Source organism: Emydura macquarii, unplaced genomic scaffold, assembly GCF_026122565.2.
Source record: "Emydura macquarii macquarii isolate MOO-44397 ecotype Brisbane River unplaced genomic scaffold, CSIRO-AGI_Emac_v2 contig_3451, whole genome shotgun sequence".
In the NCBI taxonomy this organism is placed as follows: Eukaryota; Metazoa; Chordata; order Testudines; family Chelidae; genus Emydura; species Emydura macquarii.
This window is the reverse complement of record NW_027133588.1, coordinates 4,712,157-5,231,963: the sequence shown is the minus strand read 5'-3', so window position 1 is coordinate 5,231,963 and position 519,807 is coordinate 4,712,157. Positions and strand designations below refer to the sequence as shown.

Below are 519,807 nucleotides of genomic sequence, written 5' to 3'. Positions count from 1 at the left end.
GCACAGCCAATGTACCATGAATATATTAATCCTTAGAGATTCAAGTTTAAACATGTTATTTCAATGCACAGTAAAGGCTGCTAAATAAATTATCTGTTTAACTTATAGAAACTCATCTTCCAGCTCACATTTCTGAAACCGAAGTTTTGCCACTCTAGTCACTGAATTAAATTACTTCACTGAGCAGACCGTAGATGACGACTTTTCAGGAGTTAGTTTGAGCTCTGTAATAATTTGTAGTGTCATGTTTTTGTGACTTGAAAGATTTACATTAGACTTTTGTTAAGGCTAGTGAATTAGTAAGTGTATTTTAATTCCACTACGAGAACTTTACACTTTCCAGAAAAAAATGTAGTATGTTAATTATCTCTTGAAAAATGTACTTCGTACGTTTATCATTTAACTTCTTTCCATCATAGGGAGGTTGCATCCTCTCCATAGTAAAGATTGCATCATAGGGTGCTACAGTGGAAGCTGATTGCAACTTTAAATATACACTAAGGATATATACACTCTTTGCAAAACGCTGTTTGAGTAGCAGATCATTAAAAGTTTTCATGATTTGACACTGAGTTTAATCATTTGTCCATCACTTTTCAACATTGACCTGTTACTACCTGTAAAAACTTTCCAGGCAGTTAAATCTCTTTGAAACTCATGTATCACTTACATTTGAAAGAAGATTCAGAATTAAGTTAATTTTTGATTTAGGTATTTTGGAGACCTCTACTCTTTCCCCTTTCCATCCAATAGTATCTTAGAAGCAGAACAACTGTACTACTTGGGTGTGAACATGATTGCCTCTACAAGCTGGTTGTCTTTTATAAAGAACTTAAAGGTCCTTCTGGTCATGATGGCTAGTGGAGATCCCCCTTTAACAAATAGTGGAGACTTAAGTTTTTGAGTCTGTAGAACCCATGCCTTGGACCCAGTCCTGCGAAGGGATGTGGTTTTGCTGTTTAGTGAAAAGAACTGTGTCTCCACAGTTCAGGCTGATGGGACCATGCTTGCCTCCTTATTTTAAGATCCCTTTCAAGTCACCCTCTGTCAAAAATCCTAATGGTTTCACATATGTAAGAGTTAAGACCCATTGACAACTAAAATGTGCCCTGAAAACTGACCTGAGATATTTTTGACACACAAAAAAATCAAATGGGCTCCTTTCTGAAATTTTTGTAGAGTCAGTTTCACTGTTTTACCTGCTTACCAAAATATCACACCAGAGATACAGGTGGAATTTGACATTGACTTGTAAAAGAAGCAGTTTCAAGTGTTAGAATAGTAAAATGTGAGAGGAAATTGCCCCTTTTTGAAAACTAGACATTTTTCTTATAGAAAACTCAAATTTTTCATCATTAGCCTCTAACTAATTTTCACAACTGAAGGCAAATTCCAGGATCTTCGCCTGGTCTACACTGGCCGTGGATTTCAGCGGCAGTCGACAGGCGATACGCAAGCTACGTGCAGTAACTTGCGTATCTCCCGTCGACTTCCTAACGTCTACTTACTGCGGCGTCTCCACTGCCCACCCTGGCGAGTAGCGTAGCGCTGCACCGATGGGAGGATTTACGGAGTCGACATCCGGGTTCAATCGAGCGAGTCTTCACTGCCACTCAATCGAACCCACAAAAAAATCGATCCTGCACTGTCGGCTATGCCGCCGGCAATGTAGACATAGCCCTTGTAAAAATGATTCTTCATTCATTCCTTGCTATTTTGGCCCCTTTGACTTAAAAAGAGTGCACTGGTCCATTTTCCAGGCAGTTAGTCTTTAATTTGCCCCACCACCACATCTATACCACTAAAACACAGCAGAATTAGGGTTGTTTGATTGAATTCTGAATCTATTTGCTTTTAATATTGGCCTTAATTCTGAATTGCCAGAGTGAGTTATCATTTCTGGGATACTTACAATATTCTTGTGATTCTTTTATCTTGATATGTACTCTCAACATGAACTCCAGTTGTGTGTCTAGGATTATACTAGCAGGGTTATGCTACCTGCGTCTTTTTCAGGAAAAATATATAAACTGTACGGTGCTGAGGGTGCTCTAAGTAGCCACTAAGTCTAGGAGAATTGTAATAATGGACAACTTCAACTAACCACATTAAAACAAATGTTTTTGTACTACGATTGGTGTTTGATATATTTATTAATGATCCAGGAATGAGGTTGAACAGTGTGGTTCCCAATTTTGTAATTAAAAAATTATCTAGGTTAATCAAGGCTACAATAGATTAAGGAAATTCGGACAGCTGTAACAAAGTTGCTGGCTGAAAGAGCAGCATACTGACAGAAAAATGCAGTATTGACAAATGTTAGATAATGCTAGCTACAAGGATTAACTTCAATTATTCTTACACATTGCTTGGTTCTACATTAACTTTTGCCACCTACAGGGAAAAGAGTTTGGACATCACTCTGGACAGCTCAATTAAAATCTCAATTTAGTACATAGTGGTAGTAAAAAAAAGAAGGGGGGGGAATACAATTGTTAGGCTACTTTAAAAAAAATAGGATAGAAACTATATAAAGACTAATGGCATACCTATACCTTAAATACTATGTTCTGATCTGGTCAACCTGTCTCAAAATGCAGAAATAAATACATTAATTGAAATCATGGTAAGAGGCACAGAAATATTTCCATAAAAAGACTGTTTAATTTCAAGAGATTCGACAATAAAATAAAAGATACATTAGGTGTACAAATTAATGAATGGTACAGAAGAGGTCAGACTTCTACTTCTGCTTCTACTTACCCTTTCTCATAATATAAGAGCAAAGGGTCATGCAATTAAATTTCAAACTGCCTTTAAAACTGATGTCAAGATACAACTTCTTTTTTAAATACAAAACCAAGTTCAACTGTGTAACCCATTGCCACCAGTTATCATCTGATAATGCTGTACTATATTAAGTGGTATTAAACATATAGAGATCATGTGAACATCAACAGTAAGACTGGATGGGATTTTTTTTTTTTTTTTTTTTTTAAACACAGATAATGCCTGCAAAATTGAGATCTTAAGTCAACCATCAACTGCTGGAGAAGATTACAAATGAACTCCCCCAATGCAAAAACTAGCGTCCAGTACAGGCTTTTTTGTACCATCCTCAAAGTCTTCTATTACTGTCCATTCTCCTGTCTGACTGTGGTCAAGAAGGATCACTGGTATGATCCAGTATGACAATTCGTATGTGGGTAATTGAATATTTCCTACATCTTTATTAACAAGTTTCCTTAGTCTTAAATGCTTGCTTTTTGTAAAGAACATAATAGATAAATACCAGTGTGTAACACTGTCACCCAGCAATCCCAGCGACCTCAAGTAAGTGGACGAAAACGGACTAATTCGAAGTAGTGGGGGAGAGAGGAGAATGAATTATATTAAAATCAAAAAGCTCACTCTGAGAAGTTCAACTAATATATGGCAACTTCTTTGAACTAATCAAACAGCATACAACTCTAGCACTTTTCAACTAAATACCATGGCTACATGAAGACACAGAACATGAACATCATGTCATCTTGCAAAACAAGAGCATGGGGCCAGACCCTCAACTGGTGCAAATCCACATCGTTTCATTGGCTTCAATGGAACTATGCCTATTTACAACAGCTGAGGACTTGGCCCATTAACAGCCACCTCATGAAAGTAGATTGGCGGCACTATTAAGGCAGTAGGCACAGCTTGGCCTTGAAACAACCATTCAGACAGACTTTAATGAACACGGTTAGAATACAGTACAAAGACCGTTGACAGGGAAGTTTTCAAAGGCACCAATAGCAGAGAGGTATTTCCATTGTAAGCCAATATGATTTGGGTGCCCAACTGCCATCTGTGTCTTTTAAACATTCTTTGAGAAAATCAACAGTTCTGTTTTTAGAGACACTTGAGAGTAGAACCAGATTTCATTGTTTTCTATTTATCCTTCTTTCGAAAACAGGATTCTCTTATCATTCAAGTAACATAGTATGTTATTTTAAATGTTACTTAATATCTTGTTTCCAGAGCCCTCTAAATTTCATTGCTTGCCAACATACTTGACTATCAAGTATGTGAGTTCTGATACTGTCACTGGTACATTTAGCTTTTTTTTAATTTAATTTTATTAAAGGAAGAAGGCAATTAACCATGCATACCCACCAGGTTTGATATCCTTGCAAACAAAGCTCTCCAAGCCATATACAGTGTCTCCTGAATGAGTGCCTTGATCCACATGGCAGCAATAACCAAAAACACAGTTTTTAAAGGAAATCTATTTTACAATTTCATAGCAAATGAAATCTTTAAACTTCAAAGCAGATTTACATACCATTTAAATACAAGGATAATCTTTTCCTGATCTTTAGAAGATCAATGTAGACATTGCAAAATGATTTATTTGAAAAACTTGGATTTTTTTATGCATGTACATTACTTGTTTAAACTTAGGTTTTTTTCACACATATGCAAGTAGCTTTAAATTAACAATGTTAACACAATGGGCAAAGGCTGTGACAGTTTTCTGTATTACCCACCATATACAAGTCTCATTTTCTTTAATTCTTTATCTAATACCCAGCACATCCATATGCAAAGGTGGTCTGTCTCCTCCTTCCTCTCTCTTCTCCTCTCCCCATCATCAAAAAACATTGTGTGCCACTTTTCTAGCTATGTAACTTCTGGGATGGAACAACCAACTCCCATCACACATGCCCTCTTGTGGCAGATAGGGGGACATCCTGCAAGTATGCAAATAGAGCAACTGCCGCAAATATTTAATTATCAGTTGCAGACCAACTGGCAGGGCATGGTGAAGTAGCTGGTGACGTGGCTGCCTCTGTCAGATGCCACCTAGGCCCTATGAGGAGGATGTCACAGCAAATGAAGACCAGTTTAAATAAGTCTTCACAGGGTGGTGGGCTTTGTCAGTCTTGGCAGGCAGCTCACCTTGGAGAAGGAAAGCTCTGATTTCAAACCAAACGTGTCAGGCTTGGACAGCCAACCTGTAAAGCTTATCCCGTAGATATGGTCATGTGAACCCGTGTCCATGTCAAGTGTACCACAGAAGGCCACGGCATTCCCCACAGGTGACATACAATAGTTGACTGCTGTAACTGGGCAAGAGTTTTCTAACTATAACTACAGGAAAATTGTGTATTAGTTAAAGTATATTTTTAAGCCTATAAAGAGATTCTCTTAATGTATAACTAGTGAATAATAGACTGTACACTTCAAATGATTTTTGCCATATGTGTACACTAGCAAATATAAAAGCATCTTCATTATGAATAAAGAAAAGCATGTTGAGAGCCAGGAGTCAATGTATACCCCAAAGAACAGTCCCCTTTCTCCTTGATATACTCTCATGAGCTCTTCACTGGATCTGTGGTACACTGTATAGCACTGAAGGAACAAAATTTATGGGATGAGATTCACTCCACCACTCTGGTCCCCTTACGCTGTCAAAATAGGCCAAAGCAGCATAAATGAGACCTAAAAGCTTTGTACCCTAGCTGGGGTTGGGGAGATTCACTCTGCAAGATTGCTATCACTTCTGCTCAACCAACCACTGGCAAGCCCTAGGGGAAGGGCTGCGCCAGGGGCAGGAGGAACATGCCAGAGGCAAGGCTTCCGCACTGGAGAGATTCCAGGCACCAATGTCACCCACAAGGTTTCACAGGATACAAAATAAGCCCTGTAAGACTGCCTAAGTTACACCAGGAGCCTCTCCAAATCCCAGAACAGCCCCAGATCAGGAGGGCACAAAGGTGTCTTAAAGCTTCCTTGGCCTTTCCTTCCCCTGAGCTGCAAATTCAGGGCTGCACCTCTTGGAGACACATTAAAGAACCTCAGAGTTAGCGTGCTTTAATGAAACAATCAAACTACTATACCTCACATTTCTTTCAGTAGTCCAATCAAGCTCTTCTAATAATTCAAGTGATTTACTGACGGCCATAGCCATTATGAAAGTCCCATCTTTCATCAGTTCTTAGACAACAATATTAATGTTCAAATGCATAGGAGTCAAACCCTAATTACATCTAGTTACCAAGACAGCATCAGCTGGTTCTACAGTGATAAATGCCTTACCTCAGAAAGTTACATATTAACAATATTATACATAAAGAGAAGATGATGAATTAAGTAGATGACAAAAAATAGGTAAATGCGGTCACTCATTTTTCTGGCTATATTGTTCCATTCTGCCATAGTTCTGCTGATCCTATGAGCAGCAGTCGTAATTTATGTAGTGGTCAAGACTCTAATTCTGATCATTTCTATTTATGCTCCTTTGGCGATAAGATTATCAATCAGCATTATATCAATTCACCAAGAGATTGACAGTTCCTAGAATGTTAGAAGAACACGTGCAATGAATAAGGGCTTTTCTCTTCACTGTAAATGAAAACCAAACACGTGCAGTTTAAGGAAAGCATTAGCTTACATTTCAAAGTAGCACAAAAAACAGGAAGAAGAGAGCAAAGTGTGAAGATTTTGTGTTTAATTTTTAAAGAGAGGCACTCCAAACTTTTTTTAAACGATATTTTTAAGTGTTATTTAATTTTCACTGACTTTACAGTTATCATCGAAATGAAATGATCTATACCCCTGTAAACTGGAGTCACCTATTTATCTGCTTGACAGTACAACGTAAGTGACAATAGTACAAGGCTCCTCACGGTATCCAGCCAATGAGACTCAAATCTTGACTCAGATAGGCCACGTAGGGCTGAGGGGAAGATGACAGCCCTGATTCTATTTAATTACATCTTTGGCCTTTGTGAGGACTGGAAGGCAAAGGTGCTAATTAAGCTAATGATTTTTGCAATATGGTCATCCATCCATGAAGCCAAAGAGCTGTCCCACAAAACAGCCCCTACTGACTTGGGCCAAAAGTTAAGAGGCGACACTCTTTTTGACCGGTCTTTTTATCATTTTCCTGTGCTTTGCAATCATTTAATTGGCCTCTTATTTGTTAACCATTATTCTTATGCTGACCAGAATAGTCAGATACGACAGCACAAAGCAAAACCAAATTGATCATCAGATGTTTAACATTAAAAACTGCAAATATAAATTTACTTATTACAACAAATTAGATCACCATATTACAGCATTTTTCACAACCAGTTTCCTGTAGGCTCAATATTTCCTTACCCAGAGGTAATCAATTATTTTTGGTCAAGATCCAAATTTCTTGGTCAAGGTATAGTCAAGGTCCAGACTCCAGAGAAAATAATACAAAAATAATGATAATGATAAGTAAATAAAAAGATTTCACTGTCCGTTCAAAAGCATCTGGCGGTCCAGATTTGGCCCCCCCAATCCACATATTGACTATCCTTGCCCTATAATTTAACAAAACTCAGCTTGCAATAATTTCCAAAATGTATGTTAATATACAAACACCCACAGCTAAAACATATATTTGGTAACAACCAAGATGTCATTCTACAGCTGCATCAAGATTTACATTTTTGAAAACTCCCCTCTGTAAGTTCTACAGAAAATATTGTTTTTAAAAGGCATAAAAATGACATCAGCTAATTAAAATGTTACAGTGTACCACCTGTGAAGTCAGTCATGGGATAAGGTTTCTCTTACTTCTACTGTATTGTCTAAGTCCCCAAAACTTTGAATTAATTTTGTATACATACAGTACCTTTCTCTGCTGCTTTTTGCAGAGCTTCTTCAATTCTTGATAGTTCCTTTTGCTTATTATCCTGCAAGTATTTTTCTTCTTTCTCTGCATCATATTTAATGCCTGGAAGAGAAACATTAGTAGAGATTTCGTGTTTGATTCAACATAAAATACACAAATTAAATGAAAGCATACTAATATAAATTAAGACATTTTGTTTTAACATTTTACCCCAAAGTATATTAGAACACTTTATAACTTATAGGTTTTAAGTCTAATTCTTGATTTCTGCACCAGACATACCTCATATTGACAATTATCAGAAGTTCTGACCATCTCTTACATTGTCAGCAGGTTAATACAGCAGATCTTACAAGATCTATGCTCACTGTTATGAAGCGTATAAGATACCCAAGGGCTTCTCTACACAAACATTTCGTTCACAGCTAGCTGGAACATGAATCTACCCAGCACTAGCCCTCCATGGACTGTTAATGGGCTTTGACCTCTGGCTTCAAAAGTGAACTAAATGTTTGTATAGCATTTAGGGCTTGTCTACACAGAGAGCTTACAAATTTCACAGATGTTACTTGAGCTTGCTGTCAAAATAACATGGCCACATTACAGACTCCCTCCAGGATTCTTACAGGGTGGGGCTTCCGGCCCACTTTAACTTGTCTATAGTTGTGGACCTTTCAAATAAATATGCTGCACAAGTGTTATAATAGCTGAAGTCCTTCATGACCAAATGTATCTGTTTTGCAAAATCTTCTGAAAAGAGAAGACCTACAATCACTGTCAAATTATTATTTCAGGTCTTATGAATAAGCTTGGCAGAATTTGATTTTTATTTTTTGATAATTTTGATAGATATTGTATTTTTTAGATTTTTATCATTTATAAATTTTCACAGTTGTGAAAAATTATGAGTTTTAAGCATTTTTTTCTATTTTTAATCTGTTTAAATGTTCATAGGAAATTACACGGGGTGGGCATCAGACAATGGAGGAGTCAGACAATTATTTAATGAGAGAAGATATTGAGATTCATAAAGTTGAAACTTTATAACTGTTAAACCACAATTTTCAACATCATATGTCAAATAACAAAGTTAATATCCTTAAATCAAACTCTAATAATTTCTCAAGTAGCATTTTTCTTATTTTACCTACTTGTAAATTTCAGTTATGACTGATGGAAATGTTTTTCATCAGCTTGTGTGTGTATATAGAGAAATCAACGTTTTTTGACATTTACTCATAAAAATCTAATCTTTCCAAACCTATTTATTACAGTTTGAATCCCAACAACAAAATTCAGCCTCTTTGAATCCTTTTTTCAAAGGCCCACAGGTCTTACACTATCCAACATAGCAGGTGAACTTCACAAGGTACACAAGTCCTTCACAATACTCAGACTTAACAAGTTCCACTGAGAAGCCTGCTGAATTGGAAACTCATACAAATATCTCAGCTAAAAGATCAGTGTACCATCAAACACATCTACTTCTATTTCTTTGAGTTCTTCATGCACTAGACCCACTAAATTGTGGAGCTTCTAAAATTCCATGAGAAAAGTGAGGATAATGGAACTGACAAAATTTCTGCAAGTTGCACCTGGTAGGTTTATGAAATCAATGAGATATAGTTACAATTTAAGAAAAGTACAACCTTCCACTGAAGTGCAGCTGGTAAAAATTAGACAGTTGAGGTTGTAAATTTTTTAAACCAGCATTTAAGGATTTAGGAACTTTCCTGTCAAGATCAGAACAGATTTTCCAGTCAAGATCAGAACTTTAAAGTTTCACGAGACCACTAATGTAGCTAAGGTTCATGGAAATTAACCATGTCCTCAGTGAAAAAATGCAAGATCAAAAAGCTTGCCATTTTCAATGGTTAGAAGTTAGACAAGGTTTCCTGTAAAAGGATCAATTCTTCGCCCTTGTCTACACCAGAACTTACTTCAGCATAATTTACATGACTCAGGAGTGTAAATAATCCATACCCTTGAGCAACATAAATTATACCAACCTAAGCACCAGGATAGACAGTGCTATGTTGATGGCAGAGCTCCTGCTGACATAGCCATCGCCTCTCATGGGAGGTGGAGTAATTGCCTGTCACAGCTGCGTGGCTGTAGCCCTTCTAGTGTAGATGTAGTTAATATTCAACCTCATAAAGTAGCCCATTCTGGAAAAAACTTTTAGAAGGCAGGATAAGCAAATTTAAGAGGGTTCTGGTTCACAAATTGCCATACGATAGGGAAACAAATGTAGGAACAAGACAGTCTGTAAAAGTAACAAGGCTCTTCACTTGCCAATATTTGGCTAGAAATAACAAAAAGTATTCTAATAATGTTTCTCTTTGGGAACAGTATGTGAGTAACTTACATTAGTTAACAGTTCCATATTGTACTGATCCATGTAATACCACCAGATAGTAGTATTTTTACTTCTCTTGCACCATGAATTTTTCTATTTCACTATGATTTGATGACATTACTTACTTGCTCCAGGAACAATAAGCAGATATAAGCCTTCTAGAGTTGCAACCACAGCCTCACCATACAGATTCTTCCATGGAATCTTCAGAGTAAGCTTATCTAAATAGACCAAAATACAATACACGTTCAACTTCTTATGCTACAAAACAAAAAACTGAATAAGCCTAGAGTTTAGTTTATTTTGCACTAAATTTCAAACACTGAAAGATGTTACTGATACTGTAAGATCAAGTAGGCATTTAGCAGATGTGCACCTTTCGTTATCTTAATGGCACATGAGCATTTCTAGTTTTGACAACTTCTGAAAAGTACAACTCTTCACTTTTCAGAGTCCCAAACGCCTAACGCTCTGCAAGCAGTGGTCACCATTAAAAAAAGGGGTGGAAAAGTTATTCAGAAATGGACAATGCTGTAATACCTAGAACCTGGGAAAAAATTTTAAAAGCCATTTAAGTGATTAAAAAGATCTGTGTTCAGATTCAGACATCTCCATATCAGAGGGTGGGACCATTATGAAGGAATATATTGCTGCAATGGTTCTATACTGCAGCACAGAGTTAATATATTGGTGATCACTACCAGGAGTAAGAAAGATGTACCTACTGTACATTAAAAGAAAACATTTTAAAGTTTGGCTTGTCCACACTACTTCTCATATATCTGCCAGCAAGATCCCTACTGACAGGTTTTTCAGGAATGACAGGCAGAGGAATGCTTGAACTGGATTTTAACGTCATTCAGGCAAGATTTCAACACTTCCTACAGAATCAGTGTTAAGATGTCCACATAGCAAGTCAGTCATGGAAACCAAGCACTCAAAGATCAGTTTAAGAGAACTCTAAAGATAAGAAAATGAGAACAAGACAGCTCAGCATTAAGACATACACTTTAACATCCTCTTCAGAGTAAAAGCTTAGACTATCGCATCCGGTGTAGTAAGACATATTTACTTGCCTATTTGCCCAACCTTGACTTTAAAAGGCACATCCAGTTCACTCTGTAAGGAGAGAAGTAATTAGCGTATCCATTACATTTCAGGGCTATCACCCACTTTTAAGATCAATTCATTCTGCTGTACAAACCAGAGTATCCTAGCAATCTTAGGACTGATTCTCAAGTAATTATTTTTCTTTGACAAGGAAATTTTGCCCTAGGCAAAAGTATTCCTTACAGTACAACAGATTAAGACAGAATGTAAGACCAGCGATAACTGTGAAATTAGCAAACTAGGAATTAGTGTGACAAACTCAAAATAAACTTCAATCAAGTATTGTAGATTATAATAATTAAAATGAGGTTCATAAAATTGAAGACTAAGCTAATTAGTTACAACTAGGAACATTTGGCAGCTATAAAAAGAGGCTAAAAGCAGATTTTTCCCCAATAGACATGTCTTTATTGTACAAAAAAAGAAGGTAGAATCTAAACTACTTTACTGTTATTTATACATAAATGGGACTTGCGAGAGCCAGGGTTGGGTCCCTGCTCCACCAAAGGTTCCTGCTCAACCTTGGACAAATCACTTAGGCGGCTCTCCGTGCCTCAGCTCCCCATCAGTAAAATGGGGATAACAGCACTTCCCTATCTCATAGGGGTATTGTAAGGATAAATAAATTCAGAGATCATGAAGCGTTTTGAGATGTACAGAGGAAAATCACTATATAAGAGCTAGGATAGTATTACTATTATTTATTATTAGTAATAGTAGTATAATGAAGACTATTATTAATATAATAAAGAGAAATTCTACACAAAACTTGCCAATTATCAAGGACAGAGTAGACCCATAAATCCATACAAGGAAGATATTACTACTGACCAGTCAGGATAGTTTATTAAACACAATCAAGAACTTAAGCTACACAGTAGACAGTGAAACCAATACCAACATTTAATGGAGGGATCAAATGTGTTTAAGTAAGAAAGGTTAAATCATACTCATTCATATTCTATTTAAGAGAAGTAGTTAAAAATGAATTTATCATCTTCTAGTCTACAATCTCACATTTTTCTCCATTAAAATAAGTATTTGACAACTCTTGGCCATGTTTTAACTGTCACAGGATTTCTTTCACTTCCCAATTAGTTTCTGAAGCTCCTTTCTACTCTGACACTTTTTAAATAAATCTTATCGACTACTAGATTCAGAGAGCTGGTGAGTATTCGTAATGTCAAAGATTAAATAAAAACAATCAAAATCCTTTCTACCAAGGAGACATGTTAGCCACCTCTCCCCATTGACTGGAAGACAAATGTTAGAGCCTTGGTTCCCTTAACAATTTGGTAGTGAACGTGCCACAAAAGCAGATAAATTCCCCCAAAGAAATAGCTTCACCCCAATCAAGTGACAAAGTCTCTGATTTAAAATTTACCCACTTGTATTTTGTGTAAACAAAGGCAAGATGTTAATTGTTTCTTACTGAAATCACCAATAGTCCAAAATTAAGATATCAGACTGTTAAAGGGATGAGTTTTAAACGAGAAAAAAAACTCAATTTCTTGAATAAATAAAAAACAAGATATAACTGAAAACTAAATAGCAGTGTAAGCAAATAGCAGTGAACAAAAGTTCTGTTTTGATTATCGCAAAGAAGAATGGATAACATTTTAAAATTGACCACTGACAGAAGTCTAGAGCAACCCACTCATACTTCAACATCTGTTTAAAAGCAATCAAAAGGTCTAGATATTTTAATTCTTTTATGTTATATATATATATATATATATATATATATATATATATATATGCATATTAATACTGAGATTTAATGTATACTTGAAGTCCCATAAGACAATGTGTGTACTTCCTATACACTGTGCTTTTAAAGTTTACCCCTATCTGCTGAGTGGTCATTCCTTTCTAAGAAAGCTGCATGTAAGTCATCTGTTCAGAAAGCTCAATTTGTAGTTTTTCAGTCAGCTTTATTTTTCATATAAAAACTTATTTTTAATATATGAAAAGCAGCATGAATGAGTAAAGTTAATTATACATATCACTCATTTTATTCTCACCATAAAGGAAGATATCAATATCAGCCCGTGTTTGGTATTGTGTTTGTGCTACCAGCGTTCCACTTTCCTATTACAATGCCACTGTTAGTCTCCTCTTTCCACCCCCTTTTTATTTATTCCTATTTTCACTACATTTCAAACAGTTACATTTGTAGCTATAATTAAAAGGGACTCTAAACCAGTTATTACATCAGTGACAAGCCATCAAGGAAACCACTCCCCAGGGGAAGAAAAAAAACCTCTTTCACTGATATACAGTCACAATTGAACATGCAATTCAAACCTAACATTAATTTCCAATATCTACCTTTAGAAACCTTTATTTACTATTGCTCAGACCCACCATGCAGCCTAAAGATACTCATACTACCAACTTCAGTAAAGTAGTGCTCACTTTTAGTTCTCTCTAATTTGCCTTACTTCTCTTTCAACCCTTATTCTGTTACTAATTACATGACAACACATCTTGCCTTGGGAACACTTATGTCAGTACATGAATTGTAAAGCAGAAGTTCTGTTTAAACTATGATCATGAACTCTAAGTACACTAAAGAAGAACTCACAACAGATAGCAGCAATAAGGCCTCTATTACATGCAGGATCTGTTGAATTTCTTGAAAGCAAATGGAATGGAGTATCTGCTCTCTACTGAGTAAAGGTAGAACAGAATTTTGTAGCACTGGTACTTTTGTTACATGAAATGACCAATCTAAAGTATTACAGAAACCAAATGCTAAGTAAATGTAAGTGTTAAATCTAATCTAAGTATTAAATCTACAACAGAGCTGTTCTACACAGATTAAATTAATACTGGGGAATGATTATTCCATTGTTATTACCTACTGCATACAAAAATCAAACATATTAATTAAATACCATCCATTTTTGAGAGATTGTTGCAGGCAGGCCTAAGTACTGTCCGATTAGGCTCATATTGCAAGAAGTACTAGTCAAGGGAGCATTAAGTTACAGGCAGAGCAGAAGGGCAACAGGACTAAAACAGATGCTATTTTACAAACAGCAGTTTTGATGAGGTCCTTGTATGGAAACTCTTAATATGTATTCAAACTATTAAATTCTAAAGATCCCAAAGTAGATTGGTGATTAGGAGTAATAATTTCAAATCAGATCACAAGTAACATTTTCTTTCAGACAAAGAAGATTTAAATGGTTAACAAATTGGGTTTTTTATTATTATTTGTATGTATTTGAGTGGCAATTTTAGCAGTAATAGAGCACAACAGTAAAATACCCTCAAGTATTCTCCTTCAGCAAGGAAAGAGATGATTTCAGTGTTATCTCCCTAAGTACAATAAAACCTATGGTTACAGAAATGTCCATAGAGCAATAACATGTTTTATTAGTGTTTTACTAGAAATTGTTTGGAGCCAACACAGGCACAAGGACCCACCCTTGCAGATCCACATGCAATATAAAAGCTTTGGATTTTAATTATTCAAAATGTAATGACAGTAGTTCATTGTATTAGTTTGGTATGGATTGGGCGTAAGAATTTACAACAAGGTAGTATGAGTAGTCTACAAGTGCAATATTTTTTAAGCCATCTTCAAGAAAGTTATGTCAACACCATTCAAAATGTGGAGGGTAGAGACGCTGGAGTGTGAGACTGAAATCTACCTTTTTTTAAAAAAAAAAAATCAAAATCTTATCCTTCCAAGCCTCTACGCACTACTGTTGTGCCAGAACTCAAATCTGAATAATAAAGATTATAAAAATCAAAATCCTAAATCATCAGTTTTATACCATATGGCATGGTCATTGCAACCCATGAAAAAGCATCCCAAAAAGCAGCTGATTGATTATATTAAAATAACTTACCAGCACATTCTCTTTTATCTGTAAGTTATCTAGTGCCACGTTACCTACAAAGCAGAAGATCAAAATTATCAACACTCTTGTAAATAAATAGGACTACAGAACTATTTATCAAAATAGGAAGAGGCTTTTTTTTCCTGAGATAAGGAGGGGGAAACATCAATAACGCTGATATCGCTGGAGAAATTAAGTATTGAAAAAGCTGTATATGTGATAGGGCTTTGGGTGCCTGCTTTACTATATTTGTTTTAAAAGATAACATAGTAAGAGAAAAATATTAGGGGTTTTTTCAGTTTGTTTACTTTGTTCGTTTGACAACACTGAGTATGTTGCTAGTTTCACTAAGTCACTAAGATAGTCTGTCAGTGTGCTTTGTTTTACTGGGTTTTTTAACAATAGGAAAAGAAACAAATGTAATAAAAAACATGAATTATAAAATCACAAAAACTGAATAGGAATCCCAGGGTAGATTAGTCCCTGTAACTATTTAAAACTTATTTAAAATTCCTAGATTTCAAACACTTGTTGCTCTTCATACTCCACTTGCCTTAGGCATCATAATTAAAGTACGATTCCCAAATGAAAGAGTTGAAGGCTTAAAGGATTACATAATAATGATGGAAACATATACAACCAGCCTCTCTGTGCTCTATTTATATGCATGGCTTACAACAGACAGGCCTTTAGTCATCAGTAAGTTTGCAGGCATGCAGCACTTATCACTGCAACAAGAAAAAAAGTGTGCTGTAAAGAAAAAAAAAAGGAAAGGGGGAAGGGAATTATCCTTTTTAAGTTTAAGACATTTTTTTAAAAATATTCAACTGTTTAGGGCAGGAGTTCTAACCGTTTTTATTGGCCCAATAAAGCACCACACATAGTATAAGCATAGAAATAAACACTGAGAATGAGCTATGTGATGTTGGTAAGCCAAGTACCAGCTTTGGTCAAGGCCTAGGAATCAGCTGAAAACTGAAACTCACAGCTGGAAGACAGGCCAATTCAATTGCTTATTAATATAGATCAAAGTGATTGTTAAAGGTATAGGAATGTATTTGTTTAACCTTAATGAAAACTAATGGGATGCTGCATGCATTGTTTTCACTTATCTGTATTCTGTTAGAATGTAACAGCAAACATTTCATTGTATATACCCCTGTAATAAATAACTCATCAAAAGAGAAAGAAGCTTTGTGTAATGCACATAATGGTCTCTCACAAGGAGTTAAAGCCTGTTTATTAAACACAAATGAGCCACTGCACAAGATCAAGGACTAAAGATTTCACATGCATTCCTTTTCCCAAGGCCCCATGAAGAAACTGTTACTGTCAGTTTGGTTTCTGTGAGAATCTATAAATATGGACCCAAGGAAAAACTCTTGATCTTGGGACTGTTTGTATTCTAACATGGCAGAATAACCCAACAAGAAGATGGAGATGCCCAAAGTTACTCTGGGGAGCCCTAATGATTTTTGGGAAACTGGCAGTTGAACACATCTGTGCTACCTTTTGGAATGATAGATTGTGCCTCACCTGTAGGTAAATTATACCTGCTTTAACCTCTTCGTAACTTTCATTCCCTTGTCTTACATAATAAAACTTTAGTTAGTTTATGACTGAACTGGCTACACAGCCTATGTGAGATCTAGGATGCAAACTGACCTGGGTAAATGACCGTCTCTTGGGACTGGGTATAATCTGGAATATTTGTGATTTTTGATGTAATTGACCATTTATCACATCCTCCAGCTGGCGGGGGGCAAGATAGACTGGAGTGTCTAAAAGGACTGGTTTTGACCCCCGTTAAGTACTTCAGGAGTTCACATGTGTTACTGGCTTGGTCAAATCTAATTCGAGAGCACGCCCCCAGCCTGGGGTGTCAGCCCTGCGGCAGGCACGGAGGGGTGATTAGTACTTGTGTCACTGCGGAGCGGCCTCAGCGGGATCTCACTGTCCCTCCCTTGGCTCTGCTCCTCCTTCAGCCCAGCCCAACAGAGCAAACAGCGCACTGCCAGCGGGAGCTCCCACCTGAGCCAAGAGTGGCTTTGCGCTCGCTCTGTGCCTCGCTTCCCCGCTGCCTCGCCGCAGGGCAGCCTGCAGTCACCCCTAGCCTCCGGGGAAGCAAAAGCCAGGCCCCCCAAAACCATCCTTCCCGCTCAGCCCCTCCCCCCGCAAACACCGGGCCCCGGGCGCTACCCAGCGCGGGGGAGGGAGGGGCGCAGCACAGCCACAAGCCTAGCCCATGCCGCGGGGGGTTAACGGCGGGGGCGGGGCGGGCCCCGCGCTTACCCCCCCAGATGCCCAGCTTGAGCTGAGACTTGTTCAGGTTCTCCACGTAGTCGCCGAGGAAGCGGTTGAGCAGGTCCGCCACCACCGACTCCAGCACCATGACGGCGGCGGGCACGAGACTGCCAGGGGGCGCGCGCAGGGAGGGAGGGAGGGAGCGGGACCCGGAAACCCGACAGCGCCCTCCTGTCATGTGACTGGAGGGCGGGTGCCCCGGCGGCGCGTCACTGCGCCGTGGGAAACGGTCGCGTCTCAGCCCCGCCCCCCCACTACAGGGGGGGGGGAGTCCCTCTCGCGCGACCAGCACAACGAAACCCCCTCCCCCACACCCACCCCGAAACCAGCCCGGCGCAGCGGAGCGCGCGGCCCGGGGAGCCTGAGGGGAGGGATGAGCACCCGCGCCCGGGGCGGGGAGCGGGGACGGGCTGTCTCGCGGGGAGCTGACCGGCCGCGGGGGGTCCGGGGGCTGAGGCAGCCGGTCTGTCCGTTCACCCCCTGGGCGCTGCGTGAGTCCGTCCCTGCTGGGCTCGCAGGCCGCGGGGGGACCGGCACCGGCACCGGCACCGGGGCGGGCTGGTTGCGGTGGCAATGTTCTGTCACCCGCGCCCCTTCTCCCGCCGCCGGGGGCGGTCGCCGTACTCCAGCCCGGTGCGGGCCAGCCCTGCGTTTTAGTCTGCACCGCCGCAGCCAGCTGAGGTTGTGTGTTTGTAACGGATTGTAAGTGTCTTACCGGCCTCACTACACGCTGCGCTAGTGTCACACACACGCTTGTGTTCTGTGCCCAGGAATGCCGGATTGCCCAACTCTTTTAGCTGCAGTTCGGTGATCGATCGGGTTCTCCGGGCGGGGGCTGTAATAGAAAACAGGAGATCGATAAAGGCCTGGCCAGTGTGGTTGTGTGGTTCAAGAGGTGATTCCGAACAAGGACAATCCATCTCAAACTACAACATGTTTTACTTCTACCCACTCTCACCCACATTGCCATTTATGTGTGGGTTTCCGGGCAGTGTTCAAATTGTATGGTTTTTTTACTGACTGTCTATACATTTACAGACTGTTGGCAACCCTGTCAGACAAATGTGTGAATGAAAGGGACAAGACATACAGTAGAAGCTCAGAGTTCTGAACTGCAGAGTTACCAACTGACTGGTCAACCACAAACCACATTTTGGAGCCTGACTTATGCAGTCAGGCAGCAGCAGAGACCAAAAAAATAAAAAGCAAACACAGTACAGTGCTGCCTTCAACATATACTACTAAAAAAAACAAAGAGAAAGTTTTTAAAGGTTCGACAAGGTACAGGTGCTTGTTTCATTATAAATTAAATTGTTGAAAAGCAGGATTTTTCTTCTGCATAGTAAAGTTTCAAAGTTCTATTAAGTCAATGTTCTGTTGTAAACTTTTGAACCGTAACGTTTTGTTCAGAGTTATGAACATTTCACAGGTACAAACAACCTCAATTCCCGAGGTGTTCATAACTCTGGGGTTCTATTGTATTTCAGATAAACCATCTCACAGTCCTTTATTTATCGTTCTAAATCACACCTTGGCATCACACTATATGTGGCTCTGCCTGATTACTGCTTGGAACCACATTTTTAACTCATGAGCCCAGATTAGGCACCAAATAAGGAACATTCCTTAAAATGGACAAATGGTCACCATTTATTGGGTCCAGCTACAAACGCTGAAAATTTCTTATGCCCCTATAGCAGCTCTTGTGGAAAAAAATGGGAATTCATCTTCCACCATGAAATCTACGGTTTTAACTGAGGCATTGTCTACACTACCAAGCTATATTGTCATATGTTAGGTTAACATACAGCCGGTGGCTGATGTCCACACTACCCTCTTTGGGTTGGTGGTGCACATCTTCACCAGGAGCACTTCTACCGACCTAAGAGGGATAGTGGGGGGAGTTGAGAGCCCAGTCTCAGTTCCATTGTCAGTTCCCTGCTGGGAGCCCGGCTGCCCCACAGGCTCCTGGCGACCTCCCCGTTCCCCATTCCCTGTTCCCAGCCAGGAGCTGGGGAAAGTTGCCCAGGGCTTCTCACCCTGGGGGAGCAGGATCTAGCTGCCCTGGCATCTTGCTCCACTTTTTGCTGGGAGCTGGGTAGCCTTGAAATTGACAAGTGGGCCAGCCGCCCTGGGGTTCTTGCTCCACCCTCTCAACCAGGAGTGGGGTTCAGCCATCTGGGCTTCTCACCTCGTGCTCCCAACTGGGAGAGGGGTCCAGCCACTCAGCTCTCCACAGGAGCGCCAGGGAGGAGAGGGTGTCTTTTCCGCTGGAGCCCTGAAATTGACAAGCATGGCAGCCAACAGCCAATGTGAGGAACACAGTGTCTGCACTGACACTGCATCATCCTAACTACACCAACATAAGCCCTATACCTCTCGTTGAGATGGATTTATTATGTTGGCATAGCAGATGAGTTACATCGGTGGGAAGATCACTTCAATATGCATACCTCCACTGTTTTGTTGACAAAAGCTGACTTTTGTCAACAAAACTCTGTAGTGTAGACTAGCCCTGACGGTTGGAGACTGGCATTTTTTATGACTGCAGGTGGCACACCTACTCCTTGTACATATAGCAGTTCAGACATGAGCTATAATGTAGCTACACTTTAGGTACTCCAACCTCAGCATTCTGTTATTTCCCTTTACTATCATTTTTATATTAACTCCTTGTATGTGTTCAGGCATACCGAAGGAAACCAACCCCGCCCCAAAGCACTAACTGTTTTCAAAAACAATGAAAAAGATGAAGGGTGGGAGAAAGATACAATGTACTAGGCAAGTGGTCAGGATGAAGATTAGCCCGACCCTATTACTTCCATTTAGTTCTTTTAAAATATAAATCTGCTCAGTTACACCTCTATTAATTATTATCAGTTGGTTTACATGTAAACTTAAAGGTAGATATGAGAAATTTGGAGGTGAGTGAGAGTTGTGAATAAAGTAGTCTTACAAAGCAGCTCAGGGTGGGTTTTTTTCTGTGTAATTTGCTAGGTTTAAAAAAAAAAAACCTGGAAAAAAATTCCATTATATGGAGTGATATTGACACCCATATGGATCAGCAACAGGGTTGGAAGCTTTAGATCCATCACACAAACTATTGACTCTTGAGCTAAATGAGTAACGAACAGCAGTAGTAGGCAGTCATCGTCTCCACATGAACCAGCACTAGAGAAGGATGGCATGTGTTTCTATTGAGTTTCACAGATATTTGCTAACAGCCAAGGAACGTGAGACACTGGTACACTGGGTTCAGTTCCAGGCTCTGGAGAGGAGTCTGCTCTTGTGGGCACAGACTCTTCTGGCTATATCCCCTACATGTGGCCTCTTGCACACACACACTCTCTTCTTCTCCCTGGTCTTCTTGCCTAGCCAGTCCCCATTACCCTTGTTTCTCACAACTCCTCCTCCTCTTCCTGCTTTGTCTCTTCTCCCACTTGTGCTCAGGCAACCCTGTTCCACCCACTTCAACTGCTTCCCCAATCTGAGTTGATCAGTCCCTGTTTCACATCCACCTCCCCCTCTCCTTACCAGGCAGTTCTGTTTTTTGTACCTCTAGCTCCTTGTCTCATCTACCTCACTATCATCCCAAAGCCAGCTCTTGTCCCCTCTGCTTCAGCACTCATGTGGATAGAATAATTACAGTTTTGTCCAGTGGAGAATATGAAATGGCCAATGAGAGATATAAACAGCAAAATGCTTGGGACATGGAGGCTTGGGACATGAATGGCCTTTTGATTTAGCTACTGAAAGATCATCAAATACTTTTAATCGCACCACTTCAGTAGAACAGACAATTCTAAACCCACTTTGAAAAGGGTATTGCAAAAACATGATTCTGAAGATATGGCACAATCTGAACCATGGTGACACTGCAGGTGTTGAGGTATGAATTAACATGATGAAGTCAACTGGAAATTAGTCAGTATTTGAGAACAGAGTGATTTTGATAGTTCAGGGATAACCATAGCCTATAAAAACAGATAGAAAAACCTCAAAAGCTGGTGAGGAATTAATGATGACTGTTATGGGTTTTGCTATGAAGGAGCAAGTTCACAGAGAAAATCTAAGAAGATAGAATCAGAGAGGACCGTGTGTTGAGCATTGTGTCCAAAATTAATATATCAGTCATCCAAAAATTAGAATGTAAGAATTAATTTTAAGCAGATAGTACAATGTAAAGTAATCTACCTTTTTTAGCCCAAGTCCAAATTCTACCTCTCATGAAATAATTTTCACTTATAATCACTTGGATGATAGACCAGTCATCTAAGCACATGAATGTCTATGTGACCAGTTTCCCCCAGGTCAAACTTTCTAGGTGATTCAAGAAAGGAACAGATAGGACTATGTTTCGTGGCCAAGTATTAATTGAATAAGGAGGGCTGCTGAATGGGCAGGTTCTGAAGTCTGGGTTTCCTTCAGGCTCTACCAGTGCTCTCTTTCTTGCAGGATCACTGATTTGTCATTGGCTAAAATTTACTTTAGAGACAGTGAAAGGCCTTTAAGTAAAAGGCTAAAGATAAAAGCAGGATATGGCTCAGTTACAGCCTCCACTCTTGATTAGCAAAGTAAATAAATTATCAGCTGAACTTCAATCCTTTTAACTAGCCCAACAAAGGATGACAAGATTCCATGTGAGTCCCCCATTACTATGGTATGCACCCTAAAGTGAAAAGGTGAATGATTTCTGTCTCCACAAAGGATCCTCCTTACTCCAGGTATTGCTCAACTAAACAGTATTGCTATGGGGCAAGAAAGTGGTTCACCTAAAAAAGTAAGAACCACAATATTTTGGCAAATTTGCTCTAGCTTACTCTGGACCACACTCTTCCATGAAAGGTCCCTCTATTTTCCATGGCTGATTGGGATATGGGATAGTTGCCATATGGGGTACCATACTTGCTTATAGGTAATGCCAAATGCTGATTTCAGATGGTCCAACAGCTCCACCACCTTATCTGTGTGCTTCACAGCACTATGACCCAAGCCATGGACAAGCCCCTGATAGAGAAAGGCAGATTATTCAGGACTGGCTAAAAATTCCCCCAGATAAATCCTAAGCAGCAGGCATTATTCCACAGAGCTGAGGCACCCTAGTGTTTTCTGAGGTTTTCTCTTGGCAATGAATATCTGGTATGGCCATGGATACACATTACATAATTAAGCAGATATTAAGCTTGATTCTCTTGTCACTTATGTTGGTGTAAAACTTCAGTAACTCCATTACAATCAATGACTACAGTATCTATGTAAATCAGTATGAAAGGAGCATCATGCCCAGATTTGGGAGTTTTACAGCAAGCATCAGACCTCCTTATGTTCACCATCAAGTCTGGGACCAAAGCAGACACTGATTGGGAACCTTGGATCAGAAGAAACTAAGCCCACTGGTCAATTTTCACTGAACTCCCCCATCCATGACAAACCCTTTTCTGTGAGTTTCTGAAGGCTCCAGCAGCATCTGAACTTCACAGCATGTTCAGGGTTTCATTTCAATAGCCCTGTGTCCCGTGTGCTAATGTCAGACACCTTCCTCATTGCACAGGGATTCCTTACTCAGATTCTGATGCCTTTCACTTGTTGGTTGGGTAAAAGTATGGCCAGTGATATCACAAGTACTTCCGGGAAGTATGCCATGGCCTAATTCAAGGGGATATCAGTTTTTCATCAGGCATACTATATTTTAGAGTGATTATCTTATTGAGATCTATCTCTGGCATTGCAATCCCAATACCCCTTTTGGCAATTGCTGCATGTACCTATGCTGACCAGCAATTATGTGGGTAGAAAATATTAGAATGGTATTAAGTAGGTTTTTCTCTAAATGGTTTTGAATTCAATTTAGCAGCTGGATCCTAAATGGAAAGCCAACACAATATGACCAGTCATCTCTCTTTAGGCCACCAGCTAAGCTGTGCTGTGGACCACAATTTGGAAATGACTGAGCTAAATTCTGGATCTTTGAGATGCTATTAGTGTCTTTTGTGTTTATATCAAGTTATAGTTTAGTTTTTTTGCACCGGCAACAGCAATGAAATTCTATGCTCTATTGCTGTTAGCCGTCTCTCTGATACTAGTTCCAGCAGTCTGCTCATCTTGCCGTTTCTCTCCTCTTACCATCCCTAGGCACTTAGATAATCTGACATTCTTTGCAGGAAGCATTATCATCACTCTATGCACTCCTTTGCACCATATTTCCATTTATATTTGCTGTAGAAATAGTCATACTGTCTTTTTAAAAAATGCGAGCAAATAAAAACAAACCCAAACAAGCTACACATGAGGTGGTGTGCACTGGCTCTAAACGAGGCTCTTATATTGTGTAGCTGCAACAGTAGATGAATTGACCAGCATGTAAACTCAGTGGAAGCCTGTCTAAGGGTGGAGCTTGCAGCATGTTGCTGTGGCAGGTAACACGTCATCCTGAGAGTGGCAGTTGAGGATGTGTGCTCTCTGAAAGGGAGCAGGGCTCCACTGGTGATGGTCTTCTGTCTGATTTGCTCAACGCTTCTAGCAGCCTTTATAAAGCAGAACCAATTGTCTAGCCGAACAGAATGAAAACTACAGCAGAACTGCAATTTGAACATCCACTGCAGTGTCCCATCTAACAGTGACATTAGTAGGGAATGTCTCACTACATTTCAAGAATTAGAGGTAGGTACTACTTAAATTGTACAACATACTTCCCTTTCTAACAGCACGTCAGAATTGTTATTAAACCAGTATGCTTTCAGATCCAAGTTACGTGTTTTGGAAGTCAGGTGGGTGTTTGCTTCTTCTGATAGATTAAAAAGCCAGTTTTTGGTAAGTGTTGGTATTTGTTAATGCCTTTTAGCAGCAGCCACGTGATTGCCACCCCTTTTGGATTAAGAAAAGTTTTTCACCCTAGTTCATGGTCCAGGAAACTGACCTCAACTCCTAAAGGCACCAGTCATGTCTCACCAATACAGAGGAAGGCTCCCTCATTTATTCTTTACATTGGTGATTTTTCTTCATTTCATTTACAATCAAACTCAGGGGTTTTTTTTGCTTTTTTTAAAAAAAATTTTAAAGTCTCCTTCCCTAACTAGTCTGTAGCTGGCTCCTCCTGATGCAGTGTTTAATTCTGCCTTCAACTGCACCATTAGTGGCTGCTGGCTTTTATGAAAAGCTGTGAGTGATCCTCATCTTACTTTTCCTGTATTGCAGGTTACCGTGACCAGAGTTTCCCCTAGGACAGCACTCTCCTCCGACACGATAGGTGTGTGCATCACATACTGTTACTGATGTGGTGCCTGGAGAAACTCAGCAAGGCTTCAGATCCAATCATGTTGGGAACAGAAGGAGTTTGCTGCTGGAATAGAGCCCGGAGGGCAATGGCTGCTTCTCCCAACATCTTAACCCCAGACAGGATTCCAGAATTCTGCATCCCATCCAGATGGATTAACTCTCACTCTGCAAGAGATCCTGGCTCCTGCATCCAGTGCTTCCAGTCCTATGCAGAAACCAACTTATACCCTCATTGTGAGGCTGTTCACAATCCCAGCCTGCAGCAGCCACATATCCTCCCAACTGAAATAGCTAATAACTTCATTTCAGTGGAGAAAAGCACCAACTCAGATCCACAGTCACAGGCAGCACTTTCCCTGCCCCATTTCCCCAAGGTGCAGACCCCCTATGGATTCTGCACTTTGTTGGAGAGTCCCCATACTAGAAGAAAGGAGAGTATATTCCACAGTCACCCATGCAGCTGTTCTATGTCCTGTCTATTGTTGCTGCCAAGTTCCAGCATCTACTGTAAAGGAGCAGATTCCAGCAACATCAGCTCTGCAGCTACCAGACTCTCTTCTAGGTATCCACATCTGCCAAGACAAAGCATTTGTGATTGTGATACTGCGTCCTCCACTGACTCTTCCCCTTTCAGCTCCCCACTTCTCAAAAGCTCCCTTACCCGAACCTGCTCTTTGTTTGCAATCCAGAGCCCAGAGGGTCTGCTCTGCAGGGCTTTAAAGGCAGAAAGCAAATCCAGCATGCTAAGGAAGATCTCCTTATCCACAGATGAAGGCAGCTCCACAGACCACAGCAATGATCCATATAGGCAGACTTTTGTGAAACTAAGCGAGTGCTCAAGCACACAATGCTTTTCTGTGTCACATTCACCCATCTTTCCCCAAGATTTTACTGATGGCAGAGCAAGACTTAGAAGTGAGAGTACAGTGTTTCTCGATAGAGGAGGAATCTTGAGACTGTCCTCTGACTATTGTCCTGAAAGCAGAAGGCTTAGACTCCGTCTGATAAGTGCCGAAGGTTTATATGATGTATTTGTGGAAGCTAAAAGGATTAACTGTTGCATCACTTTCTCTCTTGTGCCAGGGAAAGTTCAGAAACAAAGAAGCACTGTTATAAAGAGAAGTAGAAATCCCATCTTTAATGAGGACTTCTTCTTTGATGGTATTTCTAAGGATGATCTTCACAGACTATCAATCAAGATAAAAGCTGTGAACAAAACATCTGCTATGAAGAGAGATTATATTTTAGGTAAAATGGAACTTTGTTTATTGAGTATGGTGCCTGTCTGAGGGGCAGGAAAGCAATTTAAGTCTAGTCTGTTTTGAGCTAGGTAAATTTACTTTTGAATAAGATGTGTATTTTATGTCTTATTTTATGGCTACATTATGTTTCCTATTTATGTAGTCTCTTTCTATTTTGCAAGTAATTGATGTTATTGTGAGATCACATTTGGCAAGCAAAGCTTTGTTTTCAGGTACACCAGTGTAAGTGGCTGATATTAAGCAAGTTTTTTTCCACATATCAGTGTTTAAGTTCTACTCCAGAGAGGACTTTAAATATCTCTTTACCTTAATTTAAAACAGTTGCAGGACCCTTTGAAATCCCCACTGCAGAGCATTAAGTTTACAGGACTTAACAGAAAACTGGAGTTTTTGATATCATGTCAGACCAGTCACTGGCTTGTTACCAATGCTGCTGATGTGGAAGTTAGTTGCATTATTTGCCAACCCTGCATTTCAACAGAAAGAAGAAACTTCCTATTTAAAGTAGCAGTACATTTGTTCACAATTAGGGAAGAGGTACTAAGTGTTGGATGTAACTTTAGATATATAGTTTGGGAGTTTGCAGCAATAGTCATTTACATGTGTGATTTTAGAGGCAATTTCTCATACACGTCAGTGACAGCTTAATTGAAATTCATCTACCCAAGACATGTCATGTGTTTGAAAAATGCTAATGTAGCTCAGGAAAATTCTTTAAATGCCAGATTATAGAATGAGCATGTGTTAATCTATAACAGTGGTTCTCAACCGGGGATATATGTGTCCCTGGGGATACACAGAGGTCTTCCACAGGGTACATTGACTCATCTAGATCAGTGTTTCTCAACCTGGGGGTTGTGAATCCCAGCAGTATTGCAGGATGAGTTTGGGGGGGTCATAAGTGCAGGGCCGGCCTTAGGACCCCATGCCACAAGGGTCCCATGAAGCTAAGTTATATGCTTCAGCCCCAGACCACAGGCTTCAGACTTCTGAAAGGGGTACAGTAGTCTGGAAAGGTTGAGAACCACTGATCTATAACATTACTTACCACAATGCTTCACTGCAGCTGTATGGATATATACACAATTAATACCTGCAGTTCTCACAACACTATCCCTGCTATTAATTTAAGTGCACTGAGAAGAAATTTAACATGATGTATTCATGTGATACTAAAAGGGCTGGCTTTTTATTTAAATTAAGGAGAATATTTTACTAGTTTAATTTTTTGCTACCATTTAATCAAGAAAAACTATTTTAATACAGTATATACTGTATGATTGCACGTGTGCCTCATTTTCATGAAGAAATATTTAATTTTTCTTTAACTGTATTTATTTGTCAACTGATGAGGACTTTTGTCAGTGGAAGGACTGGCCAAAATTATAAGCAAAATGGTACATGGTTAATTATAAATTAAGGCAGAGAACATTTGTGGCATAACTTAATTGCAGTTAAATAGGAAATTGCACCAAGTTATAGTAGTGTTAGTTTATTTTGAATTGGTGTATTCGGCTTTTTAATAACTCCAAAAATCCCACTTTCTTTAAAGTTAATGCTTAAGTGTTGATCAAGTGTTTAATGCCACCCTAGTTGTACTTAAGGTTTATTTGATTATGATACAACCAAACCTTCACCACTTCCAGTACAAAAAGTCTTCCTTCTACCCCAATAGTTTAGGTGTGGGCTACAGGACTCTAGAATCATAGGTACTACCTATCAAGGGAGAAAGGGTCCATTAACTTCATTATTCTAAGCCTCTTGCTGGAGAAGGTACATAAAACCCTAGCACTTGTTCCCTGGGGCACATGGAAAAATGGCTTTCAATGACAACCTGGTGGTAGGGAGCTCCTGCCCTGAAGAATGATTTGATTACCCCTAGCTGATACCTAAGCTTTGTAAATGATTCCATCATGGCTCACATGAGCCTGAGCCTGATCTAGCATGTGGTGGTACATCAAAGGGTGTTAGCATTGGTGGTCTTGGCAGCCACAGCAGAAATCACAAAGGCTCTTGCCACTGCAACTATTAGTGACGCACACCTGATGGGTTCCCTCAAAATTAACTCTAACCATGCAAGTGTTAAAAATAAAAACAATCAGCTTTTCATTGAGTCTGGCCAACGTACAAGGTAGGTTAAAATGAGGGTAATTTAGTTCAGATATGTTACACTTACTGTTAGATAAGTTAAGGCCATAACACAATTAGCCAGTCCAATAATTAACTCATTACAGTGAATCCTTCTGGCCTAGACCAGATTTAATCCAAGTATCTTTGTTTTCCCACCAGAACCGCATCCTTTGGTTACAAGTCCTTCCCCAAACTAGGAACCAGAAGACTATAAACGTTGTCTGTGGTGCACGTCTCCAATTTGACCTTCTGACTCCCCCCACAATTTGGTGTCTCTCCTTTCAAACTAGTGACTGCTATGGTGCCTGGACTGAGGATTTTCCATACTTATCCCACATCATTTTTCACTTAACAGGCTGCTTACATACGTTTAGCTGGGTACTTGCCTTTCCTTCCCTTTCTCTAGGGTTGGTATACACACCCTCCTCCTTTCCCCTCTGGGCCAAACGGCTGCCTCTCTCATTCTGCCTCTTTTTGCTCACCCAAAATAGCTCTGCACTAATTCCATTCCCAGAGCAATGTGACTGGCCTGGAAGAACAGAGAAAGTTGTCTATCATGTCATCTTCTGGTCAGTTCCAAAACTGCAGCAACTCAGCCCCATGCTGGAAACATAATAATGGTCCTTTCAGTGTTGTACAGGATTATTCAGTGCAAGTGATTTTTCTTAGGAGTCTTTATGAGTTAACTTTTTGTTTTCCTTCTCTAACTGCAAGTAACTAAGAGATTTCCATCCTATAATTAAAAGGGAAAACGTTGCTTTTTGTATGTAATTGATGGAGCTTTATTCTTATTTTCTTCTGTTCTCTACCATGACAGACTCCCACAGCGAGAAACATCAAATCCATGCTCTATCAAGGAGATCTGAGAGCAGACTTAGTTTTGTTCTGGAATTTCTTCATTCCCTCCCATTCAGCCTTGGAGATAACACAAACTTACAATAAAGCAGTGGTTCTCAGCATTATCATATCTTCCTACTCACAGCTTTCACCACCATGCATTTCAAACATTCGAGCTAGGCAGAACATTATTATCTTATCTTCAACGCCTAGAAACATATGTGGATACACAAGGTGCGCTATTGAATTATGAAGATAAAATAGTTATGTTCTGCCTAGCTGGAATGTTCAAGTATATGGTAGTGAGAGAGATGAGTGGGCGAAGTTAGAAGTTGTGCCAATGAGGCAGGAGAAAGCTGCTAGTTCAGTGCATGAGACAAAGGAGTAATTTCCTTCAGCCCAGATTCGCCATCTTTGCTCTTCTGTACTTTTGGCTATATTATTATATTGCACAGACTGGTTACTGAACACAGCTTAAGGGTCCGTATTATGGGCTTTGCCTCTTTGACATAGTAACTACACCACACAATATTGGTTATTAGAAAGCAAGCTGCTAACACTTTTGCAAATAACCTACTACACCCTCAAAGAGCCGCTGAGGTCCATCTGAAAGTCAATCCCACAATGTCAGGTTACAGTGCCCACTATAACGTTTACATATTCATGTTTAAATGCATATTATATGTGAAACCATATAGATGAACAAGATGAGAAAAAAATCAGCACAAAAGTAAGGCAGATATTTATCTTCATTTCAGCCTCAAATATTTTGATTCAAATGTTATTTCAACCTCCACTCTCAAATTGTTCTGTTTTGCTTTGGGCTTCATTTTATGAGTCATTTGATTCCAATCAACAAAAGTTCTTATTTCCATTATATTACATCCTACAATCTCAGGGGGAGAGGAAAAGATACAACATGTTAATTCAAAGGTCCTGTTGGCAAAAAGAGTGAACAATATTGTGAGTTTGTTTGGAACCTTCCACATCTTGAAACACCACATAAAAAACTATTCATTGGTGATGTGTGTGTCAAGTAATTTTAATATACAACCCTCCTGAAAGCAACAACAAGCATCACTGCACCCCACTACTTGATCTGAGTTTACAAACCAAAAGAAACTTCAATATATTTAAGACATTGAATGGCTTCGGTTACTGAAAACATCTGTTAAAAATATACAGTGAAAGAAACAAGACACCTATAAATTCCTTCATTGTTGCTACAATTCTGCACTGTATTATACAAATCTAATAGGCTTTTTGTGTTAAAAAAACCCAAAACCAAACAAACAAAACCCCCTAAATTATGTATTTAAAGATCTCACCATCTTCCTTTTAATCACCCTTTAAGTCAACAGCTGGAGAAAGCCTGAAGCTGCACTGGGTAATGAGAGTTTACCAGCATAGGGCCCTACATGGAAAATCCCTCACTCATTTGTCGAACAAAAGTCCCAGTAGTTTGAAAGTGTGATCTGTAATAGCCCACGACGTTCCTTCCTGAAAAGGTTCTCATGGTAGCAGCCTACTGGTTTTATTTATTTTTCCAACTCACAATCAGACAAGATTGTTTCCATTCAAGTGGTAATAGGTCTCCAAGTTGCCCTTCAAAGTTTATCATATTTCAGTTTCCACAAGGGACAAATAATGTTATCACTGAACCTATTGTAGCTCTGATGCTGATCCTGGGTATAGGTCTTACCCGGATTCTCAGGGGGGAGGATTAACAAGTTGTGGCAACGTAAGCAACAGTTATCGCACAAGTAAGATATTAGAACGTTAGAATTAGGCATCATCTAATAACACCTTCACTTTGGCTGAATACTTCAATGCTGACCTGAAACATCTGCTTTAAAATCATTTATATCTACTGAGAGCAATTTCCAGGATTGAGCACTTCAAGTAAAAAATCCATCTATGACAACTTTCACTCTTCAGGTTTGATCCTTCCCTCATCTTTCTAACCTAATTAGCCTTCTTCTACTGGCCTTTGGAATTCAGTTACTTGTAGAATAGCACTCCAGGTTTCATCCACAGATTCAAACCTCATAAAAGTAGGTGTTTGACAGAAATATTGACATAGTTTTAGTGTAATCTAGTCAAGGCTTTATGGAGTTTGAAAATGCTAATAGTTATAGTTAGCTCATAAATGATTTCATTTTACTTGAACAATAATTTTGACACTCAGATTGTACCTAACCAACAAATCCAATGCATTTAACTTCAGTTCTACATTACAACTTTGCTCATTGATGTAGTGTCCAATGAGTTTAATAGGTATTGAACTAAACAACTCTACCATCTTTTTTTTCTGGAATGGAAAGGCTTCCCCTTCACTGAAACACCACAAATAAAGAACAGATTTCAACAATTGGTGCAAAAAATCAATTCTTATCCTACCAGTCAGGTAATATGTCAGCTAAGTAAACTTTCTCCTCTCAGAACTACCTGGCAGTTGGTGACACTGTACTGTATTCTTCCAAGGCCACCACCTCCTTTATGCTAGAGTTGAAAGAGTCATCTCATCCTCTGGACTCTTGGACCTACATTTTCAAACGGGTAAAATGACTTTGGTGCTCAAATGAGACATTTCAAAGTGGTCGGGTCTCAGAAGGTGCTAAGCATTGACCATCTGAAAGTCTGACCCCATTTACACAGTGCAGCCAGAAAAAGAGGCACACTCAGAAGCACCAGTCCCTTTTGGCTATTGGGGTCTTATGTCCAGCCAGCTTTTAGGTGGTGAGGCAGAGCCATGAAACACAGGATTACTCTAAAAATGTGGGTCCCAGACCTGAAGAAGAGCTCAGGGTAGCTCAAAAGCTTCTCTCTCTTACCAACAGAAGTTGGTCCAATAAAAGATATTACCCCACCAACCTTGTCTCTCTAATATTCTGGGACTGACATGTCTTCAGCTACACTGCATGCTAAAAATTTGGGAACAGATGCAAATTCTCTATTCTTTGGACTATGTTACTGCAGTGGAGGACAGGAACACTAGATAAACAGAAATAATTCCACTTTTGTCTCTACCCCCAGAGCAGCCATGAGAAGTTGCCGGATATCACATGGAGTGCATTGACAATGCAACTTCAAGGGCTTCGCTATGTTATTTCCCCTTTATGACTTCTGGAGTTTCACATTTCTCTGTGGATGTGTTGTTAACACAACTTGCCACCTTTTGATATAGAAGTTATTTTGATGACAACACTTATCGTGGTCTGTTGTTGCAATGTGACCAAACTACGGGCTTACTCAATGTGACTGGAGTAGGAATGCTGCTTCTTTGACCAGAAATCTTTACTGTGAACAATTCATGTGTAAAGGAATAGCCATACTTTACGGACTGAACCGATACAAGAACTAAACCTTACATGAAGAAGTTGATATTTACATTTTTGATCCGCACATTTATTGAAAATATTTATTTTGTTCTTACTGCCTTTTATTATCACAGAGCTTGAAGCTATCTATAGGTACATCTGAGTTTCCTGATGGGAGATCTCCATTTAGCTAAAGATATCACCTTCCCTGTTGCCTTAAGGTCAAAGACCTTAAGGTTGCCTCTGTTCTTCTAGCAGGTAGAGCCTCACCTACAATTACTTGAAGGCATTAAAACTTGCTCTAGCAATATGGGATCAAATACTATCCTGTCCCTTTCTCCTCATACAGGTTTTCATTAACTATTGTGGCCTTCAAAGGCAATTTCCCTCTCTTCTTGAGGATGCATGGAGGTGTCAGGAGAAGGGCAACCACAGCTGTAAAGCTTATAGACTGCACAGCCTGCCCAGGCAGCTCCAATAATAGGAGGCAACTGACTGCTCTAGACTCAGTGATTTGCAAAGAGCGTTTATCTACTGAGCTACACCAGTTGAGCCTGTTCTGCAACTCAGTGCAGTTTGGGTCAATAAAAGACTGGTTTAGGTAGTTCGGTTTATGCCATATGCCTGCCTTTCTCCCGAAACCATCAACCTACTGTACAGACAAACTGTGTAGCCTGGAAAGACAGCAACGTTTGTGGGTGGGGTCTCCAGTCTTTTACATTAAGGAAAGAAATGCTATTTAATGATACTGCATAAAAGTAATGACAGAAAAAACAAGGACCTGTTTAAAATGGTTGCTCAGTAGACGGTTGAATTAGGCAGTTGAGAAACGAGGAATGAAGAGCCTCTGGTTCCTGTGCAGCCAGTTCTTTATTTCTGACAGTACTGAAGCATATGTAACGAAAGCAACATTGCTGCTGTAGCTATGACAAGAAAGTACTCTCTTAAATATCCAAGAAAAACCACACATGAATAAAGGGCTCACATTGTCTGTTGCAGGAGTCCATACAAATATCTTGAATAATCTAGGCCATTTAAATGATAGGTTCTTTGGATAGCTTTCTTTAGGCTCACCAATAATCCAAGGCCCTAATCCTGTGCTGCTTTCCACTAGCACATACCCCTGAATCCCTATGCTATGATGGGGCCTAGTCATGTCAGTGGGACTGTACACTAGTGCAAGCGTTCATCCAGTGGATTCCAATACAGTATCAAGGTGCAAATGTTTTTATTACCTTAAGTATTGGGGGAGATTTACACCACTAAACTTGAAAGGACGGATGTAAAACCTAATTTAGTATAACAGAGGGGAAATTAAGACTCCAGCCTGTTGGACTTGGTTATTGCAATCTACCCCAAACAGAGATTGTCTGGTCACGTTTGAGAACTTTAAGACGTGAGCTGTTACGCGGACTCTGCTGTTTTTAACTGTAGCCCCTGCTTTATATAAATCTGAACACACAAGGTTTGTAGTTGGAATCTCTTTGTCTCAATTTTAATGATGTTACAGACACTTAGCATATGTAAAAGGTACCACCCTCACTACTACTTGCATTACCCCTCAATACTTTGTTACCTAAGCAGAAGGGCCTGGATGACTCAGCGTACTGGTAGGGGACAGAGATTTTTACTTGGAGATATGTCACTGTTTTAAATCAAACACTAAGTTAGTTAATGCTTGTATACACGCTATTGTTGTTATGCTCAGCACAAACATCAAGATCTATTTATGTAGTATAGAACTAAATTGCTTTTACTCTAAAGAAGGCTCCTACAGGACAAGGTTGAGGCTCCAGGCTGTATAGGAAATGCATAGTGCTGCTGCTCATGCTGCCCTTGCCTATGGTCAAATAGTGTAAGTCTTCAAGGCTGTCAATCCTACATCTACAACCAGTAATAAATGTAATATGTCAAGGGTGGATATTCTAGCGTTTGGGAGTTGCACCTGTTTATCTCCTTGTGTCCTATTTTCTACACAGATCGGCAAATACTCTTATCTAACATTCTATCCTTCTGATTTAAGAATCTGTCCCAGTCAAGATTTTGTTTTTGACAATATGGTAGGATTGTTTTGAGCTGGCTAGATGGAGGTAGGAGCATTTTTAACATATCCTGTAACTCTGATCCTGCTTTCTTTTAATCCAGATCCTTGCAACATCTTTCCTTTGAATTACTTTACATGTAAGCAAAGCAAGAGAGAGAGTCTGGATGCCCAAATGGAAAACCCTGCCTAAATCTGAAATTTGTCCCCTGCCCTCTGCAGAAAATGGGGAACACATTTTTATGAAGGGATTAACCCTCATCTCTCCTGAGAGTCTTTTTTTTTTTTTTTTTTTTTTTTTTTTGGGGGGGGGGGGGGGATGTAGCATTATGCAGTTTAACTCAGAGAATTATAGATGCTTCTGTAAACTATGTTAAACTGCCATCTTGAATTTCTTGAAAAAGTCAAAGTAATGGCTCTCCTTTAACATATGTATAATTAGTCTTTGATTTTATCCTATATTGATTTAATTATGGCAAACTTACTTTAAATATGTTCTCTGCTTCTTGTTTTGTCTCTATGTGCAATTTATAATTGCTTACATAACGTAATTTCTAAAAAAGGTTTATTTCAACACATTTCACAGCTATAAACATGGACAAAGGGTTTTTTCCATTTTAGCTAGATATAATCTAACAAGACAAATGTTCTCATGAAACTATTTTAGTAGTATTTTTTTTAAAGTAAGAACAGCTGAGATGCAACAAAATGGCTGAAGACCCTGCTAAGATTTTAACTCTCCTCACCAAAATACCTCACCTGACTTGTGATGAAAAGGTATCTCTAAGTTATATAGCTACATTGCTGACAGTGTAGGTTCTTAATTGTGTATTCCGATAGAACAAATTGCAGCTGATTTCCAATGAAGTTTTACAGTGCCAGGCCAGAGTCTGTAAGAGCAAATATACTTCTTGTGTGCTGCCCTCAGCGAACTGCTTTTACCCGCAAAATCAAAATTATGCTGAAAGGAAAATATTGAACAGATGGGCATGTTTACTAGTGATTTGAATTGTGTGCAGAAGCATTATTTGCCGTATTTCTGGGAAGTGGCCTAGCCAGAGAAGGATAAAAGCTTATTACAATGAATAATTGCATCAGGTCAGCTCAGTCCTAACTGACTTGGTCAGACTATCAGTGGAAAAATACAATTTTTCCTCAAATTTCACTTTTTGCTATTATTGGTAGTAAAACACAAGGTCTGGGTTTAAGATAAAATATAATATATAGTATAAAATATACTTTGTAAACTGTAAAAAGAGGGAAAAACTCGGTGTGTTAAGACTAGCTATATATAAAAGAATGAGATAAAGCTGTCATTAATTTGTCCTGAGATTGGTGCCTTTGAGCATGGCAAATTGTGTTCATTACATAAGAACAAGTTTTAAGAAGTGGCTACTGAGAGTACCACATTAGGTTGCAATCTAAGGAAAGTAGGACATAGACTGACCACTGTTTGGTTGGGAGATGTTAGAAGTAAACCAAGGCACTATGGGAAAAGGCACTGGTCATTCACAGAGTAGCATTCTTCCATCCAGGTGAACATTTAATTGCAATTCAACAGCACGCTGGGTTATAGTTAAGAGGCATGGCTTCCAGATTGCATCTAAATGGTGGTCTCTCTACAAGTAAGCATTCTCCCATCCAAAATCAATTACATGTAGTGTCCAGGTGATATTTCATCTTGAACAGTTATTTCTACAGTTTTAGTTTAACAGCTTTTTAATGAACTGTTACCATATTTAAGGGGTCCCTGTAATGCGGGCCCTCAACCCTGGAGCACCTATGGCAGCCTGGTGCATCTCTGCAATTATGTCTCTGTCTCATTTTGCACTAGTAGGCTTTCAATAAGTCCAGTGAGGCTTGTGTATATTGAACAGTGCCCCTTTAGGGGTCTAGTTATTTAATATTTTATCTTAAATTCAAACCTTGTGTTTTGCTACCAACATTACACAAATAGGCTTTCACCCCAGCATCCTAGCTGAATAGGGAAGGGGCTGAGTTAACTTTAGTCCATCAACCTTACCCCACTTACGTCCAGGTCCCTTACTAGTGAGGCCTTCTTAACGCAGAAACCCTTTCTGGAAAAGGGCCTCTTGTTCTCATCTAGAAAAGAGTCTCTCCATTTGAATCAAGGTCCCCAGAGAGTTCAAACCATGACAATTCTTCCTTAGGACAGCATACAGTTTCTTTGGTTTGGGGCTGCTGCTGCCTGGTGAAGTCTTTCCATCAGGAGCAGGTTTCTCTGAAATTTGATATTCACAACTCTGCCCTTTGGGAGCCTCTCCCACCTAGGAGCACTCTTCCTTAATTTCCTTTACAGGAGGGCTCCCTCATCAGTCCCGTTGAGAAGCCCTTCCCATAGGAGCTTTCTCTTTTTGCCTTTTGGGGCTATTTCTCTCTTCAGGAACTTCTGTTCTCTAAGGAGTCCCCACTGGGAGTAGCTTCTCAACCAGCTCTCCTAAGCTGTTCTTTCCTCAAGTGCTTCTTACCTGGGTTCCCCCCTGCCTGAGCATACATAACCCTTTATAAGGTCCAGGTGTTCCTTAACTAATTAACGACTCCCCAGCTACTTAGGCAATCAGTTCTGCCCAGGTAGATCTCTGCTGGCTCATTCTCTTTAGCAGAACATGGCATAAATATGCTGAGAGTCCTCAGGGGCTGGTTACTCTGTGGTACTACCATATGCATTACATTTCCATGACTGGCAAAATAGCTATATGTATATATACATAGGTATGCACAATCATCTATACAACAGTTGGTGAGCTATTGAGGTGAAAAATGCTATCAAAAAGGTATCTTGTAGAGTCTAATTGTTATAGTTTCATAGTGTATAATATCACTAACTTTAGTTCCCCCCAATATTTACGGTTTTTACTTATTGCTCTATTGCAAATGCAATCTGACTTCTCTTAAACAAGTCGTATGAGCTCACTTGCTGCAGGTGGCAATCTTGCTATACTTTAAGCAAGCTGCCATCCTGTTTCCATAATTAATCATATTAATAAGTAATTAGTAATTAAGAAGTTGCCAAACATCAAATTTTATAAAGTTTAAAGTGTTTGACTTATATGTAGTTCCTGCAGTGTTTCAACACTCTGATCCTGTTTTTTTGATTCTTCAACTTCTCCCTTTGTGTTTGCCCACAGCAGCCTGATAGCAACTCACTGACCACAGCCCTGTGCATGACTGAGTAGAGTTGGAGTTTCCAGAATCTGTACCCTTCAGAACCTCTCCTCAGAAGTTATGGAGTTCTCTCCATTTTGGTGGCGTCTGCATGAAGTTACCCATAACAGTAGTCTTAATACAAAAGAAGGCTGGATTTGTTCGTATTAACAAATACTACTAGTATTTGCTTTGACTCTTGCATTTATAGTTGTAAAGTTTTAAAGGGTTAAGTGAGGCAGGGAGCTATTGAGGGATGAAGAGCTGTGGGGTAGCAAAGTGTTCATTTCCAGCGTGGCTTTATTTAAAAGACAGAATATTTGTCATCTTTATGCACTGTTAGCAAGATTTCATTTTAACGCATTCGTTCTGAACTCTTAAGAACTCCTTTTATTCAGTAATGTATTTGTTCTGAATGCATTCTTTCAGACAACACTTGGCACTTGATAATTTGATTTGTAGTTTATACAGCCATCAATCTTACTGGAGATACCACATCACCTGATTATGATTAGATGGGCTACAAAAACTGCTCTGTTGCCCGGAAAGAATAAGAACAGCTTCATTTATCAGGAAAGCAGATCTAAGGCTTAATCTCTGCACTTCTCAAGAGGGTAGAAATGGGATGTAATTGACGTAATAAAGGCAATTTGAGAGTGTGCCTCTTCTCTTGAGACTCATCAGGAACTGTGTTTCATTGGGAGTCTGCATGAGATGTGTCATTTTCTATCAATGTAGCAGAGTGACCACCAATAGGACAGTGTTGAGACTAACTCAAGTTTGCAGTAAATTCACTTTCATAGACATCTGATTTACACGTTAAAGCAACAATTTAAGTTGTTTTTATAGTTCTGTTTAATAGGTAAGTATCACCACCAGTGAACAAATATCTTACTGTCCCTAGGGGGTCTCTCTCATTCCCACCAAAAGATCCCAGCTTGCAAGCTATCCGTGTGGCCTGTGGGTCAGAGGAAAATAAGCTATCAACTTTCCTCTCTGTCTGGGTACAGAAGCTAAGACTTTTAATTGGCCCAGAAAGCAGGCTGGGCCCATGGGGGTAAAACCAGGAACAGAGCCAGCACATGTGAGAGATATATGGATTCAACCCAGGCAATTAGGTTATGCTGTCAAGGCTTCCATGGAGCCATAACAGGCAACTTAAAGCTGCTTCCCCCTCTGGTGGAGGATAGCTGCACTACCAGCCTCACAGAGGGGACAATCCTTCACCTTCATTGCTCCATGATCAATAACATGTATTTGAGCACGAGTTTGACTGCCATCTTCCTGATACTTGCCTCTAGTCCAGTATGAATTAAGTAGCGCTCTAAAAAAGGACATGCCAGTTCCGATCAGTTGATGGAACTAGAGGTTGAACTAGATTGCCCTGAATCTTCTTAAATCATGGTCAGTATGTCATCTGTTTAAATGCACCCCAGTGTTGTTGCTTGTCCTCTCCCCAATGTGTTTAAAATTGTTTTTTGCCAATGTAAGTTTCAGCGTTTAGCCCTTTCCTTCCTGTCTCCTGGTCCATTATGACAGCTCAACAATCACTCAACTTAATGTACTTATAATAACTGAATATTGCCTAATTAAACTGAAACTTACCAACACTTTCTATTTCTGAGCCTGATAAATGGGGATACATTTATTTTAACATAAATTTTTGAAAATTAAGAGGATTCATTTGAACCTGAAGTCGTGAGATCTAGGCTTCTCCAAGACTGCATTCATAACCAGTTTATTTTGTTTGTTTATGTTAATGTGTCACCATAGTATTTGGGTAAAAGTATCAGATCTGACCGTCCAATATGCAGAAGAGCAGAGGTGCATGTTTCATCACAGATTTGCTAAAGTCCAACTTGGAGAGACTGCCTGCAGAATTCAAAGCAATGCAACCAGGACAACAGTCAAAACTGGCCTTTCTGAAAAGACTAAACAAGGAACAAAGTTGTCCGTTTTGCTGCTATTTGTTACCTATGGACAAATTACCAGGACTAACTGGAAAGAGATGTCAAAATATTTCACAGCCAACATGAATTAGGTGAAGCTCCCTCTCTGTGTACCTGTGCTGGATTTCAACCTGCTACTGACTTTTCAAGCATTGTGTCCTATGACAGATAGCCCTGCTTCATCCTAACTGCTAGAGTCCAGGTCATGTGTGGTACATCCCCATCAAATGACCAGAAGCTCTTGAGACAGTCTGAAAATGGAATTGCCTCACAAGGTTAACTCATGTCCAGCAGTTAAAAGGTTAACTTAGTAGCATTTGTTTGGTACGTGATCCAGCTTTTTAGGTCCCAGCAATCTTATTTGCTTGGTTTATCTACAAGTGTTTCCTTTACTTGCCTGCATGGCTGTGGATCCTTTGACATTTTTATCCTGTGGAAGGAAGGAAGTAGAGAATGACATTTAGTGTGAGACAGCTGTTGAATCATTGCCCAAACCAGCGTTAATGAATCATCATTAATATGCGTCAGTACATTGGTCTTATCTTTGCATAGTCATGAGCAACAATAAGCTTTGACACGGTCTGAAACAAAAATCCTTGTAAACTTTAGGAGATCAGCAGAAATACTTCATTTAATTTCTGCAGCAGGGGTTAATGTTTGGCAAATAGTTGCTATCACAATTTGGTCAATCTTCCTTGTGTGTTAATAGTCAATGAGCAGATTGAATATCTTAAATATGTTTGTTTGTAGCTTGTTAGTGAACAGCTCATTGCAACTAACCTGTACTTGAAATTTCATGTATTTATTACTTTTGATTTGAATGGTTCTGATTTGCTTACCTGGTACGTCTGTGTAGGCTCAAATCCTCCTTCCATTGATATCAATGGCAGTTTTGGAATGGCTGTCAGATTGATATTTTAATTATAAATTTGGCCAAGAGCCAAGATTTCGCTACATGTATTCAGTGGTTGCTGCTTGGTTTGGAACCCTGTTTGCCATACTACCCAAATTATCTTATTAAAATTCCAACAAAATAGCATTGCTTTTTATTTTCAGCCCATCAGTGTCTGATCTACATTTAGCAGCTGAAGGAGATATGCAGCCCTAATGTATAATTCCCCCATCAGTTAAGATGGTATTTTACAAAGCGCAGTTTGCCAAGTCAGGTAATACATAGAGAATAGGGAAAGTTATAAAGAATAAAGGGTAGGTAAGAGCACAAAATTTCCTTTTGGTCATATCAAGTCGAAGGATGTGAGCCTTTTGTCCAGCTGACTCAAATTGCCTGTTTGAATGGCTGGTCCCTGGAGCTTCTGTAAATGCACTGTATGGCTTCTTTGATTTTGCTGCAAGAAGGGAGACAGCATATGAACTTTTTGCAGAAATAGTTGAAGCTTTTTTCATTTTAAGCTGGCAAGTCTGGAACTCAGAAAGCGTCCTTAAAAAAAAAAAAAATCTTTTGGCTTATCCTCATGCACAGGGTGTTTTTTCCTCAAACATCATTGCAAATGCATCAGCTTTGGACTGTTATTTGATAGAGTTTCTCCACAAAGAAAACACAAAGCTTGACATGGATTACTACTTACTTGTAGATGTGAATCCAAAAACAGTACAAACCTTGCAGAACTGACTATTCGGTTTTTTCAGTCATTTTTAATTTTACAATCTTCAATGTTGCCACTACTGCTGCCACTTACAGCTCCTTGTTTTAAAAATCTATCCATTTTTACATTGCAACTGCGTACACACCGTCACAACTTCAACCTGGCTAACATGCTTGTATGCATCAGTAAATTACATCAAACACGTCTAGTACAGTGTGTATACATACGCTTGTTACGTTACTGTATAAAACAGTATATAGAGCAGTATAAACAAGTCATTGCATCAAATTTTGGTTTGTACTTACTTCACTAGTGCTTTTTATGTAGCCTAGTGTAAAACTAGGCAAATATCTAGATGAGTTGACATACCTTCTGGAAGACCTCTGCACACCATCAGGGATACGCATGCCCCTGGTTGAGAACCACTGAATTAAATAATGAAATCTAGGGGATTTGGAGATTTATCCATAAAAAAATCCTTGATCAATGATAATTGTATACCTTAGGTTACTGGTACAAACATTACCATCCCAGTCTGATAGTCACAGCTAGTAGCGTACAAGAGAGGCCATCCATATTGAGCATGTTGCTCCATACAAGTGAAGGTTTGCAGTCTTGGAACAGATGTGGCACAAGCCTTCAGTGGATCCTGAAAGCAACTCTTGCCTTTAACATACTCAATTTAGCCTTATCTCCCACTGTGGGGGAGAGGGATACTAATGAAGGGAGGATCAGTGGGTGATCTCTTTCTGGAAATCAAGGTCTGGTAATTTTGTTCCTTGAAGATTCATAGATTCTAAGACCAAAAGGGTCCACTGTGATCATCTCGTCTGCCCTCCTGTATAACACAGACCACAGACCTGCCCCAAAAATAATTCCTAGACTATATCCTTTAAAAAAACATCCAGTCTTGATTTTTAAATTGTCAGTGATGAAGAATCCACTACAACTTTTTCATCATCCTTCTTCAATTGTGGGCACTGGAACTGGACACAGTATTCCAGTAGCTCTTGCACCAGTGCCAACTACATAGGTAAAAAACAAAACTAAACTCTCTACTCTCCCTCCAGATTTCTTTATTTGCCCTTTTGGGCACAGCATTGCACTGGGAGCCCATGTTCAGCTGATTATCCACCACGACACACAAATCTTAAGAGGAAAGAAAGAATGGGGGAAAGCTTTTTGGTTACCATTGCCCTAAAGACCGTTTTAAAAGCTAAAGTTGCAACAGGAAGCCCCAGGGATAAGGCTAAATTTCTTTTGCTAGCTGCAGAGAAAGAGGTACTGCCTATTTGTCCCTTAAGGGAGGCCTCAAAATGCAGAATAGCTTTTCTGCTTTTAGCCACGTAAAAATCAGCTTGTGATCTTAGAGTTAAGCTAAGGTTTTTCCTTCTGCAATGCCTCTACCAATTATCCACTGCAAATCAGTTCGTATGCTCACTTACATCTGAGCAACTCCATGGTCTTCACTGGGCCTTCACAAGTCTAACTTATTTACACAAAATTCTGTTAATGGTGTGTAAAAATCAAAGGTAACTCCTCCTTAAGAATAAGAAAGCCAAATGGACACAGCTGGGTTCCAGATAACTGTGTTTAATTATAAAGAGACATTCAAGACTTACCTACATAGTTCCAGAGGGTAGCCGTGTTAGTCTGTATACAGCAAAAACAACGAGAGTTCTGTGGCACTTTAAAGACTAACAATTTAATTTTTGTAGGCATAAGCTTTTGTGAATCTAGTATTTGATGCAATCTTGTTTATTGACAAGGAAGGTGCAAAGTCCTGCTTCTCTGAATGCAGGAGGAACCCAGAACAAAAGAAGCAGTTTCTTAGCCACAAGTCCTTTAGCCAACACCAGACCCAAAAGCCCTGGCTCTAGTTTTTTCCAGTGTCACATTGCACTCCCAGGCTACTGCTTAGCTTTCTTGCTTTTTGCCTCTGACTCTCTGTACCTGTGTTCTCACCTCACTCTTGCAGATGCTCAGGAAAAACACTAACAATACTCAACAAAACACCTCCACCCACTCAGTCTAAACTCCTGGGCAGATTCACAATCCCCTTCTGTTTTAGGCAAGGGAGCTTCTGCTGAACTCATCCTGAGAGTTATGTTAATTGAAGGGTACATTCACACTCAATCTCAAAGAGGTGTTTAATGAAAGCAACCACCATTACCTCTCAGCATAACAATACATACCCTCTTGCTCTGTTAAGATCTGCAATAGAAGACTGGGAGGTCTACTAGAAGACTTCCAAACTATTTAAATGGATACTCCCCATTTCCTACACACCAGAAGAGGCCCGGGTATTAGAATTCCACTTACTTTTATCTGTGCTCCATCTGGAAGTCTTACAATAATAAAAATGGAAGAAAAGTAACTGACTTTAAGCATCATTTTCACAACGTCATCTTTCAGGGTAGAGCCACACGAAGTTTTAACCCCCAAAATATTCTTACTTGACAGCAAAGCCAAGGACTCCTGTAACACCCAGCCTACTTCACCCCCAAAACAGTGGGGAGCAATGTTAGATTTCAGTCTCTGCAGGAAAGAATTCAATTCCATAAGACATTGCCCTTCCCTTTTCATAAAGATAGGAAGCACATCAGCCACCTGATTCCTCACCATGTAAGTAGCAGGCATGTTGAAAAGCCATCAGCCTAATTATCAGTTGCAGACCACAAAGCCGATTGTCTGCATTTACCATTTATTGGTGTCACTTTAACAAACCACATATGGGAAATATTTTGCATTGTAGTAGAGCTTATGTCAGGACTGAGGTCCTATTGAGGTGCTGTATGAAACACCTAAGAGGACAGTCTCTGCCCTGATCACTTACAATCTGCAAGAAGCATTCAAGATACACCAGCAGGTTTAGAACTTGGTCAAATGTGTGGGAAGATTTTCACAGGGCAATTACAAGCACACCTATTCCCTGGCAAATTTCAAGTCCCTGTCCCAAAGCATGGGAGCACTATAGTTTAAGAAACAGTCACAGTTTTGGGGTTTTGTTTTTTTAAAAAACAGGGGCAAACCAATACATTTCCCCCTATCCTTGTAATCAGTAATGGCTGTATATTTGGCTTAAATATTCCAAAAGAAATTCAGCCTAAGGCAGACACCCAGTAAGCCATAAAAAGGAATCAGCTGTCTCATGTTATTTTTTAGCACTATAATTACAGCTGTTTAGTGCATTATACCTTCACTTAGTGAAAGGACATTTGTGAGCTTTACAAATATTTAATCAGTTATACATGCAGCATGATTTTAAGTTTACCTCTCTCTTCATCTAGAGAATTAATAGCCATAGCTAGAGGTTGCTATAGTTACCCTTCATTGAGAAGTATCTACACTGCTGTCTTTTGGTTGGTTCCTAGGATTTTATTTCAGTTATTGTTGCCACCTTTAGCTTTTCAGAAAGTAGACAGTCTGGTTATAAGTTATTTTATTGGCTTTGCCAAAGGGATTCAGACACCAAAGCATTCTGTAACTCCCAAATGATGACGCTTTAACCTGAGAAGTTTAAACGTCATAGTGCATAGTCCAATGACAGCCAGCACTCTTTGTTGTAGTCAGCGATAAATTCATCCAGATTAATGTTATTTGGTATATTGAGTTACAACTGTCAAAGGCCAATCAGAAGCAATTTAAGTACTACATATTGTTCCAGAGCTCATTTGCCAAGGGATTTCCCAGAAATGCTGTGTTTTTCCAGGTGTCACTTCCAGCAGTCACTAGACAGAACGGGATAATTAGATGTTTTGCAGCTCATATGTATCAGGTTTCTCTCCTTGTTCATCTTTCGTACATTGCTATTTGGGTGTTTGTACTATTGTACCTCAAACTGGAAGCTCTGATATAAACAGCCTCACATGATCTTTTAATTATGGCACTGGATCAGAACCAGAAGGAGCCTCTTTCTGCTTTTGTTTCAGATGTTGGATAACAACATCACATGATAATGGCAGGAGATCTTCCAAGAACTGTTATTTCATTGATTCTTCCTACCACATTGGACATAAGTCATACCCGACCAATCCACAAGCTTTGTGCTATAGAAAACTGACTCCAGACCCCAGTAGATATATGCAGGTCAGGGTTTTTTCCCTTAACAAGGAAAGACATTTGAAAAATACCTATGTCAAATGTATATGAAAAGTGTCTTTTTGCTTTGTACGTTTTCTCACTATGTTATGACAAGCCGTGTACGGAAGTAAAGAGAAGCCTATGAAACATGCTTCAGGAGAAAAGTGCCACGAAGAACAGAACATATAAGGGGAACCTGAGATATAAGAGATAACAGACGTGTCATGTTTCAAATATGTACAATATTGCATTAAGCCTACCCATATCCTCTCTTACCTGAGCCATTAGAAAAAATAAGGCTAATCAAGAGGCTACAATCTCAAACACAGAATTTTTGGGCAGAATACTAAGACATTAGGTTTTTCCCTCTGAGAAATATATAGGGTCCAAGAGACACAGCCAGCTTTTCACCAGCTTATGTGTAATGCATTCTTGGATTGTTGGCATGAGACTCTGAGGGACCCTCTGTTTTAGAATGTAATTTAGAAAATTGCCTTCTTTTTCTGTTCATGTGGGCTATGAGCATCTTCCAAGTGTAAGTTGTACAGTAGTTAAAAAAAACTAAAACACTTATTTTTTCCAGCCAACTATTAATCTGAGTGACAGTACACCCAAGTGATTTAAAGTTACCTGGGAAATAAAAAGCAAAAGTTGTGGGCATAGTAAGTAAAAGTTAAATTTGTAGATCCCAGGCCTTTCTAAAAAAAAAACCAAGAGAACCAGGCTCTCTCTATAATGAAGTATTCAAGCCACTCCCACACCCGCCAAAGCCATGGGCTAAGGAGCAGAGACTGCAGTACAGTGCACAGAGCATGCTATCTCTCTGTATGGCTCACCACAGCCTGCCCGCTGAGCCATGGAAACAAGCTAGTTTGGGTGCACTTAGAATTCTTCATACACAGAGAGGAAGGGCAAGTTTCCACCCATTCACTATGCTTATTGATAGAAATTAGCACAAATACATTAGCACCTGTGCTTTTCTTTCACTACTAAAACAACAGTACGAATGCGTGGTTGCTAGTAAATCATAGTGAAAAACAAATTAATGAAATGCCAGATACCTTATCTAGCCTCGTCAGTTACACCTCGGTTTAGCTCAGTTGACATTTCAATAAGGTCGCAGTAACAGCTTTGAATATGAAAATTCCTAACATGAAAATGCAAAATACCAGCTTTGATGTCAATAGAATGTCAGTCGTGGTCTACTTCATTTACATTTAACATAATTGTAGGAACTGTATTAAATAGTCAACATGAGCCATCTGTTTAAACGTGTTTTGAAAGAAATTGTCACCTATAATAAACATGCTCAGCATGCACTGTAATAACCTGGAAATGTATTTGTGTGAAATGAGAGTTCTGCAATTTCCCCCCACAAACACATTGAATTACGGATTGGTTTACACTATAAAGTTAGGTCAACATAACTCACCTTGTATTGAACTGTTTGTGCCTATGTCTATGCTCAAATTTGTCTCTGGGTGATGTAAGTGCCTTTACAGTGAAGCAGTAAAGCCACCTCCGCAAATGGCATTGAGCCATGGTTGGCCTATTGAGATCAACGCAGTGCAAGTGTAGACAGAGTGTGACCTGGGTTGACTCTAATGGTCCTCCAGTAGCTGTCCCATAATGCTCTACACTAACTGCACTGCTCAGGGTTACAGAGCCCCAAAGTCAACCCCTTCTTAAAAACACCCTGCATATTTTTGAAATGCCTTCTCCTGATTGGGCTTGTGGGGAGAAGACACGGTCCAGACACAGCTATAGCAATGTAGACATTTATGTAAAGATTACACAGGGGATATAGGCAAAGGGGCATGACAGAGATCAGCAGCAGAGCTCCATGAAAATGAAGGAACTCCTGCAGACCTACCCCAAGGCCAGGGAGACCAACAATTGATCAGGTGCTGAGCCCCAGACCTGTGTTTTTACAACAAGCATGCCATACTTGGTGGAGATCTCGCAGCACCCTGCAAACCACCACAGACACCTCAGAGGAAGCCGAGATGGAGACCCATGCTGTGAATAGTGGGGAGGAGGAAGATGCAGTGAGGACCTGTTTGAGACTCCAGGACAGTCTAGCCAACCCTGCCAGCAAAGCATGGATGAGCCCCATGAAGGGGAAGTGTGTGCGCATGAATTTTGCTTTACAACATTTAAATGTAAAGACATTGTCTGGCCCAATCCCAAGTTAACAAGACACAAGATCGATTGTTCATTGTTTTACCCATACAAAAAGAGTTAGTGGCACAACAAACAGAGGTAGAGTTGGTCTCTGCTTTTCATTCCATTAGGTTAGCCAGCTGGGGAGAGGGACATGCGGAGCTGTTTGTTTATGCACATAGGGATGTCCTTTCTTTCCTCCGGAGAGAGATCTTGATTCAAAAACGTTCATGGAGGCACTCTGCAGTCCTCTCCCAAAGGTTGCTAGGGACGGCAGCCTTATTTCTTCCTTCACCATAGGATGCTTTCTCATGCCCCTCCACAATGAGTTCAGCTGTCACCATTGCAGTAAACAGTCTAATGGCATATGGGCCCGAGCAGCTTCAAGACACAAATAGCAGCTGTGCCTTTGTTACCCTCAGGAATAAAGTGTCAGCTAAAGTCACCCCTGCCTGTGGGAAAGAGTGCCAATACTCACGGTCGTAACCCTTAACTTGTACCCAGGGACTTGGGCCTGGAATTGTCTTTGTTTCATGAAACCAAAATTTCTTTCCCCTCCATTCGCTCCCGGGGGACCGTTTGCACCATGGCTGGGCTTGGGCTGGAGGCGGTGCCAGGCAGAGGCACTCCAAACCTCAGGGGTGAGTAATAAGCCTGCCTTAATAAATGTTTATAGGACTAAGGGAAGGGAGTTTTCACACTTGTTTCCATTTCCATTGAGACCGTAAAGCCAATGATACAGCTGTCGGTTTTTATCAGTAGCTGCTGATAAACCTTCACAAACTTGAAGGGGGGGCCCCTCCACCCACACCGAATGCTTGGCCCTGAGGAGGAGGGGAAAGAAAAGGCCTGGAGAGAACATGTTCAGTGAGCCAGCACTGCATCAGCCGATGAACAAAGGGCTGGAGGGCCAACATGGCGAAGAACATAACTCACAGGAGAGAGGCCCATGAAAAGGAAAGGAAGATGCACTAGAGCATAATGCTTCTTCTCAGGCCACAAACACAAATGTGCAGACCCTGGCTGACGTACAGGTCCAAGAAACTCAGTCTCCCCACCCTTTGCAATCTTTAGAGAACTCCATGGTAGCAGTTCCCTATACCACCAAGCACATCACATGGCACCATGGTTTACACTCCTACCCCTCCCAATCCACAATGCAGGACAGCCAGAAAAATCACAGCTTTACATACACAGCTGTCGAGGTGTGTTCAGACATTTTAATTTGACCCCTTTTGGAGGGGCACATTCTGTGTCCCCACCCCGGCCTCAAGCCGGGAGGAGCCCACTCTTCCCCTCCCCCATGCCCCAGAAGGAGCCCACTCTCCCGCTTCTCCCACTATTGCCATGGCGCCAGGGCAGGAGGAGTTCTGTGCCCCCAACGAAAACAGGGGGGTGGGGGGGACATGCCTCTGCTTGCCCTCTCTTGAGCATGTCCCTGCTCAGCACTATCCTAATTTGAATACAATTTTCTCTCCCTGTACTACTGACATCTTTCCTTGTTCTAGAAGAAAGGATTTTCAAGATCTTAGTTCTCACTACTTGCTTAATTTTCACATTTCACTTTGACAATGAAGAAAAACTAAGAAAAAAGACTGGACATGTATATGGATAAGAATGTCCAGGGTTATAATAAAGATGTTTATAAGACCAAGTCAGTGTTGCCAACTCATGATTTTATCAAGAGTCTCACAATATTTGTTGGTTTCTTAAAGCCCCAGCTCATGGAGTCATGTTATTACTGAGAATCTCAGCTATCATTTAAAAAAACAAAAAAAGGTACTAGCTGTCATACAGGCTGGATAAGGGGGGCCTTGAGATGTATTCAGGAGCTCTGATTACTCCCTTCTATACCAGTCTCACGCTGTGGTGTCACGCTGGCTGGATTGTGGGGGAGCGTTTATTATATTGTTTGACATCAGTATGTCAAAATCATAGTAAATCATGTAAGATATGCCATGTCAGGTACTGTTAGAAAGGCTATAATGTGCTAAGGGACTATACAAGCCTGCAAACTCCACAATTCTTCTAGAAACCTGATGTATATGGACTTTAAAATCATTTGTATGTACCTGATTGCTTTAATCCTTTAACATTTCTCTTATGGTTTGTTCCTTTCTTTTTATAATAAACCTTTAGTTTTAGTTACTAAAGGATTGGCTGGCAGCGTGGTATTTTAGGTAAGATCCAAACTTATATTGATCTGGTGCTGTGGCTGACCCTTTGGCGTCAGGAGGAACCTTTTTAGTAAAGAGCATAGAGTTTTAAATAACTGGTCTCTTTACTAGACCTATTGGCTGATTGGGAACCAGAGACTGAAATGCAGTAAAGGGGGCTGTGTGTATTTGTGTACTGGCTTCTTGATAACCGGTTTGGGGGAATCAGAACCACTGTTTGTGGATAGTTGGGAAGTCTGATTTCAGTGTCACCCACTAGTGCTGGGAGAATCTGCTCTCCTTTTACAGCCTGCCCTGACCTTGGCATTATCAGGTGGCTACCCTTGGCACAGAAGGGTCACACTAGCCCTCATGATTGTGGAGATAGCTTGAAAACAAACTCTACAGGCTCAGAAACCAGAAAGTAATTTGATGTCAAGTTTACTTGTTTACACAGGAGATTTTAAGTTAAAATATAATGTAGTTTCCAAAGTGTTTCACCAGAAGGCTATTCACTTCTTAGACAGTCAATTGTTACTTGTTACCCAAGGATGATTCAACTCTTATCCTCTTCTATATGTTTATGAAATTTAGTAATTTCAGTAGTGCACAAATTTTGAGAGACTCATGCAATATACCATGTCAGAAAGGGGCAGGAACGTCAAAGTGTGGGGAAGGCAGGCTATCACACCAGGAGTTTGCAAGAATGTTGGACTCCGTAACATTCCCCATAAGTCCACGCAATAGTTCCCATGGAGTCAAGGACCAGCCAGATGCATGTACCTTAGAGTAGGGCTGTGCACAGGGTGGTTTAGTCTGTGACAGTGGTCCAGGCCCTGAAGAACTCTCCCACGTGAGGACAATCTTCCAGGTGCTATTTGGAGCTGGCTCTAAGGTTATTTTGTGCCCCCAGAGTAACTGGTTCGCAGTCTTTGTATGATCTAACAGAGTCACAGAAACTGTCTTACATTTTCAGCCTCCCATTTCACACATCCACCTGTCACCATCCTCCTACTGATTAGATTTTCATTGTGCTGCTCACTTGTAATGAACCTTAGTAACGGTTTTTAAGAGTAATTTGTGGGGTTAGGGAACGTTGTCCCACTTGATTCTTTAGTTTCTTGTAAAGAAGTTTGCTGTCTCCCAGCTGGAAGACGAATGTTTCTTGGGAAAGTCTGCAATAGGGAGCAAGTTTGCCAGTTTTCTAATAGAGGGATGGCTGTAATGCACCTTTGGGAAGAGCAGCAGCAGAACTATTTTATGTTGTGGACGAATGATTCCATAGACAAGATTAGTGGTTCTCAACCACGGTATGTGAACCGCTGGCGGTACTCAGAGGTCTTCCAGGAGGTACGTCAATTCATCTAGATATTTGCCTAATTTTACAACAGGTTATGTAAGAAAGCACTAGTGCACTCAGTACAAACTAAAATTTCATACAATGATTTGTTTATACTGCTCTATATACTATGCACTGAAATATATATTCCAATTGATTTATTTTATATGGTAAAAATGAGAAAGTAAGCAATTTAATGTCTGGTTCTGTAAGCTAGTAGTTTTAAAGTGAAGTGAAACTTGAGGTACCCAAGACAAGTCAGACTCCTGAAAGGGATACAGGAGAGTAGGAAGGTTGAAAGCCACTGGACTAGAGTAGTTCTCCTTAAGAAATTTCAGTCTTACTGGATTTTGAACCAACTCAAGAACCAGCCATTTTAATTTCTCTCTTCTGAAGAGAGAGACAAGTTAAGTCTACGTGTATCAGAATATCAAGTTAGAAGGCTTCTACATTGTGTTTTCAATATGGAGGCTTTGATGATGACTGGTGTCTAGCAGAAAATAGTCAGGTTACTTCAACTATTATCTATGTACCATTTTCTATATTCTGACATATGCTTAGCAAAATTTACCAGGTAGGCTGTAAAACTAAGGGGGGACCCCCTCCATTGACTCAGGTACTGAACTTTAATTTGAGCTACAGGAAACAGGCTTCTATTTTAAGCCTTATTGCACCAGGTGGTGTTTCCAAGTTACTAATTTTAATACCATAAAATTATCAACTCAGGTACTAACATCTGTTCAAAAGCGCTGGCCAACTGGAATAACTTCTGCTTCTATCAATAAAAGAATGGGGCACTGGAGAACTAGCATTTTAAACTCGCCCTTATCAAAAACTTTCTTTTGTGAAAAATGTTATTTCAGTACTAATTTCTGAACTAAAATTGAACATTCAGGGAACTGAAGGCATATCTACCCAGAAGAGTAGATTTACACCTAAGAAACAATGTGTAACTATATGTTTTACCGTTACTGCTAGAACTATGCAGAGAGTGGATGGTTCATTTCATTAAGGATTTTAAAATTTGGCTTCCTTCCAAAAAAAACAAACAAAAACTAAACACATCAAAAGTCACTGCAAAAAGAGAATTCCAAAAACAAAAATTGTTTTGGGTCAGTTTAAATTTTTTGTTTTGACTTTGAGTTTAAATTTTTGTATTAGATAGAATATTACAAAACGCAGACATTCAACAGAAAGTTGCTTCAAAAAAAAAAATCAAAATGTTTTGCTCCACATTTTCTCTTGTTTTCCTCCTAAGTGCAATCAGCTAGATTTCATAATGCGTTTTGAGGTTGATGCCACTGCATATTCCAACTGAATATGGTTCGGTCAGAGTTTCTCTGACCAGCTCTAATTACTTCGCTGTTTAACGGCTTCTGTACCCATTGCTCAAAAGTACACTTGGAGTGACTGAGGAACAACAGAAAGCTCAGAAGCCAGGACCTTACTTGATGGCACAGAACAAGATGGTTATGGGGCTTAGGGGGACTGTGCTCTTTATTGCTACTCCAAAAAGCATCTGTCCCTCTCCCCCTCCCCCGCTGCTGACAATGCACAAGTGCTTGTCACACCTCCAGCTGACATGACACAGCGCTTTGGGATGCAGGAGCCTTGGCCAGTGCATTAGCCAGGTTCCCAGCTTAGGGTCTCACTAAGTACTGGGCTAGAAACCTGTCCATCTACTGTGCTGGAAGATGATTAGGTAAGGCTTTCTCCTGCTCTTACGCCCAGCAAGACAAAGCCATCTTTCACCACCTTCAATCGACTTGTTTAACTTCTGTGGAAGTCCTAAGCTCTGATCCAAGACAGCAATCAACCTCTCGTCAATTGTTTAAACTGGATCTCAGCCGTCCGAACACACTGGGCCAGATTTAAAACCCAGATATATAGCCTGCACCACAGCCTTTAAGATGTGTAACTTTTCATGCATGGACACTTTTTTTTTTTTTTTTTTTTTTTTTTTTAAAATGGTTCATAGGATCATGCACCATTTGGCTAGAGCTGTCCAGGAAACCAAATTTTAGTTCCACAAAATTTTCAGAAACATTTTTCATCCCAAATCAGGACAAACCCAAAAGCCTCAAGATGTTGTGCAGAAATGACAATGAGCAGTTTAGATGCTCAAAAACAAGGACTGGAGGAGGAGCTGGGACCTGGAAGCCCTGGGATTGCTGGCTCCAGGACTCTTGATTCGTTTAGGGGTTCCTGGCTCCCCTTCAGTCCACTTGGTGAGCTGACGGGGAGCCAGATCAAGGGGCTGAAGGGGAACCAAGAGCCCCTAACAATTCAGCATGAAGGATCCTTGAGTCTTTGGTTTGGGAAGCAGTAACACCTCCATTGTATGCAGCAAGCCTTTGATATTTAGCAGAGGGAAACCCCTCTAGCAATAGAAAAACTTTGCCTTTGTCCCATGAAATTCTTTTGCGATTTCACCTAGTGGTAAAGGGTTTAAACCTCACTATTTCCCTTCTCTCACTTAGACTGCTCAGAAAAGTTTTGGCAGCCTACCAAAAGTCACTGAACGTTATGAAAAGCCACTTCCACCAAAGCAACAGTAGACGCTGCTCTGTGAATACCTGAGAGAAGCCAGAGTAGCTGTAACTGGAAGGGGATAGGAGGAAAGAACTCTGCTGGGCTTCTCCTTGGCAACCCTGCACCTGAACCAGCACAAGGCCTCAGCATTCCATCCCCCCCTCCCCCACCGGCCGGGGGGGAGGGGAGGACACTACATAGGGCAAGAGCACTTCACATTCCTGGGAGGGAGTGAGGACCGGGCTCCCCATAGCCACAGGCCCCAGCACAGCGTACCAGGAATCCCAACTCCCTCCTGCTGCCAGGTAAGGTCATTAGTCCTGTAGCTCAAATAGTAGAAGTCTGTGAGGTGGAAGGCTCAGCATTCAAACCCTGCTGAGATACACGATGGGGAGATTTCTGTCATGTTTTTACAGAACAGTATTTGTGTTCATTAAAATCCTAGGAAATTACATACAAAAGCCATGCGAAAAGTCAAGCACTCAAAAGTTAGGCAACGCCAGACTTGCTGTTGCTTAAACTACCTTCACTTCACCCCCTTGTGATCTTTTATTACATGGTCACATACTCCCTTCCCTCCCACACCTGCTCCCTTCTGACTAGAGGATGGATACACCGGGGGCAGAATTAAGGTTGCATGGGCAACTGTAAATCTGGCATTCCCTCTTTTTCTAGGGCTTGACTTGGGAATGTTAGCTTGCTCACCATTTCCTGTGCAATTTCTAAATATTACTAAGATAAACTAATCGTTACAATGGCTGGACACCTAACGGTTATTCAACAGTAAGTGACATGAATTGTTAATGGGACAGCCACGTACCCAGTGGGTGTTTGCTTACAGCTCCGCTGCATGTTTCCCACTCACGTGTGCTAAATAGATTTGTGTGCTGTTTGTCAGGATCTAATATGCAGGATGACATTTACCGGTGCCTGTAAACAAGAAGGTTCATAAACTGAGGAAAACACCATATGCTTCATTAAGTTCTGGTTACCAACTCAGGAAATAAGTCACATTTCCTCACCCAGAAGTTTAGGTTGTGGCAATGAGGCCATCTCTGTATTAGAGCCTATCTAGCACCCTTTTGGAGTCACGTGCAGTACTTGGACCATGCTTCTCATTTTCAAATCCTGGTTAGTAAGTTGGTTTGTTCCAACACTGCACTATATCTTGAATGAGGAATTCCCAAGCAGGGAGCCATGTATTATTCTAAAAACACAGTGACTATGAAAGAGAATGAATGGTGAGCTAGAAAGTTAGACACAGTGTTTAGGATGTTTTACTGTCTTGTATGACCAGAAGCTTCACACCTTTTGGGGGGGGGGGGAGTTCTGGGAGAGGGGTTAGTGCAAGTCTAAAGCTGCGCCCAGAGTGGGTAGGCAGCTGGGCAGCAGCTCCAACACTCGGAGCGTGGTGCCAGACGGAAGGTCCGTCCTCTGGAGTGTGCCTAGGATCCCCGAGATTGGAGCAGAGACTGGACTCTGTCCAGGCTCCAGGAGTCTAAATACACCCCTCTCCCAGAACTCCACCCCAAAAGGTGTGACGCTTCTGGTTTACAGTTTAAGTCTCTCAGGGACACGCAGCAGTTGTGAAGTAGTCCACACATGTGCACACACATCTTGCACAATCTAACCTCTTTATGCTTTTTTATATTTAATCATGTAAAGCACAGCAGAGTAGAGATGGTGCAGAACAATAAAGCAGCATAAACACAACATCCCTCACTTTTTAGCTCACCATTTTCTTATGAGTCCTGGGGGAACCATTTGGTCTAGGAAGGTGGGCGAGCAAGGTGCCCCGTTCTTATGCAGGCCGTTTCACACTAACTGGTCTCCCTCCTTCACTGTTAACTGGAGAAAAAGGCCCCTGAGCAGACCAGCCCCTAACCTTTCCTAATCTTCAGCCCATCTGTGTCATATGACACTTTGCCAACTTCCTCGCATGAGCACAAACCCCAGGCAGGTGGTTTTATTGCCAAGGTGACTTCCCCTTGCTAAACCAGTTCTTCCAGGCAAGGACCAGTCTTTTGTCCAAGCTAAATAGATTTCTAGTGTTTGCCACCAGCCTTTGGAATTTTTAACCCACCATGGAAGCAAATAGACAATAGAGAAGGCAAAAGGCTGCACATTCAGAACGGAGTTTGCAGCCTGACACAGACTTGCAGATTTTTTAGAAAAGTTGTTTCTCCAGGCATTACTTCAGATTATAAGTGATAGGTAGGTGCATAAACAGAGCCATCAGCATAAAGATAAACTTGCCACCCTACAGCAACAACAATCAAGAAGGTAAACAAGAAAAAATGAAAACAGGGACATGCAGTACAATTTTAGTGTTTTTTTTAACTGCTGTTCCAGTCAGTTAAAAACAATAAACTATTTCCTGTTATGAGTATGTCAAGTTTTTTATATCCTCTCGTTATGACACCCATTATATCCTGTTTAGACAGTAATGGTTACTAAGTGCAGACAGGACATGAATGATTTGTTTATGCATGCTGTCTTAATAGAGAAATGTTTTTATCAGATGCTGTAGCTCTTTCACTGGTCTTAGAGCCCTGCAGACTAAGGCAGGTAGAGCTATTACTGTTCGTCTAACCCTAGTGAATACAGCTACATCCCACACTATGCACAGCCAGGTAAACATTATGTCAAGAAAGGAAATGAACACTTTATTTAAGTTTCCTGCTTTGCGAAAATATTTTGCTCATCATACCTCAGCTGGAGAGATTCAGGTATTCAGAGAAGCAGCATCCGCCTGACAATTAAGATAGAAGCCATTAGTTCTGTGTTAAAAGCTTCTACATTGTGTTGGGTTAAATTGGTCTGTTTGTAAAACAAGAAGTGGCTGTTTTTACTCAAGCCCCAGTTTTTTCAATGTAAACTTAAATTTAAAGGTAAAAATGTGAGCTATGGCAAAGATTTACACAAACATTCCACTGCTTGGATGTGTAAGCATCGTCCACTGCCTGTCATATACACAGTGAAGGTCACTTAGCCCAAAGCAAGTTTTTTCCTAGCTCACACTGAAAATTGTATTTGTATTAAATGTGCTCTACTATAGTTTGCGTTGTCTTTGAGAAGCGTTATGTCACTTCTTAGTATCTGGCATAGTCCATACCAGACATTATATAGACCTTTCTACAACAGCAGAAAGCTCTTAACTGAAACCCTTACCTAGGATTGCAAATATGTATAGAAAATGCAGTTTTGATAAAAATCATATTACCTCAGCCACATATAAAGCTATTTTCTGACATGTTCCTGCGAGTTTTATTCCTGTAACGGATTCATTGCTCCTTATCCTCTCTGCACAAGACTCCACAGCCAATGCAAAAAAAGTGAAGGAGACAATGGACATCCCGGCCTAGTCCCTCTGCGTAATTCAAACAAGGGAGACTTAACTCCATTAACTGACAGGCCTGCTTTTGGACTAGTGCAAAGGACAGTCCCCTGTTTAAGGAGACCTTATCAGGCCTTCTCTGTCCCGCACAGGAGCTGTCAACACCCTGAAACCCCATTGCTCAAGGGCAAACCACTCACTCCAGGCTTCCAGTAAGATTTAGTCCCTCTGAAGTCTAGAAGGCCAGGAGAAGACACTGATCAATCAGAAACTTTCTGTGCACCAAGGGAAAACAGAAAAAACTGATGGGGGGGGGGGGGGGTTGATTTGGCATTATGGAAGATTCCAGCTAGCTTCAAATATTGTCTGACGTGTCTATTCTTAATTAATCCATATAAATAGAGAGTGTGGACTCCAATCGGCTAAATAGTATTTGTGCTAAAATATTTATATCATGATTCAGCAGTGATATGGACCTAGACCTTCTCTTATGCAGTTCTTCTTTTCCACTCTCCCATGGCACTAGTACTTCCAAGTTAGGCATTACGTTTCCCAGCTTTCTAGAAAACCTGTTTTATTCAGAAAGCTAACTTTAATAGAAGTGACAGCATCTAGTCAATTAGGAACAAAAATAACTAGTCTCCAAAGAATTAGATAAAGAACATTTCTAACAAAAGAATGTCCATATATGACATGCTAGGAACAAGACCTGGATAGACAAGTGACCCCAGAGGAATGGGGTTTGACCAGGAGAAAAGGACCAGTGGCCTCAGTCTGTACCACAATAAAAGACAATTTCTTTAAGATATTATTTCAGTGGTACCTGATACCAGTCAGGTTAAAATAGAGAGAGACTGAATGGGGATAAATGTTAGAGACATTGTGGTGAATGAGAAGATTTTACAGACATATGGTAGACATGTCCAGTCACTTAAGAGTACTGGGATGCAATTTGTAATCAAGTATCACAAGTTATTGAATATTTATTATCAAACAATCCTTTGGTAATCCATCTGGGGCTTTCTGGCAGAAAGGGTCACACAAAAGGACATGAAGAATTAAACTTTCATCTACTAAGCTACTGATAGCCTCATTGGAAAAAGATAGTCCAACTCTAGAGGAATGGTTCAAAAAATATGGGAGATAGTTGTTACGGAGAAATAATCCACCAATGTACCCACAAAATAGGAAGAGGAAAGAAATATTTAGACTTTCAGCCACTACTTATTCAATATGCAGACAAAGTACCATCACTTGCAAAAAAAAAAAACCCAGCACACCTGTCCAATTTTTTGCAATATTAACTTTGGTAGACACGTGTGGTTAGTCAAGTATGTGTAATAAAATCAATAGAAATGACGTCTCGTGAGTACTGTAAAAACGCTCATTCTGTAACACAGTAATATCCTGTTAAATAGACAGACTGATTGTTATATTATTACGTGATTTTTTTCTAAAGAAAAGCTCGCAGTTGTGAGGATTGTATTGTCCCTGATATTTACAGGATTTATAAACCTGTTAAAATTGACTTCCTAAACATAGTTTTTGAAAAAAAGAAAATGCAATTTCAAAAAGAGAAGGTAAAGTCAGCTGCAGTTAGACACAAATTGAAGCTTTCTCTAGCGTATGATGTGATTATGAAAGCAGCAATTTATCATTCAAGTATTATCTATTATGAAGCATGAATTTAAGAGCTTAGACATTTTGTACAGGTGACTGAGGCGATTACCAAAGGAATCTGGCATTTAGATTGGCTGAGGGGAGCTAAGTTTCAAAACTGAGCATAGTTTCACCCAAGTTTTCAAAGCAGTACACAGGGATTTTGCCCTGCAACTGCCATTAATATCAGTTGGCAACTCAAGCCAGACTGCACCATGCTTTGAAATGTAGGCTGACGTATTAGAGTAGAGTGTGGGTTCCCAGTGTCTGGCATAAAATATCTAGTGCAGAGGTGCACAGCCTTAAAAAGTTTAAACGCTGAAATGGCTAAAAAGTCATTCAAATGTCATTCAAGCTGTTTTGTAACTTGGCCATACATCCCATTTATTTTATTCACCAGAACCTCCCGAGTGAGTTCCTTGTATGACTGAGCTCCAGATCAAACAAATACTACCTTTAATGACAGTGAAGGTTGTAGCAGAACGTATCCCATCTACCCAAAAACTTCAAAGTAGGGAAATATAAACTTAAGGGGAAAGATTTGTGCTTCATTTTATACTTTCATATTGTGTCCAACACAGTCAGTAACTCACTCCAACACTCTATAAAGATTTTACTTCCATTTCCAAGTGGTATCTAAAAGCAGTGTGTATCCCAGCCTGCACTCACGCAAAACCTCAGCAGTAACCTCGTACTTGTATATCAATTTCATTAAAACATCACCACACTTCACATATTACACATTCCATGCATTTGGGAAGTTACTTTACCTTAACACTGCTGAGGTCACTTAAAGTTGTTTATTACAATGCCATCTTCCATTTCACAGAGTGCTTGATATGCAAGGCAATATCAAAAGCTTTGAATAAGTCTACTTGGACAAGGTTGTCATTTAAAACAAACATGACCTTATAGTTAACTCAGCTGTCCCTCCTCCATCAACCCAATTTCCCTTAAAATGTGACCAGCTCTTCTTATGTTATAGTAAGTAGCAGAGTGTAATTTGCACATCTAAAAGGTATTTTTGCCTGTGTTTAAAATTTGATCAAAACACCCTACTCATCAATAAATGGAAGAGATTTTAACTTTGATGATAGGAACATTTTCTATGACCCTTTCCTTTCATGTTCTGTTTCTGTAGACAGTGATCCACACAATAACTAATTATAGAAACCCTTATTCATCTTTCAAAGCTATCTCCTAGGTAAGAATTATATAGTACCCAAGAAATTAAAGAAGCTAGAGTTAAATGGTGCCTCATTTTATGGGCCAACATTGCCCATTATCTTGTTGATTTAAATGTAAATAAAGAAGCTGGTTGGATGCTAGGTACCAAGCTTATTAAGCAATGTTTAAATGCTTTGAGTAAAAATGTAAAAGCACCCATTATTAGATGGAATGGCCTTCTAGAAAGCTCTGTGGAGATTTATCACTACTGCTCTGTGCTGCTGTACCTAAATGCACAAACACCAAATACTTTCTTTATTTCAAAATAATCTTAACTTGCAGGCACTCCACATGGTCACATACTCTAAAACCACTTCATATCTTCTGTCCAGGAAGTAGAGTGTTTGCAAACACACCTCGAGCCTTCCTCTAACACCCCTCAGTCACTTAATATTGTCATGTTATACTACACTCTAATCACGCTCCTCCTACATGAATATTTTAGTACAAAACCCCACAGTTAGAACCTGTTGATAACCTTAAAGTGAGAAAAATTAAAAAGCTGGCCGTTTGCTTAATATTTAGAAAGTCACTGGCTAATTCATGCTATAGTTAGTGGTGCAGGCGAGCTTTGCTGGGGTGTGAAGTGATGCCTCTGCCCTTCCCTCTTTTGTGTAGCAACAGAAGATGTCGCCTCAATATCTAACACCTTCTTTCCTAAGTGCCAAAACCAGGATCACCTAGCATCATTTCCAGGCCACCAAAAACATAATTGTCCACTACCCAGCTTCCTCTGACAACTTTAGGTGTCCTGTCACTCAGCTTTATTGCTGGTAGTTCAAACAGCATGCTGAATTAAGGGTCAGAATCAAACAAACTCAACTGCAGGTCAAAGAAGCAGCCATAGCACATGCTGGACTGACTGACCTGGGCATGGTAGACATCAGCCTCTGGCACATGAGATGCAGTGGTTATGAGCACCAAATTTAATTTTATAGCACCAAAATGCATGCTCGCTTGTTTTACCACATAACAGTGTAAAGCCCCGTGTAGTCATTGACCACATGTCACAGGTTTCACTCACTGTTCAGTGCCTCCTTCTGGTTGCTATGGGGATTAGCTCCTTCCAGATCTGACACCCGGTTCCCTCACTCCGCTCTCACCATGATCTCACTCGCTGTCTGGGACTCCACGCACTTCCTCTTCCTGACTTGGCCTTCCAGCCAGCTCACTATGTGTTTTCCCCTTCAAGGATATCGAAGTCCCACAGGACAAACAGTCTCAGGCAGTCTTCAAATCTACCACCCTGACTGTGCCACTTCCCCAGCAGCTGGCAGAGGAACCAGGCCTACCCGCTACTCTGGGTTCCAGCTCAGGGTCCCTTTAATCAGCAGCCGAGATTTACAACATCCCACTTTGCTGCCATTTCCCTGAGCCTTTTCCTACACTGCCTCTCTCAGGCTTCTGCTTCACCACCCACCTTGGTAAACGCTTCCTCCAGGGCCAGGATCCCTGGGTTTCTGCTCCCCTGCTAGGTTTCCTCCTTTCCTTCTCTAATATCCAGAGACTGATTGGGGGGTTTCTTTTACTGCCTCAGGTTTCTTGGCTTTATACCATCCCCACCTGTGTCTTCTCAGCTGCGCTCCATCATCAACTCGGGATCACCTGTCAAGCCTAACTCTCTCTCAACTGTGGTTTATCAAGTTACTTAACCTCCTCTCCCCCCTCCCCACCCCGTGAGCAACATTCGTCCTTTCCGGGCTGGTGTGGGGCGAACACCCCTTCACACCAAGGTAGAATAGGTAATTCCAAAGCAACTGTTTGTACATCATTCATTTGTCTTCTCTGCCTCTTTCAGACAACTTTCTGTCTTTTAAGGACACCTATCCTGTGCACCTGCGTTCTTCTCATTGGCTTTCAGGAGCAGAGTGCCTGCAAGCTTAAGGGTTTCCCAAACTAAGGTCAATTTCAGCAGGTCAAGTACTGACAGTCAAGTGGTCATATAAGAACAAGAAGCTAACCAATTCCACAAACTAACCCATTTCCAATGCCAAGTACATTTGTACTTATCACTAAGAAACTGAAATTCATAAGAACAAGGAAGTCAGATTTAAGTATATGGTTGGTATAGCCTAACTCTTTTTGTGCTATTAATATACTGGACCTGAATCTCAGCCGTCAATACATGCCATTTATGCTGCTCCAACAATGTCAAGGGAATGTAAAATTGTCTTTACAGGGTAACAGGAAGTTTCCCTTAACTAGAGAAATACTCAGAGGGGTGTAAAGTTAGCATAACAAGTTGAACTTAAAATTGAAGCAGTAAAGTGAAAATTGTCAGAAGGGGCATTAGGAACTGTCCAGCATCTGCAGTTAGATGTTTGGTGACATGGCTAAGACTTTTGTTTTACGAATATACTGTCATTAAAAATACTGTAATTAACGACAAAAACATACTTTTGAAGAGCCCCTAAAAAAAAGGGTGCTCTGGCTCCTGCAACTTCTTGAGCTTTAAAATAGTCACTTGAAAGGCAATATTTCTGTCTGTGAGCTCAAAAGCTATTTTGTTTTTAATCCCAAGGCAACCTTTAATATCAAATTTGGCACTGGCTTGTATCCTGCACAATCCCCTGAAAGTCAGGGCTGACATTGCCCTTGAATTATTTTCTGTTTTAGTTCAATAGTTTCTAGTTATTTTAAATTAAGTAATTTAATTCATTCATTAAACCAGTGCAAGCAAGTCTGCTCATTAACACTTTAATAAGCAACTACCACTGAGTTCGTCAAATTACACCTTGAAGAAAGAGGACAATTGTCACTGTCTGACATATTGCCGGAATTATGTAACCAAATCTCACAGGTACACACCTCGCTTTCTTCCAAGGTTCAGCACCCTGGCTAGCAGTCCCTTTTCAGATCTCATGTAGAGCTGGGAGAGCTCTTAGGAAGAGATTGATTCATTTATCCCTGTTTTGTGCTCACTGTTACTCTGAACAGACACTTCAAATTTGATCATACTAATTTATGAGCTTGTTATTTGAACACATTTCGGCCTATAGATTGCCCACAAACTGTTTGCAGTGAGTGTTCCTTCATGTCTGTGCTCACATTTCTGAATTTGAACTGAGACTGGACATATGTTTGTAGTCAGGTTTCTAGTGCTAATTTATTATGAGTTTCAGATTCACTATTCATGAAAATTGCAACTTCAATTTGTGTCTTTGCCATCATGAACTCCCCTGCTCCTGGCTTTATGGGCTAAAATAACAAGAACATCCCCTAAATTCATTTATAATCTCAACCATTAGGAGAAAGTTTTGCTATATTAGCCTACATCATTCAGTGACAGATTAGTGTCATAAATTAGAATTGCAAGTGGCAGATTGAAGTTCATTGGTCAATGGTTCAGCATTTTGCAGTGGTGCAGATTGAAATGTACTAAAATAAATCAGTAGGCACTGCTGGAAAAGAAGAGTGCTGTCAAGTGGATGGTGACACAAGCAGTCAAAATTCTGAAAGGATGTCTTGAAATGGAATAGACTTCTCATAACTAAAAGTTATATGTAAGTCATGCTTGATAGTTCTCAAACACTGCCAGAATACTGACTGCTATAAAAACCACTTATGTTGCAAAAAGGTTTGTTGACCTGATATACTGGCATCTAATTTAAACTAAGGAGGAAATAAGAAGGGTCTGTATACATAGATGTTGTAGTTACTTTATTTTAAGGGCGGCTACTCTTCTCTCACTAGCTAGAAATAGGGAAATCTAAGAAGCAGGGAAGAAGACAGATAGACTTTTCACATATTTTGTAGGCCACTGTGAAGGCTCCTTTTGGCATACTGGTCTAAGGGTACCATCTAAGTACTATCTTACTATCTCAAATGGATGATTAGATGGAGGGGTGTTACGTTGGCTTCAAGATTATCAACTGATTTCATCATTTTTGTCCACACTGGATTAATGCCACCAACTCATCTGTCTTGGAGGTATGAGGATTTGAGAAGGTAAACTAGCTCCTGTCCTGTTATTCCTCTTCTTAATTTTGGATGCAGCCTTTTAGTACCTTACGGATGATGTGGACACTTGCCCATCTGCATTCATTATTTAATACATGGTGTTTGAGGTCCTCCAAGAAGCCAAATACAATACATGAACATAGATGAAGTAGTACTTCACCTGCCTACACCTGCTTTGAATTGGTTGAGCGATTTTTGGTTTTCATTTACTTTTTCTTGGCAGTGGAGGTTGGTGAGGTCCGATAGCAGTTACTACAAGTAGAGACGCATGCAAAAGTGCCCTCAAGTTTACAGCAGCAGGTATAGAGCAAGATTATGTGATTCCAGACACTTCTCTTGAGTAACTCCACTATTTAAGCAGTTTGCATGCTAAGAGTTTTGAAATAAGGCTCAGTACTATAGTTTATCATTTGTGTACATCATGCCTACCATCTGTATGAAATATAGAACATATTTTCAAGTTATTCAAAAATACATTTCAACATAAAGTCCTCTGCAGTGGTCCCATAGCAGTTTTAACTGTCAGGGGAATACCCTTTTATCTTTGACTAAAACCATTATTCTGACTGGGGCCTCATTTCTGAAATGATCTGATTTACCTATCAGTGTATTACAAGGATTTCATACAGCACCATCACCAGCAACACAACAGCTTTCTGGGGCTTCTCCAAAATAAAGTATTTTGTACAGATGCCCCTTGTATTTGATTTTTGGGGTTGTGCAAGACAGAGGAGACTCACTGCACCATACTCCCACACTTTGTATTTTAACCACATTTTAACATTGACTTAATGACCAATGACACCATTTGTTTACCCTGACTCAGATTATATTAGTTTCTCTGTGTCTAACTAGGAACTAATTGAGGAACAAATGTCTGCAGGCTATTGCACTGGAGCAAAACACACACATACATTTCTTCAAGTGCTTCTGTATCAGATGATTATAAGCAATGCAGATGCTAGTTGCTCAAATGATTCTCCTTAATTAAAGTCCTCTGCATGCCAGTTTTATATGAATTTTATTACAGGCATGGCCAAAAGTAGGCCACCTATATTTATATGTTGTTAGTACCTTCTTCTCTTGATGCTAGGCACACATTAGGTTCCCGATTGCATAACTTTTGTTAGTGCCTAAAATAGGTTCTACTTTCTCATGTCTGCAGAAAGACCACTCCATGGATTGAGTCTCTCCTTAGGCAACAAACATTTTTTCCTCTACAGTCTAAGATATAGAAAATTAGAGACACATCCTGTTCCTAATATATGTCCTAAGAGGAAGTCTTGTGAATGTGAGCAAGAGAGGGTTTTATGTATGATCTCGGTCTTAAGCTCACTGCACAACAATTTAAGAGTTTGCCCACTAAAGCTCTGATTTGCTGCCATTTCAGGAAAAGCGTTGGTCACTGTAAGACCAATAGTGACCTTTCAATCTCCTTGGTGGGTGTGTTTCCCCTGATCATCATATCAGTTTGTATTTCCTGAACATTCAGCACGTGATTTTCAAGGTAAATACTGAACTAGTACAAGAAACCAAATGTTTATGGATTACCAAGAAAATCAAATGCTGCCTTCTTTCTCTGACATGAAGCTATAATTAACATGGTTTTCACAAAGGAACATTATGCTCCCTCACTCTACCCCTCCAGATTGCCAGGGTGCTTTTACAGTTGCTTCCCTTTACAAAGAAGAAGCGGCCATAAAGTGGCAATACCGATAAAAGCAAAGATTTTACATCAGTGGCCTAACAGTGCAACTTCCTGCAACACCATGTTGATGATAAGAGTTCTGGAAAGGCAGACATTTACTTGGTAACATCCTCAGCTACCCAAGATAGACCAAAGCGGAGTTAACTTCCTGCATGGGAAGGTTATTTCCTGGCTGTCCCTTATAGGATTTCTTCTATCTATTTAATCTAGTAATGACAGGATGTTTGTCTAGAAGGAAAATTTATCTGATCAGTGACGGCAATTTCTGTAAATAAATATCTAGCCAAATTGCTATGTAAATTGTTTCTTATCCCTTCTTCATATACTGAATTTAAGGATGTGGGTATATCAAAAAACCCATTGGAAAATGAGTTAATGGACAAATTACCTGCATAAACTCAGGCGTATAGTTTATAGTTACAGAGGTGAGTCCTGTTGCTTACCAATGGTACTCATTTTTAGCAACTTCTTGTCTCCATTTATACATTGAGATTTAAGTGGAGAAATGTGTCTTTCCGTTTCAAGTATTAGCTGCCTCACATTTACACTTAGCTTTCCCTCCTCAATTTTGTTCAAATAGCAATATATCATGTGCTTGAATATACAATTACATTTTTATTTAACCCTTATGACCTTGTTCTTCTTGGACTGCAATTACATTTAAACAGGAGCAGACCCTCAATATATTTGTAGTCATTTTTAAAAAGACAAGACTGTTTCACTATAATTATGTTAGATTTCCTCTAAGTATTGTGGGTGAAGTGTTGTGTGAGCAAAACACAGCCTGCAAAGTCCTTTTCTCTGTTTGGAAGGTGAAAATTAATACAAAGAAACAAGATAAGTAGATGAAAATCAATAGTAACAGCCGTAACAAGGATTAGATGACCTCCTGAGGTCCATTCCAATGCTAATCGTCTATGATTCTGTGATTGTATGAGTCTATGATTGTTTTCTCCTTTTCATACTACAGTTTAACTTGCTAATAGCCTTTGGCGCCAATATGCACATAAAGGGCAATGAGTACTGAACTCACCTGAAGAACATGTTGAGTAGTATCCAGTCTTAAAATAATATTTGTTTATAATATGAACATTGAGTGGAAATACAAATCACTTAATCAGATTAGCCACAGCACTGACGCCCTTAGTTCTCCATTATTAGTTTTTTCCCTTCTCAGCTTTGCCCTTCTTTGGACAATGTTCATTAAAATTATTCATATTAGCTATTTTTTGACAAAAAATATCAGAAACAAATCTTAGAGTAACTCTGCACTGGCTTCATTTTGTAGTCAACTTTTCATGCAGCCTCCTGTAATGGCCAAGGCTCTGAATGGGACAGAAACAACTTTTAGTTTTCATTCAACTTATTTTATGGTATTCTTCCAGATTCCAGCTGGTTCTGTACACACAGAAAAATAGCATGCTAGCCATAGAATTGATCTAATACCTAGTAATCCTCTGTCCAAATCATGATTACCTTGGAAACCTGAAATGTAACTCTGAATATCCATTTAGTGACTGAGGGGGTTTGACTTAAGTTCTCAGCAAGAGACATGGGAGACCCTGGTAGGTTTTATCTCCCAGCTAAGTGTGGAATTATTTCCCTGTGCCGGATTGATTTTGCCCCCTCTCGGAGTACTGGTGAGACCTCCCTGCCTGAGAGGACTTTTTCAGACTTCATAAAAGTATCTTGCAATCACCAGGTTGTACCTACTTGGAGATAGTCCCAAGAACATCCAAGTGCAGAACCGTCTTGTACCCTACAAATCCAGTTTAATTTGTAATTAGACACTTCTGTACCAGGTGCAGCACTGTTTTCAGGAACTAAATATGAATGTTGCCAGTAAACACACTTCACTTAAGTAATCCAAATGGAGTAATCCCTTCCTTGGCTAACTTAAGTACTTTGCTTACTCACTTGAAGAAAGGAACATCATCCCGTGCCTCCCTGTTTTTCTCAGTACACCGAGCCTGGTTATCACAGGCTAAGGAGGGGGCATGAGGAAGGAGTTAGAGAGGTTTACCAGGATGTGGCCAAGGAATCCGGAGGCATGATCTGAAATTCTATGCTGATACCCCTTCTCCCAGCAGTTCCCCACTGCACAACTCCTCAACAGTTAATGTCATCTTCTCAATGAAGTTTCCTCACAGAAACCAAATTTGCATAGAATTGCATTGCATAGCATTCGGAAACCCAAGATTTTTTAGTTCATATAAGGTTACAACAAGGTATGAAACTTTTATACTTAAGTTAAACACAGAAATTAGGCAAACTTACTTCATCAGCCTGTTATAGGTACTTTAGATGTATATCATATTTAGCTTTAACCTTGACTTTCTTAGAACAAGCTAGATAGGTCTTACACTGGAAATAACTGTGGTGCCAAAACCCATGGTGCTGGAAAAGGGCCAGCACCCAATGCTGCATTCTCCAGTTAGGTGGGGAAGGAAGGGGCCTTCCCCTCTCTATGGTGGGGGAAGCCATGTGATGGACGGCTTTATGGATATTCTCAACCCCTAGAAGACAAGGGGTGCCATCCACTTGTGTCTCCAAAATAAGCTATCACTCACAAAAGTGTGCTGATATTCATATGACAATAGTTTCCTTTCTTGCATGCTTTGATCAGCTGTGAGATATTTAACATTGACTTGTATGATATCATCACTGGCCATTTGAGGTTACACCCCACTGAGATGAATGAAACTTTACACCTTGGAGTTAATATCCTATTTTCTGCATATTCAGGTACATCCCTGTCTCAGTGACCCTGCCCTCTCTGAGTGGTAGTGACTTATTTAAAAGAAGCTGAGATGTGAAAACAAGACAGCAGTCTCAAAGTAAGGGCTGAGTCACTGACCTGGCTTAATTCAAAACCTGTTTAGTGATGGAGTCTTTTTTAAATATTTGAATCGTAGTTTTGTTTAGCAAAACAATAAAAAGGAAGCATGTTATCTTTCAGAGTTCTATGACTTACCTATTGTCCCGCTTGTGAGTTCAACATAGCATCAGCATTGCATGTTGCACCTGATATGAGGCCAGGTGTGTTAAGTGTATATTTTGCCCTTAACCAAACTGAAGAACATCTGGAGAATTCCAAATATTCTTAGGTGCAATTTTCTAATTAAAAAAAGGATTCTGTACCGGTTTGACTCATGACCACCTACACCAAACTAATTGATCTGAATATTGCATATTTTAATTTAATTGACAGTTTGGATCACCTTCAAATTTGTTGAATGAAGCAAGTTTAATCTTTAGCAGCGTCAGAGTCATCATACCATTAAATGGTCAGAGCCATGCTTTGCCACGGGCACTCTTTCAACAATTACTGTTAACAAAGCATCTCTCAAACATTGGTGACTTCCCTTTTGCTAATGTTGAAAGTGAATTAGAGTTGGCCTGACATTGGTTTTGTGGGGGGGAGAGGAGAAGGGGAAGATGTTGGCTTTTAAGGAGACTTCTCCATGCTTGGGCTTCAGAGTGCGCCATGTGCTGAAGTCACCTGCTCAACCTCATTTTTTATTTGATTCACTAATTTCTGTAGGCTGTGCAACACCGTAGCATTTTTATCTGCCTGTAACTGAAAGGCTTTGTGACTAGAGCTGTACAAAAGTCATCTGGTGAAAACCATAGATCTAGCAACGCCAAAACATTTCATAAGTTTAGGTTTCGCTGAATTGTTTCAGCCAAAAAGCCCTCCAAGAATTCTGAAAAATGTGCAGTATTTCATTTGACATTATTGAAACATTTCATTTTGGTTTTTGGTTCAAAATGGCTTTTTTCATCAAAGTTTCCTTTAATTTTATTAAACAAACAATCAAAGATTAAAAATGGTCAAAATCAAAACGAAACACGTTGTCTAATCTAAGTGTTTCATTCAACCCAAAACAGAAGTTCTTTTGACTATTTGATTCACCAAAAATTTGGAAAATTTTCTTTGCTGGTTCAATCTGAAATAATTTCCCCCCCCACACACACACTTCAGCATGACTAATGACCCGAAAAGAATTCATTATTTGCACAGCTCTGTTTGTGACATGCTAATCGTGCTTCATCTGAAAAGATTTTCTGTTGAAATTTAGGGGGTTTCACAAGCAAGAAGTTAGCTAAACCTGCTAGCACCTAGACTGATGACACCTGTATTTTAAAACAGTCAGAATATTTGGCTGGACTAGTAATTTCAGAAGTAGCCTTGCAGTGGGATAGAATATGCAGCAAGGCAGGACTGAGTGGGTATTTTGAGCTAACGCTCAGGCAGAGAGATTTATTTTAAGCTTAAATCAACTAGAATTTGGTGGGGGAGGAAAGGAAGGGAATGTATTCCAGATTTTATTATGAATGTATATTAACAGGATATGAATAAAAATGGATGTACCATGGTGTTTAAAAACATTATTTTCCTCCTCACTGGCTTTATCATATCTTACGCTGTATAGTGAAGTTACTTTCATCCTAAGCACTGCTCTATTTTGCTCATCCCATGCCCCCAACCATGGAAATACAGTAGCTGGATGGAGGGTAAGAGCCAGCTGGTGGAAAAGAGATCAAATTGTGAGGAAAGCAAAAGTTTCATTTGAGACATCTCCTACTTTTATGGAGATGGCAATGTTGAGCATTTTCCCAAAGCAGGAAATACCTTAGTTTTTAAGGTGACTTCCTTACTCAGTATAATACACACAACTTCTTCAAGTTCTCATTATATGAAACGCCTGGATAGGTTATTTCCCACCACATCCAGAAGTGACAAATAGAGAGTTTGTGGCTCTTATTCTCTTCACATCACTGAAGCTACCATAATTCAATACACTATGGATAACACGAATGGCACTAAAATATGCTAATAGCCATCCTGACTGTGGTACATTAACACCAGCATAACTCTTCTCCCTTATCAAAGGGGTTGCCTGGCCAGTTGTCAGCACCACAATGGTGCTGCTTCCTATGATCTCATTACTGTTAGTGGAAACAAAGAATTAAGTGCATTGGTCTGACTCGTTTCCTGTTGTACAATTTATATACACAACACACTCCTACAGATTTTTCCATCCGCTGCTCTCCCCTGTGTAATTCTCCTTTTATTTAGAATATTTATTTACTGACTCCCATCAGCTGAAAGACAAATGCTACACTTCCTCTTCACTGTTACACTTCAACATGGCCCTTGATCCAGGTGGCAAGAAAATAGGTGCCCATGGCTAGCTGAGGCAGGGCAGGGGGGCACTTAGCCCTTTGCACACATGCTAAGTATGCGCCGGATTCGACACATAGCCAGGGAGGGGCGCAGAGTGGGTGCCATCGGGATAGAATATTTTCCCCTCAGAACATAACAGAGGGGAAGAAAAGACAGCTGACACAAGTGATTGGCTAATCCCCCTCCCCCCCACACACACACCACCACCCCCACCAACAACTTTTCAGGTGTGTGGAAGCAAAGGACAACCATCTCTGGCCACTCTCTGAAGGCATGATATCAGCAGCATGCTGGCATGAGCCAGAGCTGCAGGCTGGGACTCCAACTCCTGTAGTGATAGCGCTGCCCTTGGAGACAGCAGGAATGACCTGATGAGCCAGAGCTGGGACTCCAACTCCTGTAGTGATAGCACTGCCCTTGGAGACAGCAGGAATGACCTGATGAGCCAGAGCTGGGACTCCAACTCCTGTAGTGATAGCGCTGCCCTTGGAGACAGCAGGAATGACCTGATGAGCTTTGGAGGTTGCACCAGCAAACTTGGCCCAAGAATTTAGAATGGGGCATATGCCACAACTTTTCAGGGGTTGCTGTCACCAGGTTGACAGTGTCTCCTTTGGACACAGCGCCAAAAGGAGTGCCGGTTGACTGATGCGCCATTTCTCCACTCCCAGAGAGAGCTCTGTGAACGTTAACTCCCTCGTGTGTTTCAACCGCTACTCTTCCTTTGACGGTGTTACAGCTGTAGTTGGTATAAGCAAACACACACTGGCCAGATGTAATATCATATCTGCTTTTAGACTCCTTGTTCACCTGGCTGATTTCAGCCTGCAAGCAGGCCCGCTGCTGGGGGGAGACAGGGGAGGCGATTGCCCAGGGGCCTAGTGATTTAAAAGGCTCCAGGCAGAGAGGAGGATAGTTACGTATTCTTTTCTCCTCCACACACCCCCTTCTCCCAAGACCCCCTCCGCTCGCGCTCTCTGCCCCTCCCCTGATCCAAGCTTATTTATTATGCGTCATGCAGGTTCCCGGGCAGGCTGAGGAGGCGGTATCTGCTACTGAACTTCCGGGGTTCATCAGTATCTCCCTGGGGAGTCCAAGGGGCCCAGGAAGCTGAGAAGCAGATACCGCCTTCTCAGTCACCCGGGAACTTGCATGGCGCATACTAAATAAGTAAAAACTTCCGACAGAAGCCCACTCAGCCCACCTCAGCCATCCCTTTCTAGGGGGCCATTGATGGCTCTGCCTCCGTGTCCAGCCTTGCTGTCGGTGGGCCTGCCTACAAGCATTCCACTTTAAGGGCCATTTTACAGAGCTCCTGCTCAGGGGCCTCAGCCATTGAACTCCAGCATCATGTTGGAATGGGCTGTGGCCAAGAAAGGAAACGAGCAGGTGGGTGACTCAACTCGGAAACTTCTCAACTTTTACAGTCTGAAAAAAAAATTGTAACTTCTTCAGTGAGTTTTTCCTTTTCACAACCAGATCTATTCACTAGGACCATTTCCTTTCCGTGTGATGAGCAGGAATGGGCACATGTCCCTGCCTTAAGAACTTGATGGGAGTTTATAAAGCTCATGGATGTTCTGCTGGCTCTGGAGATGGCCAAAGGCCCCGCTATCATCTGACACCTGGCAACAGAGCCGAACACAGCAGTGCCATTTCTTTCTTTGGGCAAGCGGATGTGACTTCTGAACAGTTCAGAAGTACCTGGAATTTCAAGCACATCACACTGCAGCAGCTGTAGGCTTTTTATGTCACCATGGCATGGGCCCTGGGGCCAGGCCTGTCACGCTCACTTGGCAGTAGAAAGCTCAGACATCACCCTGCCCTGTAGTTTTGGCAAGGGCACTAGTCAAATGCAAGTCATTTATAAGGATTTTAGGGGGTGAGGTGGATGCTGAAAGGAGTTGAAGAAGATACTAGGAACCAAACTGCAGATGGAATCTGACCCGTTGGGCTAGATGTATATTGAGGAACAGAAGGTGCACTTTTTCTCTATGGCTGCAGCATTAGGCAAGGCAAAGGAGAGTATTAAATTGTTCTTCATCCATGTAACAGTCAAGGTGTTGGGGGAGGAGTTCAGGAACTGGCAGGTGTAGCTCTGATGACACTACCAGGCCAACGTCCACAACAATCATCACCTAATGGTGACCATCTTTGTCTCGCATTCTCTGTTCCTGTTTATTCTTTAAGGAACCCTGTACCTGGTATTGGCATTGCTAATTCCTTCTGTTGCGTACTATGTCATCTCCTGATTTTGACCATGACCCTCCATTTTTCAAATGGTTTTACACTCAAATACTGATCACCAGATTGACTTTCTCTTAGCTTTCTCTCAGTTGAAGAGATTCTTTTAAGTAAGAAAAACGAACTTTTCAAGAACATATACGTAAAAAGTCAGTTTACTTGCTTAATACATATTCACAATTTAAGTTAGAAATGGCCACCTTAAAACATTGCTTGAAACCAGTGCATCTTTTAGAGTAATTGTCTAGGGTTATGTCATTTAAGTAACCAAGGCAGAGATCATGGCTAACCAATGTATTATGCATCTAAAGTTTCAACATATAGAAATGTAATTAGGAATTTTATTAAATTACATCTCATTTAACTACGTAATTACAAAATACGATGGAATGATTAATTCAAGCCTCTGGATCACTAACACAACAAATACTTAGTTAGAACAATCACTAATTGCTGCTAGAATGGGAAGTCATCAGGGTGCAGATTTCTAAGGAAATCAGACATTTTCAACCTCACACTACGCTATACTATTTTTATTCAAGGGACAGGATTGAGCACCATTCTAAACTTCATATATTCATCTTTTGTCTCTTCACGTTACAAGATCAGTACACTAGAATTGTACGATTAGACCGTTCTAAGGTTTTGTACATTATGCACCCATTAGAGCTAACACACCAGGTCAGTGCATTTTTCTCATCTCTCATTTCTAAATGCAGAACATATGTTGCTTACAGTGAGCTGAGGCTTCAGTAGTCTAAGGCACACGAGCACAATGCAGAGTAAGGCACATGACCATAAAATCCATGGCACTTTAAGAGCATATCAGCGCCAGAAATCTAAGCTCCTGTGATCCCTGCCCTTCAAACACTCATCAGATTCATCTAAAAGGAACTGCCGCTCTTCCTTTCTTTCATGTTGCTACTGCAGTGTATGATCAGTCATTTACACTTGAGGCCTATTTGTTTGCAGCCCCCTCCTGCATCCTTCTCAGCTGCTGAAAGAACCCAAAACATTCTCAGCAGGCACGTTCTCATCTTGTACTTGAATGCTTTCTGCTTCTGTACTGAAGGTTAGTACAAATTATAGGAAAAATCATTTCACCGCTGAGAAACGAGCCAGAACATCTCGTTCCCCACTTCCCTCAAGCACACATGCTGATCAGCAAGGCCAAGTTCTCAGCTCTTCACGTGGAAGAGCTAACGTGGAAGTGTTACAACATTTCTGCTCATGACGATGAAGGGCTAATATCACTAGCCAGAGCCATCTCTAGTGGAGGCAGGTGTTACCTGACACCAGCCTCTGGCACCAGGTTTCATTCCTGACCTGCCTTACCTCTGCTCTTCATCTCTTGGACTCTAGCTATTACTTGTCACAGGTCAGGGCAACTGCACCTGTATTCCCCACTCAGTGGTCCAGCAAGGGCGCCCACTCTAGGCTCCTCAGCTGTCACCCAGAGGAGCTGGAACAATTTTTATAGTGAGGGTGCAAAGAGCCACTGAACCAAACTGTAGCCCCTGAATAGAATGGAAACCACTCGGAACTAGGGATGCCAGCGGTGACGCTACACCTCCTGGCTTGAGCATCTGTGTGGTCACCTCTCTTGTGCATCTCTCCCTCCTGGCCAGGGTTTGTCCAGGCTGCACAGCTCCCTGCCTACATGGATTTCCCCTGCAAAGTCAGGCTGCCTTCCTACGCAGGTCTGAAAGTGTAATTGCCATAGTTAAGTTACCACACCGCTCTTTCTAAGCAAGCGCCTAGATAAAAGTACCGACACATGCTAATAAGCTTGTGGGCTCTGTCCAGTGAACAGTCCTTCAAACCCTACCTGTGGGTTTTCCTATGGCTACAAGTGCATCATCTCCTTTTGCTCAGAACAAGCACACCCCTGAATCAGAGAGTTACTCTTTTATGCCGACTGGGCCTTTCAATGCTGGGAACAGGTAATTCATTGACAAAGATCCTCTCCCAAAGGTGAAGCTTCAAAAACAACAGGTCCAAAGGCGGGCATTTGCATAGCCCTCCTCCCAACTATTTTCTAGGAAACTTACTCAACAATTCATTCTTGTCTTAGCCTATTGTTTAAAAGCCTCCTTTGAAGCTCATAATCCTTCCCAAGGTTTCCATTAGTCATGTCTCCTAGACACGTTAAATATCATCTCACAATTAAAGAAACATTTGCATGTTAACACAATAAGCTTCTAAAATACTTGGACTTAATTCAGAAAGGTTTAATTTTACTCGCTAGCACTTGTCCAGGATACACTGATATTGCAGGGCATGCTCTAGTGCCCCAACTCCCAAATTTGTTAGGGCTGGTTGAAATGTGTGTTCAGATGACCAGAGGCTTGTGAGGATATTGGTGGGATTTACTTCAGCCTTTATACAGGAGAGACTTCCTACTCACTGATCATCAGAGCTCTGGTGCAATTCAGCTTCTATCAGATAGTCACATAAACACACTCAGGAACCACTTCCATGTATGTGGGCCAAAATTTTTGATGTGCTCAGTTAGGATTTCATCTCAGCCTGCTGCTTTCCCTATCTGCAGGGCATTGATGCTGGCATCCAATTCCTCCATGGAGAAGGGCACTGTAAGATCTGTATCCAGGAGGTGCGGGGGAGTATTTGCCAAAATGATGACCGGTTGGCAGTGGCCCGCTTAACCTTCCCATTTGGTAACCAATGGAGCCAGTGGCGACAACAGAAGAATGGCCTTCCACAACGTAGTGTCTCAGCACCTACATTATTCAACATGTACAAAAACAACCAGCCAAGCTACCCTGGCACAAAGTAATTTAGGGATACGATTTCTCTGCAGTGAGAACTACAAGTTGTGGACTATACACTGCTGTATGTTGGGACAACTTCCCAATTCCTGACAGAAAAGTACCCTCTGCCCCCTTTCTCTCCCAGCAGGAAATTTCAGCACTGACTGAAGCTGGGAGCACAAGGCAAGCAAGCGGAGAGGAGACTGCTGGATCGTAATCCTGTTCTATGTTCCCATACAGAATAAAACTTTGTTCTTCGTGGTTTGTCTGAGTGGGTCTAATCTGAGGTGACACACTGGCACACAACGAAGAGCACATTGGGCCTGAGGTTCCTCGGTTTGCACAAAAAGCCACAAGACAGATACCCTGTCTTGAACAACCTCACACTGAGACAGCAAACAGGAGGGTGGTTAAATGTGTCCCCACACATCACAAGTACTTTGGCATATTAGGGTGTACTCTGGTGAATGCACTTAACACCCTAGACAAGTACTATGCAGCTAACAAGCTGCACGTAAACCTGGTGAAGACAAATCTGTGCATTCTATCTCCAAAACCAAGGACAGCTAAGTGCCAACTCAATATCATCCAGCTTGGGATGAAATTTACTCATTCCATAAATCCCATATACCTCGGTGTTATTCTCAACTGCTCACTCTCTTTTAAAGCCCATATTGAGAAAACTCAAAGCAAAGGTTAGCATACAAAAATCACATTCTCAGCAAGCTGGTTACATCAAAGTGGGGTGCCGTCCATGCAGCAATCAACAGCACTTTGCTACTTTCTGCAGAGTACATCTGTGCAGTGTGGGCATGAGCCCCCCATGCAAAGAAGCTAACTCCTCTACTTAACAGAGCCTGCTGCTATATTACAGGATGCCTTAAGCCAACCCATGTCAAGAGCCTTTACATCCTCACAAACATTGCTCCTCCCGATACACGCCAGGAAGTTGCTAGTAGAGTAGAGCAGAGCAGACAAGCCAATACACAGATCCAGGACATCCACAATATAACACCAATGCCGAGTCGACTAAAGTGCGAACAAAGTTTACTTGCCACCATTAAACCCCTAACATTGTCACCCAAACAGACAACGATCCAGTTATGGCAAAGAAGGGTAGAAAACCACCCTGTAGCTCGTGCATTCCAGCTCCCAGTAGTTGAGCACCTACCACCCAGCGCAGATCAATGGTGTCCTACATGGAGTTGCCTTAATCGGCTATGCACGGGAGCTGGCCGGTGTCAAGACATGATCAAGTGCGGCTACACCACTGGCCCCATACCTGTGACTGAAACTGCAACAGAGAGCCTCAAAATATGAAGCATCTCCTGTGATGCCAACTGCTTGAGCATGGATGGCTCTTCCAAAGACCTCGCGGAGTGCAACGATTGGGCAATTACATGAGCATGGATCTGGCAGGAAGCAGTATGAGGAGGCAAGAAAACAGAGTTCTCATAAATGGCTTCAGATCACTCATTTATCCAAATGCCTACTCAAAGTGTTCTGCTCGCTCCTTCTGCCATCGGTGGACAACCAGCTCTGCTCCTTTTTGTGGCCAGTTCTGCCAGTGGCCCAGTATGGGATGTAGGTGAAGGGCTCTGTGAACTCACACCTCACTTCCTGTTAACACCAAGCTCCTCCCATTTCGTTACAAACATTCCATCTTATTGTTGTTTCCCATCCTTTTCAGCTGGACAAGTGAACCAAGGAGATTTACACTGTGGGACTCTTCTACAAGTTCTAGCAGAGTAGAGGGGAGGTAAATTTGGCTGCTGAGGATTTGCCTTTGTGTATAATGTTTCCCTGGGTTGTATAAAGCCCAAACAGCTCTGCACAAGCCCCCATCAGCAACACAGCATCCCCCGTGAGGGAGCGTACCCAGCTTATGGGAAGAATATAGCTGTTCTCTTCTGTCTTAATGCACTCCAGGAGTGTGCTGCCCAACAGCTGAGCGGCTGATGTTAGTTCTGCACGGCTCCCAAGCCAGGCCCATAATTTGGGGGCCATGAAGGAGGTGTACAACAACCTGCCCCCTCCTCCTGAGATGTGCAGAGCTCAGTATTGCAGCCATAGTGTCTAGAGCAGCTATTGCCCCATCTGTATTTTAAAGCATCTTCCCACTAGTTGACCTTAAAAGGCTCTCAGACTGACCGGCTCGTAGATATTCTTCCCTTAACCTCAATAAGGTGAGCAGAACCTTCAGCACAGCTTACTTCATCAGTCCCCTGAAGAACCTTAGTCATTACATAACATTTTTCAGAGTCGATTTCACTCAATGGTTATCAATTTTGGGGTTGTACTAAAACGCTAGCACATTTGTTTAATTATATAGATGTGTTGTGTGTGTAACATTTTGTTCGTAATGCGTGGTAATAGGAAGTAAATAGTATCTAATTATGAAGCTCATTTCATGATCATAAGACCACTGTTATTTGTTTTAATCAAACATCCTGCTGCAATAAACCACCAGAAAATATGACTCACTGCTTTAGCTATTATTTGGCTTCAGGCAGATATCATTGTCTGTTGTTTAGCCAGCTATTGTCGTTACAAACATCTTTGGCCTGATCTTAAAAATGCTGAGTAATTATAAATCCTACTGCAATCTGTGGATGCTGGGGGGGGAGCTCAGTATCTCTGAAGCTCAGGCAGTTGGCACACACCTAGTTCCACATGGTGTGTATCGTTCTTCTGCATAGAATAATATAATTAGCATTGAAAATAACAAGCATATGCATCTATTTTCATCTGTGCATCCTGTTTTCTGTGCCTCCAGCAAGGTTTTGCTAACTCAGATATTATCATCCTTGCAACCACGAATATTGACATTTACACAGGAATATGCATTTGACTATTTGTCATTTCCTAGTTTTCTAGGAAGGGTAACCAAAATTCAACACTGCAGCGAGTAATAGCAAGAATGAGAAACAAAGAGTTTTCTACCTCTCAGCACATTAACTCGCTTGTTCTACAAAAACCAGGAAAAGCCAGGAGAAGAGGGAGAAAAAAATATCAGTCTCTTCAATGAACAGTTTGTCCTTTCACGGCATGCATTTTAAGACTGAATAATTCAAAAGACAACAGATACTTGCATCATTTCCTTTTCAGCATGGGAACTTTTGGACTGTTGCCTTTGAAAACATGGATAGCTTAATGAGAACAAGTGACATAATGAACTGAGTTTGAAACGGTCTTTTGCTCCATCATCACTACTGAAGCAGCCTTTTGGCTCCACAATCTCAGCTATGTTAAGTTGATTTTTTTCACCTGTGAAAGTCAACTTCGGGCCAGCACACACACCAGTTCAAGAGCTTCATGCTCAGAACTTCTAAAGTATCTTTTCCTAAGCACTTGAAAAATTAACGCATTGATAGTTTCAACAATTCTTTGAGTGACATGATTTGCTCTTTTACAGATAGGGAATTGAGCCAAAATTAGCAACATGCCTATCAACACAGAGGAAACCAGCATTAGAGCCAGGATTAGAACAGACATGTTGGTGGCTCCCAGTCTCTCACACATACCACTGCTCCCAAAGCCATGTTTGTGAATTACTGGGCTCCATCTCTGCACTATGTCATCTGAACTCTGGCCTAGTAGAGACAGCACAGGCAGAGATTCTAACCTAGGGTTGATAAGCCAGGGATATCATGCCCTCTCTCCTGTTTTGAAATGAGATGACATCCCTGTTAGGCTGAAAAGCTTTAGTGCACTGCTGGACCACCATGTCCTGGCTGTCAAGGATCTGGATGAGCAAGCTGGCAGGAAAGCAGGCAGGGTTTGAACAGTGTCAAAATCAGTCTCCGGATGGTTTAGATTTTCACAAATTTGCAAATTCCAAATCAAACTGTTCCATCAGAGACCACTTCCAGCAGCCAGCCTTCACCCACTACAAGAAATTATGGGATGCATTTGGATAGTCCAACAGCCCATTACTGGTGGGTTGACAAGCAATGGAGCCAAAATAGGAACTGGCTTTAAATTACGGACATGAGGAATTGACACGCTTGCTTCATATATGAACACAGTCATTTTGCCAGGGTTTATGGTTAGACAATACAAGTACATTGGATATGCAGTAGAGCCTCACCTCCAACGTCTGGCGCTGAGGGTCAGACTCGCCTTTGAATTCTCTCTATTTCTATCCTGTCTGCTCCATTCTCGCAATGTCCATCCCTTTCTCTCCTGCCTCCTGGCATCCAAGCGCAACTCAGCCAGGTCTCCCCACCCTCATCTCTCCCTCTCCTGTTCTCCTTTGTTCATCCTCCTCCACTACTGCTTCTGCTTCCTTCTTCTGCTACTTTTCACCTTATTTAGTCCTGCTTTAGTCCACTCCTTGCTTCTTTCTTCAGCCATATCTTTCTGGATCTGGCTCACTGTTTCCCTAGCACCGCAGACTAGGGTCTGCGTTGGAGGAACTCTGGCAGCCAGCCTGTGACCCCATCTAGAAACTGAATGTATTGCATTGTGAGGAACAGAGGCTCAGTCTGTTTCTTTTATATCTGAATAGGTCCATAGCATACCAAGGCCAGATTTCTTTGGGACTACCGTCAAAAAAAGCTGTTGGTCTCACACTGAGCCAACCATGTCCGTTTGCCCTGAAACAGATGCTCTTTTTTCCTGCAGATATTTTGTATTTGCCTATCCAACCAGTTTAACTGTTCATCTGTGTCCGGGGGACCTCTGTGCACTGCTAGGGGCGCCTCCCCCTGGCTGTTCTGGCCATCAGCTTTTTCAGCCTGACTCCCTCCTCCTGCAGCTCCCCACTCCTCTCTCTCACTCCGTTGGTTTGCAGCCCCTCTCTAGCTCCTCAGGCGCTGCAGCACCTCATCTTCTTGGCTTAGCCCTACGGCCCAGTCACAAGAGTCCTCCCTTTCTGGGACACAGCCAGAGTCTTCCATGAGTCCCTAACTCCACTGCCCTGGCTGGGCCACTCCCTCAGTGGCTAGAACAAACGGACCCGGACCATTTTCAAAATGGCGCCACTCATTCAGCGACTGGTAGTGGGACCCAGGGCTGCCCCCGTTCCTGGGTTCCAGCCCAGAGCCCCATCTCCAGCAGCAGAACTCCAGACCCCCCCCACTCCCCTGCCACTCCCCTCGACTACTTTCTACCTTGCCAGCCAGGATCACAGTCTCCCTTGGCCTAGCTCCAGTTCCCTTCTAGCTAATCCCCTTTCCTCTGTCTGCTGCACACACCCCTCCTAGTGTGTCCAAATCCCTTTCTCTCCCTTACCCTAGGAAAAAGGGACTGCAGCCCTTTCTCCCACCAGCTCCCTGGCTTTATAGAAGCCGTGCCTGTTCCTGCTCAGGTGAGCTTCCCCTTATCAGAACTTGGCTCTCAGTCTGAATGTGCCCCAGGTTGCTGCCTAACTGGCCCATTTGGCCTCCACTCACCCTTTCAGGGGAGGCCGGGGGACAGGACATCCTCTCACAATCTGGCTTGTCTCATCTTTGTATTCCCACCAGTACTAGGTTTACAAGCAAACCCCCCCACACTCAAAGAAGTTACATACATTCAGCCTGAAGAGGAAGCTGATGAGCTTTCCGCTGGGAAAATTGCTGATGGTGACAGCGTTCAGTTACACAGTTATGAGGGTGAAGAGCAACAGCTAGTTTGTAATTAAGATGGATTATGCAGTGAGTAGATATTCAGGAAATTGCTTCTTTCCCTCATACCCAGCTTGCATCTTTTTAATTCCATTTTGTGCCCTCTTCCCCCACAACTCCCTTGTGTTGTTTTCCCTTCTACTTTTTCTTAATATCACATACAAAGTTTCTTTGCCTTATCTCTGGCCTGGTAATCCTTAGTTTGTCTAACTGCCTGCTTAAACACAAAGGGACCCTGCTTAAGTTTCATCTGCTTCTGTGCATACACTCAGCACTTTCTTCCATGAAAGCTTCTTTCCTAACCATTGCCTTTTCACCAGGGCCCTGGGCTTTGGGTCACAACGATATCCATGTGAATTACCGGCCTTCCGTTATACCAGCCAGCTTTCAGCAGTAGGCCATGCCACTGGAAAAGATGCCCTTAAGTCTACTTGCAAGACCTTTACGCAGCCCAACATGGTTTCCTAGACCCTCCCCTAGCCCCATTCCCAAACAGGACTTTCAAATTGCACTCAGTTACAGCTTTCCACTCTGAGGATGTTGCTAGACACAACTTTAGGGGGAGAGGAAGGGGAGGAGTTGCTTCTGTTTGAGATCTGCCACCTTTTGGAAAGGCTTTAGGGAGTAATACTCAACACAAACAGTACCTTACATCTGCCATCCCGATTCTACTGCATTCACAGTGCACAGAAAGAGGCCCTTATTTTGAAGTCCCTGCACCAGTGTTGACCATTTCCCCTCCCTTACGCATTGCAAGTACGGAATCTTATCTGTATTTTACAGACTGAGAATCTAACTGAATCAAGGTCAGATAGCAACTCGGCAACTGGCCGGGGAGTCCAAAGCAGAGATCCTAGACCCACTCTCATGCTCTAGTTAAAAAACTACATTTTCAGATAGTACCGTTTGCTTAACTGGTCACTGCCATCTGCTCCCCTCCATTAGTGAGCAGAGAGACGCTACCAATGGTAGCAATTGGCCAGGAGACGTGCATCTCTAGGTCTCCTCTCATCACTTTACTGAGCATCTCAGGAACCCTGATGGAGTTTATACTCAACTCCACTGTGTGGTAGGGAAGTATTAGCCGCAGGTCACAGTTCGGGAACTGAAACAGATGCACAGACTTGCTCAGGTCTATAGTAGTGATCACACAAATCTGTAATAGAAGGAAGCATTCAGTCCATGTTTCATGAACCTAGTCCCCTCCTTCTCCTCCTCATGCTTTGCCCCTCCAACAGCACTACCAAAGACTGTGGGGTAACAGGCTGCAGTAGCTGCAGCTCGTCAGCCTCATTAACTGTCAGCCTCTTTGATTATTTCCTCACACGATAATGTTTAAAGCCAACACCACTGCTTGCAACATCACCTTGGGTGCTGCAGAACCCTCCCTGAATAGAAGCCTCAGGCCAACCTCTTGCAAAAAAAGAGTCTATTGAAGAGCGACATGCTGTTATCATTAGTGGGCCCGGCGGTGTAACAGAGTGTCTTGGGTCCTCATTGGAGCTCCTTCTCTGCAAAGATCTGAGTGACTTCCCCTCTGAAGATCTGGCAGACCTGAGCCCTGCCTGCTCCAGAATGAGCTAAACTTATTACCCTGGATACAGTGAACAAGAGGGAATTCTCTCAAGTTTAAAATGTTACATTCCTAGCCTCCGCTTTGTGTTTTACTGTTTCCTTCCCATTCCTGAGGGAGTAACAATCTGGCCCCACAGCGAAGTATAATTGTTTTCAAAACCAGCATGCCATGTTAGGGGCCTCCAGTCAAGCTATTTGGATGGGTTTTCTTCTGTAGATTGAAGCAGTGTTCTATTTGTATTAATGGTTTTACTGTAGCATGTGGAAGTCCCAACCAAGGTCAGGAAACCATTCTGCTAGACATTTCACACCTAACTTGGATTTTAAAAACAATACTTTTCTTCTTTAGAAAACTTTTGCAAAATGTTTTTATAACCATAAGCCAATAGGAAAGAATATAACTATCCAATAGTATTCCATGAAGCCATGGAAATTATTATTAGCATGCACACCTAAGGTCTTGCACTACAAAATGATCAACATAAAATGAATATCGTTTTAAGTGGAAGACCAGGGAACTTACCACACAAAAAAATCAAAGGAAGACTTTTTAAAGGAATTTGTTAAAATCATAATTTATTTAAATAAAAAAACAACACACTTGAAAGATACAAAAATAAATATCTGCTTGCTTGTTGGCATTTTATATGGATAAAATATTCACTAAACTCAGTTCACTTTCACCTAAAACGTGGTCTCTTTTCATGCTACCCTCTTTATTTGTAGCTTTCATCCTCACAGAAAAGCTGTACAGATCATCCTCTGAAATACCATCAAAGAAGAAGTCCTCATTAAAGATGGGGTTTCTGCTCCTTTTTATAACAGTGCTTCTCTGCTTCTGAATTTTCCCTGGCACCAGGGAAAAGGTGATGCAGCAGTTTATACTTTTAGGCTCCACAGATGCATCATATAAACCCTCTGCACTGATCAGACGGAGTCTCAGCCTTCTGTTTTCTGAACAATATTCAGCTGACAGTCTCAACAAGCCTCCTCTGTCCAGTAGTGCTGTGCTATCCCCAACAAGTCTCTCTCGGCCACAGGTAAGGTCCAGTGGAAAAATAGTGGAATGTGACAGGTTAAAACTCCGTGTGCGCAAGGACTGAACCAGCCCCTCTGAAGCCCTCCTGGTGGCGTTGGGGCTGTTATCATTGGAGCTGCTCTCATCGGTCGACAAGGAGTTGTTCCTTACCATGCTGGATTTGTTCCTTGCTCTCAGGGCCCTGCCAAGCAGCCCCTCTTGGCTGCAAGCTTTGAGCGGCGGGAAGGACCTGAGAGGAGATCTGCTCAGAAGCGGGGAGCTGAAAGGAGACGAGTCAGTGGAGGAGGTGGTATCGCTGTCCCCAGCGCCCTGCCTGCGCAGGAGCAGGTGCTTAGGAGGCACTCCAGTAGCCACAGAGCTTATTGCAATGGGACTGGAAGCTGCCCCCCTGCCGGTGCAGGTGTTGGCTCTGCCTCGAGGCAGCATCAAGCTGGAGAGAGAGCTGTTGCCTGGGTCATTGTGGAAGATGGACTCCTTCCTCCTGGTGTGGGGACTCTCCAGCAAGGTGCGGAAGCCATAGGAGGTCTGGGCTTTGGGGAAGTGGGGCAGGGACAGCGCTGCCTGCGACTGCAGGTCCGAGTTGGAGCTGTCCTCCAGAACCGGGATCTCCTCCGCGCTCTCTATCTGGATGAGATGTGGCAAGAAGGGGCTGGGGCTCCAATCGGCTGGGCCAGAAGGATGAAGACTGGGCTCTGCCAGGGAGTGGACGTGCGGAGAGATGCCAGGAACCGCTGCCACAGAGGAAACGGTCAGTCTGGGTGGGATGCAGAACTCTGGGATCCTGTCTGGGGTTAAAACATTGGGAAAAGCCCCTCCCCGGGTTCTCTCCGGCACAGTCTGACCAGGCTGCAACCCCAGGAAGGAGGAACTCTGTGGGTTGCTGTTTCCAGGTGACCCTTTCATCTGCTCCAGGAACCACATCACTGCAGCTGGATGCAGAGAGGGAAACGTCTGCGGTGCAGAGCTCAAGTTCACCTGCAAACAGAAGCAAAAGCACATGAATATATCCTGACTGGCAGCAGCAAAGCAAAGCTCTGCATGCATGCAGAGTGCCTTTCTAGCCGGCTACACCCCTACCATCCTACTGGGATAAGATAAAGGTCATTTATTATAGCAACATCCCCCATTCCCACCCCGACCTTTTACGGCAAAGAAGGAAACCAGTAGGTTACGACAGGGATTAAACAGTGTCCTAAAGCAGTTCCTCTAAGAACCGATCGCATTTAACGAAGATTCAAATCCATGCTCTCTAGAAAAAAAAGTTTCTCCTCTCTATTAAATTGCAAAAGGCTTCTCCATAAGTGACGCTCACACATACCTTGGCAAGTTTAAGCCACTTGTTATTTCAGAGAATTCGCTAGGAGCCTGTTCATCAAGCATCAGCTTAGCAGAGACACTACTTCCTCCCCTTCCTCCTCCTGCTGCTGCTGCTGCTGCTCCCGAGAGCTCACTTCATCAGTTGCTAGAAAAAGACTCAGTCAGCCTCTGCTTTTATAAGCAAGCCAGGCAATCTCCCACCCAATCACACGCTGAAATGGGACAGGGGGTGGGGGAGGGCAGAGGAAAGGGGAGATGCAACCAGCTCCTCCCTTTGGCTAATTTCCAAGCTCCACAGAGTCCAAGCAGCCAACAAAGCTCGTGTTCTCCTCCAGCTTGTTTTCCCTGGCTCTCAAGTGCCAACAGCTGCTGCTGGGGGCAGGTGCACCTGCAGCAGAGAAAAGGAAGGAGTGACCTTACACTCCTCTCCCCCCAGATTGCCAGGACCGGTAAAGAAACTGGCATCTACACGTCACACACACACGCTGAGTCAGACCAGCTACTAACAGCTCAAACTCATTTCAGATTCATTCAGGAGCCAGAGACTCTATGTACCAAATGCACAGATATAATATGATGCACGAGGGGCCAAATTCATCTCTGGGGTAAAAAAAAAAAATCCATTGACCTCAATGTGTGGTTCATTGTACCACAGGGGAAGACAGCTGTGTGAGACTGGGCCATCATTCTTATCAGCTGGCAAGAGAGGAGCTTGGTTGTGTTTTAGTGCCCATCCCAGTAGGTTCGCTTCACCTAGACATCATGGAACCATTGCCCTGGATAGGGGGCATTCCTACTATTTCACATTGAACTGAAGGGAGTTTAAATTCACTTGAAGGCTCAGAACTAAATTTAACCCAGAACCACTGCATTTTGCAGTTGAATCCATACGCTGGAATTTCTATATCCCTCCCTCTTGTCCCCCTGCCCCGATTACCACTTGTATTTCAATGTCTATTTACACTGTAAGTTGAGTCAAAATAAAACCTCTGAAAACAGGCATGGCAGCAAGCCAGCTCTATGCTTCTGTTTCTTTAGAAACTTTAGCACATTTCCTGGATTTGGGCAGCGGAGAGGATGGATTTTCTGTATAAATCAGTGCATATTTATATATTACCAACCTCTTATCTTTATCTGCCAAGAAACACAGATAACCGTGTATTCAGGAAGGAGATGTAATCAGAAAGTCTTGATATCAGGCCTGTACCATGGGTGCAAGTGAATACAGGTGCAGGGATACAAAGCACATCAATGGGTTTTATTCCGACTTTCAGTTTGCACAGATTAGGAAGAGTGGTTGGGGTTAGGCCAAGGACAGGTACCACATTGCCTAACCCTGACTAGCCACAACTTTTCTTCAAGTACAAACCCAGGTTAACCCCTTTTACCTTTGTTTAGCTTGCAGCATTCAGTGCTAAATTCCCTGCTAGGGTGAGCCTCAGTCATCTTAATTCAGTGAAAGCTCACATTGGCTGGGATGACTCTGGGATTAGCTAACCCTAATTTTTTTTCTTAATCTACTCTGATTTTTTTAAGGATTCAGCAGCCCTGAACTAAAGGGAGTGGGGCTGCAAAAGCTTTTAACACACTTTCATTCCAGAAGAAAACACCACTTGACATTCCTGATACTACTAATGTAAAATCATCTAAGTGTGGTGGGAGGAAGTGCTCATGAATTTCAATACATCATAAAGCAGCAAGAGATCATCAGCCCAATTAATTCTGTTTTGCTAAGATCTTTAAGCAAGACACCTTGTGTGACCTCTAAAGCATCAGGTTAGACGACCCTTTACAGACACTGTGTGGAGGCTATGCCCAAGTGCATTTTTGCAAAATGTCAGATAGCAATATTTCTGGTGATGAAAGACAATGTGACTTCCTTAAAGTCTATTTAAAACGATGGGCACAGCTGCCAACAGTAAAATGTAATTGCAGAGCTGGGGAGGTAGCCAAGAAACTAGCCCAATACTTGACTGAATCTGTAAGCTAGCAATCAAAGGGGTACAAGAAAACGTTATCTTAAAGTTTGTTTTTTCCTCAGACAAAAAAGGCCTCTCTTAGGCCCAGATCCCCAAAGATATTTAAGCTCCAAACTTCCATTGAAATCAGTGAATCTGGGCCCTAGCATCTAGATTAGGGCTAGACATGCTTAGAGAAAACAAGCCAAATCACTTGCAGTGGGGAAAAATATTTTTATTCTAATGAGATTCAGCCCCTGATGCCCCAAAACATACAAATATGGAGTCTGATTCTCCTCCACTCTGCCTGTTTTCACACTCGTTTACCTTTGTTTTCTTAAACAGAGTTACACAGGAATTACCAAGAAGAAAGCAAGAGAAAAACAAGGCCTTTGCGAGCACAGCATTTCCGTTTTTTGTAGTTGAATAGAGTCAGGGAGGGCGACTAATGTCAGTGTCCACAGAAGGACTTTGGTTAAGGCATGCCCATGATATTTCCTGGTTTATGGACATTCATTTTAGAATCCCACAAGCTGAAAGCACTTCTTTCTCTCAGCCCTAAAACAAAGAGGATAAAGCTTGTGTTGCTTTTTTCCTGAGACAATGGAAAGCTTTCTTTTTCTAATCTAAAAGAAAAAATATCTTTAATGTTCTTAACTTCTTGTTCCTTCTTGGCCAGGATAAAAAAGAAAAGTAGTAAGTCCCACAGAAACTGGTTGGTACTAATTAACTCTTAAAACCTAATTTAAAACAAGTTCCTTCAGATTGGGTGGGTGTGACAAAAGAAATCTTGTAGATTTCAATTGGGAAACCCAAGAGGAAAGATAAATAGGAGAATAAACCTGTGCAAAACATACAAAAACTTTTTTGAAAACCAATTGATTTTCTTTAAGCATACTCACCTGCTTAAAGCTGACCTACTACTTGAGAAAGCTGAAATCAAATACAGACCCTTAAAAAAAGGTGCACTTTGACCTTTCCACTTATAAAGAGACACAACCAACACAGGTGGGGCAGATTTGCTCATAGAAAAAGCCTGCATGCTACTTTAAGAATTCATATCTGCTTAGGATACTCTGCTAGACTATTCAGGCAGGTTTGTTTTCTTTAGATAGGGATGGGGAAGAATTTAGTTAAGATTGTACAGCTGACAGGTTAGATTAGTATCATAGACTAAGCATATATGAGGAACATTGACCTGACAGCTGTTCTTTAAGTACAGACAGAATTAAAGCTATGTTTGTTTGGGGTTTTTTTTGTTACTTTTGACGTTTTATTTCAAGGGATGAGGGAAAACATAAAATATGTTGATATATATGCTGTCCCGTGTGGCTGAAAGAAAAGAAATGTGTTTTTCAGTGAAATTTCTGAATCTGACTTTTTGTCTTAAATGCACGCTGCTTCTCAGGATGACTGACAACACTTCACTTGGGAATCTTCAGAACACTTGGGCAGTTACATTTATAAAATGAATATCATCCCCTGCACAGAGAGAGATTTTCATTGTGAGCAGCTGGGCCAGGTCAGGGAGCAAAGGGGACATTTCAGCTTCCCCCGTGATTTTCAGGGGTCTGCAAATTATTGCCAGAAAGGTCAAAATCTGTACAAGGCCAAAATCTGTATAAAATTATCTGGTGTTAAGCAGCAGCAGCGATAATAACAACCAAATAGTCGACCCAATAGCCAAATTTTACTTTTTTTAAAAATGTTGCAGGGGTCTAACTAACCACAGGCATCCTGGAAGGTTGTTCATTTTAAATAGCAACAGGCAGGGCCTCCATCCATGTGCCCCTTCCCCAATAACGAGCCCTAGAATTAGCCCTGGTGAGCAGATAAAGATCTAATTGAAAGTATGCATCAGTGTAATGCACAGCAACTGCTTCTGCTTTCTGCTAGCAAAAAGACCAGCTTTTCAGTGCGCAGCAAAATCATCCCTTCCTCTGTGTTTGTGCATTCTGTGTTTGAGACGTCTCTGCGCCCATTAGCCATAAAAATAGCATTTATTCCACCTGTAAAAACTAACTTTTGGTTTTGCCTGATATGATAGCAGAATGGGGGGCTGTTTTTAATCCTCACCCCACAAGCAGAGTTTTGAGCCCCAAAAAGCAAGCAGTGCCAGAGGTGCCATGATGCTCTCTACTGGGAACTTCTCCATGGCTGTTGTTTTTACATGGAAGGTGCTCAGATACCGTGGGGATGGGTGGTAGTGTTACATTCTAAAATAAGATACAATAAGACTCCTAACTGGTATCAGAGGGCAATAAAAGAAATAAGGCTCCAATTTTGAAAACAGTCAATTGGACTACTCATGTATAAAGCTAAACAGTACTTAAGTGTCTGCACGTCTCCCATGGAAATAAGCCTTCAAATGCCTGATTAGCTGTTTAGCTCACTGTGTTCAAAACTGTTTCTATTTTCCTTGATTAACCATGGAGCAGAATTAAAAAGCAATGTCAAGGAGGCCACCTAGCTACAAAATGTTCCTTTAATAAATTGCTTTTAAAACAGGAGGACATTTAATTTGTGACAGTGATATAGTACAAAAGGCCTTATTCCTCTTTTATCAAGTAACTGATGGATGGATCCTTTAGTCTGATGGATGCTGATGAAATACACTGACAACTGGAAATGCTCCATTATAGCTAACTGCTGAATGGATGACTTGGGAAACAGACTGTACAAGTCCTAAAATGAAAATCAGAATTTGTTCTAGCTTGAATGCTCACTTCCTATTTGGGGGCTTGTTATTTTCAACAACAAAAAATATGTCATTGCTTTCTTGGTGTTCAGTGTACTCTGTCTCTCTGACACACAAGCCTGTAACTAACCTCAGATTTAATAAACCCTTTCACACAAGAACATGACTGCAATCATCTCTTTTTCAAAGAGAAATTCAGCGCAGCTCACTCCCCCTAGGGGCAGCATTATGAATTTCAGTGGTTTAGTAACTCATGATTACGGCTACAATTTTGGCACGGGTATTTTTACAGGTCACAGACAGGACTTGGGCAATAAACAATATATCACAGATTTATTGAAGCCAGACCCCTGCCACCCGGGGCTGAATTATTGGAATTTTGAGGACATCACGGAGGTCTCATAAAATCACAGAATCCATGACCTCCGGGGCTGACTCATTGCCTTACCGATCATCAGTAGGGCAATTCAGTTCCTTTCATCACAAAATGAATGCAGGCTTGTGATGAGCATTGAGTTTAAGAAGCTAATGAAAGTGACTTCTCCAGTTCTTGGGCCAGTTTTCCACAATCTGGAAGTTCTAGTAGTTCATTTCAGCTCTGAACTATAGAATGAATTAGGTCCGCTCCAACAATGCTAACCTTTGGTGTCATTCCGGGGTCATCTAAGACTTAATGACTTATTTCAACCTCTGAAGGAAAGACCTGTGAGAGGGGTAAACAGAAGGCCCAGGAAACTCCATCAGGTTGAACTTTGCAGAGATTCCTTCTAACAGCCCAACCAAAGGGAGAGACCACAGAAGAGTCAAGAGGTGCAAACCTCCAGGCCTGGGAAGTTCTGGGAATCAATAGGGAACTCCGCTCCCAACCCCAATCCCATCTTTAAGCCTCGGAAGGGCGGGTTTGCCTACCCCTGATGACATATAGGCCTCTCCTCTTGGGAGCTGGTTCAATCACTGGCTGCCTTTCCCTGAAGCTGTGCAGAGCAAACTGCAGGAAGGTTCTGTAGAAGTGAATGTTGCTTGGAACAGAATATGGCTTGCTTCTGCACACCCAAACCAGAAAGGGCTTCTGTGGCCTTAGATACCATTGCTCCTCTCCCCTCCCACGCTCACCCTAGCTGGCTCCTCCATGCTTGCCTTACTGGAGGAGAGCGTCAGGCCCTGTATGATGGTAATACACTTTGGCTTGTCTGGTATCCACTCTCTGGGAGTCTGATTCATGATAGATAGCTGTGACTTAGACATAGTCTCTTGCTTGTACCATTGGAACTTCCTTGTCTGCAAGTGCTTGTGCTGGAGAGTGCTGGGGAAACTGCAAAGCAGCCACATGGCCCCACTGTGAAGTCCCCAGGTTCAGCTGGCCTCTTAGGCTGGTTCTGTACCCCTCCCCCCCCACTGAAGCATTATGGGACAGGCTGATGGAAGGTACGGAGCTGGCCAGAAGAGGGAGGAGGTATGTTGGGGTGGGAGGACGAGTGGCCAGAATTGTACTGTGCCCCACCAATTCTTTGCTGCCACTAGACCCCGCAGGGTCTATGGCACTGGGTGCGTACAAGTTCGAACAGCTCTCAGGCTGCTCCAACCTACTCTGGGAGCAGATTCCTCTCTTGCCAGCCCCAGCACAGGGAAGGTATAAAGCTCCCCTCTCTGTCACTGTACCAGTCCGCATTGGCTCAGGGCTGAATTTGCCTGCAGGGCTGCGGTAGCTGAGAGCTCCCCTACAGATGGTGTTTCTGCTCCCTCTGCATAGAGCACGCTCTCTTCCTCATGCACGGATGTTCTCCCCATTCCTGCTTTTCTTTGTAAACGCCTGTCTTTAGGGCTTGTGCTCCTTATAATCAACACCCTTATGCACTTTCCTCTAAGATTTTATTTCACCACCATTCTTAGTAGCCTTTCAGAATTGCCATTTTAAAAACTATGAATTCCAATCTGTTGTCACAGGTAAATAGCACACAGTTTTAGGCCCTTATTCTGCAAACAGAGGCAGATGGACCCCTGCTGACAATGAGCCCCGTGGATGGCAGTGACTGTGCACATCTCTTTGCAGGATCTGGTGTCTTACATGCAAATCCTATGCAGTGTCCTACATCAAGAAACCATAACATTTAGTCTTGACTTTTCATACGTTACCAATAATATATTCATTTTATTTCTTTTATACAGTTGTGACTTCATTTAGCCATAGTGATCTCACATTAAAAGCATCTAGCTCAGTCTCATTTTCAGCTTCTCACCCAGGTGCCTAAAGTTATAACTGAATCTATTACCATAAATTGACAAACTGCACCACCTATTGGCAACTCTTTGAAGATCATCACAAATTATGGCATCCTGTTCCCTGTTGTTCATCCCTCTCCATTTATTTATACAACTGTGTGTAGAAGGAATGACTTTTTTTCCCAATTATTTAAGTATTTCAACTTAGCAGTTAAATACTAGACAAAATATATTTAAAGCATAATGATACTATTACAGAGTGGCTATTAAAAAATATAGGCATTGTCTTAACATTTGCAAAGTAAAATTAGTTGGATTTTTTCCAAAAACTATTTGGTTGATTTGCATGCTTTTGGGTGCCTGTTAGATTTTCGAATATGAAAATTTTCAATTCTTGTGCAGCTGAACTGGTTTATCTTTTAAGATTTGACTTTTGATGTGCAAGCAACTTCATGTCTCCTGCAAAACATACTTTGAGCTTCTCTATCACAAAATTTATAGCCATACCTATATACCATAGCTTTTAACCATACCAGTAAAATGAAAGTGGTACAACCCCAGTGCAGATTCAGTTATACTGGTGTCAAGGTATGGCCACACCTTGAATAGTTCTGGTCACCCCATGGCAAAAAAGATATATTAGAAATGGAAAAGGGCAACAAATTTGGAAAAGGGCAACAAAAAACTGCTTCTGTAGGAGGAAAGATTAAAAAGACTGGGGATATGTCTACACTGCCGTGGGAATTCAACTTTGTTTAATTCGACTTTCAGCAGCCGATTTTTAGAAATCGCAGCAGAGTGTACACACTATGCTGTTTGCGTTAGTGTCTTGCGTTCACACTGGCCAGCCTTAATTCGAATTAGAAAGCAGTGCAATGTGGGTACCTATCCCACAGTGCAACTAGCCACGGTGGCTGTTGGGACAAGTGTCTTCGTCCCAGGATGCAATGCTGCTTCCCCCACCCTTCCCCCCCACTCCCAAACAAACAGGAAAAGGATTTTCATGCCATTTTTTTACTCCCTGAGATCGCCACTGCTGCAGAGACATGGAGCCAGCTCAACTCTGCACTATAATTGTGAGCATGACAAATACATCGCGGCTTATCATGGAGTACTTTAGAAATAGAGCAAGAAGGCATAGCAGATACAACACCTATGCCACCAAGGCTGCCCTGCTACAAGCCATCGAGCAGAACAATTCACGATTGCTGCAGGCTGTAACATGTCAGCTGCAGTCCGTGGAGCACAGGTTCTGGTGCAGGGAAACAAGCACAGACTGGTGGGAATCAATTTGGAGTCAATAAATTTACAGTGGGCATAGCCGTGAATCAAGGGTGCAGGGCCATCAATAGACTTCTGCTTCAAAGGCTAGTGACTTTGGGAAATGTGCAGGACATAGTGGAGGGGTTTGCCATGATGGGCTTCCCAAACTGTGGGGGGCCATTGATGGGATGCACATCCCCATCTTAGCGACTGCCCACCTAGAGACTGAGTACCTAAACCGCAAGGGGTACTTTTCCATGGTCCTGCAGGGGCTTGTGGATCACAGGGGTCGTTCCACCAACATCTATGTGGGGTGGTCTGGGAAGGTGCATGACGCTCGTGTATTTCGTAACTCGGGGCTGTTCTCTAAGATGCAGGCGGGCACTTTCTTCCCTGACCAAAAAATTCACATTGGGGGTGTGGAAATGCCCATAGTGATCCTGGGGGATCCTGCTTACCCCTTGCTCCCTTGGCTAATGAAGCTGTACACCGGTCATCTTGATAGTGACAAGGAGTGTTTTAATAAGAGGTTAAGCAGTTGCAGAATGGTTGTAGAGTGTGCCTGGGGGTGTTTAAAGGGCAGATGGAGGAGTCTCCTCACTAAGCTGGACATGAGTGAGAAGAACCTCCCTTCTGTGATATCTGCTTGCTGTGTTCTTCATAATGTGTGAAGCGAAGCCAGTCTGTACTCAAAGTTTGGCATTTTAGCTGGTTACAAAAGAGGTTTGTCTTGAATAGCAAAATCTTCAAAATTTGGCTCTGAAAGGAAAAAGATCACTTTTCCCCTGAAATAGGAGCTTTTCCATGCTGCCTGGGTTCTCCCCAATTCACAGACTTTTCAAAAGGCATCTGGCAAAGGGGTTGATCCAAAGCCCATGAACTTCCATAGGCTTCGGATCAAGCTTGTAACGTGCACAGCTCATTGAAAGTGGCAGGTATGCTGCAGGCAGCTATCTGGCGTTGGGCATGTTTTAAGGGGAACACACTTGGGATAGGAACTGTTCTTTAATGAGCTCCCAAAAACAGACCCCTTGGATTATAAGGAGAACGAAGACCTTTTATGCCTCATTCTCATCACCATATGAACTGCAGCATTAGGCCCAGATTCTAATTGACGCGAAGGCCACTCTGCACTGATTTAGTTATGTAAAGAGCACTTAAAGGAGGTGAACACACATGTAAAGTGGAGGGCAGCGGAGCGTGGCTTTGATGTCAATAAGAATTAGGCTTTAATTATGTTTTCTATGTTTAAGCAAGCACCAGTAAGCGTAAATGTCTTTTCTAAAAAACACTTGTCTGTTTCTTATCTTTAGCAGCATCAAGCAGGGAATTGTTTGCCCATTGCTCCAGGGTCACAGAATTCCCACTTCCAACATGCACATTTGTACATTTAGACAGTTGTCAGCTAATGAGAGAGATTCCTAATTAAGCTAACTCTTGCTTTCCTGTCCATTTAGGCTGTACAACTATGACACCACTAGCACATGTTAGAAACCTTAGTATTGATTTCATAAAAGATCAATGAAAACCAAAAAAAACAAAAAACAAAAAAAACAAAAAAACAAAATCCAACCCCAAGGTCTGCATATTTCAGTTACTGACAGTTCTGATTCTAAATGTTGATCAGAAAGGCTTTGTCCAGACACCATTTTCACATAGGAAACCAAGAATTGCCTTGGTGTGGATGTCACCCAGTGAAACAGTGGACTCCAGACATACAGTAATGTCTACCAAAGAAGAGGGCTCTGTGACTGGGTTTATCAACCCTGAACAGGCCCAATGGGGGCTGACCAATCACTGTGGACCCAGGAGACCACACCCCCTCACCCTTGCTGCACATGCTCCAGATGGAGGGGACAGATAAAAGGAGGCAGCCCAGTTTGGATGGAGTTGGCTGAGGAGGAAATGTGTCCTGCCAGTGTCTGTAAAGGCATTATTGAGTCTCTAGACTGCAAACCTGGACTATGCTGCAGTGGATCCACCAAATATGGAGACTGATGTGGATGCTGAGCTGCTGCCAGTCAAGGAGATGGGCTTTATGGTAGGAAGTGGCCCATGTAATATGTTAAGAACTGAGGTTTGAACCCTTCATAGGGAGTTTGCTGGCTTAATAGGGCCATGAGTTGGAATCTGGTGGAGTAGGGTGAAGTTTGGTTCCCTTACCTCCTCAATACTTGCCACTGGGCATGGCTACTGGGGACTCTTAATACAAACTGTCTGCTGTGCTTGGAGGGGGCCAGAGCCCATAAGCTGCTATTGTATGTCCCCACCAGGACTCTGAGGGGCTATGGACTGCTTGTTTGCTTTGCCCTGCCCAGGGGTCTGGGGTTCCTGATTGTGGCTGCTTAACTCAGCAGGGAATCTTGTCGACTGTGTGATGGGGTGTACCAGCCCTGCATTGAGCAAATGAGGTGCCCCTTGCTGGACAGACGGAGCCCCCATGAGATGCTGGCATAAAGAAAAAGAGCAGACTGCCAACTTTGATCACATCCACTGAATACCCAAAGGAAAGTCCCCTGAATGGGAAATCACTCTTACTTCACTCATTTAAAAAAAACTTACAATCCTACGTGTAACTTAATATAATGTCAACAGTTAAAATGAAAGTCTCTGCAGCCCACAAAACACTGGGGAATAGTTTTAAGAGTAAGTAGGGTTTTTTTAGCATGCCTTGAATTTCTACAAATCCAGGCTATGTCAGACCAATGGGGTAAGCAAATTCCCGTCAGGAGTCCTCTGTGGAGTATGCCCTGCCATCAGACAAATTTTGCAACTGTCAGGTCTAGTATCTCAGCTGATCTCAACCACCCCATTTGGATATGGAGAATATACAGGAGCCAGCCCACAAAGGGCTTTATAGATCTAAACTGTCCTTGTGAACTTTACTCAGGGAACCTGGACCATCTATGGAAAACTCCATAATACATAATGGAATAATGTGCTCATTGCATGATACACCAGGATGGGGACATTGCCATACATTTTCTATCCAATGAAACTAAAGGTTGTTATGTACCAGGTAAAACTGTGTGAAATGTTCCCAGTGAAAGCTGGAATCCTCCAGAAGAAAATGGACTTGCAGGCCAGGTTCACAAACGTGGCAGACCAGAAGCCACAGAATTTCCCCTAGTCAGACATTTTGGGGATTTGGAACTACAGACATGAATCCCTATGGGATCCATATAATGTCCTGGGTTCAGATTAATCTTTTTTGTGCAGTTGCTTGAGTTGTAAGTTTCCTTTTAATAAATGAAGAGGTATGCCTTGTGACAGTGACAATTTTCTGCAATATCCTGAAAGAACTTTATTGAATTGTTAAACCTTATTTAATTATTTTTTTAACATCTTTAGAGTTTGTTGTATTAAAACTGCAAGTATGTATTGTGAAATTGTAAGTACTTCCATGGGGAGAATAAATAGAAAAACAGCAGGCTCATGGCCTTCTTTCTGATGCAGCAAATGGGTGGGACCTGGTCCATGGAGAGTTCCAATCCTGCGTGAAGATGTGGAAGGACTGGGCCATGTTGGGGACAGATTAAATCTGCTAGGTTTATTAGCCTGTGTGTAGGTTCTTTTATTGTTTTTTCAGCAGTGTTTCTTACCTTAAGAATAGGTTGGTTTGGCAGGGCCTGTTCCCTCCTGCCTCTGCTCTGGTCCCCAAATTGCTCAGAGACCTTTGTGCTGGTCAAACACGCTCTGTAGTTTTATTTACAGTGTGGGTTCTCCCTTCCTTATGTACATTATACAGCTCTGCTCCAACAGTCTTAGGGAGCCCCCGGCTTCTGTCACGAGCAGGGAAGAGCAATCTCTCTCTCTCTCCTGCTACCTGCTCCTCCCTGACCTCATGGCCTCTGCCTAATGGCTTAATTAGCTTTTCAGCTCTCCTCCAACCACCAACAAGGCGCAGCTCTGTCTAACCAGGGCAGTTGTGCATTGTCTGATGGGAGCTGCCATACCAGAGTGCTGACTCAGCTGTTACTGCCTAGCACTCTGTCACCGCTTGTCTAGGAAATGCAACCTATAGCTGTTGACAAGCAGTCTGTTATCGGTCTCTGAAGAAAAGCAAGTAGGTATCCATGGGCAATCTGTCTGTGCTGGGAAATACAAAGTGAAGGCAGGGAACTGTGCAGCCTGGAACTCATCTATACAGTTGATACCTATTTTATTATGATTTGTTTAGCAAAAAATTAGTTTTCCTAGTTACACCTCTTTTACCTGCACTCTCTCTAGGATGGGTGGGTATAAAAAGATATAACAATATATAGTGTTACCCTTTTTATACCCATGTAAACTGAGACACAGGGAAGTTAAGACCAACCCTTTTCAAAAGTGACTGTTGTGGGCGCTTCACTTTGTGGTGAACAGTCGATATTTTTGAAAATGGAGACCTTAGTGACTTGCTCAAGATAACTGAGGAAGTGAAGGGGGAAAAACCCAGCAGTCTTGACTCCGACTTCTGTGCTCCACCTGCTAGGATAACACTGCATATCCAAGAAAGAAAAAATGAATGCCCCGACTCCCACCACTGCATGAATGTTCTGAACAAAATGGCTGTCCTATTCCAGGTGCAATGTCCAAGCTCCATTTCCTCGTCTACCTGCATCCTTCAAAAATAGCAAATTCCAGCCCAGGACTCAAGGGAGGGATTGGAGTCCTGGCTAATGTGACTTAAAAGTACATTTATTTTCCAGTCTTAGTGGTCCAATCATTTACTTGATTACTAATCTGGAAACTGATATTTGCTGGGTTATACTACTACATAGTACTAGATTAGTGTAGCAGTTCCCTCTCGTGTTTTTTCCCTCCTTTTCCTTTTTACTTTTCTGCCACTTTCTGGCTCCCCTCTCCTCGCTGCTTTCCTTGCTGAAGGCCTCACTCAGACTACTTGCTGCTCAGGGTGACAGGGCTTCCTGGGGAGGGTCTGTAGAGCCAGACCAACATCAGACATTTCCACAGCAGTAGGGTGGGAGGCTGGTTTTCAAGGAGATGGCCATGGCTTCATCCACTGATGATTGGTCCTTCTCCTGGGACCCACAGTGCTTTTGTGTCTGCCCTGCAGCAGTCTGGCTTCCACCTCAGGGACTCACCCTCCAGAATTGGAAGCACTGCTTTATGCGTTACTGGGTGCCCTGATGTCTGAAGTCTCTAGAACTGGATTATTACCAAACTCTTAGCACATCTAGCAGATCTCTGTTGCTTCTCTCCAGCAGATGTATACAGGTCATTTCTGTATTGTGGAAGGCTACGAATTTCTCTCTCCTACAGCTGGACTTTCTAGCGGCAAAATCAACTAGGCTGCATTAGTGAGCAATGAAAGTTTCATGAGTATCAGGCACAGGAAGCGGAGAAGAGAGGGAGCGTTGATATTAATGAGCTGTCTGTCTCTATTCCACCACCATTCAGGGCATTTTGCCTCGCTCATTAGGAAACACTCCCATTGCCAAATGGGCAGCTACAAAATTTTTATGGGAGAATTTTCCTGATTGAAGCAAACGTTCCCTGCCTAGCACAACCAATGATTTTAATGTTGGTTGTAGGCCCATCTTCCTCTGCTCTCTTAGGCTGTGGTTGTATCTAGCCTGGTCTCATTGTGCTGTCTCCCTTCATTTTACTAGCTAAATGCTCCTAATCTAAGGATTTCCTACGTAAAATCCCCTCCAACTGATTGGTTTGCCTTGTGTAGGAGGAAATCCAGGCATGGAGAGCAGTAATTGCTATGGTCCTTCACATGGCTCAGCACAGCTACTACACTCTTACTTATAGCAATATGTGCCACAGTTAATGAAATTTGAAAGTTACATCTTATGTTTTCCTCTAGGGTGGGGGAAAAAATAGGGCAGCACAACTTTATCTACAAAGAATTGTTCATTTCAGCTTCAGTGGCTAGGGAGTTGAGCACATGCCATGTATGCATATTACGCAAGCCTGGTGGTCCCATTAGCAGTGATGAAAGAGCATTTTCTGAGCCTGGGTCCCTAGCTCTGTTAAGTGTATTTCATGGTAATTGGTTGTGTGTGTGTGTCCTCTACGATAATGCAGTCTTCACATATAAGGGGTATGCTGACCCTCACGAAGTAAATCAGACGTGTATACTTAAACAACGTGTTCACCACTGTCTAAAGACTCATTATTCTATTTTGTACTGGAATATAAACAACACATGGAAGAGACCAAATTAAATCCATGTACACTACAAGTTTAAAATAAGACGGTCTGTCTGAAAATGTTTCCACAAAACCTAAGACCAAAAGATCTTATTTTTCAATAAATTTTTTTTAATTGAATAAGCCTAGCTTACACATTGCAACATGATGCTAGCACATGAGAACCTGAAAGAGAAAAGGAGTGAAAACTGCTTGTAGAATACATTTGACATCTATTTGAAGGGAAAATATTTATTGTAGTACAGTGATATTGTTTCCAAGTACTCAGAGGGTCTGAGTTACATAGTGATTTATGCTAATTTTGCTCAATTACAAGGGGTGCAACAGGGTCCAGGAGCTGTGCTTGGTTTCCAGCAAGTAGGGAATTAACTCTTCCTAATTAATCTGTGAACCACGTAACTGCTCGTTCTCTGGAGCTTATACTCTTGCTATTATATTTTCTCCTCCATTTAGAATACCCTGCTGAAATTGACTGGTCCACTAAAATGCACAAGCCACATCAAGCCTTACAACAATCGTTGTTTTAGTAGGAAATGTTTTCCCCCAGGACCTTCAATTATAGGAAGAAGATGTGCTGAACTACAGAACAAGAACAAAACCCAGACTGGCGGAATCCTGGATTCCTCCCAGAACAGCACTGGTTGGATTATTCACTGCAGAACTTCTATCCAACAAAGAATGGTATATTTCATCAAATAGATCTGTGAATAATTTTGGTCCTTGTTTGATCAGCCTTCCCCCAGCGAGAGCAGATCAGCCTTCCCCCAGCGAGAGCAGATCAGCCTTCCCCCAGCGAGAGCAGAGCAGAAACAGCCTTAAACTAAAAATAGAGAGAAGGTTAGCTGCTCCTGCAGCTAAAGCACATGCTCTGAGTTTCCAGTCCTGATCCATCCTCTCCTGCAGGTACAGGCTGTCTGAAGCATAAGCACAGAAAGGTGCTCTGTCTCAAAACCAGCCTGCTTGTATAAATATAAAAAACTCATTAGAATGAATAAAGCATCAAGCCAAGGGCATTTGATAAGAGACAGTTTACACTGTTAGAAAAATAACCTTTTGAATTCAGGCTTAATAGGCTTTCACTCTTTCCACCTGCAGTTAGAATCTTTGTCTATTATGTCACCAGATAAAGCGCAAGAACTCAGAGTACCTGGAGACGGAAGAATGTCAGGAAGTTCCTAGCTTCATTTGTAATCATCACAAAGTACAGTTAGCTGAAGGGGTGCTCTAACTTACACGTGTGTCATGACTCCTAAATGAAAAAAGGCCAGAGGTGCTCTGGCCACTCCTCCCTCTTCCCTGGACACCCTCCTAAAATGTTCCTTCCTTGCAGGCTACAAAGGGGGTGGGGAGTGGCAAAGAGCGGTTCCTCTAGTTTTATCTGGGGAATCCTGTTTATGGAAGTTATATACATCAGAGACAGGTGTGTATGTGTAGCTATATATTGTAAAGAGAGCCATAGAAGGGCACGTAAAAATATATAACCTTTAAGTTTGTAGGACCACTCCAGTTATTGTTGTGCACTGCAAAAGACTTCCATGTCCCACAGTTGATACCAAATCCTATTGCATCAGTGGGTATTTCTCGGTAGCCAGCTCAGCCAAGACAAAGGCATGGAAGAGAGAATCACAGCTTTTTAAGGCTGTTGGCGTTGTTTTGTCTGGGTCAAATAAGATATGTTGCAAGCTGCAGCAGACTCCCTTCACTTCAGAGCTGCATATTTGGGCCTGATTCTCTTTGCACTTGAGCCAGTTTTATACCAGCGTGATATCTCACTTCAGTTGACAGTTACTTCAGTGTGAGAGGAGAATCCGTCCCTTTGACAACGTAAGAGCTTGGAGATTTTCACCTAAACCTTCACAACGTATATAAAAATGTAATTCATCACCAAACAGTGCCATGCAGGTAGGTAAAAGCTTGTTCAGTTTTTTCTATATAAAGAACCCAGCACATCTATGGAAATGGCCTGAATATCTTGTTGGATAGGAAATGTAATCAGAGTTACATCTTTAAGTGGAATAAATTTCAGAGTGGTGTCACTAATCAGCAGTGTCTAATTAAGATAAACAGATGTTGGCTTTGATAAGCTGTAACAGTTTACTTTAAAAACCATTTTTAAAGAAAGCAATCATCTGTAGCTTAGGAAAATGCTATGCTATCAAGACATTTTTTAATAATTGAGAGCCCAATTGACCTGTCCCATGGGAAAGGAAGCAGTATCAGGGAGGCTTTCTTTAGGGCATGTCTACACGGGAAGTTAGCACAAAGTAAGCTAGGATGTAAATTTACAGTGGGCTAGCTACTCTGCACTAACTCCCCATGCGGACACTCTTACTGCACACCAAAAGTGTCTTTGTGTTCTCTAGTTTAATACACAAAGGATACTCGGCTAAACCACCTGAAGACTCTTTTAGTGCACATTGACCTTGACACCAAAAGTAGAAGAGTGCTAATGAAATTTGCTGATAATACAAAGTTGGGAGGCATCATCAATACAAAGGAGGATTGGAATATTATATGGGCAGAACTGGATGACCCTGAAGACTGGAGTAACAGAAATGAAATTAAATTTAAAAGTACAAAATGCAGATAATTTCTGCTATAAAATGCGGCCTGAACAGTTGGAAATGACAGAGGCGGAGATAGACCTGGGTGTGTTGGTCTATGAGCCACCACTGTGATGCAGCTGTGAAAAAGGCAAATGTGATCCTAGGATGTGTCAGGGGAGGCATTTCCAGTAGAGATGGAGAAGTATTGGTGACATAGTACAAGGCAATGGTAATACCTTGTCCAATTCTGGTCATTCACATTCAAGAAAGATGAGTTCAAACTCAAACAGGTGCAGAGAAGAGTTATGAGGATGATCAGGGGAATGGAGGGCCTATTTTATGAGAGGAGACCAGAAGAACTTGGCTTGTTTAGCCTAGCAAAATGAAGGCTGAGCGGGGATATGATTGGTCTCTATAAATACATCAGGAGGATAAACACCAGGATGCTGAAGAGCTATTTGAGCTAAAGGACAACGTTGGCACATGGGATAGAAACTGGCCATGAACAAATTCAGACTGGAAGTTAGAACATTTCTAATCATCAGAAAGCTGAAACAGTTTCCCAACAGGAATTGGGGGGGAGGGGGAGGACTACTTACTTAGTTTTGGACGAGAGATGGACAAATTCATGAGAAAGGTCGTATGATGGGATTGCTTGTGATGGTGGGGGCAGGGCTTGGCAACCCTGACTTCTGGTTTTTGTCTGAGATTAGAAAAATCTTGTGTCAATACTTCAGCCAGCCATCTGCTGGGCTCAGGGATGGATTTCCTCAATGTATTTGGGGGGAAAGGGTTGTCTCCTTCTGAAGCACCAGAGAGGGAGATGGGACGTGATGGGCCAGGGCTCTGAGGTGGCTTTGCACATTCTCTCCCCAGGCGCTTGGTTGACTGGTTCTTGCTCACATGCTCAGGGTGTAACTGATCGCCACATGTGGGGTGGGGAAGGAATTTCCCCCAGGTCAAATGGGCAGTGACCTTGGGGAGAAGGTTCATCTCTTCTGCAGTGTGTGGGAGTGGCTCACTTTCCAGGATGATCTGGGTAGATCTCATTTGATCATTCCCACACCATTTCAGGGGCCTTGGACACTGGTGCACCTCGGTTCCTCTTACTGTCTGCCTGTGGCACGGAGTCGTTTCGTCTCCTGAGGGCAGTAATGCTTTGGTGTGTAATTTTAGTTGATGGTTTAGTGTGGGGGTGCTGAGTGGTGTTTGGTGGTCTGTGATATACAGGAGGTCAGACTGGATGATCTGATGATCCCTTCTAGCCTTAAATTGTGTAACTCTTCAGCGCACGCCGCTGCAGATTCATCCTCTAGCGTGCACTAACTTCCCATGTAGACAAGCCTTAAGGAGAGTTCTTCCCAAACTGACTGACCGCCCTGTGGAAGAGGTGGTATGGGCAGCCCCTAAAACCTACAGATCACAGGGACCAGTGGGAGGCCAGAGCCACCCGTGTGTTGACTCAATTTTTCCACGCTAGCTGTATGTCCTGAGCAGTCCCCGGCTTGATGGCAGCACAGGTGTCCCAAGGGCCTTTCCCCCTCCTTACAGGGGGATCTCAAGCACAGAGTGGGAAGTTAACACAGCCGTGTATTATCTTTCCATGAACATGAGGAACTCCCTGGATTTGGTGCAGGGACAGTGATAAACCTGGCCCGAAGTAATTTTACTGGTGATGCTGTTATAGACCAAAGGTGAGGCTAATATTGCAAAAATGGTTTTTGTCCCTGCTAGAGAACAGCCCTATAACGGGGATGAGGGGGTGTAAACATACACTCCCATTGCCCCAGATATTAGAATCCGGTAGATCGAAAAGGTCTGGATCGTATTCTGCTCTTCCGTGTACCAATGCAACTCATGGATTCCAATGCGTGTGCAATGGATGTCACAGGCAGATTGTAGCCCAGTCTGTGGCCTTGATCTTCAGATCTGGCTGAGCTTTACTTGATGCAGCATCCAGCGTGGGGACGTCAAATATGGCTGTATGCCAGGACTTGAGGTTCAGGCCCTTCTTCCCCCACTACCTTTCCTCCACCGCACCGCACCAGTTAAAAGAGCTCTAAAGACTGCTCCAGCACTCAGGCATTGCCAAAATACAGCTGTCCTACTGCATTGCTTAGTGCCCCCAGTGCCCCAGTAATGCCAAACTGTCCCCAAACTGGACCAGCACAAGGCAGGCAGAATAGAAGGCAGGATCTGGCCCTGTAGGTTCTTAACTGAGAATGAGGAGTGACAATGAACACAAAGCAGATAGTGATCCTTTTGCACTTTAGCAACACAAGTCTCCCTCCACCAGGTAAATAATCCATCTTGTACGGCACAGCTCACACTTCTTAGCATGGAAAATTATTTTGAAAGTCCTTATTAGTAAGAACCTTCCATCTAAATGATTTAAGCATTTGCCCCACAGGTGTACATTAAATATGCTCAAAATGTTGTAACTTTAGATGACTAAAGGGTTGGAAAGCAATCAAGGCACAAGTACTTATATCAGCAAGCAGCTGCCACAAATGACAAGGTATATAATCAACTTCAAAAATGTTTAGAATTTTTCGCTAGGTTTTTGACATGTACTTAAGGGCCTCTTCAACAGATCTCTTGCTTTCTTGGGGTGTGCATATGATCAAAATCAAAGCAGGAATTAAAGTTGCATTTGTTTTTTTTATTTTTAAAGTGACCAGTGGAAGTTAGTTAGTAAGGTTCAGAATCTGATCTGCCTTTCTCCGCTGTTTATATTGTTCTGCTGAGCCAATGTATTTATGCTGACATGCTTTTTAAAGAGCAATGACTTGGTGTGTTTTTTCTATATAAAACTTCAGGGTTAACTGCAGTAAAACCATGGCCTGGGTCCTTCAAACATTTTCATGTGTATAAGGGTATTTCTAAACTGCAGTGTGAGCTGAGATTTAAGAAGTTAAAGCTTTATAACCAGTGAAACACAAATTATCAACATCCCATGTCAAAATATACAAAGTAAATATCTTAAATCAATCTCTAAGTTCTCAGGCAGCATTTTTATTACTTTATTTGTAAATTTCTATTGATGGAAATAGCTGTTGTTGATTTCACCATACATGAGCAATTGGATAACATGTACCAACATTTTACAGATGAAAATCTCATCCTTCCAACCCTAGAGACAGGGAAAAATGAATGTGTGGCTCAACAGTCTCCTTGCTTTCCATTCCCACTCCTGCCCCAACCGAGCCATCAACAGGAACAAACCTGTCCACTAGGAAGATTCTTCTGTCTCTAGCCCATATGACCCCAACTGACTAAATATTCAGTCACTCAGCCTGGGAAGTCCCCAGCACACATTAGGACACTGGGAACATGTGGAGGTCAATGAGTCAGACACCCTGATAGAACTGTCAGGGGCTGTGGTTTTGCAAAGAAATTGTCCCTACTGGGGGGTTGTTTCCCAACAAACTGATTAAGCGCTTTCTCCTACAGGCTGGAAAAGGGCAGGGGGAGGGAAAGAGACTTTTGGTTTTATTTCTGTTTTTTTAATACTTGAAGTGCTCCCATACTCCGCTGGGAATGATATACCAGTATACTAGATTAAAAAAAAAATAGAGAGGAACATTTCTGGATGAGTATGCAACCCAGGAAGGCTGTGGAGTATCAAAGCAAGATCACCCCCCCCCCCCGCACCTCCCAAGAGGTTCACTAGAGTGGGATAAACATGGGAAGCAGGGATTTTAACTCTGCATATTTCTCTCCATACTCTTGGGGGCTTGCCACTGTCACTCACCACTGAGAAAAATTTCATGTCGTGCCTCAAGGGCAGCTTTTATTTTTCATTACTGTGAAAGATGAATATACTTGCATCATCAGCACTTTTCGAACAGTGCAATCAAGATCAGAAAGTCATTGACTTGTTCCTGCTGCTTTTAATTAAAAAGAATTCATCAGTGCAGAAGGTTACACCAATGGCACAGACACTAATGAGCTTGACACTATAACAGCCTTAGCTTATGGTATTTCTAATATCGGCTTATACAGTAATAATAACTCCACTTACCCATATAACGTAAAGAAATTATTAAGCATCGGTAGTTGAAGAGTGCTCTTCTGATCTGTGACAGATATGGCAGCTTCTTGCAATATCCTTGAAAAACCTTATTGAATTAAGTTGAAGTATCTTTAGAGTCTACTGTATTAAATGCAAAGGTTTTCTGTTATTGTCGGCTGGAATTGTATGTGAAGTCTTTAGGGGGGAGATGTGATGTGAACCCTGGGAAGTGTTATGAACTGCAAAGGATTGCATTGAACGACGTGCCAGACAAGAATGGACTTTTGGGACAAACAGTGTCAAGTGTTTTGCTTGAGGAAATCTATAGGGGGAGGTGAATGCAAATTTCCCGCCTCCAGTTATGTAAAAGCCTAGCTTTGTTGAGCTATGCATAAAACTGATGCAACCGAATTTTTTTAAAAATAATCCTCAAAACAGGACTTACATGGGACTCAAATGGTGCAGAAATTTTGCACTGACTATCTAACCAGAGGCGACTTCCGTCCAGTACTAATATAGTGGGGAAGGGGGAAAGTGACAAAATCAGGACAGGTTGTGCTGTCAGAATGAATGCTACCCTAGTGATCTTAAATATATCTGAAAAGTGTCTGTCTTTGGCATGCTGCCTAGTAAAACTGAAAACTCGTTTCATAAATCAATTTAAATGAACAAGTCATCTCCTCCAGGCATATCAATGTTTGTTTAGGTCATCTACATAAGACACCATTTTAAAAAAGTAACTGAGAACTGGTATCGTTGAGTGAGTGGAAAATAAGATGAAAGACAGATTCGATCAGCAGAAGAAATGCACACAAATTATACGTTACGGGGGTCAGTGACAATCTAGGCAGAAACTGACAGCTTATTTGATTTTAAATGAATTGCTATCAGAATCTCGAGATTGTGAGTGGATTGTAATGGTATGTCTACACTGCAATAAAACACCTGGCCTGTGTCAGCTGACTCAGGCTCTCTAAGTTTGGCTGTGGGGCTACAAATCAGTGGTGTAGATGTTTGGGATTCAGGGTAGATGTTTGGACTCCAGTCCAAGCCCAATCATCTGACATGGACCAGCCACTAGTGTTTTATTGCAGTGTAGACATATCTGAACAGCCTACTTTCTCTCTTACTTTGCTAGTTGTATCCTAGTGTACTCCATTTACTTCAGTGGAATTACTTCCAATTTACACCCACACGAGGGAGAAGATGATCTGGCCATTAATATACAAGACATTCTAGTCCTGATTGAAAATTCACAACAGTGTATCAAGTGTAGAGATACTTGTATGAATTTTACAAATCTATATGCGTCAACCCTTTATTTGTCATGGGTGTATCAGAGTTTAAGGGTCATTAAATAAAATACTTAAGCAAAGGGATTTCTCCATAGCAGTGTGTAAGAGGGCAGGTCTCATGCAGCCCATAGGTTTTTTTTATTTTTTTTTAAAAAAAGGAAGTGCATGTAGTCTGTTAGCCAATAGGCAGACACGTCAGCTGGGACAGTAAAATAAAGCCCCAAACTATAGTTCAAGCCCTGTTCCTCAGGGGGGACTTTAACACAAGGAAGATTAGAACAACAGGAGCAAAGCAACTTGAAACACTTCGTCTTGTCGCCTTCCACCAACATTGAAGAAGAAGGCACATGCCCTTGCCTTCCCCTTTATTACTGCAGGAACTTCTTGGCTTGTATAGCCCCACACCAGATCATCCACGTGATAGGCAAGGATTCTGGGCTGTCTGTGTAATTCCTTACTAGCTGTGACTTGGACTCTTCCATTCCTGCTTACGAGGCTGAGTGAAGTAGCGAAGCTTCCCTCTAACTGCCCTTTTCTTCCTGAGCATCTGTTTGTGTTAGGGAAGAAAACAGCCACCTTCCGCCTGGGGGGGTCCCTTCGGTTCTTTGGTTGACCACGGGGGAGAAGCGGCTCAGGATGGTTCAGCCTAAATTGTACTTAGTTGGGAGTTACAAACAGTGTGTGGACAAAAAAAATATTATTGGGTCACTTGAAGCTGGCTCTTATTTATTGCCTGAAGCAGACTGAAGGGTTATAGTGTCTTTCAAATGGCTCCCGTTGGAAGGTGCGGGTGCCCCCTCAGCAAGTTACTAACATAAATGCATTAATATGGTAACACACATGCTAGGTGCTGTCAACACATGAGAAGATAATGACCCTTCCCAGAGGTGCTTACCTTTAAGGAAACAAATAACGAAGGACAGGGGTGAGGAGGATTAATTAAAATAACTAGCTCAAGGGCCCTCTCCCAAGCTGCTGTTAGTTGGCTAAGTTCTTACAGGCATTGTGGGTCTTGAGGGATGTAAATGAGGACAGGTTAGTACCTTATGGTCTAGGTCAGGAATGGAGTTCCACATACAGGGGTGCACCAGTGTAGGCACAAGAGTGCTGTGGACAAACATGGATGAGCCTGGCAGAACAGAGCCCGTGATTCAATAAGAGTAGGAGTGGATAAGTAAAGGGGACAGAACTGTGAAGGCCTCCGAAGGTGAACACAATCTTCAGTTGGATTTGGTGGAAAAGGGAGAACTGCTGGGGTGAACCAGTCAGAGGAATGGGCAAGGCAGATAATCATGGGAGCCATGTGTTGCATCGGCTGGAGCAGCAGGGCGAGGTGGGTGTCAGCCAGGCTGGAGAGGAGGTGGCTGTGATAATCACGAGTGGAGCTGATAGGGGCTATCAACTGGATAAGAGCTTTAGCTGTGTGAGAAGAAAAACGGGTGGATCTTGGCAATGTTATAGAAGAAGGTGCTGAGATTTGGACAGGACTTGTATGAGCGAGACAAGGGAGGAGGAATCAAAGAGAAGACATTGGGGTTTGGGGTCTGAGTGACAGGGAGAAGGGAAGCATCAGCAGCAGTGACAGCAAATGGAGGGAGTGGGGAGAGTTTGTTGGTAAATAAAAGGAGCCTGATTGTCATCTCCAGCTGAGCTCAGTGGAAATATTCACATGCTTACAGTTAAAGCATGTGTATTGTATGTGATTTACTGGCTCAGGGACTTATCAGTCTGGACAGGAGGACTCATTGTTATCCATTTGTTTTATAAGTTCATTTCAAATGAGCATCACTCCTAGAATCTGCAACATCCAGATCACTTGCAATGTCCTCTTTTTAGATCTCCTCGAGGAGATCATATAAATGTATTTTTCTATATTTTGTCCAGGGAGTAGTTTATTATTATGATTATTTTATTATTAGGCTCTTTGTCAGTAGATATCTCTTCACTGAGCATAATGGTAATGGCGCTTTTATACTTCTAAAGCTCCATCAAGCCAATCAGTTTATCAATCCATATACCAAAGTTCTTGAAGTTCCCTGTTCTCAGGCAACTGAAACAATATCAAATGTTGAGTAAAGACAGTTAATCTGGAAGAGTTAGAACCTTTTATTTCATAAAAACATTACTAAGCAATTTAGCACACATTGCCGCATGCCAAATGTAATTTCATTTTTCTTTTCCATTACTTCACCTTCTGTAGATTATACTCTAGTCTGACTCCGTTTTCTTTCACTCTTAGGAGTGAAGTGCCTGTCACATTGCTCACTTCCAAATTCAGCTTCTCCTGATACTGTATATCCAATCCATTCTTAACTCTGGGGGGGAGGGATTGGAACATTTCATGTGCACACTAGCAATTGAACCGACTTCCTCCAGAAGAATCTAGCCATGCCAGAACAAGGCATTGGCTTTTGATGGCTGATGCAGAAATCCTCAGTCACTACTTTTATCACACACACATCTTGAGCGTGTTGTGCTATTGCAATATATCTTTCTCAGCTGGGTCCAGACATCTTACCTGAGGACACTGCAGCCAAGCCACTCACATACTTGCAGTATGATTAAAACATTTTTTTAATTTTTTGCACAATATTTGCATATACAAATAAATATAACCTAGTCATATCTGTTACTTACTGGTGTTCCCGTCAAGTTAAAGCCAGCAAGTGTCTAAGAGCAAGGCTGTAATACACTGATATTCACTGTGAACTAGAGATGAGTGGATATTAAATTGACAGGTGGCTATTGATGTGTGGAAGGCTGGACTAGGCCCACAGGCCTCCTACTGGAGGGTCCTGCCACAGCCCTCCCAGGAAAGGAATAGTAGAGGAGTCCTCCAAGCAGTCTAGAATGGCTGCAGGGGAGGCTGCCCAACAGAGAGGCTGCAGGGAGCTGCCAATCAGGGCCCAGGAGGGCTATATAAAAGGAACTGCAGGGCAGACCAGAGTCACTTACTTGCTGGAGCCAGAGAAATGCTGATGGTGTTCCTGGTTAGCCACAGGAAACTACAGCACCACAGACAGCTCTATGCTGGCAGGGACCAGGGGGGTGAGAGAGAGCCCCTGACTGGCTGCTGAGCCTGAACATAGAAAAGCCCCAAGATAAGGGTGAAACACATTGGTGAAGGCTGGGGCTGCAGGGAATGGGTCAGGGGACTGAAAGCCATTTGTTAAAGGGACATGGCAGCACAAGGCGGCTGTTCTTAGGATCCCTTGGCTGGATCCAGAGCAATGGGGAGGCCCAGATCCCCCGCATAGGCCACTGTGTAAGTGGTCTACAATTGGACAGTGATTAAACCCCCAGAAGGGGATCTGAACTACTTAGTCGCCCAGCTGGAGAGCTTGTTAACCTGACCCAATGATTTTAGGTACTCCTCCCAATGAACCCTGGTTGACCATCAAGTTTAGATTGGCATTTTATTGTAGGCCATTTTGAATCCTTTGGTGCTGTGTGCATCTGACTCTAGTGCAGGGGTGGGGAACCTTTTTGTTGCCAAGGGCCTGATGGTGGCCCTGGCGGCGGCAGGGGGGGGATTCGGCGGCGGCAGAGTTACGTGTGGGGCGGTACCCGCCGCCCGAATGCCGCCGCCGTTTCTGCCTTTTCGGCGGCGCGGTTTTACAGTGTCCACAGGGTTCCGTGGGACAGTAACCGCCTCTGGACTCCCCCCGCCGCCGAAAATGGGCAGACGGCAGCAGGGTTTCGGCGGCAGGGTTTCGGCGGCGCACACTTCCCGCCCGCCCACGGGCCGGATCAAGTTCTTTCACGGGCCGTATCCGGCCCGCGGGCCGGAGGTTCCCCACCCCTGCTCTAGTGCCTTGTGTGAAAAATATCTAGGCACCATCCACAAAGCAGCATGTGGTGTGCAGAGGTGGGAAAGGGAGACTGACTGACTGGTCAGGACCATCACATTTAAGATTGGAGACTTTTGGAAGCTGCTGTCTCCCAGGTGGCAGCCCACAGACCGTCATCTATTTTCTCCTGTGTTGCTTGGGTTAAGATTGACTTACCTGTTCATTATTCCTACTCTTGTTCCTGTCATGGTTTGTTCTTGTTACCAGTTGGTGTTCCTATTTCCATCATGAGTCCATCCCTAATTGTCCATCCAGCCCTGAGTTCTTTCATGTCCACCTGACCTTCTCTCCATGTGTTGACGTCACCTGTAATTTGCCTGAGAGGCATGAGATAGACACTCTTATTGTTGGTTTGTTCATCAACCCATATCTGCCATTTACTGTGGGTTCCTGAGCTTGCGGCTCTAGATCTTTGGTTCCACATTGTGTATCAAGAAATGGTTTGTTTATGTTATTCTGTAATAAAGGATCTCTTGGTTCCTTCGGTAGATCCCAGTGAGGGTGAGCCTGTAAGAGGTCCATAACACACATTTGGATCTGTTGCTTATTAGAACTGGGAGAGAACATAGGCCCATTGGTTATGGGAGGGTGTTGGGTCTCTGCTATACTTTCCTTGAGTAAACATCAAATGAAGAATGATTCAGGTGCATAAAGAACAGATGCCAGGCAGGACCTGAACCAGTGCTTTCGCCTTACTAAAGTAGTAGAGCTACCACTTGTGCTGTGCTCCCATTTTCCTTTCTGCAAGATGCTTTAAGCGCCTCTAGGAGGAAGAGCATATAATATAATGGAGACCTACCAGCCCGGCTAGTTGGGTAAGTATGGAAAAATTTCTAATTCTACCCTTGAGGTGAAGAATGGGATTGAAGAGGAAAGAGTTTCCTTTTGCTGAAATTCACTGCAGTTGTGGAATAACAAGAAATCACAGGTTTCCTCTCAACAATGGAAACATGTCAGGTCCAGGTTTATGAAGTGCCTGGTCAGCTCTGCAGAGGAGGGGTAGCTGGGCAGAAGTAGTAAACCTGATAAAGGAACACGGAAAAAGTGTCAAATCCACAAAGTCCTGATTCCATTTAATAGGTGTAACAGACTCTTCTGGAATGAAAGCATAGAAAATGTAGGTGAGGGGCCCCTGCACAAAGAAGCCTTGTCTTGGACCCCAAGTACATCAGACTCCGTTCTCTAGTGAACCCTGATTCCTTCACTTTGCACTGCTGGCATAAAGAGCAGAAACAGCCCCTCTGGAGAATACCCCTACAGAAGAGGGGTCCCTAGATGCCAGCATGGCTCTGTGCTGTTCCCCATTTGCCTTCCCGATGGACTTAGGGGGCATGTTGGAAGCAGCGAAAGGGAGCAAGGCCAGAGTCCAATGTGTTCCAACTCTTTGTCCCATGGCCCCTCAGGAACCAGCGGCAACCAGAGCCAAAGTTAGAGGAGCCCTAAGCTCTCACTTATACCAAGGCCCTGCCTGCCCTGAGAATATGGGAAGCAGAGAAGTGGCTTAGCGCTGAGCACAGGAGTAACTATGGTATGTCAATACTGCACAAAAAGACTTGTGGTCAACTGATGTGGGCTCGCACTACAGGGCTAAAAATAGCAGTGTCGATGTTCAGGACTGGGCCGGATGGAACCTGGGGTCTGAAACTTGGCAAGGGGGTGGATCTCAGAGCCCAGGCTCTGGCCCGAGCCCAAATGTCTATACTGCTCTGTTTAGCCCTGTAGCACGATCCCTAATGAGCTCACGTCAGTTGGCCAGGGCTCTGAGCCTCGCTGCTGTGGGTCTCTTTTGCAGTGCAGACGTACCCAGAGCCAGGGATCCACATTGCTTTTGTCTGTACTAATCCAGACTTCAGATATCCTTCTCTCATGAAAGAGCTGCTACTTAAAATAAACCCCTGTTCAGTCATCATTAGATAAGGAAATATGTTAACAGGAGAACCCAGCAGATCAGTGAGATTACAGGAAAAGCATCTTACGTCTGAAGATGCAGCATAAGGAAAAGAGACATGAGAAGGTTTTAAAAAATCCTTTTTTACAAAATTATTCACATTTGTTTTATATGTCTATGACTATCGTGTGCTGTAAATCACATCTGAAGAAGGTGAATTTTTCATTTTGCTGTGGGTAGATTTAGTTAGTTATTCCCATTGGTGATAAATTGATGAGTATAAATCTGATATTCAGCAAAGATTAATTACTTAGCAAAGAATATTAGGCTTGAGAACATGGCTGGGGATGCACAAGCAAGAAAGCGGAGGTGCTCAGTTGGGGGCTGGAAGAGGCAGAGTCATCAGAAAGGGCTGCACCACCACAAATATTCATAAAATGCAGATACAGGAATGAACCATTCAGATTATCTGGACAAACATCTTCTAAAAAGTTACATATAGTAGCTACATCAGCCCTGGGCCATTCTGATTTATGTGACCACCATGGGTGCGGAGGAACGCCTATGCCACTCCCTTGGCAATGATAGAAAAGGAATCATCTTGAATGATTACCCTTATTTTACACCATTTTTGTGAAATCATCCATAAATATGCTGCGTCTGTCTTATTTTCTTTCCTGTGCTGTTCTCAGGTCTACTGTAGCCAATATTTATAATAGTGTCTTTTTCATCCATTTGAGGAGGATGGGACTAGTTGACTTTGTACATCACTGTAGAAATTAGACTAGATTGATCACTGATATACCCTAGTATAATACCTCCTTTGTTCCTTTAAGTAACTGATAGTTTTCTTCTATGCAATTGCTTTGTTTAAGGAGTGAAAGCGAGCATCCCCATCTTGGCATCTCTCACGTAGTTCCTAGGTGTATTCAGAGTCCTGGCACCAACCGTGGGGAATGACTTCTCTTAACTTCTAACCCGTTTGTTTTACCAATACTGGACAAATGCTTTTTTCAACAAGAGAAGAATCAGTAGAAGATGATCCTGGTGAGAGTGCTCCAGTTAAAAAACAAAAAATTGCCTATACATTCCTGGAGTACTGTACAGTGATGAAAGGTATCCATCCATTCATCGAACTTAATACCTTAAAGCAGTGGTTCCCAACCTTTTTGGCTCGAGGGCCACAGATACCATTTTTACAACCCTGAGGGGCCACCAGTCTCTGTCAACAGGCTCCCACCCCACTACAGCCAGACAGAAGGAGTTGAGTGAGGAGGTTGCCTCCTTGCTGATCTCCCATCTCCCTGGCTGCAGCAGGGAAACTGCACATTTCCTGTAGCCCTGTGCACTCCATCTGGGTCCCTAGGCAGAGGCTCCCTTCTGCAGCCAGGGGGAACGAGATCAGTGCTCCCCTCTCTCTGGCTCCAGCAAGGACCCAGTGCCTATGGACCTAGTTGGAGTGCTTTGCATGCTCCCTACTACAGCCAGGGGGAGGGGAGCGCTGATCTCCCATCCCTTTGGCTGCATCAAGGAGTCTGCACCAGTCTGTTAGCCCCGTGGAAACGTGCTCTGTCTGGGTCCTTAGGCAGCGGCTCCCTTCTGCAGCCAGCATGAGGGGAGCTACGGGCCACTTTGAAAGCCCCCATGGGCCACTTGTGGCCCCCGGGCCCCAGCTTGGGAACCACTGCCTTATAGGGTGTCTTATCTTCAAAGTGATTTACATGTATTAACTGATTTTTAAATATTAGTAGGTGATCCCTGCAGTAGCTTGCAGTCTAATTAATTCTCACAACACTCCTCTGAAGTAACAGTGTCTTATTGTTGAGATAGAGAAACATGCAAATCAGTTAAGCCACTAGGAGCTATGGGGGCTCAGCATTGGTCGAGGGTGTGTTTCTGCATTTGGGCTCCCAGAAATGGAGGCATCCAAAGTGAATAGGATCTGTTGATAATGTAAGGAGGCACTGAGAGCAGTTGGTTTGCAGCCTGGGGCTCAGACCATAAGGCTAGGCCTCCATGGTATTGTCTATTCTGCAGCTGGGTCCATGACTCCCACCACAGGAAGACAGACTCGCGCTAGAGGGTTTCGAGCTAGCACGTGAAAAATAGCAGTCTGAACATTCTGGCTCAGGTTCTCAAGCCCACCTGACTCCTGGCTTTGCGACTCAGAGGTGCAATGGCCACACTGCTATTTTTAGCATGCTAGCTCGAGCCCCACGTGGGTGAGTCTCTCTGCCTGGGCGGGAGGCTCGCTCCTAGCTGTGGTGTAGGCACACCCTGTATCTCCCTGCAGGTGGAAGGGCAGTGCCAAGGGTGTGCTCTGTCTGAGGACTGAGGCTGTAATTCCTTGTCATTGAAAGGAGATAGTACAGACGCTGAGCTGCACGCTGGTCCAAGATCTGGTGTGGCAAACTCTAGCTGGATGTTGGGAACTCAGTGCTGCCGTGTGGGATTGCTTCATCCAGAAGAGTGCACAGAAAATGAACTTACCCAAAAGAAAAATGATGAGAGCGAAAGCCCTAAGATGTATTTATTGGTTGAGTTACGTGAAAGGGAACGTGCTGGCTGATTTGAAATCCAAGAGCCCTGGGGGGAGTTTAAAAAAAAAAAAAAGGCCAGCCCCCCCCAAAGGGAGGCGAGGCCACAGAGTGAGGAAGTAACTGAGGGCAAGGAACAACAACTGATGATAAAGAAAGGGGACTGCAGATCATTGGTTGCAAACAAAGGGAACCGATGGGGACGCAGAGCAGAGAACCCTGGACAGCACCCATTGCTCTGTGAAGGTGGCAGTGGATGCTGCCCAGAGGAACTCCTCTCATATATGTGAGACAAGCAGGGACTGAAAAGTAGGTACCACAGTTGCAGAGAACCTCCCCATCCAGCTTCCTCCCCCTAGACTAATCCATGGCCCTCTTGGCCAGTGCCACAAGGAGGTTGAGAGGGAGGAGCCAGGACTTTGTCAGGCAGCGGGCAGGGGATGCATAAAGGGAAAGAGGGAGGGGGAAGTGCAGCCAGACCCAGCAGGAGGAGGAGCTAAAAGAGGGGTAGCAGCCTGGTGCACTGGAGGTAGACTTCTCTTGCTGCAGAAGGAGCTGGCGCCAGGGACATCCATGACCCACGCCAGCCATGTGCTTGTACTCACGGCTCCATGCAGAAGCCACCAACTAATATCGCCAGCTGGGCCAGGGATCAGAGTATGGAAGGTGGCAACCTGGGAGCCCTGAAGACTCAAGTTGTCTTTTATGCAGCATAAGCAGGAGCTATGTGTGCCTGCCTCCCACGCACCACCCCACTACTCACTGTGTCCTACCTGGCAGGGACTGTCCATCCCTAGAATCAGGGTAGCTCAGCTTCCCTGCCCAGTCATTCTTGGCTCCCCTGTCATTTACAGCACTAATTAAAGTCATGAACAGACCCATCCCATAGGGTGCTGGACTGAGACCACCAGCTAATTTCACAGAGGCCAGTGCCAGCCATTGGATGGCAGTTATGGTCAGGAGGGAGCCCAGGAGGAGGGAATCTCTGTGAAGATCCCTTCTGGGAGTTCCTTCCCAATCTTTCCACTGAGAGCTTTCCTGATCTTTCCATGGAAGAAGTCATGGGGATGACCCCATATCTGGTATATCCCAGATAGAGATGGTGGCAGTCCAGGAACATCCACATCAGCTCCGAGTCCCAGAATAGTACAGCGTGAAACCCCAACCCCTTCCACAAGGGAAATCCAGGAGCAGAGCCCCCTCAGATCTGTGACTGCAGGGGATGATAATCTTTGGTAAGTACTCGCCTGGACCGGATTAAAGGTGTGACCTAGTGGTGAAAGGCTGCAACTCCCATTATTAACTCCATAATGCTGTCCTTCAAAGAATCTCCCAGCACACACAGGAGGCTTGATCTGACCTCAGATATTTGCAGTTAATGAACACACCCTTTGAGATGATTTGTGCTACTGATTTTAAAGGTACTGCATATGTTCAGTGTAAAGCACCATCATACTGAGGGTGAAATTCACCTCTGTGCCGAGGGCTAACATGTGAATCTTGGGTTTAAGTGAGACTGAAGGGTTGTGCAGGCTTTGTACTGCATAAAAGGAGGTTGTTTTCTGACTGAAAAAGTGTGCAAATAAATATTGACTTTGAAAGAAATTATATAGTTCATGCACCAACAGCTTACAGCATGGACCCAGCCTTGCTAATATCATAAGCAGATGTTGGTGCTTTATTAAACTTACAAATAAGATGAGACTCTCAATAATGAATATTACTAGTGCAGCCAATTTTTCTTTGGCAGAACTCCAGCAGGAAATATTCTTTTGTCAACTGTAATTCTTTTCTTTGGTATTGTACAGACTCAGACAATGCATATGTTTGATTCATTTACATACACCCATATCTGTATTGCATTGTTCAGAGCATAAAAGAGTTGTTCTGTTATAAATCAGAACAAACAATTTATAAAACTGCACAGTAAAACGGATGTTGCCAAGTACTGAAGGAGATTGTAACATAGAAAGAAAACAGAATTTTATATAATATAGAGCTTATTATTAGAATGATTTGTTTGAAGACAAGGTGCTAACAATGCCTCACATTTTAAAAATGAAGATTTTTCCATAACATTTAATTGCTGTAAATAAAAAGGAAACATTTTGCTTTATAATGGTAACAGAGCTAATGTGTGGTAACATATGGAGAGCTAAGGGCCAGGAAAACACCAATTTTATTTCCTAAAAAGCATGGCATTGCTCCGATACTTTATCAGCATTCTTAAAATGAGTTGCAACTGAAAAACACTGCTACTATAGCACAGAATGGATTTCATCATGCAGATGTTAGGCTTGATATTGATTCCTGGTTAAAATTTTCCAAATTGCCTATTTGACTTAGGAGCCTACATTCTATTTTCAAAAGTGCAATATTTTATGTGTATTTAATGCAATAGCTTTTTTGTACATACTGTTTTTGAAAATGGGCAAGATATTAGATTAAAAAGCTCTAACTTACAGCTCATGTTGTGAGTCACCACTTAGATACATACAAGTGGTGTGTTTTGTGAGTCCTGTCACAAGTTTCAAAAGCCTGGAAATGTTTTGTGGATCAGCTCCAAACGTTGATTTTCAGATACGTTTGGAAACCCACAAGTGGAAACACCAACCCATATTGGATACTGTGACAGTCTGAATCCAAACTTTTAACTCAGACATTTTCATTAACCTTGTTTTTCATAATCAAAGGCTTAAACAAAATAAGTTGCGTTCTGAGTGACATGGTAATGCCATGGGAAACTGTTTTTTCTATATTAATTTTTTTTGCTGTTGCTAATACTGTGTCTGAGCGGATCTGGAATGAGTAACTGTGAAATTAGCCTATGACCCTAACTACTATGATTACTATTAGGTGTTCTGCTTCTAAAAGTGACCCTTGGTTCTTAGTCTCCTGGCCTTACACAGATCTTGTCTTCCACCCTTTGAAATCACTGTTTCCCTTATTATTGGATATTGGTTCACAGGCACCTGGTTTTCTGCCCTCTGGAGATACTTGTGTCTCTGGGTTTGGGTTTTTTTTTTTACCTAGCATATTAATTCTGTAAAGTCATTCTGTAGTTAATTTAAAATTGGTTGAGTGACTTTCTGCAGATGCAGCAACTATCATAACAAGGGAAAATATAATTTCTCGGTGAGGCTATATTTAGCCTGTAATGTAACTATGGAGCTAAGAGAAGTTGATAAGATCAGCTGATCCTGCATAGACACAAATCATTCAATACTCTGGAACTCTGCTTTTTATCACTCATGACTGCAGACTTCAGAGTTGGGGAAGGAGAAGTGGTGAGGTCATGAGATGATTACCACAGTTCCAGGCTTGATTTTAAACAGTGAAATGCTGATAATGTAATAGGGAGGGGAAGGAAGGTGACCCCAACGACAGTTTAGTTTTACTATTAAAAGATTTAAGTCCTTAAAAAGACATTTTTCTAATGAATCTCTTCCAGAAATTCCCACACAAAGCTACGCAGTAAGAGTCAATGATGCCATCAGGGCTGGCCCTTGACCAAATGGCTCCCCGCACAAGGAGTGTCTTTGGTGCCTTCGTTTCTAGTCTTAAAATACAAGTACGCCTTCACAATTACACAATAAAAACGGGTTCACAATATCGCAGCGGGGTTCTCACTTCACTTCAGTTCATTCTTATATCTCACACGCTGACTGGCGACGCCCTGCGCCTTATATACCCGCGAAGGGCATGGCTGACAACAATGTAGGAGGTTTGAGGAAAATGTAGTTCTCAGAAAGTCTGAAAGGTTCCACGGCATTCTACAAAGCTCCAGAACAGTCTAGGCAGCTAGTGAAAAATGAATCCACATATGAAATACCCAAACCATTTTACTTCAGGCATTCATTTTTATTCTATATCTGGGTCACCTGCCCCTAAATACAGCCCTGGAAGCCATATCCCTTTTTGGAATAACTTCTGTTATCTCCGTGCAAGATGTAATCACATTATGTTAAGTGGGACTGAAAATAACTTTACAACAAGAATTGCGGGCTGGGCTTCTATTATGGGGGGCTGGGCTTCTATTATTACCAGAATAAACAGTCTGAGTCGCGCTGAAGAAACCAATGTAACAGAGTAACACTGACAGGTGAGTTTTCCCTCGTGTGTTGTTCTTTGTAGTGCTGGGCTGTGGAAGAGACAAAGTGAGGAGACTGGAGTGTGAGCAGAAACACAGCAGCGGTGCTTCAACAAGACTATGTATGCAAAGAGCAAAGAGGATGAAGACTTAGGCCTAAATTTGACCTTCCATTGGGGTTCTCAAACTGGGGATGGTGGTTATTAAGGGGGGGGTCACAAGCTGTCAGCCCCCACACGTGCTGGTAAGGATGACATGGCAAGCGGGGGGGTCAGCTCTTTGCGGGAGAGGTCATCACAACCTGAAATATTTTCAAAGGGGGTCCCAGCAAAAAAAGTTTGAGAATCTACATGTGATCCTTCCTTGCATTCAGAGAGGACAAAATACGGCTTTTAATGTCTGAGAGCCCGTTTGTGGCTGACATGGGCCCAAGTAATGGGGGAGAGTGCCCAAAGAGCCTTCCCCTCACACGCAGAGTGCCAGGGCTACTTACAACTGGAGCCCCCAGCGCTCAGGGAAGCATTGGAACATTGCCCCATTAGAGCAGGGAGAGGGTGGTAACAAGGTTGATAAAACCTCAGAGCTCAGTATCCCCACGCAACTTTCTGAGACTGGACTCTAAATTTTTGACTCGACCTGCCAGGGATAGCATGAGTCACCAAACTCTGCTAATGTTCCAAGGTATTTAGGACCCCTAATTAAATACAAAATTAGGAACTAGAATAGCATTTTTGCAATGATTCTGTATGGTGAGTTTTTAATGAAATGTTATTCACCACCTGTTCTTTTCTTAGACAATAGCTAATTCAGAATCTAACAGCACATCTGGCTGTTTTAAGCTATTTAGCAAACTACTTGCTTAACTATCCTTTCCAAAGACGGGGTTATATATGCCAGAGGAAGATGGTCTAGTGGTCAGAGCTCTCTCTATTCCTGGCTCTGTCACTGATTCGCTGTGCACTCTGTGCAAATCACATAACCTCTCAAGTTTTGACCCACAAATGATCGAATGTTTGCCACTAGGGCCCCTGCGTTTGGCTTTTCCAAGCCTTTTTACATAGATATAAAAATAGTCTGTCACATTTTAGCCAAAACATGTTCTTCCACTAGCTTTTAATATGTCCATTTACCTTGCTAGAGTCTTGTTTCCTGAGCTGTGTAACTATTCTCCTTCTTATCCAAAACCTTTGCAGGATCTTTGTAACTGGCATTACATTCCTGCTGTAATGTATAAAATGGTAGAAAATGATTATTTTCTCAGTTGTTTTTTCTTGATTTAAAGTGCATTTGAGTTGACAGATTAGAAAACTGTTTAGAGCATGTGCCTGATCTAATATCTGACACTGTAAGCAAAAATGCCAGAAAGGTTTATCTAGAAGTGCTGTCATTTGAAGGTGTGTACTCCTGTTATAGTTTAGGTATCAAAGTTCTGACATTCTCAATACAAAGATTAACCCAGAGCCACGAACAAGTGAGTCTGCATTTATGGGCAGTTCATGTAGAAGTTTCATTATTCTGTGGGCCCGTCAGGGGAGTGAAGTTCTGGAACAGCCTTCCAAGGGGAGCAGTGGGGGCAAGAAACCTAGCTGGCTTCAAGACTGAGCTTGATAAGTTTATGGAAGGGATGGTATGATGGGACAGCCTAATTGGCAATTGACTGATATATGTCAGTGTCACTTTGTTTCCTGGAACATGTGATTGTTGTACTCCTTGCTCTGCCAAAGTGTATTTGCTTTTGAGCCTCTGAAGGTCTGGTAATGAGGAAGATACAGGGAGATGAGGTAAAACAGCTGGGATGGAGGGAAAATGTAACCTCAGAAGTAAAGTCAGATGCCTGAAATAGAATGTCTCAATTTTTAAGCTTTGTCTGGATGGAAATAAAGCCTAGAAATGTTATCTTCTTCCAAGGAGTCATAATTTTTCCTCTTGTTCATAACGACCCATAAATATGTCAGCACAGCTGTCACAGCTGGTAATTGCGGCTGGAGTCTGATTTGATCGTGAGAGATTATTATGTCATGCAGTCGTCAGACAAATCTCAAAGTCAGCAGTTACTACTGGCTAAACCAGTTTAATGATATTTCAAGAGACAAGTGACAGACTAAATAGGAAAGAGGTGAAGGGCCAAAGTTTGCCTTCACAACAAAACTGAAGGGAATGTTGGATAATTTCAGAACTATGATATATGCATCTTTTTGATTCATCTCAATTATTCTGAGTTTTTCATCAGAAATATTTCTATCTGCAAATGTTGATAAGATAAATTAATGTAGACTTGTCACTATACAGAATGTTCCAACTTTTGTAGGGGACCAACAATGGGATACTCACAAAGCTAGTCTCTAAGGTGGAAAAGATCTCTGATTATCTTTGTCCCTGTGGATCAGGAGATTTGTCTCAGTACAGACTGGAATCAGAATTTGGAAAAAAGTAGAGTAGAACTTGCTGATTCCTGTAGGTTATGAAACTTATGTGAAACCCAAAAGTGTCATACTTTTACTCACAGATACCAGCTAGGGACTATCATTTCAGTTTGGAAGAAAGCTTAGGATTTTGTCACCCCATTATTTATGTAACCTTGTTGAATTTCATATAAAACTTGGACTGTAAACTCTTTGAGGCAGGAACTCTGTCTTTTATTTACCTGTAAAGCACCTAGCATGCAAAAATAAACATGCTGAAGAATAAATAATTCCTATTTTCTGAAAGCTCAGACTCACCATTATTCCATCAACATCTAATGTTTTGAGCCTAACTTATTAGCTCTTTTTCACAGGCCTTGGAGATGGGTGGGGAAAGCTGATTTTGTCACCTTTTCATAGTCCTGTAGTAGCAAGGTCTTTTTGTTGGAGAAGAAACCTATTCACAGATGAGTAAAGGTGAAGACATCTGTGCTCTGTTTTTTTATATATATATAAAAAATCTTCATATCACTGATACCTGCAACATTACATTTAGAACCCACCGAATACCTTTTCTGGTTTGCTCTCAAATAAAAGTGCTATGGTAATCTTCTTAAACAAATACACCCCCCAACAGAGTATTCTAATACTATAAAGCAAATTAAGCGCATCTACTAATATGATTTGCAAGATGCTTTCTGCCCCTACAGTAGTGGTCTAACAACTGTTATGGTTGTTAATACTAAGATGCCTTTAATTGTGCAGCTTGGTGTACAAGGTAACTGCTCTTGGGTATAGTAACTATGAAACCATCTTCAGCAAGCTCACTGGACAATGAACTGCTTTTGAAATCCTGAAAAGGTTTCAGGTCTTGCTAGTTCTACAGTTCAATTGCATGTTGGCCCGGTGGTTTAATGCTCACTTGACTGACCAAAATTAGTGCTGACTGGTAGAATGGCTCAATGATGGTGCAACTGAGAAACACTTTTGCCTGCTTACAAGCAATGCTGAGGAACCGTTGATCATTTAGGTTCCTACAATTTTTGTACTGGCAAAATAATTTTGATTATGGGTATGTTTTGGGTTTTTTTTGTCTTTTACTAAAAGAGTTATACTGACAGAAACTTTATGGTGAATGCAGTTATATCACTATAAGGGGTTCAAACCACTATAGCTTATTCTCCTCCCTGTAGGGGTATAACTATACTGATATAAACTACCTTTATATTGGTCCAAGTCTGCCAGCACTAAAGTGGCTATACCAGCAGAGTTAGCGCAGTACAAACCCTTAGTTTCCCTGGTTACAACAGCAGTTTCCTCCTAGGGCTCCTTTTAAAAGCTTAACATGACCAAATATAAAGGGCTGTTTTGCCTTGCTCTCTTCGAATGTGCGGTGAATGAGTCAATATATTTAGTCACTTTGAAATAATCCATTGCACAAAACCTTTTGTTTGGCCCAGAACCTCCTAAACTGGTGATGAATAAAAACAGGAGGTGTGACCTAACTACAATGTAGATGTCAGGGGTGCATTTTACAGATGTTTGAGAATAAACAAAGGTGCAGTTCAACAAGGCTCTATATGAGAGAGGATCTGCCCTTGTGGGTCTGCTTGCAAAACTGGAATTGAGGTTCACTTGCTCTTAGCCCTCTGTGGTTTTGGAATAAAATATAGTTACTTCAGTGTCAGGGGAGGGAGGGAAGCTTAAAAGGACCTTAACTCAGCTCTGTAGAAACATTGCCTCAATTTTTGAGAATTCCTGCAATATCCTTCTTGGGTATCCTACATGCCAATTGCTGTGGTATCTAATAGGTAACACAAGCTCAGCCCTTTAACAACACTTTCTAAGAGTTTGCAGGGTTAGAAAAGGGAATTAACGGACCAAAAGTCTGCTACTCAGTGCTTGGGTTTGGTATAGACAGGAGTAAAGGTGAGAGCAAGCGTCTAGCCAATTGGGAGAACGGTTGCATTTTCCCTATCAGTAAATGAACTGCTCTACAGATCGATTTCTCCACTTAAAGAATACTTTATTCTCCCCGGCTTTCCACATCCCTGCAACGAAGCCATGCCCTGTCCTACTTCCCTCCTGAAAGGTGGATTGGCAGCTGTGACTGAAGAAGGGAGCACTTTCAATGAGGACAGCACTCCTTGTTGCTGCGCCTCCTGCCCTGCCCAGAGGAGGGAGACGGGGCTGCCCGCTGTTGGGGGAAAGAGAGGCTCCTACTGCAGCTTGCAGCAGAGACCCCTTCCCACCACCTCGCTGAGCCACTAGAATTTGGCAGGAGAGTCTCCTTTCCTCCTCTCTCAGCTGGGAGGGGGATGGGGGAATCCCTGCAGCAACTGCCCCCATCCTCACTCGCAGATAAGAGAGGGGGACAGGGGGACCTTACTGCTTAAATCCGGTGAACCAGTAGGGTCTCTGCAGCAACGGCCCCCGCTCTCCTGGTGCCAGCTAGGGGTCAGAGAAGGAGGGGACGCTGCTGCAATAGGGGTGGGGTGCGGGTGGGGGCAGGCTGCATGGCAGAAAGGAGGGAGGCAAACCAGTCCCAGAGTGATGACGCGTTTCCTGCCTTCCCTGGGTAGGGGGCTCTCTCAGCCTGGACTCGGCAGCAGCAGCTGCAAGAGGCTGAGGACCGGAGCAGAGCGCAGGAGCGGGCGGCACTGGCAGGCAAGGAAGGGGGGGAAGGAAGCGAACTGCAGCAGGGGTTAGGCGCTTTGCAATGCAACAGTGACGCCTCTCCCGGTAGGAGCCTTTTTCCTCTCCTGCTATTGCACGTTGCATGGGAATTTCTCGTGTCTTCCCCCCTCCGCCCCTCCCCCAAATCAAGGGGATAATCCCTGCGTGCACGGGCAGAGTGGTGGGAATGCAGAAAGCTAGTGCGAAGCCTGGCCATGCAAAGGGAGCGCTGGATCTGCAGGGGAATGAACCGCCTCCACCTGTCTTTTGCATGTAGCTATTGCATTGCACTCAGCCTTGCAAGGGGACGGGAGAATTTTCCTGAGCCTAGCCGAGGGAGCCGGCTTGTCTAAGGAAGGGCCAGGCTGGCTCAGCTCAGCTCAGCTCTCCCCTCCCCTCGTCTCTGCCCCCATCCCTTTCCCGGTGGCTGGGCTTTGCTCGCAGCAGGCAGACCAGATGCAGGGAGCGACCGACCCCTTTCGGATCCCAGCTGCTGGGAGTGGAGCGTGTTCCCGCTTGTTGATAGCCAGCGTCATTCCAGCACAACCCCGAACCGCTGTCCTGCTCACTAGTGGCCGGCTGCAGAAGGGAGGCGACCCCGGGAGCTGTCTGTAATAAAAGCAGGGTGAAAGCCGGAGCCAGGCTCTTCCCCAGCCCCGCGGACGTTGCCCCACCACACCCCCTGCCCCGCCAGCAGGTTGCTGCTGCTGCTGCTGCCGACGCCAAGAACCCGTGCAGGGCCGCGCGCGCGGAGAGCGCGGGGGAGCGGGGCCGCTGCGCTTCTTGGCGGCCGGCGCGAGCCGCGCGTGGGGGAGCCGCGCTCTGCGGCTGGTGCTTGCCCGCCCGGGGCGGGGAGCCGGGCCGGGCCGCTCGCGGGGGAGTGTGCAGCAGGCGGCGGCGCAGGGAGCCATCTTTGGGGCACTCCGGGAGGTTGGCAGCCCGGCCGGGGGCAGGCGGCGGCAGAGGGCCATGCCCCGCGGAGCCGGCCTGGGGTGCTGGGGGGCGGGTCGGTCCGGCCGGGCTGAGGGGCAGCGCTGGCGGCGCGGAGCGGAGCGGGCGCGGCCCCAGGCGCTCCGCGCCGACCTCGCTCAAGGGCGAGCCCTGCTGCTGCTGCTGCTGGCGGAGAGCGGCGCCCGCGCCGGGCTTTGGGGGAGCGGCTGCAGGCGGCCGGTTGTGTAATCACCGCCCCCGCCCCGGGGCAGGGGCAGCCGGGGAGAGCGGGCAGCCGCGCCCCGCAGGGTGAGGGAGGGCCGGGCCGGGCCGGGCTGGGCTGGGACGCGGGGCAGAGCTGCTCTCCCGCTCCCGGCTCTCCCCTGGCAGCGCCGCGCGGGGTCAGGGGCCGTGGGAGGCTGTGGCGTCCGGGGGATGGGCTGGAGGCAGTGGCGGCTTTTCCCACCGCTCCCCTCTCGCCCGACAGGCTGCTGGACTGGAGCTGGGGGCGGGCCGAGCATCTCGGTGAACAGGGCGCGCGGAGTTCGGTCCCGCAGCGCGAGTGGGCGGCCGCAGTGCCCGTGGTAGCTGCGCCCAGGGGAGTATGTCCACCCGTGGGCTAGGGCTTCCCCCACGCCTGATTGGCCTTTAAAATGACCCTCCCAGGGGCATGTGTTTGCTGCTGCAAGATGCCCGTGGTCCAGCGTAGGCAGGTTCGCCCCAGCAAATGGACCTCTGCAGGAGCCCCGGGCTTAGAAGGATATTTGCAATTGTAACCATACCGTTTGTGATTCGTTTTAGTGCTATCTTAGGTTATCTAAATCCTTTGCAGGATGTTTTTTGTTTGTGCTCTTCGCTAAATCTGGAGGGTAGAGGAGTCACATTCACTTTATAGTCTCCTCCAAACCAATAATACTGTAACGTTTGTCTTAAAATAACAAGGGGATGTTCATCGATTTAAAAAAAAAAAAAAAAAGAGATCCAACATATTAAACAATTGCTCTCTTCCTTTCCAAGTCTTGTAAAAATGTACTTTGTCAAATTTAACTCGGGAGCCAAGTTTCATCCATGTTACTTTCATGCCAGAGACTGTGCTCTAAGTTTGAAAGTATGCTTCTGACAAACATTAGTTCATGCTGTGTAGAGGTTCTCCATGAGCAGGGAAAGAAAAACCGAAGTGTGCCTGGTGGTAATCGACCTATCACTTCCTCATGCTGGAAAAAAAAAAATCCTCAGATTGTTTGCAGGTATGATGCAAAACAGTACATCTCCTGCAAACTCATTTATTCTTATTTCTATGGCAGTATACTGCATGCCAATATTGATGAAAGCAGCCAGTATTAGTCATAATATATACAAATCTAACACATGGAAAATTTCCATATGTTGACGCTGTTTGAGATAACAAATAACTGCTGTTTAGCAAGCATAAATGAGTTTTAACTTTTAACTCCAGCAAATGAAAGTTGAGTGTAAACTGGTCGGTTTGTTTAAAAACAAATTAACCATCTACTTGAAAATAGCTGGATAAATATTATTACCCCCTGTGATCTGCATCCTATATGAATTGAATGCCATGATATTTTTGACTTTTTAAGGATGTAAGAACAGCCATATTGGGTCAGACCCATGGTTCATCAAGCCCAGTATCCTGTCTTCTGACAGTGGCCAATACCAAGTGCTTCAGAGGGAATGAACAGAACAGGTAATCTCAAGTGATCCATCCCATTCCCAACTTCTAGCAAACAGCAGTCCCTGCCCATCTGGCTAATAGCCATTGATGGACGTATCCCCCATGAACTTATCTAGTTCTTTTTTGAACCCTGTTATAGTCTTGTCCTTGACAACATCCTCCAGCAAGGAGTTCCACAGGCTGACTGTGCGTTGTGTGAAGAAATACTTCCTTTTGTTTGTTTTAAACCTGCTGCCCATTGATTTGGTGACCCCTAGTTCATGTGATATGTGAAGGAGTAAGCAACACTTCTTATTTACTTTCTCCACACCAGACAGGATTTTATAGACTTCTATAATATCCCCCCCTTAGATAAGATCCCTTCTATCATATTACCCCATCTTTTCCAAGCTGACGAGTCCCAGTTTCATTAATCTCTCCTCATATGGAAGGAGAGATTAATTTTACTCACTAGTTGCTGCAAAACGACAGGATTATGTAAGTGACAGGATTATGTTGGGTTCTCTTGTTGCCTGGCCATCAGTAGCAGAATTGTGGAATTTAAATCAGGTTATTGATGGCCTATTTGGATCTGGATCCAGAGTGAATGCTGTTTGACTTCTACTCCCCAGGCTGAGTTTGCCGGGCTGGCAGAGACACAGTAGCTCAGTTTACAAATTTTGTATCTCGAACTTTACAGCAAATATGGAACCTGACAATAGCACTTCTAGTGACCTCACAGCAGGGGTTCCCAACCTGTGGCCTGCAAGCCATCTATGGCCCACCAGTGCATTTCATAAAATCCACGGCTTGCTTTAACACAATATCCTATCGGCCAATTCATCAGTGTTTTGTCATCATGTTTACATCATTTTAGTTTACACCAGTGTGTAAATAAACAATATTGTACATAGAAACCACCTATCTAAATACCTACAAAACAAGCTGAATTGAAAATATACATCAGTACAGGTGACTAAATCTTATTAAAACATATAGAATCTGTTTGGCCCACACAAGTTTGTGCTCTGGTTTATGTGGCTCTCCTGTGTAATAAGGTTGGGCACCATTGCTTTACAGTATTAACTGTAGTGCTTAAGTTTGCATGTTGCTGCATAGCTGACCTGCATACTGTTAAAATAACATCATCTGTTACGTGATATGTGACGGAATGTGGTACACTCTAACTTGAATCTATTTGAAATGTTGCCATAATACCGTAGTAGTGACCAACCCCCCCGCGGTTAAACTAGCAGGGATCATAAGATAATGGAGGTGGGGGTGGAAATGAATTTACCTTCTGGAGGGATCACTGTGAGCTGCCAAGGATTAAGTAGTTCAACTTTGAGCTCATTTGTTATGCAGTTTGATTTCTTTTATCAGTTGCCAGCTAATCAAGCTGCTGAATTCTACTTAAATTAGAAAAATCACCTGCAGTTAATTTACAGCGGTGATAGCACATAACTGCTTTGTATTCTATTCAAGTCTTGAGGTTTTGTGGCTGGAAAGATGTCTCTAGCATGTGTTGAAATTGTGTGATGTAGCTTGAACAGGATAAGCTTTATGGTGACTTACAATCTCTGCTTGTGAAAGCTCTTTCCTCCCCTGTTAGTTACCAAGTCTGGAGGGGTCCTGACTCATTGAAGCAAGGGTGTTCATGGTTCTCAAACTGTGGTTTATATAATGTATGTCTGGTTTCCGCTGTACCAGTATGAGGGCTGGGTACAGACACACTGAACCAAAGCTGCCAGTGCTGAATTAATCATTAGAGCTAGACAGCAGTGCAGGCATCCAGCTCTATTCATTTCCATGGCATTCTGCTACTGGTGCATTATTCCAACCTATCTTGTCAGCATTCTACCACTTAATGCGGTGTCTGAAGTAATGCCTGTATGAGTCACAGGTCAGCCTCAGAAATTTCAGTTAAAGTTTTCTGGCATCTTAGGTTTGCAAAATGGGCCTAAGTATCTTGCTAGAAAGGGCTTTGGCTTTCAGGTGTTGCTGCTCCACCTAGGCATAACTAGGACAAAGAGAGGCAAGAAAGTGTGTGTAAAACACTATACCCAACTTTAGTGCATCAAAGGCTTGCTTCAGGTTTACTGTTTGTCAGAGGTTTGGTTTGCATATTTGCCCACTACTCCTTTCTTATTATTTGTAGACAATTGGATGCAGATAAAATAAAAAAATAGCAAATAGAATGGATGAGTGGTTATGAAGGACGTAGGAGCTGCCTGTAATACCATATTACATGATCAGACTGATTTTTCTTGGGCTGTATTATTACAAAGGATTAATTCAAGCAGGCGTTACCTGCACGTAGCAGGAAAGGGGACAATAGCATCAGATAGTCCCATTTACCCATACTTAAAAGACAATATAGGGGTCAGTGTCTTGTGAAGATTTATCTCTGATTATGCTGATTTCAACAGTCTGGCTTGTAAACATGGGAGAAGGGATCCATGGGAGGAAAAACTGGAACCAAGGATTTAGAGGTGCATAATCCTTGGAGATGGGAAAGAGGGAGGCAGAGACTGCAGGGGAGTCCCCAGATGTTTGGGTGTGTGGGATGAGCTAGACTTACATAAGATTGATGTGTGTAAGCTGTTATATTTAAACTCCTTTTCTCTCATGCTTTGTTCCTCCTGATGAGATTAAATAAAACTATATATTTATTTGTGAAAAAAGTATCTAGTCACTGAATTAACCTCTAGTCACAGCCCCTGAAGGGAAGACTTGCAGGTAGTTAAGCCCAGTCAGACCTTCTGGGTAAGCATGATTGATACATTGGTACAATGGCACTGGGCCCAGACTAAATGTGGGGAATTGTAAGACTCCACCCCAGGACTAGTGAAGGCAACAAGCCTATCATCTCAGGGGTGCACTCAGGGACCAGAAAAGGGGACAGAGGTGCAGCTAGCTCTGAAACCATGACAGACAGTAACCCACAATACTTGATGCTGAAGTGTGAATATTGAATTTTTAGGTTTCAGAGTATTCAGTAAAGCTGTGCCAATGCTGGGGATCTTGCTTCATGGTGGTGTTTGGAAACCATTTCCCTGGGCTTGGTGTGCACCTTCTTTTTTTAGAATTGATCTTGAATTAACTTGAGTACTCAAAGTGAAGCTGGTACATTCTCATTGTTTTCCAGCCAAACCCATAAATTAGGATTCTGTCTCCAGAGACCCACCCCCTCAGTTCTCAAAGTTTTACCAAAGCATCCTAATAAAACTAGAAAACTGAATGGCTGAGTTTGCTACATGACGGTTAATATACAATATAGTCACGTCTTAAAATATCTTACAATATTGTGGTGCTAATTTCTCACTCACTTGAGTCTGTCTTTTTACTTGGCAACAGCCCCGTTTTTGCTAAGCTGAGGTCAGGTTGGTACTTGAAATTAAACAACCTACAGTCTATCTTGCATTCTGAGCTGTTATCTTTCTGTACTCGTGCGCTGGGAAAAAAGTGTCAGAACTTATGACAGAAGAGTCTTGTGCTTTAATATCTGATCGCTTTTGTATGGTTGAGAGTTCCTCTTTCAAAAAGATGATTTCTCCCCTTTGGGAAGAGGGGGAAGGATGTTCATGTTACTAAATCATAGTGAATAACAATTGAAGAAATAAGTGACGAGTGGTGCTATCTGGGTCACTTCACTTTTTGGCCAGCGCGATATAACTGATATTTTTGTCAGGTGTGAAGTTGGCACTAGTTCCAATTGTGTCTCATGAGCATTTAGGATTTTGTTAACAGGACTGGAGTATGGGATGAGCAATTTATGTGGTAGAATTGTCTCCCACTGTAAAAGGGCCTCACTGATACTTCTGCTTGAACATTGCCTAAATCACTCCTTATATATCCTGTTTTGCATTTCACTATTTTGGAATTTAGCTATTTCACATAACATTTGAGTGTTAGCTGAGCCTAAAATAAAACTGAAAATTCTTTGAAACTTAAAGCCTTTTTAGCATCAGTCTGTATGGATGGGAACTTTCACTAGTCTTAAGGTTATTGATGGCAGGACTGGCTACTTGCAGTTCTTTTCCAACTGCCACTAACGGACCTAATAAATAGGAATGGTTGGTCTAGCATGGAGGTGGTGGAGGAGGCAAGAAATGAGTCTTTATCAGAGACGGTCCTTGGGTGAGGAAAAGGAAAAAAATAAAGCTTGATACAGTCTAATTGGTGAGGGAAAGGACAAGATAAGTAAGACTTTTTTTAGCAATAATACATGAAATGCTGGAAGATATGTTAAACATAATGCACTGTTGTGACCCCCAGACAGAATCAAACTGCAGCTAGGCAGGTGTTTTTATATTAAACCAAGAATTAGAAGAAAGCATAGCAACTTAATTACAGATCTGAAGCGTGGCGCACACATACTTTTTGGAATATGACTTCCAAGTCAGCCAGGATTGTTTGTGAAATACATTCCAACCTAAGGAAATAATTGCCTCAATTTTCTCCAGGGCAGAGAAATGTCTCCCATTTGTAAGGGATAGTTGAACTATCCAAGGAAAGGATCAGAAGAGGCAGCCACAAGTGCTGAAGAAGAACATGGTGTCAGGCATGGAAGTCAGGAGGAAGGACAGACCGATGAAGAATGCAGATATCCTGATACAGTTGTATTGTGGAAAGCAACAAGGCAGGCGGAAAAAGCCCAACCTATGTGTAAGGGTGTGAGAAATGACCACTTTGAAACCATACTGAGGCTACTCCAAGAGAGAGAATACATGCATTGACAAAGGATGTGATGACCTCTGAAGACAATCCAAGAACGCACATGCAGCCCAGGGAGTAAACTACCACCCATTCAACTGCTGTATTTGCAACTTCATGTATAAGGCCAAACACCAACTTGAATCCAGCTGAATTGCACAGTCAGCTACAAAGTAATCCAGCAAATTCTAAAAGCAGCAATACTGAACTGGAGAAATGTGACCAGTTGCTGGCTAAGTACAGTAAAACCACTCTGAGGCTAGTGGATTAAAACCCGTGCAAAGAGGTAACTGTTTGGACTTCATAGTTGGTGAGACGGCGATATTCTTCTTTGTTGGGCAGCACAAATCATGGATTTTATTACCCGACAGTACCAGAATATTCACATAAGGAGTGAGAACAAGTTGGAGTAGACAGCATGGGCCTGGGCACAATATTGCCAGATAGTAGTAGGACATACTAAAGACATGGATATGTAGAGGGCAAGCTCAAGTTAGAGATGTTCCCCAGGTGTAGCCATGAGATGTCAGAAGGTTGAGTTTTTGTCAGTACTGGGGGAGCCATTGAAGCAAGTGACAAGTTTGATGAGTGGTGGCTTTCTGCGAGCTGTCAAAATGAGTGGTGAGTGGGTCAGCGGTTGATATGCATTGATGCAAAAACGCTAAATTAAGCACTGAAAAGAAGCTGAGGATGTACTTTTCCCGAGATACCAGCATGCAAGTCTCCCACTCTTAAATGATAGTGGGTACTGGAATAACCACGTAGGGTAACGTTACCATTCCTTCTGACAAATGATGCTGGGTACATGGGCCAGTGGAAATTAATTTGGGCTCAAGTGTTTAAAGATAAAGTGAACCAGACGGAAGAGGGATTTGGAGGCATCAAGATTATGGTCAGTGATGACATGATTGCTGTTATGTGATCAGGACCCTGATTGCAAATTGCATCTCCTTCACAGGTGCTTGGACTTGAATACGAGGCTGGATGTAGAAGAGCAGAAGGACTGTACTAGCAACCGCTGGCCCTAACAAGTTTTTGGATAAAATGTAGCAACCTCCATGGAACCTAGAGGATGAGCACTGGTTGCAGCATTTGGAGGAGGCCACAGATAGTCTCTAACCAGGGGCACTGAGGGAGAGGACTGTCTAGTTGTAGTCAAAACCTGTCTGTAAATAGCGTCTTTAACTACACTGGCTTTTTAAAATAAGAATAAACTTGAAAATAATCCAGCATTGGGGTGTAGGAAGCAGATGTTGCTTGTCTTCAGGCTGGCTATGGTCTCTCTGCCTCTGTGTAGTTTGCTGGGCGTCACTACAGAGAGTTGGGAAACCTCTGCCTCCCTGCCACACCAGATGGCTCTGTGTGGGAATAATGTTAATTCACTGATATATAGTGCTTGGGGAAGGGATGATGCACTAACTGGGCGCTGAGTCAAGCCAATGCGTGATGAGAGTCTTCAGGCTGATGGAGTGGGACATAGACCATCAGCAGGAGACTAGGCAAATGGGGAAGGATGTGGTTTGGGACTTTCTTGGCCTAGCAAGAAAGCTTGGTACTTGTTGTTGAGTTTTACCCAAGGTACATGTGAATGTATCTGACTGAATATACCTGAAATGAAAAGATATGATAGGAAACAAGCTATTAAATGGATAGAAATGAAATCCTAATGAAAGTGTAAACATCACCAAGAAATAAGAAGTAAAATACAAGATTTGTGCTTATTCCAAAGTGTGGGAAAATCAGTTCGTTTAACTTCTTCATGATTAAATATACCAGTGGAAAAAAAAGTTGTGTATATTGAAATGGATGACAAGATCACATCCAAAAGTAGCTGTAACAATCACTTTTTTCAAACATTCAGCACTTTTTTAAACATAAAAATTCAGGAGCCACCTGTTTGCCTATGCTACTCAGAAAATTGTAAAGCCAAATGTGATTATTTCATGAACAAGGTGAAGTCTTGAACTAATTAAAGTTGCAGACTTTCATGTTAACATATCATTCAGTGCAGGACAAAATGACCTGTTTTCCTTTGTGTCACTGACTCCTGCATGTTTTCCATTAGCTAGATTTAAACAGGTAAGTCCTCTACTATCTTCTGCAGTGGTAGAGAGGATAAACTGAAGAAGTAAATATGCCTATGCTGAAAAAACTACAAGTCGTCATAATCAAACATGGATAGTCTACGGAGGACTGTTGTGCCAGCCAGAATGGCCCTGGTTAATGGTGTCACACCAGGTATGGAGCAGTGAGGTTCCCAGATAATCCCATAAATCCACGAATCCTTGGCGTGCCAGGTAGGATCAGGGCATCTATAGCTTTGCTTGTTGTCTGGTGTGCTGGGATGTCTTTTGTCCAGCCTGGTGACGTGACTGAAGAGCATGCAATGCCAGTTATTAAAATAACAAGCGATTGAAGGAAGGCTAGATTTTTGAGGTTATGACATTTTTCACAAAGTCAACTACTACAAGGCGACTCGGTCAAACAATGGAACTGACTCAATAAAGATTGCAAATATACATGCAGGAAAAGTGCATTCCTATTTAATGCTATCATTGATTCTTTTCTGAAATGGAGAATCAGAGTTCAAGTGGCTGAAGATGCCATCCAAATGCGAGAGGAAGCTCTCTGCTGCTTTCTTCTGATGACAAAAATAAAACAAAAGATGCAGTCAAAACTAACTTCTCAGGTACAGATGTCCAGCACGCTACTACAGTACTAAATCATTCTATGGACGTTATAATTTCTCAGAAAACGATAGTCCTCAGAGCCAGCTGAAAAGGGAGAATGGATGCCCCAAAGAGTGACATATGGTGGCACTCCAAAAGACTGTCCTCTAGATTTGAGTCCAGTTATTGTAAGAGATGAAATACTGCCTGAGCACAAAGTTGACTGAGGTCTTAAAATAATGCACATGTTGTATGCCAGGGATTTTGTAGAGTGACGCTAAATGGAAAATGCTATTTAAGGAAGTTTCAGAGACTTCATAGGCTATGGGTTTGCTACCTGTTAGAGTAAAAAGGAAACTTGACTAGCTAGAATAAAGAACTGGAGTTGCACAAGATCAGTAAAAATTAGAAGCTATGGAGCCTTTCAGTGAAACACTCAACATAACTTAACACAATTAGAAGGGTGCTTGAGTTCAAAAGATGAAAAGTGGATGAAAACACAACCTTAAATTCCATTTTTCCTTTCCATGGTTCAACACTTGGATTTCTGTCTCAGTTCTGTTAGTGAAATAGGTTGTTGGTTCATTGAATCAAAGTCATGCAAAACAAAGTGGGGAAAAAGACAATGCAGTGGAATTGAGAATTATTTACTTTTTAAAAAGACCTGCATTCCTATGAAACCAGCTCAGTACTAATTGGACATGCTTTAAACATGATTGGGTTGGTTTGGCTCTGACTGTGTTGCCGTGTCCATTATCACTGTCACCAGTTCAGCTTCATTGTGATACAAAAGTGCTGAGAATTCTAAATGTTCAGGGATGGCATCTTGGGAGCAAGCAAAGAGCACGTGGCTTTCCCTATGAAACCTCAGGGATCTATTTTGCTATCTTGTCTGTCTCCTGAGGCCATTTCTACACTAAAATGGTAGTGTGCATGAGATGAGCTAATACATTAACTAATCTTGTAAAATGCACCATTTTTCCTAGTCTAGACGTTGTCTTAGAGCCTCCAACCAAGTTAGGAGGTAGTAGTGGGTGGTGGTCTTTAACTTAATATATCTTGGTTGTGCTCCCTGGGAGCTGCGTGTTTTCTGATAAGTTAAAGGTAATCTCTCCACTCTGTGCAAGGAGTCGAACACCTACCTCTCTGTTAACTGTCTTCACAGACAGAGGGATTTTTTTTTTTTTTAATAGGAAGCTAACTGAAGCGTGATTGTTGTCTCACTGTAAAATTCCAGTTGAGACCAGGCACCTGTTGATTTTACTGTGAGTATCTAAGTGAGATCAGTCGTGGTTTACCTACCATTGCACTGCCAAATTTTATCCTAGCTTTGTTACTGGCTCAACTTGAGGAAGTCTACTAATAGCTCGCTTTGTCTAAACTAGGATTTAAAGATGTGGCAGCACGTGTTGAATGACTTTTGAATGTGATAGTGAAAACATGTTGGTATGTGCCAGGCATTCGATACTTCTGGAACAGGGGCACTGAAACTTTTTTTGCTGGAACCCCTTTGAAGATATTTCAGACTGTGACCACCCCCTGACCATGCCACTCTTTGGTGCTGCCTTCAGACCTGGGTGCTCAGCCAGCAGCCACCCAGCTCTGAAGGTGCCCAGAAGTAAGAGAGGCAATACTTGACTCCCTTTTGGGTTGGAGTCACAGTTTGAGAAATGCTTTTCTAGAACGTGTTAACTAACAGTTTTTCTAATGTAAAACCCTAGTCTAAACAAAGCCTCAGGTTACCCATATGTAACACCGAGCATCTATCTCGCAGACTAGCTGATGTAATTACTGAAGTACTTTGAAATCCTCATGCAAAAGTGCTAACAGGTGCTAAGTGTTGACTAAAGACCTGCGACTGGTTCTCCAAAACTTAATGGAGTCACTTGAAAGAGCTGCCTCTTCCAAGTGGAGGGGACTGGAGGCATCTAAAATTTTAACCCTCTCAGAATGTCCAAATTCAAAAGAAGTGGATAAGAAGGATTCTGCTGGTGGCATTTACTAAAATGTTCCCAACTTCAACAGTCCTGCTGTGCAACAAGCATTGAGAAGAAATCAACAGGAAAATATGTCATATCTGTGACAATCCTTCAACCATACTAAGAAGCCAGATGCAGAAATTGCTCGTTATATCTCTGCCTGTCTCTCTGTTTAAAACGGGTTTAAATGGCGTTAAATATGAAATTGTCCAGGTTGTAATGCAGTGTGCTGTGCATGCGTAGTACACAGTCATTCTTATAATGATCTAATTGTTGCTGCACCGTCACTGACTCTTTTTTTTTTTTTACTCTTCCTCTCCTTCATTCTTGTCTGCTAGTTTTCCTACTGACATCATGGCCTGCCACAATTCCAGGCTTTTGCAGATTCACTAGTGTGCAGCCCTACCTGCGGTAGGAGCTAACGCTCTGATATTACTGACATATGTAAGGTTTCACGTGTAACATTGTCTATTAATATAATACATGCTTTCACTAAGAAAGGTTCCGGCATGGAATCCTCAAAGGGGAGTATCTTGCTGAAATACATGTTTACAACATCAATCTGTATCTTTCAGTGCGGTTTCATTAAATATTATGAATCTGATCCAACAAGTAAGCGAAGCCATGCTATAAAGTTGGGAAATTAATTGGGAGTTTGCTGAATGATCTTTCCCTTGATTTTTTTGAGTCTGAATGTACTTTCAATTCCACATTGGAAACTTGTTGATTTGTGCTAACCAATTTGCTTGTACTCAGCTCCACTTCAAACAGTGAAGAGACCTGAGAGGTAGAATTAAGTCAAATGTGATTGGACTGAAAAGTTTTTGTTACTACAAGCTTCCAGATTGCTCTGCTGCTTTTTTGTAAGCAGAGCTAGTGTTACTGTTGAGGTTTCCTGACACTTAAATGTAGGAGCCTATCTTTAGCAGCTTTTAATGTGGCCCAACTTTAACTATTCGATATGAATTTCCATGTCAGTTGTCTCCTTCCAGCTGAATTACTTGCAGACTTTTGGCTAAAGTGGCCCCTCCATTTCAGTGAACAAGTTTAGGAAAATGGCTGTACATCTTTTTCATTAAGAAGATCTAGTGTATCTGTGCGTTGAAGTAGAGGCTTCATTGGACCAACAGGGTTGTGATTTAGAGCTGACTGGGAATTTTTTGACAAAATGGCTTTTGTTGTAGAATGCTGATTTGCCAGATGGGAAATGTTGCCATTTTCGTCAACTTCTAGTTGTTCTGCCAAAGGTAATCAACCCATCCCTATTCAGCAAGAGAGCCACCTAAATCATTGCCCACCTTAGGGAATTCCGCTTTGGAATTCTCAGTTCTGTTTTACCGTTGAACTTTGAAGAAAATCATGGTTTGTTATTTCATGAACGTTAATAGTTGTGATTGAGACATACAAACACCTTTGCAGGGTAACAAGTGAGGAATGGAATGGAAGTTAACATTGCTATGGAATCTTAAGTTGTATGCATTAACTTAATACATATGGTGAAAACACACCAGCTACCCAGGATGCATAATTATAAATGACTATATTGGTTCTCATATATATTACCTTGGAACTTTTTGAAAAATTGTTGTCTCTACAAGCTAAACAAAGATAAGGATATTGACACAATTAATGTAACTCTTCATGGTAATGTGAACCTAAAACATAGATTCTACTTTTAGAAATACTAGTTTTCATTTTGAAATTAATCCTGGAGATATATCTGCAAAGGCACTTCCCTCTACAGAGCCATTTTTTCCATGACTTCTTCTCAACTCAGGGTAAAACACCTTAATTTTCTGTTGATCGTACCAGTTGTGGTGGGTGCTTGCAGGAAGACATGAAACTTTCCACACGAAACTCTGAATAGCAGAATTTTATACTGGTTTTTGTACTGCGCCTTTTGATAAACATGATGCTAAAGTACATCTCCATTTTATTCTTCAAATGAACAATGATAGTGCATTTTGTCTGTAAGACTCTCTGCTGATTATTATGGCCGTGAATAATTCATGCCCCATCCAACAGTGCAACAAATTGATTTACAGTCTCTTGAGCGCAGGAGGATCTGCAAACCAGCTCCCTAATATGATTAGCTACAGTACTGGCGGCTATTCAACATGTCTTCTAAAAAAAAGTAGTGGCATAACTGGACTATAGTATAACAAAAATTTCCCAGTGCTGATAGGGTAGAAAAACATTTGAACCATGAATCACCAATAAGTTTAGTTTCCTTTCAGTATGCCTAACCAGTGGTATTGTGGCTTTTTTTTCAAGCCCAAAGCTTCTGATTGAAACAGTCCATCAGTGAGACCTTGTTCAGTCGAATGTTGCCTGATAGCAGGGGAGGTAGTGTGTGCGTGCGGAGTCCTGCTCCTCAGTGGTATTTTTGAGCTATCATGGGAAACAACTAAACAAGTGTTTTCAACACGCATGCACAGTTGTTCTGCACTAGTTACTCTGCATGTTAGGGAGCCTCTGTGTGGTAGGAATTCTTGTCCCTTAATTGTAAATATATTAAGGTAGAGACCGTCTGTTTTGTCTGTACGGTGCTTGTCAAGCTGTCTGGAGTGCCTCATGACCCTGAGTGCCAACTTTAGAGCAGACTGGTACAAACCAGGACACAAACCACCAGCTGGTAGTGTGTTCTATAATTAGATTTCACCAACCACGCATCAAGAGTGAACTCCTCAAGCACTATATCAATATTAACATTGAGTCTCAGACAGTCCCCTTGCGCACTTCAGTCTATCTTGCCATGCAGGTAAGCTTGCCTTTGTGATAGATGGTCCCTTACACCAAAAATCACACCAATATTCAGGTTACTACCAGTCCCAGAGGACCCCTTACCTCAGGTCACCCTAGATCTCTCACCAAACACACTGCTTTCAGCTAATCCTGTAATAACGAAAGGTTTATTAACTAGGAAGAAGAAACGAGTTATTTGCAAGGTTAAAGCAGGTAAACATATGTACACACAAATTATTACAATCTTAGTTTTCAAAAGGTAATAGATACAGCTGTAATATGCAAGCTCTCTATGTCCTGTGTGGGTAACCCAAGCTAATCAGCTTGGGGATCCCTTGCTTATGCTTGAGAAATATTGCCCTCTTCAGATTCCAAGCACCATAGTGATAATTTGTCCTTAAGTATTTTATTCCCTTCCCCCAGTGTTTAAGCTATGATAGGACACAGTAGCATGTTCTATGCACGTATCCTTTTCATAGGTGTGGGGAAGCTAACAAGTCTTTTGTCTGTTGATGCTTCATAATGATTTGTTTGGTGTCGATAAGCCGTGTTTTGCTGGTAAACGAATATTTCACACTTGGTAAAGCTTTTTTCCTGACTGGGGGGGTTTACAGTCTTCACAAACATTTTTATAATTACAAACATTTAAATATTACTTTATAATCTGGGATATAGATATTCTAAATGAGATTAATACACACAGCATCCTACAACTTTTCAGAAAGTCTAAACACATTCATATAACTCTAATTTCTGTTTTAATAATACTAACAGATAGGTGAGCCAGACTGGTCTCCATCTATGTATTTGTCAGTGTTCAGTGAGGGCTTTGGGGCTTGGTGTGAGCTGGCACCTGGTCTGGAAACATCACAGTGCTAACACAATGGTGCCTTAACTGGGGCTTCCAGGTGGCCTCCTAGTACAAAGAAGAATACTTCATTTAGCTCCTAGCAACTGGAGCCACAAAATTCCAAGTCTTTAAAGATTTAGGTGTGTTTTTTTTAAAGTGGCATGTGTAACGAGCAACATGTTAACGTTACAAATAACTCCAACCAATACAATATCCACCTGTTTGTATACCATAAACTGATAATGCAGCTAGTTTTTGCATTCCATGTGTATTACTTGAGTTCCGAGTACTTTAAGGCAGGGCTTGACAAACCCCGGGTGCCAGGTCACCGTGGTGTCTAGAAGTTTAAGTCTGGCGCCTAGTATTTCTCTGAGGGGAGCGGCTGCCATGCTCCAGCCAGGGCGCCACTGCGCCCATGTGGCAGAGCTGGGAGGGGGGAGCGCTGTGACTGCCATGCTCCAGCCAAGGCGCCTCGCAGCTGAGCCCCCGTTGTGGGAGAGGGGCGAAGCCGGGAGAGGAGAGTGTCTGCTGTGCTCCGGCCAGGGCGCCCTGCTGCTGAGCCCACGTTATGGGAGAGAGGCGGAGGGAAGGGGCAGGGCTGGAAGGGGAGAGTGTCTGCTGTGCTTTGGCCAGGGCACCCCACCACTGAGCCCACGTTGTCTGGCTCCTTAATTTTTGGGCTGGCTCCTAGCTCCAAAACAAATTTGTCGAGCCCTGCTTTAAGGTTTGCTGTATTTGGTACACTTCATCTTGCTTGTCTGTGAAATCTTCCAGCTGTTGGCTCAGAGGATTTGTATGAAATACAGGAGTTTTAATTCCTTTCCCGTTCCCTCGAAGGAAATATTGCCTTAAGAAGTGAGTCTTACCTTGGAAGTGACCTTAATTGCCTCAAGCTATAAATCGAGAGAGGAAGGAAAGGGGATTCCCCTGACTACACATCCCTGTTTCGTGTTCTTCTGTTTCTGGTAGTCCTGAATCTGGTATTGTCCATTGACTTCCAGCCTTGCATGGATTTTTGTTACTACTCAGTATGCTGTGACAGTGAGTGTTGCTCATTGGTTAAGTTGTGACAGTTAAATGGTCAGCTTATGCATAGATCAGGTAACTGATGCAAGACAGTCGCTTAGTCTAAAGATGCAATGCTAGAGGGGACACGAGACCTTGTTAAAACCATTTCCATTTGGTGTCCAGGGCAGCAGACTGCCACTGTAGCTGGAAGCATCAGTCTTGGCAGTTGGACTGTTCTTTAAATGGAGATAATTATGTGAGCTGGAAAACTGTAATGCAACATAGTTCTAAAATATACTTGCATACGAAACTAGGAGTCTTCAGCAGTGGGGAAGGACAGTGGGGAAGTTTCCCCTCTGATGTTGTGGATGGCCTGCGTCTACATCATACTGTAACATTTATTGTAGTTTAGTTAGTTTGGGACTGCTATTTTCAAAGTGGGCTAACTTAAACAAGAACAAGGCACTCCTTATTCTGGAATCAGTGTGTCCACCCATTGAATTTCTCAGGAAGTACCCCATCTGGACAAGCCCTAAAGAATAAAATTTTCAGTGGTGCCAAGGATACTTACGTGCTCTTGAAAACATTAGCCAGGGATTACTCAGCATCAGCTGCGGGGCGGGGGGAGAGAAGGGTGGCTGGTTAGTGTAGAAATTGAGTTTGGCCTCCAGACTTCTTGATTTCACCATCAAAACCCTCCATAATTTAGGCCTATCCTGCTATCATGAGGTCAGCTTTCGCACTGCCAGTGATGCTAGCCTTTACCTCCAACTGGTTTGCTTCTCCCCTAAGCACATGGTAGTCACTTCACACACTGTTCTCTACTTGTGGGAGGGACAGCATCTAGTCAAAATTCACTCTCAGTCATTGCCTTTGTCCTCAGTCCCTGCACAAAACTCCTATGTGCTGTAATACCCATAGAAAACTGCTGCATAGGGGGGCAGTTCAGATTGCTTCTGTTGATTAACACAGAATCGCATGCACAAAGCTCATCCGTACTGAAACATCTATTTTTTTTATATATCCCTTCTCCCCCCACTGGTGTCTCATCCACCTATTACTTTGTCTTTTCAGACTGCTAGCTCTTTAAGGCAGCCACTGTCTTGTATTTTTGAGCAGCATCTATGCAGTGCAGCCCTGAACTGGTTGAGGCTTCTGAAGGCTGCTACAGTATATATGCTTAGACTCTTACACTGTTATGTCATATCTTTCTGCACTAATTAATGAGCAGACAGCTAGTGATGACCAGGTGACCTCTGTTTAACTTGGCTACTGGTCGTGTTCCAGGTTATGAATGGAAAGCCTATGAATGCATTGAAAAGCTAACTGTCCTGGTGTATTATGCACTGGCAACTTTTCCAGGCAAGTGTCTTTTTGGGTGTTAGGTGGAGAGCTTCGCTGCAGGCTCTGCTGTGCTGCTTAACAGTCAATTAGTGAAGCCAGATATGTGGGGAGAGGCGACTTATGAGAGCAGTTATGAATAGCAGAAGACTTAATTTTCCGTATCCCAGGTTCTTGGACTTGAACCTGAACACATGCTGTGGTTGTTAATCACTAGGGCCTCATATAAGCAGCTGTTGGACCAATGGTAGCACTCCTTAAAAGATTCAAAGGGGTAGCTGTGTTAGTCTGTATACAGCAAAAACAATGAGAGTCCTGTAGCATCTTAAAGACTAACACATTTCTGTGGGCATAAGCTTTCGTGGGCTGCAACCCACTCCGTCAGATGCAACTCCTTAAAAGACTGAAAGAGGAACGAGGACTTGAGACACATTGATTTCAAGAGGGGGAGCTGCAGCCTGCTTGGTTGCTAATGGAAGCATTATGCGCTATGCTTGTTCAGTGTGGACCTGAGTAAGATGGTACATGGTGTCTCCATTTAGGACCCGAACAAACCTGTCCATAGTTCATGCAAAGGTTTACGTTTAGGAAATTTCCTCTATAGGCACTATTCTAATTTATCAGACACTACATCGTTAAATCCCTTGGCTGATATGACTGACTTGCTATCATGTTTATTTTTGGATGTTGCCTTCTTTGGGAGGGATCTGTTAAGAAGGAGAAGTGGTAACCTGATAGACAAACCCTCACCGAGGTTTGGCCTGTTTGATATTTGAATGAATGTCTGTTGACCCTGTTGTGTGATTGCAGTCTGAGATCTATGACTTTACCCCATCATTCACCAGCTGAGCTGTGCAGCAGGGAACTGATCTATGTCAGAGGGGAGCTGGTTGGTCTTCATTTTAGACGAGGGAGCAGGGACAATATTGTCAGAAACGCAGTTAAACCCTTGGTCTTCCGTTGGGGCAGCTGAACTGGTGCTGCCACTGTACCAGGGGCTGGTGGTAGAAGCCCCATCCACAACTTGGACCTTTCACCTGTCAGTAGTTTTGTCTGCAGGTATCGAGCGCCATCTCCCAAGAAATAGGTTTTACCAGAGGCAGATGTATAGATTCTACCATCCTGTCATTACTTATTCTGCTGTCCAGCTGGTCCTACCTCTCCTTGGCAGCTGGCTCCAACCTGCCTGCTCACTCCTTAGACTTTTGCCATCTCCCACAGCACTTCTTTTCGCACTGCTGTGCTCTATGTTGACCTAAACCTCTCATCTCATGACTCTTCTTGGTTTCCCCCTTGCACACCTTTGTGACTGCTTTCTTCTACATGGCTCTCTAAACCTCTTCCCCTCTCACTTGGATTGCCCCCTTCAATCTTGTTTCTCAGTTTGCTGTCACCACTGACCCCTGCTTTGAATCCTAAGGCAGAATCTTTGCCTTAGGTAGCACCAAAAATGTACATGGTGCTTGAATTACCATATGTTAACTTAGTCACAAGAGCCAGTTTCATTTAAATCTTTGATTCCACAGCTGTTGAGGATAGGCAGAGCATTAGTTGCAGAGAACTATCTTGACATCATCTTCTGAGTCTGAGAATGCAGCAGGGTGGATTGATTTAAATCAAGGCGATTTAAATCATTGATTTAAATCACCAAGAGAAAATCATTGATTTAAATCAAGTTTCCCACTGATACTGCTTCACATATTTCTTAAATAGTGCAAATCTGACCACTAAAACATGTTAAATTACAACTCAATACAGCTTTTTACAACATCTAGGAGGGTATACTTTGTGTAATTTTTTAGATAACTTGATTTTTATTAATTTAGGAAATAGTATGTAATACTCATTACCTGTGTCAAGCTGCAGATGCAGCAGCAGTACATTAGGAATAGTAAGAACTAAATCACACACAAACACAATAGCACATATATTTTATTAAACTAAATCTTAAATGTTACATAAATGTTTCACATTTACAATAGCAGCAGTCTCCTGAGTTGCCAGCTCATGATTGTCCTTAAACTTTTTTTTATTTCCAAATTTTATTAACTAACAGACAAGTCTTCACAACACTAAATGTATGCTGTCTTTAAAACTTCTACAACTAGCTCTCATCTTCCTTGCTCCCACTGTCATTTTTATTCATAGACTGAAACAGAAATACGAATTTTCCTGCTTTTTCAACTCCCAGTTGATTTCCTTGCTTTGAGTGAATAATATCAAACAGTGAAAATGTCCTCTCTGTGCCTGCAGAGGAAGCTACTGCTGTGAAAAGTTGGCTTAGCAACTGAAGGAACTCTGTTTCAAGGTGCCTGGCTAACGATTTCCACCAACTCAGGGCAGTGACTTTGTTCAAAACATCAGTAAACCTGTACTGTTTAAATGGTTCCCCTCCAGCCCTGAAATTTATTATGACTGGCATAACTGAGGAGTGATTTTGAGATGTCTGTGCAATGGCAGCAGCATCTTCTTCAGAAGTTAGGCATCTGCCTTTATATCTGGCGTCAAGAATGTTCGCAAGAAAACAAGGTGGAGTTAGTGCTTGATCCATTCGCTTTTTTATTGCCTGCAGTTTAACTTTCTGGTGAGGTATTCCTTTCCTAGTGTCTCTTGAAGTGCCTTCCAAATTTCAACAGCACCAGCAATGCAGCAACAATTTCTCTGAAGTTTGTTTAAGGCTGTGGATATAGGCTTCAGTATACTGAGCCTATCCTCTACATTCCACTTTAATCCAACGTTAGATACTTTGGATGAGATGCTTCCATCTATTTTATCATGGTTTTCTTCACAAAGGTTTATGCGAATAGGCCAGTTCTTAATAAATTGTTCACAACAATCAACCACAGAATTCCATGGAACATCTTGAGGGAGAATTCGTTTGGATCCTCCTGCTCTCTTCAGTGAAGCTGAAGCAAAATGGTTGTTACGGAAGTGTTTTGCAACTTCAACAACATTTTCTTTTATTCTTGGAGAAGACGTGCTTAAATCTTCGGCTAAAAGATGCATTAAATGGGGAATTCCAACCCTATGTTATTAAGGAGCATCCTTCCGTTTCTTCTAAGTATCTTCTCATCTCTGCCATGTTTGTAGCATTGTCTGTGACAAAACTGCACACGTGACAGTTGAATTTTTGTTCACAGTTTATTACAGCTTTCACTGCCACTTCTTTTAAATATTCTGTTGTGTGAGCTTTTCCCGATGTATCTATTGTCTCTGAAAGATGTGCAACCCCATCTTCTGTTGTCACACAAGCACACATTACTGGATCATTGTGCACATTGCTCCACCCATCAAGGTTTAAACTGGCAAATTTCCCCTCAGTATTTCTTGCCCACTGTTCAAGTTCCTTCTCATACATTGTATCTAGCAACCTTCCACCAATGTCTGCTCTACCAGGTGGAGTGGAGCCTGGTTGTAAGGACTCACCATGTCAATGAAGTGTTTATTGTTAACAATGCAAAGAGGAGAATTTGTGGCATAAATGAACCAAGCAATCTTTTCATCTACGGTGTCTTGTTGGTATTTGCTGGTCCTTACTACAAACCCACCCAGCCATGATGTTCCAAAATAAGGGGCATGCATTATGTAATGTAAAATAAGAAAATGACACCCAGTGGCAACTGGCAACTCTAGATTTCTCTTAATGCAGCTTTCTGTACCGTATACTTTGGTGATAGATTCTAAACCTAGTTAACTACTTAAACAAGCCGTAAGGAATTAGCTAAACTAAACTTTTTTTCTAGCAACATCCAACATAACAAAGCTTGGGAATGTACTCGTTAAATTACGCTTATACTAAAAGGCATAGAGAGAGTCTTGAAGAATGATGCATTGTAAAATGCATTATTTACGTTACTAACTAGTTGATCCGCATTGTTCTTCAGACATATCCACATCTTCATCCACATCATTTTCTCCCAATAAGCAGTTTTCGTTATGATGTTTCATTCTTGCAGCTAGGCCCTGCATCTCCTTCTTGCACTGCTTACACTTGACACGTTTTCCTTTTTTACCCGGGAAGGAATTTCTTCAAAATATTCCCAGATAGGAGCAATCTTACGCTCAGAAGCCATGACAGTTTTTCTGTGGCAAAAGTGTGGGGGAATATAGGAAGCTGTGTGTGTCCTGAATAATGTCTTCCCTTTTTCTTTCCAGTCCACTCCACTGTTCCCTTCTGCTCTGCTTCCTTCCTTTGTCTCTCTGTCTTCAAGACAGTGTCTTAACTAACTCCTCTGCCTTGCTTGGCCCAGCTCCACCGGCACATAAGCACAGAACAACAACAGTCCTATCCCGCCTGTGTCTTTCTTTGCACATGTGACTTTAGTCTGCTGAGAAACAGAAACTGAAAGCCCAGGACTGTCAAGAAGCAAGAGCTGGTAATTAGGCTGGACAGACTAGAGCCATTAATTCATTTTTATGAGACTGTAAGTGTAGGTTTAGCATGTTTGTGATGAGATTTAGTTGTAACTGTTGTTTTTTAAATGAGAGAGAAATTTAGTATTTTATTGATGATTTAAAAAAAATTAAAATCCAATTTAAATAAAAAAATCTGATTTTTAAACATTTAAAAAAAAAGTCATTGATTTTTATCTACCCTGGAATACAGAGATTGAAACCGAGGGAAGGAGCAGGCGGATTAAGTTTGTGAAGCTAACCTAATTCTTTCACAGAGGTTGACTAGATTCTTTTAGTTGGCTACAGCCTTCAAGTTTGGCTAGTGATTGCTTTTATACTATTTTTTCTAGAGATCAACTATGAGGGAGGTAAGGGTTTGTGAGCAGATCGTTCTTGGACTTTCAGGAATGCAGTGGTTGGGAGCCTGAGCTTTTAAATAAGCAACTTAAGTTGCTGCTTTAAGGCTTTCACATTCTGCTCCCAGTTACATAGGCAGGGGCCCATGTTCAGATCACCAAAGGAAAAAATGGTCCTGAAATCAGTGGTATCCCAGTCAGTGGGGTCATCATTGCCACCAGCCTCGATTTGAAGCGAAATTAGAAAGTGTTTTCCCCTTTCATGCCAGACCACCACTAATACTGAACCAAATGCACTATTCTATGGTTACCATGACCACTGTACAGACAAACTTGTCAGTACTTGCTACCCACTCAGGTGCCCAGGAGGGGGAGTTTGGCCTGGCAGAGGCTGCTGTCTCCACTAAGCATGTGATGCAGGTTATCTGAGCTGGGGAAACTACATGGAATGGAGGCACTAAGACTGGAGCTAGTCTTAACAAATTAGACAGCGTACCGCATCTGATCCTACTCTGTTCAGCAGGAGTTGCATTAGTTACATCAGGCTCGCCTCTCCGAGGACTTTTGCTACCACAGCGTTAAACATAAAATGAATTTCCTTTAAAAGATTAAACAGCGAGAGTCCTGTAGCACCTTAAAGACTAACGAATTTCTGCGGGCATAAGCTTCCGTGGGCAGCAACCCACTTCTTCATGCATCTGATGAAATGAGTTGCTGCTACGAAAGCTTATGCCCGCAGAAATTCGTTAGTCTTTAAGGTGCTACAGGACTCTCGCTGTTTTTGCTGTATACGGACTAACACGGCTATCCCACTGGAACTTTAAAAGTTAGTCGGTGGAGAAATGGTGGAGTCATGCTGCACTAGCCTGGAATAGGTGGGCAGGTGAGATTTCACAAAGCTGAGTGGAAGTGTTAACCAAGGCAACAACCTACTTGTTTATTATCAGCTCACTCTATGGCCTTTCTGATCTCTTTGGGTTTCACCCTGTTTACTCTAGCTTCTGCCTCCCCCTTGGAAGGAAGGAAGTAGTTTCTTCTAAACAGAATATGGAGGCAGTAGGTCTTAAGTCAAAACTTCGATGCCATAAACTGAGTGGGTGAAAAAAAACGGGCAAAGGGTAAACTGCCTGTAATTAAAAACATTATTTGGTTGCAGCAAAGAGATTTAAGCTTCCTCTTTTCAGAACATATTGGACATTCCTTATTATTGGCTGTCATCTTGAGTCCCCAGTATTGTACTTGAGTGCACCCTTGACTATCTAATGGATGGAGCTGGTGTCACTTGAAGAGAAGACTACCTAGCACTCTGGCATTGAATTTTAATTGTCCTTCAGGAAGACCTGCTTGGCTGTGAGTTTGAGATCTGATGATATTTCAGTGCTTTAATCTATGCTCCTCACAGAGTAACAAGTTTCTTATGTTTGCTGTATGTGCAATTTTTAAACAGCTGAAGGAAGCTAAGCTACATAGCCTGTAAATCTCAAGGTGCATCTGGAATTACAATGAGGAACAGGTGAACATACCACTTGAAAGTACTCGAGAACTTGAACTGAGATGAAAATGCATTGAGATCAGTGCATGAACAACTACTGAATACCGTGGTGAAGTAGGCAACATTAAACCCAACTGAGATGTGCCACTGGTACCTAAGTTTGGAGATATTCTCAGCACTTTGCTCAGATATTTGAGGATGCCTGCCCTGATCCGATGGTAGCTCACTTTGAAAAGTTCTTTGTGAAAGCTTAGTTCATACTGAAAGAGGGTGTAAGCCACTAATACATGACGATCTTCAATTGGTTACATTCCAGTTGGCTTGCACAAGTGTGTGTGGGATTGGCTTTCCCAACTCAAAATTTGTAATGTTAAATTAGTTAACAAAGCCTCTATTTGTTTCGAATAAATGCCAGCTAAATAAAGTAGGCTGTAATCATTGTGTGCATGGCATTTATTAGGAGCAAAGGCTTACGTGAAAAATGGAATGAGGACAAAGCTCCCTATTATTCCAGTGCAGTGTAACTTGCAAAAGCCCTTCGTACTTAAGTTGTGGGTTAGGCTGTGTCCCTGCTCTTGTGTAAATGTGTGTTGCATAGCAGTAATGCAGTTGCATAGCAGGGTACACTGCAGATGTGTGTTGACAAAGAATTTCCAAGTGATTAACAAGTGCATTAGTGAAAAACCTGTCTGTGTGTTTTTGTAGAATCACTTTCAAAAGTTTTGAAGAAGCATTTTTTTTTTTTTAACGGAAACACTAAATTTAGTTTATTAACAAAACTCGACCTCCTTAAAATGGCTAATATCAGACAGCCTTCAGTAAATGGTAAACACCTGCTAACATTACATCTTTAATGGTTGCTGAGAAAAGGCAGTTTCCACCCCTGCTGTCCAACAGCAGCTTACAAACTACCAAGAAGGAAAACGTTTTCTCTGGTTTGCTCTTTGTAGCTAAGGAGTAAGCACAGTTTCCCAGAGCTGTTAACATTCCTGTTGTATTAGGGTGCAGGCAGGAATGTACAGCTGATTGACTTCCAGCTTATTACCACATCTGCCTGCTTGCATCTCAGTGCGATTTCTGGCAGCATTGAGTAAACCAAGAGCCACGTGTTAAAATTTCAATCAGATGCACGGGGGAATGGCTTATTCAGTGGAAAGGGTGAAACCAAGGAAACTGATTTTTGAAGTTTGAGGGGATATCGGAGGCAACCAAGCATTAGAATTTCTTACTGTTTTGGAAATGGTGCCATGTCCCATTGAACTCCCTAACTGTGCTATCCTTAACTTGAAATATGCATGTAAGTTTGGTCCGGGATGTATTAACAGTTCATTTTTTTTAACCATGAGCGTCCTGCTCATGAATCTCTTTTACTGGAGAGGTCTGTACGGTTCTTTGCCTGATGCAAAATTGGTTCCTGTTACACTTAAGAGCAGTGAGATTTCTCATGTATGAGAGAGAGGAGGCATGTGAGAGTTGGCCTTTTGGAGTGCAGTGGGAAGAAGCAGGAGAGTTGTCCAACCTTGAACCCTTTAATTGGTGGTATGTTTGAGCAATTACTGGAACTGACAGCCATCCACTTTAAGCAATTTGTGTTATTGCTGGAGCTTCTGCAATTGGTTGTTTTTTTCCTGGTAAAAGGATATAAAGAGTACACTTCTGGGCCTAATGGGTACCTTTATCCTTAAGCTTGAAAATCTTTTTACACCCCAGCAACTAGAATTAAAAGGAATTCAGCTCTTCCATTCCTAAACCTTTGCGTCAGACTTTACACTGAAACTACAGAACTTTGAAGGATGAAATGATAGGTGCATTTGTTTGCTTGTGCAGATGGGATGAAATGCAGAACATTCCTCCAGGTTTTATGATAAACCTAAACTACTATTTTGTTGACTGTATCTTCATGCCGGATTGATCAAGGTTGATTTAAACAAGTCGTTAGAATGGGATTAGTTCCCGATGCACAGCAACTTCTTTGATCATGCTGATGTTGTGATTTACAACTACTTTCTTTTCTTTGATCACATTCAGTTCCTTTGTTCAGGAAATGATTGAGGGGTGTGCAGCATCATTACATTACTCGGATGCTGCTGCTTATGTCAGTCTTTCACCTTTCCTCAAAGGAAATTTTCTTTGACAGTACTTCAAAACTAAAATCTGTTTATGCATGTGGATTTTGGGGCACTCAGAAGTATACACGCTTTGCTCCCTGAGCAGAACTTCCCAAAGATGTCCTTGCTGCATGCTGCGAGAGAGCAACTAATGTGCATAAAACACATTCTCAGAGAGCTCCAAAAACAGGACTCACAATTCCAGTACATGGGTGCTGCTCTGGTTCATTGGCCTCCACATGTCACCTTGAGCCACCCATTACAGTGGCTAAAGACTAAGGCTGTCTTCCAAAAAATCTGGTTTGCAACAGAGCCCCCATCCTGCTGCTGGGGCAGAAATTACTCTCTCTGACTCATCAGCTTCGCTCGGGGGCGTTGTAGATCAGCTTTGTACACTGAGTAACTTCAGAAGTGTTGCTTCCCCAGAGGGTTAGGAGATGCACATTAGCGGGCATCCTCCCTGAGTGGGTGGTAACTATTTGAGGAGTGTTAGAGCCACAGTTTGAGGCCCTGGTGTGAATAAAAAAAATCAAAAGAATCACATTGAGACCAAAGGAAGACCTGGGCCTTGCTGCTACTTTAAGGTAGGAGTGGGGGAGGAGTTGTCGAGAAATCTTGTGCAGATCTTCTGAAATTTGTCTGCATGTTAAAAGTTCCCCTCTTTTACAGCTAACTTGCAGTGTCAGTGTCAAATTGGATGAAGCTCTGATGTGTTGTTCCAGAAAATGATCTGGCAGCTCGTCTACATTTGAAATAGTTCAGTGGGAAAGATGCAGCTGTGTTGCTGTAACGCTTAAGTGTAGAGTTTCCCTATGCCAACAGGAGGGATTCTCCTGTTGCTGTTGGTGTTCCACCTCCCCAAGAGGCGGTAGCTAGGTTGACAGAAGTATTCTTTTCACAGCCCTGAGTGCCAGAGTTAAGCCGACCTAATTTTCTAGAGTAGAATAGGCCTGGGTCTTCATTTGGTAACACGGGGCTTGAAGAAGTAATGACATTTTCTGGTGTATGTATGAACATACATAACCAGGTTAATACAGAAGTTAAGTAGAAACTCGGTAGTTGACTCAAACAACGCAGCAATGACCTACCTCTCTTATGCATCATCTTATGGCTGTCAGATCCCAAGATGTGCCAGATCTGCCAGAAAGGCTGGTAAAACAAAGGAAGTAATGACTCTTCTCTCTTCCTGTTAGAATTCGCTTCTAGTCCGTTTTCTTTTTCACCCTCATACAGATTCTTCTTCTCTGCCTGTTTTGCATTCACTCTTGGAAGGAAAAAGCTTCCAATTTTCATGCCTACAAGCCAGAGCAGTCTTCTGTGCTCTGCCACGTCTCCCTTTTCTTTGGTGCTTCCCCCCACTGTTTTCAGTAATTTCTCTCCATGCCTTCTGAGCTACTTCTATGCTCTTATCACTACAATACCATAGAACAGAAACAATGGAGAGGGACAGAGTAGGGTGGATAGTAAGAGTTGCGGGAGAACAAGAGGCAGAACCTTAGAGAAAACGTAGCTGTCATCTAATAGGGATGAAACCTACAGGAGCCAGAAATCTGTAAACCTGTAAGTTAACAGTTAACAATAACAGAATAACTAACAGTGTTCTATTGAAGTCTACAGAACTAGACCATAAAGGCAGCATGGAACAATGTATTAGCAGCAACAGTATCTTAAAATTTGGGAACGGCGCCTGAAGCTGAGTGTTCAGTGAGTTACACTGTGGACAAAGGCTACCTGCTCTAAAAATACTTGTTTTAAGGCCCTTCATTGATGGAGATTATGAGTCCTGAAATGTGATGGCTTTGACACGCTTAGTGGTTTCCCTGTTCGCTGACCTTAATTTTGTAGTGTATAACCTGAAGTACTGTCACTGGTAGCTGGCAGAAATGCCAATCGATAGTTAAAATTTTGTCTTAGGTAACTAGTATACATGCACAAGGCTGTGTTGAGTTGTAAAGATTATCAGAATGTAGGTCTCTGATTTGGGCGGTGGGGGCGGGGGAGTGATGATTTCAATACCAGTCAAACAGTCTGATATCTTTGCATTTAGGCAAGTCAGCAGCTGATACACTCAGTATCAGTAACTGACATTGCTGCTTATTTTTGCAGTAGTCAGCAGGCATCAACATTTCAGCATGGTTGATAATTTGTCAATGCAATTAAAGTTCCAGACAATTAGCACTTATTACTGAGGCCAGAAATGGTTTCAGGTTTGTTACCTGAACTGGAGTTCATTCATGGGGATGGTTTTCTTTCTAATTTAACCTTCATGTAGCATGTTTTCCTAAGAGTCAGTTAGGTATTTAATAACTTGATTAGCTGTAATTAGTGTGCAGCATACTTCAATACACCAGGGTATGCAAATAGAGATTAATTTTTGTTCTGTTCAAATTACTTGGAAAAAGGCAGTGTACTAGTCGACTTTTCTCAGTTTGGTTTCACTAAACATTGTTTCCTGCGTTTTGGCTTCTTGACCCTGGGTATGAGTTCATGGAATGGTTTCCTTTTACATCATCCTTTTTTCTTAAACTTCGGTGCAAGCCTTTTAGGGCATCATCAAGAAACAGATCATTAGATGTTGATCACAGTAAGGATCCCTCAGTATCTCAGTACGCCTGGTACATCTGCAGTAGAGGAGAAAAAAGCCAGTACTCAACTCCTCTTAGGTAGCTCAAGGAACATCGGAATTGTCTGAGTGCCTGTTCTTGGAGTCATTGTTAAAGGCCCTCGGTTTATTGTTTGCCAAGGGCAGCCCCCGAGTATACAAACAAGTCATTTAGGGCTGTAAAAGGTGACACATCTCTTCTCTCTGAGTTGTTGCACGTCCAGCTGAACTGTGGGAAGGTGCAACCGTTTTGGTGCAGTTGTGCCTGTGGGCTTTAGGAGTTGGCTATGCTTGCCTGCCTAGCAAGCATCTCCTCCCCTGCTGGGTCAGGGAGAAAAATCAGCCACGAGGGGCTGCAGCAGGCGGTAAGTGCAAGTCTGTCTTGCTGCCTGTTCCTGCCACTCCACTAATTGCATGGAAAATATCACGTTGAGCAGAACAAACATGAGCAGTGAGGGCATGGCAGCAGCAGTGCAGATACACTCCACAGCTTAGAGATGCCAGCCCTTCCCTCTCCTGCCCTGCACCTCAGCACCGAAGGCATGGATATGGAGGCATCTGCAGCTCTAGTGGCTTCCTCTTCTTGTCGGAGTGGAGGACAGGAGCGTGAGAGACTAGGGCCATTCACAGCATGTCTACACTGCAGCTGTGAGGGAGCAGTCCAGCCCGGCTAGATAGACTCACGCTAGCGGGGTTCCAACTACCATTGGACATTGTGGCATTGACAGAGGCTTGGGCTTCCTGCCTGAACTTGGCCCTGGGACTGGAGGGAGTGTGAGCTCAGGCGGCAAGTCTGAGTCTCTTAGTGCACTAGCTCAGACTCCCCTGGCATGAGTCTGTCTGCCTGGGATATGCCCTTAGGGGCCTGTCCTGGTTTCAGAGTGGAGACTTCCACCAGCCATCTGCCCCCAGAGTCCCAAGGAGAAGGTCTTTCCCTTCTTATCTCAACCAGATGAAACAGGCAGTAGACTGGTGAGGTCTGTAAGGGCCAGGCCAGGAATGGAGTTAAAAAGGGGTGAGGGAGAGTGGCCTTGAGCCATTCCTGCCCAACAGATGTGCCCCGGGCACGTGAAGCATTTAGTACTTTGTTAGGGCAGAAATTTGGAGCATGTCACGTTCTTGAGTTGCAGGCGTGTCATCTTCCCACTGCCTAAGAACTAGGTTTAGGACCAGCGTGTTTCAGCCCTTCGGACGTTGAGTGGGCCGAGTGGTGCTGCTAAGTCTCAGTGACCTATGGAAACTTGAATCCATCTGTCTATATTGTGTACTCTTTGGGGTAGGGCCCAGCATTATGTTTGTACAGGACCTTGCCCAGTGGGGTCCTGGTGCATGGCAAGAGCTTCTAGGCACTATGTTAACACCAGTAACTAATAGCATTCTCTTCACTGTTGCATCCCCCAGGAGCTTGTTGGACGTAACTGTCACAGCTCTCAGGGAAAGGCATGATGCTGTTGTGTCAGATTGATCACCAGAGGTCTACAGATGAATGACAGCTCAAAAGGAAAAAAAGTAGGTGAAAGGTGTTTGGAAAGACAGTACTTGGTTCCAGTGAGGGAATAATTAGTGCTGCCAATGCACTGGTCTGGGATTATTTACCTCAGTGGGCGTACAGACTAGTGAACACTTCTAGAGTCCCATTACCTCACTGAGTGGCTGACAGTCCTGAAAATGAGCCACTGAAATACTGGTAAAACTGTCATTGTATGCCCAGGCTGCTGGCTGAGCTTTGGACTAGGAGCCATGCGGCAGAGTGATGGGCTAGTGCTTCACAGGCAGTACATCCATTCTTAACAATTGACACTTACAGATCTTGATGGTTTCTGTGGTAGTGGGAAGAGAGGAATCTGTAACTTGGAGGTGAAGTAAGGGGACTAAAAGATGGCAAGAAAACCAGCGAGAACTGCCCTGATTTGTAATTATCCTCCTTGTTAAATATTCCAAACCAGCGCATCCTAGTGTGACACAGGGCCACGCCCAGCCCACTGTAGTCCATGGTCTTCAGCCATTCCAAGTCCATGGCTCTGTGTAGCCTATTACGTGGGACAACCATTGATGCTCTCATGAGAGCTTGAGCCTCCAGGAGAATCCAGTCATCTTCTATAATGATGGTGGCTTTTTAGCCCGCTGGCCCCAGCCCCTTGAGCTTGAGTCAGCTGACCCAGGCCAGCCACGGGTTTTTTATCCCCATGTAGCCATACCTATGGTGTTTTTCATCTGTCATGACTAACCCCCGAGACGCATTAAGCGAACCATGTGACCTTCTTGTTGCCAAAACGGTCTCTGTGCAACAGGAAACCTAGGCTATTGCTCCAATGCATGTTGTGCACAAGCACTTGTCTGTGTTGTGCTCCAGGGCAAGTTGAAATGCTGGGCTGGGTGGATTACACTGAACACGGCAAGCATATGAAACATTTCAGGGAATGGCTTGCAAGAAGTTGCTAAATGATAGAGCCTTGACTAAGGTATCTTTAATGGTATCTCCAGAACTCAGACTTAATTATGATTAACTTGAGGTCATTGAGCTTTAGAGGCAACAATGGCCAGTGGCTGCTATAATTCATGTATAATGGTTTTATTATCTGACAAGGTCCTGTTAATTTTGTCACCGCTAAAAATGTAGCAGGAGACCAAAATATTCTCTACACTGTTAATCTTAACAAATTACGAAACGTCGACTAACTTAAATCATACTGCTCCATTTGAACAGGCTCTGTTAAGCATCTTTTCGTTTGTGTATAACCATCAGCAGTTTGACTCTACGTTTTCAAGTAATAACGCCTTCAAAGTTCTGTGGAGGAGCAATTTTTCTCACTCTAACAATAAACATTTATTTTTGAATGGCTGCCCGAGGGGATTGATTGCCAGTTTTTGTTTAAAACTGCTAGGGGTTGAGCATCCACACCCCAAAGCATCTTTGAAAATCTCAGCCTAAGTGCCCTAAAAGGGGAAGCTTAAATTGGGTTTGAGATTTGACCATTTACAAAAGTGCTAAATTATTTGACGCAAAAAGATCAGCGGTCCGCTTGCAAACCTTCCCCTACCCTGAAACGTTCATTATGGCTCCAGTGGTAAGCCTCTCAGGTCCATGCACACTTCATAATAAAAGCCCATAGTATAATCTCGTGGGGGATACAGTTTCCAGTTTTGGAAAACAATAAGGAAAAAACAGCCCAAGAAGCTGATGATCAAATGAATGCTACTAATGGGCACCTGTCAAGCATTAGACTAGAAGTAACTTCAGCATAGGAAGGTCCATAGATCCTAAGCAGTGGCTCACTGGCCATTCTCTGCTGCTTGGGAGGTGAATCAGACCTCAGTCGTGTACGGCAGTGGGACTCCCCCTTCTAATTACTTTACAAGTGGGTAGGGCAAGTCAATTACATTTGACAGGGTGACTCATAAAGTCCTGACAAAACACTGTGGTGGTATTTCTTCAGAATGCCCCTTCTAAGGCCTCCGTCTCACTTGGGCTCAATTGTAAGTTCAGTTGGACTAATCTGCTCTTCAGAAGTGCTATAGTCGCTTCCCTATAATGCAAGGTCACAGAAAGGATGCACCATTTCCAAAGGCTCCCAAGCAGAAAATGATAGTAAACCAGTGAGCTTCAAAGTTGGTCTGACTAAGGCTTTGTTTGCACTAGCATTTATGCCAGGAAAACTTTTTTTGCTCAGGGATGTGAAAAAACACCCCCCTGAATGATGTAAGTTTTGTCAGCGTAAGCACTTGTGTAGCCGCATTATGTCGACGAGAGAGAGCGTTTCCCACCAACATAGCACTGTCCACACAAGCGCTTATGCCAGCAAAACTTACGTTGCTCCTGGGAATGTGTTTTCCAGCCTCCTGAGCGACAAAGTTTTGCTGGCATAAATGCTAGTGCAGCCAAGGCCTAAGTCTTTGTGGTTTTGGAAGTTCCTGCTCGTGGGCTCTTTAGGAGGTGGGAGGAGCCATCTGAGTCAGATTTGCATATCTGAGCTGCACGGGGGATGTGGAAGAACCCCTATTTGTATCTCTACCTGAAGTAGATTCTTTCGTAGTAGAAGTGCCAGTAGACTGAGCTTCTCCACTTGAATTAGAAAACATTAATTTGTCTTTGCTGTAGGTCAGATACAGCAGTTAGTTAATTAAACATGAAGTCATGTGATTTATGCTAGTCCTGGTATATAAAAGAAGCTTACTTTTCATGCTTGAAATAATGCTGTCCTTCATGACATAGAAGACTGCAAGTTTTTATAGGGTTAATGAGTATCTAGTCTCTCTAAAAGTTCAGCAAAGAGTTGCGTGTAACAAGCTCACTTTGCTGCTCTAATCAGTGCATAGTCCCTCATTAAATCAAACTTAAATTAAAACTTTCACCTGCCTTGATACTCAAATGCTAGTTAGAAAGACCATCTAAATCTAGAACAGATGCAGAAAAGCATTTGAGCATGAATTAATTATGTGCATGAATGAATGTGTGGGCAGCTGTGACAAAGTGAAGACAAAACCCAGAATGTGAGAGTGGGCGTTTTTTTTTTTTTTTTTTTTTGGGGGGGGGGGGAGGAGGAACACAAATAGATGTGTGGAATTGGCATGCCAGTATACAACTTAATGTCCACACCAATGAAGCATCAGGGCAAGAAAATCTGGTAGGTAAAAGGTGGAAATATTAAACCTAACGTTTTCATTTTTCTCTGTTCTTGTCAGTAGCTCCGCCTAGTTATTAAGGTACTTTGTAAAACATCTAACCTCACAGAAAACTAGATGACAGTGCAGCGTGAAAATAATTACATAATGAATCCATCACTCTGGGCAACTTTTGTAAGCCTAACTTCATAGCCCAAGCTCGTGCTCACACTTAGCAATAACACAAAAATCCGAGAGATTTTTCTGAGATCAGTTGAGATGAGGCCAGTTTTTCCATCATTGCAGATTATAGTTGTGACCTAAGACTCAGTGCTGTAAACTCAATTGAATAGGCATGCCTATAAGTCAGTTATCCATGGCATTAAACAATATGCCTGGTAGTGTCTACAATAAGGGTCCTTAGTTTGGGCCCAAATGTGCCACTGTATTTGGTGTTTCCAAAAGGAAACAAGCTGAGACTTCAATAGTTTTTCCCACAAGTGGTGTGGGATTAAGACAGTAGCATGTAAAGGGTCCAAGACTTCATTTTAACTATGGGTACTTAATATAAAAAAAGCATTATCATCTGATTGCTAAGGAAGTAGGCTAAAAGTGGATGGTGCAACCAGGAGTGGGCTGAAAATGGAGCAACTGCGGTACCTTAAATCATAATGGAAATGTAAATCTAAGCTTGAAATGGCACTCAAACCAGATGTGCTCTTCCTGCATCGGACTAAGGAAGAACTTGCTTTAGTACCATTCCCCTTGTGTCTGCCTAAAGATATGTCCCATACGGAAATGAATTTTCAGATTGAAATGGAAGGCCGTTCCTTAAGTTGAGTCCCCTTTATATTGGGAGTTTCCAATTCATATTGAAGGAGTCAGTGTTGCTTTATCTGTCTGGCACACAAGCAAAAAAAGGATAATTGTAAAAACCTATAAATAAAACCATTGTTAAATCAACCTCTGTCTGACTTTGGACAGTGTTAATTGTGACATTACTTAATAGATGAAGGTTTCTTATGTGCAATAACAGAAGTAATCTGTCTATGTGGAAGCTGGTCTGTCTCTCTTTCTAATTGGCCAGGAGATGCTTTTGGTATTTGTTTGAAGCAAGCTTCTAAAAGCTTTGAGTAGGATCAGCTGTTCTCATAGATGACTTTAAGCATTTTAGCAGGAGAGGAGCACTTTCTTATAGTGATCAAGAGGTGATGTTGGTTCAATAAAACAATCCCATGACAAAAGAAGCCATTAACTTTCTAAAGGCGTCTGTGTATAAATATTCAAGAACAAAGTCTGACTTGGCTTCATTTTTTTTTTTAAACACTTGCTATGTTTAAGTTGATTTCGCTCATAGATGAGGTTTATCAAAACTAGTTTTGTCAAAATTAGTGACTTACCTAGTTGAAGATAGGCAGCAAGGAACGTTTCTTCACTCTCGTACCCATTTCTCCCAGTGCTACTCGAAAGATCCATAGATCTCAAAGCACTTGACACAAGAGGTGAGCATCATTCCCCTTTTATGTATGGCAAAAGGAAAGGAAGCCATTTTCCCAAGGTCAGCCAGTAAAGTGGCAGGAGAGCAAGGACTAGAACTCAGGTCTCCTTTTTTGTTTTTAGTCACTTATTTCCATAATGACTTTGGGTGATCAGATTGCGTTTAGGCGGAAGTAGTCTAGTTTCTGTATTATGGGACTTTTAAGGAGCCTGGTTTCTTGTTTGTTTATTGTAATAGTGCCAAATTGTGATTGAGGCCCATTGGGATAAGCACTGCTTAAAAATACCAATTCATTGGTGGTAATGCCTCATGTTCCACCCTGGTGAGTAGATGACTTCTCCACATTTACTTTCCAACTAGTTTCTGAAAACCTAGCCACAGCTGTGTTTTGTGAACCCTTTGCTGAAAGCTGGCTCACACAAAAAGGTAACAGTTACTGATACGATGGGGGTTTCCTGTTTTCTCCGTTGCTTACTGGCAGGAAGAAGTAAATTCAGGGTGGCTCCTCTCCCTATTTTGGGTGCGTGGCGTAAGACTGTTTTCTGCATAGCATAGAAACCTGGGTGATTTTGATTGAATTTGTTACCCATCAGCTCACTGAACGCTAAGTTCCCTGGCCAAAGTTTTCCATATGTGATTAGTGATGGAGGGCCTCCATTTCTGGATGCCCAGCATGAGATGCTTCAAAGAGACCTGACTCGCCAAAATGGAAAATCAGGGCCCCTTTGTAGTGTCAAGTTAAGTATCCAAAAACTGAGTCGTCACGAGTCACAGTAGGAAAATCTTGGTCTCCTATATGGGAGGTGTCACATAGGTTCAAGTAGTTTAAGGGTTTGATCTCGGAAGTCTTCATTCCTGTTCTACAATTGATTTGGTCTGTGACAGATGCTCACAATAACTTTTGACAGTGTGCAAGCACTTGGGCTGGCTGAAAAGATATTTGACTAAACTTGCTTCACTGGCTTCGTTGCTTTAAATAGCAAGTCAAGTGCATAAGTGCAACCAAGAACTTATGCTAAAAATAATTTTAATGTTTGGCTTGTTCAGATCCTATTAAATCCTGAAATCATCATACACCATCTGTTATTCACTTGGGTGACCTTTCACCTGTGAAACACCCTGGTTTAGTCATTTAGGGCAACACCCTCATTTGATTCAGTGTTAACATACATTTTGCAATGATACGTATCTTTCCTCTGGTTTGTGCTAGTCACTTTTGTAATGTCAGCACTCACATCCGTAAAGCATTTCAAAGTTATTCTGGTTTTAAGGCCTAACAGGACAAGGCAGTGAGTTTCATGACCAATGAAATCCTTCATTAAACTGCATTGGTCATATCGGGGACTCCCTCAGTGAAGACAATAGAATAGATTTTCAACTTCCATTGATCAATTCACAGTACTGAAACTGTCCTTGTATTAAACTCAGTTAATTTATCTATGGAACAAAACTGCTTTCTAAGAGTAACTCTGTAAAAATACAGTGAGTAATGCTGTTGCAATATCAATCAGATCTCAGTTATCTGAGATCTGAAATTCCACCGGGGAACCGCTGTGTGACAGCAAAAAGGAAATGTACAATACCTAGTAAATTTTAGATCCAACTAGAAATGTCTAGTCAAGCATTGTGAAGAGTTCAGGAACTGAGCTAGTCTCCAGAGGTTCCTATTGTAAAATAACTTAACGGGGATGAAATGAAACCTGGCTTCAGCATGCAGGGAATGTAGCTGGATGTTATAATATGTAAAGTACACTGGTACTGATTTCAGTACTGAGCTATGGCCGCGCACCCCAGGAAAGGATGGCTGACAGGGAAGTATAGGAAGCCTAGGTTTTATAATTAGCTAAACTGTTGATTTTTGCATTACCTTCTGTCCTGTTGGAAGACGGACATTCTGAATGTGTGTGATTGGGCATACAAATCCCGCACGGGGCCAGAAGAGGTAGAAGGACAATACTGGGCCCAGGTAGCACCACCCCTCCAGCCCTACAGAACATGCTCCAACTGGAGAAGGGGTTGAAAAAGGGAGCAACCGAGCTCAGAAGGGGAAGAGCTGGGGTGGAGGACAGACCTACCCTGAAGGCTCCTGACTAGTATGCTGGAGAAGCCTCCTTTAGAGAAGTGAGGCTATATGCTCAGCCTGGGTGGGGCTGATGGTTTGGGTACCTTTTCTTTTTAAACGTGTCTTGGACTGGAAGCTGGGGGAGAGAAATAGTGGTAGGAAGTGACCCAGGGAGGGTAACTCAGAGGACACCTTTGGGGGCCAGGTTTCGTTGACCCTCCTAGGGCCTTGGGTTAGAGCCCAGTGGAAAGCTGCAGGCTCCCCTACCTCTGCCCTCAGTACAGGAGGGACTCAAACAACTAGTCCTCCTCACCGCACCTCTGGGCAAAGGGAGGACCAGTACTGTAACTGCTCCACCGAAGGGCGGCACTGGTGCACTAACCACTGGGCCACCCAACCCGCCAAGGACTCCATTATGTTGGCTCTGGTGGAAGGGCAGGCTTACGCCCTTCTCATTGTGTCCGGAAGTTGAAGGCTCCTCACCCTCCCAATGAGGAGCTGGTCAGGGTGCACTCTAATTCTTGGGCTTGGTTTGCACTGTGAGTAAGTTGGGCTTAATAGTAATGGATTGGCTGGGGCTTAAGTCCTACCGAAAGGGTTAAAGTAACATTTTTTCTGGAAATTCCCTATAAGGAAAAATATAGAATGTGATAGTGCTAGCTTTATGGTACTTTGGCATTAAAATATGTAGAATACAGTAGCGGGGACATATCCTTATGTTCCATAGGCTTTTAGGAGTAAATCCTATGAACCGGATGGGCTCCCCTAATTTCTATAGGACTCTTCCCTAAAGATGAACTTTACTTTTGCTGAAATTCGTAAAAGGAAATCTCCCTTTCTTTTTTGAGTGCTTGTCCCCCTGTGTATTTCACACATGGCTACGTGTGCACCTCATTTGTCTGAGTCTGGAAATTCTTCAGAGCAGTGTCTGTTCACCTGAACAGTAGTTTCCCTCATGCTCCCGACTGAGGATATAAGAGAGAGAGCGCAGGTTGACACCTCTCTCTTTCCTTCTTACTGCCGCACATTCAGATGCTGAGTATTTCGAAGTATTGACATCAATATTTTACCTAATTAATTGTCAAAATCTTAATGGCTAATCTATTGCCATCTTAAGAAATATACCTACAAGTAGGAAGTCGCAACACAAGCTAATAAAGTACTGCCTGTTGCTACGTTGAATCCATTTGAAAGGTGCTAGTAATTCTTGGGTGTTTGCAGAGGTACTAGAGAGCAGCTATCAGGTTTTTTAAGAACACAGCTTTATGAGTTGATAACTTAGAAATATTCCTAGCCTTGGATATAAGTAAGATGTAAAAATATGTCCTTGGCAATATTAGTATCCAAAGTGAATCATACAGTACCAGTAACATCCAGGTACTCTTCTTATACATAAGTTCAGTTTGTTTTGATGGATTCTAGCACTTTGGGGATGCCAATGGTACATCTGCAAAGAGGCAGAATTTAAGGGAGGGCTGAATATTAAATGCAGAATAATTACGTAAATGGTGCTTTGAAATGTCATCTAAAGAACTCCGAGCAAATGACAGCGAGGCTTAGTGCAGGGTCTGTGAAGCAGGTTAATGTTTCTTTTTTATGAATGCCACAGAAATTTTAGTGACTTGCCCAAGTTCGTGAAGTAAGTAGCAGATGGCTTCAACCTTGGTCTTAGTGGGGACAGCTCTTGGCAGGACAGCTGCAGATGTGACAACCATTAAGCCCAAGTTCTTAGGGCAAGCAAGATCTCTGGCTGTTGCTCTAGCTACTGTAATACTGATGAGCAAACAATAAGTGCTTTCATTTGTAGCTTGTAGAGTAATCTGCTAGTTGGAATTCCAGACACTGTACTACTGTGAGACCATTTTAAAACAATAATTTTAAAATAATTTCTTGGTATGGAAAAGATAATGGGCCACTATTAGTGTTTTCATAAAATATGTGCTATACAAGTTGGGTCCCTTCTGTTGGCATGTCCTAGATTGCCAGTGATAAAATTAATGGCATTGCTTGTAAAGAAAGGCTGCTTCCACTGTCATGAGAAATTGAGGTGGTATGGCAGGAAGGAAGGATGTGGAGCACAAACAGTATATTTCCATTACACTGGATCCAGTTGTATATAAGGATCTAGACTGCCGTAATCCTGAATGCTGGAAAGATACAGAACATTTTTTTGATAACGAGCAAGCTAAATCCAACATTGTAGGAATTGATGGAAGCTTGATCTCAAGCTGATCCTTTTATGGCAGGTCACTGTGTATTGGTTTGTAATTGCAAACATTTGTTCAGTGTCTTGGTAAATCAAGTTTCAGGATTGATGATGGGTTACTTTTACTTGGTTGCTTGGCTCAAGCTTTCAGTCTCTTTCATGGCCTTAAATGTAACTGTATGGCGTAACAGAGCGAATGGTAAGAGGAGCGAAGGATCCACACCCAGCTGTGGGGCTCTTTTGGCAACTCCTCCCCTCCTGTGAGAATGGGGCAGAGAGCTTTACTTGCTTCCTGCAGCAGCCATGATTGGCTGCTCTTTCCCCCAAGCAGGGCTGAAATTTACAAGAGGGCTAGAACTTCTTGTGTCATCATGAGATGACTCTAACCCTGGCCAAACTCTCAAGACTCACAATAAAACTGCAAGTCGACAACAGTAATTCCCTCCACCTGGACTGAATATGATACCTAAGCGTATATAGAGGCTTAAAACTGAAGGTCAACTATTAATGCTGTTCATTGTTCTACAAACAATGGAAAACAAATGAACATAACAAACATAAATCACTATCTTAGTTTTTTAAACTGGTCTGATGTTGGATTAGCTTTGCAATAGTAGGCCAAGTTATTTTATTGTGTCAGAGGGGGCAAGCATTCATGCTGCACATGATTGCACAGCTCATCAAACAGCAGCTTTACTGCACAGATGAGCTACAATGCTAAAAATGAACATTAATGATGGCTGCTATAGTTTGAAAACAAAGAAATGACTTCACTTCCTAGATTTTTTTTTTTGATGGAAGTTTGTAAAACAGTCCTTGGAAACTCAAAACAGAATATTGTACCAGTGTGTTCATTCAGGAAAATAAATCAACTAGCAGTGAACAAAAGAAGAAACACTATACATACCAATGCAAACCGTATCGGAAATTGGAATACCAAGTTGGTTTTGTTGCTTCAGTCTGATATTCCAAGTTAGTCTATTTATTCTTGGGAGTCTTATCTTGAAGACTAGCTGCTTTGTATGTAGATTCTTTGTGTGGCTTTACTACCCTGTATCCTCACTATGCTGTGCTTTGTAAAGACTTCCTGTTAATCAGCATGGTTCTTCAAGGTTTCCTCTCCCTCTCAAATTTGTCCCAGCACCAAGGCCCTCATTTAACAGCATGAGGCTCTGGGCTTCCTTCAGTAGCTGTATTCCTTCTACACAGCAAACAATGCTAAGTTGTCTTAAAATTGCGATGACTGCTATAAATGTCTTATAACACATTGCTGGTGGCAGAGGTAAAAAGTGCTTGCCTGTTGGACATACGCTAGAGTTGGATGTCAACCATTTGAGACCATGAAGTCTGATATTATAGGGACAATGGAAACGTGGTGGAATAGTAGCTATGACTGGAATACAGGTACTGTACAGAAACGACTGAAGTAAAGGTAAAGGTGGTGGAATAACATTGTATATTACTGATTAGGTAGATTGTAAAGAAATTTGAAGTGATGGAATGGATAAGACAGAATCCATGTGGGTCAAAATCACTTTGAGGAAGAAAGCTAACAGAGGCTCCACTGGGATAGTGCTTTAGGTCTGCCACAGATTTCCAGGATCCAATTTGGATATGAAATAGACACCTCTTTAATATATTTAATGAAATAAATACTACTGGGAATTGTATGATTATGGGAGATTTCAATTTCCCAGCTCTAGATTGGAGGACAAGTGCTACTAATAGTGGTAGAGTCTATCTGATTTCTTCACCAAATAGTCATATAGAGGGCAGCCTTGGTTTGAGTAATCATGTGCGAATTCAGTTTAAACTAAATGGAAGGATAAACAAAAATAGATCTGCAACTTGATTTCAAAAGAGTAAACTTTAAAAACAGTTAAGGAATTAGTTAGTGAGGTTGACTGGACTGAGGAACTCAAGGATCTGCATGTGGAAGAGGCTTGGAATTAGCTTCTGCAACTTCGACTTAAAGTATCCGAAGCCTGCATTCCAAGCAAGGAGAAATAATTCGTAGGGGAGGGTTGCAGACCAAGCTGGATGAACAAGCATCTCAAACAGGCAGTTAAGAGAAAGCAGAAAGCCTACAAAGAATAGAAGATGGGAGGGATCAGCAAGGAAAGCTCCCTTCCTGGAGGTCAGAAAGTGCAAGGATAAAGTGAGAACTGCCAAAAGCAAGGGAAAAAAAGTGATCCAGGAAACTACAGGCCAGTTAGTGTGACCTCAATTGTATGCAAGGTCTTGGAACGAATTTTGAAAGAGAAAGTAGTTAAGGATTTAGTTGTAAACAGTAATTGGGAAAAAGTACAACATGATTCTACAAAAGACAGATTGTGCCAGACCAAAACGATCTCTTTCTTTGAGAAACTAACTGATTTTTTTAGCCAAAGGAAATACAGTAGATCTAGTACACCTGGATTTCAGTAAGGCATTTGATAAAGTTCCACATGGGAAATTATTAAATTGGAGAAGATGGGGATTAATATGAGGATTGAAAGGTTGATAAGGAACTGGTTAAAAAAGAGAGTACAGCAGGTCATACTGAAAGGTGAACTATCAGGCTGGAGGGAGGTTGCTATTGGTGTTTCTCAGGGTTTGGTCTTGGTACCTATCTTATTTAACCTTTTTATTACTGACCTTGGCACAAAAAGTGGGAGTGTGCTAATAAAAATTTACAAATGACACAAAGTTGGGAGGTATTGCTAATCAAGAAGAGGACCAGAATATCGTATATGAAGATTTGGATGACCATGAAAACTGGATTAATAGAAATGGGATGAAATTTGATAGTGCAAGGCTATGCACTTAGGAACAACAAGAGTTTTTGCTATAAGCTGGGGACATTTCATTTGGAAGCAACAGAGGAAGAGAAGGACCTGGGTGCACTGGTCGATCACAGGATGACTATGAGCCACCAATGAGATATGGCCATGAAAAAGGCTAATGGGATCCTAGATGAATCAGGCTAGGTATTTGCAGTAGAGATAGGGAAGTGTTATTACCATTATACACTGTGCTGGTGAGACCTCATCTGGAATACTGTGCGCAGTTCTAGACTCTCATGTTTAAGAAAGATGAATTCAAACTGGAACACGTGCAGAGAAGGGCTACTAGGATGATCTGAGGAATGTTAAACCTGCCTTACAAGAAGAGACTCAAGGAGCTTGGCTTGTTTAGTCTAATCAAACAAAGGTTGAGGGAGAGGTAGGTATGATTGTTCTCTATAAATATATCAGAGGGATAAACACCACAGAGAGGAGTTAAGTGCCACTGTTGACACAAGAACAAATGGGTATAAACTGGCTACCAACAAGTTTGGGCTTGAAATTAGACAAAGGTTTCTAACTATCAGAGGATTGAAGTTCTGGAACAGCCTTCCAAAAGGAGAAGTGTGCATGGGAGGAGAGGGGAACCTAACTGGCTTCAAGACTGAGCTTGATAGGTTTATGGAGGGGATGGTTTGATGAGGTTGCCTACAATATTATGTGGCTCATCTGCTATTACTAGTAGCAAATATAACCAACAACCAGAGATGAGACACTAGATGGGAGGGCTTTGAGTTACTACAGAGAATTCCCAGGTATCTGGCTGGTGGGTCTTGCTAACATACTCAGGGTCCAGTGCATCTTCATATTCAGGATTGTGAAGGAATTTTCCCCAAGGTCAGATTGGCAGAGACGCTAAGGGTTTTTCACCTTCCTCTGCAGCATTGGGCATGGGTCATTACAGGTTTAAACTAGAGTAAATGGTGGTTTCTCTGTAACTTGAAGTCTTTAAATCATGATTTAAGGACTTCAGTAACTCAGCCAGAGGTGGAGAGTCTAATACAGGAGTGAGTGGGCGAGGTTCTGTGGCCTGTAGTGTGCAGGAGGTCATACTAGATGATCACAGTGGTTCCTTCTGGCCTTAAAGTCTGTGAGTCTATGAGATAAGGTACCTGTGCTGTGGACAATTGAGCAAGTGAGTGAGAACTTAAAAATTCTAGCACAATCATAGACTGGAGGTATGATTTCACTTGATTGAGATACTTATTCTTTGATTTTCTCTACTATACCCATCTACTTAGTTTGCTTGTACTCAGTTGTAGCTCAATGACCTCAACTTTCATCTGAGTTATATGGGAATGAAAAATGACACTTGAAAATAGGTCCTTCATTACAATCTTGCTCAAATATTGTAATTTTTGAACTTCACAGACTTTGATGTTAATGAGAACAAATGCCTTGGGCATTTTGAAAGAAACTAGATTCATAAGCAAGATCTAAGTGACTGAAAAATAACTGACCATACACAATACTTCGCTTAGATTACCATGTAAGAATTGGTAGAAAATTGTAACTTCTTGGTGAACTGAAATAGTGATACCACAATTATTGAAAATTGTTGCTCAGTAGTAATCTTTCCCTATTTATTCACCTGCATTGTATATATGTTTATCCCTGAGTGTTGCACAAACAATTGTGGCTTTGCAATACTTAGAAATTCTTCGATTTTTTTTTTTTTTTGTACTTCTGTAACACAGTAGTAACTAAATACTACAGAGTAGACCATGTTGGCTTGCTTCCAGCTTGATTCTGCCACTCACTATGGGGCACTTGAGTGTCAAATTTCATGCTGTCTTTCTTTGTTTAACTTAGTGTTGCTTTTGTTCTGAAGAATGGTGTCAGGCTGTAAAGTTGTTTCTCTTACCATTACTAAACTGTGTATCTTTAGATGGAATCCTTACAGTGTTTTTATTTCACCAGTGCTCTGCTGTTGGATAACAATTAGATCTTCTTTGCCCCTGGACTGCACTGCTGTGCTATCCCACTGCATTAAACTCACAGATCAGTTTGAAGGAATCCGTAAGTACAGTAGTATATTTCATGAAATTATACATAATTATCTTCCAAGACAAGTGTGTAGGTCTAAAGAAGATACTAGTTAGAGTGATGATGTGCTTCTAGTGAGTACATATGAGAGTGAATGATTTCTTGTAACACAAGCCACAGGTGGCAGATTGAGTTACTTACATTCCTTAGCTCTTACACAACAGTGGTGTACTTGACCTTCAAGAATGTTGATTATATAAATTGTACAAACTCTTGAAATTGCATTTTATATCTTCATCCCTTAAAGAAATAAGTTAACACATGGAAATAGCTCACTAAGGTAACAGAAAACTCTACAACTTAACATTTAAAATGTGGATTTTTCTCATATTGTCGTCTTTTGCTAAATGATCTTGCAACCAGTTCACTTTAGACAAAGAAGTTGACTTCCTAACCCATGAAAATGTGTAGTAGAAGGGGAATATAGCATGATAATAAATCAGTTAATTGTAGAATAACTCAGATACAACTGAGTCTGATAATCCAGAATTCATTACTGGGCATCTCCATCACTGGAAGTGTTCCTTAATAAATGTCTATGTTATGGTATTGGTCCTTTTAAAACAAAAAAATATACAGGCTTTGGGGCTACATACATGTGGTTAGGTGGCTTTGCTGTCAACAAATACAAAACTAAATGTGATCAGTAAATGCTGAATGATTTGAGATTCCTAAGTGCTTGAAATTTCTGCTAGCTAATTGACTGCAGTGTTCCAAATTGCTTGAATGATGGTCTCTTTTCTAGATTAGTGTAGTATGTTTTTGTCCCTAACTTGATTCCTGGAAACTCCATGTGTGAACTAATTACGACATTCATTAGTGCACCAGAACATTACAACATTCTAATGTTGTTACGATTTTAAGTAGAATTTATTACTGCATTTGAAAACCACTGCTATGCAGATTGTGCACACAAGCCTATTTCTGAACTGTGGGTGGCTTACTCCTTGTAACAAAAGTCTCTGGGTTTAATACACTTAGTCATGGCTTTATAGTCACCACATGCCATGGTTGGGGCAGATAAATGGTTGGTTTTGGTCATACTAGATATGGCACTTGCATAGTAGTGTCCTGAACCCCTTAGCTCTGATCATTCTACTGCTAACTGTTCATCAGTTCCATTCTCAGCTGTAGCTTCCCCATGCTTTGTCAGTTTTCCACTATTTCCTCGCTGAGGGTAACTTTAAATTGCTTCCATTACCCAGCTCCAATCCACTTTCTTTCATGGAGATTGTTGAATTTCAGGACCTCAGTTTTACAGAATGGCTGATGAAATAATTCTGTTGTTCTAATAGCAATGATTGCTCTGAAGTATACTGATTGAAAAACAGGATGATTGTTTCTCTGTTGTCCATTTTGTTGAGAAATTGGTGTGGTACCAGTAGCTTTCAAGAGATCCCTTATCGGAATCTTTTTAAACTTAATCCTTTTCCAACTAGTCTGTGTCTAACTTGGATTTTTTTGTCTTTTTGTTTTTGCCTTGATAAACAATTTTATGTAACAGGCTGAGCTGCACCTTTGTTACCTTAAATAACTTAGAATACAGGCATTTGCTGAATAATTGTCCCGGGATGCTCTGGGATTCACTCTGTGTTGTGTTGCTGTAGAATAGTTGGAAAGACTAGGCATACTACACAGGAATGAATACTCTTGGAGAAATGGCAGCAGCTACAGAAAAATGGAGAGGTGATGAAACGGACGTTTCAATACAAATCCTTAAATAAAAAAAAAAAAGACTAGAATTGTCTCCAAAGGGCATTTAATCAAATGGCATTTGTGGTGTGTGTGATTTTTAGGTCTTGTCTGCTTGGGGAACTCACAGGGAAGTTGGTGCAAAATAGCTAGGGTATGAATTTAAAGTGCAATAACTGTTTTGTACAAGTTTGCTGTGTGGACCCACTTACTCTGCACAAAGAGAGCCTTTGTGTTGTTTAGGTTAGTCCACTTTGGAAGTAGGTTAGCCTAAATTGCATAAAGACGCTCTTAGTGCAGAATAAGTGTGTCTACATGGATAGCTAGCGCAACATAGTGATTCGGTAATAGCTATTCCATGCTAGCTATATTGGACATTTTTCCCATGTCGGCAAGTCCTTGCCCGTATTATTAGAGTTTCAGAGAGCTGCCATCTCTGTAGCAACTGGCCTCCACTAAAACAGCTCAACAGGAAAGGTTCCTATTGGTTCAGTATGAAATCATTGTTTCAACAGCAGAACCTGTACAAAAGCCACTTATTTCTTCTCCATTTGCTACGGTCAAAGCCAAATGTTAAAATGCGTTATGTCCAAACTGTGGCTAACCTGATTGGGAGCTAAGATATCAGGTTCTATTGGTGGCACTTCCACAGGTGTCATGTCACCTTGGGAAAATTACTTGGGGTTTCTGGGCCATTTTGCCTTACTTGAAAATGGGATTACTTTCCTACTTCATTGGATTTGGATTTTTTAATTCTTTAATGTGAGCTGCCCGGATAATGCATGTAGTGCCAGAAACGTCCGTAAGTGATTTTTTTATTTAAAAAAAATTTTTTTTTACTGGTTTGTTTGAGACTATCTGTGGAGATAGGCATTATCGGGTAGTCATAAAATCATCATGGATTTACTTATTAAACTTTTTATGCAGCACCCATTGCCCTGGATTTTCTGCATCATTTCAGAATTTAGTGTTTGAAGACTGTGGTGGTTTGAAGCACGAACACCCAAAAACGCACTTGGGAAAACATTTCCTTAAGGCTGCTTTCCTTGAGCCAGTGTTACGTGTCCCTTGCCATGCTGTATTTTATATTCTCAACTATGACTGTTTATATTGATGTTGCCTGCCAGTGCCAAGGAAAAAATTAATTAATTTCAGGTTGTCTCGTTTTAAAGTATTTTCCAGTTTTGTGGGGTGAGGGAGGAGGATTCCAGTGTCCTTCTGCTGACATCACATGAAAATCAAGTATTTGTTTTAAAAGTTGGTTAAATTTTATGGTAAAATAGGTCACCTTAATATCTTGGTTGTGGATCTCATTTGTGAATAGAATCCATAGTTGTCACGCTATCCTCTGTTTCTAGTGAGTATAGGAAGACACCTGTTGTAACTGATCTCGGAGTGTTTCATCTGGAATCTGTAGAACCTGAAATTGTGTGTCTGGCGTCTCCATAGCGACATGGGAGTACAGATTTCATTAATTATTCATTTGACTCAGACTGCTCCTGAATTCAGTTGGGAACTGGACATTATATTGTCTACTGTTGTCCTTACTTGCTGTATGAATTGGAAGCAACTTACATATCCTGAAATTCCCGGTCTGAAAAGACAGTCAGAGTGCTTCAGGAAGCTGAAAAACGAGACTGATTTTGAATTTGCCTGCATAGAAGTTGACTGTTTTTTCTTTCCAGTGCATACATAGATTATTCTAAAACCAGATGATTGTACGAGTTATTTAAATAGTATCTTTTAGGCTTCAAGAATTGTTTAACCTCTCTGTGTGTCGAGCTTGTTCTTAATATAATGAACAATAATTGAAGAGGGAGGAGGGTAGTATAAAATGGTTAGTCTCAAAAAAAAAAAAAAAAAAAAAAAAAAAAAACACCCAAAAACCCAAACAAATAACTCCTTCTCCATACCTATCTTTAACAGATTGGTGGAGGAAACCTAGCCTGAATATTGCACCCAAAATGTTGGTTAATTAGCTACGGATTAACATTAACTGTCCTGCTCCGACAGTGCCCTCGTGTTGTTTGGCTTTTTGGCTTGCAGGGACAGACTCACTGGACTAACTCTGAGATTGCACCTAAAATTTTCTTTGTTCTGTTGAAGCTTTTGCTGTATCACAGATTCCCCAAGGGTGACTAAGTGACTTTGACTGTTGTTTAAATGGAGTTCTAGGAAGTTTGCCAGTAGTGTGGAGTCTTGCTTCTTGAAAGATGCGCTATGGTCTGGGGTCGTGCATCTGTATGCTGCTGGCAAGTATTGTTCTTGGCTGTGAGCTAAGTCTGGTGGTTGGCTGCATGTTTAAAGCTGACTAAAAATACTTAACCCTCGAGTTAGTAATAGTACTTGGTGTTGAATACCCTATGTAGGATGATTAATAGTTGCCATTAGATCAGAACTGATCCTCAATGCACAGTTCTCCTGAATACCCATGAATTGCTCAGTGCTGCTTTATTGTCCAGTCTGCTGGTCAGTGAAATGTAGAGCCAGCCTATAGGGTAAAGCATTTAGACATAAACATAGCTCCGTTTTAAAAAAGGCTCATTCAGTGTTTATATCCCCCAAAGATCTTTAGAATCTTTGCCAAGCCTTCGCATGTAATTGAGTCCCTGATCTCCTCTAGTATGCACAGTAATCCAGTGGGGTTCAGGGTGACAACAAGCTAGTGCATGCTAGAACAGCCCGTGGAGTTGGGAGGAGTGTACCTGACCTTGAAATTGAAGCTAAAAAATTTCTTTTACTGAACTATACTGTAAAAACAACTTGTTTGTCAAAATAAAAACGTGATAAGTATTACAATTGTATGCAGTGCTGCTAAATTACATGCAAACAAGTTTCCATTCCCACAAACCATGGAGTTGTTTTCTACAATTCCAAGGAAGGAGGGCCTACAACTTCCTTATAGCTGTCCAATTCTCAGTAGAGTGCTTACTGTTACCTGTCACTACTTCCTCTCTTCTCCTTTTTATTTTCTGAATTGCCAAATGCTGTAGTGAAACATTTTCCAATATCTTTGCCTTATGACCTTGATTCGAGGCTTGTTCTAGCCAGTTGATAGTCAGTTTTCTTTTACTTGACAGTGTAGGGAACATGAGCAAGAACTGAGTTGTGAGCCTGGCTAACTTTATTTGGTCAAATGCTAAATGAAATGTAGCATTAATAAGGAATGCTAAAGCACTTGGATTTTAGGTGAAAAGACAATGAAGTAGGCCATGCACTCACCCTGGGCTTGATCTCACCCTCTGAGTCTGTGGTTATATATTAGAAAAACCTTTGTAATGATAAGGTAGTTAAGTATTGGAACTGGCTTCCAAGGGAGGTTGTGGAATCCCCGTCATTGGAGGTTTTTAAGAACAGGTTGGACAAATACCTGTCTGGGATGGTCTAGGTCTACTTGGTCCTGCCTCAGCATGGGTGGATGGACTAGATGACCTCTCAAGGTCCCTTCCAGCCCTATATTTCTCTGGTTCTGTGATTCTGTTTGGTTATGCTGCCAACATGTACGCTTATTGAGCTGCTCAAAGACTACTCAGAGCTGGAAGTGCTACTGGCCATGATTGGAAATTGCTGATCTAAATTAGGTAACAGTGGAAGTCAAAGCCCAGTCAGTAGCTGGACTCCCTGTTGTACTTGATCTGAAATACTCTTCATATCTTAGTCAAATCAATAGACCACAAGCAATGAAGAAAAATGTGTATCAAATGAGAGCAGTGCTCTACAAAGATATTTTTCTCTCCAGCTATGTTTATGAAAACCTTGCAGATGGATGTTGGCATGTTAGGTGGGGTCTTTCGCAGGCAGAAACTTGGTGACAACCAATAGTGCGTTTAAGGGTTGTGCAAACCTTTTCACATTGCTCAGCCACACAATTAAATCCTGACCTGCATCTAATCCTTACTTCTTATCTGGCTTTCTGGTGCCAGGTTATTAATAATAATAATAATAATAATAATATGCCTGATGCATTCGTTCCAGGGTGGCAAAACTTCCATTTCTTTCACCTTTATTTTTACCGGAAGGTCAGGGCAGTCCTCTGCTTGAACAGAACAAGCCAATAGCGTTTCTGTTGTAACTCTGCTCAGCATAGTGGGTTGGCTTCATGCAAAGCAGCTATTTCAGTAGCCATGGACGGTGCGTTGTTAAGTAGTGTAGTGACATGTTGGTTGCTCCAACTGTTGGATTACTGTCCACCAGCAGCAAGGATGATGCTACCAAGATCTTGAATGGCTTGAATGCTGGAGGCTGTACACCTTAAAGGGGTAATGTGAAAAGGAGGAGCTGCTGGCTTCTCACCTTCAGGCTGCTATTTTCTAGATCCATTATGCAGTCTTCAGGCTAAATTTTCCGTTATGGCCACTTGTAGAACTGAATATTTAATAAACCTTTTAATTAATGGAGTGGCTATAACTTAGGACATCCCCTGCCCTGAAGACAGGTAAAGCAAAGGTTTTCGAGAGTTACCAGTAATTATTTTGGTGCTCCATTGAAGATGCTTTAGAGGGGCTGATTTTCAGAGAGTTCATGCTCAGTGTTCTGGTACATCAGGCCATGTAAAGTTTCTCAGGTTGGGCATTCAAAATGGTTACTCAGTGCTGATATTATTGCTTGTATTCTCTGCATTGACTTTCTGTCCCTTAATGGCCCAGGCCCTTAAATGAAAACTGAGTTGGGGATACTTAGTTTGTTGAGCTTCTTGTATAACTTCATCTACCTGGTCAGTTCCACAAAGGCTGTATCTCATTGCCCAGAGAATGGGGTTTAGATCCTCCTATGGGTATAGTCTTCCAATATTAATGAACGTTTATGCAAATGAAGACATACATGTAGACCTTTTGCCTATAAAGGAGACCATTTAAAATATTGGAGCGCTCTCCCGTCAGTACCTAAGTTTTATGCTGAACGTGGATTAATTTAGTCCACGTGACCTTTATTAAGTACTTGCATGTTTAATATAACAGCTTTCATTAACACATGTATTGCTTTTCGGACATAAATAGTAGTGCAACCTGAGAAGAGGGCTGTAGTACAGCAGCTAAATCCATCCCTATAGTACAGCCGACAAGCCAGCATTGAGAATCTAACTTTGCCAAGCGAGTGGAAAGTCATTGAGGCAGGATATTAATCTTTTTACAAATATACCAAGAAAGCAGGAAGTTTCTTTTTTGGCAGTCGGATCATTTTGTTAGCATGATTGGCAGTCACTATCAGATTTATTGGTGTCAAATGATAAGTTAATAGTCTCAGGTAGACAAAAGGACTAGCAGCATCAGGCTGAATGTGAATTAAGTCAACACAGGCAAAGTTACGTTGTTTATTTAATAATGTGCCAAAGTGAATTGAGTTATTCAGTCATTCAGTAAATGACTGAAATATTTTTAAAGTGATGCCTCCAGATACATAAAATGGATTTTCTGATAGGAGAAATGCCTGCAGCGTTGTCTTGGAATTGCAGTAGTGGGATGTGTTAATTGAACGTTAATATGGAAATAACATGGTCAGTGTGAACTACTGTATAATTGCTGCATTAAGTGTTGTATGTTAATTAAGCATTGAGTTCTTTGTAGCTGCTGTGTGTACAAGAAGGTAGCAGAGTGAACTAATCCATCTTTTAAGAAAGCTTGCCTTCTTCTGATTGCATTTCCTAGGCTTTAAGGAAGAATGCTGTAAAGAGGCTTTTCAGTCCTATTGTCAGCTAAAACCTGAACCTGCTCTTCTGTGTGAGTGACTGCACTACACCGCACCGTGAAGTGGGGGGAAATTTGTCTGGGTAGCTGAATGAAGGGAACAGTGCTTTATGGCTGTGCGGGGAGAGGTCAAACTGCTGCAAAAGGAGACGAGACGTCACTAACTCATCCTCTGGGAACTGGATGGGTGGAATGGTTTAAAAGGGGCAGCCTGTGTGGTGAAGCCCCTTTTTTACACGGAGCAGGCTCAGGCAGCACCCACGCCCTCTCTCCTTTTAGCTGGTGAAAAAACAGGTTTGGTCAAGACCTGCTCTGGGCATTGCATTAGCCGCCCCCTTTTTAGGGGGGCCAGGAAGGAATTTTTCCCTCACCACCAGATTGTCCTAGGTGGAGTTGGGTTTTTTCCACCTTCCCCACAGCAGGTTCAGGGAGGCATGAAGGGAGTTAGGCTATATATCACAACTCATTATTTAAGTGGGGTGGCTGTCCAGTGCAGATACTCCATAGAGAAGATATACACAGACTGGATAAATGGCTTGGTAAAGGACTTAAAAAGGAGGTGTTGGTTAAAGGAATGGAATGAGGAGGAGGGGGAGGAGGTTGGGGCTTCTAAGATTGGTACAGCAGGGAGCCAAACCGCCTTTCTTATAGCCCACCTTAACCCTCCTATGAGGAGAGGTGGATGGTAAGGTCCCAGCAATGGGTTGGCTGGGGGACCTGGATGGGAAAGGGTGGGGGAGCTAGTGAAAGCCCCCAGGGAAGTTACTGAATGAACATGGGGTTACTTGCATTGTACACTTTTATCTGCCGGGTGGTCCCAGACATCTAATAATAAAGTTGCGGCCTGATTAAAACCATATCAAATGTATCCTGTCCTCCTTTCAGTATGGCCGGACAATGGTGAGCCGGTGTCATGTTCCAGAGTGAAATCTATTCTATTTCTGATGTCCATAATCGTGTTTAAGTTTTTAGAAGTGTCTCATGTCAGGTGGATTTGTAATGAATAACTTGCAGACGTGCATGTTCAGTGTCCCACTGGATGCAGTGAAGTATAACTACTATGTTAGATGCAGAATTGCAATCCTGTGGATTTTGCGTGTGAAACCAGAAGTAGTATGTCACTATTATAAATGTGCGTGTAAACCTTATAGATGATTGGGCTAGCAGTTTGCCTCATTTATTGCATTTGTGTGCTCAATTACATGTATGCAGTGGTGTGTAGATTACAAGCTGCCTTGTCTAGAATGCAGGCTTAAATAACAGCCCTTATTTTATAAATCTGTAGCCAAGTTGATGTTGATTATAATAGATAGTGGTTCAGTGTGAGGCTACATGTGGAGGGTTATGTCACCTCTTTGAAGTACTGCACAGATGGAGAATATCTGAAACTCAGCTTATCTAGGCTGTCTTCTGGTTCACCACCCAGTTAGGAAAAGATCTATTAAAACCATTTTCAGTTGGAGTTAAGTGAGGCATGTGATTATCTGATGGCTGTCAATTACTTAGACTAACACTGAGTAATTACAGTTGATAATTATTTTAATGGGTCTTTATGCAGTTTGATTAGCAGATGTTCTCCTTCCTTGAAATTAGTTTATATGGGAACACTTGGCACCTACCAGGGAAATGATCCACGTTAGAGGAAAGAGAGAACCTCGCTACTGTCTTTTATCGACACTGTCTCGCTTCTCCAGGGTTCCCTTAGCAAGGTACTGGTGGTCCGAGCCAAGCTCTGGGAACACGTGGCACCTTTGCATCATTCTTTCCTTCTGCTGTCGAACCAAAGGTGAGGGTGAGAGTTATAACCATTACAGTGCAACCTCGTGAACTGTCAGTCACTTGTGCATCCAGTGGCCAAAGCTTTTCCAGGAACTACAGTGGGAGGTGCCAATCTTAGATGCCATTTTCCAGGAGTGGGGTGCTACCGTTTGTTCTCAGTCTGGTCCAAATATAAGAAATTCACAGCAATCTCCTTCTCCTTATAAATCTGCTGCGCAATGAACTTTATTTAACCCCACACCAGAAGTTTTCCCTCCCATTGCCTGGAAACCACTGACACTACACTTACCCAGTATTAATTCTACACATGAATAGAGCACAGGCGTGTGTGGGAGGATGGGGAGGAGGAGTTGGGGAACCAGCCACAGTATGGCGAGACTGAGCAGTCCGTGTTTGTTTGCCAGTTAGTTTATGAAAACACCCAAACAAATCCCAGACACCTTTTGCAGAACCAAGCCTTGTCTAAATACTGAGTGGCATCAGTACCAGAAGCCTGGTCCCTAATTCGACTGTTCGGTATTAAATAACAAGAGCGTTGTCTGTGCTACAGTTCTGAGTTTTAGGACAGTTAATTAAACTGAGCAACAATTGGATCCAACATCACACCTTTTAAATCCTCGTCTAGACAAGACTGAAGTTAGATTAGTGCAGCTTTGCATGTGAACATTCTTCAACTGATTTGAGCGTCCATGCTTCAATCAGTGCCCAGACTGTACAGATAAAGCCTAAGTAAGGACTGGGTGATAAAGTTGTACTGGTAATGCCAGTATATTTTAATCTGGCTCTTGAATGGTCCCTGCTGTACTTACATTGGATCAAACTCTGCTTACCTGTTAAAATCTGCCTTCCCTCGCTGGGCTCTGTGGTCTCCTCTTAATCACGTTTCTCGGTAGGTTTCTGGTTCCTTCCTTTGTAAGTTAGAAGGAGAGAAACCAGAGATGAAGGCATTCTTCTAACCACAACAAAGTTCCCAGTGTAGCACCTGGACTACTTGCTCATTTAGTCTTGATCTACTTCATGTCACTGCCTCACAACTCCATGTAAACTAGGAAGTGGAGGTAGGGACTGAGTATGGTTCACATGCAACTTCCAATTTGTGTCTCAGCAAATGCAAAACAGTTCTTGTGCTTTCTTCCAGAGTGGCTTCCCTGTAAAAGTGTGTGGTTAGGTGAAAGTGATTTAACTTGCCTGAGGCCAAGCCTAGATCAGATCTTAGCCATCCTGACTCAGACCCTTCTGCTCTTACCACTAGACAGGTTTCCTGTCTAGTCATTACTCTGCTACATCTAAGACTTCTTGTAGGTTAAAGCCAGAAGAGACCATTGTAGTGATCTAATCCGACTTCCTGTTTGACGCAGGCCATGGAATTTATCTTGCAATTTGTGCATTACATAGTTTGACTTCCCAGATAAGTAAAACAGTGGTACCTGACTTTGATTAAATACAAAAATTTGCTAGAATACAAAAGATTTATTTAATTCCTTGTATTCGAAGGTCAGGTTTCAAAAGTAACAGAATAATGGTGCAGCATAGCAATATTAAGAATTCTCAAACATCAGTGACATGAAATGTAATAAAGATTGTTTAAGAGTGACATGACCTCAGATACATTATACCTAACTTGAAACTTGCCCCCCAAAAAGCTCTGACTGTGTGTTTTTGAGCAGTCACATAAAGTGGTTAAAATTTGGCTTCACGCTCCATGGTCACTAAATTACTGCATTCACTAGAACTGAAGATGCACCCAAAAAACAAGTGCATAGCACAGAAGGTGGAGAAGTCATCCATATCCTTTGCAGAGCTCGTCAGAAAGACTTTTTTTGCACTGAAAACTTTGACTTTTCAGCCCCAAACTTCCCACTGAAAGAAGTAATCGTCATTTAGAAAATGCTGCTGTGGTAGCTCATGGGAATTGTGGTGTGGGTGCCTCATATGCCTTGTCTTCTCTGTGGGTCAGGCTTTCTAGCTGGGTTAAAAATGCCCAGGAGACATCATAGTAGGCATTTCTGAAACCAAGGGTTATGTCTACACTGCACAGTAAACCCGGGTACACGTGGCCCACGCCTGCAGACGTGATCTTTCTCAGCTCACTCTTGAGCAGCCACACCGCATTGCTATGTCCCTGCCAATGCATCCATATGGTGCTGTGTTGTGGCTTATGAGGGCACATGCCAGGTTTCTTAGCGCCCTCATTAAGTGTAGGTACTCTGGGGCTTAGTTCACGTGTGTTGTGGGAGAACTTGCGTGTCCATCCCATGGCAGTTGACCAGAAGTGCCCTTTGCTTTCCAGCATATCCATCTGGGCCATTTTGCACAATCCCTGGAACCGGAGCTGGTGTTGGTGGAAGAAATTCACTTGCTCATACTTTCACTCCTATTTTGGGACCCAGGCAGGGCATCTCTGAGCTGCTCCTGGACATTTCGGCATTAATATTTGTCTTCTTGAAGCCTGGTGGCCAAGATAGTGAGCAATCTCTCAAAAAACTCCTTCTACTGTGCTCAGTCTTCCTCCCTCAGCCTCTGGTCGTGCTCCAAGAACTGTGCCGCCATCTTTCCATGTTCTGGGCAGTCTCTTTCTCTCCCTCCCCCTTCCTCCCACCTTTTTCCCCTCCAGTCTTTGCTCTTTCTAGCTATTCATCAGCTTTGGTCAAAATGTCCAGCATTTCATCGCTTACTCTTCTCCTTGTACGCTGGTTGAGAATCTGCTTCCACAGTCTCCTGATTTCTTGTCTCTGCCCAGCAGAGGTGGAAGAGCCTGCCAAGGAAAATGAAAGAACATGTTATTGCCTGAACATGAGGAAAGAGAGAAATTTCTACCATTTTCCAAGGGCTGGATCTCTTCAAGGTCCAAGGATGACATTTTTTATCGTTTGTCTTTATTTTATTCACACAAAAATACCCTTTTGAGAAGCTTCTTCAAACTATGCTTCAAGCCATGGTAAGATGTAAATAGCAAAAGCAATTAAAATCATTTATAAATTCCCCATAGTATGTTCCTGGGGGGTGGAGGAGTTCCTATGAAGGTCCCCTTTGACTAGGTATGGTTTTAAAACCCTTTCAGGTAGGGCAAGCTATGGAGGACCTCATAATGATGGAGTGAAAGCATGCTCTTCTCTTTTAAAGCCAGCAGAGGAGAGCCATCCATCTATGCTGTGGAGCTTTTTCCACATCTGGTGACTGACCATCACATCTGCGAATGGAGGGGGCTCGTGAGCTACAGAGGCTGCCCTAATAAGTATGCCTTACCCTGGAATTGAACTAACCCTCTGGAATTCCTATTCCATGAGAAGTTTGCGTGTATCATCATTGAGCAATAGGTGAAAATTTATGGCATAATCAATAAGATGCTGATTTTTAGGATGGAAACACATTACAGCCTCCTTTCAAACATCCTAAATTCCTGCACAGACCTGACGGGCAGCCCAGGACTAAATCCTTCCTTTGTTACTATTTGGATTGACAATACAGGCAGCCCAAGATGCTGGACAGTCTGGCGTGGCTCGTTTCTAAGCTGTGCCGTACTTGCAGGAAGGAGAATGTAAGGTTCATGCGTCTAATACCCCAACTCATCTTTCTAACCATAAGCGTGAACCTAGTAAAAATTTTATTCTATTTAACTCCCTCCCCCCCCCCCATTTCCCAGTATCCATTTTGAATCCCATGTGGTGGCAGTAGGGAGAGGCGCTAGGGAAGTGGCATGGCTTCCACCCTCAAAAGACGCGCACTACAACCTCCTGCTTGGAATAATAATTTAATTATTAAGAATCCTTCCCATTCTTATTAATAGCAAAAAATTTGTGGGGCTGAAACATACCAGGCTCTGACTCCAATGCTGCTTCTGTTGTCGCTTCAGCTGTGGGCTGCTCCATTGCATCATCCCCAAAGAGGTCCTCTGAGTGTGGAGCCCAGTGTCAGCACCAGGGTTATTTTGGGGGCTTGATCTGGCAGCTGCAAGCTCTTCTCAGGTGTTGCCTCTGATTCTGGGGTTATAAGTATGCCACCCCTGCATGCAGCACTGTGGACTCTGTTTTTGGTGCGGTTCCCAGCACCTGACTGCATTCCTCATAGAATTCTATCCTCATAAAATAGACAGGGAGTTCATGGAGGTGTGGTTCTCATTCCTGGTTTTGTGGTAGTGAATCTTGAGGTACTTGACTAGCTCCTGGCATTGATACATGGTCTGGCAATGCCACCAGCCTCTCCAGAGTACTCATGCTCGCAGGATTTCTTGTGCTTTTGCTGAAGTCCTGGGTCTTGTTCCCCTCATACCACAGTTTTACTAGAATCCAGCTGTGTTCCTTTGGTCAGCTACCCACACTTGGTGTAGGGTTTCTTCTTAGTGCTGGCCATAGCTAACACATAATAAGTTAACTATGTTTACAGTTGAGCAGTCTGCATGGAAAGGAATGTTTAAATGCTGAGCAGCTGCATTTGAACCAGGAGGTTGCTTCTGGTTCCTAGGAATCAAGTGGAAAATTTGGGATAGTAGAGTTAGAACACACAAGCTTAGAGGACTGTGGAATAGCATTGGTTGATGCTCTGAACATGAGCACAAGACTGGGTTTCTTCTGTGTCCACACTGCAAAATGAGTGATCTTGGACACATGCTATGGCGGGGTTTGAGCTTAGACCCATACCTCTAGGGCAAGGCTGCAGGCTCAAGTCCAGAATGGTTTCTGGCATGAGTCAGAAGATTTTGTTTGTGGATGGTAGGAGGGGCTGGGCATAAACGTGTGTCTGGGCCCGGATTTACTATGCCGTGCAGACATACTCTAAGTGTTTTGGTTGTCAGTCAAAAGTTATTCAATGAAAAGTAGTCACTATTTTTGGAGAAAAATTTTACTTAATCATATGAAACCTGTAGCAAGTTTTGATGGAAATCTTTTGATCAGCCCTAAGTTCTTTTGCTTTACTTAGCAGAAGCCTGGTTCCCAGGCTTGTGTTTGGAGAGTTGGCTAATGATATCCCACAGTCGCCTAGGCCTGTGAGTCCCTTAATAAAGTGCAATCAAGGACTACAGATGACTAATTAACATTAAATATTCTTGAGGAAGTTAGCAGAAATGCCAAGGGTACGAAGATAAGTAAAAGGAAACAGATATACTGCTACCTGAATAGATACCAAATTAACAACAAATATAAATAGTTAACCAAATTCAATCACTAAATTTTACAGCATTTTTGTATTATTAAAACTCTAATTCTGCTTGTCAACTTAATTTACTGGCTTAAGTCCATACTGAGCCAGTAGCTTGGTTTTAACTACGGGAATTCTGGAAGAGCAAATAAACTATTTAGAGAATCAGTAAGATTTTAGTTTGTGTGGGAGGGTTTCCTTTGGTAACTGGTCACATAGTCTGTTAAAACTTGGCCTTTGTTAAGGTTCGTTATGAGAAGATTCATCTCATCATCCTACACACTATTGTGTTTGGCACAAGAAATTCTGGAAAGAGCTTGATTCTAGAGTGTGTCCACCCCCTGAAGTCTGAGTGTTTTCTGCATATGTGGGCCAAATTCAAACTTTTGAACTTGTACATGCAACTCATACCAAAGTGGAGTTAGCTCAACTTATATAATTGAAGCAGGCTCCATTTTTAATCTGTTCTGAGCTATTCTGTCTTGAGGTCTCTGAGTTGTCTTGGTTTCTAGCAAGGTAAGATTAGCTTGATTTGCAATGCTTTAATTTCACCATGATTGTAGGGAAGAGTTTAACTGTAAGAGACATTTCTGATAAATTTTTGACTGGTATCACTTCATCCCTACCTATGCTCAGCCTAATTTTGTGGATGGAACCCTTAAATTAATAGATTACAGTGTCAGAAGGGACCATGGTGATCATCTGATCTGATCTTCTGTATACCACATCTTATAGAACTTTCCCAAAATCATTCGTAGAGCACATCTTTTTAAATAAATAGCTGTCTTGATTTAAAAACTTCCAGCGATGGAGTATCCACCAGAAAACATGGCAAATTGTTCCAGTAGTTAATTACCCTCACAGTTAAAAGTTTGCTTTATCTCCCGCCTAAATTTGCCTAGCATCAATTTCCAGCTATTGGATCACGTTATACTTTTGTCTGCTAAGCTGAAGAGAGCCCATTATCAAATATTTGTTCCCCATGTAGATAGTTGTGGTGGTTGGCGATCCCTTAGTGTTCGAGGACGATTGTCTTCCGTAAAATGATAGCCAGTTATCGCAAATGGCTAATGAGACCGATCCAAGATTCACAGATCTTGTAACAGTTGGGGCAGACATTTCCCAAAGGAAGGGGTGGATCTGGATTGTTGAGTCAGGCTGTGGTGTGCTCTTTGCTTCTTTCCCATTTCTCCATTTCCTGTTGTTTCTATTAGATCTCGAGTACTAGGGTCCTTGCCACAAGATCTTTTTCCATATAGGCCTGTCAAGGGCTTGGGTTTCCCATGAGTTGATGTCAATATTGCACTTCTTCATGTTGGCTTTGAGGGTGTCTTTGAAACTCTTCTTTTACTTTCCTCTGTCCGTTGGCCATGGCTCAGTTGTGAGAACATCACCTGCTGCGGGACTTAGCTGAATATGGAAGACGTCTGTGCATGAATTCTTTTAATGTGGAGATACTGTTGCATACCAGTGTCCACATGGTGTTTGACAGGATGAGGATCATAATTCAATGGCACGGAAACCAAGACGATTGAAGACCTTCATTCTGCTGCAGCCTTCATCCGCCTTCACAGTTGATGAGAGAAATTGTCTCTTCATCCCCCTGATATGCCATAGAGGACTTGTGTAGGGGGGTGTGGATTGGATCACTGGGTGATGTGACTGTTGGCTGGAAGCAGGGCCTGCTGGGGAAAAGGGACCGGGCTACCAAAACAGTTTCCTATGGCTCAGAACACTAAGAAAGCTGAGAGTGTCTGTAAATCTCTGTGGAGAGCCAAAGAGGAGCCTCAGACAGAAGCCTGAGTTGAGCTATTGGAAAGGAGGTTGGGAGAAGAAAAGCAGAGCTTCTGAATGGAGTGGAGGTCACTTGTACGGTCAGGGCCTCTGGACTGGATCTGAGAGAGAAGGGAAAGTCTATGCTTTATAGTGCATATTCGAGGTGTGCAATGCATACAGCCAAGGGGCAGGACATGGAGCTGTAGTCAGAGTAGGATGAAAGGACAGTTGGAGCTGTTGAGAAGCAGCCTTTGCACCAAGTGAGGAGGATTTAGCAGTCCCATTACCTCAAGGACAGTAACTGAAGCAGCAGAAGGGTGGTAACTTGTTTTAGTTACAGTGGGGATGTCTACATTACAAAATTAAGTCAACGTAATTTACATTGGCAGACGGCCGCCGTAGCAATTACATTGCTTGTGAGTGTCTACACTTCGCTCCTTGTGTCGACGGTGCGTGTCCTGATCAAGAGCACTTGCACTGATTGAAGTGTCAGTGTGGGGCATTGTGGGATGACTTCTGGAAGCCAGCAACAGTTGAGGTAAGCAACACAGCATCTACATTGACACTGCATCGACCTAGCTACATTGACATTGATGCTACACGTCTTGCCGATGCGGAGTTAAGTCGGCGTAGCGTGCGAGTCGTCGGCGGGAGCAAAATTTTAGGGTAGACATAAACTGCCTTGCTCTCTGTAGCCACGGCAATGAAACAGCCTTATCTCTAGAGTCATTCTTTTCTCTCTGATGACTGTTTGGCAGGCCAGCCTGTCACAGACTAGACTTGCCTACATCCAGGAGATGGTTGAAATAGATCCCTGCTGTTGTGAACGCTGAGGCTGACAACGTTGGGACAAAGTAGTGTAGCAGCTGGTTGGCATGGTGTCACCTAACTTTACTGGCAGCTGAATCTGTGGTGACAGACATGGGCAGCTGGTGGCCCATCATCAGCTAAGGCTATCAATGGTGCTGACACTAGTTGAACTGGACTGATGTTACCAGTGGTGTAAAACGCTTCAAAAACATCCTCAGCACAGCTTCAGCCATTAATTTTAAGGGTAGTCAATCATTCTATCTTGCTCTCACCTGGCTTAAAGCCCTCTTCATAATTGTGGAGCAGAAACAACACTATAGGATTGGATGTACAGAGCCATTTCCTCTAACTTCTTGGTTAATTTAATGTGTCTGGGTTATATCGGGGATCCCGACACACATGATCCCAGGCGTTTTACATAAGCTTATTGCTTGTGTCCCAAATACATTAGCATTGTGTCCATTGCTCTGGATAGCTTCATTAGTTTCTCCTGCCGTATTCTTATAAGTTTTCATCACATGTAATTCCTTTCAGGATTGTTTGTTCCATTTGTGCTGCCCTAGTGACTATGCTAGGCACGTTAACTGGCTTGGCTGGAGGTTTGAAGCTGAAGCCAGCTGTCTGCTTTTGAAAGTACATGGTTTATATTATTAATATTAATTCTGCTCACTGCTAATCATGGACAGAAACTGATTTATCAAATTAAGGGAGATTCAGGCCTTTCTTTAAAGCTTTTGTTAGTTTCAGTACCAATACAATTCAAGAGTAGTTGTTGAAAGCAATTGAAATACTCCCCTTCACTTTAACACTATGCAAGTCAGTGCTGTTTTACTCGTTTCTGCTCCATCTCCCTGCCTTGACTTTGTGTGACTTCTCTGATCCCTCTTATGTTGCCTTTCTTACCCTTTTGTTTTCACACTCCCAAATCCCTCCCCTGAACTGACAGCTGAGTTGAGTTTCTATAGTGGCCCAAACTAACACTAGGCATTTCCTCTCTGTACCGAGCAAGAGCAGAGTAGCGTAGACTTGATTCATGTTACTTTTGCTTTGGTGCTGTTATGTAGGCAAGAAAAAGTTATATACATCAGCAGCCCTGTGTAAAACGTAAAGCATTGTCCTAACAAAGACAGTTGTGCTATACAATGTTGGCAATAGTCTGTTATTCGTAGAACCACAGAATCAGGATCCAGAGGTGAGCGACAAAGATGATCAAGGGGATGGAATGCAAGCCATATGAGCAAAGGTTGAAATAACTGGGTATGTTTAGTTTGGAAAAGAGGAGATTAAGGGGGAGACGTGATAGCGGTCTTCAAATACTTGAGAGGCTGCCAGAAAAAAAATTGTTCTCTCTTGCCACAGAGGGCAGGACAAGAGGCAATCGGTTCAAACTACAGCATGGCAGATTTAGATTAAATCTCAGGAAATACTTCCTAACTGTAAGAACAGTAGGGCAATGGAACAAACTGCCTAGGGAGGATGTGGAAGCTCCTTCTCTGGAGGTTTTCAAAAAGAGGCTGAATAGTAGAGTGACCACATGTCCCGATATTATAGGGACAGTCCTGATATTCGGAGCTTTTTCTTACATAGGTGCCTATTTCCCCCTACCCTCTTTCCCAATTTTTTCACGCTTGCTGTCTGGTCACCCTACTGGTTAGCCATCTGTCTTGAATGGTTTAGACACAACAAATCCTGCATCTTAGCAAGGGATTAGACTAGATCACCCTTGCGGTCCCTTCTAACTAGGGATGTAAATATCGGTTAGAGAAGGTAATCTTTTAAACTATTAAAATGATATCAGTTAACTGTTTAACCGATATAATAGTGTCCCCCCCATACCTGCCTCCCTCCTCACAGCTCCCGGGTAGCACCCCCAGTCTGGCTCTGCGGGGGACCCCCAACTCAAACCCGTGGTTCCCAGTATTCCGCAGTTGGGTGCTCCGCATCGCCTGCACCAGGGCCTCAGCCTCCCCGGGCAGCAGCTGCAGCGTGGCTATCTCTGCGAAGGCCTGATGCCGTCACCATGGAGACAAAGCCTACATCGCCATTAACCCCTGTGACAGCGGTTAACCAATAAATATTAGTCTTAACAGTAGGACTAATACTTAACATTTAACTGTTCAGTATTTTTACATCCCTACTTCTAATCCTATGATTCTATGATCATTAAGATGTGTGGCTGGAAGGGACTTTGAGGTCATCTAGTCTGAGATCTGACTAGAGGTCATCATCTGAGACAGGAGCAAATATACGTAGACCATCCCTAATGGGTATTTTGTCTAACCTGTTCTTAAAAACTTAAAATGACAAGGATTCCACAGCCTCCCTTGGAAGCTTGTTCCAAAACTTAACTATCCTTGTGGTGGGAAGTTTTTCCAAATATCCAAGCTAAATCTTCCGTGCTGCAGATTATGCCCATTACTTCTTGTCCTACTGACTGTGGACATGGAGAATCAAATTGATCATCATCCTCTTAAGAATAGATAGCCCTTAACATATCACAGACAGATATCAGGCCCCTTCCCCATCTTCTTTTCTCAAGCCTAAACATGCCCAATTTTTTAACCTTTCCTCATATGTCATACCTTTTAAACCCTTTATCACTTTTGAGCTCTCCTCTAGACTGTGTCTCCATTTTGTCCACATCTGAAAATGCAACACCCAAAACTGGACACAATATTGCAGCTATGGCCTCACCAGTGCCGAGTAGAGCGGAACAATTACTTCCTGTGTCTTAGGTACAGCATTCTTTTTAATACATCCCAGAATATTTGTCTTTGTTGCAATTCCATTACATTGTTGGCTTATATTCAGCTTGTGATTCCCTGTAACCCGTAGATCCTATCATGTGTTAGGACGTAGGCTAGAACAGCCACATGGCACAGACAGCAGCTTGTCAGGTGGGCTGGTCCAGTTACAGTTCAAAATTGTCCAAACTCTAAAGGTAATGGGGTGACCAGAAGTCCCGATATGTGGGGCTTTTTCTTATATCAGCGTCTGTTATGCCCCCCAGTCCCCGGCCTGATTTTTCACACTTGCTGTCTGGTCACCCTAAAAGGTAACAAGACTAGATCTTGGCTTTTCACCATTCAGATAGTGGTACTTCTGGCTTCAATCAGAGTTCAGACATAAAAAGTAAATAACTGATTTTTACTGCTCAGTGCCAGAGGTCTGGATTTCCTTATGGGTCTCCCCTGCTGCAAAATGCACCAGCAATTAAAACAGAAACTCGAGAATGGCGTGGCATATGGGAATGAACGCAAAATAAGTGGCACCTGGCAGGTGGTGTGTCCTGTAGTCACTGGTAGAATGATTTTAAAAGGCTGTATTAAAGTTGAAATGGATTTCTTAAAAGTTCTGTGTTCTTGTTGACTGTTTTGTAGGATTTAATTGGAGTAGGTGATTAAGGTGAGAAAATGCATAATAAAAAACCACAGTGCAACTGTGATATATGTAATATCAAATGAACAACAAAATTCCCCTGGTAGCTCATTTCGGACCACTTCAGGGAGTCTGATTTGGTAATCAAAAGGATAATTTTTTTTATCCTTATGATATAATCACTCTGGAAATGAATTTTAAAATATAAATATATAAATAAATATTAAAATTATATTCACATCTAAAACATTGCTGGTGATGTTATGTAGATTTGAATTATATCTGGCGAGTGTAAAATTTTACAGTTTTCCAAACTTTAAGTTAACTTCAGAGGAGGGTATAATTATCCTTGCTGCTCTAGTGCTTGTGTAAACCTCTGTCATAAATAACTCGTTTAAATTGTTATAGGAAATTTGTCATTTAGCAAATTGCTTTAAAAGAGTTTATTTTAAATATTTTTAACCACCAATTATTACAGAACGACAGTCCAGAATAATGAGTTAGTATCACAGGGCTAAACTGAATTAAGCCCTTTGGATGATGGGCTGTTTTTGTGTGGGGATCAAATGCAGACCTTTCACAGAGCCCTTACCACTTCTTCAGTTGGTTGCTTTGGGTGAGTTGGGAGCACTCTGTCATGCAGTCCCATGCTTTTAAGCCTGAAAAACTAAAGAATGGACTGTTTTTTCTCCAGCAGACAGTTGGGAGCAATGGTTTGCTCCTGTAGCTTGAAGTGCTGTTAAATACTTGGTATTAGCGAAACTCAAAACAAAAAGTACATGGCATCAATATTTGTTAGACCAGAAATAACTGTTAAAGTGTTTGTATGTGATTGATATCCCAACATAGCTTCCAGTTTGTTTTCTTTGACTAGCCTGATGCATTATGGTCCTGGAGGATGGGGCGGGAGGTAGACAGTACTTCGGCTGTCAGAGAGGTGTGCACAGGAGGGTTCTGACTGCTAGTGCATCCTCCTCTTCAGTGAGTGTTGCAGTTATGGGACTAGCTTCATTTCTGTCTGATCTCTGAATGGGGCCTCCCTTTCCTTCCTCCTCTTCTCCATGTGTTAGGCCTCTTGGCGGAATCTCTCCACGCTTGCACTGTTAGACCATACACCATCATGTATATCAACCATTTATTACCATGCAGGCCTGTTTGGGCACCCGCTTTATCCTCCCCAGGGAACCTATGAACAGTGATATTGACAAACAGCTTTCTTCAAACCAAGTGTTTTTAGTTAGCATTGGAATAAAGCATTAGAGAAAACTGAAGACAACCTATCAACATTTAGTCTCTGCAGCAGCCTACCCACATACCATCTCCACTACTAACGCCACAGTAAAACATAAGTTAGTTATATAAACTTTCCTGTTTTAGATTACAAGAAAGGAACTGAGCCAGCTCACATTTTCTTGAAAACCAAAGGTGGTTCTGTGACCTATCCTGGTCTTAGTTGGCAGCTCACCTGCCTTGGTCTATCTTGTATATGAGTCTCCTATGTGGAAGAGATCCTCCTATATGGAAGAAAGCAGAGGGAATCTGTTACCATATTGCTTGATTTTGTTTTGTTTTGTTTCAGGGCCCATGTGTTCTCTGGTGCTTCCGGTTGTTTTTTCCTGGCAGGCCCTGCTGGTTGCTCTGGTTATCCGAGATGATGAACCCTTGTTTGAGTGGTTTGGATGCTCCATTGTTTGAGTGGCTGGACCAGTGTGGTCTTAATGGACTGAAATTACTCTTTGGTTGGCACTGTCTCCTCATGGGTGAGGGTGTCATCTGTCAAGAAAGGGTGGGGCTTGTCAGTTTAGCACAGTTTTAAGAATCAAGCACATAATAGAATTTTTAATACAGATCAAAATATGCTATTAATAGAGATACATGTTATGGATTGTCACGATGAATATTCACATTTGTCCTTTTCTGTTCTATTCTTCTGTCTCCTTCCCTGAGGCAGATGCCCTGTATCACAACAGTCTAGTCTGTCTGGTGCTTCTCAGGTGTAACGAGAGATAAGCAAAGCAGGCACCAGTCCAGGACAGTAGCTGTTATAAAGTAATAGCGTAGCTAAGCTGCGTGAGGGCTCAGCACTACAGACAGTCAGTGTTTGCTTGTTAAATCAAATGTTGTGTGTGGAGCAAAGCCGACCTGAGGACTTCAGATAGCGAGGGGGAAAATCAGAAATCATTGTAGGAGGTGGGAGTACAGGGTGTCTGTATGTGATGGGCCTAATAGGGGGTGGTCCTTTAGATGCAGATGTGCTTAGGCGACCCACTGTCTATTTCACTGGCTCAGTTGGCTACAAGCTGTTTCGGGTGACCGAAGTCTGTGGAGCTTAAAAAAAAGATATACTCAGTTTGTATAATGGATGGGACAGACCTTGGTTTTCAAGGAGACATGGTTCACATGTTCATCTTGACTTTATCAATGACCCTCTGCTTAAAGGAGGGCTTTCATGATTAACAGCTGAGTAGACATTGCTGCTGCAGTCTCTTCTCTTTTTGGTCAGGGTCTCTCCCAGGCCTTCTTGCCTGGTTTCAGGGTCTTCCCTTGCAGGAGCCTTTCCTCACACTCTGCATACTCTGTCAACGATTTCTGAGCTTCCCCCTTCACTGCAGCTGCCTTCTCTTACAGGGAAGCACCTGATAGAACTCGGGTATGCCTCATTCTGTAATCAAGGTTGGCTAGACCCAGCCGTAAAGTGGCAAGCCACCCTGTTACATTGTGCTGTGTGTGTCTTCGAGGGCTGTGTTAAAGGAAAGCAAGAAACTAGTGATGTAGAATAGAACTTTTGCTGGACCAACCTGGCTTTATCAAAAATAAATTGTCTTCACTTTCTAGTCATACAGTATAGCTGTGGGACTATTACTTGAATATGGAAAAGAGCATCTCAGGGGGAAGGGTCATTTTTTTTTAAATCTAAAATGTGTTAAAGTGTCCAGTGTGAGCATGGCTGCAAGAATCCATCGACGTACCACTGTGCGTTTGCAGCACCATGTTACTAAAGATGCCTCTAGCTGTGAAAATAACCAGTTTGGTGTTACTGCCAACAGTGTGTTTTGTCATGTCTATTTCTGTATGGACGCTATGTTAGTTCCTCAAACATTCCTTTGGTTCTCACAACTTGCTGTTTACACAATTTACATCAGTTTAAGGTCAGTTCTCAGTTCATTGGTGTTCTGTAATCCCCCTGCATGCTCCGTGCTTTGATGCATTAGCTAAAACAAGTGCAGTTTCATGGTCTATGGTGAGACTTCAAGACAGCTCCTTAAATGAGATCTTTGATGTATTGACAAATTTTAAATGGCCCTTCATTTGTTTTGATCCATTTCTAGTACTAACAGCAATGCTCTGTTTATATAACTTATTGGAAACCCCAAGCTTCTATATAGTTGTTACAATAATCTTAGAGCCTTACTGTAATAGCTGTATTTCAGTTAGCTTTTTGCTTCACTCATAGTCAGGATTAACTATAGTGGGCAATGTACACGTACAACGCGAAGTGTGAAGTAAAGGAGCTAATGTCATGAGACTTCAATTCCTTCTCTTTCTACTACAAAAGACCAAGACAATTGAATCCAGTTGACTTGGAGGTGGTGCATTGTTCCCATTGAAAAATGAATTCCGGTGGAGTTTCAAGAATAAGAAACCCAGTTTTATGGGCGCAAATTGTAGGTTTTCTTCTGCCCACTTTAATGCCTCAAAAGGCCTATTCTATAATAAATGGTAGGATTCGTTATGTAATATCGGTGGGATGAGTAGAGGGTTTGGTGACAGCTGGATACAGAGTTGCTACACTTAAAACTATTGTGAATAATCTTATTTTTATCCTAGCAATATTTTCCATCTTTAAGAAACCCTACGTCTGCAAAGACAGCGTGTCCTATTTCTTTTATTAAGCGCTGCTGCAACAAGTTCCAATGAGTCAGGAATCTCTTGTATAACTGAATGCTGGGATTTTATCCACAGTCGAAGAAAAAGGCTAGAGGGCTTTGGGGCAGGGCACACATACATTGAATTTGTTGGGAGCAGTGGAGGAAGTGAGAGGAATAACACTGAAACAAACCTTAGCGATGGTGTCTAAAAGGATTGGTTGACTCTTTCTAGCAACTCACAGGCATGTCTGTATTTGAACTGGTTTAACATGAAATCTTTCTTATCTATGCGCGCACACACCCACCCACTCTGAAATGGCAGTGGTTACCGGCGAAGGGAAAAGCTTTGCTCACAAAACAGCTTACAAACATGTTGTGTCCAATGAAATTTAGGGTGGAATATGGGCGTAGTAACCAAATAATCTTGGCACTCTGGTTCCTATAGTGACCTTCCTATATATGTTTGTGTACCAGTAGTCACTCAGTAGTGAAATATGTAACTTGCTGTTCTGGATGGATATTTTTGTTAAAACTGCTTGTGTAACTTGGTTTTTTGTCTGTTCTACCTTCATTTTAAATGCTCTCAAAAGTAAAGTGTCATAATTCCTTTTCAGAGAAATAGATATATTTGTCCTAGCATAATTAGAACCCTGTAGACATAGTTAAAATTTGATTTTTCTAGTAAGTTGCAGCTAATTTTATTTACCACCTAAGTAGGTGTAAGTCAGCTACTGTGGAATTGTTTTTTTGTTAAATCATTTCTTTCTTAACTGGCTTTGTTTGTTGCCTCTGGTCTACCATTAGTTGGGCCTTAATTTAATTGTCAGAGTGTGGGGTGAAAATGTGAAACACATCCCTAGTATACTACCTTATATTCTGTTGATGTTGCAATCTCAGCAGTTGTCTGGTTTAAGCAAGCAACTGTGGCCCATGGCAACAATTCAGCTATTTTCATGCTCTTTCTTGGCACATAGAATTGAAGCAAAATGAGCCATGAAAAACTAGTTACTAAAGATCTCCTGAACCACCTTCCCCATACTCTCTGGTGATGATGAGCTTTCAGACTTGTCTGTAAATCTCCAGTGTGAAATTATTTACTGGTATCCTGACCACTTGGAATATCCATATTCTAGTCTTGACTCTCTCCCCTTCCCCCTAGGTTGTCCTGAGCCATGGAAGAGGATCATTCAGAGGCTTGAGTAACTGCATCCAGTAATATGCAGCAACTTTGAGAGGGGTATAGCTTGTGAAACAGTTGGGGGACCATGTCCTCTTCAGAAGGTGGTGTATTAACCATGTGTATGTGATACCAGGATTACTCTTTAAAGCTTCTGTCTTGTAGGAATTAGAACTGCTTTCTAAACTAACTATTGTAGTGGTCCCCAAACGTTTTACCTCACCCCTTCCATACTCCTGTCTGCGCCTCCCTCCCCCAGCCGCAGTTGGGGGCCCGAGCAGAGCTGGGGTCAGAGTGGGGCTGAATGGCACTCCCCACCCGCCCCCTGTGGGCACTGGCCTAGGCCCTGCCATGTTCCCCAAACAATCCTCTGTGCCCCTCAGCTTGGGGACCTCTGACCTATTGAATTGTTTTATTTACCACCTACGGTCACAGCTCTTCCTGCACCTGTAAATGCAACATATAAAAAACCATGCATAATCAGACACCCTTCAGTAAAAAGCCTTGGTAGTGGTGCTGTAATCTGATTGTGAAAAGCGGATTCCATTTTAATTTAGTTTAATTAAATAGAATAAAAATGGAACGAGAAGCAAATTCTATTACCTGGAGAGGGAAAAAGACCTTGCGGTCCATAATTTCTGCTGTCTATATGGAAAAAAAAGTAGTATCTGCCATAGCACAGTTCCATCTAATCAAGGCTTCTGTGTCATTCATTGTACCTTATTTAAATAACTGTATAAGCAAAACTTGATCCTCTGCCTAACTGAATGCACTGAATGCACTGACTACATTTTACTGTAATATGTCAGTGTTGCTGACCCTGAAAGATGTATTTCTAAACAATAGAGGTAGCAGAGGAAGTGGGTTGAAATAGTTGCTAAATAAATACAGTATTTCTATGCACCAGGAAACAGATGACATCATAAATGGGTTTAAAAATACTTCAGCTGAAGGAGCAAATCTCATATATTTTTGGTGTATCGCACTTCCTCATCCATCTTCCCTGAGAAACAGAACACTGATACACTTGAAATTTGCACTTGAGTTAAAGCATACAAGCTTTCTGCTTCGCTGTCAATGCTAATTCAAGTTACTGATGGTATTAAATGTATTCCAGCTGAAGGCTGCACACCTATACATAACTAACTATGCTTCAAGTGCAATGTTAAGCCTTAACTAGGAGTGATACTGGGTGGCGGGGGAGAGGAAGAATAATACTGGAACACTGTCTACTTTCCAAACTCTGCCACCTTAGAGATAGCATGATATTAGATCCAGACTAAAAATTACTGGAAGTATTCAGTCGAATGTACTCTAGGTTTAAACTACCATAATCCATTTTGCCTTCACCTGAAGTCTTATAGCAACATCTAATGAGTCACTAACCCATGCTTCTGTACAAGGGATTAATGTGTTTTTGCAGTTTGTCATATTTACCTTTTGCAGCACTCGAAAGCCAAAGCTCCTACCAGCGTCAGGCCAGGCAAAGAAATAGCATTATCCCAAAGAAGGGCATGCAGTTGTTTCCATAGAAATGACCACTGTCAGTTCTGCTCTTCTTATGATAGCTCTTCCAGTGGTGTAGCCTGACTAGGAGGAGGGGCATGTGCAGTAGGCAGTCACAAGACGTTTCAAACTTCCTGACCACTTTGCCTGTATGTTATAGTCCTGACTTCACCCTTCATCTCTTTTGCTCATTCGTTCTAGAACATGAGGTCTTGAGAGCAAGGACTGCCTTGCTTAGATGTGCATGCTTACATCCAATATTGAGTGGTATGGGAAAAATTAAAGGCAAGCTCTCATATTGTATATAACAGTAACTTTATATTCCCCTACGTCTCAGTGTTTGGCATGTGATGTAACAGGAGTTTGATGCAATAAAATGGGATTTTAGAAAATGAATTAATTGCTGAGTTATCCTCATCCCATAATCCATGGAACCTTTCCATAAGTTATAATAGGCAGTGGCAAGCCAACTTTCATGTTTGTAATACATTAAAGCCAGCCCCATTGAAAAAGGGACCATGTGATTTGTACCTCTTCATGTGAATTAGATTTAAATGGTCTTTTTAGAAGACTCTGTTCTAACTGGCTGTTTGCAATATATCACAATAGATTTGAATCTCCATTGATGTTTCCTTGGAAACTTCCTGCAAAGACTTAGTTCACTTCGAGGGAAGGCAGGAGAGGCAAGGATATGCCTGTTAAGTACATTCTTGTTAAACAACTAATGAAATGGATCCTCAGAAGTGCATGAATAAGTTCAGTTTAGTTTTTACAGTGGAATAACTCCTTTGAATAATCACTGTAGTGACACCTGAGGCCTTTTGTTAGAAGAAATGAAGCCTTTTAAAAGTATTTTATAGCTCCCGTGAAGTTTCCACCTTCTACTTTTTCCTGTCTGCAGGTGCTGAAGCTTATTTGGCACCTGCTAGCCTGAGGATTAAGTTTACTAGCCAGGGCAAATAAAACTGGTGCTACTGGTCATGTCCCTGCAGTTTAAAGGAACAAAACAGTTGTGCGCAGGTTTTTATTGTGACTTTGTCAATCAGCTTATGTTGAATTAATCTAACTGAAGGCTAGCTGAATAGCAGAAATTCCTGCTGTGTGTATTTGACAAGTGTCTTTGGTATTGATGTGTGCTAAAGACTTTGATTAGGTGTAAAATGGGTATAACTCCATAAATATTAATACAATGACAGATGAATGCTGACAAAATTAATTGAATAAACTATTTGCCAGATACTCTTCCACATACACTACTGACTGCAACCCTTACTTTTGTTACTTTATCCCCATCCTGTCTTCCTCCTCCTCCGCTTACTACTTCCCCCTCATACTGCAACTTCTTTATTATACGTCAGTTCTCTAACCAATCCCATCAAGTGCTTCCAGCCAACCCTGCACAGACACCATTTTACCAGACACATAGAAGCCAAAAATGTTGACCTGCTGGTCACAGGTCTTTTATACCCTCTCCTCAGCCTTCTGGCTGCTCTGTGGGATGAGTTTTTTGCTACTCTGATTACCTTCAACCTTGAATCATTTAACCAGTGCCTGCCTCTGCAGAATGAATGCAGACTGCAACCATTCTGTCGCTTCCTAGTTTTGCTGTTCACTGAAACAGTGAACGCTGACAAGAGGGGTCAGCCTTCACTCTGCTTCAGCTTGTGGAGGTTCTGAGGTAGTAGCAGTACTGGAGCTTTCTGCAGACTTAAAGGCACTGCATCAATTTGCCCTGCGTCTGGATTCAACAAGAAAAGCTAGAAGCTTCTACGTATTTCAGAGGAAGTTGAAATTCTAAAGATGATTACACTCACCTAAAAAAGCTTTGGTTTTGCTCACAAGACTCTTTTATTTCTTTAAGCTATACTGAAGTTGTATAACATCTAGTCTTCCGTTTAATTGCCCAGACACTTCTCAAAAATCTAAGATTTGATTTGGCCTGTGCTCTCAAGTCAACTGTGATCTTTCTCCTGTCCTTTTTCACGGAGGGGAAAAAAAGTTCAGTTGCTTCCCTTAAATATTTATAATTTTGTTTAGGTACAACCTCAGGGAAATTTGCCAAGATAAAAATGTGCTTGCCAGATCTGTGGACTTCCCCAGTCGTGCCAGTGCAGGAGTATTGGGCCTGATGTTCTTAGCCTGAATGCTTTTAAATGTTTATGGTGTGTCTGCAAAGCCAAGTGTTATCCTTATAGCGAATAACACATACTTGCAAGAAGACTTGCATGTCATGCATTCATGAAAGTAGTTGGAATATAAGTCAGTCCAAAAGGTAGGTCTGAATTAACTTCAACCATGTTTGGCTAGAAAACCATTTTGAAATTCCCCTTCTCTGGGATCTGGGCTTACCGATAGCTGATTTTTTTTTTTAAACATTTCCACTTCCTGCGGCGTCTCAGCCAAGGTTAGCTTATTGTGGTTAGTGTCCAAGTTGTTTCTGGTTGTGTCTTTGTTCATTGTGGAGTAGTCCATAAATACTAACTACCTAATCCTGGCATAGTAAGTGGTGATGGGAGGATGGGTTAAACTTTTTGTAAAAATCTACTAAATTGCCCTACTTATCCTGCTTATGAAGAGATAACTGGTAAATAGGATGAATTATTGATTTGGATCTGCCATATTTTTGATAAATAGAATTGAGTGAGGTGAAGAGTCCGAGTGCAAGTCTGCTGGGAACATGTCAGTAGGCATATAAAAATGACACACAAATGCCATTTAAATAGATGGGTAGAACTTTTATTCCAGCTTTGGCCTAGTGTAGGCTACAAATGCTTTGCTGGTGTAGCTATTCTGGCAGAGCCCCCCTAGCGTAAGTGCAGATGATGCTGACAGGCGTTATCTTTCAGCATAGTACCACCATCTCTCTGAATGACATTAGCTATGCTGATAGAAGCACTCGCCTGTCAGCATAGCTACATCTACACTGGGGTGGAGTGGCCAATTTTCATAGCTAGATCCACACTCTGTCTTCCTCTGTCGGTATACAGCTGGCTTTTGCACAGCCTTAATTCGTAATTCGTCAGTTAATTTTGGTTTTTCAGTTTCTGTGGTCTCTGATCCCAGTTAATGATGGTAAACAGATTTTTAGACCCAGCACCCAAGCAAATTAGTTTGTTTTTTCAAATATAGATGTCTATAAAGAAAAGTGAGCCGTAAGATCAGTAATATTAAGACTTTTCTGTGGGCACTAACTGGTGGGACAAGAGTTTGTCTCAGATTTCGGACTTTGCTCGCGAGCAGCTGTTTCTAGTGTCCCTTCTGTAGGTGTTTAAATGCAAACTCCTCTTCCTAGCCATTCTGATAGCAGAGTCATTATATTTCTAGACTTGATAAACTGAAGGGCAAACATCTTCTGCATTTATCATGCACTTGGTAAAATTGATTTATAATTCTTTATTGTAATCTATTTATTCTTGCACTTGGGAGAAGGATGTCGGTTTTGTCGCTATACACTAAGCTGGCCCAGTGGTTTTGCTCTCAAGTGGCAGTATCAATCAGATTTAAGTCCTGTTGGTCAAATTTAGCTTTTACTGCAGAGTCACAATATGTCACTTATGTTTCACTGACTGGCAGTAGGATTTTATCTTAAAAAGGTTTTGGGGTGTGGTGTTTACATACTAAGTTTTTCGTTGTCCGTAGGAGTTTCAAGCAGGATGAAATATGAATAGTCACTCTTCTGCAGTAATCTTCACTATTAGAGATCATTTTGTCTAAAACTTCAGTATGAGCTTTTCAAAAGAGTTGGATGAAAATGTAGGAAATGTGTTCATAGTGAGATTCTGAGCTGAAAACCAGTGAGGTTTTAGCAGACCTCTTAAAACAACCCAGCTGAGTCTTTAACAGCTGTTTCTCCTTTAAAAGATTGGAAGGTGGCAAATGTTTCAAATGGGGTCTGTAATGTAGTGGGAATTGCAGACAATCATTCTGGCATCATTTTTGTGTGAAATCTTAAGAGTTAATTTCAGGGATCAACTGAACAATCTCTTGAAATAACAGTTTTTGTAGGCCGCCTGATTTTGGTAAAGGAAGTGATGATTCACTTCAGTGTCTCTCTCAAGATTTATTGCCGTATGGATACAATGGTGTCATGCTGGTCTGTTTACAAAAAGATCAGTTGAGTAGGAAAAGTGCCTTTTTTTTCTTTAGATAAAGAGCTAACTCAGTAGATGGAAAGTCAATAAGAATATATTATATTTTTTGCGGAGTCTTTGATTCCCAAAGTTTCTAGAAGCTTCACTAGTGAAACAATTTACAATATACAGCTGCCACATCACTTACTGCTGAAATGTTGCACCCTCTAGTGTGGAATGCATTAGCTGTATCAGAGGGCATAGCCATGTGACGGTTTTGAGCAGGAAGTGAAGAATAAAACACCTAGTTTTATGGGGACTTTATCTTTCCTCCTTGGTAGTGTCACCACACTGCTGCAACCAGTCCCTCAAAGAGATTGAGATCTCAGAGTAGATCTCCTGCACATCTTTAAAGGGAAAGATACAATCTAAGCCTTTCTTTCAGCCTCCTGAAGGTGTCTTGATAGGAGGAGGAGAGTTGTCCAAGTCCTTTCTCAGAATGGAGCAGTAGCTGGCATGGAGGAGGAACCTGCTAGCAGGGCTGACTTGATATCCCAGCCATTATAAGGCAGGAACTAGGAGGAAGTGAGGCTGAAACAGCCACTTGAACAGGGAGTCACAAGAGCACCTAAAAGTGGAAAGGAGGGAATGGGGGTGGAGGGGAGAGGGGAGATCATGATAAGGGTTGTCAAATCTATATGGGAACAGGCTCTGAGTCAGCCCAGAAACCACAGCCACATCAGGATGCTCAGATAAGTATCAGAGGGCATTTCTTTATCATGTCCTCCTACTGAAGAAACTGCTTCAGGTTGGTTTATCTTGAATTACATTGAAGAGTGTAAGCAGACTTTTAGTTTCCTTTGTTTTTTGCTATTAAATAAAGCTATTCCAGACACTGCTCTCTCCTGGGACAGAGTGAGTGCTTTTCAACCTACAGATGAATGCTGAAAAACATCATAAAGTAAAGCAATTACAATGACAGCAAAGTGTCTGGGTCTGTAAGATTAATGTCCATAGGAAGACATAATGGAAGTAAAAACATGTTCTAGTGGGAAAGGTTTAATACGGCAGTTGTGGTTACAGTAACTGATTTGTAAATGCAGCAATTTCTTCTCTGAGAATTTCATTTAAAATGTTGTTTGAGTCCAGAAACTCAGTGAGAAGTGGCACGTTTCCCCCACCCATCCCACAAAAGAAAAATGAATGTTTGGAGAGAACTACTTTTTGAAGATAAAATTAACGATCCCCAGGAAATTGAGAAGCAATGATAACCATCAAATTAATCTACACTTGCGTATCCCTTTGGAAGTGAAGATTTCAGAGTACAAGAAACCTCCTCATCTTACAAGATTACACAACATAAAATCTTCTATACATATACCTTATTTCTTCCTTTCTATACATCTGTTCCCAGAGAGGCATCAAACTCTTACTAACTTTCACCACTGGGACAGCGGATGCACAAGTACACCTTTGCAAGACAAGAAAGATGAATAGAAACGATTTTCAGTTGAGAAGCAATTCATCATTTAGCCTATTGACAGCTTAGTAACCAGTATTTCAAAAAGTGGGGCTGGCTGATGTAAGGAGATTAACACAACTAGTACCTTTCACATCTGTCAGTAGCACAGGAATCCAACTTACATCAGTAGCAGGTACCTGATGGCCTTTGTTCGTTGTTATATCTGTGTAATCCATGTCAGGTAATTATCTAGATCAAAAGTCAATACGGCTGGCGCCAAATTAACACCCAGGTTCACAGCAGAGAGGACATGAGTTGAGTAGAGCCAGGGTTCAAATGGGCAACACCAAAGCACTGCCTCCTAGACATGAATGATCTCTCCAGGTCAAAGATGAGGCACACAACCGAAGCAATCCAGTCAACACTCCAGTTCTCTGCTGAGGAATAGCAGTCTCCAACGAACAGTTCACCAGCACCAAGATCCCAAAATGTAGTTTAATTTTAAAGAGGCCATTGCTGAATTTCCATTTCTGTTGCATCTCCATAGCACTGCTTTCTGGTCAAGCTTATTGTACAACATTTTAATGTAGTGAGAAGTCATCTTTCACCTCTCCAGTGCTTTAGAAGTACCTACCTTGTGATCAGTGTGAACCACTATAAATTAGTGAAGTCTGTGTGGTTCACAAAGCTGGCTGGCTGTCTCTTTGACTAGAGATTTATCTGAAGACTAGAGGGAGGAGGCTATCATCTTTCTGTTGCTTATTGGAGCTTCTTAGTAATTTAGCAATCTAGTAGTTCTACAAAATGAACTTTCTAATTTTTTCCCTATGCACTATGTTGAATACACATCAAGTTAATTTTCCCTGTCAGTAATGTAACAATAAGTTAAAACCTCAGTAAAACTTACCTGTCTTCATGTCCCAGCAAACCTTTATTTGTAAAAATCTTGGCAGTCTTTGTAGTGCAAATGCTTTGATTGTTTAAGTTGATGTAACTACACGTGTCAGGCTGCAACTTGCTTTCTGTTAAAAACTCTGTTTTGGCACCCTGGATCTCCAGACTGCCTCACGCTCCATTTGTGGTCTGCCAGGAGATAATTGTTATTTGTGCTGCCTCAGGGCCAATTACATAAATGTTTTGGATATAGCTTGACAAATTAGAATAAATAACTTTTTTTTTTTTGGAATACTTTGTCAAGTCATTTAACCAGGAGACTAAACCTGTTTGTGTTCATTTATTTTCTCCAAGGAATAGTTTCTCTGAATACATTTATGGAGATTAGAATTGGACGGAGGATACATCAATTCTGGAGTTTCTGATTTGAATACTTGAAAATTTGTGGAGCATATAAATAACTTATCAAAACTTGGGAATTGATCCTTTTACACAGGGCACTCCAAAGTCGGGACCCTTTAATTCCATGTATTTCCCTTAGTCACTATTGTGTTCTGTAGGTTTGATGGCATGTGTGTGAATATTAGATAGGTATATGATGATGAGAGGTGTATTTTTGTGTAATGTTAACATTGAATTTTTTGGATTTTAAATGTTTTAAGTACAATATTCTAATGAGGTAGAGCTAAAGCTGTGAATGATTTACTTGTGTTCCATATCACCTAGATGCCCCAGCGGAGATCACCGTCCCGTTGTGCCAGACACTGTACAAAAGCATTGTAAGATGTTGGATGCCCTTAAATCTGTCTTGTCTGTTTATATTGTAAGCTTTGGGTGGTGGGAGATAAAATATAAGTGCAGAAAGGTGAAGGAATGTGTGCAAGGTCACATGGCAGCTCAGTGGCCCAGATGACTTTTTGGTTGTGGGTTAATGTAAAATACCGAAATGAAACAGTTAATATATTGCAGTACCTAACCAGAAGAAGAAAATTATTTTGTAGTAGTGGATCAAAATTTTAATGCAGGTACGTGGCTCGCAGTCGAAAAGTTAGAAATTTTGGCGAACATCTCACACACCTGAGAAAGCCAAAGCACTGCATGAAAACTAACCAGTTACACTTGCTAGCATTTCAAAAATACAAAAAGGCAAATCAGGAGCAGCAAGCGGAGTTGCAGTTAGTTGCTGGATGAAAAGGGCTGTTAAAATTGCTGGTTAAATGTACCCATATAAAGTTGGTAGTAATTTGAAATAGATTTAACCTTCAAAACTATTCATTATCCTTTTAAAAATGAGACTTGTAAATATATGTTTAACTCATTACAAACTACAGGTAAGGCTGCTCCTTTCAAGACAACCAAAAGGTCTTTGACCTTAAAACAATTCAGCGGTGCGGTTGCTGGCCTAGGCCATAGCCTGTTCTACTCCGTTTCCCTAGTACACTCTTGCCCACTCCTTGTTCAGGACGAATAAACCCCCAGTGAGTGTCTTGGCTTGAGTCAGATGTTAGCTCCTCAGGATACGAACTATGTATCTTGAGCAGCACCTAGCGCAGTGGCATCCCAATTCTTATTCAGGTCTGTAGCTGTAACTGTAAAGTAGAAATAAAAATAAAATACTGCATGAGATACCTGTTTTAGAACATGTTTCAAAGTTTGTATCTTCATTCATCCATTATGTGGCACTTGTTTCATTGTAGGGCAAGAGTCAGGAGTATTTTTCCCTTTCAAGTATGTGCAAAATATAAATAGTTAAAATTTTCAAAAGTGTCTAAGTGACGTAGCAGCTCCAGTGTCATTTTCAAAATGACTTCGGCTTTTAGCATCTGGAGTCACTTGAGGTTTAGGATCCTACGTCACTTAGACACTTTGGAAGATCTTACTCTAGTGCTTGAGCAAGTGAAATGTTGAGAACTGCCGAGTGTATGGCTTCAGGTGGAAAATATGCTAAAATCTATGCTTTTGTCTTCAACTTCCAAACAACACGGTTTGGCTGATCACTTCGGTTTTTGGGTTGCGTTAAATAGCTGAATGTAAGCAGAGAAATGGAAGAAATACAAGATGGTTGGTGTGTTTTAGATAGTTTGCCTCTTGATGCTCTTGTGAAAGTGGAGATGAGACTGGGTAAGTAGTTTTACTTGTAGCATGATCATTTAAACTGAATGAGTCTAATCTAACATATGACATAAGTGCCTCCAGCCATGTCTGGCTTTGGATATGCCTCTAAGCAAGAAGTATGTTTTCTGGTAGCATTATGCACTCTTCTCCCATTCTCTCAGGGTGAGACGGTATACTCTATGGGAAACATACCTAAAGGCTCTGTTTTTATCTTGGAGTTTTTGTTGTTGTTGTTCTCTACATTTTCCTTGCACTTCATGGTAGACTATTTCAGCAGTCTTTAATTCCTTCTAACTGCTGACTGGTCTGAACAGAGATTTACTTCAGTCAGGATGCAGTTGCAGCTGTTGAAAATCTGTTGGCTTTCTCCTGTTGAAAATATCCTTATGCTGTTCTATTTTAAAGTAATTGCATAAGAGTGGAGTTCTACATTCTTAGGGAAGTTCCAGTTAGATTATTTTCCAAATTGACTTGATTAATTTAAAAAAATGCTTTTTAAAAGCACAACTTTAGCTTCAATTTACTTTGCTGTTAGGAAGAAAATTAGCTACCTGCTCAGTTTGTAAAAGTATTATTTCATGTGATCTACAAGCTTGATTTTTTTTTCTTTAGTAAACTGACTTTGGAGAGAGAGAGGGAGCGGTCGTGGGGAAACATATAATGTATGTTCTCACTTGGTTGCTAGTACAGGCACTTCTCAGTTTGAAGGATTTTTATTGTATCTAGTTTGGTGAGTTACCATTATATCAAACAGCTGTTTAGAATCTCTGATAAATTTTTGATACTTCAGCATTTGAAGCAGCTACCCTAATAGTGTTTATTGCTAGGTAATAGGGAATCAAACATTTGAATAAAGGTTATGGTCCAGAAGTCAACCTCTTCCCTTATCCCCAAAGTTTGTGACCTTTTAAAAGATCCTGTAATTGAAGACAAAATTCATATGGGTTCCATAGGACCTCTCTCATAAAAAAGCTTGATGAGCCAGTTCAGGTTCATCTCTACTTAACAAAGTAGGCACTATATCAATATGGTGAGTTGAAGCGGCAAAAACTTCCAAAATAGGCTGTGTTGGTTAGATTTCTTTAAATGTTAGACTTACTGTTTGAAAAGCCTAGAACCTGTACCAAATGTTTAAAATTCTCCGTTATATTTGTAGAGTTGGGCAAAGAGTTTAATGAAACCAGATGACACTGAATCATGTTTGCCAAAATGTTAGTGAAGACTGCGACAAGTTTGGGCAGAGTTTTTGGATGAATCTATGCCAATATGTTTTGGGTGGAAACCAAGATATTTTTGAACCCAAAGAGGATAAAGTTAACAGTTTTATGCTGATCTGGGCTATGAATATTTAGGTCATTAGTGTATCATGGCTTATGAGTATTTTTCTTACCATCTTATTGGTCAATATATTTCATATGTTAAATATTCAAGTGTTAGATCTGACAGTTATCAAACTATGTAAACCACTGTCCCCAAGGGAGGACAGAATCAAACACAGTATTTATACTGCAAACTTAAACCAAAAGTCAACTTTTCTCCAACGTGGACAGCCGGCACTGTATTTGATTTCTTTGCTTGAAGGACTGCTGCACTAGCCCCCTCGATACATATGTAATAGCAGCCTAACTTTCGAAGAACATGTCTGGAAACCTGGCAGACCTCCACTTAGTCATGCCAAAAAGAAAATTGTATGTTTCGTCCCTAATGGTATAAATGGATTGTGGCTCTGTAAGTGGCAAACTTAGCAGGCGTATTTTATGTTGAGATAGGCAGTATGAGAGAAGTTAAGCTCACCAGGTAGTTAAAATTGTAAGTAATCTTCTTCAATGACGTACTGGGAAGAAAAAGCAGAGACTGTTTTCCCTCTATGTTTATCTGTTTTCTTGTTTAGCTATCTGTTGCAAGTTTAGATCTTATTCTCCCCCATTCCCTCCCCCACCTGTTCTGTTTATGCTCCAACCCCACAAATGAAGTCCCACAACCTCAGACAGGTTCATATATTGCAAGTAAGCTTCTGACTTTGTTTTTGGCCAAGTTTTCATATGAAGGATTCTGGCTGTAACTGCTATTGGACATGAATGTTCTGACTTCAGGGATTGCTCTATGAACAACCTCACTGCTTAATTCTAATCTCATAACGTTCCTTTGCAAAGCACAACCATTGCTTCCATGACAGTAATATTAGGAAAGCAGTAGATTTCCATGTGCCTTCATCTTTTTTGCGGGGGGAGGAGAGGAGGAGAAGGGGTGGGGTTCAGGTTAATTTTTGGTATTGAAGGTTGGACACATATGTGATAGTCCAGACTTGTCACAGACTTCCTATTTGTGCAGCTGGTATGACTGTATGTAGCATTAATGCAAAATTTAGGTCCATAATATTCAAGGAGGAAGCATCAAAGTGTAATAGAACTCATAACACTTGGATAGGTTTCTCACTGTTGCCTTTCTAAAATAGAAACTTGTTTTATGTTCTCTGTATAAAATAGGTTCCTGTATGATGGTGAAAATAATGAACTAGGTAGTCAGAGTAAATGCGACTCGCTGTAGCTGCAGTTAAGGCTTTGTACCTACTCAGCTCTCGCACAGCCATGCAATCAATGAATGATAACTTAGACATCTGCTTGTGAAGGATGTCATCCTCCTGTAGTGGAAATTGAGATTCAATAGAAGACTGAAAATACTTTTAATTTAACTTGTTGCAAATGTTCAGGTCAAGGTTTCAGTGCAAGAGCTTGTTAACGGTCTTAATTTCAGTTTGATACCAAGTAATGAAGGTAGGAAAAGAGATCCAAAGTTGAAAAATGCTCTACTCTTAAAGTACTGTAGTGTGAATCAGCAAGCCATAATATTCAGTGGAGCAAATACTACAGTATTATATAAATATAGTGTTATTTCTGCTTAATGTGTACTGTTATTTCAAATTAAGTCCAAGTACCATTTAAACTAGATTTCTGTAGAGGCCTAAGAATACATTTCACATAGGTGACAAGTGAAAATGAATTAAAGCCAAATTTTCCCAACTTAAACATCTAAGATGACTTTTTTATATGCTTAAGTTGAAGGCACCTAAATCTAAATGTTGGCTTAAGTGAGGTCAGCATAGTCAGTAGCTATCATTAGACTGTCCCAATATTCATCTCAATTTTTGCCACAAAATAATTAAGTTCAGGAAATAATCAGTACTGACATATCCAGGGATACTGACGTTAATTGCTGAGACCAATTCATTAGTTCTTCTGATCGCACCGAGGAGTACTGTGAAAAATGTAAAATTATATTCCCGTATTTTTACCAGGAAATAGTTTAACATGTCAAAGTATTTGACACTGTAGAGAACAAAACAAGCCGTTTCCTTCAGTTGTTTTTATTGGGGGATTGCTGCATGTTTTCCCTTAACACATTCAGGAGTCAGACCTTTTGCAGTAAAATGTGTCTTTTGGGGACTTTTAGTGTTGTCTTTTTCATGCAGGCAGAAATAAGGCTGACTTGAAAAATGAATGTGTTAGCAGTAGGGTCATGCTGGAGACCTTATACTGTGGGTCAGTGGCTATTGCTGGCTGCATGAGTCTTCACAGAGTTTCAGTAATTTGAGATGGTTGCTCTGAATGGGATGTTTAACTCCGTGCAATATATGCATACGCCTTGATAAGTAGTCAATGGGGAGTCTTCTTAACAGGAAATGTTTGTGTTAAGCTGTGGAAGAAATGAAATAGTAGCACTGAGCGTTTCTGTTTGCTTCTGCTTCTCTTAGGAATGCTGCAGAACAGACTGATAATTTTCAAATGTGCGGAGACCCAATTTCAATTAATGTAAGCAAACAAAAGTCAAGGGCAATGCCGTGCATAGTACGGTGTTCGTTTGACTAGTGTACAGTAATTGACTTTGTTATTTTCACTTAATTGAACCATGTAAACGATTCATATGCAAATGAGCTCAGCTGGTCTTGACAGGGCTTTGGCGTAGCTTCAGTCAACACTGGGATTGGGAGGATGAAGCCAAACCAACTTCTGGGTTTGGTTTTCAGGTTCCCTGACTAACAGACGGGTATTTTATGCCTGAACACTTTCTTCTGTATGTGATAGTCAGTCTAAAATAATTAGTAAAGATTCAGTGTCAGCAGTGCTTTCTTAAACATGTCTGAGTGCAGTCCTAAGTTAAACTGATATTGCTGTGGTCTGTTTTATGTTTCCGGGGCTTCTAATTTAATTTTAAGAACTATCATTAAAACTCTAGTTGTGTTCATATTGATTGTGGAACCGTATCAACTTCGGATAGGTGAAAATGTCTTTAAATGTGACCCACAATGTTTTCTGCAGTCTTAAAAGGTCGCTTTAGTTCCACCCTCTTCTATTATATATCCTAATAAGGATCTTTAATTTTCTAGGATTATTTAAAGTGCGCGCACACACACAAAAAATATAGTCTGTGCCGAGTAAGCTGAAGACCAAGGAAGGAAGTTTGCAGTATTTACCTTAATCATCTGCACTACTTGGATTTTGTGGAGGCTGACAAAATATAAAATTAAAAACAGCTCTAGTATTATATTAATTTGAACTAAAAAAAATCTTCTACGCAAGAAAACACACTCAAGATTTTACTAACCTTTTTTTCAAATGGAAACTCAATAATGTTGTTCGTACTTGATTCGTTTTCTTATCTGATACCTTATCTTCTTTCTTTATTTTTTTTGCAGTACGATAAATCAAGTGCATTTATGCAACTAAAATTTTTTCTTGTTATGTTGTAATGGCAACATACTACTTGTTTTAATTTTGAATAACTTTGTTCAGTGGAAAAGATGAATGTAAACTGTTGGAAGGTCTCATGGAAAAGAGTTGACTGTGACAAACTGCCAAGAAGCATTTGAACCAAGTGATGGAGGCTAGAGATTTCACACTTGGAATATCCTGTTAGTTTAGTATCAAATAAACTGCTTCCTTCTCAACATGCAGCTCAACGAGACATGCTTCACAATAGGTTGGAATAAAGGAAATGTACTGTGAAGGGATATTGCCGTTCACTTTTATGCCCAATATAGCATTGTAGCCAGTAGAAATCATGTTCATTACACAGTCCAGGGCTAGTTGCAAGCAGCTGGTATCCAGTAACACAGCACGTCCAGATATGTTCACTCTGCAGATTACTAGCGATAGAAGTGTGTGCGCCTGTGTCCATGGCTACCAACACGACTACATTTTGATTGTAGTTGGGGGGACATGGTTAGGGTGATAGCTTTTCTTTGTTTGGAAAAAAAAATAGCTCACTTTAGTGGGAGCATGATTGAAATGTAATAAACTGGAACCGAAGAAATTCTTCAAAACTCCATCTTGCCTTTCAGTGCTGAATTTCAAAATGCAGGGTTCCCTGGAACTCTAAGTTTGTCCTATTGCCCTGTGAATTGATCCTTCCATTGACAGGTGCTCCCCCGAAAGCTACAAACCCAGAAACAGAGTGCTAGTGTGCAGGACAGGTTGGTAAATCTTTTTTAGAATCCATGTGTTAGAGTTAAGATGAATCCAATTTGACAGTGCAAAAGCTGTGACCACTAGTAATGCAACAATGTCTGAAACTACACTACCCCAGCAGCCGTGATTCCTGTGCCACTCTGCTGTGAAAGCTGTTTTGCTTTGAGTTTTATCACCACTGCGTTTATATGTTCTATATTACGCATGTGCAATGTCAGACCCTTAATAGGGCCTTAAGCCTTTTGGTTAGCCAAAAACTTAAGGGAAAACATATCAGTGCTGCTTGTCCCACCATTAAAACTTGTTCTCTTAACTGGTTACCACTGGTGATCTTCCTAGCATCTTGGCAACTTGGTATAATCTTCCATGTTAATACAAAATAAGCCTACAATACTAACTGTAAAGCTCTTTTCTCTGGAGTAAGGATATTAATTCATTCCATTTTTCTGACAACTGGAGTCCAGTAAATGCTCTTTCTAGCTGCTAAACTCAAGTATCTTTGAAGAGATTTCTCTAATCACATGGATTTATGTGATCATCATGGATGAAACACCTCTGGCAAGTATTCAAATGTATAACCTTTCAAATGACTGTATAATCAGAACTGGCTAAACTTGGTATACAAAAATACTGCATGGATTGGCATGAGTGTTCACTGCTTTTTTCAACAGTTTTATCCAGCCACAGAAAGGGGGCAATAGTTTAAAGCGTTTACTCGAAAAACATAAAAATTGCTACTCTTTTGCCTTAAAATATGTTGACTAACACTTGAATGCTAAACTCAGTTGCAGAAGTAGTTTGCTCTCTTGATCACCTTCTATACATTTCAACATCTTCCTGCCACTATAATCATGGGAAAGACACAAGGCTTGCTATATAAACTCATTCAGCACTGAGTAAACACATAAATTCATACTCCTATTTGGAAAGTGTACTGAATTTAAAACAATGGTACCGTTTCCAAACCTATTCAAACATAGTTCTGTGTAGGTCTAAGTGAACTACTGGTATGAAACCACTTATCCAGTGAATCTATTCCTGGTTCTGTTAAAATTGTTTGCAAACGCTTTGATATTTAATAATTTGTTATCTAGAAATCTTACAGTAATTCATGAAGACATATTTCATCCTGTGGGTTGCTTATAAATGTGTAATGACATTACTTTGTATATTTATGCTGTTATTAGTAATTGAAATTGTATATTTTTTTGCCCCCAACTGGATGTCTACCAAACCTGGAAACAACTTTCAAGATAGCTGCATGAACATTTCTGGCAGGAATATTCCTGAAAATATATATTTATTCGTGTATTTGTAATACTGTCCTCCTGCTAACTAGGTTAGGAAAGTTGTTTGCAGGACTAACTTCATACTCTGCCTTTTGCATCCTGATCAAAAAACCAAGTGTATTATAATATACCAGATGTTGACATCTGGTGAGAGTTTAATTCCTATCTGGAGCTGAATCTACCATGCTGTTAGTCAAACAATGTGGTTTGTTTTGGTCATGGTAAATTTTCTTTCTTGCGGATTAAGGAAAGGTATGGGACATAGCAACCACTGATTGTATAGCAGTAGCTGTGATTGTCTAGAGTGCCTGAATGAGCAGCCCACTCAAGTTAACAAAGTCTTATTTGACTCTAGAAATTAATTTTCCTTTGGCCCAACAGAGCTCAGTTACTTACTTGTTCTCTAGTTTTTCCTGGGGGTATGGGAGCAAGGGATAGTTTTATCTGTGGTAGTTTGGGCTGTTCTTTCCGGGTACAAACCCATACGGTTTTTAAAAGAATCTAAGTGGCACTCAATAAACCTCAGTGTTCATATAGCTTCCTTACTACAACTACACACCATTTGGGTGGGATATTCACAGCAGGGTGGAGAAACTCATAGTACTTAACTGTCATGAGAAGATAGACGCTCCTGTATGTAACTTACTGACTGCACTGGCACAAGATCTCTGTATTAAACAGAACCTTGGTAGTATTTTGTATCAATACCTTGCCCTCAGATTAGCTGTTTGATATCAACCTGCCTGAAAGTCAAGAGTTAATCAAAGGAATTTGAAAAGGGGAAAACCCACAGGAAATGGAAAATAACAAAGATAAGGCTCCTTGAGTTAACTGTGCGTAGGGGGAGCTATCAGCTGGGGAATACTGCCTGTCTGGGTCCATCTAGGCTAGAGTGGCTTACTCTTCCCACGACTGAGCCTGGGATCAAAGAGGATCCTAAACCTCAAAGATGCTAGGAGTAGGGGGGAGGTTTTGAGTGTGTGGCCAGAGGCTATTGAGCGTATCAGTGAAAGCTGATTGAGACAAGGAGCCTGCTGCAGCAGGACAGGCAGCTTCTCTTTGCCAGAGATGGAGTTTGCTGGACTGAGGAGAATTTATAAAAGCTGTCAAGGAGAGTTAAAAAGTTTAAGTGAGATCCATGTGCATAGACATTCTGTTGGTTATCCTCTGCTCTGCGTGCTTTGTATTTTGGAGGAATGAATAAATAATGCTTTGTTTTTGCAATGACAAAAACAGCATCTTCAACTTATATTGTCACAGGCTTCTGAACGGAGCCTGTTACAAGTGCCAAAATCAAGATGGTCCGGTGTTAATAACATGGTTGGGAATCTAAGAGGGGGATGTGTCTGGACCACATAGCTCTACCCAGAGTGAGGTGCAGGAAGGCAGGCCTGTCACCTAACAGATGCACTCGAAAGGGGCTCAAGAGGTCTATGATGCTTGTAGCTGTGACAATATTCAAAGTCTGACTTGTGGGCCTATGCCTGTAAGCACCTTTTGGGTCATGTTAAAAGTCCAACTTCACTCACAATTTTAGAGCCTGTAGTAGTCAAGAGAGCACTAGTCAATGCAATGCTTAGTAAAAAATCTCAGGGTATGTTTAGAGCTGTTAAGAATTGAAGGCGTTAATTGCTATATCTCCATGTGTTTTGTTTCCTTTAATATTGCTTTGGAAATGCTCCAAGCTGACACAAGCAGGTAAACTTAAACATTGAACTAATGTACTCTCTAAAGACCTTGCTGAGACCAGGTTGTCTGCATAGAATCAGGACATCCCGTAAGCCTGTTTGGGAAAAGTTACCAGCTAGCTGGTTGGCTCCATACCATATGTCATCATAAAGGGTTATGGTGACCAGGTGTCCTGATTTTATAGGGACAGTCCTGATATTTGGAGCTTTTTCTTATAAAGGTGCTTATAACTCCCCCATCCCGTGTCCCAATTTTTCACACTTGCTATCTGGTCAGCCTATAAAGGGTTGATAAGCTCGATTAATCTTGACACAAAGTCTGACTACTTGCTTGAGAGTGTTCAAAGTCTGTGGTGCTGTTGAGTTGAAAGGGATTTGACTTGAGAGTGGGAGATCTGTTCCTTGCAGCTGCTCAATGTTTAGGTGTTTTGCTCTCAGTAGAGAACTGCAGCTCTTCAAAGGAAAGTTCCTCTGCGCTTCCACTCCCAGGGAAACTATGTTCAACATCTTACTTGTATTTTTTTTTTTGAAACTGCTTCCAGATTGTCCAGTTGGAAATGAAGGTTAATTTTAGGGTAGTTTCCAAATCAGGAACAGACAACAATTATATTTTATGCATATGGCACACAGATTATTTCACTCCAGTGTTATCTGGCATTGTTGTACTACCATGTATTATATCATATTATTGAAAATTATATATTTATTTCAGTTTTTAAAAGCATATGTCCTGTGCTTATATCTAGAGCCACCACACATGTTAAATGAAGAACAATCGGTGATTATTAGATTGTAGTTAACTCCTTGTATTAGAGAGTGCAAATCCAGCACAGTTAACGATGGCTAATATTTGGCCCTCTTTGGACTCTTTCTATAGCCGTTTTCAGAGAGTCCGCACTATTCACATAGTGACAGAGCAGTAGATGGATTTGACACTTGGCACTTCCTAGTGCCTGGCCTCTCGGAAGGGCAGTAAAGCATGACTACATCTTACTTCAGTCACTCCTTTGAATCAGTCATATTTCCTTTTGTGCATCCAAGGAACGACATTGCATTTTGATGCCAGGATGACATACCGTTCAGGACAAATGCATTTCAGAGGATTTGCCAAGAGAGACTGTACAGGAATATTTGCAGCAACCACAGCCTTAATAAATTATTTAAAATAAGGCTGGTTGACACTCTAGTAAACCTTTATTTTCCCCCTTTTTTTTAATTGATTGAACTCTGCATGAAAAATGACTCTACATTTCTTCTGGACAAAACTGGAGCCAACTTGTAATATCTGTAGATACTGTATTATATGGAGTTAATAACTGAGTCCTGAAGGGAGTTAAAGAAAGCCAACCTCTGCTTTATTTAGAAATTTAATTCCAATAATTGAGCAGTCTGAGAGCTGGGGAATATTTGTGTTCTAGGATTCACCATAAAAGTTTCTCTTGCATAAATTATGAAAAAATGGAAAGACAAGACAGAAATATAATATCAGAGCAAATTCAATACATGACTAGTGATCTTAAGGTCAGGATATCTCTTGTATTGACTAGGGAGAGCTGATAAGACTAGCGTGGGTATCAAATCACACACATTCCCTTGGAAAAAATATCTTGGAATGAGGGGTTTTAGTGTCCTAATTGGCACAATAATGTGAAATGCTTACCACTTTCTACCCTCTTTGGAGTGCAGATGGAGAGTAAAAGACCAAAATAGGGGTGATGGTGGACATGTTGCAAGGTTACTGGAAGCCATGGGAATTCTTAAGAGAACAGAACACATGGCCTGCATTTCAGGCATTTTAATTTACCATGGCAAACAGTTGACTTGTGAAAGGTTCATCTTGCAACCAGATCCTAATTTTAAAAATGTCCAATATCCTCCAGTTGTGGGGGTAGTGGTGGGGAAACAACCTTGGTAAATAAGTTGACCTGAAAAAGTCGCTTTAATGCTCAGAAGGAAACATACTGACAGACCATTTCCTCCATTTGTTTGGTCCTCCTTTCATAAGCAATAGAGGTAGCTGTGAAAATTCATAAAGCGATGACTGAGGCATTCATGCTCAGCTTCATCAAGTTCTGTTATATCAATCGAAGGCTGTTGCCAACTTGAAGGATTCTACCACTCAGCTCATACTTGTTATTTTCCTTAAAGCTTCAGCTTGTAGAGTCGTGAATATGTGAAAATATTAGCTTTCTTTTTAAAAAATGTTTCTAGGCTTCATGGTTGTGGAGAAAAGTTTGAAATTGTGACATGACTATACCTATCAAACTCTAAGAACCAGAAGACAAATAAAAAACCTAAAATATATGTTTTATTTTATTTAATTTTTTTTAGGGGCGGGGAGGGGAATGGCTCATGGTCTTTATAAATGCTTTGGGGTTGGTAATTCTGCAGATATCACAGGGTGCCTTGACTCCCAGATGCTGCAGCTGGCTGTTGGACATTTAGTTCCCAAATGTTGGATTTTTAGGGTATTGGGAGTTCACAAGCATATGGACTGATAGAAGAAACCAAAGAGGGAAGTTATTGATTTCTTTTGAGGTCTTCTATATCTGTCCAGACAACTTCCCTGGAATGGGTGGTTCAATGTCCTTGATTAATGGTCCATTTTGTTTCATAGATATTCTGGCTTGCTTTTGTTAGTACTGCTCTTGAAATTCCAGATTTCTTTGAGCTGGTGAACTCTTCATCCCTTACACGTGCCATTGAGAACAAAAGGTTGTCTTCACCTGCTGATAAAGGAAGATGAAGAAGAAAGGAAAATAATTAAGAAAATATATCCCCCTTTCTGTAATGAAAGAGACTGAAAAATCACGCAGTGCAATATGAATAACTAGTTGAAAATCAGGCTAAGTATACAAATCTTATAATTTTATTCACAGATTAAGCCCCACCGTTCATCCCAACACGTGCCTCTCTCAGTAACAGTTTAATGCACATGTCATGGTCTAATATTGTTCAGGTTCAAATGTGAAACAGAATTGGGTAGCAGGTTGTCCAAGGTCTTTGGGGAAATCTAAATTGAAATGTCAAAAGCAACTTCTTCATAGCATAAGTAAATGTAATAGATGGGACAAGGGGGAGCAGGTGGTAGGCCCATGTACAGTCAGTCACTGATAGAGTTCTGTGTTGCTGATTCATTCTGCTTTGTGTGCTGGGTTTTGCTCAGTGAAATAAGCTTTCTGCTCATGCATATCAGAGAAGCCGTACAACGCCTTGCAGTGTGGTACTTCAAATGGAGAAAAGGTTATTAAGGGAGCACTAAGTTTTTGGTTTTCAAAGGAACATACTCAGACTTCAGTTCAGCTTGGTTGCAAGGAGAGGAATTGCATTGAGCAACCGTCTATGGTTTGTCCGGTATTTTGGAGAACATCCTCCTTCTCCCTCTGTCTCCATACACTCCACTAACACCCTTCCTGGATGATACAGTAAGAAAAAAATATTATTTTCCGTAACAAGCAGAACGCCAAAACATTTGGGTCTTGCGGGTACTGAGTGTGTCAGCTATGACCGAGTTCAGTTAGAACTTGCCATTTTTGTTTTTCACATTATTATTTTGTTCATCTTCTGTAACTAGAACATCTTACTGGTTTCGACACAGTGCAACACCTAGCACCCTCCTTCCCCCCACTTCCCCCAAAAATAAAAAACACCCCCTGTAATTGAAATGTAGCTTCAGGCACGAGCAAGGTTGGACTCTCATCATTTAGTAAGTGTTCTGCCTATTAAGCAAGAGTAGTACAGTAAGTGTTTTGGTGTGATTGCTTGATATTTCATTCTTAGTGTTGTTATAGCACCTCAGTGGAGCATTTATATAAAATATGTAAAGCTTTATCTTAATGGCTTTTGGCAATGAACCATCATCCAAATGAAAACCTAATACACATCCTTTTGGGAACTCTTAGGATTTAAGTTTCTCCAAGATAGCAGCAGGCTAAGGTTTGTGACAACTACTTGTGAATAATTATCGTATTTGCATAAGTCCATAGAAGTGCATGTCTTTTCTCATCCAGGTGGGGGTGCTGAAGTCCTGGAGTGTTCATTCTGGTATGAAGTTAATGTATGCACAACGTCATTATCAGGAGAGCTGCATCATTACATAGCACTGACACACAGCTGTGTCATTGTAATGTACGTTGATGTATTAGATTTACTCTGGAGGAAATGAGAAGCTGTTAGATGTTTGCAGTGCTCCACCCCGTAATGCAAGTTCTGTTACACCAGTGTCAATCAATAGTTAATCCATAAGTAAACTGTGTGAATTTACACTGGTGTGAGTACAATCAGAATTTGGCCTAAACTGTCTGTTTCAAAGCTGCTACCTCTAGTTTATTCTCTTGTACAAGGAGACATGTCTGCTGGTTTGGGAAGCCATTTTTATCCAGCTCTATGTCATTAGTTTGACATTAGATAGGAGCCCAAGACCGTGCCCACTTACTAACAAAGAACTTAAAATGGTGACATCAGTGGACGTGAAGTAGAGTGTCGTGAGATGCAAGTGATTGCAATACTTTAGCTGGACACTAATATTTTTAGTCAAGTAACTGGCACCTTTTAGAAAATTTAAAATTTGTACAAATTGTAATGCTTAGTGCTGAGAGCTGATCAGTTGTATCTAAAGTAGAAGACTTGTGACATTAGAATGCAGTTTGATGCATTTGTGAGCTTTACTCTTGAGTAGCATTAAATAACTATTACAAATATAATTATAAAAAGTATGCGGTAAACTCTTGAAAGCTGGGAACGTGTCTTCTGTGCAGTAGCTAGGTACAGGAATAGCTATATTGGTACAGATCACTTTTTTACCAATATAAAGCAGTACAGTCCCTCTAAAGTTGATGCCGTTAACTTTACTGGTATGTCTAAAAAGGTACAACTCTCTAGTGTAGACAAGGCCATAACCTCCAATTCTCTTTCTAAAAAGAAATATAAACCAGACTCAAACTTAGATGGTCAAAATATGGAACATAGTGGTGTAATGTGACTTTGTATGTATTTCAGAAGCTGTAGTGTGCCAAGAACTTTGGGATGGCTATTAAAGAAAAGGATCAAGAAATACATTTTTTTAACAATACTCTCTGTTCCCATTGTATGTCTGAGGGCTTTTGACGTATGCTGCCATATATTTCAGGCTTGCTTCTGCTTGTCCGTTCGCATTGCTATGCTTGTGGAGGCAGCCACAGCAAAGATCACCAAGCTGTAATTTTTGCTAGAAAGAAAGAATGCTGCTCTTCTCGTGGTTCTTCAAAGAAAAGATGTTTTAAGTTTAAATTTATAACTCACTTAGGTTTAGGCTCAGTAACTCATTTTTTCTCCTGTGCTGATGAGATTGAAACAAATATGCTAAATTTATTTTAACTAAAATTAGAAACAGAGCTTATTCAATTAATGTTTTCAATCTTTTAAAAAAGAAATCAGTAAATTAGCATCACCTTTAAGGCTTTGTCTTCTTTGTTTGAAACCAGAATACTTCTAAGTTGTATCAAGGTTCTGAGCTGCACTCAGGTCATGTCTCTTTGAATATCAGCTTTTAAATGTCAGTCTGCATGTGTGATGTGGAGACATATGTTTAGTTTCCTTTTCTTAAAATTATATCTGATGAGCTCTATTCTTCTTGGCATTGCAAATTCCTGACTCTTATGGAGAAAAAGGAAACTCATACCTTCCTGAGTAACTTCCTTCCCAATGTGCTGCACTGAGGCACTTGAAGACCAGAAGTGAATGGGTTGGGAATAAGAAAGTAACTTGTTTCTTTCCTGATGTTACAGATCTGATGACTGGAAGTATTCCCAATGGTCAAGCAACACTTTCAGCCAAGCTTGGTTTTTTTAATTAAATGAACTTAAATTTTGAGGTAAGATTTCTCTTTACTTTTACTTTCTTGTAAATTGGAATGGCTAGCGTTTAACTTCAGTAGGAGCTCTAGTGATTTAAAATTTACTTCTGAAGAATCTTTTCAATTTATCTTCTGTCCGTAGGCCTTAAGCACTGTTGTATTTCCTTTAAAAAATATATGAACTACTCAAAGTTCTGGCCATGTTTGTAAAAGAGAAGTAAAGCTGAAGGGTCAGTATAGTGCATGAGCATTGAAGGCTTCAAATAAACATTAAATGAATAGAAGCTAGAGGAATCTCAAGTAGTTAAGACTGTAATGGCTATGCAAGTTACTCACTATTTTTAACTGTCTCTAAGAGGAGCATGGGGGTATAACATCCAGCAAATGGTTTTCCCAAGCAGAGGAAAGAAGGACTAGACCTTTACTTGACATGTGAACAAGTAAGATCACTAGGTGGGCTCCGTATTAGTAGACCTTTTAAGAAAAGTGGCAAAAGGAATAGGGAAAATCATTAGGAGACAAACTTCAAACTGATTTATTATTGTAGCTCTTACTCACTCCTGTCCTGTGTGCATTTATTTAGGAGTGAATTCAGTAGTCACAAAAGTAGGGCTTAATGCAGTAATGCTGACTTTAGGGAGGCTTGCTTTGGGCGAAGTGTTGATAAAACTTGGTGTAGGTTCTTGCCCTGTAATAAACTTGTTGTGACCTTGGACACATTATTGTCCTAAATCTTCTGTCTCTTCATCTCAGAAAATGGTGCTTGTAATACTGAAAGGTCACTAGTGGAATTTTGTTGTGCCCTTCCTCCTTGTTTCTTAAGTGTCTTTAGATTACTTTCAGAACAACCCCTCATTAATATGGTGTGTCGGTATATTAGATATCTCGAACAACAAGGTTAAATAAAAGCAGTAAGAGTCAGCAGTTTCTAAGTCATGTATTGGTCATGTGTGATCCTCAGACCATTGTTACTAGAAAGACATATGAAGCACGTTTACTAATCTGAAAATCAAAGTTCTTTTAAAGATTACACTTGGTTCTTTTGGAAATCAGCACAGTGACAATTGTACTTGAGAGAACTCTATATATAGATAGTGTGTTAAAGATGCACAAAACAATGAACAATACAGAAGTTGATGGAGTCCTCCCAGATTACAAGAACATCCAACACAATTGAAAATCAGCAAACTTAAAACTGAAGGAAATAATGTACACAATGTATAATTGGTCTGTGGACTCATCATGAGATTCAAGTCAAGGCTGTAGCAAGATTCAGAAAAGGATTACAAGTACATCTTGTACACCCATGATTGCTTTAAATAGGATATTAAAAAGTTGGGAAGGGATGTAAGTCCTCAAACTTCAATTCCAAAGTCAATCATTAACTGGTGGTTATAAAGAAACCTCTGTGTAAATTACTTCATAATTATTTTTCACAACGTTTCTTGTGCCTTCCTGTGAAGTATGTAGTGCCAGTCCCTGTCAGAGGGAGGAGATGGGTTTAGGGATCAGTCTTCTAATCAGTATAGCAGTTACTATGCTCCAAATTCTTTCACTCAATATTGGAAAATCCCAGCTTTAAAAAGATTGCCCTTCTTTTAGATGGAGAAACATAGGTCTGGACAAAGAGAACCCTCCCTGACTCTGGTTCTTGGATCAAAAAGAGCTTGTTTCCTTTCAGAGTAATAACATGTCATTTTACACATTAAAAAATAAAAATTGTTCTGAGCAGATCTAAGTGAAAGAGTTACTAGTGTACACAAGGCCTCAAAAGTCTCTGCATTAGAACAACCTTTTCCACTGAAGCACGATAGCTTCTCTGGCTTTCTATATGCCATAGACGTTTGTTCAGTGTGAACAGCTAATATATTCAGGTAGTGTTTATTCTGATTAAATGTCTGCCTAGAACATGTGCATTCTTGAATAAAAATTAGTACTCAGAGGAACCACAAACCTTTCCACAGTCGTGAAGGCAATAGCAGGTAAACAATCTATACAATTAAAAGTAGAACATTGATTACTTCCATATTTAGTAACGGCATATTGTCAAGTGAAAATTAATCCAAAAAAATACATCCGTTAAATGAAGCAGAAGCATAAAAACAAATGGTTAAAAGCTGCACTTGTCACTTCAGTTCACTTTGTAATTCTCTGAAGCGATCAGGCAACTTGGAAGTTAAGACAACTTTAAGATTTTTGCTGGGAGGTGGCAGTAGGGCTCTGTGGACAGTCTGCATTGAATACACAGTTTACCTGCAAATTGCGGGCTTTGGATTCTTGTATTTTCATGAACAAGCTGAGAATTTGGCTCACGAAATAAAGACAAAACTAAGTGCCACCACATGATCTTAACCTGGGCTTCCTTGGCAGTTTTAAATTGTTAGCTTCCTCACACATATATCATACCTAAATTCTAGATTGTATGCTCTTCAGGGCAGGGCCATGGGCTATTTCTTTAGTGAGGTGCTTGATGCACATTTGGGTATAAAACACTCTTTTATTAATTGTACTATTTTTGACAACTTTCTAAAAACAAGTGTTGGTCATTGCTTAAAAACGTGTACATGGTAAAGGAGTGTCTGTGGAGCCAATAACTCTAAAGTGAAGTTATGCTTCTGCAGAGGCAAACTGAGACTGAAGTTGTCAACTGACAAAACTATTTGTATATGCTCACGCTGACTAGAATGGTGACAATACACTGACTAGGAAATGTAAATGCTTCCAAGTTCATAAAATTCTCTCTACTTTAACTTGACAAGTTTCTCAAATATTACCTTTCCTGGTCAGCCTGGTAAGTTTCTCAATTCTGGGTAGACTTTGCAATTGGGGCATATGGGATGCTGCCCCACTCCAGGAAAGGAAGGGGACAAATCAGCACAATCAGTGGGCTCCAAAGCACTAGCAGCTCTACATTTTACTTGATTAATCCAGCAGCCACAACAACACAATAATTGGGCAGTTTCAAAAGATGCAGTAATTGAGCATATAATGCCAGGCTTGGCGCCATCAGTCTTCATAGTCTAGATGTGTTAAATATTTCTTTGTTTTAGACTTCCACCTATCACTGTAGTATCTGAGCACCTTCTATGTAAAATAGATAGTAGTAGTGAAGTCCCTGGGGGATGTCATGAAGTCTCAGGGACTTCTCCCAGTTGGGGTAAAAGCAGGTGTTTTTTTCAACCTTTTAGAAACTTCATTTAATGTTGCTTTGTTTGCGGGTTTGTTGCTTGGTTGGTGGTTTTGGCACTGGAAAGGGAGTATGCCCTAGTGAAAGTCTGTGAAAAGACCTTCTGAAAAAGGAAGATTTTGCAGTGTTTCTTAAAGATCTTCAGGCTCTGGATTCACATAATCACATTTGGAAGTTGGCTTCAAACTTTAAACTGGCACTGTAAGTTGATTGGGAACCATTGGAGGGACTAGAACATGCAGGCAGGACTGGACTGGAAGATCTCTCAAGGTCCCGTCCAGTCCTACGATTCAATGAGTCTATGGGCCTGATGTAATGGAGAAGTCAGGCAGCCAGCCACATTTTGTACTAGCTGCAGCCTGGGCATTGTCTGCACATTGTTTCAGATACAGTGAATTATAGTAACTCTGACTGGAGGTGACAAACTTCTGGATCACTGTGGCCAAGTCCTCATCTAGGAGGAAGGGACAATGTTTCCTAGCATGCTGGAGGTAAACGAAGGCCCTTTTAGATACTGATGTTACCTGATTATCCATGCTTAGTTGTCAATCAGACAGAACCCTGCGGGTTGGATTGGGAGCTTTGCGTTTCCCCGTGCTGACTAGCCTTATTTTGGTCTTGCCTGGGTTCAGCTTGAGCCAGCTGCTCTTCAGCCAGAATGGGGACCTCTGCCTGATCTTGAAATATGTGGTTAATATTCTGCACAGACTGAACTCCTGGAGGTGTTTTTATTGTTCTCAATACTACATATTTTTAACTCTCTCCTTGCTCTTGCTTTCTGATGCACACTGCCAAGCAGAATGGATCTGCCTGACAGGGTTTGCAGAATAAGATTGCAAGTTAATTGTTAAATCGAGTAGAACAGGGGTACTGGAGTAGCATGTTACTGCTTATTACCCAGAGCAATGGAACTGCAGATAAAGTACTCAACTGTTATGTTCAGGCTCAGGTCTCTTATGATTGTAGGAGCAGCTGTGTCAATATCTGTATACCTCCAGCCATAGTTTAGTTTATTGTTGGTAACAGATATTTCAGTTGGCTTCTGAAAAAAGGTGGAAACTTGAGTATGTAACTCAGATGAACATAAAGCTAACACTGACTGGTCTAGAGCATCCTTGTTGTCTGAGCTAAGCCTGCTGGAAAATAGCCTTATAATAATTCTTAAATTGTTGAGGACTATGCTTTATTCCAGTGTCTCTGGTTTCATTATTCTACTGATCCTTTAACTTAAAGATATCAAATAACATGGATAAAAATCTAATCAGTTTTCATTTAAAAAGTTGATTAAATCAGTATCTCTTCTTAATATAGATGTATTAAGTCTGGCTATACAACTGGCTGAGCTGGATTGGTAACTACTGTAGTAATCAGACAGAATGGGTGCTGTTAGGGGAGTATTCTTGGCTTAACCATAAGAGACTCCCCCAGTTTGTTCTTGTTTGTCAGAGTTATAAATGAATCACTCAAAGTACACACAGATTTCTCTTCTCTCTGACAGTAATACACTAGAGCTGCTGGCTGTATGTATAAGTGAGCTGTAGATTAAATGATATTCAGAATGAAATCACTGGAGCATTTTGACTTCCTGTTTTGCTATTGTAGTTTAGGAAAAAATGCATCCAAGATGAGAGGGGAAAAGGTTGCACTTTAAGCTTTGGCTCCGCATCCTGAGCTTGTTTTTCACTGTTCACAGATGGTATTCTATGATGTAGGGAACTACCTTGTAATGTTAATAGTTACCATCTTGAATCGATAGCTACAGCTTCTTTAAATCTATGTGCTACAGTAAGTCAAATGGTCATTCAGTGTTGTTGTCATATGTAAGGAGATACTTGATGTGGACTTGAACCCTTGCTTCAAACAGTTAAATTGTGAAAGTATGATAGGATATAGCAAATGCTGGTCTTATACTGTGCCAAAAAGACTAAAAGGAGTTGAGAGAGTATTTATTTCAGTACCTTGCTTCAATATGTTGACAACGGTGTGATCATTATTGCATATCAGAGGTCAAAAGATGGTCATCTTCCAATTTTTTTTTTGAAAATTGGATATATTCAATATTGAAGCATCTGGATAAATAATGTTACGTTCGGTGAATATTGCTCTACAGCAATATGGATTCAGTCACCAAGTCATTTGTTCAAGTCATCTGAGTCAGAAGTACACAATTTAGGTTCAACCTTCTCTGTCAGAAGAGAGATGGAATTAAGGTTAAGCTTTTCTTTTGTCTGTGGGTGGAAGCAGGAAGTACAGATAACGTGTTAGGAAGGATGCTAACTTATATCACTATACCTGAGTAATGTTGCATATGACATGAATAAAATGATCACTTCTAGTAGAAACTTGGTTCACTGACAATTCCTAACATTAAGTTTAAGAGCAAGAGTTGGTCTGGTGTGTGAAATTAAATAAGTTTTTTAAAGCTCCAGTCGGAGGGCTGATCACAGCAGATATTAATCTGAATGGGGAACTTCTTTGAATCATTTTCACTTCCAGATATGTGGATACTGTTAAACTGAAAAAATAAACTTAATCAGGAAAGGAGCCTGAATGGCTCTAGAGGGGCAATGGGACAGCAGTATGTGCTAGTAATAGCAGAGAAATCACCATAATGTCCTAGTTGAAGACACAGATGGAGATTAGAGATTTGTCTCTGAATCAGTATAGTTCCAGGGAGTGAAACCATGATTACTGAAAACGATTTGTGTGTTATAGGAAGGTAAATCTCAAGGCCCCCTGGTTGCACAGGCAATCTGCAAGGAGAGCAGAATCTGAAACCTCTAAGAATTCAACAGATTAGTTGAAAATAAATAGGAATTCTACAAGTGAATCACACAACATAAAAAGAGTATTCGTGTCACAAGATGTTAACATTGGATTTGCTGCTACAAAAATAGGCAAGCAAACTGCCTCTTGCCTTCCCATCTCTACCCAGTCACCTTTCTGTGTCAGACCTTTCAAGAGACCTTGAGGCAAGAAGCCTTTGGGTCATTATTTACATATCCCACCCTACATCCTTTGGGCTTTCAGACACAATTCAGCTGTCAATAACTGAAAGACTGTCTTTGGAAGTAACCAGATTTGCTGAACTCAAAAGCTGATTTGTCATCTTGTCCCTCCAGGTTGGACTGTCTGGCAGTGGAAAGACTGTCTTTTAAATAAAGTTCTTGAAAACTCGTGAATTTAGTTTCCAGTCAGGAGAGTATCACTTTGAGAATCATCCAACAGAACAGGCAACACACTTAGCAGTGGTGTGAGCAAGGCAATACGTGAAAAAGAAGGGGGATTAGGTTGTTAAATTTAAAATATTACCATTCTTGGGTCACAATCAACGTACCTAGATGTCTTAAATGTGGAGATGTTCCTGTATTTATCCATCCACATCAGAAACCATCACTTTGAAGGACAAACCAGTTCTTTAAAGAGATTCAAATATGACTTTTTGTTTTTAATTGACGCCTTAAATGCAATCAAATGTTGTAGATAACAAGTATAAAAATCTGTTGATCTGTACTACTGTACAATAGGGGGCAGATGGGCAAAACAAGGAAGTAGGGAGGTGATGTTTAATGGTTACTTTCTGAATTGCTAAATCAGCTTTGGAAGAAGTTGTTTAGGTGAGAGACTAATGAATGGGATTCCTTCAAGATAGACGGCTCTGAAACATGCCTGGCTCTTTTCAGGTAATATACACCAGCGTATTGGGTCACTTTGACATGCTTACTGTTCAGGGGAAATAAATGAGCAGGTAAAATAATATTTTCCAGATCATTTGGGAGACAACTATAAAATCTCATTTAGATCCCTGACTTTGCCCACTGTACTGCGCCAACAGCACAGCTGAACTTTCATTAGACTTCTCCTTTCAACGGTTCTACTATTTTAATAAGTTACCAATTTTAAGGCTTTTGGGATGCAGCAAAATGGATCCAAGACCACAGGTCGACTCCAGGCTGGAGCACGTTTGGGGTGTGCAGTTTCCATAATCTGGCAAGCTGGCAAGCTCTCTCCACACTGACCAAACAGGAAATGGGAATTCAAAATTTCCCGGGGCTTGCAGGGAGGAACTATTTCCTGTTTATGTGGCCACGGTGCAGCAGACTGCAAATATGCAGAGCAGTCACAACAGAGCATTACGGGATACCTCCCGGAGGCCAATGACATCGATTTACGTTGTGTTCTGACTACACTGATGCCCATTCAACCCAGACAATTCCACTTCAGTGCTACGCCACTTGTGGAGGTGGTTTTCTTAAGTCAAATTTTATCGCGATTTAGGTCAGGGGGACTGACATGCCAGTGGAGACGCATACTTTATGGGGTAGGTGTAAGCCGCATTACGTCGACCTACATTGTCAGTGTAGACCAGGCCTTAGTTGCTTAATTTTAATTTTTAATCTCAATTTCTCTTTTCTGAGGAAAGTGCACATCTGACATCATGAAGGTGTGATGTAAATTCATCTTGAAACCCTCAGGACATCTACTTTGCATTTTAATGTAAAATACAAAATGAGTAGCATATAGTAGTTAGTAGCTAGACATAAGAGCAATAAAAAGTTTTAAGACAACATCATTTGACTTTCTTTTTGGCTCAACTATAACTAAGGTAAATCTTCGGGAAATTATATGAGTTTGTACAAGCAAATAAAGAAAAATGGCATAAGAGAAAATGCATTTTCATATGATGGAATGTTTTTGTAGGAACTGCTTAATGTCATTGCAGATTACTGTGGACAACAAGGATGCGAAAGCCTTTAGAAAGCGAGTCAAGTGACTTCATATTTATATATAAGAATTCTAGTGTCATCTTAGATTGTGTAATGTCAGATTAATACATTTCAATATCCATATATACTGGACTCAATTTAGCACAATACTTAATGAATTATAAATAAATATACTCTGAAAATCTAAACAGTTCATGGCACTCCTAACTGCACTAGCGAAACACAGAGTGAGATTTTTGTTAATATCACCAATTGTAATTCATAAGTTCTTGATAAACATCAGCTTCGGTTGTTGGTGATTCCAGGTACTCTGGTTGAGGATGTTTTCAGATGTATACGCTAAATTTAGCAGTCTCTGACTTGCAGTAAGATATAACTTACTGTAGAAATTGTTCTAAACTTGTTTGAGTTGTGGAGGAAGCTATTTTAAATGAACACCTTTTCCTTTAGCCTTCAGTCTAGCCCATTCATTGGTAGAATTACTTCAGATTTGTAGAGTTCCACAGTTAATGAGAATGTAAACATGTAAGTCACTATTTGCTCTCAGAGGAGTTTTCTGTTGCAACTGGAGTTAACTCATATTGTAGTTGCTGCAGTAATGTTACAATATAACGATTGCATTTAAATGCAGGATGTATGTGTTTTAGCATTTTAAGGGTTGTACTTTACTGTGCATATTGCAGCTGGGAGTTTAAAGGTATAAACTTTGTGTATGTAAAATTTTGGTGGCTATACTGGAACATTTGCACTTCTGCTCTCAGATATTGCTCTGATAAATGCAGGCTTAGTGAATTCTATATTAAACAGTATTTATCACACTGATCAATTTTTATTTTACATCCTTTTTCCCCAAATAGAAAACCTCTCCATTTGAACGAGGGAACATATTTACTGAACAGTTACTTTATGTTGGGAGTGATCATAGAAGCAAAGTGATCAGGTGTATTTTTGGAGGTGATGAGTGGTGCAGAAAAAGTTAACACAGGACTGGCTTAAGTTTTGTCCTAATGTTGTTTTATGCTTAATTGTTAGTTACAGAAATAGTATGTATAAAAGTACACAGTAAAGAACATAACCTTGATTAGATCAGATAATGATGAATCTGGATTTCCCCCACAGATATCCTTCTTTGCTATTATGAAGTTAAGGATATGGTGTCATAGAATACTTGAATATTGAAGTTATCTTTTTTTAACTACTGCAACCTTAATGATAATTTGGGTTGAGGGTGCTCTTGCCAAGGACTTTGTTTTGCTTGTTACTCCACCAGAAATTGTTTCCAAAGTAAATAAAATAAATGAAATGGAATACTTGGTACTAAGACTATCAAGACTCATTTTAACCATCTCCTTTATTCTCCTATTTGTTTAGTTCCTTTATAAGAGGAAATCTTGCTCGATGGTGTGCTCCCTAGACAATTTCACCCTAAAATCTGTGGTAATGTACCTGGATTCTGCAGGCATCTTCTGTGGCATTTTTTGATTAACTGAAGAAGCTTTTACTCCGTTATGAAAATGATTAATTTGACCAGTGTGTGCTGTGCCTTATCGTTGTACTAAATTGAGTTTATTTTACTCCTCTCTGTTGCATATCTTCAGTTCTCAGTATTTTGCAAATTTTGCCCTTGCTAATGCCTGAATTCAGGATGGATGTCTGTGGGAAAGATGGAGGTTTAGGTAGTTGGGTAGGAGACAATTAGGAGTGTGGACACCGGTGGTGCAGTGTGAGACTGAGTATTGGTCTAAAAGCCTGAATTTGATGACGTTCAGGGTAGCTGGGGAGGGCGGAGGTGAGCAGGGGTGGACATTGTAGGTATTTGGTTGGTTGATTTGGTTTGCAGTAAAAGCAGTTACCTGATGGGTTCTGTGGATGTGGAGAATGGACTGCTGTTCTGAGTCTACAATGAATTTTAGAATATATTTTAAGGATAGGTATGTTGTGTTAATATCATAGAAGAATGATAGAAGTAGGTCATCTAGTCTAACCCCCTGTTCAAAGCAGGACCAACCCCAGCTAAATCATCCTAGCCAGGACTTTGTGAAACCGGGCCTTAAAAACCTCTAAGGATGGAGATTCCACCACATTCCTAGGTAACCCATTACAGTTCTTCACCACCCTCCTAGTGAAAAAGTTTTTCCTAATATCCAACCTAGACCTCTCCCACTGAACTTGAGACCATTGCTTCTTGTTCTGTCAATACCTACACCATTTAATATTAAGCTTTGACTACCAAGCATCCTGTAGGCTTTTTTGTGTGTGTATTGTGTGATTTCCCATTACCAGTCATTGTTTAATGAAGCAGGAGTTGGGTTGATTGCCATGCATTGGAGTTATGAGATGACAGTTTATGAAATGGGGGTGGAGGGTGAGTGGCAAGAACTATGGATTTACAGCGTGGGTTGAAGTAGAAAAAAGTATTGAGAAATACATTTGCATACAACTTTCCAGTTGGCCCTTATTAGGTGTTTACCTTTATTGTTTGAAATACACATTATATGCCGTGATGACAATAAAATTTCATAATAAAATTAAAACGTTTCATTTTGAACATATGTTAGAAAAGCACAGTATTAAACCATTGCCAGGCAGTCCAGCTGCTGTTAGCACATCAAAACACCAATAAAAAAACACCACCCAAACCTTTAACAAAAACCAAGTGCATGAACGGTGCAACCGGTTCCAAACAATAAACCCCATATATTGTGTGTCCCCTGGATTGTCTGCACAGAAGTTGAGGCCTGCGATGGGACAGGGTCAGCACGGGCTTGGAAGACTGCATGGGGTAAATTTGCCCTGTCCAACTGCTAAGTCCCAATTGCATGGGTCAGCCAACCACGGAATTGTCCAAAGTGTTCCTGGTCTGCAGCACACTCTAGTGGAGGGGACTCAGGTTGTGATGTGTTGCAGTAGGAGTCTGTACGCTGGTGGCCATAAGCCTAAGCATCCTCTTGAACTGGTCTTTTTGATGGGCTCTATCTTCCTCCCACATCTGACATTCCTGCTCTGGAAACTGCGCTTTAAGCCTCTCCTCTCATGCTGAAATTCTGTACTCTCCTTCTGCAGCCTGTCTGAGCCTTTCCACTTGCTGTGAATCCTTCTTCTTCTGGTACTGCACCTCTTTGTTGGCTCTGCCCTGAATATGCACCGTAAGTTCATCACAGAAATGCTTCCACTTGGATGGGTCTGTGACAGTTCTGCATCCTAGGGACTTGCTGCAATAGGCTCATGCTGCCGAGGTGGAAGGACCAGCAGAGGTCGAAGGATCACCAGTTCTCTAAGGGCCGAAAAGCAGACATCAAACAGTGCTCTATTATTTCAGTGCTTCATGACCCGGTCAGTGCATCCCCAAGAAAAAGTGCCTGGTGGAGTCTGAAGGCCAAAAAATGATTGTTTGTAAAACTGAGCTTCAGTATGTTCTGAGAGGAATGCCTCAGTTCCCAGAAGCATCTTGGACAAAACTCAGTTAATCAGAGTGGAAAAACTGCCCAGACAATGGTACGATTGTTTTGTTTTTTAAATTGCAGAGCTCCTTGGCCTTTTGGGGGAGAAAGGAGCCACGGCTCACTACATAAGCCTTCTCTGTACTTTCAGACATTCCACGTTGTTGACGACAGAACAATTCTAGAAGTTCTAGAATGGCAAAGGGAGATTTTATTCCAAGCTGCCCATGGCAAGCCACCCATGTATGCCAGACAGCCTTTCAAACTTTGGGTGACGGAGCAGCACAAGTTCAAATGGAGTGGGCTGATGACCTACAGAGATGGGCCTGGAACATATGCCTTTCCACGAAATTTGACTACCTATCTGAAGTTCCTACTATGGGAAAAGTCAGCACACAGGATTGAGTCAGAATTCATGGGAGGGTCAATAGAATGTTAAGTGAGAATCCAGATGAATGACTGTCTCCCTATGTGGCTCCCGATGTAGCCTGCTTTGAACACATCTACCCAGGGACTGTGTGCAAACACACAACAATATAAACTCTCAAAGAACCACACAATTGTTCTCCCTTCCTCGGGCCCATTTCTAGACTTGGTATCCCTCCCTCCCCTTGGGCCATTTTCTAGACATTGATTTCATCACCCATGGACTATATTTTACCCCACCCCTGCCCCCCATTGACTGGACAGTTTTCTGTTTACAGACGGCTCGTTAAGTTGTTGGCATGCCTGATTTGTATGGCACTGACGTACTAAAAAGGAAGGCAATATACATTTCTTTCTTTAAACTCCCTGGCACATCTCTGTAATAATGTGCGAGTTTCTAGTAAAAAAACTTTAAAAAATGATAAATGTGAAATGTTTGTTTCACTGTTTGTACTTCCTGGTCTCCATTTTGGATTCCATGTGGTGGTGGTGGGAAAGGATGGGAGTTGTGTGATGCCAGAATGCTGGCATGCAGTACACCATAGTGGATACACATTGCTGCCCATGGCTTGCAATACATTTTGCTTTGGGTCATAAACCGAAAATCCCTCCTATCTCTATATTAATAAACAAACATATAGCTAGAAACTTAAGAGCCCAGGCTTCTTCTGCCTCTTGAGTTTTTGATGCCAGTTCCACAGCGGGCAGCTCCTCTGAATAGGGCCCCAGTATGTGCTGCAGCTGCTCTGGTGGCAAAGCAGCGTGAGCATAAGTCATTTTGGTGGCCTGATCTGGTACCTGCTGGCTCCCCTCCAGTCCTGTGCTGGTGGAAGGTTGCTCTCCTGGCCGACCAGGCTGTCATGAAGCGCTAGTGGCTCTATGTTAGACACAGTACCCAGTGCCCAGTCAAACTCCTCGCAAAACAGGCAGGATGATGGTGAGTTCCTAGAGGTGCAGGTCTCATCCCTGGCTTTCTGATAGTCGATCATGAGCCTCCTAATCCACTCTGTGCTCTGATTAACGGTCCGTTGAATCCCCAACACTGCCAGCCTCTTCACTATTATCTGGTATGTCCGGTTGTTTCTGGAACTCTTGCTAAAGTTAAACTGTTGGCTCGCCTCCCACCAGAGATTAACCAAAACTGGGCTGTGCTCCTGTGACAACTCAGAGAGAGCTTGGCCAAGCACTTCTTCATGGCAGTGGCCATTATACAGGAGAAGGTTCATTCTGCTTGCAGTTGAGTGATCAGGACAGAAAGGAAGGGTTCGATGCTGAGCAGATGTACTTGAGCCAGCGGGGTTGCTTCCATTTCCTAGAAGTTGTTTGGCCAATCTTGGGATAGAAAGGACAAAGGATGCTGTCCCAGGGGACTGTGAGATAGCATTGGTGGACTCTCACGACCCAAGTCGGGGGGGCCCGGACCCAAGCTGCGTCCACACTGCAAAACATTGGCGTTCAGGCCCAAAGGTCCACAGGACTCAGGCTCAAACCCTCCACCCCTGACGGATCCTAGAGCCTAGGCCCAGGCCCAATTTAGACAGAACTTTGTATAGACATATGGGGGTTTGCGATTGAGTTTGAGTCTGAGCCCGTGCTTACATTGCAGGGTAGGCATACCTTCTGCCCCCATGTAGGTGTGTGCCCGGCACGCTACAGAGGTCGATCCCAAGGGGCTGGTTACAGGCTGGGGCATAGACCAGACCATGTGGATCTGTGACATGTGGAAGCTTTGCTAAGAAAAATAAATGCAAGTATGTAGTGGGTCCAGGCATCATTAGAAGGGTTCGTTAATGTTTGCTGAAGCTTTTCAGAAATGTTGCTGCTGGAGTCTCCCTGTGATCATATTTGCTGTAGTGATACTCTGATAATTCAAAGGAATTGGCCCAGTAGCTGGCAAAGGATTCTGGAACATGCATATGGCCACTTAAAAGGAAGGAGTACAAATCCAAATATTGCATCCCAATTGCATCCCAATCGATTAATTTGGAAGCTTTGACAAAGGATTTGACTGGCACAGCTTTGGCCAGTAAAACAGTCAGGAAAAGGTACTGGATGAGGCTTTGAAAGCTGTGGAATTAACTCAGAGTAACCATGGAGTGTGCCTCTTGGATATTTCATGTGGAAAAACAAAAGCAGGCATTCATCCTCAACAGCTTTTGAATCAAGAGTTTGATCTCTGGTGAGGCAATGATTTTCCATGTGACACTGCCATTGCAGAGTGCTTCCCCCACAAGCACAGTTTTGCTCTGAATGCTTCTCTCCAGGGGCGGAATACATCACGAGTCAGAATATCATACGAGAAGTCAAATTTCAGGATTGCAAATGGATGTTGGTTGCAACCACCCTGGTCTTTTCTAACTGCTAAATGAGAGGAGGGCATGGGTGGAGTGAAGTTGATTTTGGGGTGGTCCCAGTATTGAAGAGATTGAAAACTACTGCTCTAAATATTGCACTGTTGATACCGATGGAGTCTCTACATCACAGATACTGTCACTTGCAAAGATGTTCAGCCTTTCTGAAATATAAAATGACTAAATACTGTCCAGAGTCTAACTTTTATGTACCATGTGTAGTTCTTGCATTTGTCAGTTAAAAGTTATGTGTTATACACGATAGAAATTGATTAACATAGCACTATTGTTTAGATATCATACATAAAGTTGTTAACCCCAAGTACTTGTGTCGTATTGATTCTTCTTTTTTTGCAGGCCTTCTATTCCAGCTGTGTATGGAAGAGGGGAGCTATTGACACATCCTATGGAGCTATTTAAGTCTGCGCAAGGGGAAATGTTCCCCTCTCTGAATTTGCCACTGTAGAGGAAGTACTTGTATGTGGGGGTTGTATTGATTTAAAATTCAGAAGAACTACTCGAACACCCAACACAAGTAATTCATCCTCCACAAGCTGCACTGAAGAGTTGACTCAGCTGTGCACTCCGTGACTGACCTACCCACTCTACCAGCTGCTGAAGTTTCCCGCTTTCCTCCATACCTTTGCTCTGCCAAGTACTGAACACTCCAGGGTCCACAAGTGTCCCTTCACCCCGCAAAGTTCCCCAATCTGAACCCTCTGCCCCGCCTTCCTTACCCCATCCTCATATTTCATCCTGCCTAACAATTTCCTACTACTTCCTCTACCCATGGAGAGAGAAGCTGAATATTCCTAGTAATCAGAATGCACATCCTGTTTCATGCCGGAGAACGGAGAATCCTGAGGATTGAAATCGTTACAATACCTTATATTTAGTCTCTAAATTCCTGTTTGAGATTGTATTAAATGGTTAAAGAATACAACCCCCCATGCAGCTGCTAACGTTCTTTTGTGAAAGGAGCATACATTGAGCTTCAATAAGCTTGCAGCAGCACCATGTGAAAATCTATTGGCATTCTAGCTATTGCATGCAGTGATCAGCAGTTGCATTCATAGTATGTCTTAAACAGCTGGTGGTACTTTAAAACAGGAAAATCTCTTTTTTTGGGCAAATATTCCAACTTGCATTTTTGTGTGTGATATTTTCCCATTTATAAATTAATGAGGACACTTTTGTGAATGCATATTTGGGTCTGCTGCTGTTTGTTCCCTACTGGCAACCATCGTTGAATACAGTGTTGTGTATATTACTATCTTGCGTGACACAGTAGAAGAAGAGCTCTGTGTAGCTCGAAAGCGTGTCTCTTTCACCAGCAGAAGTTAGTCCAATAAAATATTATTTCCCCCACCTTGTCTCCTGAACATCCTGGGACCAACATAGCTACAACAATACTGCAAGCAGCAACATAATAGAAACATCTTAGCGCTCCCTGAGCACCTGGTGGGTAAGGGGGGCATGTTCTTAAGGCCAGATTTTGACTTGAGTCTGAAACAAAGATATTTGGGGCAGGAGACATTTTTGTGGTCTCCATGAACATGCAAGTACTTTCTTAGGTGTGTTATTCACTGCTAGAAGAGCCGCCTCCTGGCTGCTCTGAGGTTTAACTCCTTCGGCCTGGTGCCATCTTCTTGCAGTTCCTTGGCCTGTGTGTCACACTGCAGCCCTTCTCTTGCTGCTCCGGAGCTGCAGCACGTCATTTTCGTGGCTTGGTCCTTTAGCCACATCACAGCAGTCATCACCTTCCGGGGTTCTATCAAAGTCCTCCACAGCATCCTAGGCAGTCCTCAAATCCACTTCCCTAGCTAAGTCACGACCTCAGTGACTGGGACGAAGGGTCCCCGACAGTCTTCGAGATGAGTGTGCCAGAGTGTGCTGCTCATTCAGTGGCTGGTAGGGAAATGCAGGCCCATTCTCTACTCTGGTTTCCAGTCCAGGGCCCTGTCTCCGGCAGTCAAGGTCTGTGCTACCCCAATCTTCCTGCCTCTCCCCTGGACTACTTCCTACCTTGCCTACTCGCATTCTCCACCTTACCTAAAACCCTGTCTCCTGGGTCTGCTAGACAAACCCTCCCTCTTCGGTCTAAAACGCCTTCCTCTTCCTGATCCCAGGGAAAGAGATCGCAACCTTCCTCCCTGCAGCCCCCTTTCTGCTACCAGCTCCTTGGTTTTAGAGACGCCCAAGGTGAGCTTCCCTTAATTAGGGCTCTTCTCCCAGTGTAAATCTCTTATCTTGCAGCCTAACAAGCTAATTGGTCTGTCTGGCCTATGTTAACTTCTTCACGATGAGTATGGGGAGCACAGCCCGTCACAGGGTGATATATATTTTAGTAGTAATTGGGTCGAGACTAGAGTGTTTGAGAGGTAGAGCAGAAGGGGGATGGAAGTATGATTGAGATCATTATTAGTTTGGCTAAAGTGGCAGCAGGGCTCATTTGAAGCATTCCAGTAAATTGTACAGGGCAAGAATAAAAGCATCCTGGAGAATTCGTTCCAGTGAGCTGTTGGGTGCTAATAGAAAATTTAATCTGTTTGCTATTTTACTGAACACTTATATAAACACCTTGTTTTTATTTCCATGTCCTTCTGTCCTCCATCTCTTTTGAGTATTGAAAAATCTGATTTAAATGGCACTGTGGTATGCTAGTCACTTTAGGCACAGTGCTTCATCTGAGAAATGTGTGCACATGTAGTTTAAATTAACCAATTACTGCGATGCTGGTTTATCATGCTCCTGTGTTGACAGTATTAACAGATCACATTACTGTGAAACAAACCCTGAATATATATTGGCTTTTCATAAGCCATTAAATAAAAACTCTGACATACTTTTTAAGTAGAACAATCACCAGAGAAAAGAGTTCAGCTACTAAAGGAAATAGAAGGCTTAATCTTCAGTGTGCCTTTGCTTAAATCAGAGATTATGATAAATACTGCTGATAAACATATCTAAAAAAGTTTGTACAACTTGCAAATTAGTTCTGAGTCCAGTCCTGCTCTCACTGGGAGTGGGAATTAGCATGCAATATTCTGATGTTCACTTTACTGAGCAGAACCAGAAGAAACCTACTTAATAGAACATTTGATACCACTGTATTCTCACTAAAGAATTAAAATGGTTTAATACACTTTAGTTATGTAAATTACACTCCTAACCCACTCCCCGAAGGAGCTGTCAACTTTTTCTCCTGTGCAAGAATGAATCTAGGTGGGTCCTTACCATTCACATCTCCTGAACAAGGAGGCCTGTGTAGACATAGCTATTAGAACCCTCCTATAACCATAATTGTAGGGACCAATATTCTTCTCCTCCTCCTTCCCCTGGCCCACACACACACACACACCCCACTTCTATCTTGTCAGCTTCTTCTCAGCAAGTCTGTCGTGGTTATTATTTTTAATTTATCTCAAATATATGCCTTTAAAAATGAAGTGTTTAGTGAAATGTATGCTAAGCTCTGTGTAGGGTAAACATAAAGGCTTTATTCAAAGGCAAAAAGCTATGTTAACACAGCGTTAAGGTTGCTTGGTGGTATATAATCGCCTTGCAGAATGTTTATTTCAGCAGAACTCACGCTTCTGAAAACTAGGAAATGTACACTTAAGGTTGCCACTGCAGCCTTAATTCTGCCCTCATTCAGCAGTGCTCCAATATGACCCATCAGCACACCTCTTTACTCTGCCAACCCCAGTGGATGGGCATGCTCCGTCTCCTCCCTACCCCCCGATCCTAGCATGTACATTGGGGGCAGCGAGAGGGCTCAGACAGCGGTAGAATAGCAAGGCCTTCCGTATCCCAGCTCATATGAGGGAGGCAGGGAGAGAGGCTCAGACCACCCAGTGGGTCAAGAGCCCCCCCCCATATCTGGGTACATACACAGGAGAGGAGAATGTAGAGCTAACGTGCCCATGTCCCATTTTCCTCCATTCTCTCCCCAGCCCACTTCTCTACTCCTCCCTGCCCCTCTTCTCTCCCCTGCCACCCATGTAATGATACCTTTACGGTTAGTGGATGTCTTCATAGGTGGCTAGGCAACAGAAAACACAGATCCCCACATCTTCCAAATACTGAAGATACTGTGATGATAGAGTAAAGCTAAATCCTTTGTTGGGGTTGTCTTGATGCTGAAAATGAATGCAACGCTTCAGAAATGAGACTCACTTATTTTGACATTTAACTGGTCTAGTCAAAATACACAGTTGGATAATCTTGATTAGTAGAGCCACTGCATAAAATGAACTGAGTTTCTAAATCCATAAATTAAAAAGTAATGCTGGAACCTGTGGGCAGATGAATTTATTTTCAATTGGATAGAACCATTCAGATTTTTAAATGACAAACTGGATGGGCATGTGCTTAGTGAAGATAAAACTGTGTACCAAATTCTAATCTTACACCGGTGCAGACTCAGGGGGGGTTGCATTAATATACCTAAGCCAAAACTTGCCTCTCTTCTTTTAGTTTGGAGTGTGTCACTGGCTTCAGTTCCAAAAATGTGTGTGCTGTAATTTTGTGACGAGAGGTCATAATTTCTGTGTTTCAGCTTTCACGACATTCAGGTTCTTTAGTGGTTAAAACCTGCAAGCCAAGATACTAGATCAGAATCTCTTGGAGAGGTGGACTGGGCTTGTGTAGGTTCAGCTACCGCCTTTATTGTTATACACTCGGTTTTGCGTTCAGTGGACTGACACACTTATTGATATTTTGTAGGTAATTCTGTCGTTTTATTGGTCATGGAGAAATGCAATATCCTTGTGACATAAAGTGAGTTGTTTTAAGCACAATTTAAATTCTGCATTTTTACAATCTTGATACTCCCCCGCCAGCATAAGAATGAAGCCTGTGTTTATCAGATTGTGCTAAAAATAGCTCCCCTTTGGTCCTATTCAGTTGCTTTAGCAGGGAAGATGTGAATAGTTCTAGAAATTGACTTAAATGGTGTAGAAGAATATAGACTTCATTGGAGGTGTACAGGTTGGTGCCTCCACTTTGGAAATGCTCCATGAATTCAACTATAGTGGAAATGGGTGAGCTCTTTCAAGCTAGGGTAGAGGATTTAACTACCTATTGTGCATTAAAAATGAATGGGAGATGTTAGGCTAAATTGCATACACTGCTTAGAAAATTTCAGCTATTTGATTGGAAGTGATGTGGTGCGGAATTGAGTCCCCAAAACGTTTTTTTTTTTTTTTTGGGGGGGGGGGGAGGAGGGTTGTTTTTGTTTATTTCCACTGTGTAGAATAGTCACCATTAAAACTTTTATAACTTCCCTTTTGGGAGTACTTGGTACAGGAAATCAATCTCACATCTCTGTGATATGAAGTATTTGTTAAGGCTTTTGTAAGGCTTTAAGTGACGTTCTTTTTTTAATTTGAGAGATGTATATAACATTTAGCAAAATGTGTCGGATTTCTTCCTCAAGCCCAAAGCAAATTTACCTAGTGGGTGTTGCATCACTGGAACCCACTGGAGCCCCACGACGATAATCTGAAATGGGTTGTTTCAGTCCAGTAAGACGCTCTTCTCGAAAAGATGAAGTATGGTCTCTCTGAGCACCTACCGGGCAAGGTAGCCGGGTTGTGAAGCTGATTCTGAATGTGGATCTTATGCACAGCTTCTCTTTGAGATACATTTTTTTTTTTAAACAATTGCTTCACTCACTGCAGTTTTCATAGGGATGTGTACTGAAAACCCTCAAAACCTTCTGGCCCAATTTTCACTATCACCCTACAGCAAATATTGTTATACAAGTGTGCCTGGCCATTGGGTACAATTGGAGTTAAGCCCCGTCAATAAAGTCATAGCTACATAATGTGGCTGATATACTGTACATCCAATACCACCTGTAGTTTCAGTGAGAGTCCTGGGTGGGCCAGAACTACACAAGCACCTGGAGACTTCACTAAACCTGGTTGCCACCAAGGATTTCTGGTCTTGCAGCACAGAAGACAGCAGGCAACAGAACAAAGCAGGGAATACAGGGTTCTGTTGGGCTGTTGCAACCTTCAGCCGCACCCTGGTTCTGAGCTTTAGCGCTTCGTTGTGGAGGAAAGAAACAGGAATTCTGTTCTGAACTCCCAAGGAATCATTGTACAAAACCAGAGTGTTAAAAATATAATGGGAAGTATCTAAAAAACTTCCCTGTCCCTCCGAAGACTCTAGTTTTGCATTACAAGTTCTCTGGCTTCTTGACACTTGTAGAAGTCATTCTGGTTTGGTTTATTATTCATGGTGGGAAAAGTGCTCTTACAACTTTGGTTTCTAGTACATTTTACAAGGAACAGAGCGTTTCTGGGTTGTTTGTGTACTTTGGTGAGTCCTGCCTGGGAGAAGCACGCAGGACAAATGACTTGGTGAGCGTTTAGCTGTATCTTGGCATATCAACGTAGCATGAAGCAAATAACACTGCCTAGCAGCATAAGCCAGCTGTAGTAACTGTAACTAAAAATAGGTGGAAATGTAAATGTACTATTTTAAAAAATGGATTAGACGTATTGGATGCATTAACTCGGATTGCCTCACATGTTGTAAATACTTACATTGTTACGTTGTGGTGCCTTGGGTTTGCCTCTACTCCCTAAATCCTGTCTGACACTTTGGATTAGTCATCCACTGCACTGTTCCTTTCTGAATCTTGTGGCACCAGAATTTCCGCCTAATGAGAGAGGTTGGTAGTTAAAGCTTAATCTCAAAACAACCTATCTACTGCTAGAGATATTAGTCAGAGTTAATCTTATTCCTCTGTGGGTCTGTATTGAAGTATTTGTCAGCTTCCTTCATCAGTCTTGCTGGAATTGAGTGTTGATATCCAGAAGAGTTGTAAAGATATCACTAGCTGGGTTAAGGAACGGTTTTTTAGTTGTGTGGGTGCAATGCTGATTTGGTTTGAGTGCCTTTTGTTGTTGTTGTTTTGCCATAAATCGGTAAGCAATCTACTTGCTCCTCTAAGGAGCATTCTCTACCACTGTAACTTCTTTTGAGGCCATTGTCGCCTTGGTTCCATTAATCAGAAGAACAGTATAGGGTTATTGCTAGCTTCAACTTCAAAAATTAAGTGATACACTGGATTGTATGTTATGCAGGGAACCAGCTCTTCAGTACCAGCAGCACTACGACTGCCTGCTGTGTAAACAGTTATTCAAAGACCAGTTCTGGAAGGCTTTTTTTTTTTTTTTTTTTTTAAAGCACTGGTTACACCTTTTAAGAGTTCTGTTTTAAGTTGCAGGGCCACATAGTGTATCCCCCAGGACATATCTGAGCGCTTGAATCAGAGTAGGAATTTTTATTCAAGGGGAAGTGGATGGAGCACTAGTCTGGAACTCGGGAGATCTGGGTTCAAGTCCTTGCTCCACCACAGGTTTCCTGTATAATCCTGGAGAAATTACTGAGTGTCTCTGTGCTTCATTTCCCTGTCAAATAGTCTGCTTCTGATTGATGGAGGGCTGGGGTGACAGAACCAATATGGGGCAGGCTTGATGGGTTGAGGAGGGGGCTGAAGGGGACATGCATTCTGTACTAGTTTGTGAACCAGGCTGAAGATGAATCAGTTTCTGAAAAGTGTGATAGGCAAGGACAGCTCTTGTGCTAGCCTAAAAAAATTGCAAATGTTACTATAGCAACAGACCATCCATTAGTGAATCATTGTAGTCCAATACATCTAGATTTTGTTAGTCTAGGGCTGTATTTTGATGGGCAGTTCAATAAGGATAGTAGATGGAGGGTGTAAATATGAATAATAAAATCTTGCAATATGTTTTCAAGATTTCAGCTGGAAGTGCCTCCTTGGCTAACTATTTCCATTGCTGTTCGGTGTGCTTCTTCTCTGAGTACTCCTTGTCATGACTCTTATCTGAGGCTTAGTCCATATGGTCTGCATAAGTGGAATAACTAAATGGCATTGGGATGAGTCAGTGTGATTACAGTTCTCCTCTGAAACTGGTTTTCAGATGGTCAGCGCATGTTAGATTTTAACCGTGCAGAAACAATACATGTTGATCACTTCACCAAAATTATGTCCCAGATATTCTGAAAAGATAAGTGAGAGGTATGGGGAGTATGTAAGATGACCGTAACTTCCACCCCTCCACCCCCCTTCTCAAATAACCACGTTTGTGGGTTCATAGTAAGAATCCAAAAGTAAAGTCTCTTATTTGCAATAAAGTCCATTAAAGAAGCATTGCTAACTCGGCCATTACTTTAATGTTGACTAGTCTGGTAGTTAGTCTTTTCTGCCACACCCTGATCTCCGCATTTTATGTAGGCTTCATTCAGTTTCAGTGTAGTAATTCCCTCAGAGCCTCTTTCAATCACAGTTTCACTGGTTGTTGTTTTTGTTGTTGTTTCTCCCCTCCACTCCCCCCAAAGAATGTTCTGTATGTTTCACAGCAGAGGAATTTTGTTTATACTGTAGGCTTATACCTAAAATGTCCAAATAGTTGTTAGAAAACAGCAGTTATACTAGGTGTGTGGCAATTCTCCAAAGAGAGCCATATTTTTGGAGTTTAATGTACCCTCCCAACACAGACCTAAATCGTATATCATTTGAAAGCTTATTTTATGTACATTTGGATGAAGTGTGATGTGGAACTGTCAAGTGGTGCCATAAGCTGGTAGGTGGGGTGAAATAATGGTACCCAAAATGAGAGTGTGTCATAAGTTAATTTCAACATCTTAATGTGTTTATTGGCCAGAGCTACCAAACAACAATGTATAAAAGATTTGTATTGATTTTGCACGAGCAAGTGTTTTGGGGCTTTTTTTGTTTGTTTTCAGAAATAATGGATCTGTTTAGTATGTGGCAAAAATGGCGAATGTCAACATTTTGCAACTTATTATATTAACATGAAACGTTTTCACATCACAAGTGATTACAATAGTTTTCTATCATTTCAGTTGAAATTTGCTGACCAGCTCCGTCTCTGACTGAAGATTGTGCATCAGTAGCAGGAGGTTGTGTGCCCACAGTTTATACTGCATAGTAGGTAGACATAAAGGTACATGAATTCATGAAGTAACGCGTCTCCATTTGTAAACTTTTGTGCATACAGTATGTTGTAGCATCTAATCTGCCTCCTAGAAGGTTTTAATTTGTAATTGCCTATGCATGCAGTACTAGCCTTGGAAATATTCTAGAAACTAGATTTTTTTTATTCAGTGACACTTAAGCACAGGTCAGAATTAGTGTTAGAGATGACACTACCACTTCATATTATGAATATGCAAAAGCTGTTGAAGTGGCCTAACAAGAAGTGAAGACAGTCCACAAGCAAGTCCTTGCCTCTGCACTTAGGAGGGATGAGGAGCATGTTACAGCTCTTACCAGCTATGTCATCAACAATTTGACAAACCCGTTTGACCCTGAATCACATCCACAGGTGCTTATCGACAGATCTACTGGACTGCATGTAACGTGAGATGTACAAGCATCTCTACTGAAAATAGCAGGTGTTGGTGAAGAACAAATGGAGAGATTTGTGAGAGGTTCACTTATTCTGATGGGACAAGTAGCTTCTTCAGGCCAGTCAAGACATCTGGTATCAGAATATTTGCTGATAGGGCCCAAAAGACCAAATTTAAGTCTGGCAAGGGAGAGAGAGTCACAGCAGCTATCAGTCCAGAAATTGTTTTCCACGTTGCCCTGTCTGTAGCAAGATACAGAGATGATGTTTCAATGGCAATTGTTCTTAATCACCCAGTTGGACCTGTGCCTCTGTCCCTTTTCCATGCTGATGGAACGAGAAGACCAGATGAAGCTGAGTTAGGGCAGCGTGAAGCTCAAGCTGAAGGAATACCTGAGCTAAAAGCATGCAACAAGGAAACCCCAGTGTGCTTCAGAGACGTAATGGATGTCATACAAATGATGGCTGGAGACAAATTCCGCATAGTCAGAGAATTGGCTGCTGAGTACTTGAGGCAGGTCCTAAAAGGATTTGACAAAGCTGAGTCTGTAATGGAGTCTTTTGACAGGTATGACAACAGTAACTCTGTGAAAACTGTGGAAAGGTAGAGCCAGGCAGGATCTGAGGTTGGACATAAGAAACAGGAGGAAATTGGTGGACACCCGGTGCCTCTGTGGAAGAAGTTTCTAAACATGATATCCAATAAGCAGTTACTTTAAAAATCTTCTGTGAATATATGGCTAAAAGTGCACGTGACCATGCAGGATTACACCCAACACAAACCCTCCTTGCTGGCGACTTTTCCAAAGGCTGTCACCAGTAGCGGTGTTGAAGAAGCCCAAGAAGAAGTGAACACTAGGATGCTTCTGCGTCCTGTATGTGCCAATATGTCTTTTGGGTCCTTTGGTGTCAAATAGTTAGGTCATCTGATACAGATGTTTTGGTCCTTACTGTTCCCTAATTTTGAAAAATGAAACACACAGATAATGTGTGGATTGAAATGGGCACCATTGCCCGCACAACTGTCCAGTGTTGCTTCATACTTGTGCATACAATCTGTGATGCACTCACACTTGTCTTTGGTAGCATCCTTCCTGCAGTATCTGCTTTAGCAAGATGTGACTCTGTGCCATCCATATTTGGTATGGGGGGAAATATCTTTGTTTAATGTTGTCAAAACAAAGGGGGTTTTACCACTTCAGAGATCTTGCCAAATTGAGAGACAGTTTTTTAATTTCTATAGCAAGGAAGTTGGCCGCAATGCTGTATGACCAGAGCAAGAAAGAAAAGGAGACCCACAGAGACCTGAATGCATTGTGCCTCCATGTAGCCATCAAAACGGACAAGTCACTGGCCAAACTCCCACCATGTGAGGACAGTTTTAAAGAGCATGTAAAAAGAGCATCTTGGCAAGCAAAGATTTGGATGTCTTTGCACAAAGAGCCAGGTATTGGATCACCATTGCAACGTGGATGGAAAAATGTGGACAATTAACTACTTCTTGTATTCTTCAAGGGCCCAATGCCATTTGAGTTTCTACAAAACCTTATTTGTGCTTGTACCAGTAGGGGTCGTTGCTCAATCATCTGTCTATAGTCACATCAATATTCCTTGCAGAGAACCATGTACATGCCAAGGCATTGGAGATTATTGCTACCCACCCATTTTTGACAGAGATCATAATGATGAACAAGATAATGACTTTGTTGATTAGAAATGTACCAGCGCTATTCCATTTTAATGATACATCTACAAATTTATTATTTATTATAGATTGTGTTTTACCCTTTAGATTGTTATGATGCTTTAAGGTCACAGAGAAATCTAATTTTATGTCTCGATGTAATACATAATAATTCAATTAACAGAAACTAATGCAAATATTTCCAAGTGGTCATTTTAAAGTGTTAATGTTGTTGTTGTTTATCCCTGTTTTTATGGTAACTGCACCACATGACAGCTGTACATCAGACCTCATCTTAAAGTAGATGTACTAAGCTTTGATTGATATGATTGAATATAACAAATTGATGGTATCTGCTGCTTGCCTATACAGTTACCAACAGCCTCAATAAATGTTAACTTCAATACCTAACAGTCAACGTAAGAAACTGAACCCATAAAATATCTTGTATAAACTTTAAAGCATCAAGTGCTTATTATTAGTATTCTGTTAGAATTAAATTGATGGTATCTGCTGCTTGCCTATACAGTTACCAACAGCCTCAATAAATGTTAACTTCAATACCTAACAGTCAACGTAAGAAACTGAACCCATAAAATATCTTGTATAAACTTTAAAGCATCAAGTGCTTATTATTAGTATTCTGTTAGAATTAAAATCTGTATATAGTTAGCCAACACCACAAAGAACATTTCTGGCTTCTCATATACTTTTGAACACCATCCGATGCTCAGTGATGATTTCGTTTAATCTTGGTTTCTTGCATGATCCTATTATATTTACCTCTGCAATTAATCTATGCCTTTCTGCTGTTTTTGTCCCAGCTGCACACACTTTAACTGTCCTTTAGCTTCTTTTATCTCTCTGCAGTTTCACAGTAGGAAGTCAAAAATATATTGTGCTTTTCTGCAGTTCAGCATAATTATGTTACTCTGGATCAATTACTTATTTTACCCCTATAGCTGTAATAATTATGTATAACATCATTGTAGGGATAAATTATAACTATACTTTTTCTTCTGGAAGCAGTGCTGTTAATGCAAACCACTGTGCACTACTTTGTACTAATACTAGGAAGTTTGGAAGTCCACATTGTATAGTGCTGCTTCTTGGGAAGTGAGGAGTGTAAGTATAAAGAACTAAATCCAGAGGACTTCGGAAGTTGCAGGTGATCAGTGCCCCTCAGGGTGTTGACCAATATCTGGAGAGCCACGTCCTGGCTCAGGCTGATAGGAAGTAGGGTGATCAGATAGTGAGTGTGAAAAATCGGGACAGAGGGTGGGGAGTCATAGGAGTCTATATAAGAAAAAGCCCCTAATACCAGGACTTTGCCTGTAGACTTGCGACATCTGGTCAACCTAATAGGAAGAAAGATAGTCCTGTTACTACCCATTGTTGAAGCAAAAAAGGAAGCTGTGTTTCAAGGCAAAATGATCTGTTATGCTAATGGGCGTTAATATTGTTCCTGAGACTGATTTTGCTTTCATTTGTTCAGATAGTGCATTAGGTTCAACATATATTGGAGGCTCAAATCGGAAAAAGATAGTTGAAGCACCCAGATTTGTAACTTACTTATACCATAATGAGGCACCCTCAGTGTTACTCTATGGCTATTTTAATTCAGGAAAAATGTTAGTGCACTATCAGTAAGTATTTAAACATAACAACGTATAGCTAGTTTACCGGATGTACAGAATTTATTCTCTTATTAAGTTCTGCTTGATCATCTGGGAATTGCTCTCTTAATGTAAGTGGAAAAATCAGTATTTTAAGCTGCAGTGGCTAAAGCTGTGGGATTTAATTTGCTTAAAGTAATCAGGCATATTTTACCAGGTGTCCTCCAGTACAGATGAACCTGGATGAAATGTCCTTCCAAGTCAGGAATCCCTTTGCTGTAATCTGCAGTTAATGAAATTTCTGGATAAACCATCGAGATGCACAAAAAGACTCTAGTCCATTGTACAAGTATATTGTAGCTTCTGCTCTGGAATAGTCTTTCTACTGGCTGTAAGGGACTAACTTAATTGGGGTGATGCTAGTTTATTAGATCAAATTTGTATTAGTCCAAATACCACATTACTAATGACTTCTCTTTTCCCTACTATCACTGCTTAAAAGGATTACTTCAGTTAACTGTGTAATAATTGCTGGGATAGGTTGTTCCTTTCCTGTTTAGACTTTCTTGTATTCCATTTCAGGTCACTGAATACTGATAAATGCAACATATCATAGTGCTGGCTGAACAGAGTATTGCTTGAGACCTCATGAGTTGCCTTGCACTATGCAACACAGCTGGCCCTGAGTGCCTGCCGAGCCGATCTAATTCTGGATGACAGTGCTGATCATGATGATCAGCGTGGTCTTTATTCTGTGATTTCAGTATCAAACCAACATTTGATATTAAGATTAACATTTTCAAAAAATGTTAAAGGCAAATCTTAGTCATATGCAAGAAATTCGTGCTTAAAATAATGTCTAAGCATTTATACCGTAAACATAACTGTGTTGTTACTACTTCTAAAGGCTGAGATACCCAGTGTGGATCTGAACAGGCAAACTGCATAATATCATAAAGTACGATTTTAGACTACATTGGGGATATATATATAATAATTTTAAATGGTATGGAAAACACTTAAGAATACTTGAAATCCATTGGATGAAACCATTAGGTCATATTCTAGCTGTTTTGAAGCACGATGATGATAAGAACATAAAAACGTCCATACTGGGTCAGACCAATGGTCCATCTACCCCGGCGTCCTGTCTTCCAACAATGGCCAATGCCAGATGCTTCAGAGGGAATGAACAGAACAGGCAATCATTGAGTGATCCATCCCCTGCTGTCCACTTCCAGTATCTGGCAATCAGAGGCTAGCAACACCCAGAGCATGAGGTTGCATCCCTGACCATCCTGGCAAATAGCCATTGATGAACCTGTTGTCCATGAACTTATCTAAATCTTTTCTGAGTCTCGTTATAGTTTTGGCCTTCACAATATCCCCTGGGAATGAGTTCCACAGGTTGACTGTGCGTTGTGTGAAGAAGTACTTCCCTTTGTTTTAAATCTGCTGCTCATTAGTTACATTGGGTGACTCCTGGTTCTTGTATTGAGAGAAGGGGTAAATAACATTTCCCTATTCACTTTCTCCACACCATTCATGATTTTATAGACCTCTGTCATATTCCTGAACAGTCCCAGTCTTTTTAATCTTTCCCCATACAGAAGCTGTTCCATACCCGTAATCATTTTTGTTGCCCTTCTCTGTACCTTTTCCATTTCTAATGTATCTTTTTTGAGATGGGGTGACCAGAAATGCATGCAGTATTCAAGGTATGAGCGTACTGTGGATTTACATAGTGACATTATATGTTCTATTCTATTATCTATCCCTTTCCTAATGGTTCTCAACATTCTGTTCGCTTTTTTGACTGCTGCCAAACACTGAGCAGATGTTTTCAGAGAACTGTCCACGATCTTTCTTGAGTCGTAACAGCTAATTTAGATCTTATCATTTTGTATGTATAGTTGGGATTGTGTTTTCCAATGTGTGTTATTTTGCATTTATCAGCATTGAATTTCATCTGCCATTTTTTTGCCCACTTATCCAGTTTTGTGAGATGTCTTTGTAACTCTTCGCAGTCTGCTTGGGACTGAACTATTCTGAGTAATTTTGTATCATCTGCAAATTTTGCTGCCTCACTGTTTACCCCTTTTTTATAGATTGTTTATGAGTATGTTGAACTGCACTGGTCCCAGTACAGATACCTGGGGGACACCACTGTTTACCTCTCTCCATTTTGAAAACTGATCATTCATTCCTGTCCTTTGTTTCCTATCTTTTAACTAGTTACTGATCCATGAGAGGACCTTCCTTCTTACCCCATAACTGCTTGGTTTGCTTAAAATTTTTTAGTGAAAAATTTTATTAAAGGCTTTGTTGTTCTATTCAATTAACAATGTACCTCTTATCCACGTGTTTTAATGATTAATTTTCGATTATTCCACTTGCCAAGAGGTGGAAGGAACAGATCAAAATCTAGTGGTTCCATTCAATTAAATCAACAAATGTAAGAATGTAAGTGTGTTTGTGCTGGAAGATTGTAGCCCAGTTATTAGCGATATCATAAAAATTCCTCCCTATAAACATGGCTGTTTTTAGCAAATAGAACTGGTCCTGCCTCAGTGCAGGGGACCGGATTAGATGACCTCTTGAGATCCCTTCCAGCCCTACATTTCTGTGATTATGTAACTCTTCAACACTAGATTAGGATTTTGAACTGTTAGGCTTGGTAATAAAGGCGATACAATTGCAATTGTTGAATAGATTATATGCGGATAAAATATATAAATCTAATTTTCCATAAGAACACAACGTCTTGTTTCCTTCATGAAAAGGAAGGTGTTTGTTATTTATTTGAACCTATTTAATTTACCTGTCTACTCTTAAGTTAACTAAAATCAGAAAATAGATCTCTAAAATAGAGTACATTGCAGCAGTCTGTCCTAAGTGAGTTGCAGAACTTGCACGAGTAATACTCTATTCTTTCAAGCAGACTTCTGTTTCCAATCACCCCCGTACTCCAAACGCTCCCTCTCTGTTCTCAGATACTGCTTAATGAAATCATTCACATTGTGAGTATCTTCATTAAGTTCCTCTTAAAAGAGCTTTTCTGCATCTTGATACTATTGAATTGGAATAACTTGACAAGAAGATGTTCAATGGTTTGTCATGAATCCAGTGACTCTTGATTTCCTGACTCTTCTTTCAGTTGTTTCATAATAACTGTCCCCCTCATGACAAGTGAAACCAGCCCAACTAGGAATTGATTAAAACAGTGGTAGGACTTGTTCCTCCCGCATTTGTATGACGTTCAGCCATGCAAGTTATCTTTAAGTCATATTGTACATTCACAATATAACTGTTGCTGAGTTACTAGTAAACTACATGTCGTACAAACCACTCTAGGTCATAAGTAAAAGTTCCTCAGCTAGACTCACTCATTGTGTCCTTGTGCAAAGTTGAGTTTGAGGATATTTTCTCCCTGAATAGCATAGCTAACAGAATGGAAGCTGCTCTACAAAGACTACAATACATGTATCCACAGCAATGTATTTATTTGTTGGAAGATAAATGTAACAGTAGCACTTGTAAATGAAGGTTGATTTGGCATTTCCAATCCAGATTTTGATTTTCAGAATTTATTACTGTTAGTTTCAAATTCGTTTGGTCCAAGACTCAATGTACTGTACCATATAAATACAGTTAATTATTTGTTCAGTTTCCTGAAGATTGGAAATTCAATTTAGTTTATGAGGTTTTCGAAAACACATGCGCACACACATGATATTGTTTGGGCAAGTTCCTCTCATTCATTTCCATAAAACTCAAACTTTCAGGAAAATAATCCAGTCTTTACAATGGCGGTGGGAAACTTCCAAGCACAGAACAAATGTGAACTGGTGCTGTGTTGTCTTCCTAAATCTGCAGACAGACAATTGATATAATTGCTGTTCATTGTTTGAGTGAGTTGTACCAGAGTGAAGACTCCAAGGCCCGGCAGCTCTTGATGCTTCTGTTTAGATCACAGTGGGGAGCACCAGTACAGAAAAGAAATAACTCAGTTACACTGTATTGGCTTGGCAAACACAGTGTAAGAAGGTATAACACTATCTATTCTGTGCTTGTAAGTTAAACTTTCTAAGGATGATTATGTAGTTTAACCTATATTTAAATGCAATCTACAGCTTACAACTGTTGTATTCTTCTAAATTTCAGGGGACTGAGGGTTAAGATATGTATTATTTATTATTATTAGTTGCTCTTGTCCCTTGTGAGACATGAAGCAACCCTGTCTTTTCACCTGTCTGTCTAATGCCACATTTCTTGCTTCATTCGTAGTCTGTTTCTATGACAGCAACATTTTTCTCAATTGTTCTCTTTTACAACACTTGTTGTTCTCCTTTTTTCTGTCTTCTGCCAAATCGTATCCAGTCAAGGGTTTGTGTTGTCTCTACAGTTTGCTGGCTAGTCTTTCCTAACACTTCAGTGTTGGTTGCTTTATCCTGCAAACAGACACCAAGTAATTTTCTCATGCATCTCTGATGATATGCACTGTTGCCTGTCATGGGTTGCTAGCATTTATTAAGTTTCAGAAACACATGACAGTGTGGGTATCACAATGACAATGTATAACTTTTTGTCTTTGTTCTTGTGTGAATATTCTTATTTTTCCAGTCATTTGCCAGTCTCAAAAAGGCTCTACTTGCCCTCCCAGTTCTTGTTTCGATTTCCTTCTGAAGTTGACCGCTGACACTAATTGTGCTTTTAAGATATACAAGTGTGTTAACCATGCCATATTCTTCTCTGTCAATCACATATGCATCATCATTGCTGATTCCTTTTTCAATGATGATAACTTCCATTTTCTTTTGGCTGATTCTTACCCTTACTTTGGCAGCCTCACGATTGACGTTAGTAGTGGTCTTTTTCATAGCATTATCTTGTGTCCAGTGGAACAATGTCATCTGCAAAATCAAGACCTCCAAATGTTCCTCTACTCCATGTAATTCATGTATCATTCTTTGATTTTTGCATCACATGATTTATTACAATGCAGAAGAGGAGATGTGATAAGACGCATCCCTGTTGCACTCCAGTGGTAATGTCAAATAGTCAGTCAGTTTTTCCACTTTTGTCCTTGCGCAGCATTTTGAACTTTCATTCAGCATCTTAGTCAGTGAAAGCATCTCTTTTTAGGAAGCCCATGTTTTTGTAAGATTTTTCCATACCCTGTTAATGCAGTCGAAAGCTTTGGTGAACTCAGTAAAATTCAAGACTAATCTCTGGTGAGCAAGCCTTTTCTCAATCATCTCAGGGTAAAGATGTGCTCTTCACACTTTCTTTTTTGGTCTAAAGCCTCCTTGCTCAATAAGCAGATTTTCTTCTATCATCAGTTTGATTCTGTTAAAAATGTAGCTTGTGCTACTGACAGGTTCTTTTGTTCATTTGCTTAAGGGAATGTTATGAGGCATCAGTGTGGGTGCAAATCTTTAAGATGTTGCAACAGAATTAAGCTTTCATCTCCCATGAACAATAATGAATGTCATGTACTGTATTTTGCTGGTGTCCTGTACTAACAATTACAGGAATGCAGAACTCTTGACCCATTGGGTCTTGTTACAAAGTTAATATAGTATAAAAATATTTCGCTTTTGACCATACTAGCATGCATGCAGACTTCTAGACTGTGATAGTCTCATGACCTACATTTGTGTTCGTTGATGCTTAAATGAACCGGTTAGGAAATATCTCATGGGAGACAGACCTCTGCTAAATCATAGAAGAACTTTACATTAAAACATGATGGTGTTAGTTGCTACTCTATTTCCACTGGATGTGTTTAGTCCTGATTTGATAGAGCACTGACTATTATACATGTGCCTAGATTAGAAGTACATATTAACTTCAAAATATTAAGTTGATGCAGATGTGAAATGGAAGGCCAGGCATTCCATTACCTATTCCTAAACCTCATAGCATCAAGAAAAGGAGAATTCTAAATTGCTCACATTTCTTAACATTGCTTCAAATGTGTTAACTTAGTGTTGAAATCCTAATAATAAAAACAATTGCATTGCAACATAAAACATTTGGATCAAACCCAATACAATACTTCTGCAGAGCAGGGGGCAAACATGTTAGGCTGATGGCAGCCTTGGAGTAATTTAATGGAGTTACCATAAGAGATAGTTTTGGTCCAGTCCTAATTCTGATTTAGTTTGTCAGTTTGCTTTATTTCAGAAACACATTTTTTGGGGAGCGAAGCCCTTTAGAATTTACTTCTCAAGTGCACTTGTCTGCTTATGGCTAGACAGTCTTGTAAGCGCCATTTTTGTTAAGCATCCATTGGCTGTAACAGTAACCACTTTGTGGGGGGTCTCCATGTAGACAGCTGGGGGGAGGGGCTGACTAAGAAGTATGCATTGTGTATGTGCTTACGGACGGCTTAGTGGAAACAAGTAAAGGGCAGTACGTGTCTGTTCCATATTCTATTAATACAGCAAAGTTATTTGGAACAGAATTACATTTTAGCAAGTAATGATTGAGCAGAGGCGGAAGAATATTTACTCTAGTACTAAGATGTCTGCAGTGCATGTCTATTCCAAGGCAAAAAAGTGACCTGAAGGATGCGAGGGAAAAACAATCTATGATTTACCATATTGGGTAAATAATTGGTTTGACTGCAGCACTGTTAAAAGTCTGAAGTAGTTTAGTGGCACCTGATGCTGCAGTTGACTTGGTTGGTGTTTCCATTAACTCACTTTTCACATTGGCAAGCTAATTGGCAACCAGGATGTTTTAAAAATTGTGTTGTCAGTTGCCCTTTTTGCTGTGTTTTAGACCAAACTGGAACAGCATATCTAATAGCTAAAAGGGCAGAGGTTAGTTAAGTAACATAAGATTCAGAAACACATTTGAAAATGGAGAATTTAACCCTGCTAGAAATCTAAGTGATGCCGGCTTGCCTGTTTTACATGGAGTTCACGGACAGTCTCTGAAGAGGCTGTACTGGGCTGATTGCTCCAATATATGGACTGTCAGGGCACCTGAACAACTATGAAGACATCTACAGTTACTGCTGAGATCAGACTGTGAATTTGAAATGGTAGTTTGATGTAGACAGTGTTGTCCTTGCTGTGAACACTGTAGAAAGTATATGCGATTTAAGCACTTGCCAAGGCTTGAAAATATTAAGTACTGTTATATGCTTTTTCTACAGACACATGGAAAGAAGTGGGGGAAATATAGTCTTGCTTGTCTGCATATCCTTTGCATTGTTTCATTTTTGGGGAGTGTGGGTTAGTCAAAGGGAACCTAAAAATGTCATTGTTGCCCTTGATATATTATTTATAGGCATGTTCTGAGGGTCACATGATGAGTCTTCCAGTAGAAAGCATTTTAGCCATGCGGGATTTTTATAAACTTAAATTGTTATAAAAGTGATGGTCATGGGCACTCTGTCAGATGACATGATGGACATTTAGGCTATAGTGTGCTGTAATGGTCTGTAATGCATCACTACCAGTTCAGACAAAATTCTGAGAGTAGGTATATGTTGTTACTCTGGAATCGGAACTTGTTTTAGTCAGCAATAACCACTATGTTGTGCAGTGCCTAACACAATGAAGCTGTGGCCTGTAGATGCTACCACAATTCAAATCCTAAAAAGCATAATTCATGGCTTGTTCCACATGCCATTTGACATAGGCTGTAATGCTTTACTGTACTGGGGATGGAATGAATCACTTTTGAGGGTTTATCCCAAAGTCAGAGTTCCTCCCAATTGTTTGACCATAATTATTTCCAAGTCCCTTTAGCAGGAGGGTGCTAGTTCATGTGGAAGAAGAAAGGCATTGAAAACCCTACAAGTCGTTACTTGCTTATCACTGCTGCAGTCCAGAGAATTTGGGACAGCTATCACTGGGAGACATGGTGGAAGAAGTGCCGGGGAATATGAAGGTATTACTCAGCACTTGGGACTGTGTAGGATTTTAAGTGGTTCTGGAGCTGCTTCATATCCATGTGCGTTTTGGATAAATAGTAAGAGGGGAAGCAATTTTAATTGAGTTTTCCATAGAAATAGAGGATGGGCTTAATTGACATTGGGTTTCTTCCTTTTACTCTAAGAATGCTTCTCAAGGAGATTTCATGAATATGTTTGGTTCTATATTTATTTGATTTATAATCCTATGGCCTACCTTCTTTAGTTCTTTCATGCGTTTTCTGGCTTGTTATGTATCACAAAAGTAAATCAATAACAAAGTGTTAAAAAACCTCCTTACATTGCAGGGAAAATGAAATAATGCTATCTATAAATATTTATTCTTGTGTATGACGTGAAAGCTTTTTGCTTTTGACATTCAGACTAGTTCACTGAAAACTCCCTTTAAAGAGGTGAAAAGAAATTATTCTGTGTAAATCTTTTTCCCAAGGAAATGCAGTACAACTTTTGATGAAGAAAAGGTGTTTAAGGAAAGAATGTAAAGCCTTTCCTTGAATATATGTATACTTCTCAACAACCGCCCATCGTAACTTAGCAGTAGCAGAATTATACCTGTTAGTCATGCAGATAGAAGACGGATGTGGTAATGATTTTAAGAATTGTTTCATAACATAAACAAATACTTGCTTCTTCCCCTCGCCCTTTTTGGGCTACAAGAATCATAGGGGGAGAGAAGCTAATTTGTGTTCTGATGTTGCTCTATAGAATTGGTTCCCTGAGGGGTCACAATGTGGTTATTTGAGGGTCACGAGCCGTGAGCAGCCCTGATCCCGGCCAGGCATGGATCTCTGAACTTCTCTGCATCCTCCAGATGGAGGAACATGGGAGGAGGTCACAAGCAGTGACAGATACTACTCACCCCCCTCCAGCGTTCCTCGATGCCCTCCTAGGGGTGTGTGAGGGAGGGGAGCACGAGGATCAATGCCAGTGCTCCCTGCATCCAGGTCACTTTCCGCACTTGGACAGTGCTGTGAGGCAAGCATCAGAAGCTGCTGCTCTCTGCCCTCTGTTACACAGCCCAAGTGTGTAAAGTGACCTGGATGCAGGGAGATGCTCTGTGCATGCAGGTCTGTGTCCCTGGGGGGGATGCAGGGGTTGGGATGAAGGGGGAGGCCCACAGAAGCCAGGGGTGAAGGGGGAGCCCACCGTGGTCAGGGGGTCGCACTCAGAGGCTTGCTGTATGAAAGCGAGCACCAATATAAAAAGTTTGAGATCCACTGCTCTGTAGATAGGGCTCTACCAAATTCACAGCCGTGAAAAACGTGTCACAAACCGTGAAATCTGCTCTTGTGTGTACTTTTAGCTTACACTATATAGATTTCATGGAGGGGACCAGCATTTTTCAGACTGGGGGTCCTGACCCAAAAGGGAGTTAGTTATAGGGGTGGCACAAGGCTATTGTAGGAAGGTTGTGGTATTGCCACCCTTACTTCTGTGCAGCCTCCAGAGCTGGGCAGCCGGAGGATGGTGGCTGTTGGCTTGAGCGCGTGGCACTGAAGGCAGCGCCCTGCCAGGAGCAGCACAGAAATAGGGATGGCAATACCAAATCATGCCATCCTCACTTCTGTGTTGCTGCTGGTGGCATCTCTGCTTTCAGAGTTGGGCTCCCATCCAGTAGCCATGGAGTTGCCTGCAGCGGGGGCAGAGGTGGGTCTGGCCTGGCCCCGGGAGTGGCCGATATAGGGGAAGAGGAAATCCCGTCTCTCCCCATCCAGTTGGGGATGTTCCAGCTGCTCCCCCTCCCAAAAAGTGACTATCCTCACCCCTCCCATACCATGCCACCCTTACGTCTGTGCTGCTGCCTTCGGAGCTGGATGGCCAGAGAGTGGCGGCTACTGGCTAGGCACCAAGCTCTGAATGCCGCACTCCGCCAGCAGCAGCACAGAAGTAAGGGAGGCAATACCACAACGCCCCTACAATAGCCTTGTGACCCCTTCCCATAAGCCCCTTTTGAGTCAGGACTCCCACAGTTATAACACCATGAAATTTCAGATGTAAAATATCTTAAACTGTGAGATTTATGATTTCTTAAATCTTATGACTGTGAAATTGACCAGAATGGACCATGAATTTGGTAGGGCCCTGTCTATAGAATAAATCATGTGCTTTTTTTTATGGTCTATTCTTCTTGTATGTTCACAGTGGGAACAAAATCTGTATGTAGAACCAAAAAGCATCCAATTTTCTACTGACTCAGTAGCTGCCTTCTGTTCACCTAACCTCAGATTAAACAAAATTTTGCCATGGATGAGATGAGAATATTACGTAGAAATAGTAGGGTTTGGGTTTTGTTTTGTTTTTTTAAATCATTATGTCTTACCTTAGTGCTCAAGGTTATTGTGGGAAAAGAGCAGCATGACTCTTAAAGTCTAAAGGACCTCTTAACTAAGGTACATGCAGAACACTGAAATCATGACAATAAAAAAAATTCCAAAGTTTAAACATGAGAGAAGTAGAGAGGTCAATTTATTCATGAAGGTGTTGAAACAAATTTGAAAAAAGCAAGAAGATGGCTGATAGTTCTCCTGTATAATTGGGGTCAATTTCAGTTAAATGATGTTGTGAAGTAAGTCTTTCATTGAAGTGAAGATAATTAATGAGGCTAGTACTGTTTAGCTATTGCATTTAAAAGCTATCCGCGCAATATTATTACTGGTATAAATACAGCCATATCTCTGTTGTTACTGAGGCTAATTAAAGATGGTGAGAGTGAAGACTGAGGGTATGTACTGTACATACTGATGGTGGCAAATTTGCCACTGTCAAATCGATCTATCTGGACTGATTGAGCAGCAGTGAAGACCCACTCAGTCAACCCGGAAGTCGATTCAATTAAACCACCTCCTCAAAAGGTGTAGCACTGAGTTAATGGGAACACGTTTCCCATCAGCACCGCGCAGTGGAGACGGCTTGTTAAAGGGAAGTTAGGAAGTTGACGGGAGTCACGCAAGCTACTCTGTGTAGTTTGCTTAACTCCCATCGACTGCCACCGAATTTCCTGGTAAGAGTGCGCTAAGCCTAAAAATGGCTTGAAAAAATAGTTGTAGAGTGTTTAATAGTGTTGCATTGTCTCAAACCTCACTTGTTAGGAACCATAAGCAGATATTTGATGTCCTGTTGCTTTATTACTTGAGATTGTTTTTCTTAGTGTTACAAATCTGAAGAGCTGCTCTATCTGACACAAACCTTGGGTTTCACGTGCTGTTGACTTGCTGGGATTGAGCAGAGTTTAGGCATTGTGTCTCTAGCCCTGGGCATCTTGATACACACTCCAGATGCAGACCCCGTGTCTTATATCTTTGTTGGCAATGGAGACCCTATTGCCATATTGCCATATTGTTTGTCCTTTTATAACTTTCCAGTCCCTTGGTCATGTAACCTTCCTAGCCCCGTCAGGAGATCTGTTGCTTGGGTACTACCCATCTGAAGTCCAGCCTGAAAAAACGGGTTTCTTGCAGCTTGGGTACCCTGTTTAGCACATCCATTGTAATGCCAAGGCAAAGTCATTCAGTGTTAATGACGCTGGATCCTCTGTATTGTTCCCCTTCAGTCAACATTTCTTGGAATTCCACTTCAAGATCGAGACAACCAAAATGGTTCTCACAAAACAGAATGCAATTGGTTGCTTGATATATGCACATGCAGACATACTAAACCATTACACGTGGCTTTTAGGATCCAAGAAGCGATCTTATAAATACATGGTATGCTCCAGAAGAACTTTTGGGGGGATTTCTTTGTTGCAGTCTTGTATTTCTAACAGGTAAAAAATGCTTGACTTCACTGAAGCAGGTTCAGGACTTAAAGGAAGAACCAAAATACCCACTTAAAAAGGAATGAGAAGTGAGAGAAACCTAAATTTTGAAAGTCCGTTTTGCTGTACACTTAATCTAGTCTCCTTTTCTTCTCATTTCTTCTTGCTATTATTTTATTTCATTTAGACAACACAAAAAAAATTCAAGAACGTTCCCCATCCACAAAACCTAATTGTTCCTTATTTTTCTTTCCTGACTTGATTCTCACACTTATCAAACTAAAATAGATGGTCTGTCACTTCACTGGGTAAAATACAGCTATTTCAGCATGGTGGTGTGACTGAATAGCACTAGGTGCACCTGGGATTCAGTTGATTTGTATGTAATACAAAAATAAACTTTCATATTATCCTGGTCACCTAAACTGAAATGCTATAACATTTAGAGACTATTCAGTCAAGTAATAGATGGGTGTCTCCAGTCTTTTATAGTTTACTGTATGTTTGAAAATCATTTCTATTATATAATTTTAATATAAAAGGGCATTTTAAAAAGAGCCCCAAACTAAGGAAATAAAATTACACTAAACCTGTCCAGGAACAGATGTTTGTTGAGTCCCTACACAGAATCTGAGACAAGCTTCAAATCGACAGGTCTGGTAAAAGACACTCTCTTATATAGAGGATAGGCATTTTCAGTAGTAACACCCCAGTTGTGTGATGTAATGATTCAACAGAGGCAGGTAATACTGAATCAGCTCCTGTTCCCGTTTATGACTAAGAGTATGTCCACAGTGTAGTTAGAAAGTGTGAATTCCAGCTCAAGGAGACATACCCGCACTGATTGAACTAGTATGCTAAAATACAAGTGTAGCGGCAGCAGTGTAAGCAAAAGGTGGGGCTGTCTTTCTCCCCACCCCCCCCAATTGCAATCCTGTATGAGACCATAGGTATGTACTCATGGCAGCCTACCCCTCCCACAGCTCATGCTCCCATGGCTAAACTTCTCCTTGTGGCATGCTAGCTCTATCAGGGGAATGTCGTCTTGAGCGGGAAATTAAACCGTCCACTTCCGGCGTAGATATACCCTAAATACAAGACCCATCTCCTTCATAAGCCTTTCTCTTCTTGTGGCATCGTCCCAGAAACAACACTTATCTGGTGAGAAAGTAAGAGGTAAAGAAAAGGAAAAGTTAAAATCTCTTCTCTCCAGAAAGTTGCTCACTGGGAATAAGGGAGGCTGAAAGATTTTGCTATCTCGAATTCTGAGTTTTGTGTTTAATTGATGCACAGGGCTTAGATATCACTGTGACAGATTTAAGGGTTTTTTTTTAATACTGACAGAAATACTGTTTTAGATTAAAATATTTTGCCTGCGGTTAATATTTGGTTAGTTAAATTAAAATCTGCAATTTTATTTCCCTTTTGCCATGGCAGGAACTCTTCTGATAAGTGCCACACTTGATTGTTGGGGAACTGCATTTTGATTTACTGGTGGTGGGCTACAGCCCATAGTGAACATGCTTTCACTGACCTGGTATGTGGGGAAAGGAAATGGAGAGACTGCAGAATAACTCAACAGAATAATTTGGATTTGGTAGCAGTGAAGAGCATTATGTAAGGAGGGCAATTATATTTCCATCTGTTTATCAAACTTTGTACAGAACAGCTGCTTTGAAGTGAAGATCTACCCCAGGTCTCAAAGAATTTACCTTGCATATTTTGTTAATGAGGCACTTCTTCATTACTTAAATGGGAAATGTTTTTGCTTTGCCCTGGTAACTTTCTGAAGCTAGGAGATGACAGCTCTTCATGCACACACTTTGATGTTTAAGCTCCATTTTTCAAGTCATTACTGGCTGAGCTGAGAGTTACAGACATAAGAATGGCCATACGGGGTCAGATCAATGGTCTATCTAGCCATATATCTTATCTTCCGACCCTGGCCAATGCCAGATGCTTCAGAGCGAATGAACAGAACAGGACAATTATTGAGTGATCCCATTGCCTGTCGTCCAGTCCCAGCATCTGGCAGTCAGAAGTTTAGAGACACCCAGAAGCATGGGGTTGCATCCCTGACCATCTTGGCTTAACAGGGGGATGGTTAACATTGGTTTAATAGGAGGATGGACCTATCCTCCATGAATTTATCTAATTCTTTTTTGAACCCAGTTGTATTTTTGGCCTTCACAACATCCTCTAGCAATGAACTCCACAGGCTGACTGTGTGTTATGTGAAGAAGCACTTCCTTTTAAACCTGCCGCCTGTTAACCTGGTTCTTGTGTTATGTGGAGAGGTAAATAATACTTCCTTATTCACTTTTGCCACACTAGTCATGATTTTGTAGACCTCTGTCATATCTCTTCTTAGTTGTCTGTATTGCAGGCTGAACAATTCATCTTTTTAATTTCTCCTCATACAGAAGCTGTTCCATACCCCTAATTATTTTTGTTGCCCCTCTCTGTACCTTTTCTAATTCTAATATATCTTTTTTGTGGGCTACAACCCACAGTGAACGTGCTTTCAGTGAAGTAGAATTTGGGGAAAGGAAATGGAGAAATAAGTGAAAGATTTCATAATAGCTCAGCATGATAAATCAAAATAAACCAGAACTGGACACAGTAACAAGATGTGGATATACTATGGCTTTATATAGTGGCATTATGATGTTTTCCGACTATTGATCCCTTTCCTAATAGTTCCTAACATTAACTTTTTTGACTGGTGCTGCACATTGAGCGGAGGTTCTCCGAGAACTGTCCATGATGACTCTTTCTTGAGTGGTAACAGCTAAAAATGACTGTTCATTTTTATGTATTGTTCGGGATTATGTTTTCCAACGTGCATTACTTTGCATTTATCAACATTGAATTTCATCTGCCATTTGTTGCCCAGACATGACAAATGACTATGGTTATTTGTAGAATAATAGCCATCAAAAGCGTCAACTATAGTTTGGGATCCCATTGTGCTAGGTGCAGTACAGACAGAGCCCCTGCCCTGAAGAGTTTGCAGTTGGAAAAGATATATTTAAACATTGCTGAAGTATGTTTTATGTCTTGCTCAGACCTTCAACACTAACTTACTAGGCATAGTCTGAATAATATTCTTGCAGTTTGATTTTAATTTTGATGTGGTTAAAGCAACATTTCTCTCTCGAACAGAAACTTTCCCTATGTAACAAAGTGAACAATTTGTGTCATTGAGTTGCATTTCTGTGTGTTGAAGAATAGCCATGCGTTTATACAGAATTCTCCATCCCAGAAAGAGGTGTCACGAGAGACTCAGTTTCATGCAAAACTATTATGCGTTTATGTAAAGATTATACAGAAGCTATAATGAGTTGTGCTTCCTTATAGAAGGTCTGTTTGAAAACTGTCATATGGCCTAAACACAGAGCATTTCTGAGATGGTAAAAAGCAGTGAGTATTAATCTTGAACTAAATCCTTGAGCTGAAACTTCTATTGTCCTGTTTAATCCAGCTGATTCTTAACATCTCTGTTACAAAGCATTTCTAGTATTTTACTTTTTACTCTTACCCCCCATGGATTATTCTGAGTGATACTTCCAATGGAATTTAGCTAAATGGTGGTTTTATTCTGTGATACCAATATTAAAGCAAGTTAAATAACACGTTGATATAAGTTTTCTCTGTCAAGTCCATTGGACTTTGGTGCTTAATTTTAAATCAGAACTCGGAACGTCCATTGCTATGTGCGTTCCATTCAAAGTACACATGGAAATTTCCTGTTGGACTCATAAAATGAAGGTGTTACATATCACAGCATCTGTAAAAAGAATTGTTCCTGCACTAAGCTCTGGCAAACAATTCAAACTTTGTTTCTCTTGCATCTTTGTGGAGAAACTTTTCAGAATTGTAAATACCAAATGGTGTCCCTCGTTCCTGATTTCTAGGAATTTGCTTTCATTCAGTAAATGACTGCAAATAGACGTAATAACTCATTAACAAATATACAAATTACAGATTAGTGTGAGCTTGATTTAGCAGCCTTCTTGCTGCTTTATAATGAAGTAATCTGTAGCTTGTTTGTGGGCAAGGTAGATGATTTTTTTGTTCTCCGGTGACTGTGAAAACAACTTAGAAGGATTTTTGTTTCTGATCTAGGTGATGAGCAATGCGGTCATCTCAAAGTGATTTTTTTAAATTAAACATTCTAGGTGGTATTGGTTTAAACTGCTTTCAAGCTCAGTACTATTTTTTCAGATTTTATTAGTCTGACCTTGTATTGGGCTGAAGATTGTACTTCTGTGACTTTCAGAGAAATGTATAAAGGGAGTTGTTCTATATTATAACCTATGCTTACTTTTTGAAACTTCAGTATTTTATGTTTACCAGAAAGCACTTTAGTCGAGTATTTTTGACTCTTCATGTTGATTAGTGATGCTTCAGATTCTTCCTTCCCTTTCACACAAAAACTGTTCTCTAAATCAGGGACTGCATTTAGAAGTTCCTTAAATGTAAGATGACTCATATCAGTCTTATTCATCTTAATGTGAGTGTCCAGTCTGGAAAGATTATTTTAAAAAATCTAATAGTTCAGTTCTTGTGGACCCTGACTTCAGGGCTGAGCCTTCGTTTTCTGAAATAAATAAAAAGATGCAGATCTGAGAAATAAGTGATTTACAGCAGTGAGCCTTAAAATGAGGTCCAATTGTGGTAGAATTCATGATGTGGTAACTGCGGGGTGTCAGACTTTCTGAAGATACACACTCATTTGACCTTTCGGTTTTCTTTGTTTAGTATTCCTCACCAACAATCAATCATTTCACTAGGTATGGTGCTTTTTCAAGTGGATACTACACACTGTAGTGAAGGATACTACAGTTGCCTTAATAGAAAATGGATAGGTAGATTTGTTTGAACATTATAATGTGCTTGTGCAACTTATATTTCCTGTTGTTAAATACAGAGGTAGAAGAAACATTGAGATGCTCTTTACTACTGCATCTTTAAATGCAGAACTACAGGGACATGGAGGGCTTTTCTACACATGAATTCAAAATGGCCGTTAGATGAGTCCATTACATATACTGATACTTGTGTTTTTATGAGTGTCGACTTCCCTTTGGCTAAAGTCATTCCACAAAGTATCTGCCTGCTCTTCATTAATGGAAAACGTAAGGTGCCAGGAAAAGCACAGTATCGGTTTTACCTTTCTAATCGGCAAGTCAATAATCAATTCAGGTCATAAAATGTCAGACATTAGCAGCCTGCTAGTCTCACCTTTAGGTAAGATATAAAGAGAAGAGAGGGAGGAAAGAAGTCTTTTCTAAAATGTACCATTCCCTGTTGTTGTTTTAGGTTGCTTAATCATGTCGATAGGGAGAGAATACAAGAGAGAGTGGGAGTTCAGGAAGTTCCATTATCATGGCCCTGTTACAGCACATTGTGCACAAGTGCAGTAGAAATAGAAGTGACTGTGATTCATCCTGCCCCATGGGTGACAGCTGTGTTTCCTGAAGTGTTGCTGTAGCCGTGTCTGTCTCAGAACATTAGAGAGACAAGGTGGGTAAGGTGATCTCTTTTATTGAACCAACTTCTGTTGGTGTGAGAGACAAGCTTTCGAACTACACAGAGTTCTTCCTTAGGTCTAGGAAAGGTACTCAGAGTGTCCCAGCCAAATACAAGATTGAACAGATAGTTTAGCGTAAGTAGTTACCACATTTTCAAAGGGACCATTCCAGGTGTAGTTATAGGGGGTTGGTGGGTTACAGATTGTTGTAATAAGCTATAGATCTAGTATTTTTATTAAGTTCATGATTTTTAATGTCGACAAAGTTACACATTTAAGCTCCCAAGCTCTCTTTTGAAAGTGTTGTGCAGTTGACTGTTGAAGATGAGGATTGAGAGGTCAGATATAAAGTGAGAAGTGTTCACCCAAAAGTGATGTGGTGTTTTTGAATTCTATCGTTTTCCTATGTGAGCTCATTCAAGAGCATAATGATTGTCTAGTTTTCACCCACATAGTTGCTATTGGGGCATTTAGTGCACTGCATGAAGTGCAGTTGTGATAGGCATGTGTAGGACCCATGGATCTTGAAAGGTGTGCTGTGGGGAGTGCTGATTATTGTGGAAAATAAGTCTGCAAGTTTTGCATCTGTTCTGTCAGGGTCCACTGTCGCTTTGAGTTGCTTTGTCATGGCCTGTGAGGAGCTTGCTTCTGACAGTGAACTTGGAGAGATTGAAGGTCAGAGGAGGGGGGTTCAGGAAAGATTTTTTCCAGGATGGGGTCCCCATCAGGCATGGGTTGTAGTAGTTTGGTGATGCCCTGTAAGGATTCCGGTGTGGGGCGGTAGGTGACAGCTAGAGGTGTGCAATTGGAGGGGGTTTTATTTCTGTATTGAAGCAAGTTCTCTTGGGGAATTTAGGTGGCCCATTCCTGGACACAATCTACTGCTCTGGTGGAATGTCCTTGTTTGGTAAAGACAGTTCTGAGTGTGTTAAAGTGCGTATCCCGGACTTTCTCCTTGGAGCATATTGTGTGGTATGTCTGCTGTAGATAATAGATGTCTTGATATGTTGGGGTGTGAAGGTAGGTGTGGGGATCCAAGGGTTTCTTGCATACAATTGCCTGTAGGGTTCCATTGTTGAAGCTGATCATGGTGTCCAGAAAGTTGATACTAATGTGGGAATGTTTTAATCGATGGGTGTTGAAATTGTGGTGGAAAGCTGTGTTTCAAACAATTTAGGGAATGCCAGTGAGTTAGCATTCTCATCTGAGTAACTTGGTCAGACTGCTGTCCAAGATCTGCTTGCTGGCTCCTCTCGTGCTGGTTACTGCTCCAAATGTTGTCTTCCGTCACCTGCTCAAACAGCTAATTCTGTTCATGGTGGGACAAACCTACACTAGGAAAAATCAGTCCTATTTAGTCTCCCCCACCCCCTCCCAATACTGTTGCATGCATGGTGTGACTTTTGCGGATCTTTATTTATTCATTCATTTATTCCTACCCTTTGTTTCCTCTCTTTTAACCACTTACTGATCCAGGAAAGGACTTTCCCTCTTATCCCATGACCACTTACTTTGCTTATTGTCATCCAGTGCAGTATTTTATCATGCCTCAGACAATGCGATAGATCTGTAAAATTATGTACATACTTGTCTTAAAGCAACTAAAACAAAAATATCTCCTTTGAATAGCTCCTAGCTGGGATGTATTAGTGAGAGTTTCTACAGAATGGATATTTGAATGTATTTAATTTCTATGCACTTCACTTCATTTCATTTCATTTAAATTAACTGAAAGATGGAAGTCTGAAAACATTAATTACTGCTTTTTTAGGTATTTTTAGAGGGATCCTACCAGTGATCTGGCACAATGGTGGCCCTGTCCTTGAAGATCTGCGTCCGCCAGTGCAATGTTGTGAAGACGATGCAGTTTGAACCATCCACCGCAGTGTATGATGCATGTAGAGTTATTCGTGAACGAGTACCTGAGGCTCAGACGGGGCAAGGTTAGTATGTAAATCTATGGTCCCCATCCCCCAATTTGTTTAAAATAAAAATTAAGTTGCACCTCAGCTCTTTGTTCTACTTTAAAGGTGTTACATTCTCTATGCACCTTCCTCTTAATACTTCATGTTCTTGGTCAAATTGCAATTGTTTTAAAAATCCCAGTCTTTCAAGGTATAGTGTGCACTAAAACCACAACTGTGCATCTGTAGCAGGTTACAACTAAAGCGGGTCAAGTGTCTTTTACTTTTTTAATGGAAAAAGACTTTGAACAGACAACTCTTTCGTGAAACTGAGATTTTCATAAAATGAACATTTTTTGGGCTGCCAAAAACCTGTTTTTAGATTTTTGATGAAAATTGTCATCATCAAGACTTTCACTTCCCGGCCAACTCTCTTACATGCAGGTTGTGTCGACATGAGCAGCTTTGCCCTGTCATGTTTGCACAGTCACACCTACCGCATTGCCAAGCCATGTTGGTAATAGGGCAGTCTGGGGAAATATGGGCAGCTGCTCCCCGGTATCCTGGCAAGTGGAGAGTGCCTGGAACATGTGCAGTCAGTGACTTCAGCAGCAAAAGGGACACAGTGCACTCGGAGCTGAGGCAGAGGAGTTTACTGAGCCAAACAGACTATACAAGCATGGTTACAGGGCCTTGTGAACAGCAAAGAAAAGTGTTGAAATGGTTACAAAAAGACAGCTATGTGCCAGCTTAGGCCTACCACAGGCAAAACAATGTTCGCTCCCATAGTTACCAACCTAGGTTAAACATGCCACATGCCGATGCAAACCACGTTGAGTGAAACCATGCTGCAAACTGGTTACAAACGCAGTTGAGAACTGTAGTATGGACAAGGAAAGGACTCTAGCCAGCCGTGATGTAAGAGCTATTTATAAATAATGCACAAGTATTATAGCTGTAATACAAAGGCCTTCAGGCCTGTATGATTATCTTAGCATAACCAAGGCCTAGGTAATTTGATATAAAATTGCAGTAATGATGTAGGTGGTTATTAAGTCAGTTGTAATTAACAGATAGTTTGACCTTGAGTCACAAGGTAAGTATTACAATAAAGGAGAGTGGTACATGATGGGAAAAGGTGAAGTAAGATACCTCAAAAGTACGCTTTTGTAATTTTAGGGGAAGTTTAAAAGGAAGCTGAATTTGACCAAAACTTACCTGAATTAACCACAGGTGTGCCATGGCAACCAATTGACGTAAGTGTAAGTGACTAATTGACTTATTGAAGATAGGGACCCCAATAGTGTTGAAGTGTGGAGGTACGTATCAGGAAAGAAGGTTGACACTTTTGTTAATCTGTATGAGATGTGATGGGCACTAGCATAACCCACTATAAAAGTTAAGACCCAGTCTGACGGCAGTGGGATATGTGGGAACATATTGGCTTGATGACCATATGTGGATCGCCTCACCAGTTCCAGGGTTCCTCACAAGGGATAATGTGAGTATGCAAGTGCTGGCCATTTTGTATTGGCTCTGTCTTCTTGGCTGTATTACAGAGTTTGTGATCTTGTCTGTTTTGGTATAAAAAGTTTATAACATTGGGTAGTTTCTCGTGGTAGAACCCTTTCAAGCTACTGCGTAGTACGTAAAAGTAAATACAGCTTTGTCAGTCAGGCTACACAATGTATTTTCTGAACCAATTCAGGTTTATCACAGCCCTCTAGCTTAGTGCTGTTTTTATTGTGCCTCTAGAATGTAAATCCTTACAACCAGGAATGGGGTCCTGGTCTATGATTTGGGCCCCTAAGTGTTACGATAATGCAAATAATAGAAAAAAAAAAGGAACCTGTTGATTACGTATACCTCTCCTCCTCTAGAGCTATTATTTATGTTACACATTTTGAAGCAGTTGATACTAAAATATTGTTGTTTCTCTAGATAGTCTAATTATCACAGGAATTGTAGTATGTTTTTAGTATAGAAATATTTTCTCCCTTATAGAAGAGTGTTTTTAGCATGTCAGGGCCTTAGTTTGTGGATATAAGAATAGGCATTTTACTGGTCCAATCTTTTAAGGCCCCCCCCCCCCTTTTGGAGGGGAGGGGGGGAGGGAAGGGCACACTTTACTGGGGCCCAGAGGCCCTGAGGGGCCTAGCCCAGGCTGCAACCCCCATTACCATGAGGAAAACATTTTTCGTGGCTCATGAGATTGTATGTATGGGATGAGGGATTGTGGTATGTTGTGAGAGGGTGCCTGTGTTACAACTTTGTACTGGGCCCAAAAAAATTATGCTTGGGCCCTGCTGAGCATACTCAACTTCTCTATTGAAACAGTAGAAATGTAGGGCTGGAAACCTTTTGAAGGTCAGGTGCAAGAGGAAGGGAACTTATCTAATTAGTTTTTCTCTTGTGTAGATGGTTGTTTAAAACATACAACTGCATTGCAATGAGTATGTGAATGACACTGCTAAGTAGAAATATAATTACTGAGCTACTGTATCATATTTCTTTTGCTGATTAAGCTAATTGACGAGTTAGTTTGGGACACTAGGTAATTACACCAAGTGCTACAGACTGGTTGGCAGGTCACTGTCATGCCAGAACGAGAATGCAAAAAATACAATATGCTAATTTTTCTGTAAGATGAATATATACTGTGCAAAGATAATTGCTTGTTCATGATTGAACTGAGAGGCATGAACATTTGAAGCTATATTAGATGCACAATTTGTGGAATGATTTGATATAATTGACTGTATGCTAAACTTACATTTCCTAATCATCGTTGTGTGTATCGATTTCCTTTCCCGTGATTAGTTCCCTAATTTAATGTATGTAAGGAACTTTCTGGTGAGTTTTTTCTTTCAGGGGCTTAGAAAAAATTTCTCCATTACAGCTCCATGTTTTTAGGCTAAAGTCCTCTTCCGAGAAGCTTATTTTTTTCATAAATTGTATATTTGAGACAGTTGAGTTACACAGCATCTATTAAAAGCATGGAGGCAAGCAGAATCTTTATTTGAAAGCTGGGTCAAATCAATTTGTATAAAAATTCAATATCTTTGGGTGTTTAAGCCTTTTATTCAACAAGAACAGAAACCTCTCTAGGCTTTATGGTCTTTATTTTGTTATACTTCTAATGGCCGGTAGTCTGTAAGGATCTAACTCTTCACTATTGCTGTCAATATGTCTTGCCATTGACTTCTGAGGATGTAGGGTCATGCCTTTGAAGTACAAAATAGTAAATTACTTCCTTTAATTAAACGGATTGCCAAGTGTTTAGTCCAAAGTATGTGCAGCATGCTCACAGACACTGTTATGATGGATACAAAAGAGAATCATAGAATATTAGAGTTGGAAGGGACCTCAGGAGGTCATCTAGTCCAACCCCCTGCTCAAAGCAGGACTAACCTCAGCTATATTATCCCAGCCAGGGTTTTGTCAAGCCTCAGCTTAAAAACCTCTAAGGATGGAGATTCCACCACCTCCCTAGGTAACCCATTCCAGTGCTTCACCACCCTCCTAGTGAAAAACTTTTTCCTAATGTCCAACCTAGACCTCCCGCCCTGCAACTTGAGACCATTGCTCCTTGTTCTGTCATCTGCCACCACCGAGAACAGCCTAGCCCCATCCTCCCTGGAACCCCCTTTCAGGTAGTTAAAGGCCGCTATCAAATCCCCCCTCATTCTTCTCTTTTGCAGACTAAACAAGCCCAGTTCCCTCAGCCTCTCCTCATAAGTCCTGTGCTCCAGCCCCCTAATCATTTTTGTTGCCCTCCGCTGCACTCTCTCCAACTTGTCCACATCTTTTTTGTAGTGGGGGGCCCAAAACTGGACACGATATTCTAAATGCGGCCTCACCAATGCCGAATAGAGGGGAATAATCACTTCCCGTGACCTTCCCGTAACTTCCCATAGTTGAAATTACCAGGAAAGTATTATCAATTGAATTAGATGTTTTGCATGGACTCTTAGCTTATTCAGTGAAACAGTTTCATCAAGCAAACTCTGCATATTTTAAAGCTGAACTATTGGTTAAAGTGGTATAAATTGACCAAGTAAATCTTAAATCTGAGCTCTTCTGTGTTTTTGATGGTTATAAAAATATCTTATTGAAGTATAGTTAATTATAACTGTGTATTACACATTCAGGATGAGGCTTGCTTGATGAACCATCCCCTTCAGTCTAGAATGAAGCCTATCTTTAAAATCCTGCCCTCTGCTGTCTAAGCTAAATATTCTTTAACTGGAGTGACTACACTACTACCAAGCATTCATTCAGAGCAGAAGGGTAACTTGCGACAGGAACTTGTATTTTTGTCACCATATTGTTTTTCTTAGTTTGTTTTACCACAGTACTAGTGCCTTTTCTGTTTTGTTCTTCAGCCTCTGATTATGGACTGTTCTTGTCAGACGAAGATCCTCGGAAAGGTATTTGGTTGGAAGCTGGAAGGACACTGGATTATTACATGCTGCGAAGCGGGGTATGACAAAATTCTGTCATCTTTTCACCAACAGATCTTGAGACAGTCATGTAGTTCAAAGAACTTTACTCCTTGAAAAACATTTTGATGTAAGGAAAAAACACTTGTTATCCTACAAGCGTCAGTTTTGACAAGCACCGTACAACAGAATACCCAACTAAAAGAATAAAAAATACTTAGTAATTTCCTGACTGAGTGGCAAATATTGGTCATTTAGCATCCAAACACATGTACATCAGTACAGTACCGGAAGGTGGTTTGGCCTTTTCATTCCGGAGGAGAGATTATCCTTTCTCTGTCACACGTGAGTGGGAGGCAGAAGTGAATTAATATTTTTAGTAGGGTTTGAACTCCCGGGGGTGAGATTCATTTGAGAGGTGCGATGCAGAATTAGCACCTCTGGGGGCTAAAGTGGGTTTAAGCCACCTTTTATGCCAGTCCTGGGCTGCTCCAGAGACCATAGAGACCACCGAGGTAACTTGGGGTATGTCTACACTGACGGCGACAAAGTCATTGCCATCAGATCAACCTATCTGGATCCGCTCAATGGATCCAGAAATCACCGCAGTAAAGCCACCCCCTCAAGTGGCATACCGTTCTGGCATGAAGACGCTGCAGCATGATTGTGCATTGTGCTACAATGTCCTAGGCAACTTTCAGTCCAGTGTAAGTTTGCTAAGCAGGTTATTGAAGGCCGGAAGAAAAGGGTTTAGTTAAGTCAGTAACACAGCTTTTTAAACTAAAGCAATGTTGACTCTGTATAGTAGAACTAGCCCTTGATGCAGGCAACAAACTTTAAAAGTTTATCTAAATAGCTCTTAAAAAGTAATATTTTTTGCATTTGTCAACTTAGAACTTACATCTGCTTCAGATTTCAGCTACATCAGTAGATTACTGGGTCGGAATGGTTCTGAAGCTGTGTAACTTTATGTGGTTTATTTCCTAGGATATTTTGGAGTACAAAAAGAAACAGAGACCTCAGAAAATACGGATGCTGGATGGGTCAGTGAAAACAGTTATGGTGGATGATTCTAAAACTGTTGGTGAATTGCTGGTTACCATTTGCAGCAGGATAGGTGAGATTTCTTGGGCCGGAATCTCTACGATAACATGACTTTTTTTCCTATATTTTGTACGTTGGGTTTTAGAATTCAATGCATGTTGTGTACAGCAATTATCAACATCAGTCTTGTTATGCCTATTTGAAAACAGGTAGTGTTCAACATCAGTTAAGCTGTGTTAAAATGGCTTTTTTCACATTCTGAAAAGCAGCGGCATCTGTCTTCCTGTGTGAGTCAGTAGGGATTTACGTCTTAAAAGTTTTGCCACCAGATAGTACTCACCAGTCAGAGGCACTTAAGTTATCTGACATCTAATGTTCTAAATATTTCAGTATTTGTTATTTCTTCCACATGCAGCTTCCTTCTGTGAGATGGTAAAATAAAACTAACTTCATGCCTAACTAATATTTAATCAGTGATAGAATTTACTCTTATATCTTATCGAGAGGCTAAGACTTCTGTTTATATTAATGTGATTCCTAAAGACATACAGGACTGAATTATGCTGGTTTGAATTTGGTCTTGAAGTGTCTTAATGCCGGTTTGAATTGGGTATTAAATTTAATGTGAATTATACATTGACAAACTGCTACCATTTATTGAACAATGCAAAAATAGGTCATTTCTCCAGGTGATGTAAAGCAGTAGCTAGGTGACCAGGAATGCCTTCTTTCATTTTCACCTGCTTATTTCATGAACATGCCTAGCCAGGGGAACCCGTATTGCTGTCACTTCTAGACTTGACTGTGGTATTGTGTGCTGTCTGGAGTTGACCATGGGAGCCACTCAGAGCAGCTGGTGTAGATCATGGCTCCTTAGTCATCTTAGACTCTCTTTCAGTCCTGAATAGCACATCTCACGTTATCGGTGCTTAACAAATACTGGAAAACACAAGCAGGACAAAGAAATGAGAGCAGTTTAAACATGTGCTAATGCTCTGCACAGGCACCCGGTGCTGTTCCATGTGAAATTTATAGTGAGGATTGCCACCTGCAAAGCCCTGAAGTTGCTTAGAATCTCATTGTCTCAGAGACTTTCTTTCCCAGTGCTCTGCCACATTTTCTCTGCACATACTGGCCATGCTCAAGCTGCTGAGTCCTCAAGGAAGAAATGGCAAGAGTCCATGACCTGGAGTTCTCCATCGCATGTCCTCAGTTCTGGAACTTTATTCTGCTCAAAATCCACTAGCGCTTGAGCTGGCAACCTTTCTCAGGAGATCTAAAAAAGTTAAAGAAAGCAACTTTTTCCTGAGGTTGGTAAAAGGTCAATAGTGAATCAGCTTCACACACTCAGTGTATAGTTTTTTGAAGGATAATTTTCTGAGCCTGGTAGAAGGATGTTATGCTTTGGGTACCAATTTTTGTTGGAAAGGTTGACTTTATAAATTCATATAATAATACACTGTAGCACTTGGTCTGGAATGTCCTTAGATTTTAAAGTCAAATATACCACATTTTAATCAATATTTAGAATAAACCCTTTCCTGCTGTCCTGGTATACATTAAATGTTCATGTTTTGGCTGCTGGAGTTGTATGCTTACCCTGTTTTCACACTTGTAGGAATAACCAATTATGAAGAGTACTCCCTCATACAGGAGAGCATTGAAGAGAAAAAAGAAGAGGGCACAGGTACACTTAAGAAAGACAGGACGTTGTTACGAGATGAAAGAAAAATGGAGAAGTTGAAGGCAAAGCTTCATACAGATGATGATTGTGAGTACTGTACCTCAAGAGGCTGTTTGACTAGTTGGATGTGTTTCTGGAGAACCATCTGGTGGGGGGAAAGAGAAGAACCCAGAAGGTGGTTATTGGTTTTGGGACATCTCTCATCAGATTATCTGATGCGCTTACCTTCCATATACAAATCCAGGAAAACTCCATATGACTAGGTGGAATATCATGTCTGGTATGTGGTGTCTTGTTGCTTCAGTGTATTTTTAAATCCAGTTGAAAAGCTGCCTTTTTGCTGTTAGCCACTGGAGGACAGTTGTTATTAAGGTTAAGAGTTTGTCATGGGTATTTTTAGTAAAAGTCATGGACAGGTCGTGTGCAATAAAGAAAAATTCACAGAAGCCCACAACCTGTCCCTGACTTGTACTAAAAGAAATCTGGTGGGGGACTAACCGTTGTAGCATTGCTGAGGGCTGACTGCCGGCGGCTGCTTCAGCTGTAGGAACTGACCCAGTCTCAGCCACTGCTCTGGCCATGGGGGCTGCTCCTGCAGGGCGAAAGCTGGAGAAGTCACAGAATCCATGACCTCTGTGACAAAATTGTATCCTTAGTTATTACGTAGGTTGAAAATTAGTGCTAGATGCAGTAATAATGCAATTACCATGTCATTGGTAGAGGGATTTCAATCCCACAGTGGTTTCATTATATTGTACTGAGGAAGGATATTTAACTACTGTTGCCTTCTCGTTTTTCTAATTTATTACCCTTTTGCTGAAGGCCAATGAAATGTAGTTTTGCCTCTTTCTGTACGTAAAATATAAATGGTACATGGCAAGAAACCAAAACACTGCCCTCTGTGTTACATATGGTTGAACAGTCAGTATAACGTGCTCTCACAATACAGCAACACAAAACGGTTTTTAAATGGCATGCTACCTTTGTTCCATCTTCCATAAAGGCTCTTACGCTAAGTTACTCATTTTTTGGCCATGTGTTTTTGACCCTGGTCATCTTATCAAAGGCCAGTGTTTTAAAACAATATGCAATTAAGAATAGAAAGCTACAGAGAGAAAATGTATTTGTATGCTCATAGTTGATTTATTTTTACCCCATGGCTCAGAAGACATGTAAAACTAACATGTAAACTACAAATGTCTTTGCATTTATGCTTTCAATAATTTTCATAAATTATGCTACAACAAATTTCCACTAAATTCTAACTGAAATTCCATTATCTATTTGCCTAATGTTTTGGACTGTAATATCAATTGCAACTTTCATAGTATCTGCTGAAAAATAGAGCAGATTCATGCATATGATGGGCACTCATTCCATAATACATCTGTTTAGCTTGAAAGAAAATGTACAGTACCTCACGGTATCTTGTTACTTTAGCACTGTGCATATTTCATCTATCTAACTTGTATTTCTGTAACATTCATCGTTGTGGTTTCAAGTGCAAATATTGTCTCAGACAAGCAGAACACACATGGATGTCAACATATGTAAATGTGTATGTAGAGCATACTTTGCATCCTGGTTTGGGGTAATTTTTGCAACATAAAATGTAAATTTGTTACATACAGTCCTTACAAACCCAAGCACTATTTTAAAAAATATAAACCACAATGTCCAAAAACTGGGTCTTTTTATACTTGCCTTCTTCTTTTTGAATCTTTAGGGTTCATGTTTTCAAGCTTCTCCCTGCAACAATGAGAGCTAGAAACCTCTTTAAAATGAAAGCAGTGATTCCCACATTTGCATTAATCCAGGATCTGGGACTTCAAGAAAAACACCACATATCACATCACTCCCACAAATATCATTGGAGTGGGCAGTACTGAATACTTACGAAGGTGTGTGTTGTGTTTCTGTTCCAGTAAATTGGCTGGATCACAGTCGAACATTCAGAGAACAAGGAGTTGATGAAAATGAAACGCTGCTGCTGAGGCGAAAATTCTTTTATTCAGACCAGAATGTAGATTCAAGAGATCCTGTTCAGCTGAACTTGCTTTATGTTCAGGTATAGTATGTACAGCAGAGAAACCTCTTCCATCCTGCTGAGGGATTCTGCCTGGTATTGTTATAGCAAATACTGTAACTGCTTGTGTGTTTAGCTGCCACATGCTCTTATTGCTTTCCCATCCCAGCCCTGCGTTTGAACTGGAAATTGGGGAAGTTCTATCACTCTTTCATGAGCCTCATCCACACGTCTTGATGTCTGGTTCTCTTCTGAAAAGTAATGTAGAAAAAGCAGAGTCTTGAACAGGGATCTGATCGGTTGTATGTAGTTGGGCACATGCTTATTTCAATGGATAAAAGTTTGTATTCCATATTCCTGTTAGCTCTGTAGAATGAGCAAAGTTATCAAAGCAAGAACTGGATTCTGCTCTTCCTGGTGCTTCAGCAGAATTTTTCCCCAAGTTCCAAAACAGGACCAAATTTTGCTCTTTTCTGCCTATGCAACCCTACACACGATTGTGTGAACAGGGGAGTTGCAGCATTTGAAGACTATGGGTTTGTGTAACTGAGGGCAGACTGCCTCAGCAAAAATATTTAATGATGGATAATCCTGAAGAAACGCTGCTTGACTTTTCCAGACTGGTTGAGGTGTTGGCAGCTGGAAAAGCTATTTACTATTAAAATGAGCAAATTGGATGTGTAGGCCATTGATAAAATTGTCATTGTTAAAATGGCATTTGAGGTTATTTTGTGTCTTGGTGTTTCATGATAGAACCACACTTCCCACTTTCTACGGCCTTGTTTATAATGACTCAGCTGACCATATTGAGATGGGAGATGCAGTTACATATTGTTTGGGGACGAGGCCAAAGCACCTGCCTTCATTATAAAAGAGGGTTTCTGGTTTTTGCCCTTAATTTTCATAATCATTAAATTTCTCTTAATTGCCAAGTCTGAACTCTGGCTTTTCCAGGACAACTGGGGCTACAAGAAAAAGGCAAAATATATCTGGACCAGATAGGTATACTTTTCAGAGGGAATAGTTAGCATAATTCTTAAAGCACCCCTGCTATTAAATTCTACGTGTTATAGCTAACTTCTAAAAAGCTTGTCTAAAATAGACTGGCTGCTTCTAACAAAACATGTTGTTTTAATGCATCAGCAGTATGAATGGTTTAACGCTGCTGTTTGAGTACAAGTTTTTTCCAAACATCCTAAACGTGCTCCTTATGCAAACGTGTAAAAAAGTCACTTTATAGGAATGAATTATGTGGCATGGAGATTAACTAATAGGTCAGTTCCCCTGAATCTGGTCAAGGTCCATGATTACTGAAAGTTTACCGTCAGATGACTGGTCAGGCTCCGAGGGAAGAGTTCTTTGAGTGCCGGTCCCTGTCGGTATTCCATTGGGGATACACATGCATTCCTTGCCCCTGGAGTTGGAGAATTTTGAAAGCGGTGCCCATGGGCCCATTCATGTGCTCTTGCTCTCCTTGTGCCTCCAATCAAGAACGGGCGGGGCAGGCCAACCGCTTCTCCCGTTCCTTCTTACCGCCGCATGGCCCAAGTTGGAACCTCCAGTATTCAGAGCTCTCCTTCAGGTTCTTCATTTTCAGCATATTAAGCATTGCCTTAGTGCTTTTCAGGTATGGCTATGTCTCTAGTTAGTATTTAATAGTTGTTATAGCTTTTAGTAAAGTTTTCATACTTGGATTCCCCACTCCATACTTCATTAGAGTATCAGTCTACACCAAGAACTCTGGGCTTCAAAATTGAGTATCCTGCCTTCATTCCTTTTTGGTCGGTGACAACCGTGCGCAATGCTTGTACTGTTTTTGTAAGGTGCATGTCATGGCTAGGCATAATATCTGCTGCTCTTCGCCTAGCCATACCTGTGAAGCGTAGGAACTTTGGCTCAGAAAACACCTCATAGAAAAGGCTATGAGGCTGCAGTTGGACCCAAGCCAGGGGACACCCCTTGTACATCAGCCTAAATCTACACAGAGTACACCTCCCACTACGAGGTCCGACTCCGCTACAGGGGAGTCTGTCACCTCAGACTCCCTCTCAGGGGTCTCATTGGGAAGGCAGGGAACACTCACACAAACATAAGAGTAGGTCTCCTTCTAAGTCATCTGTGAAATTGTCTGTCCTTAGAGGTTGAGCAAACGAACTCTGTCAACCTCTAAGGCCTTAGGACATGCAAAGTCCCAGGCCAGGACTCTAACACCCATAAAGGAAGGACTTCTTTGGTACCAGATCCCATTCCAGTGACACCCATTCCACCAGTACCATTGAAATCTCTGGGTTCATCGGTGCCAGTGTGATCAGAGATGCCGCCACCGGTGATAGCAACAGGAAGTCTCCCTCTTCTGACCCGTTCAGTACAAGTGGTTTCAGTACAAGTGGTTTGGACCCCCTCACACTCCAAGAAAGTCAGAGACTTACACTGGAGAATGTCTTTGCCCTTCCCCCATTGTCAGGACCTTCCCCAATGAGGAATATTAACTCCACTAGTGGATGTTACCTTAGACCAGTGATTTTCAGCCTGTGCTCCTTGGACCTCTGGTGGTCTGCAGACTGTGTCTGCAGGGTCTGTGAAAGGTGACTGGATTTTACAGTCCTGGTGTTCAAGCACTTTTGCAACCGCTAAATTTATACACACAACAAGAAAGGAGAATGCAGTTGACCTTCATCTGTCACTGTTCTGACATTTGCAATCAGTATTATCCATGTTAATTAGGTAGATAACCTTCCTTTCTATTACAGCATGATATATTGTACATGTGTCATGTGCAATATTTAGGCAAGATGTTCAGTTGTGTAAAGTGGGGCAGCGCTCTTGGCCTCAGTGAGACTGTGCAGATTTACACTTGAGGAGGGACCTGGTCCTTGCTTTATTTTTTTAGTTATAATACAAAACTATCCACAGTAGAATGCTCAATGCATTCCGATAGGGAAGCTTGCTGCTTGATTCTTGGCTTGTGTTCTGGCTGTCAAGGAATTTCAGAGACACTGTAACAGCTTCTGATGTGCTTGACATGTCTCTACTTACCTTTTTAGGCTCGAGATGACATTCTGAATGGCTCCCATCCGGTCTCCTTCGAGAAGGCATGCGAGTTTGGAGGCTTTCAAGCGCAAATCCAGTTTGGACCTCACGTAGAGCACAAACACAAACCGGGATTTTTAGAGTAAACTACTTTGCTAATTTCTAAATTTGAGTGTCTTTCTATCCGGGCAGAGATGCATAAAACAGTGGGTGTGTTCTATTTTTCTGTACTTTTAGACTGATCCTGGATGATGAGTCTGCCATTTCTTAAATCATTACCTTAGTGAGCTTTTTACTGGATTTAAGTTATCCAAGGGAATCTCTTAAAAATGGTGATATGCTTTGGAACATATTGTGCACCTTGATTGTCTAGAACTCTTAATTATTGTAACAGTTCCCTGAGCCAACTGTTACACGTTGCTCAGTTATGCAGGCAAATCACAAAAGCAAACATCCTTCAGTTCCAATTAATTTGAGTACTCAAACTTTCCATGTACTGTCTGTATTTAGTCTCACTACTGATTGATCAATGACTCTTTATTTAAAGAGCTACTGATGGCTCAGAAAACACTATATGTAATAAACTTAATTGATTCCTAGTCCTCATTACTTGTTGCTGAGACTGGTTGCATAACAATGACGTAACAGCATCTTCATTTCTTCATGGTTTGAGCATTCTCTCTGTATTACCCACCTGAAGTGATGTGATAGAGCGGGTTGCTGTAGAAGTGCTATGGTAATACTAAGTGAAGGTTATGACATCTGGATCTAGTGTTCACAATAAGTGCTCCTTTTTAAAAGCATTATTTCTTTTTTTTTTTTTTTTAAATCCGTTTTCCCATCGCTCCAAGGTTTCCCACGATTGAGCTCGTTAAGCCTCTCTCAAACTGCTGTGCAATGTCAACAAAGTTCAGTTGCTGACAGTCTTTCTAGGTTTAGTCTTTTCTGGTTAATTCCAAAAAATAAAAAGTTGTCATACCCAGCAGCCCTTTCTCTGTGTTGGACCCAAACTACAGAATGTAGATTTCCATTGTGTGGGCTGTGGTAGACATACTGTAATTCATCAAACTACAGAATGCATTGCAGAGGAAGGACTAGGTTTACTTGGTCCTGCCTCTGCACAGGGAGCTGGTGTTGATGACCTGTACAGGTTCCTTCCAACTCAGTTTCTAGGATTGTATGATTGTATCTTTGACAAACAGTATATAAATAATTGAATTTCATATCTTAGAGGAAAGAGGAGAGTTTTCCTCTAGTGGACTACACATACAACTCAGTTTAAAAAGAGCCTGTTGTCTCTAGGGTTTTTTCTTAGAAATGATTTTATTTTAATTAGTTGTAATTCAGTCAGAAGAATGAAGTATTTTATGTGACACTGGTACACACTGTATATATTCATTATGCAGGTGCATGCCAATTCTTGGATGTGCTTCTCATTAGTCTTTTTATAAAGAAATTTTTAAGCAACTTTGTTTCCAGCTTGAAAAACAAGAATTCAGTTCATGTTCCTGGAAGAATTTTTCCAAATGTTTTCATATTTGCCAGTGAAATATATTGATTTGTTTAATCTATGTGTGAAAGAGTTGAAGTTGCATGTAAATTGCACCTTATTGCTCAATTGTAATAGGATTGAGCAGTGTCCATTGACTGACCAATGTGAACTCAAAACAATACAGGCTTCCATATGAGAGTCTATCTGCTTATATAAAAACAATTCAAAACAAATAGGGTTCATTACTTTTCAGCATTTTTCCAGAACAGTTTGGTTTAGTTTACCATATCTACAATATGTTTATAGAAAGAGCTCCTTCATTTTATCCTTTTTTGTCATTGTTAAATGATTCTTGGCAAATAAAGATTATTGCCTGCATTTTGTTAACACTTAGATACTAGTTGTTGGAATTTCCATACAGCACATGCCAAAATAAATTTCCATTAGTATAAACTGTGAAAGCTCCTGGTTGATCAAATCTTAAATAGCTGGATGAAGAACTATTTCAGTTTTGCATGGAATCTACATGGGCAGGCTGTGCTTTTACAGTTGAGAAAATAATAGTTATTAGAGAGGTCTTAAAGAAGCCCTTTTTCACTGGTATGTAGATAAAAGGGAAATATTAAGTAGTTAAATTGCCCACCCAAATTTTTGATCTCCGAGCTCAACCAGTAACCAATCAAATAGCTCCCTTTAATCCAAGCTATTTTATAACAAGCAATAACTCTCCTTTTTTAATATCTTCTTTCTTACCTTCTGCCGTGCTACCAGAAAGCAGGGGCAGTGACTGAATGGCAGATGTATAGTTGGTTTGTGCTTTGATTTCTTCCCTTAAAGTAAAATCAAATCAGTGCTTAACATCTGTATATGAACTCCTTTGAGCAATATTTCAAACTGCTGAAATATATCAGAAACTTTAGTGAAGGAAAGAATCCCAGCTATTTACTTTATCAGCCAGAAAAACCATGAAGTACCATCACATAAGGATGTAGCTGAAATGGCTTTTTTTTAATGCCAATTTATCCCCTTAACCTCACCTCTGATATTTAGTTAGTCATGGTTTTCTTTCATCATAGGATATTTTATGCCTATTTTAGGAGCCAGAAGGACTTATTGCTGGCAGAGGGATATGGGAGACAAAACTATTCTTTAACTATAGTATTATTTTTCCAGTCTAAAAGAATTCCTGCCTAAAGAATATATCAAACAAAGAGGAGCTGAAAAGAAAATATTTCAGGTAATTATAAGACTGAAAAGTCTAATAGTCTCTTTTCTTCTGAAAGTGTAATAAGAGTTTGCTTTCACAGCTCTGTAGTCTGTGCATGTACTCTGCTTACATAATAAATTCTCACTAACTCAAGTGTAAAGACGCTGACAACTTCTCTTTTCCTCCATTGGCAGATTTATTATCCTCTGTTGTTGTTGAAGGTTATTCACTTTTCAATGCATGTTCAAAGGTCTCTAGACCTTTTTTACAATTTTGATGAACTACAAGGATGTGCATTGGCAGTGAAATAGAAGCTCACTTAGGAAGGTCAGTTTAGTTTTATCCACACAGCTTTTCATGTCTTCATAGCTCAAGCGTGAGCTTGAAGTGTTGTGTACAACAGCGTCCTGTTGGCTAATGCTCGAATTCAGAGATGTGCCTGGGAAGCATCAAATTGTATAAGACTGAAATGATCCAATACACAACATGCTGATACTGCTGGAAATGTTTTATAGGATCTTGCACATATGTGTCAGTGTTGATTATTATATAAACCTGGCAAAACGTAAGTATATATCAGCAATTTTATCTAGTCTGGAAAATTTTGAAGTTAGCAGCTGAAATATGCTCACTCAAGTCATGAAAGAAAATGGCAGTGACCTATGATCTCAGCGTAGGACATCATTTTAACTGCGCACTGCTAGAAAATTGTCAAGTGTTATCCTCTTTATCCATCTCACTCCCAATCAAGGAATTCTTTCACTCATGAATTTGTTATAGGTAGAACTACTAGTGCCACCTATGGTTATGGTTGCCTGACACTTTTCCAGGCTGGATGTCCGCCACAGACTGAATTTTTTTTGTAATGTTTCAGCAAACATGGTTCAGCCATTTCTGAGGATGATATTAGGGGAAAATACATTGTTTTGTCCATGTTAAAAATACTTTTTACAAGAGATTTGTTGAGAAGCTCTTGCACTTACTTACTTAGGAGCATGGACTTAAAATTTGGCAGGGGGGTTTCTTCTTGTTAGGAATGTGTCATTTGCCATCGCTGTGAAAAGCAGTCCAGTATGGCCAAGTTATATGCTTCCGAAGAATTTCACTCTGAATATTTGCAGAGGGCTTGTTGGAGCTTGGCAGCTCTAAATATTCCATCTGCCCTGGGTGTACTGCAGAGGTGTGCTTTCAGAGTTCCTATGTGCCAACTGGAGTGCACATGCAACGTCAGCTGACAATGCTCCAGCTAGGTGATATAGTGGCTCAGCAGGACTATCTCCAGTTGTTCCTCCCAGCTGTTATGGGCCATTGGGGTGCTGGTCACCAGATCAGAGAACAGGGGGACAGTTCCCTATGTTCTTGATACTTCCCCTGCTGGCACCCAGGCTGAATGAAGGAGGAGGAGGAGGAAATGGGAAAAGGGGATAAGAGCAGGTGTGGGCAGGCACGAAGGGGGTATATTAAGGGAAGGCAGGGGCTGTGAGTAGGGGCTGGATTGTGAAACAGGCTAGGACTAGGAGCGGAGAGGGAGAGGGCCAAGAGAAGAGGAAGTGGGGGGAGTCTGGGATTGGTTGAGCAAGGGGACAAGAAGCTCTAGAGGAGTAACAGTGAAGGTAAAAGTAGGGTCGTAATAGACCGGTAAGCCTTATTTCAGTATCCAGTAAATGTTTTTAATTATCATTTACCAAGAATTAAACTCCTAGATGAACATGATACCATTGGAATGAACCAGGTTGGCTTCTGTATGGAAGAATCATGTCTTTCCCAAATATATTGGAACTCTTTGAGCATGTCAACAAAGTACTAGATAAAGGGGAACCAACTAACATTATTTTGGACTTTTAGCATGCTTTTGGGAAAGTCTCTTACAAGAGGCTATTATGGAAACTAAGTAGTCATGAAATAAGCGGTAAAGAGCTCTTATGAGTAAGAAACTGGCCAAGAGACAAAACATAGTAGAAATAAATCCTCCATTTTCAGCCAGGTGAAGGTTGCTGAAGTGCCGTGAGGTGAGTGGACATCACAATGGCTAAAACTTAGTTGTGTTGAATTCAATGCAATGTATATTGGAACCAATATTGAACAATTAGTATTTGAGTATTTCTAAATAAATTGTCACCACTAGGAAACAGTTGTCTGTGTAATTGTGGACAGGTAGGAAAATCCCTTATCAATATACAGTGGCTGTCAAAAAAGAAAAAAGTTAAAATGTGCAAAATTAGGATGGATAATGGTGTAACTTCAGTGTATAAATCAGGGTATGACCTCGCAGGGAATGTTGTATTTATCTCTGATAGAAATATCTCAAAAAGGATACAACAGAGGGCGAGGAGTTCAGAGGAAAGCATCAAAATGATTAGGGACATGGAAAAAGCTTGCAGAGAGAGAAATGATTGGGTCTGTTTACCTTAGAAAGGAAGTGAAAAGGATGCTAGATGATATACAAAATAAAGGCTTGTGTAGTGAAAGTAGATCAGTGAAAATGACAGGTGTCAAGTTTAAAACTAATACACGGAACTATTGTGTTGCCTAATTATCATGTGACATTGAAGTCCACAGGCTACCATGCGCTCAGTGTAGCAGGATTTTTAAAAGATGGGTCATTTGTGTGAATGCTGGGAATATCCGGCGTGGCTTTATGTAAGATCTGAAAGTTTTTTGAAGGGTTATTAAGCTTCCATGATTTGAGGGATAATCATAACTGATGATGTTTAGGCAGAAACTTCCCCTTTAGGCAGCTTGTTCCCATAATTCTTTGTCAGAAAATTTGAATATATAACCGTGCTAACATTTCTGCCCAGTGATATTTTGATTTAATTAGTTTCACAATTAAAAAGCAGCCCCAATCAGTTAAAAGCTGGCGCACATCACTTTCAGTGCTTTTCATAGTTTCCAGTGGGCATTATTTCTATTCATTCTAAGTTATACAATGTAAAACTGAGCTCTTGTTGTAGGAACACAAAAACTGTGGAGAGATGACTGAAATTGAAGCCAAAGTGAAGTATGTGAAGCTAGCACGCTCCCTCAGGACATACGGAGTGTCCTTTTTTCTTGTTAAGGTAAGTTTGGATTTTGATCACAATAGATGTGCTTGGTTATGTATTGCCCCAGACCACTTTCCTAAAGCAAAGTTTCAATAGCCAAACTGTAGGACAGCTTCTTCCACTAAAAACATGGCTTGTTGAATTGTGTTTTGGTAGCACACCAATCAGATCAGGGCCCCCTTTGTGCTAGATTCAGCTGGCCAAGTCAAAGGCATCTTTGCTCAGTCTTTAACTAATTGACCAACCAAAATATTTTCTTATCAAAGTATTTAGAAAAATGCCGCAAGTCTGCTTTCCCCCGCTTGGGGGCTAGAGACTTACCTGAATGTGCATATTGAAATCTGTGTCTTATAAGAACCATATTCTAAATTGTGCATTTATTTTCTCTTACACTTCATAATAAGACTATAGCCATCAGCTTAATGACTTGCATTTTCCTGCATTTAAAATTACAGTAAGTTCATAATTTGGAAAAGACAACTAAATCATGACTGGGCAGCTATAGGATTGTTTTGCTGCTGTTAAATAAGGCTTGAATCATTGCTTGATCAGTGTTTTCTAAATCAGATGGTACAGGTAAGGAGGGAGGTAGAACAGGACTGCAGTCTAAAATTAGGATCCTCAGTCTGTCAAGTGTCATTGGAACATGTAGGTGCTCTGCAGAAAGTGCAATGGATGATAACTTTCTTAATCTAAAATCTTGAATTCATTAATCAGCTTTTGCTCCTTTAAGTGCAAGCAATGCTATCTTATTAGATACCTTTTTATGGAGACCTAGAAAAGTAGAATCTCAGCTCTGTAAAGAATCGGTGAAGCTGGAAAAGTTTTCTTTAAATGATCAAGGTGCAGAGGCTGAATCTTCTCACCCCTACTCAATATCTGAGGCTGTTGTTTTCAGACATCATAGGCCAATATTAATTTTGTCTACTGGAGAGACTATATGGTGTGCATTTGGCAGCTTCCCAGGAATACCTATTACATGCTTATTTGATTTTGCTCTCTCTATTTATTCCATTTTCTAAACTTTGTTTTCTTTTCTTGCAAAACCTAAATACTTCATTACCATTATGTGCATTAAATTCTTTTGCAAATGAATTAAGTGGCTTCCAATATAGTGAATTATGAATGAAGAACTAAATGGTTCTTCAGAATCCTAAGTAATTAAACTTACTTAGGGCATAAATTTTAAAAGAAAAAAATGCTGGAATTATTTAGAAAGCGCAATAAAGCAAGTGATGGTTTCACACTGGTTTCATCAGGTCATCTATGAAGTTGTATATTATAAGCTATCATGAAAATATCTGTGCAGTTTTCAGTAACTGAAATATTAAAACCCCACAAGTTTGCACATTTACAGCAAGCAATCAAGTTGAGAATTCAGTCAGATTTTTCAGCAATGGCTAACTGCATTGTTGGGCCGAAGACAGAAATACTTACCCTTGCATTTTCGTGAATGCGTCAATTTGACTCCATGATTTTTCATGTAATTTAAAGCAAATAGTAACTGAATCATTGTGTAACTATGGCATAGAACTTCAGTCTGAAAGAAGTGTATGAGAGGAAGGTGGAATAATTTGGAGTTCAGGTCTGATATCGAACAAAGGACCTAGGAGGTAAATAGAAGTTGATTCTCTGCAGCCCACAACATAAAATGAATTCTGGGGGAACAGAACATACAGACTCATTTGCATTTGATGATAGATGTTTTTGTCACACAGTAAATTGGTATCTGGTCCTTACTCTGTGGGCTTTAAGGGATACAGAGGCAGTATGCTCAGCCCTTAAATGGCAGCACCTCTCAGCCTTCAGAGACCCCCTCATAGTGATGCTTACGTGGGTAAAGTTGTTTAAATGGTTAGTAAAAACAATGTTTTAGAACGATGACGTATAATAAATGTGGCTGACTGTGCCTCATGTTAACCAGGGAGTCCTTCATCTCTGTTGCTTCCTACTAAATCTTCATTTTCTCCATAAAACACCACCAGAAATTCTACAGAGAAGAGGCACTGGAGGCAAATTTACAGTATATTGCCTAACACGCTTTTTAGTCTTGCTGGTGGGAACTGGTCATTGAACTGTCATGTGAGCTTTTTCCACTGTAATTTATAAATTGGAAAGCTAATTTACAACAGTATCGTCGCCATGGTAGTCAAAAATAACTTTCAAAGACTTGGACTCTAAACTGCCTATTTTATTTGAAGGAAGAGTTCTTTTCCCCACCACAAGCAGTTACATGTGCTGAATTGCACAGTGAAGGTTAACTGCAGTTTAATGTCTTCAAGCTGTAACAGGTTAGGGGTGAAGGCAGATTCTCAAGACCTGAGTAAAGCTTAGAACATGAGTAGCATTTTGCTATGAAATCCGTTGGCTCACATCTGCATCTAAGATGCCAAGTGTGATAGATGTGGACCACCTAGAAAGAAAATCAAGCAATAGTTATAGGACTTGATGGGCCATTGTTCTGTAGTTTGGATCGTCACTTCAATCAGTACAAAGTGACTGTAAGTTGCTGCCAAACCACAATGGTGATGATAGTCACCTGATACCAGTGTAAATGACTGCACAAGGTGGGGCGCATTGGAGAATTAAGCCCATAGTCTAAAAATCACCGGAGATGTGTACCAGACCACTTAATTCTGGTGTCTGTTCAGAGTTGTGCATCTCTAATAGGATAACTCTGGACCGAGCCCCTTTAAGCATTTAATTTAACCATGTTGTAGCTCAGATAAAAAAACCACAATGAACCTTGAGGCTCTGAATATGAAGTGTTGTGAACTCCTTGTGTTTAGGTGTTCTGAACTTGACTCTAAGCCATTAGCTTCTTGAACTTCAGCAGATCGGGGCATGCAATGAAGTTCTGCAAGTTTATTGTAAATGAATTGGTCTTCTCAGGTTATTGGTAACTGCTGACTAGGATCTGCACTTACTTTTTAATTGTAGCATAGTGTTTAAATGAGTTAATAAACATGAAGAAGTTTAAACTTATCTGATCAGTTTTTTTATTGCCTTCGTGGGCAAATTTGGGTTTATAACAAAGAAGTTGCTTCATGCTGAACCATCTGCAAATTGTATTTTATTCATGGCTACCTCCTTCACCTGCGCATTTGGTTATTACAAGGACTGCTGGCATAATGTTTCTCATATGCTAACCCACTGCAGCCACATAACCATATTTCTAGCAATGTGTCAACATTAAATTAATTCATGCACTTGCCATATCCAGAGAAACTGAATTTCAGCATGTGAATTGTCCTTTGCAGTGCGTCTAGCTCTTCTGTTTTCTAAGTTACTCAGTCATGGTCATTCCCAGTCTGCTTCCACCTTTGCTGTTCTAACATATATCAGTTGATAAATGAAAAATAACCCTTCATGTTTCCATTACAGGAAAAAATGAAGGGCAAAAACAAGCTGGTTCCTCGTTTACTGGGTATTACCAAAGACTCAGTGATGCGTGTGGATGAGAGGACCAAGGAGGTGTTGCAGGAATGGCCACTGACGACTGTCAAGCGCTGGGCTGCCTCTCCAAAAAGCTTCACTCTGGTACTCTTTCTGTGTGGTGTTACAGAGAAGGAAGGTTCTGTCTGTCGTGAAGAAAGGAGCGTGGATTGACGCACTAAATTGAATGGCTCTATAGACTTTTAGGCAATGTTTAAAACTATTTAGACCTAAAGAAACAACTGGGCCAATATTTTCATGGCCAACACATTGTCTCATGTACGTAGCACAGCCCTGATTATTCAAAGCACTGCTTTAAAGTGCCATTTGCCTGACATCTGCTAATTTTAATTGTGAATAATCAAGGTTTTCATACTTTCCTGATTGTCTCTGACACCTTGCAATTCAGAGTGCAGTATAATACTGACAGACAGACTGTGAGACTAAATAGGGCTAAAGAAAATGCCTTACAGTGAGAGACTTAAAGAGCTCAATTTGTTTAGCTTATCAAAAAGATGATTGAGAAATGACTTGATAATGGTGTCTAAGTACCTTCATAGGGAGAAGATGCTGGTGGTTCTTCAGAGTAGTGGAGAAAGGCATATCAAGATCTAATGGCTGGAAGCTGAATTCAGACACAATTAAATTAGAAATAAGGCACACGTTTTTAAGTGACGGAAAGTAACCACTGGACCAAACTGCCAAGGGAAATGGTGGATTTTCCATCTCTTGAAGTTTTCAGACTACTGGTTGTCTTTCTGGAAGACAAGGTTTAGTCAAACACAAGTTTCTAGACTCGGTGCAAGGGTATTGGGTGAAATTCTGTGGCCTGTATGACACGTAGGAGGTCACATTATATGATTTAATGGTTCATTCTGGCCTTAAAATCAATAAATGTGTGAAATAGGTCCAAGAGAAAGAGCCTTTCCCCCCCACATAGTTTATTGTGGAGCCTTGGAATGGTTTCATCTGCCATTAGCTGTAATAAGACATCAAAGGGAAAAAGCAAATTTTAGCTGTTTTTATTGGGTTTTGGCTTTGGAGTTGGCCCTGACCCTTACATGTTCGATATGAGCTTGCTGGATTCAAAGCAAAAGAAAATTGAATTTTTATTTCCCTTGATCTCTAATTTGTGGTCAGCTTGACCCAGCTGATGTTCATTTATTTAAATTCTTTCTCAAGGGTGAATTGTTTGTTATACCTTTTTTCCCCTCAGGATTTTGGTGAATATCAAGAAAGTTACTACTCAGTACAAACCACTGAAGGAGAACAGATCTCTCAACTCATTGCAGGTTACATTGATATCATCTTGAAAAAGGTAAAACTTAAGGATGTCAGTAAAATTGCAGTAAAATTAGTAAATGCAATGTCTCTCTCACAAAAGATAGGTTACTTGGTAGCAGTAGTTCACTTTCTCTTGTCAAGCTAACTACATATAATTTTTCTTTGCTGTGTCTTGCTTGTAGCAAGAACTCCTACAAAATAGTTCAAATTAACTACAATCAAGAAGCATTTATAGAAATAATAATGAAGATATTAACCATATTGAGGGAATGGTTTAGAAGACTTAGCTTAGTATGCTTAGGCACTTAAGTGGACTACCTTTCAGGAAAACTGCTACATATCAGTGGGCTTATATCAAGAGAATAATGGCCCAAAGCTTTCTCCTTAACTGTGGAGAATAAACCATAAAGTGAGTGAGTGGGGCGTTATTTAGGAAGCAAACATGCTAACTCCACTAAAGACTAGATTAGAATTGTCCTGAGTCTGTTGACATAAACTGCACCAAAAATCAAAGAAATGTTCCTGTCAAAATTTAAGGATAAGTATTGTGTGAAGAATATTACCTTCAGTAACCGCCAGACTTAAATACTTCATTTTATATTTGTGGTCAAAGGAAGAAAACCCAGATTTGCTTCCTTGTAAATGAATCAGACTATTTTGAAACTGAGTTTTGTAGGGACTGCACGGCAGGATGTGTTGATTTTCACCTTGACTGTTCAAAATAGTTTTTACTTGTGATTTAATGCATAACTGCAGTAGTTACCAACACACATTAGCGTTTACCAACAAATGCCACATGGTTACTAGTTGTTTTCTAAGCACTTGGTGTGGGAAACGTGGTATCTTAAATACTACTGTGTGCTTATCGTTGACAAATTTTATTAGGATTAGAGCAAACTACAGCATAATCCATTATAACCATTTGTTCATGTCAGAGAAGTAACAGACAACTGGACATTTCAGTAGGATTGAGGATTTCTATTTAGGGGAACTCCAGGCCTACTGTATCAGGAATGTTGCAATTTGGGGCTGGGGTGGATTGCCAATATTCATCACAGCTCTCTTTCTAAGACTGGCTGAAGCCAGCATTGTCAGTTCCAAATTTAATGAGCACTAAATATGTTCAAATTTTAGTTCATGTAGAAACTTGCGTTCAAAGGACTAAATTGTACCAGTTCCAAGGTAAGGCGGGTTCTTGGTATGTACTGAGAGCATACAGATGTGCCCATGTCCACTCCCAAATCAATCCTCTGATGTCTTCTTTAAAATCTGCTTACTCAACCAGCTTCTAAATGAGTGAAATAGGAATAGGTTAACAAATAAACTCCCATTATATGTCATGGCTTGAATGAGAAGCATACTGTTTCCAGTTGTCAAACTTGAGTTTTCTCTCTGCCACATCTGTTTATCACCTACAGTGATGTAGAAATCTTGTCATGTCGATTTTCAGAGCATTGCTAACTAACTATTCTGGTGCAGATTTTCTGCCACAACTTTCCCTTATGCTATATCCCTGGGTCTGATGTCACACTGAGGACCCAAAAAGAAATTTTGTCCCTGCAATTTGTCAGTGGTAGATGATTTGCTTTACATGGGGAAATCCAGCAGCTTGAGGTGCTCCTATTTTTTTTCTTTAACTTTCCCTTACACTAATAGGAGAGTAAAAATGTTGAAGTTTCAAAGAATCTCGGCTCTAAAAATGAATGGCCTGTTTCATTCCACACTGAGCTTGAGCTGAAATGAAAGAGCGTTTTTTCATGGGTAAAGAGAGTTCCCATTAAACTACCTCCAGTGATATAGCTGTCTCTCATCATTGCCCCAATATAATGACTGCTACAAGGCCAAGGCTGTTCTCAGAAATGGATTGCTACAAGGCATTTCTTCCACAACTTACCAGGCCTCTCTACTGTCGCTTGCTTGTGAAGAATATTTCAGTTCACAGCCCCGTTTAACTTGCCTGTGCACATTTACTTCTCTTACATTATTGTAAATAATTCACATCGGAAATGAACCTTTCTGAATCTAAGTTTCCAGAAAACTGTGAAAAAGAAATGAATCTGGCGCCATGTAACACTTGGCATCTTACTTTTCTTGTGGTGCTCATTTGTGTCCTTCAATGGTATACTGGTTCACATATGGGCACTTCTGAATACAAGATACCTTGTAGTAGAGTTGTATGCACCAGTTCCTGTGAGCGGTGCGTACCGACAAGGCTTCCCATTTGCTGCTGGATGGCGGTTGTGTGCGCTGCTGAGTCACACTAAGGGAATGGGTAGGGGGCGCCACTGTCCACGTGAAAGAGCTTGGTAGATTTAAGCCTCTATAAAACATGCTATCTAGTAGGTGGTGCTGATTGCTGGAACGGGCAAGCGCTTTGTCTTATTTATAAACAAAGCCTGCTCACGCTGCCATCCATGCTAGGCTTCTCCCCTTATGCACCTTAACTCCACCAGTGCTGGGAGCCCAGATTGTTTTGCCCTGTTCTGGATGCTGAAGTTTCTGTGGCCTTTCTCTTCTCTACTGCACCCACGACATGGAGAGCTATCCTGTCACAGAGTGCCCGCTTACATATGAAAATACCAAAAAATCATGCTGTAGCACTAGAGAGAGAGCATGCAGATGACTTGACACAATTTGTGTAATCTAATGACAAAATAAAGATAGATGAGTTCAAAAAATGAAATGAAATTAAAATGCCACATAAGTAGTTACATTTTCGTTTTTTTTTCCAGAAACAAAGTAAGGATAGATTTGGGCTTGAAGGAGATGAGGAATCAACAATGTTGGAAGAATCTGTGTCGCCTAAGAAGTGAGTTTGTGGAATGGGAAAAATTGTTCTATCCGTAAGAGTGAAACATTTAATAAGCAGTGGGTAGTTTTCTTTGTTCCCAGATATGATTTCATATATTTTTGTCCTTCGAAGAATTACTAAACTGGAGGATAATTTAACCGAAAACAATTCTGACTCCATGCTCTTCTGCAGACTTAAGCTTTGTTCAGAAGTCTGTTGTTTTGTCCTAAGACTATTATTTGGTGTAAAGTATGCACCGTTGTGGTGATTTGAGCCACGAACTATGGAATTGAGAGTAGCGATCTGCATGCAGAGTTGTACTAATGAAAGGTTGTGTGTTCTGTTTGTGACTATTTACTAGCTTTTGTTAGCTCACGTTTGCTAAATGGGTGGCTTTTATTGGGGTTTGCATATAGTTTTATTCTGTGACTCATTAGCAGAGATTTGTTTATTATGGAAAATATCCATCAATAACCTTTCAGATGCTGCTAAAAACAAGGTGTGGGGGCTTTGGCTCACAGTGCAGCACAAATTGAGGGCAGCTGGGGTTTCATTGGGGGGGGTGGGACGGATCATACAGGGTTACTGAAAAGAGTCAAAAAGCTAGTGGTGCACTTGAAAAGGAATATTTGATTGGCTCTTTACAGTTAAGTAACAGAAACCGTTTCAGCGCAATGTGAGGTATAATGAGGCCTAACTTAAGCCTCTTCTCTGAACTCAGAAGGAGAGGATGGTTGTGTCTCTACAATGTGTGAAGGTCTGACCGAGATTTAGTTTTAAACATATGGCTTACAGGAAATGAATGGTTAGATCTTTTATGTGGCCGTACATGAATTTTTAGCTTTAGCATAGTGCACGTTTAGCATAGTGCATGCTTCCTTTTCACACTTATGATTCCAAATGGCTTCCAGAATGTGTTCTATTGCTGTAAATGCTGTGTTTAGAAGCTCAAAAACTATAATAAATGGATATACCTGGACAATATCCATCTGTAACTGAAATTACACCTTTTTTTTTTTTTCCCATGGCATGTTGTTGCTCTTTAAATCAAAACTCGTGCCAATACCTCCAACTATTGGAGGTTACACTATATTTAACATGAGTAGTACATTACTATTAGGGGCTGAATGCAAATACATACAGGTTGGAAGAAGGGATACAAATTTTATCCCGACTCTAAGGAGTGCTTGGAAAAATGTATCTCCAAAACATTTGTCTTTATATAGTTGATAGTCCTACTGTGGCATAGTTGAAGCAAAACTGTGAGATCCTACTTTCAGTGACGCAGCTCCCAGTCTCTGCTATTTATCTTTGTGAGATGCAGTGAGATCATAACAATAAATACAACAAGGTCATACATTCCATTTTTCCTTCATCACCTTTTTAGATAGCAATGTTACAGATAAGTGGTTTGTCAGACACTGAAGATATAGCAAACTTAGACTATAAACCCCTGTGGGCAGGGACCTTCTTTTTGTTCTGTGTTTGTACAGCACCCAGCACAAAGGGTTCCTGTTGTATGACTAGGTCTTTGGTAATACAAATAACAATTTGTACAATGGTTGGTGGTAGAATACATTGATGGGAATTTAAGCAGTTCACCCAATGTAAACATCCTTGCTTAGAAACTTAAAGGGAAGGACAACAGCCAAGAATTAGGTTATAGGAGCTCATAGAGTCACAGAGTTTAAGCCAGAAGGGACCACTAGATTGTCTAGTCTGGCCTTGTGTATATCATTGACCACCAACACCACTGAGAACCCTCACACTAAACCTGGCAATGGAAATGAGACCAAAGTAAATGAGACCCACAGGAGACTAGACTGTCATGTGCCACCAGCAGAGAATAGGAGGGACCAAGGGGCACCAGTGCTCGAGGTGTAGCCTGACCTATAGATTATATTGATTGCTTAAGAATCCCCAGTTATCACTTTGAGGATTGACAGGTTCTTGTCCCAATTATAGAGTTGGGAACCCCGATGTGCACAGTTACAGCACTCGCACTGTAGAAACTCCTCTATATTTACAAAAAATACTTCAGTACATTTAGCACAGGCACAAACACCCCAATGCAGTAAGGGTGATGGAAAGACTATGGAATGTACAGCTGCACATCCATATACTCTCACCGTCCCTTGTAGAACAGCCTGAATGAAATGTTAGCCATCATCTTCCTCATCACCTTCTCCTTCCCCCTCATCACCAGTGGCTATCATTCTGGCGCCTCCCAAGGATTTCATCTCCTTCGCCTACTGCCCCTAGGCTGGGGTGTAACTTTTAGTAATATGATACGCTGATGCCACTATGTTTGATGCATATTCAGTAGGGAATTTTTCCCTTTCCCTTATTTGTATTTTCTCACCTTACTGATGTTGGTGTGTCCTTCTCCTATTGGTTAGTATATCGATTATCTAAACTTATTGTCATATACATCAGTTCATTTACCCATGGCCTTCTTGTAGTTAGATATCTGCGGATGTAGCTCATGTACCTGTTATGTACGTCAATTCGTTGCCATGACACCTTGTAGTTGGATCATGTACCTGTGGTTAGAAATACTTGGGGTTTCCTGTTGGGCCATTTATCTGTTCAAAGTTTATCTGTTCAAAGGTCATAGCCTTATTCCAACTTGCTGAAGCTCATGTCTTACAGTGTACAGGCCTGTAGGTTCCTTGCATTACTGCTGAATATAATGGAAGGCAGTGAATATAAGAAAGGCAGACTAGTGCTATAGGCTACAGAGGCTTCTGCAATGGCAGTGAAATGATTCAATAAGATATACTCGGATAATCCTGGTAGGTGACTCCATTCATCCACTGCAGAGAAAGGTAAAAAAAAAACCCAAGGTCACTGCCAGTCTGAGCTGGGGAAAATTCCTTCCCGACCTCTCGTATGGTGATGAGTTAGACCCTGAGCGTGTGAGCAAGAGCCAGCTTGATTAACAACTGAGAGAGAGAATGCTTGGTGCCACCTCAGAGCCCTGGCCCATCTTGACTACTATCCATCTCCAGCTGTAGCCATCCTGATACTTCAGAGGAGGGAAATAAAAAAAAGCAGAACAAAACAAAAAAACCTCCCAGAAGACATTGAAGGGGAATCCATTCCTGACCTCCTGCAGGTGGCTGGCTGAAACTCTGAAGCAACTTAAGACATAAATCAGATGTGAGCTCCAGGGCTGTTGAGCCCTGCCCCCCGCCATCACAAGCAATCCATCATACAACTGCACTCATAAGTTTGTCCAGTTAATTAAGTTGTTTGACCCACAACTCCTATTGGGAGGCTGTTTCAGAGCCTCACCCCTTTGATGGTTAGAAACCTTCTAATTTCCAGCCTGAATTTGTTCCTGGCTAGTTTATATCCATTTGTTCTTGTGCCAACTTTCTCCTTTCACTGACATAGCTCTTCACCCTCCCTGGTATTTATCCCCAGTTTATTTATAAAGAGCGATCATATCCCCTGTCAGCCTTCTTTTTGCAAGTCTAAGCAAGCCCTGCTCTTCCAGTTTCCTCCTATACGTTAGGCCCTCAATTCCCCGATCATCCTAATAGCTCTTCTCTGCACCTGTTCCAGTTTAAATTAATCTTCCTTGAACATGGGTGACCAGAATTGTACACATTATTCCAGATGAGCTCTTATCCATGCCTTGTATAACAGCCTTAATACTTCTCTGTCTGTACTGGAAATGCCTCACCTAATATATCCTGAGATCACATTTGTCTCTTTCACAGCCACATCACATTGGTGGCTAATGTTCATCCTGTGATTGACCCACACACACACACACACACACACGGGTCTCTCTCCTCTGTCGCTTCCAACTGATGAGCCCCCGGCTTGTAGCAGAAATTCTTATTATTAGACCCTTGGTGCATTACCTTGCACTATATACTATTGAATTTTCACCCATTTCTGTCACTCCAGTCTTCAGGTTCCTTCCAAATGTTCCTTAATAATATTCCAATCCTTCTCAGTATTAACGATTCGTCCCAACTTTGTATCATCAACAAATTTCATTAGTAAACTCTTATTTTTTGTGCCAAGGTCATTAATTAAAATATTGAATGATTGGTCCCAAGACCAATCCTTGAGGAACTCCACTAGTAACCTCTCTACTGTTTGATAATTCACCTTTCAGCACAACCCATAGCCTTCTCTTTAGCCAATTCCTTTCCATCTTACACGCTTGCACTGATCCCCATCATCTCTAATGTAACTAATAATTTCCCAAGTGGTATCATCTCAAATGCTTTAATGAAGTCCAGGTATATTAGATCTACAGCACTTCCCTTATCTAAAATAATCAGTTATTTTATCAAAGAAGGACATCAGGTTCATCTGGTAAACACATGTTGCATTATATCCCCTTTACTGTTCATCTCTACGAATGTAATAATTCTTTCTTTTACAATTTGCTCTAAAACACTGTATACTACTGAGGTCAGATTGACAAGTCTGTAATGGTCCGGATCATTCCCCTCCTCCTCCCCCCCTTTTTAAATATAGGTGCAATGTTAGCTATTCTCCAGTCTTATGGTACTACCCCAAATAGATAGATTTATTAAAAATCCTTCCTATTCTACCAGCAATTTCATGTGTCTGTTCTTTCAGTATTCTGGGATGGAAATTATCTGGTCTCCTCGATTTGAGTGCATTAAACTCTTTACATTTTTCTTCTACTTCAGATGTGATTTCCCTTTCTAGAAACTCATTTCCATCAGCCATACTGCCCTTCATGCATATGTTCCATATTATCATTGTTATTGAAAACTGAGGCAAAGTATTCATTTAATTTTTGGGCCATAACTAGATTATTTTTAATCTCCACATGAGACCAACCTCATTCTTCCTTATTCTCTTGTTATTTATATAACTAAAAAAACTCTCTTTTTATTTATTTTAATTTCCTTGGCAAGAGCTATTTTAGCTTGACTTTTAGCAGGTCTGACTGTCCTCCTACATTTTCTAACTTCAACGAGCTAGCTTTCTTTGCTGACCAATCCCTTTTTCCATTCCCTATAGACTTTCTGCTTACTCCTAATAACCTTTGTGAGGTGGTTACTTTTCCAGCTGGGTCTGTAGCATTTCCCTACAAGTTTTTTCCCCTTTCTTGGAATATGAATTTCAGTTTTTGTATAGTTGATTTGAAGAAATTCCAAGCCGCCTCTGCATGTAAGTCTAAGTCCTTGAGCTGTTCAATCCAGCTGACTTCTTTAACTAGTTCCCTAATATCCCAAAGTCTGCCCTTTTGAAATCAGAAGCCATAGTCGATGACCTGGTTTTGATTATCCTTCCATTTAATGTAAACAGAATCAGCTTGTGATCATTCGATCCAAGGTTATTTCCGATGACCAGCTCTTTTGTGATGTCCTTGCTATTTACTAAAACAAAGTCTAAAATTACATCACTTTTTGTTGGTTCAAGTGAAGACTGGATGAACAAAAGTGTTATCTATCACGTCCTTTTCAGCTTTATGTCCACATTTCATGCCCTTGATCCTGGCAGACAGCACACACTTCTGTTCTGTAGATCTCGTCTGGTGACAGACCTGTCGATTCTTCTGAATATGGAGTCCCCAGTCACATAAACCTGTCTCTTCCTGGTGTTGGGATGAATTTGTTTTACATTCTCTTCTGCAGTCCCCTGTACATCATCCTCATTTTTCTATAGTCTCTGGTCCCTGGCTATCTCTGTCATCTCTTCCTCTCTGCTACAAGGACTGGCTCCCTTCTTTTCTTCCTCGCCACCCCATCTCCTGTCTGTTTCTCCTCCTCATTCCCAGTGCAGCAAACGTGTTACTCAACTCAATTTCACCACCGCAAGCGTATCTCTTCCTCAGCTTTGTCCTTCATGGTCACGTTCTTCCGTAGGTCACTCTCCTCTTCTGGCAGTCCCCTCTCCTGGTCCTTTAGTTCAGCAGGTGTCTGCAAATCTTGATGTCTGTACCACCTTCTCTCCTCTCCTGCATTATACCTTCAAATCCTGTCTGAGTTTCATCTTTGTCTCCAGCTGTATCTCTAGTCATTGAACTTCTCTGCCATGAGTTCTGTTAGGCATAAATAGTTTCCCATAGATACCCCATCAAGGATGATGTACACCTGCAGCTTCTGTATCCGACCATCCTTTTTCTCTTCTCCTCCTCTGCCGGTCACTTCTAGTGCTGCCTCAGTAGCCACTATTCTGTTCTCTTTCTAGACCCTATTCCTAGAGAAAAAGAAAGTGGGGGGCTCTCCCCCAACTCCCTCTTGCCAGCTCCCACAGAAACTGCTGTTATCTGCTAGCTGTTCACTGCTCCAGTGTTTGTTTGCTAGTGACTAGCTTTTTAACCTAGGCAAACGAGGTCAGCACTGGTTAAAGGGCATCAGCAAGCACTGAGACAAGCCACATACTGGAACAAATCACTCTTGATCAGGGCAGAGCACAGAATCACCACCCTTCTCTTAGGCCAGACGCCCACAGAAACTCTGCTGTTCGCTGCTAGACGTTTGCTGCCATGTTCTAACATACATTCCATTTTCAGATCGACGATCTTGCAGCAGCAGTTCAACCGAACAGGGAAGGTAGAACATGGCTCGGTGGCCTTGCCTGCTGTTATGCGGTCAGGCTCCAGTGGCCCGGAGACTTTCAATATTGGCAGCATGCCTTCTCCCCAGCAACAAGTCATGATTGGGCAAATGCACAGAGGCCACATGCCTCCCCTGGTGAGCAACCTCTTTGTTTTGTAATGTCCTTGGAAACCAGCATGGGTAGCCTGTGCTGAGAGCAGTATAAAATAAGCATGCGCATGCGCTGTGTTATCAGATAAGGACTGGGGGCTGTCTGGGTTATTTTACGCACACTGTGTGGCTGACTCTCCTGTTGAATTGCATGCTTTCAATTTCCTTGAATCACACTGAGTACCATATTGTCATATTTGCACCTTTTTTTTTTTTTTTACTTCTCCCTCTTTGCCTTAAAAAATCAATTTTACCTGGGCTGGGAAAAAGGACAGGAAGGCTGAGTATTGTTGGCAAAGGCAAGCAGTATTGAATGAAAAATACAATATGTATCTCTTCACATTGTTCTAAAAAATCACCTCTCTAGGTATCACTTTCTGCTTTGGATATTCCTATGAAGTCTGTTGCTAGCTCCAAGTAAATACTCTGGGGTTTTTTAGTGTGTATTAAATAGTTGTTTTAATTTCTCTATACAACTGTGACTATAAAAGAGTTACCCTTTCTGTTTACCAAGTTTTAAACATGTGTTGACTGAGGCTATTTATTTCATTTAAAAGGATCTATTAAAGAAGACCTATACACATGCTCTAGATACTCTAACGAAAAGGCAGATTTTCATAATGTCACTAGCAGCATAATCCAGAAGAATATTAATTTACCAGTCAGTAGGTAATACATAGAGCAGTACATGCTCATTCTGCACCATTTCAAAGCCTTCAGCTCCGCAGCAGCCTTATCACATAGCTGTCAATCCGATTTTAGAATTACTCCTGATGAAGCTAAAGTAGTATCAGATTCCAGGAAACTGATGATGCTATTCTGGAAGTAAATTCAAAACTCATGTTCACATTCATAGAATGTCAAAAAGACACTAGTACTTTTTTCCCATCAATAGTAGGCATGTTTATTGTGAGAATCCAGCTTTTTACAAATACATGTAACTGAGAATAACAAAATATTTTAAACAGCCTTGAGATTGAGTCAGAGAAATGTCTGAGTTAACATGTTGCATTGTTAGATGATAAAAATCTTAAAACATGATAGTCAGCTCTTTCTGCAAGACCAGGAGGGACTAGGAAGATAAATTCAGACTCAAACTAAAACCATAGCACTGGAAATCACTGAGGATCCACTTATGGTCAAATCCTCATTATCCCTGTTGGCTCAAATGTTACTGGTCATCAGGCTCCAGTTTTTAATATTTGCCTTTAAGTTTCTTTTCTGCCCTTTGTGTTTTAATATTAGCTTACCCTTAGCTCTGTTTATGAAAGATTTATGCAAACTAACACAGTTACAGCAAAAACTCTCCCCATCTGTCAGAAACTAGAGAAGTCCTTGAGTTGGTTTGTCAAAACGGGGCCTGGAGCATGAATGCCTTTTCTGCTTTCACGTGCAATGTGGACTTAGGAAAGAGCATAAATTGTTCAAGAAAAAAGGTGCGCTGAGGACAGGACAGTCCTATGAGTGAAAACTTTGTATTTTTACTGTGAAGTTCTTAGGATTTTGCAGGACCCATGACACTTCTGCAGTTTGGGAGTTGTTCATGTTCTCAATTAAAAGAAAAGAATTACTGTACTGAAAAGCTTCCTCTTGCTTAAAGAAACTCATCCAGTTTTTATCTTCTGCACTGGAACTGATCAAGTTTCCCAGAGTTGTACAGTCAGGTGCCTTGGGAGGCTGCCTGGATTTGGTTGTCGCTTCCTTTCCCATCTTTTTTCTCAAGATTCCTCTTCCAGGTTTGGGACCAAAGACATGCATCTGGGAACAAGGTGCCGCTAGTAAGGTCGATTAATGCTGGGAGTTTCTCCACTGAAGTGGGTTAGCCACTAAGGAATCCTGAAATTGTATGTAGTAAGTAAAGAAGGGAATCAAAAGCAGTGAGGAGATAGGGAGCTAATTAGTAAGTGCTTTCTTGGACCTGGCATTTAGACCTGTTAACACTGACAATGATGTATTGGTTGTAAGTTTAGTTGTTCTGGTCCTTTATCCCCAAATTGTGGAAGGGTAGAATAAATTCTTGGGACAATAATCTTTACTGACCTATCTAGAGCACTAGTGTGATGCTTAGAAACCAAACTGCCCATTCAGGCTCTGTGACAAACCCGTACCATTCATACCTGTGCTAGTATTCTTTCTTTATGACCCAGAAGGAGCCTGAGGCTAGAAACAAAACAATCGAAATAAAATTCACCCTTTACACATGTCTCATGATTTAATCTCATTTACTTAGTGTAAAGCAGAAACACTTCAGACCCACCTAAACCATCCCTTGCATCTTGGCAAGCACCGATTTTCCTTGTCTATTTCACAGACCTCAGCACAGCAGGCCTTGATGGGGACTATTAATACTAGTATGCACGCTGTTCAGCAGGCACAGTCCGACCTCAATGAAGTCGATAACCTACCACCTCTAGGACAAGATATGGTGAGTTGATTCATGCAATCCCTATAGGGATTCATCTAAATGGCTTGAGGTATTTATTGCACAGCTTACTCATTGTCCCTGGATGCAGATTGCGATCTCAGCTGCTTTATAAATGAGATGAAAATCCTTGTTTACTTTAAGGAATGCGTGTAAGAATATCTTGTTCTGTTTGACTCTCATTAACCTTCTGAGGCTATACACCGTGGACGCAGTTGTCCCTCTCTGCACACCCTGACCATCACGTTTACTTCAATGGGTCTCCACGTGTGTGTCTGGGAAAAAACTTGAGTCAGTAAATCAGGAGGAGATTGCCTCCTGGACTGTTGTAGCAAGTTGCTCCTGAGGGGAGAAATGAAAGGAGTGGCTGTAAAGCAAAGCCAAGATGCTGAAGAAGGCACAACTTGTGTAGAGAGAGCTCATGACCCTAAAGAAGGGTGTGTAATCCTGTCAGACACATCTCAAGGTTCCTCACCTGGTTTTGGCTATAGAAATATGTCTCTCAACAAACCAGCAAAACAGACAAGCCTGTCTGTTTAAATAGTCTTACGTGGTTTCTTAGCTATGTTAATGGCATATGGAGCCTGTCAGCTCTGGAACATCAGTTTGGATCCAGTTTTGGGCTGGAGTAGAGCCAATAGGATTGGTGAGCCCCCATGAAGAACCAGATGATGATCTATGGTCCTTCGATATGCACTATTTTGACACTGTGTTTATGGCGTTCACCCAGAAATCAGAGCTGTCAACCTATGATCTAGCAGTTACAATAAGGAGAAACTCTATTTCAACCCACAAGCTTAGTTGATGCCATCTGTGTCATTTAAAAGGCTTCTGAAAGAATGAAGGGCCTGTAGAGAACCTTACCCTTTACCCTGTCTTGAATTTCTTTCTCTTGCAGCATAGCCCTGCAGTCCTTAATACTCTGATGTTGTTGCTTTCTAGGCATCGAGAGTATGGGTTCAGAACAAAGTTGATGAATCAAAACATGAAATTCACTCTCAGGTTGATGCTATTACTGCAGGAACTGCCTCTGTTGTTAACCTCACAGCAGGTAAATTGGACATTTGGACATTGCCAGGCTGCTGTTGTGTATATACCAATCTATTTTCAAGAAGATGGAGGCTGCCCAGGAGATGTTCAGGAACATATTTTCCTCCAAATACACAAATGGCGTTTTTGTCTGAAGCAGACCTTGTTGTCTTTAATTTACTGACATCCACGCAGAATCTCTTTACACTCCCCTGATAAAGATAAAACCTAATATTTTACTCACCTCAGGTAACTGAGATTAAAATTTTATAAGGCTCTTCTGAAGTATCATTTATTGGCCACTCCTAGAGCCAGGTTACTTAGTTCTGTGGACAAATGGCTTGCTCTGGTTTGTCTAATCCTGTGTCATACACGGTTTTTCAGGGAGTTGTGCTCTGAATTGCAAGTTAGATATAAGATGTTTAGAAGCAACCAGTGCCCAATACTGCATTAATTAGGGTCCCTCCGAATAGTGACTATGGGAGAGGTAACTGAAATTGTGGATGGTTTTCTTACCAGGACAGTAGTGAAGAGAAAAAATTCCATTACAACGTACATATGTCCATTACTATGGGCAAGAAAAGTGGATAGTAGATGTTACATTTTCAAAGTGATGCCTGAATTATGTATCCAAGTCTGCTTTACCCCCTTCAGATTTACAACTAATTATCTCAGCAGAAACTAGCTTGTGCTGCACTATGTGCCGCTGCACGCTTATCGCTCCCTTCACTCATGCAGAGCCCTTTGTCCTGCAGGTGACCCAGTTGACACGGATTACACGGCCGTGGGATGTGCAATTACAACCATCTCTTCCAACCTGACGGAGATGTCCAAGGGTGTGAAACTGCTTGCTGCCCTAATGGACGATGAAGTCGGAAGTGGGGAGGACCTCCTAAAAGCAGCTCGGACTCTGGCTGGCGCCGTCTCGGACCTGCTGAAAGCTGTGCAGCCCACCTCAGGAGAGGTGAGACTACGGAAGGAATCAGTGAGCTTTCACACGCGCTCCTTGGCTGAAATGCATAACCCTCGATTAAAATGTTTTTGTCTAAAGAATTTATCCAATTGAGCAGAATGGCTCTTTCCAGGCAGTGTTTTTTCCCAACCCTCTTCTGCCCCTGTTTCTCCTATACTGCCCAAGAGACGATCCAGTACTTTTCCTGACTGCTTTGTTTGTGTCTTCCACATACCTCTGATTTCATGCCTTTAAATACGGCTCCTTGATCCTAGAACAGCCTCCCAGTTAATATTCACCCATCTGTTTCCTCTTTAAAATATCAGCCAGCCGTTTCACTATACTGTGTCCACGCTGCTGTATCCATTCATGCCTTTATATTGTAAATGGTGCAGGTTCAGTTTTTGGTGTTGTATGCATTATCGGCTGTTACGTTACACAAATATTTATAATGTTCTTTATAAGTAGATTTTCACAAGCTGTTCGCAAAGCCTTCAGGTGGCCACTGATAAATTACTGTTCTCTGGCTATTGGCTAGTATTGAAAAATCAAGTCCCTGGCTTTGAAGCTGGACTGCGGCACAGTGCCAATTGCGAACAGTCCCAGTAAGATGCTAATCAGTCATCAGAGATGCGTGGCAGTGGTTGGGGGACTGACTTGGTGATGTGAACTCTAGGAGCAGAGAAGGGGAAATTAATTCAACCCTAAAAAATCTTGATTTGTGTATTCGTTATTTGACAGAAACCTGCTATCAACTCCTCTATTCATTCCTTTTTTGCTGGAGGTTTCTTGTAGGGTTTTTTTGGTGGGGGGGAGGGGGTGTGGTTTTGATTTTTTTTTTTTACTTTTTAAATTGAGGCAGTCTGAATACACTGTAATTTTCCATTCCCTATTGTTATGGGAAAGGTTGGAAAAAACTGTTACCACTTTTTTCTCTTATCTCAAATACTATAAAAACTCAATTACAAGTTATGGGGGAAGTAAGTGGGACTGATACCTGATTTTTTTTTTCTTTTTATTTAATATCAGGGTTGCATGTAGCAGCAGATAAAAGGAGAATGAAGATAAGGTCTCCATCGAAATTTTATGGAAATAGGAAATTGTATTGACCAAGACAGAATTTAATATTTCAGACAACCTGACCTGAGTTTTAGTGTCTGCAACCAGTTTGCCCTGGATCTTTGCAGCTTTAAGGCAAAACCAGAAATCTGTGACCTCTTCCAAGTGGATTGCAATAAAAGCTGTCCAACACATACCTTTCCTTCGGCTGCTATGATATTATGTTAAAGCTGATCAGATTTCATCTTCAGTCAGTAGCATATTCATACATGTTCCATTAGGGTGCTGCAGGATAAATTAAGTAGGAATATGGAAAAGTAAGAATACTCCAAGAGGTGTCTTGAGTAGAGATTTCAGTGGCATTACCCTGAATACAATAAGGTGGTTAACAAAGGTGTCTTGAGAGAAAGCCAAAGTTAAAGAAAATCATACTTGCTTTTCATTCGTTTTGTGTCTATGTGATATCTTTCTAGCCTCGCCAAACAGTTTTAACTGCAGCTGGAAGTATTGGGCAAGCCAGTGGGGAGCTCCTGAGACAGATAGGAGAGAATGAAACTGATGAAAGATTTCAGGTAAGGTCATGTGAATTGCTTACTGCCAGAAACATATAATTTCATAATGGAGCTTGCTACTGTCTATAAGGTTTCCAGTAATGTCATCCTACGTCTGTGTTGCAAGTCTTTTGTATTTCACTTTGATTAAGGTGGAAAAATGTCTAATTTTTGTTCCAAATTTGAACTGATCCAAATCTTTAGTAGGATTAAAAATTTAGTTTTCTTTTATTTCTCTTAACACTTTCCTCTTTCATCCCATTTAAGATGAGGAACATTATCAATTAGTGGATTAATACCCCAGTCATCCATTAGTAGGTTAGAACCATTGTCCTTAAATGCTCGATAAGAAATATGCCTGGATTATTTTTCTTGGTGCCAAGAACAGGTTTGTCTTAGAACCAAAGAGAAGTAATTCACAACAGCAGATAGACACATATCCCAACAGCACTTAATGGCCAATTTAAACATTTTTATCGTACAATAAAGCTGTCTACGCATTTCAGTAACGTTTTACTCATTGTCCAATATTTATGACAGCCCCATGCATCATTACTTTTTTATGGAAGAGCCTAGACATATCAGTCAGTATCGGGGGCCCATTACCTGCCCTTCTAGTCCTTTTATAAATTTTGGTTTTTCGGGGTTTTTTTGTTTACTATAACTTGCCAAATTCATGAGACTTATATGATTTTATTCTGCCCCACAGTTAAAATCCAGTGCACAAAATATATACTGTTTTCTCTCCTGTGCAGTTCAGACCATTTTAGTACTACTTGCTTATACAATATGCATTCAGTGAGTGATAGGGCCATTATGATTGTATAAATCCAGTATTTTGGTACGTTTAGGCAGCAGTTTTGTTGTTTGCCGGAGCATTGATACAGCAGGTTAAAGTACTGTCTTTGAGTACCTACTGCATTTAGTGAACATAATACTTAAAATTACATTGAAAAACTACTCATGTAATGTCCAGGAAGGCATGCTGCTAAACAAAATAACTTGGTAATTTGGAGAGTCTCAGTCCAGCTCTGTTGTACCAGACATAACCAAAGCATATTGAAAGCAGAATTGTAAGCGAGGTTGTGTATTGGAATTATAGCAATACAAGTATTAAACCACTTTTAGAGCTTCAAACAACCAAATGCATTTTTCTTCAAGAGGAAAATATCTTCTGGAGCTGGGACCTCTGAGGAGTGTCAGCTTGGAGCTAATAGTTTCTAGTGTGAAAGAAAGGTGTTCTGGCAAATGTATAGCGTCCCTTCTCCCCCCAAGCCACACTGTTTGCACCCTTTTATGAATTAAGTTTGCCGTGCCGTTTTCTGTTGCTCTTCTGTACAGTACGTACTTTGTATTTAACACGCAGAGTTACACACCTGTCCGTAATTAGCTATCATTTTGTCATCTGAAATCTTCATCTTTACTTTAGGTAAAATCTATGGCTGTAGATCACCACTTACCTGTGATGTTTTGAGTGTGCGTATCTAGTAACTAACTTCACATGTTCTTACAGCGATGTAGTCCCACATGTTTACTCTGAAATTACAGCTCTAAATTGCACTCCAGTTACTGGTTTTTAAGGCCCGGCTTCACAAAACCCTGGCTGGGATGATTTAGTTGAGGTTGGTCTTGCTTTGAGCAGGGGTTTGGACTAGATGACCTCCAGAGGTCCCTTCCAGCCCTAATCTTCTATGATTCTGTAAAGTTAATATCTTGCATTTGGCCATTACAAATCCAAAGCGTGTAATTTTTCCAATTTCCAAATGGTGATCTATTCACTCATCTTAGTAACCTGTTTGCACAAAACATTTCCACCCACTAAACAAGCCATGTGTAACAGACCAAGAACTTTTCACTGGGAATCTACCATAACTTCCCCTTTGTAAATGAGAGATGCTTGAAATCTTTTTTAAAATCAGTAGATGTAAGTTTAATTTTAAATAATCCAAAATATTACTGCTCATGAGTATTTTTGACTGCTCAGCTCAAGTTTTGTCCTTTGTTTTGCCAGGATGTACTGATGAGTCTAGCCAAAGCTGTTGCGAACGCTGCTGCCATGTTGGTGTTGAAGGCGAAGAATGTGGCTCAAGTTGCTGAGGATCTGGTCCTGCAAAACAGGGTTATTGCTGCTGCGACGCAATGTGCACTATCCACTTCTCAGCTTGTGGCATGTGCCAAGGTAAGGCTAATGGTGTTTGTGAAAGGGCAGTGCGTTATTTCAGTGCGTTACACAATCGCTGTTTACAGTTCTCCCTGGATGTATTGTTGATATGCTTTAATCAATTATCCTTGAATATCCTTTGGAGTTATAGTCTTGTTAGATGACACTGAACATCAAAGTGCAGCCCTTAAAATGTGAAGTGCTGTCATGCTATCGGAGAGGAAGGTCCATAGATAACTGATGTAACCTACTGTTTTGCTAATACTGATAAAAATGCTGAAAATATTACTCTGAGAAACACAGATTGCTGTGGAGTTATGTGAAATGTTTAACGAAAGCCATAACCAGCAATGTGTCCACCTGAATTATTTTCATTGGAACTGAAATTCAAGCCAAGTTTGCTGGAAGCTTTGTGTTCAGATTTAAGTGCTTCTGCATCATTTCATGGTTTCTGATGGGAACAAGTAGAGATCCCATCAATTTTGGCTGAGTATTGAGACTTGGCCAAAGGAACTCTGTCTGACACGAAGAGAGCAAAATCTGAAATAGAACCACTGTGTTCCATGGAGCTCTGTTTGCCTTGGAGAAATGTTACTGTTTTCATTTTAAAACTTAAAAGCATTTAGCATATGAAAATATGAAATATTTGTGATCTGCGGGTTTGGCTCTCTTAGGGTTAATTGCTGTTGGAAAATGAGCATTCAAATATTGTAGACCATCCAAGAGGATTATGATAAAATTAATAGCCAATTTGTGGTATTAAATTTTCAATATTTTTACTTCATTGCTATGGCTGCCAGGCTTTGTATCATGAATATGTAAGAGCATTAACTGGACTTGATGTTCTGACTGCTTTTACATTTCTGCAGGATGGCACAAGCAGTCAATGTCATTTTATTCTTTTGTGCAAAAACACCTATCCCACTTCTTTCCTTTGCCCAGGACTGACATGACATACCCGAATGACACGGACTGAATCTAGTGCATCATGGGAGTATGTCCCTGGGTTGTTCAGCTGTTAGTTTGTCCTTTCAGACACGCATCTTTCTTATCTAGTGTTCCAGGAGTTATTTTTGGCTTTAGCAAAATACTGATTGACAGTGGAAGGTTTTCCAGTTCCAATTTTAATTAAACTTCAGTAAAGGATCACAATTTGTATGATGATAAGCTTTCTTCAAGTTAAGTTCTGGGATGCAGAGTTGTACGAAATGACAGTCGCTATCTTGCAAGAATCTGGCCCACGTCTGTCATTCAGAACCAAGTTCATGTATTTCTCCATTGGTTCAGTAATCCAAAGAAGTCTTCACTTAAAAGGATAAGGGCATTTTTAATCCTTTTGATGGCCTCCAGTGGTCACTATAAATCATTTTCCAACAGTTAACTGTGCTGTGGTATGATACACATTATTAATCTCTTTTCTTACAATAGTAGATAATTGCAGTACTTCATACTCTGGTGTGGCAACTGTTAGTAGGTGACATCCCCTATGTATCTGGATTCCTGTGTACTGAATGTTAATACACTACACTTGGGTTTTATTAATGGGAACAACAACCTTGCAGATGCAAATGATGAAACTTGATTCAGTATTGTAAATTCACTGGAGCACATGTGAATGGATGTTTGAGTGCTGTGGGAGATGGGGACAAAGAAGCAGCTAATTTCTGAATGCCAAGGAGATGGGTGTGTCACTTGTTAGCCGTGGGCTAGTAACTTCTGGCCTATTAAATCTTTTCTAAACACCGTGCTCTCTCTCTCTCAATGTAGGTTGTGAGTCCCACCATCAGCTCTCCCGTGTGCCAGGAACAGCTGATCGAGGCTGGAAAACTGGTGGATCGTTCAGTGGAGAATTGTGTCCGAGCCTGTCAGTCTGCCACAGACGACTCTGAGCTGCTGAAGCAGGTTAGCGCAGCAGCCAGTGTAGTCAGCCAGGCCCTGAACGACCTCTTACAGCACGTCCGTCAGTTTGCCAGCAGGGGCGAGCCCATTGGACGCTATGACCAGGCAACGGATACCATTATGTGTGTCACCGAAAGTATCTTCAGTTCCATGGGAGATGCTGGTGAGCTGCTTTACCTTCATACTCTCTCTCTCTAATGGGAATATTACTTTAATTCGACTGAAATTCCCTCGAGACATACCTGTTTGAAATAATGCAAGTCAGAAATGCTTCTGATGCCCATAGGCTAGTAGTGCTCCCATGAGCAGTCATTCTGAGCACAATATGAAATCATTAAAGCACCCATAAGTATGCATTGCGGAGTCTTCTAAATGATATAATGGATACATATGGAGCTCTGCTAATACAGCTAATATCGTGCCTGGGAAACTAGGGGATGCAGTGTATATGATGGGCCAATCCCGTGTCTTGCTGGTTGTGTTGCACTGCTTCACATCATGAAAATGTTACAGCAGTTTTGTATCTCTAAATCTGAAGACAGCCTGTTAAAGTGCTCAGTCAGCTATTTTATTCTTTGCCAGTAATTAGCTCCCTAAAGATTTATTCACATGACTATACTTAGCAGGCAAGAATTTTATTTCCATTATATGCTTGGCTTTTACAGGGTAGCTTTTGAACCTGTAAGCTCTTTGTCTAAAGAACATGGGCCTTGGAACCAAACACACCGGAGACCTAATGTTTGATGAACTTGATATACAACTCCGTTTTGTTATGATGTAATTAAAGGGACACCATCTACTTGAAATCTAGTTAATTTAAAAAAGGTTTAAAGTAGTTATCCCCTACCAATGTTTGTGGCTTCATAATGACATTATCCTGTTTTTTAAATGTTTTACTCCTTGTGTGATAGATCCACCCAAACATAGGAACTTTTACCAGTGCAATGTGGAACAATTCCCCATTATATTTGTCTTAGGTGTTATGAGTAAAAACAGGAGATGAAACTTTTCAGATGTTTGATCTTTAAATTGGTTGTCTTTTCAATTGTGCTATGTCTGGACTAGGAGATAAGTGTGAGGGGAGATAGGTTTGGCAAATTTTCTGAGTATTTTAGCATTAAGATGGTGGTTTTTGGTGAGAAATTGCTGCAGAATAAAGTATTGTCAAGCCGATATAGAGTAGATCAAAAATATTGTTAACTAAACCATCCCTCATCCCCAAAATAGAAACTGTAGTACAGTATCCTAAACCTTTTACTCAATGACTTTGAGAATAAGACACGTAAAATTACGATTTAACTAGTATGCTTCCCTGCATGTGATATGTTGTGTGACTATTCTGTGTGCACCTATGACCCATATATTATCTGATGTCTTGACTCCTCACAAAGAGAATTACAGTAATCTTGGATAAGGTTACCATAGCTAATGTCTATGTACAATTCACAGCCATGCATGCTTGTGGTATTTATCCCGTTCTGGGTGGGCAGCCCAGACCAAGGAGGATTTGTGTAACCACCTGCCCTGCAACCTTGGGTGCCTCATAATGTTTTGCTGTTATCACTTCCAGCCTGGGCTGCTCACAAACAGCCAAACTACATGCAGGTAACACCCTGAGTGTCTGCATGTAGTTGCAGCCCTGGTCCAACAGCCCCGAACCCCGCAGCCTGTCGACAACACTCCAGTCATACTCTGGTTTCCACCAACTTGGCTATTACTTACAGGGTGACCCCAACAAATCCTGGTCCTGAATTTTCCCCAAAATGTATGTTCTGCACTGTCCAGCCTTCTCCTGGATAGTTCAGATAGTAGAGGCCCATTACCTCTGTCAAGGGGTCAATATGCAACTGTTTGCTACTTCAACTGAATTACCCAAACAGTTGAGTTTAAATACAACGCTGGATTAGTTTTTCATTAAAAAAAAAAAAAATAAGTTTATTTAACTACAAAGAGATAGATCATAAGTGAGTACAAGTATAAGGGATTAAAGTCAGAAATGGTTACAAGAGAAATAAAGATAAAACACTTTCTAGTAACTAAAACTTAACAAGCTAGACTAGGTTCAGGGTAAAATCCTTACCACAGGTTCCCAGCAACATTGCTAACCAAAATCTCAGGTCAGGACCTCCCTGAAAGTCCAACGGCTGGTTCCTTTGCTATCTTAGGTTAAAAGAGAGACAGAGAGATAGAGGGGGAGAGAAAAATAACCTGGGGTGTTTTTGCCCCTCACTTTTATAGTCCAGTCACTCTTTGAAATGAGTGTTCCTGATGGTTACCCCTAGATAAAATTCCCTCCAGCTGTGAGGAGACAGATGTTCTCAGCATGAAAGAGATTCCATGTTGTCTACCAAAATGTAGATTGATCTATTCCTCCCCCCCTTTGTTGCCAAAGAACGGCCACTTGATAGGTGATTTCCAATTAACCTTGATAATACGTGACTAGAGGCATCGGCTTGTCCTTTGTCTTTGAAGAACTGATTTGCCACCTCTTGCTGTCCCAAAGACCCTGTTTACTACTTGAATATAAATTGAAGTAAACACACAGGGCTATGTGGACTTGAACATGTGCTAACAACATCAGGGGGAATTCATAACTTTATATATTATAATAATAATATACATCCATACATTTCATCATATTATTAACCAGTGAGTTATTAGTTTTCAAATAATACCTCACAAGGTATATTTTGTCCAAAGATTATTGCAATAGTATGTAGGCTGTGAATAAAGGGGTGCATTTGGTCACAGTGCTATGCTTGGTTTCTCATACAGGCTATTCAGATTCAAACAGCTTGTGGATGTAGTGCCATCCTGTTGAATACCAATCTGGTAGCGATGGGCAAATGTCCAAGTGTTTGGGATAGCAAGTAGGCTGTGGCCTGTGAATGCTTTAATACTGGCCCAGCAGGTTCCCTCTTCCTGCCACCACCCTTGTTAAATAGTTCTAGTGGTTAATTTAGTCTCACCATTAAACATTTACTCTTTATTTCCAGTCTGAATTTGTCTGGCTTCAGCTTCCAGCCTTTGGATTGTTATACCTTTCTCTGCTAGTGTGTTTTCTAATGCTTTAATCATTCTCCTGGGTCTTCTGGGAACCCTCTCCAATTTATCAACATCCTTCCTGAATTGTGGATACTTGAACTGGACATGTATTCCAGCAGCAGTTGCGCCAGTGTCAAATACAGAGGTAAAATAACCTCTCTGATCCTACCTGAGATTGCCCTATTTATGCATCCCAGGATCACATTAGCTCTTTTGGCCACAGTATCATGCTGGGAACTTGTGTTAGCTGATTATCCATCACAGCCCCGAAATCTCTTTGAGTCACTGCTTCCCAGGATAAAGTCCCCCATCCTGTCAGAATGGCCTATATTCTTTGTTCCTAGATATATACATTTATATTTAGCCCTATTAAAACAGATATTGTTTGCTTGTGCCTAGTTTACCAAGGAATCCAGATCGTTCTAAATCTGTGACCTGTCCTCTTCATTATTTACCACTTGCTGGGTTACCCTTTATTCCTGGTAACTTCGGGACTTTTTTAAGTGCAAAAATAACACATCAGAAGATAAGGTAAAGGTGCACTGAAATCTGTTTTCTTTAGTCATACACCTGTTCTGGGCTGGAGGAGTGTGCTAAGAAGGCACTTCATCATAAACACCATTGTTAACTTCCCACAGTATCTGAGAAATCCACATTACAGTTCGAGCAGCTTTGAAATATTTTTTTTTGCATGTCAGAACCACTTTGGAATATATATTGTTGAGACTTCTTAAACGCAACACTAGGCTTTTGAACTACGCACCTGCTGCCATCTTGGTTAACCTTTGGGGAAAAAAGGAAGCCAAACAGTTAATCCGGAAGCTTTAATGGATGTGCTTTGCTTATGAGTTTTTGGTGTAGTACCAGTTATATTAATAAAGTAAGTTTGTTCTAAAAATGGTCTGCATCCACTTCAGAAACAAACATCTCCATCTGACCTCTGTGTTTGACCATGATTGATGCATAAACTCATTGTATTAACATCACTTTAATTTATACCTATTTTCACGTTAAAAACACTAACAAATAACATGGTTTACTCATTAACTGGTGCTGAGTCACTTCTGCCAGAAATGTTAAATTATTCTATATAGTTCAGTAGAAGAGGCTTCTTGAAATGCATTTGAGGAAGAAGCAAGAAGAGGGAACCTATGGTTTCTTACTATGAGAAAACAAATCAGAAGTTTTGTAGAGAAGGGGTGAAATACTCGCCCTATTCAGATCAGTGGCAAAATTCCCATTGACTTCTATGGGCCCAAGATTTCACCTAAGGCATGTAGATGGAATTAGGTATAGAATTAGTATTAAGCATAGTGCTAAGCATGTTAATCCTACTGCATTTCTTGTTAGTCAAATGTTATCAATTTCCCATTATCACTCCAAAACTTTGTGTTTAAAGCTTTTGAGCAATCAAGTATCTAGTTGTAATTTTAATTCAGAAAATCTAATTTTAGTTTAGTATTAGGTAGTTGATTTTTGAAACTGAAATTTAGATAAAGTGAAGAAATTCGAAACTTAACTTCTTAATATTGTAGGTGAAATGGTGCGGCAGGCCAGGGTACTTGCTCAAGCCACTTCGGATCTTGTCAATGCTATGAGGTCAGATGCTGAGGCTGAAATTGACATGGACAACTCTAAAAAACTTCTAGCTGCGGCTAAACTTTTGGCAGATTCTACAGCCCGCATGGTTGAAGCAGCAAAGGTACCTACCAGGAAACAGTGAACTGAAGAACCTGAAAGGCACTGAATATTAACCTAATTGTTCATAACTGTACACAAATATGAGACGGGCAGTTACTGTGTTGTAAATAGAAATGATCATAAAGCAGAAACAATTGGTTAGCCTATGAATGTTTGTTTTGCATTTGACAGCTTCCACCGGGAACTTTCGCTAAAAGTCCAGTAGAAGTAGGCATATTAGTTGATCCACTCTTTTGGATTCCAAAACCCTTTCCATATTCTTTTGGTAACTTTATTTTCCTGATAGATGTGTGATATCCTTGGTTTGCTAATACTTTTTTAGGCCTTAAAAACAGAAAAACTTGCACGTCAAACTTGAGTCCAATTCAACATTCTGATGATCAGATTATAGCTACCAAAAGTCTTGTTAAATTGGGAATTTAAAAAGTTAACGTTAAACACTGATTTTATAAATACTGCACTTTGTTAGAGCACAGATTATACACAGTTTACAGAATAGTAATTTCCTACTATACTTGGAGTTTTAACATACAAGTTGCCTAGCAGAAGTAAATATTTCACTGAAGAACGATATTTTACATTGACAGTGTGTGGGGAATAATGAAGCTACGTGGCTTAATACACTGGACTGTGTCCTCAAAGTCTGACTGCCTTCTTCACCATAATTATATTAGGCAGTAAACAGCACCAACAATGAATTTCTACCTGAAATTGTGATGATAGTTGAAACTTTCTTCTCTAATTCATCTTAGAGTGAAGTTAATTGGTAGAAAAAAAAGGCTGATCAGATAGGGGATAATGGGAGTTAAATTTCTTGTGTATTTTAATATGTAGACAGGGACCTTTTTTGAAGATTTGTGTTTTACTCTGAACTCCTGGGCAGGGGGCTGCAGCAAACCCTGACAATGAAGACCAACAGCAGAGACTGAGGGAAGCAGCAGAGGGACTACGGGTTGCCACGAATGCAGCTGCTCAGAACGCCATCAAGAAGAAAATTGTCAACAGATTAGAGGTTTGAAACCAAGCTCTCTTGTTTCTATTATTTTACACTTCTTTGATTATGTATACAAGTATCTGTAGGGGCATTCCAACAATAAATGCAGACATTAGACAAAAAATGTCAAGTTCACCATAAGAAATAGACTTAAATGCAACTAAAACGGGGCACTGTCATATGAAAGTTGCATTGCAGAATAGGAGGGGTATGTGAATTACTAGTTTGCACATTAAATGTTTCATTAACATGCCCCAGTTTAGTTGATGTTAACAAACAGGTTGGAGGGATTTTTGACATTGGACTGCTATATTTATTCATACATTTCAGAAGGTGTTTGGTGTTGTGATCATAAGGCAAAATACAGTAGAAAGGCTCACTGTTTCATTTTCATTGAAGTAATCTTGTGTAGTCCTGTGATTTGTGTTTTTTACCAAATATAATTTTGGGAAAATAATTTTAACCAAATTTTTAACAAGAATATGCAACAGAGCTTCACTTAAACTGTCCCAAAACCACATATGATTGTGCCACAACTAAACCCTAATGCCACCCAAAGAAGCAAAACAGAAGAAACCAAGTTGGAAACAATGCATAATAGTCAGAGGTGCAGCAAAGGAAAAAAGGCAATTTGCTGTGCAGGGGAGATGAAATTCAGCCTACTTTCATCTTCTAGAGAATTCTGACCTTCACAATCACAAGTTAAATGTATGGGGCGAGCGGGGACCTCTCAGTTAATGGTTTTCAACTGTGATTTTACAATAGTCTAAAAATGATTCAAATGCATTAAGATGAGACCAACAAAAAGATCTGAGTAGATAATCTTCATCTGGAAATATATTGCATTAAAACTACTGTGTCGATGTAAAACGAGAGAATCTTGAGTAAATTAGGTAGTGAAGCATTAGAATGAACTTTGTAGCTACAGTATAAGAAACCCTTGTAGAAAATAAGGTTTTGTTTCACTATAGAAGCATCTTACTGCTTTCCCCATATGGGTAATCTGTGCCAGTAATAGTTTAGGGTGAACTAACAAATCGTGTTTCAGGACAGATTTATATATTTATTTGATGGGAAATTAAGGAATGGTGTTTGTTTGTACTGGAATGTACTTGGCAAGAGATTGAATTTTATTTTTGTGGTAGAGAGAGATGTGTAAAGAGAGGCTAGTAATAGGATTTCTAAATATTTGAGTTCAGACTCTCCCTTAATATTTTTAGACCCAAACAAACTGATTCTTTCATGTCTTCCACATCTGATCATCTTTGTGTCTTACCTTTTGCTTTGAGCAGTACCAAGTAGAGCTGTTCCTTTGCTCCCATGAGGACTGCTTTTCAAGGTTCAGCCATGATTCTGCTCTCTGGACTGCTCATGTAGCACAGTGAACTACTCTCTTTGCCCTCCTCTGCTTTTATTGACCCCTTATGTCCCTAAAGATAAACCCCTGGAAGTTGTTCAACTCCATAGGCATGGTCTCTTGCGTTGTGGTGCAATTCATGATTGCCAAGCCACTATGGCATTTAGCCGAATAGTGAGCAGTCATCACGTAAGTTAGACTGGTGAGCTGGTTTGCAAATTTGTCTACAGCGTTTTAAAACTTGGTGCAAAGTTCTTCTTCAGAATTTAAAACCACTTTGTCTTACTATATCCCTTGATGTATTTTGCATATTGCAGTTCCATGACAGTTGAATTCAGAACCCTTGCAGTTGACTTTCTGAACATAGCAAACAAAACTCTTACTATTTCAACCTGCGTCTTAATTAAGTGCTAAGGATGAGGGGAAGAGGCTCCTTTTGAAAGAATTCCTGAATCCACCCAAACAATTTTATTTTTATTTTATCCCTAATGCTTTAGATTACTGTGGGTCTTCACATCTCATTATGCCTGTCATTGTGCCACAGGCCATTTTACCAGCAGCTCTTCAGTATTCCAAATAAGTTTTGTAATGAAAGACTAGCAATGGGAAGAAGAAAAACTCCTGGAATGTTTATGGTGCCAGGTGTTTTTTTCTTTGCTGTTAGAAATTTAAGGATAATGATCATTTTATTTTATCATCTGGAGTAGAAAGTGAAATGGAGTTCTTTATGGCAAATTAAGTCAAGGGGAGGTAATGACTTAATAGGTTCCAGTTGCTAAGTGCAGTGATACCTGTTTTATCTGCTGTGTTCTCTAAATTATTGAAGCTTACACCAGTTAAACATTTTAACTGTTTTTTCCCCCTGCTCTAAAGACTGCAGCTAAGCAGGCTGCAGCTGCAGCCACTCAGACAATCGCAGCCTCTCAGAACGCGGCCGTTTCCAACAAGAACACCGTAGCCCACCAGCAACTTGTCCAGAGCTGCAAGGTAATATTTCCTAATAGCTGAAGCAGTCAGTTAGCAGATAATCTGTAGTATGTGTCCACTTTAATGCAGTTAACGTCTTAGGAAACAGAAACTCAGCTCCTCTAATTTAATCACTTGGTGCTTGTGGAGAGGAATACTTAAATTGCTTGTGTCAGTCTGACTCCAAAGCACTTGGTTCTTGTTCTGCTGTTGTACCGAATATAACACTGCAAATACCTCTAAAAATGCTTTTTTGCCTTTTTTATTTTGTCCTTCATTAATTAGTATCTGTTAAAATGAGGGAAATGTTGTTCTAGAATTAGTGCAAGGCAGCAGTTTGCCTTGTCTCATGTAGATGTCTTTTACAAATGTTTTGGCAGTGCCTATTACAGGGGATGGGCGGATGTGAATACTTTTGCAAGAATCTCCAAAATACAAACCTGCCAGAAAGGTGACATCTTTCTTCAGGTATATGCCGCAAATAAATCAGCGCACCCTTCGAGCAGATCTGTGCGAAGCATAGCAACAGAGATGTTAGATTTGACTGTAAAATAGACTACCTAAGGGATGCCGTGCAATTAGTGCACAGAAAGAGTAGTTCATTGACAGGAAGTCTTCATAGCCAGTTCGCTGTGTGGGAGCCCCCTACCTGATGGTGTGTCCTTTTCCAGAGCTGTCTAAGGAGAATTGCCTTGAGGTAGTGTCATACTCCGGGGACACACAGGAAGCCTGCTGCAACTTAATTGGTCCTTACATCTTTCTTGTTTAAGGTCTTAATTGATCCTGACTGGAGAAATGGGAGACATTGTCCCTTTGGTGGTGACCAGTGGAATTAGCTGTAACACTCATGTTCAGAGGCTGGTGTTGAGTAGCTGTACCTCCCAGAAGCACTTGACACAGCAGAAGTATAGATCTTCTACCATGAGTGGTAATTGGTATCTGTGCCACGCTTCTTGAACTGAGTGTGGCTGCTAATCACAATGCCTGTACATCACCTCCCCCAAGGCTATTCAGAGAGATGTTTGTGTGATGTACTGTGGGGTAGAAATTCTTACACAGCTCTCAGGAAGATGAGGAATTATCACTTGTGGCTGTCAACTTGCGCTTTTCTGTTGTGCATTATAAGAGATTTAACTTCCTGCCAGACAAGTGACTGCAGGCCAACTGGCAGACTGCTCTTTGTCATCAGAGTTGGTATGCAGTGAATGCTGTACAGGTGGGGAAGGGAAGGTATGTGTCTGTTCTCCCGGGGTGCTCCGATACAGGTAAGCAAGTTGTATTACAGTGCAGAGTGCAGCTACCCAAGAGCAGTACTTTCCTTCCTTTCCCCCCACTCCCAGTTCCTTGGTCCATGGACATGACTTTTCTAATTTAGATTGTAATAAACTTGGGCAGGGACTGAGCTTCTACACATATGCAAAGCTCCATGTTCACCTGAGATTACATGGAAATGATTAATAGTAATGAAACTGGACTGAGGTGACTATTACTAGTGAAATTTCTGAGTGATATACTTTAACACAATATAAAGCAAAGCTAGTGGCTTGTGGTGTAATGAGATTAAATCCTTACCTAGTGTATCAAGACAACATGGATAGCAGCTTGACACTGTTACCTACATTCACTTGGTCAACCTACATGCAGTCTATGCCATTAAATTCCCTTTCCAAACCAAATTGTAATGAGACCATAGTGTTGGGTTATGGGATTCCAGATTCTCGGACTAATAGGTTGCTGACTGCACATCTGGTATGCCAAACATAAGCGTAATAAAGGAGACACCTTCACATTTTCCTGATTGTAAGCCAGAGGGCAGAGTAACTCACTTGACAAGTTCTTTTGTATTTTAGCTATGGCAGGCAGCTTAATTTGTGCTTGTGAATAATATTGCTTCAAAGACTCTAGAGAAATAAAAAACCAAATGGAGTGCAAAAGGGTGTATTTTTCTACTGAGAGAAACTATGCAGAAGTCAGGAACACAGCCCCTATAATAGACAGACATAGATTTTCAAGTCCTAGATCCCAGAAAAAAAACATTAACACTTACCAATTGGCTGTTAAGTATTTTACCTCCCACGTTACAGTTTTTGAAAATTTGGTAAGTAAGACAAGTAGCTTGAACATATCTCAAAGGGCAGGGCATATGAAAGAGTTGTGTAGTAAGTAGTTTGGGTTTTTTCAGTAGAAATGCAAAGGGCAGTTTGTCCTATGTTTTGACTGCTGTTCATTCTAGTTTAACTTTGACATTGATTTATTATACAGCAGAGAAAATCCTCATCTGAAGTTTTTTCCTGAACCAGAGTACTTAAACTTTAGGACAGCATTTTTGTATGGGAGAATAGATTGGAAATAAATCATGTGAAAATGAGTTGACATTTGAATAGGGGTGAGAATGCATTTTTAACAATATACGTTTTCAGACCATTACAACCACACTATAAACATCTGTTGTTGGAAGTCAGCTAAAAGTAAGCTGAATACCAAAGGGGTTTTCTTGAAGTAAGAGAGGTGCTTTGAAAGATTTACTCACTAAAGCGATTTGGAGTGTAGAACAGTGATGTTAATATCCAACACAAAACATTCCTGAGTCAGTGAAAATGTCTCCTCTTAACCTTTTTTGGTTACAAAAGAATCTTAACCTTCCTGTACAACTTATAGAATTCTTTAGGAAAAGTCAAGTTCTCCAAATACTGTAGGAACACTCCGAAAGAGTGAATCTCATATTGATTAAGTTCTATGAAACCCTAAGCATTTTCTGTGGAATCATATTGGTATTATCCCTATTAAATTCTATAGGTCTCTTCCATAGGGTGTGAGGCTTAGTTTAGAACAATTAAAACTTGCTCCTTTGTTGCCGACAGAATGTTGCTGACCACATTCCTCAGCTGGTGCAGGGTGTGAGGGGAAGCCAAGCTCAGGCAGAAGACCTCAGTGCTCAGCTTGCTCTGATCAATTCCAGCCAGAACTTCCTTCAGGTAAACTGAATCAAAGAAATGCAGTTGATTTTTCTCAAGAGCACCTCGCGGGTCTTGAATAGTCTTCACTTTGTGGAGTGAGAAATTTGCATGTCACAATAGAGGGACAAATTGAGATGTCTGTTTTGTCACTGAGGAAATAGGTGATGCTACAGCTGTCCTGAGTTTGAGCCGTAGGTAGCTCAGGGTACTGTCTCTTCAGCTTTCTGCGGAACTGTGATGCGCTTTGCCCCGAGGCTTGGCTACTGAAAAGTAGGCTTAATTGGCAAGGCAGTAAAAATGCCATGGGTGTCTGGGACCTTGGCTGCACTTGGGCTATGATACATTCCGTTGAAGCTGGTGGTACCACCATTGTACCCTTCCTTCATTTAGATCCAGCCATAGTATTTCATCCTGAGTTCTCAAACTTTTATAAGGAGGGGGAGTATCATCTCTACTTTTCAGCTGGCTTTCTGAGACACACAGGTGATCTAGCTTGATCAAGGTTTTGAGCAGAACCCAGGTGATAAGCAGTAGTCCATGCTTCCTTCAAAACATTGGAAAAAACCATAAAGGGGTTGGTGTTAATAACCAAGGGCCAGCTGTTGCTTCAAGATAAATGTTGGAATTATTATTGGCAGTTTAAAAAAAAGAAAGAGAAAACAAACATAGGTACTGAAATGTTAGCATTCATGTGCACCATAAATGTCCAGATTTGCCGGGCAGTCCCTTCTGTTTTATGGGGTAGAAGTGAATCTTTTCAGTGGTCACATCTGTACACTTGGTGAAGTGAAATAAAACATTGAGTCTAATTCTGTCACAGGACTGCCTCAAGCTGTGGTCTGGCTTGCATAAAAGCAAAAATCACAGGTGCTTTGCTCTCTTTTGAGAGAAAGACACACACAGGTTTTTATTTTCCCTCCCCAAAGACATTCCAAAGGAAAAGAACAACAAACCCCGAAATCACAGGTCAAGTTTCCCAGCTTCCTGAAGCTTCCAGTATTCAAATCTGCCTGCACTCAAGGTCCAGAGTTATTTTTCTCTGGGTTTAGCCTGATTGGCCCCAGACGCTTATCAGTCTCATCTGACTGCCAGGATTTAATTAGAGCAATTATCTCCTTTCTGTTCTGCCTAATTTGTCATTAAAATACTCCAGGCAGCATTGGAGCACGCTGTCACAGTTGCTCACCCATCTGGTCCCATTGAAGTCGCTCAGAGTACTCAGCTTTTCTGTTGAAGTTTTTGGGTTCCATGGATGTGACATAGTATTGGAAAATAAGTGAGATACATTATCTCCAAATCCTATGATGATTTGTTACTTGATGGATTTTGTTTCCGTTTATCCAGTATTGAAAAAAAGAATTAAATGTTCAGAAATGTTGCAAGAAATTACAAATGTACCATGTATGTTGTCCTTGCATGTCTGTGTGTAAACATATGCACAAAATGGTAAACTGTTCTGTTTAAATATTTAAACTCCCTATTCATTATTTGATTATATTACAAGAGTCACCGAGACCTTCCAGTCAGACACTGGTACTGATTGAGCTAGGCACTGTACAAATAAATAAAGCAAAGACAGTGTCTTCTGCAGAGATCTCACTATTGAGGGCTATGACAAGGCACAACATGTGAATACAGAAATCAGGGTTGGACAGGGACAGACACAGAGATAAAATTCGATGCATTTGCAGTGGTCCTAGTAGTCAGGTGGTAACTAAACAGCATAAACTGGGGCTGGCAAAATGTAGTGGCCTAACTGTTCTGTCAGTTCTAGATCTAGTTTAATGTTGGAAGCATTTATACAAGTTTATAGGTGTGAGCGGATGAATCACAATGCGTTCTTTTCTAATCTTTAAATAGCCTGGAAGTAAGATGGTGGCGTCAGCCAAAGCTGCAGTACCTACTGTAAGTGACCAAGCTGCAGCAATGCAGCTAAGTCAGTGTGCCAAGAATCTTGCAACGAGTTTAGCTGAGCTAAGAACGGCCTCCCAAAAGGTGGGTAAATATCCCTTTTGAACAGCTAGAGGTTCATTGTGTTTTACAACACATGACTTTGTAAAAGCTTGTGTGCAGTAGGAAATGTCATTAAGAAGTCTGTGTTCATTGCTGTTCTTCTAGCTCTGTTGATTGTGAGTTAATCACCTGAAATGAAATTGAGATGTGTTAAATGTGTCTCAGTTTCCCTTGTGGCTATGGACAATGAATTCCTCTCTTGGCAAGCTAAGAACTTGGTGCAGTAGTTTTGTATCTAAGGCTACGTTTATACTGATGGCAGCAAATTTGCCGCCGCCAGATCGATCTTTCTGGATCGATTGAGACCCACTCAATCGATCAGGAAGTCAACTGAGTAAGTCCACCCCTTCAAGTAGCGTAGCGCTGAGCCGTAGTGCTGAGCAGTGTAAACAGCGCGCAGAAGAAGTCGACGTGAGTTACGTGTAGTTTGTAACTCCTGTCAACTGCCGCCGAATTTCCAGGTAAGTGTAAACCAGCCCCAAGATATGCAACGTGCCAAGATGACCTCTGGTCTCTGTGTAGTCTCTTAAGTCAGAGATGATCTTCCAAGACATGATCACAGATGAATCTCCCCATTTTTGGTAGTAGGGAAGTTGCTTAATGATATTAACAATGTCTGTTTGTTTATTTTCTGGATAGGCTCATGAAGCATGTGGCCCTATGGAAATTGACTCTGCTTTGAACACAGTTCAGACACTCAGAAATGAACTGCAAGATGCCAAGATGGCAGCTGTAGATGGACAGTTAAAGCCCCTCCCAGGGGAAACGGTAACTGGTGGGGTAGAAGAGACTTACCATGGTCATCATTAGGAATCCTGTCCCATAACTTCAGTGAGCTGTTGTTACAATTCAGAGTTTTGAGGTCTTGTTGGTAAAAGGAGTCATGTGGCTTGGCTGATGCTTATTGGAATGGCATTTTACACAGATATTTTCCAGAATCTGTCCCGAACAGCATGAAACATCTTTATGCCAATCAGAAGCCTGTCCTCTGGCTGAAATAACTATTGGAGGTAGAGCCTTCTTCCCTAGAGGGCAGAACAAATTTCAGCTTTTAAGAATGTCATCAGAGATTTTTTTTAAGATCTTTCTTTTCTTCATTTAGCCAAGGCATTGTAATGAAAAAATGCTAGTCAGGGCCTGAGACTCACTAATGCAGGGCTGTGAGGTGTGGGTTTCAATAGCTGAGGTGGGCGCTGGTTTGGAGGAATAGGGGAGGAAGACTGGAAAACTTTCCATTACACTTGGAAGGAAAATTTTAATTCCGTTTAAACAAAGAATGTTATCTCTTGAATATTGTCACAGCTGGAAAAATGTGCCCAGGACCTTGGAAGTACCTCCAAAGCTGTTGGTTCATCAATGGCCCAGCTGTTGACTTGTGCAGCTCAAGGCAATGAGCACTACACAGGTACTGTTACTAGATATTGCTAATGAAAGTAAGACACCATGTAAAAGGAGATACCAGGCTGCAGAGGCTTCTGTCTATCTGCGTGTATTCAAAATAGGTTGGGTCTTCTGTTAGTTTAAAAAAAAAAAATGCAACCCAAATCTTTTTTTGTGTGGAGATAGCTCTTCAATGTACAATTGAACACCGGGTGGTTTCGAGGTTAGTGTTGTGAGAGTCCGGTTAAGCTGAAAATGCTGCTATGTGTTTATTGAATAGTTGAAAGCACTTGGGTTGTTTATGTTCTGTATTCCAAAACACACCCAAGATGTGTTAGTTAAAATGGTGCATACCTTACTGCATGTTACGAATTTACATGTATTATGCAGTTAGCATCTCTAACTCATGAATCAAATTTGGCTAGTCGGGGATAAAACCAGGGGGAGGATACGGTCACACAATCTTTCTATATGTGGTTTTCTGCAGTTACATCAGTTCGCAATTAGTGTGAAAATGTCTGTTTCTAAAAAGCGTTTACGTTTCAGTTTTGGAAAAGCATGCATACATTTAAATGGAAGTGAAATATTAGTCTTTAAATTTCTCTGAGTAGGAAGTAGAAAGTGTTGATGTTAATGCTTCAGTGGGATATTTTTCAGTATTACTGATAAGAAGCTTTATGGCAATTACTGTTTCATTTGATGTAATTGGATCAAGACTACACAGATTTCAGTTGCTTTCATGTGAACGGGATAGACTTGGATTAAGATGACACAAATTTCTATTACACAGTCATGCAGTAGTCAGTGTTGGATGTCCAGTTAAAATTCAGAAGCCTGATATTTGAAGCTGAAATCTAGTAGTTATTTTAAAATCAAGCAGTAAGATAGCAGTTAGGTCAGAAAATCCTGCCAAGAAATGTGCTCCTATATAGCTGAAAGTCCTCTTCAGTATCTGTCTGTCTCCATACTTTCTATCTAACACTAACTTTGGTAATATGAGGATCTTTTTGCGCTTGAACAAATGCTGAGGTGTTAGGCGGTGGTGGTATGTGGGTGTTTTCTTGTTTACTGCATAGCACTTGGGTAATGTTAAGCTTAATTTTATATTCCCTTGGTGCAGTTCATATTTGTCCTAAAGTTCATTTCAAGTTTCCCTCATTTTGTTTTACTGAAACTCACTGCACTCAACTGAAGACTGAACAATCAGGCATTTTTTACTGTTGCTCCATGATACATGAAGATGACCCCTGCACCCCTTTTTTTCAATCCGTTTGGCTGTTCTGTTAAACATTTCAGGTGCTGACTTGCCTCCTGGAGGACTTTGGCATGATCTTTAGAGGATCGGGTTGGTGACATCACAGGAAGCTAAAATTTGAGCCATAAATATTAAAACTTACCTTCCTCATTCCCTCTCTTATTGGGACCTAGAGTAGCTGCACCTCAGGCTTCAACCTCTTGTGATGTCCACAGTCAGATTGCCCAAAGAGCATTGGGAGTGGTATTGCAATAGAGTTTACAGGCCTCAGCAATGATCAGGACCCCATCGAGCTGGGTGCTATTAGAGTTCCTGCCCTAAGGCACTCACAGGCTAAATAAACCAATCAGAAAAATTATGAGAAGAGAAGTGGGCCATAGAAAGGCGAAATGACTCTCCCAGGTCATACAACGGTGGGTGAGTAATCTGAGATTAGAAGACAGGGTTCTGGACTCCTATTCTAGTGCCCTTTGAAAATAGTGAAGGAAGAAAGAATTCAGAACCTGAAACTTCTAATGTGGAGAAGAGAGGATTTTTATGGGAAGGTTTGAGGGTTTTTTTGTGCATCATAAGTATGAAATAGGCCAGGGCAAAGTTTGTATGGCAGGTCACTTGAAAGAGGGGTGGTAACTGGAAACAGTGGCAAACCCTATCACTGCATAGGGCTGACCCTGCTTTTACTTCTGCATGTAATTTAGCTTGCATTTTTTCCCCATGATTTAAAAAAAAAAAAAAAGCACTCTGTTTAAAAATCTCAGTTGTTCATGTGGTACTGAAAATGTTAACCTTAATACACTTTTAATTGGCAGGCAGGTAATTTATATTCATTAGGTTGGGAAATTACATCCCAGCTGTGTAACTGTCTAAATATTTATAGACTGGAAAACAAGTGATGTAACAAAGCAGATGTATACAGTCTGGGACCCTTTTTGTTGTAGGCATGACGTATTTAACCTCTCTGTGCTGTAACTGGAAAAGACCACCTATATAAATGATGCACGTTGTTGTATAGTTCACTGCTGACAATGATTTTACCTCTATTACTCTGGGGGCTAATAAAAATCATTTAAAAACTCCGAGTACTGTGTAACATTTCAATAAGGGCTGAATTAAACAAGAGATAGCTACGTTCTCCCACTCCTGCAGGGTCACAGGTCTTGGCATCATGGCTGATGAACATCTTCGGAGTCTACTTCAGGCAGACTACAGAAACTAGTTTCATAGATCTGCCATGTGACTCTCTGCATGATGAAACTAGGTTTATGCTACTGCATTGCCTTCACCTTGAACGTTTTTAAGCTGCCTTTATACTTGAATTTCAGCTTGTGCCCCATCCAACTCTGGTGACGTTTTCAAAAGCCCTAGGTTTCATTTTCTAAAGGGACTTGGACTCTTAGAGCCCTACGTCCCCTTGAAAGTCAATAGGATTTAGACTCCTAAGTCATTGAGGCATTTTTGAACGTGTTACCACTGGTAACTAAGATTTTCACTTTTTTTTCCTGGATAAAATCAAAGTAACTTGAAACTGTTCAATTTTTCTTCTTCTCCCTCCATGAGAAGATGATTGTTAAGTGATTTAGAACCGCCCTGAGATGTGCTCTTGTGGGTATAATATTGATTTTATAGCTTTCCTGTGGGCATTTCTCAAACGTGTTCACATCTGAAACACTCTAATTTGAAAATGTTGGCAGTGTTCTGTAGAAATGGGGTCATTACCTTCCAATTTGGCTGCCGTATAAGAATACAGATTGTGCCTCAGAGATTACTAACCGAGTACTTGGTGCAATCTGAATGTAGGGGTTGCTGCCAGAGAGACAGCTCAAGCTCTGAAGACTTTGGCGCAGGCAGCACGAGGGGTTTCAGCATCCACCACGGACCCAATGGCAGCACATGCCATGTTAGATTCTGCAAGGGACGTCATGGAAGGCTCTGCCATGCTTATTCAGGAAGCAAAACAGGCTCTCGTTGCACCCGGGGATGCAGAAAGTCAGCAAAGGTTAGCTCAGGTAAGTGGCACCAGGGCCTAGTATCCCTGCTGTACAAAAAGGGCAGAAAGCGACTTCAGAATGTTTACCCCAGGGCACTAATAATGCAGCCAGTGCTGGAATATAATATTCTAGGCATCTTTGGGAGATGGACGCTTCATGTCATTCTCTTTACAAATGCTTGATTGTAAGAGCGGCAGTGACATGCCTGCCGTATCTTACTGCATGTGAATCTGGTCTTTAGTCCAAGCAGTATTTGCGCAGTACACCCTTGATTGTGAAACAGAAAAAGTGGCTAAATCTGACATTACCAAATTGCTGAGTCTTACGATGTTTGGAACCCATTCTGTAGCACGTCAGTTTTTCTAAACAAGTGACGTTCCTGGATCACATCACTGTGTTATCAGACAGACTGGTCCTTTTTCTGTTGAAGTTGAATATGTTTTGCTTTTTAAATCAAAGTTGGAGAAGCATGTTTTAACTCATAGTGCCTTGAGGTTTTGGGAACTCTGGGGAAAAATATGAAGCAGAGGCCCTCCACCCTTCAGAAAATATTACCGCTGAAGGGTGGTGGTGGGTGGGTAGAGCGTGATCCTGCACTATTCTCACCCCATATCAACAGCTTAACTTCTGTTCCATGGGGCTGGCTCTGGCTCCATGCTTCAGGTATTAGGACCTGGCACGCAGGGTCATAACACTGCTCAGGTTTGGCCCAGCAGTCCCTCCATCCTTTTGATCCTCTGCCTCCAGGTGGCTTTCCTTCACGTTTGTGTAAAGAATGATACTTATAGCTTTTCTGCAACTAACACCTGGTTGATTTGCTAGTTTCCCCTATACAAAGGGAAACTGAGGAAGACAAGGTAAGTGACTAGCCTCAGAGGAGGAGTCATTGTTAAATCAGGATTAGGATTTAAAAGTTCCAAACCACACTGCCCTTTAGCTAGATTTTATTGTTGGACCGGGCCTTATTCCCCACTGGGATTTCTTGTGTTGGTTTATTTGTTTTGCCTGTATGTATATTTCCAGGTGGCCAAAGCAGTGTCTCATTCATTAAATAACTGCGTGAATTGTTTGCCTGGACAAAAGGATGTTGATGTGGCCTTGAAGAGCATTGGAGAATCCAGCAAGAAACTGCTTGTTGATTCGGTGAGAAACCTTTGAGGTTAAATGTTGTTTCAGAAATAAAAATCTGGCCTGGGTTCCTCACATTTTAAATTTTGTAAATTCTTGACTAGCCGATATACTCTAGATTTCTTCTTTCCAGCAAGTCTTGCATAGTAGCTATTTTTTATCCTGAACTGTTTTTCTGTTGATTTTGGGGAAGTCTACGTGTTTGTGACTTGTAAAGATTACCTTTAAATAGTTAACCCTGCCTAGATATCACCATCCATTCCTTTGGTGGGAGTCTCAGCAAAAGGACCAAGGTTTGAATGGATGTGAATACTAGAAACGTACAATCTTTTTTCATTTTGGAAGTGATCCTTTTGAGTCGGTGTAAGGACCGTGATCCCTGCCAACTCGGGATGGTCCCTTCTGATGCTTCGTATCAAAATGTCACTGTTTTTCTGTTGCTCCCTTCTAAAAATCTGTGGTAAATCAGTTTAAATGAAATTACAAGTCATGTCCCTATTTCCCTCCCTGAATGTCACTGATAGCTGGCAGTCGTTATAATGTGCCTGAGGCACATGAGCCTTATGTAGTTTGGTCAAGCTTACTCTTCCACTGCTTGTGATCTACCTGTTCCACAGATGAATGGGGGATTGTACTTTCAAGTACAATCCGTCAAGTGCTTCCATGAATGCAATTGTCAATTCAGGCCTCAAACACAATTAGAAATCATTTAAAACCCACACAGTTACTGTAATTTGCAATGTTGTTGTAGCCAACTTGATCCCAGGATATTAAAGAGACAAGGTTGGTGAAGTAATATCTTTTTTTGGACCAGCATCTGTTGGTGAAAGAGAGACGCTTCTGAGCTTACAGGGAGCTCTTCTTCAGTACAGTCACTGTACATACGTTCTGTGAAACTTACTTTGGAGAGTGGATAATACTTTGGGGGGTACTGGAGTCTTCAAAGTTTGTGGCTAGTTTAGCTGCCAATATTCTAGAATGAAAGAACAAATAAAAGTATTTTCACATGGCCTCGGAGATGGGGATCATAACTTGCCCTTAACCACCAATATCTAAAGCAGAAATGGATTTGATCACCAAAATTCAGAACTGGTTTCATATATTGAACAATCCCAAAGTTCAGGGGCTGTTGGGATCTGGGAGTAACACTGACCGAGGGTCTGTCTGTTTCCTTCTGTGGCTGAGCCAGAAGGTAGTGGCTATTCCTCCTGGCTAATGGACTGACTACTTTGAGCTCAACTGGTAAAGCCCTGCACTTTGGAGCAAGAAGTGTAGAGTTTGGTATCTGCAGTCAGCCCAGCCGGGATGGGTGTTACATAGGATTATGGTTTGTGCCCATCTCTGAACTAAAAGTCATCTCCATTCATAAATGAAATCCTAATAGTCAAACTATTGGATGTCAAACTAGATGATCACAATGGTTCATTTTAACCATGGAATTTATGCTGCGTATTGTGAGGTCCAAAGATCACTTTTTTATTACTTAAATGTTTTGAATTGTATTAAACTGCAGAATTAAGGGCTAGTCTGAATGGCTGGGCCCTGTGGTCACTAAGACACAGCTCTTCTTCTCTTGAAGCTACCTCCGAGTTCTAAATCTTTCCAAGAAGCCCAAAGTGAATTGAACCAGGCTGCAGCGGATTTGAACCAGTCAGCAGGGGAAGTGGTTCATGCTACACGGGGCCAAAGTGGAGAGTTGGCAGCAGCCTCTGGAAAGTTCAGTGATGACTTTGATGAGTTCCTTGACGCTGGTATTGAAATGGCTGGTCAAGCACAAGTGAGTTTTGGTGACTACAATTGGTAACTTTGTTACACTGGGTATTTAGAGATATTAAAATGTGCTGGTCTACACCTACCTGGAGGTGGTGGATGTTACAGAAGAGTCAGTGATGGCTACCATTCAGAAGTGAAGAGAGCATGGTGGGGTTTGCATACTGTGCAAATATATGGGAGTATCTGTTCCTCATGCTTGTTGAAACTATGATTTCCTGCTCATCCATTTAGTGTGAGACTTGTGGTAATTGATTTGTGAGCCGTATAACTGAAGGTACAGTCATCCGTCGTCTTTTCCAGTGGTCAGAAATTTTGTAAAGGACCACTTTCTACTTGGGTGCAGTTACCCAGGAGTGTAATTGGGGTTCGTTATTTAAAAGTAAACAACTGTAGAACTTGAGTGACCAGTGCCCCGAATAATCAGAGTAAGGGGACTCAGCATGCAGAATTTGGCAACTCCCATTCAGTTTATATCACATCCCTGGATCTGCCGAAGACTGGAGCCAGCCTGTAGAGAAGGTTAGTAAAGTAGCATGTGTGTGACAGCATTGTATAATTTTGCAAGGTGAAAGCCCAGGGACTGAATGGAGATGGAAACAAAGGAATTTCCTTCACCTCTGTCCCTACAGGTCAGAAATCTATTATGTCTCGGGGGTTTAGAATGAGTCAACTTGCTCAGCTCCCACCTAGCTTTTACCTGTTCTACGGCTGACTGGTTGAATTTCAGGCTCCAGGGCCATAAGTCAGTGCTCTTCAACATCACTACATTTATTAAAGAAACACTTTGAGTCTAATTGTGCTGACCTAGTGTCCCATAAACCTATGCTTTGTGGCTAGAGCTGGGCCAATATAGCAAAAAGCAACCCTGAATATTCTTGTGAACAAAACCCGTCAGTGTGTGCAGTGCTGATGCTGGCTATCTTCATCACTGACTCACAAACACTAGAGTGGGAGTGCTGTATTCACAAGGCTGTTCACTGAAGTTAAAACTGTAAATTTTACTGCAAATGCCTATTTGCAAGAGAATTTCTACCAGCAATGGTCTTGTGGCCCTTTTGAAAGGTTTGTCTGAATCACACAATAGATGAAAACAATCAGTTATTCATGGATAACGTACAAACAAAAAGGATGCTTTCTGTTTTCAAATAGTCATTCAATCAGAACAGTAACAGTATCATATGACTTGGCTGACCTGAAATGTGGGGCAAATATACCAAATACAGAAAGACAAACCCGGTTCACATCAACTCACTAAAATACAACCTCTTTGCAAATATTTCTAACACAGAATGACTACGTTGATTGCATAAATCATTGACAAGAAATCTAACCACTGCTGTTTGTCGCATACTGTACTTATGCAATACTGTTTTCTAACTTCACGTGTAAAATTATTTCATAATCATTCCCTGAAAGTAATGTCATGTGATGTCAAATTCAAACTATTTATTAAATAAAGCTACTTAGTAGATTGAGTTTTCCTGAAACTACTATTTCTCCACATAGAGGACCCTTACGATTAAATATCTGTGAAGGTCTCTTTGCAGAATTTGTGTTTGCTTAAGCCATTAATCCAGTAAAGGTGTAAGTAAGAGTGCTTAGACAGTGCTGGAATATAGTCAGTACCCCTTGACCGAACAATGTGGATCAGTTGTGCCAGGCAGAGACATACAAGAGTCTTGACAACAAAAGCATTGTTCAGCAAGTAGTTAAATTTTCCCCCACTTCTCTATGAATGCTCTTATTGTTTGAAATCAAGCTACTTGTATCTGGGTTTCTTTTTCTGCTATATGAAAGGAGCTAGAGGCACCTATCTGGGCGAGCCGAGGCTGTGCTCAGTGGCCCTATCTGGAATGTCATCCCATGCATGTCATTGGTTTTAGATGGAGAATTCAATTGAATTCCAAAATGCTGTGCTTGAAGTTTTAGCTGTCTCTCTAGCTCATGCAAACTGTGCACGTAATGTTATGCTGCTGTGGTTTTCCAGACTAAAGAGGACCAGATTCAAGTAATAGGGAACCTCAAGAACATCTCTATGGCCTCCAGCAAGCTGTTGTTGGCTGCCAAGTCTCTCTCAGTTGATCCTGGAGCTCCTAATGCCAAGAACCTCCTAGCAGCAGCTGCAAGGTACAGGCATATCACCTGCTTTAGCTTTACTAAGACGGTGTTTCAGTATTTTCCCTTGCAATATGTATTATTTGTTAGCTTATTTTTCTGATAATCTTGGTTAACCATATAGGATGTTCTATGCTGCAGCTTATTAAATGACACTGAAATCAGAGGAAACTTGCTTACACTGTATTGGTGTAAATCAGTATAGCTCTAATGAAGTCAGAGTCACGCTGACTTACAGCAGATGAAGATCTGGTCTGGATTTTAAGACGACTATTTCTAATGCTTTTTTTTTTTTTTTAATGTTTTTTGTCCATCCTGTCTACTTCCTTGCCTGCTCTCTCCCATGCAGACACTGAGGATGTTGCTGTGTTGCTGCTGGCCACAAGGCTTTTGAAGAAAACTCGCATTAAGCAATGTCCCTGTACATGTTGTGGCTATAAACTGTTCAGTGGAGGGGTGGGGAGAGATTTCTCTTTTATTTTTTGGTTAGAAACCAGGTTTTCATTTTTGGGGTTTTCACCTCATTTGGGGGCTGCAACTGATCCCACCTCTTGAATGTCCACCCTGGCTCACCAGCCAAGGAGATGGCATGTGCAGTCCTGTTGCATGCCTGCTGTCAGAGTTGCCCAAAAGTCTCTAGCCATCTGCTGTAATACCCCTGTCAGGTGCTCTCACCATGTTACCTTCTTTTCCCAAGTCACTTTTACCGAATGAAGTGCACACAATACAGTTAGATCACTGCATAACCAGTCTGCTTGTTCAGCTAGTGTTCGTAACATTCTTGATCTTGAACAAGAATGATTCCATTTTCACAACACACGTTTTTATTAGGGTCCATAAAGCTTTGAGTTTGAGCAACAAGCAACCAAACACAACATCCTCTAAAGTACGTTTTGTCTAAACTTCTCCAAGAGGTTTCTGGTCATCACAGTTGCTATAGTTCTGGGTTTTTTTTGAGGGAGGGGGGCAATTGTTTTTTTTTAAAACATAATTTTTGTTATACCCTGAACACACAAGTGCCACTGCCTTGCTTGCTAGGAAGTGAGTTTTAGGTGCTGCGGTTTTCCGACGTTTCCAAGCATAGCAGTTGCTAGCATTGTTGAAGCCTTTTGTATAGGCAAGGCTTAATTTTGAAATTGCACAATGACATTAGATCCAAAATGAAATAAACTGTCAAATAATTTATATTTATGATGCATCAAATTCCCGTTACGAACCAAAACTGTGCAAATGTGCTAGAAACTTGCCATCATGACATGAAGATCCCACCTGATGCTTATCTGCTAAGTGACAAATAATTTGGACAGAGGGGTTATGTTTGAGGTGAGGATTACGGTCAATCAGTTGTTTCATTTGGAGCCTCTTTCACTATGGTTTTTTTCAGCTGGGGTTAGATATTGTGTTCTCCCCACCGAATACGGTATAGTTCACTTACTCTGCAAGCACTAGTGGTGAGGGAAGCGGGAGAACATTTGGGCTTGAAATTGCTTTTCACAGTGTACAGATGAATAAGAGAAAATTGAAAATGAGGAAAGTTGGTCAGTCTTCAAAATGTCTTCTTTTCTTTCCCCCTCACCTCCCTCAGAGCTGTGACGGAGAGTATTAATCAGCTCATCACTCTGTGCACCCAGCAGGCACCTGGGCAGAAGGAATGTGACAATGCTCTCCGGGAACTGGAGGTATTCTCAAGCTTGGGGTTTCATGGGGTGAACCTTCCTGCGGTGAAGATGTTGGTCAGCCTTTCCATTTTCTTTTCCCTGTATGAGTAGCTGCTGTGTCATTGCCTCCCCACTTGATATCTGTGGCAGAATTTATTTTTCTTCTAGTTGTATATGAGTAAGGTGAAGATTCTGTCGTGTTTTCTTCATCTCAGGGCTTGTCTTCACTACGCTGCTCCATTGGCGCCGCAGCCATCCATGCAGCGCCATTGATTGAGCAGGGTCTGGTGAAGACACGCTCAGTTAATTGCTGAACACTCTCCCGTCGACTCCGGTACTCCACCGGAACGAGAAGCGTAAGCTATGTCGACAGAGCGTAGTGAAGACAGCGTGGCTACTTGATGTAAGATACGTCGGCTTCAGTTACGTTACTTACATAACGTCATTTGCGTACCTTACATCGACCTGGCCATGTAGTGAAGACAAGCCCTCAGTCTAGCTGAATGTCTTTCAATACTGCGTGTCCTAGTACATGCTAGCTATTGTGTTCTTCAGCATGAGTGTTGTATCAATAGCTCTTTAAATTGACTTCATAGTGGATAGCTAGTTGGTTCTTGTAGAAAGGCCTAGTGCCTATGTTAATATCAAACCACTAAGGATCTGCTCCAAAACACTAGGCAATTGTGTGATAAGCTAAGCTAAACTGGTGTTAAGTTACTTACTGTCAGTATGTCAGGGCCTGAATATTAAAGAATTGTGTCCTTCGTCACTCACTCATCCCCTGTGCAGTATTGGAATCTCATCTTAGGAGGCTTTTACCCCAAACAAAACCTTTACTTTCAGCGAAAACAATCAACACTTTTAAATAACTACGTTGTTCCTAGAGAGACAAGGCGGGTGAGGTAATATCTTGTATTGGATCCACTTCTGTTGGTGAGAGAGACAAGCTTTTGAGTCACACAGAGCTCTTCTTCAGGTCTGGAAAAGGTACTCCCACTGTCACAGCTAAATGCAAGGCAGAGCAGAATGATTAGCATAAGAAGTTAGCACATATTAGCTAAAGGGTAAAGGCACATATGGGTAAAGGACCATTCAAGGTAGAGTAACCTGTTAGCAGTCATAGGACAAAAAGAGGGGGTCAGTGGGTTACAGATTGTTTTAATAAGCCATAAATCCAGCATCTGTGTTCAATCCGTGATTTTTAGTGTCTAGCAAAGTAATGAATTTAAGATCCCAGGCTTGTCTTTTAAAAGTGTTGTGCAGGTTTCTTTTGAAGATAAGGACAGATAGGTCAGAGATAGAGCGATCGCTTTGTGAAAAGTGTTCAACCATAGGTGATAGTGTTTTTGTCTTTTATCATTTCCCTGTGTGAGTTCATTAGCGATTGTCTGGTTTCACCCACATAGATGCTATTGTGGCATTTAGTGCACTGTATGAGGTATACCACATGCTGTAATAGGCATATGTAGGGTCCATGGATCTTGAAAGGTGTATTGTGGAGTGTGTGTCTATAATTGTGGCAGTGGAGATATGTCTGCAGGTTTTGTATCTGTTCTGTCAGGGTCTGGTGCCACTTTGGGTTGGTGCGTCCTGCAGGGAACTTGCCTCTGATGATGAGCTTGGAGAGGCTAGGGGATTGTTTGAAGGCCAGAAGAAGGGGTTCAGGAAAGATTTCTTTCAGGATGGGGTACCCATGGAGTATGGGTTGTAGCTGTTTGGTGATGCCTGGTATGGGTTCCGGTGTGGATGTAGCTGACAACTAGGGGTGTGTAATCAGGGGGGGTTATTTCTGTGTTGAAGCAGGTTTTCTCAGGGTATTTGGATGACCTGTTCCTGGATCCGATCTACTTCTCTGTAGAGTGTCCTTGTTTGGTGAAGGCAGTTTTAAGTGTGTCAAGGTGTGTGGCTAAGTGCAGAAGAATGTTGTTGCTGCTAATCTGTGACAGTTGCTCCTGTGTTATCAGACTAGCAGAGAGCTCAGCCTGCTAATTCAGCAGCCCTCAATGTTACTCATCAGAAAGGACCACAGGCACGGTTCGGCGACCAGGTGTCTTGCCCTCAAGGCACATATCTCACACCAGGCCCAGTGATCCAGGCTTTCTCTTTCTACTACAAGATTTATATCCTGGACTTTCTCCTCAGAGCATATTCTGTGGTATCTGAGTGCCTGGCTGGAGATAACAGATTTCTAGGTGTGTTTGGGGTGGTTACTGGATCTTTGAAGGTAGGTGTGATGTTTCTTGTATATGATTGTCTGTAGGGTTCCATTGTTGAAGCTGATGGTGCTGTCCAGGTAGTTGATGCTAGTGTGCAAGTGTTCCAGAGAGAGATTAATGGTGGTTGTTGAACTTGTGGAAGAAATCATTAAGGAAGTTCAAGCTGTCTGTCCGGAGGATGAAAATATCATTGATGTATCTCAGTTATATCACTGGTTTCATGATGCATTTGTCCAGAAATTCTTTTTCAAGGTGGCCAAGGAAGAGGGTGGTATATTGGGAAGCCATCATAGTACCCGTGGCTGTTCCCATGGTTTGGACAAAGTGTTTGTTGTTTTATGTACAATTGTTAAATTGTTATGAGTGAGGATGAAATGGATGAATATGATGATGTGTTTGGGGTGGATATCTGAGGATTGTCCATTCTCTTGTAAATATTTGAGTCAGGCAGCTAAGCTGTCATTTTGCGGGATGCTGATTTACAGGGAAGTGACATCCATGGTGGCGAGTTTGGTGTTCTGAGAAAAGTCATTAATGTTGCAGGGTTTGTGGAGAAAGTCAGCTGTGTCCTGGAGGAAGCTGGCCCTTTGTGTGATGAATGGTTTTAGGATGGTTTCTATGAGTTCCAACATTCCTTCAGTAAAAGCACCATGGCCAGATATGATGGGTCTGCCTGGGTTCTCTTGTTTGTGTATTTTGGGAAACATGTAGAAGGTCCCGGGAGTGGGTTCATGGGGGGGATGAGTTTGTAGAGTTTATCTTGGATTTGTTTGGGGAAGGATTTGATTATGTCCTTCAATTCCTGAGTAAGTTGTAGTGTGGGTCGTCTTTGAGCTTTTTATAGTAGGTGGTGATGGAGAGTTGTCAGTTGGCTTTGTTAACATAGTCATCACGGTCCAATAAAAGATACTACTTCACCCACCTTGTCTCTCTAATATCTTGGGACCGACAAGGCTACAACTACACTGCATACTACATACACACGTTCCTACACATACACACACTATTTTTGTGGTGATTCAAGACAAAAAATGAAAGGGCCATGGGAGGTGTTTTCTCTTGGTACTTTAAGACTTTCCTCAGCATGACAATGGCTCTTCTTGTGCAGAGCTGATGTGATCAGCGGTGTGATGCGGCTTTCTGGCTGTGTTTGTAGTGCTGATTACTGCCTAACCATGTTACCTTTTGCTTACATTTTTTCCACTATTGTTTCTTCAGGCCAAAAGGAACAAATAAATCAGTTAGGTACATTTGATGCCACCAGTTTTATTAGAAGCAAGGATTTCTTAGATGTTACAGAGTTCATGATCCCTTTAACCAAATGGTTCAGGATCTTGTAAGGAAAAGAGCTTCGAGTGGGATGATACTGACACTCAAAACCAAATTTGACCCTGATGAAAGTGGGTACAACTCAGTGTAGTCACATCTAGACTCATTTGTCTCTTAGTGTGTTACAACTTCCTTAATGTAGGTATTGTTTCAAGCTACTGTATGTGACTTTGCCACAGTTCAGAGATACTGCCAGGAGAGAGATCCTCAGTTTTCATCTGTGCATGTGCCTTGTTTAGTGGGGCAAAAAAATGAGTCTCAAAAGCAGAAATGTTATGGTGCTACACTTTGTTTCTTCTCTTTATTAATTACAGTATTTAGCAAGGGCATATTAACAAATCTCAGATCCAATGATTTTGTGTAGGCGACAAGCATCAAAATGCCTTGCTTTTCGGGGGGTGGGGTGGGGAGGGAGCAGAGATGTGATGATGATGAATTCAAGCTGAAATCCAACCAGTGCTAAGTGTGTTATAGTATGTGTGGGAGAGGAGATATGGCGCTGTCACACTTTTAATAACAGTAACTGTTTCAGTGAGCATTTGTAAGAACTCGCAGCAGTAATACTCCCAGGATGTTGCCGTGGCATTTTTACAACTAAACAAATCACTTTTTTTTCTTTTGCTTTTAAACTTCAGATTACCTATGTACAGTACAGTTGTGCTTAAAGTCAGCCTTTCTCTGTGATTTACTGCATGATGAGTGTATGGAAATAGCAGTGAAGAGTGATTTCTTTTTTTAATAACAGACAAAGGAGACAATAAATGGAAAAACTTATAGAATAATTACACAGCTCTTCCTTGAATCTCTGATCCCAAAGGAAGAGTGGAGAAAGATGGGATTTAACTGGAGAAGAAAGCAATAGTAGAGCAGATGGGGATTAAGCACTGAGTGAATAAATGAGGTGGAAAAGGGGACCTCTAACATGTTTTCCTGCCAATTATTTTAAATTTACAAACTGTTCTTTCCTTCTACTGAGCAGAATTTTAGTCTATACCTCGTAGCTACAACCCAGATTGATGTGACTGGCAAGCTCTGATCAGAGTCCCAGGACACACACACACACAGCAAATATTAACAGAGCTTTGGATGAAAGTTTTGCACGGTGCTTGCTCTCTCGCTATCCCTGTCTTAGGCCATTACTGCTAGTTGTCCACTTCTGCGAGACTTGACCATATTAATATAAAAGTCGCACTAGAAATGGGATTGACTGTGTGTAGCTTCTTCAGTACAAAATGAAACCAAGTTGAGAAGAGCAGATGACAACTCTCCAGAGCTCCAGAGACCTGTAAGGAGAAGGAGCCTGCTGGGAGAGAATCCTCAGCTAGGAGAACTACCAAAGACTGTGAGCCTGGACGGAGAGCTATACGCAAGGGGAAGCCCTGATAAAGGGCTGGAAAGGCTTTTGGGTCTAGAGGAAAAGCTATGTGCATGCTGAAGCCTGTTACCAACTGAAATGACTAGTTTTGCCTGAGGAAGGCAGGGTGGAAGATTTGTGGGGTTTTGAACTTTGTTCATAAACTAGACTCCAGTAAAGGGGACATTTGGTGGGAAAAACCCCTGCAGTGTGAAGTCAATTGAACTTGGGTAGAAGGGGAAACTGAGGCAGCAGCAGAGTCTAAAGCCAGACCTGGGTAAAGCTGTAAGAAGCTTACTGGAGTGCCCATCAACTTTGGGGAAAGTCCACATCAATAGGTGTTACCCATTTCACTTTTATTATGGTTAAGATACAAGGGTCTTTCCCCATCACCTGCCTTTTTCCTACCTCATCCACCAGTTTCTCCTATTAGCCTCCTCTGAGCTCCCTAAAATAACTGGAAAGTATAGCTTTTCATCAGTGATTTAAGTATCGTGTCAGCATACCCTGGGGAGCAGATAAAGAGAAGATGCACACTTTGTGCTTTCCCAGGAGTATGGAGACCTTGTTTAACTCTCCCTAGGCAGATGGACATGGCGAATCACTCCCAGCACTTCCGGATAAGGAACAGACGGGAGGGTTTTTAGCAGCAGCAAATTGCATCTTAACTGTGAATCTGCTTCCTGTCATCTGTCCAGGGAGACTTACAGCCCCTGTCTCTGAATCAGTGAAAATATGGCTAGAACATGGTTTGCTCTCTGCTACTCAGTAAATTGCTGCATAGGGGTTGAGCAGGGCACTGAAGTACTGTAGTTGTGTGGGGAACAGAGAAATAGAGGGGCAGGAGGCAACAGCAGAGCTGTTGGCAGAAGAGACCTCTTGTTAATACTGACTCGTTGTTAACATTCATACAGTGAGATAACTGACCGTAAAACACTTAAAGGAAATGATCTTGACTTTTAGGCTGTTAAAAGACAGCAGACTAAGCATGGCTCAACTTCAGAAAAGTGCTATAGAGTTAAAAGTTCAGCTCTGATAAAAATCTCACATTTAAATTCTTACCCAAATTTCCTTTGCTGAAAAAAATCAGGCTGAAAATCTTTCAGCTGTGTAGCCCTTTACTGACTTCCTATACTTCCTGATTTCACTCATGTTGGAAAGACCATAAGAATAGCTAGTTGGGCTGTGATTCAGCTTCCATTCTTGACTAATCATGAATATCAGCTTTAAAATATATATATATTTTAAGCAAAAGAGGAGAATCGCCTGTTGGATACCTTTTTTTTTTTTTTTTTGAGAATTTCTTTATGTAAATACATTTATTCTTCTTGACAAGTATATGAAGTAGCTTTCTCTCTTGGATAACTCTGTACTCTACTTCCAAGGCCCAGGTTCACTCCAGGAGAAGGGCAACTCTTACTTAATTCTACTTGTATCTTAAGTATTTTCAGATAGCATTTGGCAGAGGGAACTGTGCTGGGAGGTTCTGTTGGCAGGAGGAAACAAATGCAAGCAGATGGTGCACTTACATTTAGCCAGGTGACTGTTCATGTCTCCAGGCAGTAGGTAACAAGAGGTGGCAGTTTCTTGAATCAATTTTTTAATTCCCAGGAAGGTTCTGAGGTCCGGAGAGGGGGGAGGAGGTTGCTGGTTGGTGGTATGGTGACACAGAGGAAAGTTTACAAATAGTCAGCTACCAAAATATCTGTGTACTGCAGTATCTGAGAATCATTTTCTTTGCCTGGTGATAAGGAAACTAGGAGGTGCAGATGTGTTCACTGGTTTCAGTATTGCCATGCTGTATTTGTCTGGCTCAGACCTGGGTTTTAGCTATTGTAGTAACTGAAGCTGTTTTTCCTTTCTTTCAGACAGTTAAGGGAATGCTGGATAACCCCAATGAACCTGTAAGCGACCTCTCATATTTTGATTGTATTGAGGGAGTGATGGAAAACTCCAAGGTAATTCTGTGACTTTACTTCCATGTGTATGTGTTAAACAATTTCTAATCAGTGGAGGTGTCTGAACGCTAATAAACACATTGGAAAAAGAATGTCTGCGTCAGTCTGCTTCTGGGAGATGTCATTGTGCTCTAACCACATCCAGCTCCCTGGTAAAAGTCCGTTTGAGACGCCTGTGAGCAATCTTTATGTTGCTGTGTGGATTTTGTATTCATCTGAAGACCTCTTGTGTGGATAGCATTTAATGTCATGTGATTGCTTTGTGATGTTGTCTGAGGTCTAACCTGAGCAATCCAAATATTTCATGATACCCGCAAGTACTGTATAATCTGGATTATTTTTAGCCATTTTGTGTCCTGTGTCCAAACTAGAAAAAATCATATTCTCTGAAAACAATCTTTTTTTAAAGTTTCATGTGTGTACACACACACACACACACACACACAAGCTTGAGTTAATTGACTAGCTTTGCCTATTGGAATAAATCTGTGTTCAAACTATGATTTAACTTGAACTGAAATTTTTCACCTTGTCTACTCTATAGTTGCTCAACAATTCTGTAAGTGTTAAAAGTTACCACTACTCCACAACAAAAGTATTTTACAGGGAAAATCTTACCATACTCTGCAAATCCTCAGCTGAAAGTTTTAGTCCATCTTCATTATGATCTTTTCAGTATCTGATGCATTGGAATTGTCCCAAAGTCTTCAAAATCTGGGAAAAAAAGAGGCTGCTTGATGTACTAGAGTATGGAATTAGTTTGCTTTGGTGCTATGCCAAAGATTTTGCAAGCTTAAAAACCCAGCAGGATAGGCTTTAATGAGACAAACACTAAGATTTAACAGGCCTTCTGATATTTGAACATTTCCTATGTGCCAAGCTGCCAGTACCTTTTCCACAAAGTTTCAGCAAGTGTTTTGGAGCAGACAAAGAGGTTGCGCTGGATTGCTCCTGTGTGCAATCCAGGAAAGCTTGGAAAACACTTGTTGCCGTGTAGAGGGAAGTATGTTAGGAGAATAATTTACCTTATTTTGAATTGTTAAGGTCCTTGGAGAGTCAATGGCAGGCATTTCCCAGAATGCCAAGACGGGGGATCTGCTGGTCTTTGGAGAATGTGTTGGAGTTGCTTCCAAGGCTCTCTGTGGTCTCACAGAGGCTGCAGCCCAGGTAAAACACTTGTTTGTGAAGCCTGTAAAACAAATATGAATCTGCTCTGTATTGCTGTGTCTTGTGTGTGTGAATATTTGAGCTTTCATTCCTGTTGGCCAAAGAATCCAAGTATTTGTGTTGTTCAGTGGTATTCATCTTGGAAGATGGGAACAGACATTAACTAAAATGTCATCACAGCATGCTTGTGAGGTAAGGTAAGCAATATTGTGCCTGTTTTGTATGGCCGGAGAAGGCAGCAGAGAGGTTAAATGAGTTCCCCAAGGTTACAGAGGAAGTAAGTGTCAGAACCAGGCCATTATATCTCTCAGTTCTGTGCGCAGTCCCCAGAATCATGCCCCCTCAGAACTGATTCAGTAGAAGGAAGCCAGGAAAACCTTAATTACTTTGAAGCTGGGTAATTTGAGACTTATGCCTTAAATTAACCACAAAAAAGCATTCTGGGGTCATTTCTAATAATTAGCCCATGTCTTCAAAGTATGCATAACCTCATTCAGTTTTAGCACAGGAAAAGAGATTATGGTAAATGTATGTTTTAGGTTATGTCTACACTACCACTTATGTCAGTATAACTTATGTTGCTCAGAGGTGTGAATATTCCACCCCCTGAATGACGTAAGTTACACCGACGTAAGTGGTAGCTTGCACAACACTATGTTGGCGGGAGAGTTTGTTTCGCTCTCGGGTGGTTTTTTCTATGCCGATGGGAGAGCGGCTGTGCTGCAACGCTGTACGTGTGGGCGTGCTCTTAGACTCATTACAACTGCGTGGATGTTTTCTCAGTCTCTAGGAAGCTTAAACTGTTGCAACATTCAGAGATGGTGTTCATGTTAATCTGCCTGCCAAAATTACATGGTTCAAACCAGCTGGCTTCCCAAGTTATTGAGCTGCTCACCCTTGTGACCAAAAGTTATGTTGCCTTTTCAGTGGAGGAGCCAGCTCTGAGGGATCATCCCATGCAGCTGCAAATTGCTTTGCCGCCCCCTGAAGAAACAATTAGTCTGTAATGTGGGCTTCCTGGACCCCACAGTTAGCCCTGGATTTCTTTGTTGGGGGAGGGCAGGGCCTGTGAATATTTTATTATCTGTAAGGGAAATCAGCAAGAAACCTCCACACATAGCTTTGCCTCTATAAACCTGATCTCTGTGGTGAAAGGCGTGGAAACATAGTTTAAATGTAAACTATTAGCACTGATCATTGTGTGTCCTTACTTGAGGGGTGGCCTGCAGCTATAGGTTTCATGGGCCCTACCGTCAACTCTAGAAACAGAGCCTTTCTCTTGTGTGGTGACTAAAATGTGTAACTTTACACTTGGTTGTACATTGAAGAGGCTAGTTTTTTCTTCAGGGTATGAAAAGGGGAGGTGTGGGGAACTGAAGTCTTCAGTTTTCTATTCAGATCTGACCAAAATAGTGGACCTGTCAAAATGTGGCTGCTCTAGTGGATGAAAGTTACCTTGGACAAACAACATCAGAGTTCTTATCTGGCTAACCCAGGGATAAATCGATTCTCCTTGGATGTTTATTGGATAATAAAGTATATTCACCCTTTGGATTTTTCTGAGAAGTTTTATTTAGGCCAAGGGTTCCTTTTTGACATCACAACCCCATTTTAATGAAGTATTTCCTGCCAGTGCCCAGACAGCATGGAGGACACCATTTTGCTTTGCACAATGTGACCTCGCATGCACTATACATGCAAGGTCATGCTGTGCAAAGCAAAATGGGTCCTTCACGTACTAGGGATTGCTGTGACGCCATCTGCTGATGGTGAGACCCCGTTTGGGGTCACGACCCACAGTTTGGGAACCTCTGGTTTAGGCTAATTAGGTTTCACAGATTATATTACAGACACCCCAGCTTTTACATCCTCCTACAGACTTGTTGCTGGACATTTATTAACAGCAGCTTTGCTATATGGCTTCTCAAGACAGCCTGACCACCATGGTCAGTAGATATTTGGCTGGCTCATTAATCAGCTGGAATGGGCTTTGCATAATCTTTGAATTTGCTTTTATTTCTTGCTCCCTTCCTAGGCCGCTTACCTGGTTGGCATCTCAGATCCCAACAGTCAGGCCGGTCACCAGGGGCTTGTCGATCCTATCCAGTTTGCCAGGGCCAATCAGGCAATCCAGATGGCTTGTCAGAATCTTGTGGATCCAGCAAGCAGCCCGTCACAGGTAACTCTTCCCAGAAGATTGTAATGAGACCCTTTCTGAGTTTCATAAGGACCTATCTGTCTGCTCTGTATTGATGGGGAGGGGAAATACTCCGTTTGTACAGATGGAAAGGAATTGAATCACAGTGTGTTCAGAATTAGAATGGCATTACTACCTCGTCCCTTTCTCTGGTGCTACACCTCTCTTGTGCCATCTGTTCTTTCAGGTTTTATCAGCGGCCACAATTGTGGCCAAGCACACTTCAGCTTTGTGTAACGCTTGTCGTATTGCTTCGTCGAAGACAGCCAACCCGGTTGCCAAGAGACATTTCGTGCAATCTGCTAAGGAGGTTGCAAATAGCACTGCCAACCTGGTGAAAACTATCAAGGTACATGTTATGTTCTCTTTCGTTGGGCTTTCATTTCTCCTCTGCTCTGCTGAAACAGAAGGTGATCTGTTTAACAGTGTCTTCTTTCTCTTTGCAATACACTTTTTAAAATATTGCCATTCGTTAGGAACTGCAGTCATGGACCAGAACCCCATTGTTCTAGACACTATACAAACACACCTTAGTGTAAACTGGAAAGCTGTAATACTTTAACTGAACTGGTCTAGTTCATGTGGTACAATCCTCCTTTGTGTGGACGCAGTTATAAAGAGGCTCTATAAATAGTTATGAGTAGCTCTCCTGGCATAAAGCCCCTTTATGCCAGGAGAGCTATTCCCATATGGGAAGGGGTATAAGCTATACTGCTGTTACACACACACACACAACCAAAGTTAAAAAGATTATTACAGTTGCACAGTCACGCACTCAAAATGCACTCTATGCAATCTTAATTTGGCCCTTTGTGCATTTGCATTGTGATACACTCTTTAATTATATGATCACATATATAATGTTTTCCACAGGATCCCTGCCTCATTCAGTGCATTGAATGGATGGTGCTCACTTATTGAGCAGCTGTTCAATATTGTTTAATCCTCACTGTTCAATGTGTGGCCCAGGCCTTATTTACTGTACATTATTCAACTGCTGCTCCGAAGATAGAATTATCATTATCTTCATGGGCTTTTCGGCAGTTCTCATCACTATGATATCTGAGTGCTTCATGCTCAGAGGACATTAATTTATCTCCACAACACCCAGTAAATAAAGCAGGGGTCCTCCGGACAACAGCTTCCTTTGTGACACAGCCCTGATAGATCTTAAGAGCAGATCCATTCTGTGCACTGAATGAGGCAGGAGCCCAGTGAAAAAAACTGTACATGATCATGGAATGAAAGGCTGTATCATGATGCATAAGCACAGGGGAGAATAATTAAGGTTACACAGGCAACCTTAATTCTTCCATCTCTTAATTTTTGAGTGCTTGCCTTCGTAATTTTAACAAAATGTTCTTTTAACATAGTTTTGTGTGTGTAATTCCCTGGGTTTTGGGGGGGGGGGTTAAAATGAAAGAAAAGGATGAACCTGCTCTGAGGGTCATATAATGGGGAGTGTTGGAATATTAATAAGAGGAGATACTAAATTAATAGATTTTAAGGCCAGAAAGGACCATTGTGATCATCTGATCTGACCTCTTGTGTAGGACAGGCCATAGAACTTCCCCAAAATAATTCCTAGAGCATATCCGCTATGGTTATTATCAGGCATGTGTACACGAGTCTAACTGCATGTACACTTGGGATTGTACTTGTATATCAGTAAAAAATCACACCCCAGCTGGCGTAGTTACACTGCTACAACTTTCAAGTGTAGATCAGCCTAAATGTTGTTGCTGCATATGAAACAGGTGACCTCTGAAACACTTGCTGGCTGTTGTCTGGAATCCAGAGTTAGAGGTTGTTGGGATCCTCTACGGGACTCAGCTTGTGTATCAGAAATAACACTCAGAATTGAGAGAGAATAGCTTGTTTCAGAGTTGAAATCTACAAGTACAGTAAAAAACAATAGTTAACTTTTGTTAAACGTTGGCCATTTGTTTTCTAAATACTGCTCTGAGTTCTGTTAGGAAGCGGTTTCTCTTCTTGTGAGAAGGAATGAAGCTTGTGAGGAACCTAGAAATCTGAATCCCTCCGTAAGACATTAGCTGGCCTGTTGCTAAAATTCTTGTAAAACAGCTGTATTCAGAGGACTCAACTCTGTTCTGATTTTACATTGAAGCTGCTTTCATGTTGAGCTATTTCCTGAGAGATTATGAAGGAGATGAGTTCACTTATGTGAAAATGAGTCAATAACATCTATGAAGACGAATGTCTGGTTTAGAGGTTTTAGGTTCCAAGAAAAGGATCAACTTTTTAGCATCTTCCACCTCTGTGGACTTGAGGTATTAAAACGTGATTTATGGGAAGTCATCAGAGTGCAATTATTCTAAGCTTTTTTCCCGTCCTCCATAGCAGCAGAGCTGCTTTGGGTTTGGGGTCAATAATCACACAAGTAAAGTGAAGAAACAGACTGCGTTGAATTTCATTCCTTTTTTTCTAAAATGTTAAATCAAAGGTCAGCCTTGTGTCTGAAGGAACTTTCAAATCGATTTGCAAATCTCAAATGTTATGAATATTTTGCAGGTTACAGTGAATTAAACAGTCTTCCTTCAGTATGTGACCCTTCTGAGCCTTTCCAAAGGGTCTCTTGCACACCAGAGACTAATTGCCACATTCTTTGTCAGGCCCTGGATGGTGATTTCTCTGAAGATAACCGCAACAAGTGTAGAATTGCAACTGCACCTTTGATTGAAGCTGTGGAAAATCTGACAGCATTTGCTTCCAATCCAGAGTTTGTCAGTATACCAGCCCAGATCAGCATGGAGGTAGGAAGAGAGTTGGATATTGAATCACAGAGTAACCATGTGATGTGTCATCCCTCAAGATAGCCTCATTATTAAAGTTAAAATGTAGAGTTAAACTTTTGTAACCAAGAAAACCTTGGACGAATCTGATCCTACATGTGAGTTCCATCTGGGCACACACAACTCATTTCAGGATCAGGGGCTATGATCCCAAATCAGGAACAAAATATATGTGGACTTAAGTAACAAGTAACTGTCAACCAAAGAAGACCGAAGAAGTGGATAATTTTTTTCCCTTGGCCAGTCCTGTGTTCAGGATTCCTTCTTTTCCCTTGAGAATTGCTTGCAGCACAGATACATGAAGCATAGTTTTTCCCACATTCCCTGTACAGCTGATACACTGTGACAAGAGCACCTTCCTGTTTAATATCTCTGCCTAGCTGAGGGGCTGATCTAATCTGCCAGGCGGCATTCCTTGAGTTCCTTCGTATGGACCTCTTGGAGGCTGTGCTTTCTTTCAGTTAACCACTGACCTGGAATTTCGCACAAACAAAACAAGCCTTGTGATTTCAGCAGTAACACGTTGGTCTCTTGTTACTAGCTCGTGACGTGGTGCTTGCACATTATGTCCGCTGGTTCTTGCCATCTGGTAGTGTCATAAACCTGCCATGTTTCAAAGGCAGCATTACAATTTAAATGAAATTATCACTAGAATACACTGAATGGCTTAGGTGACGGTTGTCCAAAGTCTTGAGCTCCGCTTGCTTCCTCTTTGCAGCAAGTGGTGGGAATTTGTGTTGGCAAGAAGTAGCTTTTTGTGGGGAGTTAGGTTTCACAAAACAAAACCATTTAACGTGCAGGTTGGAAATTCAGGGATGTTTGAGGAGACTAAAAATCATTCAAAACTATAAAATCCCGTTGTAACAGAGGTTATATAGCTTGCAGACATGTTTGAGTTGACTTGCAAACTGCTGACTCCTGCTTTCAATGGCCTTATCCCAAGCTGGAGATACCAGAAGCAGAGGACTGTGTCTGTCTGGCTCCATAAGTTGCGGGACTTAATGTAATTCATAGGCTTGGTGCCTGTCCCCTCCAGGCCTGTTGTAGTTGATGTTCTAGCTTTCTGGCATCCAGGTAGTATATTAGGTGCAAATATTGTAACCCAGTTACAGTATTTTGATCCATATTTAACTAACCCTCTGAGAAAACCTGTTCGCCTACATCTCATAATTGTTGCACCTGGCAATAATGCTGCTAAATTATACCCATCAGTTCTGCATTTGGGCAGGAGTTTCGGGCCTCTACTCTTTCACTTGAGCATATCCCTTCTGCTAATCTGAAAGCTGTGTGCCTAAATACGGCAAAGATAAAATTAGCTAGATTTTTTTTTTTTTTTTTTGCTTTCTTCAATGAATTTACTGCAGTGACTTCTCCCCATATAATATTACATGATAGTGCAATTCTTGATAATTTATTCATGCCATGAATAAAACCAGTTCTTTGGGAGCAAAATGAGTTGACAAGCTCTGAGGATGACTTAAAATATTCTGCATTTCCTGCTAGTACTTCCTCAGTATGTCTTTGTTAGCATGCAGGCGAGTCCGAGCATTTGCCGCTTATTTTGAAGAAAAGTCTAATTTTGTTTTTTGTGCATGTGTCTTGCTGCTCTCTTGATCACAGGGAACACGAGCACAAGAGCCAATTCTGATTTCTGCCAAGACAATGTTGGAGAGCTCATCTTTATTGATCAAAACTGCTCGTTCACTGGCCATCAATCCAAAAGACCCACCTACATGGTCTGTACTCGCTGGACATTCGCACACAGTTTCAGATTCAATTAAGAGTCTCATCACCTCTATTAGGTAATATTTTCTGTCATAACTATTTTTTGACTGCCACTCTCAAGCCATAACGCAACAACCTTATCCAATAATGTGGAATAAAATGGTAGTACCTAATGGCCAGTGCTACCATTGTCACTTCACCTATGAAAACCATGTAAAGGGATTTGCACATTATTTGCTTGCCATACCGCAAATGTTTCATGTCTTAGGGAGCTGCTGTGGTAAGAGAGTTAATGTTTCTCTATTGCCCGCCGTTGTTTGATTCATTCTTAGAAGTTTGACAATTACATTTAATTCCTTAGCACCTTGTGCCTTTTGTCTATTTGACAAATATTGATTTGGGTTCTGTGGTGCACAAGGTCTCACTGTTTATTCTTTGTGCATAATCATCATCGATGACTGCACAGCTCTGGAAAGTGGGATTTTTGCCAAGTTCCTTCTTTTATTGGTTTTAAAGCAAATAGAGCAGAAAATATTATAGGGCCTACGTAAATGGGAGCATATTTAAAACTACTTAGCAGTGTTCCGAATATGGAAAACAGTCTGAACACATTGACAATAATTTCAAAGCAGATCAAATGGGATGTCTATGGTTCTGATTCAGCAAATCACATGCTGAAGAAGAGCTTAGCTATATCAGGGCCATAATAAGTTGAGTTCTTGTTCTCTGCTACATTTTTTTTCAGTTTACTTTATAAGGTTGCTGTTGCATGTGTGTACACACATGTGCCTTAATTTTAGAAGAATCACTTAATCTTTTTTGTATGCAAACTTAAACACACATGAAAAGAGGGATTACGTTATGTATTTTAACTCGCAGCGGATCCGAGTGACTAAATAGTATGTTGACAGCTGTGTATTTGCATCTAAGATAATATTGTCCTTTCATGATTTTATACTGCAACAACAAACTGCCAGTCTAGCTTCAAGTCCCCAAAGATTAATTTTCATTAAAATGTATTTGCATTTAAGAGTAAAACATACCTAATACCCAAGGAGTTCTTCTTGGGGCTATTTACTGATTTCTCCCCTGCATTCAATAGAAGCTGGGAGGCTTTGTTCATCTGTCTCAGTTGCTCCTTTAGCCCTGCTTTTTCACCGCTCAAGTCCTCTGCCATGGCCACCTTAGGAGGATTTCTTTCTGAGGTGGCTAGTGCAGCTCCTTATTCACGTGGGAGAGTATCATGGTTCTGCTCCCTTCTCTTGCCAAGTCCCTAGGACTTATTTGCCACAAAATATCTCATCTGTTATGCGTATCAAACCCCTCTTGGTACAACAAACCTAGTTCTCTTCCTTGCTATCCCACTTGCCCCATATATTGTCTATTAATGAAATACTTTTGTGTGTGAATTAATGAATGAGGACCGCCTTCATCCTTCGATTACCATATCCTCTTTGTTTCAGGGACAAAGCCCCAGGCCAGAGAGAATGTGATTACTCTATTGATGGAATCAATAGATGTGTTCGAGATATTGAGCAGGCTTCCCTGGCAGCAATCAGTCAGAACTTGGCCACAAGGGATGACATCTCAGTCGAGGTAAGGCAGATTGCGCTATAACTGAGTAAAGTTAAGCACGCCTACTTGTCTTTTTTGCTTTTCTTCATATCAGAAGGAAAAGTATTGGAAATAGGAGGCAGCACAGACTGCTCTCAAAGGAGAAATATTCCCAGTAGAAGGTTCCTGTGGCAAATCTGCAGATTTTTCTAATATGTGTTGCTTATGTATTTTCAAATCTGCTCCTGGGGGGGGCTGATTTCGGGCGTAATCTGGGGTGGTGGGGGTGGTGTTAATAAGGCTCCATGAAAGGGAAGGTATTGAGGCAAAATAAAATTGGGGTGACATTGATATTTGCATATTGGGGAATGGAGCCTACTTAAATTGTAGATAAGATTGTAAAATGGGAAAAAGCAAGGGAACCAGAAATGCAGAGGAAATGAGTGTTTTGTTAAGGGTGGATGACTAGATGCAATTTAGCAGCTCATCAGAGCAGGCCTGAGGGGCATCATTTTTGCATATTTGTTTTCGTGCCTTAATACAAACATATCATACATTGATCAAATGCTGTAATTCAATAAATTGGAAAGCAGATAGCACAGTCCCAGGCTAAGAATTCCACACTGCAAATGTTCAATATATTCATGAAAGAGAAGCTACTAACAGTTACTCATGGCATGTATTAAGCATTCGAATGAGTGATAAATTTTGTATTTTAAATAAAGATCCTCATTAATAATATAAGGTATCACTGCCCCTTCTCCGACACACACAAACGTGACATTTGTTTCCAACTGTAGTGAGCTTGGAATAGACTCATTTGGTATTGAACTCTTCTCTCTTACATTTGCCTTCTTGCACTGTGCATGTAAGTGGTGGTTTATTTTCAAGCTAAGCAGCAGTGCTAGACACTCCACTAAAACTTCAGTCTTCCTGGAATGTGAAATAAAAGTGCATAAAGTTAACACAAGGTTTTTAAAGAACAACTTCATTCCTCCTCTTAAAAATATCCATCCTGTTTTGCACCTTGCTAGTAGTGTGAAAAGTTGGAATGAGCACTTCGTAAGCTACCAAGCCTTATTTAAAGCAATATGTACATAAAGCAAGACATAAAGATGCCGTTTCATTTCTCGTTTTTTGCAGCTAAATCCTGGCTGCCAAGGCATTTAACTGCCTTTGAACTAGAAGGAATTAGTTCTAGTGTTGGTATTGCTAACGCCATGCCCTTCTTTATCCTTATGTCTCCAATGCTGTGTTTTGGAGATCAGTCCACATCTCCTACTTGCAGATGACATATTTTTCTGTTCCCTTTCATATCCGTGTATTTCTGCTGCTAGCTTTGGACTCCACAATTCAAACTTTCCTCTTTGTGCTGTACTGTTGCCTTGAAAGTGCTGATTCATGTTTAGATCAGCAGTCCTGGTGATTTTTCTGAGCAGTCTAATGACATTAAACCAGAGGCAACAATAGCATCACTTGTCATGTTACCATTGGAGCTAGAAGCAAATGCAGGCAGGGGCACTGTGAGCCAAAGCTGGAAGGAGTTTTTTCTAGGTTTGCCTCACGAGTGTGTGCAGCAAACAGCCGATGTCAGGGCGCCCTGCAATCAGGGAGGACAAATGTGGAGAAATGGACAAGCATGTAAATAAAATTGACTAGTTTGCATCTGCTCCTTATGCTGCTGCATGTGTTTCGACAGAGTTCTTTGCAGTTCAGCTGGTATTGAGGGTATCTTGTGAAATGGCGTGGCTCAGTGAATGAATTGCTGTAGAAAGGACTGACAGGTTCTCTTTTTGTTAGGCTTTACAGGAGCAGCTGACATCAGTTGTTCAGGAAATTGGACACCTTATCGATCCCATAGCAACAGCAGCTCGGGGAGAGGCAGCACAGCTGGGACACAAGGTACTTCGTCTTGTATTTAATGTCATTTCTAAAGTCCCGAATGCTTAGCATGGAGGGAATTGTCTGTGTGTCAGTAATGAGACGGAGGTAGATGCTAGAATGTGTTGCAAGCTTATTCACACTACATTAAAAAAGCACAAGGAAATATGGGGAGGGGGAAAGATCCTGGACTCCTGAAGGCAAAAAATTTAGATTGGAGGAAAAAATTGTGCGAACCTATTTGTCTAAGTATTACTTAGTGCAGGATATGCAAAATTGCTCTCTGTGTTTGAGCTACTCTGATTCAGGGCCGTAGTAACTTAAATTCCTGGCCACGTGAGGGCGAACTGAGGACTGAGCTTTGGCGTTAGTTCTGAATGTTTGGGGTTTTGTACAAGTTTAAGTGCTATTCTAAGTAGCTATTTCATAAACAAATATCCTTTTGCAATTTTTCATTTTGGATTTTCAAGTTGCTTTTTAAAATGTCTACTTTGTTTATATCCCTAATGCTATGGGTATTGAGTGCTTTTCCTGTTTAGCATATAACTAGGTGTTTTATGACTTATTAAAAATATATAATTACAAGTTGAAGACCTGCCTATTGCATTAATACTTGCTTAACTGCAAAAATGTTTATTTTTAGATTAATGCATCAAATATGCTGGTCCTTGGCAGGTACTTAACTCCTTGTGGAGTCATTAAAAGGTGGTATGTCAATCCACAATGAGAGGAGGAGGAGTTAAATGGGTCTTTGACATAACTAGTAAAAGCTCAACAGTGCTAATCACTGTGAAAATATCAATACTGATGTACATTATAAAAACCCTAAGAGCTAAAAAGGACATGTTGTTGTGCACCCGATTTTCAAGCTTCGGTAGCTGACCCTTTTAAATTCTGATGGCCTGCCGAATTTTCCTTTAGAAGTCCAACCATGGGTGAGTTACTGACAGGTCCGTACAATTTGTATCAATTTAAAGATTACCAAACGTATTTAACAGTAAAAGAAACATGGCTCAGGCCCATGGTTCCAGTGAAGATTTGCTACTGAATGTTGTCTCCAAAACGGCAAGGCTATGGAGATGCACACACTCAAACTGTGTTACACTTACTACAAGAGATGTGCATTGTAATGTACAAAACCTGTTGTTCTTCATGGGGCTTTAGTTCGTCATATTAAGCATAAGAAAACACCAATACCACCTAATAAAGTTATGCATCCTGGATTTTAGCAGTTTCTCAGAAATGATTTATTATCATATACCGGAATATATTTACTTTTGAGAACAATAAATGTAATTTTCTATGTCAATACATTTCATATGATAGGAGCAAAGAATTATTTCTTTTATTTTTGTCTTCATGTGCTAGGTTTTTCTGAACACTTGAGTTGTATCCACTCGCTATCTGTTCAGTTTTGGATAATCATTAAATAACTTCTGAGGCTTTTGGTTCCTGTGTCTTTGATATCGCCTTGGTTGCTAGCAACTTTGGATATTGTGCTTAGATTAGTGTTGTCTTTGGCTCATAATATCTCAAATTCTAAATGGAAAAGATGAGTGGTGTTTAAATAGTCATCTGCATTCTCTTGTCCATGCATGGTGGTTCTTCATATACCAAATAAACAGGCTATTCCCATGGTTCTCAAACTTTTTGTAATGGTGACCCCTTTCACACAGCAAACCTCTGAGTGCAACCCTCAGTTGTCCCTAACCCCTGTGGGCTCCTCACTCCCCCTTCGCCTCTCACTCCTACACTGTGCTCCCTTTGCCTCTAACCTCTGCACATCCCCTCCTGCGCCCACCTGGGGAAACTGACCTGCATGCACGGAGTGGCTGGTATTGCCGCTCACTCCCCCTTCGAATGCTGCTCCTCGGTGCACTCCTAGGGAGCCAAGAGGGGGGGAAGCGAGGAGCAATGTCAGGGCTTCCTGCATCCAGGTCACCTTCCCCATGTGGGCTGCGTAAGGGGAGGGCAGAGAGCAGCAGCCCCTAAGGGGGCGTGGAGGAACATTGTGGGATGTGAGCAGTATCTACCTGTATGTCACCACTTGCTCCCTAACCACCCCATCCTCCTCCGATGGGAGGAAGCAGGGCAGGCTCACAGCCTGGCCGTGCTCAGCGTTCGCAGCCATGCAGGTGGTGGCGCTCCAGGCTCACAGCTCACGAACCCCACATAACCACTGGATTGTGACCCTCAGTTTGAGAACCAATATCCCCTATGTGGGAATGCCCACTGTTTTAAATTTACCTAGATGTTATGGTTTCCACTGCTTCCTTTGGAAGACTGTATCACAGTTGAATAAACCTCGCATTTAGAAAGTCTCTTGATAACTTTCCTGTTTCATCCTCTTGTTTTTGTTTTGTAAGCAAAATAAGGAAAAGGAATTACTTGGCTGTTTCCAGCCTTCAAATATTTGTTGACCATTATCCATTTAGTCAACATTTTATTGAATTAGACTTAAACATCTTTTTAGTTACATTGTTATGTTTTTATGTACTACTGATTTTTCCTCCTGAGCCAGTCATTGCAGAAACTTAATCACTGTAATAGGTCTTCTGAGAGTTACTTTCATTTAAACTTTGTTCCATTTCTGTGGTATGTAGAACTGTCTGCTATGTTCTAGATCAGGTCAATTATTTTTTGTCAAGGTCCAAATTTCTTGGTCAAGGTATAGTCAAGGTCCAGACTCCAGAGAAAATAATAATACAAAATAACAAGAATGATAATAATAAGTAAACAAAAAGATTTTGGGGTCCGTTCAAAAGTATCTTATGGACCTACTTTATTCCTGGTAGAATAACAGACTATATTCTTAAGCAACATTAGCCCTTCAGGAAAATATAGTTATCTTAAAAAATGTTTCTGAATCATTCAGGTCTTCACTGGAATAAGACCTTATATGAGGCTTTCAGAGAAATTTGTTTGTTCCTTCATAGAGCCAGTAACTGTCAGAAGGGTTTATAAGACAGATTGTCTATCTGAGATCAATTTCAGATCAGAAATCTCTTCTGAAATTCCAGGTGCAATACCATTCTGCTCTGTTTTCTGTTGTCTGCAATCAAAGATGAGAAATTCCAGTGTTTAATTACAGATCCTTCCCTATGTAGTGGAGGAGACTGTCTTCATTTATGCCCTTAAGTACTGTCTGACTTTCTTGTCAGTTTTGAAAACAATTGGATCTGACGTCAGAATCTCTCACACAAAGTTGAAGACATCTCAGAGGGAAGCATTGCTATATTGAAGCATTCACAGCTGAAGATGGAATAGCTTAGCAAGACATCAGAATGAATTATGTTTTATGCAACTCTGAAGCATTATGAAGGTGTGCTGTTCAAATTATGCTCAGAGAACAGCTAAAGATCTTGCTAATGTTAATTTGAGAGGGATGTACTCTTCTCTCGGAAACTGGATCACAAGCCTTTTACCATCTCTACTGTCTTAGGTTACGCAACTGGCAAGTTACTTTGAACCACTGATTTTAGCTGCAGTTGGTGTGGCGTCAAAGATACTAGATCATCAGCAACAGATGACTGTACTGGACCAGACAAAGACCCTAGCAGAATCTGCCCTGCAGATGCTGTATGCAGCCAAAGAAGGAGGAGGAAATCCCAAGGTATAGTATGTGTGTAATTGAATTGGGAGAGGTCATTAGAGAAACAGTAATCTGAAATGAATCCTGCAGTGTTAGAGCAAAAGCTAGAAAGTAGCAGTGGGCAACAGGATTGTATTTTAATTATCAGACATTTTATTTTCTCGTAACGGAAACCCATAGAAAAGTCCTTTTGTAAGTTTATTGTTTTCCTGAGAATTTAAGTCTTAGTCATTTTCCTGTCAATTGTGAAAAATATCTAAGATCACTAGGGGGCAAACTATATTCTGAATGCTATGTTCTAATATTCTAAGCATGGACACAGAGGTTTAGTTGCATGTGATATCTAAAAGTGTGTGTGTGTGTGTGTGTGTGTGTGTGTGTGTGTGTGTGTGTGTGTGTGTGTGTGTGTGTGTGTGTGTGTGTGTGTGTGTGTGTGTGAGAGAGAGAGAGAGAGAGAAGTATTTATCTCTAGTGTATATTAGCCTGGCATTAACTTTCATTAGTTTATTTCATTACTGCCATAATCCTCATGGTAAAGGACAGACAAATAGAATTTTGTGCTGGGATTCTAAGTATTTGACAGTCATGCAAGGCGGTTGTAATACGACAGAATGTTAAAAACCTCTAGAAAAGCACATAGTCAATAAGTCCTTCACACGTTCAATGTTAGCTGAACTGACAACTCAAAGTTTTTGCCTCATTTATGTTTTTAGTAGAAGAAAAGGAACGACTTGATTATAAAACGGTTCCCCTGTTGTTTGGAAAAAACCCTAAGTACTTTTTAAAGGATCAGAAAATGAAGAATACACAGTAACAGAACCTAATATAATGTCCACTTAATTTAGAGGTGATTAGCCTATCACAATGTTTGCGCAGTATATGAACTAAAACATGCCTCTAGTTCTCCAGTGTTGCAGTTACTGACAGGACAGCATGTCACTACTGATTTTACAGCAGCTGATACAGACAGGATAGACACAAATTGCCACTGTGCACTTTTTATTTCTCTTTCCTTTGGTTGAAAACATAATTTTAAAAATCGTATTGCTTAACAAGTTCCCTGAAAAATACAGTCCATGCATTCTTTGTGAAGGTACTTCTGTGGTTAACAGGACAGAGAGAAAGGATGACTTGGAGATACAAGCATCAGGTCTGGAAAACTTAATTACATTTTTTAATCCTGACAGGGTCAGTTCAGTCCATCCTTTCTAATAGTCAGTAAAATACTCTTTACTGTAGTTTTTGCTTAGGGGGAGTCCTGAAGCATCTGTGTGCCCAAGACCTTAAAAGTCAGTCTTGTGAGCTTGTGAGCTTTGAGATTCCTGGGTACTAAGTGCAAGAGAGTGTCCTTCGTCAAAATAACTTTGTCAAAATAGCCTTCTGCCTCTACTGTTCATTGGGTTGTGTGCTACCTTCTTTAGCTAGCTGCTTCTTTCAAACATCAGAAAGGGTTTGCATTATAGTAGTGCTTTCTGAATATGGGTTATGAAGTATTCCATGGAGAGATTGCCTAACTGGTGTATCTAAGTTGTTTTTGTACTCTGAGGCTTTCATATGGTGATGGGGTTGAAGGATTTAGACTGTTGTATTATAAATTGTATCTCATTTAGAAAGCAGTTGGGTAAGTAAAACTGCTTTGCACGTAGGCTAACACACTAATACCCATCTAGAGATGGTCGGGTGCAAAAAGGTTTCCTGTGTGTTTGAGTCAACGCTCATTGAAGTCAACAGAAGGATTCTCATGGTCTTCAGTGCACTCTGGTTCAGGTTCCATATAGGCAGTGATGATGGTCAATAAACACAGCTGAAGTTGGTAGGATTTTTTGAGCTCTCCAAGTGCAAGGAACAGGTTTTGTTTTGAGGTGTTTTTTCCCTTGCTCCACTGTCCATATTCTGGAGAGGAATTTGTACGCCACGAGACTTTTGTCCTTGCATGGGTTCCTGTACTGCCCATGCTTCAGGAAGAACTCTCAGATTTCATGGGACCGATGTTGCTTCATGGGCACTGGGCTCCACTGTTACTTGCCTTTTGGAGTGAACAATAGTGTGGGGAGTTTTCTTCCAATCTAGTGCGGAATAGAATGGCTTTGGGTTTCCTAAACCACGCTGTCTGTTGGAGGCAATGGCACTATCCGTGTCTGTCAGATGACCCTTTCTGGATGATACTGTTCCATGAGAGGGGATTGACACTTGCAGAATGATTTGATGGAGGCATCTAAATGTCTCTTGAATGTTAAATTCTGGTTATTTCCAATCTGAGCTGGATTCTGAACAGAGACATTGAGGTAAAAGGTCTCTATTGCATTACCGTTCCATAGAGCCATTCTGTCCACGTGTAAGTCTTCTTTCCTTGCACTATAAAGCTGCAAGCTCTTGAGCATTCCCTTTCCTGCTTGAAACAAGGGTACATTTTCAGAATGTTTTATCAGTGAGATTTCAGAAGTTGATTGAGTCCAGTTGCTGTTAATCTCAACACTTTTATCCAAACTACACTCACTCCACGCTCATGCAATCTGAATTGTTCCTAGTCCTTCTCTCCCATCTTCAAAAGAAGTGCAGCACCTCTATGGTATTTAAATAACTGCTTTATTCAGAATAGGTAAATATAGTGCAAATAGCCTGTTTGATACTTCTGAAAAATGGCTGAGGAAAGCTGGTGTGTGGACTAGGACCTGATCCTGCAATGTGCTGAGAACCTTCTACTCCCATTGATTTCAGTCTGTGTTTTGAAATCAGTCAGCATCTGGCAGGACTGGATTTGTACTGACATGCACCTCACGAAACCAAATGTCTGCTTTTAGCAAACAAACTGTTAATCACTGAAAAGCCTCCTCTCAGAGGTGCTATTATGAGGCAGTGGAAGCTTCACTTTGTGAAAGTCTAAGATTATGAAATTAAATGAAATACCAAGGAGGAAGAAATGTAATAAAAAAAGAGCTGCTGCCTGAAAGTTTATTCAAGCCAGGCAGATATTTAAGCTTTAAATTTATTATGTCTTTTTAATTGTTTTATATCTTTGCAAGATACTAAATCTCTTCAGTGTGCACAATACCTGGATGTTGTATCTGTCATTAAAGCTTTTCCTAAAAATAATTGAAGCGCAGGAAGGAAGATCATTCCAGCAAAAATGCAAGGAGAAATGGTGGAAGTTGAAAGCTGAACTACACATGCATGAAGCTCTTCACTGGACTTAACCAAATCATCTGAGCTATGATGCTGGCATTCAGAAATCAAACTTTGTCAACTTATTCCCTTTGTGTAAAAGAAATGGCTTCATTATCTTTGGGCTGTTTGGGGGAAGGGAAGAAGGGGCTATATTTTCCCTGGAAACATTTGTACCAGAGCCATTAGCTTTACCAGGAGTTAAGAGCATGTATAAAGAGGAGATGAGAGCTCAGTTCATTTATGCATGCTTTGGAAGGAGGTATTGATAATTCTGCCAGCTTCAGCTAATGTGTTTGAGCTGCAGTAATAACCTATGGAGAGTTGGAAATTCAAGATTTACAGGTCTCTCTGGAAAATACTTCAAACTGAACAAAAAAATGAATGTGGATTCAGCTGGAAGAGTTGCATGGCCAATTCCCTTCAGTCCCTGTATTAGCAGTTGGTCAATAGGCATATTGCTCTGCCTCATCACTAGCATATACATTAAACTATTACAATAGCGAAGGGTTGTGTAAATCATTCATCTGATGTGCTGTCGTCAGTAGAGCTGGTCCAAGGAGGTGATCATGGAAATGTTCTAACCATTTTTTGTAGTTGAAATTTTGAGTCTTTTTCAAGTTCTGCCAATAACCTTGTCCAAAGTACATTCAACCCAGTTAATGCTGTTTCTGAAACATGCTGAGCTGTTGTAACATAGTTTTATTAAATGTAATAGTAAATTTCTCTTATTTGCTTAATTTGTCAATTAAATTTGTCAACAGTTGAAGAAGGAGGCCAGTAAGGAGTTTCTCTGAAATGTTTCTTTTGAGCTAAAAAGCTGGTTGTCTTGCCTTGACCATTACCTAAGGTGTGTTGAACCAAGATAATTTAAAATGAATTGGGTCCTTTTCATCCAGTCTACTTGATCTCCATGTGGCCAGTCTTATAAATCACAGTAACCTTGGGTACCTTGAGCAAGGAATCATTTTTATCCCCTTCCCTCCCTCTTTTGGATTGAAATCTCCCTCTTTAAACTGCTCCTCTTTCACATTTGGTTGAGGCTTTACTGCTTTCAGGACATGGGGAGTGCTTTAGCCTTTTCCCGAGCTCTCTTCTGTATTTCTTTGATCCCTCTAGGTCACCTTCCTTCTAGCCTAAGGCTTGCCCTTATTTTGACTGTCTTCACTCTGTCAACTCCGGGCTATAATTTAAACTCATACTGAATTTCTCCTTGGTAAAAGATCCTTTGTGCACGCACACGTGTGTGTGTGTGTGTGTGTGTGTGTGTGTGTGTGTGTGTGTGTCTCATACACGCGCTCTCTCTCTGTCTCCTCATCTCAAACATTTAAATTTGCTTCTAAGACCAGAAACTGTGGAGTGATCTTTGGTTATGGCCTTTATTCTTTCCCACATTTCCCTTGGCTGTATATCTGACTGTATTAAATTCAAATTTCCCATTAATTTTAGTGTCTCCCTAGCCATCTCTGAAATTAGGAAGGCAATTTTTAACTTGTATTTTAAGTTACCTTATATGTCTCCACCTTATTTCTCTGACCACAAGCACAGTTATTTATTGGTCATCGTCTCGCTCTACACCTAGTTTTAGGCTTTTCCATTTATCTCTGCACTGGTGGATGGCTTTTATAGTCATTATTTTAGCTAAAATGTTTGAGGTGTAGTCTTATGAAACCAGCCAAGAACTCTTGACTGTTTTCCTTGATTTTACCACTAAGATGCAGAGCCAGTTACTTAATCTCTCTGCTTCACTTCTGAAACTGGGGTAATGTCTCCCTTGCAAGATATTGAGAGGATCAATATAGTCAGTGCTTCAGCAATACTTGAAGATGGAAAACATTACACATATGCTAAATATTTACCTGTCTCAAACATTGTGAGGCAAAAAGTCTGCTGTGAATTACTCTGCATTTATATAAATGTAACAGAATGTAATATGACCCAGAATCGCTTTCATTGTTTAAATCTTGCCTTAAAACTTCCGGTTCTCTTCAATTCATAACTGACTGACAAGCATATGATCCTGCTCTGCACTGGAGATGCATAGAAAAATGAAATTTAGAAATGCCCACATTAAAGCAAAGAATGTCCTCCTTTCCATACCCGAGTTTCTTGAGTTCTTTGTGTAAAAAAAGAAAAAAGTGTTTCTACCTGGATTTTCGGCTTTCACTGATTATATGATTCAGTTGCATAGCAAACAAGCTTGTTGATGTAGACTCTAATCATATGAGATGTGAGTTTTTGATTACGCAATTCTGGATTAATTACCTGTGCCAAGAAAGATGGTTATTGAAGAGTCTGTCAAGAGTCTTAACTTCTGCCTAATGCTTTATCAGTTGCATATGTGCGATACACTTTCCAAAAGTAGTATGTGCAAAACATTTTTCCTTTGTGCTTACACTTCAATCTAATTTTTAAATCTTTTGGCATAAACAGGCTATATTGAAAGACAAGATGCCCTAGTGCCTTCATGGCAGGGGCCTGAGCAATGCAATTTTCAGTGTCCTAGATGTTTACAATTATCCATGCTGTTAGGTCTCCATTGCCTTTCTCGGATACATAATTGGTAAAGATTAAGCAAGTTTAACTAGTATAGCTGCAATTTATGACACAGCCTTTTTTGAACTGATAGTCCTTGGTTAAAACTGAAATGTTCTGTTGCCTTTCTTTACCTTTATTTCCACTGCATTTACGTGCTGATCATTTTCTTAATCTGTTGTCATGGAAAAGGGCTTGTTCTATTTTAAACTATGCTGAATTTAGTGTATATCTAGTTTGTGAGGCACGCTCTTGTTTAAAAAAGCATTCTCATTCATATGAGATCGGTATGTATCATGAATCAGTCTTTTTATCCTGTTGAGCTTGAAATGAGATTTCAAAGAGTTGTAGTTAAAACCACAGCCAGGTGCTGTCATAACAAGCATTTATTTTCAGACCAAATGTCTATTTCTGCACAGAGGAGTCTTTTATATTCTCTGTCTTCTACTCTCCCCTCTACAGGCATCTCATACTCATGATGCAATCACAGAGGCTGCTCAGCTGATGAAGGAGGCAGTGGATGATATAATGGTTACATTGAATGAAGCTGCTAGTGAAGTGGGCATGGTTGGAGGTATGGTAGACTCAATAGCTGAGGCAATGAGCAAGGTGAGTGTTAGGGTACCTAGCAACCTCAAATTACATAGAAGAAAAGTAATGTTTATTCTAGATGACACTGGCAACAATTGCTTAACATTTAATATGCATTCCATTATATCACTGAAGTAGTTCAGAGAGCCGTATGCTTAAATGGCCATTGCAAAGTTATTTCAGCTTTCTGTACTGATGGAACCTGGTGTATTGATATTGATCTTTAAGGCCTAAAGAGTGAAAAGTGTTTATAAACTCCTTCACTATCCAGCATTAAACAGTAAAAGCTGGGTTGGGGGTGATTTTTAAACAGAGCCCTTGCTTTTACTCAGTTACTTGGCAAACACTCAAAAGCATTCATTCAGATTGAAAGTTTAATGATTAAACACAAGAAAGAACAAGAAATTAAAACAAGCATTTGTACTGAAACTGTGGTTGGGTGATTATGCGAAATAAACTAAGTCAGACTTTATCAAAGCCTCTCTCCTTTTGGAGTCAAAATATCAGAGCCTCTTATTTTCAGAGCAACCTTTCTTTGATGAAAAGAAAAAGGTTAATTTTACTCTCGGTCCTGATCTGAAGGGCATATGCTTATCCTGTTCCTAACAAATAAACAGACACACAGTGAAGGAGTGACAGGATAGAAGAGATGGGTGAAATAGGCTTTGGTTGATGTTTCTGGAACACTGGACTGCTGGTTAGTTATGAGTGTATGCTTTGGCCAGCAAGTCGACCTCAACACTTGCTGCTTTGGACCCTGGTAAGTTATGATCTATCTGGTCAAGGCCATCATTTGGTTGCATCCTTTCTCTGGTTGGGATGAATGCAATATGATTGACTTCAGGATTTAATGCAAAGCCAGGAGAGAGACAGAGAGAGGATAGGAGGAAAGAAATAGTGGGACAAAAAATAACACAACAAGGGAAGGACATGCAATATAGGATCTTGCGTGGCTTTATGGTGCTGGTAATTAGATATTCCCACTGGTGGGCTGAGGACTGGGTGTCATGATAATATGATGACTTTCAGCACTCACATGTGAAAACAAAGTTGCTTAAACAAGAGCAAGGCCAGCTGGCCTTTCTCGTGGAAGGAAGTCCTTTAGTCTGGTTTGTTCCTTCTGTCTTGGGGTCAGGGAAGATGAGATGAGACCAGACAAGCTGAGATGTTAAGTGGGTTGGGGGATAAGAAAGAGAGAGAGAATGTTTTTTTCAAAGTCGCTTTTTAAGAAACCCAAGAAGGGGAAAAGTTGGTGGCATAGTTCATCCCTTTCGTTATTTTGTCCACCAGTTAGGCATATTATCTGTCTCACTAATTTCGGTACATTAACTTCAGCTCCACATCATACGTTTTTAACAGGTATAATTTCAAGAATCCTTGGATTATATCGACATGGCCTTTTTGGTTTAGACTAGTCTCATTTCTCTGTTCTTCTTCGAGTGCTTGCTCATGTTTATTCCCAATTTAAGCGTGTGTGCACACCACATGCATCGGTGCCGGAAAACTTTTCCTCTAGTGGTACCCATAGGAGCCGACTCCAGTGCCCCAAATAGCGGCGTGCGCATATAGGTGCTGTCGGCTCCTCCTCCTTCTCAGTTCCTTCTTGCCACCGGTGATGGTGCTGGAACGTCTCTTGCCTTCACAAGTTCTTATGCTAAAACCTAGTGGTTTATTCATTGTTCTAGTGTACATAGTTAATAGTTTGGTTATAATTAGTTCCAGTTTGTTAGTGTTAATCCCAGTTTCGTGTCATGCCCTGTTCCTCGGGATTTAAACCGCGCCCTTCGTGTAAGAAGCCTATGCCGAGGAGCAACCCGCATTCGAGTTGTTTAAAGTGTCTGGGGGAAGTACGCATCCGTGAGATGTGCAAAATCTGTAAAGGTTTTCACCCACAGACTAAGAAAGACCAAGATATTCATCTCTAGGCCATCCTGATGGAGTCGGCACTTAGACCAGTGTCAGAGCCCCGCAGATTGGACTCGGCACTGAGCACGACGACCTCAGCACGCAGTGGCCCTCCGGCACCTTCTTCCTCATCTCAGCATCGTTCACCATTTCCGGTACCGAAGAAGAGGCCAAAGAAGATTCATGCGGAGCAGGGAAGATCCCCTGCAGAGAAGACTAAGGGGGACCAGGCAAGACCCGTGTTGGGCCGCCAATCCTCCCTGCCTCAGAAGGGTCCCTCAATGCTGCGAGCATCAACCCTAGTACCGGGCCCTCCACCGACTCCGGGTAGCGGTAGAGGCCCTCACCGCCTGGTGATGCCGTCGACCCCGGAGGCTTTCCAGGCAATGAAAGATCTCCTGGCATTGCCCGTGCCACCAACAGCAAGGGACGGCAGGCCGCTGCACTGAGATTCAGCACCTGCACTAACAGGCAACATATTGAGGGACAGATCTGCCTGACAGTCCCCATTTCTGAGGCACCATTCACCAGTGCGGAGGTGGTCCCCGGAGTCGAGACCACGCTCTCCGGGTCAGGACAATGTTAGACCAGGCTCCTGCCACCGGGCATCAGTGCACTCTGCACGGCACCATGAGATATTGCGACGCAGCACCGCCTTGTCTGTCAGACAGCGACACCTCCTCCTCTGGCAGCGAGGAGGTCATCCATATGAGGCAGACCATGGCACCGATACCCGGCTTCCCTACGGCGCCACCAATGGGAGCGTAGCCACAGGGACAATTGCCTGGACTGTGGTCTTACTGGTGGGGGTTTTCCTCGGGGATTCTGCAGTCCTGTTCCATGAGAGGAGCATTGGTACTGCAGTCCTCCAACCCTCGGAGTTTGGCACCGCACCTGGACATGCAGTCTGACCATGAGGAGTCACGTGCCTCAAGCCCGGGGGAATCCACCCCACCCAGAGCAGAGACCCCTCCCCCACCTCAGCTATCATCATCACTGGAGGAGACAGTTGCGGATCCTTCATCAGCGGTACCGCTAGATGGTTTTAGAGTGAACCAGGATCTGCTAAAAAGGGTCGTCTCCAACCTGGGCCTTAAAATAGAGGAGCTGAACGAGCCAAAGGATGAGCTCTTTGGAATACTGGCCTCGCTCACAGTAGAGTGGCCCTCCCGGTCCATGAAGGGGTGGTTAAATTAGCCAAGGCACTGTGGCAAATCCCGGCCTCCCTGCCCCTCATGTCAAAAGGTCAGGGAGGAAATATTATGTACTGGTGTACACTCACCCCGCACCAGCATCCCTAGTGGTCACCGCCGCCAATGAGAGGGACAGATGGGAAAGTGAGCTCGACCCCCAAGAATAAAGAGACGAAAAGACTGGACTTGTTTGGTCGAAAAATTGATTCTACGGCTAGCTTACAGGTGGCAAATAACAGGTGCTGCTGGGAAGATATCATTTCAATATCTGGCAGTCACTAGAAAAGTTTTCAGACTCATTGTCCCCCTCCGCTAAGCAGGAGTTCAAGGCTGTCTTGGAAGAGGGGAGATAGGTAGCCAGGGCATCTCTGTAGGTGGCTTCCGATGCAGCAGACTTGGCAGCCAGGACAATGGCCTCAGCCATGTCTATGAGACAGGCATCATGGCTGCAGTCCTTGGGTCTCCCGTCAGAGGTCCAGCAGTCAATCCAGGACCTCCCCTTCAATGGCACAGCCCTTTTTGCTGAGCAGACACACTCCAGACTGCACTGCATGAAAGACTTGAGGGCAACACTCAAATCCCTCAGCCTCTATACCCCATCTTACTCTAGGAGGAACTTCAAGCCTCAGCATCAACAGGGGTTTGGGGAGTACTGCCGAAGAGACTCCTATAAGAGAAAAAGCAAAGGATATAAAAGACACCAGGGCCGCTCATCATCCGCCAGCCCGTGACCGGGCTCTAGCTGCCATAATCGGGGCAGAAAGCAGGCCTTTTGAAGGTGCGCTCGAGAGCGACCTCCCAGTTCTGACTGTTGATCCAGATCCCTTTTATTTTCTTCTTGCCTAGCCTGCTTCTCCTGGCCTGGGCCGCCATAACTTCGGACTGATGAGTGCTCAGCATGGTGGCCATTGGTTATACCCTCCAATTTGCCTCACTCCCACCTTCCCACCCTCCCTCCCCATCCCTCTTCAGGGACCCCTCTCACGAGCAACGTCTCCAGCATGATGTGCAAGCACTTTTGCAGGTGGGGGCAATGGAAGAGGTTCCCCGAGACCTACAGGTCGAGGTTTTTTCTCCCGTTATTTCTTGATTCCAAAGAGAGGACTGAGGCCTATCCTGGACTTAAAGCACCTCAACAAATTCCTCAGAAAGATAAAGTTCCATATGGTTTCCCTAGCTGCCATCATTCTCTCACTGGATTCGGGCGACTGGTACATTGCTCTTGATTTAAAGGATGCTTACTTTCACATTGCAATCTTTCCTGGCCACAGGAGATTTCTACAGTTTATGGTAGGAGACCACCATTACCAATTTGCGGTGCTCCCCTTTGGCCTTTCAACTTCACCAAGCGTATTCACCAAGTGCATGTCAGTAGTGGTGGCATACCACCGAGTGAGGTGTGTGCAGGTGTTCCCTTACCTGCACAATTAGCTCATCAGGGGCAGGTCAAGGTCTCAGGTTCAGGCCAACATCACGACGACCCGAAATGTTTGCCAGGCACTAGGTCTCCCAATAAATGAGCAAAAATTGATATTAGTCCCTTTGCAGAGGATAGAGTTCATTGGGGCATTGCTGGATGGTCCAAAGCTAGAACATTCTTTCAAGAATGACATCTGGCAATGTCAGATATTATAACCCGCATTTTGCCCTCTCACAAGAGTAAGGGCCTGCTTCAGCCTCCTGGGCCACATGGTGGCCTGCACCTATGTGGTTCCCCGTGCCAGACTGCACCTCATACCCCTCCAGATGTGGTTGGCGTCGGTGTATTCTCCAGTCAGGCAGCACCTAAACAGGATACTTAGGGTTCCTCTGGAAGTACTTACCTCCCTGGTGTGGGGAATGGATCTGCGACAGGTGCTCTCAGGAATGCCCTTCGAAGTGCCCCAGCCATCGGTAATACTGATTTTTCAATGCCTCGGACCTGGGATGGGGAGCTCACTTGGGTTCCCTAAAGACCCAGGGCATGTGGATCTCGGGAACTGCGGCTGCACATCAATATCAAGGAGCTCAGGGCAATTTGTCTAGCCTGTATGGTCTTCCTGCCACATCTTACCAACAGAGTGGTGTGATACTCACGTACAATATGGCCTCCATGTACTACATCAACAGTCGGGGAAGGGGGGTGATCCCCGGCACTGTGCAAGGAGGCCGTAAGTTTCTGGGACCTTTGCATTACCCACAACATTCACCCAATAGCAGTTCATCTCCCGGAAGTCAACAACTTTTTGGCGGACCATTTCAGCAGGTCCTTCTGTTCTCGCCACAAGTGGTCCCTCCATCTGGAGGTAGCGACCCGCATATTCCAAAGGTGGAGTAATCCCCAAGTGGACCTCTTTGTCATCAGGGCCAACAGAAAGTGCCATCGCTTCTGCTCCTGTCAGGGACTCAGTGCAGACTCTGTCATAGACGCCTTTCTTCTCTCCTTGTTGGGGAGCCTCTTGCACACCTTCCCGCCAGTACCTCTAATCCACAAAGTCCTCCTGAAAGTCACAAGTCATCCTTGTAGCACCAGCGTAGCCCCGACAACATTGGTTCGGGATGCTTTTAGAGCTGGGCGGAACCCAGGCATTGGACCCTGCCGCTGCAACCAGACCTCTTGTCTCAAGATCAAGGTTTCCTGCACCACCTAGAATTGACCTCCCTACATCTGACGGCATGGATGCTCCATGACTGAGTCAGGAGGAGCAGGCCTGCTCAACCCAAGTTCAGCGCGTGCTCTTGGAAAGCAGGAAGCCATCAACCAGATCAACCTATAGGGCTAAGTGAAAGTGCTTCACCTGCTGGGCGACCAAATGTGGCATGTCCCCCACAGAGGCATTGAGCCCAACAATTCTGGAGTATCTGCTCCATTTGAAACAAGAGGGATTGGCCTTCTCATCCATCAAGGTCCATATAGCGGCCATATCTGCTTTCCACCCTTTGGTGGAAGGTAGAGAAGACTTTTCGCACAAAATGACAGTCAGATTCCTTAAGGGATTAGAGAGACTTTTCCCATCAATAAGGGAGCCTTTTCCTCAGCAGGACTTGAACTTGGTCCTTTCCAGACTCACCAGGCCACCTTTTGAACCCATGACCTTGTGCTCACTTATATACCTGTCCTGGAAGGTCACCTTCCTGGTGGCTATTGCGTCTGCCAGATGAGTTTCGGAGATGAGGACATTACAATCAGAACCACCCTGATGGTGTTTTATAAGGACAGGGTCCAGCTATGCCTGCACCCGGCCTTCTTGCCTAAGATAGTCTCTCATTTTCACCTGAATCAGGACATTTTCTTACCTGTCTTTTGTCCCAAACCTCACAGCTCCAGTGAAGAGAGACACCTGCACTCACTCGATGTGAGACGGGCCCTGGCGTTTTACATCGACAGAACCAAACCGTTTTGCTGCTCAATGCAATTCTTTGTGGCTGTTGCGGACTGGATGAAGGGACTGTGGGTTTCCTCGCAGCGTATCTCGAAGTGGATCATGGCCTGCATCCGAGCCTGTTATGAGCAGGCTGGAGTCATGCCTCCGGGGCCCTTAACAACTCAAGACACAAGAGCACAGACCTCGTCTGCAGCCTTTCAAGCTCATGTCCCCATCCAGGACATGTGCAGGGCAGCTACCTGGTCATCAGAATATACCTTCGCATCCCACTAGGCCTTAACACAGCAAGCTCGGGACAACGTGGGCTTCAGTAGAGCGGTGCTTCAAGTGTCACGTCCATGAACTCCTGCCCACCACTGGAGACACTGTTGGTGAGTCACCTAAATCAGAAATGGATATGAGCAAGCGCTCGAAGAAGAGAGAACGGTTACTTACCTTGTAACGGTTGTTCTTCGAGATGTGTTGCTCATGTCCATTCCACACACACCCTCTTTCCCCTCAGTCAGAGTTCCAGCAAGAAGGAACTGAGAGGGCGGGGGAGCCGACGGGCGCATGTGCGCGCCGCTGCAGGAGGCACTAGAGTCGGAGTCTACGGGTACCATTGGGGGAAATGTTTTCTGGCACCGACGCATGTGGTGAGCACACACACCTAAATTGGGAATGGATGTGAGCAACACATCTCAAAGAACAACAGTTACAAGGTAAGTAACCGTTCTTTTCATTCTCTTGCACCTGTTTAAAAACATTCAGTATTGTAAACAACGTGACCAGTTTTTCATGGTTATTGTAATATCTTACAAACTTTCAGATGCTTTTTTTTACAATTGAGCTTAGAGTAATTTTGTAGGTCCAACAATTAAAACAAACCCTACCATATTAAACCATAAGACTAGGAGACGACTAGTATTAATTGCAAAATAGTGCTGACACACATGGTGGAACTTGCACTTTCAATAAACATGTTGCCTTTGTGGGCACCGGTGGGGTGGGGTTATTTTGGAGAATTATTCCATTGAGTGGTATGCCAGTATTTAAGAAAATAATCAAAAAATAAAAGTTTCAATGATTTAGTATTACAACTGGTTTAAACTGCCTTGTTAAATGAGCACTGGAGTAGTATCACTTTAATATTACAACATAGGCTTTTTCCTTCACTAAGTCACTCTACCTTCTGACAGCAGTCATAGACCAGGATTTGGTTTGTCTTATTCGATAAAGAACAATATACATAACAGTTCTGGAAATAATAGGTGATAGGAACATTTCTGATATTCATTGAAAAAAGAAATGATGCTGAAAAGAAGAAATAACTGTTTTCAGATATCTCTGTGTACTGGCTGATGGCCTGGTATCCCAGTGCTTCAGCTGACTGGAAATACAGCGCTGGGCTGTCCATTGCAAATGAAGGCATCAAGTGATTTTTTTCTTTCTAGTTCTCCTGATGCTTGATCTAATAGCATAGAAGAGAGTCATTTTAGACTGCATCTGCTTTAAATGAAGTTAGCAGCCTGTAACTTTCCATTTTTGCTTAGATCGTTTTTATCTCTGTGCTAAGAATTTCCTTTCTATGAACTATAAATATTCAAGGGTTTGTATCAAGTCTTCTCTTACGAAAGTTCCCCAACCCCCCCCCACCCCCCCCACCCCACTTAACATGTTTTTCTTTTCTTGGAAGACTATTCACAGCTAGGATTTGGTTCTGAGGTCAGGTTGAATGTGATGAGCGTTGTTGGTACAAAACTGTACCATTTCAGAGTTTTGAGATTAGGAAAAAATTCCATAGGGAGTCTATCCATGATTAACACTTCATTCAGATTCCTCATGCAGTTGTTCATTTTGCACCAACCTAAAGGAACTGAAGCTTACACTTGAATGAAGTACATGAAGGTCAGAGAGAATACAAAACCTAATTAATATATGGGTGGCCGCTTGCTGTGGGGAAAGATGGGCAGTTATCACCCCCTGACTTCATCCCCAGGCTTTTCATAGGTCTATATGCTCCATTATGTTTTTCATTTCTTACATGCTCACTCACACACACACAACTGTGCAGGGTATAATATAATCACATATCATGTTCTATATGCTAAAACATTCCCCCCACTCTGGTCCAGTTTTTCTTAAATGACACTCTGGTTGCATATCCATAAGTAGGGGAATTTGCCAGTTTTTACACAAAATAATAATTAGTTTAATGCTGTTAGATATCAACCAAAGATGTGGGGTTTTCTGGAAAGAGACATGAGAAGGATGGGTTAACCAGTGTCTTCCCTTGAAGGGGAGTGACTCAAAACTGTAATCCTTTTTTTCTTCTCTGAGAACTATCTTTTGTGGCACAAATGCATACAGTAGTCCTATAAATCTTGGACAATATTTTCTGTCATGTTGTCTTCTAAAACAAGTTAGTCTGGTTTTATTTCATGGGGGGAAAAATTAGATGAACTTAAAGAACACAGTGGAAGAAGCCACGTCTGAAGAGTCTTTACCCAAGATAATCAGCATCTGTCTGAGAAAAATATAACTAGCTAGCTGCGAGTATGCTAGTGTCAAAAGGAAGGTGGGGGAAGTTTAACCCATTAAGCAAGTACATATTTTGGGTATATCTTGCTAACCAAACAAAATTTAAACTTATTTATACTGAGTTTCATGTTTAAGCTTTACTTAGTCTCTTTGGCATTTTGCTGGCTGAGTCATATGCAGAATGGAAAGTTTTATGGGATGGCCTAAAGGAATGTTATGTAGACTATTTGGGTGAAATTTCTGTCTTGTGAGCATTGTACATTCATTTTTACCTCTAATGGGTGGTGGGTCGGGAAATGAAAAATGGAGAGAACTTGTGAAGAAAGTCAGGTATTGTTATTGAATATGTGGACACTAAACTACACATTCTATACAAATCACATGAAACTACTGATGTAAACTATGAAGCTTTGCTATATATCTTCGTTCATTTTCTACTTAAGTGTATGTTGTGGAATTGTAGTATAAAACTGAACAGTTTAGTAATATCTGTGTCCTGCATGCCTGTCATTCCTTTCATCTCTCTCCACAGCTGGATGAGGGCACACCTCCAGATCCAAAGGGAACATTTGTTGATTATCAAACCACTGTAGTGAAATATTCTAAAGCTATTGCTTTAACAGCACAGGAAATGGTAAGAAAAACTGGCAAGTGTTCTATACAATAGCTAGGTAACAACTGCCAAGTATGTGTAAGAAATCAAAATGCTGTACAGTGTTCATCTGAACCAGTTCCGACTGGAGCTTCGTCTTTGTGACATTGACTTCCAATTGATCTGTTTTCTGGGTAGACAAAATAAAGGTATTGACACCGTTTCCTGGACTTCTTCATTGGAACTGGGATTGCATGATGCTCAGGAGTTCGCTGTCGGAAGAGGAGTGCTGTCATTCTGTTGGATTTCTTTCTGGCTAACTCAAAGAATGTGGGTTTGAAAAGAATATATGCTATTCTCTGAACCTTGCTGCCCGAAAGAACAAGCTATGAAAACAGGAGGGAGCACCTTAGGAGGCCCGTGCTAGAACTTGACAGTAACCAAAAGAAATGCCACCATGATGAAGAGGGTGGGGAAAAGGAGTGGAAATATAGCATTCAGGAACAAATAAATGGAAGCAAAAAGAAAATTATGCTAGAGAGAAGTTATGAATAGCCATAGTACAAAACTCTATCCGCCATGTCATTATTAATCTGGAGACAATTTTCTCTGTTTCAGCCTTAACTGATTTAGATTGTTGTAGACATCAATATGATTTATATCCTCATCGAAAGAATAATACTTGAACTGGCCTGTTACTTGAGCCTGTCTTGAAACAATGGTTTGACTGTGCCAGAACATTTTATAGTGGAGGACTTCAGTCCACTAGAGGCTGAACTAAGACCAACCAATTCATTTCATTAATTTGATCACGAAGCAGTCTGTTAAAACTCCACAGCTGTTTTTAAATAGACTTGCCTAGCTAGTTTTACTATTTAAAAGTTGAGTGGCTATATTCCACCTAATGTAATGGGAAAAGCCATCAAATTTGGAAGTCTGGGTTAACAGTGGTTCTTTTGCATGAGATGTTATATATTAGTGGAATGTGATGTCAAGTACTTCTCATGAGGCTTTCTTTTTATAGGAAACAAATGAAGGTAGGTGTTAAAGGAGCTTTAATCAACCCTTCAAATCATTGGAATATTGCTCTATCATAAGTTTCTTGTTGACTTACATTAGCCCTTTGGAGTGTGGTATTTATTTATTCTTTTACTTTATCCCTTAATGAAGATCAGACCTTGCAAGATAATTGTTAAATTCACAAAGTCAGCAAAGGTCAAATTCTTGTTTTTTCACATAGAATTCCTGCTGATGTCATTCAATTGGGCATAAAATGAAGGGGAGCGTCCTTTCTTGGTTCTAGTGATTCAGAATAATGGTTAATATAATAAACTGTAATGATCCATTAGTATAGAACACTGCAGCTTTATCAAAAATAAGGGTTATATTATAGTATGCTACCAAAAAAAAAAAAAAACCATACATTGCTGTGCAAAAAAACCCAAACTTTTGGTTTTGGGGAAGAAAAAAAAAAAGGAGGGAATCTTCCCAGGTGGTGAGTTCTCATTTCAACAGATATTAGTTAGCTCTTCTCTGTGCTCATTAAGAATTTGTCTTCAGCCAGTTTATGCTTTTATCCAAAGGCTGGAGTGTCACTACTTTGACCTGTTTTTGCCAGCATCAATGGAACAATGTCACCTTCATGTAGCTGGCAGATATTCCAGGGAAAGTTTCGCTTTTTGTACTGACATGCTCCCAAAGCAGAAACTCTTCAATTTGTACATTTCCAATAATTTCTTCCTTGCCCCATAAGAGGTCCTGCACATTCTGTGTTAGTCTTAGGATCCATTTAAGATCCTTCCACTCCCTGTCATGACGACCATCAGTAGAGCTGAGAAGGTCTGAAAAAGAGTGGGTTGCTTAGCCCATCAGTGCCAAAGGAAGGGGCAGCTGTTGTGCAGTATGAAGCACTCGTCCCCTTCTCCGCCCCTCCCTAAGTTCACCTACTAAGCTCAGGATATTGAGTACTTCTGCAGTAGTCTACTATGCTGAGGAGTGAATTTCCATTTCTAACTGCTCCTCATTTACTTTATGTTCTGTGGATGCCTACTTACTGTGGTTCTAATAAAGCATGTTTGCTTGACTTTTTTGCTCATAGAATTCTAGCTGGAAACTGAATTGCTAAGACACCAGCAGGTACTCTGTTACCGGTGCTGCAAAAACATACTTGTGTGCTTCTAGGCAGTTTGGAGTATTAACAAGCTATTCTTATGCCTGTCATTGTTTTATTGCTTGTTTTCTTTTTTCAGATGACTAAGTCGGTTACTAACCCAGAGGAGTTGGGAGGACTTGCATCACAAATGACCAATGACTATGGGCATTTGGCTCTCCAGGGCCGAATGGCAGCAGCTACAGCTGAACCAGAGGAGGTCTGCATTTTTTAGACCTCTAAACTCTGAATGCACAGTGGTGTCAACATTGAGTATTTTCTTGCCGTTTAATATAGGGGGCAAAATGGGGACAAAGTAAGATAGCCAAAGACAGTAGTTCCCTAATTGTTATAATGCAGCTGCAGTTATCCCCAAGTAAGTCTTCTCTTCCACAGTCAAGTAGAAAGTAGGGTTACAATGGTCTGGTAATGGGAGTGTTTTCTCTCAAACATTTCTGAGATCATTTAAAATGAATACAGTAAATAAGCTCCCAGACAGATGAAGTCTGTTTACTGTAGTCCAGTCTTGTCAGCTATTTGTTTGTCCAGCGTGTAGGAAGTCACAGTCTCTGTCCTGTTGACGCTGGAAATATGGGGTAGTAAGACACATGGGGTGCGGGATTTTCTGAAGGATTCCTCATGGCCCTAACATGGCATTATAGGCCCCATTGCATGTTTTGGATCAGAACCAAAGGTTCATTTTCAGATCTGGAGATTCCTCTCTTCCACCAGATTTAAGGTTTGAGCCTATCTGTCTTAGAGTTCTCTTAGTACCTTTTAAAAAGAGTTGATTCGAGCATACAGCACACACAACTAGATAAAAGCTTTAATGCTCTGATATTCTCAGAATGGAAGGGGGAACTAATAGGAAATGTTTACATTCCATCCTGTTGGAAAAGTGCCATCTTCATTCTCCTCACAGTTGCAGTTTAAGTCAGTCAATGTTTGCCATTACAGTCCCTATATCTTATGTGGGCTATCTGATCTAGCCATTTTGCACCATTTTCACTACTGTGACATGACCACCTGTGGAAAACATATGATATTTATTTACAGTACTGACACAGCCTTGCACAATACGGTGTCTCTATATACATATATGCAGTAACATGCATTCTGTTGCAGCATCGCTCATGCAAAGGGTATGTGAATAAAAGCTGCAGAATACAGCAAAATATTCTCCATTAATATTTACATTTTTAAACAAGTTCATTTTTAGTGTTCTTATCCCTTTTTTCCTCCCTTTCTGTGAAATTTGTTGGACACTAGTTTTCAGTAGGAATCTTACCAATTAGCAAATAGAGGCCAAAGAAAGTAAGCTTTTAATTTCTAAGTGTGTGTGTTCACACCACAAACCAAATTATAGGAGTTACTCATCGAGTCAGAGGACAGAAACATCCGATCAAGCATAAACAGCAACTCAACTTTGATTATCAAATATTTGAAACAAATTGCTTGCAACACTCTACAGACAAGAACTGTTCTCCAAAATAACTTGGAAAGTTTCCAGCTGCTTGCAGGCAACCTAGAAACAGAAAATGGAGAAATTTCTCTAATTATTCACTACCGATCTTTTCCCCAGGTCTCATGATTTGATGAATCACGTAAACATACTTTTTGTCTTCTCCTCAAAGTATTTCACCATATAGCACTGCGGGGGAGATAAGAGAGATAATCGGAGGAAGGGAGTAGTTGTTCTCCTCCTCCTCCATTATGTGTGTGATACTCAGGGCATGATTAAAAATCTTTGAACCAATGAAGATGACTGCTTTTCCCCCCGTTAATTCTTAGGCTATTGGTGCTAATAAAGGTGTTCTTTCTGTTTGCCTTAGCTCCATTGGGCAGTTACAGTATCAGATTATCTAGACAAAAGACTTTCAAAGAGTTTTTACTTATTTATTACACCTCCCCACTGACCGTTCACTTGAATTTTTAAATATTCTTGGTGCTGAATAGCTAAGTTAGAAGCAGTGGCTTATATTCATCATGGGTATTGTTAGACATAATGAACATTCATTTATGAAAATAATGCACATTAACTTTAGCTTTAAGTAGAAATAATTCATTATTGAAACTAATTGCTTCAATTTCTACTTACTTATTAACCAAAACACACACACATTTATATTCCAGAGGGTAGCCGTGTTAGTCTGTATATAGCAAAAACAACGAGAGTCCTGTAACACCTTAAAGACTAACCCATTTCTGTGGGCATAAGCTTTTGTGGGCTGCAACCCACTTCGTCAGATGCAGAACAATGTCATATATCTGACAAAGTGGGTTGCAGCCCCCGAAAGCTTATGGCCGCAGAAATGTGTTAGTCTTTAAGGTGCTACAGGACTCTGGTTTTTACACAATGATATGTAAATGTACGTAGGAGTACTAAAACTAGCCATGGCTCATGCTTCTGAGACCATGCTGCTGGACTCCATTTCAAGATTAATAATAAATCTGAGATAGTGATGCATTTAGAGGTATGTATAGTTTTGGCTATTTTCTAAGGGTGTGCTAAGCACTGGAGAAATAAATGAATAGCCAAGAACTTGTGCTACATTCATTTGTGAATGAAATTGAGGTACAGCACTCAGAACTACGGTTACATACCCCTCAACCTAGTTTGAACAGACTGGAAGAGGCGCCTGGATGCCTTGAAGTCTGCTCACCCTGAGAAGAAGCAGTTTCTTTTTTACTTTACACCTCGGGCAATGAAATATTGCAGTACAGCTGCGTGCATTTTTGTGACGTTTCTACTGTCTTTTAGAAATGCGTATGTTAGACAGGTAAATGCCTGTGCGAATCACGTAAGACTTTTGTCCAGCTTCTGATCCCCTGGGCTCAGGTTGAATAGTATTCCCCCTTCATGAGTAGTCCTTTTGAAGTCAAGGGGACCACTTGTGGATTAAGATGCTACTTAGTATGGATAGGGGAATGTCAGAATCTGGCCCTTGTTTCTGATCTTTTCAGAAACTGTACTGGTGGGAAAGTATTTGCAACAAAAATTGTACACATTTTACGTTTCCATTTATACAAAGCTTCAACGTTCTAAGCATCTACTTTGTCTCTTTTCTCCCCTTCCTCCACAATTTTGTTGCCTATCTAGATAGGATTCCAGATCAGGACTCGGGTACAGGATCTTGGTCATGGATGTATCTTTCTAGTACAGAAAGCTGGAGCTCTACAGATTTGCCCTACTGACAGCTACACCAAGAGGGAGTTGATAGAATGTGCCCGTGCTGTCACTGAAAAGGTGAGATGTCCCTTGTTGTTTCATAGATTCAGAAGGGTTCGTTGTGATCATCTTGTCTAATACACGTCATAGAACTTCCCCCAAAATAATTCCTAGAGCAGATCTTGTAGAAAAACATCCAGTCTTAATTTTCAAGTTGTCAGTGATGACCCTTGGTTAAATTGTTCCAGTGGTTAATTACATTCACAGTTAAAAATGTACACCTAATTTCTAGTCTGAATTTGTCTAGTTTCAACTTCCAACTAGTATATTGTGTTATACTTTTCTTTAGTAGATTGATGGAGTTAAATTATTATGAGGTTTTCTCAGACTTCATCATTTTGAGGCAGATATATTGTGAACGCTGCGTATCTTGCAGTGGGTCTCTCTCTTTAATGAAACCTTGCAAACTTTTGTCCTGTTAGAAGTGCATTAATATTAAAGAACCAGTGACACTTCCCATGAGATGCGGTTTGCCCTATTGCCACTGGCCAAGGTCTGTGCCCTCCCCCTCCATTCGCCTGGTGTTAGTGTGTCTCACTTGTCCACCTGGCTGTTGCTTTCCTTCCCAGCTGCAGCTTCATTTCAGGGGTTCTGATATATACATATTCTAAACAAGTGATTTGGGGGGAAATGTGCTATTGCAGCATTTACACATCCACTCTTGGGAGCCCAAGTTCCCAGTGTCTGCCATGTTGCCATGCAAGAATAATTAATGGAAGATACAAACTACAGTTCTATATTTGAAAGACGCACTATAGTTTGATGTAAAATATCATTTTGATGCAGTTAACTGTTATGAGATGGTGGCCATAGTACTGCTGTTAAATGAAGTAACTACTAAGCCTCTTAACCTCTTGGCATAGTCTGACAACCCAGCGCCCGCATTTTGAGTTGGGTTCTTCATTCTGAATCAAGAATGCGGAGAGCAGTATGTCACTTAAGCAGAAGAGAGGGAAGAGCTGTATAGTGTGGAACAGCAGAGATCTGTCTTTTAAACAGGCTGTGTGACAAAGTTGAGATGCAAAGAGCTTCATTCTTCCTTGTGATCCCATTACTGGGCATCACCATAGATTGCTGAAAAGTATTTGTGACACTGAAATAAATGCAGCAAGCTCCTTTATTGACTTAGCAGAGTTCTGTAGGATAATTGGAATTCTTATTTATTGTAACTGGAGGAAGTTTTTCCCTTCATTTTAGATATTATGGAAGATGGGTGCTTACACTGTTGATTGCAGTGTGTCATCTTTCTATTCAGAACAGATGTAGTTAAGGTCTCCATGATCTGCTTATTTATTGCGTATCGTGCTTGATCAGGAGACAGCCTTTCCTACTGTGAAAGACAAATGCCAATAGCATGCTTCCTTCTCTGGAAAAACTAATCAAACTTGCTAATGTGCAGAGAGAGCAATCAGGGGAAGAGAAAGGGAGAGGTTTATCGTAGTTTGTGAAATGAGATCACAAAATGAATTGCACCTGTTGATTCTCATCACAGAAGTTAGTTTAACTCAGAAATCAATTAATTATGCTTTATTTTAATGTGACCCTCTTTTATTTTCCTGTTTCCAGGTTTCCTTAGTTCTGTCTGCCCTTCAAGCTGGAAACAAAGGTACTCAGGCTTGTATCACTGCAGCTAGTGCTGTGTCGGGGATAATTGCAGATCTGGACACAACTATCATGTTTGCTACAGCTGGAACCCTTAATGCTGAGAACAATGAATCATTTGCAGATCACAGGTCAGTGATACCAAAAAGCTGGTGGAGAGGGCTGGCTATAACAGGGGGGGCAATGGATAAATGCCCTGCTAATGGCAAATGAGAGGGAGTGGAGATGCAGTTTTCCTGCCATTTCAAACCCCTAATAATGAAGCCAGATGAGGAGTGGAGTGAGAGAGAAATAGGAAAGGGTGGAGTCAGTGCTTCAAAAGCTAGAGAGAGTAGCCTGTATAGTAAAAGCAAATTTCGTTTTGCTCATTTATGTGGGAGCAGGCAATTTTAAGTAACAGCTAGATAATTTGCCAACTATTTCAAAAGAAAACCTCAAAGTTGTATCCAAGTTTTTGAATAAATCCATTCCTGTATTTCATTCTTACCGATTACATTACCCTGTTATCCTAGCACGAAAAATTAACTGGCCATGAATTTGACAAGAGATTCTTTTCCGATGTTTTGCAAGGCTTGTTTTTAATTACATAGCTTTCTTTTTGTTGGTTATTAAATGCACTTGCCCACTGCTGATGTTGGATGTTATTAATGGATGGGGTGCTGGAGTGTCAGTCATGCTATCATTTGGTGAGATGATGACAGGTTTCCTTCTGATAACATCTGGACTAGAATGAGAGATTTGCAGCATCTCGGCCATTATTCCCCTCATATTGAAATCTGATTCTAATGGTCAAGACTGAACTTAACAGTGCAATTGGCCTATCCTACCAGCATTTAAGTCAGTACTTTGCCAGTTGCTTTGGGAGTATGAAAAGTGCAATGCAGCCCTACGCAGTAAGGATGAGGGTTTGTTGCAGTTCTACACAGTAAGAGTGAGGGTTCATTTTTATCATCAGATAAGAAGTTTGTTAAATGCTTTGTAGACAACTGTGAAGACAAGGTCCTGCTTCAAAGAGCTGACCATTGAAATGCAAGATTGGAATGCCAAAAAAGCCAAAATGGCTGAGCAGTGATGATTAGCAGTAATTTCATTCCATGTTCCTTATTTTGTTATCTAACCTGTCACTTCTTTGAAGGGATGTCTAGAAATTATGTATGTCCTTTCAGACCATTTGCTAAGGGGAGGGAAATCCTTTATGCGGGCGCTTAAATGGAATATGCAAAGCTTATTTGCATATATATGTATAAACACGGTTGGGGTGGGGGGAACAAAGCAACAGTTTGGCGTTGGTGTAGTTTGCTTGCTGAACAGTTTCTCCTCTTTACAGTACATCTTAATATTGTACCACAAAACTTATTTTTGCTGTTTAAAAATAACAATCTTGTTTGGGAAGGAGACAGATAAGCAAAGAGCTCAAACAAGTTTCAGGGAGATAAAAACTTACTGTTTTGCAATGCAATATACAAAACATAATTCAGTTCTTATTAAAACTTTCTTTAAAATAAAAAACAAACTGCTGTATCTTATCTCTTTGAATGCAAAAACTATTACCTGCTTTTTGCATTGTGTCTGTTTTTTATAATGTTTATTTCTTAGGGGAAGTGCAGCAATTGATCTTTTTCAGTAAAGCTGGGTAATCATTTTGATTTAACTTCTACCTAAATGAGTAATTGGTGTAAGACAGTATTCCTGAAACAGCTGCTATGTAAGAACAGATTTTTCTAAACTCTCAATCTATGGATTTAATACCGGGCACTTTCAACATAATTGAGGTTTGCCTGCTTTCTATAAAAAATAAATGTACATTCCAACTAGTATATTCTCATGAGTTATCTTACCTCAGGCCTTGTTTAAACCAGGGTTTAAAGGTGTGGTATGAGTATGTGTTTGCCTTGAATATATGTTAAACCAGTCAAGTTAAATCCTAGAAGAGAGACAGGGCTTTAACACAACCAGTTGCTCATTGTAGTGTGCCATGTCTAAACCAGATTTTTAACATGTTACCATGTGTTGGCTAATGTGCTAACATCACATTTTTAAAGTCTAGTTTAAATAGAAAGTGACAGGATTTTGCCTGCACTATATCTATCAATCCTGAGAATTCCAGATGCTGGGTTTTGTACATGTCTTGTTTATTTCTAAGCTGACTCTTTTTATGTTCAGTAAAGTGTAAAGGCTGTGGGTCTGGCAGCTCTTACCCCTTCACATTTGTTTTTTAACCTTTTTTCTGAAGTTCAGTACTCAAGATAGTTGACTGTATGGTCTGTTTTTTCCCCAGAGAGAGAGAGAGAGAGAGTATGTGTGTGTGTGAAATGCTTTAGATTTGTCTGCCTAAGGACTGTATGTGAAAAAAAGATATGAATCAGTCATGTTTTCTGCAGCTTCTCCCTTTCCTGTCCTCCCCCACAAATCATTATTTTCTTTTCCATAAAACATCCTGATGAAGGTGGATGTTTGACAACTGGTAGTTTCCTCACAGCATGGTTTGGCTTAATCTCTCCACATTGGGATCCAGTGCTCCCTCCCTCTCTCTAGTCCCATATCTCATTTCCTTTCAAGAGGAAGTCATTTCATTGAGTCACCCTGAGTCTGGCGTGTTGACAACCTGAAACGTAATGCATCTGTTCAAAGTAAGAATTGCAACCTGGCTTTGGCATTGTAGCTGGGCTTGTCACTAGTAGATATTGGTATGTGGACCTACATAGAGCCCTTTGTCTACGTAGCGCTTTCTCTGTTAGTCAGGACAACGTTGAATTGCCATTTTTTCCTCTTCTCTCTCTTTCCCCTCCCCTGCTTCCCCTTTTTTCCCCAGGGAAAATATCCTGAAAACAGCAAAAGCTTTGGTTGAAGATACAAAATTGCTCGTGTCTGGTGCTGCCTCAAGTCAGGATAAACTAGCCCAAGCAGCTCAGTCATCGGCTGCCACCATCACACAATTGGCAGAGGTGGTAAAATTGGGAGCAGCCAGCCTGGGATCAGATGACCCTGAAACACAGGTAAGAGGGGCTGCGGGAGCAAAAAAATAGACCAATGTTTATATTGTTAAAAGCCGTGGAGAATATCATTGAAATGAGAACTCTGGAGGGACAGTGTCATTATTTTAATGTTACTTTTAGTGGAACTTTGGCTTCCAAGTCACTTAAACACCTATGAAAACTTTACCCACAAATACCACAAACTGTGTGCTGCCTCTCTTGAATGATGTACTGTTGAATCAAGCATCTATTAAAAAATAATTCTGCAAAAATGGACAAGACCTGGGAAGGGTGTCTAGTCCCTCCCCCACCAATGCTGGAATATTTTTTGCAAGAATATTTTCCAATGCCTTGTTTTTAAATGGCTCATCATGGGGCTTCCCTAGGGAGACTATTCCATAGTTTAATAGCTTTCACTGCTAGAAAGCTTTTCATTGAGCTTAAGACCAAGCTAAACACCTGTTGTTGTTTGTACATTGCGAACAGTCTGCTAGAACTTCAGATACATCTGAATTATTTTCCTGTCTTTTAAGTCATTTAATTCTTCAAAGTAAATTCAATTAAATATTTAATCTATTGTTTGAATCCTGGTGAAATGTTGACTGGTATATACATGCACTGTAGATATGTCTGTTTTGGTAAATTAATTTGAAAATGTCCGATGGTTTGTTTGAGACATTGGAAAAATGTGTATCTCACTCTCCTGTTTGACCTCACATATGATCTTTGCTCCAGTGTCAACTTCCAGAGCATTCCTCTGGGAGGGAATATTTCTGAAACTAAAAATGTTTGCTTCAGGAGCAATTTTTTTTATCATTTCATATTTCAAATTAGCAACACTGGGGAATTTCAAGTATTTATTACACTTTCTGGCTTTATCTTCATGTAAAGGCTGACAATATAGGTTTGCCCATAAAAAACGCAAGCACAAGCAATTGTTTATTTGTGCCACTTGTGTTTGTGGTGTGATATGCCATAGTGGGGCTGGAGAAAGGAGGTCAAATTATAGTTGTAAGTATAGTGTGAGTCGGAAGCACAGACATTTTCAATAGCTGCAGCACAAGGTACCAAGATGCAAAATGTAACTTTTCCATATAAATAAAAGCTCATTTTACTGCGGCTGCTAAAAGCCTAACATGATGGTGAGGTGTAGTGCAGTGTAACATGGCCAGATAGAGACGTCAGAGCTGTATCAATTTACATTAGGTGTCAAGGTCTTGTCTTTTCCTCGTTGCTAATCGAAGACGTTCTGAGTTATCAAAGTTTGAGGAAGCAAAAAAAGCAAGATTCTCACTTGCCCATAGATTGTAATAAACTGCGAACAAGCTGAACTGAGGCAGTGTTAAACTTTTATTTCCTGTCCATTTTTTACTAAGCTGTCCCAGTTTCCGTGCAAGTTATCACTTTGAAAAAGGGCATAATTGTGCTGTCGTCACTAAAGCAAAGCAAAAGGGTGAAGTAGCTGACCACCAGCAGATAAGAAAAAGCTGGGGAAAGGAATTTGGGGGGGGAGAGTTATTCTGCTGTTACCTGGAAATAATGAATGTGATCATGGGGAGGGGCATAATAGACTTCTTTTTTTTCTTCCCTGTACTTGTTTTGGGAGGCAATTTACTTGGATTTGACTGCTGCTGACTCTGACCTCAGGCAAGTCATTCATCATTTAGTTTCTTGGGGGCTCCAGGCTATATAAAACTTCCTTTTCCCTGAAATGGAGTGTCTCCCTTACGTCTAGGGCATACCAAGTATGTTTGAACTGCTTATGTCTGTCAGAATAGTAGCTGACGTCACAGTAAATGGGGTCATTCTCCAAGGTAGGATCAAGGTGTAAGTTTGTATCCAATTTAACTACTCTCATTCTACTCCCATGTTGAACAGAACGCTGGGGAGAATAAGCCCCTCCTTGGGACACTCTGGGAAAGAAATCCTACCTGAGAGAACCATTTAATTACTGGAGACAGTAGCTGAATCGGATTTTGAACATTATATAAAATACCATACAGATAAACCCAGCTATATCTTTTGCAGGAAACTACATGCCGTTTTTTACGATTTGTGCATACAGTGTCTTTTTCCCTCTTCACACTGTTTACCAATATTTGCCCTGTGTTTACCAGATTCCTTCAGTGTACAGCCTGCCCGATCTTCCGTCTGTGGGCTGAGGTGAGACGTTGTTACGCTAACCTCGCATCCGAATTTCTCATCCTTGTAGGTTGTACTGATCAATGCTATTAAAGATGTTGCTAAGGCCCTTTCTGATCTCATTGGTGCTACAAAAGGAGCTGCTAGCAAACCAGCAGATGACCCATCCATGTACCAACTGAAAGGTGCTGCAAAGGTAGGTAGTGCAGTGTCTCTCCTTTTAAGAGAAGTCTTGGCAAGGTTATCTCAGCTTCTGTTATGGAAGTTGTACACGTTCCCTTGCTGTTGGCTTTGATGTTTATTTAAAGAAATCGCTAGCATCACTTTGTTGCTAGAATTCTAAAGACAGGTGGCCGTGAATTCTGGTTCACTTCAATCTCTTATAATTTTCCTTCTGTTTCATCTGTGCCCCACTAACTTAAACTGGACTGTTTGTGACTGATGGAAAGCTGGGTAGTATCGTTCACATCAGTGCCCATAAACAGAACACCAGTTTTCTAAGTCACCACACAACAGCTAGTGAAAGAGTCGTATTCCTCCTGCCGGGCCCCTCTGTCCCCCTGCAAGAGTATGTGTGTGTGTCTTTCTCTCTCGGGAGGGAGGGAGTCCCTGGTATATTCAGGTCATGAGACTAAAAGTTTACCCTATAAAAATGTGTGCTTGAGTCCTAGAGCAAGGGTGGTGAACAAGTAACGAGAAGGCCACAGTATAAGCATCCAGCTGTTAAGATGCTTACTTCGACCTTTCAGCTTTTAGAACGTGGTCTGGAGATCTACAACAGACTTTCTATGCGATGCAGCGTACTTTCTGATCGCATTCTCCCAGGCAAACGTTGGTCAGAGCACAGGATTTGGACAGGCTCTGCCACTGTTTTGTTGTCACCTCTTTGTGCTTCCGTTTTCCCGCATCTGAGATGTTTGTGAAACTTGCTTCGCAAGGCTCTGGGGTTTAGTGTTTGTAAAGTGCCTTGAGACGCTGAAATTTGGGCAGTATTGAATCTGTTTCCAGGTGATTGACTTTTACACATTTGCTTGGGAAGGAGATTTTCATATGTGGATCTGCAGTGATCGGTGGCTCAGATTGGATCACTGCAAAGCACTCTGTGAGGGGCACTTATCGAAGACCATGCAAAGTTCAGCTACTACAGGACAGTGTCTGCTTGCTTAGCTGGTTCACAGAGTTCACTGTGGTTTGAGTCCTGTTTATCTGAAAGCTGACCTTCCTCCTTGTATTTCATCCTGAGACCTGAGATGCCCTTCGGTGCTGTCATGAGAGCATTTGTACATCTACAGGTTGGAGGGAGGATATGCACTGGACGCAGCCCTTAACTTTGGAACTTGCGTAGTCTGTGTATGTGTGTCGAAACCAGTGTTTGACCATCAGGCATAATGCAAGGCTAGCTACAGTATTGACTCAGCCTTTTGCCTGAGGGGGAAGTAGATAGATCAAGATTTCGGTTGATTTCCTGGGAACTGGTTGACTTCTTTTCAGTTGATGATGGCAGCTGTGTGTTTAATTGTGGTTTTATGAACTGTGCCAAGAGAATGTAATAGGGGCATTTCACTAATTAATAAGAATGTGCCTGGTCTCTGAAAACTTTGAGGTTGTTGTTGTGAGTGTGTGCTGTAATGGAGAGAAAGGAGAGTGCACTAATTTATTAGAACCTGTTGACTTTTCATCTTTCTGTAGAAAATTCGACTGACACTATTAACTTGATATTGTGTTATCCTGTAACATCAGCTATAAATGCTGTTAAGCAAAATTGTACGATGGAGTATGCTTTTGTATAAAGACATGCTGAGGGGGGGCCCGGAGGCACAGAGGCTTACACTCCTGCAGGGGAGTTCCATCCAGACTGCCCGTTTGGAATTTCAGGGGGTTTGAATCTGACGGATGATCACTTGGGTTCTGAGGAAAGAGGAAACGGGATCCCAGGAGGGTTGGGAGCTAGACTGGGATCAGGAAGGGAGGCACTGCCACTTTCCCTCTGGGAATACAGAATAGAAGGGTACTGAATGCTGTTGTGATTTTTTGTTCTATTTACTTTGGTTAAGTGACATTTAGAGGTTTTTCAAACCCAGAAGTCAGAGGCATAGTCAATCGGTCAGTTTTGAAGAGATCTTCAGGTTCCTCAAAATAATTACAGAAAGCAGCCAGGTTCACCTGATACTCACAGGCAGGTGTCCTGAGAGGAAGCTTAGAAAGGTAAAAGGGCTGTAGTTGCAACCCAGAGACATTGGTGTTGAAAAAGGTATGTGCCAAGGAAAAGGGCGACTTGTGACACCATGCACTCATGTTTAGGGAAGCACCACTATTCAGTAAAACTGGTGTATCAATCTAACTTCAACAGGGATCATTCAGAAATAAAAGCCTGTCTATAGAGTTCACTCACAGCTGTATAATTCATACTGGATATAAAGCCTATTGGATTAATAATGGCTTCACATCTTGATGTTCTTTGAATCATGTATGTGGTGGGGGGGAGTCTCCTAAATGTGGGAGAAAGGAATGATGTATTTTCATCCCTGCCTCTCTCTTTTTCAGGTGATGGTAACCAACGTCACATCACTTCTGAAAACTGTTAAAGCGGTAGAAGATGAAGCTACTCGAGGCACAAGAGCTCTCGAGGCCACAATTGAATGCATCAAACAGGAACTCACGGTAAAGAACAGAATAACTGCACATGGCAGCTTTCTGAAATACACTCTTAAAATCAAATCAGGCTTCACTGGAGGTGCCTCAAGGGATGTTTTGGCTGCTCTGTTGTGAGTTAGATGCAGCATGGCCCCTACTCACTGCTCTAAACACACGGACCAACGGAAATTTGTTGAGGAGACCACAGAAGAAACCGGTTGAGAGAGAGGGTGGCTAAAAACAGAAAAAACATCAGTTGGCGGGAGGAAGGCACGGAGTCCTGTGAGGTGGACCTGGATGGAGGAGTGGGCAAGGCCTGACTGTCAAAGGTGAAGAAAAGTAGTTGAGGATAGAGGGGATAGGACTGGGTTCAGGGGATGACAGGGATGGGCCACCACGCCATGAAGCATTTCCACTTCGCCTGATAACATGCTCTAGTAGATGGACGCCTGCCATCCAAACGGATGTCGCGTACTGGTGTTGAGCACGTTGTCTGCTCGTGAGCCCCGTCCAAATACAAGACCATGAGGTGAAGAGGTTCTGGGTTGGGGTGTTGGAGCCGGCTGCATTACTGCATGAGGAGATTCGGGAGAGGGGGAAGGCGAATCGGCAGATAAACCAAGAGATGAAGGAGGTCGGTGAACCAATACTGGCATGGCCAGATGAGGATGAGATCTGCACGATCTCATTGTATTTTGCGGCTGATCTGTGGAAGGAATGGTATGGGTGGGAAGGCGTACCAGAGGTTGGTTGACCGAGGGAGGAGAAGTGCATGCCCCTGAGAGCCTTGTCCGAGAGCACTCCGGAGCAAAAAAGGAGGAGTTTGCTGTTGGCGCAGGAGTCGCAAAGAGGTCCCAGCACAGTGTGTCCCACTGGCGAAAGACAGATTGGAGAGTGGGGTCATGGCGCTCCCACTCGTGGTTGTTGTGGAAGGAGCCACTGAGAACATCCCCAAGGGTATTGTTGGTGCCTGGAAGATGGATCACATGGAGTGTTACGTCATGCCTGAGGCACCAGTTCCACAGATGAATGGCTTCTGCGTAGGCAGTTGTAGACTGAACTTCACCCTGTTTATTTATGTAGATGACAGCTGTCATGTTATCTGAGAGGAATTGCACATGATGGGATCAAAGGAAGGGTAGGAACATGTGAGGCAGACTGCACGTAGTTCCAGGATGTTGATGTACGGGGCCGTAGTCCTTGGGCAGTGTGGCTATCCAGATGAGTGCCCCATCCTACAAGTGAAGCATCAGTTGTGAGGGTGGTACTGAGTGTGTAAGGGTTGGATGGGGTGTTGGCCATGACCTTGGTCGGGTCGCACCATCAGGCAAGGAAAATTAAAATCGAGATGGTGCAGAAGTGCCAGTTTGTAGAGGTACTCCATTTGTGGGTTGTAGATGGTACACAGCCACAGTTGAAGACATTGCATGTGCAAGCATGCATGCGGGGTGTAGGCCATCGTATGGCCCTGGAGGGAGAGGCACTATCGGAGACGTGTGCAGCGGGGACTATCCATTGGCAGAAAGGCCCATGCTACAAGGGAGTTCAACCGAGCTCCTATGAAAGTGAGTTCGTGGATAAGTATGAGAGTCGACTTGTCCTGTTGACGCAGATCCCTAGCCTTGCAAGGAGGTTTCCTAGGGTACGGATGGTGGTCAGGAGGTGTTCCCGTCCTGATGCAACTAGGAGCCAGTTGTCTAAATATGGGAACAATGAGTGGCCGAGACATTTCATATAGGCTGCCACTTCCTCAAAGACTTTCGTGAAGACATGTGGAGCGGTGGCTATTTTGAATGGAAGAACTCTGAACTGATAGTGTGAGTGACCTACGGTGAAGCAAAGAAATTTGCGATGGTTGGAATGTATGGCAAAAAGAATATAGGCATCTTTCATATTGAGAGCTGCGGACCAGACTCCGGGGGAAGACAGAGGAGAATCTGGGGAAGTGTAACCATGTGGAATGGGAACTTGCGGACGAATTGGTTTAGAGCCCAGAGGTCTAAAATGGAGAAAATACTGCCCCCCTTTCTTCAGTATGAGGAAATAGGGGGAGTAAAATCCACAGCCATGATATTCACATGGAATGCGTTCTATTGCACCCTTCCAGAGGAGGGTGTTTGCTTCCTCTCGAGATTGTGTTGTGATGGGTCTCCTGTTGTTGCATGGGGGGTGACAGTGTTAAAAATGTTGTAAAACTATATTCAAGAATCCTAAAAGTCTATCAATATGAAGAGAGGAAGAGGGTTCCAACTCTGGTCATGCGGCAGTAAGAGGGAACTGGAGAGGCATCGACCCACGCAGCTTCATAAGACCTTGGATGCACCACATGGCCAAAGCATGACATGTACGTGAATCGACAAACACTGCTACAAACAGTTCTTGCTGCAGTGCGTGATGCACATTTGCACCCGTATCTGGAATCCACATAGGAACCAACACTCGAAGAACTTTCACTTGAAATATTATTTTCTGAATCAAATGATCACCTTTCATTGACTCTGGTGGGTAAATGTTTTTCCAGTGTCAAAGCAGCACTTTTGACACTTGCAGTTTGAAACTCGTCTCCGTTTTTTCCTTTTTTTCATAAAGCCATATTACCAGGATAAATAACCTGATAACTGGTATTTCATCTGTGCAGAAATTTCATGCTGCACAAAATTACATCTTAAACCAAGAGTTATTTCCTCCCCCCTTCACAGTACAGTTTTATGACCCTCCAGCTGCTACTTTCAGATGCTCCTTTTGTAAACCACTGGTCAGTGATGTAAATTAATATCTTTGTATGTTTGGGGAGGCTAAAATATCCTACCTTGCTTAGTAAAATAACCACAGCACGTATGGAGAGAGACTGTACTAGAGAATACTTGGTTATGTCGCTTGTGGACTTAGTGTTCTGTAGCTATATTGACACAACCTTGTCATCTTGAACATTCTCCTTGCCGTCCCTAAAGGCTGTCTGTTCTGGTTTGTTTTTCACAGAACATTAGATTAACCATATTGGGTCAGACCCATGGTTCATCTAGCCCAGTATCCTGTCTTCCAACAGGGGTCAATGCCAGATGCTTTAGAGGGAATGAAACAGAACAGAGAAATTATCGAGTGATTCATCCCTTGTCACCCGCTGCCAGCTTTTGTCAGTTAGATGCTTAGGACATCCAGAGCATGGGATTGCATCCCTGATCATCTTGGCTAATAGACATTGATGGACCCATCCTTCAAGAACTTATCTAATTCTTTTTTGAACCTCATTAGGAGAGTTTTGGCCTTGATGACATCCTTTGGCAATGAGTTCCACAGATTGACTGTGCATCGTGTGAACTAGTACTTCCTTTGGTTTGTTTTAAGCCTGCTGCCTATTATTCCATTGGTGACCTAGCTTCTTGTGTTATGTGAAGGGGTAAATAACACTTCTCTAATCACTCGTGATTTCATAGACCTCTATCATATCCCCTCCCCCTCGCCAGTCTGTCATCTCTTTTCCAACAAAAAATTTCCAGTCTTATAATCTCTCCTCATATGTTCCATACACCTAAACATTTTTGTTGCCCTTCTCTGTACCTTTTCCAGTTCTAATATTACATTTTTGAGATGGGGGGACCAGAACTGTGCACAGTATTCTAGGTGTGAACGTACCATGGATTTATGTTCTATTTTCTGTCTTCTTATCTATCCCTTTCCTAATGATTCCTGATATTCTGTTGGCTTTTTTTGACAGCCATTGCACATTGAGTAGATGTTTTCAGAGAACTATCCACAGTGACTCGAAGATCTTTCTTGAGTGGAAACAGCTAATTTATACCCCATCATTTTGTATGTTACAGTTGGGATTATGTTTTCCAGTGTGTATTACTTTGCATTTATCAACATTGAATTTCATCTGCCATTTTGTTGCCCAGTCGCCCAGTTTTGTGAGATCCCTTTGTAACTCTTCACAGTCTGCTTTGGACTAAGCTATTTTGAGTAATTGTGTATCGTCTGCAAATTTTGCCACCTCACTGTTTATTCCTTTTTCCAGATCATTTATGAACAGCACTGGTCCTTGTACAGATCCCTGAGGGACACCACTATTTACAGTTTTCCTTTCTGAAAACTGATCATTTATTCCTACCCTTTGTTTCTTGTCTTTTAACCAGTTAATTGTCTATGAGAGAATCTTTCCTCTTACCCCCTGGCTGCATACTTTCCTTAAGAGTCTTTGATGAGGGACCTTGTCAAAAGCTTTCTGAAAGTCCAACTATACTATATCCTCTGGATCACCCTTGTCCATATGTTTGTTCTCTGTCTCTCTCTCTCTCTCTCTCTCTCTCTCTGTCTCACACACACACACAAAGAACTCTAATAGATTGGTGAGGCATGATTTCCATTTACAAAAGCCATGTTGACTCTTCCCCAACAAATTGTGTTAATTTTTGTGTGTCATAATTCTGTTCTTTACTATAGTTTCAACCAATTTGCCTGATACTGAAGTTAGGCTTACTGGGCTGTATTTGCCACGATCACTTCTGGAATCTTTTTGAAGAATTGACATCATATTAGCTAGCCTCTTGTCCTCTGGTACATAAACTGATTTAGGTGATAGGTTATATATCACAGTTGTAGTTCTGCAGTTTCATGTTTGAGTTCCTTCAAAAATCTTGGATGAATACCATCTGGTCCTGGTGACTTATTACTGATTAATTTATCAATTTGTTCCAAAATCTCCTCTACTGACCCATCAGTCTGGGACAGTACCTCAGATTTGTCACCTAGACAGAATCCTCACATCCTCTGCAGTGAAGACCAATGCAAAGAATTAATTTAGCTTCTCTGCAATGGCCTTGTCTTCCTTGACTGCTCCGACTTATTGTTTGGCTGGCTTCCTGCTTCTGATGTACTTAAAAAAAAATTGCTATTAGTTTTTGTGTCTTTTGCTAGTTGCTCTTCGAGTTCTTTTTTGGCCTGCCTAATTGTACTTTTACACTTGACTTGCCAGATTTTATGCTCCTTTCTATTTTCCTCGGTAGGATTTGACTTCCAATTTTTAAAGGATGCCTTTTTGCCTCTAACCACTTCTTTTATTCTGCTGTTTAACCCTGATGGCACTTTTTTGGTCCAATTACTGTGTTTTTTAATTTGGGGTATACAATTAATTTGGGCCTCTCTTATGGTGTTTTTAAAAAGTTTCCATGTAGCTTGCAGGCATTTCACTCTTGTGACTTTTAATTTTCTTTAACTAAATTCCTTTTAATTTCCATTTAACTAGCTTTCTTATTTTTGTGTGAATAATACAGATACTGAAAAGGGAAGAATCATTACAGAATTTATTTTTTTAATTAAATCTTCAGATAAGCTATGTCACAGTAAATGAACCATCAAAATCCTTTAGATAAACTCTGCAATCTAAAACTTTCCAGATACTTAGTCAATCAAGGAATTGTGCTTTATCATGTCAGTTCCTATCCTCTTTCAAGCAGATATCGTGTACTGATCACTTTTGAATACTTCTAAGGCATTATTATAGCTATAGCTTGATTTTTTTTTTAAAAATTTTTGGTTGGTTGCTTGGGGCAGTATTAGCAGTGTTTAGATATTTATTAAAAATAAGATTAAATCATGACTCCAGTGAAGGCAATGGAGAAAGTTCACCCAAGATTTTGCCCCATGTGGGAATATTTTATATATGCATACACTGTTTTAACTAACTTGATACAAGTTGAATTTGAGTAGCATTAAGAGATGTGTTTGTAACACTTGGCAAGGGTTTGTTCCTCAGTTTCTCCCCCACACTTGGGGGGTGAAAGCCAAATGATGATGATCTAGAGAAATGGGAGCGACCCTTCCTAATATTTCTGCAGGTATTTAGAGACTGCAGCGATGGGCACCCTAGAAAACCCTAATAAGGAATAGGTAATGCTGCCAGAGCAGCCTTGCATAATGGGTGCGACTGGTAAAATGTACCGAGTGCAATACCCTGGAATGTTCTGTAAGGCTTCAAAATGGCAGCTAATAGGGGATAAAGCTGGAAAAAGGAGGCAAGTAGGAGCCAAAATAAGCTCTGCCTGACATATATTACCTATAATGTTTTAATACAGTTAATTACTTCCAACATTCATAGGAATGAATTGTGTGTGGTCAGGTAATACAGTGTCTTCCTCTTGATATGCATTCCCATACACACTTATATAGTTAGGTTTGTAAGGGAGGATTAAGTATAGAAAAGAGAGAGAGCTTCATTTTGTCCATCCCTCCCTCTCTCAAGCCTTTACAGAAATGATTCTTGGGCATTTTATTAATGTATCCGGTTCAGTCCTCTGTGCTCTTCTGGCTGAAAGCACACATTAGAGCATGGCCTGCATGCCAGGGGCACGTACCTGGCCAATCGTCAGGATGAAAGAAGAATATATGGACAGGAATAATAGCTATCTATTATATGCTGTACCCATCAGTTTCTGTCTATCCTATAACCAAGATCATTTAAATGACAAATGTTGTGTGTCAACCATTTCAAGTGAATGGGTTAACTTTTTGTGCACGCTTCCCATAGCTTAGTTTCTCTGTGCTGTATGTAGATGTGCAAAGCTTATCAGAGCTAGACTCCTGACAAGCAGGAATGATATTGCAGTATTCCAATTAAATTTTTAATTTCCTGCCATTTGAAGGCTGCTTCCAATTGTTGTGTCTGTTTCAAGCTCCACTTTGTTGTGGTCTGACTCTTAAAGGGCAACTAGATCTCCCCTCTGCTTTAACTTCCAGGTGTTTCAGTCAAAGGAGGTTCCAGAAAAGATATCATCACCTGAAGAATCAATCCGGATGACGAAAGGAATCACCATGGCAACTGCCAAAGCTGTTGCAGCTGGGAACTCATGCAGACAGGAGGATGTGATTGCTACAGCGAATCTCAGTCGCAAAGCAGTAGCTGATATGCTAACAGCTTGTAAGGTAAAGATTAATTTTCTCTCCTAATTTTTTAGGTTTCTAAATTCCTTAAATTTAGTTTCTATTTGTCTTTATCTGAGAAGTTAATGATTGTGAGAATAATGAAGTATGATGAACATCCTACACCAGAAAGAGGGGTTTTCTCTGCTCTGCAAAAGAAATATGGATTAATACACACTGCTTTCTGTTTGGAGAGAGAGAGGAAAGTTTTTTGATTGACTTAAAACCTGCTTGAGTTCTTCTTTCTCTTATTAAACTTGAAGACAGACTGGGTACAAACAATAGAACATATAAATAATGTGATGGGCACCTCTGATTTTAATATAGTTAGGAGGTCTCTAATGAAAAGTGTTTGCAAATCTATTGTCAATATTTCTTCGTTTTTAAACAACCTTATTGGTCTGCTGAATTTCTACTGTGCTTTTAAAGAGTATGTGCCTTTTGTCTTGTCCTAAATGTAATGCTCCTATGAGCTGAACTTTTGGAATTTTGTATTTAAGACAGACAACTTTCAAGAAATAGGTCAGTAAAACTGTTTGCATGCATGGTACAGTTAAGTAATTCAAAAATATACTCTTGACCCACTTTCCTTCATGCTGTAATTAACAGGGGCAGAACCAAAAAGGAACTTGACAAAGTTGATTCTTTGAGTTTTGAGCAGTGAAATTAAGACAACTCTTGTTCATAATCACCATGTATGTATCTTTGGTCTTCAAGGTACAAATGACAATGAGAGAAGAATTCAAGCTTGGACAGTTTGGCAGGTGTGGAGTTCAAAATGTAGTCAGATCTTTGCCTGAATGGGTCCCCAGATTATTTTCTTAGCTCCATTGTAACTGGAAGTAAGGATAGAACAGGGTTGAATTTTGTTTTTAAAATAATGTTTCTGAGCTTAAGCATGATGTAATATGATTTTGAACATGATCTTGGATTGAAATCCTTACATCATTTTGACCTTGATGGTTCTTGTATGTACTTAGCAGAATACATTTGTTCCTGAACACTCTGCTTGCTTCAAGCCTTGATTCCCCATCCCCCTTTCCATAAACTCAGATACTTAAAGGTATAGCTATGGTTTTCATAGGAACACAGAAGTTGCCATGTCTTGTATCATCCAGTCTCGCATCATGCCTCTGGCAGAGTTCAGTACCTGTTGCTTCAAGGGAAGGTGAAAACACTCTCAAGTGCAGTTGTGCAGTGGTATGGCATCAATTTACACCCTGAAGCATATTAGTTAAATATCCTTTGTAACTTTATAACCTGATTAGTGTATGTGCATGTTCATATGGAGATCTATCTGCATTTCAATCTACAGATTCTATGGAATACAGTTCTTCATATTTAAATTATAGTTTCAGCCTAATATTCTGCATTTTTAGTTGTATGTTTTTGCATATTTTCAAATTGTTTTCTCCCGTGTTCATTTTCACTCCTGTCATTGCCCTACTTTAATTTGGTGCCTCTCATACTCTGGTTCATAGATGGCGAGAAGCCTGCAGAATAAACCATTTATAGACCAAGCAATGGGCAACTGGTATGTTAATAAAAGCTGAGCAGCCAAAAGAGAATCGCCTTTACAAAACAATCTAAAAAATGAAAACAGCAGACAATTTTTCTTATCTAAAGCAGCAATTTGAAAAGTAGTCCATCTGAGAGCTTGATGGTTATGGTAGTCATTTGGGCTAGGTCTGTCTGGTTAACATGGTAATAGTGGTAAATTGTTACCTCCTGAGTAACAAGGACTGATCTTTGAAGTCACCACTGTTATCGCTTGCAGATGGTATTATTAATTTGTAGCCAGAAAGTCGGATATGTGCCACAAAACACCACCTTGAAAGCAGTAGAGTAGGAATAAGAGCTAGAAGGCAACTTGAAACTAAAACCAGAAATAATATGGTTCAGAATAGTGAAAATAAAAGCTTGCCCTCTACTTATCCCAGTAGATTTGGATTTGGCTTCCTTATTTCCTTGGAGCTGGGAAGGATTATAGATCTGCAGTAATTGTGCAATATGTGAATAATACACTGGGGTTCTGTGGCCTGCAGTGTGCAGAAGGTCAGACTAGATGATCATGATGGTCCATCCTGGCCTTAAAATCTATGAGTCAGCATCTGTCACTAATTACCATCTGGAAAATTTATATCGGTTACTGTGGAATCTTGGGAATTGATCCTCGACAGAGACACTCTTAATCGAAAGTACCGGAGGTTGGATCAAGCCCCAAGATAAAAACCAATTTTGTCTTTATACTTTGTGTATAATGTAATAACTATACATTAACTACTGGGAAATATTGATTTTTGTAGTGGTGACTATTGTAGCAAAAGTAGCAGATATATGAGATCTATCTAGGGCAGAGACGTGGTCCTAGTTGTATAATTGCAGCTAAAGATTCCACATCTTGTATCCCCGTAAGGGGTATGTCAGTGATTACAGTTAGCATTGTACACATACTGATAACCAGTAATATTAGAAGGACTTGAAGAGAGAGTGGGGCTTGATAGCAAAGAGGAGCTAGGGCGGAAAACGGAATGTGAAGAGGACATGTACAACAGAAGTCTCAAAAACAGGAGAGAAAAGAGATGAAAGTCAAGGATGGGCTCGTGGACAGGCAAGCAAGATGCTGGCCTGGATCTTGGGAAACAAGGTTCAGTTCTCAGTTGCTGTATTCCTGTATCACCTGGAGAAAGTCCATATTTCTGTGATACAGTTCACCTGCCACCTGCAAAACAAGGATAATAATGAACCTTTCTCCCACCCATTGTCTTATTTGTCTGGATACTTAGTTCCGAGGGGAAAAGGCTGGGAGGGTGGGTGTGTGTGTGTGTGTGCAAGAGAAAAGCCTTATGGAGTGCAGTCTCAATCTCACTTGGAAAACCCTAGACACTTCTGTGATATAAAAATAATTAACAATAATGAAACAAAACATGTCTTGAGAGCATGTGTTGCCAACTACAGCAGGGAAAACTGGCAGTAGTAATTGACAGGTCCGATAGAAGAAAGCTAAAAACCAGAGTTGGAATATGATATTTTTGAAGTTTTGTCCCTTATTGTTTGTCATTAGTTTAGTGTTTTCCAAGTCTCTGGAACAAACTTATTAAACAGAGTTGGGAATGCAAACAAATATCAAACCGTAGGTAGAAAGTTTGGGGAAACTAACCTAAGCCACTTTCTCCACTTAAAGCAGCAAGAAATTTGGCCTTCCAAAATATTCTACAAGATGACCTGAGTGTCGTGGTATAATACAATACATCACACAGGAAGTAGCTAAAAAATTTCTGAGTTAACAATATTTCAGACTAGGATATGAATTTATATAATGCACATACATTCTGTCCAAGAGACTTTCTAAGGAAATTCAGTTTAATTTATATTGCAGGAAAACATTCTGATATAAATGAATAAGTAAGCTTTTTGTGAGTTTGCTGCTGGTTGAAGAACCTTTTGAATATGTATTCTTGAAATAAGAAGTGGGGCCTGATTCTGTTCTCAGGGAAGTAAATAGTTTTGTCATGGACTTCACTGGGAGGTGGAGTAGGCCTTAAAGACATTTATAATGTGTTAAGTATTTCTTCCAAAAATATTGTGTGGTCTCAGTTGATTGTGTACACTAAGGTTAATGGGAACACTTGGGCTTCTCTCTTTTAGAAGTTTGAAGAGATTTTTTGTATCTGAGTGTTTTTATAGCATCTGTTATCATAGTACTGAAGTATGTACAAGTTAAAGTAAATATGAGTGATAAGGTTGCTATTGGACTTCAATGAGTTTCTACTCCTGTCTGTGGATATGAAATAAATATTTCTGGACCTTTCTAAATTTGTTCATTCCCTCCAATAGAATAGTCACCCAGCCTTAAACATGCCAAAAAAAACCCAAAAAGAAACTCCAAAAAACCGACTGTTCTGTTTACAAGGGGGGGAAGCCAATAGTATTTAATGTAGGTTGTCCTGGTTGGTGCTCAGTTGCTCTTGGACTAGCCAGTAGAGGGAGCCCATTAACTAACGGAGTCTAATGTGACATCATCAGTTATTATGATAAGGAAACAAAGAACTGATCAAAATGTACAAACAACCAAATTAATTTTAGTCCTAACTGCAAATGTCAGAAGACAAAAAGAAATTGGTAGGGGCATATAAGCAACAGTGGGCAGGTGAGTTCAATAAAACTGCCCCAAAATAAGCATTTTAAGGCTTTTTTTTTTTTTTTTTTTTTTTTTTTTTTTTTAATTAATGCAAAGTTTAAACATGCTCCCAGTTATACTTTCTAAATACCATTTTAGTAGGGGTGAATCCATGATGCAGGGATACTTCCAATTTTTTATTTTTTTTTTATTTTGCCCTCTAAAAGATTCTCCCAGGAGAAGATGCTCCTTTTCTGCTTGTCGTATGTATTTAACCACATGAAATCTAATCCTACACATGGTGGGTAGTTCTTCTATTTAACCTCTATATCAAGCTCATGTCATTAATCAGCCCTTTGCTGCAGTATGTTTAAAAGGCAGGCATGCTTCTTTGCCATCTTGTGTTTTCCCATATACAGAACAGCATTAAACTTCAAAGCACTTTACAAAGGAGGTCAGCATCATTATCTCCATTTTACACAATGGGAAACTTACTCACAGATGTGACGTGCCCAAGGTCACCCAGCAGGCCAGTAGCAGAGCTGAGAAGAGAACCTGGATCTCCTAAGTCCAAGTGCAGTGCTCTATCCACTAGGCTGCATTGCCTCTGATGTGTGCATCTGTACATTGTGTGTTCTTTTTTGGGGTCTGCGCAGGCCACTCAGATTTTAGATGGAATGTCCTAGGATTTGTGGGAGAGAGTGTTTTGAGGGGGGTTGTGGTTTTAAAAATCGGTAACACTGTACATATTTATGGATGGAGAAACCATTGTTCAGACTTCTTACTTTTTCTTTCCTCTTCCTATGTGTCGTAAGGAGTGTAGAGGAGCCATTTTCCTTTTTTATTAGCATTATTGCTCGTATCATGCTGTAGTCACATCGCACACCAGCTATCAGCTCAGTCCATTCCCAGTGTCTGTTAAGGTTATACTTAAAAAAAGCCAACCTGTTGCCTTTCTCCTTTGGGCCTTTGCTGGGGTGGCTGTTTTGTTTGGGCTGATGGCGGGACCTGTATCTGATGCTGATGATGTCTAATGAATAACGTTAAGAAAGAGTGAGCTGTTGCATCCCCAGAGCGAAGAATATGATAAAAGAAGGAAAGCTCTTTGTGAATCCATTTGCACAGTTGAGGCACTGCTGCTTTGGCAGTCCAGCTAAGCTATACCTTTGCAACAGTGGTGACTTGCTGGCTCGAATGTTTTTTACAAACAATGGGAAATTGCTTTTTCTGGCCTTTTCATGTCATTTAGAAAATCTCCATCCATCTTTCCTCATCCCCACCACCCCTGCTTTGTAGTTCTTGAGTATTAATATTGGTTTGTCTTCTTAGCAAGCTTCATACCACCCAGATGTGAGTGAAGATGTTCGAGCAAGAGCACTGCGATTTGGAACAGAATGTACCCTGGGATACTTGGAACTCCTAGAACATGTCCTCCTGGTAAGATGGAGCCTATGTGCACGTATTTGCCAAGGATGAATAATCTCACTGAGCCCTTTTCATAATAATTGCCGGTGTTAACCTTTTATTAGCCTGCTGCAAGTTTCTGAACAAATGGTTAAAATAGCTTAGCACTTTCTTAAAAAAAAAAGGAAAAAAAAGACCCGTGAGAAGCTGAAAGTGTTTGCGTAGAGTTCTCTTCTAGAGCTTATCATGTGTCAGTGAAGGCATATCAGTATCTAAAAATGGACCCCTTTAAAGTCACACATTTATTTTTCTCCAGTAGGTCTCTTTCTTAATCTGATGTAGTAGAATCCACACCAATCACCCAAACTACCGATGTTGTGAAAATCACTAGGGGAGCACTAGCTTAACATGCTTGCCTGACCCTCTCCTGATGTAAGCAAAGTAAATGGCTATCAGAGGCCAGCCCCTAAGACCTACCAAACACAAACTTGGGAAAAGCTCCTGAACTCGTATCAGTTTTTTCACTTAAAGTCTCGTGACTGAGGCTTGGTCTACACTTGCCCAGCAATTTGGTGGCAGTCAACAGGAGTTATGCAAGCTTCATAGAGTAGCTTGCGTAACTCCCGTCGGCTGCCATGCTTCTCTTCTGCGTGCCATCTTCGCTGCACTGTTCCTGTCGACACAGTGCTACTCCACTTGAGGAGGTGGATTAACAGCATCAACTTCCTGATCGATTGAGCAGGTCTTCACGGACTGCTCAATCGATCCAGATAAGTCGATCTGACGGCAGCGACTTTGCCGCCATCAGTATAGATGTACCCTAACTCACTGCACTCTGAAGCCATGAATACTGAACTGTGTATGCTTTTCAGGAATCTAAACACTTATCTGGTAATATTGTGGCATTGTTTCAACATTGGCATTCCATACGTAAAGAAGCATGATGAAGATTTAAATAAAATATCCAACTTTCCCAAGTTGATTTACAGCTGCAGTTGTCACGTGCGCTACTTCTGAAAAGCTACTTTTCAGTGGCTGGTGTGTGACACAGACCTCCTGGGTAGAAATACGTTGCCAGACAGAGATTGTAGTGAGTCTAGTTAAATTAAATTAACGACTGTGTGTAGGAATACAGATAAAGTAAAAATAGAGGCCCGCTTATATTAATACTTGTCGCTAGTAAGGAAGATAGTGAAAGAAAAATTAAACGTGTTAGATCTCGTTACTGGAACTTGCCCAGCAGGAAATAATTTACATTTAGAAGTCTAATATAGTTTTAGTACAGTAGTACTTGGAGAAATTTGTCACATTTTATTCACTCTATTAAATATTGCCATATCTGGCTCAACATTATACATCTTAACATAGCAAAGACTAATCAGATTTTGCTTGTTTCTACTCCATCTTTTTGCCGCTCCTTTCTCCCGTCTCTTCTGCTTTCTTAGAAGAACAGCCTTTCTTACCTCTAGCAACTTCACTTACAAGGTCTGAGTAGTACACTGGGGAAATTTTCCCAGAAATGCCATCTGGCTAGAGCCATATGTAGACTAGGTTTAGGTTACAAGCCCATACACAAAGTCAGAATTAGTGAGTATAAAGCTTGTGTACAAAGGAAGATGGGCAAGATGAAGTCCCATTTTAACTGCTTCCAGGAAACTGATAGAAGTGGCTACTTAAGTCCACGATGTTAAAAAGTTGGTTGCACCCCAAAAATGTAAATAGAATTGTGCTGGATGTTGCTTATTAGCAAGTACAGAAGGACCACCTTCAGAAGAACACTGCATCAGTCATTTTCCATGGCCATCTGGGCTGTACCAGGTACCTTAACCTCTGTCCTGGGGATGTTTCCCCAAAATTCTAACTGGGTGGCACTGTTGCATAGAACAGGCTTAGACTGCCTGCAAAGGATTTTTTTAATTGAACAATTTTCTTGATATAGGATGATAGTTAGCAAGGTTGTCTGTCTCTTTGGACAAGGTTATTCAGAAGGTGATGGCAAGACAACTTCAAAGTCAGACAGAGTCTATACGTTTCTTAATCTCTGTCAGTCTGGTTTAGTATGCTGAGCTGAGCATTAGTTTATGATCTCATAGCAACAAGATTGGTTAGGATCAGACATTTCGGCTCGTTCATCCTATTGACAGCTGTTGATACGAGCGCTACCAGTGTCTTGTTGAGCCTGATGGCTGTGGACAGAATTGCTCAAGTGGGTCTGTCAACATTCAGAGAGACCAGAGAGTGGTCTTCGGCAGTCAGTCCTTCAAAATACCATCCTGTAAAGGTTTAAACTTTAGTAAATGCGATAACTGGGACTCCACATGCCAAAAGCTCACTCTGCACTGGGACTATGAAGTGTAAAGTGCATGTTTCTGACTTGCATGCTCACATACAAGCAATATGGCTTTGACATTCTTGTGGATTATCAAAATTACCTAGATGATAAGCATCTAAATACTGTAGTCAATAGAGTTTTTAGCTGGCCTGTGTGAAGTTATTTGTGTGATCTTACTCCATTTCCCAATGGACGTGTGCACACTTTAATACTAGTCAGTACCCAGAGGGACACTCTCAGGAAGAAGGTAAAAGACAAAACTACCCTCTCATACCTTCTGATGGCCTCTGCAGTCAGGGTTGAGGCACACTGGCAGATCGGTGTGTGAGAAACTTTTGCTACTATGTCCATGCTGTATCTGTGCTGTGGGTAAATACAGGATTTCAGTCTTCAGCACCTGTCATTAGTTCTAAATACATTTAAAGAAAGAAGGGTGACTGGAAAACCTCAAAGTTCGTGCACTTCCACCCACTCATTTAATTGCCACTTTGCTGCCATTGTCAAGGGTAGTACTGATGTCACAAGCCGTTTCTGCAGCAGAAAACATGATGCTTTGCTGCAGTCATGATCACGCTGTATGTATTTTTGGAAATTTCAGCTGTGTAGGAAGATTAGCTCTGTAAGGCACAATAGTAGCATCTGCTCTGTTGAAGGAGTCTCAGACAGGGCTCTGGTTATAGTCCTCCATTGTTGCAAAAGGTATTCATTTTGCTATTATTGCAGCAGATTGCTTGGCTATTGAGGATTCAGGTACTTATATTTACTGTGGAAACAGGGCTCTTCAACCTTAGGTTCTGTGAAACTCGGTGATTCATGTGACAGTTAAGACTTGCCATCTGGGTTTCTCTAGCATCTTCTGTCACAGTAATGAATGAGGAAATGTGCCATCAGTTTCTACATTTGTGTGTTGGTCCTTTTGCTGCACAGCTCACCAGTGCTACAGGAACAGTGAGCTTGGAAGGAAAGCAAAATTCTTCTTCTTGAATTATTGAAAACTATATTTGAAATTTCTGATATCTTTTGCTAGTGCTTGTGAATGACGCTTTAAGTTTTAAAAGGACACCAACATGGGGATGCCCACAATTAAAGCTATATAATTCTTACTCTCTGGGCACTGTCCCCCACCTCCCTCAAAAATTAATTTGATTGCAACACCCAAAAGTGCACTAGGTGCTTTGCCCCCAAAGAATTTACAATCTGTTGATAGATTTTTTTTATTTTTTTTTCGTTCAATATCCCAGCTTGGATGGTAGTTTTCAACCTCTGGTCCGCAGACCCTAGGAGTCCCCAGACTATGTCTAAGGGGTCTGCAGAAGGTTGTTATTGCCATAGAACAGTGTATTTCAACCTGTGGTCCGTGGACCCCTGGGGGTCCTCACATATATGTAAGATTTCCAAAGGAGTCTGTACCTCCTTTCAAAATTTTTTAGAGGTCTGCAAATGTAATAAGATTGAAAACCACTCATCTAGGAGGAGTCAAACCTGACAATTCAATTATAATTCTATTTGTTAATAAGGACTTAAACTTTATGCTATATATCTCACATTATTTCAGGTACAGCAGTATTCTTTGTATGAACATACACTCTTAGTATGATTTGAAAAGCATACATATATATACCATCACCCTTAGCAAATAGTTATTCAGAGCCCGACATTCTATATGTGTTGCCCTGAGCCCTTATTTCCATCAGCAAAGTGTTTGTTCATTCTTCCATCCTATTAAGTAACTATAGCATTCTTCCTCCCTATCCCATCTAAAAAGTTCATGTATCCTTTACTGCAGATTCATTCCCTTATTTCTCATGTTGCTAGGGCTGAAATAAATGAAATAATGAACTCTTTCCTCAGTAAGCTATTCTTTTTCGCTCACTTGTAACTTCTGCCAACCTTTAAAGCAAAGATTAGTGTTAGATTCCTCAATCTTGCTTTCTGATACGACTGCTTTTCTGTTGTTTCATTTCTATTCCTTTTTGTATTTGCCTGCTCTGCTACAGAGCTACTTTGAGGTATCTAATTAAGAGATTATCAAGAATATTAGAAAGGGCAAAAGAGCAGAGGTGGGAAATGAATTTTAATCTGTAACAAGGATAGCTGGAAGAAATGGTGATAATGGTAGTAGTATAAAATGTGTTGTTTTGTACTCTGGGTTTACATTTGTCCCCAAAATGCAAATGCAGCACGAAGCACTTGGCTTGCATTTTAATTAGGTTAAATGTTCTTCATTAATAGATTGATACATGAGATCATGTGTCAGATATTGTGTACTTCCAGAAACAACCCTGTGGAATACTTTCACAATGGTGGGCAGTTTTGCTTTCCTAGCGTGAGCTAGATACCTCACACAGTCTAGCAACCAGTCTGCTTGGGGGCTTTGTTTTAGTTTTGCTTCTGTATTGGGGGCATATTTGCATTTTTCTGTAGATTTGGATTTTTTTTCCTTAGTGTAGCATTAGGACTTCATCTAATTTATACGTCTCTGGGAATGTGTGTGTGTGTGTTCTGTGAAACCTTAGCCCCTAATTACTAATTAATTTTAATTTATTTTTATAGATTCTTCAGAAGCCAACCCCAGAACTGAAGCATCCGTTGGCTGCCTTTTCAAAGCGGGTTGCTGGTGCTGTTACAGAGCTTATCCAGACAGCAGAAGCAATGAAAGGTGGGTCTGACAACCCACTTAGTTAATACACAGAGTAGTTCACATTCCAGAAATGACCAGGGATATAAATGTTTACCTGGATTTTGTTTTTGTAGTTTGTTTTTCATATTTAAAAACCTCTACTTGCCCTGGAACAACTTAATTGCAAAAAATGTTGTAATTGGCTGCTCTCTCCTAGCAATGGATTTGATGTGGGTCGCCTGCCCCATTCTCCACAGCAAGAGAACCTGCATAATAATTTTTAAATATAGTCTGCACCCTGCCCCCACCTTGGGCAGTGGTTGACCGTCTCCACCAAGCGCTGAATCGATTACCTCCCCACCGAGCGTGAGCAGTTTGTACGAGTTTGGATCCAACTTGCAGGCAGTAGCCGGCAATCACCGGTAATCATAGTGAGCAACAGTGGCTGGAACTACAAGATTCAGTATTGGTTGTCTCAAGATGCTATAGTTTTTCCTGAGCAACGGGATATGTTCACAATGGGCCTATTCCTGTCACTGAGCCCAGGCCGCTAGGTTTAACAAAGGTGTGGAATGCCCAGAACAATTCCACAGTGCATGGCCCCACCAATACAGCTCCACAGGTGAAACCTTTGTCTCTCTGTGACAGGTAGTCTGCCCCTTAAAGGTAGTCGTGCCCAGGGGTCAGCCAAACCCATTGTGGTGTGGCCCTTTAAGATTTTTAAAGGTCCCATATATATAAAATACATACACGCATGCAAAGCCCAGGAGATACTGATAGAAGGGATCCCCTCTCGCCCAGCCAGTTGGGGATGAGCTGGAAGAAGGGGACCAGCATGAATACTGCTCCCCCCTCATTGGGGGCAGACACCAGAAAGAGAAGACTGGCTCACTGAAGCCTCTGAGCCTGAGGACTAACTGGAGGGAAAGGGGCCAGCTGAGGGAGAAGCTGCCTAAGGCCCTGCAGCTGGCTAAAGTGCACCTTGCTCCGGGAGAGCTGGGGAGTCCTGGCTGAAGGAGGGAGACGCAAACTGTCTGATTTACCCAGCTCCAGGGCAGCAGTTCTGGCACTGCTGTTCCACAAGAGGAACAGGGGACTGAAGAGACCTCTTGTTTACCCTAACTTGGGACTGTTGTTGAAGGTGGTGTTTATCTGGGGACTTTGAGTACCCCAGAAGGGGACTGAATTTTCAAGTGACCTGACTGGAGCTAAGCTCAACTTCAAATCAAAGGAGAAAACAGTCAGCCCATACAAAGTTGCATTCAATCTCCAGTGCAGATGCAGATAATAGGTCCAGAGTGCATCCAACCTAAAGTGTGGAATTTCAACATCCCAGGGCAGTAATGTGGTTGTCACTGTAGTAGTGAATCAAAGAAATAAAAGAAAATTAAGGATTGGGTGATCCTTTGAGCATTCTCCCGGATAGAAAGAAATTGCAGAGATAAAAATTAAACCATGCAGCAGGGTTGGGTTTTTTAAGGACATAAGCATGTTTATATTCATGATTCAATTGCTTAGAAAAAGGTTCTTGTACTGTGTGCATAAATCACAGGTAAGCTATGCCATTTTAGATGTTTATTGCTCTTGGTTTTATAACTGATTTTTGTCTGAATTTTCATCCACTGTTTTGGACAGACTCCTAAGATCATAACTGTAAAACAAGGAGTACAGGAAACAAAATGAATTATTATCAAGAAGGAATTGTAAATCTACAGAGATGCTTATTGAGATAGTTAAAGACGTATTACTGCGCCATTAATAAAGTGAATTGAGTACAGCGTGCACTGGAAGTGTTAGTTCAATGAGCACATTTACACAACCAGCTAATAGGCACATAAACACTTTCATATTATAGGCAATGTAACATGAAAATAATTTCAGCGCTACTTATTCTTATGTTGGAAAAAGGGTAGCTAATAAATCTACATTTGTTTGCTTATCCTGTCATAAGTTTGGCATATAATTGTTCTGATTTTAGTTGTAACGTAATATCTGTCTCACCAGAGGGTTAAAAATAGAAGATAATTATGTGGGTTTTCTACACCGATCCTGGTAAGTTTCAGAACTTTGGAGTGAACTGTACCTGAGTGTTTGTTTTATGAGGTCTGCAAAAGTGTAAGATCTTTTCTCTCCAAAAAAATGTTCAACAATGTATATGTAGGAGAAACTTGCTTATTGGCCGTATTGGCACTGGGGTAAGAACTGCACTACTGACTCACATGTTTTCTGTGGATGGGCGCTAGCCCTGTCTCCCTAATGGAGATGGGGACTCTATTGAGAACTGTTAATCAGACCATGCTGTAGAATCTCCTGAATAATCTAACACATCCTTTGTGCCTTTCTGTCCCAGTTCTCAGACAATTCATCTGTCAGCCTTGGTCAAGGAAAGTACACTAGGACCTTTCTAAGTAACAACCATTATTAAACATGGTTGGCTACTACCATAGTTCAGCATGCAGTGTAGACATGGCCTTTGAAGCAGCAATTTCAAGTTGCTTTTCTTACACAAGTTTTTAATCAAGCCACTTTCATAACAGAACATTATTGCTAAGGACTCTTTCCATTCTGACCTGGGGTTTTTGTTTTGTTTTTGCGGTCAGTGGCTTAAATTATATTATTTTATGCTATTATGGTATTAAAATGAGATTACCGTTATTGTACACACTGTGTATTTAGCATGTAGTCTTGAGGTGTGACAGGGATTCAGCTTGATCAAAAGGCAGCTGAGAATGCTACTGAAGTTCTTGTCTTCCCCTCTGTTAATTTCAGGCACAGAGTGGGTGGATCCGGAGGACCCAACAGTCATTGCTGAGACAGAGCTATTGGGGGCTGCAGCTTCAATTGAGGCTGCAGCAAAGAAGTTAGAGCAGTTGAAACCAAGAGCCAAGCCAAGGGTGAGTGTCCATCTCCCATATTCTTTTTGAAATGAATACAGCAGAAATGCAAATGACTGGTATCTTGGGCAGTTGGTTGCTATTGTTCAAGGTGACGGTTGGACCAATCAATCCTTATGCTGTCCTCAGCGGGTGCCGGTAGAAGCAACACTTTTCAGACAAGCTAGGTGTGACTTAACACGAAGACAAAAGGTGGTGATGACTCTTTCCAGTGGTGAGCGTGCGAGTAATAGACTTGGATATGTAGGGGAAGGAAAGGGGATTCGTAGGAATAGCTTTTTCAAGTTACAGGAGAGTTATTGTTAGTTCATTTACTCTTTTCTCTCCAAAAAATCTTTTCTGATGTGAAAAATCACTCTTGTTCCTCAGTTTAAATGACACTTCAGTGTATGCGCGGTGTATTAAGGGAGATTGTGGCCAAAAGATCTTATAAGATCAACATACCGTATTTGATTTGTAGCAAAAGGGGTATGTCCTTTTAAACACTTTGTTTAAAATATAAGATGATTCTTTTGTGCTTATTTTCTCTTAATTCTATAAAGGGAAATGTATAAATGAAGGTCCCATATGAATGCTTGTGTAGTCTCATATTTTTATGTGTTTCAGATATTTCCATGAGAATATTTTAAAGTAAAATGGAATTAACCACTTGCATGTGTGTTTTAGAGGAATTATATGGCAATTACTGTAATCTGAAGTAGTGTGCATGCACAGTTCAGGGGGTGGGAACACGTCACAGAATCGCTACACTCCACGGCGTAGAACGCCTGACAGGTTTTGGAATAAATCTGCATGAGACCCAGAATTGGGCCTCTTTTAATAAAAAATAATGCATGCCATTAACTTCAGTAACCAGTGCAGTGGTCATGTCATTTTCTCAGTGGCTTCATAGTTACAGAACTTTGTTCTAAACAAAGGAGGAGTCTTTCCAAGAAGGCAGGTTCTAAAGATCATTCAGTGTCAGAACCTTGTTTTCAGAGGAGAGTGGTATTTTCTGTCATTCAGGAGCACAGGATTAAATAAGACAGCTTTTTAATAGCTTCACGAGTTGAGCTGGGGTGGTGCCTGCTGTTTGGGGCATTTTTCTTTCAGTGATGAGAAGGAAGTCCATGGGAGAGCAATGCTTTTCTTTGTTCTACTGTTTTTGTAATTGGTACATTCATTTTTTGTGATGAAAGACAGTCATTTGTAATGAGATTCTATAGAGCTGAGGACTGAGGCTGGAAGAGTCCTCTGTCACCTTTTCTACACAACCACTACATAATAGCATATCTGAGTTGCCTAGTAACCTTGCAATCGTTGTCCTGCTAACAGCTAAACCACTCCAGTGGCCATTGTCATTTAAAAATGAATACAAACCCTACACCTGCTCCTCATTTAACATGTTAATTTGAGTATACAGTCTGCCTGTGCTTTGTTGCGCTCTTTCTTTGTCATTTTGTGGAAAACACATTCATATCTCTTGAGTTATATTTCGTTTTGGAATAAACTTTCCTCCTAATCGCTCGTAATTCAGTGTGTTCTCTTTCCCAAACATTTACTATCATGCAAGTGAAAGGTGCTGGAATAACCCCACTGGATATTTCAAACCCTCTGTTTATTCACAGTAAAGAGCATCCCATCACTGTCCCATCGATGTGTTTCAACACAGATCAGGAGGTACTGCCTTCAGGGGGAAGAACGTTTAGGTAGCTCACTTTTAGAGGGTTCAATCTTAAACTTCTGTATCAACAAGGCATCTCTGTCACTCACATCGGAATTAGTAATTAGACAACATCTGTTCTCTTACACACAGTCCACCTTATACACAGGAACAGAAAAACTGCTATACTGGATCAGACCAATGGTCCATCTAGTCTAGTATCTTAAAAAACTGCCTTGGGCGGTGGCCATTGGCTTCAGGAAAAAGTTGCAGGAGAGCCTGCAATAGGCAGTTACGGAATAGACAGCCTGCAGAGCAAGTCCTTTCCTCACCCCACTTAATTAGTGCTGGATTTATGCCCTGAAGTCTGAGAGTTTGGATCCCTTCCAAAACCCTTGCTGTTTTATGGGGTTTTTTTTGCTTGTTGTTTTAATCCTTACTATTTTAGCTCTGTCTGTGTTCCACTTTATTAATATAATAGGAATGAAACACTTTTTCTAATTTTGTAATTGAGCTGCACTACTTTTCTTCCATAACCTTTATTTTTTATTCTGTTTCCCCTTTTTGTTCTGCCCCCAACCCATAGCATCTCTGCCTCACCTGCCTCCCCTTGCTGTATTAATTAGATTGGGAAGGATAGAATGGGGCAGCAACTTTGCACTGCAGGAGAATCATTCCTATTCCAGAGACCATTCTCTGTTAAGGAATAGATCTGTTAACTGCTGTCCGTGTTTTGTTGCATAATATTCATTCTTTCTGAATTAAATCACAGTCGCCTGGTTACACAGCAGATACAGTCTCTCACTTTTCAAAGGTTATTCCTTTCACGTGTGAAAATCACTTCTTAAATGCTCTGACTACTAGTACAGTGTCCAGGTGATGTTTTAGTACTTGTCTTATTTCTGAGCTTGTGTAACTAAAAGTATTTGGAGGAAAACACTCTTTATCTTGTCCTCCTTCAGGTAATCAGTCTTGGGTTTTAATTATTGTGTTCAAGGAGAAAAAATGGTCTGCTCAGCTGTACAAACTTTGCTTCATTAACTAAAACAGGTTTTAGAGGGTGATATGTCATTTACAGCACAGCTATGGATTTACACTGATTGTGGGATCTTTCTTGGTGGGTTGAATGTCTTTTGCTCTGGGGCCTCATATTGCCTGTTGTAATATAACATGGCCCTTTATTTGTGAAGATACCCACCCGGTGCAAAATAACTACCCAGAACATCAGGTTAAAAAAAAGAGAAGAAAAAATTGTCTCTGTATTTCTTTTATGGAATTAAAAATGACATGTTTCATTAACTTTTACAGTGGAAAAAATAATTATAGGAAAATGGTTTTGTGGCTTAGGTACATCAGCAGAGACCATTGCTGTCAGTACATTATATTCCTATTGGGTGCATTCTTCATGCCTCCGTGCAGGCTTATGCCTTCAAACACAAGGCAAGCGGTTGCGTCTTTAGCAGTCGATAACACTTCCCTGCTGTTAGCCTTCAGCAGTGTGTCATTTTCCCCTCCCTCCCCCCCAAGATGACTCAAACCTGGATGCCTTTTCTGCAGGGCTCTGTGTGATATGTTTGATATATTAGGTTGTTATTTAATCCAACTATATATCAAACATATTCCTACAGTGTCCTGCCCTGTCTCCGGGGCTTTATAAAGTAGTATAAGGGAATACTTTAAATCACAAGCAGATTTAGAAGACTTCCTGCAGACTCTCATTCTAATCTGATTTTTTTTTTAAAACATATACAATGAAATGCTCCTCTCATTAGGGTTGCTCTTGGGGAGATGTGTCAGTTGCATAGGGTCCTGTATAAGAGGCAGTAGCCATGCAAGTACTGAATCTCATAGGAGTGGTCTCCGAGGTTTACATGGCTCTGTGCAGTAACTTACCCTTGTTGCTGTGTCTTTATTAAATGGAAGCTGAGAGCGAGGCACTTCAAAAGAAACACGGTTTGTCTTTTAGAACTGTTGGCAATGAGCTAATGGTGGTTCACTCGTTCGACTACTGATCCGGAATCTATTCATGCTGTCTGTTACATTTGGAGGAGCTGTAGAAAACTGGTTACAAGTTAAGGAAGTACAGAAACATCTGTATCTAACGCCTTAAAAATAACAGCATGGTGTTTTTGTCAACATTTTGTAACATGATGTTTTATCCTACAACATTTTGTAGTTGACCCCGTAATTTGTGTTTATTTTTTGTGATTTCCTGTTGCAGACTCTCTCTCCCCTACCTACCTGCAGATCACAGTATCATGAAAGCAGTTGATGGCTCTTTAAGCTCTATAAGTCTGTGGAAATAGATGTTGACCTTGATTTTTTTTTAACGTTATCGCAAGTCTCATGGGCTTGGTTTCTAAAGTGACCCAAATTGCCATCTCAAGAAACTAAAGATATAAAGAGTGGAATTTTGTGTCACGTATCATGTCAGGAAGTCTGGTTTTATGTTCATGCAATCTCAGAATTGCATAATTTGAGAGCAGTATTGATTAAAATAAACAAAAGCAATTTGTGACAGAAAAAGAATAACCGAATGACAGTGGACAGTGACTCCTCCTGTGGGACTTCTTGTGCTGCTCAGTCTTGGATTCTACATGTAATGAACTGTTTGGGCCTGTCATTTTAAGGTATACCCATCACACCAGACTGCTGTGGTGTATGTGAGCACAAATATGGGCTTTCTGTCATGCACTGAGGGAGGGGCAAGCTGCTTGTGCTCCACCTCCAGCGCGAGGGGTCGTTAAGCATGACCACCAGCATGACTAAGCCGTAGTCAGAGTCCTCTGCACTAAGCAGGCATCTCAAGCCCTTTGCGTGCCCACTTCTTTCTTGTGTGTCTAGGGGGAAAAATGGGAAGGAATGGACAGAGAGTGGATCTGTTGAAGAAAACAACAGATTAAGCTCCGTTCCCCTATGGTTATGTGGAGGTGCTGTATAAGAGTGGCTCTCAACCTCTCCAGACTACTATACCTCTTTCAGGAATCTGATTTGTCTTGTGTTACCCCCAACTTCCACCTCACTTAAAAACTACTTACAAAATCAGACATAAAAATACAAAAGTGTCCCAGCACACTATTAATGAAAATTGCTCACTTGCTCATTTTTACCATATAATTATAAAATAAATCAATTGGAATAGAAATATTGTACTTTCATTTCGGTGTACAGTATGTAGAGCAGTATAAACAAGTCACTGTCTATATGGAATTTTTGTTTGCACTGCCTTCACTAGTGCTTTTTCTGTAGCCATTGTAAAATTAGGCAAATATCTAAGATGAATTGATGTAACCTATGGAAGACCTCTGCATACCCCTGGTTGAGAACCACAGCTGTATCGGACTGTTTGAAAGTTTCCATTGAGACTAATTTTTAACAGAACCAAATTTACCCTGGCATACATCTGCTTTCCACAGACCATTTTTGACTTTTAGCTGGAAACCAGAAAACCAAGAAGTATATTCAGCTGACTGAAAATTTTGAGGTTTAGTTTTTTGAGAAAATCAAGATTTTCTGCTGAAAACTTCAGTAAAAATGAGAAAATTCATTTTCATAGAAATTTTCTGCAGAGGGGGAAAAGCCTGTTTTCCAGCCAGATCTAGTTCTTAGCTATCTGTTCTCCATGCTAGGTCTTACTCCTGCCCCTATGTAGCAGTACCTTAGTAGCTTTCTCATTGATGCGAGATTCCCCTCCAATCCTTTTTCAGCTAATCACTTTTACCTTGTGTTTTATATGCCCAACACAGAGCACATCATGCTGTGCTGAATGAATCCCATATGGGTACTTTTCTTTCCCATCTGGGGTTGGTTCCCTGCAACTCTGGAAACTTGTAGAGTATTTTGAGAAGGTGTTTGATGTTGTAGAGGTTTTTCTAATTCAGTAGTTAAAGTGATAACTGAGAAGCTTTCCGGGCCCTGATTCAGATATCCATATAGCAAAGCCATGGTAGAAGTGAACATTTGATTAGACTGCATGAGTAAATAAAATCTTTCATAAAAATAGTTGCTGAATAGTTAGCTGATTCAATAGGCAAATTAAACTTAACTTCCTTACAGCACTGCCACTTAAAGAAAAGTACAAATACCGCTGTTGATATAAAGAAGTGAATTAGCTCTCGACTCATGGATGCTTCTGCTATTTTGGAAACGGTCTCCATAATTCCAGCTCATGTCAGTATTTTTCATAAACACGAGTGAATGAAAACAGTGTACACGGTGACACATCAGGAAGGCTTAGGCAAAAGGTAGATGGAGCAGTGTACTACTTGGTGGTTGAAATCAGAGACTCTACTTTCTCTCCAGTGGATGTTGGCTCTTGTCCCCAAACCACCAGATATTTGGGTGAAGTTGTCACTATGTTCTCTATAAAGGCCCAGAACTGGAAATAGCAGAGTTGCAGCTCGTTGGCAGAAATACATGGTGCAACCTGTATACTGCCTGCTCCTATGATGCTTGGCTTTTTTTCAGTACTACTAGATTTTCACTTCGAGAGCCAAGTTCACCGAAACACGTGTTTTTCAAAAAAATGATACCGACTGAGCTAAATATAGTCCCTCTGGTCTCCAGATTGTGCCCTTGTGTTAGTGGTCCAAGTAAGAGATTAACAAACATTGGAGGCCTGTGGCATAAATCACAGGCCACTTTAGTTATTGTTTAGATACAGTAGTTGGGGTCGTGTTTCATTACAAACATAGCCAAAAAATCCATCTGCTAAGATGACTTGTTTCATTAACATGGTAATTCCTTATCATAACCCTTTTGTGCAGATGTATACTTCAGCTGATCGCCTAGTGTGCTGTTCCTAATTAGCACAGGCAAATATTCTTCGTTAAGCAGATAGCTCTTGTTCTTTTATCTCGTCCCTTAAGGTGCCATCCAACATTATCATTACATGGCAGAAGTTCATGCTGAATAGTTTTCATTTAGGATGCCCATGTTTCTTCACCAGTGCTTTGACTTCTATGGATGCTGTTTTCTCATCTCCAGGATTTTGAGACTTTCTCTTTTATTCACGTGGTAGAAGTTACATGAAATGTTGTATCATCAAGCACCATGTGGCTTGTTTTTTAAGCTGTGTGATGTGAATTAATGCCCATGAAAATAACAGGAGTGTACAACTGGCTTTTGATTCCATATAGAATGAGCAGGGTATGTGCATGCTTTGCTATACCAGTGTCACAAGATATTTCTTAATGGATGTGCAGCGCTCCAGTTACTTCACCCCTGGGCCCTGAACCCTTTTGAAAATTTGAACAAAGTCTCCAAATCATGACTTGCAACTTGCTGCAGCTTTAGCTCAGGTGAAAAGTACTGTGTCGTCATTTGATTAGTCAAGTAGTAGTAGTAGTGTGTGTAAAGGTCAAGTAATAAACATGTCCGTTGTTTCAGTTACTTCCCTACAACCTACAAAGTTACCAAAAATATTAGAAGAATCTGAAAATTACGCATTTTAGCTCAAAACTCCGTTTAGCCTCAGTTGGAAGAGTTATTGGTTGTGATGTGAAAAAAACTGTACTCATGTGGATTGTAGGAAAACATATCTGAAAGACCCATCTCTCTCAAGGAGTCCTGTTAGGGAACGCATCATAATTATTCCTGAATCCCCTCACTGATCCTTCTATTTTGGATGCCATTTGATATAGGATTTGGTCCTGGTCATAGTCAAAGTTAAAAAATCAATGAGAACAAACAAATAACACCCTCCCTATCATTTACTTATAACATTGCTTGTGAGTAATTGTTCTAAAAGTAATAAACCTAAGATGATACAAGTAGATTGATATAACTTCCTATGCAGATTTAAATGGCTTAATGTTTCTTGTTTGTTTACGTTATACATTTAAGCCCAGGTTTAGGAAACTGACATTTGCAGAGCAATAGTTTAACTTTTATATAGTGAAAAATATCATTAGGAGCAGTTAATCTTCCTGCTTTGTACATGCTTGTTACAGCGTTGGTTTAGGCGTTTTGGTGGTTCCAGACAGACCTTCAGTGTTTCATAACTCCAAGAGGACTGAACAGGATGCTTTGCAGTACTTGCTGTCAGTGAAGTGATTCAGCTTACGAAAAGCAATTAAATGAACGGACATACCTGATAACCGTATTGTGCTTTTCATTACAAATGAACAAATACGCATAATGATAACATTAGAGATCTAGTTTTTAAAAACTTTTATGCATTTTCTTTATTATATTTACTAAGTAACTATGTGCTTTGTTTAACAAACTCTAGTTATCTCAGCAAACAAGACACATAACACTACGAAGATAATATTGTGTGGGAAAGTGAGAATTCCATTTCAGGCTACTACTTTATATTTTTGAAAATAGTTTTTAATGCTTCTAGTAGATAAAAGAAACTCAGTGGCATGCACTGAAATATCTTGTGTGTGGTATTTAAATATAATCTGTCATTTTAAATGTTGCGCCAAGGTAGGCCACAAGGGCAACGTTACTTTCAATTTAATATCTGTGTTTGTATCTAATAGTTAATACTGTTGTCTCTTAATTTAGGCCTCAGGAAAGTGCTTTGTAGAGTGTAAATAAGGCATTGTTGATTCTTTGTGTCTCTGTACCTGAATTACAGAATCCAAATTGAGGCAAGAAAATGTGTCCTGGAAACTGAAGAGAAACCACTCTGTTGTGAATTGTGTGTGACAGTGTTCTCTCTTGGTTCTAGCAAGCCGACGAGACTCTGGATTTTGAAGAACAGATCCTGGAAGCAGCTAAGTCCATTGCAGCTGCTACCAGTGCGCTAGTCAAGTCAGCCTCGGCAGCCCAGAGGGAGCTGGTGGCACAGGGAAAGGTGGGTGAACATTCAACACAGCGGAAGTGTTTTAAATGGTGAAACACGTAGAGTCATAACTTTTCTGTGTATGGAAGGCACACTGGATTGACTAATAAACATGTAAATCTATCGGATTGCATATCCAGGCCTGGGTTGGTTGAAAAGTCTGTTTGTTTAAACCTTGCAAACATAATTAGATATTTGACTTCCAGATGTCTCAGCTGTTCCTTATTAAGAAAATCATTTCATTCCATTAAGGGCCATGATCCAGACTTGTAACGTATGGTCCCATAGTACATTTTGGGATTTAAAAAGAAATGCCGTAGTAAACAATAACATACTGGTCCAAATTAGCAGAGGGCCTGGTTAATTGTGCCTTCAGTATGTGTTGAATGATTCAGTTGGGGCCCCTCGATGCGCACAAATTAGGCACATGAAAATGGATACACTTATAGCTCTTGCTAGGACAACTAAAGTGCTCACAGAATGTCTCTGTGTCCATTTGCCTTGTTAGCATCGAGTGCTTTTTATTCCATTTCACTTCCATTTCCCCTTTTTATCTAATTCACTTATTTTGAATAGAGCTTAAATCTCGACAGCACCCATCTTCTTTGCCTGTGAGAACAGTTTGTCATAGGTCTACTATTGTTTTATATTTATGGTTTCTAATTATATTTAACCACTGATTCCGAGCAGCCTATGCAATTGAGCCCTGGGACAAAAGAGCTATTCTGTCTTATTCGGCAGGGCTTCCTATGGAACTTGTGTTTGGTTCCACCGTGATCACAAAGCAATTGTTCTGGAACAATAGCATTGTAACTGTTTGAAAAGAGCTACTATAACTGTAGCTATAGAACTTACTTACAATGCATAAAACACTTATTAAATAGATAGCTACTGAAAATTGGCAGCAAGTATAGTCAAGGAAATGAGAATTTAGACCTCTGCCATATTGCTCCACTTAGATTATTGCATTGTTTACCTTTATGTGATAAAACTTGTTCACATTTAATTACATTATGATGTACAGCATTTTTTGCTATTCTCATCATCACCACCACCCCTGAAGAGAGAGAGAATATATCCTGGTATAAGACCTAAATATCTCTATCAATTTAGGCTTCTTGTCTGAGAGAACAGCTACGTCTTTCTCCTGATGCCTTGTTGAGATGGAAGCAAGCAGCACTTGTGCCTTGTTCCAGCAAAGCTCAGAGAAATTGCTAAAAACACTTGAATTCCTCCACTCCAGGAAAACCATAGCTTGCTATTGTGATGTGAGCACACTTGTCAAATGTGGTGCCATATTGGTAAACTTGTTCTTCCTGCTTAGACGGAAGACTTATCTCTGTCCTGGCTAACACACTAATTCTTTAAGACCAGGAATTTTCAGTCAGTGCCTTTCATCAGCGGTGGGTTGCCTGCTGGCATGAGCACTGCCTTCTCCAGCCCAACTGATCCAGCAAATAGTGTGATGCCACTTCAGGGGAGAGCTGAATCCAGGCCCTTGCTCTGAATACCCACATACCTTGGAAAAGCTTCAGGAAAGATCCAAACTTTGCTGCTCTGGCTCAACTGGAGTTACTGAGAGTTGTTTAAAGCAGAACCTTTCATTAGGCAGAGAACCATTCCCCAGTACATGAACAATAATGGCGATTCGTCTGAGGTAATGAATTCAAGACGCATACCTCATATCTGTGTCCTAATTATCAGTCTTCAGTTAATTGGTACAGTGGGTGTCTTCAAATTCCTGTCCACATCAGGCACTTTTTAGCCAGATTTATGGCACAATGGCCTTTGAAATGAGCTGACTGAATTCTTTCCCCTTACTGTGGGCTTGGTTGTGACAGAAATGCTTCCTGAATCTCGCCTGTCTGCACGTAGGGGTTGTGGTCTGATTATAATTCCTTTGAGCGATGCAGCATACTTGCCTCCCTTCTACACATGCTAGCAGTCACGGCTGGCACCTGGTTGGGGGCAATGGCTCATTCTATTACCCACCCATCACCTTAATGGTAAGCAGCAAATAGCTCCCGTGGTAACAGCTAACAGATCATTCCCCTCCCTGGCAGTGTGGGGGAAGAGAGGAAGGTAACAGGGAGTTCTTACCCCTTCTTTCGACTGTGTGCACCGAACATAGTGTTGGCCTATATAAATGCCCAGCAGTGGTCAAGGCTATAAAAATATCTTGTAGGAAAAGTCCATGAAAGGTTACAGCAAAAAGATTTGTTAAACTTTCTTCTTTCCAGTTTGTTCTGCTTTCTCTTACGAAATGATTGTAGTGGCATTAGTCTGACATCAGGCAGCTATTTCAGATTTTGGAATAAAGGTAAAGTTTTATGAAGTCAGATCTGATCTACTGTACATTTCCCCATTCCCTGGGCCCTCGTATCCAGACTGGTAGATCTCTGCTGAACTTTAAATAGTTTTGCTAGGGATGGTGATGCAAGAAAACTTTGAAACCTAAAGGACCCATAGGTCTCCAGCATTTTATTGTAAAACTGAACTTTTCTCTTATAGCAACATTATTGTTTTGCTATGACACAGAAAACCACCACTCAGGATACTCCAATGTTGCCAACTCTCATGACTATCAAGAATCTTGCAAATGTTGGTTTTTTTCCTTAACCCCCACCCCTGAAGTCATGCAGTTATATGAGAATTTTGGCTTTTGTTTTTTAAGAAATTCAAGTTTGTAACCTTCATGGTTGAGGACAAAAGCTGGAAAATGTGAACCCTAAAGACTCAAAAGCCAGAAGGCAATTGAAAAGATACCACTTCTTTTTTTCTGTTATCTCATGATTTTTCTGGGCCCTCATTCATGATTTCTGAACACATGAGCTTGGCAATAGTGGGCTCAGAAGACAGTAATATTAGGTGCTGTGTGAACACATGGAAAAATGCATTTGCCACCTTGAATCTGTAATCACGCCTCAGGCAGGAGTGTGGGAACTCAAAGGAACTTTGTTTCTCTACTCAGTGACAGCTTAAACATAGTGTAGGAATATAGCATAACACTACTGAAAAATCAATAGCCCCTGAACAATGGAGTGAATATCCAGAATGAGCATTACAGACAGAAATAAATCCTTTCAATTAACTAGTAATTCCCAACCTCTTCCGGCAAGTACTGACCAGGCCAAATCCTCCACTTCATTGCCCTTTATTTGGTTTCTCTAAATTTACAGCAAGACTGGAGCAGCTCAAGTAACACAGTAAGTTAGAATGTGCCTGAACGAACAGGAAACAGGTAGTGACAGTCCATCAACATCCATGCGAGGCACGTTGTTATGGTGGAAGGGGGGCTCCCAGAGTACCAGTCAGAAAACCTTGGCTAGTGCAGAGACGCATACCAGAGTCTGGGAACCACTGACTTACGTTAGCATGGACAAGTAAGTCAGAAATTGTCTTCTGTCATCATTAGATAGGGTGTGCACCGAAGAAAATGGGGGGAGGGGGTGTGTTCATAAAGTTCCCCTTTCATGGGGCTATTGTCTTTGACTGCAAGTCAAGGCAAAGCAGTTGCATTTTATGTTTCACTCTAAGCTGAACTGTTCTTCCAGGTTGGAGCTATCCCTGCAAATGCAGCTGATGATGGACAGTGGTCTCAGGGACTCATTTCCGCTGTGAGTAACATCCTTCTTTTCCTTCTCTTGAAAGTCTCCGAGAAAGTAGAGCTCTCAGTAACTTTAGCTGTTCACTCCTAGGCCCGAATGGTGGCAGCTGCAACCAGCAATCTGTGTGAAGCAGCTAATGCCTCGGTACAAGGTCATGCTAGTGAGGAGAAACTCATCTCATCTGCCAAACAAGTTGCAGCTTCTACAGCACAGTTACTTGTGGCTTGCAAAGTGAAGGCTGATCAAGACTCTGAGGCCATGAGAAGACTACAGGTAATAGTGTTCATAAACAACGTAAAAATACATCTTAGAGCTATGCAACAGTCACCCTCACGCCTTTTCAACAAATCCAAAATTCAGCAAATAGCTTCAGGAAATTGCCTGAAAAAGTCACGGCTGAGTTCTCTTCTCCAGTAGTGAAATATGTTGTGTTAACCCAGGCTGCCGTGTTGCATGTTGCCATTATCATTTCAGCATCAGGAGCTCATTCTGTGATCATTGTAGCCATTACCTTAAAGATGGTTGAGCTTGTTAAAAGATAAAAAGGTGAAATAGCCTGCACCTCGCACCAGCTGAGGGAGGATGTAGTGACCAGATGGAATTCTACTAATGTTCAGTGTCTCGGAATCAAAAACTGAGAGTGTGCCATCCATCCTGCCTGTTGGTAATGCACTCAGAATCAAACTGCTGGCGTAAAACATTGTACTTGTTGTCAGAAATAACACTTAGGTTACTGTACCTGAAAGATATTGGGGGGAATTCGTTTTTCAGTCTGTTTACAGTGTGGTTCTCCATAGCACTTTCTGCCTAGTTGGCTTTACTGTTTTCTTTGTATATTCAGTTGCAAACACTCATGCACGTGCTTAGCTTTATGCACGAGTAGTCCCACAGATTTCCGTGAGACTGCTCATGTGTTTACCCTAAGTATGTTACTAAGGCTGTGTCGACGCAAATTACGTCAGCATCAAGCCACCCTAATTAGTACATCACTTGTCCGTGTGCATCCTTGGCATCAGTGCTGTGCATATTCACCAGGAGTGCTTGTGGTGATGCACAGCACCATGCACCATGGGTAGGAATGCCACTGTGCAACCCGCCACCACCCAGCACACTGTCTTTTGGGAAGTTTTGGCTATAGTTGGTGGGGCAGAAATGAGTCATACAGAGATGACTGGGAGCAAGGGGTCAACTTTCCAGCGTGCAGCTGGCTCCATCCCATAATGTCCTCTATATTCTATACTTTTCGTGCCTCTTTTAAACATCCCAAAAACCTGCACGGCTCTCCTCACTGTCCACCATCTCTGACAGAAGCATGGAGCCTGCACAGTTCTGCACTGTTGTCATAAGCATTGCAAGCTCAGGACGCGTAATCCTCTGGTATTTGCAGAGCCATAAGAATCACCAAATCAGCATAGAACATGACAGTTTCATGAAGGACAGATTGCTGTGGGACATAGCAAGAGCCAATTCAGGGTTGATGTTGGCATTGATGGAGAAGCTGTGGAGTGCTGCTGCTGGGCTCTAGAAATGATCAGTGACTGGTGGGATCACATTGTAATGCAGGCTTGGGGTGATGAGCAGTGGTTGCAGAACTTCCACATGCACAGGGCCACGTTCCTGGATCTGTGCGCCAAGCTCACCCCAAGTGAGCCAAGTCCCAAGTGCAGGGACACCAGAACGAGAGCTGCACCAACAGTGGAGATGCGAGTGGCAATCACACTGTGGAAACTTGAAATGCCAGATTGCTATGGGTCAATGGGAAACCATTTTGGAGTTGGAAAATCCTCTGTAAGGACCATTCTCATGCAAGTGTGCAACGCCATTAACTGTCTCTGCTACACAGGACTTTGACTCTCAGCAATGTGCAGGAAACAGTGGATGGATTTGCAGCAGTGGAGTTTCTGAACTGCAGTGGAGCAGTAGATGGCACGCCCATTCCTATTTTGGCACCGGCCTGCCTTGCCACAGATTACATCAACAGAAAGGGCTACTTTTCTGTGGTTATGCAAGCAATGGTGGATCACTGAGATTGTTTCACAAACATCAGTGTTGGCTGGTCAGGGAAGGTGCACCTGAAACTCATGTCTTTAAGAACACAGGACTATTCAGAAAGGTACAAGCAGGGACTTTGTTTCCTGGCCAGTGGATGACCATTGGGTGATTGTTGAAATGCCACCAGTGATCCTGGGCTACCCAGCCTGCTTCTTGCTCCTCTGGCTCATGAATCTATACACTGGCCTTCTCGACAGCACCGAAGAAAGATTCAACTACCAGCTCAGCAGCTGTTGAAGGACAGTTGAATGTGCATTTGATAGATTGAAGGGACACTGATGCTGTTTACTCACAAGATTGGATCTCAGTAATAAAACCATCCCAGTGGTTATAGCCTCCTGCTTCACCCTGCGTCATTTCTATGAAGCAAAGGGGGAAAAGTTGTTGCCAGGGTGGCGGGGTAGGTGGAGCGGCTGTCTGTCGAATTTGAACAGCCAGACACCAGGGCTGTTGGGAGAGCTCAACGCAGATCTACATGGCTCTGGGAGGCTTTGAAAGAGCCCCTTAACAGTGAGCCACAGTCATGTGTGGTGTACTGTGCTCTACCCGGCCCTGCTAGGAATTGTGTGGTGCTTGGTGCATATCTGTGAATACACACTGTCAGTGCACCTATTGATTTTGTGTGGCTTGCTGTACATTTTATGATTATTACACTGTCACTGATCCTATGAGTTGTGTGTCAACTCAGTAACAAGTAAGTGGGGGCTTTCAGAACTGCTAGGCACTCTGCAGCATACGTTGGGAGCTAATGAAGATGAATTATTTTCCAAATGATAGAGTTTTAGTCAGTAACAAAATCAGTGCAAGGAAAAATCTGTGCAATTTAAAAGCAAATATATTAAAAACTTAAACTCTTAAGGGAACAAAACTGAAGATGGGGAAAAGACATTCCCTACACAGGCAGCAGCCATGACTTTCACAGGTGAGTGCAACTGACGCTGTGGTTGTGCTTAGTGTCTCCTGGGGTATAGCAATAGGGTTAGGGATGAGGCCTCCAATGCCTGTGCAATATTGAGGTAGGTGCTGTAATGGAGTTCTCCATAGACAGCAGAGAGAGGCAAGTCCCACCTTATTGAACATGTAGGTCCACAAGAGGCTGCAGCATCTGTGTCTGCTGCTGGAGAAACCCCGCTATGTCCTGGTGCATCTCCCTCTCCTTTTCCTGCTGGGTCTCTTGGGCTTCTCTCCTGTCTGCTCTTTCAACGAGAGTCCTGTAGCACTTTAAAGACTAAGACATTTCATTTCTAATTTAATGTGTTAGTCTTTAAGGTGCCACAGAACTCTCGTTGTTTTTGCTGTGTACAGACTAACACGGCTACCCCTCTGGAACTTTCCTTCTCCAGGCTGTCTGCAGTGTTCACCCTCCAGGCCCTTTGCTCACAGTCGGCTGCAGCCCTGGCGTGCAGGATTTCGTCGAACATGTCATACCAAATCATCTTCTTTATCTTCCTTATCTGGGTCAGGCCTTCCGCAGGTGTGGAGGGGGGACTCCTCAAGGCTGCAACAGCAGCAGCTGCAGATAAAACACACACAGTTACCATGGTAGTGTAGTCACAGTGGAAAGCAAAAGTCACAGCACCAGCCATGGTGAGTGTGGTCCGCCAGGGGCCAGGGAAATGAGAAGGAATTGCTCGGTTGCTTGAAACTCTGAGTGTAGGGCCATGGCGTAGAATAATGGCAGTGGTGATTTTAGCTGATACGTCACGCAGGGTAACACAGGCACACAGAGCACGGCTGCTGCTGACATCTGACATATGCTGCTAGCCTGCGTACTGCAGTGGTGCCTGCGGAAGTTGTCACCAACAGGCATAGCCAAGTGTCCTACCATGGGAGAAGAAATAAGGCTGCCACCCCTAGAAACCTTCGAGACAGGCTTGCAGAGTAACTCCATGAAAGGTTTCATTGCGACCTCTCAGAAGGGTTCGAGGGACGTCCCTGTAAAATGCTCTGCATGGCCCTCCCACCCGCCGAACTCTACGGGGAATACAAAGCGGATAACGGCACCACCTCTTCTATACTAGTACATTCATGGAAAGTTGACAGCCGTGTCCTATGAAGTTGCAGGCGCCCTCAGTGCCCCATTATAATGGGAAATACAATTACACGTTTACCTGAGGTTCCTTCCCCTACATCGGGCTCATCCGTGCTCGACTGCTGGGCCTGGCTGGTCTGCGGTGGAGTCTGAAATGGGTCCTGGCTCAGGGCAGAGCTGCACACCCTGGTTACATGTCCCCCATCCTCCTCTCCTGCCTCTTTCTTCTCCTTGCTGTTCATGCCAGGGGCCTGTGACTCAGGCTCCTTTGAGGTATTCCACAGTGGCCTTCAGGGTGGTTGTGGGGTCTCTGCCAAATATGACATGCAGCTCTTTGTAAAAGCGGCAGGTCTCTGGCTTGACAACAGGTTGATTATTCACCTCCCTGGCCTTCTGATACGCCTGACGCAGTTCCTTTGTTTTCACGTGGCACTGCTGCCGGTCCCTATCGTACCCCTTCTCCTGCATCACACATGCAATCCACATTTCTATGGCTGGTCTGTAGATGAGCTTGCGCAGCCTCTTCTCCCTGCAGTCCCGGGAGATCCACTATCTCCTGTCTACTCCAAGCCAGACCGTGTCTGGAGCATGTAGCTGGCATGGGCAGCTGGGCAGTTACCCACAGCAGTGAAGAGCTGCTAGGTGTGCTTGCCAAGTTCGACAATCAGAAAAAGGCATTTAAAAAATGTACAGGGCTTTAAAGGGGCCCGAGCCATCCAGTCTCCATGCCACCTGGGCAGTGGAGTTCACGGTTGTGACCAGAGTGGTCAGTAATGGGCATTGTGAGACAGCTGCTGGAGGACTGTGAGGGTTAACATAAGTAATGCAGTGTCTACACTCGCACTGTGTTGAGCTCAGTACATGGACCATGGCTCAACGCTGCTCAGGGAAGTCATGTAACTGCGTTGCTATAGCAGGACGCTTACCTGCGTGGGAGACAAATTTAAGTGTAGACCTATGTACAACTAGGTTGACACAAGGCGGCTTATGTTGACCTAACTTTGTAGTGTAAATTTACACCAAGCTTAAGTGTTTGCAGGATATGGCCCTGGTCAGGTTCCCCTTTGTTACTGCGGATCTAACAGACTGCAACAGAGGAGACGCTATTTTAAAATAAGGAAATGGTTGTAAGACCACAAACATAGGCAGAGAAACAACAGAATCTGGCTTAGGACCAGAACTGACTTAATTCACTTTTTGTAAAAACTGATTAGATTTCACGTTGAGTGTCTCCTTTGGAGCAGAGTTTGTCTGAAAGGCGACTGCATTACTGTTGTTCTGTGTGGTAGTGAGCTTGTTGTCTCAAGTATTTACAATTTAAATGTGCTCAGTTTAGAAATGCTGCCACTTTTAGTGCATGCAATGTTGCTGTAGCCCTGTGGGTCTCAGGATACGAGGTAGGGGAGGTCACATCTTTTTATGAACCAACTTCTGTTGGTGAGAGAGAGAAGCTTTCAAACTTACACAGAGCTCTTCCTCAGGTCTGGAAAATGTGCTCCATGTCACAGCTAGTAGTGTAAGGTGGAACAGATTGTTTAGCATAAGTAGTTAACACACATTTCAAGGGACTGTTGTGAAGTGAATTTTACTGTACCTTTTACTGACTTCTAATGTTGTATTCTCAATCTGTGTTTTAACAGCTGGGTTCTGGTTCTAAATTTCATGGGAATAAAAACTAACAAACTTATATTAGTTACTAAAATCAGCAATTTTGACTGAATGCTGATATCTGAGCAGGAGGAGTCTATTTTCAGTCATTTTTCAAAATAGAACCATGATTTAAATCATGGTCAAAGCTTGAGGCAAATGTAGAGGTCTGTGGTGGTTTAAATAGAAAACAATGGCACTGTAATATCCCTGCCGAGAGGGAGCTGAAACTGGGATAGTTTTGTAGGTGATGAGGGACTCCTATTGGATGAATTTGTCATGGCAGTGGGCATGTATCAATAACTGGAAGATCATTCTCTTTCTAATGCGTCCCACACGTTAGTATCTGAGTGCCTAGATGGGGCTGGAAGAATTTTAAATGCAGAATAATGGCTAGAAATGGGGACAGAATGCTAGTATTTATCATGTTCTGCCTGCCCATCTGGGAAGATCAGGGCGTTGGGTTATCCTAGGTAAATTTTATTAAATGGATATAGAATACAGTTAAATATGAGGTTTCAGGAGGCAGGCTCAAGAGCCCTGGAAAGTGTTTCTTTAAGTGTTCAGACCCAGGCTTTGAGTAGTTTCTTTACCAAGTAGCGAAGGAGGTTTGAAGGTGGGAACAGTTGTTTCCACTTGGAAGTAATGCCCTTGTTTGTAGCAGAACTACTGTGTTAGCACATGTCAAATGGTTTGTGTTGATGGGCTTAGCAAGCACCTGGCTGCCTCTGCCAATAGCATCCACATTTTCATGGCGCTTTAATCATTAGGCTGGGTATGGGAGTTGGAATGTCCTGGTTTCCTCTTTGACACCCATACAGACAGACAGGCTTTTGGAGAAGGAGTTAGTTATGTTGCTTGTGAATGTTGTTTTTGAAGGAGCTGTAGTTGGAGTCTTGGGGCGAGGAAATGAAAATGCATGTAAATTATCTAATTCTTCTTTGCATGATTGTCCACATGGATTCCTCTCGGTGCACATGTGCCCTATGCATGCTAGATCAGATTCTTTTTGGTTAACTGTGTCCGTTGGGGCCATGCGTGCATCCAAGATGTCCTCTTATTCCCTCCTTCCCCTCTCCCCAGAGGGAATACAGAGTGGAGCAGGTCCAACAATCCCTCCATTCCTTTTTATCATTCAGGGCAGCAAGATGGAACCCCTGCAGTGATGGTCTGATTCTCTGCACACTGTGCTATCATTAGTTATTAGTGTTGTTCATCAATAGTCAGTGTCTTTATGCCAGTCGGCACAAACAAAAAGAATTTGTTTTAGTCAGATAATTAGTTTGTAGGCCAGACTGTCGACGCTATACAGGGACTCTCACAATAGGGCAAAAACTAAATCCTCAGGGTTCAAAACCTGCCCCTCACGAGAGGCTTCAGTGCCACTTACCAATAGGTATTCCAGGTGCAACTCTTGTTTTGGAGAGAGAGAGAGATTCCTGAGCAGCGATCCATATGTTGTCCCTTGCATAAGCTGACTCAGAAATCTAGAGAGGCGCAACTAAAATCGGTCCTGTGGAGCACTCGGTGCAAGCCTCCATTTTTCATAAAGTCAACCGCAATTCCTAAGTTGCAGATAGAGCCCCAAATCGTGTCAGAGACCTACAGAATTATCCATGTTCATGTTCAGCTTCTAGCACTGATGGGTAAAAGTACATTTGGTGTTCGGTGAGGAACCAAATGTCACTCTCTCTGGCGTTCAGTGGAGCTCTGTCTGCTGCCCTGAAGGGACCCACGTTACATATACACTGTTTTTTGCTGCTAAATTCCTTTTATCTCTTCTCTAGGCTGCAGGAAATGCTGTCAAACGAGCATCCGACAATCTTGTCAGGGCAGCCCAGAAAGCAGCATTTGGGAAAGCAGACGACGATGATGTGGTGGTCAAAACCAAGTTTGTGGGTGGCATCGCTCAGGTTGGTGTGAACATCCAGAGCTACAGTAGGAAAAAAATATTTCCCAAAAATATTGCCTTATGTAACAAAGTAATAGATTCATGCAGTACTGCATGGCAGTTCATTGCAAATAACTTGGCTCAGTATATTTCTGTTATGGACAAATAGTGCATAGAGAGTATAGGCACTACTCTGTGTGTGTCCTGTGCGATATGTTGGACAGTTGTCATGGAAGTTGTTGCCACTGTATAATATCTTTATGTATCCCTCCGTGTTGTTCTTAAATTGAAGATTCCCTGATGCTTAAATTAATGGTTCTTCGCAGACACTCCTAGATCTGCTTTAAATCTTCTGACATCTCAATGCTGTGACAATTTGTATGCAGACAATCTTGTAGTTAGGCAGTGGTGATGAGAATCGCTTCTACTTCATTATTGTGGCTTCAACAAGTATCCAGGACTAAAATAACTTTAAAACCTAGTTTAATCAATTTCTGGAATTGCCACTTACTGAAAATAATGAACAGTTGCTTCTACAGTGGGTGCCATTAAAAATATGGGAACTTGCCATTCCTGAGTGTTTTACAGTGCAGTAATATCTCCCATGGTACTCTTAGGTGTAGGGAGCTACTGCAGGGACCTGGAACAGCGAATGCTCAATTGTTACTGTTGCTCAGTATATTTCATTATGAAGTGTTTGCAGGATAGGTTCGGGTCAGTGTCCCCTTTGTTACTGTGGATGCAGATACTAAAAGAGGAGAGAACATTTTAAAATAGGAAAAGGTAAGATTGTCAGTAAAACAGAAACCACTCAGATTGATTTCTCTACTTCTCCACATCCTGTTTTCACCTGCTCCTATTTTACAGCTAGTTTATTCTGAGACATGTCTGATTGGTGGGCCCGCATAGTGGTCCAATAGACCATCATGGATGGATGGTGGAATATGCTGACAGCCCTTTTTTCCTACAGTCTGGGACCATTGAAGAGGAGGGGAGGGAGCTAACAATGCCCGTTAGGGGCTTGATCCTGCAAAGGACAGGGCATGATGGCCTGGTCTAGCAAAGCACGTGAGCATGCAGGTCCTGTTGAAGTCAGTGGAACTCTTCACAAGCTTAAATGCTTTGCTGGATTGGGGTCAATGTGTTGAACGCTCTGCAGCAATTCACCTTAAAACTATGGTGCACAGACCATGAATCCCATTGTGATCCTTGTCTGTGGTTTTTTTCATGAATCTTGTTCTCCACTATCACAGTCCTTGCTCTTTCTCTCTAGATCATTGCAGCCCAGGAGGAAATGCTGAAGAAGGAAAGAGAGCTAGAAGAGGCAAGGAAAAAACTGGCTCAGATCCGCCAGCAGCAGTATAAATTTCTCCCCACAGAACTGAGAGAAGATGAGGGCTAAACCACTGAGATGTTTTTTTTAAAGAAATAAGCTGAAGGGGGACGGTGCAGCGAGAACTAATCTGACAGCATTCTGATATGCCAAGCACTTACCTAAACAAATTGCCTGTAATAGCTTTAGGTGAGCAGAGGGCAATAAACATTTGTTCTTTCTCATCTGTTCTGCTAAGGTGCGTGCTCATCAAATAGATGGTACAGTGTTAAGCCCACCATTCCTGTTCCTTCCTTCCCTGATTCACTGTATCTCAGGAGAGAATGCCTCACTTTTTACAGAACGTTATAAAATCAGTATTATATCATTACCTTAAGCTTAATCTATTTATTGTTCCTTGACCTGTTGTCAGACGTTGGTAATATTAATAGGAAAACAGTTTATCATAATGATCTACCACTATGGAGCCAGTGGGATTTTTCCCTCCAACAAGAAGACCAAGAGCGAGGTAAATATTTGTTTGAGAGGAAAAAGACACATGAGCGTGTGTTCAAAGGTTTTGTCTTCTTTCAGTGTTATACAGCTGGTTCACCCCACGATTGGAGGGATCTTCTTTGTACCTGTTTGCACTAGTTTTAATAGTTCCTGCACAGTATCCACCAGCTTCTGCTTGTACAGTATTTAGATTCACAGTTCCCTGGCCTGCAAAACATGGCAATATCCATTCTTTTCAGTGTTCAAATAAACCAAGAAATGGAATCTTGTCACAGTCTCAATACCAGATTCATGAAGGAAAATGTTTTTCAATTATATACCTCTCAATGTGCGACAACTTTTACAATACGGAACATCCACAAATATTCAATTAACATTGGACTGAATACCTCCTTTTGAAGTATCTTATTTGGCTCAAACTGTGTGATTTCTGCTAGAAAGTATACTAGCTAAAGTCGAGAATTTATTAGTACAACAAAAGACTACCAGAATTTTTGCTAGTCTCTTAAAGATTTTGTTTCTAATTGTTTTGCTTCTGAAATCTAGATGGGTTGTTTGTTCATTTGTTTATTTGTTTTTGTTTTTTGAAGAAACCAATAACTGTTTTAGAAAAGGCCCTTTTCTGAAATATAAAGGAACATCTGCAAGTCTGAGGTATGGACACCTGGCAGTTAATATTGTCCTAATTTGCATTGATCAAAATGCTCTCTCCAAGGAACTGCATTGCGAAGAAGAGAGAGCAGAAATTGTGCTTATGTCTTGAGTTGCAAAAGGTACTGTAACTTTCTCCATCTCTGATGTGGCATAAACCCACAGTGTGGACCACAGCTATCGCATGACCTGTTCCCAAGATAGATAGAGTCAATGGTGCGTGTTATGTCTGATTAAAAACAATGCAGAAACTGGAACTGGCAAACGCTACCTATTTGATCAGCTACAGAAAGAAGGTCTTTCTTCATCATGCTTTCCCCAGCTCACTCCCACCTCTGCACAAGCCTTCTGAGCAGATCATGTAACATCCATTTGGGTCAAAAATGTTGCTGCTCCCGTCCTTCTGAAAGCCACACTGCCATTTTCGATAGCTACCACTAGTTCAAGCTGAGCCAGTTGTGTTAGAAGCCTGCCCACTTGATTGTCCTTGTTTAGAAGTACTTGTCACATAGACTCAGAAGTAACCCTGTTGTGTTAGGTTATCAATTTAGATATTGCTAACTTCTCATTTAAGTTACTTGCATGTATCATACCTATCGGAAATTTTGTCACACTAAATCGCAAAAATTTATAGAAAATAAATACTAAAATGTACCAAGTTTTTTTTTTTTTTTTTTTTTAAGTGTCTCTTCTCTGATGCTGAAGTATTTCAGACTCAGTAGAACTGTGAATTCTCAATAAATGATGAGAAAGCAATTGGCAAGCCCTAAGCCAAATCCTTATGATAGGAGCAGATATGGATTTGGATAGTTGTGTCCAAAATGAGCCTCTGCCCCAACTGTACACCAGGTGAAATGAGACAACAAAGTATGTCAGGCTTCCAGTTTGCAGCTTTTTCTGTTGCTTACCTGGATAGTATCAGCATTCCTGTCATCCTTGCTTGAAAGACTTTTTTTGAGGCGCAGGGGGAGGGTTGTGGTTTGTGTCTTGTAGACTTGTTGTTATGCTACATACTGCTTTTATTTCAGCCTTTAAGTGTCCTGGTGTTCACTAACTGCAATTTAAAGTACTCCCAGGGAAGATGACATTTTTACTAATAATGTACCATCACTTCATTGTGGTCACTTTACTAAAATAGCAGCATTTTAATTGCACAGATGGTGTGAATGGTATTTCCCTGTTTTAGGAAAAGAATAAGCCAATACCCCAGTAAAATTAAATTATATATAGAAATGGTACTGCTAGGATTTTTTTCAAGTTTATAGAAATTTTTATGTTCAAATCTTCCTCTCATCAAAGTTGTTAGGGAAGTTAATTTCAGTACTGTACTTCAGGGATGATTATTTCTTGATTTTAATAGTCTACCTTTGTTGAGAGACTGTAGTGGTTAGGCTCTTTTCTCCTTAATCTTCTGGCCAACAAAGCAACTGCAGTCAGAGTGGGGCTTATCTGCACAGAAGTTACCGGGCAGCAAGCCAAGGTGTCAATGGGCTACGGACAGTGCTACAGTGCACTCTGGGACTTTCAGGCGTTATTGCGCTGCAAGTTACTGCACTGTAGAGTCACACCCTGGTTTGCCATATAGACAAACTTGGATATCCAGCAGACTAGCTAAAGTGCTTTTGAGCTTGATATTTGGATTTTGATCTGGGAGACAGCTAGACCCACAAACTCATCTGAAGTCTATTTCATTTTCTTCTCATCTTTGGGACTTGCAGTAACACTGAAATCAAAGTTAGAACATCTGTGGTGTTTGTGTTTAATGCAGTGCAGTTATTTGGCATGGAGACTTGCAGCAGAAAATCACAGGTAGGGATGAGGATTGGGTAGTAATTAGACATATTTTCTTCCTTATCTTTTCTTCTGGGTTTTAAATTTTGAAATAGCAAACAAGTTACGTAATATCTCGCCTATCTTCATGATGTGGAACTCAATTTAAGAAATGTATAGAAATTAAAAACAAAATGCCTCAAAGTTCTCTGTGTACAAATATTCTAGGGTGGCTTTACACAATGGTCCAGAAGATGAATTGGAATTGGAGGGAACAACACTGTAGTTTATCTAAACTAGGCCAGTGAGGGATGGGGGAGAGTTTTTTAAACCAAAATTGAAGACTGAGCTCTTACATTCTTTTGTCCAGTCCCCTTTGATCTCTTGCATCTTCAGACTATTTTTTATGGCAAAATCTATCAAAATTTCAGCACGAATGGTCTTTTACATTTACCTAGCAAATAAGCAGATTTTTCTACCCACACATGACTGAAAAAACAGACCAGGCCCCAGAACATGCTGATGACAAGGCCATCAAGGAATACATCAGTGTTTTGTACCATGGCTGATCCATTCTTCCGATCATTACTCCTGGAGCTTTTAGTGCCTTATTATGTATAGTAAAAGCTCCTGCCCTGTTACTACAATATGCACTTAAAGTTGGTAAAATTCAACTTTTTGTACTGTTGGTTTCTGTGAGTTTATATAGAAATTTGGAAGATTCCAGTAGATTCGGCTCATCATCCCTAGTCAATATTAATCCTGGAACTTGTTTTTCTGTATTTGCAGTAATATAAAGAGAAATACACTGCTCAAAAGTATGTGCATTTGTTAATATCTATTACTAACAATACTATTCACAAACAACGTCACTCACTATACAATTCTGATACTCCCATAGAACTTACATAGCACCTACAAAGTCAGTACTTTTTTTAGGTAATACATGTTACCTGTCTACTACTGATTACTGTAAAATAACCATTTACTCTGGACTTACTACATTAACTAATGCTGCAGTGAAATCTGACAAAGTTAGGTGCTAATATTGTTGATGCAATATTCCACAGTAAGCAAAATCTCAAAAGAGATGAAGCTAGTGGATTTGCTGAACTTCACTATACCTAGCAGAGATGTGGAATAGTAGTGTGGTGGGTAGAGTAGAGATTTGTCTTTACCAACCATCCTTAATAACACTAACCAGTGCAGGAATACAATTGATAATAAATGGGGTAAAAGCAGCATAGGAAAGCTTTGCTATCATTTTGCTGAACCAGAGAAATTGAAGTAGATCTCTGTCTTTCAGCGACAAAAAAAATCTTTCTAAACTGGGCATGGGCCAACAGGATTACATGTCCTATCCACCTATAGCAGAGAGCTGGCAAACTTTACTATGCACATCTTAATAGCCTAACACCTTCATGGCATAGTTCTATTCTAACTTGCCTTATAAGGCAACCAAGTATCCTTTAGTGTAGAAATGGTGTAAACGTGACACATTTTTTTCCATGTCCTTTATTTCATTTGCATGGGTCTCATGAAAGACATTTACTTTGCCTAGTGAGAATTCCTGTCCATCAATAGAGTAATATATTGAGTTGTAAGTAATTAGGACTGCCTTTATGTTGCTTTGAAAAATCAAACCACTATGGATTTTTTTTCTATCTGAAATTTACTAACTTTATTAATATGGTTGCAGCTGAAGAACCTTTTGAGTGAGACAGTTTTATAGTGGTGTGCTTGCAAGTCGTGCTGGAGTTTGTGGGTGTGAGCTCCTGTTCTGTAGCTCAACTTTCTTATAGAGCTTTAACCACACAGAAAAGCATGAAGGGGTTTAGCCATGCTGTTACACTGTATGTGTGCTATTTATCTGGCCACAAAAAATATATTTTGTATTCACCAAAAATAAACTTTTGAAGGAATGACCACCTTTCTTTTGCATGCGTGTGTGTTTGTGTGGCTTGACCTACTTCACGTTCCTTCCCACAGATTGGCATGGAAAGGTTCATATTGCCCTGAATCCAAGCTATGTGGCATCCTTATCAGTTTGTGGAAGTGGGGCGGGGGGAGGCAAAGCACTAATTTAAAGCTATGCTGAATAGACAGAACATCAGACAGACACTAATGAGTCTTCAGCACACTTTTGAAGTAAACAAGTGTTATCTATTTACAGCTGTGGTATACAACAGACTCATATGCCAATAGTTGGAGCATGTATGGGGTCTTTATTCTTTGGTTCTTATATATAACGCTGCTTCCATTTCACTCAGGACTTTTGTAGGTCAAACTTTATATGGAGATAGTACCACAGTATCCTGGATGCAACTTTGCATGCAAAATGGGTGTAGCTGTAAACGATGGAACTGTTTATAGTAACAGTTCTTCCCACACTAAAATCAAGTTTCCGGTTTCCCTTGGCTGTGACCATCTTTACATCGGTGTCCTTGACATCAGTACTGAAGTCACCATGGCTGCAGATACTAGCTGGGATGCTAGCAGTAAGCTCTGGTTATCATGGAGTTCTATCACCATCCATGTATGCACCTGCTGCCCATGGTACCGGTGCTAGTAGGAATCTCCCTTCCTTCCTTGTTTGCTCTACTTGGGGAGAAGGGTTTAAGAAATACATCTTGTAGTGGTTGGTCAGATCAGTGTTACAGAGAGGGGTGGGATGCACTGGCCATGCCATAGGCAAACTTATTTTTAAAATGTGTTTAATCTTTTAAAAGGAAAGATTCAGAGGCATCTTGGTGTTGACTGTCTTTTCCTAATATCCTCGTTAAAACGGCTTTGCTTTATGTGTAAAAACAGCACATTTCTGAATGCCAACCCAGCAAAGTCAGCTTGGAACTTAGAGCCAAGGGAGGCTCATTTCTCAGGCTTCGTTTCCTGCAACTAAAGGTTCCAAAGACTAAACTGTGCCCTCAGTCATGCTTGTACTACTCTCTTCACTTAAATTTTCTTCATTGCTTTTGTTTGTTTGCTTTTTCCTCTTATTACTTCTGCACAGCTATGGGAGAAGGCGTTGGGTTCTGTTCATCCTTGGGCATCCTCAACTGAATTGCTCACTAAACCTTAAATTTGTGCAAGCCCACTAGTTATTTCCTTTCAAAACACTGGGTTGTTTTAAAAATTGGCACCATTGGCTTAGTAACAACTTAGCACCTCACTCACATGCATTAAAACTGAAGTTCATCCCAAAATAAAAGGAATTTATTCTACGACTTCACCCACATCTAACGTTGCTTCTGAGTCTGAATCCCTTTATTTAAAATACTGTGCGCAACATGCAGCTAACACGAAGCCTAGCCACCTACGAGAGAAAAGATTCTTTCATGTTTGCTCACCACAGTAGTCTGTTATCTTGATGTTAGCCATGTAGTATGTTCAGCATTTCAAAGCACATGAAAAACCATTAATAGTGCTTTAGTACAGTGAGGAAGCTCTTCAGGTATTTTCTTAATTTATTTCTTGACCCCCCCCAACCCAAGTGCTGGGTTTGAAAGTTGCATTTCTAGCTCAGATCAACATCCAGTGGTCCTAAAGCATTAATATAATCCTTTTATTTTGGAATAATTACCAGGATGTTCTTCACTTTCTAGGGATGTGGGTTAGCAGGTTCCTGAAGTCCTTAAGACCACTGCTGGCATTCAGTAAGGTGTCATTGACTAATTAGAATATGTTGCAGTTAAAGGTATTCCACCATTACATTTCCTTATTAATGATCTTTCACTTGTAATAGCATTGGAGACATATGTTGCATTTTATTGGTCTAAATATTTATTGGTATAAATTGAAATATTAATGATCCCAATTTAAGCCATGGAGAGAGTACCCAGGTTCCCTGGTGATGGACTTTCATATTTGATTATCTTGTATTTTTGTTTTCCAGCCTAATAATACAGTAAACTTACTACGTACCTAGTGTCCACTAATACTGCTACTACTAGCGTGACTTATGGAATATAAAATGTATTCAGGCCCAAATTCAGCAAAGAACTTCAGCAAATGCTTAAGTCCTATAACTTCAGTGGGATTCAGCCACGTGCTTAAAGGTTAGCGCATGCTTACGTGATTTGCCAAACAGGCTTATATGAGAGGAAGACAGTGTCTGGATGTATGAATTTTGTGCACCCCCAATTCCTGTTAAATGGATAGGACGGGTACTCAAGGAATGCAGAGTCAGGCCCAGAGCATTCTTCTTTTTATCGTGCTTTGTCACGGTTGCCTTCTCCATTGAACAAATGTCCCCTACATCACCTTAGTGTGCTTGAGTATTAAAAATGATTCCTAGCTCTTGGATAGCATGTTTAATCCACTGATCTCAAAACACTTTACAAAGGAGATATATGTATCATTATCCTCATTTTACAGGTGAAGAAGATAGAGAGAAAATGACTTGTCCAAGGTCACCAAGCAGGTGTCCTTGGAAGTAAATATTTACTCTTGCTCCAACACTGGGAATGAAATAGAATAGCAATGATAACAGAGCGTTGATATCTATCATTCTGTTTAGTTCATTGACTGGTCTGCTTTACTCTGTTACATCACTTTTCTGTCCTCTGTCATGTACACAGAAATCAAACGCCTTCTTCTCCTGTAATGTATATAGCAAAAGGGTTTAAACAGTGATTGTGATTGATGCCAAGAACAACTCCAACTTTCACTGCAACCTCTTTAAACAAACATCCTGTCTTCCAGAATTGATTTTAATCTGCAAGACTGTCTCTCTTGCTCGTTGTCTTGGGTTTGCCTCGTTTCATATGAAGTCCTGCTAAGTCACTGGATTCAGTCCTAACTTCCAGCTTTTGCAAGGAACACCAACTCTGCATTTTTCTTAAGACTCCGAGTCGGCTGCAAGGGAAGTGGCTGCTTTAATCCTTTTGACAAAGCTCTTGCAGCTTATTTTGATCAGACTCCCACTTTACCCAGGCAGTATTCAAAACTTCATTGCAAGAATTCTGAGGCACTGAGCCATTTGGCACAGCAGTTTTAACCACAATACCAGTTTTAAAGTTTACCCACAAATGCCTTTAATCTTCTGTAGCTATGTGAGATTTAGGCATTTACTGCCAACCTAGTGACTCTTGCTGTCTGCCTGCTCTGATTCATTTTTTCCTAGAAACTATATAAGAATGAGCATTTTGCCTGGTTTAATACCACTTTGCAATTTTGGAAAATAATGGAGTTGACATGGTACTAAATTTTAACAAAGATGCTGGGACATTTTCTCTATGGCTAATCAAAGAGTTATTTTTGGACTTTTTTGCATTCTCTGCGTAGGTTGTGAGTTGTATGAAATAGGGGGCATTTAGTCATCTCATCTCAACACTGGCCTATCAGTGTAACACTTGAGTGGATAGTAAATGTCTTATCTTGAGCCAAACCCTGCAGTCTTTGTTGTGGAAACATTGTCTTAAATAACAGCTAAGGACTTCAGGATTGGTATTCAGTGAGTTCTAGAAATCCAGTCTTTGTGGAATGAATATTCAGGGTATGACTAGTGCATAATTTGTGCCAGGGTTGAACCCCAGCACCTCTAGGCTTGCCGCGTCCGTTATGAAAGTAAAAAACAAAAAAATTGCTTGAGTCCCAGCACCTCATTGTTTGAGCCCTGGGACCTCTTTCGTTACAAATTAAGCACTGGGTATGACCCCAGGCAGAGAGGCACTGGAGAGCAAGTGGGCTTAAAAAACACTTCAAGTCCAGGTGAACTTTTGCCTTGCGTAGGTTTTAGAAATTCAGCTAAATGTTTTGTTTTATTTTATTGTGTTGTATTTATGTTTTTGGCTGAATCTGCATTTCTTTGGGTTTATCTGCCTTTGGTCAGCTTTCTTCCCTTGGAAGTGTGTGTGTGTGTGTGTGTGTGTGTGTGTGTGTGTGTGTGTGTGTGTGTGTGTGTGTGTGTGTGTGTGTGTGTGTGTGTGTTGGGGAGAGAAGGAGATTTTATGTTTACATTTTCTCCACAAAAACATGAAGAGCGTCTGTTACAAACTGCAGTCAAATCCTGATCACTGCACTGGAAATCAATGAATTCAGTGGGAGCAGGAGCCGCTCCATGTCCTGCTCACTTTACTCATGCTAGCTTCCCATTGGGAGCAGAATTTTGCCCTCCTGTGTGTAAGGTAAGTACACAGAACTATTGCCCTCTCTGATCAGTCACATCTCCATCTTGTGACAAAGTCAGGCTGCACAGCTGCAAGAGGGTGTTAGCCCATGAATGATAAAGGCCCTTTTTCCTACAAGCTGAGAAGAGGTTATCTTGGGTCAGTTAGGGACACCTGAGTCCAATTAAGGGCTGCCTGCCACCTTTTAAAACCCCTCTGGTGGGAGAGAGGAAGGAGAGAGGACAAGCTGCTGCAAGGCTGGTGGCAGCAGGGAGATAAGCTTCTCCAGGCTGAGAGTGAGACTGGAACTGCTCTTCTCATACGGGAAGCAACCAAAACTGAGTGCCTGTTTAAAGGAAGGACTGACACCCCGGGGCCAACAACGGCACAAAACTCCCCACCCCCAGCGAGAGGGCCAGGAAAGGAAAGGTATCTCCTTTGTGGTTTTCTTTTTACATATTGGTTTCTTTTTGTTCGGTGGAGGAGCTCTCGTTAGTCCTGTCCTGAGGCCTACTTTGAAAATACTGATAAGTAATCCCAGAGGGGGGAAGACCAGCACTGTCCAGAGTGCGGCTGATTGACCCCAGCCCCCACGACCAGCGGGGAAAGTGTTACATCTGGCGAGACGGAGGAGGTGCCTTGCCACAGTATCCTTACCCTTTCCCTCATTAACATCCTATACTGAGGTCTGCTTAAACTGGTCTCAGCAGCACGCAAAATAGGTCTCAAAGATGGGTGAGAAGAGCCTTTGCTTTTAAACACAGCACAAATGTTTTCCCAAGACTTCTTTGAATCTGTGTTTCTGCTGGTCTTGGAAGAAATTTAGTTAAATTAAAAATGTTTCAGTGAACATTTTGACATGCTGGAGCAGTTACATGTCTCTCTGCTTCTTGTGTTGCAGAGGACATATTTTCATATAGGAAGACGATGTACAAAAATCTTAGTAGTGCCAAGATAGGAAGATCTGCCCCAGGAAACCAGCCGTCCCTTCTCTGCTGGCTTTCTTACAGGACTGCTTGTACCTAGGCTTAAGAGCCAATTCCCAAAGTCTCCAGTGATCACACAATGGTATGGATACTTCTTAAGGCAATAATCTATTCTAACCAAGTGTCATATGGACTTCACTACCTCAGGCATGCCCAGAATAGCTCACGGTCTCACAACCCATCCATTTGAACCATACAGAAACCTTCCTGGTCTTAATCTCATTGTTTTGAAATGGTCTTTGGTAGCTTTCAAAAAGTGCAAATCTTACTGCGTGTTCCGTGAGGAAATGTTGATGGCTCTTTCTGTGGAGTCTTTTGTTACCAAGGTTGATTTTTTTATTCTCGTGTCACAGAAGATCACTCTTCATTTGGCTAAACCCTCACCACCTGAAAAAGAGGTACGGGCTAGAGGCAAAGAGGAGTTCTTAAGGTTTACCATAGTAGAAATGGCCAGTGCAGGACACCTCTTTATTCTGCTCCTAGGTCCGAAAACATCTGTTCTGTATCTGCCATAGCAAGGTACAACAAGTGCTGCATTACTAGAAGCACTGTCAGATGCCAATAGACTTATTCAGAAGGGATTGGGGCCCATTCAACTTGTTGCTTGTGTGTTATAACCGGTCCTCCATTCTGTTTCTGTCTTGTCTATTTAGATGGTAAACCAGTTCTGTGGCTTGGATTCCCATATAACCAGCAAATTCTGGAACAAGCCACAATACAAAGGAATTTTAGGCTACTTATTAACTGCCTAAAAATTTCTTAATGTGTAAAGATGATTCAGTAGTGCCAGCTAGCTAAAAATGAAAATTTACAGCTGCTTTACAGGACTTTACTTCCAAGCCAGAACTGGGCAATGATCTATCAGAAACAAACCAGAGTGAGTATGTACAACGTAAACATCGACAGCCGAACAGGATGCTCGAGTGACATAGGAGCCTCACAGTCTGGTCTTGTATTATAATTCCAGGGGTGTTGCAGTGGGAACTTGGGGCTGAGATGATACAAAAGTCATGGTGAGGGAGCTAGGTTGCTGAATTATAGAGAAAAGGGTCATGTTTAAAATTAGATAAACTCAGGTTTTGTTGCACAATGCCTTTGATTTTACAGACAAGTGGATAAAGGTTGTTGAGACATCCCCATTTTTCAGGGACACAAGGCCACCTTTGGAGAGCAAACAGAAGCATATGGTAATCAAAGTATGTTGAAAGTCATGACTTCAGTTCTCAGAACTTTAATAGCTGAATAGCTAAGGAAAAATAACTCATCCCTGGCTGGTCTCTGCAATAACAGACATCCAAAAAATGTCTGGTATTTTTTTGGTTCACTACATGGGAGCAAATTTCTTAAATGTTTCCTCTGGATTTAGAATCTACTATTCTTAAAGTTTCAGCAGTGACGAAGGGATGGGAATTTTCATCCATTGTAAGCACAGTTAACATGAATTAGCTTGAGAGGATTGTAAATCAACATCCCTGTAAATCATCTGTTGGGGAGATGGCTGTGAAAACATGATGATCCCATCTCTGAAGTATTTTGCTTTAGACTACTGAGTTTCAATAAGCATGTGTAATCATAAACACTTACCCAGCAGCCTCATCCAACCCTTATTCCTAAAATGTGCCGAAAAGCAATAAGATTCTAGTTCTGCTGTGAGTCCAGTTCTCTTCCACAGCAGCAGAATTATCAGGAAACGTGCTGCATTCACCCCTAATGTCTAATGTGAAGAGGAGGAGAGGAACTAGGGCTGTGAATGGAATGGAAACTAAGAGTATGTCTATGTGGCAAGCAGAAACCAATGGCAGAGTGTCCCAGAACCTAGGACTCAAGCTCCCAGAGTTCATGTTGTTGCACTAAAAATAGCTGCATAGACGTTTGGGCTCAGAGTATAAAGCCCACCCCTTTCCCGGCCTTCAGAGCTAGAATATAAAGAGCAGTGCAGCCACGGTAGCGCAGGTTTATGGCAGCGGAGGCACGGCTGTGTTGAATATGTACCCACTGTTTTCAGGCAGGTTTGTTCTCATCATGGCTAAACTGTGCCCCCACTGCTGCTATACCCCATGCTACCACAGCCACACTGCTATCAATCATCACAGGAGCACTCATTGAGCTGTGTACATAAGCAGGGGGGAATCACCTCCTTAGCTCGTAGGTTGCACATAGCCTGAGGGTACATCCACACTTCAAACGAATGTGTGATCATAAAATGGGTAGGCATCCTCACGTTGCCTTTAATATAGCTAGTACGAGTAACAATTGTAACACAGGCATGGGCTTCAGCCAGAGCGATCTGCCCCATTGCAGTCTGCAAGCAGAATAGGATTGAAAGGGAATGGTAGTTCTCTAAGGCTGAATCCCCCTCCACGTTTCTAACTCCTTTTGGTTCTTCCAGCAGCAATGCTCAGGGAAGCCTGCTAGTGAAATATGAGCTGCTGTTGAAAAAAAGCTGCTTTTCCTGCCTCAGAGCCAAAAAACTCTGCCAAGGATCACTCATTCTAAGATGTAAGGCAAGTTTTACGGACTCAGCATTTATCCTTTAAAAAAAAAAAGAGAGAGAGAGAGAGAGAGAGCATTTTAAGAAGTTGTCCTGGTTTTGAAATCTTATTCTCCATGGAATAAGAAACAAGATGCTGACTCAGGGTTTCAGCAGTTCAGTTTAAGCTCCGCTCAACTCACTATACTTCCTGCATGTGAATCAGCTGTTGCATCATCTTCACACACAAACATTCTTGATCCAGTGGCTACTTTTGTCAACTCTTTGGTAAAGTGCTTCCCAAGGGTACAGGCCAATCCCTAGAATAATATTCAGTGTAGTCTGGAAAATGAAGCCACAGGCTCAGAGCTCTTCAAGACTTTCAGAAGATCTATTGTTTGAACGTTAGCCACAGACCCCTCCATAGCGGTCAGTGGAATATTTGTGTGAAGAGCGACTTGTTGAGGCGAAGCAGCGGAGAAAGTCCCTACATGAACACTTGGTAGTAGCTGAATATCTCTTAGCTGACAGGATCATGCTAAGATGTAAAGAAGCTGTGGGCAGGATTCCGCCCTGGATTCTCAATCCAATCTCTTCACCCTGGAACATTTCAGGCAAACTGTGTAACCTAGTCATACTGGGAGCCTCTTTAAAGTGTAGGCTGCACTCCTGTAACACTTGTGTGAACTAGAGATCCACATTCAGCTTCACATGTCTGATTCAGCAGCAGATCTCTGTCTCGCTGTAGAGTGAGTGCCATTAAACTCTTTGCAAGTAATCAACAATTCCACAGTGTGATTCTTGTGCAGTAATTTTAATTGGGCAAAATCTAAAACTGGAAATATTTGAGCAGTGAATGCACTATATAGAAACCCTGTACCATAGACACAGAGGGAATTAATTTACATGATTCTGAAAATGCTTATAAAATAATGTCTGGCTAAAATGCTTATTATTGTGATGGGTTGCATATGAGAAAAAAGACACGGGGAGTATGCAGGTTTAAAAACATGGCTTAATATAAAATCATATATTGCATATTGGTTTTTTTAAAAGTGCTGCTTAAAGAAATCCAAACTATCTGTAGCTCCTACATAAATCATGCAAAGTGGGAAGATTTCAACAAATGTTGGGAAACAAAAGTAGAAAGAGCTGAGTGGAATTTATGGTCCCCACTTTGACCATGCCAAAAAAATCTTATGTTCATTGTTACTTGTGCTAAGCAGAAAGTGCCCCTATGTTTCCATCTTACAAAATTTCAAGGAAGAATGGAAACTTTCACCTAGGACTTGTCTACAGGAGGAAGCTATTGCAAAATAAACTAGGGTGTGAATTTAAAGCACAACAGTTATTGTGTACTAGCTCCTAGTCAAGTGTAAGCAGTGCAAGAAAGAGATGCAGGGTCTAGTTGCAAGAATGAAACATAATGAAAACTGCTTATTGGGAGAAAATATGTGGATGAAGATGTGGATAGGTCTGAAGAACAATGTGGATCAACTGGTTAGTAACTTAAATAATTCACTTTGCAATGCATCATTCTTCAAGACTCTCTCTGCCTTTTAGTGTAAGTGTGATTTAACAAGTACATTCCCAAGCTGTTTGCTATGTTGGATGTTGCTAGAAAAAAAAGTTTAGCTTAGCTAATCTTTATGGCTTGTTTAATTAGGTAACTAGATTTAGAATCTATCACCAAAGTATACAGGACAGAAAGCTGCAGTAAGAGAAATCTAGAGTTGCCAGTTGCCACTGGGTGTCATTTTCTTATTTTATATTACATTAATACATGCCCCTTGTTTTGGGACATCATGGCCACAGACTATAATGGTAATGCTATAAGTCTATTCCCTATTTTACTTCAGCATAACTCAGCTTTCCCAAAGGAACCCCATCCTATACTTGTTTTTTAAAAAAATAGAAGTGCCAGTGAGTTCTATGGGGCTTACTCCAAAATTAAGTGCACTCTAAGGGCAGTCACTCTTAGCTTTTGTGGTAATTTAGAATCGGATCTGCATCCTTGCTGGAAAAAAGTGTAAATGATTAACTGAATAACAGAGTGAGAAGAACGGAGAAGAGCAACTATTCAAAATCATTTTTGAATTTTGTTTCAGGATTCCATTTTAAGCATAAGAGACTTTAAGTTGTTGCAGATAGACAGTCACAGTCAAAGTCTTCCGTTGGTACTTTTAGCAGCAGTGCTGCAAATAAACGCATTTCAGACAACGAAGTATAAATAGCAAATAAAAAATGTCAATCATCCAGTAGAACCACCACCATGGATGGGTTTGTAGTAAGGACCAGCAAATACCAACAAGACACCGTAGATGAAAAGATTGCTTGGTTCATTTATGCCACAAATTCTCCTCTTTGCATTGTTAACAATAAACACTTCATTGACATGGTTGAGTCCTTATAACCAGGCTCCACTCCACCTGGTAGAGCAGACATCGGTGGAAGGTTGCTAGATACAGTGTATGAGAAGTAACTTGAACAGTGTGCAAGAAATACTGAGGGGAAATTTGCCAGTTTAAGCCTTGATGGGTGGAGCAATGTACACAATGATCCAGTAATGTGTGCTTGTGTGACAACAGAAGATGGGGTTGCATATCTTTCAGAAATGATAGGTACATCGGGAAGTGCCCATACAACAGAATATTTAAAAGAAGTGGCAGTGAAAGCTGTAATAAACTGAACAAAAATTCAACTGTCACGTGTGCAGTTTTGTCACAGACAATGCTGCAAACGTGGCAAAGATGAGAAGATACTTAGAAGAAGAAGAAACGGAAGGATGCTCCTTAATAACACATGGCTGCAGTGCCCATGTGATGCATCTTTTAGCCAAAGACTTAAGTACGTCTTCACCAGGAATAAAAGAAAATGTTGTTGAAGTTGCAAAATACTTCCGTAACAACCATTTTGCTTCAGCTTCACTAAAGAGAGCAGGAGGATCCAAACGAATTCTCCTTCAAGATGTTCAATGGAATTCTGTGGTTGATTGTTGTGAACAATTTATTAAGAACTGGCCTATTCTCATAAACCTTTGTGAAGAAAAACATGATAAAATAGATGGAAGCATCTCATCCAAAGTATCTAACGTTGGATTAAAGTGGAATGTAGAGGATATGCTCAATATACTGAAGCCTATATCCACAGCCTTAAACAAACTTCAGAGAAATTGTTGCTGCATTGCTGGTGCTGTTGAAATTTGGAAGGCACTTCAAGAGACACTAAGAAAGGAATACCTCACCAGAAAGTTAAACTGCAGGCAATAAAGAAGCGAATAGATCAACTCTACTAGATATTAACTCCACCTCATTTTCTAGCGAACATTCTTGAAGCCAGATATAAAGGTAGATGCCTAACTTCTGAAGAAGATGATGCTGCCATGGCATTGGCATCTCAAAATTACTCCTCAGTTATGCCAGTCATAATACATTTCAGGGTTGGAGTGGAACCATTTAAACAGTACATGTTTACTGATGATATTTTGAACAAAGTCACTCCCCTGAATCAGTAGAAATCCTTAGCCAGGCATCTTGAAATAGAGTTCCTTCAGTTGCTAAGCCAACTTTTCACAGCAGTAGCTTCCTCTGCAGGCACAGAGAGAATAGTTTTATCATTTGGTGGTATTCATTCAAAGCTAAGAAATGGACTGGGAGTTGAAAAAGGAGGAAAATTCATATTTCTGTTTGTCTATGAATAAAAATGACAGTGGGAGTGGGGAAGATCAGAGCTAGTTGTAGAAGTTTTAAGGACAGTGTACATTTAGTGTTGTGATGACTTGTCTGTTAGAGTTAATAAAATTTGAAAATTAAAAAAAAAAAAATGTAAGGACAGTTGTCAGCCGGCAACTCAGGAGACTACTGCAATTGCGAATGTGAAACATTTATGTAACATTTAAGATTTAGTTTAATAAAATATAAGTACCATTATATGTGTTTGTGTGTGTGATTTAGTTCTTACCATTCCTAATGTACTGCTGCTGCATCTGCAGCTTGACACAGGTAATTAGTATTATGTACTAGTTCCTAAATTAATAAAAATCAAGTTATCTAAAAAATTACACAAAGTATACCCTCCTAGATGTTGTAAAATGCTGTACTGATTTGTAAATTAACATGCTTTAGTGATCAGATTTGCACCATTGTTTAAGAAATATTTGAAGAAGTATCGGGGGAACTTGATTCAAATCAATGATTTTCTCTTGGTGATTTAAATCATTATTTAAATCAATTATTTAAATTATCTTGATTTAAATCAATCCACCCTGCTAGCTCCCCATGTGAACACTCCTTCATGGCACTAAAAGTGCCTTTATGTGGTTTAGCTTCATCCACTTTGGAAGTTGATTTAAGCTAAATCACACAAAGGCATGCTTACTGCGGAATGAGAACATCCACACGGAGCAAGTGCGGAGTAACCATTCTGCAATAGTCATTCTGAGCTATTCCTTCACATAGAAAAGCTCATAAAAAATTAAGAGCTCAGTCATCTGGGGGTCTGCACATAAGCCTAGGGGGCTGAAATGCCTGAGTTCTCCGCCAGGCTTCAGAACCAAGCAGTGAAATTGACTATTTAGCTACCATACTATGTGTATGTCTACACTGGAAGAAAAACCATGGCTGGCCCAGGTCAGCTGACTTGGGCTGAGACCCTCCCATCTCACAAAGTCCCAGAACCCAGGCTCCAGTCCAAGCCCAAACATCTACATTGCAGTTAAACAGCCCCATAGTTCGATCCTGAGTCAGCTGACACGGGCCAGCTGTGGATGTTTAATTGCAGAGTAGATATACCCTCTGAATACCTTTCCCTGACCTGAAGAGCAGCTCTGTACAGCTCAGACTTGTCTCTTTCACCAACAGAAGCTGGTCCAATAAAAGACATTGCCTCACCCACCTTATTGTGTTTTTCATAGTTCAAGCAAGATGAAGCACAGAATTAAACAGCACTAATGGTAAAAAGTCAATGAAATTGTAATCATTCTGTCAGCTTTAATAATCCAGGGGGTTGGCTGGAGCACAGCCAAGGGAATTTCTCTTTTTAAAGTATTTTAATTTTAACTTGTGTCCTTTAACTAGTTACTGACAGAGTAATTTGCCTGAACAGGTAATCAACAATTGTGTACGTTAGAGGAAACATCATCTTGTGGTTAAAGCACAAAGCTAGGAGCCAGGGCTCCTGGAGTCTGTCACAGGCTCACCCATAGTCTTGCTGTTTGACTGTGAAAGTTACTCCTCTCTGCATCCTTCTTCCACGAAGGTCAGTGTCTCTGAGGATGTTAACTTATCTTTAGCATCTAGAAGACAGAATGCTAAGGGGACAAATCTGCTTGAGGTAATGGTCATAAATATCCTACCCCCACTAGTTTACTTGAGCTCTACTTACAAGATAATTGTAGTGCAATTAATTAAACCTTAATCAAAACCCTAGGTACAAATACCAGTGCGCTTGAGCCTATTGCTAGTGCTGATTCTCTGTGAAAATGTTGCCATTTGCATAGGCCAGGTCTATGCTAGAAACTTCTGTGGTATACTAATGTTGGTTAGTGATGTGATTTGACTACTATTATTATGAACATTTCTGCTCTGGCAATAGCCCTAGAGTAGATTGTTATGCTGCAAAGAAAAATGCTTTTGCCAGTAGAACTCACTTCATTCAGGGAACTGGTATCAGCGAAAGGACACTCACGCCAGTAAAAGCTGTGTCTTTGCAAGGTGGATCTGCAGCGAAAGGTGTCCCAGCCAACTCTTCTAGTGCAGGCTAGCCTTTAATCGAAGTGGTCTGCTCCCTAAGGCTGTCTTTTGTTATAGTTTTGGAGAGTCCATTCTTCACGTGTGAAACACTAAGCACAGAGACAATTAGAAGACACTTGGAATCTGTGCAGAGAAATCAGTTAAACCCAAATTTTCACTTGAACCACACTGGTTGAGCTTCAGAAATCGGTTTGCTTCCTCAATCCAGCTCACTCTCTAGAAATTGGAAGAAATGGGGGCTGTGTAGTTTGTAGAAGAAAAACATACCACTTTCAGATCCAGCGGGAACAATGCCAGTTTTTTGTTTGTTTGGGTTTTGGCAGAACATTAGGCAATGCTTTGTGGGATCGGACCAGTGGTCCATACAGTCAGCATCCTGTCCCCATCAGTAGCCACTAACAAATGCTTGGAGACAAAAGTGCAAGAAACTCTGTAATGGACAATTGAGGAACAATTTCCCCTATGCACAGGATATACCAAACCCTCATCAGTCAGTGGTTGGCTGCTGAGCTGAAGCATGAGGGTTTATATCCCTTGTGATTTGTTCACATCCTATGGAATGTTACTCTGAATGTTTTCTTTATCCACACACAAGTAAACCTCTTCCTTTTGCTAAGCTAGTGACCTCTCTCGTATGCCAGTGACTTTTACAGGCAAATTGTACGTGCTGTAAAGCGTTTCCTTTTATCAGTTAACATTTACTTGCCCTTCGGTTTTATGGAAAGTTTCCTTCTTCTTGTGATCTGAGAGATGGTAACAAGCATCTGATTTGTTTCCTCTCCACCATTCATATTTTGTGTATTTTATGTCTCCCTTTGGCTACTTCCTCTCCCCACAGTCTCAGTTCTTGGTCTCCCTCCACCTAGAAGTTTCACCGTGCTTGTAGTCATTCTTGTTGACCGCTAGCAGTGTAAGGAGGGTTTCGTTTCTGTGTTCTGCTCTGTCGGTTCATACCCTAGCTATTGTTGCAGCAGCACGAGGTCCCAAACTCATGACTTGACCTAGGTAGATGGAAAGTTTTCATTCCCCTGTTACTTTCTGCATGTGTGTGTATGTAGAGCATGTGTGTATAGTGTTGCTTTTCAGAGACATCCAAGATCATCTGTCTTGCCTGTTGCTACTTGGCAAGAGCTGTAGTACTCCAATTCTAAAGCAGCAGCTACAACCTTTCTTATGCTTGGTCTCCTTGCATAGTCCATGTGGCTTTGTTTATCCTGCTTTTCTCTGAGACTTTCCTCTTTCAACACTTTCCAAATCCCTCTCTGGTGGACCAGCAGGGACACCCTTGCACTGGTTGTGAAAGGGGGCTGTCGCTGCAGTCAGATACGGAATAGGTTGACAGAAGGGTCACAGAGCAGAACTCCTAAGTACCGTGAACCAAGCTTTATAAATTTCTACTTGGCCAAAGGGTATCAGAAATAACTTTTCCTGAGTTCTTGTCATTGTCCTCTCCATGATGAAGGCAGGTAGATACACTTTCAGACTAAGCTGTTAAAAAATGTTTGTGCTACTTTCGCAAATCTGAGAAATGAAACTAACTTTTGACATTTTTTCTCACCGTTGCATAGGTTAGTCATCTAGACCGATTTCACAGTCAGTCCATCTCCTCTATTCTCCTCTTCACTTTTTAATACCGTAGTCTTTCCTTCAGTAGAACACTTTCTCTCACACGTCCATATTGGACCAATACACAGATGGGTGACCTTTGACAGGGCTTTCTGGCATAGGACTTTCTACAGCCATCTGATCATCAGTCTGGTACCTTTTAAGTTGTTCTGAGCCACTTCAGTACAAACACAGGCCACTTACTAATTTTGTACTGACAATTCGGAGTGATCAGCTAGATGTAAATGATGCTCTGCTGTAATTTGCATAGTGAGCACAGTGCTGAAAACTTGCAGTTACTCTGGTAGCATATATCATCCAAGACACACTGGTTCCCTAAGCAGTACCATATTAGGTTATTTCTCTTCATAGTCTCTATCTGGTTGCAGAGGAGGTATTTGCATCATCGTAACATTCCAGAGCTGCTGCTAAATTTACATAAGGAGCTCTGTTTTCAGTCTTCAAAGATGTCAGACAGCTTTAAAGAGATGGGGACTGTTTTGAAAAGGAAACAGAAAAGGGCCTTCAGAAGACCATACATGAGTCTCTGTGAAATTCACACCCACCCATGTAATGTGTGTGTTCCCTTGATATTTAGCTCAAAACGTGTTTGTTTCACATTTGCTCACAACTAACGTTAATTCTTTTTAAAGCCTGTTCCAAAGAACAATGGCATTTTTTTCATCTCTGAATGATCAGAGGCCCGGATTGCTTTGCAGTTTCTGTAGTAGTGAAAGTTCCTTTTTAATGTTGTCATCCTTCCTGTCGCTAACCAGGGTGCCGAAAGTACCTCCAGCAGTAAATCTCCAAATGGTGAAATCTTGTTTGTTAGGAAAGGAGAGTTCCTCCAAGAGAAGCATTTTGCCTGACCGAACGGCATACCTTGTTGTATGCAGGGGTGAAGCCATGTTGCTCCCAGGATATTAGAGAGACAAGGTGGGTGAGGTAATATCTTTTATTGGACCAACTTCTGTTGGTGAGAGAGATGCTTTCGAGCCATAGAGTTTTTCCGGTACCTTTCCCAGCCTGAAGTAGAGCTCTGTACAGCTCCAAAGCGTGTCTCTCTTCACCAACAGAAGCTGGTGCAATAAAAGATATTATTTCACCCACCTTGGGTCTGGAAAGGCAGACAGTAACATTATATCACTCTGAATGGCTACTAGAAAGTGCTTTGGGCAGTTCAAGTGATCACTGGGTTTCTGAAGAAATTAAAGATGGCAAATGTCGGAAAACTGAAAGCGAGAGTACTGGAGCTAGTTGATAAGCGGGGAGGCCAGAGTCACTTCCCCCCCCCCCCCCCCCCCCCCAAAAAAAAAAACTTTCCTTTTTGGGGTATAGAACTGTGATATTGGAAAATTTGTGGTCAGTTTTGGCAAAATGTAAAGCCAGTTGCTGATAACATGCACCAAAATATTGCCATATTTTGCCTGATTTCCTACTGATTATTGAAATTTGAAAAAGCTTGACATGCTCCACTGGGCAGGAATTGAAGGTAAAATGAAATCAGACTGGATTCTCTTTCTAATTGTCCAGCTACTGCAATTACAAATTAGACATACACGTGGTAATATATGTGTGTAGATGTGTGCGTACTTATGATCTACACGCAACTTGCTGTTACTTTGTAATCTAATGTGGTGAGCTCATTTGTGTGTGTTTCTTTAAATTATTTTTTCCGAGGTTCTTTAAGGCATGCTGGAGTGAGTGTTATACAAAGAAGGCATATAGATAACTACTGGAGAGGGGGGCAGGGAAAAGCAGACCCCAAACATACTTGCTGAGTCTGCTCTTTGACAAACTATTTGGGGGAACAAATAAGGTGGGAAACACAAAAAAGCTTCCAGATTCTTGGCTTCTAATTGATCCCTTAATTATTTCATGGTGTTTCTGTAAAAGGGATGAAATGGATGTTTGCTTTACTAATAGCAGCCAAATACTCTGTGGCTGTTTCTTGTTTAGTACTTATATTATGGCAGCTTCCCGAGGATCCCCCTTGGCATTGTAGAGAATATCCCTTCTCTATAAAAGATTCAAAAGATTTTTGGTCATGAAGGGGCATGACTTGCTCCGACACCAGCCAGGCAGCTCCGAGCCCAGGGCAATGCACAGTCACCCAGTCTGGCCCAGCAGTAAACACTCTGTGATAGCAATCTACCCAGACCGTGCTGCCTCTCTCTGCAGCAGCTGTACAGCTCTGCATGGTTGCCTGCAGGGCTTTCACACACATGTGACAGGCATCTGCCATGGTGGACGTGCTTGATGTAGGAATTCTGGATGTTACTCATAGTTGAAAGGGCAGGAATGGCTCTTCATTATCTCCGGTGAAGAAAGGTGGATGCCTCTGGCTGTGTCAGTTCAGCCAGACCATCCAAATTATGATAGCACGGTCCCGTCCATGGAAAAACGACACATTCCCACCCTGTCTCCTTTCCAGCTTGCAAATGCAATGCTGAGCTAGCAGCTACTGGCAAGAGAAGGAGAGGCAAAAGCAACAAGCAGCGAATAATAGTTCCAGCATGAATTCAGAAGTGCATTTGGGATACTCTGAATGATCAGCTCCACCTCAGCCGGTGGCATTTCCCAAGGTACAGAAACAAGTGATTTCCAGTCGTGTCCATGGTGCACAGGAGTAGTGCCAGGTCCCGAAAAGCTCGCTAAGGGGGAAATGGTGCCCGGAGAGGATGCGGAAGGTCCTGTGGTTTTGGAGGTGCTCACTCGTTGCAAGATGCATAAAATCAAGATCCTGCTCGCCTGTGGTAACTGACGCTGTCGTGGTGCTCTCTTTTGCAAGGGTATGGGTGTTGGCCTCAGTCTTGTAGCCCGATTCCGCTCTGAGTGATTACATTATAAATCCCCACTGCCATTTCAACTGGCCTTCACGCCCTTTCCTCAACTACTGGGCAGTGTTGCTCTGCGTGGTGCCTTCGTTAAGTGGCTCTGTGTCTAAAATGGGCAAAGTAAATCCTCTGTCTCATAAACACTGGTTGGTGAAGCATGTTAGCAAGAATGGAAGGTACAGGTAAAGCATCATTTTTTTTTAATTTTATTTATTTATTTTTATTAATCAGGATTATATAGTTCTCTGGCAAGAATGTTAACCCCAAGTGGTTTCAAGACCCCCTGGCTGGAAAGGACAGATTGCACACTCTTTAGGTTTTCCCTGCATGGAGAGAGTGACTGTTCTGAATAACATCCTATCAAAGTACTGTAAAAACACTCAATACAGCTATAAATCCATCCCTTGCAATTCCTATCATTCCTTCACATTTGTGCGTATGTGTGTGTGCGTGCATTTGGCAAGGTGTCGGAGAATATTTAGAATCACCCCCCCAAAAAAAAACCCACTTCCCAGCACTGATTTGTGGAAACACTTAAGACTTTTCTTGCCTTCTTTCAGAGACCTGTGCTGTTGCTGCTGAAGTCAATCTCAAAAGTCTCTCCGTCTTCAATGGTGGTAGAATCGGGGTCAGGTAAGTCTTCTACTGGCTTATAGCAAGGATGGGTCAATGGTTAGGGTGCTCACTTGGGGTTTGGGAGATCCAGGAACAATTCCCTGCTCTGCCACAGCCTTCCTATGTGACCTTGGGTAAATCCCTTAGTCTCTGTACCTCAGTTCCTATCTGTAAAATGGAACAATAGCACTTCCCTAGCTCACGGGGTTCAGGATAAACACATGAAAGATTGTGAGGCACTCAGATGTTCCAGCAATAGGGCCCAGACGTACCCCTTAGATCTTGCACAGGTGCTGTACAAATCAAATCAATTATTACACACAGAACATTCCACGCTGGGGCAACCTGGAGGAAACGTGTGCGGAAGGGCTGTGGTGTGTCTTTCTGTTTAACAAGTTGACCCCTGCTTTCTGAAGGACCTCAATTCAGCCTCCAGTTGGTGCCTCTGTTTTTACACCCAGAGATAACTGCAGGTGCGCATTAGCAGCATTTGGATTATGATTTGGTGTGTAACCACCTGATATGAGGGCATCGTACTTGAATGGACCAAACATCACTCAAGAGCACCATTATTTGCAGATATAAAAACAGACCCAAAATCAGAGGCAACAAAATCTGAAATTCAGGTCCCTTATGTGCCAGATAAGGTTATTGAGCTCTTCTTTACAAAGACCGTCCTAGCTGTTGTAGTGGGAAGATATACGAGGAGGAGGATAAAAATAACAAGGTATTTAAACCTAATCTCTTGCTAAGCTTTCTCGAGCCCTTATGCAACTTGGGCTCAAGGTTAAAAAGTTAATTGGATGGAGAATGCAGTGGGGTAAGTTGAGGCAACACACTTTGTCTGGCACTAGTGGGTGCCAAATACTTCTCATTTGTTATTCTGGAGGCCAGCAACCTGATCCGTTTGGTGTAAACATAGCAGACAATTGTTTGTTTGCAGGCATGCTTCTTCTCTGAGTACAGCACATGCATCACTCCCTAGCTTCGGGGATTCAGATAACACAGAACCAGCTTCCAGGCCAAACCACTCCTTCTTTCCAGCTCTGGAAAATCTGTTCTGGCCCATTGCGCTGGAGAAAAAATATTGAGGCCACTGGGTTGGGTTCTTCCACCTACGGGGAGTTCTGGGGCAGAACCTGGACGGACACTTGGTGGGGTTTTTCATACCAATGCAAATCATTTGTGGGGAATAAAACTTTCCAAATCAGACCAATGGCCTTTGTGTTCAAGGGACTTGGGCAGAGCCTCCGCTGGTGTAAATGGATGCAGCTCCATGGAAGGCAAATGGACTTGAATGGATTTATGCCAGTTTACATCACCTGAGGGTCTGGCCCATTGTATTGATCCTTTATCGTTTGTTCTTGTAAGCAACCGGTTTGAAAACGTAAAGCAGAATTGGAAGTGGGTAAATGAAAACTGCTCGGGGTCCTAGTTCAGTAACAAGGTTCACATGAAGACTTCAATGCAACAGGCCAAATTCTGGTCCTGGGATGTGCACAGGTAATTCCTGTTTGCCTCGGCGGGAGATGCATGTCTCTATGTAAGGGCAGGACGTGTCCCTACAAATGCACTGGGTAGCTCGGCGTCTGAAGAACAGTCCCTCCCTTGCTTACGTCAAGTCTGAAACGCTCCTCCCCTACGAGAGCTGACGACTCTGGAAATGCGTAGCAGAGAAGCTCTTGGCCAGCAGCTGGTCTGTTGTGACCAGTGCTTACTGCACTCATCACTCAATCACTGTTGCCGTGCGCTCGGGCCGTGTCCGTTCTCTCTTGGCGTGCCCTGTACCTAGATTGTCAGCTCTGGGGGGGCAGGAATTCCTTTTGTGCACAGTGCCTGGCAATGGGGCCCAGCCTCTGGTTGGAGCATCTAGGGGCTACCACAAGACCAGTGTTCAGTAGGCATTTGGGACGTCAGCTTTTTGTTCAGGGTCTCAGGCTGTGGCGCTTGGGAGTAAGTAACACAGGATGAACTTTCAAATAACCTCCAAAATGTTCCTGTTTGCTGCTGAAGTCAGCACGTGCATAGGCACAGCCTGAGCTGCTGGACGTGGAGCTGGGTTCCATTCTGGCTCTGCACTGCCCTGGGATATGGTAAGAGTTCAAGCAACGGGTGCTGGTCTGGCCTGCCCATCACTCACAAGCTGGAACCGGCATGCATTGAAGTCAGTGACAAAAAGCCCGTCAGTCAGTAATGATCAGTGTGGGCCAATGTTGTGTTACTTACTGGGGAGTTTGCATATATTTGTTTTAATATTTCTCAGCTCACCTCTCACAGGATAGTGCCTAAGATTTTTAGGGTAAAAAATGTGGCCGGCATATCTTCAAATTATGTTTTTGATGACTAAATTCTTCCGTGTTCTGGAATATTTTGGTGTTCTACAATTCACTTAACCTTTTGAGAAGTTAAAATAAGAAATACCCAGCGAGAAATGATTTGAGTACATCTGCACCCAGAACTCTTTTGTGATCTCTCTGCTATCTTTGCAGTAGAACTTATCCAGGGATCATTTTCTACTTAATTTAGCAGGCACCCTCACTGCAGGGTAGGGACTGTGTGTTACAATGATAAGGCATAGGGCGTAGGGGCGTTGCCAGGAGAGCTGCTGAGTCAAACCCGATGCAACTTTACAATAGCCCCGTTTTAGTGGCTTTTCATTAAAGTTCTGTTCAATCACTAATTCCAAGGTGCACTAGTACTCAAAGAAATAGGCCATCTCACTGGCAGCCAGATCCTGTCTCCTCTTGCCACTTGCCCTCCTGATTGGCCAAACCTCAATCCTCTTGGGCAGTAGGTCGTGGCGACCTCAAAGACTGTGTGGGCAGCTGGAAAAGTATTTGAAAGTAAAAGTTACTTGCATCTCCTGAAAATCCTGTCACTGCTCTGAAAAATTTGGGTAGTTCAAGGGATTGACAACCTTTGCTATTGTACGTGGTAAGTGGAAACGGTTAAACTAAAACCACAGCTTCAACTTCATCTACATCTAAAACACGGTGGAGGCAGCAAAAGGAGTGTTTGCCAGATGGCTCTATAAGATAAAATCTATAGATGGGAAAAGTTAATTCCAAGCTTTTAAGAGGCTATTACAGCTAATGCAAAGGAAAAAACATGTCTTCTCAACCCAAAGACAACTGATAAGCCAGTTATCTCTGATCTTTAAATATGATTGTTCCTGGGAGTTATGCGTTATTACACTAAAGGGAGGTTTATCGCTCTAGCTGGACTAGAGTCTTTTGTATCCAACTTGTCTGAGTAAAGGCTCACTCCTGGGTGTTGTACTTCTACTGTGAGCTGTCCCACTGAGATCCACTACTCATGGTGGTAAATGGGATTCCCTGGTAGTGAATGATGACAGGATTGAGCCTTTAGCGATGTGAGGCAGGTGCCCAGCCTGTGAATATGCTACATTGTGATGTGAGCACTCACTTGTGGGACTGTGTAAATAACTAGAAATGGTTCCCTGATCCAGATCCAACCTTTCACAAAGCTCTGGCAGTTTATGGATCTGAGATGTGTAGTTGCTGTATCATAGAGAACTGGGCCATCCCCATAGATCAGTCCCTCCTTTCCCTCTCCCCTCCCACCTCCCCCTTCAAAAAAAAATCAACCAAAAAACTTCTGGGGGCATTCTTGTCTGATGTTCTGGTTCAGACACACGTCTACAAATAATTATTATTCTCCTATAAGCAGTCTTGGGTGGTAGCAGAGCCTCTGCATTCAGTATCACTGTGTTTTTTCACAGTGGGTCCCTCTCTGGCAGCCCTCTTGTAATGGAAAATCTCTCTTAGCACAGTACTTAAAATGCTGTGGAGTTTTTTGATGAACTCTCACTGAGGTGGTGATTCCACAGGCTCATAAATGCTGAGTATGTCATAAAACTTTGGCAAGGGCAGATTCTGAGACTCTGGCACAGAGAGACATGTGTCTATAAAAGGCAAGCTCCGTCCTTTGTTTATTCCTTAGTAAATCTGTGCATTGTGTCATAGTACTTTAACATCAACTTATCACATCTTATTTTTCCTGCTAATTTACAGATCAATGGAAAACAGAGGCTGACCTGAGGAGCCTTCGTGAGTCAGAGGCTGTTCATAAAAAGGTCTGGTAAGGAAATAGTTTTGCTCAGCTGTAAAGAGGCTGGGCAGTACTGCACACTTAGGGTGTGGTTATTGCAAGCCTTAGATGGTGCTAGCAAGCAAGAAGTCACCGCTCGAGTGATTTAACCCCCACCCCACCCCTCAGGCATGCAATATACTTGAAATGGCGTTTGTGTACAAAGGGGAAACCAGACTGCATGCACTGAAGGGGCGTTGTTGATATGGCTTGTGAATAGCATTGCCATCTAGCAACTGTGTTTCTCTACAAGCTCAGGAGAGAAGAATAACACCGAAGCTTTGTTCTCACCATTGGTGATGGTACATTTTAGCCTGTCAAAGTATTTTGCATCTACCACATTTTCAGTTTGTTGGGTCAGATTCCCAGCTGGAGTCAATCAGTGAACTTCCACCAAAGTCAAACGAGCCATGGCAATTGGCACCAATGGAGAATGTGGCCCAACGTGGTGTAATTCCAGCGGCGTTATTGTTGTGGGTAAGGGGAAGTGAGGCTGACTGAATGCACTCTAGCCATGCTCTCTTTGTTGAAGGTATGCTGTCAGACTACACAGAGGAGAAACTCATTTTAGCTAAGATATCTTAGATTTTTCTTTGGGAGCGTCGGGGTTTTTTTTGGCATGTCAGTCAGTTTGACTCTTCCCCACAATGGCTTTCACTTTTTGGCTCTCCTGTGATGCAGGGTTGTGGGAAGCAACAAGGAAAGATAGAGGGAGGTTGCAGTACCTTAGGGTGGGAGACATGGATCTAAGGATTAGGCGGAGAGTTCATAGTGCAATTCATTCAAGACTGCAAGGGTTAATAAAAATGCTTCTTCGAGTGATTGCTCATGTCCATTGCACTATAGGTGAATGCACGCCACTGTCCACGGTTCCCGAAACTTTTTTCCCCTTAGCAGACCCCATAGGGCCGGCTCTGGTGCCCCCCAGAGTCCCGTGCAGATGCCATGGTAAATGAGGCACTGCCGGCCCTACGCCCCCTCAGTTCCTTCTTTCCGCCCCTGACGGTTGCTGGAACTAGCCTTACTCTCTGCAAGTACAATTCCTCTTCTTTGAACTCTTTGTTATTCGAAGTACTTTAGTTAGTTTTAAGTAATTGTTAAGTAGTGTAGTTAGATAAGAAGTCCCCGAGGGACTTAGAGCAGCCGGGCCATGCCCCAGTCGCCTGGATTTAAGCCGTGTGCCTCCTGCTGGAAGGCTTTCCTGCTCAGCAACCCCCACAATTGGTGCCTTGAGTGCCTGGGGAAAGAGCACAGGAAAGATAAATGTAAGATATGCAGGGCTTTTAAACTGTGGACTCAGAAGGACAGAGAGATCCGGTTAAAAGCCTTGCTTACGGAGGCAGCGCTCCGCCCAGCGTCTGAGCTGTCCCACGCTACCTTGGCACTGAGCGTCACCTCGGTGCAGAGTGCACTGCCGGCACCAGCCCTGACTCGGCACCGAGCCACATCCCCGGTGCCGAAGAAGAAGAAACAGTGCGTGGAGCGCGGACCCTCCCCTGCGCCATCGATACGGGCAGGGTCGAGTGCAGAGATGTACCGGCCATGGCCCGTCGAGTCTTCTCCTGTGCCTGCATCTCGGAGCAGGGAGCCTCCCCCGACTCCTGGAAGTGGGGGAGTGCCCCTACTGCCGCCGTCGACACCGGAAGCTTTTAAGATGGCAAGAGCCTTTTTGGCCTTGCCTACGCCACCTCTGCCCTCCCCCCTCCGCCAAGAGAGAAGGGGCCGGAGTCCCGGGGCAAGCCCGCATTGGGTCCCCCTGAAGGGCAGTGGAGATCCCCAGTATGGGGAGGAAGATCTCCCGCCAGACAGCCACTGGGGGTAGAGCGAGGACGCTTCCCCAGCAGTCGCTCCAGGTCAGCGTCGCCAAGCCGGCCTGCTTTGACTCAGGATACGGAGTCTCCCTCTCGGCGCCGATGTCGGTCCCTGGCACCAGAGGCAACGCAGGCCAAGGGGCGGCACCGGTCGAGGTCCTCCAGGCGGCGCTCAGACACCTCCTGCTCCAGATCCCTGGCACCGAGGAGTTAGCCCACACCGAGGCGGTGCAGAACCCCGTCACTGTCGGAGGACTTGGCACCGAGGGGTTTACCCGCCCGCGGCAGCGCGGAACCCAGTCGCCATACGAAGACCCCGCACTGCGTAGTCCCCGACGCAGAACCTGGTCTCTGGAGTCAGGCTTGGCACCGCGGAGTTCAGAGCAGTGTCAGTCTCAATCACCAAAGGGCAAGCGGCACCACAAGTCCTCGGTACCGAGACGGCGCTCCGGTACCGAGACCTCTTTGGAGCATGCCTCCATCCGTCAGCACCGCTCATGGCGACAGAAGCGGTCCTCGTCGTCCTCCATGTCGGAGGTGTCGAGGGGACGGTCCCCGGCACGGCACCCGGGACCGAGGACGGGTACAGCACCGCCGGTCTAGTGGCTCGGGGTCCCACAGGGGGGACAGTCATCGGGACAGCCGGGGCCTTCACACAACGTCACAGCAGGTGGCACAGTCAGCCCCAGTTTGGCCCCAGGGACAATGGCTGCAACAATGGCCTTATTGGGCCCCATAGGGCATCCAGATGGGACCGGGGCCCCAATCCATCCTGTCAGCGGGGTTTCAGTCTGTGTGTCCCCGGCACAGGAGAAGGCCCATAGACACCGTTCCTCGGACGAGGAGTCAGACCCCATGGAGGGACCCTCTATGGGTGCATCCCTTCGGCAGGCAGGGGAGCACCTGCAGGACATGCTCGGCAATCTTCTTCCTCCTCCCCGGACGAGGCAGTCTCCCAGGACCACATGGTGCCACTGGAGGATTTCGGGGCACACCAGGAGCTGCTCAAGAGAGTGGCGTCTAACTTGGGGCTGGAGGTCAAGGAGTTAGTGGAGGTCGATGATACCCTCTTCAATGTGCTGGCGTCAGCTGCCTCAGTGAGAGTGGCCCTACCACTCCATGATAGGGTCCTCAAAATTGTTAAAGCCCTGTGGCAAACCCCTTCCTCAGTCGCCCCTACATCGAAGGTGGCTGAGAAGAAGTATTATGTCTGGCCAAAGGGTTTGAGTATCTGTTCACTCACCCAGCCCCGGGAACCCTGCTGGTGGACGCAGCCAACCAGCGGGACAGGCAAGGTCAGCCTAGTTCCATTCCCGAGAACAAAGACAACAAAAAGCTGGATTTGTTTGGGAGAAAAATTTATTCCACGGCAGCCCTGCAGTTCAGGATTGCCAACCATCAGGCCCTCCTGGGGAGATATAATTTCAACCTGTGGGACTCCCTCAAGCGGTTTGCTGAGGCCCTGCCCCAGGCCCAGGCCGCAGACTTCACCGCCATCCTGGATGAAGGAATCACGGTGGCTAGGGCAGCGTTCCAAATGTCCAGTGATGCTGTTGACTTGGTGGGCAGGGCCATAGCCTCCGCCATTTCCGTGAGGAGGTGCTCGTGGCTGCAACCCTCAGGCCTGTCCCAGGACGTGCAGCAATCGATCCAGGAACTCCCCTTCGATGGGTCGGCCCTGTTCTCCAATCAGACCGATGCGAAGCTGCACGGTCTGAAGGACTCCAGGGCCATGCTTCGCTCCCTGGGCCTGTACACACCCCAGGCTTCCAGGCGGCAGTCATGGCTCCAGGCTCAGCAGCAACCAAGGCCTCCGCCTCAGCCCTTTCAACCCTACAGAAATAGGGACAGAAATAGGGGGTTTAGAAGATGAAATCATCCCCCCAGTTAGTCCTCAGCCCCCCAGCAGGAGCCCCCTAGGGGGTCGGGCAATCGGAAGAGGCAGTTTTGATGGTGCGCCTGAGGGTGGTGCCCCTACTGCTCCCCTGGATCAGCCCCACGCCTTCCTGAACAGATTAAGGTCCTTCTATCCCAAATGGGCAAAGATTATGTCAGACCATTGGATCATCGGGATAGTCTCTGGGGGCTACGCCATACGGTTTACTTCTACCCTCCCCCTAATAGTCCCCCCCTCCATCCCTCTTCAGGGACCCCTCTCATGAGCAACTACTCTTGCAGGAGGTGGACACTCTCCTCAACATAGGTGGTTATGGTTCCTCAAGGCAGAAGGGGGAAGGGGTTCTATTCGAGGTACTTCCTCATCCCCAAGGCGAAGGGGGGTCTAAGCCGTTCCGGAAATCGACACAGCTCTTCATCGCAGTGGCGGACCGGATGAAATGCTCACCTGTCTCCACACAGCGCATCTCCTTGTGGATTACATCATGCATCAAGTTCTGCTACAAGCAGGCGAGGGTGCCACTTCTGGGAACCATCACAGCATGCTCAACCAGAGCTCAAGCCTCGTCTACAGCCTTTCTGGAGACAGTGCCCCTGCAGGACATCTGCAAAGCTGCCTCCTGGTCGTCGGTGCACACCTTCATATCCACTACGTCATCATCCAGCAGGTGAGAGAGGATGCGGGCTTCTGCAGAGCCGTGCTGAGGGCAGCTCACTGGTAACTCCTGCCCACCTCCAAGGTATTGCTTGTTAATCACCTATAATGGAATAGACATGAGCAATCACTCGAAGAAGAAAACAGGGTTACTTACCAGTAATGGATGTTCTTCGAGATGTGTTGCTCATGTCCATTCCACACCCACCAGCCGTCCCCACTGTTGGAGTTGGCAGAAAGAAGGGACTGAGGGGGCGTAGGGCCGGCAGCGCCTCATATACCGTGGCATGTGCGCAGCACTCCAAGGGGCACCAGAGCCAGCCCTATGGGGTCTGCCAAAGGGAAAAAAGTTCCGGGAACCATGCACGGTGGCGTGCACTCACCTATAGTGGAATGGACATGAGCAACACATGTATGCAAATGTTCCTGCAGAGAAGTGCAGTCTTTGCTCTGGGAGGTGGCAGAACAAACGGTCCCCTCACATCTTCTAAGGAAAACCATCTGCTCATGTGCTCCATCATCTATCCGCTATCCCCATCTCCCATTGTCGTGGCAAAGAGGGAGGGAGGACAGAGAGCTGTGGGGCCATATAGAGGGGGGTGATGGTGTGACACTCCAACCCCTATGCAGCCACTTTTCCCCATCTCCTTCCACAAAATAAGAGCTGTGCAGCAAAAGTTGGCAGAGCCTGGGGTGGATGGGAGGAGCTGCCCCACACAGCCTGCTCCCCAAACCCACAAGAGTCCTGCAGGAAATGCTTGCAGAAGTTAAAGAAGCCACAGTCACCATTTACTCCAGTGCATCTTCTACAACTTCTCTCAATAGCCCCAGAGCACAGTCAGGTGCTGGAACCCAATGGCACCTTGAGTACTGGGCCTGCCATAGTAGCGGGGAAGTGGTGCAAACATCCTGGTCGGGGAGTTTTCCATTCAACTGGTTAGGATCTCTGGCATTCTTCATATCATGCCCTGCCATCTGTCCATTCTGCATCACTGCGGCTCCCATGGGTGTGCATGCTCCGAATGTATGGCCCTCCGAGAGCCTTCTGCCCTGGATAGAAGCATATGGGCTCTGGGCATGTACCGCCATGGTAATACTGGCTCAAAGATGTTAAACAGCCACAAGTGTCTAGACGACAAAGTAGATGAATGAGTTCTAGATCTCAAACTGGAGTCAAATTAGCTTTCTCCAGTGTAAACCCTAACATGGGAATAATTTTTCTCTCTCATCTTGAATATAATGGATGAATAGCCCTGAACCTTTGCACTCATATTCTCATGGACACGCACCAGTTTAACTAACAAATGAAGTAAAAAATGACACCCTCTGATGGTTGAGGGCGTGAGGGAAGAGATTCCATTGCACTGCTGGATGCAAAGAGCCAGGTGGCTTTCTTAGAGAGCTAGTATTTCAAAATTAAATCATAGGACAGAGAAAAATTAGACAAAAGGCTTGTGGTTCTGAAGACTAGAGGCCAAGCCAATGGCTGGGTGAATGCCTGATGCTTCAGAGCTTTCCAACAGAGTTTTTTGGCAACCAGACGTCGAGTGTTTTGGGGGGAGGTTTTAGGGGTGAGAGGTTGTGCAGGGAGCAACTATTTCAAGGAGGCTTCAATGAGAACTGTGTAGCATCCTCTCCAGAACTGACTAGTCAGACATGCACATTCAGTTCACGTTGCAGTGCAGAGACGTGCTCTGCAGTTGCAGAAGGCGACCAAACTGTTGTAGCATCCATTGTTGAGAAGCAGTGCCAACGAATGTTGAAGGAAATGCTACCTAGATCCCATCTAGTTAGAGGCCAACCTTGATCATTTCTAATGGCCCACACAGAGTTGTTGTTTTTTAATCGCCAGCTCTTCTTAAGGCCAGTATCTGTTGGTGGCTTATATTTTGCATCTTGTAGCTAAACCTTTTTTCTTTGAGCTTGAAATGAGACTCCCTTCTTTCTCTAACCAATTTCATTCTGACCTGGAGTGTCCCCCATCTTGTTACTCATCTATACATCATAATCTATGTAGCATTTACCTTGTGGAACCTATGTGGAACAACACTGCAATCCATCAGGGCTCAAAACTGCTGCTATTCCATTGGTTCCTTGGACTTGTTCAAGTGTAATGCCCAGTTTGATCATCAGAGAAATATCATGCCTTCAGAAGAGAAATTCAAAGAGGGCTTTCAGCCCAGAAATGTGTGCTCAAACTCTCGTTTGTTTGCTCTCCACCTTTAAGTGAACATCACCTTTTACCATGTCTTAAAAGCCTAAGTGATATTGGAATAAACTCAATGACCGGATAAAAGTGAACATACCTTTTCTGGGCATTGTGTGCCTATTAAATTAATTACTTCTGTGGAAATTCATGCCAAGGTTAAACTCTGTTAAGTGAATATCTGATAAAGGAAATGAATCTTCAACAAGTAGAAATGAATTGTAAGTTAAGGAATATGGTTCAAAGATACTCAGGGACTGCGGTACCAGAAACAGGCAACTTAAATTTTTTCTGTAGTTCTGGTTACACTGAGAATGTTTTGTATCCTTTGAAATGGAAGTTAACATGAAAAGGAAATGTGGGCACATTTTAACTTGCAATATTTTTTTTTAAATATTAAAAGACCACAGAGTGTGTGCTCAGAGGTTTCCCATAACAGCACTCATAGAGGTGCCTGCTTAACATCAGTTGTAACCAGTTCAACAAACTTTTGTAATGGGCCACAACACTTTTTTTTTAAAAAAAGTGTTAATCAGAAACCACTTGAGATATTTTATATTAACCTATTTTAGGCCAGGAAGAAAATGTAACCTTTAATTTAAATTTCAGGTAGATCTGAGTTGAAGATGCAAATGTAGGATCTAGGTTTCCATTGCCTTCCCAGTCCCCCACTCTTCCCAAACACACTTCAGAGTTCTTCTTGACAGTTTTGGTTTGACCCACCTGGATCCAGAATGATATTTCAAATACTCCCAAAGTGAGGAGAGCAGTGCGAGAAAGCCCATTTTCCTATTCTCCATAAGAGGAAGTGAGAACCCCAATCAAATGAGAAAACCCGAGTATGGCAGTGACATTTATAATACTGCGGTTTCTCTTTAGAAGCTGTCTGCCAAGTCCTATCGCTGCTTCTGCTATTCTAAAAGCTAGGCAGGGAGTTATGTAAATCTTGGTTGTTTCATTAAGAGTGAATTCCTTCAAAAGATGCTGTTTCCTTATGCATGTGGCTGTTTGCCATTTGTTCCTTTTGATGACTGCTTGACTTGTCTTTTGTGGTAGCCGTTCCATTTCTGCTAAAATAAAGACTGTGTTATGTGTGCAGCTGACAGCAGCTTCAGTGTAGGCATGCACCCTTTAACATTCAAAGGGGAGAGAATGCACTGGTGGAATGAACCACAGCTGTTTGCAGACTCTCATCCTCCACCATAGCAATTGTTTCTAAAGTGGGCAAGGTCCCAAGGGACACTCTGGTTTCTGCACATGCCGGTGCTGATTATAAGAAACATGCATCATTCAGAAGACTGGAGAAGTGTGAAGTTGTGGACAACCTGGGCCTGATTCTAATGTCATTTACCCCAACGTAAATTAAAAGTAACTCTGCTGAAGTCTATGTAGTAACCCTGATGTGATATGGCTTGTGAGAGCAGAATCTCTGCTGTGTTAAGGTATTTGTAAATGGTGGCGTCGTATCTGATTAGCAGGGCAATGAAACAAAAATGGGACTAAACTCTGCTTGTAGCAAACATCCTGCTAGATTTTGGTTTTCTGTGCCACAGGTGTAGGCAAGCATATATATCAGGCGCACTGCCATATACATTCCTGGGGGCAACATTCATACTACGGCTGGCAGAGATTTTTTTGGTCCTTCATCCGGTCTTTCCTTAACATACTGTTAGATCTGTCTATCCACTGTGTTAGTGATCATAAAGTGTGCAATAGCAGCTCTGTCTTGGGGGAGAGGAGAGGTAAAATGCAAATGAAAAGGAACAGATTGAGTTTCAGATTCCAAATGCTGAGGTAGACACCTAGTCTCTACTGCAAGTTCTGCTGAATCCATCAGTTCATTGCACCCATAAAGCCAAATTCTGACAGGTGTGGTATGTAGGATCCTACTAGAAAATGTGCGGCCTGAAGATATTTACCCTGTTCTGCTTCTTGATAAGTGTGTCTTCCATGAAGTGAATCATGTAAGGATATTCTCGAATGGGTTCTGAAGATCAAGGGCCGTTGTCTTGCATGTTTGTGCTCCCTCCGACTAGATAATAGCCCTCAGATGCAGCTGGAAGACACTGTGCATTTAGCTGGCATATAGACACATACTGTCACCGTTCTTGCAAATGTGTGTCTGCACACGTTTTGTGTAGCATTCTCCCCACACACACTAGAATTTGACCTTCAGAGCTTTTTCACTGTATTGCAGCAACTCTCCTGTGACCTTGGATGCCGCTTTCCTGGGAATGAAACATAGGTCCTTAGCAGTGAGTAGCAAACTCATTATATAGCAGTGCTGTATTGTAATGCTGCAGATAGCTGTGCTATGCATGATCGTTGCTTTGGCATTACGACAGAAATACTTACTATAAAACTTAGACAATTAGAGCATAGTCCTTGTCCCCCACCTCTCCTTTATATTATTAAGAGGGTAGCTCAGTTTAATTCTCTTCCAAATGCCTTCTGATGATACTTCACACTGGTGTAATCCAGTGAGAAATTGCTAAGATCAGGATAGGAAATAGGGTGAACAGTCTGTCTTGTAACCACTTCCCCATTTAGATCCTGCACGGGAAGATTGACTAAGGTTGGCCTACATCCTGTGCTCAGATGTATACGTTCTAAGATTAGATGGATCAGCTAACCATGGGAGGATGCCATCTCTTTGTGTGCTTTGGGCTGCTCCTACTGGCCTGCATCCCTTTTGGGAGCAGACTCTGCTGTTCGTGGTTGCCTTCCCAGTACTCCCAGAGCCCACCTTGTCTCCTGTGCCCCACCCTATTTCCACTACATTATGACACCTGGCTGCCATTATCTCTTTGCTGTCCCACTCCTGACTTTCCCCTGTGCTGCCCACCCCAGCCTCCAGTTTCCTCTGCTTCCTACTGGCCTGTCCACTTCCACCCTCCATTACTTTCTAATCTGTCTGTCTGTACACGCATTCCGTTGGTCCATATCCCACACCACACACTTGCTGTTTCACCTGGCCCTTTCCTCTAGTCCCTTTCCATTCCAAGAGGGGCCTCATCTCACCCCGCCCTCATATTCCACCTGTCTCTCCATAGACTCATAGACTCTAAGGTCAGAAGGGACCAATATGATCATCTAGTCTGACCTCCTGCACAATGCAGGCCACAGAACCTCACCCACCCACTCCTGTCACAGACCCCTGACCTGTGACTGAGGTATTAAAGTCCTCAAATCATGTTTTAAATACGTTAAGATACAGAGAATCCACCAGCAAGTCTCCAGCCTGACTCACCAAGACACACATTCTTCACTTGACTCTCATCAGCTCATGCCTTCTGCCCCAGGACTCCATCCTTGAGCCCCGGTGCTTCTCACCATTTCCAGGCTGTTTGTGCAGACCACTGTCCCCTTTCCTGGCATTTGCTTTATTTCCCCATTCCACCCCCTTTTCAGCTGGCCTCTACTTGTACACCAACTGTCTCCCTCATTCCCAAGAGAAGTCAGATGGAAATTTAGTTGAGCGGCGTGATCATATGGATAGAACCAGCCACTGCCGAACCAGGTGTTAAATCAGGGTGGTAGTCTCCATTCCAGTCTTCCAGGACAGAAGAGACAGTCTTTGCCCTGAAGACCTTAGTCTAAATAGACAAGACAAAGGGTGGGAGGGAAAATGGAAGCTGCAAAGTGACCTGCCCAGGGTCATGCAGCATGTCAGTGGTAGAACCAGGAATAGAAGCTAGCTCTCCTGACTCCCAGTCCAGTGCCTTATCTACTAGACCAGATTTAATTTTAGATGTTGTTCTCAGTTCAGTATTTTATTCATTTTCTTTCTTAAATGTTTCTTTCCTTAATTGGGACAACTGCTTAATTAGGATGAGAAGCCACCCATAATGGTGTCCCAATTGCACTCATGCAATTCAACTAAAATAATTGATATTCATGATTTGCACATGGAATTTGTGGAAATTAGCAATGAACTATTTCTGTAGGCTGATGTCACAATGATCTTAAAGGCAAGGCTGATCTATACACAAAGAACTTAGCGCTTTCATTTTGTTAGGGAGAAAAAGAACCGTATAAATCTGTCAGTTTTATAATTCTCTAATTTTTTGTAGGGTTTTAAAAAATTCTCTGAAACAACATAGCTATGTTTTTCAACACAAAACGATGAAATGGCTTACTGATTTCAGCCACTTCTCAGGACAAACAAATCAATGTTCTGTTCTCTTGTATGCCAAGTTTGCAACAGACATGACTGAAAATATTGGAGTTGTTGAGCCTCTGCATAACTAGGTTGATAGTGGAAATTGCATCTTACCCTTCTAAATAACTTCAGGAACACGCCACAGTCAGTCCAAGGGTACTTACAGAGACAGTTGAAGGAGCTACAGAAATGCTATTTAATACCCTTCTACTTACTCAACATCTGTAGATTCAGTGCCCTGGACTTTTGCCCAGCCCAGAGAATTAAATTTGAAGTCTTACAAGGAGAGCTCTGGAAAATATTTCCAGCATTGACAGACTCCTTTCTTACCTACCCATATTAGACCAAAGAAATCCAAGCAAGAAGCATGACTCAAGCATTCTGAAGACTCCAAAGGGTAAGGAATATTGAATCTGGGGAACTCAGTCATGGTGTAAAAGGAACAGGAAAATGGTAGTTCCCTAGAATCTAGGTTTTAATCACTAAAAAGTAGTTTCCATGAGCAAACTGAGAGGCTAACTCCTGTAATTTGGGAACCATAGGACTCACTCCACAGGTAGAGCTGCAATTGAGTTTCCTTTGTAAGCCTGAATTTGGGCCTCCCTCTAAAATCCACTTAAGTCGTGTCCTCCTCAAAGGTGGCTCGTCAGATCTGGGGCTGAAGGAGAATTTTTCACTAAACTTAAAGAGAATTGAACAAGCCACCCCCGATTTCCCCGCCCCCCCCCCCCCCCCAAGGTAGATTTGTTCACCTAAGTAAAATAGTTTGCTAATTTTATTCACCGATTTGTAGCAAAAAGCAGAAAGTGGGGGGTGGGAAGGTAGAGCGAGTGAGAGAGAGAAGTTGGTTCCTTGGACTCCTCTACTTGGGCTCCAGAGCATAGCACCTATTTGTGGTTGACTGGAGACCTCAACTTTCAAGCCTCCAGCCCGTTTCCTTACATTCTGAGCCCTATCGCCACGGCCGGATTGCTGGAGACAGGGCTCGTCAAAGGCAAGAAAGTAACTTCTCCATCACACAGCTTGTGGTGAGGGTCAGTTCTGGGGCTGGTCTAGAGGCTCTGCTCTTCTGTAGACAAGAAGGGTGGATTTGCCCATGTCCCCAGCCCTCTCCACCAAGCTTGTGTTGGAGGCTGTGCCCTGCTCCTCATACTTTGGCTTGCAAGAGCAGGACTTCCCTTTAACGATCCAAGGCAGATGTGTCAATTGGAGAAGGCAAGGAAGCACTAGCATTCATCTGGGCACCTCTGACCCTGTGTGTTTCCAGCTAGACAGCCATCTCTGTATCCCCATGGCCCCCTGCTTGGCCTCTTTCTCCTATTGCCTGTCATTGAGCTGCTCTGCCCATACCCTCTGAACAGGACGTGATTGTTTGGGGGCCACTCACGAGCTGTGACTCAGGGTCACAGGAGGCCATGGTGGAGTTGTGGGGGCAGAACTCGAGCATTTCTCTCGCTGCTTCACCAGCAAGCCACCTGTCGGAGGGGAATCCCGCTGCTGTGAATTGCAGGATGTTCAGCTGCAGAAGAAGGCAGGGAAGGTCTGGTTTCCCCCCAGCCATCTCCTATAGCTTTGCACTGCTTAAGCTCCCCCCTCGCCTTTTGCTCTTTGCAACTCCTTTCCCCCAACCAATGTCCCCTATAGCTGCATTGCCCTGTTCCACGGCTTGCAGAGGACCCACAAGCATGAGGCAGGGAAGAAGGTTTGGGGGCACCAGTAGTAAGCTTTCTAAATCTTGTAGGACTTCTGGGGTTCCTGATAGGCCTCATAAGACTCAGCAGTAGTCTAATGCATTCACCCATGGGGAGCCTTACTCTTGTGCACCCCAGAAGGTCCAGAGGAAACTTGCTCCTCTCCAAAGGACAGTAGGAGTGGTACAATTGATGTAGGGAAATTGCCTCACAAAAAGCCTTCATTAAGGTGAAGTTATGGCCACAGGCACAGATTGGGGTATGAGTGTCTTTTAAATAAAAAACAAAACCTCGGACACTGGACATGCAAGCAAAGCAGAGTTAAAGTTGCACCTTTCTCAAAGCCTCACACTTCACCTCTGAAAACTCGTCCCCTGATATTCATTGTGGGACACACACACATGGTGTGTTAGTTGTGCCACTAACTAACTATGGCAAACCATGACAAAAAAGAATATGGTCCTACTTAGCCCAGGAACAATCCTGCAAAGTGTGGTGAGTCATCTTCTGGTACCTTATCTGTTAACTTGTTTGTTAATAAAAAATTGTATAGAGCACGCCTGTAACATGGATATTTAACGTTACACAGAATTGGAACCTGTGGTTCTGTATGGCAAGGCATCATTAGACTCTCAGCAAATGTGCATCCGTATGCAAAACTCATCTACTGTATATTCGCTCTTCGAGTGATGCTCATGTCCATTCCAATATAGGTGTGTGCGCGCCCCGTGCACAGATTCCCGGAACTTTTTTCCCTTAGCAAGCCCCATAGGGTCGGCTCAGGCGCCCCCTGGAGTGCTGCACTCATGCCACGGTACATAGGGCACTGCCGACCCTGCGGGTCCTCAGTTCCTTCTTTCCGCCTGTGATGGTTGCTGGAACATCTGCCTCTTGCATAGCGCAAGTAGCCTCCCTTAGCATTTTAGTGCGTTTCTTTGTTACAGTTGATTGTTGGTTGATTAGTGTTAAGTAGAGAAGTTAAGTAATTAGATAGCAGTCCTCAGGGGCTACAGTTGAGCCATGCCCAGCTCCACTGGCTTTAAAGCCTGCACCGTGTGTGCAAAAGTCTTTTCAGTGAGTGATCCTCATGATTGCTGCCTCCGACGCCTCGGAGAGCAGCATAGACGAGAGAAGTGCAAGATCTTCAAGGCCTTCAAGCCGCGGACCCAAAAATAGCGGGACGCCCGGCTAAAGGCCATCCTGATGGAGTCCACGCTCCGCCCGGACTCCGAGCCATCGCGATCACTGGCGGCACTGAGCGTCTCCTCAGTGCAGGACGCTCCGCCGGCAGCGGCACCGAAGCCTGCGGTGCCAAAGAAAAAGAAGCGGCCCGAAGCCGCACACATGGACTCCTCCCTGCGACCGGTACAGCAGGAGCTCTGACACTAACAGGTAGCATGGTGACAAAGTCCTATGATGTAGTACTGGAGTCATGTCTTTATGCAGCAAATGATTAAACTGATGTTCTTTCAGCACTTTGTTGATGACGTAGAGAAGAGGGTAGGCTGACGTTTCTAGGGGGGAGGAATTTAAGATAATTTTCATGCCTTGCTTGAGAAATGCAACATTAACTCTTCTTTTCCTGGGTTCCTAGTGTTTCAATTTGTTACTCTAACATTTTTTAAAGGTTTTTATATGCACGCACACAACGGATATGGGCCTGCAACCTTAACTTCGCCTTAACAATGTTATTTGTGTGGAGGGGGAATGTTCACTCTGGTTTCATCAAATTGTTCACAAAACTTCATCATATAAAAAGGAAGAATACTATATGCAGGTGCTGAAACCTAAGTTTAACCTAATGTTTAACCTAAGTTTGCAGGAGAATATGTCTTGTGTAGTTAGTTAGATGCAAGAGAGATTTTCTCTCAGGTTTGGATATTTTAACATTTTTCTTTGTTTGTTCAGACCCAAGGGAAAACTCTGCTCCAATTTGCACTGTGGACGGAGGAGAACTTTGCCCTCTGTTTCCATGGCAGTTCCAGTATCAAACTATTCAGTGATAGCAGACTTTCTGAGGTCACACACTAGCTTAATACCCAGTCCATGGTATAAGACTGATACCAAGCATCTATGGACATGTCTATGGCCTGCAAAATGTATTATGTCGGGGGGGCTGTTGCGACTACACAGCAGGTACCTTTGGTCATGTTATAACGTGTGGATCTGACCTATTAATGGATGGAATGAAATCACATTATAACCAGGCTTGCCTCTCTGGTCATCTCCGACTTGTTGCTCAAATATAACACAGTTTGGTCTCCTCCATAAAAGTCAGAGGCCACCAAGTTACCACAACACACTTTTGTAATTGATTTTATTGTATAGCCAAGCCCCAGTAGCATGGTTCTCCAGGTTCCACTCCGGTTAGGGAAATCACATGAAATCTATGATAGCAACAAACCTGTTCAGTATGAGCTGGCCTGGCCTTGCCTGATGTCCTCTTGCAGCACCACACAATGCTGTGATACGTTCATGATGACCTCACTGGGAACAAAGAATTTCAATAAAATGTGTTTTCTAAATATGGGGACTGATCAAGACTAGAAAAGTTTAAGAGTTTTTGTTCACTTTCCCTCCCTATATTGAAAACCAAACCACTGCAAAATTGGTTGTTTCAAATAGAAAAAGTTTTGAAGTTCAGACTTCATTGCAAGTTTAAGGTTTATAGGAAGGAATGGGCCAGCGTGAGGCAGACAGCATCCTGAGAAAGACCTTGGTAGTTCTGTCCCACATTCCCATATTCATTCTAAAATGCTGCATCTTTAGGAATAAAAATAGCTGAACTCAGCTGGCTGCTGTCCCCTTTAGTCTTGAAAAGATTTGGGGGAAAAGTCCACCATGCTTTCCTTTTCCACTGCAAAACAATTCAGTTGCATGGATGGAAAGATGGCAGACCCTAGCTGTTATCAGAAAACAGAGCACCAATGGATCCCTGCTCCACTAAGGCTTTTAGGCACCTTTCTCTCCAAATATTTGATGGAACCCATCATCCTTGCATTTTAGCACTCTAAATATACTAATGAATTGATCCTCGTAGTAGCCTCTTTGTGTGCTAAGATTATGAGATCTTTGCAGCAGCAGGGGAGAGTGTATGTGTATGCGCGTGCACAGCATCTATCACATATCCTTGATCCTTGTTTGGGGCTTCTAGGAGTTGCCACAATATAAATAATAAAGAAAGCATGTGTGGTTGGCCATTCAGCTCATTGGAGACCCGCTCTGATTTTGGAACCTAGGAAGTGATGTCGCTCCAGCATCTTTCTCTGCCCTGGAGAGGTGTCACTGTTACAAATGATTGCTATTTCTGTCTGCAGAGCTGTTGTAGCCGTGTTGGTCCCAGGATACTAGAGAGACGAGGTGGGTGAGGCGACATTTATTGGAGCAGCCAGCTTCTGTTGGTGAGAGGAGATAAGCTTTTGAGCTTACACAGAGCTGCTCTTCAGCTCTGCTCCCAGCCCTGAAGAAGAGTCTGTGTAAGCTCAAAAGCTTGTCTCCTCTCACCAGCAGACACTGGTCCACTAAAAGATGCCACCTCACCCACCTTGTCTCACTGTTATTTCTGTTGATTCAGGGAGAGGCCTCGGCAGCAGGGTTGCATTTCTTTTCTCTTCGATCACTGTAATCAGGGATGTCTGACTCCTCACTTTCCCCCTGTTTTTTGTGACCTGAGGCACAGTCTCTGCTGCCTACATTTTCCTATGGGACCTCACACACTCAATCACTTTTTAATCAGGGCTTGGTTTAGTTTAGTGTGTTTTCACTGATCAAAAAAAGGAAGCTGAGACGGAGGCGATGCTAACTTGCTTTGGCCCACAAGAGGGTGCTGTTCTGTACGGTAATCCACGTGCATGCTGTGTAGATGAGACAAAAATTTACATTGGAGACAAAACCCAGCAGGATACTGATGAGCAGATGTGAGAATGCTAAGCCTCGCTCACACCTGAATGTCTAGCTGAGGCTGGTACCTCACTTCCACTCCATTGTTTTGGTCTCTTTAAAGTAGTTAAGTATATGTATAGCCTTTCGGAGAGAAGTTGGTTTGAGAGCCCTGGAGATGAAGCTCTTCTACGTATTCTGAACAAACAGATCATTAGCAAAAGAGGTGGCCGTGCAAACTTCCCCCATGCTACCCCAACAATGCAGCTAATCCTTTTCTGGAGTCGGTTCCTTTATGGTTGAGCAGATAGTTCACTCTTCCTGCTCCTTCCCTCCTGGTGTTTTGTCATCTGGATGGCTGTTCACTAGAAACAGAGTGAGAGATGCCAATTCATTTTACATAGGCCCCTGTATCAAATGGTCACTGCCATCCTGGCATGGATTGGAATCAGTGACCTAGAAGAGAAATACTGAATGGCCCATTACAAGGTGCTCATCCTCTGAGCCATCTAGACCCTGCATAAGTTGTTGATCATTAAAATATTGCTCCAGGTTTTTCTGTGTGGTGACAGCAGCTTTTAAAGTGTTTAAAGCTTCCCCCCAGACAGGTCTGTATTGCTTCAAAATCTCCTAACCGAGCTCCTGGTGTGTTTGTATTTCTCCTGAGGAAGCCCAGCCCCACTCTGGGAAGCCTTCGCTATGGTATGGGGCAGGGCCCTGGTACAGAATGAATTTGAGATTATCATAAAATTGGCCTGTAAACTAATGAAATCATTTGACTCCGATGTAACTTGACAGCAGAAAAGCATGGAGAAACAATTAGTCCCACAGCGCGTGGCTCTGGGACGCCCACAGAATGCTGTCGTTGTCATCTGGCCGGGCTGAAAGCTGATGCCTTCCCTGTACTCTACTTAAATACAACCGCTAGTGCTAGGGCTGTGATCGAGATGAAGTGTGGGGCCCTTATTAGTGAGCACGTTGGGAGCCCACTGGTGAGAGCGTGCAGGGAGTTGGGAAAGGAAGCGCACTCTGAATGCGGCTTCTCCCTTCTCAGATTTCACAGCTGTTCCTTCTGCTCTGTTAACAATGCAAGGATGATAACATGGGATGGGTTTTTATGCTATCCCCAGTGCAGCTAAGCTGTGTACTCGGGATTGTTGTGAGGGATCTTTCATCTCACCTCTCCCCGCCACTGCTCTGTGGCTTGGGGGGTGGAGTGTTTTCTGCCTTAGTTGCATACCACGCACATACACCTTGCTGGAACATGGCTGGTGGGGTATCTGCCACAATGAAATCTGGCCTACTCCCCCTACAAACTCCCAATGCACACTGGCATCCCAGGAGCTGCTCTGGAGATGTATGGCCACTGCATGGGCTCCCCAGATCTTCCCCATTCCGGTTGCACTTCAAGCAGGGCCCTCTTCAACTGAGGCGGCAGGATAGGATTTGTCCTATGTGCAGAACGTCTCACATGATGTTCCAATATATTGTAACAGGGCTGCAGTGTCTGCTTAAGATACTCCACCCTCTTAACAGATGTTCATCTTGATGAGGAAGAGGTAAGTGTATTCTGCTGACTCGTTGAGGCAAGATGGCTTATTAGTTACCTCAGTCATATATAAGGGAGATGGGACTGGTGCTCCAGAAGCAGATGATCTGGGTTGTGGGTTGCGTAGTCCTAAAGGAGGAGACCTAGGAGCTAACGAGCCTGAGAGAATATTTGTTCTCTTATTATTGTTTTCCTTTGTTCCTAAAGCCTAATTCCTGGGAGGGGGTGAATTTGGACTTTGCACCGTGTGCAGACGTACGTTTACTGAGCAGGTATGGGAAAGTGGCTGCTCACAGATATTACAAACTTTAGGTGTCCATTGTGTGCTACATATAAAACGCATGTTCTTTCCCTACTGCAATAAAAAGAGAGCAAGAGCTTAATGTGGACAGCAGTACCTGTGCTCATCAAGTGCTTCTCTCCGTTAAGGAAATCAGATAATTAAAACATGATACAATTCACCAAACGTCATGCTGCAGATAAAAGCTCTCTGGGGCTGAGAGAGAGAGAGAATGAAAACAACCTCAGCAGGGACATCATGCCAAGCAGATAAATGGGGCTGATTTGGATTCTGAATGACTTCTTGCTCCAGTGGTGTACCAAGTGGGGGGGGGGGGGCAGGACCCTGGGCTCCAGCTTGTGGGGAGGTGCTAGGCCGGCCCTTCACCATGCACAGAAGGCGGTGGGACACAATGTCCCTCAGCGCCTCCCCCACTGTGTGCCGTGAAAAGTCGGACCAGCACCCCTCCCCCGGGTGAGTCCGTCCCATCTGAGCCAGCGCCAGGCTGCAGGGCTGGAGTGGCGGATTTGCGCTGGGCCAGCCCTTCACAACAAGTGTGGGACGGGGGACACAGGAGGCTCTGAGGGGCAGGGCCCAAGCATAATTTTTTCAGGTCCAAATGCAAACTTGTAACATGGCCTCCCCCACCGCCCCCCCCACACACACATACCACAATCCCTCATCCCATACATACAATCTCATGAGTCATAACAAAATTTTTCCTCATGGTAATGGGGGTTGCAGACTGGGCTGGGCCTCCGGACCCCAGTAAAGTGTACCCTTTCCCTCGCTGATGTGGGGGCCTTGCTGAGGGGCATCCCTCAGCTCCTCCCCCCCCCCCCCCGCATGTTGTGAAGGGCATCCCAGCCCCCTCCCCAAGGCAGGGAGATGAGGCTGCCCCCGTCCTAGCTGGTGCAGGGCTGCAGCGGGAGAGGCAGGTGCCATGATGCTGGTAAGTGTGGGGTGGGGGCGTGGTGGAGCCAAGCCTGTATTTGCGCCCCCCTCCCCTCCCTTGCAGGTACAGATCCCTCCTCCCTGGGACAGCGGGGGGGCAGTGCCGGGACCCCTCCTGTCCTGTGTGGGGGCGGGGGGTGACGCCTGGGGGGAGATGCAAATGTAGGCTTTGCTCCCGGGCACCGGAGACCCTCGGTACACAACCATTTTGCTCTTGCAGATTGTCAGGTGGGAGTCTCCGTTCTAATTAGCTAAGTATCACATCTGAACCATACTTCGCCATGTTCACGTTTTACTTCTCTGTAATCTTATCAAAATTGTTCCCCTCCATTTGATTCTTTAAGCTACATTTCTTGCAACAGAACAGCACTGAAATGAGAGCTGCATCTAAATCAACCCCAGGTTCAAACACCATCCCTCATCCTCTCATCAGAGCACCCTTGGAATTCCAGTTGGCTTTGGAGACCTGCTTCTGGAGCCAGATTTTGTAGCTGCCTTATCTCTGTCGTGACCCAAACAAAATCTCCAAATCCAAACATCTTCCAAATGTTGAGGGTTCAAGAGCTGTATCTGAATGTTGCAGCTCAGCCTCCTCTCCAATTATAATACAGGAGTTTTTGATACAAGGTGCACTGGGAAGTTTCAATATATTGGAGAGAAATGTATCCACGTGGGTTACATTCCCTATGGGCCTAATCCAAAGCTGATTTAAATCAATGAAAACACGGTTATTGACCACAGTGGGCCTTGGATCAGCTCCTATAAATGTACAGTATAGAATTAATATATAGGGGAATTAATTTAGCTCGGAGGCCAAATTTCAACTTGGGTAACTATAGTCTCCCTAAAAACCATCCCCACGATTTCAGCTGGACACAGCATTAATCTTTACTTCCCTTTTTCCTCTGAATGTTGTGCAAGGTTACAGAATGCCTGCTAGTATATCCGTTTGTTTCCATGGTGCTTTAGGATTCTTCTGCCTGATGGACGCTCTGCAGATAAATGAATGTGTTGTAGAGAGATCATGTGGTAACCATTACGCACACAGAGAACGTTCCTAGATCTAGCTCAAAGAATTATTCTTTCTTTATCAACTGATAGAACTTGAGCTGCGCTCAGGTCCTTCCAGTGTTGCACTGTATTGTGCAGTATCTTCTTGCTTAGTGTGTCTCAGCTTATCTTTGAAATGTAACAGAGAGGAAAAACTATTTCTCAGTCAGCACGAAGTTCCTTTCTAAACTGGGTCTCAGCTCCTTACCCAGACTTTATTTTGGGAGGGCCTTGAAATCAAATCCTATCGAGCCTCTTCAGCAACAGGATTTCTCCAGTATGAAGGGCCAGAGGCACCCAACTAAATATGAACCATAATCCTAAAACCCTGTAACTAGAGATGGCCCTGAACCAAAACCCTGGATTTCAAATGTTGGGAAACTTGGCACCAAATATGAACCATCTCACTTTGACCTGTTTGGCTTGAATGGCCTTTCTAGACCAGATACCTGCAGGGGGATAATTTTCTCCAGTGTAAAAGCAGTTTAAACACCTCCTCCTCCCCTAAAGCAACTAAAAGTTTAAGGAATGCCACATCTGAAACAACGACGTTTCCAGCCTTCATAGCCTTTTTGGTAAGATGAGCTCACTTTCCTTACAGGCTCGCCGAGCTCTATACATCTTGCTATGTTGTAATTGCTGCAAGATGCTGAAAAGCAGGAACTAGCTTTTGTGGTCATGCTACCAAGATGAAAAGGAGATTTCCAATTGGAAGGAATGAGTATAACGAAGGAAAAGACGGGGGCTGTAGGTGAATGGTTTTGTAATGAGCTTATAAGCCTTCTTCACTGACTCACTTTGCTTTAAGAAATTCTGAGATTGTTGATAGGACACATGCATAGTTTGGCAGAGATGTGTAGGGTAATGTGTCCCTTGTTCTGGAAGTTAAACACTTTACACTGAGCTAAAGGCCTTTTCCTCCTACTCCCTCCTTCCTTGTTCATAGAGGAGCTTTTCACTCGGTAATCACAGGCTAAGTTTCCTTGCTGCAGTCTGTTTGAGGATGAACAGTGCAACAATAGTAAGGCTACCAAGCACTATCTTCAGTAGATCAGGTATTTAGTTTTAAGTAGTGTCTGTCTCTGATGTACTCTGAAGATAAAGCTGGAACTGTTCTAGCTGTGCACAAGGTTATTGGAACATTTCAGAGTCTGGAAGCTCATTTTTTAGTTACAAAAGCTACCTGTGATCTACAAAGTTTTGGTTTTGGGCCAAAATATGCTTTCGGAGTCTCAGATGACCAAACATTAAACTTTGTGCACAGATAGAACTGTCCAAACTTCATGTTCAGAGTACGTCAGAGGTGAACCTACTTTTAAAACTGAGTATCTGATCTGTTGAGGAGCAGGTATTTTAGCAGAAAGGATGGTGCAGTTGGTTTCCTAGTGAAATTCCCCAAATGGGTAGCTCCATTTTATCTCACTGTTGCTCTGAGGTTCAATTTTCAAGAAATCCTCATGCTCCATAAAGCTCCTTGAGAAACCTATTTCCTGGTGTCATGGCATGAATGCTTTTGTGATCCAGTTGGATCTCAGGTTGCCTCTCTTTTTATACCTGAAGATCTTAAACTCTGAAATTTCATTCTAATTTCTGCATAAATCCTTAAATAGACTCTCAGACCAGCATTTCTTAAACGGCCTCTGGCTTCTTTCCACTATCACTTGAAGACCCACTGGCTAGCGCTGGGAAGGTGCAATGCTTCACTACATTCTTCATGAACTGTAAAATTCCATATCGGGCATCATAACAGCTTGAGGTCAGTTTACTAAAGACAAGCTAGAGATTTGATTACTGTTTGATGGTGTGCAGAGCAAATGGGAAATGTCTTATTTTACAAATTACCAAATTAAAACAACAAAGGTCCTTTGGCCTAAATAAAAAGCCATCCCCATACTTCTCTCCTACCTCCCATTAACTGACATCTATTGACACTTTGACTGCTTTCAGAGGATGTAGACCTGTACATATCTCTGCTTTATTTTTGTCCGCTTTAAAAACTGCATACAATTGTTTTATGTAATTCACCTTGGCTATTACTGTACACTTCACACAACTGCTCTTTGGTCATTTTCTGTCACTTGTGCAACAACTTGCATACATGAGGAAAAAGGAAAAACCAGATAGCTAAGTCCCTATTCTCTCTAATGCGAGTGTGTGCCAAACCCCACAGTGTGTGACAGTGTCCCAGCATATGTTGCCGTGCAGTGGGGACACTGGATGTATCCTGTCACTAAACAGATACAATAACTCGATCGTGGACTATGTCGCAGCAGTGTTGTATTCAGTATCACTGTTAGGCTGGGAGTGTTTTTCAGAGGAAGAGCAGCATGGTACCAGCGCTTTAGCCAATGTACTTCTAGGGGTGAACGTATTGTCTTTAACTGAGGATCCGTGGTATGAACTACGTTTATGTAAAGTGACTGATCTTCCATTTTTTCCAAGGGTTGATTGGGGGAATTTGGAGCTAGGAATGCGGTCCCTGTTCTATGCTCAGTGGTTCCTCCCGATAACCCACAGCCGGAGATGTTGCTGCAGGCTCTGAGTAGCCAATTCTCTTCAGCCCCTGGGTAGAACAGCAACATTTGCACACACAGGCTGGGGACAGTGCCACGGTGCCACGTCGCTGTAGCCCTGTGCATGGCATCACGGAGCCAGCTGGAGCAAGGCCTTACTGTCAGAGAGGAACCACCCAGACTGGCGGAAGTGGGGCCTGGCCAGCGATGGCACTAACCCATGTGGCAAGGGGAGAGGAATAACAACAGGGAACAAGCTAGCCACCGGACGGGGAGTGACAGACGTACTGTTTCCTTAGTGTGATAATCTTTACAGTGCCATCTCCAGGGCTTTAAAATCAAGATCAGTCTCATTTTGTGCCAAAATGAGAAACTTAGAATTCCCCTGCGGCTGCCTAATATGTCCAAAAAGTGAGAGAAAGTTGGATGATTCTGGATCCAAACTCCAAAATTCTCATGCTTGTAACAGTGCATTTGGACTGGCTCCCAGTTGAGTCAGGGCCTGAGCCAATTTATAGGCCAAATAGAAGTTATAAGTAACTTGCAAAAAAGAGCCGCAAGTGAGGAAAAGAAGCATAGGTCCCTTATCACAACCGTGCCTTTAATTTCTAACAGGCACAGGCCTGTGTTTTCTCTGTCCATGCCGTAGCTAGCTCAGTTTCAGCTGTTAAAAAATAATAAGCAAAATATGCTCCCCGTCAAAGAGAGCTTTAAAATACAATCCTAAGGGCTACAACCTAAACCCAGATCTTGTCAATACTGCACTGCAGAGCTCATCAAAGATAAATGGAAAACCCAGACTGTGTCAAACCACTCCAAACGCTGACACAGTGACAGATCAGGTCTGTGTATTCAGGACCTGTGGGAACATGAAATGAATCTCAACTGTCAAGTGATGGAGTGAAATCCCGTAAAGCAGAACGTGGCTACGTTTCATAGGACCCAGACACCATGTGGCTGGCTGGCCTTCCCTTTCTATGGTTCCTTAGACCACGGCTGATCCTCTCTCTTGATCTTCTGACCCACGAAGGCGTAATGTGAGCCTTTTTTTTTGCTTTAGTAAGCACGCGCACATATCACACAGTAACAGCCGTTTTCACAGGACAAAGTGTGAGGGAAATGTGTGTGAGAGGCATGATTGGCCTTTGTCCAGTGAAAGGGTTCAGGCCCCAGTGATTCAATCCAGGCTATGTGAGGGCCAGAGGAAGGTGCCAACCCCATATTTAACTACATGACTCCAGCAGGCTCCCATGGGGCAAGAAATCCCAGCATCTAGCTGAATGAGTCCTGAGTATTTAGGCAGGACAGTCCTACATTTAGCTGAGTGGATTCAGTCTTCAACTGTTGTAATTCTGTCTTTTAAAGTGAGAAACCCAGTCAGTAGAGTAAGGGAGATCCATCCCTGCCTAGGTAGGTGACAGTGCTGAGAGTCTGTTTATGGTAGCCATTGCAGAGGAACTCACTAGGCCTCTGTACCTTGTGCCCTGCAGCTTGTACAGTCATTTACACCCCAGCAAAAGTCAAATGCTGACATGTTGATTTTCAGGGTAACGTGCTACAATGGTGAGTCCTTCCTGGGCTCAAGTGCCAGCACTATCCAGCTGACACAGCTCTACCTAGCCTTCACTGCATACGCCCACAGTACTACCACCACAAGGGAACAGTGCTTGGAGGAGTTCAGCTCTTAAATGAAGAACAGCTGCCTGCATCTGAACTTGAGCAAAACAGAGGCGGTGCTGGTGGGCAGAGGAAAGTATGTTGAGGAGTTTGCAGCTACAATGCAGTGACCTTTTCTTGAAGGTCCACATCACAATCGATGGATTCAGTCTGAAGTCTAGGAGTACATTTGGATTGCTGACACTGAGCTCTCCCATCACAACAGCCTCAAGGAACACGTTCCACCGTCTCCAGCTGGCTAGCAGCCTCCGTCCCTTCTGGCAGATGATGACCTGCCCTCAGTTTTTCTGGGGACATATCTGGGTATGAAATCTGCAGCACTTAGTCAACTCCAGCTAGTACAAAACACTGCATCCCGTCTGCTCAGCAGCATAGGTTAGTGTGAGCACATCACACCTATCCTCTGCTCTCTGCTCTCTGCACTGGCTGCCCATTGAATTTCTAATCAAGTCCAAGGTCTCAGTCCTTATCTCCAAGCACTCCATGGCCTGGCCCCAGGATACCTAAAAGACCATTTAAAGCTCTGGGATGAAGACCATGCTTGACAACTCTGATCCTCTGGCACAATGAAACGCTCTACAATAAGGATAAAACTCAACTGTGCGAGAGACAGAACCTTCTCCAGGGATGGTCCAAGACTGTGGGATGAATTCTTCCAGGAACTAAGGACTAACACAAACCTCGTTGCTTTCTGCTGTAAGTGCAAAGCCCTGTTTCTTTGACCTTGCCTTCTCTAGTACAAACACAGAACAATAGGTATATTTAACAAAAAATCAAAAAACAAAAAGACTCCTCACGCGTCTCTGGGAAGAACAAACAACACGAGAGATGTGTAATCTCATTGCTTAATGCCCTACTGGAAGGTGCGCAGATACAATGCTAATGGGCAATATAAAAACCTATATAAAATAAGTAGAATTTTTGTACCAATGCAGAGTAACAGCAAATCAGGTTTACTGTTCTCTCCTGGGGACATATTATTGCGTGGTTTTTCTCCTGAAACAGGTTGCTCAAAAGTGACCCGAGTGAGTTGTGCTCTTTGTGTAGGAGGAAAATGTAACATTGGTGAACTTCTTCCCACATTATCTTCCTAGTAGGCGTCACCATAGAAGGGAAGCATTTCCATAGGGTTTGTTCCACAAGAAGGGCTTGCCTACACTTGAAAGTTATTTTGGATGATGTAGGGTGTGAATCTGAAAGGCAACAGCTGTTCCAGAAAAGGTCCCCTTGCGGACACTTGTTATTCCAGAAAAAAATGCCTTTTTCTGATTAGCTTAAACCACCTCTAACATGGATTAAACTAAATCAGAAAAAGGCATTCTTATTCTGGAATTAGCATGTCCACATGGGGGGTTATTGTAGAATAACTATTCTGATTCATTTCCCCTTGTAGACAAGTCCTAACTCCCATGCTCCTGGAAAGCCTCCCATTGAGAGAACTTCCGTGGTGAGGGACCATTTCTTCCTAGACCCTGAGGATGTTGCAAGAGTCATCTGTAGCCATCCTGACTTGCAAAAGTAATAGGAAGAAGTTGATACAGAACACTGGATTTTTTTGTATAATATATCCTAGATTTATATTATGAATCCTCATAGTTACCATAAAATTAGGACTAAAACAGCTGGAAATCCTAGTTGAATCACAGATCATCAGTGATTCACAGCAAGAGCAGATTTTTCTTAAGGTGTGTCATTATTAAATTACTTGCTTCTGCTTGCAGGTAGCCCATGACGTATATCTATTGGCAAAACCTCTAACACTCTATGACATAGCCTCGTTCCTAAACCTATCACCAAATGTATAACAGGTATATCTTCTTTTTGTGAGGAAGTATGCAATTATTCATAGTATGACAATAGAGTCTGGCAAATGAAACCTGAAGTTGCAGAGACAAGTCTGTTCTCTTTGTTTAGTAGGGCCCTGAGTTGTTGCCAAAGCCATTAAATATGAGTGTTTTATTTTTGTTTGAGTGTTGGTTGTTTGTACTGGGGGCCATGGACTAAGACCTCATTATGCTAGTTGCTGTACAAACAGAACAAAAAAGACAATCCCTGCCCCAAAGAGCTTACAATCTACGTATAAGACAAAAACAGCTGGAAACAGACAGACAGATGGGGAACCACAAGGACACCATGAGGCAATATTACATTAACAGTTTTCTTTTGTTCATCATGCCCAAGAGCATATACCATTAGCCAGTGGGATAGGGCTGGGCAGTGAAGCTGCAGTTTGATATTGCACCTGATAAAGGATGTCTAACAGAAGATGGTGCAATTTACAGTGGAATTAAAAGTCCTAGGAAGGGTGTTGCTTCTGCTGCTTTCCACCCAGGTGCTAGTGTAATGCTGTATGGAGTAACACGTGGTAGAGAGGTGGTGGCTATTTTACAGTTAAAGCGATAAGCATATCTTGCAGTATAATCATTTCTGAATCATGGCGTCTAACACACCAATAACAAGATATCCTTTTGCATGGCACAACTTCTCCAAGATGGGGCCAACCAGTTTCTCCCCTGCGTCTCTTCCCTGTCTTTTCAGTTTGTTATGCTGTCCATTTCCCGATTAGCACTTTTGAAAGGCTCTGCCCCCTGCTCATGCAGCTGCTAAAATCACAGCTAGCTACTGATACTTACCATTTGGGGAAGAGGCAGGAAAATACCCCTAAAGGAAAGGTTGGGCATGCCACGTGGATATTCCTGCCACCATAACGTCTTTCCATTTTGATTTGTTCTGCCTTGCCCAACATTGCTGAGCGAGGCTCTCAGATGCTTGCCTGTGCTTCTAAATGGGGGACAAAGTGAGAGAGCACTTGCCCTGGTATGCAAAACCTTAGTTGATTTGCAGCACTTGTCTCAAACAAAAGCACTAGTATCTGTAACCTTTATATCTCCCCCCTGCCCTCCCCGTTTTTGCTCCTAGTAGAAAATGTTCTATTATGAAGCTATGATCTCCCCACTTGCCTTTCAGATAGCTCTGCCTTTTACAGATTAAAAAAGAATTATCCTGACATTTTATTTTCTGAAAAGATCTATTCATTTCCTTTCAGTACCATTTTAGGCCTTGATGCTTCATTTTTTTGGGTTAAACAACCCATTGTGATCTAGGTTGAATAATCTGTAAGTTGGGACAGGGTAGCGTGGTGGTACTCCCAAAGAATCGGTGGTGTTGTTTAAATTATTAGAGTAACTGAGATTTTTTTCAGCGCTGTGTCACAGGACAAACTCATTCTTTCATTCTAGTTTTAATTAAACTTTGCTTTTTCCCTCTTTGCTTTTTTCCCTCACGCAACTTTGATTTCTTACAAATGCATTATTTAATGTAAGATGTTAATTAAGTAGAGGAAGTGTTATCTATGGTTATAACAAAGGACTTGGGATCAGGTCTCTGTGTTTTCTTCTCAGTTCTGTTAGTGACTTCCTGTGCAACGTTGGGCAATCCACTTATATGCCCTAGAAGTACCAGTCTGTAACATGCATAATTGCATCCCATAGATCATACCAGACTTGATTATGTGAAAAATGTGAGAAATGCAAAGTATTGTTGTTATGATTCACACAGGCTGAATCAATCCTTGCTGCTTTTTCATGGAACATCACTGAGCCCTCATAGACTCTTCCTGCTCTGGAAAATCTCCTTGATTTAACCTTTGCCGTGCAAAAGGTTTTGATTGTTTCATGTATTTCCTAACTTTATGTGGATTGTTTCTTTTCAAAGCTTCATCTTGACCACAAGAAAATTCTGTCTAAAACCAAAATATCCTGCATTAAGTGTGAGGTTGGTGTCATTTTGCTTGAGTCTCTGTTTAGGAAATGCTTCCAAATACATGTTCAGTGAGGTTACAGTACCGAGTCTTTTGTTTCTCTTCACAACAAATTAGATTTCCCTTGGGGATGCTCTCTTCCAAGTAGCCGAACTAACGCGTGCTAAATGGTGCATGTTCCCTTTTATAGAACTAAGGAAAGATGTTTTCTTTGTGTTAGTGTTAGTAATGTCAGTTTTGTTTCCTTCATTTTTTTAAAGCTTGACTGTATTTAGGGGATTCAAATGTATACAACTTTAGACCTATTCTTACAGGGCTCCATCTTTCTCCAGTCAATTATGCAAGTTTTGCCATTGGCTATCTTGGAATCAGGAGAAGGCCCACAAAGCTACTTTCTCCTGTCTTGTTTAACTACCTTTTGGGCAGTAGTTACTTCATTCTCTGCTACGTTTTAGGATCCCTAATTTGATGCTTGGACATTGAGCTGTAAAAAGTTGAGCCAGCCCTTAATGTTTTCTGTTCTAGATTTTTTTTTTAAACAGATTCAAATTTTCTGCAAAAATCAGGAATGTACTCTTCATAAATTCAGTGTAGATGAGATGGTGGTGTAGGGAAAAAGGTGTAGGATGTAGGTATAGGAACTGGGGAACCTTTTGGGAAAGGGGGAGCCTATACAGGAAGGATGGGTCACACCTAAACCAAAATAGAACCAGATCGCTGGCATGTAAAATAAAAACTGCTCTATGACCTTTTTAAACTAAGGGCTGGGGAAAAGCCAACAAGTATGGAGGAGCACGTGGTTTAAACAGAGACATCTCTTAGGGGGAGGATCTATTAATGGAGATTCTCTATATCCTAGTAAGAAGAGAGGATGGAAAAGGATAAAAGATGGGTAGGATCTGATGAGAAACAGTCAAATGAAAAAGAATTCCATTCCATTACATCACATAATGGCAGACAGCTAAAAAGTGTCATTTTTTTTTAAGTGCTTATATACAAATGAAGTCTAAATACTAGATTGGGTGAATTTGAGTGCCCCATATTAAATGATACTATTGATATAATAGGCATCACAGAAACCTGGTGGAATGGGACACAGTAATACCAGGGTACAAAATATATTGGAAGGACAGAATAGATGATGCTGGGGGGGGGAGTGGCACTATATGTGAAAGAAAGCATAGAGGCAAACGAAATAAAAATCTGAAATGAACCAAACTGTGCCATAGAATCTCTATGGATAGTAATTCCATGCTTGAATAATAAGAATATAGAAGTAGGGGTATACTACTGACCACCTGGCCAGGATGGTGATAGTGACTGTGAAATATTCAGGGAGATTAGAGAGGCTATAAAAATAAAAACTCGATGCTCGGGAGTTTTCAACTATCCCCATATTGATTCGGTACATGCTGCCTCAGGATGGCATGCAGAGATAAGTTTCTTGACATCTTAAATGACTGCTTAATGATATATCCCTACTGCTATATTCTTATTCATTGCCAGGATCACCTCTGATTCGTGATCACTTCATTGCATCTAATCTGGATTTGAGCCTAGGCGCTTGCAGATGACAGCCTCTATCTACCTTACATATTTTCTCTATACCATACTGTGACAGGGTTTAAAAAGACGCTTTGGCATGTAAAGGGTTATTTGTGCCTGCCTGTCACATTGAGGCAGAGTTAGGAAAGGAAAGGGGAAGCTGGCGCAAAGAGGGCCGGCAGAGGAAAGGTGTGTCCTGTCTCCTCCCAGCTTGAGTTGATTTGGTCTGCTTTTAAATTTTGTGTTTGGAAATAAAGCAAGCCCGGAGGAAAGGAATAGGAAGTGACTTGTAGCTGGGACTTTCCTTTTTCCTTCCCTCCCTCATGGGTGAGTCAGCACACTGGCTTACACACAGTTATAACTCCTTTGCAATGTTTCCTTTCTTAATTAACAATATTGGGTGTAAAAGTAAAGGATGTTTCTTCGGCGTTTAGTTTGCAGCTAAAAACACATTTTTCTTATCAACTAAGCTCAGTTAACTGAGAGGCCTTTAGAGAAAGTAACCTTGGAGCCTCCTCATAATTAGAGCTTATTTGTTCATGGCCTAGCTCAAAAACAGGAAGAAAAAAAAATCATTTCAGGTTGTCCCAGACAGAAAAGTTGAAAAAAAAAATTAGTTTGGTCAAACTCAATATTTTGTTCAACGTGAAACAAAATCTCTCATTTGGTTTTCAAGTTTTTAATAATTTTTTTAAATAAAATTTGAAACAAGAAGGTGTTTCCAATAGAAAAATCAAAATATTTCATTTTCAAAATGTCCGTGACATTTTTTTTTCCCCAAAAACAAATGGGGATGGGGAGCATTTTTTGACTGAAACATTTAATCAGATTCAACATGAATTCACAAAATGTTTCAGTCAAGCTTAGTCTGTGTTTTTCGGTGGGGGAAAAAAATTGTTTGAAAAATTTTGCCCAGCTCTACTCAATCCCATTTTCAGAGTCACTTTAGAGCAGAAACACTCTTCCAGCTTTTATAAGGAAATCTGCAGCCAAATAAACCTCACCCACTATCACTTTATGTTACAAAAGAGTCACATTGTTCTGCTCTGTCTCCCTATTGTGAAGGGAGTTTGTGAGATAGGTCAAAGGTTTAAGATGTTAGGTAAACAAAGAGATAGTGTAAAGGGCTCTCTGTATAGACCTCAGTTTTGGTCAGTCCTCTTTGCAGTGGGATATCTCTCTGGCTTGCAGCATGGTATCACTCCTGACTCCTTGGCCCATTACATCATAGATCATCAGAAAGGAACAATGTGTAACTTACTTATCAGTACAAAGAGCATCAAGACACTGGCCTCTACAATAGGTAGAATGAAAATAATGCTGGGAAAGGAAATGCAGGGAAGCAGCATGTGATATTTAAGTAAGAGATTTTTGTTCTGTAAGGTTTGCTGGAGCTTGCCAGTGGCTCAAGTGATTTAAAATGTCTATTTTACATTTTTGGGTGTACCTTTAAAACTCTTTCAATATGTTTGGAAAGGTTTAAAGGGCCACAGTGCCCTCACAGATCTCCAAATGCCTCTCGCCTCTGCTCATGGCTCTTTCCCTTTCAGTACCATGGTGCCGATGCTGCCATCGTTTTCCACACATCCATGTTCAGTTCTCATTTGACTGCCCTGGGCTATGAAGAGCATAAAGTGTTAGAAACTTTTAGGGACTTCCTCACTGTTTCAGCCCTGTAACAAACACAAATCAGGATTGACTCAGTGGGGATGAATTTCCCTTCACATCCTTTCCACAGATATCCAGGATATTGTAAGATCTAAATTACAAAGTCACTTAGTTAATTATCTGCCAGCCCGCTGTGGTTTTTTGCTGATAGTGGCTTCATGAGATCCAGATTTCCTACAATCCAAGTTCTGGAACAGAAATTTGACATATTAAGACTGGCCCTAAGGGTATCTATTGAAAATATAGGTAGTCATGCAGATTTCTCTGTCCATAAGATTTACTGTGTTAGGGTCAGAACAGTGTACAGTGTAGGAGATAATTAATCTGGTTTTGTCCTGGTAGTAATCACTAAATTTTTGTTATATTTTTGCTTAAGATTTTATTTTTAAAAGCTGGTAGTTGATATGTGCTTCTCAATGTGCTATGCATGCAATGCAATCTGATGTATTAACTCTGCTATTTTAATCTTTTCTTTTATAAGTGATCTTTTGAGGGGGCAGATTTCTGAACTGCAGCTATGGAATGTGCCTGGTTAGTTTATTTTTACTGATGCTAAGAGTTATAAAATCCAAAGAGAGAAACATACAAAAATAACTTGTGAATGTATAACAATCCTGAGATTCTTCTGAACAAATGTGACTGTACTGAGACCTTTGGTTTAGGTTTGCTTGAAAGACACCGGAAACAAATAATTATTAACTGTTTATCTTTGTTCCTAGAAACTTTATCTGCTGGTAGATCTGTCTGTACCCTGCCTGGTGAGGTAGTTGTATCATGGGAAGTTCAGGAAGTTAAACAATAATATATAGTCTGCATTTATTCTGCTGAATGTAAATTCATTACTTTTTGTGACAATCCTATGCACATCAAATTAAAACATCACTTTTTATTATAAGTAATTTGTTGCTTCATACAGCACATTAGCATTATTGTTGAATGTTTTGGATAAAATGTTCATTTGCAAAAATTCCTGAAGTATTTAGTACTAGGAAGTAGGGTTTATACAAGGTGCTATAAACTTCTCTCAGAACCCTTTAACAAGTTGGGCCAAATTCATCTCTGGTCTCAGTACAATGGTGTTAGAACAGGGATGACTTTGGCCCACTGAGCTTCCATAAGGTTGTGAGGAAGGTCACTGAAGAAGACTCTTAAGATTAGGAAACTTAGTCCGTGGAATGAGGCCAATGTACAACTTCATATGTCTTGTCATTTGGTGAAGATTAATTTTTAAAGGTTGGTTTATATCTCCCCTCACTCCATTCCCACTTTCCAAAAAAGGCAACCCCATAATGCAGAAGACCTGCTCTTCCAGAATCTGGAAGTATTAATCACAAAACCAAGGGTTCACGGCATTCAAAATGTCTCCACTGTATCGGCAAATCAGTTGCCAGATACTAGACATCATGGACTAGAAGGGAATCTCACCACTTGCCTTCAGCCCAGTGACTGGATTTGCTTTGTGTTCATCCTTCATGCTATCGTGTAGACTCAACCGGGGCTGCTCCAGTGAAAGAGTGTGACTGGCCCTTTATGGTTCAGCTGTGCCCAGTTACAGCAGCAAGGGCTCCTGGAACATCCGGTTCACAAGTGATGCCTGGGGGTTATGAACTTCAAGGCATACTGGGTCGCAAACTGAGCATATAGGCAGCCCCAACCCTGGGAAGAGGGCAAGACTTGGAGAATGCAGAATCGGTTGGTGGGGCTTGTTTACAGGAAGGACCTTGGGAGGTGCTTGAAAAAGGAGTTTGCCAAAGAGACCTGGGAGGGAGAAACCCCAGGGAAGAACAAGGCAAGTTTTGGATTTCAGGAATTAGGATGTGAGGCGGATGCAAGGGAATGCCCTTTTGGCTGAAGTAAGTGACCTTAGGTAGTGAAGCAGTGCATGCTAGAAGCCTGAGGTGGGAATCTGCTTCCTTTAGAGGCCTGAGGTTGGAGCTGCTAGTACATGGTGAGTGGACGTGCCCCTTCAGCTCTCCTCCTCCTCCTCAGGATAGGAGTTCATTCCCCACTTCACCACAGAGGCTGGTCTGGGTATGACTGAAGACTGGGCCAGGGTTTGTTTATTTGGACTTGTTTTGGGCACTTGTTAACTGAAGGAAAGTTAATTTAGCAGAAGTTCAAAACCAAACAATAGTCAGGGGGAAACTGAGGCAGGGCTCCAAGACAGGAAAGCAAACCATTATTCTCCCAAAGCAGCATCTCTGCCAGGAGAGTGAGTAGGAGCCATGTTTAAATTGCTTTTGCAGGAAGTCACTGTTTGTATCAGTCACATTTCTTGCCGAATCAGGAGCGCCACGTGAGAACAAACTCAGTCTTCAGTACTGGAGAGCAGCACTTTAGGCAGTAATATTCCCTGTCAGGGTTGGTGAGAAAATCTATTCTGCACAATTTGTTGTTCGCCAGGGCTGAGACTCTGATGGAATGGACAGGAGTCTACAGAAAGCTAGAGGAAGGAGACAGTTTTCAGGGTTCAAGACTGGAGCTCAGTAATGTCTGAAGATTGCAGGGGCAAATTGCGGCATCTTCCAGAAAATTTGGGAGCCTTATAAGCATGGATGTGTGTGCTGGTTTGGATTCCTTCTGGAGATGAAAACTTGCTGCTTCTCCAAGGAATGCCCAATGGGCATAGGGCTGGCATAGCTGGCCCTGTGCCCCATCCCCTTTGGAGCCTGGGTGGAGAGGCAGGAAGGAGATGTGGCCAGAACCCACTGCAATCTGCTTTTCCCAAATGACTGATTGTCTTTGGGAGCCACTGTGAGCTAAGGCAGTTTGATACCAGCCCCAGTAGAATTTAAACTGGTCCCAGGATCAGGGAAATGTTATTGTCTCTCTGATGCCATTCCCATCCCCTCTCACTTCAATACGCCGGGCTCGGACTGGGCCTGTCGGGTTAGCAACGGTCACACTACATTGAATTTCCATTTCTTTGGCTTCTGAAGTTGAAGTGGTAAAACTGAATGTCCTTCACAACATGTCTGAGCATTGTGACTACCTCAGGCAGTACTATCTTTCTTCTTGATTGACCTTGGTTTTGCCTTGTCCTTCTCCAAACCCTTTCTTCAGACTCATTTCTGCTGCAAGACTTGTTGACAGCTAGGTAGAAGGAGAGCCATTGTCTAGTGCATGCTAGACTATTCACAAACATACACCCATTACCATTACCTCATCCTTCCACCCTTCCACCCACGCCTGGTTTTGTTTCTTCCACTTACTGCACCTTATGATTAACCATGACAGTAAGCTCTTTGGGACATTGCTTTCTACTGCACTCTAGTACAGTGCCGTGCACAATGGGACCTTGATCGCTGACTGGTATGTCTAAGCACTGCTTTAATAACGAGAATGAGGCACATGCTGAAATAAGAACCTTTAGAACCTTTGTCCAAAACCTCAAACCCTTCATGAAAGTCAGAAACATTCTGTTGACTTTCCTCTTTCAGCATTTTTCACTTTCATGCACTTCCAGGTTCTGAGTGGAAGCATATGAGCCATAATCACATGATGGTGGCTCTTCTTGGTATTTCTGGTCTGAAGGATATGGGAAATAGAGGAAATCTGAGGAAGGAGCTTTTCTCTCAAGGCCTCCTTCTTAGTATTACTGTGACTAAACTTAGGTACCTTTCTACTAATTGAATCTGTATCCCAAACCTTTGGGGTTCGTTTATGAGTGATTGTACAAACAGCACTTGAGGAAGAAAGCAAAAATTAAACATATGGAGCATGGATTTTTGTTGTTCTTCTGGGAAAAGTGCACTGGGAAAATTAGAGCAAAGGGAGTATTGTTTGGCATTACTGTGGAAATTGTATTCAAACAAGCAGACTGTCTGGAGTAGTTATAAGCCTCCATAGTTATCAAAGCATGACCAGGATTTTCCTTTCTGTCAGCTCACTGTGATTTAAAGAGCCGGTGAGGTAGGAGCTCTGGGAATTCAAACATAATTGTTGATCTTACCTCACTATAAGAAGCAGCTTCTCCTTACAAGACATTGCCCTGCTTTTATTACATGTGAGGATTCCTGGGCAACTCAATCAGATGAGGGATTCACATTTCACTTGGGCTAATTATGCTGCCTCCCTCTCTTCCCATTTGCTGTCATAAATTAATATTACTATGCATGGCTCTATCCATTCTGAAAGTAGCTGTTGCGACAACCACAGCTATTTATATCTGCTTATTGGCTATGTAAAACAGGCAGATGTACCCACAAGGAACTTTCCAACTTTTCATAGTTCCTGAAGCAGCCAAGTCAAAGAGGCATGAATTGAAAAGTCTGTATAGTCGATGCTTGCTGCAGTCTGAAATAATCTCCACATCATCACTTTCCTCTGGGGAAAATGATGCAGAAACTGAAAATGATGGTGGATTTCTATGCACTATAATGGCACCAGAATGTGCCCTTGGTTTTTTGCATCTTTGTTTATATAAACTTAGTTGTATGAGGAATTTGTCAAGCCACCCTCCATTTAACATATTGTCAGCGTTCAGCCACTAATAGCCTCCCATCTGAGTATGCATTCAGGAAAGTATTTAATTCTGGCCTGGTAACTTCCTCTACCCAAAAGAATCTGCCATAATTTTTGGAATAAATGTTCCTGAATAGTTGTTGCAATGGCATCAAGGAACCCCAATTGAGGGTCAACTAAGAAGGCAATCCATGCTCCAGAGAGCTCACAGTCTAGGTGGCAGACAGGGCACAACATGTGGATAAAGCAGGCAGATGGGAGTGGTTAACAGACAGACTTGGTGTTGGGGGGATAAAGTAACAAAACAAACAGTATTGAGTAGAAAAGCAACACCATGTTCCTCCTGCTAGCATGGAGTTCAGCTGGTAATTTCAGTTTTTGTGTGTATGTGGCCATATATATTTTTACAGCCTCTTCCTAAACATATACATCTGTAAATGGGAGGGTCTGTCCAGCTATGGTGTTCTCCATGGTGCTTTAGGATCTAGTAATGTGTTGTTTTTTAAACATATTTATTTTGTAACTTAGTCTGCACACGATGTATTCGTGATAGGGTCTTTAAGCATATCTCAGGAATATTTTAAGTATTTCAGTTGACCCCACCCCACACTGATGCTAGATGTCTCCATAGCTAGGGTGCTGAGACAATATTATAATTGTTCAACTCTGTTATTTTATGTACAGCACACTGGTATCATTTTTGGTGATGGCTGCTTTACCTATTATTTACCTACATTGTACTTCAGCGATTGTAGAGCTTGACATATCATTGTATCCTGCTCAAGTGTGCGGAAACTCCCAAATTCAGTATACAATCATTCAAATGCTGATGCGAAGGTAGAGAATTATAACACTAACCCATACTCACTAGTGTCGCTCACATAGAACTATGAGTCAGAGGTGCTGAGTGCACTCTCAGTTCCCATACCTTTGAGTGTGGGTTTTAGGAGCTCACTACAGCTCCGGAGAGGATGGAAGTTTTGTTTTGTGAAGGATTTTGAAATTTGGCTTTGTTCCAAATGGGAATGAAAACCCCAAATTTCTAAATTCTCCACAAAGGAAAATTCCTCCCCCTGCCCATTTCTTTTGTGATGATCAAAACATTTCATTTTGACAAGATCAAAAGATTTCATTTCAATTTTGACTTTATTAATGTAGTATTATATTAATGGATGAATCACATCATTCTTTTTAAAAAATCAAAACAAAAAGTCGTTTCAAAACAAAATTGAACCATTTTGATCCGAAAATGTTGTAAACGTGACTTTTCAACATTATCGGAAATTTAGTTCCTGGTTTTCTTCCAAAATGTAATTCTGGTGAAACGGATCCAATTTTATAAAGCATTGCAATTGTGACGCTGGCTGGATTAGGGTCCCTTGAGGTGTATTCAGGAGCTCTTCATGTTTGCGACCCTTACTAACCTAACCTCGTGTGAACTTCTGTTTGTGTTTTAAACTCTAGGAAGCCATGTTCATGTATGAGTTGGGACAAACAGAGATTGCAAGGGTTGGAAGGAAAAGCAGTTGGCTCTCGGTTACTCTATGGATCTTGGGGCAATGGTGAAGTTCTGGGCTGCTGCAGTTCCAGGGATCTTGGGAAATGGGCTGCTTCTCAGTGTGGTGGGGAATGGTGGCGGAGTTGTTGGTTCTGAAAATGATTAGAATAATTGCAGGTTGCAAACAGTTAAAGACTAAAGCACTATAAAGGAATTCTTCTTCGGTTTTGTGGCGGGTGCAAACGGTCCTCTGACCAGCCAAAGATATTGGTGAGTAGGGTTGTGAGCTGCCTGATTGTAGTAAAAAGTAACCGCTACTAGCCGGGAAGAGTCTCATGAGAGCACCAGCAAAGGAACGTGAGTTCAGATGTGGGTTAGGTTCATGAATGGGATGGGGTAGGGTCAGATCCGATGATGTCAAAATCTCATGAGCTGTTTGAGTGGCTTCCACCCAAAATATGAAATCAGCTGCTTTTGTGACATTTCTGCCATTTTGACTCAACCCTGTGAGAGGCTGCTCTTGTGAGATTTTTGGCTTTAGAGAAAGTGAAACCAGAAGAAAAGTGCTTTCTGATCTGGAACCACAACCACAGAGGATCCGGGAGGGGTTTGGATTCTAGGTTCTGATTTCAGCCCAATATGGTAGGAGGAAATGTCTGTGCTCCTTGTACAGGGTAACCAGATGTCCCCATTTTATAGAGACAGTCCCGATATTTGGGCCTTTTTCTTATATGGGTGCCTATTACCCTGTCCCCCCCCCCCGTCCCGAGTTGTCACTCACACTTGCTGTCTGGTCATCTTACCCTTGTTCAATATTTGGTGTTTCCATATTGCATTCTGTGTTCAAACAAACAAAAAAACTAAACAAAACCCACACAAAACCGTCAGCTCTACACAGGAAGTTAAGTATATGAAAATATTCATTTTGGACAAGTGGTCCCTCTGTACAGTATGCATGAAATGAAAATCTGTCTGCTCTCCCTTCTCAAGTAGTTTACAGAAACTGTCAGCTTCTGTCATGTAGTGGGCAAAACCTGCTGAGAATAATGATCCCCAGTAAACCTCTGCCTCCAAATGCTACTGGAGCATTCGAATGGAAACTGCTCATTTAGAATCGAGTCAGAGCTACTGATGCTGTCAAGGGCCGCATGACGCGGCAGGATCGTGTGATGACTTGAACGCGCCTGAGTTATAAAAGCTAATGATGCCTTGTGGGAATCTTCAGTTGAATCTGTTCTGGAGCTATTCTGCTGCCTTTGTCAGTTCTCCATCCTGACTGGTACACAGGGGCAGGATGTGGGAGCATGGCTCTGCCCTTCCACCCCCCATTTTCTCAAGGAAATTGGGGCACAAAGGTTGTGCAGTCCCTACTCTTCCCCTTGTGGCTATCTCTACGACCTGGATCGCCAACATACAACTGTGCAAGGCTGTCCTGGTGTAACCCACTGGTGAGTGTATGTAACACATCGTCCTCTGTGCCAATCCGCAGAGGCGGATACGAGTTGTTACAGCCCCCAGCTAGAGAACACTGGCTTTTTTTTACCTCGAGCTGTAGCAGCTCCTGCTTTTAGCTCTGGAGCTCCCTGTGTCGCTCCTTGGTGTATGTGCCCGGTTGGCTGCTGTCGCACTTCCACTGGCCTTTGGGGAAAGGATGAGAGAACGAACAAACTACACCTGGCAATTGTTAGTCTTGCTGCTTAATGTGCTTCCGGAAGGGGCTTTGAACCCCTTCAGTGGTTCGTTATCAGAACCTATATAGCCTGGATGGGCGCTCCCGGTGCGGCTGCGTTAGACAGACAGTTTGGCCCTGTATTACAGTTACATTATGGTATTAAAATTCTTCCTTGATGAAGGGTATTTGTAGCCCGATTACTTCATTAATTATATGGTGTGTGTTAATTGCTCTGAACAGCAAGGCCAGTTCCTGCTGCTATTACCTTTATTACTCATTATAATTACCTTAAGGCCGTCCTGCAAGGTGCTAAGCATCTCCATCCCTCCTCGAGTTCAGGGGGCTTGGAGGAGGTCAGTAACTTGTAGCTGGCACCCAGCCCGTTAAGATCAGCCCCTGAATAATTGAAGTGCTATTTAGTGTGAGCAAGGGTGGCAGAATCTCCCCACTTAGAGCAGAATCTAGCCTAAGCGGGGGAGCCCTGATTTCCCTACAGCTTGTCTATTCTGCATCCCTCTCATACTGAATTTGAGAGACCCATTCAGTGAGCTCTTCCTCTCAACTCTGCTGGGAACTTATCTTCCAGCAGCACGTGGAGGTCCTGCCGGTGGGGGGCGGGGGGGGCGCTCCACAGGTGCTATTTATGCAAACATGTAGACGGTGAGTCTCTACCCTGCAGAGCTTACAGACTGAAAGGGGGAAAACCACAGGAGCTTACCGTAGCAGCCTGTGCAGCTGAACGATGGCGCTGATGAGTGCGTCCCAGCTTTTATTAATAATGGCCAGATGGGACGTGTAGTTCCGTGATGTGCTCGGAGCCCACAATTATTTCAAGTAGTAGAAATTAAAAGTGACTCAGACCCTCGAATGAAGGTTGAGTGTTTATTGCTTCAAAGTCTGTAGTTATGAAAATAGCAGAGAGTGGGTGACCCTAGCAATTAGTTAACCCTGACCAACTGCACAGCTAAGAGTGCAAAGAATGTGGCTATTGCACTTCCCGTGCGTATAGCTGCTGGGGGGCTGCTGTTTGGAAACGCCACGTAGGCCCGCATTGCACACAACGTCAGGTTAACGTGAGGGCCTATGGATCTGTTTGTAAAAACTAGGCCTTCGTGTAACTTGAGGGTGGTATTTATTTACATTGCTGTGGGTGACAGTTAGCGCTTATGAAAGTGAGAGACTAATGACGGAGTCAAACACAAAACAGAGGTGGGGGAGGGGCGAGCTTCCCATCCACAGCTGTGATAGCGCACCTCCTTCCATCACAGCACCCCTACCCCTCCCGGAAAGCAATGGCTAATCATGCTGAATTCTGTGCTGGCCTGTGAAGGAAGTTGAAACCACCACATTGATTTACATATGTGATGTGAGATAAGAGGTTAGTGCACTAGCACTGTCCCAACTACTGCAAAATACTGCCCTCCCCCCCCCTTTTTTTTTAGAGCCCAGCCATGCTATTCCTCTCTCTTGCAGGGATTTACATGGGGTGAGTATCAGATGCATGAAATATCATGGCTCCTATTATTTAAAAGAAACTTGAATAAGAATTGAAAATAATAATGGAACAAACATAGGTCTGTGCAAGATCAAAGGTAGGTCTACCCTGGTACTTCACTTGGAATGTTAATGAACAAATGGCTTTTCTTAGTAACTCGTGTTTGAAAAGAGATCTAAGAACAGTAACTCATAGTCCTGTTGCTGAAGCATCTTTCCATGACTCCTTAGATGAATCCGGCTTGGTCTATCGAATGCATGGTTTAATATCCATCATGCCTACAAAGCCAAAAAGAGGAGAATTTACAGTGATGAAAACTTCCCAGACAATGCAGGAAATGAGTGAGGCCCTGTGCAGAGAACTCCCACGGTGCAAGTGTATCAGAGGACCTCTTTGTGGAAATGTGTGATCTATTTGCCTTTGGGGAGGCTGATTTATGCCGCTAGATTCCATTTCCTAATTGGTGGGAACAATAACATGGCCCACCTATTTGTACAGAAAGGACTTCATTGCTATCAATCTCTCAGTAAGCTGCAATTGATCCAACACACAAAGCATGACTATTTTCCCAGACTCTCTCTTTGCAGGGTTGCCAACTCTCACAATTTCATCTTGAGTCTAGTGATATTTGGTGGTTTCCATAAAGCCCTAGTTCCTGGCTCATGAGAACATGACAGACTCTTATATTTCATTAAAACACAAGTAAGTTTCTAGCACTCAGGTTATGGAGACAAAATTGAAAATATGACCTAAATGTACCCCAAAGGTTCACAAACTAGGAGACAAATCCTGCCCCCCAAATTTGTTTTATAAAATCTCATGGATTTTTAGGCCACTCTCATTTTGGATGGCCTGACTCCTGGTTTTTGAATGCCTGGGATTGTCAACGCTGCCTTGGCCAACTACTTTCTTATGCATATAAGTTTGTGAATTATACATTCTTTCTTCACTTCTCTAGGAGACCTTAGAGTGTATGTGTTTCACCGAATCAGTTCAAAGAGTTCCAAATGGGAGGAGAGGGAAAAATAGGCCAACATGCTTTTTTAAGATTAAGCTAGTCTTCTGCTTTCTCTGCAGTTTCCAGCTCATGATAACAATCAGACCCTTGGGGTTTTCTCTCAGTAACTTTCTCAGCAGCTGCCCAGGCCTCTGGGGGGTTTGGTTAGAGAAGTTGTTATTTATTTATTACTTTTACTGGCGGACATAACAGAGACTAGGAGCCCACTGTGTTTGGGGCTGTACAAACACATAGTGAAAGACACTTCCTGAGCCGAAGAGCTTGCTGTGTAAATCAGGACAACAGGCAAAAGTAGGGAGAGGAAATCGGCACACACTCAGAGGAAGCCATTTGCCCAAAGTCACAAGCTGGCTATGGGCCAAGCTGGGAATTGTGCCCAGGTCTTCAGATCCCAGTCCAATGTCCTGTACAATAGACCAGGTATTACAAATTATTGTTCTTCATTCTTTGTGGGTGTTTATGAAAACACTGGCAAATCCCAACTAACTTTATCACAAATACACATTTGTGCAAAAATATGTGCCGGAATACATTGACATTCTTTGTTTGTTGGTTTCTGGGTGACAAACTTTTTCAACCAATCAGGGAGCAAATAAATACCATGCCAGTGAGGTGAAAATCACACATTGCAAACAGTGAATATAGCAAACAGTACATGAGCAACATGTGGGCCGAAATGGCAAACCTTTTGTAAAGGGACCGCTCAGTGCACAAGAACCACACTCTATTTATTTACTGCAGGCTAGAAACATGCTGTTTTATTCAAGTACATAAACAAACAAAGTGGCTAACTAAAGTGGGAGAAAAGGAGAAATGGAGCATGGCTCCAACCCATAATACTCTGCGTAACCCAGTTAAACCCTTGATGACCATTTTACAACAGAAACATTAGGAATAACAAATGTATTACCAGAAAACAGGATCACATTATCAAATCATATTACATGCACAGAAAAGGGGCTACATTTTCATTAATTGTTTTGCAATGAATAATTCTACCGTGTGCCGCAAGTAGCATAAAATCTCCAAAAGCAAACTGAGTGACTTGGGAACCTAAATGCTACTGACTTTCAATGGGATTTAGGATCCTATGGTCACTTAGGCCCTTTTGAAAATGTTACCTTTCCTTAGGTCATTCCACTGTAGAAATAACTTATTGCACCTTAAAGTGTGATTCAGATGCTTAGCTAAACCAGGTAGTACGTTGTTGTTATTATCTATGGCCTTTCTAAGGAATGCAGGATATTCCTGGCACATTGCAGCCTAGCTATGGATTATTTGTGGGTGGAGAGAATGACTTAGTCCTAACAGACAGGCGATTTGGCAGATGCTGAAGAACCTCTGCACTTCCAATAAAAGTGAATTGAAAAGAAATTGACTAGGCAATAAATTCCTCACAATTTCTGTGAGAAGGACTGTATGTAAGGTAGATGCATGTATTTTAATTGTGGCATTTTTATGTGTCAGTTTGGCCTTTACTTTTTTAACTCTCAGCAGCCTGCGCTGTCCACATCAGTTAGATTACTGTGGGATCCTCCTTGATTTTAAGAGCCACATTCTTTCCAGCTGGGTAATGTATTTAGCAATAATGAAAGCAAGTAGCTCACTGCATTGGTATGAGCCAGGTGTAATATAAACAGGAACTATGTGAACTTCCTAGAACTGCCAAGACAAATTACTTCTGACTAATCCCAGGCCTCCTTTAAGCACAGACTGACAATCATGGGGAATGTATTTAGCTAAAAGCTGCTCCTGTATCCACAGCCAGGGCATCTGGAGACCTTCCAGTAAATATAAAACCCAATAGCAAAATGCCTCAGTTATCCCAATGGGTGACCCATCAAAAACACTCCCCCTCTACATACACAGAAACTACTCCCTGATGGTAAACAATTAATCAGCTAATGCAACACATGATTACAAACTAAAACAGTCTTTGCTTTGTGCTGAGACGCTCACTCGGTTTGAAGTCTGGCAAACGAGAGCAGATTCCAAATGGCAGGTGCCCTTTGACCAGTCCTGCCTGGAGTTGTTGGGGAGGAGCACTAGTGAGAACTAAGATGGTACCAGCCAATTAGTTTATCTGTAACCAGAGGAGGATTGGAACTCAGCTCTCCAGAGATGAAAAGCTAGCCCGCTAAGTCCATGTACCATCTAGCTGCAAGCATGTTCCAAACATATTGGGGTAAATACAGGGAAGTGCTTGTGTGACTCAGTGACACCCCCAAGCAGAGACAGACATGCTGGAACTCTAGCTTCCACCACATTTTCTTTTGGCCACAAAACAGACCCATCCCCATTATTAATGCAGAATCCCTGGTGTCTGTAATAAAAGAAGACATAGTTAGCGTGCCCTAAGGGGAAGATTTCTGGAATGCAGAGGGACCTACTTATATTTGCATTCTATAGACTGAACACCCATTCTACTGATCAGTGTAATCAGTGTCACTAATCTCAAGCATTTAATTAGCACTGCCTCAACAACTCAAAGCGTTAAGGCACAGCCAGGCATTCCCCAGCACTAAAACAGAATCATCAATCCTAAAACTCCTAACGGATCAAAATTTAATTCTTAACATATATCTCAAGGTGCTTGTTAAAATAAACATCTGCAGCAAGGGAACAGATGTAAGAGCAAATTCAACCTTTTACTTCAATGGTTATATCAAATACCATTATCCCTTGTGCTCTGGCAGTGTTAGTTGTTTCTCTGTTTTTCACAATGAATCTTCATTATGCAAGTCTATTTCCTTAAATTCTCTCTCTAGATATAGACAATAGATATACATGTGTATCTCTAGCATGCGTACTCTAAAAGCAGTGCATTTCTAATGCAACCATCAGTGAAGGATCCAGAAATAATATTTAGCTAAACCAGCTCCTGTTCTCATTTACTAGACTACTGTTCCTCTTCGCTGAATGCTGTTGGAATTTCCTGGAGGCAGAGCAATATTGCACCCTAGAGCAAACCTTCCACATGTTCCATATTAGGAGGCCTGGTTAAATACCAAATTTCCACCTGTTGCCTAGGAAAAAACTATCCCACTCTGCATGGGAAAACAGAGACTGAGCCCCCAGTTAATGTTTCTTATAAAAATAGGATTTATATACTGAGTGTAATCCATTTTTCTGAATTCCCATGTCTGTTGATTTCTTATGAATTTCACCTTGTAACTGCTGGCACTCACCGGTTGAGTGGTGAAAGGCTGAGAAGTGGATAGAGGTGTGATAGAGACAGGAGATGAAAGCCTACCAAAATCCCTGGCAACCTGCACTGCGCACTGTTAAAAGTCAGTAGTCTATTTTGCTACTTGCTGCACAATTTCTGTTACAGCTGCCCCACGGCACATAAGTCCAGAACCTGTTCCTAGGACCTCGTCCTGCTCTCACTCTTATCGTTACAGTCTGTAGGATCCTTACCCAGAGCATGAGGGGAAGTGACATATGGCTGTAAAACTGGTAATCAGCACATATAGCAAGGTGTTCAGGCTTCCTACAGATTAGTATTACGTCTCCTATTTAGATAATACTATCAAGTACTGCTATTGTACTCATTATCCCCAATGTTTGCAGCAACAGGACTGAACCCTTAGGAGGAGGAGGAATGTGTTTATACACTGCTCAAAAACATCTGCTGAGTTGATTATATCCTCCCCAGGATACATAGTCTCAGAAGAGAGACTGAAGAGATTTCACGTTAGAAATGGACCCATCTTGATGGTGCCCATCTGAAGAGAAACAACCAAGATAGAAATAAAAGGCAATGCCTTAAACATTCACTGACCTCCCAAGAAATCATTGTTTTCTTCCCCAGGCCTGTACACAAGCAAATAGACTTGGACACACCATTGTAACCAGGTTGGGCCATATATTGCTATTCTATTTAATTTATCTATAATATCAGTTCAACACGTAACTTGATTCTATTTCAGTAAATACAAGCGTGGGACTTGGCTGGCGTTCTTTTCTTGTTTTCTGTTTGTGGATATTCAAACTCTCTCTGACTTTTTTGTAATAATTTCTGTATTAGATTTTTTTTTATTGCAGACCTGGAGAGCAAACATCAAGTAGAATACTATACATATCGTTTCATACAAGTGTTCCAATGCAAATCTTCTAAGAAGCATTCAGTAAAGTATTTGTGTATGTGGGGGAATGAAATGGTACCAGATGTTAAAAGGGTGCTACAACTATAACAAAACAGGAGGAACAGTTCATACCATCTGTTGGCATGGGTCACACCATCCCCTCTGGGAAATATCCAACAGAAATTTATCATCATGGATAGTTTGTCAATGACAGAAATATCCTCACTGATAAAGCTGGCAGATGACACAAAAATTGGAGGACTGCTAAATAATGAAGCGATCAGGTGACTGATTCAGGTCTATCTGGATTGCTTGGTAAATAGGCACAAGCAAACAATATGTCTGTTAATATGGTTAAACGTCAATGTATACATCTTGGAACAAATAATGTAGGCCATACTTTCAGGATGGGGCACTCTATCCTGGGAAGCAGTGACACTGAAAAAGATTTGAGAGTTGTGATGGCTAATCCGCTGAACATGAGCTCCCCCTGTGATGCTGTGACCAAAATAGCTAATGCAATCCTGGAATACATAAACGGGGGAATCTCAAGTAGGAATTGAGAAGTTATTTTACCTCTGTATTTGGCACTAGTGCAACCATTGCTGGAATACTGTGTCCAGTTCTGGTGTTCACAGGTCAAAAAGGATGTTGATAGTTTGGAGAGGGTTCAGAGAAGAGCCATGAGAATGATTAAAGGATTAGAAAATAGGGTTTATAGTGATAGATTGAAGGAGCTCACTCTTTTTAGCTTAACAAGAAGAATGAATCAGGGATGACTTGATTACAGGTCTATAAGTATCTACATGGGAAACAAATATTTAATAATGAGCTCTTCAAGCTAGTAGAAATTGGTGTAACACGCTCCAGTGGCTGTAAGTTGAATTTAAACAAATTCAGACTGGAAATAAGGCAAACATTTTTTTTATAATGAGTGTAATTAACCATTGGAACAATTTACTGAGGGTTGTGGTGGATTGTCCATCACTGACCATTTTTAAATCAAGATTGGATGCTTTTCTAAAAGATGTGCTCTAGGAATTATTTTGGGGAAGTTCTAAGGCTTGTGTTATGCAGGAGGTCAGACTAGATGATCACAGTGGACCCTTCTGGCGTTGGAATCTATGAATCTATAAATCTTAATAAAGAAGAAATTAAAGTCCTTATCCTGAATTTGGGTGGGCCTTCATGGAAGGACCTGATTGCAGGATCAAGATCCAATAGGATGCTGTAGAAATTACTTTAAAACCCATAGAATATAATAGTGTGATAACCTTTCTATAGATTTTTTTAAAACTATTCTATAGAATTTTTTAGCAATAAAATCTAAGATTTTCTTCTAAATTCTGTAAGACTTTCCATAAGGATAAGACATTATGCCATGCATAAGAATCATAGTCTGACACTGACATAGTCTGACAGGAAAGTGACACTGGTCCACAAAGGTCAGGAAACCAACAGACCTGGATCTCATTTTGTTCTATTTCCCAGCAAGCAGATTGGTACTATTACAGTTTTTTCTGTTGCATTTAAACTTTCTTTGGGGAATATGACTGAAGTAGTAAATGGTTCTATGTTTACTGGCATAGCCCATGCACCCCACCCCCCAGGGAAAGCACAGCTGTAGATATTAATTTAGTTTCAGATTTATCACCAACTCTGAATACACTAGAAGTGTACTCTGTGGGTGATACTCTCAAATCCCAGTTCTCAAGAGTCATCAACTGTAATGGCTTTCTCAGGAAGCTTCAAGTATAGTGAAAATACAGCTTGTATTGCAGGGGAAGCGGGGGGAAGCAGGTCAGTGTTGAGTGGTTGCTTCAGATGCAGTAGTACTGTGCCTAGGAATCTTTGCCTTTTGCCTCATTAGCAGAGAAGTATTTCCTCTGATTTTCTTAACGAAGCTCAGAGCTTTCTAAAATTGCAGTAACATGGATGTGAGTGAGTTTAGATTTGTTTTTAAAGCAGTTTCTGGGAACAGTCAATCCACTCTGTTCTGTTTAGGTTCTCACACCAGGTTCATCACGGCAGCATCTCCGGTTGAAAGAAATAGGTCCTGACTCAGAAAATAACTTGATTCTGTGAGAATGTCTGCAAATTCCTCATGTTCTTTGCCTATATCTCATATAGAGCTTCATTGGCTTTGTATTCTAATCTAATTAAAAGTTACCCTCCTGATTTTCAAGCCTACCTCTCTGATCACACAGCTACTGCTTTTCTCTTGTCTTCCCCTGTCCCCTCTCTGAAATATTGCATAATTGAGTGTGAAGTTGAAGGTTGCTCTTTTACTGGGTAGTGGCCCCACCTATCTGAAATCCTCTCCCTCTTAGCCAATGACTTAATCCCTCTGCATTAGAAACCTTTTCTCTTTATCCTATGATTGTGTCTGTCTAATGCGTTTCAAGACACTTAATTAAGCACATGGAATAAAAATTTAAAAGTACTGATAATGGCTGTTCACATCAGTGCTTTTTATTTTTTTTAAATCAAGTTTCCTTGGTGTATTTCTAGCATAGCTACAATACATAGCTTTTGTCCATAATGTCCGACACCATCTCTCTCTTTTCCTTTTATCATTCTGTTATATTTTATAACATTGGCATGTCACAGTGTGGCTACTTCAGTTCTTCATTTATGTATGCCACTAATTACATTCCTTTGTGAACTTGGACGTAAAGGTGCAGAGATGTTTCCTCCTTTCTGGTCAACTGGGTGTCAACATATGAAGGCAAGTAAGGCTTGTACAGTGGATGTGAGAGTGGCTATTTGCTGCTTGTACTAAAGTATTCACCGTGACTTCCTGAACAGGAATATAAAAGGGCCCTTTCTTGAGAATGACATATTGAAGGAAAAATGCTAATTAATTATGATAGGAGTAACTTTATTAGCAGTGTCTTCAAGTTTTTCTCTGTACTTCACATCTTCCAGTCCTCTTCTTGAGTACAAAATACTTACTGGCTGTCTCAAAATTCTTCCTTAGATAGTGATCCAGCAGAGTTGTCTACTTTTGGTTTTTTATAAGCTGTGGAGCACATGGGGACTGGATGCAGTGAATCAGAAAAAACAGCTTTGTCAATCTACCTGACTTCCACTTTCTCACAGTTTTACTGTTGTCATTTTTAAAGAGACCTTGTCCTTACTGGAAAGACAAGGGTGGATCGCATGTATCTAGCTGACATTTTCTTTTGCATTTGGCCATATGAACTGTTACAGGAATTTAAAGATGTCTACTAACAATATCATTGTAGCGCTAACAGACACTGTTGGAGAGGAAACAACATTTTGGATGAATGGGCTTGCCCTGAGCATGTATTCATCAGTGAGCATAGGATCACAGGATACACCCATTATCAACAGATAGCTGAGCAAATATGGGCCTACGAACCTCAACATGGTCCTTTTCAATATCTATCTTTTGTATAATCACCATCAGGCTATGGTTCTTCTTTTATATATATATATATATATATATATATATATATAAATTACATAATTATATAATAAACTATATTATATTATATAGTATATATTATATATTAAAATTATATATATATATAATTATATAAAATATATAAATTAGTCATTAGGTCATTGTTTTTATTGCTAGAGTCTAAGAATTTTCTGCAACTGTACATTTTTAATTTAGTGCACAAATGTGTTCTGCAGTCAGTAGGCCTTGTCCATTCTGTAGCTCATAATAGTGCTTGAAAGAATTTTTAGTGGCAGTTATGGCGGAATATGTAAGATGATTGTTAGATGGTATATGGCTAAGCTCAATGCAATTTCATAAAACCAGTGACTGCTGCTTATCGTACTAAACATGATTGTTTCACACGCCTACCCTCTTTCTGCGTCCGTTCTGTGTTCCATTATATCAATATATCGTAAGCCCTATGGAGAAGGGACTGTGTCACAGTTACATGGTTAGCCAAACCTTTGACCCCTCTGCTGTCTCCTGAGTGCACCAGTTCAAGGGACAGGCCCTGCGCCTTCACTGCTCTCAGGATGGAATCCTACAACTCTCCCATTCACAGACTAGGACCCCAGGCTACCCCTGTTTACCAACCGTGTTTCCTCAGCAGGTGCAACTGGGATTGGCACCTGCAAAAACTACCCTTCTGCTAATCCCGCTTAAAAAAATATCCATGTGCACATTAGACAGTGAAACCTTCTTAAAGCTGGCTGGCCACAATCATGTTCTAAAATGATTATCAAGCAAAGCCATATGATAGAAGAGTGTCAGCCTTGGTTCTTGCAGAGTTTCTGCTTTGACAACTGGGCTGTCTTAAAATATAACTCTAGCTAGCCTGGTGGTTCGCATAGCGTGGACAGGGTCCTAGTATTTTTGGGTCTTTCAGGGCTGATGATATGCTTGCATGCTTTTTTCCAGGCCAAAGACGCTTAAAGAGCTGGGTTCAAACGACATCAGGCTAAATTTTCTACCCAGTCTTTAGTTAAAGGATGTGTTTGTGAAATGTTTCAAGCCTTTTCTTTTTCTTTCTTATTTGTTTTTGAGCAACAACAGTGTGCTTGACACAATACAAAGCAAAGAAGATGCTTGTCCTGCCCCTCTAGTCCATTACAATCTAAGAACTAAACTAACAAACTATAGAACTATGTGAACTCTTTCTCCAGAATGGCCAGCGGTGGGGACAAGAAAAGGGTGGCTGCTGCTCTTTCTGAAAGACCTAAAAACTGTATTAAGCCTCAGGTGAAATCATGTAACCAGTGCAGGTCTGAAGGTGAACAAATTTGTCATCCTGGATCTTTTTACAGCAGTTCACAGGAGGGATCAGAACTCTCCCATGCACACCCTGCAGTTCAGTTATCATATGCTGCGATGGGGCTTCAGAAATCCAGAAACCAATTGTTGCTGTACTGAGAAATTCAGTGCTTCAGCAAGCCCTGCATTTCTTGGAGTCTAAGGTCTTTTGAGCTTTTTAACTTATTTTTTTTAGAACTAGCAAAAAATGAGGCAAATATACATACACAAACCTAACGTGGACTACAATTATTCTCATCTTCCCAAAGAGGCTATTGCTCTCAGATTTGCAGCCTTGTGAAGAGTATTGCAGGTGTCTTACTTCATAGGTCATATCCACAAATGTGCCTACTGGAGCAGAGGCTGCAATATGTCAAATACGGTGTGGAGCAATCCATTCCCTGTCCCTGTGGCAAGAGCCCATTGAAATCTGCCAACCATTTCTTCCACTACAGACACTGCCAGCTAAGTTTTTAATGAAAGTCTAAGGGCATGTCTATGCTTAAAATGCTATAGCAGCTGAGGTTGGCAATTTTGGCTAGATGTATTCCTGGAGGTTTCATCCCATGACATAATCTTTCATTCAGGACAGTCCTGGAAGGTTAGCAACCCTAACAACGCAGCTGCAACTGCGTCACTGTAGTGCTTCAGTGTAGATGGTATTTATATTGGTGGAGGAGGAATTCTCCCCTCAGTGTAGTCAATCCACCTCGCCAAGAGGCAGCAGGTAGGTTAATGGAAGAATTCTGCCTGTCTTGTGCAATCCCGCCATGCGCTGACTCCAGGGATTTAGATCGGCTGAACTACAGCACTTGGGTGTAGTTTTTTCACACTCCTGAGCAACATAGTTATGCCAACCTAATTTTCTAGCATAGACCAGGTCTGCAGGGTGGTCTACACTGGAAACTTACATCAGTATAGCTTTGTTTCTCAGGGGTTTGAAAAATCCACATCCCTGAGAAACATAGTTATGCTGACCTAACCCCCAACGTAGACAGCGCTAGATCGATGGAGAATGTTTCATCTACCGAGCTACCACCTCTCAGGGAGGTGGATTAACTACAGTGACGGTAGAACCCCTTCCATCACTGTAGTGAGTGTCTACACTGAAGTGTTACAGCAGCACAGCTGCAGTGATATAGCAGCACACTGCAGTGTTTTAAGTGTAGACATCACCTCGGCTTGTCTATACTACAGACTTCTGCCAGCATAGCTATGTCAATCAGGATGTGAAGAGGTATAATCCCTGACAGCCGTAGGTGTGCCAGCAAAAGCCCCTAGTGTAGCAGTTATACCAAGAAAACTCCAGCACTTTTCCCAGTGTAGCTTGTTTTGCTCAGAAGAGTGGAGTGGAGTGGAATAAACTATATACCAGTAATAGCACAGCTTCACTAGTATAAGCTGTGTCCATGCAAGTAGCGTTTTGCTGGTCTAGTGTACCACTAGTCATAGACCAGTAAAGTGTTTCTAGTGTAGACATAGCCTAACTGTCAGCACTGCCAAATGTTAAACCCTAGGAGCAGGGCCTTTGAAACGGCAGTTTAAAGAGTTTGCTCCCTTCTCACCACAAGGGGAGTTTCACTGCTTGGAATTCAGAGCACAAACTAGCTAGTATGGAAAGTGCATGTGGGTTTAATCGACAGTATTTCAAGCAGGTTTTGTGACAAGTTTAATCTTTAATAACAAATCTTGATTTAAAGCAAGGCAGATTAAGGCAAGATCTTGGGGTCTGGGCCTACCCTGACGTAGCCCTGGGAACCAAAGGACCAATTTTCCTTTCAGTCACACAAGTGCAGTTGCCATTGCCAGCAGTGGGAGTTGCATCTGTGTAGCAGACGTGAGAACTTGGCTCCATGAGTCTGTTGAGGGAGAGGATTTAGGGAGGAAAATGCAAGGAAGCCAAGTGTGTTCTGGACAGCTCTGTTTTGGTGGTCCTAACCCCCCACTCTTTATAGTAATATACATATCAGTGCTATTCTTTTTCTATTGTGGACAAGCCCTTCCCCCTTTGGCAGAGTAAAAAGGGGGAAAGAATATCAAGAAACAGATTTCCCATGTAGATACGATTCCAAGTCTAGCTTTGGTTGTGGTGTCAGGCTGTGTGGTATCTGTATGATATCCTGAGGCAGGCAAGCAAGTGGTGGTGAGTTAAATATGTGCTTCATCACTGATGACAGGGTTCAGAATACTGCAGATAGCCCCACCAAAGGCCAAAACCCAGCACATTTTTCACAAGGGAGTGGACTTTTGAAAGCAGCAGTCCAGTTCTTAGGAACAGAAGAATTTCCACCCTAGAATAGGCCTAAGGTCCAGCTAGTCTGTTTTTTATCTCCAACACTAGCCATTACTGCATGTTACAGAGGAAGGCAAAAAATCCAAACAAACAAAAAATCCCCACAAATGCACTCAATTATGCTTTATTATCCTGGGCAGGGATGGTATTTCTGCTCTGTAAATGTGACACAGCCCCTGAAAATGCAGCATGAGAGGAGCAGCACTGTGCAGATGTCTCTTCAACCGACTTTGTATACTTGAAATGAAAGAAATCCCAGAATCCATGACTCCCCATAGCAAACTGCTAATCCTGGTTATCAAGAGTGACTGTTTGTTCTTTAACCTCCCATGTAGCCCCAGTTTCAGTTGGGCAGCTTCCACTGAAATGAGCTCAGCTGTATTACCCTCACAGATACCTACTCGGGCAAAAATTTCTATTTGTCAAAAGTTACGTTTTTTCTTTAAACAAAATGAATAAAACTCCCAGAATCCATGTCTCCTGCAACAGCCAGGGCAATGCAGCCTGAAGAATGCTTTGCACTCCCTGCATGTGCCTCTTTCCAGGTGCTTTACAAAGCACGAGTCCCTTAGCACCTAGTTAAGAATGTTTAAGGAGGAATTAATGTGGCACTAGTGACAATAGACCAAATTTGTCTCTGGTGTAATTCCCTTATCCTTCAATAGAGTTGCACCAAGAATTAATCTGATCCGTTGTCTCCCCAGTATTTGGGAACAGACATTTGGATTGCTGCCTGGAATAAAAAGAGAAGATGTCATTTGCCCCCTACATTGCCACTACTTGTTTTGAGTGGTTACATTTATCCTGCCCCATTATTTTAAATACTTTCCAATAAGGTGCAAGATTTCTGGTTGAGGAAAAAGTCACATTTTTAATGTACTTTTTCAAGCCTTCAGAGGCATTAAATGTATCTCTCCATATAGTTGATGGGAAGGGAGCGATTGTGTGATAAAGGGCAGTGTGTTATATAATATACTGACACCAGCATTTGTGCAGTTCAGGATGGATTTGTTTGAGGGGAAACAAATTTCCTTTTTCAGTCTTTCCTTTTCACTTGATCGGAATACAGAAATGTATGTATTTATCTGCTGCGAGAGCTGCATGGGGAAAAGCAGATTAGAGTAAGCTCTCACATTGCAGAAAATTAGTGTTCTGGATACAATTACTCCAACAAACAGGCAGAACCTTGGGAAGTAGTCAAGCCAAGCTCTGCGTCTCACCCAGATGGGATATGTGCCTGCTGAAACAACACATGTCCATGCCAGTCTGCAACATAGTTAGCTATTAATCCTCAGGATTTGACCTCCACGTGTTAAACAAACACCATCCGTGACTACAAATATATTTAGGAATGTTTTGCTGACAGGAATGTTTTGGGGACATCATGCAATCTGCTGGGTTTTATGCTAATCAAGTCTAACAACAATGGATACATCTATTACTGGACTTCAGCATCGGGTGAATCCTGAAAGCATGCCCAGCAATGACTGGTGGAAGGAATTGCTTTGTTCTCACGTGGGTTTGCTGTCATCTCCTGAAATGTTGTTAATTTCCTTTTGGAAAAGGCTACAAATGGAGCCTGATATCCTCCCTCCCCCCCAGCCACTTGGCTTAAATAAATATCTGTATTGATTTACAGGGCTGCTGGGCCTCACTCCAGTTGTTTCTTCATGCTGCCATTAGGAGTACAAAAGGATTCCTGATACAATGTGCCCTTGACTAAGCCTGTATCTCGTCTGCTGCATTCTAACATGCTCTGTTACATTCCGCATGTGAAAGCCACCAACGAGGGTAAGTCTGTACGGTGTGAAAGTTGAAAGTGAATAGCCAGCCTCCTCGCGGCTTGGTTCCTTTCAACCCAAACCCACACGTTTCCCAATCCCTCTGTGATTTCCTCCTAAAGCATTCAAAGGATGATTCTGCATCATCATCCCTGCTCTTTATTTTTTGAAAGAAAGCCCTTGGAAAATGCCTTACTGGGAAATGCATCTCACATGAGATGAGAATAAAGCAGAGAATGGCGTAACACTAAGTTAAGGCCCAGATGTGAGAGCTTCCCTCGGCTGGCATCTCTAAATTCAGAGCTGAAACGTCTCACTAAGAAGTCTGAGTCTGCCGCACACCGTGACTCACCTCTCACAGCTGCCTCTTCTCAGAGGCACCGCACAATTTTTCGTATTGGCTTGGACTGCGCTGCCAGGGAGGCGCCAAGTCCTGCAGTGATTCAAACATGACATCACAGGAGTTGGCTAAGTGATTTATGAGGCATCCCAGCATGTAAAAGGTCCTGGGTGAGACTGAATGTGCAAGATGGCATCAGAAGACAAGGATAATACGGGTCAGACGCACAGGAGCAGCTGGAAAGGAACTAGAGTTTATTTTCAGTCCTCAGTCACTTGGTCTGAATCAGGGTGACTAAGGGCAGAGGTCAGCATCTGCTGACTCCAGCGGCCCCTGCGACTTCAGAAGACAAGGTAACTTGACTCCAGATCACTGCTGTGCCGCTCCAACTGCTGCTCTGAAATGCACCAGATCAGTTTCATGGCGGGCATTTTTGTGTATGAATAAACAGACAATACTATTCAGTCTCGCAGAATAATAGTAAAGAAGGATGCATCCCACAGTGCTGTTCTTTTTGTTTGTTCTCAGCTTTCCAAAGGCTTGATTGTGATCTCTGGTATGTAGGCCTGGAGTGCTGGATATCTTGTGAAATCACAGGAAATGATCCAACACACTGAGTAGTACCCCAAGCCACAGCTCCCTTTGTGGTTTGTCTGTGAGTTGTTTCAGAACTTGATTTTTGCGCAGGGGGTGAGGGAATGCTCTAATCCTGCAGCTTTTTCTTAATTTACTGCTGAAAAGCTCAGAACCTTAGACCCACTAAGCTGCTTTTCCATTTCTCCTATTGCCAAAAGGGGACTGGAAAGAGACCTGTCTGTAAACCTCCTATTTTGCCAGGGGCAGGGATACCCTTCCATGGTGTCTAATGTTTGATGTCACTGTTATGCACCCAGATTATGGGAGTATTCAATTACATCTGTTTTTGGAGAGAGAGCAGAATGTACAGGGCAATCTTTGTCCCATTGGTCCATTCAGTGCAGTGCTGTGATACAAATCTCCTGTAATCCCTGCTTCAACGGGCCTCACCACTGCTTGGCGCACTCCAGAAAGTGACTGGGGAATGGTTCAGGAAAGAGCAGCATCTGAGGGAATGTCACACCTTCAAGGACTCGTATGGAACCTTGCAGCTGTCCTTTCTTGCAGAATCCACAAGGGAAGTGCAATAAGGGTCCTGCCACTTGTCCGCCTTGGTGGTTGCTGACCCCACAAGCATAAATGGCACATCCTGCAGCTGTTGTGAGTTTAAGTGTCTAATACAGCCTGTTCCTCCTCCCTCGTTTCTGAATCCCCTGTCCTTGGAATGGATGCCCAGTGACACTTAAACAATGCAGTCATGCAGCCTGTACCCAGAAAGTTCTGTATACTGTTTAATTGCTAACAGAATAGAGCCAGAGTAGGCATGAGACGAAATCATTTCCATTTTAAAATTTGTACATGTACATTATAGCATAAGTAACCACATAACATACTGACAAATATAGAACCATAGACGTGGAGCACTGGAAGTGACCTCAATAGGTCATCTGGTTCAGTCCCCTGCATTCAAGGCAGAGCTATGTAATAACTAGACCAGTGTTTCTCAATCGGTGTTCCGTGGAAACACTGTTAGGGTTCCGCGAGAAAGTGACATCGCGCGGCCGAGAGCAGCTGTTCTCCGCGCCGCTGAGAAAGGGAAGATGTCCCGGATTTTTCAGTGGAGGGTATCGAGTATGAGTGTAATTTCCCTGCAGGGCCTAAAGGGTTCCGCGGGGAAATTTAATTGAGAAACGCTGACCTAGTTGTTTGTATATAATTTGCTTATTTCGACATTTTTTTTGGCCCCACATGTAAAAATACTGTTAAGAGTTTGGGGGGTTCCGCAATTATTTATCGAGTTCAAAAGGGTTCCGTGGCCAAATTTAATTGAGAAACACTGAACTAGACCATTCCTGACAGGTGTTTGTCTAACCTGTTCTTAAAAACCTCCAATGACAGAAGTTCCACAACCTCCCTAGGCAATTTGCACCAGTGCTTAACTATCCTGACAGTTAGGAAGTTTTTCCTAATGTCCAACCTAAACCTTCCTTGCTACGGTTTAAGCCCATTGTTTCTTGCCCTATCCTCAGAGGTTAAGGAGAACTATTTTTTCATTCTTCTCCTTATAACAACCTTTGTTGTTCTTGAACACTGTTATGTCTCCCCTCACTCGTCTCTACTCCAGACTAAACAAAACCTAGGAGGAAAGATTGAAAAAATTGGGTATGTTTTTTAGACCTTTAATCAGATGCCAGTGCTCTAAAAGCATGATAGAACCTGTCAGTGGCACACTGACTAGCAGGAAAGTGATGTGTGCATCTTGAGGGGCTCTATACGTTGTTTCTATGATTTTTTTCATAACAAACTTCTGCTGTGCCCAACGAAGTCCATCCCTACAATATATTTTGCCCTCTGAATGACTCCATAATAGATCATCCTCCAAGGACAATCCCTCCATTTTGGATCACAGTTTGAACAGTGGTGTGTCTTTGCTGAAACTCATTGTATAGGAGGGAATATCTTTAATACGGTGTTTGTTCATTTACCTGAACTTTGGATGAGATGGGAGCAACATGTGGTATTTAAAAAAAAAAAAAATCTCAAGCCAACAACTTCAGATGCAGATCAGATCTGAACTGTGGTATCCCCAAAGTTTTGGGGCTACTTAGATCCAGGATTTTTGTTCAGCTCTTCAAGGAAAATCCTTGCAGAGATAGTAGGGCTGGTTTTCTAATTGGATGCGAAAGGCTGATAAAAAGGCTGATAATCCTCAAATCAAGTGGTGAAAACATACTTGGCTAGCTAAAGAATCCTGCTAGCGTCCCGAAGGAGTTGTGTGTGATCATTGCCAAAAAACGAAGGATCCTTCTTAAATATCCTGGCAAACTTGTCTGTTAACATAAATCTCTCAGAGACCAAATAAGGTGGTGTTTGCTGCTACGCTCGTTACTACTATCTTGCTGTCGTTGAGATTGGAGAGAAATTTAATCAATGGATAATTAATCAAGCAGTTTACTTTGCCGTCCTCCTTAAGAAAAGAGTTGAACTTTTTAGCTTCAAGCAATCTGAATTAAGCTGGGATAGAAACCAGAGCAATTTTAATTAGATTTATAGAACTGTCCAAATCCCTCTTTCTGGCTTGGGATATTATATTTAAATTTCTGGAAGAGGAAAGCATGGATGTTCCGAGTGTGAAACAATCTTCTGCACTTTGTGTTCAGGATAACGTGCCACATTTCAAAGATTTAAATATAAAAACAACCCCAAAGTGGTAGCTGGCAATACCTCATATTGGGCTAACTGGAAAGGGTGAACATGTAAGTGTTAGCGCTTATAACTTGTTATGCATGTTTTATTTTTTTATCGACTGAATTAATGTGATTTCTGCTTCAACACCCTCTGTTATAGTTTGGGAATTTTAGAAATGAAAGAGCTGGGATTTTTGGATATTTCTTGGTTGATGGAAATTATTTGTCAAATAGGAAAGGAAGTGCTGTCTGCTGATAAGAGCCGCTTACTGGGATTGCAAATGCATTGGGTTCTCTTCATGACTCTGCCACTGAACCGCTGGGTCCACATTTTATCAGCCAGACCAAGCAGTTGTAGTAAAACATGGGGGGTCAGATTGCCCAACTCAGGATCTCAGTTTGCAGATGGACCCCTGGTTGTTGGGATTTCCATCTCTTCCCCATAGACCTTAACTTCATGTGTGACCAAAAAATCTTACGGTACATAGGACATGGATCATAGCAGCACGAATCGTATGAAAAACACAGTGCTGGGGGGAGGGCTTACATAGCACTTCCCTTGTTTAGGACTTTTTAGATCACATCTTTTCGCCCTGTGTTCTATTGGCAGGGGATGGAGCTGTAGGAACATAATGGATGCAGGTGCTCTGTTAAACAGGAGGTTGCTGCCTCTGCCAGAGCCTAGATAAAGGAAAGGTTCCTTAGAAGCCTCAAGCTCAATTCCATCCAAGCAATATCACAGCAGCACGCTCTTCTGTGTGCAGTTGATATGGGGGGTCAGCCTGCCTACCAGCTGTACTGTGGAGACTCCAGAAAGCTGCAAAGATGAAGCCAGCCAAGCAAAGGAGAAAGGGAGAAGATTCACACTGTAGATGTGACACATTCATCTTCCTGCCTGACTTCACATCTTGTATGCCCATGGCAATATCAACAACAGCTAGTGTTGAACCTCATTGAAAAGAATAATGTAATCTGGAAATGTTCCAGGAAATGGCCAAGCCACAGGAAGTTCAGCAGCCCCCTTCTCTCTCTTCAAAAACTACAATAATTTGAGATTTGCTCTTTGAATTAGGGGTGGGATTAAGCCACAGAATTTTGGTCCATGTTCATATTCTGAATACCACAAATTCTGGTGGTGGCTAGATCTGGGGTTGTGATTCAGGCCACTATTAAGACAGGAGCCATTGACAAGTCAGATCTGGGTTCAGAGTATGAACACCTGCAAATATTGGCTCTTTGTTCCTTTTCTCAGACCGTTCTATTCAGAACCACCATTTTTCCATCTAAATTGCATGGGCCTAATTTCCTCAAATTAGAGTTAAAAAATGGCCTGATTTTCAAAGGTTCTGAGCCCTCCCCATTCCCTTTGTCTTAAATGGGATTTCTCAGCCCTTCTAGAAATCAGGCCACTTTGATGTATTATTATTATTTATTTGTGGTGTTGTAGGGTGCAGGAGCCGCAGGTATGGACCAAGACCCCTTGATGCTGGGTGCTGTACAAATGCAGAATATAGGTGCCTAAATATGGATTTAGAAGCATAATTTTTAGACAACTTGGTTTGAAAAATTTGACTTTGATACACGGATTGTGTAAATGAAGTCCTCTTCTTTTTTTTGCATGCATGTCTAACATCAAATAACAGACCTCATGAGAAAAGTGCGTACATGTGGTAAACATATCTGAAGTGGCGTTGTTTATCAGGTATAAGATGTATCACATAGGAAGTAGATTGACACTTCTGACTCCTGACTGGCCATTCTTACTGGAACAAGCTGAGGTCACTCTAGAGTGTGTGTTTTGATCCTGTCTTCCCTTAGCTCAGTGCTGAGTGGAGGGGATTAAAGGATTGTTTTTAGCACTGTATGTGAGAGGTTCAGTGCTGGGTATAGCCATGAAAAGAATGTCTGTCATTCCATTGCCTGCTGTGGAAAATTCATAGGCTCTCTGCATCAAATGCTTTGATTTCCAGATCGTCTGAATGAAATGTATCTTTCAGATGCAATGTGTATTTCCCATCTGGCTGCAGCGTCTCTCTGAGGAAGCTGCTTTATAGCATTGATTGTAGATACATAATTTGTTTACATTTTTTTTCTGATATTTTTCTGCCATTTACTTTTTAGATAATCTGAATTTTATTTTTTAAGTGTTTTGCCCCAGGGGTCCTTTACTGGCATTTTTCAGCCCATGTGAAAACTTCCACAGGGCCTTCTGGACAACAGTATTTAGAGGAAGGGGAAGGCTGCCTACAAAGCTGCAAAAACTGGAATAAACATTGGGAGTGAAGACTAACCTGGCCCAAGGCCTCCAGCCTGTGTTGTGTTTTGCCTGGGGAAAGTCTAAGCAGACCCTCCTTTGGAGAGGGCGGTTAGGGCCCTGCTCTAGGACACAGATGATGTCGGTTCAAGTCCCCGCTCTGCCCCACACTCCTGGGTGACCTTGGGAAGTGGGTGATAGTTAGTCTCTCTTAGTGGATGACAATTTCTCTATGTCTTAGTTCCCCATCTGTAAAATGGGTATAATAGCAAGTTCCTACCTTACAGATATGTTGTGAAGAGAAATACATTAAAGATTGCTCAGATACCAGGTTACTAGGGGCCATATAAATATCTAAAAGAGAGAGATTTGTCTTTGTGTAGTCTTCTTTGCGGGGAGAGGTTAAGAAGGCAGCATGTCAAAGAGCAAAGTCCTGCCTTTACACATCCTAATAGGCTTCATCTTCAGATACTAATCTTCACTACCTGTTTCCTGCAAATTCTGAGATACCCTCTATTTGGGGGCGATCTCGATTTCTCAGACTTGATTACAGTGCCTAGCACTCCTGGTAACTTCTCGCATTGAGTTTTGAATAGTTTTATTGTAATAAAATAAAAGCCTCTTTTGTTGCCAAGCCCTTTCGGAGGACTGTTTAAACCTTTCCCAGTGGCAATATTAAGTAAATATTAACCATAGCTACCTGCACAGGAGCCATTTTACTTAATCTGCTCATAGCTAGCTTTAAAAAATAAAATCCATCTTTTGTTTTCACAGTAGCTCAACAGTGTTGAAGAAGGGAATTCTGAGTGTGACTGCCTCTGAGTCTTGTGTTCCTTTGACATTTCTAGCACCTCACTTCTCTATTATATTATCAACCTGTTTGACTCCAGGGGTCTCTTTAAGTCCCTGTGCCTCAAACCATATGTATTTTGATAGCTGGGTTTTAGTTTTTAATGCAGTTTCCCTGACTGCTATTTTAAACAACATCATCTTACCTTTTATGCAGAGACTTTTATTTCTGAGGATCTCCAAGTCCTGTCAGACTGCAGGCAGAATCTTTCTGATCCATCGTGCACTATATTGCACATCTTTACTTGTTTTCCTTCTTCCGTCTCTCTATCTTGCCTAATCTGTCCCAGCAGCCTGTCATGTCATGACAATGTAGGCTATGATAGTGGGGGACTGTCTTTACTTAGCATGTCATATATCTGTGGTTCTCTATATAACAATATTGAACACTCCAAACTCAGTTTTCATGCAAAAAGTCTGCTAAATTCAGTGGTCATAGTAGCACTTGGACACAACAGTGATCCACCCTAGAAATAACTAAGAGAGCTGGGAAACGAAGAGAAGAATCTTTCCCTACATCGGCCTTGAATATGGTGATGAAATGAATGTTCTTGTTAGGCCTTTGGCATATTGTAGCATCACAATTCCACTTCTCACATTGCCCATGGTGTCAATTACTGCAAGTTATTTGTTTGGCAGCAAATCCAACCCCTGCTTCAAGAATCTAATTGTATCACTTCATGATTTGGCACCACTCTTACTGCAATTAAAAGGAAACATTTGTAAATTTGAAAGACAAATTCAAGTGTACCATCCTCACTTCCAGATGCTGATAATCACTCCTCTCCTTCCATTGTTAGTCATTTTACAGAGCTGGTGGTTGTTGCAGTAGGAACTCATCATGAGATAATCTAATTGTGGATAATCTCATTTGCAAGACAGTCTTTCTCTGGGGATAATCTTATTAAAGTCTCTCAAGTTTTTATCACTTTGAATCTCTTCTATAACTGGATCCTAGTTCTGTTACTCTCTCTCTCCTATAGTTTTCTCTTTCCTATAATTGCTGATTGTATCAGGTTGTTGTTTGGACACCTCAAGCTATTGTCCATCTATGCAGCTTTCCTTGGAGAGGAAAGGGTGTAAAGATCGATTTGTTTAAAGACTTAATTCTATTATTTGTTCTGATACTTTCCAGAATACCCTAAACAAGTCTGTGAAAGGAACGGTGGCTCTAAGGCGCTATATAGAAAGGATAGAAGTTGCTATTTTAAAATAAGCGTATGGCTCTGTGTTAGAATTTTATACTGCTACCCATCACTGTAGCACCTGAACATTCTCCTTGTAACATAGCTTAGCCACAGCAAAGCTTCCAACAGACTTCCTGGCGTCTCCCTAGCTCTTCCCCCTTTTCGCAATACAGTTCTTAACTCTTCTGTTGAGGTAATCAGAAACAGACAAATATTTACTATGGAAAGTCATTGTTCTATGAAGAAAGTAAATCACTGGCACTTGAAGAGACTGGGATCAGGAACTGATGAGTCTGTACTGATTTTTGGTATCAACTTTTCATGGAAAATGTTCTGGATGCAGATGGATCATTTTCTGCTGTCTTCACTTTTCCTCCCCACCTCACTTGAAATGGCCAGTGTGGTGCAGTCAAGACATGGAATGATAGGCTCTGCCTAGCTTCCGTAGCTGAAAAATTAATGTATGGGCTCTTGTATAAAAGCCAGTGTACCACCTCTCAGTATGTCACAGCGCTGTTGGTTCATGAAGCAGGAATATTCCTCCATAGTACAAGAGTGTATCTTCCACTAAGCTGCTGCTTTGTAATTTCTAATGCACAAGTGGCACAGTTCTGCAACCCTTACTACTGGGAGCTGTCCCATGGACTCTCATTTCGCAGGAGTAAGAGCTACTTGCATGTGGTGTGTGAGCTAGGACAGGCCCTAGAACAATGGGTAGTGATAGAGCCCCTTCCATCTTGCAGGGACTGAGGGCGCCACCTCCACAGAGAGACCTTTCTTTTTTCCTCCTTTTGTTATTGTAACAGTTAGTTCACCCTGAAGCCTAATGCCAAATATCTATTGACTGACCAGACCTGGGAAATGCTGGTGGCAGAGAAATGAGCTCATTAAAGAGGGCATGGGGACTTCTACCTCTCGGTCTGATCTTGCTGAGGGAGATCGGGAGCTACATTAACATACGTGTGTGGGTGTGTTTTTGTGTGCGGCTTTTTAAAGGAAACCAGCAGCTCACAAATATGCTGTAGGAGCAGATGGCACCACAATGGGGCTCTAAAGGAAAAAATGTAAAGACACCAGTAAAAACTCCCTTTAAAAAAGTAATCACTTGGAAACCAAGGGGTTGATTTCCCCCCTTTATTAATAAAGTTGCTTTCAGACCTACTTCCAAGAGAAGGGATTTTTTTCGGAGAGTCTTTGTCCTCATACAACCACCTTTACAACATTATTAAAATGTTTTAGCAGGAGGGTCCTGACCAAACAGCCCCATCCCCTTGGGTAGATCAGTGCAATAGAACCCTCTCCCCAAACAAGCAATTGCATTTCTAATTCACTTACAGCTCCACTGCAATCGAGTTTATTTCTTAGACCTTGCACACACTCATTTGTATTGCTAAAATTAATTCTCACCATTGCTCCCATGCCCACCTGTTCTGCTCCAACTCAGTGGTGCCAATGGTGGAAACACGAGTGTAGCTCATCCTGGCTTGGCTTCCAGCATTTTTTACCACTGTGATGTCAAAACTACTCAGAGCGGGTGCATTGTCCACTCTCGCATTCCTACCTTGGCTACCAGTGATAAAGGGCAATCAGTAAAAGCACTGAGTGGGAAATGCAGCGAAGATGAGGGAGAGCTAGCTGAAATGGTGGAGCTGATATAGGGGGAGGGGAGTAGAAATTCTTGGCAAAAAAAACCCCAACACCCTAATGTGACAATGACTTAGCTTGCCCACTGCTCAACAAGCTAGTTGGGGTGGTTTAGGCCAGGTCTATACTAAAAGGGTTGGTTGACCCGGACGTTGCCAACCTAACCCCTGGTGTAGACGGTGCTAGATCGGTGTAAGAATTTTTCCATCGGTCTAGCTACTGCCTTTTGGAGAGTTGGATTAACCACAGTGATGGGAGAACCCCTGTAGTGAGTGTCTGCAGCGAGTGAGTTATGCTGCTGTAGCAGTTTAAGTGTTGATGTAGCCTTATTCAGGTGCAAAAAAGGCAGTCTGGGTACTCTTATGGCTGTTTAAATCAGGCTTATTTTGGTTTATCTTAAATCACAAGAATACAGTTAAGCTAAATTGAACTAAGCAACTCTTGCATGGAAATCAGCATCTACACAAGGGTTTGCATCAGTTTAACTAAAGTGGTATAAGTAAATTAGTGCAACTTTGTGGGCTGGTCTACAGTACAAAGTTAGGTCAGCTTAACTACATTGCTCAGGGCTGTGAAAAAATTCACACTCCGTTCAATGTAATTAAGCTGACCTAAGCCCTGTGTGGTCTTCACTAAGTTACTGTCTCTCATAGAGGTGGATTTACTACAGCAATGGAAGAACCCTACACTGCACTCCCGTGCTACTACCTGTGTGTAGACGGGGCCCTAAACTGCCTGGGATCAAGGTGCTGCAGGAACTGGTGATGGTGATTTCGTGAATGACATTCTTCCCTCTTTGTTAGCTTGTTGTTATGGGGGCATTGTGATGTTACTGGGGCTCTTGGACAAGACATAGAACTGAAGTCTCAGCCACTTGGCAAGACTTAACCCCAGTTTTCTGGCTAAACTCCAGTGTGAGCACGTATATTCTGCCAAGCTAAATTTCCCCGGCACTTTCGATTGGACAGTGTGTTCTCTACCTCCTGAATGAAATGTGTAGTGTTGCTGAACCCTATTCAAGAGTTGCTCTGTGTTGTGTTTCAGTGCAAGTGAAGTGATTTCTGAAGGACTGGCTTGAGTTTATAGGGAGAATGTTGGTGACAATCGCAAGAGAGAATTTGTTGTTACTGCACTTCTAGTTTGTGTGGCTTTTCCATACAAACTGCATCCCAAAGTCCATCACAAACATCTTAAGAACAGGTTAGTCAAGTAAGAACAGGTTAGACAAACATCACCCAGGGATGATCTAGGTATACTTAATCCTGCCTCAGCATGGTGGGGGTGGGCTGGTTTGGTGGTTGACTAGATGACCTCTCAAAGTCCTTTCCAGCCCTACATTTCTATTATTATCTTGATGTAGGAAAGGGGAAAGAAGCTATCATCAGTTGAGATTTGATACATGAAATAGAGGAGAGAGATACAGGGAGGCTGTTCCCAATGTCAGGCACTGCCAAAGGGGCTCAAATACATCCAACTGTCCCAAAGGCTTTGAGAGTCTTTGGCCAGCTTTGCTTTCCTAGCAATGCTCATTGAGAGTTTCTCCTAAGGACGCTTTCCATGTTGATCACATTAGTATGAGCTTTTCCTCTCCACAACCTTGCTGCCCTCAACAGAGATCTTCCTGCTACCACTTCTGCCAGGGAACATGTTTTCTGATACACAACATTGTTTTTAAATCTCTCTTTGCAAGTTCCAACCTTCTCTTTTTATAAGTGAATTACAGAGATTGGGACCTCTTTGTTTTAGGTGCTATACAAAAACATAGAGACTCTCCCTGCCCCTAAGAGCTTACAATATACATAAACAAGACAAACAAAAGATGAGAGCAGAAGCAGAGGTACAGGGAGACCCCTGGAACAGCGAGGAGACTATTGCTCTTCTGCTCCCAATCCCATGCCATATCCACTGGATTAGGAAGAGTCTATCAAGCCCCAGAGCTGGGTGAGAAATAGTTTCTCTGTCCCACAAATATTTTGGAGAGTTTCAAATTTGTTTCCATCTCGAATTGGGATGAAAAGTTGAAATGTTGAAAATATTCACAGGCTGAAAAACAAAAATGTTTTTGCTTCAGGCCAATTCAAACATTTTGTTTCAATTTAAACCTTTTGGTTTGGTTTTTTGTGTAACCTTTTTTTAGTCTGATTAGCTTAAATTTTAAAACAAAGGTCATTTTGAACAAGAAAACCAGACACTTGTTTTGGAAACATTAAAATGAAACACGTCAACAACTTTGAAACTTTTTTCTTCACAATATTTTGAACTGGGAAATTCCTTGAACCCAACCCTGTTCCAGGAGCCATTTTGGTTTTGATTAATTGGCAATTTTTGATGAAAAAATGATCCCCAATCAGTTCTCTAGAGTGCATTATTCTTGTGCACAACACAGGCTTGTTTCCTACTGTCCAGTAAGACTGAGATTTTCAGAACTGTAGGGGAGTTGGATGCCCAACTCCCATGAATTTCAATGAAAATTGGCATCCAAATTCTGTAAATGGCTTTGCAAAACCTTCCCTAAGTATTTTGTCCAATCCTCTCAAACAACGGGGCTTCCATCTTTTCCATGGGGAAACAACTGCACTGTATCAAAACTATTAACATGGTAAGGAAATCCTACTCTTCTGATCTGTACACATTTTTCTGTACTACGGGCCTGATTCTGCAGCCCTCACATGAGTAAGGGAGTGTAGTGAAAGCAAGAAGAGGAATGATAGAGGCAGGATGGTCCAGTGGTTGGGCCATGAGTCTAGGCCTTGAGAGACCTGGCTTCAAATCCACCATAGTCTTCCTGTGTGACCTTGAGCAAGTCACTGAGCCTTCCTGTGCCTCAGTTTCTCATCTGTAAAATGGGGCTGCTAGCACTGCCTTTTTGCACAGGGATGATGTGAGGCTAAATACATTAAAGATTGTGAGATGCTCATATACTATGGTATATATGGTACTATGGAGCCGTATTGGTACCACATATGGTACTACAGAGCCATATTATTGCCTAAAATAGAAGGTTCACTAGCAATATAAAGCTATTAAAGAAATGCACCTGCCTGTTTTCATTCCTTCTTTGTTTTCAATTAAACTGACCGGGAACACTGCTCCTTCACTCCCCTTTCAATCCTGCACTGGGGGGAGTGTTGGGATGGTGACTGCTTCTCAGGAACACTGGGCTCAGACAGTGCTTGGTCTAAACACCGAGGTTGCAGCAGTTTCCCAAAGGTCTGATGTTAAACCGATTTAGCTAGGTTGTGAGTGGACAATTCATTCCTCTTTTTAAATCGGATTTACAACAATTAAGTTTGTCCTGTTAGGTCCCAGAAATCACAGACTGCTTTAGTCTGTAAAATGTTCCCAAAAAGTCAACCGTTAAAGTACCACAAACCTGGATTTATTTACAACAGATTTTCAACACGTTGAAATGTACCTAGATCAGTGCTCCAAACCCAGTGCTTTTCTCCTAGAAAAGAGTGCAAAGGGCTTCTCTTTCTCACAGTTATTCTGTTCCCATGAAAGGAGGGAAGCCTCTGGGGACTGTAAGTTGTACCATTTTTATTGCTAAACACAAGGGGGTTTTTAAAAGGCAATTTAATTGGTTTGGATGCAAGGACTGTGTGCACGCTTCTGAAAAGACCCTGGGGTCCTTCGTTACCATAATACACTGAGGGCTTGTCTACACTTACCCCGGAGATTTGGTGGCAGTTGACCAGAGTTACACAAACTACGCAAAACTCCCATCGACTGCTGTGCTTCTGTTCTGCACTCCATCTTCAATGCACTGAGCTGACAGGAATTTGCCGAAGCCTTAGGCTACGTCTACACTGACGGCGGCAAATTCGCCGCCGTCAGATCGATTTATCTGGATCGACTGAGTGGTCAGTGAAGACCCGTTCAGTCGATCCAGAAATCGACATATTAAGACCACCTTATCAAGTGGCGTAGCGCTGCGTCGACGGGAACACGGTTCCCATCGGTGCAGTGCATTGAAGGTGGAGCGCAGAATAGAAGCACAGAAGTCAACGGGAGTTACTCAAGTTTTTTGCGTAGTTTGCGTAACTCTGGTCGACTGCCGCTGAATCTCCGAGGTAAGTGTAGACAAGCCCTAAGTAATGGCCAGCTTAAGGGACATTCCTGGCTCAGGATCAAGTCCTGCTCACCTTACTCACA

At 41.7% G+C, this 519,807-nt stretch overlaps 4 protein-coding genes and 1 long non-coding RNA gene across 9 annotated transcripts; 2 read left to right on the top strand and 3 right to left on the bottom strand.

The window, feature by feature from the left end:
* Window positions 1-6,548: 6,548 nt before the first annotated feature.
* Window positions 6,549-17,387, bottom strand: LOC137144424 (intermembrane lipid transfer protein VPS13C-like). The gene is made up of 5 exons (XM_067534733.1): window positions 17,270-17,387; window positions 14,987-15,030; window positions 11,090-11,132; window positions 10,139-10,234; window positions 6,549-7,756 (listed from the first exon to the last, which is right to left on the bottom strand). The coding sequence occupies exons 1-5, from the start codon at window positions 17,367-17,369 to the stop codon at window positions 7,632-7,634; spliced, it is 408 nt and encodes a 135-aa protein (XP_067390834.1). The 5' UTR covers window positions 17,370-17,387; the 3' UTR covers window positions 6,549-7,631.
* A 7,165-nt stretch (window positions 17,388-24,552) lies between these two features.
* Window positions 24,553-26,023, top strand: LOC137144429 (C2 calcium-dependent domain-containing protein 4C-like). Its single transcript, XM_067534735.1, has one exon. The coding sequence runs from the start codon at window positions 24,553-24,555 to the stop codon at window positions 25,843-25,845; it is 1,293 nt and encodes a 430-aa protein (XP_067390836.1). The 3' UTR covers window positions 25,846-26,023.
* Window positions 26,024-55,808: 29,785 nt separating this feature from the next.
* LOC137144475 (uncharacterized) lies at window positions 55,809-60,876 on the bottom strand. The gene is made up of 3 exons (XR_010917414.1): window positions 60,781-60,876; window positions 58,904-58,966; window positions 55,809-55,889 (listed from the first exon to the last, which is right to left on the bottom strand). It is a non-coding gene; the product is annotated as an uncharacterized lncRNA (long non-coding RNA).
* Window positions 60,877-82,977: 22,101 nt separating this feature from the next.
* LOC137144351 (C2 calcium-dependent domain-containing protein 4C-like) lies at window positions 82,978-87,656 on the bottom strand. Of its 2 annotated transcripts, none has more exons than XM_067534591.1 (2): window positions 87,635-87,656; window positions 82,978-84,432 (listed from the first exon to the last, which is right to left on the bottom strand). In XM_067534591.1, the coding sequence occupies exon 2, from the start codon at window positions 84,376-84,378 to the stop codon at window positions 83,062-83,064; it is 1,317 nt and encodes a 438-aa protein (XP_067390692.1). In that variant the 5' UTR covers window positions 84,379-84,432; window positions 87,635-87,656; the 3' UTR covers window positions 82,978-83,061. The 2 variants fall into 2 exon arrangements, with proteins under 2 accessions (XP_067390692.1, XP_067390691.1); XM_067534590.1 differs by lacking the exon at window positions 87,635-87,656 and adding an exon at window positions 84,776-84,886.
* Window positions 87,657-123,915: 36,259 nt separating this feature from the next.
* Window positions 123,916-425,755, top strand: TLN2 (talin 2). 4 transcript variants are annotated; one of them, XM_067534801.1, is made up of 58 exons: window positions 123,916-124,443; window positions 218,035-218,120; window positions 263,962-264,133; window positions 268,480-268,577; window positions 269,524-269,653; window positions 271,199-271,351; window positions 273,190-273,332; window positions 276,335-276,462; window positions 278,986-279,049; window positions 281,974-282,078; window positions 285,448-285,603; window positions 286,715-286,816; window positions 289,515-289,591; window positions 296,091-296,271; window positions 298,598-298,711; window positions 299,651-299,759; window positions 300,493-300,701; window positions 302,222-302,320; window positions 304,311-304,478; window positions 306,228-306,522; window positions 310,940-311,106; window positions 311,989-312,117; window positions 314,330-314,443; window positions 317,284-317,397; window positions 319,240-319,374; window positions 320,032-320,160; window positions 320,695-320,797; window positions 323,825-324,033; window positions 325,039-325,158; window positions 326,723-326,920; window positions 328,904-329,043; window positions 330,617-330,710; window positions 337,457-337,546; window positions 338,591-338,713; window positions 340,749-340,892; window positions 341,098-341,259; window positions 343,544-343,684; window positions 345,344-345,525; window positions 346,912-347,044; window positions 348,803-348,904; window positions 352,326-352,496; window positions 358,635-358,781; window positions 368,279-368,380; window positions 370,588-370,707; window positions 373,588-373,734; window positions 375,283-375,449; window positions 378,131-378,314; window positions 380,506-380,631; window positions 382,980-383,096; window positions 389,802-389,987; window positions 395,434-395,541; window positions 400,394-400,499; window positions 403,230-403,354; window positions 411,676-411,801; window positions 415,344-415,406; window positions 415,488-415,670; window positions 422,916-423,041; window positions 424,293-425,755. In XM_067534801.1, the coding sequence occupies exons 3-58, from the start codon at window positions 263,998-264,000 to the stop codon at window positions 424,419-424,421; spliced, it is 7,629 nt and encodes a 2,542-aa protein (XP_067390902.1). In that variant the 5' UTR covers window positions 123,916-124,443; window positions 218,035-218,120; window positions 263,962-263,997; the 3' UTR covers window positions 424,422-425,755. The 4 variants fall into 4 exon arrangements, with proteins under 4 accessions (XP_067390902.1, XP_067390905.1, XP_067390903.1 ...); XM_067534804.1 differs by lacking the exon at window positions 370,588-370,707; XM_067534802.1 differs by lacking the exons at window positions 123,916-124,443; window positions 218,035-218,120 and adding an exon at window positions 168,370-168,452.
* Window positions 425,756-519,807: the final 94,052 nt, after the last annotated feature.

Bases quoted from the DNA above. Each gene is read 5' to 3' on its own strand.
- LOC137144429 (XM_067534735.1), top strand. From the start codon at position 24,553: ATGTGGTGCCTGGAGAAACTCAGCAAGGCTTCAGATCCAATCATGTTG.
- TLN2 (XM_067534801.1), top strand. From the start codon at position 263,998: ATGGTGGCCCTGTCCTTGAAGATCTGCGTCCGCCAGTGCAATGTTGTG. The intron at 302,321-304,310 runs GTAAGGTCATGT...TTGTTTTGCCAG, and splicing joins AAACTGATGAAAGATTTCAG to GATGTACTGATGAGTCTAGC. The intron at 326,921-328,903 runs GTGAGTTTTGGT...GTGGTTTTCCAG, and splicing joins AAATGGCTGGTCAAGCACAA to ACTAAAGAGGACCAGATTCA.
- LOC137144424 (XM_067534733.1), bottom strand. From the start codon at position 17,369: ATGGTGCTGGAGTCGGTGGTGGCGGACCTGCTCAACCGCTTCCTCGGC. The intron at 11,133-14,986 runs GTAAGTTATTTT...CTCTCCTTACAG, and splicing joins AGATAAAAGAGAATGTGCTG to AGTGAACTGGATGTGCCTTT. The intron at 7,757-10,138 runs GTAAGTAATGTC...TTTCTCTTCCAG, and splicing joins GCTTATTGTTCCTGGAGCAA to GCATTAAATATGATGCAGAG.
- LOC137144351 (XM_067534591.1), bottom strand. From the start codon at position 84,378: ATGTGGTTCCTGGAGCAGATGAAAGGGTCACCTGGAAACAGCAACCCA.